The sequence below is a fragment of the Thrips palmi genome, unplaced genomic scaffold, assembly GCF_012932325.1.
Source record: "Thrips palmi isolate BJ-2018 unplaced genomic scaffold, TpBJ-2018v1 HiC_scaffold_18, whole genome shotgun sequence".
Classification (NCBI taxonomy): Eukaryota; Metazoa; Arthropoda; class Insecta; order Thysanoptera; family Thripidae; genus Thrips; species Thrips palmi.
This window is the reverse complement of record NW_023144627.1, coordinates 18,878,006-19,424,045: the sequence shown is the minus strand read 5'-3', so window position 1 is coordinate 19,424,045 and position 546,040 is coordinate 18,878,006. Positions and strand designations below refer to the sequence as shown.

Genomic DNA, 546,040 nt, shown 5'->3' with positions numbered 1-546,040 from the left:
CTCGGTGCATCAACTTACGAGAGAGCTCCTTCCACACAAAAGTTCGCTTCTTTCGTACTCAGTAGTACAAATTAACTTTGTTCAGACAACTCTCGTGCAAATGTACCAGTATGAATGCGATGAAACCCAACACAAAGCAAAGTTTTGAGGTTGGTGCGGCTGTAACCTATTTCCGGAAGTCTTTTGTCTGCTGCGTCGTCTGTCGTCTGCCGCCTTCGCTTCACTGCAGAGAGACTGCGACTGCGGTTGCCTTGATCGTCCTGCGAGCTTGCATGGGTAATGAATGTTGTGATTCATTGGGAATGTAACTGCCTGTCATTGCCGGAGGCCCATTTCTTCGTCTTATTCCAGGTGCTGCGTTTGATGTCAGTCGTTGTAGTTGCCTCGCCGCCCAGTAGCCTACCGACTTTTCCTTGTTTATTTACTTCCTGTCATCCCTGCATGTCATAGACTAACGTTTAAAGCTCGCGTGGAAAGTACTTATGCTTGGTTAGGGCGGACCTGCATGGCGATTAGGCCTCGTCTCGGCCGTGTTGTTTTCTCTGTGTGTCCAGACTGACATGTAGACTTGGTTCTGATTCAGTTTCTAACCCTATGCCTTAGAAGCAGCTGCTGTTGCATTTGGTTGTGTCACCGTGTCATTGTGAACCTACTCTATCACAACTGTTAGGTTCTAATCTTGTACGTAGTGTACCCAGAAGCAAGCATATATTTTTGATTTAAGTCGATCTGCTGATGATCACTACTTCAGATTTAGGAAGTTGAAATTTGCTGAGCAGGTCACTAAATATTCCATTACCTCACCACACATCAAACTCCAACTACCAAATTCTTTCAAGTTGCTAAGTTGATGCGTTTTATTTTGATTGTTTGTTTTCTAGGTTGATAAAGTGTCATCATGGGAGCCACTTATGGAAAGACTGATAAGCCCGAACCAGAAATGCCAAATGTTTTAGAACTTTACCCCAACAATGGACTAGTGTTTAATGACTGGTTCTTGCCCCCAGAGGTAGTTTCTCACATTCTGACATTTTTCGAGCCAACCTTGACAGCCAGACGTGTCTGTAGGGCTTGGCGTGATATGGTTGACACTGTTGTCATTCGTGAAAAGGTACTCATTTTTACAATCATGCAGTACAGTATGTTGCAGCAAATGTTATTTACAATCATGAATTTTCTTTACAGATCTGTAGGGAAGTTCCAGGGGCAAATATACTCCTGTTTCAACATGAAAATCTAGAGTGGCAGGACTTTTATTTGTTCTGGAGCAGGAAACCTTACATGAAGAACAAGAACCTGCTAAAAAATGGTTCAGCCGAAGGTAAAATAAAATTTTTGTTCCGCAGATCTTTTTTGAATTGAAAGTTTGAAATAATTTTGAACTAACTGTAGTTTCTTTATCTTTCAGAACAACTACAGCACTGGAGTGTGAGGTCATCAAGATACGGTGGAAATGGGACTAAATGGATTGTAGAAAGTGAACCAGTGGGCTGCGACCCTTTCCCTGCAGGAGCTCGGAAGTGTTTCGCCACATCCTTTGATTGGTGTTCTGCAGAACAGTTAATAAACTTGTGTGAGTTTGGACTAAGTATTCCATTTATGAAAAATGTTCGACCAAACATTCATATTGAGGAATGGTAAGCTGTGGTGTTTTTTCATTTTCTTTTGTCGGGCTCTTGTATTTTTGGATGGTGATGACTAATATGACTTAATATACACCTAGGTATGCCGGGAGGTTCGACTGTGGATCTATTTACAGTTTAAAAGTATCACTACTGAATTCTAGCTTAGAAATTATTGATTCATTTGCTTTTGAAACCACTAATCACGGCTCTGAATGGTCAAAGGTGAGTTGTTACTTTCACCACGTGCTTTACCAATGAAGAAGGAGCGAATGATTTGCCTGATTTGCACACTGCAACGCAATGTCTCTGTCTCTGTTGCAGGTGGAGCACGTTTTCAGCGATTATCAGGGGAGTGTGGCATGCATATTGTTCCATCACAAAGGAAAGGACACACAATTTTGGGCCGGTCATTATGGAAGCAAGATGACTGGTGGCAAGGTTTACATTTCTCTGCCAAATAGGCTGCCCAACAACACCAACAGATAAATCACAGAATTTTTGCAATTGTTTTTCTCAAAATTTATTAAGTGGAAAGACCTGAGTATTTAAAGTAAGAAGTTTATACAGCATTAGAGGAAGATTCTAAGCACTTGGGATTTTTTTTGTTGTTAATTTTTTTTTGTTTACTGTACACTATTTTATTTTACAAATGCTGTTTTTGAATACTTTTTTAAAACAATCATCTTATAAATTAAGTTTGCAAACTGTGATGTAAGTAGAATTGACGCTAATATTCAAATCAATAAAAAAAGTAACAATTTAATTGAAAACATTCAAGGTGTGTTTTATTTATTAAGTTATGTTAATTTTATCAGAGACCTTACTCTGAATGTGTTAAATATTGACACTGTGGAACGTTGAGTCTTATTTATAGAAATAAACTGTTACACTTTTTCCATTTGTCCAAAACCGTATGTTGTCTTCTATGAAAGTAGTGCTTCTCATCTCTTTAGTAACTTTTGTCACTTGTTACACACCTGTTAACTTATTCTCAATTTTGTAATAAATGATTATAATAATCGAATCTTTGTCCGTTTTCAATCCTGAACAAATATTGCCTTTCATACATCAAAAGTTGCCATTCATACAGAATAAGACCACCTGCCAACTGATGAAACAGTGAGGAAGCTCCAGTGAATCTTTGGCTGTCGCAAGGCCCCACCCCGACCACGAAGGTACAAACCAGTCCCCGCACTACTTTGCGTCTCGCAACAAGTTTGAGAGTTTCATTTCCAGCATTCCTGACGATGGATGGGAAACAAAGCTGCTCTTCATGAGAACACTCGAACTAGCAGAGGCAAGTGCCCCCCCCTCCCCCTCTTTCCCCGTTCCCCAGGCATCTCGTTCGCCCTTTGTGCTCAGCTTTTAGCTCGTGGGTGGCAAGAGTTGGTCGGGCAGTCACACTGCAGACTGATTCCGGGAGTCGCGTTTTCGTCGCTCTGTCTCCCTCGCACTCGTGGGACATCCCTTGAGGGCGCGAGAGAGACAGAGCGACGGAACGAGTCTGCTGCTCGGCTCAATCTCTCCTCCTCCTTCCTCCTGATGCCCGCTCTGGGCTTCGGCGCTTTGGGGAGGCGTTGGGGCCTGGGCCGCAACCTCTCGAGGCCAAAGCCTTGCCTAGCGGGCAAGCTGAGGTTGGCACCCCTTTCGATACTGGCGCGTAATGAGAATTTTCCGGAATTTTCGCACTATTTGCGTGGCAACACTGGCAGCTCGTCAGGTGGGCGCACAGGTGGGCCGCCCTCTGCCAATATTTAAAATCACAAAATCCTTCCATCTCTCTCCTTCCCCCCGTCCGTGCCGCAGCGCGCAGCGCAGTGCTGCTCTAATTAATTAGCAGACGTGCCCATTAATAGGCTGGCTGCCTCGTTGTGCCTGCCTGGCTTGCGGCGCACAGTGGGCCAGAAGGCCGGTGGAGGCGGCCAAAACTCTAGACGCGTTTTGAGCTCCAGAGTCGCTAAATGGGACTCGAACCGAACGTGTGACCCCACCAATATATTGCTCTCCGAACGAGGAATCCATTGGTGGGGTCACACGCTCGGCTCGAGTCCCATTTAGCGACTCTGGAGCTCAAAACGCGGCTTGACTGTTGGCCGCCTCCACCGGCCTTCTGGCCCACTGTGCGGCGCCGCTTTGGCTGCTTTGCCCGTTCTTATCCCGAGACTCTCCAGCCAGCCGGGCCCGGCCAAACAAAGGCGTCCCTCTCGTCTGCCGCCCGCGACCGTCGGGGCGACCGTCGGGGCGTCGGGGACCGTCAGCAAGCCGTCAGCAAGCGGCCGATGTAAACTCCGCACGGAAACAAAAAGACGAAGAAAGTGTTTGTCGTAAGGGTTGGCGTTCTCGGCCGGATACGTGGGTTCATGGGACCGCGCGGTTGATCCAGGGCGAGCAAGGCGGAGCGCGGAGCAAGGCCTTCGGAAGCCTCCAGCACACTGAGAGTCGCGCTGTCTCCCTCATGGGGCGTTCCGTAAGGGTGCGAGAGAGACAGCGACGGAACCGACTCTCGGATTCAGTCTCCTGCTTGGAATTCACGGGCAGGCTCAGGAAAGCTCAGGCAGGCTCGGTCGGGGGAGGGGAATCAATGAGGGAGGCACCGCCTTTTGCGGACGCCTTCTTAGGCGCGGGCCCCGAGCCCTCCGCCGCCGCACAGTGGGCCAGCAGACCGGCGCACGCGGCCTACTTACTGCACTTGGCCAGCTTCAAAACAATCGCCTCCGCTTGGGCGCCACAACTAGCGCCGCCTTGATGAGACCGCCGTCACCAAATTTCGGAGCAAAAAGTTTACAGCAAACCCAAAAACTCAAAGACGAATCTCAACGTTTGCAGTGCAGCAGCACGGAGGGAGATTCACTCAGGTGCAAGGAGGCCACCCCACCCCACCTCACCTCACCTCACCTCACCTCAGTCAGCAGAGTTTCCGAGAGCTGGCCATTACAGCACTCAAGACTACGCGGTGTGTGTGTGTGTGTGTGTGTGTGTGTGTGTGTGCGCGCGCGTCTTTGACGACGACTCGCTATACAGAGCCGGGAAGCCGGGCGTCGAGTACCGTGCTGTGGGCTCTGGATCACTGCAATAGCCGACTTGTTTGCTGAGGGAACAGTGTGCTGGATGCATCTCCGGGTAATGGATCTGTAATACCCATGTAGCATGTGAGGGTAAGTGGATGGTGGTAGAACCACCACTATCAAAACTTCAAATTCAAACTTTTTCACGTTGTTGGGACACAAAGAAAAACCGTATCGCTTGTGTTTTTGAGGTTTTTCATGGATTGGGCGGGACTCAAGAACCAGGTCCCTGGATTCGGACTGGACTGGACGGGCCAGAACAAAAGCGTGGCGTAGCGTGGCGTGGGGGTGCGGGGGCGTGCGAACCCCGTTCGGGACGGGGCCACACGGGCCTCGTCGGAGGGAGAGGGGGGGGGGGGGAGCGCCCGCCCGCCCACACTCGCTCGTAATCGCTCTCGAGGGCCAACAGGAAGACAAGGCAGCACTTGCACGGCCGAGGAGCGCCAAACGCTGCGAGCAGAAATAGGCAAACGTCCCCACGATGCACCAGCAGCGTCGAAAGGGTTGCACAGTGGGCCAGAAGACCGGTGGAGGCGGCCAAAACTCTAGACGCGTTTTGAGCTCCAGAGTCGCTAGACAGGACTCGAACCGAACGTGTGACCCCACCAATAGATTCCTCGTTCGGAGAGAAATCCATTGGTGGGCCGCCTCCACCGGTCTTCTAACCCACTGTGGAGACGAAAGCTGACGAGCACCCGCACTGTAAGGCACTGCATACGGGCCGCGCGTGGAAGAGCGGCGCAGAACGGCGCAGCAATGCATAATAAGTGAGTCATGAATTTTGCCGCGGTCCTGCCTTGGCCATGCGCGGCACATTTACATAGAGGCATCGCTCTCGGCTGGAGCTGGAGGCGGCTGGAAGCCCAGGCCGGGCCCGCATGCTGGAGGCCGTGGAGGCACACTAGTTTTTTTTTTTTTTTCAAGAACAAAATCATACTCACTTTTTCTGCGGACATCTAATTTTTTTGCCTTCTTCTCCTGCAACACTGCCGGCGGCCGGGCCACAGTGGGTTTGCCAGAAGACCGGTGGAGGCGGCCGAAACTCTAGACGCGGTTTTCGCTGGGACTCGAACCGAACGTGTGACCCCACCAATGGATTGCTCTCCGAACGAGGAATCCATTGGTGGGGTCACAGGTTCGGTTCGAGTCCTGTTTGACGACTCCGGAAAAGATGCGTCTAGAGTTTTGGCCGCCTCCACCGGTCTTCTGGCCCACTGTGCGGCGCGGCGGAGCGCCTGTGCGGTAGGCAATGCCGGCGGCCCGGCGTGCGCGCCAAGGATCGTACTGCCTACCCGCTGCATGACAGGCGCTATGTGGAGCAGTGCAGAGCAGTGCCTGTGGAGCGGCTTGGGCCCAGGGCAGGCTGTCGGTTCCAACAGCCATCCCAGCGTGTCCCATCGCCTTCGACGGTCGCTGCGCCACGCAGCGCCGCGTCGCACGGGTTGCCATCTCCGCCAAGCCGTGTAGGCGGCAAGTTGGCAACCTGCTCCGCCCGCTGACAGGGCGCGCGGCGCTCCGGTGCTGACCCGGCAATACGTGCGATCCGCGTCGCGAAAGCGCGACACGGAAAAATGTTGGAGTCTCAGCGGCAAAAATCGGCGCGGCCACTGTTCCCGCTCAGTGGATTCGCCAGAAAACCGGTGGAGGCGGCCGAAACTCTGGACGCGTTTCGAGCTGCAGAGTCGCTAAGCAGGACTCGAACCGAACGTGTGACCCCACCAATGGATTCCTCGTTCGGAGAGCAATCCATTGGTGGGGTCACACGTTCGGTTCGAGTCCCATTTAGTGACTCTGGGAGCTAAAAACTAGGCGTCGTCAATGTTTACGTTTACTTTCCGCGCAGTGTCTGCCTACTTTTCCCCCACGTAACGACGAAGATATCGGCCCATGCTGCCAGCGTCCAAACAGTCAAGGACGATTTTTTCGCCTCACGTCGCAGAGCCCCCCAAAAAACACACACACTAGCGGTGGGCCGTCAACGCCATTCATGGCCCGACTTCTTCGGCTGCTGCACACTGCTTGGCCTGGCTTGGCCTGGCTTGGCCGTTTTTCCGCCCGTTTGGCCGCTATCGGTGTGATGGCTGCGATGGCGCGACGGCGCGACGCGATGTGCGATCGGTGTGACGTGCGCCATCGAGTGTCGAAGCCGTTTCGCCGCGTTTCGCGCCCCGCGCTCCCGCCTCGCTCCCGAGTAGGGGAGAATTCTCACGACGTGTCGCGGCACAGTGCGCCAGAAGACCGGTGGAGGCGGCCAAAACTCTAGACACGTTTCGAGCTCCAGAGTCGCTATGTGGGACTCGAACCGAACGTGAGACCCCACCAATGGATTCCTCGTCCGGAGAGCAATCCATTGGTGGGGTCACACGTTCGGTTGGAGTCCCATTTGGCGACTCTGGAGCTCAAAACGCGTTTAGAGTTTTGGCCGCCTCCGCCGGTCTTCCGGCAAATCCACTGTGGATTCCACGCCGTGCAGTGCCGTCGGGCCGCCCTCGCCTCGCCCTGCTGCCTCGCGCCTCGCGCGCTCCAGTCTCGTTCTCATTTGATTGTCCGTCTCACTCGCATCCACTGCAAAGGCGGCACACACTACCACTCGCCGATCCGCTCCCACGACTTTCTCGCCATATACAGCCAATATCCGGCGCCAGTCTTTCAGTCTCCGGATCCACGGCCGTATCTCATTGAAGTCTTCCCCCTCCCCCCTCCCCCGGCGGGGTGGCTTTGGCGCGGGGCGGCACGCCCTCGCGCCCCTCACGCCCCGCGAGATTGACAGAGAAACCAGCCTGACAAGCGGCAGCCAGACAGTTTACTTTACAAAATCTTTTCATCGGGGCGGTTTTGATTTAATACAATATTGGCGAACCATACAGATAGACGGCTGGCTGGGGAGGAGGGGCGCGTCCCACAGTGGGCCAGAAGACCGGTGGAGGCGGCCAAAACTCCAGACGCGTTTTGAGCTCCAGAGTCGCTAGATGGGACTCGAACCGAACGTGTGACCCCAACAATGGATTCCTCGTTCGGAGAGCAATCCATTCGGTTCGAGTCCCATACAGCGACTCTGGAGCTCGAAACGCGTCTCGAGTTTTGGCTGCCTCCACCGGTCTTCTAGCCCACTGTGCGGCCCCGAGGCGCGTGTCGGCGATCACGAAGCACCCGAAGCACCCCCTCGACGCCGTGGTCTGGGTCGAGGCCTTCTCGTCGCGGTGGCGCGAGCCGAGTGCATCATACGGTGTTTCCCGCTGACGCTGCGGCCGCCCCACGATGCCGCTTGCGTAATGTGTGTGTGTGTGTGTGTGTGTGTGTGTGTGTGTGTGTGTGTGTGTGTGTGTGTGTCTGTCGGCGTGGTGCGCGGGGAGTGCCCGCCCCACCCCCGCCCCGCCCCTGGCGGCGAAAGGGAGGTAACTGAGCGCGGCTGCCGGTGAGTTACGCAGACACAGAGAGACCCGCGCCTCCCGCGAGCCGGCGGCGTGGTGGCGGCGTGGTGGCGGCGTGGTGGCGGCGTGGTGGCGGCGTGGTGGTGGTGGTAGTGGCGGTGGGAATGCGGGATGGTAGCCGAGGTAGGCGCCGTGGTTCGGAAGTCGTCCCGCCTTCAGATCGCGGGTTCTGTTCGGCGTGGTTGGGTTGGTTGGGCAGCCTGCCACTCAGCCTCCACGTCGTCGAGGTGGATCCGGACGACAGCCATGACGGCGCCGAGCACGAGTGACAGGCACGGCGTGGAGTGACGGGCCGAGTGACGGGTCGAGTGACGGGCGAAGTGACACGCCTAGTGGAGGACGGTCCAGGACTAGTGGTGCGCGGCGTGGGCGGTCCGTCCGTTCTGCTCGGCCTGCTTCGTGATGGCGGTGACGCTGCAGCTGGTGCTGCTGGCCCTGGTGGCCCTGGTGGCCCTGCTGGGGGTGGCGGCCGTCGGCGCGGCGCCCGGCCGGCCCCACATCGTCATCATCCTGGCTGACGACCTGGTGAGTGCCCGTCAACGACGCCGCCGGACCGCGCCAGGCGGTCGAGAGTTTTGGCCGCCCCCACCGGTCTTCTGGCCCACTGTAGGCCGCCCCGCTGAATACTTGATCAGGCGGGCAATTTCGGAACCGGCCGCCCGCCGTGGGGCTGCGGGGGCGTAGGCGTGTGTACTTAGACAGACGCGACCACGTCCGTGTTTCTCCAGCACAAAACTGACGCGTCAATACAAAAATTCAAGTTAAACTAACGCTGTGAAAATAGTGACAATTTTATTCTGGTACTGCTTTTTCTTATCTAAAAATTTATTTTGATTGTACTGCTACGACTCTGTCCCGTAAAACAGTCCAGACCGTGTAATGTCTGATCGACTGTTTGCAGAGATGACAGGCTGCCGTCCCGAGCGACAATTTTGCCGAGTCATCTTGTTGGTCGATTTTGCGGTCTGAAAGCGTGCCTTTTGGAGCGTGCCCGTGTGTTCACATGCACGGCGTCTTGCACAACGCCGAGTCCAGCCCAGTCACCCCATAGCCCCGGGGCGGGGACCCACAGTGGGCCAGAAGACCGGTGGAGGCGGCCAAAATTCTGGACGCGTTTTGAGCTCCAGAGTCGCTAAATGGGACTCGAACCGAACGTGTGACCCTACCAATGGATTCCTCGTTAGGAGAGCAGTCCATTGGTGGGGTCACACGTTCGGCTCGCGTCCCATTTAGCGACTCTGGAGCTCAAAACGCGTCTAGAGTTTCAGCCGCCTCCACCGGTCTTCTGGCCCACTGTGGACCCCCCCGGGGGGCCGCGGGGCCTCGGACTGGTCGGGGGCTTCCGGCGCTCTGTCCGACCTGTCCGGCCCCCGCGGCTCTTCGGTTTTCGCTCGGGTCACGTTCGGGGGCGCTCCGCCGGCGGGGGGTTCGGGGGCGACAGAGACAGACAGGCAGACAGACAGCGAACGCGCCGGCGGGGGTGTAGTAGAGAGAGACAGACAGACAGCAAACGGCACGAATGACGTCCATCGCGGACCATTAGACTAGTCCGGCACACTGATTCTGAGCGGCGCCTTGTCTCTCTCGCACTCGTGGGGCGGCCCGTGTAGGTGCGAGAGAGACAGAGCGACGACTCTCGGAATCAGTCTGCGGCTCAGTGATACCGTCCGAGCACCTTCCCACGTCAGCGGCCGGCCGGTCAGTACCCCAAAGCCGTGGAGAGTGGCCCCGCGGGGGACGGGGCGGGGCGGGGCCTATACCCTGAGTCACCTAATGACCGCTCTGACGCAAAGGACGTCCGAGAAGCGAGAGAGAAAAATAAATCCCAGTGAATAATATTTAAAAATTAACCTGAAAAAAAAATCAGTAAAATTTAAAAAAAAAATACGATTTCAAGAAATCCTAGGAGTCACGAAGTCAATTTGATTATTGTGTAAGAGTGTGGAGAAAGAAAAGAAGTGGTGTTGTGAAGTTGTGGCTCAGGGGACTACCAATGGCAGTGGTACCAATGTGGTCGATGTGCCATCCGTCGAAATTTAAACTTGACAATAAATAGAAATCAAAATGCTGGAAAATTCAAAAAATTCCAATGCTAATGTATTCCGCAGTGTTCTGACAATGGAACATCTTTGAAGTCCATCATGATTAAAATGTTCTTAGCAGAAAGAAGTCAGTAAATTAATTTTCTCGGGTTGGCAACTATTTTCTCGGCGTCTGCGCCCTTGCGAAAATCGCGAAGCTGAAAGCGCCAGCAGTCGCGCATTAAAACTGCCCCTCCATTGTTGTGGACGTTGAATTGTTTGGCTTGTTTCAAAAGGCTATGGTTCTCTAGTCATGTTTTCTTCAATTCTGTGTAATAGTTCTCCCTTACAACGTATCAACACCACGACGGTTGGTTTGACAAACTTCATAAACTCGGGAGGGATGGTTTCGAAACGCGGGTGAGTCTTGTTCGAGGAACATGAGCACTGCAAGTCGCGAGGTGGAGCGAAGTGGTCCTAGTGCTAACTGAATCACAACAACAACACTGCGCATGTCCAAAAACACTCCAATCAAGAAGTATTATTGGATAGTTCTACCCGAAAAACTGCGTTCGAACCGGCACCAATTCTATTGTTGCATCTTGTCTACCTGCAGTCAAAGAAATTTTTCATTTCGAACGTTGCTTTTTCAGCTTTTGGAGTAAGCTGTACAGACCCAAAAAGAAGCTCCGCTATTGGTCCGCCCCGGCTCGGCTCCCCCCACTCCCTTTTTTTTCCTTTGACGAGTCGAGTTTTGCCATGGAAACGGCGATTTTGACAGCAAATTTCTCAAAATTGGCCACCAAATTTTTGACCAGATTTCAACATCAGAATCAGCGTTCAAAGTTCTACTAGTCTGCAAAATCTCATTAAAATCGTATAGAAAACTTCCGAAATGCATAAAGGGCCACACAAATCAAATCTCGAGCCGGCTGAGTCCTGGGTATACTATAAGGCTACTTCGTGCCTAAAAATAGTGTTGAGTTGCCATTGAATCACTGAATTTTGGAAGAAATTGACCGACGACGTTTTATGAAACGCGCCAACCGCGGCCCTGATAGGGACAGTTGGAGCCAACCGCACCCTCGGTCCTCCTTGTCAAATGGAAAAACGATGTTGTTGTTGTTGCTGTTGGTGGACTTCCAGTCCAGTCGGGTCGGGTGCTGTCTGCGGTGGACACCGCCTACAACGTATGTGAAAGTGCTAAGCCCCGCCCCACCGGCCGTGTGTGTGTGTTGAGTGTGTGTGTGTGTGTGTGTGAGTGTGTGTGAGTGTGTGTGTGTGTGTGTGTGTGTGAGTGTGTGTGTGTGTGTGTGAGTGTGCGCGTCTGGTGCATGTGTGCGTGGGCACACAATTCACCCTCTCACCCAGACTTTTCTGATCCGGCGCGAACTGTTCGGTACGCCCCGCCTTTTAACCTTTAGGCAGGCTTTGCACGGCAGCCCAGCGCTTCGCGGAGCTTCGTGGAGCTTCGCGGCGAATGAAATAGTTTCCAGCTTCGCCGGCGAGCGGTCGAACGGACATAAATTGGAATCCCACGCGAACCGGTGAAACGAAACACGGTGCGCGTCGCCGTTCGCGTGCTGTATCTGCAAAACGGCGCGCGTCTAAAAAAAAATATAAAAATTGGTTCTAAGGTTGGGTGTCGGGAAATAATGGCGAATCCGATCGCATTTGGCTTGGCTGGCCTCGGCCGCCGCCCCGGCGTTCCCGGGGGAGATGGTGGAGAGATTAGGTCATAGGTTACGTGGGCGCGACTCTGTCTCTCTCTCTCGCACTTACGGCCCGGTGCGGCCGGTCCACGCGCGTGCGAGAGAGACAGACGCCGCCGTGGGCGTGGCGCGCAGTGGGCCAGAAGGCCGGTGGAGGCGGCCAAAACTCAAAACCCGTTTTGAGCTCCAGAGTCGCTAAATGGGACTCGAACCGAACGTGTGACCCCACAAATGGATTCCTCGTTCGGAGAGCAATCTATTGGTGGGGCCACACGTTCGGTTTGAGTCCCATTTAGCGACTCTGGAGCTCAGGCGTTTAGAGTTTTGGCCGGTCTTCTGGCCCACTGTGTGGAGGTGTAACGCCTCTGCCACGCACATGGCGGGGCGTCCCTGGGCCGGCGCCAAAGCGGAAAACCTGGAAAATCTTCAAAACCAGAAAAGCCTGGAGACCTTTTCACGTTGCGCGCATTTGCGCGGGCGGTGGCACTTCGGCTACAGCGAGACAGTCTTTTCGCCGCGTCTTTAAAACAAGCCCTGGAAGGAGTTTCCACCGGCTGTGTAAATTGCGCGGCCAACGACCGGAAAATTGTTCCAACCGTTCCAACTCGTTGGATGTGGAGGCGGAGGCTCGGAGGGCGGGTCCTGGCCTTGCCTGGCGGGGGCGCTGTTGCTTGGGCTTGTTCCCACTGATCTAGCGCACGGGGAGGTTTAATCTGACTCAAGTGGGGCCCCGGCGTCGCTCAGCGAGACACCCCCCGAGTCCCCGACGACGGCCCCCGAGGCTAGACACCTCAGGCTGACTGCGCCATTCGACTGTGTGCGTGTGTGTGTGCGTGTGAGTGGGACCAATGAGGCTGTTCTGTGGGACGAATCAAGCAGGCAGGCGGTGTGTGGAGCCGTTGATCCCTGTGTGTCAGGGGCGCGTCTCTCTCTCTCTCTCTCTCCCTCTCTCTCTCTCTCTCTCTCTCTCTCTCTCTCTCTCTCTCTCCCTCTCTCTCTCTCTCCCTCTCTCTCTCCCTCTCTCTCTCTCTCTCTCTCTCTCTCTCTCTCTCTCTCTCTCTCTCCCTCTCTCTCTCTCTCTCTCTCTCTTTCCCTCTCTCTCTCTCTCTCTCTCTCGATGTGGCATGGCAAGAAAATGTCACGTCTCCGCGGGCGCCATAGATATTGGCGAAGGCCTTCCCTTTCCACCAGGCAGGGTCATGGCTGTGTGTGTGTGTGTGTGTGTGTGGTTGTGTGCATACATCCACGCACACACTTGAGTCCGTCCCTTCCCGATGCCGCACCCGCACAAAGACGCCCCGTTTCTGCCGCTCGCCGCTACAACAGTGTACCTACATCCCCATTCCGTAATTCGGCTCGTGAAATCGGAAAGGCGGAATGGCCGAGGGCGAGTTTCGGCGAATCGGACCGCCGCTGCTCGGCCAGGCGTTCACCGTGACCGTGCGTTCGCCAGCCCGGTCGTTGCGTCAGTGCGCTGCTGTTTGTTCGGCAGTGCGTTTCGAGTGCAGGACGTTGCGCCGGCCGCCATTAGTTGAGTAAACCGCTGCAGAAACTATTACCCAATAAGACTTTTCCCGACGACTCGCCGCGGAATGCGGGAGACACACCATGCAGCGGCCGCACTGTGGATTTGCCAGAAGACCGGTGGAGGCGCCCGAAGCTCCAGACGCGTTTTGAGCTCCATAGTCGCTAAACGGCACTCGAACCGAACGTGTGACCCCACCAATAGACTGCTCTCCGAACGAGGAATCCTGGTCGGAAGCTGGTTCAACAATGCCTCAGCGGGGGCAGCTATCCTCGAACGCACTGCCGATAGGCCAACGGCGTGGGAGCTGGCGGTCCTGCACTGCACTAACCCGCCCACCGCCTACCAGTGGGCCACCACACGCTCCGAACTTGGCGTGTTTAGCGCCGCCGGCACTGATCAGAGCCAGGAGAGACAGAGAGGCAGAGAGAGAGACAGGGAGAGACAAAGAAGCAGAGAGAGAGAGAGAGAGAGAGAGAGAGAGAGAGAGAGAGAGAGAGAGAGAGAGAGAGAGAGAGACAGAGAGGCAGAGAGAGAGACAGGGAGAGACAGAGGGAGAGAGCCCCTCCAGGATTCAAGCACCATAACACTAATCCCGAGGGTCGGGTTACGACTCACCTCCCCGTGGCGAGCTCAGCATTCACGGGACGTGTGTTTGTGTTGGAGCGGGCTGCGCGTCGACGCACAGTGGGCCAGAAGACCGGTGAAGGCGGTCAAACTCCGGACGCGTTTTGAGCTCCAGAGTCACTAAATGGGACTCGAACCGAACGTGTGACCCCACCAATGGATTGCTCTCCGAACGAGGAATCCATTGGTGGGGTCACACGCTCGGTTCGAGTCCCGTTTAGCGACTCTGGAGCTCGAAACGCGTCTCGACTTTTGGCCGCCTCCGCCCGCGCCGCCTTTCTTCCACCAGGCCCGCGGAGCCGACGGGCCACACAAGCCGACCGCGGCGCCGGAATCCTCTCCAAAGAAGTGTCGACTTTTCGGGTCAAAGTTAAAATCCCCGAAAGTAGTGGCACGGCAGGGCCAGGGCCGAGGCCAGGGCCAGGTTGGGGTTGGAGGGAGAGTGCCGCTGCCGCGCTGCCGCAGTGTTTCGTGTTTCTTTGCGCGTCGGCTCCAAACTTCTCTCTCCTCGCGGAGACGTTTCTTGTTGACAGTGGCGGTGCGGCGCGGTGCGGCGCGGTGCGGCAGGCTCTGCAGTGTGGCGATGGCCCAGCCGGCGCCCTGGCAGGGCTGGCAGCCCCAGGCAGGTCTGGCAGGGCTGGCAGCGCTCGGCTGATCATGGCGCCGAGAAGAGGGAGCGGCTAAGTGAGGACTTGGGAGGTGTCGGTCTAAGTCTCCGCAAAGTCGCTGGAAAAGCCAGGCGGGCGAGGCGGAGGCGGACTTGTCAATCCCGCAGTCCTGCCACCCACGCCACTGCAAGCGCTGCAAGCCTCGTCAGCCTGCGTCACCCTCGACCCTGTGGGCTTCCCCGACCGACCGTATCCGCCTCGCACAGTGGGCCAGAAGAGCGGCGCAGCCGGCCAAAGACGCGCTTTGAGCTCCAGAGTCGCTAAACAGGACTCGAACCGAACGTGTCACCCCACCAATGGATTTCTCGTGCGGAGAGCAATCCATTGGTGGGGTCACACGTTCGGTTAGAGGCCTGTTTAGCGACTCTGGAGCTCAAAGCGCGTCTGGGGTTTTGGCCGCCTCCACCGGTCTTCTGGCCCACTGTGCAACGGCCTCAAAGCGCTTCCGGACGTGGCCCCCTGTGTCTCGGTGAGGTTGGCAACCCTTTCGACACTGGTTGCGTCGCGGCTCCTTTTTTCGGCCACTTAGGTGGCAACACTGCTCGTTGTGAGTCCGCGCAGTCCGTCCGGGGCGTCCGGGCTGTTGGCGGCTTCGCTTTGTGATTGATCGCGGCCGTCGCTCCATCTCCGCGGCTTACGCCTCGCCACGCCACTGACAATGACAAATTGGCAAGTAATGGATGGTTGGCAGCGCCGAGCCGCGCCACTGTAGGCGCCACTTTGATTTTGGCACTTTGGCGGGCCTGCGCGGCGCGCGCCTTTCCGCAGTGTTTCCGACCGCAGCCCTGATTGGGAGGCGTCTGTTTCACTTGATGTTTTTTTATTCGCTCCGTCGGCGTGTTTTTCCGTCCGGACATTTCCTCAGACGGAAAAGCGGGCGGAAAAGCCGGCGTCGGCTGGTGCGTCACGGCGGCACACTGCAAGAGAAAGACCGCCGGATTAGGGAGTCTTGTCTCTGCAGCGAACAAGTATACACGAGACAAGAAGTGTTCTGCGAATCTCGACTTTCCTTCCAAACGTGTTCCCTTTTTGAAAAATTATTTTAACTCACTTTAAAAGAAAAGTACCATTAAGAGCCTCACAAAAAATTATGACGAGAAAAATTTTAGTTCGTCAACCTTACCTAACCTTACCTAACCTCACCTAACCCGACCTAACCTTACCTAACCCGACCTAACCTTACCTAACTGACCTAACCTTACCTAACCTATCCGAACCTATCCTAAACCTAACCTTAACCTAACCTAAATCAACCAAGACAGCAGCATTTTCCTGAGCTACTATCTTAGGGCGTCTGTTTGAGGGTCTCGGGGGACCAGCCCCTCCTCCGGCGGGACAAAGTGGGTGACTCCTCGAGTTGCTCGCAGCGCCCCGCGGAAAAGAATTGACCCCCTTTAGTTAATTAAACCGAGCAGACTGCGCGCCGATTCTGCCCCCCCCCCCCTTTCCACTCTCAATCCGCTGAAGCGTGGGCGTGTTCGCGGCGCTTGGGAACAAATCGCGTGGATCGTGCATAAATTAGGCCGCCCCCTCCAAAGGTCCTCCGGGGGGCTCGCGCGTCGCGCTGCCGACTGATTTTTCGTCGCTCTGTCTCTCTCGCTCCCATACGGACGCCCCGCGAGTGCGAGAGAGACGGAGCGACTCCCTCGGAATCGGTCTGCAGTGCCACTAGAACAATACAACGAACGAAACGAGCGGCAGTCTTTTTTGGCGCGGCGGCGCGCGCCGCCAATACTTCAAACACGCGCCACTTTTTTCTCTTCCATTTTTGTTGTTGTTGTTTGGGGAAAATGACGGAGGGGAAATGGCTGTCGTGGGATGCCTTCCGCGTCACCAGCAGTGACGCATCGGCGGCGGCGTCGGGGGGTCTCTGGGAGTCTCTGGCGCGCGACCGCGCCACAATAGAGATCCTCAGAGCGTCTCCGCGCCACGATAGAATAGGGATGACCTTTCGACTGCTGCGTGCCACCGTTTGGAATTCGGTCAGGCGTTCGGCCAGGCAGACTGGCAAAGCTTTGTCACTTATTTTTAATGATGATTTCATTCTGCCATCAAGTGACGCCCAAAACATGGTCCAGAATGTTGACGGTGCATGGCGATGCCGCAATGACGTAGCACAGAGCCGCCGAATTTCGGCGGCCGCCCCGGCACGGCTGGCCGCCGGCTCGGGCCAACTCAAGTCGCATGTGTTGTCCGACTGAAATGAAACGAGAACAAACAAACAAATACAGGCGGGCGGAGCTGGCTCGTCCAGAGCGAGCGGGCTTTTAATCCTACCGCCGCGTGGCAGCCTGGCAGCAACCCGACCTTTCCTCTGGGTGGAAACTTTCCCGCCAAAGCGGAGGCCGCGCCGCGCCGCCCCTGCCCCATTTGACGGTCCGGTGCTTTGACATTATTGTTGTGAAAATTATTGGCTGGGCGGGGGTCGCGTTTCTCGGACGCCGGCGAGGACCTCTGCGAGGACCTCTGCGAGGCCTCCGGGGAGCGGCCGGCGGGCTGGCGGGGGCGTCTGGCGGCCAGGACCTTGCCCGGCCTCGCCCAGCCTCGCCGATACACCATAAACCACCCTTTCTTCTTGTTCCAGGGCTGGAATGACGTCAGCTTCCACGGCTCCGACCAAATCCCGACCCCCAACATCGACGCGCTCGCCTACAACGGCATCGTGCTCAACAACTACTACACGCAGCCCATGTGCACGCCGTCCCGGGCGGCGCTGCTCACCGGGGTGCACCCCATCCACACCGGCATGCAGCACGGCGTCATCCTGGAGCCGGAGCCCTGGGGGCTGCCCCTGGACGTGCCCGTCATGCCGCAGTACCTGCGCGGCCTCGGGTACCGCGCTCACGCCGTCGGCAAGTGGCACCTGGGCTTCTTCCGCGCCAACTACACCCCCGAGGCCAGGGGCTTCCACTCGCACTTCGGGCTGTGGAACGGCTACCACGACTACTACACTCACCAGACGCAGGGCTCGGTGAGTCGCCAAGCGGCCTCATTGCAACAACAAAAATAAAAACAATGGCGAGCGGGGTTTTGAACCCACGACCTCGGTGATCAGAAACTACGTCGCTAACCACTACGCTACCCCGCAGTTCATCGACATGGACGGCTACGACATGCGGCGCGGCATGGCGGTGGACTGGGGCTCGCGGGGCGGCTACTCCACGGACCTGTTCACGGACGAGGCGGTGCGCGTGATCCGGGACCACCCCGTCGGCGACCGCGCGCCGCCGCTGTTCCTGTACCTGGCGCACCTCGCGCCGCACGCCGGCAACTACGAGGCGCCGCTGCAGGCGCCGGCCGAGGCCATCAAGGCCTTCGGGCACATCAAGGACCCCGAGCGCCGGGTGTACGCGGGTGAGTCTCAGGGTCAATGGCCGTGACGCGTTTTGAGCTCCAGAGTCGCTAAATGGGACTCGAACCGAACGGTACGTGACCCTACCAATGGATTGCTCTCCGAACGAGGAATCCATTGGTGGGGTCACACGCTCGGTTCCAGACCTGTTTCGCGACTCTGGAGCTCAAAACGCGTCTAGAGTTTGGGCCGCCTCCACCGGTCTTCTGACCCACTCTGCGGCGAATGTTTCGAGGTCTGCGATTCTATTCCTTTCCGAATTTTGCAGCGATGGTGTCCAAGCTGGACGAGTCGGTGGGCCGCGTCGTCGCCGCGCTCCAGGAGCAGGACATGCTCTCCAACTCGGTGATCGTGTTCGCCTCGGACAACGGCGCCATCACGTCGGGCCTGCACCCCAACAAGGGCTCCAACTGGCCGCTCAAAGGGGTAAGGGCAACTTGCGGACTCGGACGAACGCGGACACGGGGCATGCACGCCCACACAGTGTAGATGGATCCAAGCGAAAACAGGCGCCCACACAGTCAGACAGACAGGCAGGCAGAAACTGAAACACGGTCGAGTTGACCGGATTCTCGCGGGGCTACAATTGTCGTACTTGCGGCTCGAGCTTGGCGCGAGTTGGTCCAGATTTGCCGCGTCAGACACGCGCGTGGGCTGACGATGACGTCACTGCGTGGCTTGGCGGCCGCCAAGCCGCTTTGTTTCATTGTTTTTGCTCCACTTTTCGTTGTTGTCCGCTCCGCAGGTGAAGGGCGGGCCCTGGGACGGCGCGGTGCGCGTGCCGGCCTGCGTGTGGTCCCCGCTGCTGCAGCGCGCGCGCCGCACTTCGCAGCAGCTCATGCACGTCACCGACTGGCTGCCCACACTGCTGGCCGCGGCCGGCGCCGCCCCCGCGCCCGGCCTCGCGCTGGACGGCGTCAACCAGTGGGAGGCGCTGTCCGCCGCCAGCGGGGCGCCGCGCAAGGAGGTGCTCGTCAACGTGGACTACCGCGCCTCGGGGGCCGGCGGGTACGCCGCGCTGCGCCTCGGCGACTACAAGATCGTGAACGGCACGGCGCTGCTCGGCTACCAGGACGCCTGGCTGGGCGACTCCGGCCTGGAGGAGCCCGCGCCCGGTGAGTGTGCCGGTGCAGGCGGCCAAAACTCTAGACGCGTTTCGAGCTCCAGAGTCGCTAAATGGGACTCGAACCGAACGTGTGACCCCACCAATGGGTTGCTCTCCGAACGAGGAATCCATTGGTGGGGTCACACGCTCGGTTCGAGTCCTGCTTGTTCAAACTGCTAACGAAACCGCCCTCCGCAGGCGTGGACTCCGTGGCGCTGGCGCGGTCCAGCGGGACGGCGCGGTCCCTGGAGGCGGCGGGGCTGCCGCTGGCGGACGGCGGCGTGGCTCGCGGCGTGCGGGCGGCGGCCCGGCTGCGTTGCGGCGCCTCGCGCGTCGAGAAGGACGGCTTCCGCTTCCCCGAGTGCCGGCCGCTGCTCGCGCCCTGCGTCTTCGACCTCGCCGTCGACCCCTGCGAGCGGCGCAACCTGTACGGCACGCCGCTGCTGCCGCCGGACGTGCGGGCCGCCCTGGAGGCCCGGCTGGCCGCGCTGGCCGCCACCGCCAGGCCGCCGCGCAACGAGCCCTCCGACCTGCGCGCCGACCCCGCCTACTGGAACAACACCTGGACCAACTGGGCGGACCTCCTGGACGCGGCCGACGACGGCCTGCCCGCCATGTTCCAGCCCCGGCGGCGGGGCTCGCGCTGGGGCTAACGCCGTCAGTGTTGCCAAAGTCCCACGACGTCGAAAGGGGCAGCCAGGACACTGTGAATATACTGAGCCTGCTCCTGCGAGGGCAGGCTGAGGTTGGCAACCCTATCGACACTGTGCACTGTGGGCGTTTTGAACTACTTAAGGCCACACCACGAAGCCGTTAACCATGGCCCGGTGAACTTAGTGTGCGTTTCCTCGCCGAGGACGAGAGCGAGCCCCGCGCTCGGCAGTGGGACTGGCTGCTCTGCGGGATGGCAAGGAAGCACCATTCTACTCCGCGCGGTGAAAAGACTCTTGGAGACTCTGTGTCCGCGAGCAGCCGACAAAAGGCGCGACAATAAATGCGATTTATTTATGCCCTCAACAGAGTCGTCATTGTCCACCCTCCAACCCACAGACGTCTATCCGCTATCTTTCTTTTCTTGAAAGTTTTGTTTTTTTTAATCAAGTTGCTTTTTCCTCGTGTGCTCCCGCCTGGTTGGTCGCCGCTATCGGGTTGACCCAGGGCCTGACCCTGGCAAGGCTGGGTGCCGTGCCGACCCCACCGTCGAGCCTGACGCAGTTTAGAAGATGGTGGCGCACCGAGCACTGCGTTTCGTCCGTGAGTACGCTTCCTGTACTACTGTCCTCGCGGTGCACTGCTAGGGTTTGCTGGTGAACCTCAGAGGGCAGGTGAACACCAGCTTCGTTTCTAACTCTCGCGCGCAACTTATCGTGGTGAAAGATTCAACAACCACGCGGTGATCCAGTGATGAAGTGCGGGATGGAACCTGTCGTTCTTCACCTGTAATTTTGACTATCTCTCCCCTGCCACCATTCCAACGTTATTGATTGTGATTCGGAATAACGCTGCTAGATGGGTTGCCTACCCACCGCTCGACAGGCGCTAGAGTTGGTGCACTGTAATGCGTACGCACGTTTTTCTCAGACAGTGCCTCGTATCACAGAGTCCAAAGTCATGGGATGGGCTGTTCGGGTCGACTCTCGGGTAAAGCTCCAGTCAACTGATAAGTAATTTGTAATAAAATGAGGTTGTTTTAAACGTCTTGCAGTGGTGGCGCTGCTGCTGGGACGCATTCATGGACACGGCCCCGAAGAGCCACATGCCTCCGGGCAGCAGGAGGCCTGCGTCGGTGAGCAGCAAGTAAGCGAACCAACAGGGTTTTCCCCCAAAAATAATAGCAAAATGAAAATACCTGGTTGAAACAGATAACCCCACATGCCGAGATGTTAGGAGTCGGTCCGTACACTCTAAACTACCCAGAAACTGGGCGCCTTTGTCGCCCGCCCCACTTTTAAGGGTGCCAAATGTCGCCCAGCTCCTGGGCACCTTAGTCCTATGTTTAGAGTGTATTTCTTTCATTTTGGGTTGCAGTGCCTGTCCGAGTGCACCGCCCCCACGGCCGTGCTGGCCGTGCCGGAGGAGGTAGTGCTCGTCCTGGGCAACTCGGGGTCCGGCAAGTCGGCACTCGCCAAGCTCCTGTCGCGCAACGACGGCGACATGGTGGCCGTGCAGGACAACAACAACTACCTCATCGAGGGCGACGGCATCGGCAGCAGCATCGCGTCGGTGACGTCGGTGCCGGAGCTGTACCACGACAACGAGACCCTCACCGACTACTTCGACTGCCCCGGCTTCGAGGACACGCGCGGCACGTGCACTGAGGTCACCACCACGTACTACATGAAGGACATCGCCCGGCACGCGCGCAGGGTCAAGGTAGGACATCGCAGTGGGCCAGCCGGGTGGAGGCGGCCGACGCGTTTTGAGCTCCAGAGTCGCTGAACAGGTCTCGAACCGAACGTGTGACCCCACCGATGGGTTCCTCGTTTGGAGAGCAATCTATTGGTGGGGTCACACGTTCGGTTCGAGTCCCATTTAGCGACTCTGGAGCTGAAAACGCGTCCGGGCGGCGAGTCCACCTCAGTGTTGCGTTGTAGGTGCTGCTGCTGACGCCGCACTTCGCGGTGCGCAAGGGCCAGGACCGCGGCGACTTCGTGACGATGCTCAAGCACGCCGCCACCGTGCTCCAGAACCCGGCCAAGCTGCAGCAGTCCCTCGCGCTGGTGGTGACCAAGATGGAGGCGCCCATGATGAAGGTGCGGGGCCGCTACGTCCGCGTGCCCGACGTGGAGGTCAAGAAGGCCGTGGCGGCGTTCCTCAGCACCCAGGTGCGGCCCTTCCTCGCCGCCATGGCGGAGGACGCCGGCGTGGAGCCGGAGGAGCGGGTCGTGTTCGCCAACGCGCTCAAGCTCGTCGACATCCTTCTCGGCGACGGCAAGGGGTGAGGCGGCGGCTCACAGTGGGCCAGAACAGCGGGTGGAAACTCCCTTAGCGCGGCTGGGACCATGTCTCGGGCGGCTCGCCACGGCCCGGTCGGCCGCCCGGCGCCCGAGAACGGGCTGCACCGGCCTCTATTATTGCTTAGAAATCAATTAAAAATTTGACTTTTTGAAAAAGTGGCCATGCTAAGCCACAATTTAAGGACCAAGGAATCGTTTTCATTCATTGGATTTGACCAACAGACATGTTATAACAGTGAATTTCTCTCCGAAACTTTTCGGCGGCGACGCGCTATCCTGCGAGCTACGGCCATCCTACGCATAGCAAACTTAATCCGTTTCGTTCTCAGCAATCGTTCATCGCATTGCAAATCCGAGGACAGATTCGGAATCTGCGTGAAATTTCCTGTGGCGTAGGACGTATCGTTATATTTAAAACTCTCAAGATAAAGTGTAGTCATAAGAGGGAAAATAACCTAAAATGACCTTGAAAAACCGGCAAATTTAACGTAGTTTTCTCATTATAACTACACTTGATCTCGAGAGTTTTAAATATAACGATACGTCCTACGCCACAGGAAATTTCACGCAGATTCCGAATCTGTCCTCGGATTTGCAATGCGATGAACGATTGCTGAGAACGAAACGGATTAAGTTTGCTATGCGTAGGATGGCCGTAGCTCGCAGGATAGCGCGTCGCCGCCAAAAAGTTTCGGAGAGAAATTCATTGTTATAACATGTCTGCTGGTCAAATCCAATGAATGAAAACGATTCCTTGGTCCTTAAATTGTGGCTTAGCATGGCCACTTTTTCAAAAAGTCAAATTTTTAATTGATTTCTAAGCAATAATAGAGGCCGGTGCAGCCCGTTCTCGGGCGCCGGGCGGCCGACCGGGCCGTGGCGAGCCGCCCGAGACATGGTCCCAGCCGCGCTAAGGGAGTTTCCACCCGCTGGCCAGAAGACCGGTGGAGGCGGCCAAAACTCCAGACGCGTTTTGAGCTCCAGAGTCGCTAAACGGGACTCGAAACGAACACGTTCGGTTATCTAATCTAATTTAGCGACTCTGGAGCTCAAAACGCGTCTGGAGTTTTGGCCGCCCCCACCGGTCTTCTGGCCCACTGTGCGCTGGGCGTTGACCGATATCGGTCGCGCACTTGAGACAAATTTGTTGCAACGTTTGCCCTCTGCTTCGGCGCTTCGGCGCTTCGCAGGGACCAGGGCCGCATCGGCCTGTTCCACGCCCCCGACGAGGAGGGCGCCATGGACGACATCCAGGTGATGCGCGACGGCCGCGCCGCGCTGCTGGACCTGGTGCTCCACCGCATGAGGTGAGTCTCGAGTCTCGTCACTGAGTCCGAGTGACGTCATCGCCGACCTGCCCTCCGTGTCCAGGTACGCCGACGTGCAGCAGGACGACTTCGGCTTCTCCGTGTCGGCGCGCACCAAGGTGTTCGCGCTGGAGAGGGCGCGGCGGCTCAACGCGGACGTGGTGGCCGCCCTGGCGGAGATCAGCGCCACCGCCAAGAAGCAGTCCGACGAGGCGTACGACCCCAGCGACATCCGCGCCACGCAGGAGCGCTACGCGGAGCTGGAGGAGAAGGCCGCCGGCGTGGCCGCGCGCGTCAAGAACAGCACCGACGTGCAGGTGGGTGGCGGCGTCCAGCGCGTTTTGAGCTCCGGAGTCGCTAAATGGGACTCAAACCGAACGTGTGACCCCACAAATGGATTGCTCTCCGAACGAGGAATCCACTGGTGGGGTCACACGTTCGGTTTGAGTCCTGGTTAGCGACCCTGGAGCTCTCAAAACGCGTGTAGAGTTTCGGCTGCCTCCACCCGACTGTCTTCTAACGGTGCTCCCGCTGCAGGACTTCTGCCAGCGCGCGGCTGAGGACTTCGACGACAAGGTGGCGGACAAGTGCCGCCTGCTGGACGTGCTGCAGGTGGTGAGCGGCCAGCCCCTGGTGGACAAGGCCGTCCTGGCCAGCACCTGGGCCGCGCCGCTCGACGGCGTCACCGCCTACGTCAAGGGGAAGAAGGCCTGGTACTCGCTCCTGCTGTCCCTGTACCCGCGGCTCAACTCGTACCGTGTACAGGTGAGTGCGTGACTTCACACAGGATGCTTCGCACTCCCTCCGTCGTGTCGCCACCGATGGTTTGACGGACTCAAGCCAATCCTCCCGATCTTTTCAGTCGCAGCGCCAGAAGGTCCGCCAGGCCGTGTTGGACAAGTCTGCGGGCTTTGCCTTGGTGCCGGGGTTCCCGACCCAGGCCGAGCTCGCCTCCATGGCCGCGCTGTGGCAGAATCAGTCCGTCCCTCGGTCCGAGCTTGACGCGCTGCTGTCGAGGGCTGGCCGGGGCCCCGAGGCGCGCTGCCTCCCCGACGGCGTGGTCGTCGTGGAGGGAGAGTCCCTGCTGCTATCCGAGGCCGTGTCCGTGGCGCGCAGCAGCTGCGGGTGGCCAAAGCTCCTCGAGGTGCACGCGCTCAACACATTCTTCGTGGACGACAGCGTGAGGCTGCCCGGCGTGCTCCTGGCAGTGGTGGCGCCGCGCTGGGAGATCCTGGGCTCGCCGTCGATCTACCTTGACGGCGAGCCCGGCGGGGCGCCTGGCAGGGCGGCGTGGGGCGCGGCGAGCGGGCAGCGCGGCCAGGACGGCGCGCCGGGGCAGCCCGGCCACCCTGGCGGCCTCTTCATGGCCGTGGGGCTGGAGTTCATCGGCGGCAAGGTGCTCGTCAGCGCCAGGGGCGGCGCGGGGGGCGCCGGCCAAGACGGCGGCGCGGGTGGCAGCGGGCGGAGTGGCGGCGGCAACGGCGGTGACGGCGGCCACGGCGGTGCGGGTGGCTTGGGCGGGGCCCGCGGCGCGGCCGGCGTCGTACACCTGGGCAGCGAGGCCCCCGACAGCCACTTCCTGCTGGCCGTGGCGGAGGGCGCGCCGGGCTCGCCCGGGCGTGGTGGCCGCGGCGGCGACTACCGTCCGCACACCGCGCTGCGACGCCGCAAGCGCTTCGTCATCACCTCCATCGTGCTGGGCGTGCTCGGCGCGGCCGCGGCGGGCGCCGGCGTGTACTACGCCACCAAGCCCAAGGCACCCGAGCCGCGCTCCTACCCGACCTACCCGACGTACCACAACGGCGCGCCCGGCGTAGACGGCGCGGCCACCGCGGGCCGCAGGGGTGCACAGCAGTCCCTGGGGACGTCCCTCGCCAACGCGTGGGCCGCGGTTCCGGCCAGGATGACGACCTACTTCGAGCACAACAAGAACCACCCCTACCTCAAGAGGGAACTGCAGCACTTTCTCCGCGCGCTGCAGGACAGCCGAGAGCTGCAATCGAGACGCATTGCTTACAGGGCGTGATTCCCCTTGCACTGCTCAGAGTCCTAAAATAAACTAAAATCTGTTTTTTTCCCTGTTCTATTCTTATTAAAATGTTTTCACCTTTACCGAAGAGTCCTTATTTGTTCACGAACCTCAGAAAGACAGGCACGTCCCCAACACGTTACCGTTTTTATTTTTATTTTGAAAACATCCAGATGGCTTTAGTAGTACGGCCAATAAACACTCAAATAAGTTTTTAATTATTTTTCTTAAGTACCACTTTTTGAATGACGACGCTCGCTTCCAGTTTGCTCTGAGCTTTATTTGGCAGTCCCGGGCGAAGCGACGCGTCAGCTTGGCGGCGCGCTGCGCAGTTTGAGATGCAGAGATTGCTCCGGCTGACGTGAGTTGTGTGCACAGCCAGCGCGGCCAGCGCGGCCAGCGCGCCGGAGTCCAGACAGATCATTATAAAGGGCCGCCACACTGTCTGTCTACACCACACTGTCCGCCCCTACACTGTGCAGTGCGCCGCCATTGACTGCGGCAGACTGACACAGCACTGCCAACTGTTGCACCGCGCCATGATACCGCTCTTCTTCCCGCTTGAGCTCCAGAGTCGCTAAATGGGACTCGAACCGAACGTGTGACCCCACCAATGGATTCCTCGTTCGCAGAGCAGTCCATTTGTGGGGTCACACGTTCGGTTCGAGTCCCGTTTAGCGACTCTGGAGCTCAAAACGCGTCTAGAGTTTTGGCCGCCTCCACCGTCGGATAGGGTAAGCCACTTCCCCGACAGCGCCTCCCGTTCCCATGCGACTCGGCTAGTAGTCGCAGCGCTACAGTCGCGGCATCCCCAAGAAGTTGGCAGCCCTGTTCAATCAGAGCGACAAGGACGACAAGCACTGTTTGTGACGCGTGGTTGGCGGGTCTGTTTGGCGGCAGTGTTTGGCTGCTTTGGCGGCGGCCGGGGCTTAGCCGTCTGTTCCCAGTGTTCCCGCACTCCGCCGCACCACGCCCCGCCACGCCGCACTACGACGCAGCCAGATAGTTCTGGACGCGCCTTTAGAGCCTTTTGAGGCTGCAGTCGCTTTAAGTCGCATTAGTTCTGAAACTCGCCAACTCGCCGCCTCGGTCGCGCGGTGCACTGCCGAAGTTTCGTCCGTTCTGTCTCTCTCGCACCTATAGGGGACTCCCTGTGAGTGCGAGAGGGACAGAGCGACGACACTCGGAATCAGTGTGCTGTAGAGGGGGAGCACGCCGTTGTTGCCACAAGACAAGTCCCTCAAATAAGTCCATCAAATGACCCTCGTTTCACTTTGCCGAGTGACTGTTCCATTTTTAAATTTTCCTTGGAGCTGGCTTTGGCCCGCGCTGTGCGAACCATTCCACGCCTGGCCGTCTGAGGCACAGTGGGCCAGAAGGCCGGTGGAGGCGGCCAAAACTCTAGACGCGTTTTGAGCTCCAGAGACGCCAAATGGGACTCGAAACGAACGTGTGACCACACCAATGGATTCCTCCTTCGGACAGCAGTCCACTGGTGGGGTCACACGTTCGGTTCGAGTCCCATTCAGCCACTCTGGAGCTCTAAACGCGTCCAGAGGTTTGGCCGCCTGCGCCGGTCTTCTGGCCCACTGTGAGGACGGCGTCGTGGCATGCACCGAAGCACGAGGGCTACAATCGGTGGCGAAGGGAGGACCCGGCGGGGACCCCTGTCAGCGGCACGTTAGGCCCCCCAGGCCCCTCCAGGCCCTTTGGGCACACAGTGCTTGGCAGGTTTACCAACCGTCAGGCGCGGAAGCGCAGCAAGCAGGGCGATGTTGCCGTTGGCACCACTGGCTGCGCAGTTCCGCTGCACTGCAAAAAAACAACAACAAAAAACAAACAAAAAAACAGCATTGTTTTTTTCAAGTTTAAAATGCAGGGAAAACCGGAGTTTCAAGACACGGAATGAACCCCACTGATAAAGAGCGTCGCGTTGGTGTCACTGCGTACTGCCGCCCGGCCCTGCCTGCGACGGCCTGCGCTGTCGAAGCAACTTTTTATCGGTCCAACTCATCCGATAGTTGGCCGGCCCTGGTGGCTGCACTGCATCGGGTATCTAGAGTCCGCCAAGTTGGCCACCAACTTTCCGTAGGCCGGCCGTCCTGCCTCGCCCTGCCTCGCAGTGCCGCAGCCAATCGGTGCAAGTTGTGATTGATCAGGTTGGCCAGCACAGCCTGCACACTGATTCCGAGAGTCGGCATCAGTGCTGGAGACTGTGGAAACTGGAGCGGGAGGTACGATCAGTGAGAAGAGAGAGCGTCAGGTGCGGCCAGCGTTTTCGTAAAGGTTGCCACAAGTGGGCGAAAATAATGAAGGGGGGGTGAGGGGGGGGGGTAACGGAACAGGAAACGGGTCGCGGAACGACGAGGCGTGGCCAAAGTTGGCGCCCAGCTTTCAGTGCCATAATGTACGCAAACACGGCGTGTGAGTGTGTGAGTGGTAATGGAAGTCTCTCTCTCTCTCTCTCTCTCTCTCTCTCTCTCTCTCTCTCTCTCTCCCTCTGGCAACAGTCGCACCGGATCAGGCCCGTCGCGTCCCCTCTGAACTCCATCCAGTGGCGCCGCAGTGCCGGCAGTGCCACAGCTAAGCGCCACTTTGCGACCATTGTAGCGCAGCGCCACGCTGCGCCGCGCGGTCTGACATTTGGCGGGCGCGCTCCGGGGGCGGGGGGGGGGGGGTAGTAGAGAGAGAGAGAGAGAGAGAGAGAGAGAGAGAGAGAGAGAGAGAGAGAGAGAGAGAGAGAGAGAGAGAGAGAGAGAGAGAGAGAGAGAGAAGGGGGAGACGGAGAGACGGGGGAGGAGGAAAGCAGCATTATTCTGCGAAACCTTTCAACCAAAGCACGCGGTGACAATGAAACTGTCGGGGAATGGAATGGCACGGTTAGGATGCACCAGCCACCGACCAGTTGCACTGTGTCAGTGTCACTTAGCAACAGGCTTCCTGCGTTCCTGTGTCTGTCGCTGCGGCCGCACAGTGGGCCAGAAGACCGGTGGAGGCGGCCAAAACTCTCGACGCGCGTTGAGCTCCAGATACGCGTGGGTCTGAAATCGAACGTGTGACCCCACCAATGAATTGCTCTTCGAACGAGCAATCCATTGGTGGGGCCGCACGTTCGGTTCGAGTCCCGTTTAGCTGCTCTGGAGCTCAAAACGCGTCTGGAGTTTCGGCCGCCCCCACCGCGGTAGGCAGTCCCGCCGCGCGGCCGTGCGCGCCGAGGATCGTGTTGCCTATCTTCCGCATGACAGGCGCTGAGGCTCGCGCTGAGCCGAGTGGAGCGGTGGAGCATTGCAGCAGGTGCCTCCACTAGAATGTTTTAGAGTGGACGTTTGACCGTGCAGGCAAATAGACTACCAAGCGAACCACCCCGTATGTGAAAAGCAAACTTGTCATTCTTTATTTTTGGCTTGCGACTGCGCATCTTGCGTGCGAGTGCACGGGCATGCCCGCGAGTGGTGGAGGTGCGATATGCCGAAGAACAGTGCAGGTCCCCCCCCTTCCCTGTCCTCCCTATGACGCCCGTCACCGCAGGACGTGAGAGAGACAAGGTCACAGGCCCCCAGGGCCCCGGGCAGGCCCCCAAGGCCCAGTCCCGGTCCCCGCCTGGCCCCGCCAGATAGTGCAAACACAACCTATCCGTCGTGGCCGCCCCGGCGACGCCCCGGCGACGCCCTCGCGACGCCCCGCTGCAGACTGATTCCGAGTGTCGTGTCCGTCGCTCTGTCTCTCTCGCACCTGTACGGAACGCCCCGTGAGTGCGAGAGAGACAGAGCGACTCCGCAGCACGCGCCTCCATTTCTCACCGAGCTTACGCTCCAGCCGCCTGATTCGGCTCATCGTTTTTCGACGCCCCGCCTCTCTCGCACTCGAGGGGCGTCCCGTGCTGGAGAGAGATGGACGGTGGGGACACGCGTCAAGAAGGCGGTGGTCCGCGTGCTGCGCGCTGACGGGGTGCCCGTCTTGGGTGTCTCCTTGGAAGACGCGAGGAAGCGGCGTCGCAGCCGGATTGGCGTGGTGGTCACGTGGGTAGTCGGAGAGAGAGAGAGAGAGAGCGAGAGAGAGAGAGAGAGAGAGAGAGAGAGAGAGAGAGAGAGAGAAAGAGAGAGTCCTGGCGGGGGCGTCCTAACAAGTCCGGGGCTCGCTCCTGCTTTTTCGGCTCCCCGGTCCAGCGCTCCAGATTCTAGACTCCAGATTCACACGTCTCTGCTAAGCCACCCCTTGAGCCCCGTCCCGTGCCGTCCCGTTTCAACTGTCAGAGAAAATCAATGATTTACACAAAAAACTTTTCCCGACAAAAAGGGAACGGCAGGCCAAGAAGGCACGCTGGCCCCGCCGGGTCGACTTGGGTCTCTCTGGACAATGGTGCGCACAGTGGGCCAGAGAACCGGTGGAGGTGGACAAAATTCTAGATGCGTTTTGAGCCCCAGAGTCACTAAATAGGACTCGAACCGAACGTGTGACCCCACCATTGGAATGCTCTCCGAACGAGGAATCCATTGGTGGGGTCACACGTACGGTTCGAGTCCCACTTAGCGACTCTGGAGCTCAAAACGCGTCTAGAGTTTTGGCCGCCTCCACCGGTCTTCGGGCCCACTGCGCTGCGAAGGGTGCCGAGGGCCTGGAGGGCCTGGGGGGAGAAAAGGGCCGAAGGGACAGAGGGAAGCTAGCGAGGACCGACGGTGGGGCGCAGGCACAGCCAGGCACAGCTAGGCACAGCCAGGCACGACGCTGAGTGTACCTGGTACACTGCAACTTGCAGGCCGTACTTCCGATCGCCGAGGCTCCAATTTCAGAGTGCATAATGGGCCAGAAGACCGGTGGAGGCGTCCAAAATCGGACGCGAACCGAACGTGTGACCCCACCAATGGATAGCTCTCCGAACAAGGAATCCATTGGTGGGGTCACACGTTCGGTTCGAGTCACATTTAGCGACTCTGAAGCTCTAAACGCGTCGAGAGTTTTGGCCGCCTCCACCGGCCTTCTAGCCCACTGCGCGGCGGGTCGCGTTCACATCGCGGCCTCTCGATCGCGGCATCGCGGCATTGGCCCACGCTGACGTCACGCCGTGTATCTCGCAGGAATGCTGCGGAGTTATTCCCCCGGGGCGGGAAGGGGGAGGGGGTGGGGGTGGCAAGCACTCGTTATTAGCATCTCTCTCCCACGCAAGACCGGGCTTACTGCGCCACTCCCACGCCGTGAGGCGCCGTGAGGTCGGTCAGACCCATTTCCGCCTCGGGGAGCGGGGATGTCAACACCTTTCTTCTTCTCTCCCTCTCTCTCTCTCTCTCTCTCTCTCTCTCTCTCTCTCTCTCTCTCTCTCTCTCTCTCCCTCTCTCGCTCCATTGCTAGGTGTCCTATTTTGGTTGAGGCTGTTGTTGTAGTTGTTGTTGTTGGAGACGGCCGGCGTGGGGCCTGCCTTGCCGGTGGCCTTGGCGGCCTTTGGCGGCCTTGGCCCAGTCGGTGGCGAATCCCTCGCCGCCCCGCCTTTTTCTATGCATATTTCTACATTGCTCGCCCGCCCAGGCCTCGCCGCAATCACCGCCATTTAACGCCTCACCGCGCCCCGCCGCGAACAGTGGGCCGGAAGACCGGCGCCGGCGGCCAAAACTCCTGACGCGTTTTGAGCTCCAGAGTCGCTAAATGGGACTCGAACCGAGCGTGTGACCCCACCAATGGGTTCCTCGTTCGAAGAGTAGTCCATTGGTGGGGTCACACGTTCGGTTCGAGTCCAGCGACCCTGGAGCTCGAAATGCGTTTAGGGTTTCGGCCGCTGGCGCCGGTCTTCTGGCCCACTGTGCCCCGGCCCCACACCACGCCGCACCCGAAAGTAACGCCTCTGTTTGGCGGGTCCAGCGGCAGGGTGTGGCAGGGTCGTGGCCGATTAGGCGCGGTAAACAACCCCGAGGCAAAAAAGGGGAGGGGGAGGGTTAGGACGACAAGCTTGATCCGGGGGGTATGCGTGAGACTGTCCGTCGTCGGCCGGATCAACCGGCACCACAACCCTTCCCGTGTATCCACCGGTGCCTCCGCCAGTGGCGTATCCTGCTTCACCTTCGTTTTGCCGCTGCACGCACGCACGCACACACACACACACACACACATTGTCCGGCCTTAGTCTGCCGCGCCCCCACCCCCTCCGCTCTCCGCTCGCTGGCCGCAGCAGCTGCACTCCAGACTACTTGTTCATCAAGGGGTCGATTACGGCGGCGTTTTATTCGGCAGCACTACCGCTCGCGCTCGTGAACACACGGTTGGGTCCGGCCGAAGCTCGGGAGCCAACCAGCGGCGAGCACGGGTCCGACAGAAGATCGCGCGTTTTAACTCACGCTCGTAATCGGTTGCAGTGTTTACGTCTGGTTTACAAGGAACGAGGAAGGATTGACATTCGATGTTTTAGCTGCGTCTCGGCGGCATTTAAATTATTACACGCAAAAATTATCATCCGAGGTTCTGAAAGTGTGTATCATTGGTTAAATTACTCGTACAGGGGTTATGGTTCGTTCGCGATGTAAACAAACAGTTTTTGAAACATTTCTACGTTACTAACCGTGGCAGTGCGTTAATTTGAATCCATACTGAGCAATCAATAGTAGTTCTATTATTATAACAGCTCATAAGGAGGTGACAGCTCAAATTTCCTTATTACAAGCCAAATGTTTTTACTACTGCCGATTACGATCGCGAGTTAAAACGCGCGATCTCCTATCGGACCCGTGCTCGCCGCTGGTTGGCTCCCGAGCTTCGGCCGGACCCAACCGTGTGTTCCCGAGCGCGAGCGGTAGTGCTGCCGAATAAAACGCCGCCGTAATCGACCCCCAAGTCAGCCCGAAGCTCTGGTGTCGTAGCGTGGGACGGGGCGGGGCGTGGTTGAAATTGGCGCCAAAGTTAGTGGCAGCGTACATGAGTGTAAATGGCATACCTTCCACGCGGGGCCTGCAAATTGAATCTCGTCCCTCGGCAGTTTCCACTAACAGCCCCCTTCCCCCACTCCAACATCTTTCCTCGACTCAGGGTCGACGTTGATAATCAGTCACAGGTGCGGGCATGCGGGCACACTGCACAGGTGCGCGCCGGCGCACAGTGGGTCAGAAGACCGGCGCAGGCGGACAAAACTCCGAACGCGTTTTGAGCTCCAGAATCGCCAAACAGCACTCGAACCGACCGTGTGACCCCACCAATGGATTCCTCGTTCAGAGGGCAATCCATTGGTGGGGGTCACACGTTCGGTTTGAGCCCCATTTAGCGACTCTGGAGCTCTAAACGCGTCTGGAGTTTTGTCCGCCTCCACCGGTCTTCTGGCCCACTGTGCGGGCCGCGAATTTGCTGGAATAATTTCGCGCTTCGGGTCAGCGCGGGCTGCGACACTCGAAAAACGGCGCGAGATCTCGCGTGACTGTACCACGCAGTCACGGCCCACCTGATTAGTTGCAGCTCGAACAAGTTCGCTGGGACGAACTTTACCTTTCACAGTGTCGCAAGGCCGTGGACATGACGGGGCCGTGAAGAAGGACCTCATTACAGCGCAGTCCGCCTGGAAGTGAGAACCCTGGAGACGCCTGCAGAACCCTGCAGGACCTTGGAGAACCCTCACGGTAAAAACGGAACCTGGTTTTTCCAGGAAGCCTATGGTGAAGGTATAGGTGATTTCCAGGGAGTTCCTGGGAAAACCAGGAACCGTTTTTACCGTGCTGGAGGCGGAGGGAAATGAGGGCACTTCCGTGTTTGGTTAATTAGAAGGCCGCGCAAATGAGATCACGCGCTCGAGAAAAGAAGGAGAACGAATGTCGCAACCCGAAATACTAATGCAGCAAAGCGAGGGGGAAATCACTCGCGTAATAGTCGGGTCACCGATTCCTATTATTACGCGTAATAGTAATAGCGTAATAGCCAAATTTTTGAAGATTTTCCCTATTTGGGGTCCGATTTTAGACTAAATACGGATATTTTCGAGCGTAATAAGCCTTCTGTAATAGTGTAATAGAATGTAATAGGGAGTAGTCGGGTCACAGTTTTTAAGAGTGATTTCCCCCTCGCAGCAAAGGGAACAAGGAGGGGAAAATAATTGGAGCTGTTTGAAGGCGACGACAGGAGCGGAAGTCGCAGGTCATCGATACAAATTCTTCCAATCATCGCAATTTTGTTGTTGTTTTTTAATGTTTACGAGAAAAAAGACCGATGGAAATCAGAAAAAAACTGAAGGCATGGTTTAAGATTCGAAGTTCTCTCGCCTCTACTGTGGAGGCTGTTGCGGCTGCTTGCTGGCCTTGCCGCACGTCGTCCAAGTGTCCTGGCAAAAAGGGACTGCGCCTTTCTCCTCTTCCTAGGAATGGGGACTGCCGAGGCGCACGGTGGTGACTTGGAACGGGACGCCGGACGGGGGGGGGGGGGGGGGGGTGCGGCTTGTCCTCCGCTGCCACCCTCTGGTGGCGCGGAAAACCATCCGGTGGGCGATTATTTAGCTACATTTTCAACAGCGAAAGATTTTGTAAAAAAAAAAAAAAAGTCTTGAGGTTACAGCGGAAGACCGGTGGAGGCGGCCAAAACTCTAGACGCGTTTTGAGCTCCAGAGTCGCTAAATTGGACTCGAACCGAATGGATTGCTCTCCGAACGAGGAATCCATTGGTGGGGTCACACGTTCGGTTCGAGTCCCATTTAGCGACTCTGGAGCTCAAAGCGCGTCTGGGATTTCGACCGCCTCCAACGGTCTTCTGGCAAATCCACGGTGTGACGCCCGAACACAATTCAAGACGCGCGCGCCGCGTCCACATACAAGTTGTTCGGGCAACCCAATAGGAAGCGAACCTGATCGCCCCGTTGTTACGCCGCTATATTTACCCTGTTTTTCTGTTTACGACAACCGGACGCTGAGCCATTTCCCCGCCGCCGGAAGGGAACGCGGAGCGCTGCCACAACAGCAGAAAAAAAAACAATTTCCACAATGCACCATGCAAAAAAAATCAGCATTGACAGGGTTGCCAACCACAGCCTGTCCACCAGACAACTCTTCGCAGATATTGCTTGTGGAACAGGTTGAGTTTGGCAACTCTTGCGACGCTGGTGTTTGGCGGGAATTTTTGCCTACTTTCCGCAAACATTGACTGTGAATTTGATGCTGAGCTCAGCCTAGGGCACAGAAAGTCGAAGGAAAGAAGAAAGGAAGGAGGGGAAAGACTGACGCAGATACTCAGAAAGACACAGGAGCGAGAAAGCAAGATAAAGGCGGAGAGTAGAATAGAACAAAAGAAATGTAGCGTGCAGCGCTCGGCCTAGCCCTGCCCGAGCGAGACCCGCTATTAAAATTTAATCGAATGAAGGAAAGGGCTCCACTGCGGACCAGGGATTCCACGAGGCAGGGCCGCACAGTGGGCCAGAAGGCCGGTGGAGGCGGCCAAAACTCTAGACGCGTTTCGAGCTGCAGAGTCGCTAAACAGGACTCGAACCGGACAAGTGGCCCCACCAATGGATTCCTCGTTCGGAGAGCAATCCATTGGTGGGGTCACACGCTCGGTTCGAGACCCATTTAGCGACTTTGGAGCTCAAAACGCGTCTTGAGTTTTGGCCGCCTCCACCGGTCTACTGGCCCACTGTGCGGCGTGCACGCGGGCAGCACGTGCAGAAGGGAGTCCCGAAGTTATTTTCGGGAGTCTGGCGGCTCCGGTTCGGCGCTACTCCATTCACGAGGTGAAATGTGACGGAGAGAATGAAACAGAAAGAGCGCGTTTGTTAGTCCGGGCCGAGCCGGGCCGAGCCAAGCCCTTCCCCCGCCCCCGGTGTCGGGTGGAGACTGAATTCCCTGCCGGAATCATATTTTACATCCCCGGCACGTGACTGGCCGACCGGCAGCACTGGCGCCCACGTCACGCCGCGTCACGTCGTCACCGGCCATTGTTTTCGTTTAGGGTTGTTTTTTCTCCCTCTTCCAGGAAAAATATGAGAAAGTCAAAGGTGCCAGTCGCGTCTCGTGCCCTCTTTGCTCGCCGGTGCCGCCGCTGTTGTTGTTGTTGTTGTTGTTGTTGTTGTTGGCTGTTTTGCAATACCGATGAGTGAGGGTCTGATCTGGCTCTACCCTTTTGATTAAGGGGGCAGTAGCGTCTTTTGCACGTGTTTTGACGATTTTTGAACCTCCTGTTTAGACGTTAATATAAAGATAAGTATGAATGCCAGAGGCAAACGGCAGGCACCATTTAAAAGATAAAAGTTTTTACAACATTTTCAAAAAAAAATATTTTGTTTTAGCATTGAATTAGGATGTTTTGTGTTATATGCAAAAATGGTCTGCAAAATTACATGGTTTCACTGCGCGCACGATTGCAGCCAAAGTTTTTAACTTTTCACCAATCGGTAAAATGCATCTGAAAAAGCATGAAATTGCCCATAAAATGACCCTTGGGTTTTAATATTGGGCCAGAAAAAATGTGGTTCGTTTCCATCTTAAGTTGAAGATGAGCGTTTCAATAGTTTTTCTTGCCCAATATTGAAACCCAAGGGTCATTTTATGGGCAATTTCATGCTTTTTCAGATGCATTTTACCGATTGGTAAAAAGTTAAAAACTTTGGCTGCAATCGTGCGCGCAGTGACACCATGTAATTTTGCAGACCATTTTTGCATAGAACACAAAACATCCTAATTCAATGCTAAAACAAAATATTTTTTTTTGAAAATGTTGTAAAAACTTTTATCTTTCAAATGGTGCCTGCCGTTTGTCTCTGGCATTCATACTTATCTTTATATTAACGTCTAAACAGGAGGTTCGAAAATCGTCAAAACACGTGCAAATGACGCTACTGCCCCCTTAATCGCCAGAGAGAGAAAGAGAGAGGCCTGGGACGCACCCTCGGACGGATTCCGAGGCTTGGCTCCCCGTTTTGTTGTGCGTCCCACGTACTGTGCTCCAGCGGCTCCAGCGCACAGTGGGCCAGAAGACCGGTAGAGGCAGCCGAAACTCTAGACGCGTTTTGAGCTCCAGAGTCGCTCATGGGACTCGAACCGAACGTGTGACCCCACCAATGGATTGCTCTCCGAACGAGGAATCCATTGGTGGGGTCACACGTTCGGTCCAAGAGTCCCATCTAGCGACTCTGGAGCTCAAAACGCGTCTAGAGTTTCGGCCGCCTCCACCGGCCTTCTGGCCCACTGTGCAGCGGCGCGGATCGGACGGGGCGGTCTGACTGAGTCAGACGACGGCCTCTCCGCGTCCATCTGCGTGTCTATGCGTGGGCGCGACCTGAATAAAGGGGTACCGCTCAGAAGACCGGTGGAGGCGGTCAAAATCCCGGACGCGTTTTGAGCTCCAGAGTCGCTAAATGGGACTCGAACCGAACGTGTGACCCCACCAATGGATTTCTCTCCCAACGAGAAATCCATTGGTCGGGTCACACGTCCGGTTCGAGTCCTATCTGGCGACTCTGGAGCTCAAAACGCGTCTAGAGTTCTAGCCCACTGTGCGTCGCTTTGCAGTGTAGACCCGCAGTGTCGCCGCCGCCGCTGCGACCCCGCGCAGTCGGCCCTAACATACCTGCCAAGTTGGTGGATCTGTTGCGCCTCCACGCCCCCGGGGGCGGGGTGGGGCGGGGCGGGGCGGGGCGGGGTGGGGCGGGGCGGGGCGGGGCGGGGGGGGCGGGGCGGGGCGGGGCGGGGCGGGGCGGGGCGGGCCCCATTGGGGGCGTCGGGGGCGGGGAGTCGCCACTTATGAATGGAGCGGCAACCGGCGACTTCGATCCGCGCCAGAGGGCCCCGAAGGGCCTCCAGTCAGGGCCCGCCAAGGGCCCCCGCCCCCGCCAAAGGGGCCCACGCCGTGTGTTCCTTCTATCTACATTCCTTTTGGCAGCGCTTCCTCCCCCCTCCCCCTTTTTTTCGAGGTTCCTCCTGGATCCGCCGTGAGGCTCATAAATTATGTATCCCCGCAGTCGGAATGGCCTGATGGTCTTTCTCGCTAAATCGCCGCGGTAGGCCGTCGGCGCACAGTGGGCCAGAAGACCGGTGGAGGGGGCCAAAACTCTAGACGCGTTTTGAGCTGCATAGTCGCTAAATGGGCCTCGAAACGAACGTGTGACCCTACCAATGGACTGCTCTCCGAACGAGGAATTCATTGGTGGGGTCACACGTTCGGTTCGTGTCCCATTTAGCGACTCTGGAGCTAAAAACGTGTCTAGACTTTTGTCCGCCTCCACCGGTCTTCTGGCCCACTGTGAGACAGTCCGGCGTGCAGCCAGACTCGTTGCTCTCCTCTCGCAGTGTGCTGGGCCTTGGCTGCCTTGGCTGGTCGGCCTAATGTTGGCGTAAGTGGAGGTACCGCAGTGGCGGCAGCACACTGGTGTCCCCCCCCTCCCCCCGGGGGTCCTTTTGTGCCCCAATGTCGAGCCGGCCGCAAGAACTTGCCCCAACTATGTCCGACGATGAGCCAAAACTCCATACTCGTCTCTTCAATTTGCTCATGTTTAATTAAATTCCTTTGAGGTAGCGCCGGGTTCTCGGAAGACGCTGGCGGGACTCGAGGAGGGCGGTGTGCAGTTTAAGAAGGCCTCGAAGAGGCCAGCGACGCGCTAAAGCTGACTCCATCTGGAGTTGACCGTCCAGGTCGCTCGAGTTCAAATCAGAGAGGGGCCTGGACCCTGCCGCCTTCATTAGAATAGCCGGCGTATTTATTTTTGCGTTTTTTCCCTCCAGTCTTTTCCTCTCTGCTGCCTTTCCCGGAGGAACTTGGGGAGCAGGGAATAATTTTCCGTGTAATTCTATGCGAGCCCATTGTCCTCGCCGGTCTGCCTCCAGAACCAATTTGTATCCCGCCAAGACAACCCTTCGCTTTCCTTACTGCGCGGGGACCGTCCGTTAATGGCCAGAAGCCAATGTCGGGACCAAATGGGCAAAGCCGCTACTCCGACGTCTCCACACAGTGGGCCAGAAGACCGGTGGAGGCGGCCAAAACTGTAGACGCGTGTTGAGCTCCAGCGTCGCTAAATGGGACTCGAATCGAACGCGTGCCCACCAATGGATTGCTCTCCCAAGGAGGAATCCATTGGTGGGGTCACACGTTCGGTTCGAGCCCTGATTAGTGACTCTGGAGCTCAAAACTCGTCTAGAGTTTTGGCCGCCTCCACCGGTCTTCTGGCCCACTGTGCTCCCCTGAGGCTAGCGTAGCAGTTAGAATGTCAACTTCCTAAACACGCGTACGTTGGTTCGGTACCGATAAATATTTTTAGCATTTTCTTGCCTCAAAGTGCGGCGAAATTATTTTAGTGGACAGTCCGAGGGGGGGCTCACTGAGAAAAATCATTGTACAAGGCGAAAAAATCATAATTATAATCAAAAATAATCAAAACCAATCAAAAAATCAAATGGTCCAAGAGTCGCCTTTTTTTAAAAATATATTCCTATTTCCTCGGCTTACAGCTCGTATATATGTAATTTCTTCATTATGAGCAATTATTTGGTTTCATATTAAGTCCAACCCTCACTTCCCTTCGTCTGTCACACTTACGACTGCAAAAGCCCCTTTAAGTTAGGCAATTGTGCTTAAAAGAGGTGAAAAAAAATCAATTTGATAAAATCAAATAATAAAAAAAATCAAAAATCAAAAAATCATTGTACGTTTTGGACCTCAGTGATCGCCCCCTCGGGACAGTCTGACACGGGTTTCAGCACAGGCTTTGATCCAAAAAGAAAGTCTTAAACAAGCGAGTCTTTTTCTGTGTTATTGCTTTTTTTAGACAGTTCCAGAGCGAGATGTGACCGCGGCCGCTTCTCACAGTGCCCCGCACGTCCCACAGGAACACCCTCCGCTTTTTCGTTTCGCTTTCCCTCCTTCTGCTCTCATTTGCAGGCGCGCCATGCAAAGCCCCGCAAAGCACCGCACAGCGGCCAGCCACAAAGTGGGCAAGAAGTCCGGTGGAGGCGGACAAAACTCCAGACGCGTTTTGAGCTCCAGAGTCGCTAAACATGCCTCGAACCGAGGGTGTGACCCCACCAATGGATTTCCCTTTTGGAGAGCAATTCATTGGTGGGTTCACACGTTCGGTTCAAGGCCCATTTAGCGACTCTGGAGCTCAAAACGCGTCTAGAGTTTTGTCCGTCTCCACCGGTCTTCTGGCCCACTGTGCGGCCAGCCGCGCAGCCAGCTAGGCAGCCGTGAGATGAAAACGTTAGTCGCCGGGCATTAACGCGGGCTGTGTGCCGACCGCACCTTGGACAAACATTTGCATTAAACAAACGGCTTTTGACCTGTTCCCTCCCACGCAGCATTTTTTCTCTTCTTTTCGTTTAATTAAATTGTGAGTATTGGGGAAGGGAAAGGTCAGGTGCGCAGCCGGAATCAGTCCTACGTTTCATCGGCATTTCCAGGCGAGACACAATGGAAAACAAATAAATTTAGGTTGGTAGCGCCAGTCCTCTCCTCAGTCTAAGCGAACTAGCGCACCTCCACGCCGTTTCCTTCGTACCACTCGGCGGTGAAAACGGCCTCGCTTCACAGTGGGCGCACCGCAGTGGCTTTCGGGCGGGGTTTATTCCGCTCTGGCTAAAAGGGGATCTAAATTCATGAAATGCGACATTGCGTAAATCCCGAGCGCGCAGCGATAAACCGCGCGCGCACACACACACATACTCACACACATACGGTGCAGGCACGCCCCCTCGTCTGTCCCACCACCCACCTCCCCACGTCTACCTGGTACATCCAACCTCCCACGGCCAAACCTCCCACATCCAACCTCCCACATCCAAACCTCCCACGTCCAAACCTCCCACAGCCAAACCTCCCAAATCCAAACCTCCCACAGCCAAACCTCCCACATCCAAACCTCCCACATCCAAACCTCCCACATCCAACCTCCCACGTCCTAACCTCCCACGTCCTAACCTCCCACGTCCAACCTCCCACATCCAAACCTCCCACAGCCAAACCTCCCACACCCAAACCTCCCACAGCCAAACCTCCCACATCCAAACCTCCCACAGCCCCCTAATAGAAAACGAAGTCCCTGGATGGCTCCTATTTTGTTCCTCCAAAGTCCACCGGGGATTTCAGGAGATTTGAAGTCCATACTTAGTCCCTGTCAAGTCCCTCCCCCGACCAGGTCCCTCCGAAGTCCCTGATCTGGCAGGATGGTCTGGGAAATCTCTCGCAAGTCCCTGAAAGTAAGCGTATGACCTCTCAATACTTTGACAAATGTATGCACAACACCATGCGTGTAGACACTTGCATGGACTCATATTCGTAATTCACAGTGAGTTTCATTCAGTAAAGTTGATTGTGTGCATTGTATGAACGAAATCGGAATAAACCAAATACTGGTCACCTACTGTCAAAGTTATCATGATAAAAAGCAATGTCTTATTCAAATTTGAATATTGATCACCGTATTATTCTTGTAAATATGCATTTGAGGAGAAAACGGAGGGCACCGTTGCGTTTATCTGCCCTAAAAACCCCCTAGTACAACCATCAACCACGCAAAACTGCAACGGACAGAGCCTTGCGCCTGACTGAGCTCCGGCAGATAGTGGTAGGCAGGCTGACCCGATCCCTCCACGAAGAGCAGGCAGCGCAGTGGATAACGTCTCCTGTCAGTAAGATGAAGACCCAGGGTTCAACTCCGTCCGCCTCTTTTTCTTTTGCCTCCAAAAGAGACTTCGGAGGGATTTCAAGTCCCTTTGAAATCCCTTTTCACCCGAAATCCCTAATCCCTGAAATGCACCATCTAGATACTTCGGAGGGTTTTCAAATAAGGACTACAGAGGGACTTGGCAAAAAAGACTCAAGAGGGACTTCACTTTTCTATTAGGGCCAAACCTCCCACATCCAAACCTCCCACGTCCAAACCTCCCACGTCCAATCTTCCCGCATCCAACCTCCTACATCCAACCACCCACACCCAACCTCCTTCTTACCTTCCACCTGTACTTCACAACCTGCACTTCTCACCAGTCACCGCTTTTCCGCCCAGTCTAGACGAATGTTCCTGTTAGCACGTTTAGTTGGGGCGAAAGAGGAAGCCCCTCGCGCCCTGCCCGGACCCACCCGGACCCTCCCGACCCGGACAGGCGAATAATAGGACTTGCCGTCGAAAAAAAAGGCTCCCCACACTATTCACGCTGCTTGCTCTCCGGGGACTGTTGCTCGAAGACCCGTTTTAGTGATGTGCGCAAGGATTTGCGCGTGTGTGAGTGCGAGATTGAGCTGGTGTGTTTGTGTGTGTGTGTGTGTGTGTGTGTGTTTGTGTGTGTTTGTGTGTGTGTGTGTTTGTGTGTGTGTGTGTGTGTGTGTGTGTTGGTGCGTGCGAGTGGACGATGTAACGCATCGTGCGTGTGTGTGTGTGCACGCCGCTGATGGGGCCGGTTACACGCAGAAATGCCCAGACCTAGGCCAGCTCTCACCCTCGGGACTGCCCTGCGCTGCCCTGCGCTGCCCTGCCGCCGCGGGGCTACGGCGTCGGGTTGCGGTGGGCAGGGGGACCCCCGTCAGCTGTGTGGTGACGTCACTTCTCCATTCACTCGCGAGCCCGGGGCAGCCCAGGGCAGGCCGCGGCCTGGAGGGGGCTGGAGGGGGCTGGAGGGGGCTGGAGAGGGCTGGAGGGGGCTGGAGGGGGCTGGGGGGGCCGGAGGCGCGGCGGGGACCGGTGGGGGCTGGTGGGGGCTCCGCGAGCCCCATTGGCGGCGGAACCATGAATGGTCCCCGGGGTGGGGGCTACGCCGGGGGCCGTAAGGGGCCGTAAGGGGCCGCACCCGGGCCGCTGGTCCGCACTGTCCACGACGGCCAGCACGGCCAGCACGGCGAGCATGGCGAGCACGGCTAGCACGACGCCACCCCCGCAGCGCGTAGCCCGGCACGGCAGCCCCGGCGGTCCCGGCAGCCCCCACCCCGATCGTTAACGCGTGGGTGTGCGCCAGTGCGCCGGCCCGGGGGGAGAGTGCTCTCGCGCCAGCCCCCTCCTCGGCCAGGGCCTGGCCCAGGGGGGTCTCGGGGGCGCCGCGGAGGCCGCCGCGGAGGGCCAGGTCGGCGACGGCCCGCTCAGAGCCGGGCCGACCGACCAGGAGGAAGGAGCCAGGCTTTGCTACTCTGCCTGCTCAGCGTAGCGAGGCGAGGCGTGTGTATCACGCCGCAGCCCCACCGCCCCCACCAGGGCCCCGCCGGCCCCCGGCCCCACCAGGGCCGCGCCGGCCCCACAAGGGCAGCGCCGGCCGCGAGGGAGGCCGAGCACGCCGAGCGCGCCGACGTCCAGGCCGCGCGAGGGACGACCAACCAGGCCCGCTAGGCCCGCCAGGCGACCCGGCCGATCCACAGGTGCGGGTGGAGGATCGCCATGACGGGCTGCTGACGCGCTGACCGCCACGCCAACCAGGTGAGGGTGTTGCCCGTGCCCACAGTGCCGTCGCTCTGACCCCCATTCGACAGCCAAACAGTAAACAAACCTCGACAATCGCCAATTGTTGTTACTGCCCATCAAAATTTGAAAATGTTGCCTTTCTGCGACATTTTCCGCTGCTAATTACAAGTTTGAATTGATTTGGATCGTGTGCGCATTTAGTGTTGAGCTCTGCCGTGTTTCCGCCTTGCCCTTACATGCTAATCAACACAGAAAAGTGCCCGGCCCCTGAAGGCCCTGAAGGGACACTGTTTACAGACGATGGCGTCCGCTGGTTTAAGGGTCTGGGCTGTCTAATGGGCAGTGTCCCTATCTTGGCTAAGGATGTAGTTCTTCAACATCTCAACTAAATATCAGGGAACGGCATGGTGTGGCTAACACTTGGTATTATGCGTGTGGCGACGATCATCAAAGCAGTGAAAAATCCGCATTTGTTTGTGTCAGTAGTGTTTTGAATGTTTGCTGCGAATAGGGCCTGGGCTGTGCGGGTGTTTGGAAACAGGGAAAGGAAGTTTCGGCCAGAGAAAACTTTGCGACTGAAGTGTGTACCTCGTTCACGTGGACTACCTTGTTGTGCAACTATCGTGATGCAGGTTCTTGGGTTGTGTGTCCACCCTGTGTCCAGGCGAACCACTTCCACTGCAGTGCCACATGCAGGCCGCAAATAGGCTCTTTGCTGTCGAAACCACGGGCACCTCGACAGTGAACCGAGTAGGCATCCCTCACCGCGGTTTCACCGGGAGACCTTAACGCACACGGGTCGTGGGGTGAAACCCGAGTGAACCTGTCGGCAGGCGGGAACGCGAGGTACCCGCGCCAAAACGCCAAGTGTCCAGGTCAAAACACGGCTGGGTATGTCGTCGTAACGGCTCAAGTCGAGATCGGTCGTGAACCCTGCTCGGTTCATTGTCAAGGTGCCGGTGGTTGCGCGGTGAAAGTGAGGGGCCCGCTGTGACAGAGGTAAAGCCTCAGGGAGGCTAATAATAGTTTTTAGGGAATCATTTTGACTTTTCATGGTGCTGCGTGACTTGCTGAGTACGTCGGAAATTAGGTTTGAGGAAATTCGCTATCCATCGCAAGTGTGACGTCATGAGACGAAGGCCCAGACTTCTGCACTCATGAACCCCGAAAAGTTGCCGCTCCTGAGTTTTCGGGCATCCGATAGTAGAAGTGGGATTTCGACTGCTCTGCCGAGTCCAAGTCATCACTGACCAGGGCTGATTAAAGTCGAGCCTTGGGAGTATCGAACTCGCACATCAGTGTCAGTAGTATGGAACCTCCAAGTTACCCACCGCCATCTTGAAACCCCCATTCGCACCTCCGTCAGGTCTGGGTGCAAAAATTGAGTGAGCTGACACCTAGGGTGTTCGAGATGGTGGACCGTGACCCGAGAGATGTGTCATACTAGAGAGGAAACGCGGTGGTAAATTAATACCTCGCGTATCAGAAAAACTACCAGGAGAGTCGTCTGAGGATTGTGGTTTTTGACAGGGCAGCCCCTTTTTGATGTTGTTGTGCTTTCAATCTCGACGGAAGTTTCACACGACCCGGCGTCACCTTGGGGCGAGGGCGAAGGGCTCGGGGTGGCTCTGTGGCCGTGCCCCGCCCCACCCCGCCCCGCCCCACCCCGCCCCGCCCCCAATGTCGACCTTCCGCCTTCGTTTTTTATTACTTTCTGTACCCGCAGCTGGCACCGCAGCTGGCACCGCAGCTGGGCAACACCTGGCTTGTCCTTAGCGTGCCGTGCCGCGCCTTGCCGCGCCCTGCCCTGGCGTGGGTGAGCCCCCTGGAGGGCCGTGTAGGGTGTAGGTACACACCAAATGAAAAAAGTTGAGCCGCCCGCGCCGCTCCTGTCACCCCGCTGCAAGGTGGGTTCGAGGCTCTCCCGACCGCAGGCCCCGCCCAACGGTAGGCTAGGGGAGAGAAGGGGGGGGGGCACACCGCAGAGCAAAGCCTGCAAATGTCCCCGTCTGCAATGTACGTGCCGAGTTTTGCGCGGCGGCGCCTCAGGTGCGGGCCGCCTTGGGGCCCCCTTGGGGCCGCCTTGGGGCCGCCTTGGGGCCGCCTTGGGGCCGCCTTGGGGCCGCCTTGGGGCCGCCTTGGGGCCGCCTTGGGACCGCCTTGGGGCCGCCTTGGGGCCGCGGGGCCGCCTTGGGGCCGCCTTGGGGCCGCCTTGGGGCCGCCTTGGGGCCGCCTTGGGGCCGCCTTGGGGCCGCCTTGGGGCCGCCTTGGGGCCGCCTTGGGGCCGCCTTGGGGCCGCCTTGGGGCCGCCTTGGGGCCGCCTTGGGGCCGCCTTGGGGCCGCCTTGGGGCCGCCTTGGGGCCGCCTTGGGGCCGCCTTGGGGCCGCCTTGGGGCCGCCTTGGGGCCGCCTTGGGGCTTCCGCCTTGGGGCCGCCTTGGGGCCGCCTTGGGGCCGCCTTGGGGCCGCCTTGGGGCCGCCTTGGGGCCGCCTTGGGGCCGCCTTGGGGCCGCCTTGGGGCCGCCTTGGGGCCGCCTTGGGGCCGCCTTGGGGCCGCCTTGGGGCCGCCTTGGGGCCGCCTTGGGGCCGCCTTGGGGCCGCCTTGGGGCCGCCTTGGGGCCGCCTTGGGGCCGCCTTGGGGCCGCCTTGGGGCCGCCTTGGGGCCGCCTTGGGGCCGCCTTGGGGCCGCCTTGGGGCCGCCTTGGGGCCGCTTGGGGCCGCCTTGAGGCCGCCACGACAGCGCCCATAAACGAGTCAGTGAGGTGGCGACACCACTGGAAGCGAGTGGCCCAGTCTTATTAAAGTTTCCTCTTCGGAGCGGCCTTGCCCTGCCTGCCCCGCCCCGCCCAGCCCCACCAGGAGCGAGCTTGAGCGAGCTACCGACCAAAGTTTGCCCGAGATGGGGAGAAAAATTCAAAGCGTCCGCAAAATTGCCATTTAGCCGCTACCTGGCCTGCGTTTCGGCTCAAGTGATCAACTTTCCGGGAACGCCTCGTCAAAGTTTCGGCCTCTGCGAGTGCAGCGTCGCTGGGAAGCTCCGCGCTGCGCAGAAATGTAAATATTCCCCCTTTTTCTTCGAATCCCGTTGGCCGCAGAAAGGCATAAGGGTCCGGCTTCGAAAGGGTAATACCAGGCGGCCCTCTTTGACACGCCGACACGCACCGCCTCCCTCACACACACACCGCCTCCCTCACACACACACACACACGCGCGCGCAGCCGTGGGCACGCGCGTACTCATGCACGCACACACACACACACACACGCACAATCGCACACACACGATTGCGGCGGCTCGTGGTGAGGGTTCACCGCGTGGCCCCCAGTGGCGGTTTCCCGCGTGCGGTTGGGGTGCTAAGCCCTTTTGTGGGCCTGGCTGAGCCTGGCAGGTCCTGGCCTGGGCCTGGCCTGGCTGTGGGCAAGCGAAGCACGACTTGTTGCTTTGCATGAACCACGCGTCCAACATGTTGGTCTGACTGTCTGGCCCTGCAAACTGATTCCGAGCTGTGTACGGCTGCAAGAGACAGACAGGTAGACAGACAGACAGACAGGCAGACAGGCAGAGAGATAGACAGGGACAGACAGACAAACAGACAATTTTCAATTCGATTTCAATTTCAGTTTATTGATTCCTTGGTACATGGCAATACAGGTCAAAAAGAAAATTTAACATTTACAATTTGAAAAGGAAAACAAGGTACAAACAAAAATACAACTAACATATACTTTCACATTTTGCCAAAAAAAAACAAAAAAAAAAACTAGAAACTGTCCCTAAGCACTGAGGCTTGTCAGGGACCGATGGTCTATCCTAAATTAAAAAAACAGATTATAAATCAGTGGACGCAAAACATTTTTTTAAACTCTTAACTCTTAAACTCTAAACTCAGAAAGACAGATTATTCGCCCCTCGAATCAAGGTGTAGATAAAACTAGGGAAAAGAGCAAGTAATAAACGCAGGCGACTGACGTCACTGACGTCGATGACGTCACCAGCACGCGGCGTTTCGACTCTTCCACGTGGAGCGACTCAAAGCCCATTGCGAAATGAAACACGTGTCTCTATCCCAGCCGTGCGGGGGCGTCCCGTCATGAAGGAGTGTGGGCACGAGTGTGGAGGGGGGGGCGAGAGAGCGGGGGGTCCAGCATCATCAATAACGAGCCATTGGAGAGCCATCGAGTCATGTCGAGCTCCATTGCCCCCATACTTTATCCTGGAATCACCGTTCGCCACACACGATGACAAAGCAGTGATGAGTGATGATGGCAAAGTCCGCCAAAATAACATTGAAAAAGGTTGTTGTATTTTTTTGGGAGGATGCGCTGTAGTACCTGCTCTCTCAGCTTCTCTTGCACTGAATGAAAGCTTTTAAGTGCGAGGGTCACACAGGCGGCGCGTGATTGGCCGAGGCAACTTCATCCCCTACACTGTGAAGCCCTGTCCTCGTGAATAAGCGCCGCCGGTCCCAGGAAAGCAAAGAGAGAGAGAGAGAGCTCCTGAAAGAAGGAGGCCGGGGCTTTTGCAGCGGCGGTGTTGATTAGATGGAGCGAGAGAGAAAGAGAGTGGGAGAGAGCTCTGCCCACTCTCCTGGTCCACTCTCTCTCTCTCTGCAGAGCGTCATCCGCGCAGTCTCTGTGAGAGCGAGAGAGACAGAGCGACGACAGCGCTGAGCCCCGTTGCAAGGCGATAGTGGCCCAGGCGTAATGGGCTATGCCTGTCTCGTGTCACTGGTGACGTCACTGTGACGTCACTGTGACGTCACGGAGACGTGGCCGAAAAGCGATCATGTCTCTTTGGTTGGTTGCCTTCGGTGCCGCGGGCGGGGCGGGGTGGAGTGGGGCGGGGCGGGGCGGAGTCCGCCTGGCAGCCGCAGGCGAGCATGTGTCGGGCCCGAAATGGCATACGATCATGTGTGGTCTAGCCCTTAATGGCAATGGAAGGTAGGCAGACGCCGTGACGCCGCGCAGGCCCGCGCGCCGGGCTGCCTACCCTGGACTTGGCGGGCGGCGAGCGAAGCGTCCTCCCAGCGTCGTGAGCCTTCTTGACGTTGAGGACGGAGAGCACCTCGCCAACGAAATGAGGCCGCTTTCATCATTGGCATGGCAAAACGTGCCTCTGTTTCCCTTTTCAGTTTTTTTTAAGAGAAAAATAAAAGTTTTTGGAGCTACGGCGACGCAGGCCGCCCTCCTGCAAAACTTCTCTTTGTCGTGATGAAATAAAAATCCGAGGGCGGCGAGACTTTTGTCGTGCGAAAATCCGGTACGGCGAGACTTTTGTCAAGCCAAGGTCACAAAAAGTGCTCTAACCTGTCAGCCCTTACACAGGCAGGCAGACAGATACACGGACAGGCTGATTGACAGATAGACGGAAAGACAGACAAACATGCAGACAGACAGACAGACAGACAGATACACTGTCAGAAAACTCCGTAAAAATACGGAAATTTAACGGAGACTGTCCATTTTTTTTAACGGAGATCTCCGTTTTTATGAATTATGGATTTTCTCCGTAAAAATATGGAAGTTATGTATATAAATGAAATAGAAGCCTTACTTATCAAAAAGAAGAGACTAATTCACGTTATCGATGGGTTGGGTGACCAACTGTTAGGTGTTCCAAGAGTGCGCCTTCCCTAAAGCGACCTCGCCTTTGGGTTTCCGTCCATTTATCCGATCCTGGCATGTGGTCAAGTGGATCTTCAAACAGTTTTGGAGAATATCACTTTCGTCTAAAAGGACACTGTTTGCATTAACATCGGAGGTAGAAGGAGGGAAGTAAACCTTTAAAATGCGTTTATTTCTGCAAAAATGCGGTTCATCTCCGTAAAAATACGGAAAATCTCCGTAAAAATATGGAAAATCTCCGTAAAAAGATGGAAAATTTACGGAGCCTCCATTCCCAAAATTAGAGTAACTTTCTCCGTAAATTTACGGACTTTTTTTCTAACAGTGTAGACAGACAGACAGACAGACAGACAGACAGGCAGGCAGACAGACAGATACACAGGCAGACAGGCAGACAGACAGGCTGACAGGGCTCACAAATGCTTCCAGCGACACACCTAGACTCAAACACGCAGCCCACGCGAAAGCCGGGCTGCGCCCTCCTCTTGCCAAATAGTCAGGATGGCATTGCTCGCGCATCGCGCCGCCCTGCCTCCAGGCTATTGACATAGCATCCTTTTCTCCGTATATTCATCTCCAGTCGTTCGACCCCCCTCTCCTTCCCCCCCCCCTCCCCTCCCCCCCTCCCCTCCCCCCTCCCCTCCCCGGGCTAAAGGCGCTTATTGGCCTGTCGGTCCGTCGCTATCTCTCCATAGCCAGGCCATACACCATATTGTTTTCGTTTTTTCTCCGAAGCCGAGCCGCTGCCCCAGATTCTGATCCTCTCTCTTCCGCACCGATTCCCACCCCCCCCCCTCTGTCTCTCTCTCCCTCTTCTCCTCTGGGCTTGGCCGTGGTCTTCGTTATTGTACCCGACCCGGCCGGGCCGCGGATCGAAAAGTATGGAGGCAAACAGCAGATGTGCTGTGGTGCGATGCCGACGGAAGTAGGCTACGTTAGGCGGGGCGGGGCGGGGCGCGGCGGGGCGGGGCGGGGCGGGGCGGGTGTCCTGCAGTGGATACTCCCAGTCCGGCCAGACCCCGATACTCTGCCGGACCCAGCTTTTATTTGGCCGGACTTACCCAGCCGAGCAATTTAATTTCAGAGGAAGGGATTTCTCGGATTGCTGGTCGTTTCCGACGAAGCCGCTCCACCCGGCAGGCCGGCGGCACACAGTGGGCCAGAAGACCGGTGGAGGCGGCCAAAACTCTAGGCGCGTTTTGAGCTCCAGAGTCGATAAATGGGACTCGGGCTGAACGCGTGACCCCACCAATGGATTCCTCGTTCGGAGAGCAATCCATTGGTGGGGCCACACGTTCGGTTCGAGTCCCACTTAGCGACTCTGGAGATCAAAACGCGTCTAGAGTTTTGGCTGCCTCCACCGGCCTTCTGGCCCACTGTGCGGCAGAGGCAGCGAGCCACACGCGACCACCCGGGCCGGGAGGGGAGGAGGCATCTTGAATGCTCACTGGAGAGGTCAGCTGAGTGCACTCTGTGACCACAGAGCGGAAAATTTCATGGAAGAAACTTGGTGATCCCGTCTTGCTTTGCTTCTGTCTCATTGTGCACAGCCACAGTTTCTGACTTTGGAACCTGATTTCCCACGTCGAGTCACCGAAACAAGCACGGAACGGCGTGCACTTTTCTTCCAAGTCAGACTCTTGGCAAGTTTGAAAAGCCGACGTGGCTTTCTCCGTCGGGTCGCCGAGTTGTGCCTCCAATTTCTCCATTTCTCTGTACCTCTCTCCGTCCTCTCCGGGCAGCAGCAGCATATTTATTGAATAAAGTTCGGGTAAAAAGAGGAGGAAAGAGGTGTCCCGCCAGCGTAAAGTTTCCCCGGATAAGGGAAGAGTTAAGCCGAAGAGAGCGCAGCGCAGCAGCGCACAGTGGGCCAGAAGACCGGTGGAGGCGGCCAAAACTCTAGACGCGTTTCGAGCTCCAGAGTCGCTAATCAGGGCTCGAACCGAACGTGTGACCCCACCAATGGATACCTCGTTCGAAGAGCGATCCATTGGTGGGGTCACGCGTTCGATTCGAGTCCCATTTAGTGACGCTGGAGCTCAAAACGCGTCTAGAGTTTTGGCCGCCTCCACCGGTCTTCTGGCCCACTGTGCGGCCCTGGTCCTTCACAGAACGCGGAGCCTCGGCCTTTCCAGAATCATTCATATGTTCCTTGTTTGCCGCTTTGATGTGCTGGTCGCGTAAATACTTGAGACGAGGAGAGGCGCGGGGAAATCCTCGAAATGAAGTTGCCGCCTACTTACGAACCTAGCTGGGATCGGCCACCACAGCCATACGACGAATCGCTAAGCACTCGCAGGGACCCATTCTCGAAAAACTGAGAGGGATCGAATATTCGGCGGCTCAGAGCGTGCCAGCGAGACGGCGAGAAAGAACGTCGTTTGTTCCGGGCGACGCGCGTGTGTGTGTGGGGGGTGGGGGGTGGGGCTGATAGAGGGAGGAATTGATGCGCGCTTGTGTGCGTGTGAGTGCGTGTGTCGCTGAAAGACCAATATTTGACCCTTCTCACCCGGCGGGGCCGTAGGCAGAAAGCGAGCCGGGGGTTTGGAATGAGGCCTGTGGGCAACTTTGCGGTTGCCCCCCACCCCCCTTCCCTTCCCACACAGATGCCTCTCCCAGCCGCCCAATCAGGCTCCACTGCAAAGCAAGACCTTTGTGTGGCCAGACGAGGTGGCAAAGAAACTTCCGCCTCCGGCCGGAGAGTCGCGCTGCCGTGTTTAAATACCGCAATTGGGCAAAGAACAGACCGTGCGTTTTTGTTTTTGTTGGTTGTTTTTTCCTTGCTTGTCTCAGGCCTGTGGCGGGGCTGCCGGCCGGGGGCGGGCTGGGGGCGGGCCGGGGGTGGACTGCGCTGCTGGCTGGCCAGCCGGACGGAAGCAACTGGAGCATTCCTTCCGACACTGCCCCCGGCACCGGCCCCGGCACCGCCCCCAGCGCCGCCCCCAGCGACCCTAGCCGGGGTAACGACGGCAGTTAAAAATTAAAAATTAAGCGAATTAACAACGGGAGACGTGGGGAGCGACGGCAGGCATTTCATTGCTTCCACCGGAATGCCGACTCGGGGGCCCTTCATTCCAGACCTGCCTGTTCCACCATGGTGCCAACATGGTTCCACCCTGTCCCGTCCGGTTCACCCACGCCCCAGTGTTCTACTTCCAGGGCGCCAGCCACTCCCAGCGCCTCGAACGGCCGCGACCCCCACCCCGGATTCCAATTCCCACTACACATTGCCAGTTCCAACTGAATTAACCAACCTCTGTGTTCGACTCTCTACTCTCTCTCTCTCTCTCTCTCTCTCTCTCTCTCTCTCTCTCTCTCTCTCTCTCTCTCTCTCTCTCTCTCTCTCTCTCTCTCGTTGCGACACCGCATCCTCCTCAGGGTGCAGTTCAATTTCCAGCCGCGCTGTCCCCATTCCACCAGGTCTTCTTTCCAACACCGCTCCCTTTTGGTCCCCTTCTAACCGCGCCTCCTCTGCATTCTGAACCGCGTTCCAGGCCGTGCCGTGCCGTGCCGCACAGTGGGCCCGGAAGACCGGTGGAGGCGCCCAAAACTCGAGACGCGTTTTGAGCTCCAGAGTCGCTAAACAGGACTCGAACCGAACGTGTGACCCCACCAATGGATTCCTCGTTCGGAGAGCAATCCATTGGTGGGGTCACACTCTCGGTTCGAGTCCTGTTTGGCAACTCTGGAGCTCAAGTTTTGGCCGCCTCCACCGGTCTTCTGGCCCACTGTGCGCAGTCCCCCCACATGAGTAAGGCCCCTCCAGTGCAGGTCGCCCGCACCGCCGTCGTGAAGTGCCGTATCCCCGGCCCCCGCCCGCAGGCCCCGCAGGCTCAGTGATTTCATCGCTCTGTCTCTCTCGCGCACGCCCACGGGACGCGCCGACGCGCTACAAGTGCGAGAGGGAGGGAGCGACGAAGCCTGCTGGGGCAGTTATGGCTCGGCCTGTGTGCAGACTGCGGGGGTCATTTCGCTTGTCTCCAGCAATTATAGATAGGAATGCCACCCCCTCCCCCCGCGGGGCACCGCCCTGCCCCGCCCACCGTGCGCGCACTTTCAATAACAGAGGGTCGGGTTTTGATAGCGATTGGTGGAAGATGGCGACCCCGAGCGAAACGACGCAACTCTGGCCGGCCGCCCCGCCACCGCCCCGCCGGCAGCGCCATTCCGAACACTCTCCGTCTCTCTCGCTCTCAAGGGACTGGTGAGGCGTTGCTCGGGGGTGCGAGGGAGACAGAGCGACACCGCGCCAAAAGCGCCCTTTCTGCGATAACTGCCGCCGTCCGCCGTTTCTCGCTTCGCGACGCTTCGCGACCATCAACGATTTACACACCCGCCGTGCCCGCCAAGACGGCCGAGACAATGAAAGCTTTCCGGCCAGAAAGGGGAAACAAAGGTCGCACCCGCCGCACCGCACTAGCTCCACAAAGGGAAACTAGATTGAACCGTTTCTTCCCCGCCAGCCTCAAGTGGGAGAGCCAGTGGGAGTGGGAGTGGGTGGGAGTGGGAGCAGGAGTGGGAGTGGGAGTGGGAGTGGGAGTGGGAGAGGGAGTGGGAGTGGGAGTGGGAGTGGGAGTGGGAGTGGGAGTGGGAGTGGGAGTGGGAGTGGCTGTGGGAGTGGGAGTGCGAGTGCGAGTGCGAGTGGGAGTGGGAGTGGGAGTGGGAGTGGGAGTGGGAGTGGGAGTGGGAGAGGGAGTGGGAGTGGGAGTGGGAGTGGGAGTGGGAGTGGCTGTGGGAGTGGGAGTGGGAGTGGGAGTGGGAGAGGGAGTGGGCGGCCGGGGCCCGGCTTTCGCATGCTTTCGCAAAGAAGAAACAAAAACTAAACGAACACGACGGGAAAGGAACTCTGTAAATAAATGCGGGGCTCCTGCTGCAAGTTAATATATATGCGACCCACACACCGGGACGGCGGTGAAGCCTAACATTCGCGAAGAGAGACGAGGCTGCTGTTGACCCATCCTCGGGGCAGAAACATCCGGGGCTCCACTGCTGCTGCGTCCGTCGGTTTCCTAACTCAAATACGACCTCTATTTCAGTCTGGCCCATATAGACGCACCTTGACTTGTCTATAAAAAAACGGAGTCTGACAGAAAAATCTTATTTGTACATTATTGTTTATTGGATTCCATTTTGCACAACCCTGCCTCCGGCTCCGCTCAAACAAATCGCCAACAGTCAAACACGCTGCACCATTAATTTTTCATCCTGTCGGCGCGTTTTATATTCACGATGAGAAATTGCAGGATCCACATCCCCAACACTCGCACACCCTCACACACACGCCACTCAATAAATCGTTTAGCACGACACGCTGGAGATAAAGGTGGAAGGGGGATGAAAAAATATGCGGCAGCGATTAGACACGGGCAGCACATGCCTGTGAGAGAGAGAGAGAGAGAGAGAGAGAGAGAGAGAGAGAGAGAGAGAGAGAGAGAGAGAGAGCAGGGCGGTGGGGTGGCTGTCTTGTGGGGGTGTTGGCAACAAGTGCCACTGGTGACGATGGCGCCCTCTGGCGGTCGGGCGGCGAGGCCGGGGCGGGGCGGGGCGGGGCGGGGCGGGGCGGGGCGGGGCGGGGCGGGGCGCTGCGACCCAGCGCGCCGCATAACGATACATTAGCCACGCTTGTTGAGCACGGCCAACACGCCCTTGTCGGCCAGCCAACTTGACGGCGAGAAAAAAGGGCGCAAGAAGGGAGGAGGAGTCGGCGGCAGAGCGGGGAGGCGTGACTGAGTGACTACCAGAAGGCCGTGGATTCCGTGTGCAGTGTGGGCTGCCCGCTGACATTGCGATGATGGGGTGCCGAGCGCGACACCATTATACGTCTCGTTCCTGCACGGACGGAGTCAACCGAAACGCTCTCCTCCGGGTCTTACGACGAGACAAAAAAAGTTCCCAGTAAGACGCTTTAGGTGCCGATTTTTTTTCCTGCCAAAAAGTAGGATCTACGTACAGCCAATTGTGGTCGTCCAGCCTCTCCAGAACGCCTGCGAGGCGGCGGGTAGGCAACCCGCTCAGAGCGCGCGCTGTGCGCGTTGCCTACCGCACAGTCCGCAGGCGCTAAAACTCCAGACGCGTTTTGAGCTCCAGAGTCGCTAAACGGGACTCGAACCGAACGTGTGACCCCACCAATGGATTCCTCGTTCGGAGAGCAATCCATTGGTGGGGTCAACACGTTCGGTTCGAGTCCCATTTGGCGACTCTGGAGCTCAAAACGCGTCCGGGATATTGACCACCTCCACCGGTCTTCTGGCCCACTGTGTCGTTGCCGCTCCGCATGCTCCGCATCACTCGCTGCCGCTCTGTTCGCAGGATGCTGCTGCTGCTGGTGCTGCCGCTGGTGGCAGCACTGCCGCACTCGCCGCAGGAGCTGGTGCCGCTGGACCGGCTGGGCGAGCGGGAGCCGTCCTGCGACCAGCTCAGGGCCATGTGGCGCTTCTCCAAGCGGCAGTCCCGCGCCGCGCAGATCACCAACGAGATCCCCACGTACCGGGACCCGTTCGCCTACCCGATCTGGGAGTCGCTGCAGCAGGCCGGCCAGGGCCAGCCAGGTCAGGGGGCACTCCTACACGAGCAGTCGAAAAGTGCCGCCAGTGTCGAAGCGGTGCACAGTGGGCCAGAAGACCGGCGGAGGCAGCCGAAACTCTAGACGCGTTTTGAGCTTCAGAGTCGCCAAAAATGACTCGAACCAAACGTGTGACCCCACCAATGGATTCCTCGTTCGAAGAGCAATCCATTGATGGGGTCACACGTTCGGTTCGAAGCCCATTTAGCGACTCTTGAGTTTTGGCCGCCTCCACCGGTCTTCTGGCCCACAGTACGGTTGCCAACCTCAGCCTGCCCACTAGGCGCAAGAGCACGCACTGGGCACGCAGAGGTTGCCACCCTTCCGACACAGGTGCATCGCGGATTCAAACTTGACTCTCCAACGTCGTGCTCTAGGCGTCCCGGACTTCGGCAGCGTGCGGTCCCGCAGCGGCGCGAGGCCCGTGTACCCGGGGCCCGTCTACGGCCGCATCGTGCAGAACAGCCCGCCGCGCTGGAGGAACAGCCCCGCCGGCAGGATCAGGACGTACGAGGACTCGGGCAGGATGTACAACGGGCAGCCCCACCGGACGGCCAGGATCTCGGGCGGAGGGCTCCCCCCGCAGCAGACGGGGAGCTTCCAGCACCTCAAGGTGGGCAGCAAGGTGGCACTGGCACAGTGGATTTGCCAGAAGGCCGGTGGAGCTCAGAGTCGCTAAAAAGGGCTCGAAATGAACGTGTGACCCCACCAATGGATAGCGCTCCGAACAAGGAATCCATTGGTGGGGTCACACGTTCGGTTCGAGTCCTGCTTAGCGACTCTGGAGCTCTGCACGCGTCTAGAGTTTTGGCCACCTCCACCGGTCTTCTGGCCCACTCGCAAAGCAGTACGGTGTCTGACTTGCCTTGCAGGAGATGATCCGGCAGGAGCGGATGCGCGAGCTGCAGGAGCAGCGCCTGGCCGAGGAGGCGGCGGCGGCGCGCCAGCTCAAAGACAACTCCAAGCCGCACTTCGGGCGCGTGCTCAACGGGCCGGCCTCCTCGCTGGACCTCGTCCGCGCCTCGGCCGGCGCCAAGCGCAGCAGTGAGCCCGCCGAGACCGCCGAGGTCGCCGCCGAGGCCGCCCAGGCCGAGCAGCAGGTAGTGGTGGACGAGGCCGCGGCGGACGCCAGCCAGTACGTCATGTAATGTGTCCGTCCCGCAGGTGGACGAGGAGGAGGTCGCGGACGAGCCCTGGTGACGGTAGCAGGGCAGCGCAGCGTCAAGCGCGTCAAGCGTAGCGTCGCCCCTAGTGGGCAGGTACCGCCAGTACCAAAGGTACCGCAGGTACAGGGCGCCGCACGCGCCGCACGCGAAGCACTCCAAGACGCAGCCTGGCAGGTCAGCTAGCCCCCCGCCACCCCTCGCAGTCCTCGCACCGTCACTGTCACGCAACCACCAGCACATGCACCGGCCGCGGCGACCAGGGCCTGCCCGGTCGACGGCCACCCTTCAAGGACACCCCCGGGCACCACGCACCGTAGCGGAGGGGCAGCGCACCCATGCACGCGTACCACGCCTACTGGCCGTCCCCAGCACCCTGCAGCACCCGCAGCACGCCCCTACCGCCACGCCCCGCCAGGCAGCGCGCCGCACCCCGCCACGCCCCGCCGCACCCCGCCACGCCCCGCCACACCCACCGTGGGCGTGCTTCCGGGGGCGCTGTGCTTCCCTGAGAGAGCCCCAGGGGAGAGAGCCCCCTCCCCACCCCTGCCGGCTGCCCCCAGCGCCCCCAGGGCGTCCGCCGTGCCCCGCCCGCCCCGACACCTCATCGTGTCAACGTTTCCAACGATATCACGTAACGACATATCTGTGCGCGCAATGTGTGCGTGGCTACCGCGCCAGAGCGCCCGCTGCACGCACTGACGGCCACCCTGCAGACCCTGCAGTCGCCGGGAGGGGCAGGAGGGCCCCTCGGAACCGGGGTTTGGAGCGCCTCCAGCGACGCCCGACTGTCGGAGGCGTGAACCCTGCGGCCCCTGCGGCCTGCAGTCAGGCGAGGCCGATCTGCGAGGAAGAGAGAGCCACTGGCTGAGGAGAGGCACCCTAGCACATTTAGCAATGAGTTTTACTTTTGGGGAGGATAAACTCGAATGCACGTCCTTCACGCATGCTTTTATGGCACTTGGCACTCCAGTTTTTTTGGTCTTGCACTAAATTTTGTTGAGCACCGCATGTTCTGTCAAACAAATCGGGTGAGTTTGTTTGCCTCGTGGTTGATGAACTTTACAGAGATCTTTTCAGCACTTCTGAGAACGTCATACCAAGATCATGCTCAGGATGTTCTTCTATTACGCTACAGCGCAGCTTCTCCTTTTTGTTTCAAATATTTCTACTTTGAATCTACTAACAGCGTGCCTCGGTACGTCAAAACTTTTGGGCAAACAAAAAAAAAAATCTTGTGCACCCTTGTGGTGTGTTGAAATTAGTGGTCAATTACGGTACGAAATTTTTAGGACGAAACTGACAATAACTTGAATTTAATTGGACTGGTCTCCTTGTGATAGTGGGGAATGTAGTAGGATAACTTTTTAATCTTCATGGTGACATAAAGAGACAATAACACAAAATGAACTGAGACTTTCAGAATTCTTTTTTATTTTCAGGCAAACTGCATTTAGGTTTTTGCTCGGCCTGCGAGCTCTGTATTTTTTTCAGTCAAACCTTCTTTACGGCCTCATTGCCTTTTTTCAAAAATTAAAAAAACATTCAGCAGGTCATTCTAAAACGTGCAAAGGTTGGTCTGGGTGTCGGGATTAGCGTGATAGCAACACTTTACTATATAATTATATATACTCAACTCGTATCTATGTTTTGGGGCGTCTTTACCATAGGTTTTAAGTCTCCCTGTTGCTGCAGTTAGCGAGCAGCGCGCCTAGTAGATTCAAACGGATTGCTAACGTCGAGGATGTTTCGAAGCTATAGCGCGAAGCGAGCGTAGAAGGCGAGAGCGTCATGGACTTGACTATCACGTTTGGCTGACGTGTTCTCATTGGCTAACACGTTCTCGTTAGCAGTCGTTGAGTTCCAGTAAAGAACCGTTAATGAAGGCGATGTCAATTCGACGCCACTTTTGCGGAAATGCTGCTGATTTGGCGTAGCTCTGACATCACAGTGGCCTCCTTTACAGATGGGAATGCGTCACAATCTCAATAAAACTGTTGGGCCGCGCTATAAACGCTTTAAATGTGTAAGAAGACTTAAAATGTAATTTAGTTTATAAGCTTTAAAAACTCTATTTTCATTCGTCGTAACGATGATATCCTCTTTTGTATTCATTTTCTTGTGTGGCTGTAGGGCCTTTGCTGGAGCCTCGCTAAAGCCGATGAGGCGAAATCCTTGCGCAAACCACCTTCGATTAGGGGTAGTGTTTCGCCATGGTTAGGTCTTATTGAGCACCGAGTACTATGAGAGGAACCATCTCGCGTTGATTAAAGCTCACTAGTGGATAAGTGCTCAGCCACCCAATGGCTCATTTGACCGACTTCGGGCACCAGACACCGAAGGGATGGGCCTGGTGGTGCGATTTAGTTTTGTCGGACCCTGACGGTTGCTCCTGCATTGCCTCACGATACCAGGACCGTTGGTTGTTAACGTTGGCTGATTCTGACGACAGCGAAGGCAATGTTCGGGCCGCTTAAGGTCTGCATTATTGAGTTGCCCATGCAGCCAGTCCATTCTCTCCTGCATATTGTCAACAGTTCCCGTGGTTAACCTTACAAAAAAATGCAATTAGGTAAAGAACGCTCCGACGATTTCAGTACCTTACTGTAGAGTGCGCTTGAGTGCCAACCTATTGCTGTAGAAGGAACGGGCTTATCTTCCAAAACATCGCTGTTGTTACCCATCGGGAAGGCCTCAATGTCCCAAGGCGTCAGAAAAAACTGCAGAAGTTACATATCCATTGTTGTGACGTCATCATATCTCTTCCATATCACAGGCACGCCGAAGAGAGTCTTTTTGGTATTCGCACTGTTTCACAATTTACAGGCTCTAAAGCTTTGTCCTCCGATGTTTCCTTAGTTTCCTCCAACAGAAGACTTAACCTAGCCTAACTGAAAATTTACAATGTGGATTGAATGTCCCATTGATTGACAGTCACTTATCCTCCAATTGTTTTGATATTTTCAGTAGCCTTGGATAGCCCTCTTCAATTTTCCATATCATTTTCTCATTTTGTATTCATGATGTACCGTCTCCCTTATAACGTAAGATTTATTGATTCCTCCTTGTCAGTCCTTGGACTATGATAGTTCGTTCACTGTCAGCTAATCGCTTTGAGCGACAGCCACCAATAATGCTGAAATACGGTATTTAGTCGACAAAGACAGGGTGGGGCGTTGAAGCAATCTGGCTCAATCTATTCTATGCATATTCTACGTAACTCTAAATTTATTTCATATTGCTAACAAGCATCCCGCTGCCTTTATGCATCTGAAGCTCATTGGTATTTGGTTCAGTATTTACACCATCATTGAACAATACTGTTTGTTCGCGCGGCATTGGAGTACGGCATGTTTTGTCAAAAAATAACTAAGAAATGCAAAAAAATGTGTTATACGTCTGATCAGAAGGCATAACTGTTGTAGCTCCATCCGAATTTCTTATCACTCTGTTTCCGGAAATTCCAATAAACAAAAACCGAAAAACGTAGTATGAAGATTTCAGAAAACAAAAAATAAAACAAACCTTAATCTAACTAGTCTTAGTCTTTCAAACTATTACTGAGATGCAATCAGAGCCATACGTATGTATTATTTTTATTTCTTTTTGTGCTGTTTTGTCTAGAATGCAAAATTAAACAAAAATCATTTTGTTGTCAGTAGACAATCTTTAGTTAAATTTCTTGATTGCTATCGAGTGTTCAAATTGAATGAAGTTCAGGAAGCTTGTAGTTGTTGTAGGGCGGTAAAACATAAAGAGGCTGAACTTGTTGATTCATCTGTGACAATAAATAGATTACCTATCAACGACGTGACTAGTCATTGCGCCATGTCCTTACCTGTCCAGCACACGGTTCACTTCTCTCGGTATTCACTGAGCACCTGCACGAAAGTGTACCATCGTTTGAATATTTCACTTGCAATGGGTCGGTCAAGGCGGCCTAGGAACCGCACGGCAACAATCTGTAGGGAGACATAAGTAACCCATTAAGGTTTTAAATTTTTGATTTTTTTTAAAATTTGGCCAGTTTTAAGCCCAGTCAGGTACCTGTGGTCGCTGCGCCCTGGTGAGCACGGTGAGAATCATGAGGCGAAAGCTTTGTGGAGAGCCCAGCCAGGGGCTCGCATACACCTGCACAGACGATTTCACTAGTTTTCAAAGACCTCCCAGAGAACCTCCTAGAGAACTAGCCACGACGCACCGCGTCTGCCAGGGCGGCACTCCAAGACAGCAACTCGTCGGCCACGGAGCACTTAAGTGCGATCATGAAGACTAGGGTCGGCATGATGAGGTACATGTACATGACCGTGTCAGGTGCCATGAGACTCATCGTGGACGTCACCAGCCCTGAGATGACGCAGGACATCAGCACCAGGGTCACCCCCGAGAGGCGTTGCTGCAGGCATCACTCAAGGTTCAACATTTGGGTTGCTGTTTGTGTCACAGTTATCATGTGGCGAGTGGAGCGGACTTGCAGGGCTTTGTTGTTGTCCACGAGGCGCTGGTGCAGGACCACCAGATGCCGCAGCTGCTGGTCACTGAGGCTCTCGGAGTTGAACTTGGCCGCCAACATCCGGAACATGAGGCTGGCCGCCAGGGTGGTGCCCAGGTGCACGTACTCCACCAGCACGTAGCAGGAGTCCCCGATGAACACGAAGAGGTCCTGAGAAGCGCAGAGAAAAAGCTTGGCGATGGTATCTAGCAGTCTTTTATACTGAGAGGGGTCACTCATGCAACCTGTGGTACCTGAAAGAAGTACAGGGTGGTGCTGGCGTAGGGCGGGAGGATGTTCCTCTCGATGAGGGGGCTCGGTGACTCCCCGTTGACGATGGTGGGCACCAGAAACAGGAAGAACGTCACGAAGGCGTGCACCGCACCGGCAGTGAAAATGAATTGCAGCAGGTGGGCGGTGTTCAAGATGTCCTTCTCCATCTCCTGCAACTAGCAGGACCATCTTTTTTGCAGTTCCCCTCTACCAACGACCTTTCCAGAGGGCCGATCCCGGAATCTCACCTTACTGGGCGCCATCAACTCCTCGATCTCCATGGCGAGCTCCACGGCCTCTTGCACGTACGATAGAAGCTCCCTTCGATACCGCATGAGGAAGATGGTGTCATACACGAGGACGAAGGCCGCGGTGGAGTCCGTCAGACTGTGGTACAATCCCTGGTACAACCACTCAACGTAGTTGCGAAGGCCAGAAACTTCGTCCACACAGTAGGCTAGAAGCCTTGGGCGCGTCATCAGTTGTTTACAGTGAATCGAGCACCCCAGTATTCTCGGTGGCACATCTTACCTTCATCCTCCTAGTAGTAAAGATACCCCATCTTCTCAGTAGTATAGATACCCCACCTTGTCAGTAGTATAGATACTCTATCTGTACTAAATACCCCCCAACCCGGTGGTATAGTAGACGACTACTCACGCTCAAGGAGGTCTGCCGCAGCAGCCAGCCCACCACACCGCAATAGTACCCGGGCAGAAACACGTTTGTGGCCCGCATGACTCTCTGGCTGTGCATGACCCGGTAGGCGGCGAGGGCCCACCTGGACAACGCGGCCTCGTCGAAGGCGGTTGGCTTGGGGTGCTCGGGGCCGAGCCGGTGCGCCATCATGCCCAGCTCGGCCGACAGCGCGCGGTTCACCTGGGGCAGGTGCAGGCGCGTGTCTGCAGCCTCCGACAAGTCTCAAAACCAGGAACGGTTACTCTCCAACACTCCGCAAACGGTTTTTCGACTAACCTTCCTCCACTGGACACCGCCTGTTCTTCCTTCGAGGCATTTCTTTCCGACTCACTGCGACTGTCGGCCAAGACTGTCCAGTGCCTTCTGCGCTCAAAATTGTAATTAACGTGCTCCAATCTAGGGACGCAACGACCCCGAAGCACGGACTGACAAATTGATCATCTATGATGCATGATGTTCTGATGATGCGGAAAACAGCCCACGTGCTTGCGTCAGTAAAAATTGTGTGTCGTTACTCCAAAGGACTTGACCCAATTATTTCGTAAAGAAAGAAAAAAAAATTAATCTTACATCAACGCCGGGATGACTGCAGATTTCTTTAGTATGTTTCATCCAGAAATCAAAATAATTTTGATACTTTCAGAGACCACCTTTAACTTTTGATTATTTATATTTTCTTTTTTTAAAATTGCCGTTTAAAACGACATTAGAAATGATACTCCACCCTATTGAACTTCCGTCAAATGGCAGCAGGCAGCACACCGTGGCGCAAGGCGGGCGAGGCGGGACGCGCGGACATACTCCGTGCTCGAGATACCCCCCGCGGCAGCCTTGTCGTGCCCAGCGCGCGGGGTATTGCCGAGGCGCTGCTCGCGTTCCTCGGAAGCGAGCACGCCGCGCAACGCCTGGCCGTGCCGGCTGGCTGTGCCGCGACCCTTTTCCAAGAAAGCCCGCCTCCCTGCCATGCGCCTTCCACGAGCGCAGATATTCCGCGGAACCAAGACTCACCGAAATTCCCCCGAGCCAGCATCCAGCCTTGCCGCGTTCTGAAGGGCCGTTTCGTCGCTCGGCGTATCCTGGGGACGGGGAGACAAATAAAACTGTTTTCCGGAATCCCTCGGCAGACTGCATGTTCCATTGATGGTGCGTAGCTTCTTGGAACGCCGGTGCCACGGCACACAGTGGGCCAGAAGGCCGGTGGAGGCAGCCCGGGCGCGTTTTTAGCTCCAGAGTTTCTAAATGGGACTCCCACCGAACGTGTGACCCCACCACAGGGGCGCCGGAAGTGGGGTGCAGGGTGGGCAGGCTGCCCCCCCTGGAATTTGGCAGGGGGGGCATCGCCCCCCCTGGACTTTGGTGGGAAGCTGCGAAAATCGAGCCTAGGGTCAGTTGGAGCAATTATAGGACACGGGGTAAAAATGGGACAGCATATTCCAAGGGGTACCCGACTCAAGATAATCATTGCGCGTCTAGTTGGTAACCAGTGAAATAATCAACATCATCCAATGAAATGACAATCATACTTGCGGGGATTCAATCACTTTTGACAATTTTTGCGAGACCACTGCTCCAACTATCAGCGGTCAAAGCCTTCCCGAGGCGGGGCATGAAAGAGTAGGGTCTTTAGGATAGTAAGGCGTCGAGGGAGGCCTTTGACCGCAACTAAATTGGATGCAGTGACCGCTCAAAGTCAGCGAAAACGATGATTTTTTGAAATTCTTTCACTTTTTGACCATTTTTGCGAGACCACTGCTCCTAAACTATCAGCGGTCAAAGCCTTCCCGAGGCGGGGCCTGAAAGAGTAGGGTCTTAAGAATAGTAAGGCGTCGAGGGAGGCCTTTGACCGCAACTAAATTGGATGCAGTGACAGTTCAAAGTCAGCAAAAACGGTGATTTTCTGAAATTCATTCACTTTTTGACCATTTTTGCAAGACCACTGCTCCCAAACTATCAGCGGTCAAAACCTTCCCGAGGCGGGGCATGAAAGAGTAGGGTCTTTAGAATAGTAAGGCGTCGAGGGAGGCCTTTGACCGCAACTAAATTGGATGCAGTGACCGCTCAAAGTCAGCAAAAACGATGATTTTCTGAAATTCATTCACTTTTTGACCATTTTTGCGAGACCACTGCTCCTAAACTATCAGCGGTCAAAGCCTTCCCGAGGCGGTGCATGAAAGAGTAGGGTCTTTTTAAGCACCTTTTTTGGTGGGGGAGGGGGGGAATTAGGAACGTAGGATTTAAAATTGTTTGCCCCCCCTGAGGAAATACACTTCCGGCGCCCCTGCCCCACCAATGGATTCCCCTTTTAGAGAGCAATCCTTTGGTGGGGTCACACGTTCGGTTCGAGTCCCATTTAGCTTGGCCGCCTCCACCGGTCTTCTGGCCCACTGTGCGGCAGCGGCACAACCACGCCAGACACTTTCTTCAACCCACCGATACGTACACGGACAGCCTAGAATCACTGGGGCACACGGGTGCCAGCCGAAACTCGTTTCCAGTGCGTTCCTCCAGTGAGAATGATCGAACCGTTGCGTGCCGGGCACGGGCGGTGCGAGGCAGTGCGCCTCGTGACCCTGGTCCCCACTTTTACTTTTCCGAAGGGTTGTTGTTGTTGTTGTTTAATCACACTGGCCCACCTTGCGCTAACGCTAAGCCGCCGGCCCCGCGAGTAGTGCCGGGCCGCGCCACTTCGTCTGGCTGCAGCCTCCCCCCCCCCCTTCCTCGATCAGCTGGTCTGGCGCGGGGAGGGGGGGGGGCGTCGGCGCGGCCCGTACAACGCGGTCTCCTGTCTGTGAGTCAGCCAGTCACAGACCGCCAGCCAGTCGCGTTGCAGGCACCGAAACGAGCGGTCGGCAGTGAAAGCGAGACAGAGACAGTGAGAGAGACCTCCCCGCGTGTCGCGTTCGTGCGTGCGTGTGTGTGTGTGTGTGCAGCAAGCAGTCCGAGGCGTGTCTTGGATTTCCCCGCCACAGCAGCGAAGCAGTGCGAAGCAGTGCGAAGCAGCCCAGCATGCCGATGGGGGACGTCTCGCTGGCCCTGCCAGGCGCCAGGCCGGGCGCCTACCTGCAGGACGTCAAGATGTGCGGCACCGAGGCAAAGAGCGGCTCGCTCATCCTCGTGGGCCCCGGCAAGCACGCGCAGCCCGTGCAGGTGAGAGGAGCCCTCCGGCAGTGTTGCACAGTGGGCCAGAAGACCGACGCAGGCGGCCAAAACTCGAGACGCGTTTTGAGCTCCAGAGACCCCACCAACGGATTGCTCTCCGAACGAGGAATCCATGGGTGGGATCACACGCTCGGTTCGAGTCCTCTTTCGCGACTCTGGACCTCAAAACGCGTCTGGAGTTTTGGCCGCCTGCGGCGGTCTTCTGGCCCACTGTGTGTTGCCGGCGTCGAGAGGGTTGCCAACCTCAGCCTGCCTACTAGGCGATACGTGGGCGTCCAAGTCGCCCAGAAGGCAGGCTGAAGTTGGCAACCCTTTTAACGCCGGTGCATCGTTGCAAAAGTACTCATGTGGCACCCACCCGGGACACTGATAGGTAGTCCGACGAGCCACCGACGCATCGCGTGCCCGCTAAAGCGCGCTAAAGATAGGACTGCGGCGGTCTATTTGGAGCAATTTGGACAGAAACGGCCCAGAACTTGACCGCACTTCCGTGCTAGTTCGGCTCGCGGTTTCCCATTGGTTTCCCAGTGGCGTGGCGTTGCGTACTGTACCGGATGAAAACGGCCAGGCCGGGCACGCTGGACGACCGACGAGTACCACGCCGACTATCGCAGCAGAGAGAGAGAGAGAGCAGGCAAAGCATTCGAACCCACAAACGCATCTCACCGTCGCCAATTGCGTGTCGTTTCGATTGCTCGATTGCGAAGCGCGCGGTGCATTTGTCGATCCCTGGCCCTGGCGCCCCGGCCCGCCGCCACTTTCACCGAGTGCCCCTCGCCCCCGACGTCGACGCCCACCCGCGGAAGGACCAGGATGCCGTCGAGGAGTCGCACCGCCGAAACGCCTTGTTGCGCCACTGTTCCGAAAATGGTCGTGAAAAAATTGAGCCAGAAAAAGTGTTACATTTTAAACTGGGGTTGCTTTTGGAGCGACGTCCGTTGGGCTCCGCGAACGTGTTGCGACACGTCGGGGGGACGAGAGGCGGGGCAGGGTGGCGGGGCGGCGGGGCGGCAGGAACAGTGGCGCGGTCGGCTATCCATTCATCCGGTTCGTATGATCCCCTCCTCCAGCTGCAGCCCGGAGCAGCGTACGCAGCTGCAAGGGACGGCAAGGACGGAGCCCTCCTTGCCAGACAAAAGAGTCTGTCTGTCTGCTGCTCGGTCAGCTGTCTGCCTGACTGTCGGTCTCTCTGTCTGTCTGCCCGTCCGTTCATTTGCCTTCCCCGACGAAACCGCGACAATCCGTTGTCAGCAGCGGTGATGGTGGCAACTGTTGTAGGGCGTAGCGTCGTTGACGCCGCCCCGCCCCGCTCCGCCCCAGAACGCCGCTGCTCGCGCATTTCTCCGAAATACAATTGGCCGGTTGGAAGGCATGAAAGTCGTCATTGTCGGAGCGGAAGTAATTTCCCGGTCGCTTTGGAGGAATTCCCTGGTGGGTGTGTCGCGGTGGCGTCCTCGGCGTCTCGGCCTGCGAGCTCCACTCCACTCGGCACGAAATGCGGGGAAGAGTGGGGCGGCAAAGCCGAGACGCTTTTTGACGGATCACAGTGTGCATAATCAATGCGCGGCGTTCGACTCGGGAGGCCGTGTGAGGCGAATGGCGTGGCCCGGCCGGGCCGTCCGAGGGGCCTTCGCACAGTGGGCCAGAAGACCGGTGGAGGCGGCCGAAACTCCAGACGCGTTTTGAGCTCCAGAGTCGCTGAATGGGACTCGAACCGAACGTGTGACCCCACCAATGGATTGCTCTCCGAACGAGGAGTCCATTGGTGGGGTCACACGCTCGGTTCGAGTCCCACTTGGCGACTCTGGAGCTCAAAACGCGTCTAGAGTTTTGGCCGCCTGCGCCGGTCTTCTGGCCTACTGTGCTTCGGGGCTCGGCGTCAAGGCTGACCCGTGCGCGGCGTGCACAGTGTCGTGACCCATGGCCTGCCGTTGGCCTGCCTCCGGCACTATTCGGCCATCGGCACGCGCGCCACCTTACCGCAAGCACACTGCCAGCACCGCAAGGCGGTCCGGGAACAATGCAGCCGTCTCTGTCGCACTCACGGAGCGTGCCCGGGGGCGCGCCCGGTGCGAGAGGGACGCCACCACCGGCCGGCAGATGCGCGTCCCAGGGCCCCATCCACTTCGGGGAGCCAGTCGTTTGGCCTCCAGCGGGAGTCGAACCGTCGCCAATGGCTCGGCGTTGCGCAACGGCGGCGGCGGCGCCTCGCAACGCCGCGAACGGAGCGCGGCGGAGCGCCGCAGAGAGCGCGCCGACAAAAAGAGAAGCGGTCGCGGTGACCGTGGCTCTTTTTGTCTGCCAGTCTGTCGCATTGGCAGTTTTCATTTTTGCAACGCGGCGAGAAGCGAACGGTAACGGTAAAGAGACCCGCATGTTTCTGCTTTGCCTGTGTGTTAGTGTGCGAGTGTGTGAGTATCTGCCCGTCTGTCTGTCTGTCTGTCTGTCTGTCTGTCTGTCTCCAAGCGTATGCAACCAGGGAAGTCATTCTTCCCCCTGCTGGTTCCTGCCTGCTGCCGGGTTTCGGCCCTGCTGAACGCACGCGCGCGAATCCAGCAAGGAAGTCGTGGCCCCGTCCGGACCCTTGCCTTGCGACGACGCCCCCCCCCCTCCTCCTCCCCCCCCTTCCCAAGCTCCTGGCGTGTGCCAATGATTGCCCTCACTGCATGCGCGCATTGTTGAAAAGCCCCGGGAGCCGGCCATCATCGTGCCTATGGCGACGTCCTCCGCGACGAGTCCTGCCTCGCTCCCTCCCACGGAGCCTTCACTCGATGGAGAGAGACAGAGCCACTCGATTGCGGTACCTCCAAACCCCTGCGGCCAGGCGTGACGGACTCAGTGGGGAAAGAAGAAAGAGTCCGTAGCACAGTGGGCCAGAGGACCGGTGGAGGCGGCCAAAACTCAACGAGTTTTGAGCTCCAGAGTCGCTAAATGGGACTCGAACCGAACGTGTGACCCCACCAATGGATTGCTCGTTCGGAGAGCAATCGATTGGTGGAGGTCACACGCTCGGTTCGTATCCCGTTTAGCGACTCTGGAGCTCAAAACGCGTCTACAGTTTTGGCCGCCTCCATCGGTCTTCTGAGCCACAGTGAGTAGGCGTAACAGCCCGGCAACAATGTGGGAACAGCTTGTTTTTGCAGTGGCGCCAAACAGCTAAGATTAATTCTGAATGGGTGGCCTACGTCATGTAACGCGGCGGGCATTGCACGTAACCGAGATAAGGGCAGAGGGCCCTTTCAGACAGACCCGCAGGGACCCGAAGGGCCTCTCGACTTAATCAGCGGAAGTCGCCGTCGTCACGGGCTAAATCCGCGAAAATGAGTCAACCTTTTGAACCTGCGCTCGGCAGACAAGGACGAGGTTCTCACGACAAAAGGCGTCTGCTTAACTTGACCGCCCCGCATGCTCAAGACAGACAAAAACAAGTTTGAATATTTTTCCGAGGTGCTTGAACTGGATTTCTCACCCGGACTGAGCTTGCGCGGGGCACAGCAGCACTTCCAGGTCCAGGATGACCCCTCGAGTCGGGCATTTCGACATCGTTACGTTCAGGCCGGCCGCGCTAGGCGCTGCACAGTGTAGTAGCCGAACGCCAGCAGCGCCAGCACCACGCCCCAGAATCCAGGTCACACGCTGCCAACTCATTTGCGCGAAATTTCCCACGTGTCTGCGAGACATTTCCCACATGGCGGGGACGGCATTCCCCCTTTTCGGACTAAGTCGAGGCATTCGATTCGTTACAGCGGGGATAATTGGTCTGAGCCTTTCGAGCGGCGCACAGTGGGCCGGAGGACCAGTGCGGATGCGGCCAAAATTCCGGACGCGTTTTGAGCTCCAGAGTCGCTAAATGGGACTCGAACCGAACGTGTGACCCCACCAACGGATTGCTCTCCGAACGAGGAATCCATTGGTGGGGTCACACGCTCGGTTCGAGTCCCGTTTTATCGCCTGTGGAGCTCAAAACGCGTCTAGAATTTTGGCCGCCTCCACCGGTATTCTGGCCCACTGTGCGGCGTGCTCGCGTGCTCCTAAGAGACACGCGACTCACGGTGAGGTGCAAGTTGCGGACAACAGTGTAGGCGGCGGTATCGACTGCAATGACTTCGCTGTCACGCTCCTGAAGAAAGTCCATTCACTTTACGTTAGTCGCCGCTGGCGGTGCTCGCGCAGAAAATAGAGCGAATGATGGAAAAAGAAGAAAAAGGTCACTACGCGTTGCGAGCTAATAAACGCTTGTTTTGCGCGCCAGCCCACGCCTTTATTTATTTATTTTTAAGCAGCGACTGAATCGCACCCTCTTTTCCCGCCTTCTTTTTCGCAATAAATTTCACCATTTTCTCTCCCGCGCGAAAATATTTGGGTTAAGAGTCTCACGCAACGCGCCACTGACAAAGTGGCCGAGAGGTTTCATGCTATTTCTGCCCAGCTGTCTATTAACTAGGACAACGGCGGCGGTCCCCTCCGTCCCCTCCCTCTTCCTTCCTTCCTTTCATTCACCGTCTCTCTCTTCCCTCCATCTTTCTTCAGCCTCAACCCTCGTCGCCTAACCTTACTCACTTTCGTCCTTTTCCCGGCCTGTCGCGGACAGTGTTTTCAAACACGCGAGTATTTTTAACGCGTGCGTTCACACACACAATGGCGATGGGCGGTAGTGGTGGCGTTTCGGAGAGGTGTTTGTTTTTGTTTTTGTTGTTTTGCGGAAGCTTTGATCTGGGTCGCACGCAGTTGTATACACGCCGCGAATTGCTTATGGACCAGTTTCAGCACGGCTTTGCTCTGCGGTGGTTGGTAGCTCGTCCGGCAGCCTCCCTGCTCATCATGGGATGGCCAATTTGACCGTGCAAGTGCGTTCCGGCCCCGTTTCCCCGAACGCGCCTTTGTATGTGAGCGCGCGCGTGTGTGTGTGTGTGTGTGTGTGTGTGTGTGTGTGTGTGCGTGTGTGTGTGTGTGTGTACATGTCGGTACGACGAACTGTGATGCTGGGTTGGGGAAGCCCCCCCCCCTCCCCTTTCAAACTGCGCGCCCCAACGTTGGCCGGGTCGGGTGCGCCGGTCGGCACCCGCTTCTGTGCTGGCGAGCGGCCAGCGAGGCGGCTCGGCTCGGCTCGGCTCGGCTCGTCAGGACAATGGTCGAGGTTTGTTTTCGCGGCGCCGAAATGAGATGCACACGTCCTTGTCGCTGGCCGCGAGCTGCGCTTTGGGTTCGCTTCGTTTTCGCGCTTCGCCTCGCGGCCGACGACGCCGCGGGCGCGTTTCACAACACTGCAAGTCGGTGCACGTCCCACAGTGGGCCAGAAGACCGGCGGAGGTGGACAAAACTCTGGTCGCGTTTTGAGCTCCAGAGTCGCTAAATGGGACTCGAACCGAACGTGTGACCCCACCAATGGATTGCTCGTTCGGAGAGCAATCCATTGGTGGGGTCAGGTCACACGTTCGGTTCGATAGTCCCATATAGCGACTCTGCAGCTCAGGGGGCGCCCATAGTTTTGTCCACCTCCACCGGTCTTCCGGTCCACTGTGAGACGTTTTGACCTCTCGTTTCTCACTCAGCTCGAATTAGGTCGGGATTTCCTCTGCGTCTTTCTCGCACTGTCTTTCTCCGCGGACTCCACGTGCGCGGTCTGGTCTCCTTCCACCGTGTCGTCTTGTCGCCTTCGGAATGCCTCGGGAATGCCGCGCGTACAGTCCAGCATCCTTTCATGGCTTCCCCCTCCCGGCCGAAGGCCCGAAGGCGCCAAGCGTGACGCTTTGTGTGCGTGAGTCATGCCCTACGAACCCCCCCCCCCCCTCTCCTTCTCTCTCTCTTACCTATCTCGGTTTCCATCGTCACAAAATCCTCTCCATCGGTGAAAGTGTGAAGTCCGTGGCGGTAAAGCCTCTCGAACGAAAGAGTCTGGAAAGCGACGCGCGGGCCATCGATGTGACGTGATCGTGACAACAACAACGTCAACAACAACTACAACAACAACACGACAATAGCAGTAAAAAGGCAAGGCGGTGTCGATGACTCGACCGCTCCGATCTCCATACGGACGGTCGGTGTCAGTCAGCTCACCGACACCCCGCGCTCGAAAAAGAAATGCCGACAAAAATTTGCATTGTCCCTTCCGACACGTGTGAGTCTATTCGCGGGCTACGCCAGGCTACGCGCTACGCGACAAACAACAACATCGGCATTGGAAAACGGCGCGGATATTGTTGTTGTTGTTGCTGCTTGTTTTGTGCCGCGTGGCGTTTGGCCGTGGCAGATGGGTCCGGGCCACCCACTGCATGACTCACACGGTCGCAAGGACTTTCCCATGGCATGCCGGGCGAGAGAGAGAGAGAGACGCCGATTTCGACGCACCGCGATGCGCCTTGCGTTGCCCGGCGTTGCGTGCAAGACGGCGTGGGACCGTGGAGGGCTTGTTGCTCGGCCAGCCGAGCCTCATCGCTCTGTCTCTGTCGCACTCATGGCGCGCCCGTAGGGCCAGTGGGGTGCGAGAGAGACGAGACGATCCTTTGGAATGGCTCGGCAGCAGACGCCACTCGACCTTTTCCGCCTCATTCGCGCCCTTACTCGTTGCCCAAGGAGTTCGCTGATCCAAGGAGTCGTTTCGTCTCTCTCTCGCACTCCTACGAGACGCTCCGCGAGTGCGACAGAGTGACGAAATGGTTTCGGAATCGGTGATACAAGCGCAGTAGTGTGGTAGCCCCAAAGTGGCGGCCCACTACTAGGAGAGTTCCATACTACTGCGTTCCATTCGATCGAGTACCGCTCCTCCGCGGTCTGGGACTTCCCCGCCTCCGCCGAGTGCACCGAGAGCAGCGCGTTGACGACCTGGTTCTTGTGCCGCAGGTGAAGGTGTACCGCACGTCGCTGGAGCACTTCGCCGTGGTGTACCCCCAGAAGAAGGTGTGCCGGCCACTCGGCTTCGTGAACCTGCGCCACACGGAGGTGTCGCGGCTGCCGGGCCTGGGCGACAAGCTCGGCGACAAGCTCGGCGACAAGGGCAAGGGCGAGGCCAAGGCCCTGCACGTCCACGGCAAGGCCATGCGCCCGGCCGCGGCCTCGCTGCCCCGTCAGTACCAGCACCACGCGGGCCTCGTGGTGCGCAGCCGGCAGTGCGACTCACCGCACACGCTCACCTTCCTCACGGACTCGCCCAAGGAGCTGGAGTCGTGGCTCTCCGCCTTCGACACCGCCAGGACGGCCACCGTCGCCGAGGCCCTGCGCGCGCAGCCCATCCTGGAGGAGGGCGACGAGTTCTAGGCGGCCGGCACGGCGAGCATCATGCGAAATCAGTTTTACAGCGCATCCCGCGAGGTGCATGTGTCTGTCTCGTTTTACGGCCGCAATGAAACGCATGCCATGTGTAAATCTCGACGTGTGCGTCGTTCCCGTGTCGGGTCACCAAGGGCAGGCAGCTCGACTCCACCAGGACGTTGCCGTCGAGTCCTTTGGAACGAAAGCGTCAGGGCGGTTGTGCCAGCAGTGCTTGTGTGCGGTCTTTGGAGATGCTGTGAGGGGTCCGTTCAGAGTCTGAATTGCGGTCAAAATGATGTCAATTTGTTCAAGTTGGAACCAAACTGATGCCAATTTGACGCGGATTTTTCGCATCACGAACGAACTTTGCACTTATTTGGAATGCCCTTCTGCAGTTTCAACCGAAAGCAGGACTTCCCTCCTTGATTTCCAGTGGTTGGATGCCGTCAGATCAAACGCTTGTAAGCGTCAATTTTGTTCCGCACCCTTCTAAGTGAAGAGTCGCTTTCTTAATATGAGCTACAGTACCAAAGCAATCTTTTCGTCGTCGGTATAGTAAGCACAAATTGTTTGTGTTTCATTCAGTAGAATTTTTGGATCAGGCGTTTGCAGTATCTTCACCTTCTCTTTCTCGCATACCGTTTTATCATTTCACAATTATAATATTATAATTTAGTTAAGTTTTTATGATCTTCCTAAGATGAGCAGTGGATTATTTTTAATCGGATGAGTGTAGTTAGTCTGTGATATGAGCGCGTTGCACGTGCGAACCAAAGTGATACAATATTTGAATTGTTTTTACTGCGCCTACCTAGGTGCTGGTTATTTATATTCTAGACTGTAAGTTTTGTGCTGTTGCTGTTTGGTTTTTGTTTGTTTGTGTGTTTTGTATCTTTGCGTCCAACGTATTGTATTAAAGTAGTGAATAGCTGTATTTTCTTGTGTACAACTTAATACTTTTTCGAACAATAAAAAATAAACTTAACGTTTTTATGTTGATTTTGTGAATGCACTCTCCCGATCCATACAACCAAACTACATCGAAAGCGGTGGCCTAAAAGAGACCTGAGAAATCCGCCTAAAATCTCAACGATGAACTCGTCGGTACAATGTGACAATCAATTATTCAATAAAGGGGGATAAAATTTAAAAATTCATAGACGCTGCTATCCACAGTCGATCTTTTCCAGCCATCATTCCTGTCCGCTTCTACCTATCACGACACCGCACGCGATCTGACACAAAAATAAATGAAGCAGCAAAAAAGAATTGATTGATTCTCGTATAAAACGCGGATCGACTAGGAAGGGACTGGGGGGAGTGTCGCAAGCTCCGCGGCGCCACGGCGAGCGCATCGGCCTTCACATTGAGGAGAAAGGATTGTGGTCTGAAGGCCGAGCGCGGCGCAGCGCGTGTACAGTGTACAGTTAGCGCTGGAAGCAGATACACAAAAGACACACACACTCGCATTGTGTCTGCTCGCAAGCATGGCTTGGCGTGCATACGGCCCCATTGATTAGGACGCTGCGGTCTTCGCTCTGTTTCCGGCCAAAGACAGCTTTTGTCGTTCGTTTCTAGAAAGCCTCGGCCGTAGTTCGTGCCCACCCATACATCATAGAAATTGGCCAAAAATGAGGTGTTCAATCGTGGTCATTTTCGATGGGAATTCGAACGGCTGGAATGGAGGGGCGCTGCGTTGGTTGTTGCCTCAGAGGCTCCTGGCCTGGGCCGTACGAAATCGGGGCGACGCCGCGCGGCAGGCGGAGTGATGGCTCCTTGAAGGTGAGCCTGCCCTTGTCCGTGATGCCCGTGGTACCTGTGGTGCCTGTGCCGATCGGGGTCAGCGGGTAGTACCCGTCGAGGAGCGTCGCTACCCGCCAGCCTACGCCAGCCCGGCCACGCCACGCCGCCGCGCTGGAGTGCTGCTATCACCACGTCGCCCTCGTTGCGTTCGGAGCCGCCAGGCCGCCAGGCCGCCGGTCTTGAAGCGATAAGACGAAGACAGCACGCTCCGAAAATGAAAGGCCGCACGACGAGCAAGACAAGCAAGACAGGAGGGAAGGGAAAACTTATTGCGCTAGTCCACGACTTTTGCTTTTGCGCCTCGAGCCCGGACGACGGAAAGCTTTCCCCCTCTAAATAAAGGAGAGCAAACTTGCGACAAAAATTCAAATGTTGGGTGTCCATGCCGAATGATTTGGCATTAAAAGTCCCGAATTTTTGCTATGCTGTGCGTCTAGTCTAGCCCAGAGCGGCCTCCGTTCACAAGATATAGAAATTGGATTGGTCACTCCCCGAGCCTTATGGGAGGTCAAATGGAGGGTCACCTGCCCAGCACGCGCTCGCAGGAAGGGTGGAGCAGGCCGAGCTGGCGACAGTGTCGTCTTGTTTACGGCAAACAATCAGCGGGGCTGACTGGGCTGGCAACAAAGCCGAGCCGAGGGACCGACCGGCAGGCAGGCAGGCCGTTGTCATGCGACTGGGAAAACACATTTTCTTAAGTGCGAAAATCTGCCGTCCGCCGTCCTACACAAACTACGCAACGTCTGCGTTTCAAAACACGCGCGGCCAAAGAAAACAAACCAGCTCACAGTTTGGACACGAACGCCCCACATCAGGGCACCTTGCACTCTGATGAGACTTCCGAAAATTCAGGTTGCACAACGTTGCATGCGTATTAAACGTCCTTTTTTCGTTTCTACAGTAATTTTTGTCTGCATTGTAGATAGTGTCAGATTTTCAAAACTCTAAAAAATATTAGCATTTTTTGATTAAAACTCTAAGGACGACCAAAGTAAATTGGCTCCAAACGTGTAGGGGCATAGTGTGCTCCCCTGTCTCCTGCTCGAACGGCTTGACGGATGTCCGCGACGCTACGCGACGCGCGGGGCAGTGGCTCCCTGGCTCCCCAGGGTGGACTTGTTTACCTGTTTACGAGCCAATCGCCAGGCATCGCCAGCCACGCGCAGCAACCGCATTGGAAAGAAAACGCAACCAATTTGCTTTTTCTTTGTTTTCTGGCGCCCCCGCCGACCGGCCCGCGAGCGAGGCCTCCTCTATCCAAAGGACGAAGCCCTGCGCTGCTACCGCGCCACGGGTGTAATACTGCTCTGTTTGATGACTCGTCTGTTTCTTCACACCACGGGCCCCCCATCACGAGGTAAGGTTATCAGCCGCGGTGGCTGGCACGCTGCCGCCCAGGGCGGACTGACCTGTTACGACAACGCCACGGCTCGCCAGCCACGCGCAGCAACCGCATTGGAAAGAAAACGCAACCAATTTGCTTTTTCTTTGTTTTCTGGCGCCCCCGCCGACCGGCCCGCGAGCGAGGCCCCCTCTATCCAAAGGACGAAGCCCTGCGCTGCTACCGCTGCCACGGGTGTAATCCTGTCTCTGTTTGATGACTCGTCTGTTTCTGTCACACCACGGGCCCATCACGAGGTAAGTTATCAGCCGCGGTGGCTGGCACGCTGCCAGCCCAAAGAACACGAAATAGTCACGATGACGTCACGGTGACGTCAAAATTTAGTCACGGAGAGAAATGTCAAAATGACTATTTTTTTGCTGAAATTTTGACGTCAATGTGACATCAAAATGATGTCATTTTGACTCTTTTCTGAATCAACATTTGTTTGGAGGACTCCATGGCGGACCTATAAGGTAAGGCACATTGAGTCACCTCCCAGAGGAAGCTCTTGTCAAAAATTGGTGGTTCAATTTCCACCTCTTTGGGGAGCAGAAGCACCGGCGCGGGCCGAGGCAGGGGGCGCTTTTACCTCAGAGCAGAGTGTAGACGTCAGCGAGAGAAAGTAATACTTCCATTATTCTTGGTCAATGGGACATATTTGAGTACGCTCATTTTGCCTACATTTGAGAACAACCGCCATTAAGCATTTAGACGGCCGTTTTCGGGTGTGGTTCTTTTTCAAATAACTTTTTCTAACTAAAAGCTTTGTGGAGGAGCCTTATGAGTGCCGCGCGCCACCTACCGGCAGGTAGCGGCAGTTGGCCCATGACACATGTTTGACCTCGCGTTGACATGCGACACAACTATCTGTCTTTATGCAGAGAATGGATACTGAAGATCTACTTTCTAACTCTATATTGGACTCCTATCTAGTTGCAAATGTTTTTCTCAGTACTTAAACGTCTATGTCACAATCATGTCACGCGTCGGTCAAGGCTGATTCTTGAAGTCACTAAGAAGTCACACGCAGTCATTCGAGTCACACCTTGACGAAAAAACCATCAAAATGATGTCCTTTTGATGTCACCGTGACTGTTTCGTGTTCTTTGGGAGGCCACCGGGCGGAGAGACAGACTCTCGATCAACTCGATCGAAAGCCGCGTCTTTTTCCCGCGCGCTCCAAAACACGAGTAAAAACGCGAGTCCATTTTGGCATTTTGGCGCGGAAATGGCGGCTGGAAAAATGAGACAGGAAGCGGAGCGGGCGGGCCCGTCCCCGAGCCAGCCAGGCCAGAGCCAAGCCCAAGCCAGACACGGGTGAGTAGCTGATAGCGGCGGCGTTGACTCGGCGCCGACAACAACTCAGCGGTCTCTCTCGCACCCCCACGGGACGCCCCATGGGTGCGAGAGAGACAGAACGGCGACAGCACACTCCGAATCAGCCCTGCAGGCGGACAAGACAAGCAAGGCTTTCGCTGGCCACTGCAGACTGGCCGTTTTAGCGCGGTTTTCACGGCCTTCCGGTCGGTTTCAGCGCGTTTTGGCGCCAAACTGTGCGCAAGGTCCGGCAAGGTGCTGCCGCGACGCGAGGTCCGCGGTCCGGACGGCTCTGGATAGCACGCCCACTCTAATCACTGCAAGAAAAAGTGTGAAGAGTACAACAAATGTACAACAAAAACTGTACAATAAAAGTACAACAGGGATTGTAGAAAGTACAACGAGAACTGTACAAACCACAACGAGGCCTGCACTGCCCAGCACTCGTCATGCCGGTTCCATTGTACTTGTACAACAATTGTTGTACTTTGAAGTCAATAAACCTGATAAAAAATTTGCCAGAAATTTGTGTACTTTTGTTGTGGTTATTTCCTGCAGTGATTGTCGCCGTTGATGAGTGCATGCTAACTAGTCTGCCCGGGCGGGCTGCGGCCCGGGCGCCGCGCCGCGCCCCGTTCTGGTAGGAACCAGTCTTGTTTTGAGACCACTAACGACGGAAGCCGCCAGCCTCGCGCCCCGCCATGGCCTGCAGGAAACCAGGGACGCCCGACTCAGCTTTTGAGCTAGCCAGTACCCCTTTCTGGAAAGTCCTCTTCATTGAGAAAGTTAAGCACCAAGTCATTCCCGGCCTCTCCAACACAATTAACTATCAATTTTCACACATAATGGTTGCGAAAAATTTGGAAAACTACAGGAGTGTTGGGAGAGTGCCCGGGTAAACAAGGAAACGTTTAAAGTGTCAACAGAGAGACAGTGCCGTGCCGCGTGCCCTAGAAAGGGCAGACAGAGATGATGCTTGTCATCCAGTCAAATTAATTAGTCCTCCTAGTCCCGATCTCCACGCGTAGTTGTTTTACTTGGCTGTCCACGTGCTGCCCGCGTGCGAACAGGAGTCGGTCCGGGCCGGCTGTCCCGGCGTGGTGGTCGTTGTTCATTGGCACCGGCGTGCTAGACAACCTTCTAACAAACATCCGTTATTGGTGGCCGTGGCGCGGTCTTGCTGCAGACCGGCCCGGCACTCTAGACAGATAGTGTGCATCCTGGGCACCTGCAGACTCATTTCGATAGACGCGTTTGTCGCTGTCTCCGTTGCACTCATGGGGCGCCCCGTTGCGGTGCGAGAGAAATAGTTGGCCTAAACGACTCACTCCGCTGGCAGGAGGCAGGACACGTGGGGTAGCGTGCCGGTCCAGTGGCGGTGTCACGGGGCTGCGTCGGAGCCGGAAAGGTGTACAGTGTACACTCCGCCGAGTCGAGCACGTGTATTGTGTGTGCAACACGGCGGCAGGCGGCAGGCAGGCGGCACCAGCACGGCCCAGACGCGGGTACAGCGCGTGAAGCGAGCGCGAGCAGACGAGGGTCGTGTCGTATGCACTCCTGGGAGTACTCATATCTTTCGAGCGGTCTCAAAACAGAAAATCATTCTTTGCTCTCAAAATCCTTCAATTCAGAAATTGCCCCCCCCCCCCTTTTCCTTTTTTAGCAGATGATACCTTTACTTAAAAACATACCTAAAACTACAACTACAAGAAACATAAAGGTGTCAGCTAGCTTTTACTCGAGAGTCCAAAAACCAAGTGCGTATCCTAACAATATAATAGGGGCTGGCTGCCGGGGCGGGCTGGTGTGTCTGGCGGTGAGGCGCAGCCTGCGCGGAATTCGACAATGGCACCCCCTCCTCGCGCGCGACGGCCTGCGCGCAGCATTGACAATCCCTCCCCGCTACAGCGCAGATGCACCGGGTGCTCGCAATCCAACGGGCACGGCGCGGCGGTACAAAGGATTCAGTTTTTACTATCTTTGGAATGAGCCCATTCTACCCCGTAGAAGAAAAACAAACGAGTATCATCTGCTTTCATTAACGTTCGTTGAATGAGATTTTTTGTTCAAAATGTCAAACGGTTCTAATTCTTTAAGGTGAAGGTCTGAACACATAGGACAAGATTTAAGATAATTTACTTTAATAGCAATCGAAAATGTAACAAAACTGTGTCCTATTGATTAAAATCGACTGAATTCATGAAATTTATTCTGGCACAAGAGATAAAGTTAGGTAACAAAAATGCATCAGTGATCTTGAGAAAAAAGCATAAGTTTATATCTCATGTATAAATATGTCCGAAAGACAACTCTGCAATTTGGAAAGTACAGATAAGAAATCATAGGTACAAACTGGCAGCAAAAACAATGTCCCTCTTCATTAGTTTGATTCCTTCACTGAATTTGTTTTCAAGGTTGGTGTTTCCTATGTTTTTAGCTGCCTGACACAGTTGTCGCAGCACTTCTTCAAGTCTTCTCATACAACGAATGATGCTGCCTGTAAAATGTACAGAAAACAAAGTTAAAGAAGTTCTTTATTTACCAAATAGCTCAGTTTAAAATGACCTTACCTTCAAAAATATCAGTCATCTTGCAAATCTCAAGAAATGATGCACCATTACACCATGAATAAACTACATCCATCAAAAATGGCTTAAATTGACTAACGTAATCATCTTCAACAATTTCTAACTTTGCCTCTGAGCTCACTTTGGCTATTCTTCTGGCCAAATCCTGCAAAATATTTTAATGAGTTTACTACCAATAATCCACTAGATCTTGTCTTAGGAAAGAAGTGTTAAAATTGTTCTCACCTGCATTTGTCTGAGAGGTCCAGATAATTCTTCAGATTTCTTTGGATTCTGAGAACTCTTTTCGTCACAAACAAAACAACTGATGAGTGACACACACTGTGGCACAGTCAAATCATTAAACAAGCCGTTGAAAATCATTTCAGTCATCAACAACTCATCACACCTATAGAGAACAGAAATTTGATAAATGTGAGTGTCCGAAAACCAATGCCCAAAAGAAGGTATTGCAATAGTAACACTCACCCACTAAGTTCGCAGGCTACCCTTCCCTTGAGTTCAATTACATCACCATCAGTGCAATAACCTAATCTTCTGAGAATTCTTTTTCTGCATTTAAGTTCATCCATGTGCAACAAAGATTTTGCATGTTTTAATTCACCCTTAGCAAGCTTCAGTTGATTGCCAATCTGACAGAGGAGAAGAAAGAAAGTTGTTGGAGGTAACAGCATGAAAACATAGAATTGATACAGTATTCGAGTAGGTTTCCTGCTTGAACTTACTTCAACTTTTTTCAGGTACAAAGCATAAATATGCTGGAGGTCCTCACTTTTGTGAAGGGGGTGAGCATACAAACGCTGCTCGTAGGTTTCAATCTGCCTCACAGAGTCCAAAAATACATCATCCTTAATATGCATATCAGTGACTGGATTGAGAAGAGGGGGCCCATCAGTGAACCTCTTTTTCACTTCCTATAAAAAAACAAACACAAGTCCGTGATAAAGACACAATCAGATAAGTCCACAGCAATCTTTAGGAACACAGCTAATACTGACCTGCAATGTTTTGTGGACTGATTTCCTGTTATCTGGGGGACGCAAGTCCTTAGGATAGTGTATCCTCAAGGAACTAATTTTGGTTATCAAAGAGCTAAGGACAGGGACCACTTCCATGTCTCCCGTTGCACCAGCAGGACACGGTTTGGTAGGCTGGTCATCTTCTCCAGACACATGGAGAAGCACTTCAACGATGACTTGCGGCGGTTCGCGAGACGGGTTGGAGTGTCCTCCACGGCCTCGGCCTCGCCCTGACTGAACATCTTGCTTCTTGAAGTTTATGATTATGCCCCAATCATATTCATCATTATCATGCTTTATCTGGTAAAAAACAAAAACATATTATTTTGTGGTCTAAAAATGACTATTTTTTTAAAAATTTGAACTTTAATATGATTATACTGATTGACATACCTTCACCATTCGGCCTGGCTGCAGGAATGGAATCAAATACTGTGGCTGAGTAACGTAGCTCTGATACACCTTCCCTAGGTTTTCAAGTTGAGTACGGATGTGATAATACGACTCTGCCTGGGCCTCTTTTGGAACAACAACTCCTTCGAATTCTTGTTGCAGTTGACAAACCTCTGAAAATCCAAGTTAATGAATAAATGTTGGATGCCACACATAACAAAAGTAAAATAAAATTTACTAGCTGTACGTACTTTGATAAAGATCTGGAATGATTGAATGATTTTGGAATTGGAAGAAACTTCTCTCCAGCATGTACTCTGGATTAATTTCCTCCACTCGTAAAAGGTTGAGGACCATGTTATATGTAAGATGGAAAGCGGAATTGATGGGATCCGGTAGGCCCTGAACCATATCACGACCCACTTCAGGGGAGACAGCCTCATCCACCATCAGGATGACAATACCTTTCTCATCAAGACCTCTTCGGCCAGCTCTTCCAGACATCTGAATGTATTCTCCAGATGTGACCTGTGGCAAGATTTTAACCAGTATAGTAATTACATGAACTATGCAAGGATTTCAGACTGCTAAATCAATACAAATATTTACCCATCTGAAATCTTTTCCATCAAACTTTCTCATTCCAGTGAACATTACAGTTCTTGCAGGCATGTTCAGGCCCATGGCAAATGTTTCAGTAGCAAACAAAGCTTTGATAAGACCTTCCGCAAAAAGAATTTCAATGGTTTCCTTTAAAATCGGGAGTAAACCTGGCAAAGGAACAGAAATATAAAAATGAAAGCATAACCTAAATAAGAACAAAGATAGAGTGGTCATAAAAATATTAGATAAAGACTGAAATCATTACCTCCATGATGGATACCTATACCACGTCTCAAAAGAGGTAAAACATTTTCAACTTGAGGCAACATTTTGTCTTCTTCTGAGAGCACATCCATAGCATTGTTGAAAACTTCATCAACAAGCTTCTTATCCTCCAAACTATTAAAATCCAGCTTTGCCATTTGCATAGCATAAAGTTCACAGTCCTTTTTACTGAAGGAGAAAATGATAACAGGAGCAAAATTTCTTTCCATAATCATTTTGACAATTTTGAAGCAACTTGTATCATTTCCTCCTTTGACACCACCCCTGCGGCCACGCTCTGGTGCTTTGGCATTGTCACCAGCTTTGGCCAAGACAGACATGGCTGTGTTAAAATTTTCCTCTTTAAATTGACCCTGTAAATTATGAGACAAGACTTGAGTCATCACTAAAAATCAGAAATTGAATAGACAGATGAGTTTGAGGACAATACACACGTTTTCATCTACAACGAGATGAATTCCATCTCCTCCATTTGGGAATATGTAGTGTTGCAATGGAACAGGACGATAGTCTGTGTAGACCACATGGCATGGCTGGTGGTGAAGGTGGACGACCCACTCGGCGAATTGACGAGCATTGGGAATTGTAGCAGAGAGAAACACATAGTGAACATTGTCTGGAAGCAGGATCAAAGTTTCTTCCCAGACAACACCTCGCTCTTTGTCTCTCATGTAATGGATTTCATCAAAAATCACCCAACCGACTTCCCTCATAATTTCAGAACCTCGGTACAACATGTTCCTCAAAATCTGGAGGGGATAAAAATGGGTAAGATAAAACACATCAACCAAATAAAGAACCAAACAGAAACAGAAGAAAAGTGGAAAATACCTCAGTTGTCATAATGAGGCATGATGCTGATGGGTTAATTGTGACATCTCCAGTCACCAAGCCAACATCTTTGAACTCCTCATAGAATTCACGGTATTTCTGGTTACTCAGGGCTTTGATAGGTGTTGTATAGATTACTCTTTGCTTATCTCGCAAAGATTGAGCAATAGCATACCTGAAAAAAAAGACCAAAGATAAAAGTTACATGAATAATCTAATTACAAGTAAAATATAAAATTTAGGAAGGTAAAAAAAGGTGAACAATGTACTCACTCAGCTGTGACAGTTTTTCCTGCAGATGTGTGTGCGGAGACAAGTACAGATTGATTGTTCTCAATGCACATAATAGCCTCATTTTGAAAAGGGTCCAGAACAAATGCGTACTCTTTGGCTGGTTTGCCTGTCGATGCCTTCAGTGGGACATATTCCACATCTGGTGGCACTGCAACTTCATGGACACAACCTCCTACAGTTTCAACAGTATGCACTTTGATGCGTGAACTGATTTCTTCCAGACTGGCAAAAGCAAGGTGAGTATAAGAACAAGGATCCAGTGAAAAATAATACCAAGTACAGCAAAGGCACTTACTTGATGTCGTCAATCAGTCCCTCTAGCTTTGTCTTTTTACTGTTTCCCTCATCTTCATCGTCATCAGGGAACTCTCTTTTAACGACTGCAGCTGACTTGGTATCTGTAGAGCCCGATCTGCAAATGCAAAACACAAGTAAGATGACAGCAAATAGAAGCAGTAAGAACATGAAAATTTAGATTCAAGGTGGTGTCGTTTCAGGTGAAAACTGTCACTATCTAGTATGACAAGGAAACTATGGAAAATCTTTGACATTGATTCTTGGTTAGAGTTCAACAAACAACATCAATTAACAGTTTTGAAGATGCAAGCCAGGTCAAATATACTTCAGCGGCAACAAGTAAATGTATTCTAAAGGATTACCAAGAATTGTCTTTCACTTGCAAAAGTAAATACGACGTTTCTTTAATGTTCACATAATCAAAACAAGCCAACGTGCTTTCAAGAGAGGTTAGGTAAGTTCCATTGGTGATAAACATTGGACATACTTTGATTTGAAAGCCGCTGATGTGGAGGGCGCCTCCCTTGATGGTACTGGTACTTCAGGCACATGCCCATTTTCTGTATTTTGATCAAAAACGCTGAACAGGTCGTCCGAAAAATCAGCCATTTCAACCGAACGCAGAGAAAACCGCTTTCAAGAAGCAGGCCCACCTGGTTATTGGCAGTACGCGTTGTGCAAATAAGGGAGCCGAGCTTTCTTTTGTCATTCCCTTTGGCGGCAAAGTTTGAAAGGGAAGCGGCGGCCAGACAGGCCAGACCACAGATCATCATCGAAGACCAGTCATCGAGGCATAGTCGTACCGGAAAACGTAATGTTTACTTCCCCCCTTGTTTATTGAATCAAGAAGTTTCAAAAATAATGCCATGACTAAAAAATATCAAACAAATTTTATTAACTAGTATTTTGAATGTTGAACAGCTAGTTTAAATTCATGGTAGGCCCTCCAGCCCACTTTATTGACTGGTAACTTATTTTTGATGAGTCTGGTGGGAGAGAAGCTAGCACAAAAGTTTTTCTCACGGAGGAACCAATTCTACCATATGTGACAAATTGATGAACAGAGAAGGTTTGCGAGTGTGGAACACACACTACGATGAATTGAGAGTGAAACTTCACAGGGTCACCTAAAATTTTTAAAAAGATTTTTTTTTAATAATTAAAAAACATAAGGATAAACTATTTAAGGTAAAATAGAACATTTCTTTTAAGTTTTACCTGGATATACTAAAAAGTCTCCCCCGAACTTGTGCCCAGTTGTTATGAAATAACCTTTTTCCCATAGATCTTTGAAAGTTAAATATCTTATTTTCTCTTCATGAGAACTGGGAAATGTCCAAGCAACAGGGCAAGCATCCTCAGCACGCAACCAGGGATATGCTGTAATCAGACCAAAATTGATTAAGAAATTGCAAGGTCAATGTTACACATTTGAGTAACACTAGCCTTACTTGTAAATGTCTGAATAAGAGTGTTTTCTTTGGATAATGGTGGAATTTTGGCCAACTCCTCTTCAAGAACAGCTTGTCTCTCTGCATCTTCAATAGGTTTTAACAGTTCAACAATTTTTGCCACGTCTTCACTTTTATCATCTGTCTCTTCATCATTACCCTCGCTCTTAACTTTCTTTCGTTTCTTCTTTTTGGTATCCAGCCCCAGCTGCTTCCGTCTACGTCCTTCAACAATTTTGTCTACAAGCCCCTCCAAAGCCACTTTTCGTTCGTCCTTCATTTTATCTGCCTGCATGTAAATAAAATAAAAGCATAAGTAAGACAAACAATAAATATGTAACAGAAACAAATGGTAAATAGCACAAACCTGTTCTGCATAAGTCTTTTGACGATGAGCCTTAAAGGCCTTGACAACTCCTTCTCCAGGACAGCGGCTCAGGGATGGGTAGTTAGCTAAAGAAATTACATTCATTTCTAAGAGCAACGTGGCTTCTTCAGGCAGAAGAGACATTGGCAAGCCATGTAAAGCCTCTTGATTTGAGAGGTTCGGCAGAACTCCAATCAATGATCCAACAATACGATGCTCCTCTCGGATTTTTAGCCAATCTACAAGAAAAATGAAAGATTATGAACAAGTAGTCATACAATCGACATTATCCCTCACACTGGTTTGATGTAGTTTGATGAAGTGATTTTTACCTTGAGCATTCCAAATTAATGGTGTACCCTCTTTGGAAACTGACACCTTAATCATTGTTGATCAAGAAGGTGGAGAAAGGGGAAAAATAAGATGTAAATTGTTAATCGGATCTAACCACAACAAACACACTCTGTTGACATTTGTTGCGCTCTGCCAATAATGGTGACTGATTTCTGTGAATAAAGCCTAGCAGCCGACAAGCCTTTTTGGCTTTCGGCTTTGAAGAGAATAATCAAAATATGATACAAAATATTCAAATGAATGTAGGAATATCATTTAAGCAATGCAGAGGTATTAACCTGCGAAATCAGGGAAATTTTCAAGACGCAAAAGGGAAATTTTATTGTGGTTAAGTTGGTGCTGGCTAGCAGACAGCTTCAGTGGAGACAAGCGGCGGTGTTTACAGCTACAGCAGGTGTTTTTGACAGTCTGTTGCTGTCAACCGACATGAAACTCCTCAAAATTGAAAGTTTTTCCCAAGATCAGTGTAACTTTAGGTTTTAAGCAAATTTTTGTGCGGTCGGAATACGTGACAATGGAGGACTTGCTCTTGCAACTCGTGAAAGAGGCTGGCGGGGCCAAGCTAGCCCCACTCAGAACAGCGGCTCAGGAAGCATACGGTGAGTCATAATCGGGGATTTTCGACCAAATTTTCAATATTTCTGAGAATAACTGGACGTGGAACTGGATTTCGTACATTTTTCAATCAACCCAGTTTATGCTCGTTTTGTTGGAACGCTTCCGTTAGTCAAATTGTACCAGTTAAAGAATACCCTTTGAACCAGTTTGAGTTGTTGTGGATTGTGAATGCACCTCCCCCTCGTTCCTTGATGCTAATGAAATTAAATTTTGATGTGTTGCAGATTTTCTCGGACGGCAGTCCGTCCTCATGCACGATCCAGCTTATGAACTAAGGGCAAAGTGCCTATTACCGTTGCAAATAGCCTTAGACACAAAACGGAGCAAGTTTGTAGCTCTTTCCCTCTCTGGGCTACATGTAAGAAAACCATCAATTCATTTACAGCTTGCTCCAAGTTTGAGCTTTTTGTTCCTAATAATTTTAATTGGTCTGTTGGTAGAAACTTGTGCGGGATGATCGATTCCAATCTCATCTTGAACCAGAAGACGATTCTCTGTGGCTGCCGTCACAACTCCTTCACGTCTTCAATTCAATGCTTTCCCACACAGATGATACTCAAGTGGACATGCTGAAGGTGAAGAAGTCATACTGAATATTCATAAGATGTGTTTTGCTTCATGTTAAAAATGTATTATGCTGATCTCTTGCATTTGTATCCCAAAACAGGTTTTATTAAATGTAGCCTGCTCTCCTAGCTGGACGGTAAATGGGCGCATAATCATCCAAATGTTGACTTTGTGTGGTGAAGCATACGAATCTGGAAATCAATCTGTCCAAACTGCAGCACAGACTGCCACTAGTCACACTTTAAGGGCTTTCTGTAACTTTCTAGGTGAGCCTGTTTTCTTTATTGGGAAATATTCTTGTGAATTTTCAAAATAAATGTATATTAATCATAATTTTTGGATATTTTAGAGGAGGAATGCCAAGAGCTAGAGCTGAATGCCCGGCGATCAAAGGATGTGGCAGGCATTGAGCTGAGTGCTGGTGTATCCTGCTTCAGTGAAGTCATTCCCATTATGCAGTTTATTATAAGCAGACTGGATGAGTCACAAAGGTTATTATTTTTACAAATTATTTCAAGTTGACAGTTATCTTGTACTTATTTTTATTTTATCACAAGTGTCCCTTTTTTTTCTTCTTTTGCAGCTGTGGAAGAAATGGGCACACAATAGTGTTCCTGCTTGAATGTCTTCATACATTAGTGTCCAGTTTGCCTCAGGCAGTGCATGCTAACAGGCATTTTACAGCATTTTTATGGCAGAAATTGTGCCCAGCGCTTGTGGCTTTTTTAGGGACGCCTCGAGTGGACAAAAACATTGTATCCTCCCGCCCTGACAATTCTACCCTCAGCAAAGCAGGTGCTGTTGTGAAAGGGCGTGGCTCGGGCTGCTTGGCCACCGCCCCAAGCTTCAACAGCCAGCAGGCCAAAACTGTGTACAGGTAAGGAAATGTTTAACCACATGATGCGAAGAAATAAGCAGTAAAGAGAGTGTTTCAAGTGGATGCCTCCCTCCTAGCATTGGAACACAACTGGTTCGTCTTGTCGGCTGTGTTGGCTCTTTGAGACCTGTCTTGGAATCCGTTTTCCACCGAATGCTGCTGTACCCACCACCTCAACATCGTTTAGAAGCTTTGCGAGCACTTAAAGAGGTATTGAAAATTTTGTACAGGTAATCAAAAAATTTTGTTCCATTGAGTTTCTTTTACTTAGACTCCATATTTTTTAGCTGCTTAGAAGCCCCAGCCGCATGGTTGACTTTGCTGGGCCAATTATTTTAGAGGATGAAAAGGGATCTCCTCAAAGTGACATGGCTCTCATGAGATTGTAAGTTTGGTTGTCTTGTCATGCACATTTGCCTTTATTGTGACATTGACTTATTTTTTAATCAATATGTATGACTTCCAGGGTCATGGACTCCATTGAAGAGTGCGCAACGAGGGGAAATTCTGCACTAGCACAAGCCAGTGTGGCCTGTATTGTAGCTATGCTGGGGTCTTTGGAAGAACTCTGTGCTGGCAGGGGTGTATCTGACAAGTACACAGAAAAAATTAATACCACCTACCCACACTTAATCTTGTGTGACTACAGAGGTAATGAGTGCCTTTCAAAATATTTTCTCTAAAAATCCTTCTTAAAATAATTTTTTTTGATAACATTTTTCATTTGATCCCAAAGGCCCATTAACTTATCAAAGCATGTCAAGACTGCCCAAGAATTATAGGGAAAGAATGGAGCGAGAAAAGGCAATGCTGAGAAACGGTGCTGCTGAAAGTGACAGCAGTAGTGGTATAGAACAAAGCCAACCAGGCGCAAGTGATCACAGTGACAGGAGTGATCAAAGCCACAGTTCTGGGGATACTGAAGGACCAGAAGATGACCCTCAGGTGATTTAATCTCACTGTCTTGATGTTTTTTTTTTCTTTGTGGTAACCTATTACTAATTTGTTGTTTTATCCTGATTAGTTGGATGAAATGGTTGCTGATGCTGAGATACATGTTGGAAATCAAAAGCTTGACCCAATTGATGAAAGGCTGGAGCGCTTGCCTCGTACCCTTCATGACTATCAACCTATACCGGTACTTATAAATTTCTCTGCCATTAAAAAAAGGCAAATCAAACTGCTTCTCCTGTTGCTAATGTTTCTCTTAATCCAGGTCCGTGCTGAATACATTGATGTTGAACGTCAGAGTGCTCGTCATTTTGCTCAGAGCCTCAATGGTTTAGTGAGAGATTTGTTGAGCTTACGAAGTTCAATAGAAGTTGATGCTGCTATGCAAGAGTTTGCATCCAAATATTGCCAAGGTTTATAAAATTAAAAATTCTTTTATTTATCAAGTTGCTTGATAACAAATATTCACACTCAATATTTTTTTCAGGAGTATTCACCGGACAACATTTAAGTGACTGTCCCGCAGCACCTGTGACTATCATCAATGCTGATGGAATTTATCTTGCTACATACTCTGCTCTTCTTTTGAACCTTAAACTGATTCACCAAGGATATTACTCTGATAGCAATAAAATGCTTCTTATGAATGAGGTACATTGAACAAATCTTAGCAGACAGTCAAATCTTAGAAGACAGTTCAGTGCCCAAACAATGATGTGTTATTTTCTTTCCTAGGATCAATTTGTCGAACAAGTTCATGGTTCAGGAGTTCTTGTTTATTTGTCATCTGCCTGGCTGTCAGAGTTGTACCAGGAGACCCTAAGTAACAGTGTTCTCGAGAGCAATGGTTATGATCCCTCTCAAACAGACAACATTGCCCTAATTAACCTGCTGACTGATCTTGATGGCTTGGACTCGAACCAACCTGGTGGCCAATTGCTGTCCGACTGTAGACGCCTTGAACGAGCCACTACTCAAGTTGAAACTAGTCCTGAGGTCGAAGCAGGTAAGCAAGTTAAAGAAATCTCATATTTCATGAACCATCACACTTTATAATTTTTTGTCCCTTTGTGTTTTGCCTCCTTTTGCCAGGCATCAAGTTGTCTCGACGAGTCCTCACGTGCTGCTGGGACTCTATGCTCGCCGTTCTCTCCTCCTTGTTGGAAGGCTCCAGTCGTGTTGCATCTAGCCGTACAGGCAACAGTAGGGATGACAGTAGAAGATTCCGAGAGGCAGTTGTCTCTAGCTTGGAAGGATTGCAACGAGCTGCCAAACTAGCAAATGTTTTAGGTAGTTTTCTTTCCACAGCTTTGAGAGTCTTGCATGGAAACATTTTATTTTACTTAACTATCTTTCCCTGTTTGCTGACAGGAATGCAAACACGATGTGGCTCACTCTTTTCTCTGTTGGCCACTGCATCATGTCCTGTTGGAGCAATGGACAGTAATTTGAATGGGGCAGCCTCAGATGAAGATTTAGCAGCTGAGGCAAATGATAATAATGGCTTAGGTCATGCTTTTACGAGTGCTCGCAACCGAGAACAGTTGGCCGCGGCTTTAAGGCACAGTCTTAGGAAACCTCGTCAACGCATTCGTAAGCTGAAGCGTTTGCTTGGTCAGACTCGTAAGCTTCATGCCTCCCATGCGCTAAGTATGGATGTCCTTGTCGGCCGCGGTCTTGAAATGAGCAGTCACAGTGCAGACTGTTGGCCTCATGTGTTCCGGTAAGAATTGACCTCTAAGGTCCAAGAGGATCTATCTTTAATTAAATTTGTGCAAATTCAAACCAAGTATTCTGTATTTGTAGGTGTTGCTTGTTTGTGGCCAAGTTGGAGCATGACTTTTTCAGCCAAGTCCACAACCGTAATCTTGGCCCTAAATTATCCATGAAAACAAGTTCTTCTTCACCCGCCATAGACAAGTCTTCTATCCACGATCGTCTCAACTTGAGTTTTGACTCTGTTGACGACACTGAAATATGGTTGGTACATTCTACTGTTCCGTTATCCAAAGTAAACAGCTGTTTTTTTTTTCTCAAATAATTTTTAAATTTTTTGTTTTAGTGATGTGTATGGGTTCCTGTCCACACCATCCACACCTGTGAGTACTGCTGCCTCTGTAGCGGATGTCATTCAAGGTAGCTCTGCAGACGCTAGTTCAGGTGGTCTTTTATCAGACTACCACGCTGCTAAAGTCATTTGCCTTTTGTCTCAGCAAGTTGACAGGTATGTCTGCAAAATCCCTCCAAATCATGGCCATTGCCCCACAAATCCTATTGTTTTATCTTATCCCGTTTATTTTTTTCTGGTTTCACAGGTTATTTGAGGAGGCTGCTCTCAAGCTCAACATGAGAGCCCTCTCTGGCTTTTTGAAGGCTCTTTGCTCCGCATCGCACGGTCAGCTATTTTCGCGTTCAGGGAAAAGCAACCCGGTTGGCCGTGTTAGTTCAGAGCAGGAGGCGGCGGCCAGCAGGACATGGTGGCCAGGAGCGCGCCTGAAGGGGAAGTCTCAGACCGAAATCGAGCAGCACGACCATCCCGATACATCGTTACTGCTGACGCGGATCGGTGACGTCATGCTCAAGTGCATCAGGAGTGGAAGGCCTTTGATCCACATCATGAGAGCATGGTCTATAGTCGGGCCACATTTCATGGAGGTTTGTGACTTGCCAAAGTCAAGGATTTTGTGTGTTTGATGTGTTTTGATCTTAATATTTCCTGTTATAATTTTTTGTTTTACAGGCTGCTTGTCACAGAGACCGTGCCATATCCAAACAGGCAGTTGCATGTATTCATGATTCTGTCAATGCCCTCCTTAACGACCTGTCAGAGCTCCCTTATTTTCACTTCAATGAGGCCTTGTTCAAGCCGTTCGAAAATCTGCTCTGCCTTGAGCTTTGTGATTCAGACGTCCAGGATCAGGTACATTTTCAAGAGTAAAAAAAAAATGTGTGGCATTCTTCTTAGTGGCCATAATTTTTAAATTCCTGTTGTATTTTTATTTAGATTGTCAGCTGTATTTGTGAATTTGTAGAAGCAAATAGAACTGAGATCAGATCAGGTTGGAGGCCTCTATTCGGTGCATTGCGAGTTGTGAAAGTTGCTGCACCCTCTGCTGTGTCAACTACTCCAACGTCAACTGCAGTTGGACACCTCGCGGCCCTGCTGGACGTATTTCAAGTTTTCCTCAACACCCACAATCCTCTAGTCTTCTCCAATGCTGCTGTTGATTGCGTTCTCTGCTTGCTGAAACATGTGCGCAAACCAGGTGAGGTTCCTTCCGAGATTTTGCTAGTGAGTGAAACTGCGCTCCATTCCAGTCTGACAAGGTTTTCCTTTCTCAGGTGACGCTGAGGATCCAAACAGTGAAGTTCCCCTACAGCTACGGATAGCTGCTCTGAAGTACCTGCGGCGCTGTTGCCAAATCCTTGCCTCCATGTGCGACATGCCCGCCTGCCCCATCTTCCACTCCGCTCACCGGTACGTCGCACGGCGGTGGTCCGTTGCACCGTCTTTTTCACAGTGGAAGGCTTACTCGTTGTTTTCCGCAGGCTGTGCCAGAGCCCCGCGCTGGTGCTCAACCCCATCCACTCGGACTTGGAGATCGTGGACTGGGAGCCCGGCTCGTGCATGGACGAGGCGACCACGGCGCTGCACGCCGCGCTGGGCGCCGTGCCGCACTCCACGCTCAGCACCTTCGACGACCCCGGCATCATCGACCTGGCCTCCGTGGACAGGCCCAGCGGCGTGCTGCGCGTGTGGTACCTGGTGCTGGAGGGGCTCATGGCCACGGTGGCCGCGCCCGGCGACACGCCCGGCGACACGCCCGGCGACCAGCAGCAGCAGCACGTGCTGGACGCCCTGTTCCAGCAGCTGCACGAGTTGCTGCAAGTGCCAGGTACACTAGCAGGCTGCATTTTTTTAAAACAGTGTGTCTGACTGGGCCTAACCGAGTGTTTCCACTGCAGGCCCGCTGTTCGCGCTGCACTGCGTGAACCACATGCTGCTGCCCATGCTGCAGGGCTGGCTGCGGCGCGCCGGCAAGCAGCCCGACGCGTGGGACCGCTGCGCCGCCAGCTTCAAGCAGTGCACCGGGCTGGCCACGGACCTGGTCGTCGAGTACCTGGCGTACCTCAAGGGCGCGGCGCCCGGCTCGGCGCAGGGCGGGGCGCAGGGCGCGGCGGGGCTGGTGGAGGCGGCGTGCACGCTCATGCTCAAGGGCGTGCTGCTGGTGCTGGTGGAGTGCGTGATCCAGCCCGTGGAGAGCATCGCGCGCCTGGGCTGCGCCTGCATCCGCCACTTGTTCACGTCGGCGGGGCCGCTGCTATCCGAGCCGCAGTGGTGGGCCGTGGTGGCGGGCGTGCACCTCGCCACGGCCGCGTCGCTGCAGCCCATGCGGCAGCTGCTGGTGGCCTTCCGGCCCGGCAGCCACGCCTTCTACGGCGACGTCGGCCAGGTCAAGGTGGCCGCGCGCAGGGACACGACGCCGGAGCAGTGCCTGCGCCTCGCCCACCTGGGCCACCAGGTAGGCGCCGTCGTCCTGGACTTGGCTCGCGTGTTGCCGCCACGGCGCTGACGGCCGTCCCTCTGCTTGCAGGTGTTCTTGTTGGAGGGCCAGCGCGAGGCGGCCTGCCCCGCCCCCGCCGCGCCGTCGGTGTCCGTCCCGGGCGGCGGCCCCGGCGACGCGGAGGAGCGCTCGTACGTCCTGCTGCTCTTCAGCCCCAGCTCCAGGGCGTCGGGGTCCGCCACGGCGCAGAGTTCGCCGGGGGCGGGGCCTTGCTCGCCTTGCTCGCCGTGCTACGCGCTGGGCGCGGGCGAGGAGGCCGTGGTGCGGGTGTGGTACCGCGCCCTGGTGGTGGGGCTGCTGGCGCACCAGCTACTGCTGCACTCGCTGGGCGCGCTGCTGCTGCGGGGGACGCCGCACGCCGTGCCCAGCCTGGCCAACGTGGTGCAGTGCGGCAGCGCGACCGGCGCCGAGCCCGGCCTGCCCGCCCTGCCCGGCCTCATGCGCTGCCTGTCGCCGGCCCAGCTCGAGGCGCTGCTCTCCGCGCTGGACGTGAGCTACTGCGCGGCGCTGCAGTTCGACGCGCGGCCCGGCCTCAAGTTCCTCGTGCAGAAGGTGGCCGGCCTGGACTCGGCCGCCAACCTGTACCGCCAGGCCGCTGCCGCCTGGACCATCAAGGTTCGTCTGCGCCTGTTTCCGGGTTTCTGGGCAGCGCCGCGCGCTATGGCGCGCCTGCGGACCGCCGGGTAGGCCGCCCGCCGCGCTCTGCAGCCTCTGCAGTCGCGAGGCTGCCTACCCTCGACTCGGCGGGCGGCGGGCGCTTTGCAAACCGCTTGAATGAACTCTCCTTGGTGTGCAGGTGGTGGTGCTGGTGGACGTGGCGCTGCACCAGATCGCCGTCACGTCGGCGTCCACGGAGGACGTGCGCCGCCTGATGGAGGACAGCCCCACCAAGGACGGCGCGGGCAGCCTGGGCTGGGCGCTGTCGCTGCTGCGGCAGTCCTTCGACGCGCTGTGCGCGCTCTACGTGGACGTGGTGGAGGACCGCGAGGGCCAGGGCCACGGCCAGGGCCGCCACGCCGCCTCCGACGCCCTCGGCGACACGCCCATCTTCTTCCTCACGACGCAGGGCTCCGACTTCCCCGACATCCCCTGCAGGCAGGAGCTGCTCGCCGAAAGACAGGTCTCGCACCTTTGCTCACCTTCTTCAATGTGTCTTTTCCTGGAAAGGTGTTTATTCTGTGGGGCTTTCAGGACTTGGGGAGTGCTGACTTGGAGGAGGCCGACAACGCGAGTGGAGGGCCAGAGGACGAGGACGAGGACGTGGTGCCCAAGCCGAGGAAGGTGAAGAAGGAGAGGCGAGAGAAGCCGTATCGTCCTTTCAAGTGAGTTTGTTGCGCCGCAGCTGTTCATTCATCATTGCCGTAATTACAAAACGTGTGTGGGTCTGCGCCTTTTGCCGGCACTGCAACAACGAAGCCTTTGTGCTTTCCAGGCTGGCGGACCTGGGCCGCATGTCTCTGGACTCCACGAGCAGCTCCTCCTCGAGCGTGGAGGTGGACGAAAACGACGGCACCAGCCACACCAGCCACACCGAGCACAGAGGGAGCCCCTCGCCGAGCACACTGGACGACGCGGACCAGGACGACGACGACCCCCCCAGCCACGAGCAGGACGGGGTGGCGGAGAACAACATGGAGACGCTGGTGGCGGAGTACCGGCGGCACAAGTCGAGGTTCGGCCTGCAGCCCAGGGCCAACCCCTTCAACTCGCCGCCGCCGCCGCCACCCGCCCTGGACATCCCCCCCGAGATCGACCAGCAGCGGAGAGCGAGCATCGTCAAGGTGAGACCAAAGTCCCAGACTTAGCCGTCCCACAGTGGGCCAGAAGACCGGTACAGGCGGCCGAAACTCTAGACGCGTTTTGAGCTCCAGAGTCGCTAAATGGGACTCGAACCGAACGTGTGACCCCACCAATGGATTCCTCGTTCGGAGAGCAATCCATTGGTGGGGTCGCACGCTCGGTTCGAGTCCTGTTTACCTACACTAGGACTACACTGGAGCTCAAAACGCGTTTAGAGTTTTTGCCGCCTCCACCGGTCTTCTGGCCCACTGTGCGCCCTCTTTGCCTCGGTGACACTTGAATGCCGATCATGATTGCCCACGCAGGACTCCGGTGCTCGGCGCGTGGCTGCCCGGGAGATGCTGGGGTCGCTGCTGGACCTGGTGGCCCAGCTGTCCGACGCCCAGTTCATGGCCCTGCTGCCCGCGCTGTTCGGAGGACTCCGGCGGCTGACGGCGCACTCGCGCGACCACACGCTGCAGCAGGCGCTGGCCGAACTGTACCACCGCATCGCCCGCCTCTACGGCTTCAGCGCGGAGTAGAGTCCAGAGAGAGTCCTCGCCCTCTCCGTATTCTAGTCAAGTATTCTATCCAAGTATTATACCGTAACTGTCACCAGTAGAGCGAAACGGGAGGTCTCCTCTTGGTATCAAATCAAAACTTATCAGAAAATTATGAGTGAATCGAATAGAGGATAAATAATCTATTGTTCTTGTTTTTTTTTTAACGTTGGCAAAACATTTTATGTACGCCTTTTCTCTCTCCTAAAGTAATTGATTTTCCTGTCACTTATCAATTTTTGTGGGATAGACCCATGTGCTACTTAGTATTGATATCGGTTGCTGAAACTGATTTTATATTGATCTGTTATGTTTTGTTTTAGTTTGTCCATCATTTCTCCACTTTATTTTCTTTTTCTGAACCAACTTCTAGTCATTTTGAAACCCTTTATTTAAGTAACCACTTATTGTGATTGTTTTTTAAGTACTGTTTTATTTTTACAGAAGGACATATTGACCATTATGGTGTAGTTTTAAAATATTATTTGCATTTGTATTTATATTTTGCTGTGATTACATAGACCAAAAAATGTGATTATGATCATGATTTTTGTAGTATTATTGAGACTGCTCCATCAATAACTTTGTTTGGAGGAACTGATCTCATATTGGTAGCCATACCTTATTTTTGTGAACTAAATTTTATGCAGACTATGTTAAGACAGGTAATCTGCCTATGAATGCGTAATTACATTTAAGTACCATTGCCAAAGTGAAATCAGTCATCAAAGATCTAGTAGTTGTACTAAAAACCAAGTGTGAATTTTCAATTTTGACCCAATCAGTATACCAAAGAGCATATTCAATGTTTTCTTTCATCTTTTGAATGAGATAATGTTGAGCAGATAACTGTAGATAGTTAACCAATCAACCAAAATATTTAATCAAATAAATTCTTTGAAACAAATACCTGCAAATCATTTCTTTTTCACAGATCTACTCCATTTTTAGCCTGCCTTTAGAAACGTTCAAAGTTTCTCATCTCTGGGAGGAGCACAAAGTCCACAAGTCGTACAATCAGAAGAGCTAGAGATATTTTTAAATGAATTATTTATTCCCCATTAGTCTTAGGCATTTATAAAACTTAGTTTATTTCAAAGAGCAAGCTTAAACAAATATGTGTATTATTTTACACGGCAGGTTTCAGATTCTTGGCTGTCAGAGGCTCTAGATCACGAATTCCATTCTTGTCAACAATTTGAACTTTGAAGTTGGGCAAATTGACAATTAACCTCTTGTGAATCTCAGCCACACACTTTCTAAGAACATCATAGGCCTCCTCAACATTCATATCTGCAAAGAAAACCCCATCATTAATAATTTTGCATGACACCACATAGGGAAATGAAAGACAAAACTAAACTAACCATTGCGATGGAAGCGGTCCATGATTCCCATACAGAAAAATCCACCGTAGCCATGAGTGGCGAAGGGGACTTTCTGGAAGGAACCCAAGTAGTCGATGAAATACAGAGCAGATTCATCGGCATTGGTATCGTAGCCACCCAGCAACATGTTGACCTGGTAAGGAGTCTGTTGGAAACACACAATAAGATGTTACATTTTGCTGGAAAATTTTCTAGGGAAAATTAAACAAATACAGGAGATACATACGCTGCTGCGCAAATGCTGAGCTAAAGTCTTCCTTGTGAAATTAGCAGCTGCCGATGGGGACAACTCGTATCCATGACGCATCTTATACAGCTGAATATTTTTGGCGATGAATTCCGCAAATTGGGTAGTATCACCTGACTCTCCAGTGATGCCCATAGCCATGTGGTTGGAGATTTTGAAAAGCTTGTTCTCCTCTGTAAACAATAGCAAATAATTACCGAATGAGACTGACAGGTTGTGTTTCACATAAATATACACACACTTTACGTCAGAATGACATAAAACTTCAATGAAACGCGTGTACGAATTTAAGCAAAGCATCTGCATGACATTTACGAAGAGTGAAGCCATGTCCACAAGGTAATCAATCAAATACTGAGAATGAATAACAAAAAGCACAATCATGGTTGGGGTTAGAAACCGTCCTTACCATTATTCATGACAATAATACTGTGGGCATTGGTCTGATCAGCCGCAATAATCGCAAAGTCTTTGCAGGCCAGGCCGAGAAGACACTCCATTTTCAGCGATTTTTGTCCAACTTTTCTGTGGCGAAATAAAGATGATCGGCGTTTAGGTGAACTGAAACCCGTCGCAGCACAGTCAACTCACTTTCGAGTCGAGAGTTGCCGGATGCTTTCGACCAAGTGTGTCCAGCTCTCGAATGTATGAGAAATAGCGCGGGTAGCGCGGAGATACTCCACGCGCTACGAGACGAGCGAGCGCGATGTGCGTTCGGCGATACCCCGCGCAGGGAGGCGGATGCGGCGGACGAGGAAGGGAAGTTCTCACGGTGCGGGCACGTGCGAAATGATTGATAACGCACTGCGCTGCGCGCTTGTGACTCTGGAAAAATAAACAAACTAAAAAAAGAAACGTAGGATTTTTTTTTACAATTTTTCATTTTTATTTAAACTTGAACGTTTGTATGGAATAATTTAAAACAGGCGGTGGGCCGATTTTGATCTTGGGTCGGTGCGTGCTTCAGGCTGTTCGCGTTCGCGGTGTGCGAGCACGCTATACTCCGGCAGCTCCGGTTTGTGTTTCGAACCAGACGCCCTGGGGCGCCCTGGGGCTGAAGCCCGACGCCGGGGAACGGGGAAGGCGGCAATGCGTTCGGCCCAGCGGAGCGGAGCGGCCAAGCCCGGCGAAGCCCGGCGAAGCCCGGCGAAGCCTTGCAGTGCGGGGCCCACGACCGCCGGAAACGTCCGAACGCGTGCCGCCCGTGTGGGTTCGAGGTTCGGCCGCGGATCGGCAAGGGGTGGGGATGCTGTCTCTGAGCGAGGGAGGCAGGCGGCGTCACCCCTCCCCTCCCCTCCCCGCACCGCGCTACGCCGCTGCGCCCCACATCCAGCCCCGCGTCCGGGGCGTCACGTCGGGGCCGGGGCTGCCGGGGCCGCTCGCTCCACTCGGACAGCCCACCGCCCAGGGGAGGGGGAGGGGGACCACCCCGAACCCGCGGACGCCGCGGACGCGACCCGCGGGGCGGGCAGGGCGCTGCAGGGGGCGGCGCGGGGCGGCGCGGGGCCTCCCACCCTCATCGACCGAGCCGAGCCGAACGGGCCGAGCCGAGCCGAGCCGAGCGAGCCGAGCGAGCCGAGCGCATGCGAAAGGGGGTTGTGTCGGGGTAGGGGGTGCGGCCGCTCTGTTTTTTGAGGCCCACCCCGCCGCCACCCCGCCGCCACCCCTGCGGCCCTGCGGGGCTCCAGCACACAGGGCCCCAGCCCAACGAGGCAGCCCCAGCGGCAGTGAGGCCCCAGTCCGGCGCAAGCCTCCGCCGCCACGCCACACCGCCAACCCCGCCGTGCCGCCACCCGCCGCGCCGCGCCGCGCTCCGTGGCTCCGCCGTGGGGCCTCGTCCTGCCGCGTCCTCGCCGTGCCGTGCCGTGCCGTGCCGTGCCGTGCCGTGCCGTGCCGTGCCGTCGTGCGCCGGACTCTCCCGCGTCCCGCCGCCCCCTCGTCGCGTCGCTCGAGGCCGCGTCCGTCACGTGTCCGCCGCGTGTCCGTGTCGTGTCCGCCGAGCCGGCTCGGCGTCGTCGCGTCGCGGTCTCCGCAGGCCGCCGTCCGCGGGGCCGCAGTCCGCGAGGCCGCCGTCGTTGAAGTGAGTGCAGTGTTGGTTAAGGCCTCAGGCGGCAGAAGGAGTGCGGCACCCGCCTGCCGCAGGGCGGACAGGGCGGGCCGGCGTGCGAGCAGCCGGCCCGGTACCCGGCCAGCCCGCCCCGCCCACCAGCCAGGGTCCTGCCCTGCCCGAAGGGAGGGGGGGCGACCTGGAAATCAGTTGGCGGGAAAGGACGATCGCGGGTGCGCGTGAGTGTGCCTCTGATTGTGTGCCGTGTGTGTGTGTGTGTGTGTGAAATAGAGAGAGAGAGAGAGAGAGAGAGAGAGGAGAGAGAGAGAGAGTGAGTGAGTGAGAGTGAGAGTGAGAGTGAGAGTGAGAGAGAGAGAGAGAGAGAGAGAGAGAGAGAGAGAGAGAGAGAGTAAGTGAGAGAGTGAGTGTGCGCACACTGTCGAATAGGATCCTGCAAGGTTGTCCACCCCTTTTCCGCACATTTGCCCGGCGAATAAAGTCGGCGCCGCACCGGAAGTGGCGGTACACTAGGAACGCTCGCGCCTCTGCACTTCGCGGTGCTTCGCGCTTCGCGGCCGACCGCGCCGAAGTTGGCCTGTTGGCTCGAGAAGTTTGCGCGGTGTTCGGCCGATGGCTGTGGCGGCGAGGAGGCGAGGAGGCCACCGCCAATGGGTACCGATATTCGGGTCGGCCCGCTCGGCCTGCGCGCTGCGCGGGGTGGACGGGACGGACGGGCCTAACCTGCCGACCGACCCGGACCGACCTGCATTCAACTTTGGCCAAAGTGCCTCACCAAAGTGCCACAGCTATGCGCGGCTATGCGCCTTCGCCCCGTTCCCGGTCGTTCCCGGGCAGCGCGGCCCGGGCGGCCCGCACCGCGCGCCCCAGTGCTGCCAGGGCCTGGGCCAGAGCCGCCACTCCAGGGCTGCCACCTTAACAAGGTTTCATCAACAGTTGCCTGGCGCTACACTGTAAAGCTTAGCGAGGCTTGTCGAGGCTTGGCCCACTTCACCGCCCTGAGGCTGAATAGAGCCCGAGGTGCGCGTTGGCGCGGCGTGCACAGTGTAGGTACACTGGCGACGGTGGCGGCCCAGGACTACACCCGGACCGGCGCGGCTCTCCAAAGCCCTCGTGGCACCACGGTGTGCCTCACGGCCTTACGGTGGTGGGGACAAACTATTCGCTGTTATCGTCGGGGACCGGGGCTGCCGGGGCTGCCGGGGCTGCCAGCACTGCCAGGGCCTTTCTGGCAGGCGGGGTGGCGGCGCGGCGGCACGGCGTGGGGACCAAACCCGCCGACCAAAACTTAGCCGAGCCCCACGAGTCCCACCCCCTTGGCACGCACAGTGGGCCAGAAGACCGGTGGAGGCGGACAAAACTCCAGACGCGTTATGAGCTCCAGAGTCGCTAAACAGGCCTCGAACCGAACGTGTGACCCCACCAATGGATTGCTCTCTGAACGAGGAATCCATTGGTGGGGTCGCACGTTTGGTTCGAGTCCCATTTAGCGACTCTGGAGCTCAAAGCGCGTCTAGAGTTTTGGCCGCCTCCACCGGTCTTCTGGCCCACTGTGACTCGTCAGACTGAAAGCCACCCTCAAACAGGACCGGTTCATTCGCTTTTGGAATTCACGTTTGGAAAGGGAAATATTTGTTTGAGGCTGGCGCTCGGCCCGACACGCCACAGCGACACGTGCGTTCCTTTGACGTCAAAGCGGACGGCCTGCACGGCCTGGAGCGCAGCGCTTCGTCGCTCCGTCTCTCTCGCACCCCAACGGCACGGCCCTCGAGCGCGAGAGAGACAGAGCGACGAAAGCACTGCTCACAATCAGTCGCGGTTGTGCGGCGAGCGCCAGCCCTGGAGGGGTTGTTGGAATCTGCAAGTTAAAAAAAAAAGATAGAGACGTGTCGAGGTGTCGAACTGGACGTTGAGACACGGGCGCCGCCCTGTTTAGTGACTCTGGACAAAACTCCGCCTCCACCGGTCTTCTGGCCCACTGTGCGTCGGATACGCAGAGTTGTTGCAGCTGTTGTTGAAGGGCCGGATCGCCTACAACGTGGATCAAGCTGTATCCTTCACGTCAAGCCGCGCCTCGGCCGCGCCGCCCCGACGTCGGGGGGCTGTGGGGGCTGTGGGGCGCAATGCTAGGGTGGCCAACAGAGAGAGAGACAGAGGGCCTGGCGATGTACTGTGCTATGCGAACAGTTGTACGCTGTGCATTCCCATGCGTGACCACGCGCAAGGCCCTCGCCCCCCCCCCCCCCCCCCGTCCCGTTCGCCCCGCCCCAGTCCAATTTCCTCCCATTTGCGCGCCAAATGGAGAGACGTGCTTTTCAGTAAGAACGCCACTTTGACATTTTGGTTTAAATATCCTTCCTCGCATGAGGAGAGAGCGTGCGGGGTCCGCATCACACTCTAAAATAGAAAAAAAAGTTTTAAAAAATCAACCAACGGCGAAGTTTGTCGGTAGGATTTGCAGGAGAAGAAAAAAAACTAAAATAAAAAAACAGCGGAAACGTTTCGACGAAAAAAGAAAGGCGGTGTGCGGAACAGGCGTAGACTGGAACGAAGGGAAAAAATGGCGGCAGTTAGGTGTGGCGCGCGTGGTGGTGTCGTGCGGTTTTGCGCCGTCACTTCTAGCCACCCCACGCGGCACAGTGGGCCATGAGACCGGTGGGGGCGGACGAAAGTCTAGACGCGTTTAGAGCTCCAGAGTCGCTAAATGGGACTCGAACCGGACGTGTGACCCCACCAATGGATTGCTCTCCGAACGAGGAATCCATTGGTGGGGTCACATGTTCGGTTCGAGTCCCATTTACCGACTAAGAGTTCAAAACCCACCTAGGATCTTGGCCGCCTCCACCGGTCTTCTGGCCCACTGTGGCTTTCCAGTGTGGAGTTGGTTTGACAGTGCATCGACACTGCCTGCCCGCTCGCCGGGCCGAAATGCCGCCCGGATTCGTCAGCTATTTTGGGAGCAGTGTCGACTCCGGCACTCCGGCCACCCACAGAGTGCTGCTCCCACACTGGAGGCTCCCACACCCACCCTACCACAATTTATCTTATTTATGGGCGACCGCTTTGACGTGCTGCCCTCCCCCTCGCGAATATATCGCCCCCTCCCCCTCGCCATGGCCCTGATGGGGAGACAAGGTTGAGCCATGGTTTACACCACATTAAACGCGCAGGGCAGATAGTTTGCGTTTTTGAATTTTCGCTTTTCGCGCGTCCCAATTTATGCAATTTGTGCCAAATGGTGCGAGCGCCTTTTCTGGGAGGCCTGCCCGCTGCATGCAGCCTGCAGGCTGGCTCCGAACATCGGCGCTCTGTCTCCCTCGCACTCACGGGCCGTGCCGGGCCGTCCCACAGAGGAGCGAGAGAGACTGCCCGCCTGTCCCCCCCCCCCCCCGGGCCGTGGTTTCTATGCCTTTTATCGTGCTCTGTTGTGAATGATGTTGACCGAAGTCATAGCGGAAGGGATGGCAACCCAAGCCCTGTTAAAACATTTACAAATAAAGGGAGGGTCGAGGTTTTTTTTTTTAATTAAAAAAGCTGCTGGTATTTGAACCTTGCTTCTTGTTGGCAGATGCGGTGGCGAGGGCTGTGAGGCCAGGCTGTGAGGCCAGGCTGTCTAGGCTGCCTGCCATGACGGGGCCCACGCGCGCGGGGCTCTCCGCGGGGCCCGGCCGGCCCCCGCGAGGAGCGTGGATGCTGTTCCTACTGCTGCTCACCAGTGCCGTGCCCGAGTCCCTGGAGCAGGACGAAGACATCCCGCACAACGAGTGAGTACAATCAGTCCGAAAAATCGAGGCAAAACAAACCGGGTCCAAAAAACTGGGTCCAAAAAAAACTGGGTCCAAAAAACTGGGTCCAAAAAAGGGTTCAAAAAACCGGGATCAAATCCCGAGCTCAAAACAGCGAGTACAATAATCTGGGTCCAAAAAACCGAGTCCAAAAAAATGGGTCCAAAAATATGGGTCCAAAAATATGGGTCCAAAAATATGGGTCCAAAAATATGGGTAAAAACGGGGTCCAAAAACCGTGCTGGAAATACCATGGGTGGATTCTCAGGAGGTTTTCCTCACCGGAGACATTTTTGCTGACTTTATTAGATAGCATCCGTTCGTGCAGTGCCCCGGTAACAATTAGGCACGCACTCCCCGAGGACACCTCCCCAACACCACGCCCTGGGGACGGCCTGGGGACGGCCTGGGGACGCCCTGGGGGCGGGGCAGCGCGCCGAACACACGCACGTCCAAATCACAGCCAAACACACCCACGTGGAATAGCACGCCTGTGCCAGTATAAAGCAGCAAAAAAAAAAAAAAAAATCCGTGCACGGTGGATTAAATATGAAGAGTATCAGAACGAAGGCCGGCAGAATGGTTTCGGCTGACCAAGAATGCACTCGCTTTCGGGCTTTCAGGCCTTCGGGTCGATGGCGAATGGAGAGGGGGTTGACTTTCGTGTCTGAACAGGGGCATTGCTTTGGGAAACAACGGCTTCGCTCTGTGTCGGTGTGAGAGAGAGGGCCGATGGGGAAACAAGCATGCAGCCACGTGTCCGGGCACCGGAAAAAAAAACAGAGTTTTGGGTCTCCACGTGACACCTCCACTGACAAACGTGCATTCTCAACTCGTCCATGCACGACTACTGAAAAAAATAGCAGCAGGGGCTGGGAGTCGAACCCACGACACCTCACTTGGCGGTCCCAATCGCTTCCGCTGCGCTACACTGTGTGGCCATCACAGTGATCACGGCGCCCCCCCTTGTACGTCAACACGGCGTGCCGACACAACGTGCCGGGACAATCTGGCTTGATTACACCCCCCACCCTCCCCGCCGAGGGCCGTCCTCTGATTGCCCCCCCCCCCTTTCTGATATGAGCTCGGGGGTCCTTGAACAGCACCGTCGGGCACCGTGTAGCAGGGTAATTGTAAGTAGGGGCGCCGTTTCACGCGCACACACACGCACACACAGACACACACACAGACAGACACACACACACACAGACAGACACACACACAGACACACACACAGACAGACACACAGACAGACAGACAGACACACACAGACAAACACACGCACACCTCACCAGTTGTATGCCTAGCTTTTCTTTCCCGAGACATGCTTTTTCCTCTCCTTCCCTTCCCGCCCGCCCCCTTCGCGCCACCGCAGCAATCATTTGGCGTAAGAGGGTGGCAATGGCGTAAGTGACTGGATCTGTTTTTGTTTCGGTTCGGCCGCGCCGGACGTGCCGGACGTGCTCGGCAGCCGGAAGTCAGCCGGAAGCGGGGCTCCTTCTGCACCGCAAGCAAGCCCCGCGCAGTGGGCCAGAAGGCCGGGGCAGGCGGACAGAACCCTAGACGCGTTTTGAGCTCCAGAGTCGCTAAATGGGACTCGAACCGAACGTGTGACCCCACCAATGGATTGCTCTCCGAACGAGGAATCCATTGGTGGGGTCACACGTTCGGTTCGAGTCCTGGTTAGCGACTGTGGAGCTCAAAACGCGTCTAGAATTTCGGCCGCCTCCTCCGGTCGGCTGGCCCACTGTGCACGCGCGGACGCTTTATCGCCTGGGAATAGATTCTCGGCCTGCCCGGCCTCGCGCTGTGGCCCGCTGCCACTCCCGCCATTTCTCATGCCATGTGATGTGATTCCATTTTCGGCGAAGCGCGCTGGAAAAAGAGAGAGAGAAAAAAAATAAAGGCCGCCGGAGTGGGGAGTCGATCCCGGGTCTAATCATTCCTCATCCCAGCGGCCGACCTCGGATCCACACCGTGCTTGTGTTGTTTGTTTTCTAAAATCTGCGTTACGGAGTGAAGGTATCCAGTTAGCCACGGAGCCCGCCACGTTCGGAGAGCAATCCATTGGTGGGGTCACACGTTCGGTTCAAATCCCATTTAGCGACTCTCGAGCTCAAAACGCATCTAGAGTTATGTCCGCCTCCACGGCCCTCTGGCCCACTGTGCGCCCAGAGTCCGCGCCGAGTCGGGGGTGGGGGACACGGCTGCAAATGAACCCGGTGCCGCCCGGTGCTGCTTTGGGCGCCAAAACGGTGTGCCGACGAACGGCGAGAGCGCTCGGCCCGGCTGGCCCCACTGCCCGCGGCGACAAGGCTGGATTCCGCAAATTCAGATGCCTTGCCTGCCTTGCCTCTGTACTTGGGACGTGTGGCGGGCGGCAGGCGGGGCACCAACTTGCCAAACAACGCCCCGCCCCACCCCGCCCCGCCCCACCCCGTCGCTCGTCCATTAGATCGATTGTGAAAAGCTCTCTCGTCTCTGGATCTTATGCGGGCTCGCTGCGCTCCGCACCGCTCCGCACGCGCACCGGGCCCCGGACCAACCAACCCACAGTGGGCCAGAAGACCGGCGGAGGCGGCCAAAACCCTTGACGCGTTTTGAGCTCCAGAGTCGCTAAATGGGACTCGAACCGAACGTGTGACCCCACCAATGGATTCATCGTTTGGAGAGCAATCCATTGGTGGGGTCACACGTTCGGTTCGAGTCCCATTTAGCGACTCTGGAGATCAATACGCGTCTCGAGTTCTGGCCGCTTCCACCGGTCTTCTGGCCCACTGTGCAACCCCAGCTCGTCGCTCTGTCTCTCTCGCACCTGTGCGGAACGCGCCTTGAGTGCGAGAGAGACAGAGCCGTGTCCGGAGTCGGCCCAGCCCGGGACCAGCACAAACTTATTACCGGAAATTCCCCAATTCATGGCGGGAACTTGGACCCGTGCAAAATTGGAGGAAACCTGCAGCGCGCTGCTTCGCTGCTTCTTACGTCCAACCTGGTGCCGCTGCTTCCGCTGGTTCTTCTGGTTCCGGCGAGGCGGTCGCGCCGCATCCGCTTCGCCCTCTGGGTCCTGGTCGTCCCGGTCGCCCTGCCCGCCAAGTTTGGACTCCGGGTTCCGGGCGCTGTCCTTGCGGCCTGGAGGTTTCCGGGCCGCACAGTGGGCCAGAAGACCGGTGGAGGCGGTCAAAATCCCGGACGCGTTTTGAGCTCCAGAGTCGCTAAACGGGACTCGATCCGAGCGTGTGACCCCATCAATGGATTCTTCGTTCGGAGAGCAATCCATTGGAGGGGTCACACTGTGACCGCGTGACCGTCGGCACAGTCGCCACTCGGGTTGAAGGGCCCGGCATCCCGATGTCGCCGTCGAAGCTGCCGTCGGCGGTGATGTAGATGACCAGGGGAGCAGCCAGTGATGGCGCATCGCCTCTGGAGGGAACGGCCGTTTCAGGCACTCGTCCTCCTCGGGGACCAACCGGGTGCGGGTGTGGGCTCATCCCTCAACCGAACCACCGGTGCCGGCACTCGGGCGCATAATCTCCAGATTACGTAGAAGAGCAGACTTCAAACGAAGAAATGCTGCTTACAAACTAGTTACAACACTAACCTAGGTCGCCAGCGCGAGCGGGCGGCGGCTCGGCGCGCGCAGCGCCATCTCGCGGCGAATCGCGGAACCTCGTCCGCGCGCGAGGCCAGTTTGAGCGGTGACAACACGTTCGGTTCGAGTCCCGTTTAGCGACTCTGGAGGCTCAAAACGCGTTTTGGCCGCCGGTCTTCTGGCCCTTGCAGCCCTTGCCTATCGGACTCTCCATCTAATCTGTGGCCGCTCCGCAGCCCTACGGGGCGCGGCCCAGAGTCCCAGAAACAGGAGCAGGCAAGTCGCAAAGTGGGACTATTCAAACTGTCAGAGTGGCGGGGGAGTGGCAACGGAGTGGCAAGGCGGCGGCAAGGCAGACGCCCGGCGGAAAACAGGAGTGGGGTGGCAGCACTGACAGCAGGCACGCGCGACTCGTTTTGGCGGGAATATCGTGTCGTCGGCTGAAAAGCGGGGCCACTAAAGTCCTCGCGGATGCGGGGTTGGCACGTAACGGATAGTTTTGTGCAGCCATAACATTTCCCGGCCAAGAGCATTTTGCCGGGCCAGGAGCGCACAGTGGGACAGAAGACCGGAGGAGGCGGCCAAAACTCCAGTCGCGTTTTGAGCTCCAGAGTCGCTAAATGGGGCTCGAACCGAACGTGTCACCCCCATCAATGGATTGCTCTCCGAACGAGGAATCCATTGGTGGGGTCACACGTGCGGTTCGACTCTCTTCAGCGACTCTGGCTCAAAAGGCGTCTGGAGTTTTGGCCGCCTCCACCGGTCTTCTGGCCCACTGTGGAGCATTTTTCCAGGCCTCGAGCATTTCTGCCTGCCTGTCCGTCTGTCTGTCCGTCCGTCCGTCCGTCCGTCCGCTCAGCAAGGCAGCCATCAGTCTCTGTGCGCCGCTAGGCCGCTAGCGTCGCTAACAAAGTGCACACTTGGGCCCCCTCCCCTCCCCTTCACTTCAGAGGCCGGCGCACTCACCACAGAGGGATGCAAGCAGGCTCGGTGAGAGGGGCGGGGTGGGGCGGGGAGGAAGCAATTGATTGGAGAAGCCATTCCAATGGCCTGCTCTCCCCTCAACGCCCGGCACGCCACGCCACGCCACGGCAGCACACAGTCAGAGGGGAGCACAGAAAAGAGAGCGCAATGTTTCAATTTGTCGGAGCGGGATCGCCCGGCCATGGCCCGGCAAACACACCGTGCAACCTGCCGCTTCGTTGCCGCCTCTCTCTTTTTTTTCGCTGATTTCGTCTGTTTTTGCGAGCGTTTCCTGGCAGTGTAGTCGCGTGTATGGCGCACTGCATGGGGATGCTGTTCTGCGACCACACTCATGAACGGCGATGACCAGTCTGCTGTCGTTAGTCTGGAGGTGGGGGGCCATTGTGCGCCCATGCGGCGGGGCGGGGCGGGGCGGGGCGAGCGGGGCGGGTCGGCCACCGCGCGACCAAGGTGGCCCCAATGGACTCCGGGGGCGCCGTGCCAGGAAAAATCCTTCCTCCGGGATCCCCCGGATCATATTCCCCTGGTTTTCCCCCGGGACTGCCCTTGGTTTGGCATGCCCTTCTGGTTTCCTTCGGGTTTCCTTCGGGTTTCCGTCGGGGTTCCTTCGGCTCTCGCCTCGGGCCGCCGCCCGGTCCGCCCTAGAGGTCTTTTGTTTTCAATCTTTCACTCCATTAGCTTCCCTCCCTTTCCCCTGGAACTCTTTGCACCTCACTTGGAGGGCGGGGCGGGGCGGGGCGTCTGGAGAGTGGGGTGGGAGAGCCCTATTGCTTCGCATTGATTCCGTCTCGCGTTGCGAAAAGCTAAACCGGGGCTGTGACTTCATCCCAGCAGCCTTGCAGCCGCCTCTCCTCCTTGATCGCCCTCATCATCGCCTCTTTCGTCCGCGAGACATAGACAACCTCATCCGAAGGCACAGAGGGGCAGAGAAAGAAAGATTAAGTGAGAGAGGCAAATTTTGGCGAACCACTCGGCACGCTTCGAGTAACACTGCATTGCCGCGAGGCGAGGTGCGAACCACCGCCTGTCATCCAGGGCCAGGCCAGGCCAGGGCAGCCACGAGCAGCCAGACGCAGGCAGAGGCCGCACGCTGTGCCAACTAATGGCAAAATTTGTCGCGGCTCCCATCCCACCTGGCATGTAAATGGCGGCAGGTAGCGCTGTGTGTGTGTGTGTGTGTGTGTGTGTAATGTGTATGTGAGTGAGTGAGCGTACGTGTGTGTGCCCAGTAAAAGAGAGGCAGAGACAGGATGTGCGCTTTTGACCTCTTTTCCCGTCCGCAAATTTATGAGATCAACTCCACCTTGCCGCGCATGCCTCTCCTCTGTGGGCTATCTCTCACGCTTCCGCCACCCGCCGCCCCCTCCCCTCCCCCCTCCCCGCTATGCCCCCGCCCTGCCCCCACCCCGCCCCCGCCCTGCCCCCTCCCCTTCCCGCCCTGCCCCCGCCGCCCGCCTCGAAGCCCCTGCGAATCAGAGGGTAGGCAGCACGCCGCACCGCGCCGCGCTGCCGCTCCAAGCGTTGCCTATACCTGCCATTGCCATTACCATTACGGGCTGGACCACGACTGATCGTACGCCACGGGGTTCCGTGCGCAGTGGGCCAGAAGACCGGTGGAGGCGGTCAAAGTCCCGGACGCGTTTTGAGCGGCAGAGTCGCTAAATGGGACTCGAACCGGACGTGTGACCCCACCAATGGATCGCTCTTCGAACGAGGAAGCCATTGGTGGGGTCACACGTTCGGTTTCGAGTCCCATTTAGCGACTCTGGAGCTCAAAACGCGTCTGGAGTTTTGGCCGCCGGCGCCGGTCTTCTGATGGGGATCACGGGCAGGGCGTTCGCATCACCAGTGAGGGCTTTGCATTAATACCGTTCGCATCGACCCAGTCATTGCGCTAAAATAATTTTACATTCATTCTTTTTTTTTGTTTTTTAAAGCGGGAAACGCAGGAGGGCGCGCTAATGGCGGACAGAGAAACAAGCTGATGATGATCTGCGCGTCGCGGCGTCGCGGCGTCGCGGCGTCGCGGCGGCGCTGCCGCTCCGCTCGCAGGATTTATAGGAGTTCTTGCCGAGACTGTTAGTTGGTTTGGGGCGGCGGGGCGCTGGCATGGCGCTGCGCGGCCCGATGCGTGGCATGTCACAAGCTGGCCGCTGGTGTGGGTGTGGCAGTGTAAAGGGGGGCGGGGGGCTCCCACTAGCAGTGTGGTACGGCAAGCCACCGGACTGTGGGTCGCGAAGGACCCGCTCAACCAAAATGGACTGTTCCATATTTACTACAGCGAGCGATTCTTCGTGTCCGAGCGTGTGCTTACTTACGTAGCTCAGCCGTTGTTTTTAAAATAAAATTATTTATGGTGTGGTTCGAGAAATTTTCGTTTCCACCGGTGGCGGTTCGGTCTGGGCCCTGGCCCCGCTGGGTCTCCACGTCACGAGGTCGACGTAATTGTCGCTATCGTAACCACGTTTAATCGGGTGTTGTAATCGGTGGACAATTTTGTTGGTCCTTGCTGGGACTTTTCCCACGGAGTGGCCGGGCTAACCAGTGAGCCAGAAGACCGGTGGAGGCGGCCAAAACTCTAGACGCGTTTTGAGCTCCAGAGTCGCTAAACGGAACTCGAACCGAGCGTGTGACCCCACCAATGGATTGCTCTCCGAACGAGGAATCCATTGGTGGGGTCACACGTTCGGTTCGAGTCCTGTTTAGCGACTCTGGAGCTCAAAACGCGTCGAGAGTTTCGGCCGCCAGGCTTGCCTACCTACTCGCAGTGAGTGAGTTGCTCGACACAAGTTGGCCAGGCAGCAGGTGCTCGGCACTCGTGTCGCAGTGTCGCACTGCCACTTGTCATGCAGGGAGTGCTGTGTGCACAGTGTACCCACTGTGTACCCGTCTGGAGCAGCCCCGAGTCCCCCCTCCCCTACCCCCACCCCGCCGGCATTAACTGCCTGCAAAAAAATGATATACACACTCTAAAAAAAATTATGAAATTTCATATCCAAAGGAGTCTAAAATTTCATAATCACGTTCTAAACCTCAATTTTTATAACCTTCGTATAAAATTTAAGATTGTGTTATGAAACCTAAGATTTGGGTTATGGATTTTAAGATTAACTGGTTATAAACTTTTAGAACAGAGTGACTTATAACTCTGGTTCTTAAAATCTAGATTTTCGCTTTGAAAGTTTATAACGCTAGCCGATTTTAGAGCAAGGTTCTGAAATTTTAAACCGTTTAGTCCTGCTGCCTAGTCCTTTATTCATGGTTAAATTAATAAAGAGGTGAAGTTTTCATTTTTATCGGCATGTGTTAACATTTTCCGAACCGCTAAGGTACACTGTGCGAAAAAACCACAGTGAATCCCGTTAATTTTTGTGCCGGAATTTACTGTAGTTCAGAACACAGGATATACTGTGCCTGGCTACAGTATTTACCGTACCTTGTACAGGATATTCCGTACTCCACTCCTGTGGTACAGTAAATCCCGTACAAAGTACAGTGGATCCTGTAAAAAAGGTACAGTAAATCCTGTACTCTGAACTACAGTCACAGCTGTACCAAACAGTACAGGATTTACTGTGATTTTTTCGCACAGTGTAGGAGTCCTAGGGGCGGTCTACAAACTGAAAAACGTACATTTTATGCACTAACTGGAGCAAGCACGCTTTTGCTAGCGTATGCCTACTACTTTTTAGTGCATACAGTTATTACATTAATGAGAGGTATGGAGAGCTGTCTGCTTCAGTTCGCGTGTACATGGCATGATGCACTAGTTAGTGCATGCTTGGCGGGCATGCGCTTGTTGGAGCGTACTTGCAGGCATGCTCCAGTTAATGCATGTTCAAAATTTGTGTGTAGTATTTCCCAAGAGGCTGCAAATCGCGTCCCTTGCAATGCCTGACCGGCCACCGTCCTCCGGGCCGAGCCGAGCCGAGCCGAGCCGAGCCGGCCAAGCCGAGCCGAGCCGAGCCGCCCCGAGCCGGCCGAGCCGAGCCGCCCCGAGCCGAGTCGGCGCTGCTTCCACGGAAAATCACCGCTCGCCGGCCTGCCGGCCGAAGCCGAAGCTACCTGTGCCCGGCGAGGGGTCGCGTAATCCCTCGGCCACACGGGATTTCGGCGACACTGCGTCACTTTTAGTGTGTCTTTGTCTCCAGTGCTGTGCACAGCGTATCCAGTTCGCGTCCGCGTCACCACAAGTTCGCGTCATCAATTTTGTTTCGCTATGTACCGTTAGTGCGCGTAGTGCGTAGAGTGCAGTTAAAGTGTTGCTTGTGGTGCCGAACAGCCACCACTCGTGTTCAAGAGTTACAAGCTATTTTGGCGACCCTCGGAAAAAGGACGTGTTTTCGCCAAAAGCGGTGTTACTGAGTGCTGTTATTCCATCTTCTTAACTGTAGGGACGGGCGATGAACGTGTGGGTGGCGTATTATGTCAATTCGCTTCTCCTCTTTCATCCTCGTCCCCAAAGTAGTTTCTGCGTGTCGACCGAGTTTCCCTAAAGTGCATCTGGATCTTATGCACTGCTGCGCCTCTGACTGTTAACAGCGTCGACTGCACTACAGTACAATGCTTATTTCCGTTGGCCAGCTGCAACGATTTGCGATAATACTGAGTGTGAAAAGAAATCATAGCTTTCTGAGATTTCATCATTTGTAACATATTCATTAAGAAAGGGATAAAGGTTTTATTTATTATTATTTTTTATTTATACATTTTGTGGGCAGTAATGAAACTATTATCATGTTTCATAATATTGGTTGTAGAGATTCAGAACCAAATGTGAATTTTCAAAACCAATTGATTCTAAAAAATTAATAAACTAGTTCTTACATTTCATAAACCACTTCTGAAAGTTTAGAACAGCAAGTTATGAAATTTAAGAACTTTTTGGATATGAAATTTAAGATTCATTGTTCTACAAATAACTTCAAATCCAGATTATGAAATTTAAGAAGCATTTTTTTTAGAGTGGCACGCAAGGCGACCCGACCCCCTTAATGCGTTGATTGTTATTTGGCTGCGAGTCCACCGCAAAAAAAAATGGAAAGGGGGGTCGAGTCTTCAGCCGCCTTCAGGTGGCGGGTTTTGGCGCCAACGTCAAACGGACAGCACAGTGCTAAAAGCCTGACTCTGTCTCTTTCGCACTCCACGGAACATCCCGTGAGTGCGAGAGAGATAACGTTCCGGTCCGCGCTGCGGACAGCGCGTTAACTAACTGCCCTTGCGCGGTGGGTCAATGTTGACGTGCTTCTTGGGGGTCGTGACCCGGTGGAGGACCGAGTCCGGGACCGAGTCCGGGACAGAGTCCGAGACAGAGTCCAGGATCGAGTGTAGGGCATGCAACCCTTGGGCGCGGACCGGAGGGTATGACCGCTTGCCAGTCTGTCCTCACCCCGCCCCGCCCCGCCCCGCCCCCCGCTGCATGCCCAGACGGTGTCCTCTTTCCCGGCTCCGACTGTTCGGCTTTCGGCTGTTCGGTTCGGCGGTCTTCGGGTGGCGTTCGGGTGGCGTTCGGGTGGCGTTCGGGTGGCGTTCGGGTGGCGTTCGGGTGGCGTTCGGGTGGCGTTCGGGCCGCGTTCGGCCGGTCCCCAGTCCCGGGCGGCGTGGCGGCTGCTGGCGGTGCTGGCAGTCCTGGCAGCGCGGAGGGAGTTCGGTCGGGATGCTGGCTGTCGGGGCGGCGGGGGGCGGCCGGGGGCGGGCTTGCCCCCATTGTGAGGCGGCAACGATCGATGCCGGCCCACCCCGCCCCGCCCCCCACCCCGCCCCATCCCCGCTCAGTTTCAGGACAAAATGTGCCCGGAGTCTGCAGACGGGGTGGGGGCGCCCCCTCCGGTCCCCTCCGGTCCCCTCCGGCCCCCTCCCCCTCGGTGTTCCACTCGTTCCACTCACCAGCCGAAAAACGAGACTTTACGAGTTGGGATGCTTTCGGCTCGGCGCTGCGCGCGCTGCGCTGCCTGGCTGCGCTCGGCTCGAGTTCGGCTACTTCGGCACCCTCGGCACGCCTTGTGGGGGGGGGGGGGGGAATCGACACGTCCGGGGGTCGCGGCGGGTCGCGGTGACCAGGCCATAGGTCACGGTGCGAAGGGCAGTGGGTGACCCGCGTGACCCTGCGTGACCCTCCGCGCCGACCGGGCTCCTCCTCCGCTACACTGTCGAGCGGCTGTCCCCGCCCTGGGCCCGGGGCCCGGGGGCTTGGGGCCGCCTGGAGCGGCCGGGGCTTCAAGAGGCGCGGAGCGCGGACGTGGGCTGCAAAAAAGGCGGCTGGGGTAGGTCGCGCTAAGTCGCGGCGGAGCCACGGTGGAGCCTCTCTGGCGCCACTAGGCGGCCAGAAGGCCGTTACCTTTACATCGTGGACGTGCAGCGGCCTGGCGGTCATGACGTCCCGGCGGCCCTGGCGGCCCGGCGCGGCGCTGGCGGCTTTGAGTGCCGGCTCACCCCCTCCCCCACCCCCTCCCCCACCCCGCGCGCCGGCCGGCCTGGCCAAGGCCTGGCTGCCTAGCCCGGCCCATCCAGTTCCCACAGATCAGAAACTGAAGGGATATCACAGGGTAATTGAATTCGTTCGATCGGGAGGCCGTCCGGGGGCGGGGCGGGGCGGGGCAGGGGGGGGGGCCTCTTGCTTGTCGTGTCTCCGCCGTGCCTCGCCGCACAGCCTCCAGCCATCTGGAAAGAGAACCAATTTTAACGCGCTCTTTTCCGTTTTTCCGCTTCGAGGGGCTGGAGGGAGGCGGCCTGCTACTCATTTACCCGCGCCGAGTTCGCTCCCCACATTCCGAAAAAGTTAAATTTTTTTGAAAAAGTGTTCGTTGATCAAATTTTGTAACACCTAATTTTGAGTTTCTTTCCGATCATCCAAGTTTATTTATTTTCGAACGAAAAAAATTGTAACGCTTGAAAAAGTTGAGTCGAACGCGGTGTCGAACCAGGAATCTTCCTCGCGGCGTGCGAGCGCGCTAGCGGCTCGGCCACGGGAACTGTTAACGCTGTGGTGCGTCATTGAGGGTGGAGAGCGAGCCGCCGCTCCGGGCACCCGTACCGCAGTAGCGCGATAAGAACGCCCATGGGACTCCGCGGCGCGGCGCGGCGCGGCGCGGCGTGCGGGTTCGCGGGTACTCCGAGCGGGAATTGAAACATTTTGCCTCGCCCCGGTGGGGTGGTCGATTGGTTGCATAGCGCTCGCTGGGTTGACCCACATTGTCTTGGATGCAATCCGGAGTGGGCCCCGCCCCGCCTCGCCCCGCCACGCCCCGCCCCGCCCCGCCCCGCCCCGCCTCGACCCGCCACGCCCCGCCCCGCGGACCTCAAGCATTCTATCAGCGCCCCGCCACGGCGCCACGGCTCGGCAAATGGCGATGAGGTTAATTACAGCCACAGCCAGCAGATGTACAGTGTCCTGACACCGACAGACGACCCCCCACCCTGTCCCCGGAGTACTTGGCCCATCCCCGAGCCATGCCCCACTCGCAGTGCGGTGGCGCAGTTTTCTTTCCGGCTGCCGGGTCAGTAGTCGCTCTGTCTCTCTCGCACTTGTGCGACGATGTGTCTGTGCGCCAAAGGACCGGTGGCGGCGGTCGAAATCCCGGACGCGTTTTGAGCTCCCGAGTCGCTAAATGGGACTCGAACCGAGCGTGTGACCCCACCAATGGATTGCTTTCCGAACGAGGAATCCATTGGTGGGGTCACACGCTCGCTTCGAGTCCCATTCGGCGATTCTGGAGCTCAAAACGCGTCTAGAGTTTTGGTCGCCTCCACCGGTCCTCTGGCCCACTGCGCGACGCGGCGACGCGACCAGGCCCACCTGGCCCGCCCCACCCGCTTCTTACGGCTTTGTTTATTTATGGCCCAGTGATTATGGGGGTGGACTGCGTCCCGGACTGCGTCCCGGACTGCGTGCTTCGGGAGAGGAGCGCCGCTAGCGGTCCGGGTTGCTGGTCGGTCCAGCGCGTCCAGGGCGTCCGGGGCCGGAAGGACCGCATTCCAAGCCGTGATGACCGCCACTTAGGGGCCAGTTGTGTGCACTGTGAGTGTGTGCGTGTATGTGTAAGAGGGGGGAAAGATGGCCTAAACAGCCACCCAAAACGTTTTTTCTCCGACGATAATTTTCATTTTTTCTAGTGGAAAAGTCAACAAAAAAAAATTGATAGTTGGTGGGGAGTTGAACCCGAGCTGTCTGCATAGAAAGCCAACGCCTCAGCCCGCGCGGCTGACTCGGTGGCACAATTACAGTGGATTGAAAACGCCTATATTTTGTTGCAGAGTCCGGAACTGGGCGTTGAAGCTGGGCGTCACCTTGTGGGCCTACGGCAAGGAGACGACGAAGATGAACGAGATCCAACGGGTAAGCGACGCCGCCACGCACCACAAGGAGCGTCAAGCTTTCCATCTCTTTCTGCGGGTGTGACTCACAGTGGGCCAGGAGACCGGTGGAGTCGACCGAAATTCCGAACGCGTTTTGAGCTCGAGAGTCGCTCAATGGGACTCGAACCGAACGTGTGACCCCACCAATGAATTCCTCGTTCGGAGAGCAATCCATTGGTGGGGTCACACGTTCGGTTCGAGTCCCATTTAGCTACTCTGGAGCTCAAAACGCGTCTGGCGTTTGGGCCGCCTCCACCGGTCTTCTGGCCCACTGTGTGGCGTTCCCACCGCCACCTCAGCGCTGCCGACGTGAGCCTCCCCGCCGTCGGGATGAGTGTCCTTTTACTGGGAGGAACCGAGACCGTAATTCAACACCTGTTTGTGCTGCGCTCTCTCTCTCTCCCTCTCTCTCTCCCCCTCTCTCCCCCCCCCTCTCTCTCTCTCTCTCTCTCTCTCTCTCTCTCTCTCTGTCTGTCACTCGGCCCGGCCGCAGAAGCGCAGCGTAGCAGGGATTGAAGGAAATGAGACCTAATGGAGAGAAATTAATGGGGCCGCCAAGATGGCGGGGTACGGGGAGGGGCGGGGCGGGGTGCTGTCATCTCCGGTGTAGTCGTTGAATCGCAGCAGTGTGCTCGCTCGAGTTTCGAAGCGCTCTCTCTCTCTCTCTCTCTCTCTCTCTCTCTCTCTCTCTCTCTCTCTCTCTCTCTCTCTCTCTCTCTCTCTCTCCTCTCTTTGTTCGCGGCAGTGTTCCAAAGTCTCGGCCTAGATAAAGATCGCCCCGGGAAATGTGGGAAGGGAAGGCGAATTTGAGTGCACGCCACTGCAATAAACTAGTCTCGCCCATTCGTAGGCGCGCTCATGTTCATCTTACAAAAATAATTTAAAAAAAAATATCCTGCGGTTTTTTTTTTGCAGTGTGGGGTACTGCACTGCTGCGACGCACGCTAGAGCGGAACGAACGGCAGAAACTCATAAAGCCGGAACCGAAGACCCGCTGACAACCCAGCAAATGTATAAAAATGAAGAATAAATATGGAAAGCCCGCAATTTTTGGCCGGCGCGCGCGCGGCCAAAACAAGAGGGACAGGAAAAAAATAAAAATACAAAGAATGCCCCGGAGGGCCCGGAGGGCCCGGAGGGCGAGCGGCGGCCATGGCTCGTAGGGCGAGTGCCGCGAGGGCGGGGATTTCGAGTTGGCGAATCAAAATGGCGGCCCGGCGCGTACTCCCTGCAGAGCTACTCGCACGCCCTTCGCGCCCCGACACACAGTGGGCCAGAAGACCGGTGGAGGCGGCCAAAACTCTAGACGCGTTTTGAGCTCCAGAGCCGCTAAACAGGACTCGAACCGAACGTGTGACCCCACCAATGGATTCCTCGTCCAGAGAGCAATCCATTGGTGGGGTCACACGCTCGGTTCGAGTCCCATTTAGGGCGACTCTGGAGCTCAAAACGCGTCCGGAGTTTTGGCCGCCTCCACCGGTCTTCTGGCCCACTGTGCGCCCCTCGCGCCCCGACAGCGCCATTGCCCCTCGCGGCCGTTCGCGGAACTAGTCAATCTGTGTGTTTGCAACGATTGACGCGTGTCTCGGCTACCCGCCCACTCCCTGGGACGGCCCGGGACGCCGAGCATGGTGCCTTGCTCGCGCTAGCTAGCGCGCGTCGATACCGCCTCTCTCTCTCTCTCTCTCTCTCTCTCTCTCTCTCTCTCTCTCTCTCTCTCTCTCTCTCGCTCTCGCACCCCGTCCTGTCAGATGAGTAATGATGTGGTGAACGCATGTATGAGTCCCCCAGCTCCATTTTCTAATTTCCTGATCGAAAATTTGGCTTCCAAGCCGTCGCGCGTAAATCGAGTACTCATGTGGAGGAGCACTACATGCAATTACTAAAAAAAACACCAACTTTGGATTGAAAAAAAATACGATTTCAAGAAATCCTAGGAGTCACGAAGTCAATTTGATTATTGTGTAAGAGTGTGGAGAAAGAAAAGAAGTGGTGTTGTGAAGTTGTGGCTCAGGGGACTACCAATGGCAGTGGTACCAATGTGGTCGATGTGCCATCCGTCGAAATTTAAACTTGACAATAAATAGAAATCAAAATGCTGGAAAATTCAAAAAATTCCAATGCTAATGTATTCCGCAGTGTTCTGACAATGGAACATCTTTGAAGTCCATCATGATTAAAATGTTCTTAGCAGAAAGAAGTCAGTAAATTAATTTTCTCGGGTTGGCAACTATTTTCTCGGCGTCTGCGCCCTTGCGAAAATCGCGAAGCTGAAAGCGCCAGCAGTCGCGCATTAAAACTGCCCCTCCATTGTTGTGGACGTTGAATTGTTTGGCTTGTTTCAAAAGGCTATGGTTCTCTAGTCATGTTTTCTTCAATTCTGTGTAATAGTTCTCCCTTACAACGTATCAACACCACGACGGTTGGTTTGACAAACTTCATAAACTCGGGAGGGATGGTTTCGAAACGCGGGTGAGTCTTGTTCGAGGAACATGAGCACTGCAAGTCGCGAGGTGGAGCGAAGTGGTCCTAGTGCTAACTGAATCACAACAACAACACTGCGCATGTCCAAAAACACTCCAATCAAGAAGTATTATTGGATAGTTCTACCCGAAAAACTGCGTTCGAACCGGCACCAATTCTATTGTTGCATCTTGTCTACCTGCAGTCAAAGAAATTTTTCATTTCGAACGTTGCTTTTTCAGCTTTTGGAGTAAGCTGTACAGACCCAAAAAGAAGCTCCGCTATTGGTCCGCCCCGGCTCGGCTCCCCCCACTCCCTTTTTTTTCCTTTGACGAGTCGAGTTTTGCCATGGAAACGGCGATTTTGACAGCAAATTTCTCAAAATTGGCCACCAAATTTTTGACCAGATTTCAACATCAGAATCAGCGTTCAAAGTTCTACTAGTCTGCAAAATCTCATTAAAATCGTATAGAAAACTTCCGAAATGCATAAAGGGCCACACAAATCAAATCTCGAGCCGGCTGAGTCCTGGGTATACTATAAGGCTACTTCGTGCCTAAAAAAAACAGGAAAAAAGTGATTGTTTCGGGGGAGTCGAACCCCCGGCCCGGACAAAAGTGCAAAATTCCCCTGGAAATTCCTTGTCCCTGCAGCTGTCGTTGAGGACGGCACGAAACGCATCGCGCTGGCATCGCGGGCAGTGTAGGAAGGGAGCGGCTGAGGATGCAGAGGGGGTGGGGGGAGGGGAGGGGGAGGGGGAGGAGAGGGGAGGTAGGGGGGCTTATTCCGCCGGATTGGCGAGAGATTCTACGAAGACGTGTTCTGTATGCCAATAAAATACTGCGCGCTGGGGCGCCGGGTCCCAGAGGGCCGGGACCGGGCAGGGGGGGGATGGGGGGGGGGCGCTAACCGAGCACGGATAGCGTTTGTTAGCGCCGGCAGGACGTGCAGCCGAGTGGTTTAGCGACTCGTCACCGACACCAAGGGACGCCGGTTCGAATACTGTAGTAAAATGGGCGCACATGTTCGGATCAAACTACAGAGTTCCTTTGTTCGGAGACGAACAACAAGGCTCCAGTTTCCTCTGCTCCAAAACGGGTCGAAGGTCTTAAGACTGCCGCACAGTGGGCCAGAAGACCAGTGGAGGCGGCCAAAACTCTAGACGCGTTTTGAGCTCCAGAGTCGCTAAGGAGGACTCGAACCGATCGTGTGAACGTGTGAGCCCACCAATGGATTGCTCGTTCGGCTGGAGCTCAAAACGCGTCTAGGGTTTTGGCCGTCTCCACCGGTCTTCTGGCCCACTGTGTGCCGTCCGCTGCCGCCGTCGTGAGCGCTTTACCGCCTGCGGACGCGCGCTAGGCAACCCGCTGGGCCCCGCAGCGCTGGACTCCGTCGGCGGCCTACCCCGCCGGGGGCTCTGCTCTGCGCGCCGCGTCACTGTGCCGACAGTGCTTCTGTCTTTCCGTTCCGCCGCTGTCCTTCTGTCCCGTGACGGCGCCTGGCCTGACGGTGCCTGGTGTTCTCCCTGGATGGCCCCCGCTGGCGGCCTGGCCCTCGGTCTGGCCCGGGGCGCTTGGCTGACGCCTGGCACAGCGGCCCGCACAGTGGGCCAGAAGACCGGTGGAGGCGGCCAAAACTCTAGTCGCGTTTTGAGCTCCAGAGTCGCTAAGCTGGACACGAACCGAACGTGTGGCCCTACCAATGGATTGCTCGCCGAACGAGGAATCCATTGGTGGGGTGACACGTTCGGTTCTAGTCCCACTTAGCGACTCTGGAGCTCAAAACGATTCTGGAGTTTTGGCCACCTCCACCGGTCTTCTGGCCCACTGTGGCGCGCCCGGGGACAGTTTTCAAAGGGGTGGGCGTTCGCCACGTTCGCCTCCTTGGCGTTAAATTTCTTCCTTTTCGCCGCGCCGCCTCTGACGACGCGAGGAGAGAGGAGTGGGGGCTGGCGGGGAGGTCTGGCGAGGTGCTGAAGGGAGATTTAAGGTGCGCGTCGGAGGCAAGGCGGAGGCAAGGCGTAGTTCGGGCGGCAGTTCAGGGGGTAGTTTGCACGCCGGGAGGCAGGGCGGAGGCAGGGCGGGCTGGGCGCTTCAATGGTGTGCTTAGCGGTACTTTGCCGCATATTCGGTGACTCTGTGACGCCACGCCCTTCATGGCCCCACAGTGGGCCAGAAGACCGGCGCCGGCGGCCGAAGCTCTCGACGCGTTTTGAGCTCCAGAGTCGCTAAACGGGAATCGAACCGAACGTGTGACCCTGCCAATGGATTCCTCGTTCGGAGAGCAATCCATTGGTGGGGTCACACGTTCGGTTCGAGTCCCATTTACTCTGGAGCTCAAAACGCGTCTTTGACCGCCTGCACCGCTCTTCTGGCCCACTGTAGGGTAGGCACCCCTTTGCTGCTTGTTCGAGGCCGTGTCTACGACGCCGTGGCGCTAGGCCTCCTTTTCTCGCCCCTTGTCCCGCCTCGCCCCGCCTGCCGTGACGTGTACACTGTAGGGCGTGTAATCCCTTGAGCCGCCCTGCTCCCCTACGCTCTGCCAATTTGTTACGCCTGCTTAGGGAAATTTCCCTCCGCGTAGCGGGATATTCCCCCGCCCCTCACAGCCGGCAGCACTGAGTGTGCGCTCAGAGTGTAACTTTAAACCTGCGACTTTGAACCTGGGCGGAGGGAAGTCTACGCCTCTAACCACTCGGCTAACAGATTCAACGTAACACGATTTGGAGAAAATGTTCCTTTCAGTAGTCGGACGCAGTGGGACGCAAGCCAGCGACGAAGAAGGACCACTCGGTCGTCGCGGGGTCAGACTCCATGAAGTATTGAGTTGGAATTGACACTCAGTGCGTCTTGGAGTTGGCCTCCGAGGCGACCGCTCATCACCACGCCGCGCCGCCGAGCCGCCGAGCCGCAGCCACAGCAGGAGGACCCGGAGGGCCCGGAGCACAGTGGGCCAGAAGACCGATGGAGGCGGACAAAACCCTAGACGCGTTTTGAGCTCCAGAGTCGCTAAATGGGACTCCAACCGAACGTGTGACCCCACCAATGGATTGCTCTCCGAACGAGGAATTCATTGGTGGGGTCACAGGTTCAGTTCGAGTCCCATTTAGCGACTCTGGAGCTCAAAACGCGTCTAGAGTTTTGGCCGCCTCCACCGGTCTTCTGGCCCATGTGCGGAGGCCCGGAGGCCAAAGGCTGCCCACTCGCCGCATCATTGGAATGTGTAAACGATTCGCTCTTCGATAAGGGACATGTACAAGTCACGGCAGAAATACGGATAAAAATATAGAAATAAAAACGGGGGTGGGGAACAGGGACGAGTGTGGGTCGCTACCGCAGCGCCGCAGTCGCAGGCCCGACCAGCCGTCGCTCTGTCTCTCTCTGGGTCGTCCCGTATAGGTGCGAGAGGGACGGAGCGACGAAAACGACTCTCGGAATGTGCCACTCCTGGAGCCCCAGTGGCCACAGTGTACAGAAGCCTCGTCGAAACACAGCGCCACTGTGAAAAAGGAAAAAGGACGCCCTTCCGCTTCCGCCTCCACTTCCGGTCGGATTTGCACCGCCGTCCGTCCATCTGTCGTTATTTTCTTTCTCTTTCTCGCTCTTTCTCCTCGAGTTTGGCGAGTCGCTCTGTTTTTTTCTCTGACCTCTTCCCAGTGGGAATGAATTAAAAAATAATCGCAGGAGATTTGAACCACCAACCTAAAGGTCGGCACGCGAATGCTTTACCGATGTAACCACCGCGCCCCGCGCCGCGTCGCGACGCTTGTAGGTCCCGATTTGACCCAATTACCTCCCTCCTCGTGGCTCTACCCACTGGCTACGTGTTGTCCCACCCGCCCGTTGCAGAACCCCCCCCCCCCCCCCCCCCCACCTCCCTTACCGGACTCAGCCACCCCGAAAGACTAATACGCTATAAATTCACTCCCCGGCTATTAAACAAAGTTCCCAAAAGTGCCCTTCGCGCCGCCATGCCCCTGCGCCCCCAGTGCCCTTGCCAGCTCGGACCTTGGTTCGATTCCGCGTAAAGCTGTGCGGTTTTTTTTTCGTTTTTTTTTTTCATGACCGGCGCACTTAACTGCGCAGTGTGGGCCACTGTGCTATGCTGAGGTTGGTTAACCCTTCCGACTCTGGTGCATCGCGGGGAGTTTTGCCTACTGAGTGGCAGCACTGCGAGGTGGCGATGCCATTCGCCACACTGTGGGGCGGGGCGGGCCCTAGGGCTGTGCGGTTAACCGGTTAACCGGTTATTGCATTCGGTTATTTCATTAACCGGCCGGTTAAGTTAATGCCTTTTCCGGTATAGGTTAACCGAATAACCGGCAAATACGGTTAACCGGCCTTCGGTTAGCCGGTTTTCCGTCATGCTTAGTTGCATCATTGTTTCGGGAGACCACATATATACTTAATTAATATGGAGATTTCTAATTTTGATAATAAAAACCTGTATATAATCCAAAGGTAATTGTATTTTTTTAAATGCCCCGATTATTCTATCGTGTTACACGCAATTTGTTTCGTAAAATTTCATTTTTTTTTAAACTAACCGGTTATTTTGTGAAATTGCAATAACCGGTTATTGTGATTTTCTTTAAAAACCGGTTAATTTTGACAAACCGGTTAACCTGGAAAGTATCCGGTTATTTCGGTAACCGGTTATTCGGTTAGAATTCCAATAACCGCACAGCCCTGGCGGGCCCCGTCGGCCAGTCCAAGGGTGCGGCCCGGAGGAGCACTGGGAGGGGGTCCTTCGGTCCTCCGGTGCCTCGGTCCCTCTCCTTCGTCCTTCTTGCGGTGCAGGACACACTTCCGAGTCAGAACTCACTGCGCGCACAGTGTGGGCTGCGGCGGCGGCCGGGGAGGGGGAGGGGGGGCGATAGGGGAGGAACCAGGCTTCCGAAGCCGCGGCAAACGAGATAAGTTTTAAAGCGTACAGCAGACTGATTCCGAGAGTCGTTTTCGTCGCTCTGTCTCGCTCGCGTCCACACGGCTCGCCCCACGAGTGCGAGAGAGACACACCGATTCTCGGAATCGGTCTGCTGAACATCCTGCAGACTGGCCGAGGGAGGGACATTTTCGCGCCAAAATGACGAGGCGGCACAGACTGATTCCGCACATTTGCTATGTCTGTCTCTCTCGCACTCGTGCCGCGTCCCGCACCGCCCCGCACGGGTGCGAGAGAGACGGAGACTCCCCGCGGCGTGAGTTACGCGCCGCCGCGACGCCCGATCGACGAGTGTGCTCGCTATTTATTTATCGCGTGACTGTACTGGACCGCTGGACCACCACGGCGCGCCACTGCCAACGTGACTCGTGACCTCCATTCTCCGCCCTCTCTCTCTCCGTGACAACGTGACGCCCCGTGAGTGCGAGAGAGACAGAGAGACGAGACACCTTACACGCTGACTCGAGGTCCCGCCACACGGACTGCTTGCAACCCCCCCCCCCTCTCTCTCTCTCTCTCTCTCTCTCTCTCTCGTGTTACCTTTTTACAGCCGGTCCTGTTCGCACTGCCGGGTCGCGTAGTGGTGCCGGCCCCCAAGGCGGCGCACACGCACGCACACTGGTAAAAAAGGGATCTCGTGCATTGCTTTATCCCAGGGTTGTTGTTGTTTGGGTGCGCTCGTTTGACACGGTCTGACACTCTGGTTGTTGTTGTTGTGTTGCAGAAATACCGCGAGAAGGACGTGAAGGTGGCGCGCAAGGACGGGCTGATGCTGGTCCGCGACATGACGGTGGAGCTGAAGAACATGATGGACGCCAAGATGCACGCCGTGCTGGTGAGTGGCGTGCACACAGTGGGCCAGAAGACCGGTGGAGGCGGACAAAACTCTAGACGCGATTTGAGCTCCAGAGTCGCTAAACAGGACTCGAACCGAGCGTGTGACCCCACCAATGGATTCCTCGTTCGGAGAGCAATCCATTGGTGGGGTCACACGTTCGGTTCGAGCCCCATTTAGCGACTCTGGAGCTCAAAACGCGTCTAGAGTTTTGGGCGCCTCCACCGGTCTTCTGGCTGCCTCGTTCGAAAGGGCAGTCCTTTGATTTGGCGCCCTTTGAGGACACTGGAGCTCGAAGCGTTTCCGGAGTTGTGTCCGCCCAAACAAATGCCCCCCCCCCTCCACTTACTTTGCCAAGGTCCCGCAGACAAGTGGCACTGATGGCCTGTCAAGGCTGATTCCAAGCGGGGGTCCCGGCGGTGTGTCTCTGTCGCCCCCTTACGGGCCTTGCGGGCCGCCCCACGAGTGCGAGAGAGAGAGACTCCCGTGATAATTGGCCCGTCTCAATTTCCCCAACTTGGACACCAAATTTTTGTTTCCCTTCTCTCTGCTTTGTGCGGGCCTTCGTTTTTCCGACATCGCCTCTTCCCTCCCTCTCTCTTTTTTTTCGTGGAACTCCGGTCCGACTGGGGTGGCAGTCCCGTACCTAGGCTGGCTTCGGCCGGCCGCCTAGGTCACCGCTTACGCTAAAAAAAGGTTCTTCGCGCACTTTAAAATGCTTACCAATCCATTTGCTAGTGGTGCAGAAAAAACACCTTTTTTGTTGGTTATGAAAACCACGGAGAATTTCCTTTCCTCCGAGTCCCGGACGTTTTCGTGCAGACGAATGGGACTCCCAGGCGGAAAAACGCTTTTCCCATCCGCAGCGCGTGAGTCAGAGGATACAGCAAAGTTGTACAGCCGACGAGAACGTTAAAAAGTTGCGGCCGGAGAAAGGGCAGGCTGGAAGGGCTCGCTGGAAGGGCTCGCTGGAAGGTGTCAGAACGAGACGGGCTTGAATAATTTAAGGGCCCTACCCTTCCTTTCCCTCTGCAGGGGCCCTGCCCGGTCCGCACGGCGGACGAAAGGCTTAATTTTTAAAAAGTCTCGTCTTTTTGCGAGCATTTGTTGTGTGCCGGGTCGGCTGCGCTGTGGAAGGCACCCCGACCCTGATGAATAAGTCGCCAAGACCGCACTCCCGTTTTTCCTTCTCGTTTTTTTTCGCCACTTTTATCGAGGGATTTGTAGACGTTCGCCAAACGACGAAAAACTTTTTTTTTCCCTCCGCGTTGCACGCTGACGGCTCGGCTCGGCTCGGTCCACCCGTTTCCGCTGATTGTGGCAGTGTACCCGCCGTCCAGTTTAGGGCAGAATAATTTGCACATAATGTGGCAGCGCCGGCAGCGCACAGTGTGGCAGTCTCGCCGGTCTCGCCGGGCATGGACTGCACACCAACATGCGCCGCCCTCCCGCCTTTTTCGCAGAGCACGGCACTGCACTATGAAATAGTTAGTCCGCCCCTCCACTTCACCAGCCATGCCACTTCACCAGCCCCGCCACTTCACCGGCCCCGCCACTTCACCAGCCCCGCCACTTCACCAGCCCCGCCACTTCACCAGCCCCACCACTTCACCAGCCCCGCCACTTCACCAGCCAACTCACACCTACAACACTACTTCACCAGCCCAACCACACCTACACCACCACTTCACCACCACATCACCAGCCACTTCCACGCCACTTCCCCGCCAAGGGGAAACTACTTCGAAAAAATGTGTACACCTAATGCAAATTCAAAAAATATTCAACAAAATTCAAAAAATTCAGTGAAATTCATAAAATTAAAAAATTCACCAAAATTCTTTGAAATTCATCAAAATTTTTAAAAATTCACTGAAATTCATAAAATTCATTGCATTTGCTCCCTCGACGGGCAATTGGTCTTTGGACCTTCCTAGCATGCCTTTGTTACGGAGTGCAATTATCAGTCTTAGTTTGGGAGCAGTATTGTCTCAAAGTTGGCCGAAACGCTCAGAAATGTCTATGAAAAATCGTGTTTTGGGCCGATTTTAAGCAGCCACTGCGTCTGATCCAAGGCGGGCATTTTGCTCCCTCAACGGGCAGTTGGTCTTTAGACCTTCCTTTAGCATGCCTCTGTTACGGAGTGCGATTATCAGTCTTAGTTTGGGAGCAGTATTGTCTCAAAGTTGGCCGAAACGGTCAACAGTGTCTTTGAAAAATCGTGTTTTGGGCTGATTTTAAGCAGCCACTGCGTCTGATCCGAGGCGGGCATTTTGCTCCCTCAACGGGCAGTTGGTCTTTGGACCTTCCTTTAGCATGCCTTTGTTACGGAGTGCAATTATCAGTCTTAGTTTGGGAGCAGTATTGTCTCAAAGTTGGCCGAAACGATCAGAAATGTCTATGAAAAATCGTGTTTTGGGCCGATTTTAAGCAGCCACTGCGTCTGATCCAAGGCGGGCATTTTGCTCCCTCAACGGGCAGTTGGTCTTTAGACCTTCCTTTAGCATGCCTCTGTTACGGAGCGCGATTATCAGTCTTAGTTTGGGAGCAGTATTGTCTCAAAGTTGGCCGAAACGGTCAACAGTGTCTTTGAAAAATCGTGTTTTGGGCCGATTTTAAGCAGCCACTGCGTCTGATCCGAGGCGGGCATTTTGCTCCCTCAACGGGCAGTTGGTCTTTGGACCTTCCTTTAGCATGCCTTTGTTACGGAGTGCAATTATCAGTCTTAGTTTGGGAGCAGTATTGTCTCAAAGTTGGCCGAAACGCTCAGAAATGTCTATGAAAAATCGTGTTTTGGGCCGATTTTAAGCAGCCACTGCGTTTGATCCGAGGCGGGCATTTTGCTCCCTCAACGGGCAGTTGGTCTTTGGACCTTCCTTTAGCATGCCTTTGTTACGGAGTGCAATTATCAGTCTTAGTTTGGGAGCAGTATTGTCTCAAAGTTGGCCGAAACGCTCAGAAATGTCTATGAAAAATCGTGTTTTGGGCCGATTTTAAGCAGCCACTGCGTTTGATCCGAGGCGGGCATTTTGCTCCCTCAACGGGCAGTTGGTCTTTGGACCTTCCTTTAGCATGCCTTTGTTACGGAGTGCGATTATCAGTCTTAGTTTGGGAGCAGTATTGTCTCAAAGATGACCGAAACGGTCAACAGTGTCTTTGAAAAATCGTGTTTTGGGCCGATTTTAAGCAGCCACTGCGTCTGATCCGAGGCGGGTATTTTGCTCCCTCAACGGGCAGTTGGTCTTTGGACCTTCCTTTAGCATGCCTTTGTTACGGAGTGCAATTATCAGTCTTAGTTTGGGAGCAGTATTGTCTCAAAGTTGGCCGAAACGCTCAGAAATGTCTATGAAAAATCGTGTTTTGGGCCGATTTTAAGCAGCCACTGCGTTTGATCCGAGGCGGGCATTTTGCTCCCTCAACGGGCAGTTGGTCTTTGGACCTTCCTTTAGCATGCCTTTGTTACGGAGTGCGATTATCAGTCTTAGTTTGGGAGCAGTATTGTCTCAAAGTTGACCAAAATAGTCACAACGATTTTTCAAAGACACTTGCGACCGTTTTGATCGACTTTGAGACAATACTGCTCCCAAACCAAGACTGACAATCGCACTCCGTAACAAAGGCATGCTAAAGGAAGGTCCAAAGACCAATTGCCCGTCGAGGGAGCAAAATGCCCGCCTCGGATCAGACGCAGTGGCTGCTTAAAATCGGCCCAAAACACGATTTTTCATAGACATTTCTGAGCGTTTTGGCCAACTTTGAGAATATACTGCTCCCAAACTAAGACTGATAATTGCACTCCGTAACAAAGGCATGCTAAAGGAAGGTCCAAAGACCAATTGCCCGTCGAGGGAACAAAATGCCCGCCTCGGATCAGACGCAGTGGCTGCTTAAAATCGGCCCAAAACACGATTTTTCATAGACATTTCTGAGCGTTTTGGCCAACTTTGAGACAATACTGCTTCCAAACTAAGACTGATAATTGCACTCCGTAACAAAGGCATGCTAAAGGAAGGTCCAAAGACCAATTGCCCGTCGAGGGAGCAAAATGCCCGCCTCGGATCAGACGCAGTGGCTGCTTAAAATCGGCCTAAAACACGACCCCAGCATCGCCGCGACCCCTTAAAAAAATTTCGCGACCCCGCTTGGTGTCGCGACCCTAAGGTTGAGAACCACTGTCCTAGATGGCCTGGGCGATCAAAGGCCCAAAAATTCATTGAAATTCATCAAAATTCCATTAGAAAACAGAGAAATTCATAAAAATTCATCTAAATTCATGAAATTCAAAAACTGCAGCCAAGTTCAAAAATTTCATCAAAATTCAAAAAGAAATCTTGAAAATTCACAAAAATTCATTAAAATTTGTCAAAATTCATAAAAATTCAACAAAAATGCAAAAATTTCAAAAAATTCATGAAATTCACGGCCATGTACACCAAAATTCAAAGTAGTTTCCTCTTGTTCCCCGCCACTTCACCAGAGGGCCTTCGCTCCGCTTGCCCCGCTTCGCCCGGGGCCGGTGGGCCCATTAAAACTTGCCACTCCAGTCCGCGGCTCCGCGGCGTGGTGGCGGCGCGGCACAGTGGCCCTGTGGCCCTGTGGCCCGGTGCAGTATCTGAGGAATATGGAGATCGACTCTTTCGTCCCTCTCCGACCGCAGCGCAGCGCATGGCATGGCAGCGGCGCAGTGGCACCGTGGTAGCACCCTCGCGGCCCTCGCGCCACGGTCCCATTTTCCGCGAGTCTCTCTTTTTATTAGTATTTCCCTCTCTCAGTTTTTCCTCTTTTTCTCTCTCTTTCTCTGTGCCTCTTTCGTCGACACTGTCACGCCGGAGTTGGCCCGGAACGTATCGGCTCAATATAGACACCTGTTTCCGGCTCGGCGGCCAGTCTGTCTGTCTGTCTATCTGTCTGTCTGTCTGTCTGTCTGACACCGTCTGTCTGTCTGTCTGTCTGTCTGTCTGTCTGTCTGTCTGTCTGTCTGTCTGTATGTATGTATGTATGTATGCATGTCTGTCTGTCTGTCTGTCTGTCCGTCCGTCCGTCCATCTGTCCGTCCGTGCAGATGTGTGGTGCATACTGCTTGCAAAGTATTGCGAGTCACGGAGCCGAGCCAAGCCATTGGGTGCTCCACCCTCTACCTCACGCGGAATGAGCGCCTGTCAGTGTACCCCCTCCACTCCCATCCCCCTCCCCCTCCCCCCCTCTCACAGACCGCTGCAATATTGCTCTGTTTTCTGCAGCTCACTATGCACAGCACTCGGCGAGCGCGCGTTTGAAATCGCGTCTCGAAGTCGGTGTGTGCGTGTGTCTGTGTGAGTGGAAGGACGAAAAAATTTGCAGCTTCCGGTTTACACCGCACATCTCTCTCTCTCTCGCACTCGTGTGGCGTTAGGCACGAGGAAAACAGCGCGACACAGGATGTAGGCAAACTCGCAGAGAATTTTCCAAAGCCCTCCCCTTTTTGAGCTAGGCCCGCCTCTGCTGGTTCGGCAGTGTAGGCTCTGCAGGCTGCACTGTGGGGCTGTGGGGCCGAGGGTGGCCAGGCTGGGCCAGGCCGGGCCAGGCTGGCGGCTGGCGGCACCTGCCCGGAATATTGTGCGTGTCGCCTCGACAAGTGCTGCGCGCCAAGCGTTTGCAGTGGTTCAGGTTTGCAGTGCCGTGCCGCCGCGCCGCCGTGCCGCCAGCAGGGCGCGCTGCTCGGAGCATCTGGCCTCGCACACAGACAAACACAAACACACGGACACTGTTTCGCGCCCCACAGTGGGCCAGAAGACCGGTGGAGGCGGACAAAATCACGGACGCGTTTTGAGCTCCAGTGTCGCTAGGACTCGAACCGAACGTGTGACCCAACCAATGTATTCCTCGTTCGGAGAGTAATGCATTGGTGGGGTCACACGTTCGGTTCGAGTCCTGTTTAGCGACTCTGGAGCTCAAAACGCGTCCGTGATTTTGTCCGCCTCCACCGGTCTTCTGGCCCACTGTGGGGCGGTGGTCCGGCTCGGCTCAGTCCGTATGGGAGGCAGCACTGGGGCGGTCCGCATGTAGAAACAATTTCAGGCGGAGCGGCATGGCCACTATCATCATGACCATCGTCATGTCTGGGGGAGCAACTGCCGAGCCGGGCCGGGACGGGCCGAGCCGGTCCACCCTTGGCCTCCTCCCCGACTCCCCCGGCCTCAAGTGGAATCGCTGAGCAATGACGACTGGAATTATTCCCTGGAAATGCTAAGAGGAAGCGAAGCCCCTCCCCTTCCCCCAATCGATGATTCATTTTGTCCCTCTCGCCATGCTCTCGCAGAGGATCATGGACTCGGCCGAGCAGGCGGCGCTGTCGCACAAGATGGAGCACAAGAACGGCAAGGCCACGGTGTGGTCGCCAGAGGCCGGCGCGCAGGGCCGCCGCGACGGCATGCGGTCCTCGCGGCACTTCGACCACCTGCCCGTCAACACCAACCGCAGCAACACCATGCTGGCCGAGGACGTCACCGAGCGCGGTACGTATCACTGCAAAGCACTGCAAGTTGAGAAATAAGGGGAAGGAAGCCCAGCCGCGCAGTGCGCCAGACGACCGGCGCAGGCGGCCAAAACTCCTGACCGAACGTGTGACCCCACCAATGGATTCCTCGTTCGAAGAGCAATCCATTGGTGGGGTCACACGTTCGGTTCGAGTCCCATTTAGCGACTCTGGAGCTCAAAACGCGTCTTTGACCGGCCCACTGCAATCCGTTTGTGTTCTTGCCCGCAGACCCGACCGTCACGAACGGCATCGTGTGGTCCGAGCTGCTGGACGCGCTCTTCATCAACAACTACGAGACGGACCCCACGCTGTCCTGGCAGTACTTCGGCAGCGCCAGCGGCTTCCTGCGCCGCTACCCAGGTGAGCTGCAACTGGAGGAAACAGCGACGAGAAGTGATTTGAACTCGTTCTGAGAATGTTCCTGACGCCCTGCTTTGCCTCCAGCCTCGCGCGTGCCGGCCGACGAGTTCTTCGGCGACGCGCGCGCCGAGATCCACGACTTCCGCACGTCGCAGTGGTACGTGTCGGCCGCCACCAGCCCCAAGGACGTCGTCATCCTGCTGGACTCGTCGTCCTCCGTCAGCTCCACCAAGCGCGCCCTGGCGCTGCTCACGGCGCGCACCATCCTGGAGACGCTGGGCGACAACGACTTCGTCAACGTGTTTCGCTTCGCGGACACGGCCGCCGAGATCGTGCCGTGCTTCAAGGACATGCTGGTGCAGGTGGGTGTCCACAGGGCGTTTCTAGGGTGCCCCCTAGGCGTGTCCAGCACGTTGACTAAATCGCGGTGTGTGCTTGCAGGCCACCACGGCCAACCTCCGCGAGCTGAAGGCCGGGCTTGGCGGCGTGCGTCCGGAGGGGTCCGCCAACACGACCGCCGCGCTGGTCACCGCCTTCGACCTGCTGCACCGGGTGAGTGGCCATTACCGAGTGCAGGTCCACTCCGTTGCGGACCTACTCACTATATGTCCCTTTCGCTCTGCAGTACAACCGCACGGGGCAGGGCAGCCAGTGCAACCAGGCCATCATGCTCATCACCGCCGGGCCCGTGCTGGCCTCCTACAGCAACGTCCTCAAGCACTACAACTGGCCGCACATGCCGGTGAGGATGTTCACGTACCTCATCGGCAAGGACTCGAGCACGGCGTCGGAGCTCAACAAGATCGCCTGCGGCAACAAGGGTGAGTAGCGAAGCGGCTTTGGCACAGTGGGCCAGAAGACCGGCGGAGGCGGACATAACTCTAGACGCGTTTTGAGCTCCAGAGTCGCTAAACAGGACTCGAACCGAACGTGTGACCCCACCACTGGATTCCTCGTTGGGAGAGCAATCCATTGGTGGCGTCACTCGTTCGGTTCGAGTCCCATTTAGCGACTCTGTAGCTCAAAACGCGTGCGGGATTTTGACCGCCTCCGCGGGGTCGTTGCCGTTGCCGACGTCCGACTCACCACCCTGCTCGCTTCCAGGGTACTTCAACCGCATGAGCAACCGCAAGGACGTCCGCGCCCAGGTGCTCAAGTACGTGTCCGTGATGTCGCGGCCACTCGTCATGTACCAGAACGAGCACCCCGTGCAGTGGACGCCCGTCTACCGCGGCGGCAAGGTGAGCAGACATCAATACACTTTTTTTAAAATATGTGATTTGCTCTCGGGGTGTGGGGACGGGTAGGCCACCGATCTGGCGCGGGTTGAAGGTTGGCTGCTCCGGCATAGGGATGTCCGGCAAAGTCTTTTTCTGGGAAGGGAGGGCCCCCTTCTGCCACGGCAAGCCGCCTGCATTCACCAAGAAAAGAAACGAGTTTCCCACCCAGTATTAATAAGACAGTGTTGAAGAAGAGTTTGTTTCTTGTTTGTCGGTTGGCGACCGTGTGCGGTTTGTTTGCTCGTAGTTGGCAGCCATGTGTTGACGACGGTCCGTCCTCGGCTGCTTGAAAAAAAAAAGAAGAAGAAGAGAGGGGCAAGGCGACGGCGACAGGACGACTTTGCGAGTTGAGGATTTGACTGGGAAGTTTTGTTGTTGTTTTTGTGCAGGGTAACAGCCTTCTGCGCGACGAAGTCAAGTACGGACAGCTCATGACGTCGGTCAGCGCCCCTGTGTTCGACCGACGGAACGCCACGGTAGGCGAGCTCCATCCATCAGTTGAATTGAAAAGTTTTTATTTTCGTCAATTATAAAATGTTTTTGTTGGCGTTCCAGGAACGCGTGGCGAACTTGCTGGGAGTCGTTGGGACGGATATCCCTATCGAGCAGATCATGAAGTTGGTCCCGCCGTATAAGGTAAGCAGAGAAATATTTCCCGCCTTTCTCTCTCTCTCTCTCTCTCTCTCTTTTCCCGCTAATGCTATACCGAGTCCGCTGCATTGGTTCTCAGTGCTGGAACTCGAAACTTTCCTTATCCCGGCGTTTGGCACACATCCGGTTTTTGTTCTCTCCAAGTCGGTCGGCTCTGTGTAATTGGCAGCCACTCATTCCCAAGTTTCCGTCTAACCCTCTCTTCCCCCGCAGCTCGGCGTCAACGGCTACGGCTTCCTGGTGGACAACAACGGACACGTCCTTTTCCACCCGGACCTGCGGCCCATGGTGAGTACCGCGCGTTCCCGCCAAAACCCGTTGCCCCTGTCTAGACGCACTAGGCTGCCCCATTCGACCGTCACGCGCGTCGCGCGACCCTAGGCCGCCTAGGCCGACGCGAGTCCGGGTAGATGCGCCACGCTAGTGTGCATGATCAACTGTCCCTCTCCGTAGTGTCACTCCACTGCCTCGCGGAGACCCACGACTTGACGGAAAAAGCAACCGACTTGCAATAGCTCTAGTCACCTCAACTCAACTTCGTGCAAATCTCTTCTCACTCTTAGACTGCAAAATGGGAACGCACAGCATTTAGAAGATTAGAAAAATCCCCTGTGCACTTTTTTTTCTTTTCTTTTCGGGATCTTTTTTTTGTGATTTCTTGTTCGGCACATCCCTTGATTGATGGTTTTTGAAATGGCACTCTCTCAACCCACTGTCCATCCCTGCCTTGCGACATGCTTTTGGAACCACTCACTAATGCACTGAAAATTATCTCTTTCAGCAAAACTCGCAACAGGTAAATACTCTCCTCCTTTTCGGAAGTAACATTTTGTTGGACGTACAGGCGAAAAGAACGACACTGCTGCTTGTAACAACTGCCACACACCAAATGCTTATGGACTTTATCGGACTTTATGTCCATAACTATGGCCGTTTTTGTACATACAGAACTTACGTACAAATTTGTACATAAATTAGGTACAATGTTTTACATACTTAAGCACAATATGGAAATATTGTTCCTAATTTATGTACAAATTTGTACATAAGTTCTGTATGTACAAAAACGGCCATAGCTATGGACAATAAAGTACATAAGACATTTAGCGTGCAGTTAGGGCCGAAGTAGTCGCTTTTGAAATAAGTGGTTTGATACCGTTCATCGAAAGAATCTGGGGTTTCGATCGGACATTTTCGTCATTTTTGCCTGATCTCACTCAACCCGCATGATCTCAATGCTGCATGATCGCGACGTGTTCATATACTAAGCATCACCGCTCGCAGAATTTAATTACTTTACCTCTTGAAAGTAGTTACGCGAGTTCGATTTGTCCATTGCATGCTTTTGTCTCCTCTTCACATTTACGTAGCGTGCCGGAAAGGGTACCAAACCAGTATTGCCGGTGCCCTTTTCCGTCCGTGTCTTCCATCCGCACTTTGCCGATACGCGATATTTTCTCAACTTTTTCCCTCTAATGCCCTAACGCGTCCGCGGAACGCGCTCCGTGTGCTGACGTCTCCCTCGCACAGTTCCAGGACACCCTCAAACCGGAGTACAACAGCGTCGACCTGACGGAGGTCGAGCTGGTGGACAGCGACGGCGGGCCGCGGGAGAACAACTCCATGCTCCTCGATGTGAGTGCGCCTACTACTCAGAAACAAAAACAAAAACTTTTTGCCGTTGGTTTACAATTTGTTGTTGTTTTCGTTAGCTGCGCCACGACATGATCGACCAGAAGGAGGGCGAGACGGACCTCACCATCAAGACGGACTTCAACGGCATGGTGAGCGCTGCACTGCATGTCGCGCTCTGCAACCGACTTTTTTTTAAAGAATTATTTTAAACAATCTGTCTTGTTTGACAGCGCGTCGCCACCCGCCGCAACAAGTACTTCTACAACCCCATCTACGGCACGCCGTTCTCGCTGGCGCTGGCCCTGCCCGAAGGCTACGGCATGTACGAGGCCATCGGCGAGGAGGAGATCAAGCGGAGCCCCGTGAACCGTGAGTACAGCACTCTCCTGTAGCATCGCCTCGCAAAATGGCAACGTTAGCAACATGTTTTGTTATTTTTTGCAGTCACCGAATGCTTCAAGGGAGACAACTGGAGAGTGCACCCGGACTGGTGAGTTTCATTTTCCCCCAGAAGTGAGACGGCAGCCTCGAAGATTCGTCGCTCAAACCTCACCTAACCTCTCATAACCTCTCACAACCTCTCATAACCTCACTTAACCTCACTTAACCTGACCTAACCTGACCTAACCTCACCCAACCTCATCTAACCTGACCTAACCTCACCTCTCGGTGTCGCAGGGTGTACTGCGAGTACAACTACGCGTCCGACCACCACTTCAAGTCGCCCGAGGACCAGTTCCTCCACTTCCTGAACAAGGTGCGCAAGCCCGGCTGGAAGTGGATGTCGCAGCGCCACTGGACCCCGCAGGCCGTCAAGGACATGAAGAAGCTGGACCGCGACTCGTACTACTGTAAGTGATTTTTGTTTGTTTGTTTGTTTTTGAAAACTGATTTGCGTTATTAACGAGTTTTTCTGTTCTTCCAGGCGACAAGACCCTGGTGCAGTCGCTGGTCTACGACGCGGTGGTGACCCAGACCCTCGACCAGCCCCCTCGCCTGGACCGCCCCTCCAACGCCAACGAGGACCGGCAGTAAGTGCGGTGGGGGGTCCTCGCGGTCCACGTCACTGTGAAAAGGGGAGGGGGAGGGGGCCGCTCTCATGAGACGCCGGTCGTCCGCGCGCGGGGCGGTTTTGCCCTTTAGAATCGATATTTCAATCTCGATGAAAAGCCGCCGACTTTGAATAAGGGGCGACACACCACTAGCTTGTCCACCTGCACCGCATGCGGCACTCACTCTTCGTCGCGTTTGTACCGCGGTCAGATTCACTTTTTGAGTTATTACTTGACGTAAAAAAACTGCCAAACGTGAGAAAAAAAGTTCGCTGAGAGAACGAGATATATTGTATATATGCACTAACTTTTGCACTCTGCTTTCCTGGATGTTCGTTTTCTGTTTGTGAATGCTCTTTGCACTGCAGCCGCACTGGAGGACGACTCACTAATTTCTTTCTTTTCTTCACTTTGAATTAAACACTTTCCCTTCTATCACTAATTTCTCACTCTATTCGTCCTTTCGCAATTAGCCCTATAGCCGTTCTGATGGCTCTATGGCGAAGGTAACGTATAGGTCTTTTCGGGTGCTTTCCTTAGGGTAGCCCAGCTAGCCCTGTTTCAACTAGACAACGATGTTTTAGCAGACTTTCACTTTTAAAAAAATGAAACATTTAATATAAGTTTTGAAAAGCGTCATCATTATACCCCTATACCACCTACATGTAGCCCCTTTGCTTTAGACTGTTCAGAAAAGTGAAGTTGGAATTTTGGATTACCTGTATCACTACCAGCAAGGAAGTTGAAACCTTCGCACATCCGTTGCCATTGCCATTCACTTTGCTTGGATACATTAAATTCATCGTAGAAAAAATTTGTTTGAAAACGGGAAAGAGAAAGTACGAGTCTCAATTTACCACGAGACGCATTTTGGTTGAGATTTTGTGTGGTGTGCCGTTAGTGTTCGTGCCTGTGTGTTTTTGTGTCTTCTGTGAACGGAGTCAAACGTTGGCTTTACGACCTGGAAACTCTTCCTGGGCAAGAATTTGGTCCCCCATTCATCTCCTACATTCCGTAATGTCCTCGATGACAAAAGATGAAAAAAAAAGAACCAAGCAAACAAAAAATTCCTGAAGATGAGACTAAGTTGCCCTCTTGTATTTACATTGGTCATTCACTTCCATATGCATTTTTGCAAAGAAACCAACTTGGCCACTGTTGCCGCGTTTGACTCCGCCGCACTTGTTTTTGTTTTTATTTTTGTTTTCACTGCGTCGAGGATGCCGGTGAGTATAACCGAGTAATGCAACGTCTCTCTCCCATGCCGCCTGAGGAACTCGCTGATCGTTGTTGGCAAAGCTGCTGATTCCGTTCAAAATTACTTCTCATCCGAACGGTGGTTTTTTTTTGTCCACACCGATGACGTGCGTTTTATAAGGATTACCTTATGGGTGTTCTTTGCTTCTTGTTTTTTACCACACTGATGTAAGGAATCAGCAGCTTTGTGCAGTAACAGCCACAACTTTGGTCCACTTTTAGTCTCGGGAACCTGACTTACAGTGGCTGTTGCTCGCCTCTGTTCTAACCAAGTTCTTCCCCTTGTTGAAATCGGAGCTTGTGAATTGTTACTGTTCCACGGCCAGTGGACCGCTGCCCTGCAGCCCGCCCCCGCTGCCGTACGGGTCCCTCTGGATGCCTCTGGCACGCAGAGGACCCTCTTCGGCGGGGGGCGCGGCGGCGGGCCGGCCGCGCGGTGTTCGCTGACGGCCACCTTGATGTTGCAGCGAGGGCTACCAGTTCTTCGGCGCCACCATGTCGTTCGTGGCGACGCGCAGCGGGCTGCTGCGCTGGCAGAAGCTCGGCGACGGCCACCACTCCGAGAAGAACCCGTGAGTGCCTCCCATGGCGGAGCTCCGCCAAGTGGATTTGCCAGAAGACCGGTGGAGGTGGCCAAAATCCCGGACGCGTTTTGAGCTCCAGAGTCGCCAAATGGGACTCGAAACGACCCGTTCGGTTCGAGTCCCATTCAGCTACTCTGGAGCTCAAAACGCGTCCGGGGTTTTGACCACCTCCACCGGTCTTCTGGCCCACCAAGCCAGGGCCCCGCAGTCCTCCAGGCTCACGCCCTTCTTTGCCCGCAGCGTGTTCAGCGAGGCGCACCGCCGCTCCATCGACGAGACCTGGTACAAGCGCGCCGTGGACCAGCACCGCGTTGAGCCCGAGTCCTTCGTGTACTCCGTGCCCTTCGACGCCGGGCAGCGCGGCGGCAAGCCCCTCGTCACCGCCACCCACGCCGTGTTCGTGGAGCACAAGGGCCACCGCGCGCCCGCCGCCGTCGTCGGCGTGCAGTACCTCCAGTCCATCCTGTCGGCGCACTTCCTCAACATCACGTCCACGGTGAGCAGGCCGCTGGAAGCCAGTGGACCAGGAATCCATTGGTGGGGTCACACGCTCGGTTCGAGGCCCATTTAGCGACTCTGGAGCTCGAAATGCGTCAAGAGTTTTGGCTGCCGGCGCCGGCCTTCTGGTTCACTTTAAAGAGCCTGGGCTGTTGGTAACTCGTTGGAGAACCCCAATCCCCGTTCCCTGTTCGCAGTGTACCTCCAAGTGCAGCAAGACGTGCAAGTCGGACGAGCTGGACTGCTACGTGCTGGACAACAACGGCTTCATCATCCTGTCCGAGGTGGCCGAGCAGGCCGGCGCCTTCTTCGGCCAGGTGGACGGCACCATCATGGACTCGTTGGTGCAGGACCGCATCTTCAAGCGCGTCGCCGTGTACGACTACCAGGGCGCGTGCTCCGACCAGGACTCGCCCTACAGTGCGGCGCCCGGCAGCCCCCGCGCCCCGGTGAGCCAAGGGGCATGCTCGAAACCCCGGCGACTACAAAGCCCCTCTGCGCTTCCTTTGACGGTTTGTGGTTCCGTTGCAGACCGTCGCCTCGCTCTTCCGCTCGCTCACCGAGGGCGTGCTCGCCTACGTGGCTGCCGCGGCCTTGGACCTCCAGATCGGCGCACTGCTCAGCGACACCTGGGCCGCCACTGCGCGCATGCTGCGGGACTGTAAGTACTGGTACCGGCGAGCGCGGTGAGCGCCCGCGGGACGGCGGGTGGGCCGCCAGGAGGGCAGGCGTGTGCGGCGGGCTGGCCTACCCTGGCTCCGCCGGGCGCTCCGCCAAGGCCAGCAGCGCGGGGGAGCGACTTGCAGTGTGTAACCGCTTGATGCCGTTGCAGACCCGAGCTTTGCCGACGACTACGACTCGGACGCCGACGTGGACGACGCGCAGGACGAGGACGACGTCGGCGAGGAGGAGGACGAGGAGGAGGAGGAAGACTCGGAGGACATGGGGCGGATGGGGGCGTCGGGGCCGCGCGACGGGTCGCAGGGCGAGGACGAGGTGTCCAACACCCTGGACGAGGTGCCCATGCACGCGGGCGAGGGCGCGCGCGCCGGCCACGCCAACCACATCAACGGCGTGGTGCCCCCGCACGGCACGCACGGCTCGCACGGCACCCACGGCACGCAGCACCGCGGCCAGCAGCCCGCCGTCGACCTGGAGCAGGTAGGACAGCGGGGTGGTGCTGGCGGTAGCGCGCAGTGGGCCAGAAGACAGGTGGAGGCGGACAAAAGTCTAGACGCGGTTTGAGCTGCAGAGTCGCTAAATGGCACTCGAACCGAGCGTGTGACCCCACCAATGGATTGCTCTCCGAACGAGGAATCCATTGGTGGGGTCACACGTTCGGTTCGAGTGCCATTTAGCGACTCTGGAGCTCAAAACGCGTCCGGGTTTTTGGCCGCCTCCGCCGGTCGTCTGGCGAATCCACTGTGCTGCGCCGGCTCGGCAGCCTGGTCACGGTCGGTCACGGTGTGCTTGGCCCTCCGCAGAGCGAGGGCGGCTGGACGCTGTACCGCAAGAAGGAGCAGTCCTCCGACCTGCCGGTGCCGGTGCCGCCGCCGATGGTGTCCACGAGCGACGACGAGATGCTGGTGCGCGCCGACGAGCCCGACGTGCTGCCGCCCGCCGAGGACGCCCCCGCCGCGCCGCCGCAGCCCACGGCCGCCGTCAACACGTCGCGGCAGCGGCCCTGCGACAAGCGCGTCGACCTGTACGTGCTGCAGCCCGACAGACTCAACGCCAGCGGCACGGCCAACCCCCTCAAGGGCAAGCTCACCAACTGCCACGCCACGGGCTGCGAGAGGTAGGCTTTTCGGCTCACTCTGTCCAGTGCACTCGCCTCTACCAGTCTCACTCACTCCCCCCCTCCTCCGCCAGGCCGTTCAGCGTGCAGAAGATCCCGCACAGCAACCTCATCCTGCTCGTGGTGGACACGCTGTGCCCGTGCGGCAACAAGAAGCTGGCCATCCAGCCCCAGGAGGTGGTGTACGAGGGCGCCTCCTCCACCTGCAAGGGCCGCAACCCGCGCGACAACCTGGCGCGCCGCCGCCCGCCCAAGTGCATCTCCTACCACCCGGAGGTGAGCGTGCCGTGCCGCGCCGTCGCTACCCCGGCCGCCAGAGGCCGCCCCGCCCCGCCCCGCGCCGAGGGGTATTGACGCTGGACTCTGCTTTTGTTGCAGGAGGTGGAGATCCACGCGTGCGGGTCCGCCACCAAGCAGTCCCTGTCCACCGTGGCGTCCTGGACGTTCCTGGTGCTGGCCACGCTGCGGCACGTCGGGCTGGCCTGGCTGGCCTCATGATGGACCGGGCTGTGACACTGTGACACGTGACGTCGCCGCTGGTCCTTCCCCCGCCAGACTGTTGTTATTCGTTGTTGTTACCGGGCGAGTGTCGGAGCGGGGGGCGGATGGAGCGGCCCTGCTCCCACTCCCACTCTCCCCAGCCAGTCAATGAAGTGCCGGGCTCTGCTGTGGAGGCTGGAGGGAGGAAGCGCCAACCAGAAGGGCTGCTCTAACATCATCAGATTTGTTGCAGTGCAGTCAGTGCAGCAACCCCTCACCCAATCTGACTCCCCCAGGACTTGTTTCTGGGCCGGCATTTCTTTGCCTGTGTAAGTTGTGAATGTTTGTGCCAATTGGGCATTCACATCTATTTGGTGATCTCTCGACAATATTTCTAATTCAATTGTTTTGGTGTATTAAAGGCACCTGTGAAAGTATGGGTTAAGAGAACCACTATTCATAATCACATTTAGACGTTAAGAAGGTTATGAATGAGGCATATCGAATTTCATGTCAAAAAAAACTATTCTTCATCAAATTTTAAAAATCTGTTGACATATCCGATCCGGCCAGCAAATGTTTCCATATAGTGGTTACTCGTATCAAGCTTGTATACTGTGCACACCTACACATATCTCATTACATGTCAAGATTTATCTTGAGCAGTCAGTTCAGAAACCTATGGCTTCAATCTTGTTTTGTCTATTTGTGACTGAATAGTATTCTATGACTGTTATAAATATTACAATTATACCAGTAGTATATAAAGTTCATACATCCAAGATGTTAATTGTTATAATTTAGATGTTACTTTGGTTAAATTATTAGGGACGTTATATGAAGAGTTAAGAGTTACATTACTTACATGTCATATCTCACACAATGCTTCGTAGAAAACATTTTCATGCGACCAAAACTTCCTATAGCCTTTATGTAACATAAAACGTATCTTCTTGAGACAATAATGTTTTAAAATGATTGGTTTATTTATGAAAATGTTTCACTCCGATAGAAAATTTTATGCTGTTAGGGATTTTATTTTTCCCGTCCTTGTAGTTGGTGTATAGTTATAACACATTTTAATCGTGTTGTTGTTTTAAAATTATAAACAAGGCGCTGAGTGGTACCACAACTGGTTTGCTTCAAAAGCCTACTGGTTGCCTTCAAAGTGTAATTTTTTTCCTTTTTTTGTTGTTCTTTTGTACTTTATGGTTCATTATAATTTAATGAAAATTGGGAAATAATTGGATTTCACATTGTATAAACATAACACATATCAGATTGGACATGTGACAATAATCACTCGCTAGTCAGGGTGATGTGTATGAGCAATTTTCTCAGTTTTTATCCTTACAGTAAAAACTGAAACCATTGTCGGAATGGTCCACAATTGGGAAACCATGTCAGACCTAGACAACCCTGACTAGGCTTCTCCAATACTATATGTGATTGAACAAGATACTTTTAAAAAATTAGCTTTCAAAAAAAAAAGCATTGGTTGAATGTAAGTACATCACACAAACTCTCGTCCTATGTTATGCATTTTATTGTTAAGGCTGTGTGGGGGTACAAAAATGCAAAACATGAAGTACACTACTTGTTTGCCTGGTGCTGATTATGCTGTACTATTAAGATTAAATTTTAATATTGACTTAAGCTACAATGTACACACTACATTGCGTTATAACTACTGAACCCTCATCAGTGTGCCCCTTTGGCAAACACTATCCATATGGTAATAATCAATCTAAAGTAGTACAAACATGGCACAGATGATATTGTACATTTATTTTCGAAATAAATAACAAATTCCAATGTAGGCCCTATCGATAAATGCTGTGACTCAGTAATTCAGTAAGGGAGGGTCATTAAAAGCATATTTGTCAAAAAAACGAAAAAGATTCTCCTTTATATATTGGGTCACGTTATTATTTGAGCATGTTGCACAAAAAGGATTAAAATTGATTGACCAGAGTAAGTTTTTCAATAACTATATTTAATTTCTACAAATCTAAGTAAATCCAAAATATCCAACTTACAAATATAAGACAGATTATACATATTACTTGTGCAAATATAATTATTTGGAATGATTGGTGAGTTTGTACATATTGAGTGAATGTTGGTGAGTATCGTGTGATGTAGCACTGAGTTTCCAGAGCCTGTTATCATAAGGTTACAAAATGATGTTGTATAATTAAGTTTTGTTACAATTTCGTATTTATGAAGTGATTGAAACAATAAGCAGAAAAAGAAACGATGCATTCTGCATATCATACAGCATTTATGTAGACACTCTGTGAGTGTTGTTGACTAACAGTCCCAGTTCCTTTCCTTCAGTTTGTGGTCCATTTGTTGGGCCTATTTTCTGTGTACTTGTCTCTGTGGCTAAGCTCTTGTAAAATTTCAAGTAAGTCTGCTAGCTATGTCAAGATTTTACTAAGAGTTCAATGTTTTGATTTTTTTTTTTTTTGATTGATTTTTTTTAGAGATAAGTGGTTTAAGCTGACTTGGTCGGTATTTAATTGTCTTAAGATTTCTAAAATGGAGAGGTATCTTGATTGAATTGCACGGAAAGTATTTTTGCAGCCCTTGTCTCTACTTTTTTCTCCAGAGAGAACATGGTCCTGAAAACAGAGGAAGAGAAAACTTGCACTTGCATGCAATGCAAAAATTTATGATACATCCCAGCATTTCCCTCAACTACAAGACAATTAGTTTCTTCGTTATACTCTACGTACTTGTCTGTAAATTACTGTCTTGCACCCAAAACCTTGTTGGTTGCAAATTGTTCGGAGGAAAATTTTGTTTTTACATTGCATATCCAGTTGGTAACGTTAAACATAGAAGATTGGGACTTTTTTTTACAAGCTGCTGTAAATTGTGCTGACCCCATTTTGGATGCTACCTGATTTGATCTGTTCCCAATTCTGGACCTAGTCCACCCCCTGTCTCCTCTTTATTTAATTTTAAAATAGGATTCTATGTTTGTCAAAATGTCTTCCATCTCTTCCCTCTTATTTGTTTAAATCCAAAATGGTGTCTGATTGTGTGTATGGCATGCTTAAGCATTGATATCAATGGCAGATTTCAGAAAAACAATTTTGAAATGGTAGGCATCAATATTGATGCCAATTTTGACAGAGTTGCACCATGTATCTGGATCTGGGTTTGCCTGGAGAGGCGGAGCATCCTCTCCGTGATCTGAATGCAAGGAGCCTGAGAGTGGATATTGTTGGATCTGTATAAGGTCAAAAGAGTCTTCCATTTGTATAGAAGAAATTATGAAGCTAAGAACTCCTGAAGGTTAAGATAGCATTGAGATAGATCTGCATTAGAAAATGAAAGCGCAATGTTAATCTCAGATGAATAATTTATTTTTTTGTAATATAATGTATTGAAATGCTTTGTCAATGACAAAACTTTGTTTTTGTCTAGGAAAAATAATATTTCTGTTATGTTCCAGAGTTGAGTTAGTTAATTCTGATCTGTTCGTTTGTCAAAATTTCAGTCCTTGAACTCAAACTATGTTGTTATGATTCAATTTTGAGAATTTTTGTACCTTATCTACTTTCATTAATTGCATCTTTTCGCACCCAATACTAGTGAATGATAGCTTTTATGTCTACTGTTTAGCTATAGTCTCACTCTTTGCGTTTGGGTGAAGTGGAGCTTACCGAGGTGGCCCACCTTGCAGAATGATAACTGATGTGTTGTGTAAAATACAACTTATAATAAAGCTTATTCCACAATTCAAGTTTGGTTTACATTGCACTCCCCTGGAAAAGGCTAAGGCAATCCAAGCCCACAGCCTGACCGTGTCACTTACACCACACTCTAAACTCTATGAAACAAACAATTACCGGTAGATGTACAAATCCAAGTAAAATCGAATCGAACCACAATTGAACTTTTTGAAATACAGGCTCTCTAGCGCTCTCTTGGCGGAAAAGGAAAGACCGGAAGGCAAGCGCAGAGAGGGAAGTACACGGCCTCGGAATTTCTCATGCCGACCGGAAACCCGACCCCGACGCGATTTTCATTTGTACACGACTTTGCAAGGTGGCGAAGAAAAGAAAGAAGACAACGCGAAAAGTTTCTGTCGTCTGCTGCGATGGATTATCTCACGTAGATGAATTTTAGTGCTCTCAAGATTTGTATTCGACAATGTTTTTACCGTGGAGACGCGCTCTTTTATTTTATGGTTGTTTAGCAGTCGCGTAGAAAATTTTGTGGAGATCCCGCGGACATCACAGTAAGGTGAGTGAGAGGTTATCCCCTACTGTCGGTGTGACATTGTGTTTGATTTTATCTTCGTGGTCGAGTCAAAGTTTTTCTGAACCTGCCCATATCCGCATGTCAATTTTTTCAATCTTTTGTTTGTTGACTGTCCCCCAACGTGGCAGGAAATATTCGTGAAATAGTGGACTGCTAGAAATGATGCCTGGCGAACCTAACCTATGTCAAAGTGACCGTTTCGTCTCCGTTTTGTCCCGTTTCACCTTGTGCCAAACGCATTGAGAGAAAACCTCTCGTTTCGCAAGGATTTGACGGTGTCACAGTGCCCATGGGCATAGAGTGTTGGCCCCAGCCCCAGTGTGACTGAGACTCTTTGTGGGATTTGCATCATACTGCTGTCTGCTTTGTTTCTGTCACAGTGACAGTTTTTTTTTATTTCATCATTAGACCGGGAGTTCAAATGCCGCTTTTTGAATCGCCCAAGCTTTCCTCAATGGCATGGAAAGGGCAGGGTGTCGGCAGCAAATGTCAATGTCACCTGCATCTCTCAGGTTTTGGACTTTATGATTATTTCATCTGAGTCATTCCATCTGAGTCATGAACCTTAGCTTCATTCCAATGCAACTGTATGGTGTGGTTGTGCTTGCAATGGGATTGGATAGTGCCCATTTTATACGTGTTCTCAGAGTGGTTCTACCCCGTTGAGGTCCCTTGTCCCTCCATCAATAATATTTTAACTTAAGTCAATGAATTATTTTTGCGATGAACATGGAGAAGACTGGAATGAATTGAGCAGATCCCTCCCGTGAGAAAACGCATCAATTTTGATATTTCTTTGAGATTCTGTCTGGGGAATGCGTACAAAATCATTTTCGTTGCACTTGCACGAGGAAGTGCAACGGGCACCTAGTGTTTTCCAGTTTGGTGGCGGGTGGCCAAGGGTGGCCAAGGGTGGCCAGGGCCCAAAATAGTGCAGCAACGGCGGCGCCTTCTCGGGGATTTCCCATTACATAAAAGGCGCCTCGCTGTACTGTACAGACTAACTGACTCGTGCCGTGTGACCGTGTGACTCGGTGTGACGGCCGGTCCACGCCCCCGCGGCCCCCGCGGCACAGTGGGCCAGAAGACCGGTGGAGGCGGTCAAAACCCCGGACGCGTTTTGAGCTCCAGAGTCGCTGAATGGGGCTCGAACCGAACGTGTGACCCCACCAATGGATTGCTCTCCGAGCGAGGAATCCATTGGTGGGTCACATGTTCGGTTTGGGTCCTGTGTAGCGACTCTGGAGCTCAAAACGCGACCAGGGTTTTGTCCGCCTCCACCAGTCCTCTGGCCCACTGTGCGCAGGAGACCGAACACCTATCTCTCTCGCTCTCGCCGCCGAGGCGAAACGGCTTGGAACAAGTGGCACACTCGTTTTGGAGGATTCAGTGTCGCGTCCAAAAATAGCCCACTCTATACCCCGGCCTTTCTCTGGACGGCCGACTCCGGGAGATCACTGCTCTTGCCACTGCCTGCCTCGAACCGGTTGGTAAACAAAAGCTTTGGGATTTGGGATTCTGGGCGGATGGTTCGGAAACCTTTCCGACGGAACACGACTGAGTCGTTGGCTCGCTTCGCCCTTGCTCTGCTGACCCAGACAACGAAGCGGTCTTCCCTGGTCTTCCCCAGGAAGAGGGAAAAACACAAGCATGCCTCGGACGACTCAAAAAGTGGGAATTAAAGTAACCCGAGAGGTGACTCGTTTGTCGCGCCACTGCTCGGCCGTTCGGCCGTTGGATCCAGTGACTTTCTCCTGGACCGCCACGCTGGGCAGCCGGGGCAGCCCTAGGCTGGCCGTGGGTGTAGGACTACCCGAGGCGAGGCTAGCCGTGGGCCGTGGCACAGTGGCGCCGTGGGTGTAGGACTACCCGAGGCGAGGCTAGCCGTGGGCCGTGGCACAGTGGCGCCGTGGGTGTAGGACTACCCGAGGCGAGGCTAGCCGTGGGCCGTGGCACAGTGGCGCCGTGGTGTAGGACTACCCGAGGCGAGGCTAGCCGTGGGCCGTGGCACAGTGGCGCCGTGGGTGTAGGACTACCCGAGGCGAGGCTAGCCGTGGGCCGTGGCACAGTGGCGCCGTGGGTGTAGGACTACCCGAGGCGAGGCTAGCCGTGGGCCGTGGCACAGTGGCGCCGTGGGTGTAGGACTACCCGAGGCGAGGCTAGCCGTGGGCCGTGGCACAGTGGCGCCGTGGGTGTAGGACTACCCGAGGCGAGGCTAGCCGTGGGCCGTGGCACAGTGGCGCCGTGGGTGTAGGACTACCCGAGGCGAGGCTAGCCGTGGGCCGTGGCACAGTGGCGCCGTGGGTGTAGGACTACCCGAGGCGAGGCTAGCCGTGGGCCGTGGCACAGTGGCGCCGTGGGTGTAGGACTACCCGAGGCGAGGCTAGCCGTGGGCCGTGGCACAGTGGCGCCGTGGGTGTAGGACTACCCGAGGCGAGGCTAGCCGTGGGCCGTGGCACAGTGGCGCCGTGGGTGTAGGACTACCCGAGGCGAGGCTAGCCGTGGGCCGTGGCACAGTGGCGCCGTGGGTGTAGGACTACCCGAGGCGAGGCTAGCCGTGGGCCGTGGCACAGTGGCGCCGTGGGTGTAGGACTACCCGAGGCGAGGCTAGCCGTGGGCCGTGGCACAGTGGCGCCGTGGGTGTAGGACTACCCGAGGCGAGGCTAGCCTAGGCCCATCCAGGCAGGCCAATCCAGTGCGCCACTTTTGAACCATCACTTTCCTTTCCATTGCAGCTCCCTCTGTCTCTCTCGCACCCTACGGCGTCCTACGAGGCGTCGCATGTGTGCGAGAGAGACAGAGCGACGAAAGCACTGTCGGTAGTGAACATGAACGCAGCCATCTCCGCCTGATTGCCGAACGCGTTGCTTGCTGCGCCGCGCGTTGCTGCGGGTTGTGTAAGCGTGCCAACCCTGCCAGCCAGCGTGCCGCCAGCACAGCCTCGGCGTGGCCGTGCCGGCGTGCCGCGTCGCGACGGCCGCATGGCCGCGCCGTGCCTGCACTGTGACTGCTGCAGCAACGCATTTCCGGACACTTTCTTTTCCCGCGCGGCTCGCTGGCGTGGCGTTTCCGGCCGAATCTGGGACCGCGGTACCCTTACGGTGCCCCGGCCTCATTCCGTCTCTCTCGCACTCACGAGGCCACCGTCCGGTACCGTCCGGGTGCGAGAGAGACAGAGCGACGACCCTCGGAATCAGTCCGCCGGAGCGGTCCGGCCGGAAAACCGGATTCGGGGTTCGGCCAGTGGTCGACCGGCCGGTCAGGGGGTTTAACGGCGTGCGCACAGTGGGCCAGAAGACCGGTGGAGGCGGCCAAAACTCAAGACGCGTTTTGAGCCCCAGAGTCGCTCAACAGGATTCGAACCGAGCGTGTGACCCCACCAATCGATTGCTCTGCGAACGAGGAATCCATTGGTGGGGTCACACGTTCGGTTCGAGTCCCATTTAGCGACTCTGGAGCTCAAAACGCGTCGGGAATTTCGGCCGCCTCCACCGGTCTTCTGGCCCACTGTGGTGCGGTCGGAAGTGGTCGAAATGGTGGGCGTGTGGCGCGTGTTACTCCCCCCCCCCCTCTTCCTGATTGATTCGTTCCGATTTGCCGCTCCATGCTATTACCGCACCGATTACTCGGAGCGGCAGTGTCGGCGGCTCGGCGGCTCGGCGGCCAGCACGCCGGCGAGGCAAGGCTGGGCAAGGCGCGGCCGCTGATGTAACGCGGGGTGCTGGCCGCGCCGCCGGCCACGCCGCCGGTCGTCGGTCTTTGTCTGACGCCCTGGGAAAGTAGGGGGCAGCGGGGCGGCGTGCGAATGCGTGCAGGCGGTCACTGCGGATGCCACCCTCGCGAGGCGGGACGCCCGGGACGGTGGCGCACTTGGTGGCACACCGTCGGCGGGCGTCGTGTCGTGGGAAACATTTGCCGTTCATCTTTTATGGGTCCAACTTTCTTTTTCAATTCTGCCTCTGCCGCCTCGTCCCGCTGTGTTCCGTGGTCTGATTCCCTGCCCGGGACGCCCCACAGTGGACCAGAAGTCCGGTGGAGGCGGCCAAAACTCTAAACGCGTTTTGAGCTCCAGAGTCGCCAAACAGGACTCGAACCGAGCATGTGACCCCACCAATGGATTGGTCGTTCGAAGAGCAATCCATTGGTGGGGTCACGCGTTTGGTTTGAACCTCATTTAGCGACTCTGGAGCTCAAAACGCGTCTAGAGTTTTGGCCGCCTCCGCCGGTCTTCTGGCCCACTGTGCGCCCCATGAGTGCGAGAGAGACCGCCGGGCCGGGCCCCAGGACGCGGAAAGGGTCACGACGAACGAAGAAGGGCCATTGCCTTTGCCTCGCCTTTGGCCGATGCTCTGTCTGGCCCTGAACCCTGCAGGCTTGTCCAAGGCCCTGTCCTAGCCAACACACTGAACCCTCACACACACAGGCACACACAGACGCGCGCGCTCTATTGTGGGGCAGCGTCATCGCCCTGCCTCGCCACGCGGCCAGGCGGCCAGGCGGGCACTAGGAGAGGAGCGTCCGCGTCGCCGCGAGGACGAAACAATTGCCGGTCGCGTCTTGGCGGGCTGCGGACTGCGGACGCGGGTTCAAATACCGGTTGTGGCTTGTGGCTTTGGGGTGCGGGTAGGGCGACCCTCGGCGAGGCCTTGCCAGGGCCTTGCGTGGCCTTGCGCGCGGTGCCGCGGTCGAGGCGAGGCGGTGCGTCCGGCAGTGCGGCGCGGTGCGGCCACGCCGGCCACGCCGTGCAGGCTGTCATTACCTACGCGGTGCGAAGCGTGCGAAGCGTGCGAAGCGCCGAGCCAAGTCGCCAAGTCAGCATGCGAGGCCCTGCTCTAGATCCCGGCCAAGGGCAACACCCCGCAACACCCTGGACACGCCGCCCGGACGTCCGGCCGGAACCCCTGACGGGGACCTCTGACGGCGACCTCTGACGGGGACCTCTGACGGGGACCTCTGACGGGGACCTCTGACGGGGACCTCTGACGGGGACCCCCGACGGGGACCTCTGACGGCGACCTCTGGCGGCCTGGCCGTGGCTGCGCGGTGCTAAGTAATTAGCAGTGCTGGGCCAGGCCTGGCCAGGCCCTCGGCGCCCCCGGCCTTCGGTCCATGGGTGATGGCCGAGTACAGCCGCCGGCCCTTGATGTCCCGGTGACAGGCTGTCCAAGCTCTCCAAGCTGTCCGAGCTGTCCACACTCTGCCCGGCGCGTTTCCTGCCTCGACAGGTGCGGAGTCGCGGAGTCCAGGTCAAGGGGAGACGCCGGAAGAGGAAAAAAATTGGCGCGCCGTTTAAAAGGCGGCGAAGCCGGGCAAAGCGGCGGCGAAGGCCGCCTCTCCCGAGCCGCATGCCGGCGCTGCACTCTCGTCGGCCTGGTTCGCCTCGTCGCCACCCCGAGCACACCAAGCTCGCCCTCACAGCCTCCTGCATCCCCTTGGGTCTCACGCAGAGCGTTGCGCAGAGCGTTGCGCAGAGCGTTGCGCAGAGCGTTGCGCAGAGCGCCTGCGGCGAGCAGGGTAGGCAATCCCGCTACGCACGCATGCGCTGATTGCCTACCTGGCAGGCGTTTCTCTGTGGGCCAGAAGACCGGTGGAGGCGGCCAGGCGCGTTTTGAGCTCCAGAGTCGCTAAAAGGGACTCGAACCGAACGTGTGACCCCACCAATGGATCCCTCGTTCGGAGAGCAATCCATTGGTGGGGTCACACGTTCGGTTCGAGGTCCCATTTAGCGACTCTGGAGCTCAAAACGCGTCCTGGATTTCGGCTACTGTGCGGTGCCCGGTGCGTTGCGGCTGATACAGCCGGCTCACCGCGCGGGACGCAGGACGACGCAGGACGTCAACCCGACGCGCCACGCCGCCACGCCACTGCCAATCGGTTTACCCTTGATGCTTTGTTGCGCCGCCTTGCGTATCACTGCGTATCCCGCCGCCATCGATAAATATCGAACGAGCCGGGGATGTCCGACGCGCCGCCGCTGCAGGTGAAAGTACACTGCCAAGCACCACTGCCAAGGTCGCGGGTTCAAACCCCGCTTAGGTTTTCTTTTTTTTTTCCTTTTTCCTTCTCGCTGCGTCGTTCGAAGCGGGCAATCTGGCGCGTTGTGCGCGTCGCGTTCGCCGAGCGGTGAATTAAAGTATCAACGCGAGAACAACAAAAGGGCATTAAAAGGGAGGAGTGGCGCTGTAGCGTAGAGCCCGGCGCAGCCGCACGCATAAAGTCGATTGCGTTGTTGCGTCAGCGTGCGTGTGTGTGTGTGTGTCTGTTTGTGTGTGTGATGCACAACGCAAAAACGGAACGACAGCGTTTCTTCGTCAGAAATGGCGCAGACGAACGAGTCGCTGAGATGACGCGTGGACATTGATGCCCGCCCCTTTTTTCAAGCGACCCGAATTACCCCCGACACTGCTGAATCGGGACCCGCCACACGCGTGGTGCATTATTTCGTTATCGCTTCGCGAGAACACGCCGCGCAACCTTGACAAACTTTGTTGCCATTTTATGGTGTGTGTGTGTGTGTCTCGCGGACGGCTAGACCTGGAAGAGTCATCATCCAATGAATGACTTGGGTTTAAAATTCAAGTTCGAATTCCAATTTAACACGGATGTCTAGTTTTTCATCTCTTGCCTTTCACCACGAATCGCAAAATAATTCAAGTTTGCTGACTTAGGAGAGGCGTTCGACTCGGCGGCGGGCGGGGCTCGAACCCGCGACTTCCCTGTCGGTCGGGTCACAGCCCCGCGGGCCGCCGCGCCGTGCCCCCTCAATGCGACTCAAGGTGACGATGGGCCACCCGTTGGGTGTGTGCGAGAGAGACAGAGGGGGAGGGGGAGAATGTATTGTGTTTACCCCGGCCCGTGGCGAAAACCGCGGACCCATTGCCCTTGGAGCCCAATATGCCTCTGGCTCCGCCGGCTCGGCTAGCGCGTCCAGTCTTGTGTCGCCTTCCGCTTCTAGAAAGCCCAGCCGGTGGCGTTGCACAGTGGGCCAGAAGACCGGCGGAGGCGGCCAAAACTCTAGACGCGTTTCGAGCTCCATAGTTGCTAAGCAGGACTCGAACCGAACGTGTGACCCCACCAATGGATTCCTCGTTCGAAGGCCAATCCATTGGTGGGGTCACACGTTCGGTTCGGTTCCCATTTAGCGACCCTGGAGCTCAAAACGCGTCTAGAGTTTTGGCCGCCTCCACCGGTCTTCTGGCCCACTGTGCGTTGGATACACTCGAGTGTGGCTGCAAAGGGCGATGATTGGCTCGCGATCCGAATCGCACGTTGTCGTCCGGGCGCGTGTCGCGTGGCCGGGAGAAGATAGCGGACTTGTACAGTCACGCGAGAGGAGTCTGGCTCGTCGGCCCGGCGGAACAGTAAGACAGTAACAGTGCAGCGCCTGTCGGCTGACTTGTGTTTTCGAACCACGTCACGAGTTGGTGCTGCTACGTAAACTAGGCAAAAGAAATACCCACGATGCACCACCAGTACCGAAAGGGTTGCCAACCTAGGTTGGCTGGGCATTATCTGTGATTCGCCCGCGAGAAGGTGCCCAGTGGGCAGGCTGAGGTTGGCAACCCTTTGGACACTGGTGCACTGGGGCTTTTGGCAACACTGCAACGAGTCCGCCTGGCTGGCTCTGACTCTCGCAGGAGCAGGGTCTCTGGCTCCAACACGGGGACAACGGCATCGACAGCATCAGTGGCATCGGAGAAACTTGGCGCCTGGGGCCGTGGAAGCGTCAAGCCGCGCCAAGCGGTGAGTCGGCCACCGTGGGCCAGAAGACCGGTGGAGGCGGCCAAAATCCCGGACGCGTTTTGAGCTCCAGAGTCGCTAAATGGGGCCGAACCGAACGTGTGACCCCACCGATGGATTGCTCTCCGAACGAGCAATCCATTGGTGGGGTCACACGTTCGGTTCGCGCCCTTTTCAGCGACTCTGGAGCTCGAAACGCGTCCAGAGTTTTGGCCGCCGGCGCCGGCCTTGTAGCTAGTCCACTGTGCGGTGGCGGTTCCACAGGGTTCCGCGGCATCGAGTCGATACCGGGAAGCGCCAAGCCGTCCATCACGCATTTAATCGCGCCGTGTCATCTCGGCGTCGAGAACGACCCCGTTACTTTTCCAAAAAGTATTTTTCCTGTAAAAGGGAGGAAAGTTGCACCTAGGGTAGATACGCCCTCGTGGTCGTGAGCGGTGAGATGTGGGGGCGGAGCCGCGGAGCCGGGCAGAGCTGGAGTCGCAGTGGGGTATAGTCGCCTCGCCGCGCCTCGCCGCGCCTCGCCGCGCCTCGGCGAGTTCTGTCAATACCGGCGCTTTCTTTGTTGTTGTCAGATGCAAGCCATCCGATTGCTGTTTTAGCTCTGTTTGACCCGCGACTGACTCATGTTGCCCCCCCCCCAACACACACACACACACACACACTCAGTGACAGGTGCGTGTTCTGACAGAAAATTGGTGCTGGGCCTAATAGTGGCCAATGCCCACCATTAATCACCACCAATGATCATCACCATTGATCATCACCATTGATCACCACCTATGATCACCACCATTGATCACCACCAATGATCATCACCATTGATCACCACCATTGATCACCACCATCGATCATCACCATTGATCATCACCATTGATCACCACCAATGATCATCACCATTGATCACCACCAATGATCATACCATTGATCACCATCGAGCTTGAATGGTTGCGTTGCCGGGCGAGCCCAGCCCCCCGATGGTGATCCAGCCGTGCCGTGGATGGTCATAACCAAAACCATTCGGACAAGCTGCCCAACTTGGTCCCTTGACCTCGCCCCCCTCCTGCTAGGTATGTCGCGATGCTGTCCAGCCGCCCCGCCCCGCCTTGAGCCCCCTCCCTAGGGCCCCACGCCCCCCAGGGGGCCCAGCCGGCCCAGCCCCAGTGGTGGGCACGCGGTGCAGCGAGGCAGCAAGGCAGCGAGGAGCCCAGTGCGTCGGCTCGCCCCGCTCTGAACACATCGTCTGCCCGGCCTGCCCGGCCTGCCCGGCCACAAGGAGACCCCCTCCACGGAGATGCGCTGCCGGTGCGCGGCCGGAGCGCGAGTGTAGCAGTGTGCCAGCGTAGCAGCGGCCAAGTGCAGTGCAGTGCAGTGTGAACCCTACAGTGTGCCACCCAGTGGATTGACTGCAGCGTCGATGCGCCGCGCCTAGAGTCACCGCATCGTCGCTACGATCCAGGCAGCAGCCAGCCAGCAGGCAGCCAGCAGGTCGGTGTGGTGGTCCACTGGTGGTCCAAGCCGACACCGTCGGCGGGGACGGTCCTCGGGACGGTCTGGGTGAAGTGCACGCACAGCAGGCGAGCCCCTACCCGCCCTCATGAATCACCGTGTCCTGTTCTTGCGTCACGCACTCACTCCAACCGGTCCGGGGCGGCCCGGGCGGCAAGGACGGCCAGGAAGGACGCGCCGTCTCTCTCTCTCTCTCTCTCTCTCTCTCTCTCTCTCTCTCTCTCTCTCTCTCTCTCTCTCTCTCTCTCTCTCTCTCTCTCTCACGCCACTTTGTCCTACCAGTGCCGTAACTGCAAGCCGGCCCGTCCAACGGGAAACGGCACGGCACGGGTTTCGATAGACCCGCGTGGATTCAAATTCCAATTTCGACAAAGCTGTTTGTCACTCCTTTTAAGTTTGATTGGATGAGAACGCGGCTTGTCGTAATGAAATGTCCCAACACAGACTTAAAATTATGGCTTGAAGTTTAAGAATTTGTCAGCCATGGGGTTTTGAGGCGGTTAGCAGGGGTCGTTTACCCGCTCGGCCTCAAAAGGATCCTTCCTCCTCGGGAGATGTTGGGGCTGCCGCACAGTGGGCCAGAAGGCCGGTGGAGGCGGCCATAACTCTAGGCGCGTTTTGGGATCCAGAGTCGCCAAATGGGGCTCGAACCGAACGAGTGACCCCACCAGTAGATTGCTCTCTGAACGAGGAATCTATTGGTGAGATCACACGTTCGGTTTAGCCCTGTTTAGCGACTCTGGAGCTCAAAACGCGTCTAGAGTTTCGGCCGCCTCCACCGGTCTCCTGGCCCACTGTGGGCCGTCTAGACCGAAAGGTGCCCGGTCATGCATCCGATGCTATCTGCCAGGACCAGACGGACTAGTCGGGCGGACTAGACTCGCTTAACAGGTCCCCCGTCCATTTTCCGGCCCCGCCCCCACTCCCTCCACCCCCGGCCCTTTTGACCTGGCCCGGCGTGGCCCGGCGGCGTGGCCTTCCCCGGCGAGACGGAGACACTGACGCCATCGAGATGGGCTTGACACTGCTTGACACCCGCGGCAAAAGGGCCCACACTGTGAGGGCCTCACGTGCGGCCGGCCCACGTGTGGCCCTGCTCATGTATCTCTCTGTGTGTGTGCACTGTAAACACGGTTTGCGTTTCGCCGAGCGACCTGTTCAAAGGGTAAACGCCGTGGACACTGCCATGGAAATAAACGCGGAGCCCTTGTTGTTGTTGTTGTTTTTGTGGGTCGGTCGGTCGGTGGTTCATCGGGCAGCCCGGTCTGGAACAGTGTAGCCGTTTTCGAAATGCTCTTTGTCGTGGCTGACGAGCCGGGTCCCTGAACTCTGGAATTCCCTCCGAGTTGCTGCAGAGTGCTGCAGAGTGAGGTGGGGGAGGCAATCGTGCTTTCTTCCTCATGCAGTGATGCTTTCACTCCAGTTGGGTAGCGGCCGAAGTGCCTCGTTTGCCCCAAGTCGGCCCCGAAGTCGGCCCCGAAGTCGGCCGAACGGACCCGAATCACCTTCTATTGGCAGTGGCGCCGCCGAAGGTTCGGTTCGGCCGGCATTGGCATGGTAATGGGGACGCTTGACGCGTTTGCGTGCAGCCTCGCCGCCTCGCCCTCGCTTTGTCGAAATGCCTCACGTACTTCTATTAGCGGACACCCTTAGTGCCTGCATTGTTGGCATTTATGAAGCGTCGGCTGTCGCGCCACTGGTCGTTTTGGCAGTGTGTAGCAGCCCGCTAGGTGGCCGTGGCTCGGCGATGTCGGGAAGCAGATACCACACGCAGGTCAAAGCGTCTTTCCGGTGTAGTTGCGTCATATTCGCTCTGGAATCCAGCAGCGTGCCACGGCGGCCACGGCTGGCCCACTTTTCGTTATGCGGTCCCCAAACCCGGTTCCGGTGCGCCCGGTACCCAGTTCCGGTACCCCCGCACCGAGGGCCTGCTCCCCCCGTCCGGTTCACCGTCCCGGCGTCTCAGCGTCGCGCTGGCGCGCTCGCGTCGTCTGCTGCTACACCGTTTTGCATCCACACCGACAACGCGGCCCACGAGACTGGAACCGAACGTGTGAACCCACCAATGGATTCCTCGTTCGGAGAGCAATCCATTGGTGGGGTCACACGTTCGGTTCTACTCCCATTTAGCGACTCTGGAGCTCAAAACGCGTCTAGAGTTTTGGCCGCATCCGCCGGTCTTCTGGCCCACTGTGCGGCCGCTCCATCATCCCTGGCGGCCTGGCTCGGCGCGGCACTGCTAGGCGCCACGCGCCACGCCACGCGGGTGAAAGTATGAGCTGGTCCGCACCGCGCCGCACCGCGCCCCGCATGGCCGTTGGGTAACGCCTCTGCTCACTCCAACTTCCGCACGTTTTGCGCGATTCCTGCGCGGGGAGCTCGGCGGGGAGGGAGGGGGAGGAAATTGCACAGGTCCGTAACTTTTGCCGATTGGCTGGTGGGTCTCGGCGCGCTTCGGCTCGGCGGCGTCGGCGCCACGAGGCCCGCGAGGCCGGCACAGCTGGCCGCCGCGCCGTCTAGGCCGTCTGCCCGTCTAGGTCAAGGCGCCTGTGTGGTAGGCAGGCCCGGCAGGCCCGGCAGGCCCGGCGCGCCCGCGGGACCAAATAGGACTCCAACCGACCGTGTGACCCCACCAATGGATTGCTCTCCGAACGAGGAATCCATTTGTGGGGTCACACGTTCGGTTCGAGTCCCGTTTAGCGACTCTGGAGCTCAAAACGCGTTTCGAATTTTGTCCGCCTCCACCGGTCTTCTGGCCCACTGTGCGCGCTGTGCGCTCGACCCCGTTGTTGCCTCTGAAGCCTCGGACACCCATTGAGGTTTGGGGCCGGGCCGGCCGGGCCACCGGGCCGGCAGGGGCAGGCCGCCGTGGAAACAAGTGGAGCCAAACCACTTGGAATCATCAAGTGTGCTTTCCCCACTGACCTCTGGCACGCCGGCACGGCCAGGCACGGCCCTGTCGACAGTGACGACGCCGTCGACGCCCTACTGACATTGTTGTTGCTGCTCGCTAGGCCCCCGCCACGCCCCGCCACGCCCCGCCACGCCCCGCCACGCCCCGCCACGCCCCGCCACGCCCCGCCACGCCCCGCCACGCCCCGCCACGCCCCGCCACGCCCCGCCACGCCCCGCCACGCCCCGCCACGCCCCGCTCAGACACGCGCGTCATAGTTTGACAGGCCGCGCACGCCTGGCCAGGCGGCCGAGCCCAGGCCAAACCCCGCCGGCGTCGTCACCGGCGTCACTTCCGCGTCCGAAACGAGTAAACGAGTGGCGTGCTGGCGGGCGTGTGCGCTGAATTTCTCATCCCGGAGGGGAGCGCCCACCGCACCTTGCAGCTGCACGCCGAATCCCAACGCCCGACGGGAAAACCCCGCGTAAATTTGGAAACCAATAAAAGAAAGAATAAAAGAAACGCGTTGAATTATTGAGCGGGTAAGGACGTGTGTTTGATGACATCGCGAACGTGCGCCATCTTTCCGAGGAGTCCACGGAGACTGGGAAATAAAATCAAGCCCATTTCTTTTTTAACCCTTTTCAAATGAAAAGTTGACGCAGGTACGCGCGCAGCGGTCGCCTTTCGGTTTGAATTTCCCGCGCTGTCGTTTTGGCGCGAAAGGCGGCGCCGTTATGTCAGGCCGGCCGAGGGAGAGTGAGAGTGCGAGAGAGACGCGACGCAAGGTCACTTCCTCTCGCGTCATGCAACGCAGGCGAAGGCAGGCGAACGCAGGGGCCACCTTGTTGCCCACAGTGTGCCGACGGCCGCCGGGTCTGGAGCGCAGCGCTCCGGCAAGGTTAGAGTTTATGCAAAAGAATGTCGCCGGGACGTACACCGCGAAAAACAAATCATATTAAAAACAATTTTCCCCTAAAAAGAGGGCTGAGTTGGGTTTGTTGTTTCTGGCGCGAGTGTGCGTATGACCGGGTGAGTTTTCTCGTCGTTTTGTCGGCGCGCCGCGTTGCCTCACCGCCTTGCCTCACCGACGTTGTCGACGTTGTCGACGTTGTCCAGGTCAGGGGGGATTTCGTTGGGCGCAAAAGGCGGGCTGGCGGTGGGCCAGGGCTTGAAGCCTGCCGCCCCGGCCCTCCCATCTGCGGGTGTTACGCTCCTTGTTGCTCGTCAGACCTTGACCCGCCGCGCCACGCCCGGCCTGCCCGGCCACGCCGGTACCGGGTACGGCCGCGTCGCTCCGCGCTTCGCGCCTTCCGGCGGCGCGTCTTTGACGGCGTTTGAGCCCTTCTAAGCCTCCAGCGCGCAGTGAACGCCGCAGGCTGGTCGATTGGCGCATCTCCGCCGGGGAAGTCCCCACGGGGCGGGGGGCGGTCAACGAACGGACGGGCGTCGTCGGCGACGTGCCTGGCGGTGCCGGCCACCGGGACCGACCGGGGGCCTACACTGCCCTTTGGCGGCTCGTGGGAAGATTCCAGGACGTCCAGGGCTTGATCGCCGTGCTGGCCTCCAGGAAGCGGGCCGACCCCCTGGACCCTGGCGCGTCCTTGGCCGTCCGGCCGCCTCGCCGCGGTTCCCACGTGGTGGCCGTGCTGGTCGCCATGTGGGTCAGTGGCGCGGCGGGCTGGCGGTCGTCTCGTGGAATTAGCAGTGGCAGGGTCGAGCAGGGCCCGACCACCTTGGTGGCCACCTTGTGCCTGGCCATGCCGGCGTGCCGCCGTGCCTGGCGTCGTCCGTGCTGGCCGCGCGGCAGCAGGGTGCGGCGGCAAGGCGGGCAAGGTGCACGCCGCACAGTGGGCCAGAAGACCGGTGGAGGCGGACAAAACGCCAGACGCGTTTTGAGCTCCAGAATCGCTAAATGGGACTCGAACCCAACGTGTGACCCCACCGGTGGATTGCTCTCCGAACGAGGAATCCATTGGTGGGGTCACACGCTCGGTTCGAGTCCCATTTAGCGACTCTGGAGCTCAAAACGCGCCTAGAGTTTTGTCCGCCTCCACCGATCTTCTGGCCCACTGTGCGCCGTAGCCCTGGGGGAGCGAGCGACGCAGAGCGACGCCGAGCGGCCATCCCGGCATTCCGACACTCCGTCTCTCTCGCACTCGCGGGGCGTCCCGCAGGCCCCGCAGGGGTGCGAGAGAGACAGCGGCTGCCGGCTGCAGTGCCCTGGCCGCCCTGGCAGTGCCCAGGAAGGCTGGTGGGGCTGATCCGGTTACCTAATCCACACACCTGACGTGTCGCGCTGCGCGCCGCGTCGTGTCGTCCAGACGGCGCGACGCTCCCCGCCGGCTCCCCGCGGCCGCGCCGTGGCCTTCAAACGCTTTCTCCAGCCCGCGTCACCGCGCCAGCGCGCCAGCGTCAGCCGAGTGCAAGAACCGTAAACAAACTGAAGATGGGCGGACAGGCAGGCCGCACTGCGCAGCAGAGCAGCGGCGAGGCGGCGGTACACTGGTGCGCGTTGGGTTGCCTGCCCTGGCGGCGGAGCGCGGAGCGCGGCCGGTGTTTGAACTCGGCGACGACGTGCCTCGCCTGTCGCCTCCACCGGGAGATGAAAGCAGAAGCAAAACGGCAGTCGGCGTGGCCCTGACACATTATCCCGCAATGTGGCGGCAGTGGCGGGGGCGCTCCCTGCCCGCTCCCTGCGCACGTACCAGTGTACCAGCGTACCACGTGGCCGACGTGGCGTGGATGTGCCGGACCCGCCGCCTCCTTGCTAAGTCTCTGCGAGGCCGGCGTCCCGACAGTGGGCCAGAAGGCCGGTGGAGGCGGACAAAACGCTTGGCGCGTTTTGAGCTCCAGTCGCTAAACAGGACTCGAACCGAAAGTGTGACCCCACCAACGGATTGCTCTCCGAACGAGGAATCCATTGGTGGGGTCACACGTTCGGTTCGAGTCCTATTTAGAGACTCTGGAGCTCAAAACGCGTCTAGAGTTTTGGCCGCCTCCACCGGTCTTCTGGCCCACTGTGCGTCCTGCTCGGTGCTCTCCTTCGCGACCTTCCCGCCCCGCCCCGTCGGCACGGCCGCAAGGCCGCTCTGGCTAAACGCCTCCGGGACGGAAGCGCCGAGCCGAGCCGAGCCGAGCGGTCGTCGTTGTCATTGTAATTATTTCAGAAAGGGGATATTATTTTGGGGTCCAGACGCTCGGGGGGCTTCGGGCTTTGTGTGCGTCTGGCCACGTAGCGCGGGCGCGGGGCCTGTTTGTCGCCGCAGACGCCCTGTGCCGTCGTCTGAGCTCAGTAGCTGCTCTCTTGTCATCCACGAGCACCTGAGTGCTGAGTGGGCTGTAGCGCCTGTGAGGTAGGCCACCACCCCGTACCGCAACACACCGGTGTGGAGACGGCGGCCTGCCTCGCCCCTGTCGTGCTCACAGGGGCAAGGTAGGCCGCCATCTCCACGCCGGTGTGTGACGGGACGGGCCACCCCACAGGCGCCAGAGGGTGCACGAGGGCTTGGCTGGCAGCCCTTTCGACACTGGTGCACCGTGGGAACGAATGTTTGCCTACCTACGTGGCGACACGACACGACACTGCATCAAGGCAGAGACGTGATGCAAGTTCGTCGCCCGTTTTGGACTTTGGACAACTCGAACCGGTTTTGGCAGTTCATCGTTTGATACGGGACGACACCGTCCCCGTCTGACGAGTCCCCCGGTGTGGCGAATGACGAATGGCCTCGTCTGCAGCACGCCGCACTACTCGAAGAGCCCGCCGCACTTCCCCGGTCCCCGGCCGTTGGCCGTGTCGCCTGGCTGCGTGGCGGAACTAAACAGGGCTCGGACCGAACGTGTGACCCCACCAATGGATTGCTCTCCGCACGAGGAATCCACTGGTGGGGTCACACGTTCGGTTCGAGTCCCATTTAGCGACTCTGGAGCTCAAAACGCGTCCGGAATTTTGACCGCCTGCACTTGCTGCCTGTTGCAGGATGGTGTCCCGCCTGTTTCTGGCTCACGGCGAGCTGTGCGCCTCGCACCCCTGGGAGGTGATCGTGGCCACGCTGACGCTCACCTTGTGCATGCTGACGGTGGACCGGCAGGCGCACGCCGCGGCCGGCAGCACTGGGGCGGCCGCCGGCCAGCTGCACCTCCAGGAGAACTGCAACGCCTACTGGAGGAAGAGCTGCCAGGACGGCGAGGTCAGTCTTTGTCACCTACCTCAGTCAACTGTCTACAATTTTTTTTTAAAATTCATATTAAATAATAGACAATTCAAAATTTTCTTTTTTATTTTGTTCTAGGAGTACAATGCAATCGATGTGATTGTTATGACCCTGATACGCTGTGTGGCCGTATTGTACAGCTACTACCAATTCCGAAATTTGAAAAAGCTAGGATCCAAGTACATCCTGGGTAAGGACTTGCAACGATAGTGGTTGGATTTTTTTCAGTACTTTGGCGTTTTTTTACGCAGCTTTACACTATGCATCTTTCTTGTTTTCTTTCTCAGGAATCGCTGGACTTTTCACAGTTTTTTCCAGCTTTGTGTTCAGCTCAAGTGTCATAAACTTCATGCGAAGTGACATTTCAGATTTTAAGTACGATGTTTGATTTATCCTCACACTTTTCATCATGGATTCTATGTTATGTAACAATGACATTTTTGTTTTACCAGGGATGCTCTCTTTTTCTTCCTTTTGCTGATTGACTTGTCAAAAACGTCCCTACTTGCCCAGTATGCTTTGAGCTCATCCACTCAGGAGGAAGTGAGGCACAACATTGCTAGGGGCCTTGCTCTCTTGGGACCCACCATCACACTTGACACCATTGTTGAAACACTTGTAATTGGTGTTGGCACATTATCAGGTTCGTTCTCAAGCCCCTTCAGTCCCTTTTGCCTTTGTTGTTCAGTCTCAAAATCAGTCTTCATATCAGTGGAATTAATCTAATTCATTCAACAGGTGTTCGACGTCTGGAAGTCCTCTGCTGTTTTGGCTGTATGTCAGTCATCGTTAATTACATAGTCTTCATGACTTTTTATCCAGCATGTCTAAGTTTGATTTTGGAGGTAAGTAACTCATGAAAGCACGATGAGGAAAGCAAAATTACTACGGGCTAAAATTCGGCTCACACCCTCTTTCATGCAGCTTTCTAGATCGGCTGGTGTTGAGAGGCCGGCATGGGACATGAAGGGCGCTCTGTCACATGAAGAGGACCAGAAGCCCAACCCTGTCGTTCAGCGAGTCAAAGTCATTATGGCTGCTGGTTTGATGATGGTGCATGCACACAGGTAAACATAACTAATTCAGTATGTAGGATGGGTTGAGAGGTGGAGTTTGTTGTGGTTCAATGTTAGCTAAATCTCCTTCCGGTGGTAAAGAATTCTTTTTAGACCCAGAATATGCAAACAGGTATTCAGCAAGGTTATTTACATTACTGAAAAGAGACGCGTATTCTAAAAAAATCATGAAGGTTGACAATCAAAAATATTTTTTGAAGCAGTATCCTCTACTTACCACACAGTCGTACATTCTTATGGTAATAACAGCGCCAGCCCTTTGGGTGTGGAAGCTAAGTTGGGAAGGGGAACAGAGATTATCTGTTCTCCCTGCTGCTGCAGACTGCTTTTCCGTGCTCAGTCTGTTGTACATGTTGGATGGAGCCGCTTCTAGTCCTGTGTCCCTCTCGGCGGCAAGAGCCTGTTCGTGAATTTCCACTCTAGGTGATACATTGAGACTGTTAGCTTTTCAGGGTGCCATAAAATGGCGTGGCAGCACTCTACTTGTGCATGCATTAGGCATAACACTTTTGCCTTAATATGTATGGTATGCATAACGCCTATCCCTTGGACTCGGACTAAGTCTCAGTTATGCTGCTTTGGTAGCAGTCTGGCAGTTGCAAGGTGTCGGGCTTGCAGTGAGGCTGCAACTGATCCTGTCCTTGTTTCAGTCGGTGGACATTGAGTGAAGCTGACGTGCATCCTGTGGATCCGCTAGTTTCTGCTGAGCGCATTCTCAACCACAATAGCACTGATGATGGTGCCCTGCACAACTATTTCATGAAGTGAGTAGGAGTGAAATGGAGAGGAATTTTCTTTCATTTTGTAGAGATTTGGGTTTTATGGATTTTGAACTTTAATGTAAGTTGTACCTGATTTTTAGTTAGGCTAGGAGTTTTTAATGGTGTATTGTTTCTTTCAGATGGTTGACTGTCAGTGCTGATCAGATTGTGGTTTTGATTCTGCTTCTTGCTTTAGCTGTGAAATTTGTATTGTTTGAAAACCGTGAAGATCCACTTATTCCATCAGACAAAATGGCTTCTTCTGGTGATTCTAAAGATGGTATGTTTCATTTTCTTCCATGTATGAGAAAGAAAAACTGCGCCAAAAAATATGTTCTTAAAACATTTTATTTTCTTGTACAGAAGGTCGACGTGTTGTTTGGATCAGGGAGGATTCAGATGAAAATTTAACAGAGGATAAGGAGGTCCAAACAGAGCTTGAAGCAAGTGTTGCACCTAATATACCTGTCATAGTGACGCCATCGAGCCAGTATTCAGCCAAAGTCCCTGAGGAGAATAATACTCCTCCAAAGCAAGAAGGACCCCTTAGATCAATGGAGGAATGTATTGAGATAGCTAGAAAGGTATTGACGGTTCTTTATAACTGCTAAGATGCATTTCCTACTTAACAGCCTTTTTCTGTGTTAACTGAACATATTTATTTCCGTCCGTAGGGGGAGACTAGCACTCTAACAGATGATGAAATTACGGCACTTGTGTTTGCCAACCACCTTCCAGCTTACACGATTGAGAAAGAAGTTGACAACCCGGAGCGTGGAGTTGGAATTCGCAGAATGGTCCTTGCAAAGATAGCCAAGCTAGACAAACCTCTGAGTCAGCTGCCTTATCGCAACTACGATTATCAATATGTAAGTTTGTACTAAAACTAATGCTGTGGATAGGTCTTTTTATCTTCTTGTCCTCCCTTCACTAAAAAGGTTTTGCCTTTCTCAGGTCATGGGAGCTTGCTGTGAAAATGTGATTGGCTACATGCCAGTGCCTGTCGGCTATGCTGGCCCCCTAAATCTTGATGGGGAACACCTTTTTATTCCACTTGCGACTTCGGAAGGGTGCTTAGTTGCCAGCACCAACCGAGGTGCTCGGGCACTCTTAGGCTGCGGCATCAAGTCGAAAGTTACTTCAGATGGCATGACTCGAGCTCCTGTCGTGCGTCTACCTAACTTGGACCGGGCATCTGAAGTTATGCAATGGATCAAAAATAAAGATAACTTTGAAATTTTGAGGGAACGATTTGATAAAAGCAGCCGCTTTGCTCGCTTGCAATCTATTCAAGTGAAACCAGCGGGCCGCCTCTTATTCCTTAGGTTTGCTGCATTCACAGGCGATGCCATGGGCATGAACATGCTTTCAAAGGTACACAGTACCCTTTTTTTCTGTACTCTCCTTGTAAATTTACTTCAAAAAAATATGGTATTTTGTCTGCAACCTTGCTAAATAAGTGAGTCTTTTGTAGGGAACCGAATTCGCCCTTCATGCAGCAAAGGAACATTTCCCAGATATGGAAGTCCTTAGTCTCTCTGGGAATTACTGTACAGACAAGAAACCAGCCGCTGTCAACTGGATTGAAGGAAGAGGCAAGAGTGTTGTCTGTGAGGCAATTGTTCCCTCTAAAATTGTGAGGGATGTATTGAAAACATCAGTTCCCGCTCTAGTTGATGTTAACATCAACAAGAACCTTGTTGGATCAGCTATTGCTGGATCCATCGGTGGATACAACGCGCATGCGGCCAATCTAGTCACTGCAATTTACATTGCCACGGGTCAGGTGGGCACAATTATATTATACTTTTATTTTTCAGGGGGATCCCTTGATTGTAGCGTTCTTTTTATCTATGTGTTTAATCTGTCTGCAGGACCCAGCACAAAATATTGGCAGTAGTAACTGCATAACACTCATGGAGCCCTATGGCCCAGATGGTGACGACCTGTACATCTCTTGCACAATGCCAAGTATTGAAGTTGGCACTGTAGGTGGTGGAACGGTTCTACCACCGCAAGCTTCCTGCCTTGAAATGCTTGGAGTCAAAGGTAAATAGTTTTAATTTTTAGTCTTATTGCACATTTTTTCAGATTCTTTAGTTACACCTGGTATATTAAATAACTTACGTGTTTTGTTATATTTGTAGGACCAAACCAGACTCCAGGTGAAAATGCAAGAAAACTCGCCCGCATTGTGTGTGCAACAGTTTTGGCTGGAGAGTTATCTCTCATGTCAGCACTTACTGCTGGTCACCTGGTCAAAAGTCATCTCCGACATAACAGGTAGTTTAATGTGTTCTGTTGTCGCTTTCAAGCCTTTTTCATTCAAGTTGTCAAATTACTACTGTATTAATTTTGTAATCTTTCTCAGGTCTACCACATGCTCCGGCCCCATGCAGTCATCTCCAATGATGCCTCAATTCTTAACTCAGTCTGCTCCGTCAACACCTGCTTTCAAGGTTCGACAGTGCAGTCCCCCATGAAGAGAAGTGCTTTTGTTTGAACCTGGATTTTTGGACCAATATTCTTTCTTGTCATGGATTATTTATGCATACTGTAATTGTTTGTTTCTCTTCACATTGTCATGTGGAATTTGTGAGTATGCATAAGACCCTTTCTCTTAAAATCCTGTTGGAAAAGCACTTTCTTTTGTTTCTTAACTGGTGTACAAATTTTGGGAGAGGAAACTAGAAAATCTTTTCCATGTAATTTATTTAATTTTACTGATGTTGGTTAGTGTCTAGAATGGAGAGCTACTGAATTCTATTATTCTTGCCTTCACCAGCATTATTTTTAAATTTTCTCTTGATATTGTATTTAATTTTATTTTAGCCACATTTGTGTCTTCTGTCTAACTACTGAAAGCTAGGACAATCAATTACTAAGAATCCAAAGTAACCATCATTTGTGTCTATTCTGTATGCTTCTAAATGGTAAATGTTATGTCTTTTTTTTTTTTTTCAAATATTTTACAAGACAAGAAAATGCTGCCGCCAAACCAAACACACCTGGTGTGCCATTGAAGGTGGAGGAAGGGAATAGAGGGAGCATGTAACAAGTTTGATGACACCGCCAAAAACGCTCTGTATGACAAGAATTTATCCTGATTTGTTATCAGTTGAATTAGACTGCAGTATGATTTATCATGCTAATGAAGTGTAGCCTGTCTCTATTCTTCCATAGACAATAAGCTAGTTTTGTATAATTTTAGTGAACATCATTAGGAGTGGCAGTTAAAGAAATTGTGGGTTGTTTTAAGCTGGTGCTTAAGAATTTCCAAGTGTCTATTGCTAATTTTAAATACTTGAATCTGCAAATGTGTCAATTTTGTAGCGCTGCAAGACTTATTTTGAAAAGTACTTGTCGTGAGAGTCCATGTGAGGTCCTTAATGTTAAATCCCATTTTAGTATTAAGCCAGTGCAAGCATAAGATATTGAAAGAAGTTGTACAAAGGAGGGCAGGCATAGTTACCAGTAGTGGTTCATCTAGTTTTGTTTTACTATTGGCCGTAGGGTGGATTTTTAATGAAGTGCTTTAGGTGTGCATGTTGGCCGAATGATGGTGCAGATTACAGGTCTGCTGCTCCTGGCTACTGCTGGCCTCTGGCGCTGCTCGCCTTTGCATGTGCCGTCTGCCTTACCGTTCCGTTCCTAGTTTTTGTTTTGGAAGACGAAGACGAAGGGGGTGCCGTGCCGGTCCGGTCGGCGCCCCCTAAAAGCCACATAGTACATAGTGCCAGTTGTCAAGCCAGGGCAAAGTGAGATTCAAGACTTTTTATCTTCTGGGATGTTTAACGATTAGACTGTTATTGTAATCAGTGTACATACAGCTCCTGACACAAATTAAAACAAGGTCCCTTTGCGTTTTGTGTGCCATTTGTGGTTTAGGTACTTTAAGCTATGTCTAAGGCCTGGAGTTAATTCTATGTTAAAAGCTATTTATTTTTTATGTAAGCTGGAAGCATCAAACCTGCTATGTGATATACTCATGTGGTTTCATCTTTAGTCATGTTGCCAACTGCACAACATTGCATTTGTTATACAAATTAGCACAGATGCATTAGAATTAGAAATTTGAGGTCATACTAACACCATTAAGTTGTTGTGTGCTACAAGATTCGCTTTCCTTAAAGCATTGTACATAATTCTAGCTTGACATTCCATCATTAAGATTCTAGAATGGATTCATTTGCTAAAGATACATACGTTATTTTATGACTTTGTTTTGGAACATCAATACAGAAATTGATTTGCTTATGTGGATAGTTCATATATTCTTGAAACAAGTTACCTACTTCAATTAATCTCTCTACTGATTGTATGTTATTTTACAGTGACCTGGCTTCCAAATTCAATGGAGCCACTAATACATTTTATGAATTAATGGTCCCGAAATGGTCTTCATTTTCAGCTTTGTAAATTGTTCAATCACCTTTTTTGATCCTAGTTTAATGTACCATTGTTGTGTGTTGTTGGTGATATATGGTAAAAGATGCAGAAAGAATTTTCAAGTGATAATTTTCATGTACTTATATCAGATTATGTGTATAGCTCTTTTTCATTGAATGATGTGGTTTTGATTGCATTGGCAACATGGACAAAATGTATTGAAAATACATAGGGTGACATTGTTTTCTGTTGTGTGCTAGTTTGTGCATGTGTGCTGCTTTCGTTTTTGTTTTCTTTGCAAGGATATAAAGTACCTGCAAAATCAAATAGGATAGTTAGATTAGACTTTGGTATTGTGAGGTGATGTGTGATGTCAGCCTTGTTAAGTATTGTTCAAGACTGCATCTGCACTGTTACAACATACAGCAATAGAGTATCCTAATTCTTTCATTGGCTTTTCTTTGCAAATCCTGTTCCTACAATAATAATGAGTGGATCTGTCGACCCAGTTCACACCCCAGACAAGCCCAGAGATAAGAGTTGAAGCGCCTCAACCTTCTCGACAAAAATGGACGACCCCGATGTATAAGTGTCAATGGCAGGGATTGGAGCAGAAAACAAAAAGATTCTCTACTGCAGCCTCTATGGAGAGGAAAAGGGTTTTATTTTCATGTCAAGCAACATACACATTTTTTCATAAATAATATGCCTATGTTTAACAAAATCAGAAAAATGTTCAGTTCCCACAGTAGTGCTGCTATGGGGTTTAAAATTACATTTTTAAGACTGAAATAGAAGTGGCTTCAACATACATGTTATATTCCTTTCAATTAACAATGATACTCTAGAGGTAAATTGAATCATACAGAGTCGCAGAATTAAATGGGTCATTTGCTTCCAGACTCAATGTAAGAACACATATGGTTCCTTCCCCGACGACAAACACAACATTTAACAATCAATAACTTACATACAAATTTATGACTGGCATTGAGTTACCTAGCTAAGCTGATGATATTTTCAAGGTCAGGAATAACAGACTGTTGATTATCGGCATGATGGAGTAACTGATTTTTTTCTCTCAGAATAATACTTCAGACACTCCACAGTGAACATACTTCATTTTTTTTTTTAATTCCCAAGAAAGTTCAAGTGTGTTGCAAATGACTAACACAATAAAGCTTGACTAGCCATTACACGGCAGATTTGTGTCCCAGAGGATGTTAGGTCATTCATTCCTACCTGCCAAGTGCAGCAGCTATCAGCCTTGATATAGTTTAACTTTGGAGATTCAATATTCACACAGAAAAATCTTGTAAACAATAGCCAAATGCTACTAAGACTTGAAGCACTTGTAATGAGCCCATGGCTTAGAGCACCACCAAACCTACAGTTAATAAATACATGTAGCTTGTTGGATGAGTATCTCAATCAGAGGATTGTATAGAATCTAAGTAGACAAAGAGCACAGATGACCTTAAATGGCATAATGATGGGATTTACCAAAAAAAAAGCTCTTTGAACATACAAGAAAAGTCAGCCACTTTTAATGAGAAAAATAACTGCAGAGAATACCAATATGAATAAAATATAAGTTTCAAAAACTGATTTTAGGCTTTCTAACAGATAACTGCAACATTTATTTGTAAATTGAGCAGATTATTGAACAATAGTTAACTGATACTTTACTTTGGCATTGAAACAACCTTAAGAAGCACATCTAAACACCTACTTGTTGTTTCAATAGATACTGCTAAATAATTGTCAGAGGAAATGTGCTTTGTGAAATATACAAAACAAAACAAAATATTTACCCTTATACCTCAATAAATCAAGGAAACTCATTTGTAATTTTCATGGCCTTACAGTATAAATATGTATATATATGGGTATGTATATATATACATATTTATATGCATGTATATAGGAGTATATACACAAATGTGCAAAAGAAGACAAAATAGATACAGCAAATAACATCTAGCAGCTACATTACATATATGATTGGCACCAGAAATTCAAAATGGGCTTGTTTGTTAGTGATGATAAAAGAAAGAAACCTTTTCCTCTAAGCGCTATAAAGATGCCTTAGCCAAAATGTCAATTCAAATGATGACATATCACAATTGGATAACACAATCCACAACACTAAGAAATACAAAGGAGTCACAACATCTTTGTCTCATTAGCAGTAAAACTTTTGAAATCTAACCAGTTCAAATTTTTTATTTAATATGAGGTAACCCAAACACTAGCTTTCTTGGTGTTTCATTTCTTCTGCTGGATGAAAAACTTCAAGCCACATAAATACAAGCCCCCGTCCATGAATTCTGATCCAGTTACTAATCAACTAAAACACTGTTAGACCAGACCACAGAACTGTCACCAAATTATGGACAGTTGTGAGTAGTGCCATCACCAGTATATATACAGAAAATAACATTCATGGTCTAATGTACTTTTGATCACTTTCCTGTGTAAAGGAAGACATTCCTTAAAATTTTTCAAGTTTCAAACTGGATCAACTAAGACCACTATTAACTTCTCTGAAACGCTAGGCATATTTGAAGCACCATTCAAAATGACCTACAACTTTTAGTCAGAATGTTTAACTTGACACACAGGCAGAAACAATCAATTGAATTAGAATGGATGAAAACCAGCAGAGCACTAAACAGGTCTTGTTTGATCCAAAGGCAGTTGAGTCTTAGTTCTGCGAGTTCAAATCCCGACTCCAGGAAGAGCTTTCCTCTATTCCGTTTGTTTGACCAAGGATACAACTCTAGTACAAGGGAGGTCCCAGCTCATCCCATGTGTCTCCTTTCACCAAACTGAGGTTACTTCTTAGGCAGTCTCTTAATTCAAGCAAACTATTCAGAGCCTCATTTAAACTAATTTTAAAAAGATGTGGTCCCTGGACTGGGAAGATAATCTACATAAGCAAAATTGGCTTAAATTTCAACAAACGCATTGCACAAAAAACACATCATTCAGTACTAGCTGAAATAGTCCATTCGGTTATCATTCCAAATATTTCTTTCCAGTGAAAAGAGGTGAACAAAGTAAGGTATCTTCGAACAGAATCAGTCCTCTGCTTGCCTCTGAATGGGGAAAGCAGAACCATTCTTCAGTCCCCAACTCTGGTTCACACGTGACTTGACACACAAATGAGAAATAAAGAAGAAGAAAATAGAGAAGCTATCTGCAGCATAATGAGGAACAAAGTTCTAAATTTTGGCAACAGTAAACCTGCAGCAATGGTGTCAACCAATTTATGAATAAATACGCTTTTAGCTGAAGAGATGGCATCCAGCAACCAGCTTTAACATCGTGGTTCAACCCCACCAAACAAAAACGAAATGTCAGTCTAAGAATGTCTTAAAATCTTAAATATCCTATCTACACTAATTTTTTATTTTTTAGGGGTGAACACCAATTAGTTATCTACAGGTGGCTGGCACCACCATGCAAGTGTGCCAAGGGGCACACAGAAGAGAAAAAGCCCTTTGCACCAGAGACAATTTTTGAGAAGGAAGAGACGTCCTGTGGCCAAATCGGTAGTTCATAAGGGGTGAAGGTGACAATGGTGGAAGGGTATTCTCACAGAGTATCGGCAGAAAGCACCAAGTATCCATTTTACTCGAATGTGGCAAACGCATAGCAAACAAGTTCATAAATATAATTACAATTAAAGTAACGACATCTGCATGCTAAATAATTTCAGTTTTTTCTCTGTTTAAAATATGTTATTTCTGAAATCCATAAAGAGCCAGTTAATATTTTAAAATCATATCAGAACAGGAGGGGATGCGTTACATGGCAAGAGGCATTACCTCAATAGGGTTACATAGAAAAATAAATGAATAAACATATGTGACAGGAATGCCATCTTGACTTGGTAACATACCTGCATTAAAAATATGATGGAATGTGTGTAGTGTGCAATATACAGGCTAAAGGTACATAACACCAATGCCTCCAAAACTACATTCGAGTTAACACAGGTAATAAATTAAATGTGCTCATGTACATGTTTTGAGAGTAAATTAAATTCATTCCACACCTTGGTAAAGAAACAGAAAACAAAATGCATAGACAGTATTGACATTAAATTTTCAGTTAGTCGTTTTGAAACTGATAATTATCAAGAAACCCCTACAGCAAGAGTCTACAAGTTACCAGCCAAAGCTTCACAATGAGAAAATAAAAGCACAAAAATAGAAATTTTTTATAAAAAGGAAACAACAAAACCAATAAATATGTGAATTGAGCCAGTAATCATGTTATTTAATGTACATAAATATTTAACTCTTTATTTACAACCCACTTTATTGCTTACTAGAGCAAAGGTCCTTGCTTGATAATTATAATATAATCTATATTTACATTTACAACAAGAAATGTATAAAGAGCATGGCTTCCTATCAAAATTGACAATGGCAAGATGGGATAAAAGCAACTTCAGAAATGTCAACTTCTTATTGCTGGGACCCAATTACCAGAAACCGCACTCACTCAATTATCACTCAAAACTATTTACAGCACAATTTGAACTTCTGAATTAAAAGACAGTACGGTAGGTAGGCCACAACACATCACATTTAAGAGAAGCCAGAGTGTGTCATTATAATTTAAATGTACAATGAAACTAACACACATGAGATGAAATTAAAATAAGAACAATCTCTACCTTAAGTCAGACTTCAGAAAACCTGACTGTGGTGAGTGTGATGGTGTGAAATTCTGACACATTTTCTCTTATGTACAAATATAAAACTACTGGCTCTGCCAAAGTATCAGAACAAACAAGAAAGACTGACTTGCAAAGATTTAGATTTGTCTAATCTACCATGATGAATGATCTACAGATCATCAAATATGAACAGGATTACGGCCCAACAGTTTACACTCATCCAGATAATGTTGCACCCAGATGAAGCAGACAACCCTTTGTGTCTGATGGTGTTACACGTAAACTTATGACAGAATCTCAATGAGTGCCTAATGGACGATAGCAGTTTCAGTCTTGGACCCCTGGCAGCCCTGGCAGCAAAAGGTTGGGCAGTTCTCACCTCATAGTTTGTGGTTTGATGTGAGCCACGTCAGTCCCTCGTATAAGCCATCCCCTGTTGTCGCACACGAGGGCTGTACATACCAGTTTCGGTCTCTTATACGAGTGAGTCCCAGCTTCTCCTGGATTTCGTGTGGTTTCATGGCTACATTGTGAATTGAGGAAGAAAAGAAAGTTAACTCAGGAATAACTCATTAGAAAACAAGGTCAAACAATTAAAATAACGTCTTACCATCTGGGAGATCTTGCTTATTTGCAAATATCAGTATGATAGCGTCCCGCATTTCCCGATCATTAATGATCCGATGTAATTCCTGACGAGCCTCATCAATACGATCTCGGTCAGCACAGTCCACAACAAATATAAGACCTTGGGTGCCAGTATAATAGTGCCGCCAAAGTGGTCTAATTTTGTCTTGGCCTCCAACATCCTGCAACCGAGAGAGCGAAAACAATATAACAACCAACAAACAGCAATAATCAGGCTGTGGAAAAATTAAGCACATGGTGAGGGGTGTTTGCCTTCAGTACATAGACTGTGTGCTTATCTTATCAGAAAAGCCAGAAATAAGTGGAAAGTTGCAACTTCACTCACCCAAACATTAAATTTAACATTTTTATAAGTTACTGTTTCTACATTGAATCCAACAGTAGGTATTGTAGTTACAGACTGGCCAAGTTTCATTTTGTACAAGATAGCTGAAATTATGGTTAAGGAGCACACAAACAAACACACACACTTAATAGAATTCATTCACACCATGAGAGGATTTTGCAATACAGACATTGATGACAAAAAGGATACTTGTTTTTCCAGCAGCATCTAGCCCTAACATTAATATTCGCATTTCCTTGTTGCCAAAAATTTTGGACAGAATTTTGCCCATCCTGACCCGCTAGGCCTCCGCACTTTTTCTTATCTGAAAATGAAAAGAAAGAACAAGTTATAGAGAAGAACTGAACAGATTTTAGGCCTGTTACAATTTTAAGCCATTTCCAAAAAAAAAAAAAGGGAAAACTATGCATGAACAAGGCTGACTTTCAGAGCTCTCATTCCTGGCTTATCAACACACCCACTTGAACGCAGTAGGTGGTGGGAGAAGCAATGAGGATGGGGAAGAAATAGTGGCGGAAGAAATGAAAATCAAGATAAATGAGTCAGCGAGTCAGCCCAAACCTCCACCCAGTTTAATCGCAAATCTAACATTCTATTGGTTCTTTAGGTCACCATTTATTTATCTTCGAACTCTACATGGCACACTACATCAATCTTATGGAAATTAAATAATGTGAAGTTGTCACAAAATAGCCCAAAAATGTGTGAAAGGGGTAAAATGTAAAGAGAATAAATTTACTGATATGTACACAATCGATAGTTCATAAACAAAATAATAAGTAAGCGATTCATTCTCTGGGGGAAAAGATGACAGGCCCGTAAAAACAATGAAGTCGTGGAGAACGTGACGCACTTGTCAATAAGCTCAAGGAAAGAAGCTGCTTCCTAAACACTAGTCAATTTTGACATGTGTCATGTCAACCGGGCGTGCAGAGGTTAGAATAACATAAATAACGACACTGGACTTGGACTGCACCAAAAAGATGAAATCTTAAATGTCAGACCCTTTAAAAAATTAAAATGGCTTCGCAATACTGCCTCCGGATGCTAATTTTGAGCTGAAGTGCACCAGAAACTATGAAACCACAACAAACCACTCCCCTTCAAGCCCTGCCAAAGCATTTAAAATAACCTTACCAATAGGTTTATAGCAAACGGAGCTAAAATCTGAAGCAAGGCGGTCATGAATGTACCATAGAGAAAAACAAAATAACGCATACAAAGTCACGGACTGGCGGCATTTTGCAAATCTAGACTCAAAAACTAGGAGATTGATTAGTTAGGCCTATCCGTGGCGATCCTTGGCGGTTAAGGGTCACATAACGGCTTTTCTATTTGGCCCGGGGCATAAGGGCGCAAAAACCAGGAGAAAAGAAGTATCCGAATAGAACTGTCGGAAATTTCAAATTACCCTTACCAGTTAACATTTACAAACTCTTCATTCATTAAAAATCGAAGACTTCTGCCTCAATTTTCATCGTAGTGGCAGAACCTCCCGACCGTGGCGCCCTCTGCGGCACAAACTCGCGTACTCGCGTCTAATCAACGGAAATCACGGCTCGGTGGAGTCTGGCGCCAAAATCTTGCGGGTGGCGGAACCGCGAGACCCTCATCATTAAAACTCATGTGGGTTTCAATGGAAGAATTTAACGGTACGACTATACCCGCAAAACCCGAAAATTCGTGCATCCATCTTTCCAACGCTACCCGTCAAGATGGCCGTGCCCAGATGATTTGTTGTTGTTGTTATTACTGTCCCGCCCCCGCCTCCCTCCCCCTCCCTCATTCATCCGCCTATCAATTGAAGTGAAGTGATTATCACGTTTGATAAAGTTCTGCGAGGCCAGGCGAGTACAGTGCCTTCCCCGCTGCCCTGTCGTGCCCCTCTAGGACTGTCTAGACGCTTGTCAAGGTGTTGCGAAGGGTTTATACAAAAAAATAGTGAGAATTTCCCTGACTTTTCCCTGATTTCCCTGACGCGAAATTGCAAATTTCCCTGACATTTGAGCGCATTAAAACATTGATTGGGTTGAACTCGAACGGCCGGTGTCTCGCGCTCTCCTCCGCAGTTGTCCAGAAAACAGGTCCAGTGTCGCAGCAAATATATTTTTCCCTGACATTCTGCTGCATTTTGCGAAATTCCCTGACATTTCCCTGATTTCCCTGACCCTATTTTTTTCCCTGACTTTTCCCTGATTTCAAGGTTTTCAAGGTTTGTATAAACCCTTGCGAACCTCCCACCAACTCCGGAGCGACAACGGCCGAGCCAGTGCGAGCCGGCTTCTACTGCTGCCTCTTCTGCTGATAGAGGTTTGTCTTGTCAGTCTGACAGGTGGTCCGAACGTCCGGACCGGGTGCGCTTCGCTTATTCTCTTCTTGTTGATTGCTGCCTCTCCCCTCCTTTCATTGATTTATTCATTTTACAGTATTTGACTGTGCTTTTGGACGCTTTTCAGAGATGGCGACCAATTGGGGAATCGCAAGTGCAGGACTCATCTCCCATGATTTCGCCACAGCTGTTGCGACCCTTCCAGCAAATGAGCACAGGCTTGTAGCTGTCGCTGCTCGAGACCCCGCGCGCGCTAAGGACTTTGCAGCACGTCATAACATTCCTCATGTGCACTCCTCGTATGAAGAACTTGCCAAGAATGCGGATGTTGGTCAGTTCATGTCATCCAGGATATGAATGAGGTTTGGAGAGAATGCTGAATTTACTGTGGCGTGTTTGTTACAGAGGTGGTTTATGTTGGAACCATCAATACTTACCATTATGAAGTGTCCAAACTGATGCTGGAACATGGGAAACATGTACTTTGTGAAAAACCCCTATGCATGAACCAGCGTGACACAGCAGCACTATTGAAGGTAGATTTTCAAAACATAGTTGTTGTTTTACATATTTTGAATTTCTTTAACACGTCTAATGTTATTACTTTTCAGCTTGCCAAAGAGAAGAAGCTTTTCTTCATGGAAGCTATTTGGAGCCGCTTCTTCCCATCTTATGAGTTTGTGCGGAAAGAACTGTCTGCCAAAGCTATTGGAGATGTCGTACAACTTAATGTCAACTTTGGTGTTTATCTTGAAGCAGCACGTGTCAAGTGAGAAACCCTCTTGTCAGTTTGAGTTTACTGGGGCGTCGCCATCATTTTCATTCCTGTTTTCGTTTATAGACAGATGGATCTAGGTGGCGGTACAATCCTGGATTTGGGAGTTTATGTCCTGCAGCTGGCTGTGATGGTCTTTGGTCCAACAATGCCGCTCTCTTTGAAAGCAGTCGGACACTTGAATTCTGAAGGTGTTGATGACAGTGCTGCCATTGTGCTGACATACCCTGGGTCAAAAACTGCAGTTTTGACTACATCCTCCCTTGCTAACATGAATAAAGATGCTACCATTTATGGAACCAAAGGCTCCATTCAGGTACCAAATAAATTTCAAACTACAGTGATTTTATTGTTAATATATTGCAATTGGCTTCAAATGAAATATTTACCTTCTATTTCATGTGTGAAGATCAAAGATCCATTCTGGTGTCCTACTATTGTGGTGTCTGGAGACAAGTCTTCAGAATTTGTTCTGCCTCCAACTGCTCAGCCATGTAATTTCACTAACAGTGCTGGGCTGCGTTATGAAGCTGCTGAGGTCCGCCGCTGTATTCAGGAGGGTAAGCACTAACAGTCAAAAAGATACAGAGACTACAGAAAACAATTGCTACCTTATGACTGTGTTAATTTATGATGTGCTATTGTTTAAACAGGATTGTATGAGAGCCCTAAGTTGACTCATGAAGAGACCATGATTATATCAAAGATGGAGGACATGGTCCGAGCTCAGATTGGTGTGAAATATCCCAGTGACCCTCAATAGAGCTTCAATTTATTTCTTCCATAAGCTTTTTGTTTTGTTTTCGTTATTGATAACGGTGGTGTTGCTGAATTTGATTTACTGTTTTATATCCAATGAATGGAGTTTGTTGTATTGTTCTGTTTTAAATGAGAATTATATTTTTGTATGACAATGCAAACGTTTGTATTTTATTTCCTAATAGTACTTACAGCTCCTTTATGAAATATATCTACCGTTGTTTCATGACATTTTCTCAAGTCCATGTTAAAAACTCCTAGAGCCATTTTATTCTCAGGAGACTTAAAATAATCTAAACCTCTCCCAATCTTGATGATCCAGCCATTGCTTAGCCTAGGGACAAAATTGTAAAATGAAAAAATAAGATACCATAGGTAAGAGAATGCCATTCTTACATTGCATTTTGAGAAGCTGTCATTACCTAATAGTTCTGTCATGGAGTGTAGGCCGTATTTCTACTGACAAAGTTACATTGCGAGGTTGTAAAGAGTTCTTCAATGAATTAAGCCATGAATTTGTATCTTGAGCCTCTTGTTGGCTGTGACCGATATTTGTTACCAGACTAATTGTTTTCAGATTGGAACAATTCATGACTGCTAGTTCACAGAACTTTAAAAAGTTTTGACACTGCAAAAGAAAATTAGGTATGTTTTAAATAGGTAAAGAGTTGCAGACAGCCAAATGTCTTTTGTTTAAAACAAACAATCCAGTACCTGGTGGAAATTTCTGATATATGGATCTTCAACTGATATATCAGTCACCTCTGCATCCAAAAATCGGCCAAATACACTTTCGTAACTGTGACCAGTTGAATCCGCTTCTATTACAACCTGCTCCCTGTATTCACCACGAGCTTTCTTATCAGCTATTAGCTTCTTAATTGATTCTGCTCGTGTCATGTACTCTTCCACCTTAAGTCGAAGTTGAGTTTTTTTTGCTCCATCCGTTGTGTCTACGATTAAAATGTAAAATTGACAAATGTAAGGATAATAATCAATAGATTCACGAAAAGAGCCAGGTGGCAGTGAGTCACTTACTTTTAATTACTTCCAAAAGTACTCTTAAGCCCTGTTCGTAGCAAACTAATGATTCAGTGAACCGATTGTTTTTGTCGAGCTCAACTGCTCGCTGTAAAATGCCAATGGCAATACCCAACTCCACACTTCCCGAGGTGGACATACCTGTATTCAAAAGAAAATAAATAAGAGAAAATAATGTCAAAGTTCATGCAAAAGTGGAGTTGACTGTAATAGTAAACACAGCTACAGACCTGGATAACCTGAGTGAAAGACAAACTGGGAACGATTCCAACCTTTAAAGGTGCTGACAGGGCAGAAAGCAACAATGACACGTCATGAAAGAAGTGTTACCTACAGGAGGAAAGTCTAAGTCAATCCTCTAGCAGAGAGGACCACAGCAACATGCATATTTCTGCATATTTTGCAACGAAAACATCTGTTTGTCAGAAGGTGACAGCTCTTTCACCAATAAACAACAAAAATACAAAAGACAACAACATGAAAGGTCATTCTGCTGCCAACGCCACAATCACAAAATATAAAGATTGTACTGTTGTATTTTTGTTTCTCCTGGAAGAAAAGAGCCCAAGTTGAGCGATCCTCTTGCTTCGATATTTCACTTTTAATTAGCCCTTGAAAATGCCTTCTTTCTCCAGCAGCATGAAACTCTGAACTGCTGATGAAGCATAATGAAGAAGTCATGTTGGCAATATTTCGCTGTCTCAATCCAAAATAATCAGCGCCAAAATACGAAGTTGATCGGAGATTCGACACGCTAGAAGGAATTGAAAGCATCAGGGGTTTCTTTCGCTCTTTTCTTTTCTTTGAACAGGCAGGACATACCGCCGAATTTCCGTCGACCAAGCCAGGCGTCTTGTTGGCACGACGGGTGTACCCCCCCCCTCCCCTTCGCTGATGTACTAAGCTTGTATGAGAAGTTCGGCCATTACTTCTGCTCTGCCAAGTTCTGTTTTGAAGCTTCTGGCACTTCTCGCACTCATAGCTGTCGTGTGAAATTTAGAATCGAATTGTCGGCTGCAATAATGCGGTAACAACTGGATATTTCAATGCCCGTATGGTGAGTCCTTTCATAGAGTAAAATGTGCCGTTTCAAGAAAAGTTCTCGAGGGTGCACGGTTAGGTCGTAAAAGTCGTCCCTCGCCTTTGACAGTCCTCGTCCCTTCCAAATTTGTAGCCAATTTAATCTTTCTTGTAAAGGTCGCATTTTAATTTATTATTGTGACAATTATTGGATATTTCCAGCGCATTAGCCTGGGTAGAAATCGGCTTCAGTGCTCCCAGTTGCGAGTGGAGACGGTAACCATAATAAACATGGCGCCCGGGTGGGTGAAGTACGTGTTAGAAAATTTCTCATAAGCGAGCCTCTCGACGGGTGTCCTGTCGTCCGACGGTTCATGACGTGGGGAAGGACTCGTTGCACAGCTTCACCAGCTGGGCTCTGGAACCGCCTTCCTGGTGCCATGGCGGCGTAGTGACTGGAAATGCTGGAGCCCCGGATCCTTTGGGAGCCGATGCGATCGGCCCACGACTGGAGATACTGGAGAGCGCCTGTAGGTAGGCAACCCTTGCCGCTGGAATCGGTGGAGCCCGATGGGTTGCCCACCTCCGGGCGCTCTGCGTGCCAATGAGTCGCTCTGGTGGCTCGAACACTTGGAACACCCTGCTATGTCCGCTTCATTTTGCCGTCCCTAGAGGTGGGGGTAGCAAACGAGCAAGATGCGGGTGAGAGTGCTTTATTCAGTGCTGGAGTGGCGGGAAGCAAGGCGGGACGCCAGGGACCCGCACCACCTGGACGCCTCCAGTGTGCCTCCAGCTGTGGCGACCCTAGAAGGAGAAACTACCGGGCGCGTAACCGAGTCCCTGGTAACAGCACGACTTGGGCGTGCTCCAAATCACGAGCACGCCCGCCGCGTCTAGCGCGTCCAGCCCAGTCCAGCCTGAAAAAAAAGAGCCTGTGAACGGCGCAGGAACGGAACGGGCCTCTTTTTCAGGCACGGCCTGATACGGCGCCTTGTTTGGTCGGGGCGGCATTGGCGCTATCACGGCGTTATCGAGCCCCGTGCTCCTCTCTCTCTCCTCGACCTTGGTCGACCTGGCCGGGACCTCGGTGTCCATGACGGCCACGTCGGCCACGTATCGCCGCAGCTGCCTCAGAGTGTGCCATCTGTGCCACGGCCAGCCTCGGCCGCGGTGCTGTGCCAGAGATCAAGGCCGTATCCGAGCCGTTTCTCTGCGAGCCGCAAAATTCGTGGGTTTTAGTCCCCCCCCCCCACACACACACACACAGTGGGCCAGAAGACCGGTGGAGGCGGTCAAAGCTCTAAACGCGTTTTGAGCTCTGGAGTCGCTAAATGGGACTCGGACCGAACGTGTGACCCCACCAATGGATTGCTCTCCGAACGAGGAATCCATTGGTGGGGTCACACGTTCGGTCCGAGTCCCATTAAGCGACTCTAGAGCTCAAAACGCGTTTAGAGTTTTGACCGCTTCCACCGGTCTTCTGCCCCCCCTCCCCCACAGGTACCCGTTTCGACAGCTCTAGTCCGGACTGGCGAGACGCCCAAGGCTGCCCAAGGCCGAAGCGCGGGCCTAGAGCTAAGAAACGGCTCGCCTTCACGGGGAGTTGAACCCGGTCCCAGTCATTGTGGCCGTGCAAGGTCGCGCCTTGTGTGGTTTGGAGCAACGGGAGCGTATCGGTCCTGCCAGGGGGATTCCGGTTCAAGTCCCCGACTGTAGCCGAGATGGAAAGACGTCAGCAGAAGGCATAATCTGGTTTTTCTGTTTTACAGTGCTGGAACTCAGCGCAACCAGGACCGGCCGCTACTGCAGAAGTGCAGAAGGTCCTCGGAAGCATCCGAAAAAGTTTCGGAGACGCCCGACACTTCGGAGCCGAAGCCGAGCCCGCGGCCGGGAGCGTACCTGACATGAACGGGCCGCTGTAGCCGCTCCGAACGCCCCGAACACACGGCCGAAGACGTCTTCGGGCATCTTCGGGGGTCCGTGGCGGAGCCGAAGTCAGCCGAAGCCGCCGAAGCCCGGTTGCTGCTCGCTGCACGACCCCTACAGAGTCCCGCCGTTTTTAGTGTCGCCTCTAGAGCACTGCAGAGCAGTCAGTTTGTGCGTTTCTTTGTTTTTGCGCTGCCCACCCCGAACCAGCAATGCCTTCGCGGTGTTCCGCCCCGACGTGCGAGTCAGGGAAGGGCCACAAGACGAAAGGCATCTCATTCTTCTCGTAAGTATGTCGCGCGCCGCGCGTGGTGCTCAGGGGCGTATTCGTTTTCGGAGGGGAAAAGAGGGGGGGGTTTCTTCCTGACCCCCTCCCCCTTTTGACCGCCCCAAGAAGGGACACAGATCACTTTCGTGCCACTTGTTACGTTTCTGACTTGGCTCTCCTTCCTGGGACGCTGACTAAGCGGTACACTACATTTTTGTATTTTGTTTCATTTTTCTAGGTTCCCGAAGGACCCCGACGTTCGGGCCAAATGGCTGCGTCTGTGCGCCCTCACCGAGAAAGAGATCACCCGACACCCCGTCCTCTGCTCGCTGCACTTCGGCAAGGACGACGTCGTCTCGATGGGGGACCGATTCAGGCTCAAGAAGACAGCCGTCCCGAAAATCACCGAGAAAGAGGTAAATTCGTGGTCCATGTGTATGTGCGTGCGTGTCCACGTGGTTCTGACTGATGCGCCATTTTGTGTCTTCAGAACACCTTCCTGATTCCGGCGGACCCCCCGCCACTGCTGCCCATCGGACTGCCCCCGGAGGTGGGCAAGGTGGCCACCGTGGCGCGGCTCGGCCCCAACCCTTTCCTGGTGTCCCCCTTGCCCTACCGCGCCATCAAGTCTGCGTGCCCGCTCCCCCTGGCCCGGCCCCTCTCGCCGCCACCGCTGGTCCCGCTCCCGCGCCCGCCCAAGTGCGTCTTCAAGTTCCTGGGCAAGCTGTCCACCGAGCACTACCGGGAGGAGAACCACCCGCAGGGAAACCACCCGGAGGGGAACCACCCGGAAGATAACTACCCAGAGGATAACTACGCGGAGGATAACTTCTCAGAAGATAACTACCCGGAGGTAGTTCTCCGGTCGGAGGTGAGTTATAACGCTTGCTTGCATTGTGGGAATTTTCGCCTAGTTCGTAGGTATGCGGCAGCACTGAATTCGCGGGACACTGATTTATATTTGGCGGTTTCGTTTCCAGTCTCCTGTTTGTCCAACGCCGCCGGAAGAGGAGAGAACAAGACTGGAGGAGAGAATAAGACTTGAGGAGAGGACAAGACTGGAGGAGGAGAAGACAAGACTTGAGGAGAAGATTCGCGTGTTGGAAAAGGCGCTCGAAAAGGAAAGGTACCTCGTCACCGAGGCGGCCTCCGAAGCGGCCGAAGCAGTGGAGGCGACCGAGGCGGCCGAAGCAGCCCGCCAAGAAATGGAAGCCAGACTCCGGCGGCACATCCTCAAACTGGAAAAGGATATCGAGAAAAAGGACGCGGAAGCGAAGAAGCGGGCAGCGAAAAGCGAAAAGCGGTTCAAGAAGATGAAGGCCTTGACCCAGCAGGTGCGGAGACTTCGTGTGCGCCACGATCGGACGTTCATCAAGGAGACCATCAGGGACGTCAGGGAGGACAACGACACGGACATGGTGGCCCTCGTCAAGCAGGTGGTTGATGAAACTTTCAGCGGTGAGGCGGACGAGGCCTGCCAGGACCCCAAGGCGCGCGCGGCACTCATCCTGCACTTGTTCCAAACGGGAGTGCACAAGAAGCTCGTCAAGAAGTTCAGGCAGGCCCACCCACTCGAAATGCGGCGTCCACATTTGACAGGTGACGAAGTGGACACGCTGGACACGCCACCGTCCAAAAAATCAAAGCCGTCTCATCCAGTGAAAGCGGAGCTTGGACTTTCGAATGAGGGGCGTAGCTTGCAGCCTGAACACTCGAATGAGGGGCGTAGCTTGCAGTCTGAACGATCGAATGACGGGCGTAGCTTGCAGCCTGAACACTCGAATGACGGGCGCAGCTTGCAGCCTGAACACTCGAATGACGGGCGTAGCTTGCAGCCTGAACACTCGAATGAGGGGCGTAGCTTGCAGTCTGAACGATCGAATGACGGGCGCAGCTTGCAGCCTGAACACTCGAGTGACGGGCGTAACTCGCAGCCTGAACACTCGAATGACGGGCGCAGCTTGCAGCCTGAACACTCGAATGACGGGCGTAGCTTGCAGCCTGAACACTCGAATGACGGGCGTAGCTTGCAGCCTGAACGATCGAATGACGGGCGTAGCATGCAACCTGAACACTCGAATGACGGGCGTAACTCGCAGCCTGAACACTCGAATGACGGGCGTAACTCGCAGCCTGAACACTCGAATGACGGGCGTAACTCGCAGCCTGAACACTCGAATGACGGGCGTAACTCGCAGCCTGAACACTCGAATGACGGGCGTAGCATGCAGCCTGAACACGCGAATGACGGGCGTAGCTTGCAACCTGAACACTCGAGTGACGGGTGTAACCTAAAGTCTGACCTTTCGAATGACGGGAGTAGCTTGCCGCCGGAAGAAGAGATGGAAATAGTTACGGAGGCACGGGAAGAAACAGACCCTCTGGCTGAGGTTCAGTGATATTTGTGATAAGGGAGTGAAGGAGATTTTATTAAAATGTTTTGAATGAACTATGAGGATTTTTTAAGTTTTCTAAACGGAAAATCTTTTTCTGTGTACTGTGTACACACCTTTTATTATTAAATTTTCCATGTTAAAACACATTTAAAACAAGAGAAATTGAATAAACTTCAAGCAATATAACAGAGTAATATTTCCATTTCCTTTCTTCCTCGCTTCACAACATTGAAATTGAGGGAAGTTCACAACAAGGACACGTAGGTCTTACACTAGCACCACACTGACTACCTCTTGCAAGCGTTTATGGGTGATCATCTGACAGAACAACGTATCTTCGTGGGGAATCCCATGGTAGATACGGTGTTATGTGCGAATGCCACACATATGACAGAAGTAGTGGTACGACGTACACTTAAAATAACACACTTGTCGCACTCTGGACTCCCATGGTCTTCTCTGCGACCCAAGAGAGATAGGAGAATATGCAGGGCGTTAACGAGGTGGGAATAACTGCACCAGAGCACACCAAAATTAGATGGAAACCATGAAAAATTACACAAAAAATAGTTCAAAATAACAAAAGAACGGACGCAAAAATTTCGGGTTGTTTTTCTCTTTGAAGAACTGTTGAGGTCCGCTGCTGAAAGTCGTCTCGTAGAACGAGGCGCCGCTCTTAGCTTCGGTAACCTAGCTTTATGAAAGTCGAATGCACTCATACAGCTAGATAACCAAAGAAAATAACAGCGCCTCCCAGGCGTCTTCGTCTGCTGCGCGGCCTTGGCGGCGGGTCCCCGCGGGTCCTTGGCGACGAAACGGAAGAGAAGGGCCTGCTTCGCGAGCTTGGCGGGCTTGGCAAGGCGGTGACTTCACCGCGTTGACGTCACCGTCCGTGAACCGCGACCCGCAGAAACACGTGCAGCACCGCTACCTGTCAGCAAAAGAACAACACCAACAAGAACGATGCTTGAATTAAAAACAACAAGAGTCGACCAAGGCTCGACCTTTCCGATTCGCTCCTTTCTCCCGCGGCACCAGAGCGTGGCGGGCCGGCGGGGCTGGCAGCCTTAGAGGCAGCCTGGCGGGGAGCTCCCAAAGGCCTTTGGCTCGCCTTTGGCTTGGCCGAAGGTGGCCGAAGGTGGCCGAAGGTAGCCGAAGGCGATGCGAGTGGCTGGCCGGGGCCAGGCCGGGGCCAGGCCGGGGCCAGGCCGGGGCCTTCCTTGGCCAGGCACAGGGCGCAGGCATGCGGAACCGCGCGGCACCGCACCGCGTCTCACATGAGGGCCTCGACCGCTTTGCCTGGCTTTGCCTAGAAGGTGGCCGCGCGGCAGGCCAAAGCCACAAACACGAAAAGTCGGATTTGGAGGCAGCGGCATGGCCCACACACGCAACCGCCCGCACACACACACACAAACTCGCACACGGCAAACGAATGTGACACACATTTGCGAAGCGTGAGAAATGGCCGCGCCAAAAGTGACCACCATCCACTGGCCGAAATTGCCGCCCTCCCCCGCCGCAGCCGGACAATTATCGGAGCACGCCCACGACCAGGACGACCAGGACGACGAGCACCGGGAGGAGCAGGGAGGCCCGCCACTGCCTCGACGGCGTGCACGCACGCCCGGCACGGCCCACGCCGCAACACTCTGTATGCGAACACAATCCGAAGCCCCGGCGGGGCGGGGCGGGGCGGGGAATCCCAGACGGGGACTTGGGCGCACGGTGCGCCGTGCCGCCAACACCAAGGGCCGGCAGGGTCTGTGGCTGGCTCTGGCGTTCAAGTCTCGCAGGCACGACACGCCAAAAACGAGAGCCCGGCGCTCTCTCTCTCTCTCGCTCCCGTACCGCGCGCCCCGTGAGTGCGAGAGAGACAGCCTGCAGGCGTGGGCGGCGAGGAGGACAGCCTGCCGGCAACCACCTCGCGAATTACTTTTCAAGATTATTTTTGGCGAACCGCGGGGGCGAGAGACTGAGAGACGACACGCGGCGCAAGGACAGTCTCCACACGAGGGCCTGCACCACGGCCTCGTTGGGGAGCGCGGGGAGCGCGCGCACCAGGTGAAGTGAAGCTGGGTCCCGGGGGCCGTCCCGGGGACCAGGACCAGGTCGAACCAGGCCGCTTGCAGGTCCCCCAATAGCACCCTAATAACCAGAAGAATGCCCCTCGGTCCTCGGCCGACCTACCGATCCCCGGCCTGGCCAGCCCGGGCAGCCTGGCCGGTACGGGCCGACAGATGTATCTTTTGTGGCTGCTTACCTGGCCGACAGGCCGACAGGCAGGTAAAGGAGGGGGAAGGGGAGAGCGGTCCCGAAAACACCTACACACCTTCCTCGAAGACGCACCGGCCACACCACGCCACGCCACCCCATCCCCAAGCCGAGGGTCTGCCCACCAGATTCCAACCGACATTCCGAGCCAATCGGCCACCTCCGAAAAAAAAGAGCGTGCCCCTCCCCCCTCCCTCCCTCGCACCTGAGCGGAGCAAGCGGAGTCCCTGCGAGCGGTCCAGGACCGTCAGGTACACCGCCAGGACCGCCAGGTACGCAGCCGCACAATGGGCCTTGTGAGAAACCTGCCCAAAAAGGGAGGGGGGAGGGGCCGTTGGCGGGAAAGCTTCCAGAAGGGCCGCGTCATCCCTTGACCTATCCCCGGGACGCACGGAGACGACGCGCTGCACCAAGGCGGCCAGCACCGCCAGCACGCACTACGCCGCCACGTGGCCGGCCATGCCGCCGCGCCACCGCGCCGCCACGCCGCGCCACCCGAAAACCGGTCCAAAACTAATCCGAAACGTTTCACAAGACGGCCGGGGCGTTACGAGGCCGCCACGGGCCGCGCCACGCAGCCCCTCCGTGTCCGTGACGTCACAGGGGAGAGCCGGCAGCCGGCCGGTCACGCGCCGCGGTTTGCACATCCCTGGCAAGGCCAAGCACGTCCACGACGTCCGTGGCATGCTGACATGTCGGAACCCACCCGCGGAGCCACCCACCCCCGGCACGGCAAACCGCCGCGCTGGTGCGTCGGACCACCCGCCCACCCAGCCCACGTGGAGCGCGGCACGGCAGCCGACAGCCGTGGTAGAGCACGTCGAGTGCGTCCTCGGGGACACGCCCGGACGGCAAGCACGCCGGGCAAATATTGGAACAGCGGAGCCGACGGCTAGGCCGCGTTGCTGCGTCGCTGCGTTCCCCAAGGCCAGCGAGGACGGCCACCAGTAAATGAGTTCACCCCCTACGGAAACGCGGTGTCGCAAGGGCTGCGCTGTCTCTCTCGCACTCGAGGGGTGGCCCGTGGCGGTGCGAGAGAGACAGCGCGACCAAGCACGTGGCACACTCGGCGTGCACGCGGCCGTCAAACGAGGTGGCAAGGCGCGTCTAGCGCCCACGCCCCCAAACCGCAAGGCCGCAAGGACTCGGCCGGGAGTCGAACCCCAACCCACAGACCCACAGTCTGACCGCAGGCACCGGCGGCAACGAGAGGTAACTGGACTAGTCGACGCTTACCTGGAGAAGATCCGGGGCGCGGCGGCGTGGCGGAGCGCGCCGTCGTGCTGGAGGAGACACAGGCGCACACTCTGGAGTCTGGCGGAGCACAAGTAGGGCGAGAGGGCCAGCCTCCAGCGCCAGGCAGCGCCTAGCAGCGCCAGCCTCCAGGCGCTTACAGTGTACTCGAACTCGTCGCACCAAAACACGCACTGGACCGCACTGGTGGCACACAGGGCCACCTCGTTGGCCGCGCCTTGGCAGCCTTGGCAGACAGAGAGACCAGCACCTCGCCGCGGGGCCCGCGCTGGGCCCGAACCGCTCGGCAGCGAACTCCAAGCAAGACTGCTGGCGTTGCTGGCCGTGCCGGTGGTGCTCCTCTCCACGTAGTCCACGGCGCGGCGGCGGCGGCGTCCCGTCGTCCCGTCCGCCTCCAGGACGCGGCGGCGCGGCCGCCCCCTCCCTCCGCCAGCTCCCCTTTCCCCCTCCTCACCTGTTCTTGTCTTTTGTGTTCTTTCTCATCCCCACCTCACCTTGCCTGTTTCGCATACCTGGCGGGCCCCCTCCCCTCCCCTCCGCGGCCGGGGCGGCCGGGCCAGCGGGCCAGACTCCGGCCCGGGCCGAGTCGCATCGGCCAACCTCGGCCCCATGTCGGCCCGCCCGCCCTCCAAATGGCAAAGTGTGTTCGGGCTGCGGCTGCACTGCCAAAAAACGGGAGGCAACGCCGCAACGCGTCCTGCGTGCGTCGCCCGGGCGCACAGTGGGCCAGCAGACCGTTGGAGGTGGCCAAAACTCTAGACGCGTTTCGAGCTCCAGAGTCGCTAAATGGGACTCGAACCGAACGTGTGACCCCACCAATGGATTGCTCTCCGAACGAGGAATCCATTGGTGGGGTCACAAGCTAGGTGCGAGTCCTGTTTGGTGACTCTGGAGCTCAAAACGCCTCTAGAGTTTTGTCCGCCTCCACCGGTCTTCTGGCCCACAGTGGAGCGTCGGCGGGGCGTCGGCGTCGGCGCCAGCCGTGGCGGTAGGCAACCAGCGAGACTCGGCTGTCGCCGCGCGGCCCGCCTGCCCGGCTGAACGCGCTCGCCGTCTCACTGCCGAGCCCTTCGCGAGGAAAACGGCGCCGCCAGCTCGGTATTCGAACCCGCGCCCCGCCGGCGGGGACTGGCGAATCCGGGCCGCAGCTTATCAGACGACCGGCAGCACGCAGGACACGCAGGACTCGGGGCGTCGGGGCAGGCCGGGCAGGCAGGCCGGCCAGGCAGGCCGGCCAGGCCGCCAGGCTGGACCCTGGACCGGGCTGTAAAGAAACGAGTCTCGGTTCTCGGTGTGCCGTGGTGTGCCGTGTGCAGCCGTGTGCCCTACACTGTCAGGGATCCGCCTCGACTCTCTCCGGGAAGCCAACGAGGGTCGGGGGGTCTCTAGGGGGCGTCGACGCCTCGGTCAACGCGTCAACCCGTTCGGCCGAGACACTGTGAGACTGAGATGACGGCCTAGGGCACCGCCAACGCCAACCCCACCCCAGCATTGCAGCTGCAGGTGTAGTAGGCAGAAGGCGCACCCCACCCACTTTTGTGCACACACACACACATATCCCGATTCCCAAAGCCTTTCTGAGGGGTGATTCCGAGAGCGTGTGACCCCTCGTTGTCAGTGCTGCCAGGGGCAGGGGTGGCAGTGTGTGTGTGCGTCGAACGGGGGGCGGGGCCCTGGCGGGGTCGGCGGGTCGGTGGGGTCGTCGGGGTGCGAGCACAGTGCGAGCGGCATGATTTGCGAGGGGCTGCTCGGGTCAGCAATGGCTGAGTTTGCGGCGGACTCGGCCACACTCGGCCGCCCGCTCGAAGGTGCTCGCCCATAATGTAAGCCACACAGGTGAAATGTGGGGAAGGATCCCCAAGGACCCCGTGACCGTCATCGCCTCTCTCTCTCCCTTCGCCGGCCGAGCCGCCCTGGGCGTGCGAGAGAGACGCCAGGCACTTCTGAACGCACACCCGGCCAAACGAAGGCGGTACAAGTACCGGTTTTCGTTTTGGGTTCCCGTGGCGACTGCCGGGCCGTAGAGGGCAGAGACGCGGGCTCCAACCCTGCCGAGGTAAAGGTATCGCGGTTCGTTTGGCGAATTGTCTTTCTGCCCGCAGCCGTGGGGGGCTTGGGGGGCGTCATCGCGAGAGGCTGCCTTTCTACACTCACAAAACAACCTTTTCAACATCCACAACGGAATTTTCCTGGACGGGACGATGCACTCTCAGAGAGATGCAGTCTCAGAGAGAGGCGTGAAACGTCGCACTCAAAAGAAATTCCGCGATGCCTATAGTCAGTTGGCACTACTTGTCTGCGAAACAAAAGAGGTGGGAGTGATTTCCTCGATGGGACACAATGCGCGAAAAGTGTCACCTCTCAAATGGCATTCGCAAGGCAATTCTCCACGCTGTCCAGACGAGTGCTCTGGATTGGTTTATATGCTGTTTGCACCTTGTTCTGCAAAGCTGCGAATCGTTTTGTCTCCACTTGACGCCGATTGGCACCGATTGGCTCTCGATGGACGGAATGATGGTGATTGTGGAGCCGTTGGCCTGCTCTCTCTCTCTCTCTCTCTCTCTCTCTCTCTCTCTCTCTCTCTCTCTCTCTCTCTCTCTCTCTGACTCATTAGACGCGCGCATGCAGATGCAGCATGCAGCCATCGACTTTCATTTCCTTTGTGGCGTTTCGCTTGTGGAAATTTTTTCACAGGGTAAGTATTTCAAAGTGAGGTTAGTAGTGCACAATTAGAGTGTATCAGGCAAAAATGTGCATACGAGTATGCGTGCGTGTGAGTCGGCATTCCGATACTTATTAGCATAATCGTTCTGATTGGCCTAGAGGACTGGAACGCTCCCTGACACTTGACGCCAACGGTGACGGATGCTGGATGCTGTCCTCCAGATTCGTCGCTCCGTCTCTCTCGCACTCATGGGGCGTCCCGTAGAGGTGGGAGAGAGACAGAGCGACGACTACGGATCGCTCAGGTCGCTCACCTCATCGGTCCATTTCCATTTCTCTCCGGAATTACCCCGGAGGTCCTCGTCCCGAAGGCCCCGAAGGCCCCGAAGCCAGGTGCACACAAAACCCACAAAACGCACGGAAAGACACAATGCAGCCAATCAGCCTCGAGGATTTACCGCTGGACGGACAGACACGTTGTACTTTCTAGAAAGTCCTTTCCGTCCCCGGCAGTGTACCGCATGGCATGGCGCCCGGTACGGGCTCAGCTCGTATGCGCGCACGCGCATACACTCGCAGCGGGTGTTTTCAGCCATTCCGCCTTCGAATGGCAACCTCATTTGCAAAGTTGGCACACTTACCGATTTACGTGCAGCCACCTTTGGTGCCTTTGCGGCCAGGCCAGGCGCTTTGTGTCTGTGTGGCAGTGCCGGGCAGTGCTGCCAGATAAGTAAGGTGAAACCTCCCCGATAGAGTCGAACGGGTTGCCAACCTTAGCCTGCATTCTTGGCAAACTCTGGGATTTGCCCACTTGTTGGCAACCCTTACCGCACTGGTGCATCGTGCGGATTTTCGCCTGTTAGTGTGGCTACACTGCTCTGCGCGACCCAAGCAGGACGTTTACCCGGATTGTCAAACGCCCCAATTAATTACACCCGAGTACTCGCTCCTTTTATTTGTTTCTTGATTCGCGCGTTCGCGCGCTGACTGGCACTGTCGGCCATTTGCATACCGCAGCAGCTGAGGGGCTGGATGGGCTCCACGACACAATTCGCCATTCCGCTTTCCGGTCCGAAGGACTCCGCGGACACCTCGGACCCCTCACAGCAGGCCTGTTCCTATAAATCGCACCACTTTTTATTTTGTATTTCCCGGGCGGCAGGGGCAGAGGTCACACAGCTCGGTCACATTTTTAATCCGGAGGTGAGGTTAGGCGGTCGTCTCCGAGTGGGGATGACCGCAAGCTCTGCAAGCCGGTGCGCGAAGTGGCGCGAAGTGGCGCGAAGTGGCGCGAAGTGGCGTGAAGTGGCGCGAAGCGAGGAAGGCGGGGATTCGCACGTGGAGTGCGACGCGTCGTTTCGTTGTTTCGTCGTTTCTCGAGCACCCTGTGGGCCCTGCCCGTCTTGCCCGCCTTGCTGGCTAGTTTCGAACGTCGCTGTCTCCGTCGCACCGCGTGCGGGCCGACCCACGAGTGCGAGAGAGACAGCGGCGAGGGAGAAGGGCTCCGGGATCGTCGCCCTCTCTCTCTACCTGGCCGGGTCCTGCACACCGGCGGTACCGGCGGACCGCGACAAGCGGGCCATCTCGGTGGAAGGAACTTTTGAGGCTTTTGAGGGAGCGTCGGCAGACAATCGCTTTTACGATTCTTAGAAGCAAACGGTGCCGCAGGCCATGCAGGCCATGCAGGCCGGCCACAAATCCATCTAGTCACCGAGGCACCGACTGGACGCGTCCAAGACACTCCGAGACTCGACGCCACCCCCGCGCGGCGCCCGCACCAGCCCGCACGCACGCAGCCCCAGCCAGGACCACTCCACGTGGTTCGTCGCCCTCGCCGTGCGCTGCTGCGCTGCTGCGCGGTGGGCGCGGTGGCTCGCCATGGCTCCACAGGTGCTTCCCGCGCTTTTCGGCACAGGGTGGCCAGGGCGGCCAACCGCGCGCGGGAAACGACCTGGAATTCCGATCCGGCCGAAATTGATGTTCGCCGTTTGTTGTTATTGTTGTTGTTGTTTGTTTCAAGGAGGGACTTTTCTTAATTGCGAATGGCCTGCGGGGTGGGGCGGCCGAAAATAGCCGGCCGAGAGTCGAGAACGGCGGAGCGGCCGAGCGGCTCCCCCCGCGTCAAAATGGCGAAAGGCCGAAATGGATTCTGCCCCAGAGCGATGCAAGATTTATGATAAACGCACAGGTGCAAACGCATACAAAGTCAGCCTGAATGGAGGGTCCGCCCCTCTGGGAAATGGAAACCGTCTCCGTAGGGACACGCAGACAGACACCGGGGCCGGCGGTGTCAACTCGACGTCAAACTCCCGGCCGTCAACTTTTTTTTCACTCCCGATTTTGCTTTTTCTTTTGTATTCAACTTTGATATTTATTTGTGAAAGCTGGTCTGATGAGGCGGCGAGGAGGTCGATCGAGGGCGGTCGGGGGGAGTCGAACCGCCGAACCCGCGCCGCGTGCAGCACACATCGCGTATCACGCCAAGTCCGCCGTAACGCCCCACAAAAAATGACCGTTCAGCCGCAAAACGCGGCCAGATTAGTCACTCGGTCATTGCGTCACTGCGCAAGGCGGGCAAGGCGGGCAAGGCGGGGGGCTCTAGGCGCCTCTAGACCGCTGGAGCGAACGTCGAGCGAACGTGGAGGGGCTGGAGTGTGAGGCAAGCCGGCACGCCGCGCGCCCGGACTAGTCGGCGTTTCAAAACGATGCTCTGACGGCCGGGACACGCAGCAGCAGGCTCCAGGACGGCCCCTCGCCAGCCCCATGCCGGTGGGGCCGTGGAGCCGGAGACTCCCGACCCGACAGGCCGTTCGCCCGGACAGGCCGCCCGGGCCTCTTGGCCGCTCGGTCCCCGCCGCCCGGGGAAGGGGAGGGGGAGGGGGAGCCGGCCTGGCGCGAACTGGAGGCTGGGCGCTGCTGCGCCGCTCCGCGCTTGGCCAGGGCAGGGCTTGTTTCGACAGACAGATTTTATTTATTGTATCCGGGCAGTGCGGGGCTGCGGCGGGGCGGTGGCGCGGCGGGGCGCGGCGGCGGTACTCGGTACCCGCCATGCTGCCCATGCTGCCCTCGCACGAGTCGCACGCGCCCAGCTTCATTACCGTAGAGAAAATGGCGAGCCAGCAAACGATTTGACTGGCGTAGGCAGCCGATGGCAACGCCAGGAGCTCCGCCGGTCCTGGCTTAGGGACGGCCCCGAGTAGCCGGCCAGGCCCTGGACCCGACCCTTTCAAATAAATTGAAAGCGGGTACAAGAAGTAGACCCTGTACCGATAATACAGTAAAGCGCGCCACCGTACGCGGCCATTTCAAACGACCTGCAGGTCGCACCAGTGTTGCCACACAAATAGGCGAAAATGCCCGCGGTGCACCAGTGTCGAAGGGGTTCCCAACCTCAGCCTGCCCGCTGGGCAATGTCTAGGCTTTGCTAATCGAGGGGTTGCGCAGAAGGTAGGCCGAGGTTGGCAACCCTTTCGGCACTGGTGAGTGCTGGGGATTTTCGCCTACTTTTGTGGCAGCACTGAACCGACCTGTAGGACGCACTGACCCTCGCGCCGCGAGCGCCGCGAATGGAGATTCCGACCTTTCCCTTCCCGTCTGCTTTTCGGTTCCTCTTGTCACGCTCAGCTTGTCTGCTGTCTCGCCGGCTAGAGTCACCTCTCCGAGTTACTGCCTCCAGCTACTGCCTGCGAGGCTGCGTGGTGCACGACCCAGCGTCTCGACGGTGTCGCGGCGCGGCGCGTCGCGTCGCAGTTGACGTCACCACGTTTCCTCGTGTGCACACTTTTCAAACTTTGGCGCGCGCGGGAACGGCTGCCAACGTTCCGGAACGGTTCGGCGGTTCGATCATCATGGCGCGGACTATTACTTTCGAAATCACAGGGCTGGGGCCGCCGCTCCGCCGCGCCGTCGAGGCGGCTGTTATTTTTAGTCACCGATTTGCACCGCACTCTCCATTCACTCGCATTCACTCGCCGGCACGACGTGCCAACCTACCGCCGTTTTTCACGGTGTACCATGTGGCAGTGCGCAGTGGGCCAGGAGGCGGCCGGAACTCTAGAAGCGTTTTGAGCCCCAGAGTCGCTAAATGGGACTCGAACCGATCGTGTGACCCCACCAATGGATTGCTCGTTCGGAGAGCAATTCATTGGTGGAGTCACACGTTCGAATCTAGTCCCATTTAGCGACGCTGTAGCTCAAAACACGTCTTGAGTTTCGGCCGCCTCCGCAGGCCTTCTGGCCCACTGTGCGGTGTCTCCCTGCTGATTGCTTTTCGCAGAGTAGGCGGTCTGTACAGTGGCACGGCGGCCACGCTCGGCCGCACGGCCAGCGCGGGGGTAACGGTGTGTTTTAGTGCGGCTCAAAGAGGATTCCGCAGAGCGCGCTAAGTCTTTTGGAAAATAAAGGAGGGCTTTCACGAAAACGCGCGGGGGAAAAGCCGAGGCCCCTTCCGGGAGCTGAGCTTCGTCGCCGCGTCGAGGTCTAGACCTCCCACGCGAGCAAGCCAAAGCCAGCACGCCTGCAGGGTAAGCCGGGGCATCCTTATCGGCGCCAAGATGGCCACCACGCCGTAGCCACGCTGGCCAATCCGCGGCGCGCGGTGCGAGCGTGACGCGCCCAGCCAAAGCCAGCACGCCTGCAGGGTAAGCCGGGGCATCCTTATCGGCGCCAAGATGGCCACCACGCCGTAGCCACGCTGGCCAATCCGCGGCGCGCGTTGCGAGCGTGACAGAGCGTGGCGGGCCGTGCCGCACCGCACGCGCAGCACGCGCAGCCGAGCGTGACGCGCCCAGCCAATGGCAGCGCGCCTGGCCCGGCCTGGCCTCGGCCCGGCCCCCCGATTGGAGGGCCCCACATTTTCACGACCGATTTTGATGGCCTGCTGGTGAGCCGGCAGCCATTTTGGCGCGAAAACGGGCTCCACACGCACAGTGGGCCAGAAGACCGGTGGAGGCGGCCAAAATCCCGGACGCGTTTTGAGCTCCAGAGTCGCTAAATGGGACTCGAACCGTGACCCCATCAATGGATTGCTCTCCGAGCGCGGAGTCCATTGGTGGGGTCACACTGTGACACGCCGCGAAAAGGGTTGCCAACCCCAGAGGCAACTTCTCGAGAGCAGGCACTCACCCAAGGCTGACGTCGAGGAAGCACTTGTAGAGGACACTGCCGCGGAGAACGAACGGCTTGCAGTGTGCTTGCAGTGTCGAACACGCGTCGACGGCCACCTCGCGAGGAGCGCGGAGCGTTCGAGCGCCCCGTCCGCCGCGCCGCCGCGCTCCGGCCGTGACCAGGCACTTCTGGACGACCAGCCGCTTCCTCGTCGCACATGCACTGCTTGCAGTTTCTGCATGCCCAGTGTGCCACGCTGTGCCTCGCTGTGCCACGCACAGCAATGCGCTGACGGACGGGCTGCTCCGTGGGGAGCTACACTGTCAGTGGCGTGAGCGCGAGTTTATTCGAAATCAAAATTAAATCATTGGAAAATCCTCGGCCGCCGAAGTCTCCCCCCGAAAATAGGGCTCGGAGCCGCGCGGGCCGTTGTACCGAGTATAGTGCCTCGGCTGCTTTAATTACCAGCTTTCTATGTACTCGGCCGTAATAAGAGGCTTCGATAAAGCGTTCGTCATGGCGCTCCGATGGACGGACAGACGGACAGAGGGAAAGACAGACGGACAGACAGACAGACAGACCGACTTGGCGCTGCTGAGATGATGACCTCACTGGGACTTCCCTGTGTCTCCGCGCCGCGCAGCGAACGCAGGTGTGCCTGCTGCGCCACTGGAAAAATTAAAAATAGGCATTTTCGTTTTTCCTGCACGCACGCACACCAACGCGGCCCCGCGAGCTGCAGACTGATTCCGAGGACCGAGTCTGTCTGTCTCTCTCGCACTCATGGGGCGTCGGTGCGAGAGAGAGAGAGAGAGAGAGAGAGAGAGAGAGAGAGAGAGAGAGAGAGAGAGAGAGAGAGAGAGAGAGAGAGCAGTGCCGTCCGTGCGTTGGCGATTCGACGCCCGATTAACAAACACGATCGTGTCCCGTTGCCAAAATGGCAGCCAAAATGGCTTCCAACGGTACCGCTGGTACCCACTCGGGACGCACGCGTCAATCTGATACACGTATCGAGCGGGCGAGGGCGAGCACTGCCGGGGCAGTCGGGGCACTGCACTGGAAGGCAAAAGCGTGAGGCGAACGGGAACGGTTTTGTGGCAGTGTATCTGGAGGCATCCCAAGGACCCGGCAGTGCCCGGCCAGTATCCGGCCTCGCTAGTGCCTCCCTGATGACTGGCGAGAAAGCTCTTGTCACCAGTAAGAGCAGTGTGGTGCGTCGTGCGAGCTGCGTGGCTGCATCGGCCACGTCGTCTTCGCGTTCCGTGGCGTTCCAAGGCGTTCCGAGGCGTCGGAGGAGGACGGAACTGGTTTAGCATCCCGGAGAATGCGGCGTGGACGTCGAGGACGCTCTACTCGTCCGGGCAGGGCGTCCGATACTACAAGGGCTTAACGCGGCATGCTGAGTGATTCCCTCTCGTCGCTCTGCCCCTCTCGCACCACGCGGCCCATGAGTGCGACAGGGACAGAGCGGCGAGAACGACGAAAACGAGCTCTGCCCGGCCTGGAGAATCCGAATCTCGCCACCGAATTCCGATCCGAAACAGCAGGCACTTTGGAGCCGCTGCTCGAGTAGTGTCTTGGGAGCGATGTGTGGACCGGCAGACGGCCGACATGGAGTCCATGTCATGGACGGCGCGCCACGGCCGCCACGGCGTGGACTGGCGTGGACGGACCGGGACGGACGCCCTTTGGGTGACCTTGGGGTGCCGGCGACTTGGAGTCGGGCCAACGTGGACCCAACATGCTGCCATGCCAGCGTGCCGGTGCCGGGCCGCCAATGGCGTGGCAGCGCAGCAGCAAGCCGCGATGCCCATTGGCCACAGTTGCAGCGGCGGCGCAAACCTAACCTCTGGATAAGTTGCCATGAAGCCACCTAACCTAACCTAACCCTTTCCACACCTATCGCGCGAATTTTTTTCGGCAACGGCTGCTGCCCAGCGCTGTCTTCCTGACAGCGCAACGATTGAGTCGATTGAGTGGGCTCGGGTGTCTGGCGACTGTGCCAGACGCTGCCAAGCTCAGACTGCGGGGGCGAACACGCTCACGGTCAACGGACTCTCCTCCGGAGGCATGCCGGAGGCCCCTGGGGCAGGAAGAAAGTGAAGCAAGCGAAGCGACGCCGCGAAGGAATGCTTCCAGCGCTTCCCGCGCTTATCCCGCGCGCCGCAGAGAGAAAAGTGAGGTTATGGCTGTCCGCTCGTCTCGTCCCGTCTCGTCCACCACGCATCGCCGCGGCATTTCCGGCGGGCGTGGCGCGGCCGGACCGCGCCGGCCGTACCGATTTCCCATTTCTCAAAGCGCCGGCGCCGATTCGTGGAACTTGGAGGCTTTGACGGCCTATCGGAAATTGACTGGGGCTCGCGTCGCGTCCCTTCACCTCGGTTTCCAGGACTTGGTCTGCGAACTCGAGGGGCTTCCCCATGGGGCCAGCGCCCTTAGGCCGTCACGAGGTACTCGCGTCTTTACGCGATTTTGGCGCCTTTTTTGGCGGATTCTGGCGCCCTTTTTTCGTGGAGTGCTGGCGTCTTTTTTGGCCGAGTTCTGGCGCTTTTTTTGGCGGGATTTTTGCGCCTTTTTGGCGGATTTTTGGCGGGCGCCCAGTGAGCGCTGCAAAGCTCCTGGCCTCCTCCTGGGGTTGATCAAGATACGATGCCAACCCCTGCGCGGGACTGAACTCACCGGCTCGCAGCTCAGAGCTGCCAACCCTGGGCGTTACTCCTGTCGAGCGATTCGGGAGAGCGCTACGTCGTTCTGTCTCTCTCGCGCCCTTATGGGGAGCGCCATGAGTGCGACAGAGAGACGAAACGACTCTTCTGAATCGCTAGGCTGGCCAGGCTGGTCCACTGGAACGCGCAATTGTTCGTAGGGCTGCCATGGCGCGTTGCTTCGCGTTGCTTCGCGTTGCTTCGCGTTGCTTCGCGTTGCTTCGCGGCCTCGTCCCGCCGCCTCCTTCTTGGGCAAGGTCCTCACGTCGGGGCACTTACGTGACGTAACGGCACGTGACTGGGGCGCGAGACCCGAGGAGCGCGGTTCGAGACCCACCAGACGCCACTCTGGCAAAAAATGATGTCCAACCCGGGTTTTTGATTTCCGGTTCACCAGACTGGTTCGGCGCCGCCAGGGACGCCGTCGCGGGCGTTTCTATTTTCTCTTTCGGTGGCGGAGGACTCGGAGGACAGGACCACCGGCGAGACCGGCAGAGCTTCTCTCTGGAGGAGGACGACGACCAGGAACGAGAAAAACAGAAAACCGATCCCTCGTTCTGTGGTTCTGTGTTGCGTTTTTGCGGAAAAGCGTCCCGCGTCCGACATGACAAGGTTCGCGATGCGAGATTGCGGCGTTGCGCGTCCTCCCAGCAGACTGAGGTTCGTCTTCGTCGCTCTGTCTCTCTCGCACCTATAGGTAACGCCCCCTGAGTGCGAGAGAGACAGAGCGACGAAGACGACTCTGGGAATGAGTCTGCTGCCGCGGCCGTGGGTCGACGCCGTGCTTCCACACGCCGTGCTTCCATACGTCGCTGCTTCGCGTTGGCGCCCACGTAGAGGGTCGTCGCCCGAAGTCGCCCGCACTCCCTGCGTACCGCCCCGCGTACCGCGCACGCCGCACAGGCCGCGCACCGCGTAGTCCGTCTGTCTCTCTCGCACCCCTCCGTACTCCAGGACGCCCCGCGAGTGCAACAGAGACAGCGCGACGACCCCTCGGACTCGGAAGCAGTGCTCTCTGCGCCGCGCCGTGCTCGCGCCGTCTCGCGCCCCGGGGCCGCTTTTCGAAATTGGAATTTCGGAGCCCGTTCCAAATTTAGATCGGTTGTGACGAGGACGAGGAGAAAGTCGTGTGTCCCTCTTTGTCTAATCCTCTGTCCGGCTGCTTTCCTTTCCTGTCCTGTCCGCGCTGCTCCGCTCGGCCAGAGAGTCGTTCTCGTCGCTCTGTCTCTCTCTCGCACTCATGGGGCGTCCCGTATAGGTGCGAGAGAGACAGAGCGACGAAGACGACTCTCGGAATCAGTCTGCTGGAGCTGGACCGCATTTTCGACGCCTCTGAATCCCCGGGCCGCCACGCCGCCACGCCACGCCGCCAGCCAGCCGATGGGGTTCGAGCTCTTCGAGCTGGAGGCTGGCTGGAGGCGCGCTTCCCCGCCCCCCTGCGCCCCGCTGTGCCCCTCCGGGTCCCTCCTCGACGGCCGGCCGGCCGGCCCATGGGCCGGGCCTGTCGGCGGGTACAGGCTTAGTACCCGGCAGCTGCAGAGGGGACGGGTTGGGCGGGACGGCTCACCCAAGCCGGCCGGCCAGCCAGCCAGCCAGCCAGCCAGGCAGGCAGCCCCCCACTCGGTATTAACATAACCGGTCTCAAGTGGCGGCCTGGACGGGCCTGGACGGGCCTGGACGGGCCTGGACCAACAGAGGCTGGCTCGGGGCTCAAGGCTCGGGGCCGCCTGGTACCCGTGCGCCCGGTACTGCCGGTACTGCCGGTACCCGTTCACAGGATGATTCGAAAATGGTGATCAGCGCGTCCACGGCGCGAACCCCGGCCCGGCCATGGCCCGGCCAGGGCGTACGGCGTCCAGGGTGGCCAGGGCACTCGCTGGCACCCCGACGACCCTCCCAGGGACGTCGCCCAGTCGCCCAAGGAGACGGACGGGGCGTTCCTTCGTCGAATAGTGCCCCATGTTCCAGGCATTGCGTGACTCCCCCCTCCCGTTCCTAGACTCCAGCTGAGCGCCTGCTGGAGTTGACCTAGGTCCCAGCGAGTAGCGAATGTGGACCCGCGTCGCCGACCGGGTTTCCTGGCCGTGGCTGCCCTGGCGTGCTCGGCGCGCTGTGGCAACTGCCTCCCTCGTCTACAGGACTCGTCTAGGATCTCGCGGGGAAACCATGGCCACGTCACCGCGAGGCCGACGCCGAGGTCGACCCCCGACCCCCCGGCCGCGGACTCCTAGATCACGGCCTCGGCCAGGACCAGGGCCTAAACGCAGGCCGCGCCACAGGCCCAGCGGCCAGCACGCCAAGGGCATCCACAGGGCGGACCCTGGAGCCCTTGGAGACCGGAGCCCCTGGTCGCCAACAAGGCTATAAAGTTGATAAGTAGCCCGGGTTGGCCCTGGTCGGCCCCGGTGGAGGCTGTGGAGGCTGTGGAGGGGGCGCCGCGCTGCCGCGCCCCCGCTCTCCGTCGCCATTGGGTGAGCGGCGAGGAGCGGCGAAGCTCGGCGAAGCACGGCGAAGCCTTTAGCGCCCTGCGCTGCCCGCGCCTACCCGCGCCCGGCGACCACTCGCCGTTCAAATCTGGCCAATCCAATCGCTGCTCGCTGCGCGGTACCCGTTCTCCCGCTCTCACTCGCACTCACGCACTCGGCCGCAGACCGAGAGAGAGAGAGGGAGAGAGAGAGAGAGAGAGAGAGAGAGAGAGAGAGAGAGAGAGAGAGAGAGAGAGAGAGAGAGAGAGAGAGAGAGAGAGAGAGAGAGAGAGAGAGAGAGAGAGGCAGGGCAGGGTGCCGCAGGCCCGGCCGACCAACGGCCAAATCTCGACGGTTGCCAATTCAAATACTTGTTGCGAGGGCCGGCCAGCCGAAAAAGAGTTATTTGGGAATGCGGGGCGCGGGGCGGCGTGAAAAAAGCGAAACTCGAATTTCGTGGGAGGGTCCGTCCAGCAGCCACGCGCAATACGCGCTCCTCCCTCGTGAACTGGAACTGGAGTCTGATTTTGAGTGCCACACAGTCTGCAAAGTTGAGAAAGCACAGGTCTCCGCGCTCCGACCGCCGAGAGCCCGACGAGCGCCCGAACAAGCGCGGGTAGGCAGCCTCCCCGTTGACTCGTCGCGCGTGGTGGCCTACCCTGCAGTCCACAGGCGTTGAAGCAAGTTTCTCATAGTTGGGATCGTTGTTGCTCACAGTTTCTCATACCTCGTGTAGCCTCGTGTCGACCTCCTCTGTCTCTTCTGTCGGCTGCTACGAAAGCCGAATGTGAATGAGAAGAAATAGGTCCGATTTCAATGTGGACTTGGACCGTGGATGCTGCATGCTGTGATTTGTTTACAAAACAATTTGGAACTTTGTTTATCTACCATTTGCTACAGTTTGTCAGAACCGTTTCTACTACGAAAATGTCTCATCCACGTCAATGAAACGATACAACGAGTAGAAGTATTAGAAATTTTTTGGTACAACTCCAGCAGCTATGGTCGATCGGGCTTCCTTAACCTCCATTGTAAGGAGAAAAGAGTTGGTGGTAACATGTACCATCTTGCTGTGTGTTGTGGAGTTGTCGTATGGTTCTTACGGTCTTGTGTTGAGTAATGGCACGAACCTTTTTCCATACCCAAGCCCTAAGTTTAATTTAAATGCTGAGGTTGATCCCGTTGCAAATGCTGATTCAAATGTTGACCGAGTGAAAGAAGAAGTGACACCAAGTTCTATTGATGGCCTGCTGCTAGAAGATGTAGCCCCCAGTTTAGCACAATGTCTACGAGATGTTTCCAACAAAGAACTTGGTATTCCCGCGTTGCAAGAGATCTATGATAATTTACCATTTGGTCTGTCTCGAAGTACTGACGAGAGAAGGGTGGATACCATTGCCTCAAGTATAGACAAGAAACTGCAAGAATACTTGAATGTACTCTTAAAAACTAGGAGTGCTGTTGAGAATGCCATTCATGAACGAGTTATGGGTCCTACCCAGTTACCGTCAGCTGCTCATCCCTGTTTTATCAATTCAGTTCGAGACGAGTATTATGATGTAAGGTATGCTCGGCCCTTAAGGAGGCTGGGTCATCCTGGGCCTCGGCATGGATTCAACCTCACTAGTGGTGAGTTTGCAATGAGACTCTTCTAAGGTTTGATCCTTGCTTTCTGTCTTTAACTTGCCATATCTGTCTTTTTGTGTTGCAGTGTTTGTTCAGAATACAAGATCGGCACCATCTATGAAACTTCAATATCTAATGGCAGGAACTGGGTTCTCAACCAGTGGTGATCATCTGCTACAAGACATGCCTTGTAATACTTTTGATGAAACCCGTTTGAGGTGGGTAAATTTTTCTCAATTGGGCTGTTTCCTACTACATCTGCAAAACTTAATGACAATCCTCTTCTTAATTTTTTTAACAGGAGTATTTTCTTGGCTACAACCTCTTCAGACACCAAGAGAGTCATTATCATGATAGATTATGGTCGATCTGTAAGCGTCACACAATTAGAATTGGCAAAGATCCTAGCTCGCAGCATGATTGAAACTTTGTCGCACCACGATCATGTTGGATTGATAGGTGTGGCAGAGGAGGCACTGCTCCCAATGGACAATGGCTGCTCTCAGCACTCGTTGCCTCTGGCAACTCATGAGACAAAATATCACTTTCTGAAGTATATTGAAGGATTATCCAAGTCTCTGGGAGCAACAAACCATTCACTCGGATTTCAGAATGTCTTTGAAATCATATCCAACTCGGTACCTTCAAATGTTACTGCTCCTATTTTGGTAGTGTATCTGAGTAGGGGCCTTTTATCCTCTTTGACTGATGCCAAGACAGTCCTGCAGACAATAGCTCAAGGAAGAGAAGCTACACCCCATGACATAGTCATTAACACGTGTGCATTAATTGATGGTGAGTACCCCATTCATCCAGTCAACAATAAATCTGCACACTGTTCGTCTCAAGTCATAATATCCACTGACATTTTTTTTTTCAGATGGGAAGCCATTGATGTATGAAAAACATTTCCTGCAAGACGTTGCAAAGCAAAATTTTAGCAAGTATAATATTTCAATCCCAGAAGCCAGAAAAGTAACTCCCGGAGTATTAATATCTGCTAACACATCATCAAATCTTGGCCCAATAGTCGGACAGCTTTTCTCTGGCTTACCAGTTTCCGGCCATAAAGCCTCCCCATTGTTCTTTTTACCTGATTTTGATTCTGTCAGCAAATGTAAGTTAATTTGTTTTTTGTTGGTCCTAAAACATCTGTTTGTTCATAATCTGTGTTTTGCTTCCTCAGCGATGGTTCTAAGTGTTGCCCAGCCTTGTGAGGCATCAGGTCACATAGTTGGTGTTGTCGGCATAGATTTGTCTGTGAGTGAAATTGTTGAAAATGTCACTTATTTTAACACCTATGGAAATTCCTATGCGTTCTTCATCAACAAAGAAGGTATGGCAAGTGTGATTTGCTTTGGTTTGCTTTGGTTTCTCAAGGTTTTAAATTTTTCTGCTCTGTCATTTCTAGGCTACACCCTGATGCATCCTTCATTGTCAAGGCCAACCTTTGCTTATGAGCAACCTATGGCAACAGACATAAAATACCTTGAAAATAAGCCAGGATTCGATGAGGTGCGAGAGCACATGATACGTGATAGTGCTGGAAGTACAATTTTAACTTTCCAACATTCCACTTTGGGGAAACCTTCTACTAGAGCTGTTAGTACAATTTTTAATCGTAACAATATCGATCTTTGTCTATTACATTGTTTTATGATAATTTTGTGTCTTTAGGTATCGTACACCTGGAAACACCTTAAAGCTGGGCCCTATATAGCAGTTGTGGTGTCTGTTATACAAGAACCTGGCCACCAGCCGTTAAGTCTCGAACCAGTGCCACTGCATCATGATATGAATATTGAGTACCATCAATCTCAGATGCAAGACAAGTACTCATATTGTCGCTATTTAAGACTTCCTGCTTCGTTTGGTATGTATGCTAATGCAAATGATTGGGATTTGTTTATCTTTTTTAACAACTCAAATCAGCTGCTTGAATTTCTTTTATATTTCCTTTTATTTATTTTCTCCTTAATCTTCTGTTTTTTCTTATAACTTCCAGATGTAGGATCTGTTTTCCTCTCAGCATCATGCTTCCAGTCACCTTTCAACTTTTTAGATGGGCAGGATGCCCAGTCTCCCTTGGCGATTCAGAGTTATATGGCTTATCTACATGACCGTACAAGAGTTTTGGCTAACCCAGGCCTAAGACCCGGTGTGAGAGATGACGTAGCTGCTGTGTCTGGTATTGTGCAGCATTGGAAGCAGCAACAGCTCAGAGGAAAATTGAGAAAGTACACAGTTCGTCGGTATGTGAATGCTTTTGAATATTCTCTTGGGTCATAGCAATTGTTTGTAAGTAATATCCTTTGTTTTTGTTTGTTTCTTTTCCAGGTATGTTGCTACTCCAAGTGGAGTCCTGGTGTCCTTCCCCAGCTCGCCGACAGAAGATACCTTCGATCCCACCCGTCGCCATTGGTACAATCGTGCTCTGGAGTTCCCCGGGCGCGTGGTGTTGACCGCCCCCTATCTGGACGTCGGCGGCTCGGGATACATCGTGACCCTGAGCCACACCATTCACGAGGGTCGCCCCTCGGCAATGCACAGTGACACGGACGCGGTCGTGGCTGTGGTTGGCGTCGACTTCAGTATGGGCTTCTTGTACAAGCTCCTACTGGACACAATGCCATTTTGTGAAGAGAAAAACATCAAGTGTTTCCTCATGGATGACAAGGGCTATTTGATAGCCCATCCAAGTTTGACTGAAACCAGCGGCCGCCAGCCCCTGGAGCAGCAGCACATTACGCACAAAGAGTCCCTACTAGCCCATGACATACTGAGCCATAGAGGCTTTGTGACCAAAAGGGTTTGCAACAACTTTTCAGACCGCACTATGCAGCGCTTTTATCAGTTTAATACCAGCGTCACTGGCATCCTTACAAATTTGGTTCACGGAGAGCACTGTGTTCAGTACCAGGTCATTGCTCTGAAGGGAACTAATGTGTTTCTGGGTGTTGTCAACCAAACCTGTGATGTGACAACAGCCTTCTGTCCCTGTAGTACGGTATGTTGTCTTATTTACTATTTCAATTTTAAATGTTGCTGGCAAGCTTGTGTTTTTCACATTTTCCTTATTCCTATCTGTAGGAGGACAGAAACTGCCTGAACTGTGCCCGAGTGGAGCAGACAGAATGTGAGTGTCCGTGTGAATGCCCTCTTGGCATAAATTACTGCACGGGAGACTTGCAAGCAGCAGAGGCCAGCAATCCAAGCTGCTCCAATTTTCCTGAAGTTCAACGTCCCGCTATTTATGTGCCGGATTCAGTCAGAAGTCTTCCCATTTGTCCATCAGTAAATGTCAATTGTGAATCATTCCAGTCACACAGGTTGGTTTTGTTTGTTTAAAAAAACAAAGATTCAAATCATGAATTAGATTACATGATTTTAAAACTTTAACATATTCCTTAGTGAATGTCGTGGAGTGATTGGGTGTGAATGGTGCCAAATCGGAAGTGACGGTGAAACACCTTTAGAGGTACCCTTTTGCACCCAGTTCCTCAAATGCTTTAACGGTGTGCGAAATGGTGGAACACCCTATGGAGAAAGCTCTTTGAGTAAGTAATTAACGTGCCTGGCCATTAATGTATCTGCAAGCTTCATGTTAATTTAAATTTATTGTTTTCTAGATTTGAGAACTTCAGGATCTGGTATGACACCCAGCACCCCAGCCATGGGACCGGTGGCTGGAGGAACCCTGGCGTTTTTCTTGGCTCTTGCCTGCGGCCTAATGCTGTACTGTTATAAGCAGCACCGGCATCGCGCCCAAGCGCATGGACTAGCACATGCATACCTCAGCTCTGGGCCTGATACTGCAGTCCGCATGTCTCAGCTGGACAATGAGCTTGATGATATTGACATTCTTGACAGTGCTATCCAAGGTATGTGAGGTTTAAGAGCCAGCTGCTAATTTTCTATAATTTTCTGTTTTAACATTATGTTTATGCCCGGCACAGGACAAAGCAGCCAGATTCTGCACATAGACGGAATAGCTCCTATTTCGCCCTATCGGGTCAACACGGGATATAAAAGACCTGCTGGGGGAGACAGTGACCATGGATATTCAACCATGACACCTCATGATGATTCTGAAACACTTGCTTCCGCGGAACCACTTATTTTAGGTGCGTGTTCTCCGCCGAGGCGTTCAATTTCACGTCTTACATCTCAGTCTCCGACACCAGATGCAATATCTGAAAGTCCACCACAAACATCTTTAATGTTATCTCATCAAGTATTAGCGCCAGTCACTGTTCATATGGTTGATATTTAACCAAGTGTTATTTTATTTTGTTTTAGAGCTACTCCAAAATAATTTTGTTTTGATTTTTATCAAAAAAATTAATTTTGATCTAAAGAATTCTTCTGTCTGAGAATTCTTGTTTAGTTGTGATTGATGTCCTTGCCTTTTAAGTCATGACTTAGTAATGTTTTGAAGTAGTGTATTCTAGTATTGTTGACCATCCTTAATCATACACAATGGAGAATGCCAATAGCATCTTGTACCTGAATATTCTTTATCAGTAAATTTAAGATAAATCTGAGACTGATTAGGACATCTTGTCCTCAACACAGTATTCTGATCAGAGCGCCATTTTAATGCTTGCGGTACTGATAATATTTTAAAAGTCGTTTAGAGGCCAGATACTTAAACTGAGCCAATTTCCCTCTTTTTTTAATTGTAATTAAAACAATAATTGATGATACTTTTTAATGAGTTGATCACAATTTTTCCTAGTGGGCTTTGGCTTCTCACATGCCAAATTTGTCCCACAGTAATTTTTAAATGAACTTTCAGCCATTTTATGAAATTTTACTTTGTTATTTGTGTTCCTATTGTACTGATAATTAGTAATAGCAATAATGATGATCGTGGTTTCGTTTTTTGTACTATGATCTTCATCAATTCTCAAATAATTTTCCCTGACACATTTTTGTTATGTAGCACTGCCATGTAAAAGAAAAATCCAATCTAGTTTGTCCAGAAATGTACTTAATTGAATCCATGAAAGAAACGAATTATTGTTTAAAATAATTAGTGCCAAAGCATGGTTGTTGAAGCTGTTACTATTTGAGGCATTTGGAGTTGTGTTGTGGATATTTCTCACGGTCACCGTGCTCTATCCAGTTCTACCAAAGTTCAATTGTCTAAGGTCATAATAATTTTAACTGTAAATATGTTTACAGTAAACTTTTTTCTGTTCCTTTAGAATATAATAGTTATTCTTGAGATAATTAACTTTGATTAACTCCTGAACCAGGGGGCAGAATAAAGTAAACATAGGATAAGTTACTGTGTAGTTATTTATTCTCAAGAAACCAAGATGAAAAGACAGGATTGGAGGCGATTTAGTTGTTGTCGCTGTCATCGTCATTCATAAGTGAGTCACGCAAATCACCTATTCGCTCTTGTTCTGTCTCTGCCCCTACCGCACAAGCTAACATTTGCTGAACACTCCGCTCCTCTCCCTGACCATACACCCACCCACTTGCCTTATCAACCGCACTTCTTACTTTCAGCAAGCTTCTCTGATCCTTACTATTGAGAGGCAAAAAAGATACAAGGCTGAAGTCCTCAACTAGAGAAACAAGGGCAGCATTTAACTTCCGATACCTGTGAAGAAAGTAAAATTGTGGGTTAGAAGAACTTAAATATTTTTGCATGATAAGCAGTAATATGAAACTCACTTCTTGGCAAATGGGTCCTCATCTAATGCATCTAGTAGATACTGCAAGTCCAGGACATCAGTGTAAAAGTCAATTCCAAATAAAAGACGGTCCTTGTACTCATGCATCACATCCATCTTGGAAAGCAAGTTGACATGAGGTAGTCCTAGGTGAAGCATTGCCGTAAGGGATAGAAGAATGGTGGATATAAACTTCCCTAAAGAAAGAAACAATTTAGCACAGGCGATGACTTCATGATAATAAGTAGCATGATTTTAAGAAAGCTACCTGGATCACTGCAATAATGGGAATCTACAAGGTGCACAGCACACAATCTGAATCCTGAGCTCTCCAAGAAGGAAACTAGATTGCGAACAGATTCATTGTGAGTGTATAACTCTACCTAAAAATACATTAAACAATAATTACAGAGAAATTTCAACTCAGACTGGAACATCTCTTTTCTGGTAGCTTAAAAGTTACCTGTCCAGGACAATCAAAAATGATATAGTGGTCTCTGAACTTGCTAAGCTTATCCATTAGCCAATTTATATTTTGTAATAAATATTCCATGGCATACACAAGACCTCCATTGGGCCCTAAATGCATGTGTATCATGGCATCTTCAACAGTGATTAGTTCTGAGACATCAATTGCTGCTTTATAGCAAAGGTCATCATTGGCTGGATCTAGAAACAAAAACAAATACCTGATCATGACAGTGCTCTTGACCCCAGAAATGTGTGATGTTTTTGACATTATATTTTACCTATGTTTACAATAGCAACCTTCCTTCCGATGGATTCTAAGAAGGTACTCATCGCCTTACAATAAGTTGTTTTCCCACTTCCAGGTGGCCCAATCACAAGTTGAGCAAAGGTTGATGTTTTAATGACTGCAGCCATGTTGCTCTTCACCAAGATTTATGTTTGTTAATTATGTCCCGTAACGCTCTGACAGTTCTTGGGCTATGATCCTTCAAGCCTAATGCAAATAGTGCTGGTTTGTTGATAGAAGTGTGCTCACAAAGAAAACGAGCCACTAGCTGTGAACTTTGGTCACTGTCAACTCCAAATATAGACCTAAATCATAAAGAGAAAAGCGATAGGAACAAAAAGCCATTGAGTTCACTATAGTATATGTTAGAGAGAAAACAAGTTACTTCACAGTGTAAATTTCGTCAGAGGTTTCCTCAAATGTCTTTGGAGTATCCTTCGTAACAGAGAGCAGGTTCGAGAAAGTCTGACGTTGTGTGATGACAATGAAAACGCGGTTCCTGAAACATACAACGGGCATCATTGGCATCAACATCTACCCACACCAGGTCACCTAAAATTCAAAGCACACTTACAAAAATTCGATTATGACGAAATCGGTGTGAATATCGTCAATTTTAGCGGCAAGTGATGTTTCTTTCAAAGGCGACAGTTGCAGCAAGGGCTGGACCAGAGAGGGTTCCGATACATCCAACAGGGACAGTTTTTCAAGAGATTCAGCGCAGGCCATCTTAAGCCATCAGCTATGGGAAGAGAGAGCAAAACAAGTGAGAAAGTAACGCAAACAATCAATTTATTAACATCCGGGCCGGGGAGCGGGGACGATGACTAGAAACAAGCCTGATTGACAAGTCACAGCACAAATTAACTCTAGATAGCGGCTGTGACGAGAACACGGAATCAAACGCAGTGTAGAAGTATTCCACACGATAATTTGAGCTAATGTCAACAGAGAAAACACGAAAAATCAAGTAAAAATAGATACCTGAGTACCAAACAAAACAAGCCTAACCTAGCTTTAACAAAGCAACAACCTCACTGCCATCTATAAAGGTAAGTAAGAAAGATCGTGAGTCAAAACGTTCTGCTAGTGTGTTATCAAATCAAAACCTATTTGAAAGGATTTGTTTCCACAATATATCTTTGTCTGACTCATTTTCTTGGAAGGAATTACAAAACTTAATTGAAGCAATTTAAGTAATTCTCGTATTTTCAAGGTGTGGTGTTACAGGAGAAAAATAAACGGTGCATTAACTTTCTAACCTAAAAAAGTTGACAGGTTTGAACCATTTTGCTTGTTTTCTGCAGATGATGTCCCTCGTGGCCTATGGAAGCAGTGGCGAAAGTGAAAATGAGAGTGACAATGAGGTAGAACCTACTGCCTCTCCGAAGCAGGGCTCATCTCCTCAACTGACAGTTCAAGTGACAAGTGGCCCAGTTCCTGTTGTTTCATCCGATGAAACACTCGTACTTCCTTCAGGCAGCAAACAGGGTCTGCACACCAAGTTGCCACCCCCAAAGACTGCTGTCAGGGAAGGCATCGAGGATGAAGACTCTAGTGAATCACTCGGCCTTGGTTCGAAGCTACCTGCCCCTAAAACGCTCACTACTCCGTCACTACTTGAAAGTTCCATAGTTGCATCTAGAGGTAAAAATAAAAAGGGAACTGTGAAGATAATGATACCGTCACTGTCAGATGTGAGCACACTTTGTTTACTTTTATTCATTTTTTTTTGTAACTGTCGGTGCAAGTGTTATAGAACAGCTTACCTATTTTTTTGTTTCAGTTCCCAGAAGATGAAGATGAGCCCAAGCCTAGAAAGAAAATCCAGCCATCTGAGGTGAGGTTATCAGTTTCCTTAGACAATGTAATTCTGAATTGTAGACTGCACTGGTAACAAAATATTACTTGTCTCTAAAATGTGAATTGCAGAAAGGATCGGGGTTATTTGCATTATTACCGCCGCCCAAGCAAGCACCACCAATTAAGCAGGCCAACCGGTCACTAGTTCCTAATGTGCTGACAAGAAAACCCACTCCAGCACCAACCCCTGTGAGGAAACCTAAACCCTCTGCTCAGTCTGCCAAGCGAAAGCACCAAGACTCTGACCCAGAATCAGATGGGGATGGTGAAGGCATCGACTTCTTCTCATTAAATAAAGAGGATAAGCTACCAGATATTCCTATAGCTGAGGTTCCATTACTTCCCACTGTCACTGAATATGAAAGTTATGGAGTATCGGAAGTACCGGCTTTCCCAGACCCATCATCATCCCATCAACTAACGGACTACCAATATCAACAGTATCCTGAACCAGAATCAACTGCTGCTATTCCACAAGCTGATTCTGGCCAGGACTTCATTAATTTCAATGGTGGTGAAGACCTCCCATTGGATGACGAGGCTGTAAGTTTCATTGACTTCTAGAGCCATTTATTTTTTCAAAAAAAGTAATTAAAATGTGAATGTAATCTTTATTGTTTTGTTCGCAGCTTAAGAAGTTGTGTGGAAGAAAGGGACGCAATCGAGAGGAAATTCAAATTTTGGATGTGTCAGGTGATTCTATTATGCCTGATCAACGCGAATGGTTAACTAAACAGCTTACAGAGGAACAGCCACGGCCAAGCAGTAAAAGCAAACTCTTTGGGCCAAGCTCGCAGCAGAAGCGTAAACATCAAATCACCTACCTTGCTCATGTGGTAAGTAAAACTGCAGTCCTTTTTATTATGGTTTTCACTAAGGAAAGAATAAAACAACATGAATTTTCGACCCACAGGCTAAAGAAAATGAACTTGAACTTAAGAATCAATGGGCAAACAACCGACAAACTCGGAAACAAACCCAATCTAAGTATGGGTTCTAGATGCAATTTGATTCTAATGTTTACACTTCCTGTGATTTTCATCATTGTTTCCTTTCATGAAAACAACTGTACATTTGTAAATTGTTGCCTCTCAATTATATATTTTCACTAAATTTGGGAGCTTTGTTTGTATAATTTACTGTTTAGCCATGTTTTAGAGTCCTACAGTGGAAGACTGTACAACAACAGGCTCTTTTTAAGCTGTCCTGCTACCGCTTCTAGCTCTCCATCCAATCCAACTCGTCCCATCCCAATCCATCCATCCACCTGGCCCGCCACGCCGCGCCAGTCCGCACTCCTCATAGCCTCCTCCCCCCCCCCCCCCCCCCCCCCCCCCCGCCCCCTCTCTGCCCGGCCTCCTCGGTCCATCGCAAGACCGCTTTGCTAAGCTTGCCTGGCGGAACTTTTTACCGTTTTGGGCCAAACCTCCAAATTCACCCAAGTTCGAGTATGTTGTGCTGGGGCACTCCCTCGTGGATCCTGACACTATTTCGAGGGCCATTGGGGCTCTAAACAGTCTCTTTCTGGCGAAAAACTGGGAGTATTTGAGCCTGCGCCGCATAGGTAGGCAACCCACCGTCCACAGCGCAGGTGCAGTGCAGAGGCCATAGACTCAAATACTTCCCGTTTTTCGCTTGAAAACGACTGTTTAGGGCCCAAATGGCCCTCGAAATAGTGTCAGGAGCCAAGAGGAAGTGCCCCAGCTCAACATACTCGAATTGGGTGGAATTTCATGGCATGGCCCAAAACTATATAAAAAAAACCATGATTTTCTATCACTTTGTTCAAAATGTTACTAAAAATTCGCCTCTGTGACTACTAGATTTGGGGCAAAGTATTGACCTCCAAACTTCATGTTTGACCCGTAAAGCTGACAGCATTGTAAAAAAATTATGTTTTTAAACTTTTTATTTAACCTTTCTCTCTTTCTTCCTTGTTCTGTGTGGTCATAAACTGGCAGTCAATCTTTGCTTTGATAATTTTCTTTTGATAGAGGTAATTTTGGGTATTATGAAATAATTAATACAATGTAGATTCAATAATTTATTTATTCAGTGTAGCTGAGGATGGTAACAACTGCAAGCTAGAAACATTAAAAACAGGCAAAATACACTCTAGTACAAGAATCCAGCGCGGTTGCTTCCCGCAACTGAGAGCGCCAACGCGTTAAAACGCCCGTCCCTGGAAAGAATAAAGAATTAACAGGTCATGTCTGAAAACAATAAAAAAATTATTAAGGTCACACCTGAAAACATAAAATAATTAAAAGATGATGTCTAAGAGCAATAAAATAAGGATAACTCTACGGAGGTGCGCGAGAAGCAGAGCGACGGATAATGGACTCTCGGAATGAATTAAAAAGTCAAAGAAGAATTTTTTAAATTTTAAACCCTATGACTTTTTGCTGCGGTTTCCTTTTGTGTCACTAATTTCCTACGACCGCACGGTGACGTGTCGATTGGGTGGCCTACCTTCATTGCACTTGGAACGGCTCTGGAACAATGGCGCCGTGAGGGTAGGCCACCCACCCATCCCCACATTCGTTTGGCCATCTTCATCATCACTCTGACACTTCGACCTCGCGCGGTCTGTCCGCAAACTCAAATGCGGTAGCATTTCGGCTCGTCATGTCTGCTGCCCTACCGTGATGACCTTGGAGGGTTTGGAAGGAGCAAAACAAGAACGCACCGGGACCCAGATCTCGTTTGACTGTGTTCCAGCAGTGTTGTGGAATCAGGACGCACCCCTGGGCGACCAGCGCCCCGTCCGCCGAGATCTCCACCCGAGGGACGGAGGTGGTGGGGGCAGAGTGTTCGTGGGGTGACGAGGGGATAGCTGAGTTTCCGAGCGGTTCGGGGGAGACGGTTTTGTTTACACTTAGAAGTCGTCTGCAATGGATGCAAGAAAGAAAGCATGTTTTGAAATTTGTTGTCTATTATGCGAAAATTAAGGGGCAAGAGGATTGCACCTACAAGAGTAAGAGGTTATATTGCAAGAACTATTCCCAGGATAAATTCAGTTCAATTCAGACAACATTTCAGAATGATTCCAACAGTGTTCAATGATTTAGAAAATTTATTGGGCCCTTTACTCTCTAAAAGATCAGAAGTGGGACGTTCAACAACACCAGTTAGGACCGTCGGGGACCCGCTGCTCCGCTCACTCTGGGCGCAGCGCCTGCCGAGCATCACAGAGCGGTCATCGCGGGAAACCCCACGATGCAGCTCGACGCCGTCGAATCATCATTTGCGTGATCGAGTGTCTAGAAAAACTTCTACCGCTCGTATCCGATAAAGCACTTGAGAGGCTATCCCGCCTCGTGGAGGCAATCGCATTTTCGAGCAGTCCAAAAGAAGAAAGAAGATGCCGGGAGAAGATGATGTTCCTAGATAATCCACACACTACCAGAAGATCCTGGTAAATCTAACGCGCCACGGTGTGTAAAGTCAACGTGAGAGGCCGTGAGAGGTCGAGACGAGCCCCGCGCCAGACAAGACAACCCCAAACTGGTGCTGGTACGAGACAGAAGAAACGGACCAAGGAGCACCTAATGCGCCCAGCCAACCAGATGGCAGTCCACCATCAAGTGAAGCCTCTTCATCTGACTCGAACCACCAGTAGGTTATCTTCTTGTATCTTTCTTTAGCAAATTAAAAGCAGGATTGTTTCGTTGTGTTACGGGCGAAGGCTTCCAACTGCCGCGCCCCTGAGCCTGAGCTAGTCCCATAAGGACTAGCGAATGAAAGAGGAAGTGCTAAAGCTGTTTGTAAACTTAAGAGGACTCTTTATGGGCTCAAACAAGCTCCCATGAAGTGGAACAAAAGTTTCAATGATTTTGTTACCTCCAAAATTACAGTTTGTAGTCACCTACCTATGTATCCCTCGACCTCCCCCCCCCCTTTCCCCCCCGGGGGGCTTGCCGCGGAGCAACGACTCCGGCAGCTCCTCGCCCAGGACGCACCTCTGGGTGACCAGCGCCACCAGGACTGTGCAAGGAATGGTTCCTTAGTGTAATCCAAATCAGACGACACGTGGCGTATTATGTTAGGATATTGTGACAATGGATACAGGCTATGGTCGATTGAAAAAAGAAAGGTAATTACAGCCAGAGATGTTATTTCTGATGAATCCAGGAGTAAATTTATAAAGGTTCCTGTGTTGACAGGGGATTGATCTTCTCAGAAGAAAAAGAGAAATTGAGGCCACGTCGGGATTAAGATTTAATTCACTCAGACATCTGCCAAGTCACAGATGGAGCCTCATGAAAGGAAGGAAAAGCCCGTCAACTGTCGGTGGCTTACTGCCCAGAACAGAATGGGGTAGCCGAGAGAGCAAACAGAACCCTGCTATCATCATCGTGAACGTGGCGAGGTATGCTCACGAAAGGCGATAACTGATCACGCTGTATTAAGTCCTTGCAGTCCTTTCCATAAAAAAAATTCGTATCCAAATCAGACGATAAGTGGTACCATCACCAACACCCCAGCCCGAAGAAAGGTTATTACAACCAGGAATGTTACCTTTGATGAAACCAGGAGTAAATTCCTTTCCATAAAAAATTCGTATCCAAATCAGACGACACGTGGTGTATTATGTTAGGATATTGTGACAATGGATACAGGCTATGGTCGATTGAAAAAAGAAAGGTAATTACAGCCAGAGATGTTATTTCTGATGAATCCAGGAGTAAATTTATAAAGGTTCCTGTGTTGACAGGGGATTGATCTTCTCAGAAGAAAAAGAGAAATTGAGGCCACGTCGGGATTAAGATTTAATTCACTCAGACATCTGCCAAGTCACAGATGGAGCCTCATGAAAGGAAGGAAAAGCCCGTCAACTGTCGGTGGCTTACTGCCCAGAACAGAATGGGGTAGCCGAGAGAGCAAACAGAACCCTGCTATCATCATCGTGAACGTGGCGAGGTATGCTCACGAAAGGCGATAACTGATCACGCTGTATTAAGTCCTTGCAGTCCTTTCCATAAAAAAAATTCGTATCCAAATCAGACGATAAGTGGTACCATCACCAACACCCCAGCCCGAAGAAAGGTTATTACAACCAGGAATGTTACCTTTGATGAAACCAGGAGTAAATTCCTTTCCATAAAAAATTCGTATCCAAATCAGACGACACGTGGTGTATTATGTTAGGATATTGTGACAATGGATACAGGCTATGGTCGATTGAAAAAAGAAAGGTAATTACAGCCAGAGATGTGATGATGACTCCTTTGTTTAACTTGATTCCAAAAAGGAAATTCTTCTAGCCATGTGTGTGGTGTTTCGGTATACAGCCAGGGATGTCATTTTTGATGAATCCAGGAGTAAATTCCTTTCCATAAAAAATTTGTGTCCAAATCAGACAAGAGGACAGCAGAAGAATAGTGCTTTCCAGTCCATGTGTAATGATAAAAATATGATGATGACTCCTTTCTTTAACTTTATTCCAAAAAGGAAATTCTTTTAGCCATGTGTGTGGTGTTTCGGGGCGCATCAACAATAGTCCACCAAGAACACACTGAAAACAGCGAGTGTGGTGTTTCGGGGCGCATCAACAACAGCCCATCAAAACCACACTCTGAACACAGTGTGTGTGGTGTTTCGGGGCGCATCAACAACAGTCCACCAAATTCTAGAGTTAGGAAACTCATAGTCACTTTTGGGAATGTTAAAACTAAAATACGAGTCTATCCAGCTTCCTGTGGCATTCGAAAGGGCATCAACATCAAACCACCGAGAACCATCGAAGTCAATAGCGGGGCTGCCTTCCCTTTCCTCCGCTCTTAACACAAAAACGTTTGCAGCTTTGTGAATCACTGCACATCAATACACCTGCCACCTTTCGTCTTGAACATAGGAGACTTTACACCTTCCTGCACAAGTGCACTAATATACACCTGCCTCCATTTGTGCTGAACACAAGACTTTTCGCCTAGCAGTACAAACATTCACTTGCCACCTTCCGTGCTAAACACAAAAACGTTTGCAACTTTGTGAATCACTGCCCATCTATACACCTGCCTCCATTTGTGCTGAATACAAGACTTTTCGCCTAGCTGTACAAACATTCACTTGCCACCTTCCGTGCTAAACACAAAAACGTTTGCAACTTTGTGAATCACTGCCCATCTATACACCTGCCTCCATTTGTGCTGAATACAAGACTTTTCGCCTAGCTGTACAAACATTCACTTGCCACCTTCCGTGCTAAACACAAAAACGTTTGCAACTTTGTGAATCACTGCACATCTATACACCTGCCACCTTTTGTCTTGAACACAAGAGACTTTACACCTTCCTGCACAAGTGCACTAATATACACCTGCCTCCATTTGTGCTGAACGCAAGACTTTTCGCCTAGCTGTACTAATATTCACTTGCCACCTTTCGTGCCAAACACAGAAACGTTTGAGGGACTCACGAACTTGTTGATCCCGTGTCTTGGTTTCTTTATAGAAAAAGAGACCGTAGCACGGAAACGCAAGTCGGAGTCATCTCAACTCAAGAGTACATCAGCTTTCTGCTACCACACGAGACTGTTCGTCCCGCTGTGTCAAAAAGCCTCTGGGCCGGCCCGAACGCCGTTCGGTAAGGTGGCCAGACATGGTGACCACTAACTGGACTTCAAAAAAGCCCTAGAAAAAGCAACCACGACTGAGTACACTGGCGTCCCGGCTCGCGGGGGCTGCCCGAAGAAGACGAAACTGCCATTAGGTACAGGCACTGAAGCAAAGCGCCAACAGCGCGTACGGGTTTCTGCTTCGAAATCCTCGGTACGATCGAAATGTGGAAATTGTCACAAAAGAGCGGCGGCAGGTTTCTGGGTAAATGTTTTATGGCAGTATTCATAAATCACACACCACTGGCACTTGCTATCATCGTCCAGCCCTCCCCAGCCGTGCGCACAAAGCCTCCTGGCGCCAAACTGCCTTGCCCCTGTTGTCCAACACAGTGGTTTCACTCGGAGACAGAAGAAATCAAGACGACCAAAGGAAACACCTAGTATGAGAAAGTTGCTCCTCGAGAATGGCAGAAATTCAACGCAGGAGCTCAATCTCGAGCCCTTCGGTCTTCTTGATTTCTTCCCGAAATACCCTACTAGCTGGTGCAGGCAAGACACGTCTGGATCAAGCGAAACCCAGTCATATATCGAGCGCACCAGCTCATTTCGTTTCCGAGGTCTCCCTTCGTGTGGATTACGCGCGTCAGAGCGAAATTGACACAACTTCTGCGTCACTATGACACACGTAGCAAACTTGTGTCAACCCCTGACCTAACGTGTGACCGAGCCAAGGTGCTAGCTCTGCAAGCCGACACACTCCGCATGCAGATGCGTACGCTAAGGAGTATGTCCTCGAGTTCCAGGCCGCAGTACAACGGATTAACGAGACCAGACGTCCCATTGAAGACCAAGACCTCCTGGCCGCGCTCCTCCTTCAAGGAGTTAAGCCGGAGCACGTCCCCTACTGCCAGTTGCTGGAGGACGTGCCAGGAAGGGAACAAGTTTCTTCCCTTCGAGAAGATCCTTGCGGAGCTGCTCAGGGAGGGAACCAGAATCAAGATGGAGGGCGCTAAGCCCACGCAGTTCTAACTGCCTGGAAAAAGAGTGTAGGTCCCATACGCTCTTCCTGCAGCGTAGCGACCTTCTCTCTCGAAGAGTCGTGCATCGGGAAGAGGACCAGAACGCTCTTCTCAAAGCGCAACGACAAGTCTTATCAGTGAGGTCAACGCCCACACGCGTGCACCCTGCAGAGCAGTCGAAAAGGCCCGCCCAGTAGACTGACTCCGAGAGTAGTCACTCTGCCTCTCTCGCATCTTCACGGGATGCCTAATGAGTGCGAGAGAGAGCGACGAAAACGACTGTCTTCAGCCAGAGCACGCAAGGTGACTTGATCAGCCACCGTACCGCCCTGACTCGAACGACCAGCCACGTGGTCCACCCTGGTCTTTCTACCCCCTATTTCCTCGTACCTCGTTGTGGGTATTTTTACCCACGTAACACCGCCAGCCACAAGACCTCGTCCCAACGAGTGCAACAGAGAGATGGAGACAACGTTCTCTTTGTCGCACCCGTGACGGGACCCTGGCGTGGGCCGATAAGCAACCCACCAGCTGGTGCTGCCTCAAGACCAGAGCAGTGGCCACTGCAGAGAGCAACAGCCAATCAAGGAGGTTGACTGTTCTGCTTCCCAGAAAGACAGAGACAGTCTGTGCCGTGTCACTCCGTGCCTTTACGCTAGTACAGTCTCATGGGCGAGAAGGAACGCCTCGGTGAGATTGCCGAAAAGGCCCAGGCGGATTCATGGGCGAGAAGGAACGCCTCGGTGAGATTGCCGAAAAGGCCCAGGCGGATTCAAGTCCTAAGCTCTTCTTCAGTCTCTCTTGCGGATAAATACAACCCAAACTCTGCGAACGACAGTCCGGGGCCCGCGTGGGGGCGGGTAGGACGGGCAAAAAGGGTTCCACAGCGAAACGCTCTGTGCTCGGCCGACTCGCCGCCCCGCGTTCCCGCCCGAACCAAGGACCAGTGCTGCCACACAAGCAGCCGAAAACTGCGCGCCGGTGTCGAAAGGGTTGCCAACCTCAGCCTGCCTACAAGGCCCAACAAGTTGCCTGGTAGGCTGAGGTTGGCAACCCTCCCGACACTCGCTTGTGTGTGCGGCAGCACTGACAACCAAACGACCGCCCGCGGAGGCGCGCGGAGGGCGAGTAGGACGGGCAAAAAGGGTTCCAACTTGGTCACGTGGAACGCTCAGTGCTCGGCCGACTCGCCGCCCCGCGTCGCTGCCGCGACGAATGACTCGAGACGCAGTCCAGGAGAGAAGCCGTCAGTCGCTCCGGCCGGGCACCACCTGGAACACAAACAAGAACACGTCAGCAAGCTGCAGGGGGCCAGAAGACCGGTGGAGGCGGCCAAAACTCTAGACGCGTTTTGAGCTCCAGAGTCGCTGAACAGGACTCGAACCGAACGTGTGACCCTATCAATGGATTGCTCTCGGAACGAGGAATCCATTGGTGGGGTCACACGTTTGGTTCGAGTCCTGTTCAGCGCCTCTGGAGCTCAAAACGCGTCTAGAGTTTTGGCCGCCTCCACCGGCCCACTGCGGGCCGGACGGGCCGGGCGCGCCGGCAGCTAGGCAACACTTCCAGCACCGAGCCACGCTGCCTCGACCTCGTTGACATTGGAAAGTTCCAAGGCCGCCCAGTCGGAATCAAGCGCGCAAAACGGCGGGGAATTTCGGGAGAGCTGCCCGGGACGGAAACAAAATTCCCGCCGTTTCCCCGAACAGTGCCGCGACCGGATTACGCCGCTCGACGCACTCACAAAAACTAATTTCAAGGAGAAGATACAAAGCAGGCTGGCTCGTAAAAAGTTAGCTATTCAGGGCCGGCGAGGGGAAGCTCGCCCGAAGGGGAGAGGCCCGCGAGGGGGGTTGAGGCATCCGTGCAAGACACCTTTATGTTAATGAGTTCTGAAAAGGATTGAGGCCGGGTTCATCTTTTGTTCCCAGGGTAGGCGCGCTGCCCCTTTTTAGCAACGGCTTCGCAGTGCTTCGCGCATGCGTGGACAGGCCTTGTCTGCCCGGCCGGGAGGGAATGCCATTTTCAGCGTTCGCGGTATGCCCCAGGGCGCGGTCGCCTGAACCCACGCAGGAAGTGCGCCCTCACGTCGCCTCGCGATGACGGGAAGGCTGGACGGGGTACACAAATAGAACCGAGTCACCCGGTGCACGTAAAATCAGAACCAGCCCGCCGACGCGATGCGACCGGTCGCGCGACCTCGTTCGGCGGTCGGCACCTAACCTACAGGGGTCGCGTGGATGTTATCGGAGCGGGGGCACTAAAGGTACGTACTCACCAGGTGGCAGGTGGAGCCGCTTCGAGCTGAGCCAGCTGGGCCCGGCAGACCCGGCTGGGCCACGTTTCCAAGCCAAGCCGTTTCAGCCGCATGGCGCCAACGCTAGCGTGCTTCGCGGATCACGGCGGGTCGCAGCGAATCCGACGTGCATCGAGCAGCGTGGACTGATGCATGTCGGGAACGAAGCCAACAGGCATGTCTCGGAAATGCATGCGCCTGGCTTCTGGTCGGCCCGACTGTCTGGCGGCGAGCTGCGGCTGGCTGGCTCTGGCTGCGACTGACGACTGACTGACCGAACGACCGAACGCGAGGGCGAGGTGCGCTGCGCGCCTGCGCCGCGCCGACGCCAACTGGCTGCTGGCTGGCTGTGGTCTGGGGTGGCTGCCTGGCGGCAAGGCATGGCTGTCTGCCTGCTGCGTTGCGTGGTTGCTGGGCGACGGCGCAGTCCCGCCTCCCCGCCTCCACCTTCCGCGGAGCGTCCCTCTCCTCCCCTCCCCCACCCTAAATCCCTCCGAGGCTCGGTACACTGCAAGAAGCACGCCCGAGAAGACTGCTTTACTTGCCTCAGTCCCAAAGCCACAGCCAGTCCGTGCCTTGTACAGGACGTCTATGGTCCGGTTGAGTGTGCGTCCTTGGTGTCCTTCCGCTTTCCACCTGAGGCTGGTGCCCTTTACGCCCTTTAGGCCCCGGCGAGGCCCCAGCCACCGCGTGCGCCGCGCCGCCGCGCTCTCTTGTGGGGCATGTGGGGGCCGGCCGCCTCCCCCACACATCCTGCCATCCTGCGGACGGGTTCCGACGTTCCGAGAAGCGTTTCCGTCGCGTTGTCTCTCTCTCGCACTGATGGGCCTCATGTATCCATACAGTGGGCCAGAAGACCGGTGGAGGCGGCCAAAACTCTAAACGCGTTTTGAGCTCCAGAGTCGCTAAATGGGACTCGAAACGAACGTGTGACCCCACCAACGGATTGCTCTCCGAACGAGGAATCCATTGGTGGGGTCACACGTTCGGTTCGAGTCCCATTCAGCGACTCTGGAGCTCAAAACGCGTTTAGAGTTTTGGCCGCCGCCACCGGTCTTCTGGCCCACTGTGCGTCCCCTGAAGGTTCGAGAGAGACAGCAAACCAAGCAGAAGGGTGCACTTTTCAGAGGGGATCTTCTTTATGTGACCAGACCAAATCGCTCGCGCTTGCAGCAGGCGGGACTTTGGGACTCCGTGTGAAGCAGTTGCAGCCTGTTGCAGCGGTCACCACACTGAAAAACCAAACGTGGTCTAGACCACACCAACTGGTGTGGTCAAATAGGTGCCATTTTGACCGCATCAGTTGGTGTGGTCTAGACCACGTTTGGTTTTCCAGTGCAGAGGGGAACCACCGAAAGATAGATAGTGAGAGTGCATTACGCGTACGTGCAGTGAGGGGACGCCGGAAAGTTTTCGCCGCCTCGCGGTAGGCCTGTTTCCCTGTTTCCGTGGAAGCACAGCGCGGCTCAGGTAAACGGCACCGTGAACAAACGCGCACGGCAGTCTGTCTCTGTCGCCCTATGGGCCATACGGGCCGCGCCACGCAGGTGGGGGCCATAAATCGCGTGTGGGGTCTAATGAGGCTCACGGCCAGGTAAAGGAAACCAAAGGAATAAAGGACGGTTGAAGTGCGGCCCACAAAATCACAAAAGCCGTCAGTCTGCTGCTTAGCGAAACGGACGTTCTATTCCCAAAGCCCGCCTGTCTGTCAGTGTTAGTCGTTCGGGACGGCATGGAAACTGGATCGGGCGTCTTGCTGTGTAGTGGAGAGGGGGGGGGGGGTGTCCTGCCTCGGTTCGCCAAATTTTGCACGGACCAAAGAGCCTCCCCCTTGTGCCCAGCGCGCAGCTGCAGGCTCAGGGCAGGCGGACCCAGAGGAAAGGCGGTGGTGACAGCAAGAGTCGTCGACCCCGGTAACGCCCCGGGAGCATCCGTCAAGTCATCGCGAGCACAGAGCACTTGCACGGCAAAAAATACATTTGAATTTTCCTTTGCCAGGTTGCCACGATAGTGGACCCATATCTAAGTACGGATGATGGGAAGGGAATGCATAGCGACCCGTTGTCAAACCCATCGATTTTATGGTCGCATCGAGCAGCAACTTTTGGGTCGGAACGCATGGTGGAGGAATTTTTTTCACCCTATACCAGGAATGAGTCCCGATCCGGATCAACGGCTGCCTCGAAGGCCTCGAGGGTCTCTCTGGTGAGGCGGCCAGAGCAGCGTCGCGGCGTAGAGCGAGCACGGATTACACAATTCGCGGCGGCGTTGCCGCGTTTCTGCACGTTGCCAACTTGGCAAAAAAGAACCAAGACCTTTGAACAGCGTGGGGGAAGAGAAGAGATCCCCACCTGCGAAGCTGCGAAGAACCCCCTCCACCACATTCATCAAGATTGGTGAAAATGGATACGGTCGCTGAAGTACGGCGCTATTTTTCAATGGCAATGCTTTGGAACTGCCGTTGTTTTTCTAGCGGGAAACTCCCACGGGCGATCTGGGGTGGCTAACCCTTCCCTGTCACCCTGCACCTCCTCCAGCCCACTCCACCGGCACGCGAAGCACGCGAGAGAGTGTCTTTTCACTGCTCCGTCTCTCTCGCACCCCCGTGGGGTGCTCCACGAGTGCGACAGAGATAGAGCGACGAAACGACTCGCATGCCCACTGATACAGTATCGCACCGACACGCCGCACGCCGCACGCGGTGTGTGTTTTCGATAAGGCAGCCCGCCAGAGTCGAAGTCGAACCTGGGCTGGAGTTGTGGCCGTACTTGGCTACAACTGCTGACCTTGTGGTAAAATGTGATGGAAAGGTGGGAAGATCTCAGGATCAGGTAGAATAAAATCAGTATTTCAAATTTCAAATATTCATATTATATATTTATATATATACAAATATAAATATGTATGTATTTACATATAAATACTAGACACCTTCAAAGTGGGTATGTTGGTTTCTTGTGCCCTCCTCAATCTTAGTTCAAAATAAGTCAAATGCATCATATTTAAGCGGGGAAAGGCATTTGAATCTGATGCCATTGCCGCACACTTCTACCTAGTATGTGTGTCTCGTTTTGTGCCATTTCTAAAAAGTTACAGTCGAGCAGCACATAAGAATGTAAAATGTAATCACAGGTCTTCGCACAATGCTGCCTGTAGAAACAAATCACTTTAAATATTTTCTAAATTGGAGCCAAAGAGGAAAGCTGCTGGATCATTTAAATACAGAGGGCATCCGTAACAAAAGACTCATTTATATGTACAGGAGGAGTCTTACTCTCAGCCAACAAGCACAAAGTTCCTTGAACAATTTGTAACAGAACTACAATCAATATCATAATACATGGTTACCATAGTTACTGTATCACTCAGTTCAGAAAACATCTGATAAAACAGAGACAGTTCGTTGCAGAGATGTTACTACAAGTAGTCAAATGCACATCAAAGACTTACTGCAATCAAACGTTCCCTTACCCTGAAAAGCAGACTTTTCTGTAAATTACAGTACTTTTCCCCTGAACACATTGCAACTCTCTTAAGACCAAGCAAAGGAACAAAATAAAAAAGAAACAAAGTAAAGAAAAACAAGGTGATCCATAACTACCTGATTCACTTGACTTTCAGAAAGTCAATGCAAATCACATAAAAAAAAGGAAGTACTGATGTACTAGAACAGGCACAATCAAAATCACATTTAAAGTATAGGTATGTGTCCAAATATTGATGAGGACATTTTTTTCTTTCACAGGCATCATTCAATCGAAAAGAAAGCATTTATGAAACAAAGACGTCATCAAGTAAAGGAGGCCTTATTTTGTGACACCATGAAGTCTGATCAGTACCTACATGGTATAATAAGAAAATAAAGCATAAATGAAACAAAATTAAAAAAGAAGAAAAAGACAAACTAAACAAAAGTCAATAAATAAAACTTTAACAAATAAATATGCAGTAAAATCACATTGTTGCACCATTAGTACATTATACATGAAAACTGCATGCAATAATTATTCATCCTTTGGAAGAGTGAGCAAAGACTGCTTTCAGATGCAATGAATGACTCACAAGGAGAGGGAAGGGGACAATGGAGAGAACAACACAACCTTTGGCCTCATTTGACACTTAATTTGCTTCCAAGCTAGCATACTCAATGAAGAGCATTCAGTTGTCAATTTCGTATACAAATTGATATGAGATCTCTCTTAGACTACAACTCTAGAAAAGTAAAAAATATTGATTTACTCTGTGACCATTGTTTTAGTTGCACTCACAAACCCTGACAACATTGTAATACATTTCAGGAAACTGTTGCTTAATTTGGAGACATGGATTTCGTTATGCATTTTAAGATTCAGAAACACTGTAAGTTTGTGCACGAATTTTGGACCTAGTGTTAAGACAAAAGCCTAAAACAATGACAATGGTAATAAAAGACACAATTGGCAATTAGGCATTTGTTTTAACAGTTATACAAGTCTCTCGATGCAGAAAACAACTTCCTAAATTAACTGGCAGTTGTCTCATGTTAACCCACAGATTTGGCAGATTTGAATGTATAAAATGGAGGGTTTGAAATTGTACACAGATGATAACAGAAATATATCACTACTGGACGATGGGTTTGTGCACAACCAAAACAAAACACAATTTCTTTTTTTCCAGAAAACAATAGAAATTTGAGAGATGGTTCACACAAAGAGAATATGCAGCAAAGAAAAGAGCACAGCAAATGCCAGAAGACAATTGAATAACAAACAGATAATAAATATGAGTGATGTTCTCTTTCGGTAACTAATTGAACATGATGGCTTCTCAGACATACACAAGTACAAAAAATATTTTGCTAATATCAAACTCAAACAGCAATCTGCAAAGGATGATCCTTACGTACAAATTTAGACTGCTTCATTGAACTACCTCAACAACTTCTGAAATGACCATCATGGCATAATATTACAAAATCATAAGAAGAAACAGAAAATACAATAGAAAAAATGCAGAAGCTGCAAATTTTTTTAATGGAATATTTATCCACTGCTTGCATTGTACTGAGAAAGACAAAATAATACGTATAACAAAATTTTGGACCTAACAATAACTTAGAAAATTAATAAGAGAAATAAAGAAGGACCTGCTTTGCACATGCAAAGCAAGTAAATGAAGGCTGAGCAAAAATGAAGTGGCAAGTGATGTAATTAACATACGTAATATTACTTCCCCATGAGAGTTCACCCTATCACAGCCTTTCAATACGTCAGGAAGCTGGAAAAAAGAATTAACACCAACAAGGCATCTAAAGATGATCCTGAATCTTTCAGGAATGGCCACTGCAATATGGTAACTTTAAACAAATTTCACTGCGATGGAAATTTTCTTTTAACAAAAATCTCTTTGCTGATACAGCTTAACCAGATATTAGGGTAAATAGTCCAGTATCATAACAAACGGTGCAATGCAATTTATTCTCTATACAATGGTAAGACCTTACTGGAAGGTAGCTTTCTTAACAGTCTGTTTATGTACAAAAATATACAACCCAATAATATGTAGTATCCTGTTTCCCATACATTTTATGTACAGCAATTTTTTTACAGTAGTAAGGACACTATTATATAACTTTAATGTCAAACTGACTATCCACACTCTTGAAAGAATGATCTTAATAATAATAATATTAATAGTGATATACATTGGTAAGCGGAAAAAAATTGACATCATTAAAAATATCTAACCTCTGAACATTATGCTCTAAATTTATTTAACTCATAGGTAGGCAATGTCAATGCTTCCTGATAAAATATCATTAAGAACTGTTTGTATGCAAGTCCCATCAAAATTTTTAGTTATATCTTCAAACTACAAATAAATATCAGTCTGCCATAGATTGGCAACTCACGATGCAATCCTTGCAGCAGTATAAGGCATAAAAGCATAGTAAAACTCTTTGATGCTTGTTGTAACTTGTCAAGACTTACTTGTAAGTCTCTTCATGTTGAGCAAACTAAAATCATTGTTTACTTAATTATAGCATCTACACCTCAATTGCACTTGACAACAGCAATTACAACAAATTACTATAAAAAGGTTTTGCAGCACAGGCAAAAAATTGTGACTGCAAGTAGCTGGCACCGTGAGCAATCATATCTACTGAGCCTTTCCCATCTATTCACCACAGCCATCAATGCTCTTTCCTAATGTTTCGTTGTGAGACCCAACTATTTCTCTACTAGTCGAAGAAGAGCTAAATACCAAATTTGTCTAATGCTCAAATTTCAAATACTGGCTGCCTGCACGAAACAATATGTGGCTACTCATAAAAAATTCACCTAACAGTATTTTAGAGGAAAGAGATTCTCTTGGTATTTAATAATGTGACAATCGACTTTTGGTCCAAACATTGCTCAATTTACCCCAGCAAGCTTTGAAATGCTATCAAAGATAAAAAGAAAAGAACTATACTTAAGCTCAAGCATACAATGCTTCATGCAAAACCAAGTGACTCCAAATATAACAATTCAAGCCAATTACAAAAAAGTAAAATAGAAAATTTTTATTTAAATAAGTTTCAAAATGAAAAGAAAAGAACATTATGCTCCATTACTTTTACAATAATCACAATAGGTAAAATAAATAACATAATAAATCTGGAACTTAGGGACATATCCTTCCAGAATGGAATGGATTTCTGAGAAAATAGACGTACACTGCATTGGAACACAGCTAAGTACATACAGAAAGGAAAAATGCAGCGTTTTGAGGGAGCATAATGTGCATTTGTCAAATTTCTGAAGAAAAACAACATCCATTAAAAATTGGAATTGCCATATCCAATGAGACACCACACATCTCATGCCCCTTACAGTACTCGAGAAGCTCCTTAACATAAATGATCTTGAAAAACTTGTCAACTATTGAACCAACAGTCTTCTTATTCTGATTACATCATTGCAGGTTGGAACAACTTAAATCACAGGCAATCCTAAAATTGGTCCAGTCCGTTTGGAGTTTTAAGTATCACTAATTATTTGTGGATTATGTCTGTTTATAATACTTCTTAATCTCACTAGTCCTTCTCGAACATAGCGCACTAACGCTGTCATTGAGCTGTGCAGAGTTAGGGGTCCACATGTATGATCCAACGAGATGAAAAAGTCTGCAAAGCAAAAACGAAGTTTCAGAAAAGAACAGGTCAAGGTAATACTAACACGAGCTATATGAAAGATATTTACCTGTGTGATTACCCCTATAAATAAGCTTGTCAGCTCTCTCCCACAGATCATGAGAACTCTTAAGATTGGTCCAAATTTTGTGTTGCTTGGAGACCATGGAGAAGATGTTGATTGGGACTGGGATGCAAGGCGGGTTGGCAGCTGTTGAAGGCCCTGCGCTGCTGCTGCTCTGACCATTGCTGCCGGCATTGGCGGAGGCATTGCCGTTCCCACTGCTGTACCCAGACGACTGGGAGGAGTTGGACCCCACAGAGCCCACGGACCCTGAAGGAGAAGGCGTTGGCGACAGCGACGAGGGAGTGCCTTGCCCTTGTGCCTGACCTTCGGTCGGTGCCAGCACCACAGGCACAGCGGGAGTCTGTGCAAAGTAACAACAATTTGAAACAAGCGTATCATGACAAAAACATTACACCAAGTAGATGAAAGAAAAACCTACCTTGGCAGGATTAAGAAAATTAGCAACAGTCTTTTCGAACTCAGCTACCTCACTTTGGTTTATGTCATACAGTTTTAAATGCAACAGGGATTGTGATCGTAGGCTAGAGAAAAACAGAAGATAAGAAAATTAGATTCATTGAGATAATACATAACAGAACTTAACATTGCGTTGTTAAAGATGACACTTACCTCAAAACAGACAAGCAATTTTGAATCATAGAAAGTTCTACATTCCGGTTTTGTGACTTGAACCTTGTAGTTACAAATCTGGAATTAGGAGTAAAAATATTTAATCTCTAGAAAAGTCTGTTATTTTCATTTAAAAGTGTATAGGCCGAGTGTCAGAGGAATGTGCTTACTCTAGAACAGATAATGTATCAGTGAACATTTTGGAAGCTGCTAATGTGGTATGAGTCATCATTGTCACCCCTGTCAGGATGAAGAACATGATGGCCTCTAGGTATAAAACAGCCTGAGCTGTTGGGTCTCTTTCGCTGTCAGCTTGCCTCTTCATTCGGACAGCTTCACTGAGATAAAAATTCTCATTGGATTCCCTAAATTTAAAAAAAAAAGTCATTAATAGATATTTTTAATGTTTAAAATCACATGACATTTCTTGCCAAGCCTTCTTCAGTACTCACTTGTGCAATTGTTCTTGACGACTATCCCTAAGTTTTTCTTCAAAGTAAGAGTAATAGGAGTTTCCTTCAGAACTTCTATGATTGCTAGGACCTGCCACCTGCTCTTCCCGCTCATGGTTGGTAGGAGGTTGAGCTAAAAGACTATCTCCACCCTAAAAGAAGAAGACATAATGACATTAATAAAATTAAGGAGAATAAACATTTGTAAGAATGACTGCCTTGCATGTGAGTATTGATAATTACCTGATAAGCTGATCGCAACACAAGATCCTCTCCTAACTTTTGACGTTTATGATGCCTTTCTCGATGACGATCTTTGTGCTTGGTCCGTTCTCTGCTTGCAGTAGTAGATTGAGAAGAGATGGAACTAGTAGAAAGCCGCCGCTCCCTTTTATGACCCAGCTGCGATGTGCGACCCGCTCCAATATCACTACAAGATAAATCAGAATTATTGTAATAATTGCCATAGCTGATGTAAGTAAATAAAAAATTTTGTATTGCAATAATTACCTGATTTGAGCATCCTCTGGTATGGGCTGCTCCAGTTCAGGACTGTCTCCATCTTCAGCATCACTAGCTTGTCTTCTTCGCTTTCTACTACTATGATGAGTTCTATGATTACTATCATCTGCAGCAGTTCTTGATTCAGAATACTCTAAGTGTGGTCGACCCTGCAAATACAAAAAAAACAAAAAAAACAACATTTGGTCATTAGAGGTTGAATTCATCCTTAAAACCAAACAAAAATCCCAGTGCACTTGAATACATACTTCTCTTGACCGGTGAGATTTGGGAGGAGGTGGGGGGATGTAGGGTAACCGACTTAAAGGGATTCGGCACATGATTGGGCCGGGGTGAGAGAGGTTTGGTGCCTGATGAGAAGACTCCCTCTTGATAGAGGCAACGAGCTCTTCCTCTGGGGCTTCCTCCTTGATGGGAATGGGTGCTTTTTCTGGTGTTATACTTTCACTGTGCTTTCCATGCCGTTTTCTTTTCTTTTTCTCACTATCTGTGAGTTGAGGCTCAGGCTTGGGAATTTCAGCAGGGGGAGGGGTGGGAGGGGAAGCAGGCTCTAGTCGTTCTGACTCGACCACTAGTACACCGGGTTTACCCTTGCCACCCTTCCCTTTGCCTCCCTTTCCTTTTCCGCCCTTGCCTCCTTTACCACCCTTGCCACCCTTGCCACCACTTTCTTGAGGTTCTCGTTTCGTTAAAAACAGTTTACGTAACGTGTCATTTTTCTTTTTGTCCTGGACAACGTTACCCTCCTCATCAAGCTTGGGCGGGCTCACCTCCATTTTGGGCTTTGGAGGTGGGGCATCACTATCACTGTCCGACATGGGCCTGACAGGGGACTGCACATGCTCCATATCCGAGCTGAAGTCGCCACTGGAAGCTCTTCTCCTCGCCAACTTAGATTGGCCAATGGCCTTGATAGGTGACTTGGAATTCACCACGTCAATCTCTTCGCTGTCAGAATCTCTGGACGCGGCAGCTAGTTCCACTTTCTGCCGGCCGCTGGATCTGCGCGTGACAGAGGCGGGTCGCTCGTCATCCATTTGGTGCTTCGGATAGGCGGCCGGCCTGCCTCTGGGCTTGGACTCCTTGTTGTGCTTGCCACGCCACTTGACAGACCCATCGTAGCACTCATCGTCTTCAGAAAGACTCGAATGGGCTTGAGATCTTGCAGGTACAAGACTCCTTCGTGCACCTCCCTATGAAAAAAAATAAATTTAGAGGCTGTTAGTAGAGAAATAAGATAATTAAAATAGAAAAGGGTGCAAGTCAATCGATACTGACCTTCCGAGGCTCCTCTTCCGAGGCGCTTCTGATTGGTGACGCCCGAAGTTTGGGTTTGGGCGTGTGCCTCTTGACCTCGGGACGGGCCTCGTCTTCAGAGTCACTGGCTTGGGTAGGCCGCTTCGAGTTGCTCTTCCTTCGACGCACTACCACCTTGGCTTTTTGGCCCGCATTCCCTTCCTCTTCACTATCACTCACTCCTGACATGAGCGGCTTGAGTCCATGACTCCACTTTTTGGGGGAAAGAATACGGCTCCTGTCACTGTCACTGGTACCTAACGCACTTCTCCTACCTCTACTGCTCCTGCCACCCATATCCACATCCGAAGCACTGTCTGAGCAACTACCGGAACGCTTGTAGTTCTTTGGAACACGAGGAAGACTTGGCTTGACTTTCACAGGACTACGATTTTTGCGTCGCATGTCGTCATCTGATGACAACTGCTTAGCCCTAACTCTCTCATCAGATTCTTTCCAGGGGTCTGTCCGAACTTCAGGTCTTACAACAGCAACTTTTCTCTTAGTCCGATCGTCGGCGGCCTTGGCGTCGTAGGCACGGTTGTGCGTGCACGGCCGGTCGTCCTCCGAGGTGTCCCGAGTCTCCTTCACCTCCACTGGGGAGAGCTTGGACGGGGCTGGAGGTCTCATGGGGTTGGCAGGACCGGCGGTGTCAGATTCACTGTCCGACTCCGGCACCAAGGCAGGGGTCTTCTCCTACAAGGAAACAGAGTCGGGGGTTAGACAACTTGCACTGCACTTAAAATGAGAGAAAGGTCTTGTAATTTACAAATTTATGCAAGGAAGGGGCATGAAACAGCAAAACAAGCTTTGACCGGCAAGCAGACCCAAAGGCGGCAAATTCTGCCTAGCCGTGGCCTCAAAGCGTTCTGGCATGAGCATGAAGCGTGTGAGTGGGTGAACGGCCAAGCCGGCGCACGGTGGGCGGACCAAGGGACGCAAGGGACCTGACGCACCTGCTGGGGGCGGCGTCGCTGCCTGGACTTGGACAAGGGGAGTTGGGGGTTGGGGTTGGGGTTGGGGGCGGGAGCCGGGGGCGGCGCGGGCTGCTTCTTGACGCAGTCGTCCGAGTCGGAGAAGCGCGACAGGAGTGCGGGGTGGGGGTTGGCCAGCACCTCCTGCACCACGTCGTGCACCTCCAGGCCGTGGTCGCTGTGGTCCGACTCCACGAGGCCCACGCCAACGCCAGCACCACCGCGACGCCGACCCGCGGCGCCGCCCGCCCGCCCGGAGGCCGACGAGGTGGACGGCGGCGCCAGCGGCCGGTGGGGCGGCCCCAGCGACCCCAGCGGCAGCGGTTCAAGGCTCAGCGCCTTCTTGGCGTCCGGGGCAGCCATGGCGCCCTGCTTCTGGCGAACAGGCAACACAAAGAGCGAGGTAAAGCAGGTGCACAGGACTGTCAGGACGCCCTAGCGCTCTAGTCGCGGTCGCAGACGCCTAGGCCTCCACTCTTTCCTCGCAGTGCCGCTGTGCCGGGCGGGCGGGCAGGTCTTTAGGGCCGGGCGGCCGTGCGCCCCGCCGACTGTGTGCTCTGACGTTTGTACACAGTGGCAGGAAGGGGCGGCCGAGGGCGGCCCGGCCGGCACGCGCCGCTCCGCCACAAGCGCAGCCTCCTCGCGGGCCCTCGCGTCGCGGGGTGGGGCTGAGGGACTCACCTTGGCGTCGGCGCCGTTGGCGTCGTTGGCCTCGCTCCTGCCCGGGGACAGGAACGACTCCAGGTTCCAGCGCGGCTCCGGGGCGGGCGACGCGGGCGGGGGCGGCTCCACGGGCCGCTCCGCCTCGTCGTTGGACTCCTCGCTGGACGAGTCCGAGTCCGAGCCCGAGTCCGAGCCGGACCCCGACCCGGACGACGAGCTGTTGACGCCGCACGGCGACATGGGCTCCAGGGCGGGCGGCGGCGGGCCCACGCTCATCGGAGGCCTGTCACAGGGGCAAGGTCAAGGTCAAGGCCGCTGCAAGGAAAAGGAAAAATCCCTGCCCGGATTCGAACCCGCGAACTCACAGTAGGTCCACGGTGGGCGGCAGGTCAATGGCTGGGCTGTCCGGCTGTCCCGAGGGCGCGCTGTCTCCCTTGGCGGCCTCGTCATCGCTGTCCTCGGAGAGGATCAGGTCGTGCGCCAGATTCCTGCAAAACAACAACAAGGGCATCAGCACCCCACCGGGCTAGAGAGGGTCTCTACACCGGGCCCGTGGATGCGGCACTGCAGCAGCACGCGCAGGACTGCGGATACTTACGACTCGACGCGCACGGGGGCGACGTAGCTGCGCTCTGCAACACAAAGAGACAGACTTGTCAGTGGATGGCGGACGTCGCACGCACTACATAGTAAACGCGTTCAGGTGGTTGGCGGGCGTCCGCTAAACACTCCGACACTTGCAGCGCGCCGCTGGTCGGCCCAGCAGCGCCCAGCCCAGCCAGCAGGGCCGACAGTGCTGCCTCGGTCCTATTCGGGGGGCGTCCCGCAGGGGTGCGAGGGAGACGAGACAGAGCGACGAAGCACCGTGGGGGCGTCCACACGTCATCGCATCATTGCACTCCGGGACCGCCATCGGCATCGACATCGACCTGGCCGCGGCGGCAACCCGCATCCTGTCACCACCGCGACCTCGCCGACCTCGCCCTTGGCGGCCTGGGTGGCCTTCTCGGTCCTCCAGGGACGACTCGCCGACACACAGTGGACCAGAAGACCGGTGGAGGCGGCCAAAACTCTAGACGCGTTTTGAGCTCCAGAGTCGCTAAACAGGACTCGAACCGAACGTGTGACCCCATCAATGAATTCCTCGTTCGGGGAGCAATCCATTGGTGGGGTCACACGTTCGGTTCGAGCCCCATTTAGTGACTCTGGAGCTCAAAACGCGTCTGGAGTTTTGGCCATCTCCACCAGTCTTCTGGCCCACTGTGCGACGCCTTCCGCACTGGACTTCCCCGTCGCCCTTCGGCCAGGACGCCGTCGTCGACATGTCGCTTACCTGGGAAGCGCAGCGAGGCGCGGAGCATGGCGGCTCCTTGTCGGGGTCAGGACGGTCAGGACGGTCAGGACGCCGGGACGCGCACGCGGTGGGTAGGGGGACTGCAGCGCGGCGCGGCGCGGCCGGGGGTTGGGCAAGGCGGGGAGGGTGAGCGGCTCGCTCGGCACAAAGAGAGGGTGGCGCAGCGCGAAGCAGCGTCGCGCAGCCCAACTCGATTCCAGCCGTGCAGGCCCTGCAGGCCTTGCAGGCCTTGCAGGCCTTGCAGCCGACAAACTGGGGATTGAGCCGAGCCGTACTGCCGTTTGCAGGCGCCGAGTGGATTCCGGAGGTCGCCCCGACGTCTTCGTCCCAAGGGCTGCCAGTGGCCGAGCGACCCTTGCTAGGGGTGCCACTTCCCGGTGCCTGGGGCGCCGCCCACCACTAGGGTTGCCACTCCACTTGGCTGTCGTTCGACGCGTCCGCCGACGCCCCCGTCATCCTGGCTGCGCGCTGTGCCGGTCAGAGTGCACGCACGTGTGCACGCACGCCCCCGTGCACCTGCCCGGCGTTCGTGCGCGGCGTGCGCGGCGTGCGCGGCGTGCGCGGCAGGTGGGCGGACGATACGGGTAGTGTACCGCCGGGCCGTGGCCAGCCGGGCCTAGCCGCGCCGAGCGAGGAGAGAGCCAGCCGAACGACGGCGTGACGGCGTCGTTGTCGTGTTCGGGCGTCGCGACGGCGCGCCGCGTCTAGCCGCGCCGCGGCCGGCGAGGAGACGAACGAGTGCGTGGCCGCGGTGCCGCGGCCTGTGCTCGGCTTGGCCGGCCGACAACTGAACCCAACCGACGCAGAGCGAGCGAGCAGCGGACAGCCGGGGCTGGCAGCCAGCGAAGCAGGCGAAGCAGCCCGGCCGGCGCTGCTGGCAACCGCGGCCGGCGGCGGAGGACGCGGCCAAGGATGAGAACAACGCGGCGAGCGCGGCGAGCGTGGCCAGACAGACGGACGGGTCGGATCAATGGTCGGACCGCCACGGCCAGGACGCCGTCAACGGGTGAGGACGATTCGATCCCCGCGCTGTAAAACGCCCACGACTGGCGCCTTGCAGCCCCGCAGCGCTGCCGAGAGGGTAGTGTCGCAACAAAGCAGCCACTGCGGCAGGCTGACGTGCTCTCTCGCACTCAAGGGGCTCCTGCACGGGTGCGAGGGAGACAGAGCGTCGACGCGCTGTTCGGAATGAGGCTGCTGCAGGCGGGGCGCACAGTGGGCCAGAAGGCCGGTGGAAGCGGCCAAAACTCAAGACGCGTTTTGAGCTCCAGAGTCGCAAAATGGGACTCGAACCGAACGTGTGACCCCACCAATGGATTGCTCTCCGAACGAGGGATCCATTGGTGGGGTCACAAGTTCGCTTCGAGACCCATTTAGCGACTCTGGAGCTCAAAACGCGTCTAGAGTTTTGTCCGCCTCCACCGGTCTTCTGGCCCACTGTGGGGCGCCTCGCCGCAGTCACCTGCAGCCAGCTGCGGCGCGGCGGCGCGGCCAGCTGCGAGGCGGAGTCCTGCCAGTCCTGCAGCCGCGTTGCAAGCTGCAAGCCACGTTCCGTTCGCGGGGCGTGGTGGGGCGCGGTGGGGCGCGGCGGGGCGGACAGTGTTGCCGCTGCGGGCCGGGCGGGTTGCCTATCGTAATGAACAAGGCGCAGGGCGGCGGGCGGCGCCTCTTGCGTCCGTCCGTCTCCTCGACTCGAGCGGAGCGGTTAGGTCTCGAGCCATCGGCCGAGCCATCGGCCACGACGCCGCGGTCCAGCATGACCGCGCACCGCCCAACAATCGTTTCTCGTCTGTCTGTCTGTCTGTCTGACCGTCCGTCCGTCGACTTGACCATTAGTCTTGCATCGCCAGCATTCCGCCACGGGGCTGCCAGGACGCTGCCAGGACGCTTCCAGGGCCCCTGGAGTCGCTGCAGCCGTGAGCTTTCCGTCAACGAGAGTCGCTGGATAATCCAGAGACATTCCAGAGCAAGCTCCCGGAGCTTTCAGTCGCTGGTCCATTTCAAAGGTCGTCGACCCCCGGAGACCTGAAGCAGACCTGCAGCAGACCTGCAGTCGGTGGGCGATCCCGGCGTTCGTTTCAGGGCCGCCGGATCATTTCGAAGCTTCCTGGACATTCCAGGGCACCCTTCACCGGCGGCTGGCCCGGCCGGCCGGACGCACCGATCGAGCCAAACCTGCCGCCACATTCACCACCTGGACTGCAGCCTGCGGGACCGTCCCAAAGCTGGCCCGCCCCGGCCGGCCGGCACGGCAAGAAAGCGAAAGTGAATTAAAAGAGGGGAGGGAGACGAGGAAGGCGACGAGGAAGCGGATAAAATAAAGAAGCCATTGCCGGCCCCTTAGCGCACCCCCCGCCCCGCCCCGCCCCGCCACGCAAGAGGGGGAGGCCGAGGGTAGATGCTGGACGAGCGGACGGATAGCGGACAGGCGGACAGACATGCTGGAGGGCAAGCTGGGCGGAAGGCCTTCGACGCCGTGCCATGCGCCTCCTTTTGTCGAGACAGATCCGGCGTGTGGTGGGTACGCCCCGCCCCGCCCCGCCCCCGCAGGCCCCGCAGGTGAGCGCGGTGACGTCACGGCCACCGGAAGGCGCGGGCCACCTGGAAAGCGCCGCGCCTTCGGGCCTCCGGCCTGGAGAGGGAGAGGGGCGGGGTGGGGGTGGGGGCCGCATCGGAACCATCTCGGAACGCGCCGCGAGGCCCTCAGCCTGAGCGACAGGCAGTAGGCAACCCGCCCGCGCGCCAGTGTGCCAGCTGCCTACCCGCCGGGCTTTCGCCGGCCGCACAATGGGCCAGAAGACCGGTCCCATCTAGCGACTCTGGAGCTCAAAACGCGTCTAGAGTTTTGTCCGCCTCCACCGGTCTTCTGGCCCACTGTGCGCCGCGTAGGAGCAGGAGCGCCGAGATGGAGGTTTTCAACCACGAACCGATTCGATTCAAATCCCCGCGGCGGCGTGCCCGTGGCGTGCCACCGCACGGAACAGGTTTCCATGTGCAACAAGAGAGTCCCACACCGCGCGGAAACTCGCCATCGGTAGAGGGGAGGGGGAGGGGAGGATCTGATTTGGGGACGCGGTGCGACGCGGTGCCGGCCGTGGGAACGGACAACCCCCATTGACCCGGCGGCCGAGCGCTGCCATCGTCCCTCCGTCTCTGCAGGGGTGCGAGAGAGACGCCGCGCGCAGTGTTCGGAATCGACCTTCCGCCCGGCCACCCGGCCGCGCCGCGCCTCCCCGTTCTCCGTCAAGAGGCTCGAGTCCGACTTGGCGACTCCGTGGCCTTTCCGCGTGGCGGCGGCGGTGCACTGCACGGAGCTCGCTGCGCTGCGGCGCAGCGGCGCTTTCTCCCAAAATCGCTGAGTTCGAACCACACTTCCACTTCCAACCAACACTCACGTGTTTTGCTGAGGGCCGCGGCCGGCTCGGGCTGCAGCGGCTGCGGCGGCGGCAGCGACTGCACGGGTTGCGGGGGCGGCAGCTGCAACAAGACTGGGCATTAGCACGACGGTTCCAAACACAGTCTCGGGGACTCGGGCGCAAGGGGTATCGACGCTTGGCGTGCCGGCCGGCCAGCCCCGCCGCGACGGCGTGACGCGGGGTTCAACGAACCGGCCGACGCACTGCCGCACTGCCTCGCACCGCGCAGGGCAGCAGGGCCCCGCACTCGGCCGAGTCGGTCCCCGCGTGGCCGTGGCCAGCCAAGGCCGCGAGGACAGGGCACAGTGGGCCAGAAGACCGGTGGAGGCGGTCAAACCTTAGACGCGTTTTCAGCTCCAGAGTCGCTAAGCAGGCCTCGAACCGAACGTGTGACCCCACCAATGGATTTATCGTTCGGAGCGCAATTCATTGGTGGGGTCACACGCTCGATTCGAGTCCCATTTTGCGACGCTGGAGCTCGAAACGCGTCTATAGTTTTGGCCGCCTCCACCAGTGCAGGGCCAGTGGCGTGGACGGGGGCGTGACCTGTGACCTCCACGCCGACTCACCTTCTGAAGAGGCACTGTGGAATAGGGGTTGGCGCGCGGCCCGGCCAGCGGCGCCGCGGCGTGGGCGGCGTCGAAAGTGAACTTGGGGTCCACGCTCTCCTTGCGCGGCGTGGCGGCGATGGCGGTGAGGGGCGCGATCAGTCCCGCCTTCATCTCCTTGAGCATCTTCTCCACGTCGGCGGGGCCCTCAGTCTGTAACAGCAGCAGCAGGGAGTCAGACAAAGGGACCAGCGGTGACGGCGGCACGGCCAGCCGGCCGGCGATACTCCGCGCGCGGCGCGCCGGTGGAGCCTGGCGGCGAGGGGTATCGCCGCGGCCAGCACAACAAGGCGCTCCGCTGCTCCGCGCCTAGAGACCCTCCCGTCAGAGATGCGCAAAGGGGGGCCCTCTCAGCCAATCACAGACGACTGGTAGTCCCATGCGGAGCGGGAAGCCCGAATTCGCCCCGCGCGAGGCTACGCAGGTCAGCATCTGGTGCGGCACAGCAGGTATACGGCGGTCGCCCGCTAGCCTGACTCAGGGTGCCTTTGACTCCACGGGACTACCAAACGCTGGCTTGCGCATCTCTGACGGGAGGGTCTCTATCCGCGCCGCACGCGGCAACCGTGACGTCACGCGGCGCAGTGACGCAGGCCGACGCAGGCCGGGGCGTGACGCAACCGGCGGCCTGTCTCTCTCGCACTCGTAGCGGCGAGGTGCCGAGCGGGCCTTCCAGTGGAGTGTCAACACGGCCTCGCTTCCTCGTTATTGGATCGGAGCCGTACTGGGCCCGTGGCAGGGCCTCGGCCTCGGCGGCCTCTAAGCCCATCATGTTTCTCGGAGATCTAGGCCCGCAGCCCGCAAGTGGCTCAGGGCCTAGAGTGGTCGGAGTGCCTTGGCCAGGAAGCGGAAGCCTGGAAGCCTGGAAGGCTCCAGAGGGGCCGCCGCACAGTGGGCTAGAAGACCGGTGGAGGCGGTCAAAACTCCAGACGCGTTTAGAGCTCCAGAGTCGCGAAATGGGACTCGAACCGAACGTGTGACCCCACCAATGGATTCCTCGTTCGGAGAGCAATCCATTGGTGGGGTCACACGCTCGGTTCGAGTCCCATTTAGCGACTCTGGAGCTCGAAACGCGTCTAGAGTTTCGGCCGCCGTCACCGGTCTCCTGGCCCACTGTGCACCGCCGCACTGCCGGCAAACCGGGCAGGCCGGACAGGACGAAAATCGGCCAAAACCGCGGTGCACGGACACCGACTGCAGTAAAGATAGATGCTGCTCGCGCCAACGCACTCACACACTCACACGCGCACGCCCCCACCACCCCCGTCGATAAGTGCCCCGCGCCGCGCGATGCCGCGACGCCGCGCCCGGAGCGCGATCTGTCGGGGTGCCGCTAAAGTTTGTGAGCAGCCAAGCAGTCGGCCGACGTCGGCCCCGTGCCGTCGGCCGCAGAGCAAAAGCACAGCAACAACAAAAGCAGCAACAGCGGACCCAAGCGAGGCGCGCCGCGGGGGAGGGGGAGGGCGTCGTTGAGTCGCTGGGCCTTGGCGGCGCAGAGCGGCGCGGCGCAGAGCGGCGCGGCGCAGCGCGGCGCGTGTCTACGTCCCCGCGGCCTGGCCGCCTAGCCGGCTGGCCCGTGATGAGCACGGGGAGGACACACAGTGGGCCAGGAGACCGGTGAAGGCGGCCAAAACTCTAGACGCGTTCCGAACTCCAGAGTCGCTAAATGGGACTCGAACCGAGCGTGTGACCCCATCAATGGATTGCTCTCCGAACGACAGCCTCTCAGTCTCCCCGAGAGTGCGAGAGAGACAGAGCGATTGTGCAAATGACGACAGTGGCGCCGATAAGGCAGCCAATTAGTCGCTCTTCGAGGACCGCGAGCGGCGCGAGCCACTCGGAAAAGCGGGGAAAGTGGAAACAGAGGCTGTCCGCCAAGCCGGCCGGCCGGCAAGCAGGCGTCATCCTTTGGAGCCTCTTCGAGCATCAGTCAGCTTTGGAAAATCGAAGACTGCCGTGGACTGCCGTAGAGCGGGGCGCTCTGCTGCAGCCGCATGCCTCACAGCCGCGCCGCGCCACGCCATGCCGCGCCACCCTGCAGGGTCTCTAGTCCGATGGGGTGCGCGCCCTGCCCTGCCATGCCCTGCCATGCCGCCAGCGCGACAGCAGGGAGAAGGGGAGCTTGTGGGTGGCGGGCAGAGGCGTGGGTGGGGCGGCACAAGCAGGCAGAAGCATGGGCAGAAGGGCGCCGACGGCAGCGAACCTGGCGGAGGGAGCGCCAACCAGCCGCAGGGCCGCGCCGGGCCGCAGGACCGGGCCGCAGGCCGACGCCGGACTGACACCCATGGCCCAGCAGCCCCAGCAGCCCACCATGCGAACTGTAGCCGCCGAGCTGTTGCGTCCTGGGCTGTCGCGGCTGTCGCCTTTGCCGTTCAACTCCGAGACAGCACGCACAGTGGGCCAGAAGACCGGTGGAGGCGGACAAAACTCTAGACGCGTTTTGAGCTCCAGAGTCCCTAAATGGGACTCGAACCGAACGTGTGACCCCACCGATGAATTGCTCTCCGAACGAGGAATCCATTGGTGGGGTCACACGTTCCGTTCGAGTCCCATTCAGCGACTCTGGAGGTCAAAACGCGTCCGGAGTTTTGGCCGCCTCCACTGGTCTTCTGGCCCACTGTGGCACGCCACTGGGTCAAGGCACTGGCTGGCTGGCTTGGCTACGCCGTGCTACGCCGTGCTACGCCACTAGCAAGGTGCGAGCGCGGCCCGCGGCGGGCGCGAGGCGCAACCACGGCGACGGCTTGGCGGCGCTGCCTCGGCGCTGCCGGCCGGGGCCTCTAGGGGCAAGGACCCCGGTGCGGTGCATCTCGGAGTGCAGGCCCCGCTCCCCCTCCCCCAGTCACGAGTCGCGGCGCGCCGAGCGGCCGGGTCACTTCGACCCGCATTTTCTCGCTCAGAAAGCCGACAAGCATTTCCCCGGTCACGCGTCGCTACCCCGCGCAAACCCCATGGACAGGCGAGGCTGGCGAGGCAGGCCGGCGCGGCGCGGCGCGCGGAGTATCGCCAACGGGCGCCGTGACGGAGTGCCACTGGACGCACTGGACTCCCAGCGCAGCGGCGCAGCGAGCAGGGTGTACTCGACCCGCACTCCGCCACCAGCCGTCTGGCGGCACAGCCAGGCAGTGCAGCCCATCATCACACACTGCTACTTCATCTCCATCGCCCCCGCCATGCACGCCGTGCCGGACTCGCCACAATCAGATAGTGCCCCCGCTGCACCGCGCTGCACCACGACGCTGCACTGCCTGCCCTCCAGCCGCTCGGCGGGTCGCACTTGACGCGCTCCGGGTCGAGAGGTTTTAGCGAAAAACGGTCCAAACGAATCGAGTGGCCGTGACAGGAACGACATCTCTCGCCAGGAAAGGAAATACCATCTCACCTTGTACGGGGCCTGCTTTGCTTCCACGGAGCCCTTTTGGGTTTCTACGGGGTGCCTCGGACAAATACACGGACCGCGAAGAGGGCCCTTTTCGATTTCTACAAGACCCACGTCCCATCGGAGTGCGAGCGAGACGGAGAGAACAGCCCCGGGTTCAAACGCAGCGACCGGCAGCGACCCTGCCCCAGTTTGGCGGCCACGCGGCCCCGCGGCCCCGCCCGCTTCCCACAGGACCCACAGCCGGGCAGTGCTTTCGTCGCTCTCTCTCTCTCTCCAACGGGGCGCCCCCAGAGTGCGACAGCGACAGAGCGACCGATCCTGCGGACCCACAGGCACTGCACAGGCACTGGCCGTGAGAGCCAGCCAAGTCCGATCTGGACACGCTGAGCCGTAGGCCGAGCCGTAGGCCCATTCCGAACCGCGCGATCGTCTCTCTGTCTCTCTTGCGCTCATGGATCGTGCCGCAGGCCACAATGGTGCGAGAGAGACAGAGCGACGACCGCCGCGGATACGACACTCTCAGGGCAGTGTCCCGGAGTGCTCAGGGCAGTCAGTCAACCACTCGGGGCCGGGCCGAGGGCCAGGGCGCCTAGGCCCTCTCCGTCTCCGTACAGTTACCCGGGCAGCGCTGCAAAGGCTGCAAAGGCGCTGAGCTGCGCGGCTGCGCGGCGTGTGGCCCAACTAACGGGGTAACCCGGCCCGGCGGGGCAGAGCCAGGCAGAGCGCGGAGCACGGCCAAGGCGCGGTGTAAGAGGGCCTTTCTGCGAGGCAGCACGCAGCCAGCCAGCCAGCCAGGCGCGGCACAGCGCAACCAGCCAAGGTCGGACACGCCGAAGAACCCCGCGCCCCACCAAGACTAGCGCGACTAGCGCCCGTCCGCCCCGCCGCGTCGCCGCGTCTCCGGAGCACAAGGCCCCCGTCACCGACCAGTCCGCGGCCCCGCGGCTCCGCGGCGATGATCCGCTCGGTTGCCCTCGGTGACGTCCCAGTGTCCGTGGGCCCGCCACACAGTGGGCCAGAAGACCGTCGGAGGCGGCCGAAACTCGAGACACGTTTTTAGCTCCAGAGTCGCTAAATGGGACTCGAACTGAATGTGGATTCCTCGTTCGGAGGGCAGTCAATTGGTGGGGTCACACGTTCGGTTCGAGTCCCGTTTAGCGACTCTGGAGCTCAAAACGCGTCTAGAGTTTTGGCCGGCTCCACCGGTCTTCCGGCCGACTGTGCGCGCGGACCCTTGGTGCCGATCCTGGCCAAGCCCCAGCTCGGCCAGATTAGCATCCAAACACGGTGGCAATCCCGCGCAAATAGTCTACTGCGTCTCCTCTCCACAGGCCGGGCAAGCCGAGGGCCTAGCCCCCTCCAACGCCCCGCTGCCATTGACAGCAACACACGCACACACACACGCACACACGCACCATCAGCGCCGTCTCATGATACAAACGCGGCGGGCGCGATCTAGCGGCCAGGTCCCGAAGCTCGTCCGCGGCGAGGCGGCGGCACGCGGCGGCACGCGGCGGCGACACAGATTTCGAAAGGCGCCCGCCCCGCCAGGCCGCCACGGCACCGAGCCGCGGAGCCGCGGCTGCAGACGGATTCCGAGCGGCGGGCGTCTCTCTCGCACTCGCGGCCTCGCGGGCCGTCTGGCGCGAGAGAGACGGAGAGAGCGACGTTCCGTCCACACGTCGATTAGAATAAAAGCGAATGCTGGCGCCGCACAGTGGGGCAGAAGACCGGTGGAGGCGGCCGAAAATCGAGACGCGTTTTGAGCTCCAGAGTCGCTAAACAGGCCTCGAACCGAGCGTGTGACCCCACAAATGGATTCCTCGTCCGGAGAACAATCCATTGGCGGGGTCACACGTTCGGTTCGAGGCCCAATCAGCGACTCTGGAGCTCAAAACGCGTCTAGAGTTTCGTCCGCCTCCACCGGTCTTCTGGCCCACTGTGCGCCTCGCCGCCGCACGCGCCGGGGAGATAACGGCGGGTCTCGTGTCCATTTTGGCGCCAAAGGGCGGCCGGCACACTGTACGCGGCGCCCTAGCGCCCCAGCGCGCTCTGGCGACGGCCGCTCTCACCTCACGACGGGGTGGCCTGACGGCGCTTGACGGGATGGCTCCAAAGCGCCCATCTCTCTCCGCTGTAGCGGGCGACGCGGGGCGTATCTCTGCGCGCGAATTACGTCAAGCCGGGTTTTGACGTCACGCCGCGGAGCCGCGGCCGCCATGTTGGCCGCAATCAGTAGCGGGGACGACGGGGACGTCACGCCGGGCGGGGACTCCGCCGCGGAGCCGCACCGCCGCGCAGCCGGCCGGCGGGCTGGACAGGCTGGCTGCTCTACAGTGCGGACACACAGAGGCATGGTGCGCACCTCCAGCCCTCGCTAACCTCCCACAGTGCAGGCGGGCTGGACAGGCTGGCTGCTCTACAGTGCGGACACACAGAGGCATGGTGCGCACCTCCAGCCCTCGCTAACCTCCCACAGTGCAGGCGGGCTGGACAGGCTGGCTGCTCTACAGTGCGGACACACAGAGGCATGGTGCGCACCTCCAGCCCTCGCTAACCTCCCACAGTGCAGGCGGGCTGGACAGGCTGGCTGCTCTACAGTGCGGACACACAGAGGCATGGTGCGCACCTCCAGCCCTCGCTAACCTCCCACAGTGCAGGCGCAGGCTGGCGCAGGCCCGTTCGCTGCTCGACCGCCAGGCCGCCACGCGATTTCGCCACCCGCACCGTTCCACGCGGCCGCGCCCGAGGAATGCCACGAGTACGCGGGGCGGGGCGGGGCGGGGCGTTCGGCCCTCCGCCATCTAATTGATCCGGAGGCGTCAGTCGAGCCCTCCCGGAGCGTTCTGAACCTCGCTGAACCATCTTGGAGGCGCCGCCGGAGTGGCCGAACAACGTCCCTCTTTCTCTGTCTCTCTCTCTCGCATATTGCAGGTTTGCTAATTAATGAGAGCGAGGCTGGGGAGGGAACTTGGCCGGGCGGGGCGGTGGGAGCGCAAGCGACGTCTGCCTCGCCCTCCTCCAGTCGGGATGCTGCCCGCCCCGCCCATTATGAATTCAGGAACAGTGTGTCCCCGTGCACCGCCAACTTCCCCGCCGGAGTGCGGGGCCCCTCGGCCTCTCGGCGTCCAACTCGTACTCACGTTGTCCAGCTGCAGGGTGGGCCGGTGCGGGCCGGGCCGCGGTGGCGGGCCCTTGTTAGGCACCAGGCCGTTGGACCGGTGGTCGCCGCCGCCGCCGTGCTTGACTGGCTGTCCCGGGTACTGCCCCCGGCCCGCGTACGCCGGCTTGCCGTCGGCGGGCTTGAGGAAGCCGCCCCTGTGCTGCGGGGGCGGCAGGTGGTGGCGGCTGGAGCCGTGGTGGTGGTTGGCGCCGGGCCCGGGGGCGGGCCGCTTGAACTCGGGCGCGGGGGCGGCGCTGGCGGCGGGGGCGGTCGCGGTGCCGGCCGCCGCCGCGGGCCCCCCAGGCCCCCCAGGCGTCGGGGGCCCGTTGCCGTCGATGCCGAAGAGTCGGAGCGGCTCCTGCAGCAGGTGCTTGACGGCGTTGTAGTCGCCGAGCTTGGTCTGAATCTGCTGCGTGCAGCGGTCCGCCGCCGCCGGGTTCACCTGAAACAAGACCACCTTCGTCAGCAACACCATTCGGGGGGCCGCCACTGCAAAGCACCGCCGCGCCAGCCAATCGCGGCGCCGCAATCATTAAATTACAACCCGCGGTACGGCCTCTCATCGGCTTTGTGTCGCGTCAACCTCGCGCTGCGTAGCACTGCGTAGCAGCCGCTATGTTTGCCCTTTGAGCGTCCAGCCAATCAGAAAACACGCGCCGTGTGTGCGTGTGCGCGCGCCCCTCCCTTTGTGCCGGATAAAGGACGGCTAGGCCCGCCAGTGTGCCACCCACCGCAGCGCACCGCAGTAAAATGGACAAGGGGTTGGCCACACGATCACGTGGCCAGTTACGCAAGCCTCTCCATTACGGCGGCCGCACAGACACGGACGGACGGACAGACAGACAGGCCGGTGGGCATATAACCGGGCGACAAAGGTTGAGCGCGGCCGCCAGTTTCGCAGCTAAATGAAGCGAGAGAGTCGCAAAGTGCCGCGCCGAGCCGCGCGGAGCGTCCGCCTCCCGTCATGCACAGCCCGGCGACGAACAACGGAACGAAAATCCGTTCAATTTGCGCCGCGGAGTGCTCCAAAATCGACCCCAATCGCCTGCCGCCCCGCCGCCCCGCCTCTCGGGCGAGACTTAACTCGACTCTCATTAATGCCTCCGCCCCTGCAGGCTCCTGACCCAGAGCCGCGCGGACGGACGGGCCGCACAGTGGGCCAGAAGACCGGTGGAGGCGGCCACAATTCTAGACGCGTTTTGAGCTCCAGGGTCGCTAAATGGGACTCGAACCGATCGTGTGACCCCCAGCCAATGGATTCCTCGCTCGGAGAGCAATCCATTGGTGAGGTCACAAGTTCGGTTCGAGTCCCATTTGGCGACTCTGGAGCTCGAAACGCGTCTGGAGGTTTGACCGCCTCCACCGGTCTTCTGGCCCACTGTGCGCCACCTCGACAAAAGTTGAGGTCGCTGCAAGCGACAGAGCCGGAGCGACAACGATTAGAAACCAAATCTAAAAACAAACTTGTTTAGAGCGCAGCGCAGCTCCTCGACCAGTGAGTTGGCCACCCTGCTTCGAATCCGGGGGGCAAAGAGAAAGAACTAGGAGAAGAAGAAGGAGAAGAAGGAAAAAGGGGTTGGGACGCGTCTTGATGCGGCGAGGGAGAAAAAGAAAGAGAGAGAGAAAGAGGCACCAGCATCCACTCCACGGCGACACGGCACCTGTCCCGATGCCGCGGGGGTGGGGACGGGTGGGGGGTGAGGTTTGCTAAAGTTTGAGCCTCGCTCCGGCTGCGCCCGCTGCCCCGGCTGGCGTCTGTAGAGTTCGAGCACCCCGCCCAGCGCCGGCCGCGGGGCCGCGCCAGCAGCGAGGAGAAGGAGGAGAACAGAGGCGAGAGGGGAGGACGCCGCCCGGGCAATAGGCAACGCGCGCGCAGCCGTGCGGACCGGTTGCCTACCCCGCCCCGTGCGACCCGCGGAGCGAAATCCCGGACGCGTTTTGAGCTCCAGAGTCGCTAAATAGGACACAAACCGACCGTGTGACCCCACCAATGGATTCCTCGCTCGGAGAGCAATCCATTGGTGGGGTCACACGTTCGGTTCGAGGGCTGTTTAGCGACTCTGGAGCTCAAAACGCGTACGCGTCGAGCCGTCTCGAGACGTCTAGAATTTGGGCCGCTCCACCGGTCTTCTGGCCCACTGTGCGTCCAAAGGCCGAAAGGCCGCCACCCTTTCAAGCCTGCCTTTTTTTCGTGTCCCCGTCCGGGCCGGACTGCTCAGGACGACAGGATGCGACGCTGTGAGCTGGGTGCGCCGAGAGAGCCCATCCCGGAGTAAAAGAGAGGCGGGCTAGCCGGCCGGCAGGCCAGCGACCCGCGTCGAGCCGAGGCGGACCGAGAGCCGAGCAAGCCGAGCACCGTGCCCACCAGCGGGGCCCAGCGGGGCCCACCGGGCCACCAGGCCGGCGTCACGCCGGGTCAGCAACCCGCGCCGCACGGCCGCACGCCACACAGTGGGCCAGAAGACCGGTGGAGGCGGCCAAAACTCTAGGCGCTCTTTGAGCTCCAGAGTCGCTAAATGGGACTCGAACCAAACGTGTGACACCACCAATGAATTCCTCGTGCGGAGGGAGAGCAATCCATTGGTGGAGTCACACGTTCGGTTCGAGTCCCATTTAGCGACTCTGGAGCTCGAAACGCGTCCATAGTTTTGGCCGCCTCCACCGGTCTTCTGGCCCACTGTGCGCCACGCCGTGGGCCCCGCCAGGGCCTGCACTGTGCATGCGTGTCTGTTGAGCCCCATGTCGCGCAACGGCCGAGTGGCGGACCGAGTGGCGGAGAGGGGAAGGGAGCAAGGACGCTCAGGACACCGCCAATCGATGGGCATCAGGCTCACCGACAGGATGCCGTCAGGATCCTGTCAGGATACTGTCACTGACATCGACAGGACACTGACTGTGGGGGACACCGTCAGAAGACACCCCGGATATACCGCGGACACCTTCAGGACACTCCAGGGCTCGGGTACTCCAGGCAGGACACCTGGAAGGCAGTGTGGTGACGTCACGCGCTGCCATTGTATGGAAAGGTTACGGCCCTGTTGCATCGAATCTCGGCTGCCGCCATGCTGCCGCAGTAAAGCCCCAAGCCCCCCATCCGTACGCCATCTTGTCGGAAAGTCGGCCGGGCGAACGCCACACGTCTCTCTCGCACCCCTACGGGAAGCCCCCGCGAGTGCGAGAGAGACAGAGCACGCCGCCTGGCATAATAGGCGGCAGACTGTCGGCAGCAAAGGGCATCCCGGAGCATCGCGGCAGAAAACAATTAAAAAGCATCGCAAGACAGAGACAGAGAGATGAAAGGAGGAGGGGCGGGAAAAAAAGGACTCCATCAACTGGAGGGCGGCTCTGGACGTGTAGAAACGATGAGGGGAGGGAGGGATGAAAAAAAACACCAGCCAGAAAGAAGAAGCGAGAAAAGTCAAGGAAAGGACAAATTTCTCATCGCACCTCTCTTCCCCTCATTTCGTTGCCAAACCAGGCCAGCCAGGCCAGCGGCGTGGAGTACACGTCTTTCTTTCTCTCTCTCTCTCTCCCTTGCCGCGCGTCCGTCTCTCTCTCTCTCTCTCTCTCTCTCTCTCTCTCTCTCTCTCTCTCTCTCTCTCTCTCTCTCTCTCTCTCTCCTCGCCACGGTCCAAAAGGAGCGGCGGCCAAACCGCACGGCCGCACGGCGCGCGAGCAACACGTTACGAAAACCTTTTCCCCGCCCGGGCGTGGGTTCAAATCCCCGCAATGTTCTTTATTATCATTACTTCCCCGGGAAAAACTTGAGGCGGCCGCGCGGCCCTCCCCTCGCGATTGACCCGGGTTCAAATCCCCGCATGAGCTGGGCAGTATCTCTCCGGACAGGCAGCCGGGCGGCGGGCTTTTCAATTTGCCGATGGCTCACAGTGGGCCAGAAGACCGGTGGAGGCGGGCAAAACTCCAGACGCGTTTTGAGCTCCAGAGTCGCTAAATGGGACTCGAACCGAACGTGTGACCCCACCAATGGACTCCTCGTTCGGAGAGCAATCCATTGGTGGGGTCACACGTTCGGTTCGAGTCCCATTCAGTGGACTCTGGAGCTCGAAACGCGTCTAGAGTTTCGGCCGCCTCCACCGGTCTTCTGGCCCACTATGTGGATAAGAGCACATCGGAGGATATCGCAGGATATCCCACCGCCGCCGCGGTGGCGCTACGCGTGCCCCGCTGCCGCGGACCGCCGCGGACCTCCGCCAGGGGGCACTGCCGGCTGCCTTGCCGCGGCCGCCGCGTCGCGGACTAGAAGCGGCCACTTTCACTCGGCGGGCAGGCAGGCAGGCAGGCAGGCAGGCAAGCAGACAGGCAGGCAGCCGGGCGGGGGCAGCCGCGCGAGGAGGAAGAGAAAGGAACGAACACCCCGATGAGGCCCAAAAAGCTAAGAGGCTGGCATCGAGGCCGCCGACGACGACCATCCTCGACGGCCACCGAGGCTTTGGCAGAGTACCGAGTTGTTTCTGAAAAGCAATCTCCGCGCGGCACGGCGCCGTCACGCAAGAGGGAAGGTCACCCCGTGCACTGTGAGAAAACCGAAAAGGCTGGGGCCCGGGTTCGAATCCAGGTTCGCGACCTCGCTTTTCGGACGGAAAAGAGTGACGGATCGAGGCCTGGCGCACCAGAAGACCGGTGGGGACGGGTAAAACTCTAGACGCGTTTTGAGCTCCAGAGTCTCTAAATAGGACTCGAACCGAACGATTGACCCCACCGACGGATTGCTCTCCGAACGAGGACTCCATTGGTGGGGTCACACGTTCGGTTCGAGTCCCATACAGCGACTCTGGAGCTCAGGGTTTTGTCCGCCTGCGCCGGTCTTCCGGCCCAGTGTGTGGCGGGCGGCACGCGGTACGCGCTCGTGACAAGCTTCGCCTGGAGAAGGGTCGGGCAGCGGCCCAGCCAGTGTGCCAGCCGGCCCCGCCGGGCCGGGGTAAGTTTAGCTTCAGCGCCACAGAGACACTGCCGGGGGAGGCGCGGCGCCGCGTTCAAACCGCACCGCAAAATCAGATTCATATACAGCGAGCGGTGCAGCGGCCGAAAAGGTAGGAGGAGGGGAACGCGAACGCCGCGAATGCGCGACCGAAAGTAAAGGGAGGGGAGTAAATAAATTACCGGGCCGTCGCAAACCGCATGAGCGCGACCAAATTGATCAAGTTAGCGCGGCGGCCCGGAGAGAGAGGGGGGGGGGGGGGGGGGGCGCACGGCACACCGGCCACTGCGTCAACACAGTCAACACGGCAGCCAATGAGCAATGTCGCGCTTCTAGTGTATCGGCACCTTTGACGAGTCCAGTCGATCGAGCCACCGCACTGGGAAACGCGGAAAGCAGAGGGAGGGGGAAGAGGACGAAACCAATCACCCGAAGTTCCAAACTAAATATTAGTTGTAAACGAGACGGCGAAAAAATTGGCCGCGAACGCAGCGTGAAACGACTGGCCCCGGGACACTGGCTCGCACAAGCCTGTAATTACGCCGAGACACCAGAAACAACAAAACGGGGGGAGGGGGCCCGAAGGGGGCGCGTTGCACCAGCTGTGCAGCCGATGACGCTTTTGGCGCTTTTTGCGGGGCCGCGCCGCGCAGCGCGCCAAACCAGGCCAAAGCACGGTGGGCCAGACGACCGGTGGAGGTGGACCAAACTACCCGACGCGTTTTGAGCTGCAGAGACTCGGACCGAACGTGTGACCCCACCAATGGATGGCTCTCCGAACGAGGAATCCACTGGTGGGGTCACACGCTCGGTTCGAGTCCTGTTCAGCGACTCTGGAGCTCCAAACGCGTCTAGAGTTTTGTCCGCCTCCACCGGTCTTCTGGCCCACTGTGTCCGAGAAACGGCGCGGCGAGGACTCCTCGGAATCAGTCTGCGGCGGCACACCGCGGCGCACCGCAGCAGCAGCCCCACCAGTGTCGCGGCCGCCGCGGCGGAAGATTGGGAGGGGGGGAGGGGGAGCAAAACAAAGCCCCGAGCGGGGCGGCGGGGGCTCGGCCCGGCTCGGCCTGCTCGCATCGAAGCAACAACTTGGCGTAAGGCACGAGCAGGCCACTTGCATCGATCCCCGATGCGCACACACACACACACGTACACACGTGAGTGTACACACACACACAAGTGCGAGGCCCGCATCCCCCGGCAGTGTACGCACGCGGCGTCTAGTAGCGTGGAGCGCCAGCATTAGGACATTGTAGCCGTGGCATGAGGGTGGCGCGAACAGCGAACAGCGGCTCAAACTACCGTACCATAACTCACTCCGCGCGCGCGGGCACGCACACACACAGCCGAGTTACGAAATTAATGAATGACCTCGATTCGCGGGGCGGGGTGGTCGGGGGGCGTCGCTGCATGCGCTGGACGGGGACGGACGTGCCACAGTGGATTTGCCAGAGTACCGGCGGAGGCGGCCAAAACTGTAGATGCGTTTTGAGCTGCAGAGTCGCTAAACGGGACTCGAACCGAACGTGTGACCCCATCAGTGGATTCCTCGTTCGGAGAGCAATCCATTGGTGGGGTCACACGTTCGGTTCGAGTCCCATTTAGCGACTCTGGAGCTCAAAACGCGTCTGGGGTTCTGACCGCCGCCAGCCCACTGTGAGGGCCTGACGGTCCGGGTTGCCTTCCCGACGTTCCCGACGTTCGTCCGCTTCGCTGCTTTCGCACGGCCTGGCGGTGTTCGCAGGCGCCGCGCCGCACACGGCCAGTCAGGAACACACTTCGGCGGCGGCGGTCCGCCGGAGGCCGACGTCGACGGCGGCCTTGATCGCCGCCTGTCAACGCGCACCGCGCGCGGATGATCCAGCGGGTGGCGGAGGGCGTCGTCGCGGACCTCGTGGACGTCGTGCAGCGGGACGGGCGGGCCAGGGGGCGGGGGCACGACGCGGCGGCGTGATCGAGTGCCACCCAAACAGTCCACCGGTCATTTAGATAAAGCGCCAAGGGGAAACCCGACAGGCCGACTCGTCCGCGTCCGCGCCACCGCCAAAACGATCCGCGCGGACAAGCCGTCAAGTTTTGGGCAGTCCTCGAAGAGAGCTCGTCAGCAATGATGCGTGTTTGAGGACTCGTGTCCGGCAGGTCCGCAGCCCCGCCGTGCGACGGCGACGTCTCAAGCGACGCGCCGCGACGCGCCTAGGACGGATAGCTTCTAATGCGGCGGGTTGTCAATTAGCATCATCGACCGCCATCGGCGACCTGGTGTCGACCTGGTGGCGACCTCCACGCTGCTGACCTTCGCCAAGGCGGCGCGCCGCCGCACCGCGCCACACCGCGCCGAGGCCATGATCCGGGTCACACAGGTCTACGAACGCAAGCCACCTGCCGGCGCCCCGCGGCACCGCCACCTCCATGTCGACGACGACTACGACGACGTCGTCGCGGTGCTCGGCAGTACTACAAATAAATAAACGGCCTGAGCGAACGGTGCTTACTCGGAAACGAACGGGACGGATGGCCTGGCCGCGGGCCTGGTCGGAGCACGGCAGCACGGCGGGGCGGAGGGAGGGGTGGGGGAAGACGCCGAGGTGTCGCGCGGCCAACCGACCCACAGCCAAGGCCACGGCGCCGAGCCACGGGGCTCTCCCTGGCGGCCGTCAGGCCCGTCAGGCCGCGCGCCGTGCCGTGTGCCAGTGACAACAACACACGGGCCGTGCAGTGGCCGCGCCGCGACGCGCCGCGGGCCTTGCCCGGGTTATTTGCAGGGCGATTGCAGTTCGTTCCCAGCGTCGCGTGGCGGCCGGCGCACAGTGGGCCAGAAGACCGGTGGAGGCCGCCGAAGCTTTGAGCGTTCTGAGCTCCAGAGTCGCTAAATGGGACTCAAACCGAACGTGTGACCCCACCAATGGATTCCTCGTTCGGTTCGAGTCCTATTTAGGGACTCTGGAGCTCCCTTCCCCTTCTGAGGCGGACCGTGCGGCCGTCGGGGTGCGAGAGAGACAGAGCGACGAGACGCCGCGGAGCCAACGGCCGGGATGCGGCGGCCTCGAGCCTTGCCTCCAGCCGCACGCTCCAGCACTCCAGCAGCGTGCACTGTGAGGCTGGCTGCTAGCAGGAAGTGCCGGCTGCTCGGCCGCGCACCGCTCCACCGCTTCGCCCCGCTTCGCCCCGCTTCGCACAGCGACATACGTCACCGGCAGCCAATTTTCCACGTGCCCGCGCAAGGCCCGCAAGGCCCACCTTGGCTTGCCTCGGCTTCATCGACGATTTATCGCACGTTCCGCCGAGGAGGAGAAGAAGAAGAAGAAGAAGAAGAAGGGAGTGTCGGCGGTGGCGCAGCGAAGCACCGCCCCTTTCCTTCCACACTCCCGTCGACTCCCGTCGACTCCCGTCGCACGCGACTCGCAGTGGGCCAGAAGACCGGTGGCGGCGGCCGAAACTCTAGACGCGTTTTGAGCTCCTGAGTCGCTAAACGGGACTCGAACCAAACGTGTGACCCCACCAATGGATTGCCCTCCGAACGAGGAATCCATTGGTGGGGTCACACGTTCGGTTCGAGTCCCATTTAGCGACTCTAGAGCTCAAAAAGCGTCTAGAGTTTCGGCCGCCGCCACCGGTTCGGAGGCCCACTGTGCCACTGCACTGTACTCACCCTGACTGGCGCCCCGAACAGCGGCGCCCCCGCCGCCTCCGCCTCGCGGTCCGCCTGGGCCTGGGACGACATCTGGGCGCGGGCGAGGCGGTCCCGCTCGCGGAGTCTGTCCCGCTCCACGCTGGAACACGACAACAACAACACCCGTCAGCAACAACAAAAACAAGATGCACGCGCCCCCAAAAACAAGGCAAGTGTGTCAGTGCACCGCTTCCGGAGCCGCGATAAGCACACACGGACACACACGCACACGCACACACACGCAGCGCAACACACGCGGGTCGGGGAACCACTGCAGTCCAACTACTATACACCAGCAGTGACACATCGTCTGATGACGCCTGGTGAGGCTCTGAACGACAGACAGACAGGCAGGCAGACAGACGGGCGCCAAACGCAGGTCGCCATTCAGCCCGCCAGGCGGCACTAGGTGGCACTAGGCCCGGATATTACCCAAGTGGCTTGGTTGGCCGTCGGTGGCGCAATGGCGCACGGCGGATAGAAAATGGAAAAACAAACCGAATCGCGTTCGGCGTCGTTCGGCGCCGTCCGGGCCGTGACTAATTGTCGGCAGGGCCGCTCCATAATGCACCTGGACGACGACGACGCGTCGCGACGTCGCGACGGGCCTCGAGGCGCCGCAAGGTGACACGACACCGACAGAGAGCGCCATCAATTCATCATGCGCCGATGCCGCCGATGCACGCCACTCCGCGGAGCCAAGAAATTGGCGCGCGCGTGGTCCGCGTCACGTCGCCACACTGTGGGACTCGCAGTGCCGTGGCAGCGGAGTGCGAGAGAGACAGCGACAGGTGCGCGGCTTGCTTCGCGTCGGCTTCGCGGCAAGGGCCGCTACAAGGGCAGGCGGTTCGTGACCGCAACCACGCACGGCCGCGCCGCCCGCCGGGTTGCCTACCCCGCGACCCGCAGGCGCCGCCGGTCTGCGCGCAGTGGGCCAGAAGACCGGTGGAGGCGGCCGAAACTCTAGACGCGTTTTGAGCTTCAGAGTCGCTAAGTGGGACTCGAACCGAGCGTGTGACCCCACCGAGGGATTGCTTTCCGAACGAGGAATCCATTGGTGGGGTCACACGTTCGGTTCGAGTCCTGTTTAGCGACTCAAGAGCTAAAAACGCGTCCGGGATTTCGGCCGTATCCACCGGTCTTCTGGCCCGCTGTGCTGCCCGGGACGACGCACTCGCGCAAGGACACTACTCCACGTACCGGCAGCGCGACGGGGAAGACCGGAAGGGAGAGCAAAACCGGAAACGGGAGCACACCGTAAAGTGAGCCAAAAGGCGGCGACAAGGCCGAAATTTGGATCGCAGCCTCGCAGCCGCCAGAGACGGCACTGCTAATGGGACGGTGTGTTGACACGGACGAGCCGACCTAAATATCCCTCCCGGAAACTTTTCATGGCGGGGTGGGGTGGGCAGCCAGCGATAAAGGGCGGTCCGACGCACAGTGGGCCAGAAGACCGGTGGTGGCGGCTTAAATTCTAGACCCTTTTAGAGCTCCAGAGTCGCCAAATGAGACTCGAACCGAACGTGTGACCCCACCAATGGACTCCTCGTTCGGCGAGCAATCCATTGGTGGGGTCACACGTTCGGTTCGAGCCCCGTTTAGCGACTCTGGAGCTCAAAACGCGGGCTGAGAGGCGCGACACACAACGGAAGGCCGTGACGCGGAGGGCCTGGAACGCCCCGCCCAGGCGCAGCGCAGCGCAGGCCGCCCACATCTGAAATGAAAATCGATTGCGGAGGGCTCAGTGCTATTTATCCACCCTGTATCCGTCCCGACCGCAGTCCGCGGTGCGGTCGTCGGTACACTGGTCGCGGATTCCAGAACAGAAAAATGGCCCAAGACGTTCTTGTTTAGCCAGGCGGGCCTCAGTCAGTGCTCCCAACCTGACCCCAACATTATTCACCACCGCGGCCCGGCCGACCCCGGGTCAAGTAGTCAGTGGCGTTCGAACCGCCATTTGATGGGGGAAACAGAAAAGAAAAACCAGAAAAAGAAATCACGGAGAAAAGAGGACAGAGAAAGGAATCTTTTTAAATAAAAAATGAGAAGATGGAGCTGGATCCCCTTTTGATTCGGCTATTCGCGCAAGAGGGACGGCGAAGGCTTACGCCTGGCTTACTCCCCCCCCCCCCCACTCGCCAGCACCAAGCAGGGCAAGCAGGCGCCAAGATGCCCCGGGGGAGGGCCACCCGCCCGCCACCCGCCCGCCACCCGGCCGTCCGCACACAGGCAAGCACGCCACCTAATGCACAGCGAGCGACAGAGACAGAGGCACACAGAGAAAAAGGGAATCGATGCCGCCGGCGGTCGTAGTTGAACCCGCGACAGCCGGCTCAGGATGTCAGGATGCGAGCAGCACTCCGTCCACACCTTGACTTTCACCCCGGCAACTCCACGGCAACGCCGGCCGGCCGGCAGGCAGCAGGCAGGCCGCCACCGCCAGGGAAACAAACTTTCATACGGCCTTCGACTGCACTGCGACACGACACAAGCACGAGCAGCGACAAATAACTTGGTTTTTAAAACCCCGGTGGCACGACTCTTAGACGTGAAAGAAAATGAAAACGTGAAAATAGCTCAAAGTGCGCAGCGAGGACACGCGCCACCTGCATGACGCTCTGTCCAGTGTGCGAGAGAGACAGAGCGTCGAGGGGTGGCGGCTTCTGCGGCTAGAATTGCGAACACAGAGAGGGGTTGACGGCCTCCTCGAAGTTGGCGGGGAGGGGCGGGGAGGGGAGGGGGCATCTCGGAATCTTGGATGGTGCCAAATCCAGACCACTTCCGTGTGCCATCTAATGGACACAGCGAGACGAGCGAGCACTCTGTAAAACAGTGTGCGCGAACTGCAGTGCTCTAGTGTGTGTGTCCAGCTCGCTCACACACACACACACAAACGCAACACACCTGTTCACAGCGTGCTCACTCGTTTTCGGCAAGGTGGTGGAGCACCGCCTGTGTACATACAGTGCGCTAGGGGCCCAGCACAGAGAGAGAGAGAGAGAGAGAGAGAGAGAGAGAGAGAAAGAGAGAGAGAGAGGAGAGAGAGAGGGAGAGAGAGAGAGAGAGAGAGAGAGAGAGAGGGAGAGAGAGAGAGAGAGAGAGAGAGAGAGAGAGAGAGAGAGAGAGAGAGAGAGAGAGAGAGAGAGAGAGAGAGAGAGAGAGAACGTGTTTACCGTTCGCGGAATGCCAGGCGGGGCGTCGTGCCACCGCTCGCTCCGGTCAACTTTTCGCCGAAAAAAAAAACGATGGGAAAACTCGGCCATCGCGAAAATATCGGCCGAATGAAAATAATCAGCCAAACGAGCGAAAAAGAAAAGCGAACACGAAAAAAAGAAAAGAGTGAAAAAGGCACAGCTTAGAATGAAGACATCGCGACGACCGAGGACATGTTCTGCCGGCCTCACAGAACAAACAATAGAAAGTACCCACCGTACCGGTAGGAAGCAGCCAGCTCGACCAGCAAAAACAAAAATAAAAACATTTCTAAATCACTTCACGGCGACAACGCGCGGCTTGGCCAACACTTGCACGTGCGCGGCTGCTTTTTATGAGCAACGCCACTGAAAAAAAAATTACTATCAAACGTTCAATTTTTTTTTAAATTAAAAAAGTTACACGATAAAAACAACTGTTCCTGGTTTGACCAGAAAGCCAATGGTACAGTCATACGTAGGCGATTTTCAGGGTGTTCCTGAGAAAACCAAGAACCGTTTTCACCGTGTACTAAGAGGCCAATTATAAAATTTTCATTTTGTTGTAGCTGTTTAGTCATCAAACGGGGGGCCTTTTTTTTTTTTTTTTTTTTTTTTTTTTTTTTTTGAAATTAAAAGTGGGTGGTTTCTGAAGCGAGGCGTCGGAAGGTGGTCCCTAACACAGGCCGGGCGCGTCCGGCTCGCAGACACACACGCAGCTTGCCTTATCACAGTGTGCCACGGCGTATCGGTCCAAGAGAGACAGAGGGCTCGTTAGACAGGGCCGGCTTACATTAGCGAGGCGATAGCGGAAGCGCTCTAAACTTGAACTTGACGGGGGCTGCGCGGGGCTGCGCGGGGCGGCGCGGGCCCTATCTACCGGCTGACGAGGTTAATCCCGCACCTAGGCCTTGATAACAAACTTTTCAACTTGAACTTGAGCGGCGCGCCATCCGAAACCAGAAACGAAACCAATTGGCGACGACAACAAGCGAGGGCCCCTCCCTCCCTGTGCCGCGAGCCGCGAGCGTCGCTGAGGCCTTGACCCGGCTGCAGCTACACTGGACGGGCTGTGGAGCGCAGGGCGGCGCGGGGCGCAGGGCATCGAGGCCGAGACTCCGCCACCAGGTGCAGACGCGACGGAAAAAAGAGGTGGGGGATGCGGCTAGACGCAGGGGGAGTGCACACGGAGTGCACCAGTGCACCGTCCTGGACCGGGTCCTGGACTCGAGATGAATTGGTGCAGGTAGGCCCGGAGGGCAGCGCGCGGGGTGCAGGCCGAGGCAGGCGGACGGACGGGTTACCCTGCCCGATAATGAACCAGTAATTGCAATTTCCTCAAGGTCCTTCCCACCTGTCTGGTGTCCTTCCACGCCCTGCGAGGCGGCCACGCCATTTGTCTGGACCAGCGGAGCGCCCACAACGGTCTTTTCTTGAGCCAATGCCGTTGAGACAGTCAAGTGAATTCGCTTGGTTCAAGAGACGCCTGGCTTTTCGGGCGCAGAGACGGGCAAGACGGCCTGCAGCGTTTGCATTTCCTTCCGTTTTATGACGTCATTAGCCGAGTGGCCTGGGCGAAGCAGCGAAGCACTCGGCGGAGCGGCGACGCAGCGATTGCCGGGGAAAACCAGAAACCTGTGCGCCAAATGGCCGACGTCGTGCCGTCGACTTCCGGTCCGAGCACGGCGTCCTCCGAGCACGGCGCCCACCGAGCACGGCGTCGTCCGAGCGCGGCGTCGTCCGAGCACGGCGTCGTCCGAGCACGGCGTCCACCGAGCGCGGCGTCGTCCGAGCACGGCGTCCACCGAGCGCGGCGTCGTCCGAGCACGGCGTCGTCCGAGCACGGCGTCCACCGAGCACGGCGTCCACCGAGCGCGGCGTCGTCCGAGCACGGCGTCGTCCGAGCACGGCGTCGTCCGAGCACGGCGTCGTCCGAGCACGGCGTCGTCCGAGCACGGCGTCGTCCGAGCACGGCGTCGTCCGAGCACGGCGTCGTCCGAGTACGGCGTCGTCACGGCGCGCGGCAACGCCGCTTCATTTCCGATTCAAATTCCCCCGCGGAGCTCATTGCACGGCAAGCAAGCCGGCAGGTCGCGCTGGCCGCCGTCACAACAACAACAACTAAAAAGGCGCCCCCAACTTTCACCTTCATAATTGTCCCCGGCTGCCGCGGCCCTGACGCCGGCACTGTCGGCTTGCGTCAGACAGGGGGATACATCACGGCCCGGGTTCGACTCCCGGCGCCGCCGAAAAAGCACTGACAGTGCTGCAAACGTGTCGCAAGGAGCTTCGCGCCAATCCACACCGCAGGCAGCCGAGGGAGCCGAAAGCTTCCCGAAGCTCTCCGAAGCGGTTCCCCGAAGGCCGGCATTCTGCTTCGTAAAATCAACCAGATAAAACCCTTTTATTAGCGCACCTCTGTGACGCAGACCGCGCTGCTTAGCAATGCAAGCGAGCCTCTCTGCCCTTGTATCATGTCTCTGACCTCCTCAGTCAGTCAGTCTGTGTGTGTGTGTGTGCAATGATACTCAACGCCAGCCATACCCGCGCAGACCGTCGGGTTTGTTTATTCGCAGATAGCGAGTATCTTTTTCATGCCTTCTTTCAGCATTTTTCCTCCCTTCCCCCTGAAAAAGGAAGAGAAGCCACAATGGGAGAGTAGTAGTACAATGGGCCACGTCTTATCACCGACCTCGGCGACTCAAATGCTTCAAATGCGCCAGCGTCGTCAAATGGGGCTTTGTTTACATCTCTCTGTCGCGGCCAAAACCGGCCGACATTTAGCTACGCCACCTCCAAATTGCCCCACGCCGCTCTGATGCGGCGGACAAACAGGCAGACAGACAAACAAGACCCCGGGGCGGCCCCCGCACCCTTTCCGCCCTGTGTGTGTGCGCGCACACGTGTCTGTCTGTGTGTGTGTGTACGTCTGCCCGCCCCCGGCGGGGCTCCTAACGCTATTTGACCATTTTCTTGTTTCGTTACAGTCTCAACCTGCACGTGCGCAGCTGCCGCACACACACACACACACACAGTGGCAAGGTCGCGCAGGTAAGCTGCGCAAACAAGTCCTTCCGTCCCGCCGGTGCATCCCGACAGCAGCCCGGCCGCCACTGTGAAAAACATTTCGAAATTTTTATCGCTCTCTCAAGAGAGTCTCGCGGAGAGCCTCGCAAAGTGTAAGACGGCCCGCCCGGTCGGAGTGGCGCGGCGTGGCGTGGACGGCACGATTTGTTGCAACAGCCCGTCTCTCTCGCACCCGCGGCCCCTCCGCCCCGCTCGGGCCGCGCCAGCCGCGCCGCAGGGCGACGGAGAGCGAGAGAGAGGGGAGATGACATCCGCAGAATAGAACCGTTCCAGCGGTAATCGCCGTCACAGATTGCGCACACTGCGAAAGAGCCGCGACGAGGAAGCCAGGCGGACAAAGAACGGCCCGAGTGCACTAGCAGCGCGTTCGGCCCACTGTTCAAAATCAAAAAACAAAAACAAACTGACCGGCGTCATGTCACTCCCACTTCTCGGAATCGCCGCTCTCCTTGCGCGGGACGGCGCGGCAACGCCGCGGCCGCCATCTTGAATCGGACGCAAACAGCTGAGCCGGGCGGGGCGGGGCGGGGCGGCCAGCGGCGAGGCCGAAGACCACCCGAAGACGGGCGAGCACGAGCCGAAGGTGTCCGAAGGTGCTCCGACCCGACCGAAGGAAGGCAGCACGCACACACACACCTGGCTCGGCCGCGCGCTACTGCTGCATGCCCTAGCTGCGCTGTGGCTGCGCGCCATCTTGGGGGCCAACAGCTGACACGACCAATTTCCTCCGCTACACTGTGTGACGCCCGCAGGCCATCCAGACTCCAGCCACCGGATGCAGCGCGGCTGGAGTCTGCGGCTGCTGCTCCAGCTGACTTGGAGTCCACGCCCCCGCGTCGACGCGTACCTGCACTCGTCGTCGGCGCCCTCCTCCGCCAGGGGCGGCTGCATCTCGAAGCGCTTCTTGAGCAGGGCCTTGGTCATGGCGGCGACGGCCTCCTGGACGACGGCCTGCCGGGCCTGCTCGGTGCGCGCGGTGCACGCGTTGCGAGACGCACGCACGCGGGGCCGCACGGCACGCGGCACGGCACGCCCGCCGCGCCGAAGACTGAGCGCGCAAGCTAGCGGCGACTGGGCGAGACACGGCGAGAGCAGCGAGGGTGACGAAGACGGCAAGACGGCCGGTACGGCGGCGACCTCCAGGCGAGCCGATGGCAGCCGATACGAGCCGAGCGGCCGCCACGGCGCAGCGGCGCAGCCGGAACACGGGCAGGCGCGGCATGGCGCGGCGCCGAGCCGGCCGGGGCCGGGCCATCCGCCTGCCGTCGCACCGACGACACATCCATCCCCCGGGCAGGCATCCTAGAGACCCTCCCAGCGCGCCGCGCAGTCCGCACCGCACCTAGCCGGATTGCCAACCTCGGCACCGCAACTTCCCCCGTCCGCGGTCTAATCGGCCGAGTGCTACCAACCCCGCCCCGCGCGGACGCACAGCGGTCCGAACATAAAGGATTCAACAGGATGCAGGACGCCAAACTGAGCGGCGAGGCAAGGCCCGGCAAGGCCGGCGCTGAGGGCGCTCGCTGCCGCCAGAGGGACAAGCTTCCTGTAAGGCGATCCACGCCGGGGGACTTTTCCTCGATGGCTCTTTTCTTTCTTTTCGACCTCCTTTCCCCCCACCCCCTAGGCAGAGCAGGCGGAGCGGAAGGGGTGGGGGTGCGCGACAAGTTCGATGCCCTCGGAGGGTGATTCACTTCTCGTGCGTGTGTGTGAGTGTGTGTGCGTAGTTGTTGCTACTTCTCCCATGAGCGCACATCCCGTCACTGTCATTGTGTTGTAAACACTGCCGTGTCGTCGCGGTCCGCGTTTCCCTAGCCATAAACAATCCACTTTACAACATTTTTTTCCCGCTCGAATTGTGACGAAAAGGCCGGAAACGGCCTCGTCGTCAAGTGACGGCGAGTGCTTATACTGGGTCTCCCCCCGAAATTTCAACACGCCCGCCAATTTCGCGTCAAAGAGACACGGCGTCAAATTCATTAGCTTATCGGGGAGACGTTTGCGTGCGCTGCTATCGGCCAGGCGGCCAGCCAGGCAGCCAGCCAGATAAAGCGTCTAGTGTAGTGGCTCGCTCAGACCCTCCGCGCCAAACTACTGGCGGGGAAGAGCCGCCGCTGGGTGGCGCTGGTGGCGCGGTGCAGCGTAGCCAGCGTAGCGAGCGTAGCGCCCCCCACCGACGGCCAGCCGACGGCCCACTGGGAGTCCGCACAGTGGGCCAGAAGGCCGGAGGAGGCGGCCGAAACTCTGGACGCGTTTTGAGCTCCGGAGTCGCTAAACAGGACTCGAATCGAACGTGTGACCCCACCAATGGATTCCTCGTTCCGACAGCAATCCATTGGTGGCGTTTTGGAAGGGTACGCGCGATGACGCCCAACCACTCGTCAACAAACTCGCTCTCCACACAGTCGGCGAGGAAAAGCCCGGGCGCCTTACAATTACTTACGTCTAAATTACGGACCGAACTCCTGCCGAATGAAGACAACAACCTTTGGAACGTACCTAATCCGCGGATGGAAACAAACAAACGACTGTCGCGCGGCACCGCGAGGCCTCCACTGTCGGGGCAGTGGCTTTCGGCGGCAATACGCCGCGCCAAGCGGCAGCCATACTCACGGACAGGCGTCAGACACTCAGACACTTTTCGACTGTACACGGTGATGTAGCCTCCGCATCGCTAGTCAAAACTCACCTGCGGGCAGAAAGAAAAACAGACAATCAAACCTCCGTCCGATACACTGTAATTGCAACAACGTGTAGGTCAGGCACGGGGTGACGGCCCGAAGGCCCCGAAGGCCCCGCGAGGTGCTTGGCTGCCGCCACACAGTGGGCCAGAAGACCGGCGGAGGCGGCCAAAACTATAGACGCGTTTCGAGCTCCAGCGTCGCAAAATGGGACTCGAATCGAACGTGCGACCCCACCAATGGATTCCTCTCCGAACGAGGAATCCATTGGTGGGGCCACACGGCCGGTTCGAGTCCCATTTAGTGACTCTGGAGCTCAAAACGCGTCTAGAGTTTTGGCCCTCTCCACCGGTCTTCTGGCCCACTGTGCGCCTTGCTGCCGCCGTGCTGCCGCGCCAACTCCGGCCAACACTCGTCCAGTTCGCCAAACCAAGGTCCTGGCATCACGGCCAGCGTGTATTTCCGCTGTGCTGCCGCCATGGCTGCCGCCGGGGATCAACCTTTCCGGTTCGATGGCCTTTTTGCCTTCAGCCTGTCAAGGCAATCGATTGCAAATGCGGCGGGGTCGCGACCCACACCTGTTGCGCGGCCGGACAATTTGAATTTCCCGCGGGATGGCCAGCTAGGGCCTGCAAGTCCTAGACTTGCCGGGCCAAATGGCTGTGTAACGCAATCTATCAGGGCCGGCTCGGCTCCCCTGGGCTCGTCCACCTCTAGTGCAGCAGCCCAGGGATCCACCATCGATCTCAAGGGCTGCTGCCTAACGAAGTCTAGGCCCTCTACAGAAAAGTGTGGAACTTTGTGAAATTTTAGTCTTTTATGTACATTAGGGCAGAAGCCTCACTGCAGAAGTTTGTGGAACGAGCTCAAATGAGTTCAAACTCTTTTGTCTCCGTTTCGATCTTTCCTAAGCCTAAGTTCTCTCCAGGATTGAGGCTGACTCGATGTGAAAAACATGTTCCTTGGCCTCAAGATCCACAGAAATCTGGAAATGCATTCCTTGACACTGCGGGGAGAGAGTCCTCCTTGTTGTGACCGCAGGCCCCGCTGTGACCAACCACTCCACTGCATCTTTCCGTGCCGTGCCACTGCCGTGCCCACGGGCCCACACCGAGTCGTCGCCGTCGAAAAGTGGGTCATCTTGTCCCGGCCCAAGCCACCCGTGCCCCCGCGCCTCGCCGCGCTCCGAGGAGGAATGCACCTGGGCCGCGCCGAGCTTGGCGCGGAGCGCGAGGGGAACATTGATTTGGACCAATACGAGGAGGCGGCGCCTCGAGACAGCACCATGTCACCATCGTGGCCGTGTCATCATCATGATCATGTCATCATCACGATCGTGTCATCATCCCTTTCACCATTATCATAATCATCGTCTCATCCTTGTCGCGCTCATTGCCGCTCTCCCTGATTGTCGGCAACCCTGACCCAGAGCACCCAGCCCAGTGGTGCAGCGCGCAGCAAGCCTTATCTTTTGGCAGTGTAGCCGTCGATAATGGCGCTACTAACTGGAGCACATCCACCCGTTACTGTAGGGAAACCGACTTGCGGTGGGTCTGCACTAGACTGCCCTGGTGTCGCATCCAAAGAAGCGGTGTCCGTCCATGGTCCATCCATGGCCCATTCATGGTCCATGGTCCATTTATGGTCCATTCATGGTCCGTCTGTGCTGTGGTCCGCCTGTGGTTCGCCTGTGGTCCACCTGCGGTCCGCCTGTGGTCCACCTGCGGTCCGCCTGTGGTCCACCTGCGGTCCGCCTGTGGTCCTCCTGTGGTCCGCTCGGAGAGCAAAACAAAGTGCCGCCCACTTCTGCCACGTGCTGCAAATTGCATCTTCTGCCGCACCTGTGGCAACACGGAGTGACAAGAAGCACACTGCCAAGCTGGTCCAAGTGGGTCGAACGCCGTCCCTCTCCTCCAGACACAAGGGCGTAGGGCACCAGGGCGGCCGGCCTTGGGCACGACAACGACGTCCTTGGAACCGTTTAGGAATCAAAGCGACTCTTCCTGCCTTGTGTCGCACTCCGTCGTGTGCGCACGGGCGTGACAACGCTCTTTGTCTAAGCCAGAGAGAGGCGTGCAGGGGAGGGGGAAGAGCTGGAGAGACGTGCCCGCCGAGCTGCCAGAGCCTGTTGTTATGCGGGTCCGACTATGCTAGACTGCACTCCGCCAAAGCCGAGCCAGCCGATTGGCTGATTGGCCGAAATGAGTGGCGGCGCGAAAAGTGAAACCGACAACACGCGGTGCACGGCGCAGGCACGGCGCAGCGGCGCAAGACGGAAGAGAAGATAAAATAAGAATACAGAAACACACATTTGGCAACAGCGCGGCCATACGTCACCGAGAGGGACCCAGAGGGACCCAGAGGGAGGGGGGCGACACACTTGCCGGCCAAGCCCTGGCCGCGTTGAGGGGCCGTACGCGAGCTACTCCTTGTTGTTGTTGACTGCAGCCACGGCACCAATCAGGCCCAAAAACCTTGTTGCAAAAAGAGGAAGGATGCCGGGAAAAGAGAGGATCTTCCCTAGCTGATAAGAGGCGCCTTGGCGGGAGAATATTTGCAGATATTGCGCCACCACTGTACGCACTTGTGTAACGCCGAAAGGAGCGTCCGGCCCTTAGTGACAGATGCAGGCGCCACGCCCCCGCGCGCACACACAGCAGGGCCTCGGCAGGGCCCCGTTGAATGGAACGTGGTCGTGCCCCACCTCTCCCCTCTCACTTTTTGAAGCGCGCTGCATGTTGCTACTACCGCATCACACACAGAGCGTGTAGAGCGTTTCTCACACAGGCCCCCACGGCCCGGCTCCGACTGGCTCGGTGTTCCTTTCTCTCCGTCCCCCTCCCTCCCTTCCTGAAACTGTCACGCCTAGCTCAATCTAGTTGTTCAACACCAGCTGCGCTAGCTGCGCGTGGTGGCAGTTATGAAAGAGGGAGAGAAGAAGAGTGGTGTAGTACGACAAAGAGGGCGAAGACTGAGATGAATGAATGAGAGCACCACGATGAGCAACAAGAGTGCGGTGTTGAGGGAATCGATACACCAGTAGGAATATCATGATCCGAAAAGAGGCATGTGAATTTTACTTAGATGTACTAGAAGACTCAGTTTATTCTTCTGGATTGGAAGACTCAGATGAACTTGAATAATTAATTAGTTCATCTGGAAGACTTAGATGAAGACTTAATTATTCCAGAAGACTTATAAGAACCTTACGACCCACACCTACGAAGGCAGACCGGCCGGGGTGGATGCAGCCAAGATGAACAAAGAGCGAAGCAATTCTTGGGCTGAAAACGAAGCAGCCAAAGCAAAGAAATGGTGGAAGACCACTCAACTTTCGCGAGGCAGCGTCGTCGCATCGAGCAGTGGAGGGGGAAGGGGGAGGATGATGAGAGATTCCAGTCAAGCCGAACGCCGCATCAAAGCTTTCTCAGGGGTCAGCAGATCCACAATCGGGGAGGTAGAAGTACGGACTTCATGGCGCCACCAGGCGGCTTCGTGACGTCATCGAAGGCGGCACCTTTTCAAGTGTAGTAGGTGCTCCAAGTCCTCTTCGTTAAACTGAGCAGAGTGAGAGCGCTCGCCAGTTAGCTCTAATTAACAGGCCACGGCACACGCCACGCGGAAAAGCCCCCGAACTTTCCTCCTTTTAGCCAATACAGGCTGCCCCGTTTCGCAGAGCAGCAGCAAAGCGGGCCGCGTTTTTGTTCCCTTTTGCAAATCTGGCATTCCGATGATTCCGGTGCTGAGCTGCTGAGGGGAGATTAAAACGCGTCCGAAAAATAGTTGCTGTCTTCTCTTCAGTGGATCAACTTTCGGAACGTCATAGTGAGTATTTCAACAAGTCATTTTTCAGGGAGTTGCAGGCAATTAATCAAAGAGGTCCATGAAACCCGGTCCGTTTGTGCTTGCGTCTCATGAGCCCCGCCGAGGGCTGAGGGGTGGGGCCCCCTCCGGGGCGCTGGGCCCGTCCAGCTGCCCTCTGATTATTTTATGAATAGCCGGATGAGTGGATGAGTACGTACGCGCACACACAAGATGGAAACACACCATCTTCGTGCCTCCCCTTCGTCTTATCGTCCTCTTCGTCGCGTCAAGTCTTCTTTCTTCGTCTGGCTGCGGCGGAGGCGCTTCCGACCCGCCAATTTCAAATGTTCCCGCGTGACTCAACGTGGCTGCACTGCGAGTGATTCATCTGACGAAGATAACTCGAAACACAGTGTAGTGGCGCCAGGGCTGGCCGGGGCTGGCCGGGGCTGGCCGGGGCGCCGGCGGGGCCAACCATCAAAACAAACCGGCCGTGACCCCGTAAACAACACACGACACACATATGAGACCTTTTTTTCGGGCTTTTAAAGGTCCGGCCAGACGCGTGTACATAAACAGCGCACAAATGTAAACCCTCGGTAACACTTGAGACCGATTATGTGCAGTCGCACTTGATCCAAATCCTGTTTACAAAGCGCATCGCGCTGACAGGCGGCTACCCCTTCCACCGCGCAGCAGGCTCGGCGAGGTGACAGCCTTTGGCTGCCTTTGGCTGCCTTTGGCTCTCACTCGCTCTCCTGCGGATTGCGCCACGAGTGCGAGAGAGACAGCGTTCGGCCAATGGCAGCACGTGGCTAAATGGCAAGCGTTACGCCGGCCAGAGGTCAGACAATCCGCGTGGTCAACTTGTCGGCCACCTCTCTCTCTCTCTCTCCCTCGGTCCTGATTGAGTGCGAGAGAGAGGGACTGGAGCGCGGCGAGCTCGGCGAGCGCGGGGAGGTCCGGCTGAGTCAACTGGCTTTCCAGGAAACGCCGCGCGCCGCCCTGGACAAAACCCCTCCACGGCCACGGCGTTCACGACGTCGGCGCCGCGGCCTGCGGTCCTGCCAGGGTCCTGCGCACGGTGGGCCAGAAGACCGGTGCACATGTCGCGGACAGTCAAGCTTGCCAACTGCTTGCAATTTTCGGAGCGAGACACACGGAGTGGTGCGTACGTCAAGTACACGAGTCCTTGAGTCACTTTCTCGAAGCCCGGCCGGGCCGGCCAGTGCCATGCAGTCCCAGGCGATAAAGGGTTGGAAAGCGACAATATGCAGCAGATAAAGAGTTATTACACGAAGGTAAGGAGGCGAACGGGGACACGACGGGCAGAGCGAGGAGGGGGAGGAGGAGGAGGAGTGGGAGAAGCGGACAACAGGAGGAGCAACAAATGGAGAACGGAGGCAAAACAGAAGGACAAAGCCAAGTAGCAGGTAAATCCCCCAACTACAGATGACAGCACTGTGAGGGAAGGGGCAGGGGGAAACGGCAAAGAAGGCCCCCCGCCCCCCAAGGGGGCCAGGGGCAGCCAGGGGCAGCCCAGCCAGGGGCAGCGGGGGCCCAGCGGCCGAAGTGGGGCACCATGGTGGCACCATACTCACCGAGGTCTTTTCATAGCTGATGCGACCTGGCTGGCCATCGTAGCGACGCCTTTTCCTTCACGTTTTCACACAAACACACTCACTGCACTGGGCCGCCATGGCAGGCATGGCAGGCTCGCCACGGCACGGCCACGGCACGGCGCGCCTGGCTGGCCATTTAAATTTTCACACTTCACTGTGCGGCTCGGTGCGGCGGGTTGTAAAGACCTCCGTGGCCTCACGCACACACACTCACACACACACACACTAGCACTCCGCGGGGCGGCAGCACTCCTTGCCACTTTTTGAACGCGGTGACTGCGCGACGGAGCGGACGCGACGAACACGGGGCTCTCGCGCTCTCGGCCTCCCTAACCAAACTAACAGAGAAACAGCCTCGACGGACGGCACGGAGTGACTCCCCTCCCACCGCCGTGCCGCCCCGCCCCGCCCCGCCCCGCCGTGCGGCCATCCCCAGGCCCTGCCTGCCGAGTCGCGGTGCCGCGGTGCCGCTAGCCGCCCGGCCGAGCCGCCGAGTGCGGCGCGACCGGGTTGGACCGGGTTCACCGCAGCGCCGCCAGAGCGCGCTCGGCGCACCCACGCGCCAGGCATGCCGGCAAAGCGAGGCAGCAGAGCAGCCAAGAGCCGAGCGGAGCCGCGCCAAGCGGAGCCAAGCAAGCCGCGATGTTCGCCGGGCTGCGCGCAGCTAGGCCCCGTGCGCACGCTCGCGCACAGTGGGCCAGAAGACCGGTGGGGGCGGTCACAATCCCGGACGCGTTTGGAGCTCCAGAGTCGCTAAATGGTACTCGAACCGAACGTGTGACCCTGCCAATGGATTGCTCTCCGAACGAGGAATCCATTGGTGGGGTCACACGCTCGGTTCGAGTCCTGCTTAGCGACTCTGGAGCTCGAAAAGCGTCAAGAGTTTAAGCCGCCTCCACCGGTCTTCTGGCCCACTGTGCCGCCGGCACTTCTCACGCGGGCAGCGCCGGCTGCGGGTGTCGAACCAAAACACCGGCCGGCCGTTCAGACTCCCTCGGCCATAATCGGCGCCGATTGAAAAACCGACGACGCCCTTTCCTATCCGAGCGGTAAAAAACGCAGCGCCGTCCTAGAGGTGCTCGGGAACGTCACTCCGGCCGGGTCACTGACCCTCCCCTCCCCCTCTCCCTCCCACACCGCCCGGACGCTAGGACGCCACCGGCAGGACGTCCGCGACCCCACCACCACACCGATAACGCATTCCACGCTCTAAATACCCGAATAAATATTCCATAAGCACCTGTATAAATACCTGTTAAACGCGCGTGAAACAACACTTGCTCACACCCCCTCCCCTCCGAAACCCTTCCCCGTCCCGCCGTCCATGTTCTCTACCCGCCCCCGCTGGGGATGGACACCGGACACCACGCGTCGCTCCGGCGCACAGTGGGCCAGAATACCGGTGGAGGCGGCCAAAACTCTACACGCGTTTTGAGCTCCAGAGTCGCTAAACAGGAATCGAACCAAACATGTGACCCTACCAATAAATTCCTCGTTCGGAGAGCAATCCGTAGGTGGGGTCACACGTTCGATTCGAGTCCCATTCAGCGACTCTGGAGCTCAATACGCGTCTAGAGTTTTGGCCACCTCCACCGGTCTTCTGGCCCACTGTGCGTCGCCCCGTCGCTCCGTCTCTGTCGCACTCGCGGGGGCGGCCGGCGAGAGAGCGAGAGAGACGGAGCGACGTAATAACTATTCCTCGGAATCGCTCGGCAGCTCCTCTCTTCCGGCGCAACGGGGTCACGTCCTGGCCGCGTCCTGCCGGCCTTGCTGCTGCACTGTAAGCGCCGCGAGCACCCTGAGCCTCAGGGTGTAGTGGAGCCTTCCAGAAAAAGCTATCCAGAAAAAATAAGTTCTCCAGAAAAATAAGTTCTCCAGAAAAATAAGTACTCCAGAAAACTAAGTTCTCCAGAAAACTAAGTTCTCCAGAAAAAAAAAAGCTTTCTAGGAAAAAATGCCTTCAAAAAGAAAAAGTTTAAAAAAATATAAACTTTTTTGAAAAAAAAAAAAAACATTTTAGAGAGTAAAACGCTTCCCAGAAAAAAAGCTTTCCAGAAAATAAAAGCTTTCGGGAGCGAAAAATGAGGGGGAGGGGGAGGAGGAGGAGGAGGAGGAAGGCCCGACAACCCCAATTATCAATCGAATGCGACTTGCACCCTTTGCCGGGCCTTGCCGGGGCAGACACTGCGCGGGCCGCTTGCTGTTGTCCTTGGAGTCAGATCAATAAAGACCCTCATGCAGCTTTCATTCAACACCGCATTCAAACAACAAGAGCAGAGAGCGTCGAACTGCATTTCAGGTAGTGCACACTCCCCCGGAACAAACAAAACCATCGCGCCCAAAAAAAATATGAAATGGGGCTTCCCAGTTTGTGAGGGAAAGACGCAGTGCTGCACATTACGGATGCGGGGATCGATACCTCGAAACCGCGCAGCGCGCTGCACTGTAAGCTGCCTCAGCTGTTGCTGCCGTCGCGGTGCGCCACGCGGCACCACCGAGGAGGTGGACGACGACCGTGGTCTTACCGGAATACCGGCGACGGCGGCCAAACCCTGGACGCGTTTTGAGCTCCAGAGTCGCTAAACAGGACTCGAACCGAACGTATGACCCCACCGATGGATTCCTCGTTCGGACAGTAATCCATTGGTGGGGTCACACGTTCGGTTCGAGTCCCATTTCGCGACTCTGGAGCTCAAAACGCGTCTGGAGTTTCGGCCGCCGGCGCCGGTCTCGTGCCCCACTCCACTGCGAGTGGGCGGCGACGTCTTCGGGGCAAGTGCGGCGGGGGCGGCGAGGCGTCGGTGTGGGCGTCCGAGCGCGCGGGGGTGGAGTGCCGCCCCGCCAGCCCCGCCCCCACGTCAGCGTCGTCGTCATCGCCGTCCTCGGCCGACTGATTCAATCCGGGCGGCAATCAACACCGACGATAAATACCTAGGGGTGCCGCCGCCCCGCCCCGCCAGATAGGGTGGCCACCTGACACGGGGTCAGCAACCGGGCCTGGCGGGCCGGGAGCAATCTAGGGGCGCCGTGCCGCCCTGCCGGGGCCGTGCCGGGGCTGTGGCGCACTCATTCGGCCCAGTGGTTCGCGCCTCGCGCTCTTCGGCCAATCGGGACTTAGCGTCATAAAGGCCGGCTGGCCGGTCGCTCCATCTCGCTCGCACTCGCGGGGCGGGCCCACAGTGGGCCAGATGACCGGTGGAGGTGGCCCAAACTCTCGACGCGTTTTGAGCTCCAGAGTCGCTACATAGGACTCGAACCGAACGTGTGACCCCACCAATGGATGGCTCTCCGAACGAGGAATCCATTGGTGGGGTCACACGTTCGGTTCGAGTCCTATTTAGCGACTCTGGAGCTCAAAACGCGTCTAGAGTTTCGTCCGCATCCACCAGTCTTCTGGCCCACTGTGGGGCCCAAGCGCCGCTTCGGACTCGGCCCGCCTGCTCGCCTCGGGCGCGGAGTCTGGCCGCCAACACGCCGCTGGCGGGCTTGACCGGGATCGGGCGCGGCGTGGCACGGCGTGGCGAGCTCCAGCGCCCCAGCAGCTTGCCCCGCGCGCCCTGCGTGCCCCCCGCGGCCCCCCGCGGCCCCTCGCGGGGTGCGCATGCGCCCCGACCACCCCGCCCCCCGCCCGGCCCGGCCGCCAGCGGACCAGTGTTTGCCGATTTTAATTACCGGCCACCACTCCCTTCCGCCGCATCTGCCGCCTACCGCACTTGCAGCACTTGCAGTGGCCTGGCCACTCGGCCGACTCGCGCGCCAAAATTAAAGTAAGCCGGCTTGGAGGCACTTGGAGGGTTTTCAAGATGATCCGCCGTCAAGGGCGGGGAGACAGAGACACAGAGGGCGGCCGGCCCTGCCTGGGCTGCGTGGAGACGGCGTGACTTCGATCGCAACGCCACCGTCTCTCTCTCTCTCTCTCTCTCTCTCACTCTCTCTCTCTCTCTCTCTCACTCTCTCTCTTTCTCTCGTTGCGCGCTGACGTCACGGCGACGGAGGAAAACGCGCTAAGACACCCACGTGTCTGCAACACGTGGCGAGCCGAGCCCACGCAAATCAGCCCTCGAGTCGCGGGTTCGAATCCCGGCGGCGGCGATCGACCGCACCGGGCTACTTTTAGCCACTCGGCTTTTTCCCGCGGCGCTACCCCTCGAGGCTTCGCGGCCTGCTCCGTGCCTCCGTCAGGGCTCCACTCCGCCACAAGGCCAACAAGGGCCGCCGCGAGCTAGGCCGGCCCGCACAGTGGGCCAGAAGACCGGTGGAGGCGGCCAAAACTCTAGACGCGTTTGGAGCTCCAGAGTCGCTGAACAGGACTCAAACCGAGCGTGTGACCCCACCAATGGATTCCTCGTTCGGAGAGCAATCCATTGGTGGGGTCACACGTTCGGTTCGAGTCCCATTTAGCGACTCGAGCTCAAACGCGTCTAGAGTTTTGGCCGCCTCCACCGCTCTTCTGGGCCACTGTGGCCCGGCCCGGCGGCCTACCCCCGACGGCGGTGCCGCGCAGCCGCGCGACGCAGACGACGCAGTAGCAGACGACGTGAACGACGCAGTAGCAGACGACCACCACGCCACTAGAAGGCGCTAGAACGCACCCAGAATAACAGTGGCGCCCGCAACTGTCAAAACACTGGCAGCAAGACCACGTCGGGGAAGTAGGAAACAACAAGAACAAAGACTGGCCGCGCCAACAACAACAACAACGGATAAGGCCTTATCACGGGGCGTGGCCGTAATGAGGATTCTTTGTTGCCACCTAGTCCACCACACTGGTTCTTGAAAATGGACGCCCGTCTCGTCTCCACTATCTGCGAGCGGGAAAAGTACCCAGACACCGCTACAGGAAAATCAAATAAAACATCAACAACAAGCGATAGGAGTAGTACGCGCTTTGATGATAGCAAACCGCGCCGCAAGGTCGCCCGCGACCTAGCAGGCGCGATTAAATCAAATCAACAACAACATTGCAAGTTTCCTTCGCGACCCGAGAGACCCGACGCACAGTGGGCGCGAAGACCGGTGGAGGCGGCCTTAACTCCAGACGCGGTTTGAGCTCCATGGTCGCTAAACCGAACGTGTGACCCCACCAATGGATTGCTCTCCGAACGAGGAATCCATTGGTGGGGTCACACGTTCGGTTCGATGAGTTTTGGCCGCCTCCACCCGTCTTGCCCCACAGTGCGGCGACAGTACACGGAAATCAGAAAGCAGCCGCCAGATTAACCAGTAGCCATCGCACGGGAGCAGCTCAGCCTCCTCGGGCGAGCTCTCCGCCTCCCCACCGTAACTACTGCGGCGTGCCGGCCGTGCCGCGCGCTGCGCTGGCTGCGCGGAGCCAGGCTAGATTCCGGGCACGCGCGCCTAAGTGATGCGTTTCGCACCCATCCCGCTTTCACTGCGAGGACCACGCCGTGCACGCCGCGCAGCCCGCGCAGCACAGTGGGCCAGAAGACCGCTGGAGGCGGCCAAAACTCTGGACGCGTTTTGAGCTCCAGAGTCGCTAAACAGGACTCGGACCGAACGTGTGACCCCACCAAGGGATTGCTCTCCGAACGAGGAATCCATTGGTGGGGTCACACGTCCGGTTTGAGTCCCACTTGGCGACTCTGGAGCTCAAAACGCGTCCAGAGTTTTGGCCGCCTCCACCGGTTCGCTGGCCCACTGTGCGGCCGGCACGAGCACCGCGACGACGACCAGCATGGCGACCACGAGCACGGCGTCGAAGTGCAGCGCGGCGACGCAAATAGAGTCCGGAAAACGCCCCGATCCGTTCCCACGGCGAGCCAATCCGTGGGCGCCGCGGCCCGCTACGCCGCTCCGCGGGCTGCAGACAGATTCCGAGAGCCGTTTTCGTCGGTCTGTCTCCTCTCTCTCGCACTCGTGGGGCGTACTGGATAGACGCGAAGGAGACAGAGCGCCGAAGACGACTCTCGCAGTCAGTCTACAGTACTGTGCGAGTCAAGGCGGTACTACACTGGGACAGCAGCAACAACAACAGGTCTCGGGGATGGCGGGGACCTGGAGGGCGGACGCACTGGCATACGCAGATACATAACTACAATTTTGAAAACACGCACTGTTTTTAAAAGTTGCCGATGGTTTCGACACTAGAAAGGGTGGTCGGAACAAATGGCGCCTCCGCCACTGTCAACGCGTCGCCGAGTCGCCGCGTCGCGACAATGGCTGGCGAGGAAAGGTGTCGGAGGGCGTCGCGACGCGTCTGTCAGTGACTGTCAGTGACGCCGTCAGTGACGCTGTCAGTGACGCTGTCAGTGACACTGTCAGTGACACTGTCAAGCCGAGCAAAGTCGCTCCATCACGGACACCAATTAGTTAGTGCCTTCCGTCAGCCTATCCGCGTTTCAGGCGCCCTGACGACAGCCTCCACGGTGGGTTTGCCAGAAGCCCGGTGGACGCGGCCGAAATCCCGGACGCGTTTTGAGCTCCAGAGTCGTTAAATAGGACTCGAACCGATCGTGTGACCCCACCAATGGATTGCTCTCCGAACGAGGAATCCATTGGTGGGGTCACACGTTCGGTTCGAGTGCTGTTTAGCGGCGCCGACCGCCACCGCAGCAAAGTGCAGCAGCACCAGCACGACGACGGTCAACGGGGACAGGCAGGCGCTGTGGGGTTGCCTGGTTGACCGGCCACAAAGTCGGCCGGTGTGTACACTGCTCGGCCTGCCCGCCCCGCCAGTGATAAGGCACGGAGGTCGGGTAGTCGGGACGAGCAGCAGACTGATTCCGAGAGTAGCTCTGTCTCTCTCGCACCCAAACGGGACGCCCAACGAGTGCGAGAGAGACAGAGCGACGAAAACGACAGGCCTGAACTGCGCACCGTGGGCCAGAAGACCGGTGGAGGCGGCCGAAACTCTGGAAGCGCTTTGAGCTCTAGAGTCACTAAATGGGACTCAAACCGAACATGTGACCCCACCAATGGATTCCTCGTTCGGAGAGCAATCCATTGGTGGGGTCACACGTTCGGTTCGAGTCCTGTTCAGCGACTCTGGAGCTCAAAACGCGTCTGGAGTTTTGTCCGCCTCCACCGGTCTTCTGGCCCACTGTGCTGCGCACTGCTGCGACCGCTGCGCACCACGCCCGCCGCTTAGGCCGCCCAATGGGCGCGCTGGCGGGGCGGGCAGCCTAACCGCCGGGCTCTGGCTCTGGCGGCCCCGTCCACGCCGTCCCGGCCCCGCCGTCCGACTCAGCGAACCGGGAGCCCCCCTCGACTCTAAATTGCGAGTTAAGTTTCTGGCGACTTGACGACTTTCCCCTGCTCTTCGAGAACGGCACGGAGACACCCCAGGGATGTAGGAATCCCCCCCCTCCTCCCCCGAAAAATAAAAGGCGCCAAAATTTGAACACTGTCCACCTTCAGCCGAGAACCGTCGGCAAGCACCGTCTGATACAGCCAGAGAGCCTTCCGACGACGCCCCGCCATGTTTTGACACTCGGTGGAGTCCGGAGCGCATCCCGAGCGCAGCAGCGCAGCCTGCACTGTAACCTCGGACTCGCCTACAGTGCAGCATGCAAGCCTTGTCCTCGGGTCAGTGGCCAGTGCCTGCCAGTGCCTGCCGCACTTCCCTTGCCCGGCTTGGCGCGGCTCGCGTTCAAAACAACCGGCTAATTGCAAAAAAAAAAAGAAGAGGGAAAAATCTGCACAAAAGCAAAAAACGTTAGAAAAAAAAATGAGTTTTATAAAGGGAAAACGTGCCCGACGGAAAACGAAGTCTTGCCCGGGCAGGTTCACGGACTCGGACTAAACGCTGGGGAAATACTGGGGCAAATGGCACCTCTGGCTCCACCTGGCCGTGCAAGGCTTGCCGTCGGTGGGTCTCCGAGGCACCGCGGCCGCCGCAGCGCACCGCAGCCAGTTCGTCCCGGACCGTCCCGGACCGTCCCGGACGCCTGGCTGACGGATAGGGCAGCCCTGGGCTCTCTGGGGCAGCCTCCCCAGATCACTCACATCGCCCACCGACCCACGGTGGGCCAGAAGACCGGCGGAGGCGGCCAAAACTCCAGACGCGTTCCGAGCTCCAGAGTCGCTAAATGGGGCTGGAACCGAACGTGTGACCCTTCCAATGGATCGTTCGGTTCGAGCCCCATTTAGCGACTCTGAAGCTCAAACCGCGTCTAGAGTTTTGGCCGCCTCCACCGGTCTTCTGGCCCACTGTGCGACCCTCCCCGGCCTCCAGCAGACTCATTCGTTGCGAGGCGGTCTTCAATTCACCTTGTTCATCACGCAGAATGCTACATCTTTTTTTTTCCGCTCCGCGAACTCGGTTCGCACTCCGTGCGGTTCGCGGCGTTGGTGGCCGTCAACGCGAAGAAAAGGAAAGCCGGGTTGGGCAACCCGGAGCGCCGCGCCGCCGCGCACTGCACCTGCATCCGGCCAGCCTCTGCCACGCGGCCACGCCACTACAAATACGAGAAATTAGCGAACCACACACGAACAGCCGCACAGTGGAATTGCCAGAAGACCGGTGGAGGCGGCCAAAACTCAAGACGCGTTTTGAGCTCCAGCGTCGCTAAATGGGACTCGAACCGAACGTGTGACCCCACCAATGGATTGCTCTGCTCTCCGAACGAGGAATCCATTGGTGGGGTCACTCGTTCGGTTCGAGTCCCATTTAGCGACTCTGGAGGAGCTCAAAACGCGTCCGGGATTTTGTTCACTTCCACCGTCTTCTGGCAAATCCACTGTGCGCCGGCCTCACCTTCGCCCCGCCCCGCCGGGATTCGAACCCGCGCCACCCGCCGTCTCGTCTCGTCAGCATGTCTCCAGTCAATAAACCGAAGCCGAATTCAATAGAGCATCAAGTACCAATTAGCTGGAGCACAGCAAGTGGGAGAAAGAAAGAGATTCTGGCACGAGGCCCCTGCGAAGCGAGGAGTAGGCAACCCGCCGCGCAGTGCTGTCCTCCGCAGCGGAAAGGCCTAACTGCCAGGCGCTCCCGGCGCGCCAATGTTTGTCCCACAAACGCAAACAAAAACAACACAAAACTGCACGCGTCATTTACACTTGCACCGACTAACGCCAACCAATTTGTGGCAAAATCACTCAAAGCTTTCCCCTCCCTCTCAAAACAAAACTGTTTCCCTCTCTCTCTCGCACTGATTGGCTGCCGCGGCGCACAGTCAAAGGCATCCGAAATTCGGAGAGCCCGTTTGATGGCGCTTGCAGTGATTGTATTGCGAGCCACGCACGCGAAACGGAGCGCCGTTTTGTTCAATCAGAATGACACCGCTTTCAAAGCAGCGACACGGAGCAGTTAGTTTGTTCAGCAAAAAAAAAAGGGCTGCTGGCGGTGTTCTTTTTTTTTGTTGTTTCGGGCAGGGAAGCTCCCAATTAGGAAAACGGGGGTGGGGGACTTTAGAACCGCAGTCGCGCGCACTTCTAGATTTCAAACCCACCACGAAACCCTGCGCTTTGGCTCGGGTCCGGTTCGACGCGAAGAGGATTGCCACAAAGAAGTCCAGCGCCCTGACCTACCCTGCGGGCTCTTCGGGGGGAGGGGGGCCGCCCCCTCCCCGTCTGTCTGCACGGAGCACAACGGAACCCGCTGCAGGAGGGGCGGGGCGGGGTCTATATACCCGGGGCCGGCCGTGCGCGGCCGCAGTTCGTTTGTAAACACCGGGGGACGTAGCGTTCACTCCGTTTACTTAGTTTGCCAGTGGAGTGGCTCAGTGCCTTACCTCCAGCGCCGGGGTAAGTGCCACGACTAAGGTAATCACGGGCCAACTTGCCCCAAATTACCCCGGCCCGTCACCTGGCCGGCCCGCCGGGCCCCGCGCGGGGTAACTTGCAAACCCACCAAGTTCCGCGGCGCCGAGGCAAGGAGCCCCCGCCGCCCCACAGTGGGCCAGAGGACCGGTGGAGGCGGCCAAAGCTCTAGACGCGTTTTGAGCTCCAGAGTCACTAAATGGGACTCGAACCGAGCGTGTGACACCACCAATGGATTCCTCGTTCGGAGAGCAATCCATTGGTGGGGTCACACGTTCTGTTCCAGTCCCATTTACCGACTCTGGAGCTCGAAACGCGACGAGTTAAGGCCGCCTCCACCGGTCTTCTGGCCCACTGTGCGCTCCCGCTTCTCCGGTTTCAAAGAAAAACTTGGCGGCGCTGAGCTGTGCGTCGGCGAGCTTGGCTGCGTCGCGGAGGAACTCCCGAAGTGTGTTCAAAGCGTTAAAAAATCATGCTGGCCCGCGGTCAGAAAGCCAGCAGTGCAACGCGCAGTGCACGCGCCGTGAAAATAGCCGAGTCAAACAGACTTCAATTTATGGTTCATTTTCTTTGGTACAACTGTCATTTAGACAGGGAGATAGTTCGCCGCGGTTCTCCGTGAACTGTTCGCCACGATTGGCGGAACCTTTAGTTCCAGTCGATTGGCTGCCTTTACAGTGTGGGCCGCCCCTCTGCCAGCGTCACCGTGTCACGGCGTCTCCAGGGGATGCGACCGGACAAGGGTTTGCCAGGGCACTTAGGGGCCAAGCTTGACGCTGGCCAAGCACAGTGGGCCAGAAGACCGGTGGAGGCGGCCGACACGGGAGACGCGTTTCGAGCTCCAGAGTCGCTAAATGGGACACGAACCGATCGTGTGACCCCACCAATGGATTCCTCGATCGGAGAGCAATCCATTGGTGGGGTCACACGTTCGGTTCGAGTGCCATTTAGCAACTCTGGAGCTCAAAACGCGTCGGTAATTTTGGCCGCCTCCACCGGTCCTCTGACCTACTGTGCGACGCTTGCGCCCCGAAATAGCCAGCCAGGCGGCGGCCGCTCTTGTTCCAGATCTCCCCGATGCCGCAAGGCTTGCCGGGCGGGCCGGGCGGCCAGGCCGCCATGTGGGAGCCACTCAGCGCCGAGCAGCTCCAGGGGATGTTCGCCGAGCTGGGCGCCAGCGAGGACACACTGCGGCGGGACGTGGCCGCCATCCGGCAGTGGATGGCCATGCAGCCGCACCTGCCCAGCCTGGACGGTGAGTGCACCGCCTCCAAGAACGCGTTTTGAGCTCCAGAGTCACTAAATGGGACTCGAACCGAACGTGTGACCCCACCAATGGATTGCTCTCCGAACGAGGAATCCATTGGTCGGGTCACACACTCCAGCAGATTCCAGGACTCGTCCAGGATCGCTACCGCCGGCTGCCGCGCCCCGCGAGTGTTGCGAAGAAGGAGCCCTCTTTGATCCGAAGCCAACGCACAGGGCGCCGCCGGAATACCGAGTGGCCCGCTTCAATCCGACGCCACCAGTCTGGCGCAGTCGGGCCGACCCCAACAAGGGGCAGAGGCAGGCCGCGTTAGCCATGGCGTTGGCCAACCCAACGCCGCGCGCTGAGCGCCTGCTCGCCCTCGCGGGGGCGCTTTTCGACATTGGCTATTTTGCTGACGGCCCACAGTGGGCCAGAAGACCGGTGGAGGCGGCCAAAGGCCCGTTTAGCGACTCTGGAGCTAAAAACGCGTGCGGGATTTTCGCCGCCTCCACCGGTCGTCTGGCCCACTGTGCGGCCTGCCGGGTCGCCCACTGGACAAAGCGTTTCGCCGGGCCACCGCCACCCACCCCCTCTGGGTGGACGGACACACAAACGCACACACACTTGTGCAATAGACGATTCGCCTGGCAGCCGTCGCCGAGGCGCGCCGCGGCGTCACCGCCTTGCACAAGGAACACATGAAAGCGGCGGCGCCGTGGCGATGCGCGCGGCATACGGACGGGGCGGGAGGCGCGTGCCACATTCAAATTGGCCGCCAAAACCAATCGGGAGCCAACCCCGCGCTTTCACACGCGCACACAGAGTCACACGTCCACAGAAACCGCAAACGCAGCCGCGATGTAAATTCAGGACCCTCTCCTTGACTAATCTGAAATGTACAATATCACTCCCCCGCCAAACTATTTTTTTTTTCAAAGCAAATTTGGTTTTTTTTAAGGGCGCGGCATTGACGTGGACCACATGCTGCGGATGTACCTGCTGCGCTGCAAGAACTCGCTGGAGCGCACCAAGGAGGCCCTCGACGTGCTGCTGTCCAGCCGCGCCACCATCCCCGAGTTCTTCGCGCAGCGCGACCCCACCGCCCCGGACGTGCAGGGCAGCCTCGACACCACGTCAGTCCATTGAGGCGCCAAAACATCTCAACGCGTTTTGAGCTCTAGAGTCGCTGAATGGGACTCGAACCGAACGTGTGACCCCACCAATGGATTCCTCGTTCGGAGAGCGATCCATTGGTGGGGTCACACGCTCGGTTCGACTCCCATTTAGCGACTCTGGAGCTCAAAACGCGTCCGGGACTTGGACCGCCTCCACCGGTCTTCTGGCCCACTGTGGGACAGAGCACTGTCCCCCCGCTAATCTCGCCATTGGCAGCCTGTTGTTGCATGTCATGCAAATTCGCCTGCATTCTGTGGCAGCGTGTTTAGCCTCGCTAGCCTCGCGCGGAGGGGCCCTGTTACAAGGTCGCCACAATATTTGCAATTTCGCTTCCGATGACTTTTCCATGACTTGGCCTGCCGCAGCCTGGTGGCCACCATGCCGCGGCTCACCCCCGAGGGCTTCCGCGTGCACTACTACGCGTACCCGTCGGCCGACGCCAAGGGCTTCAGCGTGGCGGCGCTGTTCCGGCGCATCCTCATGCAGGGCGAGCTGCTGATGCGCGACGACCTGTCGCGGGGCGACGTGCTCGTCGTGGACCTGGCCAACGGCAGCGCCGCGCGCTTCCGGGACTTCACGCTCGCCCTGCCCCTGTTCGCCAAGTTCCTCCGCGGCGGCCTGGTCAGTGACGCGTTTTGAGCTCCAGAGTCGCTAAATGGGACCCGAACCGGGCGTGTGACCCCACCAATGGATTGCTCTCCGAACGAGGAGTCCATTGGTGGGGTCGCACGGTCGATTCGAGTCCTGGTCAGCGACTCTGGAGCTCAAGACGCATCTCGAATTCTGGCCGCCTCTGCCGGTCTTCCAGCCCACTGTGCAGTGGCGGAAGGGTTGCCCACCTCAGTTAACTCAATTGTCCTGAGCTGGATTCGTTTCCCCACCAGAAAATGTACCCCGCCCGCATGAAGCAGTTCCACATCATCAACTTGCCACCGTTCCTGTCATCCGTCATGAACCTCCTGAGCCACGTGATGCGCGAGAAGCTCTACAGCCGCGTGAGTAGACGACACTGAGGGACATGTCCTCGAAGTTAATCGATCGCACAACACCTCTCTCCGCCACCGCCTTGCTGCAGGTCGTGGTGCACCCGGCGGGCAGCAGCATGCTCAAGGACACCCTGCCGGCGGACTGCATCCCCCAGGACTACGGCGGCGAGGGGCCTTCGCTGCGCGAGGGCAACGGTGCGTCCCGCGGCCAAAGACGCGTGCAGAGCTCCAGAGCCGCTAAATGGGACTCGAACCGAGCGTCTGATCCCACCAATGGATTGCTCTCCGAACGAGGAATCTGGTGGGGTCACACGTTCGGTTCGAGTCCCGGTTAGCGACTCTGGGGCTCAAAACGCGTCTAGAGTTTCGGCCGCCTCCACCGGTCTTCTGGCCCACTGTGCACCTCCACCACACGCCCTCTCTGCCCACAGCCCAGTGGCGCCGCTACCTGTCGGCGCACCGGGACTGGTTCCTGGCCCAGGAGAGCGTCAAGACGGACGAGTCCAAGCGCGTCGGCGCGCCCGCCAGCTTCATGGACGACATCGGCTGCCCGGGCTCCTTCCGCACCCTGGCCGTCGACTAGCCTGCCAACCCGCGCGCCGGAAGGGTTGCCTAGCCGCGGCCGGAGCAGGCGGAGTCTCGCGGGGCGCCGCCACCCCCCTCCAGCCCGTCCAGCCCGCAGCGGCGCGGCCTGCCGAGGCCTGCAGCCTGGAGTCCACGGCCCTCACCCTCACCACACCGCCACCACCAACCAGCACCTCATCGCCGACCTGTTAAAGTTCCTCCGAATAAACGCACACGCACTCCACGACAACGCGAAGCCTCCCCCTCGGCCCGCGCGGCGCGGTGCGGCCACTATTCGCAGTGCCCTCCCCTCCCCTTCCCCCAACGGCCCGAACGAGAGCGAAAGTGGGGCACGAGTGATGTAAGAAGCTGTGCGTTGGGCTGCCTGCGTCGCGGGCGCTGCCTGGCTGCCTGGCGCCTTCAAGGCCCCGGGGGAGGCCGCGGAGGTGCTCTCCCGATTGGCGCGGTGAACTCGGCTTCGGCCGGGCTTGCCGCAGTAAGCCAGAAGACCGGTGGAGGCGGCCGAAACTCTAGACGCGTTTTGAGCTCCAGAGTCACTAATCAGGGCTCGAACCGAATGTGTGACCCCACCAATGGATTCCTCGTTCGGAGAGCAATCCATTGGTGGGGTCATACGTTCGGTTCGAGTCCCATTTAGCGACTGTGGTCTGGAGCTCAAAACGCGTCTAGAGTTTTGGCCGCCTCCGCCGGCCTTTTGGCCCACAGTGCTGGGCCTCCCACACACCAGACACGCGCAGCGCCCACACAGCCCAAGGACGCCGCCAGCACCGAATTCGGTTTTTCGCTTTCTGGGGAGACCGACCAAGGTCATTCGCCAAACGCGCGACAGCGCCGAAACAACTCCACAATCAATCAGGTGTGCGTCAAAACTTTGCGAAAAAAAGTGGGTTGAGAATTGACCTCCTGCAGGAGGCGGTGGTGGCCCAGCATCCCAGCGACACGCGACAGCCTCGCGACAGGGACACGGCACTCACCTGGGAACAGAGAGAAAACAGCCATTAGAGGTTACTGTTACTGCAACGTTACTGCGCGCTTACGGCCGCCTTGCTGCCCCATGGGCCGCCATGGGCCGCCATAGAGCCATCGACTCGCATGCCGCAGCTTCGCAGCTTTCACACTTTCCGGGCAGAGAGCAACAGGCGGGAAACTCGCCCGGGCTTTCCTGCCACGGAGCCGCGCCGGCTGGGCCGTTTGGACGCGAGGCAATTGTTTTCATAGAGCTTTCCGCGCGGCAGCGCACAGTGGGCCAGAAGACCGGTGAAGGCGGCCAAAACTCAGGACGCGTTTTGAGCTCCTGAGTCGCTAAATGGGACTCGAACCGATCGTGTGACCCCACCAATGGACTCCTCGTTCGGAGAGCAATCCATTGGTGGGGTCACACGTTCTGTTCGAGTCCCATTTAGCGACTCAGGAGCTCAAAACGCGGCTGGAGTTTTGTCCGCCTCCAGCGGTCCTCTGGCCCACTGTGCAGCGGCCAGAACGTCCCGGCTCACTTCGAAAACGGCTAGCAGTGGAGTGGGGTCGGCCACACTTTATTAACTAGGGGTACGCGCCGTTTACTGTGGGCGCGTAGTGTGGCTGAGCGATGCGAATTAGTTTCTGCACTTCGGACTTTGCTTAACTGGACGAAATGAGCAACTTATGGGCTCTGAGTGAAATGTAGGTCTCGGGTATAAATGGAAGTGATTTTCGTTTTCAGCACGCAAAAAGCTGTTAGGATCAACGTCAAACTCGATTCAAAAATTTTGGTCCAAATTTGGTCAAAATTAGGTAAAGCATGAGTCTGGGAAAAATTTGGAAGTCATTTTTGAGTTCAGCACACCAAAAACTGCAGGAAACAATATAAAACTCGACTTGAAGATTTTGGTCCAAAATGACCTAATTTGGGATGAAAATATAAGTCTGGAGTCGAAATGGAAGTGATTTTCGTTATCAGGACACAAAAAACTACTGAGATCAACATCAAACTCAATTCAAAAATTTTGGTCCAAATTTGGTCAAAATTGGGTAAAGCGCGAGTCTGGGAAAAATTTGGAAGTCATTTTTGAGTTCAGCACACCAGAAACTGCAGGAAACAATATAAAACTCGACTTGAAAATTTTGGTCCAAAATGACCTAATTTGGGATGAAAATATAAGTCTGGAGTCGAAATGGAAGTGATTTTCGTTATCAGGACACAAAAAACTACTGAGATCAACATCAAACTCAACTCAAAAATTTTGGTCAAAATTTGGTCAGAATTAGGTAAAGTGTGAATCTGGGAAAAATTTGGAAGTCATTTTTGAGTTCAGCACACCCAAGACTGCAGGAAACAATATAAAACTCGACCTGAAAAGTTTGGTCAAAAATGAGCTAATTTGAGATGAAACTATAAGTCTGGAGTAGAAATGAAAGTGATTTTCATGATTGGCACTCCAAAAACTGCAAGAATTAATGTGAGATTCAATTGAAAAATATTGATATTGAATTGATTAATAACGGATAGAGTATGGGTCTGGGTTCATGGATCACCCCATGTCGTCACCCTAATGCGAAACCAATGCGATTCCTCAGTCGAGTAACATTCCATTGAATCGCTTAATTGGCTAATCGTCTGCTTGAGTCACTACTCGATATATCTGTTTCTTCAAACTAATGAATTTACTAATTTATTAGTTATATTTGAGTAGCCTTTTGTCATTCTTTCATTTTAAACCAGTGAATTAAACAATATAGACTGGAATATGTAATCATAGGTTTTATTAAGTGAATCAGTTTAGGGCAGGCTGATCTGAAGCATAAGACGGAGACCAAGTTTTGTCAAATTCAGTGAATTGTCTCATGAAGTCCAATGCAGAGGCCACTTTTTGCTCAATACGCCATTATCTTATTCATGTCTTGTGGTAGTTTATCTTTGGAGTAAAAGATGACAGTACAGGATTAACATTAGGCATTGGGCTTTTGTTCGGAGAGCCACATTTAAACTATTACCAATACTAAGTTCCAGTTATCGGACACAAACTTTGGTGAAGTGAAAAGAATCGTCTCATTAAATCCAATTACCAAGTCACTCACCGCTCACAATCTGAATCGTCTCATTGAATCCAATATCAATTCAAAATTTATTAGCATTAAAAATACACATCCATATGTGGATTCTTTTAATCAATAGATGCTAGTACAAGAATATTTATGTTAGGTTGCAGCATTAAAATAGGATGTCATTTCCCGAGTCAAACAAAGACATGTAACTTGTCTTCTAATTTCAACAGAAGTTATTCATGCATTCACCTAATTTGATTTTCTATGAAATTTAAAAATAAATTTAAAAATAAGGATGGTATCAGAGAAAATAAAATCAGTTGATACACACAAAGTAACAGGCAAAGAAAACATTCTATTTTCAGTCCACAACTACACTCACAGTGCACTGACCTGCAGGAAGATTCCCCTGTGACGAGGGAGGGGGGAGAGGGGCACGAAACACGCAAACCATTCTCACTTTCAGTTTTCGTATTTTCCTCTGTTGACACTCCGGAAGGGTTTTAATCATTCTAGAATGTTAAAAAACTAACTCAGAACCTATTTGAGAGCCCCTTTGCTCTTCAGTTTGTTTATTTGCATAAGTACCGTCCTGTCTTGCAGACGGCTTGGAAGCGCGGCAGCCGGTATGAGAAATTGGTAAGCCACACACTGCTACCAACCAAACAACGCTAATAACCTAGTTCAAAACGATGTTTTGAATATTTCAAACGATGATAATTGTTGATCTAAGATAAACTCCCCCTGTGGGACACTTTGGAGATGTTCAATGCGAAATTTGGGAACAATTGGTGTTGTAGTTGCTGAGAAACGTGAGCGTGTACGCTACAGACTCACAGACGGACAGACAGACTCACGACCAGTCACTTTTTGGTGCGCCCAAACACGGCATGGGCTTCGCTATCGCTCAGCCAATTACCATCTCGCACTACGCGGCAGGGCGCGGCAGGGCGCGGCAGGGCGCGGCGGATGGACGGACATTCATAATTGCAAGTGCCGCGGGCAGTGCAGGGCGCAGTATCGCTCGCACACACTCTCACACTCACTCACTCACTCACTCACACACACACACACCACACACACACACACACACACACACACACACGCACGCACGCACACACACTCGATTCCCGTTTTGGCGCGATGATGCCCTCAATTGCGGGCCGAGTTGAATTTGAAAGCAACTCTTCTTCTTCATTAACAATTAAAAACTTCATTCGCTCTTTTTTTTTCGTCGGGGGCGTCCATGCAGAACGTGCACCCTCTCTATCTTAATGAGAACTGGGGTAAGAAGGTTGCCGCCCAGGCGGTCCCACCGTGGATTTGCCAGAGGACCGGTGGAGGCGGCCTAAACTCCAGACGCGTTTTGAGCTCCAGAGTCGCTAAATGGGACTCGAACCGAACGTGTGACCCCACCAATGGATTGCTCTCCGAACGAGGAATCCATTGGTGGGGCCACACGTTCGGTTCGAGTCCTGCTTAGCGACTCTGGAGCTCAGAACGCGTCTGGAGTTTAGGCCGCCTCCACCGGTCCTCTGGCCCACTGTGTGTCCGTCCGACGGCGCCTTCTGGACGCGCCGCCTTTGTCCGCGTGCTAAATAACTACCCGGGCGCACGAGCTGGCCCGCGGCTTCTTTGCGAGGCGGCCAGGACACTTTACTCATCATTTTGCGGGGGGCTTCCTTTTCTTTTAAAATGGAAGTCCTAGAGGGCCGCGTCTTCGGCGTCTCGATACGGCTGCAGGCACCGCCAGCCTGGCACTGAGCTTTGCCTCGAGGACTCGCTCGAGGAGGCGACAGGCTGGGGCTGGCAACCCTTTCGACATTGGTGCATCGGGGGCAGTTTTTGCCGTCATTTCCACTTATTTGTCACCGGTTCAGCCGCCAGCTTCGTCCGGGCGCGTCGGTGGCTGAGAAACGGCCATGCCAAACACGGTTTAACAGTCTGGCAGTGTAGCGACGACACGGCGGCGCGGCGCGCATGAGAGCCCCGCTTCGCGTGCTCCGCGTGCTCCGCGCACTGCTTGGCCACGCCGGGGCGGGGCGGGGGTTCCGGCGGCGGGCTTGCAGGCCAGTAAGGCACACGGGCCGTGCCACAGTGGGCCAGAAGACCGGTGGAGGCGGCCAAAACTCCAGACGCGTTTTGAGCTCCAGAGTCGCTGAATGGGACTCGAAGCGAACGTGTGACCCCACCAACGGACTGCTCTCCGGACGAGGAATCCATTGGTGGGGTCACACGTTCGGTTCGAGACCTGTTTAGCGACTCTGGAGCTCAAAACGCATCTAGAGTTTTGTCCGCCTCCTCCGGTCTTCCGGCCCACTATGCGTACGCCGTGGCCACCCTCGGGAACGGCCGCCGAAAAAAAAGAAAAACGTGCAGACGGACTCTGCCGAGGACGACACAGGGAAAGCAAACGTGATGAAGTACCGACATCCCAGCGTAGCAAATTAAAAACGTCACTAAAATCGAGACGGGCTCGTTTCCGCCCCATTGGACCGGCCGCGTCGCTACACTGCAACTCTCACTTGCGACAAATGGCACAGCGACGGCAAGACACTCCCGTGAAGATATGGACGACAACAACAACAACAACAACAACAACAACAAAGAGTGCGCAAAAAAAAGGGGGAATCGCGGAAAAATCGTGACCGTCCCCATTCCGGGAGGGCGCATCCCAGCTTTGGTCCGCGCCGGCAGAGGAGCAGCGAACGCCTCGGGGGGCAGAGAAAGAGAGAGAGAGAGAGAGAGAGAGAGGAGAGAGAGAGAGAGAGAGGAGAGAGAGAGAGAGAGAGGAGAGAGAGGGAGAGAGAGAGAGAGAGGGGGAGGGGAGAGAGAGAGAGAGGAGAGAGAGCGCCGTCAAGAGAAAGAGAGACGGCGAGAGGCGCTAGCGGATGAGTCATCATCTCTTGAAGCGCACAGAGACAACGGCGGCGCCATTGGTTTGCATCCGTTCCAACAACAACAACAACAAAAACTGCGCGTGCACACGGTGCTCCAAGTCGGTGCGACTCGTGACGCCTAGAGCGGCCCGGCCAAGACGCGGCCACGGCCTCGCCACCCACAAGGCGCTGGGACAGCCCGGCCGCCGGCACCGTACTTCTAACTGTACCGAAGGCGCCCAAACTGGGCCCGCTAGGGCGGCCGAGAAGGCCCGGGCCTTGACGGACTGCAGCGCACAGTGGGCCAGTGGAGGCGGCCAAAAGTCAAGACGCGTTTTGAGCTGCGGAGTCGCTAAGCAGGCCTCGAACCGAACGTGTGACCCCACCAATGGATTCCTCGTTCGGAGAGAAATCCATTGGTGGGGTCACACGTTCGGTTCGAGGCCTGTTTAGCGACTCTGAGCTCAAAACGCGTCCGGGGTTTAGACCGCCTCCACCGGTCCTCCGGCCCACTGAGACCGCGACCGCCATTCAGACGAGCAGCTTAGCGAGACAGTAAACGGCGGGCCTCGCCTCCGGGCTTGCCGGGCTTGCCCTTGCGGGGCTTGGCGGGGCTCGCGGGGCTGGAGAGCGCCGCGCCGCAATGTGGGCCAGGCCCGCGAAACGGCTTTCGCGGAGCAGCCAGCGGGGACCTCGTGTCCGATTCGGTTCAAAATTCGCCGATCCGACGCACTTTTCTTGGAGTACACCCAGGCACGGCCAGATTCCCGGCGTGCTCTTCTTTTCTGTGTCCAGAGAGCTCCAAACTGGAAACGGAGCCGCCTTTGTCTTTGCCTAGGTTGTCTCAGAACGCCCCGGGGCATGGCATGCCGCGGAGCTAGACAATGCGGCCTCAGCCTCCCACAAAATGCATCCTCTTTTTCCCCGCCGCCCCCCGCCCCCCGCCCCCGGGTACCGCTGCAGGCAGGCTGGCAGGCACCCGCGGAGTGGTCGGCGTTCGGGCAGGTTCGGCGGCGTGTTCGGGTAGGTTCGGGCCGGGGGTACCTGGCGAGCGCCGACGGGTACCTCCGGAGCCTCCAGAACCACCAGAGCCTCCAGAGCGTCCGCGCCGCCCAGCCCTACGCGTCAGCCCCGTGCTCCGGACAGACAGCAGTGGAACTCGACGAGGTAGGTGGCTGACTCACAGTGGGCCGGAAGACCGGTGGAGGCGGCCAAAACTCTAGACGCGTTTTGAGCTCCAGAGTCGCTAAATGGGCCTCGGACCGAACGTGTGACCCCACCAATGGATTCCTCGTTCGGAGAGCAATCCATTGGTGGGGTCACCCGTTCGGTTCGAGTCCCATTTAGCGACTCTGCAGCTCAAAACGCGTCTAGAGTTTCGGCCGCCTCCACCCGTCCAGGTGCGAGGGAGACAGAGAAAACGACTCGCAGTGGGCGCACGCGCCGCACGCAGAGAACGCCACTCGTTGTGTTTATCCGGGACGACAAACTTGGGCGCCTCCATCATTGATGAGGCTGTCGGTGTCGAGTCAACACCGAGGCAAACAGCGAGACGGAGAGGCCAGCCGGGCGGCCAGCCAGCCAGCCAGCCAGGCCGTAGGATATTGACCGGCCGAACGTTCGGCACACTGTTGCAGCCGCCAATTACTTTTGTTGGTCCCACTTAGAGGGTCGTCCCGTCCGCCTCCCTGCCGCTCTCTGCTGCACTCCCGACTTTTCTTTTTTCGTGGACGGCATTCGCTTTTAATTCCATTTTTAAAATTCAATCATTCGCTCGGGTGTGATAGTACTGTCATCAACGAGGTTATGATGAAACTTTGGCAAGGAAAATTAGCTTTGGAATTGCATTTAATTGACAAATTAATTGTTTATGGGAACAATTTTATACCTCTTTTATCATTTTCATGTACTTGTTATTTTTGAAAAAAAAAAAAATAGGTTGATTTTTTGTGTCCCTTAAAAACGCTATAGGCCAACTGTCCCTTAAATCTACCGCTCTGTTTGCGCTCTCTGTCTGTCTGTCTGTCTGTCTCTCTCTCCTAAAAAAGTGGCAGCCTTTCCCCGTCGACTGACTGCCGAGGACGCAATGGCAACAGCGGGCGCGGGGTCTTGGGGGCTCCAATCGGCGTGATAGGACCGATCGCCGAAGACGGCGCCGAAGACGAGGAGGAAGAGAGATATCGATGACTCCCCGAGCGGTGCCGCGAGAAGACTTTCGGATTGCGTTTCGCGGAGTGGACGCTTCGGGTGCCCAATTTGGGGAACGGCCCCTGTCTGAATGGCGCACGATCGGTGTCATCGTCAAATCACTCACACTGTGAAAATTTGTTGTCACTTTATGACAAAAACGTGGATGACATTTTCATCACTTTGACACTTGTAAGGAAAATTAGCCTTGAAATTGTCATCAAGTAACGACTCAAATTTTCACAGTGCAGAGAGAGGCTTTCGCGTCGGTGATGCAAACACATTCGTTTCGAAAAAATTCGGCAAAGCGCGTCGGAATGTTTACAGTGTGGGTGCAACGTGCGAAGCGGGCGCCTTCTCAAAAATGGCAATTACAGGTCGCTGCACTGTGTGGCGTCGCGCTTGGCTCCCCTCGGGCCCCTCGGCACACGCCGGCTGGCTGTGCCAAGCAGCGCACCGGGACGGAGTCACGGCGAGGTCCCCGGTTCAAATCCCGGCAAACCAAACTTTTTTTTTCGTTTTACCTCATTTCCTGGCGCGGTGCGATCGGCGGGCTGGACCGGCGGAAACAAAAACAAAATGGGAAATTGAAAGCGCTGACGCCTCGACGCCCGGTGAGCAATGAAATCTTGTTGTTGTTGTTGTTGTTGCCGGAGGTTGACGCGCAGATAGCAGGCCGCCGATTGGCGATACAATCTCAGGAGAAGACGCCCTCGTTGTCGCTCTGACCCACAATCCATGGAAATGCAAGTGGTCGACTGTCTCTGTCGCACTCGCAGCGGCCCGCCCGGCCCCGGCGCCCCGCTGCGGGTGCGAGAGAGACAGAGCGAGGCGGCGCTGGGCGCCAAGGGCGCGGTGGCACACTTGGGGGAAATAAGGGTGTTCCGGTAGGCGAACCAGATCGCGCGCCGTGGCGCCGCCGCCAGGCCGCCCGGCCCTGCAGCGAGTGCGAGAGAGACAGAGCGAGGCGCCCACAGTGCACAGTGGTTACAGTGGCGCGGTCTGTCATTCGAGTCCATCGGCCCTGCTAACGATCTCCGATGCCAGCGAGCCTGGCTGGACGCACCCCACACTGGGGGGGTCATTGCACCGGGAGTTGTTGCGCTACACTGCTAAGCCGTCAATCAATGAGCGGGCACCTCGCCACCTACCGGCCCGGCTAAGTGCACCGCGACAATGCAAACTGCCCCAACAGCAGTTAGCCCTGCACCTAGCGCCTCATCAGATAGAGCCAGCCCTTGGGGTCCTTCGGGTCCTTCGCACCCCGTGGTGGCCTGGCCCTGCCCCGGCCCTGCCCCTGCCCTGCCCCCTCCAGCGTCAAACGTCATTAAGGCTAGCCGTCGCCATGGCAACCACGGCACGGCTCCACGGCCTTGGCCCGGCAGCACGCGGCGGCGCGGCGGCAACGCGGTGGAGGCCCTGACACCCCTGCAATGAGGCCGCCGCACAGTGGGCCAGAAGACCGGTGGAGGCGGCCAAAACTCTAGACGCACTTTGAGCTCCAGAGTCGCTGAATGGGACTCGAACCGAACGTGTGACCCCACCAATGGATTGCTTTCCAGACGAGGAATCCACTGGTGGGGTCACACGTTCGGTTCGAGTCCCATTTAGCGACTCTGGAGCTCAAAACGCGTCTAGAATTTTGGCCGCCTCCACCGGTCTTCTGGCCCACTGTGCGCCAGGCCGGCCCGGCCCGGCCACGCCACTTGGACCATTTTTCACGTTTCCGTAATGCCTCCCTCCCCCAGATGGCCAAGATGGGCCCCGAGATCTGGACGGCGGCGACCCCGGACGAGGAGCAGCGCGTCTACGCGGGCGTGGAGACGGACGCGGCCAGCGTCAAGCGCGACGCCCTGCAGCTGCGGCAGTGGCTGCGCGACGAGCCGCACCTGCCCGACCTCACAGGTGCGTGTACACTGTCAGAAAAACACCAGACAATCCCGTTTGGAAAATCCAACGAATTTTCCCGAGGTACACTCTTTTTCTTGTACTATACCTACCGGAATCTCATCAAAAATTAAAACTTTAAAGAGCTGCTAATTTTTTTCAATTTTTTTTCCCTACGGGAATTCCCAAGATTTTTTTTTTGAACAGTGTGGGCGGCGAAATAAAAGCCCCGTTGTCGTTCTTCCCCCGCAGACGAGGACGACGCCTGGCTGGAGCGCTACCTGGTGTGCTCCAAGAACTCGCTGGAGCGCGCCAAGCGCGGCCTGGACTGCTACTTCACGGTGCGCTCCGAGGCGCCGGGCATCTTCGCGGACCGGGACTCGGAGTCGGCCGCCTTCAAGCGCACCTTCGACTTCACGTGAGTGGCAAGCGCACAGTGGGCCAGAAGACCGGTGTAGGCGGACAAAACTCTGGACGCGTTTTGAGCTCCAGAATCGCTGAATGGGACTCGAACCGAACGTGTGACCCCCACCAATGGATTGCTCTCCGAACGAGGAATCCATTGGTGGGGTCACACGTTCAGGTCGAGGCCTGCTTAGCGACTCTGCAGCTCAAACCGCGTCTGGAGTTTTGTCCGCCTCCGCCGGTCCTCTGGCCCACTGTGCAGCGCCGAGAAGGTAGTTGGCAGTTCAGATGCGCCCCACAGGCAGCCAGCGCCGCTCTGCCGGACACAGCGACGCAAGCCGGAAGTTCCTGCTTGCGCCGGGCAGACCGAGCATCGCGCTCAGCCGAGCGGCGCCGAACTGGGTCAAGGGGGTTCCTTTTCGGTTTGTCCCCGTTCGCTTTGCTCGCCTTGCGCCGCTCGAGGAGGACAAGACAGAGCGGCTCCATCAGAAATTCGGCTTCGAGACAAAAACAGAGAGGCGCCGAGGGCTGTCGTCGCCAAGCACGGCAACGCGACGCGGCGCGGGAAAACCGCGGCCACGGGAAAAACTGGCGGCGCTGAGCGGGCTGCACCTCGGCCCGCCCCCACCACGGGCCCCACCGCGGGCCGGGCCCCACCGGGAGGACCCGGCCAACGTAGTGAACAGCGACCCCCACCCCTTCGGGCAAACCCAAATCGCGTACTGCCAAGTAGACAAGCGGGCTGCTGGCACGGCTGTCGCGGACGGCCGCCCGGCAGGCACGCCGCCCGCAGCGCGTCCGCGCGCCGCTCAGCACCGGTTGCCTACCGCGACTCCACAGGCGCTCGCCGAAACGGGGACAGACAGGTTAGGCCGCCGCCAGGCCGGCCAACGGACGCCAACGGGGCGAGCCATTCAACACGCCCTGCCTTCTTTTCGGCGTTGGCAACAGTGCCTTGTGGTGCACGGTCCGTTTGCTCGCGACGCCCCGCCCCGCGCCGCCCCGCCTCCGTCCGTGCAATAGCATCACTGACGGACAGAGTAAAGCCCTGTGAGACGGCGACGGCGCGGTGCCCACAAAGGAGTGGACACACAGTGGGCTAGAAGGCCGGTGGAGGCGGCCAAAACTCCACACGCGTTTTGAGCTCCAGAGTCGCTAAATGGGTCTCGAACCGAACGTGTGACCCCACCAATGGATTCCTCGTTCGGAGAGCAATCCATTGGTGGGGTCACACGCTCGGTTGTAGTCGCATCGGCGGGGAGACACGTTGGGTGCCGCATCCGCCACTCGCTTGCCTCGCTCGATACTTTACAGCCGCACGGCGCGCGGCAGATTCGCGCGCACGAACACCGTCCCGCCATAAAGGCATGATTAGAACGCCACCGGAAGTGCCTTTCTTCTGCCAGTCACCCACTTCCGGTTTCAAGGGCGGGGCAGGGCGGCCGACGGCGCCAATTATTCACGCGGCCAGCGCGGAAGCGGCGCGCAAACGCTGGCCTTCCCCTCGACCTGCTTCGCGACCTTCGCGCCGCGAGGGCTGCAAGGCCGTCGGGGAGCACCCCGTCGCATGTGCCGGAAGACCGGTGGAGGCGGCCAAAACTCTAGACGCGTTTTGAGCTCCAGAGTCGCTGAATGGGACTCGAACCGAACGTGTGACCCCACCAATGGATTGCTCTCCGAACGAGGAATCCATTGGTGGGTCACACGTTCGGTTCCAGCCCCGTTTAGCGACTCTGGAGATGAAAACGCGTCCGGCATTTCGACCGCCACTGTGCGTCGGGGAGCACCCCGTCACGGCCAGGGCGGGGCGGGGACACCCTTCCCGACGGACGCCTTTCTTTCGATTATGAATGAGCCTCGCTTCCGGGCCGCAGTGTTGGCGGCACCGGCAGGGCAGCACGCGACGCGCCAGTTCAAGTGCGGATAGGAGGGGGGGAGGCATTCATCACCGCCTTGTCAATTCGTGAAACACGGTGCGAGCCGACTTGCTGCGCTTGCCGCGCCCACCGAGGGGGGCGGTGATATTTCACCCACTTTCCAATTTTCAGAGTGTGGCTTGTCTCCATGACATGGAACGTCTCTGCCCTGCTTACAGCTACGTGGCCACGCTGCCCAAGCTGACCAAGGACCTGCACCGCGTCCACATCCACGCGTACGCGCCGCCCGAGTCCTACGGCGGCGACATGGCCGACTTCAGCTTCGAGGACCTGTACCGGCGCCTCAGCATGACCATGGACATCAAGTTCCGCGAGGACCTGTGCGCCGGCGAGGTGTGCGTGCTGGACTTGCAGCACAACACGGGCACCCACATGGCCAAGCTCACCGCCACGCTGCCCTTCGTCAGGAACTTCTTCGCCTGCTCGCTGGTCAGTACGCGTTTTGCGCTGCAGAGTCGCTGAACAGGACTCGAACCGAACGAGTGACCCCACAAATGGATTGCTCTCCGAAGGAGGAATCCATTGGTGGGGTCACACGGTCGGTTCGAGTCCTGTTTAGCGCCTCTGGAGCTCAAAACGCGTCTAGAGTTTTGACCACCTCCACCGGTCTTCTGGCCCACTGTGCGGGCCGAGCCGTGCTGGGTCAATCAGGCAGCTTGTCACCAGCTAGCCAGGCGAGCCAGGCCAGCCAGGCTCCACAGAGACGCCAGGCTCCTCCCTGTCCTCTGCAGGCAGCCCGACAGCCTGTCCTGTAATCACGTAACAGCGGCCCGTAATAACACGGCGGCAGCGCCGCAGCCCTCTCCCTTGCGCAATCAAGCGGCAGAGCGAGAGAGAAAGAAGAAAAAAACCACCCCCTTGGCCGCCGCCGGTGTTTGAACCCACGTCGGCAGTAAAGCCATGCGACCCGCGTGGTCAGGGACTTGCCCCGGGTTCGACACGCAGAATACAGCAAGCTGGCGGTGCAAACTTTCGTTTCTGTCGTCCGTTCCAGGCGGCGTACCCGGCGCGCATCCACCAGATCCACGTCATCAACGCGCCCTCCTACATGAGCACCATCGAGAGCCTCATCAAGCCTTTCCTCAAGAAGAAGATCCAGGACAGGGTGAGTGGCGCACCGCGGACAACGAAAAGGATCCCAAGGCGGGCACGCCGACGACGAGGTCAAGCCCCAGGAGGACTTTGACCTTGACACGGCCCTGGCCGAGGCCCTGCCCGCCCCCGCGCGCTGCGACTCGGGCTAAATTTAATTATACTCCGAAGTTACTGTTGCCCTGCAGGTCATCATCCACCCGCCCGGCCTGGACAGCTTCTACGAGCACGTGCCCAAGGCCATGCTGCCCCGGGACTACGGCGGCGACGAGGCCTCCCTCAAGGAGCTCAGCGGTAGGTACGGCGCACAGCGCGCACAGCGGGCCAGAAGACCGGTGGAGGCGGCCAAAACTCTAGAAGCGTTTTGAGCTCCAGTGTCGCTAAATGGGACTCGAACCGAACGTGTGACCCCACCAATGGATTGCGCTCCGAACGAGGAATCCATTGGTGGGGTCACATGTTCGATTCGAGTCCTGCTTAGCGACTCTGGAGCTCAAAACGCGTCTAGAGTTTCGGCCGCCTGCGTCGTTCTTCTGGCCCACTGTGCAGCAGCGCTCGGCAAAAAAAAATAATAATGACGGGGTGTTCGAACGCGGAAACTTGCAGACAAGTGGCGGCAGAAGATCGAGGCGTACCGAGGCTGGTTCCTGGCCCAGGAGGGCGTCAAGAGCGACGAGTCCAAGCGCGTCGGCGACAAGAGCGCCCTGGCCGAGGAGATCTTCGGCTGCCAGGGCTCCTTCAGGCAGCTCACCGTCGACTAGCCAACCTTGTTTTCCCCTTTTCCACGCACAAAATAAAATATCTCTTGTTACAAAACGGCGGTCTTGTCTCTCAATTCACCCCCGGACGGATAGCGTCAAATCCGCTTGCCTGATTTGAATTCCCGCTGCGCCGGAGACAGCGTCGTCGTTACCAGGAGCGAAACAAAAACAGCAACAACAAAAAAGAAAGACGCAGAGAAAGAAACGGAGTGAGAAAGGCAGCGAGAGCAGGAGCGGCCGGCAGCACAGCGCGCGCGAGCGTCCGAAGGGTTGCCTACCCGGCGGGCGCCGCTCTCCCTCTCTCTCTATCCTCGCGCCGCTTCCTCGAACAGCTTTACTACGCCGTTAAACGGCGCGTCGTTTCAAATTTGCCGCCGCTTCCCGGAAGTGACCGGCGCGGGCCTGCACTGCGTCCTGCGGCCAAACATTGCGGTTCGCGGCCGCCGAATACCAATACGAACGAGGATGTCGGCGGGGCATTCCGGCTGGCGCGGCCGTGACGAGACGCGGAACTGTCTCTGGCGCACTCGCGGGGCGCGCCGCGGGGCGCAGTGGCCCAGAAGGCCGGTGGAGGCGGCCAAAACGCCGATCGCGCTTTGAGCTCCAGAGTCGCTAAATGGGACTCGAACCGAACGTGTGACCCCACCAATAGATTGCTCTCCGAGCGAGGAATCCATTGGTGGGGCCACACGTTCGGTTCGAGTCCTGCTTAGCGACTCATAGCTGAAAACGCGTCTGGAGTTTCGGCCGCCTCCACCGGTCTTCTGGCCCACTGTGCGGGAGTGTGAGAAAGACAGCCAATCACGCGGAATCGGAATCACTCGGCAGAGGAAAGGGTTTTGACCGCTTCTCGGCGTGCAGGTGGTTCATGACCCCAAGTGTCGCCGATGCGAGCGGGCATTGGCAGAACGCCCCGCCCCGCCCCGCCCCGCCCCGCCCCGCCCCGCCCCGCCCCGCCCCGCCCCGCCAGGCCTAGGCCGCGTGTAAGCCGACGACAGAATGAATTTCATAAAACATGGACGGAGCACGGCAGCATGGCAGCACGGCGTTCCGCATGCGGAATCGAGATAGAGCACGAGCCGGCCCCCTCCCCTCCTCTGCTATCGCGCCGTCTCGCTCGCACTCAGGGGGCGCGCCGTGCGGGCCGTGCGGGTGCGAGAGAGACAGAGCTCCCGGTGCGGCGCGCGGTGCGCGCGGTCAGTCTGCAGCCTGGCTTGGGCCCTGGCTTCGGCCCCGGCCTGGGCCGCCACTTCCTGGTGTCAGAGAAAGCGCGCGGTTCGCCGCGGTCCGTCCAGGACGAGGTCCAGGATGGCCCAGCGCGTCCAGCGGTCCAGCACCCGGACTCCAGGCGGGGCTCCAAGGCCGGCGCCGCACCGCGGCCACGGGGGGCACCACGGAGGACGGGTCTGGCGCCTGACGCCGCGTCTTAGAGTAATCCCATACCTAATCACAGCCTTTGACGACCCGAGGGCGAAGCGGGGCGGGGTGGGGGGCTAACTACCCTCACGTGCGCGCCAGGGCCCCGTCAGGGCCCGGCCAGTGGGTGGCTCGTATGTGGGGCGCCTATCAAACATTCACGCCCGCAGTATGGGCGTCCTTTAAAGGGAGTCCCAGCATCCGGGGGGAGGGGGGGGGGGAGGTCGCCGGGGGGCCGAAAGGGAACCGAGAGGGGACAGTCCGCTGTAAAGGGGGCCGGCGCGTGACGAGGCCGTCTTGGCCAATCAGAGAGGGGGACAGCGCGGACAACGCGGACAGCCCCACCTTAGCGCAGCGCGCCCCCGCAGCCCTTGCGGCCCTTGCCCCGCAAACAACGCACCCACTTCCATTTTCAGCTCATTTCCGACCGGCAGGGTGGAGGTAGCCGAAGGGAGGGTGGAAGGGAGGCCGAAGGGAGGCCGAAGGGAGGCCGGAGGGAGGCCGGAGGGAGGCCGGAGGGAGGCCGGAGGGAGGCCGGAGGGAGGCCGAAGGGACGCCGAAGGGACGCCGAAGGGACGCCGAAGGGACGCCGAAGGGACGCCGAAGGGACGCCGAAGGGACGCCGAAGGGACGCCGAAGGGAAGCCGAAGGGACGCCGAAGGGACGCCGAAGGGACGCCGAAGGGACGCCGAAGGGACGCCGAAGGGACGCCGAAGGGACGCCGAAGGGACGCCGAAGGGACGCCGAAGGGACGCCGAAGGGACGCCGAAGGGACGCCGAAGGGACGCCGAAGGGACGCCGAAGGGACGCCGAAGGGAGGCCGAAGGGAGGCCGGAGGCACAAGGGAGACACAGGGCGGGGGGGTGCGCATATCGACCACTGAGGCGACCAGTGCGATCTCCCTGTGCCGTACCGCCGTACCGCGGCTAGTCCGGACCGAGAGGGAGAGAGAGGGACAGAGGGGAGGCGCCACCCTCCGGGTGGGAGAGAGAGGGAGGCAGGGCGGAGGCGACACGGTGTGGCTGTGGCCCCCTCGCCCCCGCACTCACCCCATTGGGGCAGGCCCGAGTCGTTTTCGTCGCTCTTGTCTCTCTCGCACCTCGAAGGGACGCTCCATGAGTGCGAAGGAGACAGAGCAACTAACACGGCGGCAGGCAGGGCAACAGTACCTACCGGGTATACCTTTGAGGTTCGCTCTGTCTCGCTCGCACCCTTCCAAAGTGCCTCATGAGTGCCGCAGAGACAGACAGAGCGATGACAGGACGACACCCACGCGCAGAGAAAGTGCAAAGGACGCTTTTTTCCAGACAGGTGAGCTTCGAAAAGTCGGCCAGAAGACGGCTGCGGGCGGGACTCGAACCCGCGCCGCGCGAAGCCAGTTCGTCGCCGAGATAGCGTGGGCCGCGGCGGGCCTTGAGTCCGACCTGGCGGGCCTGGCAGTGCGGCGACGCGATACGCCCCAGAAGGAAAACAACCGCCAGAGTCATTGTCCGGCTCGGCTCCCCCGGCAGCCAGGCAGGCCGGGCAGCCAGGTCTTCGATAGCCGGGCCCCGCCGCCCCGCCAGCACGCGGCTCGAACCGACCCGCGGCCGCGCTCGCTCGGGGGATCCGCGTAAGAGAAACGCAACATCCCGCGGGCAGCCCCGGCCGACATAACCCCCTGGTGGACGACGACGCCGCGGCCCCGGGTTCGACTCCCCGCGCGGGCCGCCGCGGCAGCGCGGCGCACCAATGTAAACAAGCGAATATGACATGACGACTGCAGCGACTGCAGTGCCACCTGTTGCGAGCGCGGCCTACTCTGCGCCGCGGCCGCCGAAAAATAGTTTGACAGTGCAGTGGGCTGCGACTACTACCTGGTCCAGACGCCCTTCAAGAGGGGGTTCATGGCCTCGCTGGCCTCACTGGCCGTCTTGACACTCTGACACACATCGGCGCGCACATCGACACCGCACTCCGGCAAGTCCCGGGCAAGTCCCGGGCAGTCCCGGGCAGGCCGAGAAGGAGACTCGGACGGAAGCCAAGCCGCGCCGAGCCAGTCGGCGAAGCGATTCAGAACCAAACCTTTCACCGGCACGGCCGAGCGGGCGCAGCGGGCGCAGCGGGCAGCCTGCCCCCTCTCCTCGGCGCACAGTGGGCCGAAGACCGGCGGAGGCGGCCAAAGCTCTGGACGCGTTTCGAGCTCCAGAGTCGCTAAGTGGGGCTCGAACTGAACGAGTGACCTCACCAACGGATAGCTCTCCGAACGAGGAATCCATTGGTGGGGTCACACGTTCGGTTCGAGTCCCATTTAGCGACTCTGGAGCTCGAAACGCGTCCAGAATTTTGGCCGCCTCCGCTGGTCTTCTGGCCCACTGTGCGGCGGCCAGCTGGCCGTGCACAAAACACGTGCGTGCGCCAGGAGTGCAATGCAAGGCCGGGTCACACTTGGCCGCGTCGCTGTCTCTCTCGCACCCCTGCGGACCGTCTCGCGAGCGCGAGGGAGACAGAGCGAGGGTGCCTGCCCCTGGGCGAGGTTCGATGTGCGCAGGGCGAAAACGTGAGTTGGGCGCGGGGACGCGGCGCGGTTCAAGGTCCCTGCTCCAGCGCCCCGCCCCCAAGGCGGCCGACCGCGGCTCAATGCCGCTCCGATACGCCTCGCCCTGTCGCCTCGTCTGTCTCTCTCGCACCCACGGCGCGTCTCGCAGGGGTGCGAGAGAGACAGACGAGGCGATGCCGCGGCACGGGGCTGCCTGTGGTGCCTGTGGCCATCTCGAGTCATATTGCCGACCCAGCGCGCACGGCCGGCCGCCGCCCCCGCGACACGCAGTGACACGCAGTGACACGCCACTGCAAACAACCCCGTGCCAACTGGCGCCCCGACCCTCCGGCCTCCTACGCGCCCCGAGGACTCTCTCTCTCTCTCTCTCTGTCTCTCTCTGTCGCACTCGCGGAGGCCCGCATGCGAGCGACGCAGACAGGGCGACCGACACACATTCATTACCATGAAAATCAAGCACGCCGTCATTTCGGCGATTATTTGCATCAGCAGGCGGTCCGGCCAAACGGGCGGCCAAACGCACGCACGGCACCGCACTGGAAAGGGGAGGGGGTGAAACGCGAACCCCGTCATTGTTTTGTCATCACGGGACGTGCTTCGCGCTTCGCGCACTCGTGGACGGGGAAAGGGGTGCCTAGGGGTGCCTAGGGGTGCCGGCGCCTGCTACCCCCGCGACCCCTACAGGTAGGCGACCTATCATACCCCTATCGATTACCGCCCTAGCCGCCGCCGCCACCGCGCAACAACCGTCGCGTCCAGAGTCCAGGCCAGTCAGCCCCGAGTCAGCACGCGACAACAAGGGCTCGTCAGCCGCGGGCGAAAAAGCACCAACAACAAAAACAACAAAATGGCGCAGGCCGGCGGCGGTATTCGAACCCGGGACAGGCCGACCCATTTTCCTGCCGCCCCTCGTGCCCTCGTTGACCTCGCGCGCGCAGGGCCAGGCAGGGCGGGCAGAGGTACGCGCCGAGGTCAAGAACTTGGCGCCAAAGCAGAACGCAGAAAGCCTGAAAGCCGAAAGGGCGCGGCAGAGCCGGTGCAGTGCCGTGGCAGTGTCGGTCCTGTCCTGTCGGTCCGGGCGACGACCGGGTGGGCCTGGTGGGCCTAACCCCAACCAACCCGCCCCTGCCATCCCCCGCGCCGCGCCGCCCCGCCGCGACGGGTGGGCTCTGCTGGCTCTGCTGGCTCTGCTCTGCCGCCTGCATGCGGTAGGCTGGCGGTAGGCTGGCGGTAGGCCTGTTGGCCCACCACGGCCCACAGGCCTAAGGACAGCGGCCCGGGCCGCACCGGCCGGATTGTGTATCGACCCGGCACCCGGCCAAACGAAGCGCAAAGACGCCTCTGATACATATGACGCGTGCCGGCGCTACCCCGCGGCCCGGCCCTTGCGGCGAGGGGTATCGCCTGCGCGGTGTAAACCCCCGGCCTGTGGCAGTGGCTGCTTTGCCTGTGCAGACTCCAGGCACTACGGCCCTTTGGTCCTTTGGTTCGGCGGAGGACTCAATGGGGACACAATTCAACAGCAGAGTCAATCCTGACGCAATGCAGCACGAAGTGCACGCATTACAGACACAGAGTGCAAATCTGCAGCAAATGTGCACAGATTGAACGACGACTTTCAGATAAACTGTTTTGTGGGACAAAGAACATTTCTCCGGGCTGATAATGAAACCCAGTCAGCTGTGTCTAGTGCATCCAGTGAAGGGGACAAGCTGGTTACCTATCCATACAGTGCTACATTAAACTTGGATGGAGACACTTGAGTCTGAGTATAAATAGTAGTCGGGACTGTTCTAGACATGCAGCAGTAGGAGCACAATACATAAATTTATCTTTGTGCATAAATAATAATAAGTGAATGCAAACTCACAGAGCTCCTTGTTAGCAAAGCATGAAACACCAGAAAATTCTGGGTGCAACAAATACTTGAGTCTGAAAAACATTTTCACGAGACACAGAGGCCTCTGAAGGACCTCATCTCCACGAAATTGCTTGGAACCACTAATAAAACTAGTGTTCAGGAAGGCAGCAGGTACATTTGGCAATGCACTTTCCATGCACTGTCTGAATTCACTTTCAATGAGTGTGACACATTGAGGGAATCGAGTATAAGAGAGGGACTCACCCATCATTGTTGTGGAAGAATTCAGCCATTCCAACACCTATCTACACGAATCTGAAACAAAGATTTAACATTTGTTAATTTGGCCCATCAAGGCATGACATAGACTAGCTTTGTGAAAAGGCAGCTTTAGTAGAGAGAGTAACAAACCAGGAGGTGCCTGTGATAAATCTTAGATGACAGATAACACTTCCTCTTTTATTAATACTGTTGTCATGACCAGTAATTAATGAAGGAAAATCATTGATGGAACTCTACAAACATTAACTTGGCCGCTATGGGTAAAAGAAATGAAATCATTTGAAGTGCAAAATTGTCAGAACAATGACTTTTGCACTACTCATAAATATGACAGAATTTTATAAACCAGATTTTTTAAAAAGGTTACAGCCAAGAAACATATTCTTCTCAGCAAAGCAAACTGTAAGGACCTATTGGCAAACAAATAAAATTTAAAAAATAATAATAATTAAGAAAACAAGGTAAGTTGCCACCTGAACTGTCAAAAACAACATATTCAACAGGACAGAAGGGTGCATTGTAATGGGTTATACCAATTAAAATGATGTCAATTGCAATAAATATATTATTTCCCTAGAAAGCATGAAATATGTAAGTGGGGAAAACAACACAAAGGCACTTCACATAATATTAACCTTCCTCAAGGAGAGGAAGAAAAGGTTAAGCCTTCCATGAAAGTTGGATGTCACAAAGGTATTTCTGTCATCTGTTTACAACTGAATACCGGGTACCTGCTGCTGCAACCAGTAGTGAGAAAGGTCATCTTGAACGCCACGAAACGTCCAGCTTCGCTCGCGACAGATTTGCGCTGCCAGCCGCAGCAGCTAACCTCACTAAAGATTGAAAACAAACCCAGGGACAGACGGGACGGACGGACAGACGGCCTTTCAGCTCGCGTCGGGGCAAGACTGGCACAAGACCGCAGGATGACACACCGATAAAAGAATAGACCACTGCAGCTCCAACTGTGTCTTTACGCATGTGCGCATGTCCCAAATTATTGTACCATTATTCACTTGAGTACCCGTCCTCGGGGCCCCAATGGAAACTTACCCATGAGATGAATGAGCTGAAAAGAAGTCAACTACCGAAAGTTTAGTCCCATTTCCCGAGCCAAATCGCGACACCGCAAAACTCGAACAGTAAACACCAAATTGCCACTTCATAAAGTTCAAAAATATTCCAAATTGTCAGCAATGCGACAGATAATCACGAAACGGGTTCAAACAACAGAAATCGCACAAATTCCTATCATTTTGATCGCCATGACATTATTTTCAGTGCTTTCTAGAAGCTCGCGAACTTGGAGAGCAGCGCTCGGAGCAACAAGGTCGAACATGGATCTGTCTAAGGGGCGCTAAGAGCTGGGAAGGGAAACAAGAGGCGCAACAACCGTGCGTTGTCTCTCTCGCTCTCGCAGCGGCCGGGCAGGAGGCGACGAGGACAGCGAGTGCTCGAGCGTAGTTCGGACGCGGCCCGCCGGCCGCAGCGGCGCAGCGCAGCGCTAGCGTCGCCCGTGGTGTGTACACCCGTACACTCGTTTACGCACGGCGCTCCGTTCTCTGTTCTCTGTTCGCGGAGCGCGGAAATACAATTGAGTGCGCCGATGCGACCGCGCTAGAGTGAGAGCCTCGGCGGCCCAGGCAGGCGTGGGTGCGGGCTCCACTGACTCCCTCGCACCCCTGCGGAACGCCCCATGAGTGCGAGAAAGGCAGAAACACTTGTGCGGAACAGTGGGCCAGAAGACCGGAGGGGGCGGACAATCTAGACGCGTTTTGAGCTCCGGGGTCGCTAAATGGGACTCGAACCGAACGAGTGACCCCACCATTGGATTGCTCTCCGAACGAGGAGTCCATTGGCGGGGTCACACCTTCGGTTCGAGTCCCATTTAGCGACTCTGGAGCTCAAAACGCGTCTAGAGTTTTGTCCGCCTCCGTCGGTCTTCTGGCCCACTGTGCGGAATCGGCCTGCAGGTGGGACTCAGGCCGCCTCCAGCAGTTTCCGGAGTGATGGACTGGAAGATTGGTGGGTCCAGCGTCCGGCGCGTCCAGAGACTATCCGGCCAGCCACCGGCAGGCTCGGCTGGGCTTGGCTTGAAAGGCTCGGACACTCCAGTGCAAAATGGTTTCCGACGCCGCCGCTGTCATTCCCCGCGGGCGAGGCGCGAAGTCCGCCCACTCGCGGGGACGTCCGTTGGAGCGACACTGCCAGGGCCGCGACCAGACTGCAGGTTCCTATCAATGACTTGTCGCGTTCGGGCGTCCAGGAATGCAGTGCGAGGGAAGTCCCTCGTTTTCTCCGGCGACGCCCCGAAATCTCCCGGGGGCGCGACGGAGTTGCTGCAATCTGACGATACACGAGGAAGGTGTGGATGCATTTATCGGATATGGACCAGCCCTTGGGCCAGCCTGCCCTGCTTAGTTAGACGGGGCCGGAACCACTAACCAGGCTAACCAGCTTAGCGCGGCCCGCCCCAGCCAAGCCGAGTGCCCCGGCCGCCCGGAACCACCACCGGGAATCAGGCAATAACGACGTTACGGAATACGGAAGGGGCGAGCCGCGATGCCTCTCGCGGCGCAGCATCCACGCGCGGCCTTTGCGGGCTCCCGCACGTCAACGATTGACAGTGCGCCAAGGCCGATACACCCTAAGCAGTTTTCGGACCAGGGGCGCCGGAAGTGTATTTCCTCAGGGGGGGGCAAACAATTTTAAATCCTACGTTCCTAATTACCCCCCTCCCCCACCAAAAAAGGTGCTTAAAAAGACCCTACTCCTTCATGCACCGCCTCGGGAAGGCTTTGACCGCTGATAGTTTAGGAGCAGTGGTCTCGCAAAAATGGTCAAAAAGTGAATGAATTTCAGAAAATCATCGTTTTTGCTGACTTTGAGCGGTCACTGCATCCAATTTATTTGCGGTCAAAGGCCTCCCTCGACGCCTTACTATTCTAAAGACCCTACTCTTTCATGCCCCGCCTCGGGAAGGCTTTGACCGCTGATAGTTTGGGAGCAGTGGTCTCGCAAAAATGGTCAAAAAGTGAATGAATTTCAGAAAATCACCGTTTTTGCTGACTTTGAACTGTCACTGCATCCAATTTAGTTGCGGTCAAAGGCCTCCCTCGACGCCTTACTATTCTTAAGACCCTACTCTTTCAGGCCCCGCCTCGGGAAGGCTTTGACCGCTGATAGTTTAGGAGCAGTGGTCTCGCAAAAATGGTCAAAAAGTGAAAGAATTTCAAAAAATCATCGTTTTCGCTGACTTTGAGCGGTCACTGCATCCAATTTAGTTGCGGTCAAAGGCCTCCCTCGACGCCTTACTATCCTAAAGACCCTACTCTTTCATGCCCCGCCTCGGGAAGGCTTTGACCGCTGATAGTTGGAGCAGTGGTCTCGCAAAAATTGTCAAAAGTGATTGAATCCCCGCAAGTATAGTATGATTGTCATTTCATTGGATGATGTTGATTATTTCACTGGTTACCAACTAGACGCGCAATGATTATCTTGAGTCGGGTACCCCTTGGAATATGCTGTCCCATTTTTACCCCGTGTCCTATAATTGCTCCAACTGACCCTAGGCTCGATTTTCGCAGCTTCCCACCAAAGTCCAGGGGGGGCGATGCCCCCCCTGCCAAATTCCAGGGGGGGCAGCCTGCCCACCCTGCACCTCACTTCCGGCGCCCCTGTTTCGGACGCGGTTCGAGAAAAACAGTAGTAACAACGAGCTAGAAGGGGAGGCGGCCGAAGGGTTGCCTACCCGGCGAGCGGACCGAGAGCTCAGGAATCTTTGAAGGAAGGTGCGAGTAGCCGTCAGGAAATTGGGCCGAAAATTATGCCGGAAGCTTGCAGTGGTGCAGAAACCACGGATGCACGTACAGGACGCGCACGGCCATGTCAGCCCGAGGGAATGCCACAAGCAAGGGAACCGCATTGACCAATTTTGTGCCTCGACTTGTAGGCTAGCACACGCGTTGATAGAAACAGGATAGATATGGATAGACGCTTTTTATTTCAAAGTTAAACTCTTGGGCAGCTTGATTTAGTCTCTCGCCCCTCCGTTCCGACATTGTAGTAGCAGACGAGTCCCGTTGCTAAGCAGCCGAGAAAATGAGTCAGTGGCATAAACGACCTCGGTTTGAAGAACGTCTTTGAATAGTTCAGGATTGTGTTGAGTGTTTCTAATAATATTTTTTTGGGAAATGTATCCTATGTATCCGAGATAGGCACCCTTTTTACCCCAAATTGTTTGTTGCGAACGGTCGTTTAGAAGACCCGCGGTGCGAGCATCAGTGTCACCAACCGAAAGTACAACTCCAGTGGAGGACTTGACGTGCCGACTGGGGAGGCTTCGCGGCACTGGTTTTGAAGACTTCTGTTAAAAATCAAGATGTCATTTCAGTCCGTCGCAGAAGGCGAGGGTGTGCGAGTGGATACTGCCCCTTGCAGAGGACGAGGCCCGCAGTGCGGCGCGCCGGGGCTGGCAGCACTGCATAACAACAAGGGGGCGCCATTCCGAACTGGCATTTGTTTTTGACTAAAAGTGGATTGTGCGAATGCCAGCTTGGTAGGCTAGGGCTTGTCTGTGCTGTCAACTTTGTTTCCACCACCAACGCCCAGATCAAGATCCAAGTTGCAGTCCTTCCATTCCGATTTGGACATGGATTACTACCAGGACTTCAGCGCGGGCGGCGGCAGCGGCGGCGGCTCCGGAGAAGGTAACCAGAGCGGCCAGAGCCAGCGGGGGACAGCCGGGACAGCCGGCATCCCCGGCAAGGACGACGAGAAGAAACTGTTCGTCGGGGGCCTGAGCAGGGAGACTACGGACCGCGAGCTCAAGGAGTACTTCGGCAAGTTCGGCGAGATCGAGAGCGTCACGGTCAAGATCGACCAGTACACTGGGCAGTCGCGGGGCTTCGCCTTCATCGTCTTCAACAACCCCAAGACCATCGACAAGCTGCTGGCCGCCGGGGACCACTACATCCAGAAGCGCAAAGTGGACCCCAAGAGGGTCTCCAAAAAGGCACAGCACGGCAAGATCTACGTGGGCGGGCTCACGCCTGAAATCTCAGACGACGACATCAAGGGCTACTTCTCGCAGTACGGAAACATTGTGGAATTCCAGGCCCCCTTCGACAAGATGAAGAATCAACGGAAAGGTTTCTGCTTCATCACATTTGAGTCGAAAGATCCCATGTTCAATCTGCTTAAGACTCCGAAGCAATTCATTAACGGCAAGGAGGTGGATGTGAAGAAAGTGCGTGCAAATGCTGAGGGTGGTCGAGGCGGCGGACAAAGGAACGGCTATGGACAGGGTTACGGACAGGGCTATGGTGGCTATGACGGCTATGGCTACAGCAACTATGGCAATAGTTATGACTATGGAAATTACGCCTATGATGGCTATAGCTATGACAGCCAAGGTGGTTATGGCGGCAATGGCAATGGGAAGCCCCGCAATCGTCAGTTTTCTAGACACCAACCCTACTAACATCTTTACTGTTTAAGCATATTTCATATGCTCTATATTTTTTATATAGAGCAGAAGTTTTCTTTCTTTTTTTTTCATTTTGGGGTTGAATAACGTGATTGGAGCTCTTTGTTAATTTTAATGTAGGTGTATCTAGTTGTTAGCAAGATTTGTGTTGCATTATGAGATTTATATTTGATACAATTATTTATCTCTTACTGTCTTCATATTATGACTTCTTGGGGCATGTCTATATTTATTATAGAAATGCAGAAGTAATGCTTTTGAACAACTGCCATTAATTTTTGTTTTCTGTTTGAATATCTATGTTAGGACTTAAACATAATCTTTAACTGAGCATTGAATGTTAATAACCATTTGTGTAAATTCTGTGAGAGTGAAGCAGCTTAACATTTTTCATGTCATAAATTTCTGTGTTACTATCTTGTCATCTCATGTTGTTCAGAACTTAATGGTTTACATGCCATCTTAAAGGGAATGATGCTTCAGTAATATTGATCTCTGATATAAGATTGATTTGGAGATGATCACATGTATTTCACTTGTTCATTTATTTTTCAATGTTTTTACATCATTTGCTGTTTTGACTCGTATTGTATTTACATTTTGAGTAAGTGTTGATTCATTTTCAATCCAAGACTGCTATGTTGCTGTGAAGGGAAACAGTGATGTCAAAATGTGATTATTTGGATGTTGCCATTACTAAATATCGTTTTGACGGATAATTGTGCAGTTGTGTGCACCACTGCACTTGTTTGATGTGTGTTTTGAGCTTTAAAAAGGAAGAGTGCATTGCTTGCTATGCTGAATACAAGTTTCCCACACTGCATGCCTTCCTCATTTTTGTGCCATTAGTGGAATTTGGCATGTCTGTTTGTGGTGTGATGTTACTTTGTGATTGATATGCTTTAAACAAGACAACTTTTCCTCAGTGCTATCAGGAGGAAACTTAGCAGAATCTCTCCTTGAAATTATTGGAAGTATTTCATTTTGTTGGTAGAACTTGAACAAAACCATTTATGCGCTACAGTATTTTATGTAAGTTCTTCACTTTCAAATGTGATGGAAGACTGATTACTTAACTTAAGTAATTACTGCTCTTAGCTTTGGATTCAGTAATGAAATCTGTCTGTGTGAAAACAAAACATTATTTAGAACCATGCATGAATAGTTATCTAATTTTAGTTTTTGAGACTTCAGACTTTGCTAGTCAATGGAACAGTAAGTTCTTCAAATTACACAGAAATGTGGTTTATGTTCCAAACATCACTATTTTGATTGAAAAATAACTTTGTTTGTACCTTAGTCATTGCATGTTAAGAAATTTTGTTACTTTGCAAAGACATTGCTTGTTTCATTTCAAAATTTATTTGAACTTTGACTTATTTGTTATTGTTACATAGCTTTGCATTTTATTGTTTAAGGAGTTGCCACCATCCTGATTTATTTTGCATTGTGGAACCACAAATCATCACAGGGTCTAATTTCTGTGTAGTTGAATCTCAAAACCAAACCTCTACAAAATTTCATGTATTGTGATATTTTTCCACTTTGTCTTGAATGTTACTTTTTCTGGATATAATAAATTTATGGGATTGGACTTATGAACTTTCACATTTTCCTTTATTTCTTCTCACAGCACAGAATCAAAACTAAATAAAATAGGTACAGCCTTTGTTTGTCATGGAATGGACAGGAATGAAAGATAAAAAAAGAAGCATGCATGAAATTAATGGAAGTTCAATCATAAAGAACAACCAAATTACAGTTGTCTAAAACTTAGCAGCACTGAAAATTAAAAATCTTAAAAATCTTTAAATATCTTCTTGGAGAATACAATTGAAAGATTGTGGGCAGTCCAGGATAGAGAAACCTACATCAGGCCATCCATGCCAGTCATCCACAGAAGGTTCTGCCTCAGTCACAATATTTTCTACATCAAATTGGCCCTCTCTCCATTCTCCACCTTCACCACTAAGACTAGAGTCAACATTGAAACCCTCACACAAGGCAGTTGTTTGTGCAGGCCCTTCTGCTTGTTGTCTGTTTAAGGCACCTTCAGTAGGGACAGGAACCATATCTGTTACTCTACACCACTTATCTCCAATCAAATCAACTTGCTCTTCTTCATCCCCCAGTTTTAAGGTGAAGCTGGTGGTCTTTGGAAGAATGGGTTCTCCTGTCCAGCCATGCCAATCTTCAGAGGGTGAGGTCTTCTCATCGTCAAGTGTGCAGTTTTCATTCTCTTCTTCTGTCTCATCTTCATCCTCATCCTGAGATAGACCCTGCAGAAAGAAATAAGGATTTAAATGTCTTTAAAAGACAAAGCAGATCCTTTGGAAATGGGAAACAGATAAAAATAATGTACTTTGACTGGTGAGGCACTCTTGTCCCATGGAGCTGGTTCCGGATCACAGCGTTTGAATTCATACTTATAAATTTTGTAACCTGCTTTTCCAACTGCTTCCCAGTATCTTACAACATTGTAAAGCCCTACACAAAGACAACAGGGAAATCAGAAACCAATATGTTATGTTTTAATAGAATTTCAGATCAGAAGTCGTTTTACCATCATATCTATATCCTCTTTCTGGGGCAAATTTACTCCTCAGCTTGTAGCCCCGAATCACTCTGACTGGGTTTCCTGTTTCAACATTTCTTGACAAGGCCAAATTTCCACGAGTTAAAGTTTGGTCCTTTGATTGTGGAGCAGTCCTCAAGTTTTTAGGATTATTGACGGTGCCCTGAATAAATGAAGGAATAGTAGTGAATGTTCATTTGTTATCAGAAGGAAGTGAATGGATTAGTATTTATCTCATCACAGTACCTTGAGATCTCTACCACCTTCACCAGTGTAAGTGAAAAAATGACCCAAGTCCACATCATCTTCATACCCTCCAGAAAGGGCTACAGAGTAGGCCCCATCAGGTCCTTGGTGGATGCCAGCAACAGTGGGGCGATGGATGTAATCGTAATTACAATCCAAGCGAGTTTCCCACCATGTTCCAACCTTAACACCTGGAGTAGAAGAGAAGTATTGTTGTATGAAAATATCTTAAGGAATGCATGTGTAATGTAAAGTAAGAGTTTACCTGTAATAGATCCGTAAGAGTTGGGGCGAGGAGGGCGAGCAAGCTTACGATTGGGTTGACTCAAATTCTTCAAAAGTTCCTTTTCTTTTTCTTCATCATCATCATCATCATCATCATCGTCTTCATCACTATCTTTCAGTGATTCATAGTCCTCAAAGGAATCTTGCTGTAATCATAATAAGGCTGTTAGTCGCTCATAAAGACAGAGACAACAACCATCAACACCTGATGCCCCAGCCCTCCTTACCTGAACTTTCAAACGGATGCGAAATGATGAACGCCTTTCTTCAGGTGGGATGGGCTGTTGCAAACGTTTGGGCTTCTTAGCACGTTTAGTGACACGCTTGGGCTTGGGCTCATCGACTTCTTCTCTTGTGACAGATGTGCTTTCCACTACCTATGAAAGAATTGAAGAAATAGAGACACTCATTTTACATGCTGAATAAAACAGTGAACACGATTAAATCAAGATACGGTTATCGCGAAGTTTGTGACAGTTGTCAAACGAAAATCACATGCAAAAGCTAAATTACCGGTGCTTGAAGACCATAATTCTTCAAGAATTGTGTGTTCTCGTTCAGATTGGCTCTCCTCATCTGCTGGTACGCAGACAGAGCCGCCATGGTGCCGGCTTAAATTGTAGATTCGAAAGCTAGTGACAAAATTGACTCAAACGTCAATTGACGCTTACGCTAAAATACAATACGGAGAAGTGTTTACAGAAAACTTCAACTCACAACACACAAAGTTTTTCTGTTGATTTTAAGGAGACATGGCGACTGAGGGTGTGAAACACTACGACATGAAATGCCTTGTTCTTGTAGAACCTCTCGATCACTCAGAGTATTTTAAATCCATCACAATTTTAAAATACAAAACTGAAGATCCTTTCTAACACTGTCAATGTTTCTAGGTCGTCTCATTCTCGGCTGCATTAATGATTTCATTTTGGCAGGTGTTGGCAAGTCCGACAGCAGAAGACACAACTGAAAAACAAAAGAACGTTAGCGCGCGAGACAGGAAAAGAGGGGGAGGGGGAACTGGCGGTAGGATACGACCTGAGGGCTGAATAGAACAAGTATTCACGCTAGGGTATTTTCGCAATAAATAGAAAATAGGTTACGAGTGGCTGAGGATTCCTGACGGACAAAAATATTCGTCTCTACTATCCCACTATCACTAGATTCCAATTTTCCTGTATCTCTCAGTCTAGTTACTCTGTATTTCTTGTGTACAGGTACAATTGGAGCCCCAGCAAGAGCAGGTTCCACTTGAGTCCAGTTTGTGGGCAAGTTTATGTATATTCTTCAGGAACTGTACTTATCAATTACATACTGTGATTTGCAAGCATACTGAAGGATGGTAAGAAAATGAAATCTATAATTAATTAAAAAATTGACATGACTTTATTTAACTTTTGAGGACTTCAGACCTAAACTACTACACTGAGCTGAGCTGCAATAGAACTATTTGGTAAAAGCAAGATAAATAGGAATCATAAAAATATTCCACATTTAAAACAAGAAACTGCCACCGTCAGATGAGTCCAAGAAATAAATGATTTGTAATAAAAATTGTAAAAAATACTTTTATGATAGACATAGAAATCATGTTCCATGCAAATAAATAAAACATTATAATGCTAAATATGGAAGTACAAGTAATGGTTAACATTTTAACACACATTAGTATCATAAAATTGCAATAGGGGATGATTTTTTTCTTCTTATTCCTCAAAAGTAGAGGACACTACTCCACAAATCCCACTCACAAGCAAGAGCAAGGAAAACAAACACAAGAAAGCACCATAAAGTTGGGACAGTCATACATACTATATTCAGTCACAATACAATGGCTTTGTCTATTAAGAAGTAATGTAATAAATAGAGAGATTCATGAAGGTGAATAAGCTACATGAACCTGCTTGGAGGAAATGCACGAATTTCTGACAAGACACCTTTAGTGTTTAAAAACAGATTCAACTGAGACACATCAATTTAAATGCAAGATGATACTTGAGATCAATATATAATCAAAATTGCACCAGGATAGTTAGTTGTGTCTACTGTCAAACCGTTGAATGAGTGCTGAAATACATTTAGCAGCAATAACTGCAATGGATAATACTGTAACACAAGAATCTGATTCAAATTAGAGCCAAATGGTGATGTATTTTCATCATCCTGATGCTATTCTAAATTTATTGGAATGAGGGCATGGTGTGAAAGTATAAAAGTTAATTACATTAAAAGAGTGGGAGGAAAAGCAAAACTAAACTTGCCACATCGTACAAAATTTTGGCCTACAGTTTCCTACACTTAAACAGTTGCCACAATGGTACTTATTTCCCAAATGAATAAGAATGAGTTTTACTTTTAAAAAAGTATACAGTTAAAACAAATAAAAAGGGGCAGCACATGACATGAACTAGAGTACCGTAATACACCAAAACAGTAGGCTTCTTGAAAGGAAACAAAAACCAGAGGAGGACTATTGGAAAATTCATTATCCTTGTCTGCAGAGCACAAGTATCAAACAGAAGCATACATGCAGAGGTATGCAAAATTTACTTCTTTTTGCTCTTGCCTAGAGTCAAGGTGTGGTGGCTAGAGCCTAATGCCTGCTGCTGAGCAATTTGGGTTTTGCGACGATTGAACTCAATTATGTCTTCTTCCAGGGTCTTACGCAAATCATCCAGTTTACGCTTCTCTTCTGAATGATCTTTCTTGAGTTTGTCAAACTTGGAGTGAAGCTGAAACACAAAATCAGAACAAGTTGTTAGTTTTGTAAAGACTTTATGTAAAATGATTGGATTGAAAAATAATGACACAAGAATCTTACATCTTTTTCCTCGTCCTTCAGTTCCTGTTCCTTTTCCTTGACACGGTTGACAAACATTTGTCTCATTTCATCTTCTTTCTGCTGGAGCTCTTGAAGATGGTGGGAACGCTTTTGTTCAAATGACTGCTGGAAGCTAACTGGCTTGTTGTCAGAATCAACATCAGTGAAACCCATCTATAAAACACATGAAAGACTGGTTACCGAGTACATCTGACCAATTTTTATATGAAAGATACCAAACAGACCAAGTTTATTACCTGTTCAAGACGTTTCTTCCTATACAATTCATAATGCCGCATGTGAGTTTTCTCTCTCATGTCTTCCATGTTGGTCCTGATCAACATCTCCCGCAATTTGACAAAATCACAATGACTTTCATTTTCAACTGTAAAGAGAAAGATATTATTAAATCAAAGTTTACTTCTAATTGAAATAAAAGCATGCGTATTTAACAGGACACATATTCCAGTACCTTGAACAGTTCCCCAAGGATACTGCCTGGATCGCATCATTTTGTTCCCCACTCTAACAAAGTCTGTACTTCCAACAACGGCAAAGGGAACATGAGAATTCATTTGTGCATTGACTTCAGTCACATTTTCATCATCAGTTGGAAATTGGTAGATCTGGACACCGTTGTTAGATAGTTCATGGACAATCTTTTCCTAAAGAAATAAGGGAGGATGACCATAATGATTAAACAAAGAAAACAAAAGCAAAGAAGCAAAAAGATATTTGAGAACAACAGAACAGAACAAATCACCAGCATTACAAACCTTGAACTTTTGCAACTCTGTTTTTGAAATGGTGTCAGCCTTGGCAATGATAGGTATGATATTCACTTTGGTATCCAGCTTTTTCATGCACATCAAGTCAATTGATTTCAATCTATATCAAGAGAAAAAGAACATTATAAGGTTGTTGATGTAGTTCAAAGGACTTTGACAAACAGGATATAATACACACCCATGACCAGTTGGACAAATGAAGTAAAGACAAACATGAATGCGGGTATCATGGAAAGTTGCAAGAGAACGTTTGATCTTCAACTCTTCTTGGAGGTAGGATTCAAATTGAGCATCAATATAATCCACAACAGCTTTGAAGCTATCTTCTTTGTTGATTTGGTCACCATAGCCAACTGTGTCAACAATAGTCAGCTGGAAACAAAGGATACAATTTAATTTCAGGCCAAACAACTGCCAAAAAAAATCCATACAAAAAAAAAATCACCTTTAGGCGGACATTGCTTTCTTGCAGCTCATATGTGTGGGCCTTCAACTTGACCGAGGGCAGAGAGTGTGGGCTTGGAGAGGACTCGAAGCTCGTGTTGAATAAGGAGTCCATCAGTGTTGACTTTCCCAAACCAGTTTCACCTATGAGAGAAGTACCAGACAGCTGACTAGTTCTGAAGGCTGGGATACAGAGTAATTGACAAAGCTAGTTATAAACTTACCAATACACAGAATGTTGAAGATGAATCCATTTTGAACAGACTTGTTGACGAGCTGGTCTGGCAGACTGTCGAACCCAACATGACCTGAGAGCTTCAGGTTGCGTATGGGACCATCAACCTGCAAGTTAAAATTCCAATTAAAAATAGTCAGAAACTGAAGTGCTGCTACCATTGCATTGACATGCCTGCTGTGCTGGTGAACACTACAAGTGCTACATCACATGCACAAATTTTCTATGAAAGAAGCTCCTTACTAGTGATACTACCCATGAAATAAAATACAATTTTTTCTTAAACAAAATGCTGAACAGAAAATATTGCTGACTTGAAATTACAAAAGCTCCACAAGTCAATTATTAAGGAGTGTGTGTGCGGTCATCCTGTCAACAGCGCAAGCAGAATTTCAAAATACTGCAGTAACTAATAGGTGCAACTACACATAATCAAAAAACAGGTGCTAGTCTCCATCTCTACTACAGGCCAATCACTATGACAGGGTTTTAGATCTCTGCTATGCACAGGCACAAGGGCAAGTTATACCAGCGACTAGAAGTAAGTGACTAATTGAAGATGACTGTTTTCGAGTTCAGCGTACCTGGCGTACCTTCCCGACAACTGGCTTAGTTGACGGATCTGGTAATGGAGGCTGTGAATGGAAAAGCAAATGTGCTATATGTACACACAAATTTGGAAGGGACTATACATTATAGGGTGTATTGGTTTCCAAAGACTTGTACAGATATTACAGGGGTAAAGCCAGATAATTCAAGTATTCACAGTATTTCTAATCTACGATGGATGGGATCAAACCACGGGAGGCAATGATATGATGGAAAATGAAGAGAACTCGATTTGCAAGCCCTTCAAGGCCCACTGAATCATTCATGTTCGAATATAGCCGTTCTAACCCATCCCTGTCCCTCTGACATTAGGAGGTTAGGTACGAGTACATTGAAACTGGGCGTTCAGGGGAGTCTGGAGCGCCAGTGGAGTACAAACTGGAGCCAGAAACCGGAACGCAAGGAGGTTTCCCGAACCAGATGGGGACTTTCAACACAATTTGCTACTTGACGAGGCGGATGGGCGCTGGCCCGCCGTCCACCGCTGTCAGACTCGGCCCACTTCAATCCCGCAAATAAACTCCGGCCGAGGAATCAGAAACCCGCACTTGGTGAAGATCGCGTTTCGCCCAGCAAGCAGATCACACGGAAAATAAGAGGGAGCAGATACCTTGAAGGAACTTACGCGAATCCTCTCAACCTCCGCCGATGCCATTTTTGTTTTGAATGCTGGCCTTTGACTGCGGAGCGGTTTAGGGCGTATATAAGCGGATGTGGGGTGGGAGGGGAGGGAGGGGAGGGGAGAGGGCGGGGGAGGGGGAAGGGTAAGGGTTGGTGGTAGAGGTTCGCCGTTCCACCGCTAGAGGGAGCTGCTTGTCACCCGAACGGGAACGGCGGAACAATTCGAACACCCGTTTTGAACGCCCTCCACCCCAATTGCGAACCACATTTTCTATTTCAAAGTTTGCAGTTCTGCAAAACGAAAATAAACTTGAGAAGATATTGAAAAATTGGGTACCGGATCTGCTTGTCGACGCAGACCGGTAGAAAGTAGAAATACCTGTCGAGATAACGTTTTCCTAATGTTGACATGTTTTCTGTGCAGGCCATTGTCAATATATGTTTGGGTTATGCTTGTAAAGACATTGGCAGGTTCACGCCACAGTGTCCGCGCCGTCCTGAACGGCGATCGATATTTTTGAAAAGCGCGCCTTCTCCAGGGAGTCACTAGACACCTGTCGTTCTTTAGCCAACCTACCGGTGTGGTCACGTACCCGTTCTGCATCGCGAGACGTCGACATGGAGGCCCAGGACGTTTCAGTTTCTCGATTTCAGATTAAAATGCATACCTCAGTAAAATAAAGAGACGAGACCACCGTAGCCGCGATGACGATTTGTCTTCCAGAGCAGGACCTTTTTGGGCCCGAGTTCCACACGGTTGCTGTTATCGGTAAACCTGTCAGTTTCCAACATGGAAGATGAGACCGTGTCTGGCTATCATGTGACGGTGCGACTTTGGGCTTAAACTTGGATTTGCAACGCGATTTGCTGTGTGTTTCGGGTCGCGAGGGCGAGCTAAGGACTCTCGGCAGCCATGGCGGAGTGCGCGCAGGGCGCGGAGCTGGCGCTGGCCGACATCAAGCGGCCGGAGGAGGTGGTTCGCATGGCCATGACGGACGGACTCAAGTTCGCGGTGCTCATCGGGCTCATTGAGGTGGGCCAGGTCTCCAACAGGGAGGTTGTCAACACCATCCTGCATCTGGTGAGTCTTGTCCACGCCCGTGCTCGGCGTCGCGCCTCCCTGGCGCCTCGGTCCGCTCCGCGGCGGCCGGGATAACGCGCGGAGATGCCGCGGGAGCCAGCAGAAGCCCCGCGTCGCTGCCAACCAAACACCCACTGACGTCTGCACTCGGCTGCTGCTTCTGACCACTTTTACCGCCAGACGGCGTCTTAGCGCCTTCTGTTCTCACGGGCACGTTCGGGGCGGCTTGCCGGACCGCTGGGTGGCTTGCGTGGTCGCCCAGCGCCGGCCTGGGGTCTGTTGACGAATTTTAAATGTCAACACGAAGAGGTTATGATGCATTTTAGGCTTTGTTTTGATTCTCGGTTTGCCGGCTTTTCCGCCCTTTCTCATGCGATTTCGGGTAAATAGTAACAGAAAGAAGTTGAGACATTTGCATGGTTGTTGATTTGTGCGTGGATTGGCATACTTTTCATTCATTTTTCCCCAAAACAAATGCAAGTTGTCAACATTTTGACAGCTGATGGAACACAGCCCACCATCAATATCCATGCTGTTGTTGGTTTCTCTCTGGCCTCTTGAGTAAATTTTTGAGCGGGCCTAGTTTCTGCATTTTGTTTCAACTAATTCACTTTGTCAGAAGCAACAAAACTGTCGTTTTTAAAACGACAAGCTGTCACCAAACTCCATGGTTGATGTCACTGTCACTTTTGGTACAACTTTGATTACTCCTGGAGAGTTTGACTCAAGTGTATAATAGAACTTATGTGTTCTGTGAGAGCACTATCTTTGTTAATGAAGGATTCGAACTGAGTCAGCAGAGGAAAACCGCAATTCCAAATGTATGTGTATGCTGCGATCATTTTAAAATAAAAGTGGTTTCAAAGAAGAGAAAATACGTCTGACTTGTTGTTCTTATCTGCGTTGCCTGTCAAATCCTGCAACAACAAAGATAATGCTGTAGCGTTGTCGCACCCACTGCAATATCAGTATTTATAGCCCGAGATAAAATAATTTCAGGAAAAAACCCTCGATCCGCTGAAGCTAAAAATTAAACGCCAAAGCTCTAAGCCTCTTTCTCTTCCTTTCCTCATGACAACGTGACATTTTCATGTAAGTTGTGGACTCCTAGGGGAAACATTTCAGAAATAATGCTGTCCGGCTCGCAGCTCGTGGTCCAGTCCAGTCCAGTCCAGTCCAGTCCAGCTCGTGGAGCAGTCGATCCGAGTCGATCGGTCTGTGTGTGCATGACCTCTGGCAGCCTAGACCGGTCATTGCTCATTGCTTGCTGGGCCCTCACTGGGGCTTGTTGGAACAATCGCCCCCGCCCCGCCACGCCCCGCCACGCCACGCCACGCCACGCCACGCCACGCCCCCGCGGTCCCATAGGCACACCTATTGGACAGGGCGTTCCCGGCCCGCCCTGCATTCGCCGCGCTTACAGTGTGCCATCGTCAATGTCTGCCCCACCGCCCTGTCACGTGATTCCTGGATGCGCGCATCGGCCAGGACTTCACGTGTGTGTGTGTGTTTGTTTGTTTGTTAGTGTGTGTGTGTGTTTGTGTGTGTGTGTGTGATGGATGTGAATGTCCAAGTCAGTGCCCCGACATGTGGCACGGCGGTACGGCCCGGCGGTACGGCCACGGGGAGCGGTTCTGCTTAGTTCCGCTGATTAGCACGTGGTATGCTTATAGCGCCTCTCCCTCTCTCTCACTCGCAACCGCAGGACGCTCCGTGAGTGCGAGAGAGACGGCGTGCGGGGCCCGTGCGTAAGCGAGAGCCGTGGCAACCCTCTTGGTCGTTGGTCCTGGTCGTTGGCAACCCTCTTGCAGCGTGGCGGGGCGTGGTCGGAGAGTGCTGCCGGTGGTGCAGCGGGCCTGCTTTTCTCCAGTGTGGTAATGTGCTTCTAGCGCCAGGCTCCAGCCTGACGGCGTGTCGTGTGGGTTAATTGCGGGACCACCCCGCTAACTACCCTCGTCGCGCCGCCCCGCCGCCTACGCCGCCTTGGGCGTCTCTCTCGCACTCGGGGGCGGCCACCACGGCCAGTGCGGCCAGCGCGGGTGCGACAGAGACAGAGCGACGCCCTGGCCGAAGTGGGTCGCTATGTGTGATTTGTGGAGGGCACCGCGGGGACCAACCCTGTGGGGCAAGGGTGGGGAAGGGCTTCGTCGCTCTGTCTCTCTCGCCCGCGCAGCTCGCCCCGCGAGTGCGAGAGAGACAGCGACGAGCCATGGCGATGCACAGTGGGCCAGAAGACCGGTGGAGGCGGACGAAACTCTAGACGCGTTTTGAGCTCCAGAGTCGCTAAACAAGCCTCGAACCGAACGTGTGACCCCACCAATGGATTCCTCGTTCGGAGAGCACATTGGTGGGGTCACACGTTCGCTTCTAGGCCCCTTTGGCGACTCTGGAGCTCTGCCCGCGTCTAGAGTTTTGGCCGCCTCCACCGGTCTTCTGGCCCACTGTGCGATGTCGATGCCAGGCCGCCTCGCCCGGCGACCTATCCGACGGGCTGGCGGCGCGGCGCGGTGCGGCGGCGAGGCAGACTTCTTCATCTCGTTAGCACTGCACACTGGAAAAATGAACGGAGACGCAGAGCGCACGGCCGAAAAATACTTTTCACAACAAGTGTTTGGGTCAGTTCAACGTAGAACTTCAAAATGAAGGTCGCAAAATTCGGGCACCAATTTTTTGCCGACGTTCGATGAGTCGTCCGCCATTTTTCCACCGGGTATATTAGGACGGCAACGCGCACGTTGAAAGCCCCCCGCCGCGCCGCGCCCGTCAGCAGAGGCGCCGCGCTCGGCGCGCCCTCCGCGAACACCGAACTTCTACACGCATGCCCGTGGCTTCATTTTCGCGCCGTGTCTGCTATATGTAAACACGGGGGAATTGAATAAAAAGTTGCGGCCCTGTGAAAAATGTGGGCGAGGCCGCGGTGGCGTGGCGGGACGGGGCGTGGTGGAGTGGGCCAAATTAGGCCCGTGCGGGATATAATGCGCGGGGTGGCAAGCCCTGCCAAGCCCGGCAAGGCGGCCCTGAAGCAGGGGCCGTCCGCCAAGAGCCTAATTAAAAGGAGCGGTCCCCGTGGCCACGTGGTCTGGCGGGGGTGGTCGCGGGTCGAAAGTTCCGGGTTCGATCCTGGGCGAAGGCGCGGTATTTTTCGTCCTCGTTGTGAGGGTCGTTTTAGCAGTCGGCCAATCCATCACACGGTGGTGATGTCAAAACGTGAAAGTTCCAACACCTCGCTAGGAATTTTTTTTTCTAATTTTGAAACTGGCGGCGTGCGATGACTCCCTTTTACAGCGTGGTGCCGCGAAAATGAGGCGCGGAAAGGAGGGTCTAAATGAATGGTCTCCGTTGAGTTTGGCCGCTATAAGTTGCCGTCATGCTCAGCTGGGCCCAGACCTTGGGCCAGGCCTTGCACAGTGGGCCAGAAGACCGGTGGGAGCGGACGAAACCCCTTGCGCGTTTTGAGCTCCAGAGTCGCTAAACGGGACTTGAACCGAACGTGTGACCCCACCAATGGATTCCTCGTTCCGAGAGCAATCCAATGGTGGGGTCACACGCTCGATTCGAGTCCTGTTTAGCGTCTCTGGAGCTCAAAACGCGTCCAGAGTTTTGGCCGCCTCCACCGGTCTTCTGGCCCACTGTGCCTTATGGGCCGGGCGGCCGGGAGAGCGCTGGAGAGCCTCCGCGATGTGCGCCCCGGACTTCAGGCCCTGCTCGCCCTGCCCTGGTCCCTGCCCTGGCCGCCGCGGTGGCGTGGCGGTGGCCAGTGGGAGATAAAAATACCCTGGAAGTAAAAATACTACCGCGACCGTGGAAGGAGAAAAAAGAAACCCAGGAAGCAGAGGGGCCATTAGAGACCCAATGTTTTCCCAGGGCTGGGCCTTCCTTGATCCCTGCTGATCCACACCTTGCTGATCCCACCCCGATCCCACCCCGATCCCGCCCCGATCCCGCCCCGATCCCACCCCCACTGCCCTTCGTTACGGCACTTGTTCTCGGCCCACAAGGGCGGGGTGATGATCAAGGAATAAATAATAAGGTGAAAAACGTGTGGACGGAGGGCGCGCATGCACGACCGTGCGTGAGGGCACTGCGAAACGCCCGGACAGACAGACAGACGGACGGACAGACAGACAGAGGGGCTTTTGGGCCGACTTCTTTCAATCGCGGGTCAGCACTACGTTGCAAGGCGGGCCAGGCGGGCGAGGCGGTGTCGGCGTGACATGAACCTTCAACACGCCACCCTCGGGGGAAAACCACCAAGCCCTCGTCGGACTGGGGCGTGTCTTGGCCTGCTTCTGACAGTGTGGACGTCAAAGTTTTAATAATGAATAAGACGGGGCTGCGACCCACTGCTCTCTGTGGCGACACTGTCTCCAGGGACCGCTGGGGGGAGAGGAAGGAAGGGTTGCGAGGGGTGGCCACCACACTGCTAATGACGCAGCCACACCTGCGCACATCTCGAGCCTTTCTCTTGTTGTTGTTGTTTTTTTGTGGTGGGGGTGATTATTGGTGGTGGCGCCATGTGAAGTGCAGCTTTGTACGGCGGGGCTTGCCTTGCCGGGCCTTGCTGGCTGGGCTGGCTGGCTTTGGCTAATCCGTCTGCTCTTTGGCTGCCGCGCGGCTGCCGCGTGGCTGCCCGGCTGCGGCCTGTTTGAGGTAAACATCATCAGTGTCCTCCCCGCCAGCCAGGCTGCCAGCCAGCGCGTCCCCTCAATCTCCTTTTTTCCTTTCTCTCGTCTGGGGATGACAGCGGAGCCGAGCGGAGCACAGCGGAGCAGCGTAGCGGCGCCCCCTTTAATCTCGCAGGAGACTCTGCTGCACAGTGGCGCAACACACTGCACACTGCCTCGGCGTTTCGTGTGTTTATTACCCACCACTCGCCTCCCGCCCCTCGCGCGGGTTCGGCCAATTTCGTTTTGCGTTTGGGCCGCGCTGCAACGCAGCACCGGGGCAGCCGCTGACCCGTGCGCAAAAAAAAAGGCAGAAAGGACGCAGCCGAGGCGCCATTCACGTTTTTTTTTTCAGCGTTTGGACCAACTTTGCGGCAACACTGCTCCAATTCCAAGGCGTAAAATCGCACTCCGCAGCAAGGGCATGCTGAGGGAAGCATCCAAGAATGCGACTCCATCGTGGGAGTGCCTTTTTCCGCCTTGGATTGGACGCAGTGGCCGCCTAAAGTCAGCCAAAAACCACGATTTTGGGAAAAAGTTGTGTTTTGCTTGTGCTCGCGAATTTTGGCGCACCTTGTGTCTGTGGGCGGCAGGGCTGCATGCGTGGGTGTTAAAGTGGGTGAGTGGGTGTGTTCCTTCACAGACAGTCACTGCAATTTTAATGCCGCCGTTTGGCCTCGGGAACACAAAATGGCTCTTGCAGTGAAGTGGCGCGAGGCGGTTTAACCCGGTTTAACCGGCCTTCCCTTTACTGATCCAACCGTAAACCTGCCAGGAACGAGCCTCCCCCGAAAAGGCCTCGAAAACGGCCCGAAAATAAGGGCTCGAAAATATGGTCCCGAAAATATGGGCCCAAAAAAAAGGGGCCCAAAAAAAGGGGCCCAAAAAAAAGGGCCCAAAAAAAGGGGCCCAAAAAACAGGGGCCCAAAAAAATTAGGGGCCCAAAAAAAAGGGGCTCCAAAAAAAAGGGGCCCAAAAAAAGGGGCCCAAAAAAAGGGGGGCCCAAAAAAAGGGGCCCAAAGAAAAGGGCCCAAAAAAAAGGGGCCGAAAAAAATAGAGGCCCAAAAAAATAGAGGCCCAAAAAAATAGAGGCCAAAAAAAAATAGGGGCCCAAAATAATAGGGGCCCGGAAAAAAAGGGCCCAAAAGAAGGGCGCAAAGAAGGGCCCGAAAAGGCCCCGAAGAGGGCTTGAAAAGGCCCCGAAAAGGGTGGGACGTAGCTTGGCTGCCCGTCCTCGACGTCGACATCGGATCAATTTGGAACTTATGAAGTGTCCCCGGCTTCCTGCCGCACCGTACTGCTCCGATCTATCGCAATTTCTCTGAATTTCTCTGAATCTGCAACCCGCTGCAGCCGCGCTGCGCCAGCGCGCCTAGGCCGGGCCTCGATATTGGGGAGCACTACACTGGGAACAGGTGCCCGCCTCGTAAAACCGCTGCCGGCGTGCCACGGCGTGCCACGGTGCAGGCCTTATCGAGCCGCCCCTCTCGTCAGCCAACGTCCAATAATTGTTGAGAGGACCGAAAGTTCTGCGAATCGCTGCCAACATTTTAAAAAATCTTAAAATTCCCTTTTCATAATTTGTGGGTTGGGTACCTTTCTTTTTTGTGGAGCTGACGCGGGCGACTGTACGTCTAGGTGACCTTGCTGTTCCGAAATACTAAATGTGTGTGTGTGTGTGTTCGAGGCACGTACGAAAGAGTAACGACACAGCCAGTCGTATCGCAGTGAGTCGTTAACATGGTGTTGCGAAATCGGATGCGGAAGGGAAAACTTGGCGCATTTTGTCTGTCTGTCTTTCTGTCTGTATGTCTTTGTCTGAGCGTCACGAATGGACAACTTGAGAGGGCCTGCTGTTCGCCTGGGTGCTGACGAAAAGGCGGGGATTGGTCTGACTGCTCGCGTGCTGCGGTTGTAAATGTTTGCAAAATGGACTCGTGACAAACACCCTGCCGTCGGCCCCACAGTGTGCCCACACCGCCGCGCGCGGTTCAGCATTTTCTGCTGCGCTGAGCACGCACGCCTCAAATCGGCGGGCGAACTGGTTCTCCCTCCCTCTCGCACTCACGGGGCGTCCCACAGGGTTGCGAGAGAGACAGAAGCGATAAGGCGCTCTATCGCGATAACGTGTCGCTATCGGCGCCGCGCTTCGCACCAGACAGGTATACGCCACTTGGGTGAACGACCGTCTCGTTCGTGGTTCGACCCCGTTTCGGGTTTACAGGCCGCTGCACCGGCAGGGCCACACTAACGCTATCGAGTTTTTGAAATGTCACCGGCAAGGCTGCCCTGCGCTGCCGTGCCTCTAAAAAGGGCAGAGGGGTTCCGTGCGCTCTATCTCTCTCGCCCCGATACGGGACGTCCCTCGAGTGCGAGGCAGAGCGACAAAATGCCTTGCCGGCCAGCCCAGCGACAAGTGGCAGATGCCCGCCATAAGTCTTTCTTCCAACGACGCGCTGTAGCGGGCCACGTCCATCACAGGACGGACTTGTCGCTCGGCCACTGTGAAAAATCTGGTCAAAAGGTGTGCCCCGGGTGAGGATCGAACTCACGACCTTCAGATTATGAGACTGACGCGCTGCCTACTGCGCTACCGAGGCGGATCGGGGGGGAGCCTCGTCGGGTCGCCACAGGAGAGGGCCACAGCGGTGCCGCGCCGCCGGCAGATCCTGCGCCGGCCTCGCCGCGAGTCACGTGTGCGCTGGCGGGCCGGCGGGAAGCGGCGGAGAAGCAGCGCGCGCACTCGAAAGATTACAAACCTATTACCCAAAGTACAGCCCGACGTCGAAAAGAGAATCAGCACTTTGTTCTTTTCTTCGGGAATAGCAAAAATGCGGTATAAAGCACGAGGCCAGCCGTATATTTCGTTTCCGTATTCCGGCTGCCCTCGTTTTGAATAATTGGTGGAATGGCTGAATAGCCTTGCGCCCTGCCCTGCTTCGCCTGCTCCGCCCCACCGCTGGCTAGGGCCTAGCCGCTAGGCTGACTGATTGACTGGCCCACTTGTGTCGCCGTGTGTAGTTTGCGCCCAGGACGGCAAGGTCACCATCGACCACCTCGCGCAGTGTCGAAAGACATCGATTGATTTACCTGACCTGCCTCTCTGGAACGCCAACATTGAACTTTGTTTTCATCGCTCTTATTGTGCACTGGGTGTCCGCATGGCAATAAAAAACCATAACGTGAAAGAAAGCTAAGCGTGCTGGGCGTAAAAACAGCAAAAAATAGCTGGCAGCGGTGGGATTCGAACCCACGCCTCCGAAGAGACTGGTGCCTTAAACCAGCGCCTTAGACCGCTCGGCCACGCTACCCCATGGTGGTGGGAGCCGAGCGTTCCCGAGCACACTGGCCGATGCTGCTGCGCGGTGGGGGGACCGACCCGCCGGGCCGTGGCGAGCCGCGCCAGGCGGCGCTCTGCTAGCCACGGCCTGGCCTGGCGGGCCTGGCCCCACTGCGCGGCTTGGCCGACGGCCGCGGCGGCATGCGTGTGTTGACACACTGCGAGGGCTATCGATGCTCGATGCGCGTCTTGAAGCGCAGATAGAGCCTTTTGCATGAATCACCTCGTCAGAATCGCAATCAAATCAAACCCGTTGCCAACCTGAAAAAAATCTTGTTTCCTATTTTGCCAGCGGTGAGCCCTACAGGCATCGCGCTTATAGGAATAAAATTAGAAAATCGGTTTTGCTTAAAACATCGTGGTCCATTGCCCGGCGCTTTTTCTGATGATCGTATGAGATATCGAGATATCGACATGGGCAACTTTTGCGAAGTGGCCACTCCCTTTCCAGAATCCCTGCTAACTCCGACGGGATTGCGGCGCCGTAGCGCGTCGGGGGCGTCGCCCGGCGTGGCCCGGCGTGGCGGTGGCCAACCCGTGTTCCCTTTTACTCCCGCCCACCTTTTCATCCCCCTGGGGGACGGGGAGGGGGAGGGGAGGGTTGTAAAAAGTTGTGTAGCGGAGCCGGAGCGCAGCAGGGCGAGGGGGCGCCGCTCTTGCGGGGGCCACTGAGATTGCCAAGTTGGAAACACACGTGTGGGCGGTGTTAAATCCGGGCGGGAATTTTGAAAAGTGGCTTTCGCCGGGATTAGAGTTTGTAGATGGGGACCCGTGCGCCAGGTGGGCCCCAGTGGCCCCAGTGGGCGCTGCGAGCCGGTAGGCAAACACGGGGGCACACTGTGCGGACAGGGAACGCCAAGGCAACGCCAAGGCAACGCCCCGCGGGCAATTTCTCGAGGGCCAAGGCATTGCCTCGCAGTGCCTGTCGAGTAGGCAAGCGCAGTGCAGCGCCGTGCCACCGCCTCCCCCATTCTGTTCCAAAGCGAGCCCGCTGCTGCAGTCGTAACCCGCACCATGTCAATGTTGGCGGCACCGGTGCACAGTGGGCCAGAAGACCGGTGGAGGCAGCCATGATTCTTGACGCGTTTTGAGCTCCAGAGTCGCTACATGGGACTCGAACCGAACGTGTGACCCCACCAATGGATTGCTCTCCGAACGAGGAATCCATTGGAGGGGTCACACGTTCGGTTCGAGTCCCATTTAGCGACTCTGGAGCTCAAAACGCGTGCAGAGTTTTGGCCACCTCCGCCGGTATGCCTTTCTCCGCATGGTACATTCATGGCTGGGCGCACTTGCAGGTCGTCGTTCGTGCGTGCGCAATGTCTCGCGCGGTCCGCCGAGTCCGGGGCGGACTGGCTGGCGGGCTGCAGGTCCCCGTCGTGCTGAAATATAGAGCAGGGGACCTGGCCGCCGTAACACGGTGACCGCGGCCCCGGCGGCACCGAACCGCCGCCCTCGCCGACGAGGCGCCGCAGGCCGAGCAGGCCGTCTTGTTGGACGGTGCGTCACGGCGAAGCGATCCATCAATTTGGCGGGCCGCCGAGGCTGGCAGCACGCGCAGCACGCGGCGGCGCAGGCGCTTCCACGGCGCCGATCCATCTGCATGGGCATAACACGTGGTCGATTTGTCGGTGTTCGTTTTTCGCGAGTTCCCTTTCCAGATATTTGGCTGTTTGTGAATCCGGCCGGGGCGAGGCGAAGCGAAGCACAGTGGGCCAGAAGACCGGTCAGAGTCGATGAACAGGACTCGAACCGAACGCGTGACCCCATCAATGGATTCCTCGTTCGGAGAGCAATCCATTGGTGGGTTCACACGTTCGGTTCGAGTCCCATTTAGCGACTCTGGAGCTCAAAACGCGTCTGGAGTTTCGTCCGCCTCAACCGGTCTTCTGGCCCACTGGGCGAAGGTGGCCGCGGGGAGGCAAGGCAGGCGGGCTGTAAGGGCAGGGGGTGGGGGCGGAAAGGGCATAGCGATGGGGCGATGCCTGGCGATGCCGCGCAGGGCGACATTTTCGCATGGCGGGCTTGGTGCTCGGTGCAGCGGGGGCGGGCGGGGCGGGTGGCACAGCCCAGCTCGACAGCCAGGGCTCGGCGGGGTTGTTCTTGCTTTCTGCCGCGACAAAAAGACAACAGTATCGTGCTTTCTTTGTGCTCGCTGTGCTGCCTGCTGCACTCCGGCGCCAACACGAACACGGTCGAGAGGGTGTCCTGTGTCCTCGCGAGGCCCTCTTGACTCGGTGCGCGCGGCTGGCGCCACCACCGCGTCGAGGCCGTGGAGGCCCCCGTTGCCGCTGTGGCACGCCCTGCTACGCCGTGACGCGTGTACTTGGCCTTTTATTTATTGTTTTGGGGCTGGGCCGCTGGGGGCTCATCGGACAGCGTGGCGGAATGTGGGCGATCCCAGCGACCGCGGCGACGGCATGGCGACGGGGCGAGGAGGTTGGCCGGGAGGTTGGCGGCCGGGCCGCGAGGTGGCGCCACCAGCCCGCATCCGGGCGCGCGGGCAGAGCGGTGCGCGCGCTGCTTGCCGCGCCGGCCACCGGGATGGCGCCACCCAGCCCGCGGCAGCCTAAGGCAGCCGCCAACGCGGCGCCCCGTCGCGCTGTCTCTCTCGCACCCCCACGGTCCCCACTGGGCCCCACGGCACGCCCCGCGAGTGCGAGAGAGACAGCGCGAGGCGTGGCCGCCAGGCTAATGTGCCGTGATTCTTTCGGGATTGGGACGTCCCCGCGACGCGCACGCCAGGCCCACGCCCTTGACGAACACCTTGAAACTCGCAACTTGGGCGGTGCGGCCCGGCGAGACGCGGGATTTGATAAAATGCCAAGCAAGCCGGAAAGATGATTGGCAGCTGGAGGCGGCGCGCGGAGAGCGCGGAGAGGCGCCCGAGGGAGGCCAATGTAATAACAGCCACCGACGGCGCCAAATTTGAACGGCCTTCGTCATTTAATTTTCGGCGGAGGCCTTGTTGACGGTGACCTTGTTGACGGCCACCCCGTTGACGGCCACCCCGTTGACGGCCACCTGATTGCAGGCGGTCGACACCGCCGATTTGGCCTCGCGGTGCCAATGGACCAGACTTACGAATCGATCCCGACTGGGTCCCGATCTGCATAACTAGGGTTGCCACTTTGGGAGTACACGGTGCATTTGCAAGTCGAGCAGTCACGGAGGCCGAGGGGCGCCCCTAGCCCCCAAGGGTGCCCCCAAGGGTGCCCCCAAGGGTGGCCCCAAGGGTGGCCCCGAGGAAGCAGTGCCGGAGACACCGCGCACCGTGACGTCCCCGACGACGGGCTAATAACCCCTCCCGGCCACTGCCCGGCCGCCGCCCGGCCACCACCTCGAGACGCGGAGCGCAGCGCAGAGGCGGAAAGAAGACCCGGTGAAGCGAAGCGGGTGGTTTTGGTCGTGTTTTTGAACGCGGAGGGAGCGCCGCCGCAAACCGCGCGAACCGCGTTTTTCTTTGCTCTTTGTAAGCGGGGTCATCATCTTTTTCGGCTGAGCGCGCCTTGCCCCCCCCCCCCCCCCCCCCCGCTACACAGTGGGCCAGCAGACCGACGACGGAGGCGGCCGAAACTCTAGACGCGTTTTGAGCTCCAGAGTCGCTAGATGGGACTCTGGAGCTCAAAACGCGTCCGGGATTTTGGCCGCCTCCACCGGTCTTCTGGCCCACTGTGCGCTAGCCTCGCACCGCTGGCCCGTCTCGATTGCGAACGAATGCTAGTTTTATTCGGCATTTGCCGCGCTGTGCCGCTCTGGCCGTCACGTCGGCTTGTGGTTGGATGCGCGCTTTGCGCGGCTTTGCCACACCCAGCGCCCCCTCCCTCCCCCTCCCCCTCTCCCGCTCCCTTTCATGCGGCCTTCGCTTTCCGAGTGAAATGCAGCGCACGGCAAAAACGGTACCTGGTTTTCCCAGGAGCCCTATGGCGAAGACATAGGCGATTTCCAGGGGGCTCCTGGGAAAACCAGGAACCGTTTTTACCGTGCGGCAACGGAAAAACAACAAATAAGCGGCAGTATTGCCCCATTTCGCCCATTTCGGCGGGAAACTTCGAGCACCAATTAACTTGGGCTTCGTGCTTTTCTTTTCCACAAGGAAAACATCAAATTTGAACGTTATTACCAGCGAATGATACGAAATCTTTGCGTGCGGCCTCCTGGCCCATTTGACGAAGTTAGGGATGGGGCTGCATGTGTTCCGCCACTTTTTTTTTTTGGTCTCTGCGTCGGGGGGTAAAAGACGAGGCGGCAAAAGACGCGGACCACGTCAATATTAATATGCCGATAGAGTGTCTCGCAAATTGGGGGCCATTGAAAAGTTGTGAGGCCCGTGGGGGGGGGGGGGAAGGGGGGTAGCGGCCAATACATCCCAGCGAGTCCACCATAACGAGCGGTCGAGGGGTATCAGGTGCACGCCACTGGTTTCAGTGGGTTTTGGTTTGTTTTGAAAATGCCGGACCTATCTTTTAATAAGGTCTCGTCCAACAGGGGTAAACTTTTCCTTCAAAAAAAGGGAAAAATAAATGGTGAAACGATGAATATCAGATGTCTACTCACCCTCTTTCGGGGAAGCGGTTGGCCTGTGGGGAGTGGGCTCGCGGTTCGACCCTTCCGCGACTCCACATCGCAGGGCTCATTGCCCTAATGGAAGTGGTTAAAAGCCTGCTTGTCCGAGGGCATGTTGGGGGAGCCCTCTGCCCCCCTTGGAGTGCGGGGGAGAGACGCACAGTGGGCCAGAGGACCAGTGTAGGTGGTCCAAATTCCGGACGCAGTTTGAGCTCCAGAGTCGCTGAAGGACTCGAACCGAGCGTGTGACCCCACCAATGGATTGCTCGTTCAAACAGCAATCCATAGGTGGAGTCACACGTTCGGTTCGAGTCCCATTTAGCGACTCTGGAGCTCAAAACGCGTCCGGGATTTTGGCCGCCTCCACCGGTCTTCTGGCCCACTGTGTGCCCCCCATGGGGTGAGGGGGAGAGACGCGCATCCCCCTCCAGCCCCCTTGCAGCCCGCAAGAGCATGCGACGGCAGAAATGGCTTTAGGGTCCGAATTACATTAGGGCTCTTTACGTGGCGCTGGTGGCGCGGGCCGTGTCGAAGGTCGCAAGCTCGCTTAAACCGCCGCCCTCTTTTGTTTCTCGTGCCGGAGGTCGCGGGTTCGAATCCCAACACGGCCTCGGCAGCACTTCCGTACTCGGTTTTTTTTTTCGACTTGTTCCGGCGCGGTTTGAAAGGCGTTGTCTCGCGGGGGCGGCGAGGGGCGGCGAGGGGAATCTCGTTTCATCTTTTCATCTCCGTCGTCCTCGCCGGGGCGTCTTCCTCAACTCTGTCGAGTTCGGAGGGGGGGGGGGGGCGCGCCGCCGCCAGCACCGCCAGCACCACCGCCAGCGGCGTGTTGACAAACGAGATTTGTAAGCAAGGCTGTGTGTATGTGCCTTGTTATATCGCGAACCGCGCGCACTGTGTGTGTGTGTGTGTGTGGTCGTGTTTGGCCTGCATAAGATATACCCCTCGTCGCGTCCTCGCGTCGATACCGGTTGTGAGGAATCCCCCCGGACGGATGCGGCAAGCTAGAGGCAAGCTGGAGGCAAGCTGGAGGCAAGCTGGAGGCAAGCTGGAGGCAAGCTGGAGGCAAGCTGGAGGCAAGCTGGAGGCAAGCTGGAGGCAAGCTGGAGGCAAGCTGGAGGCAAGCTGGAGGCAAGCTGGAGGCAAGCTGAGGCAAGTGGAGCAAGCTGGAGGCAAGCTGGAGCAAGCTGGAGGCAGCTGGGGGAGCGGGCAAGCTGGAGGCAAGCTGGAGGCAAGCTGGAGGCAAGCTGGAGGCAAGCTGGAGGCAAGCTGGATCACCCAGGTGGCGCGGCGCCAAGGCTGCCAAGGCGGGGGGAGGAAGAGGAGAACAGAGTCGGGGGTCACCAGGTCCAGGACTCTCTCCTCGAGCGCCAGAGAGACAGAGCGACTGTTGTTTTCGGACGGCAGTACGGCGGGCGGCGAGGCGTATTTCAAACAGACGTTTAGTCGCTGCGTCGTAAAAAGGGCGTCTCGGAGTTTGGCGGTGTATTGTGTGTGTTTTTTGCGGTGCAACACGCGGGCGGGCTGGAGCGAGACAGCGCGAAATTAATTCGATTCCGGGATCAGCTCGCGTGTTTGCGGGATTAATCTGGACCGCAGTAGCTACGCAAGCGGGAAGGAGCGGATCAAGCCAAGAAAGAGGACAAGTACACCAAGGAGGGGGACGGGGCTAGCGCACTTATTGCGGTGACGTGTTTTGTGTGCCGAGGGCGTAGAGCCTGGCCTAGGCAGCCAAGCTACACAGTGGGCCAGATGTAAAAATACCGTTGAGATTCTAAGGTACGTAAATAACGGTAAAATACGGCATTTTACCGTAATTTGCGGTATAATCGGGTAATGTTAATTTTTATCGTTTTGACCCACTTTGCTGCAATACCGCTCCCAAACTAAGGTGGCTAATCGCACTCCGTAACAAAGGTGTTCTAAAGGAAGGCCCAAAGATCACCGACCCGTTGGGGGAGAACGATTACGCGCCTTAGATTAGACGCAGTGGCTGCCTAAAGTCAGCCCAAACGACGATTTCTACACATTTTTCACGTTTTAACAAACTTTGCTGCAATACCGCTCCCAAACTAAGGTGGCTAATCGCACTCCGTAACAAAGGTGTTCTAAAGGAAGGCCCAAAGACCACCGATTCGTTGGGGGAGAACGATTACGCGCCTTAGATTAGACGCAGTGGCTGCCTAAAGTCAGCCCAAACGACGATTTCTACACATTTTTCACGTTTTAACAAACTTTGCTGCAATACCGCTCCCAAACTAAGGTGGCTAATCGCACTCCGTAACAAAGGTGTTCTAAAGGAAGGCCCAAAGACCACCGACCCGTTGGGGGAGAACGATTACGCGCCTTAGATTAGACGCAGTGGCTGCCTAAAGTCAGCCCAAACGACGATTTCTACACATTTTTTTTTAGTTGGTCGAGAGGGGTGGCCGTGTTGTGCTGTATCGCCGCTGTCGGAACTTTTTGCGGGACTTAGCGTCCTTGTCTGACGCGTCGCATAAGGGGGCTGCAGTGGGATTGGTTCGGGCCTGCCTGCCTGCCTCTGCCCGTGAAAGTGTGCTGCGGGGAAAAACCGGGCCCGCACGTCACCGTGAGTTGGGGTCGCAAGAAGCGTGCGCAGGCCTGGATCTGGACCTCCCCCCCCCCTCTCTCATTGTGACCGTGGCCACGGCTGCTGCGCGTTAATCTGCCCGCCTCAAAGACATCCATTTCCGTCGCCCCACCGCGAAGACGGCCTCGACGGCGGCCTCCAACACGTGCAGAGCGTGTTTTTAAAGTGGCGCTGCCCGGCCGATTTCCCATTCCGGTGAACCCGCCTGTTTGTTGTGAGTCTGGCAATCGGCATCCTTGTGGATTGACTGCGGTCCGGACGATTTCTCATACTCCGCCGGAGCCATATCTGCCCCAGCGCCGGGCTGCCATGCCAGAGCGCTGCTGCCGAAGGCCTCGGTTCGAGTCCCCCCAGGGGCCCTCTTTTTCGCCGAGCGCTCTGAGGCCCCCGTGGGGTAGGCCGTCCCGTCACACTCCGGTGCCGCGCTGTTGCCTACCCTGCGTTCGGCGGGCGCTAGCCGCGCTAGCCGCCAGGCGGTCTTCGGAGAGCAGTATTTCGCCATAAATTGCCCCGTCTGGGAACGCCTCCCAACAGAAGTTGTATAGTTCGTATCACGCAGTGCGGGGGGTTGACGGTTCGATCCCGGCCGCCTCCTGTTTTTCTGGCCGAGCGGCTGGTGATGTGGACGGCGGTTCGCCCCCGCGCGGCCGCAGGGCGGGGCCGCAGGGCGGTCGGGGCTCGGCAAGTTTAAAGCGCGGGAGCTAAATCACAGTGCCGCGGCGTGCGGAGGTGGACTCTGGAGTGGCGGTGGATCGAGAAGCGGTAAATCACGCCGGGCAGACCGAGCAGGCGGCCATTGTGCCAAATTTATTTGCCGGTCTCGGCGACACTGTGGAGGAGACCAAGGTCGTGGTGGCAGCGCCCGGCAGCGCCGTGCTGCACAATGGGATGGACAGACAATTAGTGGTGGACGCACGGACAGACGGACGGACGCAGACATGGCCCTTGTGAGGTCCGGGGTGGGGGTGGGGGGCTCCCGGACTGTCCTCTGTCAGCGTGGAAGCACCTTGCTTCTGTTGCTTTGACGTCCCGAAAGGAGCGCCACCCCTAGGGCCTTCCGAGGCCCTTTGGGGCCCTCTGGGGGCTCTCTGCCAAGCCCAGCCCATGGCCCAGCCCATGGCCCAGCCCCCCCCGCGGGGCCCCGGCCCGCCAGCGAGCCGCGAGCCGGGCCAGCCAGTCTGTTGCCTACACTGCACGTTGCCTACACTGCGAGGGACCACCTTGGCGTCGAATTGAGTAACGCCCCCCACCAGCCTGGAACACCTGATGACAGGTCGTAGAAACTGATGGCTGGTGGCAGAGGCAAGGAATCTACAAATTGTGACAGCTTTCTACAAACGTTGCAAACAGAGAGAAGAGAAAATTACTGGTGAAAGTTAACAAAAGCCAAAACATAATTTGTAAAATACTTTCCAGATTTTTTTAACTAATTATCCTTTTAATCCTCCCTGGAAGACGCTCTGGAGCAAACAGAAAAAATGTGAATGGCAAGAGAGCGCACACGTTTGCCGGAGGCATTGTCTCCGCGCTAAGCGTTCCGGCCGATGGATTCGCAGCGAGCGAAGAGGAGAAAGAACGTTTCGCTGTTTTGGTGATTTCCGTAATGGCGGTAATTAACTAATTTGCGAGACGGCAGAGCCAGCGCCCTCTGGAGGCGAGGCGAGAATTACGGCCAGTTTAATTGGCAACGAAATGGCAATCGGAGGAACAAACGGACAAGCGGAGTGATTGTCGGCGGGGCGTCTCGGAACGCGTGGAGGCGGTCCAAATCTCAGACGCGTTTTGAGCTCCAGAGTCGCTCAATGGGACTCGAACCGAACGTGTGACCCCACCAATGGATTCCTCGTTCGGAGAGCAATTCATTGGCGGGGTCACACGGTCGGTTCGAGTCCCATTTAGCGACTCTGGAGCTCAAAACGCGTCCGGGATTTTGACCGCCTCCGCCGGTCTTCTGGCAAACCCACTGTGTAGCGGCCAGGTGAGCTCTGCCCTTTGCCGTGTCCAGGATGGAAATATTTTAATTTGCGTCTGATTTTGTGACTCGCTTCATTAGAGGAAGAGCCCAAGGGCGGAGGCCAGGGCGGCGTGGGCAGGCCCGTGGGCAGGCCGGCCTGGTCGAGCGGGATTAAAACGGGGAGAAAATGAGGCCTTTGGAGGCCACGCCGCGCGTTGCGCAGGAAGCTTTACTTGCGTGGAGGAGCGCCGAGCCGCCCGCAACACTGCCACACTGCCACACTAAAAAAGGGAAATTATACTAAAATTACAATTTTTAATTTATTCCTGGGATTCCTGGCGTTTGCACCTCCCCGCCGCGAAAAAAAACAAAAACAAAACAGACGAACCTGTCTTGACGCGGTTTTTGAAAAGGCGGGGGACGACGGCGAGCGTTGCAGTGTAGGCACTTCCAGCGCAGCGAGAAACTTGGGTCGCACTACAGCTTATTCTAAACAAAGTCGGCCTAATCCGTTTTTGCGCTGTTAAATTATGGACCCGCTTTCTGAGTGACGTCCTCCGCCGCCCGGGCCGGGGCGTGCCACAGTGGGCCAGAAGACCGGTGGAGGCGGACAAAACTCTAGACGCGTTTTGAGCTCCAGAGTCGCTAAATGGGACTCGAACCGACCGTGTGACCCCACCAATGGATTGCTCTCCGAACGAGGAATCCATTGGTGGGGTCACACGTTCGGTTCGAGTCCCATTTAGCGACTCTGGAGCTCTAAACACGTCCAGAGTTTTGTCCGCCTCCACCGGTCTTCTGGCCCACTGTGGGGCGGGCCGCTCCCACAGGAACTCCCCTACATCGAGGCGGCGAGGCGGCCAGGCAGCGCGCCAGGCAGACAGCAGCGGGTCTTTGTGGAACCAATGGCCTCAAGAATTAATGATGGGTGTCTCAAAGAGGGCCGTATTATGGCGTTCCGCCCCCGAAGCCTAGCGCGGCAGCGCGGCAGCACGGCCCAGGTCGGCCGTGGCGCCGCAAGTTGGCCCACTTTTCAGAGACCCGTCCACTTTTTGCCGACGGATGGGTGAAATTTCCTGCCTTGCGTCGCCTTGACCGACCCCGACAGTGGGTCAGAAGCCCGGTGGAGGCGCTCAAAATCCCGGACGCGTTTTGAGCTCCAGAGTCGCTGAATGGGACTCGAACCGAACGTGTGACCCCACCAATGGATTCCTCGTTCGAAAAGCAATCCATTGGTGGGGTCACACGTTCGGGTTGGGTCCCATTCAGCGACTCTGGAGCTCAAAACGCGCCTGGAGTTTTGGCCGCCGACGCCGGTTTTCTGGCCCACTGTGGCCCGGCGAGCGGTTGGCTGCGAACGGGCGTGTGTACGCCACCTAGTTTGAGTTGAGCTGCTCTCGGCATCCCCGCCGGCCGCTGCCCTCGCCTCGCGGGCTGCTAGCTGGCAGGGCGGGCAGGGCCGGCGGGCCGGGGCAACACGCCCTGGAGGGCTAACTCGTGGAGAAGTCTCCCAAGTTTGGCAACGCAGTAAGGAGAGAGAGCCGGCGCCACGGTGTGCCACGGACCGCCTGGCTGCAAGCCTGGCTGCAATCCTGGCTGGTAATTGGCGCAGAGAGTTTAAAGGTGTCGCTCGCGCGTGTTCTACTCCCCCCCCCCTCATCTTTTTGCGGACGCACGCGGAGATTCGCACCCCACGCTTTTTCATCCCACCCCTCCCGTCCGACCGCATTCCCGCAATCTATTCGGGAACCAACAAAGCATTAGGATGGTCGGCGCGCCACTGTAGCACGGCACGGCCACACAAATGAAATGGCGTCTCATTGAGAGGTCGGAACAGGGTGTCATTGCCGCTATTGCAACAACAGCACTGCCTGTGTATGCCGGGCCTGTGTGTGTACGCTGCAGAACAAGCGCTGATAACACAGTGGGCCAGAAGACCGGTGGAGGCGGCCAAAACTCTGGACGCGTTTCGAGCTCCAGAGTCGCTAAATGGAACTCGGACCGAACGTGTGACCCCACCAATGGATTGCTCCCCGAACGAGCAAGTCCCGAGTCTAATGTATTTTTTTCGTGAAAATAACGCCAGCTAGTTTTAACCCCCTTTTTCTGTTCTTTTTCAGGTGAGTTTCTCGCGACCGTGGAGACGGTGACGCGGGTGAGCTTTTTCTTCTTCTCTTCCGGCTCCAAATTCATCCTCGTGACTGATGCGGGGTGGCTGGCGCGGGCTGGCGCCGTCGCAGCGGCACAGCACTGCCGGAGCACTGCCGGGGCACTGCTAGAGCGAGACAGAGGACGAGGCGAAGACGACCCGCACGCGGGGGAGATTTATGACGAGCCGCTGCGGACTGATTCCGAGAGTCGTCGCTCTGTCTCTCTCGCACTCACGGGGCGCCCCCTGTCGGTGCGAGAGGGACAGCGCGACGGAAACGACTGGCGTGCCGGAAGCAGACGGGGCTCGTGTCGTTTGCACTGTAAATGGAATCGGAAAGGAGAAGACGAGGTGCCTCGCTGTTCTCTGCGAGGGGCGGGGCGAGCGCAGTTCGCAGCCCCGCCTGATTGGGCTAATATCGTCGGCTGCTGCAAGGTGTTCCTCCTGGCGGGGCGGCGCGGGGGCGAAGTCGGGGAGACGCTCCCATAAGTGCTTCGGGCGGCCTCTTGAAACTCGTGGATGGCGGAGCGCTTTAAGATTCTATCGAAGGCGAGCCGGGGTCCCCGCCCTGCCGCGAACAGTGGGCCGGATGGCCGGCGGCGGCGGCCAAAACTCTGGACGCGTTTTGAGCTCCAGAGTCGCTAAATGGGACTGGAACCGAACGTGTGACCCCACCAATGGATTCCTCGTTCGGAGAGCCATCCATTGGTGGGGTCACACGTTCGGTTCGAGTCCCATTTAGCGACTCTGGAGCTCAAAACGCGTCCGGGATTTCGACCGCCTCCACCGGTGCTCCGGCCCACTGTGCCGCGCCCCGCCGAGGCACGGACGACGTCGTCGTCCCGAGAGGTGCCTCATCGAAGAAGTGGCAAGCGTCCCCGCGCCGCCGCGCCCCGGAGTGGGCATGGGCGCGGCCAATTGGCGACGGGGCATTAGAACGGGGACACGCCGAGCAGGACGAGGAGGACGAGGAGCAGATAAAGGAAATGCATAGAGCGGAGTGTGTGGGGGCGGACGGCGCGGACGGGCTGGCTGGCGCCGCTGCCCCACGCCGGGCCGGCGCCAGAGCCTGGAGGGGCCTGGCGGGGCCTGGAGGGGGCGGCAGTCGATATCGCTGGGCTGGCTGGGCTGGCCGGGCTGCCGGGTGGGGACTCTGCCGGTGCGCGGCGAACGCGGCGAGGTTCCGAGGTTCCGTCCCTCCAGCTCCACAGCGCTCCACAGCGCTCCGCAGCGCGCAGCCTCCCAGACCCGCGCTGGCTGGCCCCTGGAGTGAACCCCGCCGCGTCGCGCCGCCGTGCCGCCGTGCCGCCGAGCCGCCGTACCGCGCAACGCAGCGCGCCTGCCGCCGTGCGCCGCCGCCGTGCCGCGCCGCCGCCTCCCGACGCCCCCGCCGCGGCGCCGCGCCGCCCCGCGCGGCGCCAGTGTTGCGTGTGTTTGTTGTCACGGTGCCCGCGTGACGAAGTGACCGGGTGTCTTGTGGTGTGACCGGTGTGACGAGCACGTTGACGTGCGAGGTGATTGGCTGGAGCGATTTGGTTCGATTCCGCGTTTTTGACGGTCATGAGTCCCTCGCCTTCCGTCGTCGCGCAGTGGATTTGCCAAGGGACCGGCGGAGGCGGTCAAAATCACGGACGCGTTTTGAGCTCCAGAGTCACTAAATGGGGCTTGAACCGAACGTGTGACCCCACCAATGGATTGCTCTCCGAACGAGGAATCCATTGGTGGGGTCACCTGTTCGGTTCGGGTCCTGCTTAGCGACTCTAGGGCTCAAAACGCGTCTAGAGTTTTGTCCGCCTCCACCGATCTTCTGGCCCACTGTGCGTGGCGGTTTCGGCGCGCGCGCGGACAGGTCAGGGTCTGTCGGCCCGAGGGGCGGAGCGAAGCGCCCGGAGGAGTGAAATATCGCCGACAGGGTAGTCCCGTAACTGCGATCTGCATGCAAACAGCTCGCAGCGGAAAACGCGATTTGTGAAAAAAGGCGGGCATCGCATCGGTCGGTGGAATGGTTATTTTTACGAGTGCACCCCCCGGCGAACGGGTGGGATATGGCCGTGCCACCGGCGGGGTGCGAAAACCGACAACAACAACAACAACAACAACGAATTGGAGTTTTTATTAAACAACTTGGAAGACGCAAGACGCTAATGTGTCGTCTCTCGCACACAGTGTCAGCGACTTTGAAACATGCAAGACTCTCCTGCCCGCTTCCCTCCCGGCGTTCCCCCTGCGTCGCCCCGATCGGCTGCGTTCCTCGCATAGTTCCGACGGTGTGCCGACGCACTGTGGGCCAGGAGAACGGTGGAGGCGGCCTAAACTCTAGACGCGTTTTGAGCTCCAGAGTCGCTAAACGGGACTCGAACCGAGCGTGTGACCCCACCAATGGATCGCTCTCCGAACGAGGAACCCATTGGTGGGGTCACACGTTCGGTTTCGAGTCCCATTTAGCGATTCTGGAGCTCAAAGCGCGTTCAGAGTTTCGGCCGCCTCCACTGGTCTTCTGGCCCACTGTGCGACGGTGTGCCGACACGGCGAGGGCCGTGCGTGCTTCAATACGCCCAGCGGCAAAGGAAAATAGAAATATCTAAATATATATATACGCCAGTATGAAAAAGATAAATAAAAAAAGGCGGCGCTGGAATCGAAATGATTTTAGCGCCCACAGCGGGCGAAAGGACGGCAGGCAGCTGCGCGAACGGTCCGAGGGGGGGGGGGGCACACGTCAGTGACAACCGGGAGCCCTGGGCGGTGTAGGCCGTCTAGGCCGTCTCCAAGGGGCTTACACCAATTTCTGAACATGTGTCATTGACGTCCTCTTCTCTTCCTCCACTCTGTGTGTGTGTGTGTGTGTGTGCGCACGCGCGTGTGCGTAGTGTAGGGAGAAATGGGGGTAGGGGTGTGAAGTGTAGCCGTTCCCGACGTGTGTGTGTGTGTGTGTGTGTGTGCGCGCGCGCGTGCATTTATATATATGTTCGTTTAGTTTGTGTGTGTTTACGTGTGGTGTGTGTGTGTGTGTGTGCGCGCGCGCGCGCGTGTGTGTGTGTGTGTGTGTGTGTGTGTGTGTGTGTGCGCGTTGCGCTGGCCCGCACAACTTTATTGGGCTCACTTCGGCCGGGCTTGGTGGTTACTCAGGCGATGCTCCGAGTTATGATCCGGCCTCCTCCGGTCGGCCCTCCGGTCCTCCGGTCCCCGCCTCCGGCCTCCCGGCGGCGCGGCCGCGACACGACGCGTCGAGGTGTGATATGCGATATGACGGGAGGTGCTCCCCGATCGAGTTGCTTTTTATCCCACTCCGTTGTTCCTGGGGGGGGGGGGGAGGCACCCCCTCCTCCCCCTCCCCTCCACTCGTCACAGAAGGTGCGTGTCAGCGCGATGACGCGCGGGCCGTCGGGAAAAGGCGTCAAAAATTGGGCTGCCGCCCTCGTTTTCGACGTCGTCACACAGCGCGAAAAAAAAAAATTGGGGGGAATAAAGAGAAGCGTGGTGACACCCTTTGTTTTTTTTTTGGTGTTAAAACAGGTTTTTTTGGGGGGGAATTGCAAAGAAAAATTTGACCATCCCTCCGCGCATGTCCACGATTCAAAGTCAATGCCAATTACAACACGTGCGTTTGAATGGGGGTGTCCACGGCATTTTTGTGTGTGTGTGTGTGTGTGTGTGTGTGTGTGTGTGAGAGAGAGAGAGAGAGAGAGAGAGAGAGAGAGAGAGAGAGAGAGACACCAATACATGGTAATTGGATCAGTGTTGGCATCACTCGGTCGGGGTTCGATGGAATATGATGAGCATCGTTCATTTTGTCGGTCCCCGAATTCGGCCCGCCAAACGCCAAGTAAAACAGGAAAGCAGGCCCCCAGAAAAATAAAAAAAAGAGTAAAAAAAAGGGGGAAGAGAGAAATTGGGTGAGTAGGGAAAACAAACCTAAACAAGAAGGCCGGTGAGTTGGATTGGGCGAGGGCCGGCCAGGGCTTTCGGGCTTTTCGCCAGGCTGAGGCTGGGCGGCGCTGGGCGACCACCCTTCACCACCCTTGTCCCTTTTGTGCCCAGGCCGCGTCACGGCACGCCACGGCACGGCACGGCTCCTTTGCCATTGTCAGTCAAAGTATAAACCCCGCTCTATTGGTTTCGCCATCCCACTTGCTCCCTCCTTATTTAACGGTCCACGCACATCGTCACCGCACGCACACACACAAACACACACACACACGCACACACTTTCATTAACGGGAAAAAGGGGGGCTTTTTGTCGTTGTCCTATTTACACTGGCCCATTTTATACTGGCCTTGTCGCCGCACCCCTCCCTGCATTTTTCCATTTTCCCACTCAGTAAATTACTTTTGTCCACTTTTCTCATTTACGGGCGAGACGCCGCCGCTTCGAACGACTGTGATACAGGGGGGGGGGGTGTCTGATGGGTGACGGACACAAAGCATCGGCCGCCACCGGGCTGCCACCGGGCTGCCGGTACAAAAGGCGATACCTCAGAGCGTCATTAATCTTTGGACGCCATTATAGTCATTATCGCTAGAAGGAGCAAAAAAAAAAAAAAAAGCTGCGGAAGCTGCGGAGAAACGAAATAAAAAGAAAGAGTGCCTTTGATTCACTTTTGTGAAACGGGTGAATCCCGGTGGTGGAGTGGCTGGCCGCTCCAAGGACGTGTCTCAAGGTCACCACACCGCGAGCGGGAGAGAAGAGACATCCGTTGCCCCGACGACGTTTCGCCTCTTTTCTCCGAATTGTTTTCGTCGCGTTCGAGAGGCGGGTCCGGCGGGTCGCTGAAGGAGTGATCTGGTTTAATTACCTCGTCAAGCGCTGCCTCTGTGTGTGTGTGTGTGTGTGTGTGTGTGTGTGTGTGTGTGTGTGTGTGTGCGCGCGCGCGCGCCTGTGTGCGTGCCTGTGTGCGGCCGAGTGGGGAGTGAATTCCCAGGCCTCCCTTTGTGTGACGGTTTTTAAAATGGACCCCTTAATTCGTGCCTGCCTGCCTGCCTGTGTGCGAGAAGCAGCATTTAATAAACGAGAGCAAGCGCGCCGCGGCGTCTCATTTTCATTTTAGTTTTTTTTTCGTGTTGGTACAAAGGAAGCAGCCACACGCCGCGGCGGTTGGCGCCCTGTGCCTCGCCCCGCTCGCTTACAGTGAATGGCTGGCGAATCTCGGCCGCCGTGCTGGCCGTGCTGTCAAAGGCCCTGGAGCACAGTGGGCCAGAAGACCGGTGGAGGCGGCCGAAACTCCAGACGCGTTTTGAGCTCCAGAGTCGCTAAATGGGACTCGAACCGCACGTGTGACCCCACCAATGGATTGCTCTTCGAACGAGGAATCTATCGGTGGGGGCACGCGTTCGGCTCGAGTCCCATTTAGCCGGTCTGGAGCTCAAAACGCGTCTAGAGTTTTGGCCGCCTCCACCGGCCTCTCCTCCCTGTCCAGGTGGGGCGTCGTGAGGGGGAAGCCCCCCCCCCCTCCTTTGCGAGGTCTGCCGTCGTCGTCGACATGCCACCCGAAACAAGCTGGCGGAAAAACATAAAATGAATTGCCAAGCGGCAGGCAAGACGCGACCAGACGAGCGGGGCTGCAATTTTGACAAGGTGCTGCGAATTAGGACCTACCCTCCCCCCCCCCTCTCTCTCTCTCTCTCTTTCTCTCTCTCTCCCTCCCCGATACAGCCCGCGGCACCTTGGCCTAACGAGATTCATCATGCCTGCGATTCGCGCCATCATCGTCCCCATCAGCGTTTTTCCCGCCCACGCGCTGTCTCTCTCGCACACCGCGGTGCCGCCCGCAGGGCCGCAGGGTGCGAGGGAGACAGCCTCCCCCCGCGACGCCGCGCAGTGGGCCAGAAGACCGGTGGAGGCGGTCGAAACTCTAGACGGGTTTTGAGCTCCAGAGTCGCTAAACGGGACTCGAACCGAACGTGTGACCCCACCAATGGATTGCTCTCCGAACGAGGAATCCATTGGTGGGGGTCACACGTTCGGTTCGTGTCCCATTTAGCGACTCTGGAGCTGAAAGCGCGTCTCGAGTTTTGACCGCCTCCACCGGTCTTCTGGCCCACTGTGCGCCGCGACGCACAATCAGTCCGTGTCGCGCGGTCGGCGGGGACGACAGGCAGTTACGGGAGGACGATTTTGGTTGCGCCCCGCTTTCGGCGCCCGCAGTTTAGTCCGGCCACTAGGTCAGTGTGCCATTTTCGAAAAATCAAATCGAACTGTGTTGAAATTTTGTCGGAAAAATAAAATCCCGGCCGATTATTTTTGTCGTTTTCTTTTTTCCTATTTTAATATTTGGAAGGAATCGGCTTCGCGCGCGAACAAAAAAGTTTAGTGGGCTAAGCGAAGTTTATCGCGTAGAGGCCCCGGTCCTGGCAGCCTCGGAGTGTATTAGGTCTGTAGGGCGCCGCACCTCGCCCCGCCCCGCCCCGCCCTGCCGCCACCAACACACAAATGCATAAATTACCTGCACGCCACGCCCAGCGAGGAGTATTTCACGGGCGATCTTTTTACAAAACGCGAAAGCGCGCGCCAGGCCTTCTGTGTTGGTCAGGGCGAGGAGTGGGGCGGCCGGAAAGAGGGAGAGAGATGGAGAAAGTAAAAAAAGAGAGAAGATTTATTGTCCATCAGTCGTGTGGAACCACTTACCTCGTGTAACCAGCGCGTGTTCCTGTTGTCGGCACGTCGTGTTTCCTCTCACTCTCTCTCTCTCTCTCTCTCTCTCTCTCTCTCTCTCTCTCTCTCTCGCACACGAGTCGGATTGTCAGTTCTCGCTCGACGTTTTTAATGCTACGACGCGCCTCTTAGACGAGGACACACACACACACACGCACGCACGCACGCTGCGGGCTCGAGGCGCAGTATTACGCGTCTTTGTTGTTGAAATCGGATTGGCCCCCCATTTACAGCGCGGGGCCTAAGAAGCGAGGCGCCTGGCGGCCCTGGCGGCCCTGGCGGCCTCGCGGCCTCGCGCCGAGCGAAGGTTTGTCTCCCGATGAGGATGAGGCGCGCTTTCCGGGAAGCGTGCCTGCGTGCAGACCGACTCCGAGAAGTCGCCGCTCTGTCTGTCTCTCTCGGGGCGTCCCGCATGGGTGCGGCAGAGACAGAGCGACGACTCTCGGAATCGGTCTGCTGCACTGCTAAGGCGTACAGCGCCGAGGCCAGGGAGCTGGAGCTGGCTGGAGCTGGCTGGAGCCAGGGGGTCAAACAAGCGCCGGGGATCATGGGGCTTAGGCTTCGGTTTTGTCGGAGCTGCGCTCGGAGGCGCGTGTCTCTGTGTGTGTGTGTGTGTGTGTGTGTGTGTGTGTGTGTGTTGTCTCTGTCTGCGTGTGGTGTGTCTGTCTGTGTGGGACCGAATCGACACGAGAAGTCGAGGACCTAAGTTGTGGATTGAACGCACTCCTTGGTAAACAACAACAAAAACAACAAACAGCAGCACGGTACGAAACGGGCGCCATGCAGATTGGCCCGAGAGTGTAGAGGCGCCTAGGCGCGCCTTGCACGATGGCTTATTGGTGCCAATGTATGGCTTTCGATGCCCCGGGGGTGGGGGGTGGGGGTGCACGTTAGGGAAGCCTGGAGTGAGACAGACGATATCGCTTCTCAATATCACTATCATCTGGCAACGGGACACTCTAGGGGCTGCTGCCCTGCCGTGCCGTGCCGTTTTCACCTGCGAGTTCCGCATGGTGCAGTCCGAGTGCAGCCCGCTGGATTCGAATCGGACTCTTGAAGCCGTTTGGCCGGAAAACTGCGTCGCGTTTGCGCCGTTTTGTAGCGCGGTCTTCCCCGGTCTCCTCCGGGATCCTATCCTTGCGATCCATTCACAGAGGCGGCGCGAAGACGGCCCCGCGCAGCGAGAGAGAGAGAGAGAGAGAGAGAGAGAGAGAGAGAGAGAGAGAGAGAGAGAGAGAGAGAGAGAGAGAGAGGAAAAGCAAAGAAATAAAAAAGAGTGCCCTTATAGCCGTTTGATGTTTTTGCCTTTGTGGGCCACGGCAAGGCGAGGCGAGAAAGGGAGGCGGTAGACGCCATCGACGTTTTTTGTTTTTCGTTCCTCTTTTCTCTCAGTGCCTAATGAAGGGTGTAATCGGCTTGGTCGGGACGCGAACCCGCAGCCAGACGCGACAGACGATGTCTTGATGCCCGGCCTGCCCGGCCGCGAACGTGAAAGGGGAAAAGGGGAGAAGTGGCGCGTGTCGCGGCGCCGCCCGTGGTCCGCGGGCTACCGTGGATTTGCCAGAAGACCGGTAGAGGCGACCAAAACTCTGGACGCGTTTTGAACTCCGGAGTCGCTAAACAGGGCTCGAACCGAACGTGTGACTCCACCAATAGATTCCTCGTTCGGAGAGCAATCCATTAGTGGGGTCACACGTTCGGTTCGAGACCCATTTAGCGACTCTGGAGCTCAAAACGCGTCTGGAGTTTTGGCCGCCTCCACCGGTCTTCTGGTCCTCAGTGCGCCTGTCGTCCGCGGGGTAGGCAACCCGGCAGGCAGACGCGCGCGCCGCGTGGCCCGGCCGAGTTCCGCGGGCGCTCGCCTGGGAGGGGCAGGGAGGGGAGGGGGACCCGTGCACGAGTCGTGTGCCGTGACCCGTGTGTTGACTCGGAATCGAACCAAATCCGCGACGGGACGGCGATGCGAATCATGCGATGCTCTCTCGCCCAGTTGTCGCGAGATTGAATTATTGGGGCGGGGCGTCGCTGCGTCGCCACCTCTTCACACGTTTCCCCGGAAATCTTGCCAGATGGCCGGCGGGGCGTGAAATCGCGGAATCGCGCGGAATTGCACAAGGCACACACTGGAAGGCTGCTGATCTCGACGCCACCAAGATCACCGTCACGCTGGATTACCCCAGGATGTACCTCCGGCGCCGCCCCGGCCGCCAGGGCCGCCAACAGGGCCAGGGCCGCCGTCGCCGCCTCTGGCCGTGAAGGCCGCGAAGCTGGAGTCCCCGGAGGGGGACGCCGTCGTCGCCATGGACTCGTTGGAGCGGCTGGCGCTGCCGCTGGTGCGCGCGGACGCGGCCGCCAGCCGGCAGGCCTCGGCGGCCAGGACGCACGCCGCGGGACTGCCGCACGGCCTCGCCCACGGCCTCGCCCACGGCCTCGCCCACGGCCACCTCGACAACGCCATCGCCGCCAACAGCCAGGTGCTGGTATCCGCCTCGCTCGCCACGGCCATCGGCAAGAAGCCCGTGTCCGGCTCGTTCTGCCTGGCCGGCGGCACCATGGAGGGCATCATCCAGTGCCTCGTCTTCCTCAAGGCCTTCCAGGTAAATCCTTCCCACTGATTGACGTCGACGCGGCCGGCTGATGAGAGCAGTGCTGCTGGCCAACACAGTGGGGCAGAAGACCGGTGGAGGCGGCTAAAACTCCAGACGCGTTTTGAGCTCCAGAGTCGCTAAATGGGACTCGAGCGGAACGTGTGACCCCACCAATGGATTGCTGTCCGAGCGAGGAATCCATTGGTGGGGTCACACGTTCGGTTGGAGTCCCATTTAGCGACTCTGGAGCTCAAAAGGCGTCCGGGATTTTGTCCGCCTCCACCGGTCTTCTGGCCCACTGTGCACTGGCTCTCCGCGGATGCCGTTTAGCCGATGTCTGTTTTCCGCGCGAACAAGACGCCTCGCTCCAACCCCTTGGCAAGACGGCTTCCTTCTTCTTGGCGCCGCTTGCGCCGCTTGCGCCGCTCGGCGCCGCTTGACTGAAAGGCCCCGCCTCGCCGCCTCGCCGCTCCGCCCTGAAAAGAGCTCCGCTGTCAGCCCGAAAGCTGAAACCCCGAGCGGGGCCAGAGCCAGCTCGCGAAACGGCGTGGAGCGCCGCGACGCGCCGCGACGCCGCCAAACGTGCAACTCGCCTTATCCGACGCCAATGGCGCTGCCTCGCCGCCGCATCGCTCTTTATTCGGAAGCGGCGTCAGTTTTCACTCAATACGGTCCGACGCGCGATTGGCGGACCGGCGCACAGTGGGCCAGAAGACCGGTGGAGGCGGCCAGAACTCTGGACGCGTTTTGAGCTCCAGAGTCACTAAACTGGACTCGAACGGAACGTGTGACCCCACCAATGGATTGCTCTCCGCACGAGGATTCCATTGGTGGGGTCCTCCACGGGTCTTCTGGCCGGCCCACTGCGCGGCGCCGAGCAGCAGACTGAGAGTCGTTTTCGTCGCTCTGTCCCTCGCGCACCTGTGCGGGGCGCCGTTGAGTGCGAGAGAGACAGAGCGACGGAAACTACTCTCAGTCTGCGGGAGGGAGGCGTCGACGGCGACCCTAGCGCCGTGTCCGGGAGGTCAAGGCACCGTGGACCTGCTAGGCGTGCAGTACACTGATTCCGAGAGTCGTCGCTCTGCCTCTCGCTCCCGCACGGGACGCCCCGTGAGTGCGAGAGAGACAGAGCGACGGAAACGACTCGGCATTAGGCCAAGTCAAAGGCATTCCGGCGACAAACTGGCTGCGAGTTTTGAGAGGGGGCGCCCTGCCGCGCAATGCCGCCCTCGAGAGCGAGAGAGCGCCCTCGTCTCGCGAAACGGTTTTTGCTTTCCAGTCGAGTGTCGTCTGCTTGCTTTTGTCCGGGGCTGGCCTCGCCTCGGGGGCCCGCAGTGGGCCGCGAGGCCAGTTTTGGCGGCAACTCTTTAATTATTAAACACGGCTCGGATGAAAGAAGTGAGGGAACCAGTGGACCGGGTCGGTCTGGCGGTCGGTTTGAAGAAAGGCGCCATTGTCGCGTTGTATGTTTGCGGCAGTGGGCCAGAGGACGCGTTTTGAGCTCCGGAGTCGCTAGGACTCGAACCGAACGTGTGGCCCCACCAACGGATTCCTCGTTGGGGGAGAGCAATCCACTGGTGGGGTCACACGTTCCGTTCGAGTCCCAGTTAGCGACTCTGGAGCTCAAAAGGCGTCCGGGATTTTGACGGCCTCCACCGGCCCTCTGGCCCACTGTGCGTGGCGCCGCGGAGGTATTAGCCTGGGCGCAGAAAGGCGGCCCGGCCGACTCGGTGTTGTCTTCTCCCTTCCTCCCGCTTCCTGTTTATATTCCCCTCTCCCTCCCTCCCGCCGGCAGATGGCTTTGGCTCGCCGGTCACGTCCTGGGATTGGGGAAAATAAGGGATGGCAGGGGTGGCGGCGAAGGGGTTGATGGTTGGGAGGGGGTTAGCCAGGCAGCCAGGCAGGCAGCCTGCCGGAATCATTTCGGTTGAAAGCATTAACCCGCCCCTGGGATGTCCCTGATGTCCCTGGATGTGCCAGGATGTGCCACCGACATTGTCACTGCTGCTGAATGGCCCACGGCCCACCGGCCCTACCAGCCCCACCCGCTCAAATAAACCGGATGAGTGAAGACGGTGCGGTCGCAAAGGTGCCCGACACACTGGAAGGCGAGGCCAGATTGGCTGACGCACGCCGGGCCGGGCGCAGTGGGCGGAGGTGGCCGAAACTCTAAACGCGTTTTGAGCTCCAGAGTCGCTAAACAGGACTCGAACCGAGCGTGTGACCCCACCAATGCATTCCCCGTTCGAAGAGCAATCCATTGGTGGGGTCACACGTTCTGTTCGAATCCCATTTAGCGACTCTTGGGCCTTTTTTTTTTTTCATTGGACGCAGCGACACTGCAGATCCAAACCAAGGCGGCTAAAGATCCCCTGGGGTGCGAGGGAGGCAGAGCGACTTCCAGTGCCGCCTGCGCACACAATGGCCCAATGGTGGCGAGGCGACGTGGCGATGGCTCCTCGCGTTGGAATCGCTCTTCCACTCCCTTCCCCTCTCTTCCCCTCCCCTCCCTTCCCTTCCCGAATTATTGATATCATATTTCGGCGCAATGGAATGGCCTGTCCGAGCCGCTTTTGTGTTTCGTCCGCCGGAAACGGATACTATTGGGAATTAGGCCTGGGCTGTATGATTGAGCCTCTCTCTCTCTCTCCCTCTCTCTCTGTCTCTCTCTCTGTCTCTGTCTCTCTCTGTCTCTCTCTCTCCCACCCATCCGCTGCCCATTATCCTAATCATCTTTGCATGCAGTGCAGTGCCACATGCCCCGATGGACTGGTGCGCCCGTTCCCCAACCGGACTAGGACCATAGCGGACCATAGGGCCATGCTCTCGTAAACCGGACTCGGCTTCCCAGAACACACACTATATGCCTATGGACCATTTTTGCTAGTCACGGACTGGAAACAATTCCGTGCGTTGTTACCAAATCTGGCGCGACAAAAATAGCAGACGCAAATTTGTCACCAGCTGATTTTGTGACCGGATTGTGACCCCACCAATGATGGATTCCTCGTTCGGAGAGCAGTCCATTGGTGGGTTCACACGTTCAGTTCGAGTGCCATTCAGCGACTCTGGATCTCAAAACGCGTCTAGGGTTTTGTCCGCCTCCACCGGTCTTCTGGCCCACTGTGCCCCACCCCGCCCTACTTCGTGTACCTCCTTAGACTGCCGGGCTGGCCGGGGCCGGCTACCTTTGGTGCACGTCGCTCTCGGAATTTGGTCGCAAAGGGAACATCGCATGGTGCAGCCTGGCGGCGCGGGCATAGGGAGGGGGCGAGTGCCCCGCATTTGGGTGGCGAGGGAAAGATCTGCACTTTCGTCCGAACCCTGCGTCCCCAGGTCATTTCGAAATCAAAGAACCTTTTCCCTTTGAAAGTCTTATTCGGTTTTGTTCGTTTGATTTGATTTTTTTCTCGAATTGTATCGGTGCTGGAAGCGCACCGTATCCCAGCCAGCGTCCTGGAGTTTTGCTGGAGCTGGAGGTTTGCTGGAGGTTTGCTGGAGGTTTGCTGGAGGTTTGCTGGAGCCGTGCTGGAGCTTTGCTGGCCGTGCTTGGAACGCGAGCCCCGCCCGCTGGAATGCGAGGCTGGCTGGAGTGGCGGGCCGTGCTGGAGTGAGTCCAGTGTCGGGACGAGGGTCCCGGAATCAGACGCCCTCCGTGAGATCGGCGTTCGCAGCTGATTAGGGACATTTCTAACGACTGCCGCGGCGCGCGCCCTTTCTCGCAGTGTACTGTACTGTCTGGCCCTTTTCCCTCATTGCGCGCTGAGCTCGCGAGCCGGCCCGGGGATTTACTCGTCGTAATGGGAAACGCTGTGCCTTTTTGAGAGAGACAGGACGAGGCAGAGCGTGCGCACGCCGTGGCCAGCAATAAAGAGGGATGGACAATCCGGTGTGGTGTGCGCGGAGCCCAGCGCGTCATATTTGGGGCCGCAGTGGGCCAGAGGACCGGTGGACGCGGCCGAAACTCCAGACGCGTTTTGAGCTCCAGAGTCGCTAAACGGGACTCGAACCGAGCGTGTGACCCCACCAATGGATTGCTCTTCGAACGAGGAATCCATTGGTGGGGTCACGCGTTCGGTTCGAGTCCCATTTAGCGACTCTGGAGCTCAAAACGCGTCCGGTATTTCGACCGCCTCCACTGGCTTTCTGGCCCACTGTGCAGTGGTCCACCACGTTCACCTGCCTCACTGCCGAGTCCGTAAGTGTTTTCCAGAGGAACAAAAAGTCGTTCTCGAGAGGCCAAGTTTTTTGTTGTCGACCGCTGCACCCAAGTATTGCCCTCCACTTTTGTACGCGTGTGTACTTTCCCCGCCAGCCACTTATCCTTTTTGGGCGGGGCTGTACAAGCCAATGAGTGCGAGCGAGAGTGAGCGAGACTCACCGCCTGAATATTTGAAGCGGTGCGGTGGAGCGCGGTGGGTTTGGATCTGTGTGTTTAGGAAGGTTCTTTTCAGCGCCGTACCGCGTATGTAGGTCGGGGGTGGAACGCCCCGCCCCGCCCCGCCCCGCCCCGCCCGGCTCGGCATCTTGCTAGGGGAGGAAGTGGGCAAAGCCACAGTGCTTGCCCGTCTCCCTCCTTTTTTTTGAAAGGCGAGGATGTTGGATACTTGCGGCGATGACTTTCTTGCCTCCGTGGTGGACGTCTCGAAAGAGGCTCCGGGGCGCGCTCGGTTGCACACTGCACAGATCCGTTCTCGGGTTCGCCACCTGGCAAAGCACTTCGTCCTTCTTTATTTAAAACTGCAATTCAACTCCGAATCCATTTTTTCTTGAATTAACTGTTTTGTTGGCGGTTCTTACTCGGCACACAGGAAGGTCGGTCGGACCCTATCGTCAAGAAAAGAGTCGGATAATTCGTGCTCCCATCTTAAATTTAAATTGTTTCGATTAGCATTGGAGATGCCACATTGTAGGCGGCGGTTCGTTGTTGCAGTCTCACCAACGCACAGTGGGCCAGAAGACCGTAGGAGGCGGCCAAAACTGTAGAAGCATTGAGCTCCAGAGTCGCTAAAAAGCCTTCGAAACCGAACGTTTGACCCCACCAATGGATTGCTCTCCGAACGAGGAATCCATTGGTGGGGTTACACGCTCGATTCGAGTTCTGATTAGCGACTCTGGAGCTCAAAACGCTTCCGGTGCTTTTGCCGCTTCCACCGGTCTTCTGGCCCACTGTGCAATGCCTTGGCAACAGCAACAACAATACTGACTCCGTTTTTGTTTGCGTTCCAGGTGAGTGCCGCGGCCAGTCAGGCTGGGGCGATGACAGGACCGGCCGTCCTGCCCCGCCAAGGGCCCCGCCAAGGGCCCCGCCAAGGGCCCCGCCAAGGGCCCCGCCTTGCCGCTCCGCCCACGGGAGCATCGCCACGGCGTGCTAGTCCCTCCCTGGAGGGCTGGAGGCTCGGCTGGAGGCTCCAGGAGGGGGACTTTGACCGCCTCCCCGTCCAGTTTGGCAAGGGCGAGAATCCGGTTTGTAGACGGCCGAGCTGGCCGCGCCCCGTGAAAAGGGCTGGAGCGGCTTGCTGGAGGCTCCATGAATAGGACTGGAGGGATTGCTGCGGGAGAATGCGGCCAAACAGGTCATCGCCCCGTCAAATAGGCCGAAACAGATTCCATTTGGAGTGGAGAACACGAGTTGCCAAGATGCTCCAGGATTCTCCAGCAGGATACTCCAGGCCGGCCGCTGGAGAGGGCTCTGAGTCCACTTGATTTCGGTGGCTGGCGGCTCTCCGGCCTTCGGTGAGGCCTTCGGAAAGAATTCGTAGCGTCCATCCCATTGTTGTTCTCTCTCTCCAGACACTGACGGCCGAATCGGCCATCGCAGGTTGCTGGAGCCGCTGGAGCCGGGCCGAGCAGCGCCCCTTCAGCTCCAGGCCGCCCAGGCTCCAGCAGCTCGAGGGCCGGCCCAGGTTTTCGTATCAGAGCCGAGGGCTGCCGAGAGCCCCGCGCCCTCGAGGGCGCCGAGCTGTTGATGGACGCGAAGGGTTTCGAGGGGGCCCCGAGGGCGTGCAAGGGCCCCAGGCCGACGCACAGTGGGCCAGAAGGCCGGTGGAGGCGGCCAAAACTCCAGACGTGTTTTGAGCTCCAGAGTAGCTGAATGGGACTCGAACCGAACGTGTGACCCCATCAATGGATTGCTCTCCGAACGAGGAATCCATTGGTGGGGTCACACGTTCGGTTCGAGTCCCGTTTAGCGACGCTGGAGCTCGAAACGCGTCCGGTGTTTTTGCCGCCTCCGCCGGCCTTCTGGCCCACTGTGCGCACTGCTTTGTTCGGATCGACCAGAGAGATGACGGCAGCGATGAGCGCGGACCGCGAGGCACACTGCCAGGCCGCCACTGCCAGGCCGCCACCGCCGCGGCGTGTCAACAAGAAACTTGGGCCTTTTATTGAAACGGCGGTCGGTCGGGCATTTTGGCGCCGCGGCAACTCGCTCACTCAACTTGGGACCGCTAATGCGCAACGCTCTCTCTCCCGCCCCTGGCCCTGGCGCCGTGAACCCCGAGGCCGCGGAGCCGCGGACGGAGTGGCCATCTGCGGGTCGGTTGCAGTGTAGTGTCCATGCGGAACGACGCCCTACTCGCTCACTTTCGCCCGCTATGGGTTTCTGCCTGACCACTACGCACGCTCACATGCGCCCCCTCTGGCACACACACACACACACACACACACACACACACGACCGTGATGGCGGCTGTGCTCCGCGGGGGCCCTTTCCCGAGCCCCCGGGGTGACCCATTGTGCCCGGCCCAAGGCCCGGCCGGCCCCGCTGCCACTTCCTAGGCGCATCGTATTGGCGGACCAGAAAGGGCGCTGCATTTTAATGGCGGCGCTCAGTGCGAGAGAGAGACAGACAGACAGACAGACAGACAGACAGACAGACAGACAGACAGACACGGAACTACATCCAGCGGACAGTGTCGTTAGTGACACTGCAAAAAATAGAAGGACAGAGAGGGAGAGAAAAAGCTGCCCCATTTTTTTTTACAGGGACCACAGAAATGTCGGCCGAAATCTGAAGTGTCCCGGGATATCCAATTCAAATGTCATCCGGGCAGAAAATAATTGGAAGAGAGCCGTTTTGTCGTCGGAAATAAAACCACTGTCTCTGCGAAGAGCAAAGAGGCTCGCCCCAAACGCCCCCGGGGCCCCGGCCGGGGCGGGGCGAGTCGCCGAGACGCGCAGAGGCGGCCTTGACGCCGTCGCTCGCTTTAAGCGGTACAGATTGTTCATCCTGGATCTGCGGGGACCTGGAGGGGGGGGGGGGCGCACGCGCCTCTGCCGCCTCGGTGCCCCCACCGTGCCCCCACCGTGACACGGGACTTCACCACCGCACGGAAATTAAATCGGGGAGGTCTTAGTAGGAGGGTCGAAACTGGAGTCGCACAGCACGCGCACCAGCCAGCCGGCCGGGAAAGTCTCTCTCTCTCTCTCTCTCTCTCTCTCTCTCTCTCTCTCTCTCTCTCTCTCTCTCTCTCTCTCTCTCTCTCTCTTTCTCTCTCTCCCTCTCTCCCTCTCGTGACGTCATTGTGCCATAATTAGGTGGGCATTAATTTCCGGCCGCTTTCCGGCTGCGGTTTGAGTGCCGAGGAGTCAGTCTCGCTTGACTCGCCGGGCCGCGAGCCGCGGGTTCGAGTCCCGCCGACGCCTTGGGTTGTTATTCTGCCCTTTGCGGCGCTTCGCGGGTCGGGCCTTGGCGCCTCGGCGGCCCTCCACCGCCGTCTTCTCGCAGCTGTCTAGATCCACTCGATGATAGGAAAATAAAAATTTCATCAGCGGGAATCGAACCCCGGGTCAGTGGGTCGGTTGACGGCGTCGTTACCGACTGCGCCACCACGCCGCGGCGCCGCCGTGCCCTTGAGGCCGCGCCCCTTTTTGTTGCTCCGTCGTCATCATTGATTCATTGGGTTGCGTCTCGGAATGGCGTCCGGATTGGATTCAGAAGGGCTGGGACCCTTGTGGCCTGCGTGTAGCCCGCCTCGCCCCGCCCCGCCCCGCTTCGCCACCGCCAACCCCGCCACCGCCGTCCTTTCTGGCGCTCGCGAATCTTTTCTGGAGTATCGACAAACTCTCATCTCTTTGGGCCCGGCCGGCCCAGGCCCAGCCCGCCTGCATTCACGTCCGCGCTCCGTCGTCCCGCCTCCCGTCTCCATGACGACGAGGCGATGACGTCACTTCCTGCATCGCGGTCAGCAGACAAAACAACAACAACAAAACTTTTTAAAAATGGGGAAAAAAGCGGGAAACATTTTGGTTTGCCAGAGTTTGACAGTGGTACTCCGCGCCGTAGGCCGCCCATTTTGTGGCGTCAGTCACTTCTATTAGGGACTCCCTTTGATTCCGTTTTCGGCGGATAAAGGCGGGGGGGGGGGGGGGCGTTCCCGGCGGTGGAGGTGTGAAAAAGAGAGCTTCCTGTCCACGCTGGGCTTTCACGCCGCCGGCTTTGATCTGGGAGGGAGGGAGAGTGGAGGAAGCGTGTTCGGAATGAAACGGAGAAAGATTATTTTGATTATTTTGATAAGTCGGATGGCTTCCGTTCGCTTTCAGAGGAAGCGTGGAGGGCACGCCGTTTTGTGGGTCATGGTATAACTAAATCCCGCAGGGAACGGAAAAAAATTATTTTTTGTAAGTGGGGATTTGAACCCGGGTTGTTGGCCACGCCGCTGCGGGCTTGCTTGCTTGTTGTGGGCCCATCCTGGCGTGGCTGTGAAGGGCGGCGAGGACGCGGAACCGCGCGGAGTGGGTCGCAGCGATTAGCGCCCGGTGCGGGTTGGCTCGGTCCGGCTCGGTCCGGCTCGGCTCGGTCCGGCTCGGCTCGGCTCGGCTCGCACCGAGCTCCTTTAATTACTGCTGCTCCGTGTTTGGCCGTGTTTTGTCCCCGATTCTTAATTACGTGGCACCAGTGGCGCGGCATGGCGGGTGGACGAGTAGCCCCTCAAAAGCCCGCAAGACGCCCGTCGGCGGCGGACTTTTTTCCTTTTTTTCGCCTCTCCGCTTGGTCAGCGCACCCCGTTTATTTACAGTGTAAATTAAGGAACTTTGGTCGACTTTGTTTCTCTTGCCGAATATCTTTTTTAATTGGCGTGTCTCGTCGGATGCTGTCAGTACCCTTTCCACGCCGCGCGCGCCGTCCAAAGTTTGCGCTCGGACTTGGCGGGTTGTTTTCCGCGCACAAAAGGAGCGCTGCCAGCCCCGCCAGCCCCGCCAGCCAGCCCCGCACAGGGAAGACCGGTGGAGGCGGCCGAAATTCGAGACGCGTTTTGCGCTCCAGAGTCGCTAACCGGGACCCGAACCGAACGTGTGACCCCACCAATGGATTGCTCTCCGAACGAGGAAATCCATTGGTGGGGTCACACGTTCGGTTCGAGCCCTGTTTAGCGACTCTGGAGCTCGAAACGCGTCCGGGGTTTTGTCCGCCTCCACCGGTCTTCTGGCTGCCACAGAGGCGGCAAGACAGGCCGGGCACCTTCCGTGGGCTTCGCCAGCCAGGCTTCGCCGGCTTGGGTTTCAAAGCACCACCAGCAGCGCAGCGGCGCCGAGCTACGTGGCGGCCCAGCCCACTCATCTTCCCGGAGAATCGGACGCACTGCCTTGCCACTGCCGCACGGCACAGCACGGCCGCACGCTCAAAGACGCGCCGTGATTGGGTTTCAGTTTCGCAGTGGAGCAGCCTGCACCCTGCAGCAGTGACGACCGCGTCGCTTTCTCTCTCTCTCTCTCTCTCTCTCTCTCTCTCTCTCTCTCTCTCTCTCTCTCTCTCTCTCTCTCTCTCTCTCTCTCTCTCTATGTGTGTGTGTGTGTCCTCCAGCTTCCTCCAGCCGCCGCGTTTGTCGCAAGCAGAGCTTCCGGTCCGGGGTCGATGATTGGGAAAAGGGGTGAGGGTGGCGGAGGCTGCCCAAAGAGAGAGAGAGAGAGAGAGAGAGAGAGAGAGAGAGAGAGAGAGAGAGAGAGGCAGTCGGGCAGGCTTTGAGATGGCAAGCCGGCATAAGTCCCCTGCGGTCCCCTTCGGACGGACCCGTTCGGTCCTCTTCATTACCGAGCTTGTCATGTACCGCCACTGTAATGACTCGGAAGGAGGCGGAAGGAAGCGAGCCGACCGGAGAGACACGCGTCATGCAGCCGGACAACAATAACAACAACAACAACAACAACAACAACAACAACAACAACAACAATGTGGACATATGTCGTAGTGTCGGTTGCCAACCAGTCGCGATTTTCGCAACATTCTGCTTCACTTTCCACACATTCTGATAAAGATGAATTTTTGAAATGTTTGGATTTTTATTTCAATACTAAGTTTAATTTTTTTTTAAACGGTGAAGTTGAGTTTAAGTGGTGACATATTTGCTGTTGTTTTTGTTGTTTGATCGACCGGCAACCGAATGTGCCGCCTTATGACCCATGATGTGGGGCCCGCCGCTGTCACGGATCAGGGCGGGGACCGAGAGAGAGAGAGAGAGAGAGAGAGAGAGAGAGAGAGAGAGAGAGAGAGAGAGAGAGAGAGAGAGGAGGGGGGGGGGGGAGAGGAGACGATAGTGCTGCATTGTATCGAGTCCACTATAGCCTCGTTCTCGGCATTCCGTCCACGCTCGCGGCCGGAGCACGCGCTCCGCTTTTGTGCCGCAGATGTCGTCTGCTACTGTACGGCTCGGCTCGGCTCGGGGAAGTACCTCGTGCTCGTCGCGGCCGCCCCGAGGCCCGAAGCCCCGAACCACAGGCATTCCGATCGCGTCGGAGGCGCAGTGGCACAGCCATGGCACAGCAGCGCCTTAACAGCGCGCGTCCGGCCGCCTCGTCCTCAGTTTTCATCCCTTGTCCTCCCCCCTCCAGCACTAGCAGTGTCGTGTACTTCGGACAGCGCGGCGAAAGCAAACGAAAGCCGAGACTTTGTTTCTTCTGTTTTGGCGCGGCATTCGTCTCACTTTTCCTCCTGTCCGAGCGACCCTTAATTATTGGTGTGGGGGCCGCCGCCGCCGCTGCCGGGTCTCCACGGCCTGCTCGGCCTCCTCGGCGTCCGGCCCAAGTTTCGCCGGCGACAAGAGGGCCTGATTCGTCCGCCCTCCCTTCCCCGGACCGCAGCACACTGCCAAACATGGGCACTGTGGACCGAAACTTTAGACGCGTTTTGAGCTCCGGAGTCGCTAAGCAGGACTCGAATCGAGCGTGTGACCCCACCATTGGATTCCCCGTTCGGAGAGCAATCCATTGGTGGGGTCACACGTACGGTTCGAGTGCCGTTTGGCGACTGGCTGCGGAAAGGGACGCAGGAACTTGCCGGCCTTTGCCTTGCCAGCCTCAGCGCGCCTGCGGACGGCAGTGTAGGCAACGCGCCACACTGCGGAGCGCGCAATCCGCAGCGTGGCCTACCTCGCAGGCGCTCTCCGCTCCGCGATTCTGAGCGCAGAGAACCAGGGTAAGCCATTTACCGGCTGAAAAAAATATCGGAGTGCGGAGATTCGAACCAGCGACCTTCCCCTTCACGTGCGGCTGACTTGCGCGCGCGGCCACGAGCACCGCGCATAGAGCCGTGGCACGCGGCGATCTATTTGTCACGCGGGGAATCAGTGATTCGCTAATGGCGCCTCGCTCCGTCTCGGCCGGCCCCTGGAGGCTGCCTGGAGACTGTCCGGGCCGCCGAGCGTGAACATTGATTAGCGCTGCGCGCGCTCTGATTAATTTTAGTCCCCGTGAGAGGCACGCCAAGGCACGCGCGGCGCGCTGGCGGTGTTGCGCGAGGCGGTCCGCCCCAACGTGGCGCGATAGCGCTGCGAACGCGACTTGGGAAACGCGGCTATCGGCGACGTGCTCCAAGAGTCCGCCGCCCCGTGGGCCGGAAGACCGGTGGAGGCGGCCAAAACTCTAGAGGCGTTTTGAGCCCCAGAGTCGCTAAATGGGACTCGATCCGAACGTGTGACCCCACCAATGGATTGCTCTCCGAACGAGGAATCCATTGGTGGGGTCACCACGTTCTGTCCGAGGCCTGTTTATCGACTCTGGAGCTCAAAACGCGTCTGGAGTTCTGGCCGCCTCCACCGGCCTTCTGGCCCACTGTACCGCGCTGGGAATTTGCCTTAGAAAAGTGAGCGGAAGTTCACGTGGACCCAGTGCTAATGCTGCCGGTCTGCTTCCTGGAAGACTTCCTGGAAGGCCTCCTGGAAATCTCCTTCTCTGAAAGGTCTCTCTGAAAGGCCGCTCTGTTTATCTAGCTGGCCGGTAACGCTACACTCCTCGCATGGGCCGATGGAGCGGCGGCAAAAAGCCTAAACAGATTTTCTTTTTAAATTAATATTTACTGTAGACAAAGTTTTTTTTATTTGTGACGGTGTACCGACGGCCATGCTGTCTGCCCCAACTCGCCACTGACAGCAGGATGCTGCGGGGCGGGGAAAAACTTGTCCTTCGTGTCACTCGAGGCAGGTCTGTTGATGGACACGGCCGGGAGCCGACTGTCAGCTCGCTGGCTGTCGCACTGTCAGCTCGGTGGATTTCAATCCGAGCTGACCTCCTTGTTGAAACGTTGATGGATGGTGCTCCAGGCACAGGGGTGGGCTCGACGTGACTGTCGCGCAAGTTAGAGCGGGTGGACTCCAACATAGTTGGTCTCGAATCGAGCGTGTGACCCCCACCAATGGATTGCTCTCCGAACGAGGAATCCATTGGTGGGGTCACACGTTCGGTTCGAGTCCTGTTTAGCGACTCTGGAGCTCAAAACGCGTCTGGAATTTTGGCCGCCTCCACCGGTCTTCTGGCCCACTGTGTGTTGCCGCCTGGTACAGGATGCAGGTCACGCTATAAATCTGGCTCCCTTGGCTTTCATCACGTGGATTGGGGAAGTGACTCGACACGGGTGTAGCGGTGGCAGCCCGCCTGGCCGGGGGGGGGGGGGCACCAGTCGAAGCACAAAAGCAGGGCGCGGCAGGCATGTAGCGTGGAACGTGCGTTGGTTTTATTCAACTTTTACATCCATTTTTATACTATTTTTTTGCAAATTTTTGTCGCGGTGTGGTTGGTGGTGCGCGCGTTGGCGCGAAAAGTCTCTTTGTGCTCAATCGTTCTTCGTTTTTGGCCCCGCACCGCGGGCTCGCTGTAATTTGGTGGATGTAGAGCCGGAGCCGGAGGAAACTCCAGTTTAAATAGTCGGCCGGCTCTAAGCCCGGGGAATACCTAATGCCCGCGGGACTGACGAGTTTCCGAATGGCATGGCCGTACCCCCCGTAGCGTGCCCGTCGCGCAGTGGGCCAGAAGACCGGTGGAGGCGGACAAAACTCTAGACGCGTTCTGAGCCCCAGAGTCGCTAAACAGGCCTCGAACCGAACGTGTGACCCCATCAATAGATTCCTCGTTCGGAGAGCAATCCATTGGTGGGGTCACACGTTCGGTCCGAGTCCTGTTTAGCGACTCTGGAGCTCAAAACGCGTCTGGCGAATCCTCTGTGCGCTGTGCAGTCCCTCCCAGTGTGTCCCCGCTGGGCCGTTGTGCGCCGTTGTGAGCACCTCACATTGCACCTACCGTCCCGACATCAGTCTCCGCCCGGCATACATCCCTCGTCACGAAAGCCGTACAAAAGCATCCAAAGCATCCCCCGTCGCGCTCGCCCCGCCTCCGCCCTGCTCTGGCCCCCTCCCCTCCGTTTGGGCCCGTAATGAGTGCGAGAGAGACGGCGCGTGTTTCGAGAAAAAGGGGAGGGCCATTCGTTGGGCCCTATCTGAAAAGCCAGCGAAGGGAGGAGGGCCGGACGGGCGGACTGGAAGGGCTGCAGCGGAGGAAAGCATACACGCTAAAAGTGCCCACTGGAATCAAAGCGACTCTGGAGCTCAAAATGCGGCTAGAGTCTCGGCCGCCTCCATCGTTCTTCTGGCCCACTGCATAGGGCAGGGCTTGCAGGGCGCGCAAAGGGACTGCGAGCCTTGCAGTGCGATGTCGGAATGGCTGACCGTGCTCGCGACACTGCCCGTTGTCGACACCGTGCCATATCGGGTGTGCCCCCGCCCCCGCCCCCCCTTCCCCTCCCCCTCTCGGCCACTCGGCCGGCCCTGCATGTGACAGCGGGGCGTTGCAGGGACAGGCGCTCGGATCAAGGGGCCACGCTAGCCGCGCTAAACAGAGCCCCGCCCTGCTTTCTCTCTGCTTTCGCTCTGCTTTCCCGCGTCGAGCCGTCGCTCGGAAGTGGCTTTCCTCCGGGTGGCTTGGCCGCGCCTTGGCCGTGCAGGGCCTCAGGCTGCACGCGCCCACCCCTCTGTGTTTGCGCGTAAACATGACGTTAGGGGCCAGTCCGATTGCGACGCCCACTCGGACGTGTTCGGGTCCTTTCGGGTCCTGTCGGGTCCTTTCGGGTCCTTTCGGGTCCTTTCGGGTCCTTTCAGGTCCTTTTGGTGGTCCTTTCGGGCCCTTTTGGTGGTCCTTTCGGGTCCTTTCGGGTCCTTTCGGGTCCTTTTGGTGGTCCTTTCGGGTCCTTCCGGTGGTCCTTTTGGGTCCTTTCGGGTCTGTTCGGGTCCTTTCGGGTCTGTTCAGGTCCTATCGGGTCCATTCGGGTCCCTTCGGGGCTCGAACCCGGGCCGCCTCGACACGTCGATATCTGCCCCCGTCAATATTAAATTCCATAATTCGTTGTCAGAGCAGCTTTGTCGAGTGGCGGCCGTGGCAGGTGACTGGCCGACAATGCAGCAGTCGCTGTCTCTGTCGCTCTCACGGGCCGCCGCGTGGGAGTGCGAGAGGGAGCAGGGACGGGCTAAGCACTTCGCTGGCAGGTTATTAGTGAAGATTGGCGAAGTGTTCTGCGGACTCTGTTTCCCAGCGCAGTGGCCGCACGGGTCAAGCGGCATGGCACTGAGGACCAGAAGACCGGTGGAGGCGGCCAAAACTCTAGACGCGTTTTGAGCTCCGGAGTGGCCAAATGGGACTCGAACCGAACGTGTGGCCCCACCAATGGGTTCCTCGTTCGGAGAGCAATCCATTGGTGGGGTCACACGTTCCGTTCGGGTCCCATTTAGCGACTCTGGAACTCAAAACGCGTCCAGAGTTTTGGCCGCCTCCACCGGTCTTCTGGCCCACTGTGGGGTGGCGCCGATCGGCCCCAAGTTGGTGGCGGAGAAGAACCGCTCGCATTTATCGTGGCGCAGCAGCGCACCTGCCCGTCAAGCCAGAGGCAGCCAGCCAGGCCTTGCTTAGGGCGGCATCACTCCGGTCGCGTTTGGCCCTCACGTCGCGGGGAACGGCGAGAAGCACATGACGAAGAGTCCGTCGGAACACCGGCCCGCTTGCAGTGGAGTGGACTCGCATCCGGCTGGAGCCATGTCGTCCCATGAGAGAGACAGAGATTGCTGGTGGCACCGGCTACGCGGCCTGTTGGTGATCTCCAGCGTCGTCTGCCTGTTCGAAGAGGCAGCCTTTGGTATTCCGGGGGCGTCCTTTGTGTCTGCCTGCCTGGCTGCCTGCCTGCCTGACGACAAATGACATTATGGAAAATCCATAAGTACACATTTGCATGGCGAGCGTTTTTCCTTCCCTTTCGGCATTATTCAAGAAGAGCGTTTTGTCTGGGCGGCCAGGCCTGTTCTTCGGGGCCTCGGTGACACCTGGAGGGGCCGCCCCGCTCAGTGGGCCAGAAGACCGGTGGAGGCGGCCGAAACGCTGGACGCTTTCTTTGAGTTCCAGAGTCGCTAAATGGGACTCGAATCGAACGTGTGACCCCACTTATGAAGGGATTCCTCGTTCGGAGAGCAATCCATTGGTTGGTCATGCGCTCGGTTTGAGTCACTTTTAGCAACTCTGGAGCTCAAAAAACGTAAATTTATTTTTGTGTTGCAAGAAGTGCATTGGGTATTTCCGAGATTTTTTTTCCGGTGGCGGTGCTTTTCTGTCCGCGAGGCGCGAGGCGCGGTGCTGACAGTGCTGTGGCTGGCGAAGCTGGCGACGAGATTAGTCGCCTCACTTTTCCGGCAGCTGCTGCTCCGACGGGGGACTCCATAATGGGCTGCCAATTTGACCAGCACGGACCGGCGCACAGTAGGCCAGAAGACCGGTGGAGGCGGACAAAACTCTAGACACGTTTTGAGCTCCAGAGTCGCTAAATGGGCCTCGAACCGAACGTGTGACCCTACCAATGGATTGCTCTCCGAACGAGGAATCCGTTGGTGGGGTCACACGTTCGGTCCGAGTCCCATTTAGCCACTCCGGAGCTCAAAACGCGTCTAGAGTGTATCATTTCCGTTTTTGGCGGTGCTGGCGCTGCCGGTGTAAGCGGCGAAGTGTACCCCCCGGCCCAGGGAACCCTCGGGTACAACTCGCCTAGGACCAAGGTACCCGGGGGTACACAACGCCTAGGCTCAATGTACCCCGGGTACCTCAGGCCTGGGGGGTACACTGAGCCTAGGCGAGTTGTACCCCGGGTACAAAAAGCCTAGGCGAGTTGTACCCGGGGTACAAAAAGCCTAGGTGAATTGTATCCTCCCTCATCCGAGGGGAGGATACAACTAGCCTAGGCGAGTTGTACCCCGGGTACAAAAAGCCTAGGCGAGTTGTACCCGGGGTACAAAAAGCCTAGGTGAATTGTATCCTCTCTCGCCGAGGGAGGATGCAACAAGACGAGGGGATTTATATTCTTCCCCGGCAGGATTGTGATGCGTCAATGGTTGGTTTTTAATTGAACCGACGGAAGACTTCTAAAACTGAATTGTCCTACCAATCCTAACCAAACCTAACGGGCTCGTGACAGATCTTACTCTACTCGCGACAGATCTGATTCTCAAAAGAAATCGTACAACCTTTCCTAACCAAACCTAACGGGCTCCCCTTGGATGGAGGAGGATACAATTTGCCTAGGCTTTTTGTACCCCGGGGTACAATTCGCCTAGGCTAGTTGTATCCTCCCCTCGGATGAGGGAGGATACAATTCACCTAGGCTTTTTGTACCCCGGGTACAACTCGCCTAGGCTTTTTGTACCCGGGGTACAACTCGCCTAGGCTCAGTGTACCCCCCAGACCTGAGGTACCCGGGGTACATTGAGCCTAGGCGTTGTGTACCCCCGGGTACCTTGGTCCTAGGCGAGTTGTACCCGAGGGTTCCCTGGGCCGGGGGGTACACTTGTCCGCCGACACCGGCGCTGCAGGCCGCCAACTCGATGTAATAAAGTGTCCGGCCAGTCGATGCGGGGTAATTAAAGATCCCCCTCCCCTTCCCGCCTTGGCGGCCCTGCCCGGCCTCCTCGAGTTTTATATTAAACCGGCGCACCGCGCTTTAAATCACCTGGCCTGCCGGCCGGGCCCGGGGCAGGGCTGTGGCGCCGCGGCTTGCTTGCCGAATTCCTCCCAGAGGCCCACCGCCAGCCCCGCCGCGCCCCGCCGCGCCCCGCCGCGCCCCGCCGCCCCAGCGGCACTGATTTAGGGACAGCCTTACACGGTTCGGCTTTCGCGAGGGCTTTCGCCCTTTCGGCTTTCGGGCCGCGGCGCCAGCGCTTCGCTTTCGCCTCGCCCCGCCCCACAGACTTCCACCCCGACGGGGCGGTCGAAACTCCAGACGCGTTTTGAGCTCCAGAGTCGCTTAATGGGACTCGAACCGAACGTGTGAACCCACCAATGGATTGCTCTCCGAACGAGGAATCCATTGGTGGGGTCACACGTTCGGTTCGGGTCCTGCTTAGCGACTCTGGAGCTCAAAACGCGTCTAAAGTTTTGGTCGCGTCCACCGGGCTTCTGGCGCACTGTGCCTTCGGGCTGTTGCAGGGCGGGGCCGGCGGGGCGCTGTAAGTGAACGCAGGGCCGCTGGGTCCAGCAATTAGGGGAGTGCAGGCAGGCATAGCCACAATGCAGCGGGGGAAGGGGGTGGGGGTGGGGGAATCTGGCTGAGTGCGGAGCAGTGCGGAGTAGTTGGGCGGCCCTCCCCGAATCGTTCCTCCTTCCCGCGAAGAACACGGACGCCGCCGCTGCCGAGCTGCAGAGCTGCCAACACCGACGCGCCGAATTAATTAGTTGATTGATTCGCGCTCGCTTCGCGCCCGGCGTCGGGGCGTGAGGTAAACAAGGCGGGGCGGGGGAAGGGTGCTGCAGTCCCGGCGACTCGTCGGTTGGCAGCACAGTGGGCCAGAAGACCGGTGGAGGCGGCCAAAACTCCAGACGCGTTTTGAGCTCCAGAGTCGGTAAATAGGCCTCGAACCGAGCGTGTGACCCCACCAATGGATTCCTCGTTCGGAGAACAATCCATTGGGGGTCACACGTTCGGTTCGAGTCCCATTGAGCGACTCTGCAGCCCAAAACGCGTCCGAGATTTGGGCCGCATCCACCGGCCTTCTGGCCCACTGTGCGCTACTGCCCCACACTGCCTCTCGACGCGCTTTGCTTCGCTGTGCTCTGCCGCCCTGCCGCGCTTTGCTGCCGGTAGGTTGGCAGCACTAATGGCCTCGCCCAGGTCAGGGTCACGCGTCGGTGACGTCATCACCTTTCAAACCAGGCGCAAGTATTTTTTTTTCAATTCGATCTAACAAAATAATAACAAGATAAGTAGAAAAGTTTAGTCTTAGTGACTGAAGGGTCCATAGTGCGTATTTTTAGCAGGGCGGCTAACGCCCTTAGAAGGGGAAAAATGGCGGGTGCCCGTCTGGCCCAGATTCGGAGGGTGATTATCATTTTGAGGGTCCGGCCCTACGCAGTGCCGTGGCGTGCCTCGGCCCGCCTCGTCGGGACGAGCTTCTTGGGACACTCTATATGCAGAAGACGGTTATTTTCCGAGGCCCGCCCAGGCCCGCCTCGCCCCGCCCGGCCCCGCCCCGCCCCGCCGCGTAAGCCGGATTGCTGTACGTTTCTCGAGAGGGGCGCTGTGTGGCGGGGCTGGCGGGGCTGGCGGGGCTGGCAGCCTGGCGTGTCTTACGGGGATGGGCCCATCGAGATGCGCGTACTCGCCGGCAGGGATAGGCCCGTGCAAATCCCCGCATGAAATCGCCCCCCGCTCCCTGTTCAGCCGCCACAGTGGGCCCAGAAGACCGGTGGAGGCGGTCAAAACACCCGGCGCGTTTTGAGCTGCAGAGTCGGTAAACAGGACTCGAACCGAGCGTGTGACCCCGCCAATGGATTGCTCTCCGAACGAGGAATCCATTGGTGGGGTCACACGTTCGGTTCGTGTCCCGTTCAGCGACTCTGGAGCTCAAAACGCGTCTGGAGTCTCGGCCGCCCCCACTGGTCTTTTGGCCCACTGTGCGGGGACCGCTTCACGCTTCGCGACGCTCGTCTCCTGCTGACCCAGTTAGTTGCAGTGCAGGTGCGTGGCGCGCGACTCGGCGGTGACTCGCAATCCCGCTTTCTAAAGCCAATTCAACGCGCCGCCGGAGGAATCGCGCAAGTTGACTCGGCAGTCGCGCTCACACACACACACACACGAAGGTGGGCGCCGCGAGGCGGGCAAGCCAGATGGAATTCACTTGGGCAACTCGTGGGACGTGTGCGGGCAAATCAGCGAAAGGCCTCCCCCCCCCCCAAGCCTCATCCCATCTCTCCATTACGCTCACGCTGTTGGGGGATTAGGGCACACGTGTGGCAATGAGTGCGAGAGAGACAGCGTCCATCCGTCTCCCGGACGAGGCACAGTGGGCCAGAAGACCGGTGGAGGCGGACAAATCTCTAGACGCGTTTTGAGCTCTAGAGTCGCTAAACAGGGCTGGAACCGAACGTGTGACCCCACCAATGGATTGCTCTCCGAACGAGGAGTCCATTGGTGGGGTCACACGTTCGGTTCGAGTCCCATTTAGCGACTATGGAGCTCAAAACGCGTCTAGAGTTTCGGTCGCCTCCGCCGGTCTTCTGGTCCACTGTGCGAGGTACTGCTACCCGGTCCGCGTGCTGGTGGTGACTGCTGAGCGGCGGAACCTCCAACGCTTTGAACCTCGCTTCCAGTGACCGCACTCTTAATGCCCTCGAGGCGGGGCAAATTTAAAAATGAAAGAGTGTGTTTTAATTTGGCGGTGCAGGCGCGCCTCTCTCTCTCCCACTAATGTGGGGCGTGCGAGGGGGAAATTAATTCGCCGCCTCGTGACGACCACCCACCTTGTTGTGCTTGTAATGCCTTCCAGTGTGGGTGGCGTGGCGTGTTGTGTCCGAGCGGACCCGGCTTCGAATACTCGCCACTCGCCACTTTTTTCCCCCCTCGTTTCGTTTGGATTTCACTGCTGTTGTGTGTTTGGAAAGATGCAAAGTGCGCTCGGGTTTGTTTGTAAAGGGAGATTAAATCTCGGAAGGGGTCGCGCCGGCAAATATCGCGAAAACAAGTTGGGGTGGGAGGGCATTACAAAGGATGTGTGCTGCGAGGGGTGGGGGTGAATACCTGTGGTGTACAGTCGCTAAACAGGACTTGAACAGAACGTGTGACCCCACCAATGGATTCCTCGTTCGGAGAGCAATCCATTGGTGGGGTCACACGTTCGGTTCGAGTCCCATTTAGCCACTCTGGAGCTCAAAACGCGTCTGGAATTTCGGCCGCCCCCACCGGTCTTCTGGCAAATCCACTGTGCGGCGGTGGAAAATTCGGCCAGGGGGAGCGGGCTATCCCGATTGCGGCCCCAGACATTTCATTGAAATTTCCGGTTTGGCTGTGCGGTTCCCTCCGAGGTTCTCGCTCGCTCCAGCCGGCCCCGGCCGGCCGGCAGACTCCAGGCTGTTCCAGGCTAGACAGAGAGCGGCCCGGAGCAGGCCACCCTTATCACGACCAGATCTCCCCTCTGGCGGCCCGCTCGGCCCGGCCCGGCCTGGCTCGGCTCGGCTCGGCCCGCGGAAGCAGATTTGGACCGAGCGGGCAGCCGCTGTTCGACTCGGCTGCTAGGCGCACAAAAGCTGCCCTGTCAACACAACAAGCCTTTCTTTGCTGCATTTCCCCGTCATGCTCGGCGGGTGGCCCCGTGGCGTGCTTGCCCCATGCTTGCCCCATGCTTGCCCCATGCTTGCCCCATGCTTGCCCCATGCTTGCCCCATGCTTGCCGCCAGGCTGCGGCCCCGAGGCGTCCCGAGGCCCGGAGCACGTTTTCCACGGACTCTACTGCGCGTCTCATTTTACCCTCCACTGCCGTCTCCCGGGCGGCGCACAGTGGATTTGCCAGAAGACCGGTGGCGGCGGCCAAAACTCTAGACGCGTTTCGAGCTCCAGAGTCGCTAAATGGGACTCCGAACCGAACGTGTGACCCCACCAATGGATTGGTCTCCGAGTGAGGAATCCATTGGTGGGGTCACACGTTCGGTTCGAGTCCCGTTTAGCGACTCTGGAGCTCAAAACGCGTCTAGAGTTTTGGCCGCCTCCACCGGTCTTCTGGCCCACTGTGCGGCGGCGGCGGCCCTCTGGACGGGCTGTGGACTGTGGGGTCCACGACGTCGGGCACACCGAGGAGGACAAGGGGCCGGTGGGCAATCCTATGCTGCGGAGGGGTAGACGAGCAACAGACCGAGCGACACACACACACACACACACACACACACATCCAAAGAGTGAGGGGGCGGACGGTGGGATTGAGAAGCAGACAGGCTCGCATGAGCGGAAAGAAGATCAGAGCTGTCGGGTCTTACAGTGATATATTGTCGTCAGGCAGTCGTCATGCTATGTTTGTCCGCGACGTCCCGTGTGAAAGGGAGGGCTCCAGCCTCGCTCAAGCAGACTCAAAAAAGGTTTTTTTTTTTTTAAAAAAAATTTGGATCGTGGTTTTGAGGGGAAGAAATGGAGTTTGTTTTTTTTTGGTAGAAGTTCCGGCGCTGAAGCATGACAATTTGGGGATCGGGATTGTGTTATGCTGATTCCCCGCAGGGCTTTCCCTACGGGGCTTTCTCTGGATTCCTGCCTCCCTGATTCCCCCCCCCCCCACGAATCCCAGGGGAGCTTCCTTAAGGCGCTACTTCGGCCCTCATCAATACTCCCCCGGTCCATCCACCCCCAGCCCTCTTTCCCTCCCTCTCCCTCCCTCTGCGAGCGTGTTTTTGAGATTATTTTCTGCAAGAATGTGTGTTGATCCTTTTGTTTGATTGGGTGGTGGACGGCCAAGTTAATCGCCGTCTGGCCAATCCCTCTGCTGTCCGCACGTCCCGTCTGTCTGTCTGTCTGTCTGTCTGTCCGTCCGTCCGTCCGTCCGTCGATGGGCTTGCCACCTGCACGATCAATCTGCGGTCGGCGGGCAAATTAAGCTGCCCGGCTCACATGGCGTGGTCGCCAAACAGCAATACTTGAGCCGGTCTGCGGCCGGGGGCTGGCTGCCTGCCTGCCTGCCTGCCTGCCTGGCCGCCTGGGGGCTGTGGCTGCCAGCTCGGCCTGGCTGTCGGCACCGCGTCGCCAGCCCCGTAGGGATTTGCCTCCCCTGCCAGCCAAAGCAAAAAAAAAAAAAAAAAAAAAAAAAAAAAAAAAGGACGAAGTAAATATGAATAAATTGTTCACTGTTTGCAACGCTTCACTGAACCGACTTGGCTTTGATTCTTTCTCGCTTGTTTCGTGAGGTATTTAGTTTTTCGATGAATTTCTCCAAGTTGTCTGTCAATTTCTTTTTTGAAACGGGCGCTGGCGGTGTACAAGCATTACTCCCAAGACTAGGCCTGGAAGAGGCAAGCCGGGAAAGCCGCCCCGAAGTTGCGCGGAGGGAACCTTGGAGGGAACCGCCGAAAGTAAACGCTCAAAGTTGTCAACGGTTTGTCTTCTGGGAGGGAACGGGGGAAAAAAATCGAGCCGGGGGAAATTTGCGTTGGATCCGTTGAGTTCCGCAGCACTTTGTAGATCCGGGTTATTCGACGGTACGTCCACTGTATAAGTAACGGAGGAATCGCAAATATTCGCGAAACATTCGCTGGCGATTCAAAAGCAGACTCGGGGAAACGGGTGCCGTTTTCTTTTGAATCATCTCACCGAATTTACTGAAAGAGAGGCAGAGGAACTGCCAGAGGAGGGGAGCTGGAAACGAAAAGGTTGTTTTCTTGTCTGGCAGACGGACACTGGCATGCGAGCTTCCCCTGCTTCTCGGGGGATGCGAACCAGACCCCTCCATTGACTCTGCGATCGAATGAAGAGCGACAAGAAAGCAGCCTTACCTGGCTTTGCCGCGTCTTCCCCCTGCAGGTCAACGGTCGCCCCTGATTGGCTCTGATACAATCAGGCTTCTTTTTCTGCCTCGCGATTGGTCGAAACAGGGCGAATATCCAGCGACCCCTGTCGGGATGATCCCCTCCGTCTTTGAGGGCGATCCCAGTGGATCCCAGCCTGCGTGTGCGGGAGGGAAAGAGACACAGTGGGCCAGAAGGCCGGCGGAGGCGGGCAAAACTCTAGACGCGTTTTGAGCTCCAGAGCCGCGAAACGGGACTTGAACCGAACGTGTGACCCCACCAATGGATTGCTCTCCGAACGAGGAATCCATTGGTGGGGTCACACGTTCTGTTCGAGGCCTATTTACCGACTCTGGAGCTCAAAACGCGTCTAGAGTTTTGGCCGCCTGGGGTCCGCGGTGAGCAAGAGAGAGAGAGAGAGAGAGAGAGAGAGAGAGAGAGAGAGAGAGAGAGAGAGAGAGAGAGAGAGAGAGAGAGCACAGCAAGAAGAGGGCAAGCAGAAAAAGTAGCGTTCTGCACCGTGAGTGGCGGGCACGCCGTGCTTTGCAGTGAGACAGCTGGCCTCAAGTTTCCGCGCTAAATTGTGCCAACTTTGCGAAAGGGCGCCTGCACCGCAGCGGGGCGGGGTGGGGCGCGGCGCGGCGGGGCGGGGCGGCCGAGACACTTATTGCCGGGGGAGCGCCTCAATCTTCAACTTGGCTTACTTTGACTGGAAGAGTCTATAGTTCGGCTACACTGTGAGCCCCGAGTCAACAGGAAGAAGGTACAGGCCGCCGCTCCGCCGCCCCGCCAGGCCGACGACGCCACGCCACCGGCCTTCTCGACATTTGTAGGTCTTATTTATAATCTGAAATTCCGAGTCCTCGGAGCGACCTGGCCACCGGGGCTGCTATTGACGTAAAGGCAATTGGATCCCCTCAAACTTTTTTTTTTCATGTTTTCGGAAGTTGAATTTGTCTTACGGAGTCACTCCAGTTTCCCCAAGGAACATGGCGGAGGAAAAATCTGATTAGGTTTATCGATTTCACACAACTCTCCAGGTAACTAAAACTCCAAGTTGTGGTGTTCTTTCGTCTTAGCAAGACTTCGACTAAAGCCGGTCGAAAGAACTCGGGAAATTAGCTAATTTTTAGTCGAATCAAGTTGTTTTGGTGTGCGCGAGGCATTCACCCTCAAGTTTGGTCCATGCCTTGGGCACGGGGCCGTCCCACAGTGGGCCAGAAGCCCGGTGGAGGCGGCCAGAACTCTAGACGCGTTTAGAGCTCCAGAGTCGCTAAATGGGACTCGAACCAAACGTGTGACCCCACCAATGGATTGCTCTCCGAACTAGGAATCCATTGGTGGGGTCACACGCTCGGTTCGAGTCCTGTTCAGCGACTCTGCAGCTCAAAACGCGTCTAGAGTTTTGGCCGCCTCCACCGGTCTTCTGGCCCACTGTGCGTCCGGGCCCGTCCTCGCTGGCCGGGCCGGGCTGGCCGGGGTGTGGCTCGGATGCGCATTGTTTACCCTGGCAGCCCGGAGCCGGGCAAGGCGGGCAAGGCCAGGGCGAGGCAGAGGCAACCTAGACCTGCCGGCGGCGTGGCCGGGCCTGGCCGGGCCTGGCGGTGGCTGCCGCTTTCCGGGAGCTCTCCAGCTTCCATTCAACTTCCAGTGCTTCCCCTCTTTCCCTCTTTTTCACTCGCCTCATTTTCCCCGCTTTTTTTATTAAATTTTTTTTTTTTTGGTGCCGCGATTTTTCCTGCTTTTGCTTTGCACTCTGTGGCGCGCCTGATCACGCCACGCGTCCTCGTTTTCCTTGTCCGTCTCTCTCGCTCCCGTCGGCCCGGCCGCGCTCCGTGCCGCTCTGTCTCGCTCTGCCCCGCCCTGCCCTGCCCCCCGCGGCTATGTGCGATATTCACCACGCATCACTGCCCCTAAGTCAGCTCCCAACAACAGCAGCAACAACAGCAAGAGGTCCTGCGGAGGTTATTTTATCGACGGAGAGAGAGAGAGAGAGAGAGAGAGAGAGAGAGAGAGAGAGAGAGAGAGAGAGAGAGGGTAGAAAAGAAAGGAATAATACCCGCGGCAGGCTGCACTGCTGATTTCCTGGGACAAAATGGCGGCCATATTGCGCGCACAGTGTGCAAGGGTTTTGTTTGCGAACCCTAAGGGTGGGGCCCGCAGGGCGGAGGGTCAGGCCGCCTCGTGCCGAGTGTTGAGTGCTGCCCCCCCCCCCCTTCCCCCCAGCCTGCAGAGTCGGCCGTACCGCAACGCTGCCATGCCACCGGGTTGCCTATCCTCCGATTCGCAGGGGCGCCAGGCCGGCACGTTTTGCCTTGCTGTTGTTATTGTTGTTTGCTTCGCTATCCTACTTTTGTTTCTATATATATTTATTTTTTTGTCGGCGTGTGAAGTGACCGCGCCGTCCAGGATGTGTAGCGGTTTGGAGGGTCCCCACAAACGAAGACCTTCCTTCTGTGCGCTCCATTTAGTCTCTCTCTCTCTCTCCCTCTCTCCCTCTCTCCCCGCCGCAGCGCGGTTAGGTGTCCCCGGGCACGTTTTGCGCGACGTGGCTGCGAGACGTATTTGAACCTGCCGCCTTGCCTCGTGTCGGCCTGCCCGGAATTGGCCACATTTGTTCCTTTCAGCGGCCGAGGCCAGGCCGAGGCCAGCCAGCGAGCAAGGCGGGCGTGGCGGCGTGCGAATAAAAAAAACAGAGAAGGCGTGGAAAAAAGGCGTCGGGGACAACAAAAATGGAAAAAAAAGAAAGGGCGGGAATGATGAATGTAAACAGGAAAGGGAAAGAAACAGATAAGCAGGCAGTCAGCTGTGAGCGAAGCGAACACACACACACACACGGCACGCGTTCACAAACGGAGCGGAAAATAAAAGCTCTGATGTCGCCAGCGTCATTTGGCGCTTTGTTTGTTGTGATAAAGTGCTTGGCAGCGTGCGTGGCGGTGTGTGTGTGTGTGTGTGTGTGTGTGTGTGTGTGTGTGTGTGTGTGTGTGTGTGTGTGTGTGTGTGTCGTAGATTCTGCTTGGGCATCATTGTTTTCATTATTTACAGCGGCGTGGCGCCATCACACCTCGTCGTGCGGCCCGCCAAAATCAATTCGATGAGGGGGAGCGCGCGCCAAAAAAAGGGGGAGGGCCTGCCGGGATTCGAACCCGACCCCGGCCCGACCGGCCCGCTACGGCTAATAGGAGTGTGGAAAAGTCGCACCGCGGTAATCCAGCGTAATTTCGGAATGAGAGAGAGAGAGAGAGAGAGAGAGAGAGAGAGGGAGGGAGGGGTGTGATTGGTGGCGGGGTGCCCTTAAGCCTGGCGATGTGTCTCCACTGTCTGCACTGTTTTGAATCAGGTGAAACCGTTTCTGGCAGTGTGGCGGCAATAATGGGCCCACGCATGCGCAGACGCGACGCAGACGCGTGGCTGGGCCAGGCTGGGCCAGGCTAGGCCGTGCTGGTCGTCGTCTTGAAAGACGGCCCACAGGCCCTGGAGTTTGGCGGCGAGGCGGGTGGGACGCGCTAAAATTAAGTGGTGGCGAAGGGACGGGCTTTTAGAGGGCCTCATGAGTCCCTCCCCCCGCTGCGGGCAGGCCTGCGGGCCTCGTGCGCCTCGTGCGCCTCGTGCCTGTGGCTGCGCGGGCGGCGCCATGGCGGCGTGGCGCCGCGGGGCTGCGAACTAACCGCCAAGTGACTGAGGGAATATTCCGCGCGTCCCGGGTTCAAATACCGGCCCCGGAACGGAGATTTTTATTTTTTCCTCGTTCCCCGCTGCCTTTTCGTGTTCGTTGACCCTGGCCGGGCCGGCTAGGCTGGCTAGGCCCCTGGGCACTGCCTGGGCTCTCACAGTGGGCCAGAGGACCGGTGGAGGCGGCCAAAACTCGCGTTTTGAGCTCCAGAGTCGCTAAATGGGACTCGAACCGAACGTGTGACCCCACCAATGGATTGCTCATCGAACGAGGAATCCATTGGTGGGGTCACACGTTCGGTTCGAGGCCTGTTTAGCGACTCTGGAGCTCAAAACGCTTTTGGCCGCCTCCACCGGCCTCTGGCCCACTGTGGCTCTGCCTGGGCAGCGCGCCCGGAGCATCGCATCGAGCTGCAAAGGCTTCGGCCGCGGCACCGCCACGCCACGCTCCACTCTGTGTGCCGATACCATTCAGCAGCAGAGCCGTGTCTCATTACCACAGCGCTATCCGCCCCCGGCGAGGCCTGCCCCCCCCCCATCTTTTCCTTCTGCCCCACTGGAAGCGCATCCCTCATACCTACCAAGAGGCTGCCAGCCCCCCTTCCCCCCCCCCCTCTTTTCACCGAACTGCTCATGTACCGCGGAAAGAGGGTACTAATTGCTCTCATCACTTTCAGACTCATAACAGAGCACGGGAACACATGCACACACACACACACATCAGACCACACACGCACTGCCCCCCCCCCTCTCTCTCTCTCACACACACGCACACACCTACACACACACAGGCGCGCAAGCAAGCAATAACCTACCGTTATCCTGTAGAGTGTGCATGTTTGCCTCATCGACAGCGCCACCAGTGGAGATGCGTTGTTGACCACACACACACACTTGCACACACATTCACGTGCATGCATTTATTCACACACAGACACACACACAAACGAACGTGTGTGCGGGATAAAACGGGAGCGACATTCGATTGAATATATACGTTGATGTTGTGCGGCGCGGCGGGCGCGGTTTGGACGAGCGACAAACATTTGCCGGCACACACCTGTCTGGCGGCAGACCGCGGCGGCCCGTGCCTTTTCAGTGCTGTTCCCGTGAAACTCCACGCGCCCCCCTGATTCGTTCTCGATGAATATTGACGCGGCGACTCGCTTTATTGAATCACGGAGTGAGAAAACGATCGATCAAAGTCGGCAAATACAGGTAAATCCCTCTGTTTTTTTTTAGACTGGGGGAAATGGAGGAAAAAAGGGTCCATCATATCGATAAAATATTTCGAGGATGACGGCATTGTCAGTAGTCGAACCCGGGTCGAAAAAGAAAAAGAACCTACAGATGCCTGCTGACCTCTTAACTCACTGAGCCAACGTGCTCTCGTGCTTCAAGCACTGCTGCTGGGGAGTTCGCGAATCACAAGTGTGTGGAATCAGAGACGATGATTCCAGGCCAGTCTGCGCAGCAGTGGGAGAGAGATGCAGAGAGAGAGAGAGAGAGAGAGAGAGACATGCTCCTAATTGGCTGTGCATCCCACGGTGTCGCATGCGGTCTTTTGTACCCGAGCCCCACGGAACGACGAAAGCCTTGCCCCCCCCCCCCCCTCCGGGACGGCCCCGACCGCAGTGCCGTCGGCCACCGGATGCTGCAAGTACAGTAGAACACGTGGAAAAACGCCATTCCACAGTGGATTCGCCAGAAGACCGGTGGAGGCGGTCGAAATCCCGGACGCGTTTTGGGCTCCAGAGGCGCTGAACACGGTTCAAAACGAGCGTGTGGCCCCACCAATGGATTCCTCGTGCGGACAGCAATCCATTGGTGGGGTCACACCGAGGGGTTACCCACTCCGGAAATCATGTGTACGCTCAGTCCGGGAATCATTCGTAGATCTTTTAAAATTTGATGGAAAATCCTCATAGTTTCAATTTAAAGTCATGGTAATCATGTGATACACACAAAAACATTCAAATACAAAGCAAATTTTCGAAAGTTCTCTCTTTGTCTCAGGGATATGTTCTGGGAATCGCGGGAATCCGGAATCGTGTGTACATTAAAACAACGAGTGGGTAACCCCTCGGGTCACACGTTTGGTTCGAGTCCAATTTAGCGACTCTGGAGCTCAAAACGTGTCTAGAGTTTTGGCCGCCTCCACCGGTCTTCTCTGGCCCACTGTGTGTGGCGTTGGCCATGATTGATTATCACCCTCGCTGCGTTGGCAACAATGCTGGGGGATTTGGAGGGGAAGTTGGTCCGTCTGCGTCTCGCTCTGCGAATAGCCCCGCGAATACGGCGCCGTGTTTTCGTTATTGGCAGTCGACGGCAGCACCTGTCGGACGGAAACGCTGAAATACTGCAATTGTCGGAATCGCGCGTTTGATGACGCGAGCAGCGCAGCGCTCCGCCCTTTCACGTGGAGTCTCTCAGGTTCTGTAAACGGCAAGGAAACGAGTTGGAAGGTCGGATGTCTGTAAAGAGTCGCGCGAACAGAAGATACAGTATTTCCCTTTTCTCTCTCTCTCCTTTTGCGTTGATGTCGAAGCTGACTACGTTGAACTGTTTTTTCCCCTACATTGTGATTTGAGTCCTTCAATTTTTAACGAACTTGTTGTTTGCTTGCTTGCAGGTGAGTCGAACGAACGTGTCGCCACGTGGGGAGCGAAACATGGTCCGTACGTACTTGATTACCACCTCGTTACTGCGCTGGCTGCCTGCCTGGCTGGCTGTCTGGCTGCCTGGCTTGCTGCAGACCCCCCCCCCCCACCCGCGACCTTCTTCAGCGTCACCTTGTCAGCAGCCCGGTTGAGGCGTTGCGCCCATATTGGAATAGTTGCGGAGGCATGTCCCGAGGCGAGGCGGGACGCTTTCCACAGGCTTTCCAGCAGCGCTTTCCACCAACCTCACTGCCCCGCCAAAAACACCTTTCCCGCTCCGCGAGTGGATATTGACGCCGGCCAAAATTCTAGACGCGCTTTGCGCTCCGGAGTCGCTAAATGAGACTGGAACCGAACGTGTGACCCCACCAATGGATTCCTCGTTCGGAGAGCGCAGTGGAGAGGACTTGGCACCCCAAGTCCCTTCGGCGCTTTCGGCGTTATGGCGACGGGCTGTCCAAGCACAACATCCCTATCAATACCTGATGGACTCTTTGTCCGCTGGGCCCCGGCCAGCAGACTGACTCCGAGAGTCGTCTTCGTCGCTCTTTCTCTCTCGCACCTGCACGGACCGGCCCACGAGTGCGACAGAGACGGGCCACTCTCGCAATCAGTCGGCAGCACAAACACGGCAGCAGCCCTCAGCACCCAAATTAGATTCCGCGCGAACAAAGCAAGGAGCCGGACCGTATCAGTGGAAAGTCGTTTCGATACACCGCCGGAAAAGCGGGAGCCAGCGGGGCACAGTGGGCCAGAGGACCGGTGGAGGCGGCCAAAACTCCAGTCGTGTTTTGAGCTGCAGAGTTGCTAAATGGGACTCGAACCGAGCGTGTGACCCCACCAATGGATTGCTCTCCGAACAAGGAATCCATTGGTGGGGTCACACGTTCGGTTCGACTCCTATTCAGCGACTCTGCAGCTCAAAACGCGTCTGGAGTTCTGGCTGCCTCCACCGCACGGTAAAAACGCTTCCTGGGAATCCCAGGAATCTCCTGGAAACTCCTATACCTTATAACATAGGGCTCCTGGGAATCCCAGGTATCGTTTTTACCGTGCGGTCTTCTGGCACACTGTGCGCTGGACGCCCTCCGTCTGAATCACATTTCGTTCATCAGGTTATTTCCCTCCCGCTCGGATTCGCCCTCACCCCACTCGCCTCTTGATTCCCTCTCCATTTCACCGCCCCTCCCTCTCCCCCGCCCCTTCCCCCTCCCCTCCCCAGCTTTCAAGACTAGTCTTGCGAATGACAAGGGACTTGGCAATTACAACCAAGCTTGGACGCGCCCGCGAGGCGCCAAGACCTTCCAACGCCTTATTTCTTCGCGATACCGCTGCTCGCCGACGATGAGAAATCGCGCGAGCGTCTCTCGGTGTGTGGCGGCGGCCTGGCGCGCGCGCGCACACACAAACACACACACACACACACGCACACGCACACACACACACACACACGACGACGACGAGTCGCACGGCCCATTTCCCCCGCTTGCCTCGCTTGCTCTCGGGTAATTTGACGACAAAGCAGGTGGGCCCGCTGATTCAGTCGGCGAGGACAGCAAATTAAGCGGCGGAACGTCGCGCGGGTTCGAATCCCGGCGCTGCGGCGGAGAAAGATTACTTTTTTTTCCCCTCTCTGGTTTTTCCTGTTTCCGGTGCGGTGGTCTATTTGCCGGCCGGGTTATGGGGGGAGTTTGAAGAAGTGGTGCTTGGATTCGCTTCATTGGAGCAGCAGCTGGTGGAGCGCGGCGCGGCGGGGCTGCCTGTCAGGGTGATGAATGACGTCATAAACGTCGCCGTCTCTCTCGCACTCATTACCAGGGACACACTTAACGCCCGTCCCTCCCTCTGTCTGCCCGCCTGTGTCCGTCTGTCTGTTCGTCTGTCTGTCCGTCCGTCTGGCTGCTACCCCCTGGCCGTGCCTGTAAATAATGTGACTGCTGTACATAATGCACGGCCCCCTTAAGTGTCCTGTCGATCCCCGCTGGCGTCCCTGACCTGGGTCTCGATCCTCGTCGACGTCAACGACACCATGAAGACCGCGCGGGTCAGGCGCCCCCTTCCCTCCTGCATGTCCTGGACACAGTTTCCCATCCTGAGTGACCAGTCCCCTGGCTGCTGCCAGTTCCAATCCACACTCGAAAAAAAAACAGCACACCGTACAGCAGCGAGTGTTGTCTCGTGTTTAATAGCCAGTCGGTCCCCGAGGCCAATTAAAACAACGAGGTTGTTCCATTCCGCGGCGTGCATCGGTGTCCCGGCCCGGGCCCGGGTTCGATCCCCGTCGGGGTACTTACTATTCTCCGCCCTCCTTTCGCCCCGTTCTACCCGCAAACTTTGCAGGCTCCGAATTTAATTTTGTTCCAGGTGAAGGGTTGTAGTTTCGGCCGAGAGGGCGGGGCGGGGTGAGGTGGCGTGGTGGGGCGTGCTAGGGTGGGGTGGGGCGTGCTAGGGTGGGGTGGGGCGGGGCGGGGCGGCCTCGAATCCCCCGCCCCAACTTCGGGATGCCGCGAGCATGGATTTCGTTGTGCGTTGCTGCCGTTCTAATCTCCGGCGAGTGGACAGCTGTCTCGGCCCGGAGCGCCGCACCCCGCCCCGCCCCGCCCCGCCCCGCCCTGGAGCACTCCATAAAGTCAACAGGGGCCGTCCGTGGCGCGCGTGACCTTGAGGACCGAAATGCTGGGATCCTCCCCGGCAGGCCCAGCAAAGAGTGGGCCGTGTTTTGAGAGGTGGTTTGTCGCCGGCCCCCGAGAACTTTGCCATTAGTGTGTGGCTGGCAGTGTAGTCCCTTTGAGGTGCGCAGACTCTCACTCATTTGCAAGGACTGCCGACGCGGCGAGATGATTCCACGCGAAGGAGGAGCGAAAGTGTGAACCACCAACCCCAGTCTGCTCGCTAAACAGGCCTCGAACCAAACGTGTGACCCCACCAATGGATTCCTCGTTCGGAGAGCAATCCATTGGTGGGGTCACACGTTCGGTTCGAGTCCCACTTAGCGACTCTGCAGCTCAAAACGCGTCTGGAGCTCCAGCCCACTGTGCGGCTGGAGCGGGCCCAAGAGAAACGCGCCCGAAACGAATGCACCGCGAGAAAACGGGCTTGGCAGGGCGGCCAGCCGGGCGGCCGCCGGGGCCTTTGGGTGGTGGGCTCGAGCTGGCTCGCGCGCTAAACGACGTAACTGCGTTAGTCCGCTGGGTAATCACAGAACGGCCATTCAAACTTGGCGCCGCCAATTCGTCCCAATTTGGCGGCGCCCCTTCCGCCAACTTCCGGTAACTTCCGGTTACATCGCGACAAAGACATTGCCCAACTTGGAGCGTGCATTATGCCCCCGCAGGTAGTTTGTTCGCGGATGTTTTTTTTTTCGCTCTCTCTCTCTCTCTGTCTCTCTCTCGCTCTCTCTCTCTCTCTCTCTCTCTCTCTCTCTCTCTCTCTCTCTCTAACTCCCTCTCTGCATCTCGCCCCCTCCTGAGGGAAATATGGCAGAGGCGGAGTGCGATTATGAATCTGGGCTGACGATTACGGTTGGATTTGTTTGCAAACGCGCCCCGCCGTGTTGGCCTCACTCCGTGCGTGTGTGTGTGAGAATGTGTGTGTGTGAGAATGTGTGTGTGTGTGCGTGAGGTTGCTGATATTGATGGACTGCGAGCACTGCGTCATCGGAGTCTGGCCGCTGTCGCTCAGGGCGAGGGCCCTCTGTCAGTGTAGCTGCCGAGCGCTGCCGGTGACTGCAGGCGAACCTTTCGTTTCGGCTGCCCCGGTTCCGTATCGCTCTGTCTCCCTCGCACTCGTGGGGCGCCCCGTGTAGGTGCGAGAGAGACAGAGCGACGTGACTGTACGCACTGCCGCACTGTGACGTTTGCGAGAGTGGCCCAATCCCGTTGGTCATTGGCGCCCGCTGCTCTGTCTCTGTCGCACCACTGGGGACTGCGGGGGCCTCGGCAGCCTCGGCAGAGATGGAGGGCCCCGGGTGTGTCGTGCCGCGGGGCCGTTGCGCGCCAGCCGCCGCGCCAGCCGCCAGCTACAGTGGAAGGCTGCCTACTCCACGGCGACACTGGAAAAATTCGAAAACTGCCTTGGATTCGAACCTGGGTCAGTCAGCGTACTGCCTATCCCACACCCACACCGAAAAAAAAGGACCTGGATTCGAACCTGGGTCAGTCGGCCTACACGGACAGCACTCTAAGCACTCGAGTGTTTTCTCGGTGCTGTTTACCTCCGACCCCTCTCAGCTGGGAACCGAACCAAGTCCGGCCGCCAGACCGGCCCCGCGACTCCAGATATGAGGTTGTCCGATATCTTTTTTTCCGGTCCCGTTCCTTCTCGGGAGGGCTCGGCCTATAGTACTTTATCAGTTCTATGAGCTTACCCAACTCGAGCTGCACAGGTCTGGCCGAGGGCGGCCGAGGACCTGACCGGCCCACAGTGGGCCAGAAGACCGGCGGAGGCGGCCAAAACTCTAGACGCGTTTTGAGCTCCAGAGTCTCTTAACAGGCCTCGAACCGAACGTGTGACCCCACCAATGGACTGCTCTCCGAACGAGGAATCCATTGGTGGGGTCACACGTTTTGTTCGACTCCTCTTTAGCGACTCTGGAGCTCAAGACGCGTCTGGAGTTTTGGCCGCCTCCACCGGTCTTCTGGCCCACTGTGCAGGGCTCCCCGGGGACGCGAGTTGGCCGACGGACGGGGCGGCCGGGGCGGCCGGGCAGCCATCTGTTGTGGAACTTTTGGTCCCGTTTGCGTTTTCTTTGCTGCGCGGAACAGAGGGTGCGAGGGGCAGGCAGGCCGGCTCATATTTTGGCCACATCATCCGGACTGCCTGCCTTCGATTCGTGGCTCTGTCTGTCTCAGCGGTTCTCAACCTTTCTCGGCTCGCGACCCCAAATTTGAAGCCAAAAATTTCCGCGACCCCCAGGAAAAATTTCGCGACCCCACGGGACCCCTCCTTTAACATGCCACTGCGTCTGATCCGAGGCGGGCATTTTGCTCCCTCAACGGGCAACTGGTCTTTGGACCTTCCTTTAGCATGCCTTTGTTACGGAGTGCAATTATCAGTCTTAGTTTGGGAGCAGTATTGTCTCAAAGTTGGCCAAAACGCTCAGAAATGTCTATGAAAAATCGTGTTTTGGGCCGATTTTAAGCAGCCACTGCGTCTGATCCGAGGCGGGCATTTTGCTCCCTCAACGGGCAGTTGGTCTTTGGACCTTCCTTTAGCATGCCTTTGTTACGGAGTGCAATTATCAGTCTTAGTTTGGGAGCAGTATTGTCTCAAAGTTGGCCAAAACGCTCAGAAATGTCTTTGAAAAATCGTGTTTTGGGCCGATTTTAAGCAGCCACTGCGTCTGATCCGAGGCGGGCATTTTTCTCCCTCAACGGGCAGTTGGTCTTTGGACCTTCCTTTAGCATGCCTTTGTTACGGAGTGCAATTATCAGTCTTAGTTTGAGAGCAGTATTGTCTCAAAGTTGGCCGAAACGCTCAGAAATGTCTATGAAAAATCGTGTTTTGGGCCGATTTTAAGCAGCCACTGCGTCTGATCCGAGGCGGGCATTTTGCTCCCTCAACGGGCAATTGGTCTTTGGACCTTCCTTTAGCATGCCTTTGTTACGGAGTGCGATTATCAGTCTTAGTTTGGGAGCAGTATTGTCTCAAAGTTGACCAAAATAGTCACAACGATTTTTCAAAGACACTTGCGACCGTTTTGATCGACTTTGAGACAATACTGCCCCCAAACTAAGACTGACAATCGCACTCCGTAACAAAGGCATGCTAAAGGAAGGTCCAAAGACCAATTGCCCGTTGAGGGAGCAAAATGCCCGCCTCGGATCAGACGCAGTGGCTGCTTAAATCGGCCCAAAACACGATTTTTCATAGACATTTCTGAGCGTTTCGGCCAACTTTGAGACAATACTGCTCCCAAACTAAGACTGATAATTGCACTCCGTAACAAAGGCATGCTAAAGGAAGGTCCAAAGACCGATTGCCCGTTGAGGGAGCAAAATGCCCGCCTCGGATCAGACGCAGTGGCTGCTTAAAATCGGCCCAAAACACGATTTTTCAAAGACACTGCTGACCGTTTCGGCCAACTTTGAGACAATACTGCTCCCAAACTAAGACTGATAATTGCACTCCGTAACAAAGGCATGCTAAAGGAAGGTCCAAAGACCGATTGCCCGTTGAGGGAGCAAAATGCCCGCCTCGGATCAGACGCAGTGGCTGCTTAAAATCGGCCTAAAACACGACCCCAGCATCGCCGCGACCCCTTAAAAAAATTTCGCGACCCCGCTTGGGGTCGCGACCCTAAGGTTGAGAACCACTGGTCTGTCTGTCTGTCCGTCTGTCGGTGGCAGAGGTGGCGCGAGTGTGTTCTCGGCCAGCTTGGCAGCTCTTAGCAGGGCAGGATGCCAGCCTAAGCCCTCCCGCGCCACACACACACACACACACAGACGCACCTGGATCTCGGCGAGTTTTCCCAAACTGCCATGCAGAATGACAGGCAATGGCTGCCAAAGTCAATGCGACGCATCCACCCTCCCACCCCCCCCTTCCCCCCCCCCCCCCTCACTGGCAGTCCCGCAGAGATAGCGCCCTCTCGCTCGCACCTCTCGCTCGCACCTCTCGATGATTTAGTATCTGGGTCATGCATTAGTGAGTCCCCAGACCCGACTGGAGCTGAGCCACTGCGGTGCCACCGGGCTATCCAGGTGTCTCCCCCCACCCCCATCCCCCCTCCCCTCCCTGATGCGTCCAATCCCTGCGGGACCGCACGTGAGGCCGCCAAATCCGCTAAAATGGCGCCTCGGTAAACCGTTCCAAAACGCGGGCCAAACTCGCCAAAGAGCACAGGCGTTAAAAAAAATCACTTTTTTTGTCACCCTGAAAAGTTTTGTCCTTGTCCCTAGGAAAGGATGAAGGTAGTAGCGACTTTTGAATTGTCCTAAAACTGTATCTGAAACCTCTAGTCGTTGTCGCATTTAATGTTTTTCTGTGGAAAAGAAGTAAGATTTATAGATAAACCTGTTTCTTTTATAATCTTAAAAAGGTCGGAAGTTCCATCCAGCCTCTGTACAGTGTCGCAAGCAACAGACGTGCCTCGCTTCCGAGAGAGTGAAGTATATATTCGGCGAGGCAAAATGACGATGCTTTTTTCCCCCCGCCGGCGATGACGACGGCCGGGGGTTCCATCTTGAGTGGCAAATTAGAAACCCAGTCTGGCCCCGTTAGACTCTCCGCTGCCGACGTCCCGGCGGCCCGATGGCCCGATGGCCTGTTGGTCATCATAATTGGATATTGATTGGTCGGGCTCCCCTCCCCCCTTCCCCCTGGCGAATCCGGCCCGGGGTATCTTCCTTCCGACCAGATTGCCGGGGGATGACGCTGTCCGAGCAGCGCGGCGTGGCGGGCAGGCTGGCGGGCAGGCAGCCCCGCAGCAAGCAGCGAAACAGGATATCTGGCGCCCCTCGGCGTTCCGCCCCGGGACGTCGTTCTCGACCTGCCTGCCAGGGCCTGCCCCGCAGCAACAGCGCGACGCACAGCGACGTCTCGTCCTAGCGCTGCACAGTGGGCCAGAAGACCGGTGGAGGCGGCCTAAACTCTGGACGCGTTTTGAGCTCCAGAGTCACTAAAACAGGACTCGAACCGAACGTGTGACCCCACCAATGGATTCCTCGTTCGGAGAGCAACCCATTGGTGGGGTCACACGTTCGGTTCGAGTCCCATTTAGCGGCTCTGGAGCTCAAAACGCGTCCAGAGTGTTTCGCTCGTTGCGCGTTTCCCGTGATTCCCCCATCGCCATGACAACGCGACGCCGCCAGCTCGCTGAACGCGTTTCCAATAGCGACTACGGCGTCACCGCCCTCCCTTCGCCCGCCTGGCCGGGCCTGCCTCCGCCCCAGAATGTTATTCATAATTTGGTGCCGTCCTCGCCCCGCCGCCCCGCCCGGCTGGCAGGCAGACTGGCAGGCAGGCAGGCAGGCAGCCCGCCTGGATTCTTGTCATTTATTTGCGTGTGCGCGATGACGGTGCTGACGACACGACTCCCGCTTAGCTGCCATTCTAGTCGGGGCTCTCCTTGAATCCCACGGGACAGGCCACCACGCATTACCCTACACCTCTCTCTCTCTCTCTCTCTCTCTCTCTCTCTCTCTCTCTCTCTCTCTCTCTCTCTCTCTCTCTCTCTCTCTCTCAACAGTCGGTCCCAATTTTTCCGTTTCTTTTTGTTGTTGTTTTTTGGTGTGTCCTATTCCTTATCTACAGTGCCGAAATGAAGTTTGCCGCCATAACGGCTGGGCAGGAAAGTGAGGAGATTTTTTTTGGCGCGTCTTTGTTATTCGTCTTGGTCCGGCCGGGGCGGCCAGGCCGGGCCAGCCTGCGTACAGTTTGATGGGCCCTCTCTTCGCTGGCCACGCGGCGCCGCCGCATTTTTCTCGTCTTCTCTCTCTTTATGCGGCTGGAAGGAGATTTAATGTAAAAGCGGGAAAGGCGTGTTGCGGTGTTGCTACCCCATTCGGCCGTGATGTTGGTTATTAAACGAGCCGGGCCTTGCTCGCGCTGCTCCCGCCCCACGGTCGCCTTTTACTATTCTGTTGGTCGGCCCGTAAACAGCCGGATAGTTCATAATTCGTGCCTCGCTGAAACGAAAACAGTGTAGCGACCAGATTTTAGTTCTGAGGCGCGGTGGCTCGCGGCCGCATACTGTAAGCCAGAAGGCCGGTGGAAGCGGCCAAAACTCTAGACGCGTGCAGAGCTGCAGAGTCGCTAAATGGGACGTGTGACTCCACCTCGTTCGGAGAGCAATCCATTGGTGGGGTCACACGTTCGGTTCGAGTCCCGTTTAGAGACCCTGCAGCTCGAAACGCGTCCGGGGTTTTGACCGCCTCCACCGGTCTTCTGGCCCACTGTGGCCCAGCCGGACCGAATGGAGTTGTCAAGAGTCAAGTCGGCGCGTGTTTTGAATACGGTCCAATCTGGCGCCTTGTGATGGACTGCGTTTAATCTCTTCGGGCCGCGGCGCGCCGCGGCGTGGCCAACACCATTCCAAAAGGCCGCGGCAAACTTTGGCGCGCCCCCTGCCATTGCTGCTGTTTTACTGTTAGCTCCTTCCCCTCTCTCTCTCTCTCTCTCTCTCTCTCTCTCTCTCTCTCTCCCGATCCCCTCGTTCCCTGGCGGCGTGATAACTTACGACAAGGCACTGGATCGTGTCCCGGAGCTCAACTTGTTCCCAAGGACACTAATTTTTATTTAAGGGCTCCTGGCGAGCCAGCCCTGGAGGCTTCAGGCTGGAGCCCTTCTCCCCGGAGCCCTCCCACACGTCAACGCTCGCCGTCTGTTTCCTCGACTGTCCCCTGCTCCGTGGGGCCCTTGCGCTCCGAGGGCGGAAAAGGAGATGAAATCGGGGCGAAAAAAAAATTGTGTGCCCAGTGTGTTTGGTATGAAAGGGGCTCAGTGCGAAAAATTGCCTCTGCCGGAGTGGTTCCCTCGCGTGATCTGTGGGCGTATCTTGCGGCAGTTTGGATGGCGATGGCTGCCGGGAGAAATAAATACGTCACATTAGGAAAGTTGTTTCACGCGGGGCGCTGCACAGTGGGTCAGAAGACCGGTGGAGGCGGCCAAAACTCTAGACGCGTTTTGAGCTCCAGAGTCGCTAAGCAGGACTCGAACCGGACGTGTGACCCCACCAATGGATTCCTCGTTCGGAGAGCATTGGTGGGGTCACACGTTCAGTTCGAGTCCCGTTTGGCGACTCTGGAGCTCAAAACGCGTCTAGAGTTGTGGCCGCCCCCACCGGTCTTCTGGCCCACTGTGCGCCGTATGCCTCTCGAAAAATAGCAGCGGAATCCACCGAGAGGTGCCGCGATTGGCTGGCGGGGCGGTTTTTGCAATCGGAAAGGCGGTCGGTCGACGAGTGAGTGAGACATCTAGCCGAACGGCACTTGTGCGAGCGGGACAGACGAGCGGGGCAGAGAGGGTCACTCAATATGTATGAGATGGGCACCGAGCTGTTTGCACGACTGTGTGTGTGTGCGCGTGTGTGTACTTAGTGCGCACACCCCGCCCGGTACAGCCAGCCGCTCTTGAAACAACTCTTTTACAACTCGACTGGCTCACGAGTTTGTCTTGCCGGCACAGCCGCTGGCAAAACTTTGGCACTTTATGATATCCGGACCGTGGCTACAGTCGCTTCTCTGTAGGCTTGGCCAGGCTTGCTCGCGGTCGCACATTCACGGTGGGCCAGAAGACCGGTGGAGGCGGTCGAAATTCCGGATGGGTTTTGAGCTTCAGAGTCGGCGAATGGGTCTCGAACCGAACGTGTGACCCCACCAATGGATTCCTCGTTCGGAGAGCAATCCATTTGTGGGGTCACACGTTCGGTTCGAGTCCTTTTTAGCGACTCTGGAGCTCAAAACGCGTCAAGAGTTTCGGCCGCCTCCACACCGGTCTGCTGGTCCACTGTGCATGCCCAGCTAGATAAGCTTGGCTATGACAGGGCTATGCCAGGCGTTGTCTCGGGATGTCCGGTCGTTCCGAAAACAGCGTGCTTTCACTTTTCCACGCCGTCCCCTCCCAGGCCGTGCCGAGCCGAGCCGAGCCGACGGGCCCTCCCCCTCAATCGGAGCGGGACACTTTAACTGCTCCAGATCTCGCCGTACTTCTTTCCCCGTTTTCTCCCTCTCTCTCCCTCTCCCACTTTTTCCCTCCGTTTTTTCCCTCCTCCCGGCGAAGTGCGCGCCGTTTGGAACAGACCCTTCTGCCTCTCATATCCACGCTTTATCTCATAGATCTCAATTACAGCTGTCTGCCCCGATCGCCGGCCGGAGTGCTCCATGCACTTTTCCTATATTTTTCCCTTTTTCCGCCGGCCGTTTACCATTTCCTTTTTCTAAAAAACAAAAACAAACAACAACAACAAACAAAAACAAACCGGTGTGTGATGCCCGGCCCAGACACAGCAAACTCAGTTTAGCCATCCTTCCCCCCTTTGGTGCCGTGAGACGAAGGTTGGAGCCGTGGCAAACTTTCCGAACTAGACGAAGAACGGAAAGAAAGAGCCGGAAACTCTTCTTTTGTCTGAGAGAGAGAGAGAGAGAGAGAGAGAGAGAGAGAGAGAGAGAGAGAGAGAGAGAGAGAGAGATAGGGGGTATTACTGGACCGGCAGGCTATAATGACGGCAAGGAACCGTATTCTGTAAATGCCGAGTGCTGCAATTGCTACCTTCGGCCTGGCCACAACCCAAAGCCCTTCTCCCAAGCCACTTTGGCGGACCGCGATTTTACATCTCTCTCTCTCTCTCTCTCTCTCTCTCTCTCTCTCTCTCTCTCTCTCTCTCTCTCTCTCTCTCTCTCTCTCTCGTCTGGCTTTGGTAAGAGAGTCTGTGTCCCCGCCACTGCGAGGGCCGTGCGTGTGTTTGTATGCGAGAGAGAGGCAGACAATGGTCCCTCTCACATAATTTGGTGTTAATGCGATTTGCCGGTGCTGCTGCTGCGCCACGCCCTTAAGCCCCTTGGTTTCCTTCCGCGCCACCCGAGACTTTCGGTTCGATCGACTAATTAAATTTATTTTCCTCTCGGCTTCCTCTTCTTCCGCGACAAAATTTGGACAACCGTTTCAACTTGAACAAACTTTACAGGACGCAAAGCAATTACCCACACCAGCTTCCTTCGCGAAAAAAAAAAAATTGACAGAGCTCTTCCAAATTCAAACTGGGGAATTTGGAAACTGGGGGAAAGTGCGGACCATCAACAAGTCTTTTTGCTGTGCTACGTACTTTTGGAAAATACTAGTAGACATCAGGACAGTGATCGAACGTTCAGGTGGTTGAGTTTCGAGTGACAGAGTGCTAACTGCACCTTCTTCTGTTGCAGGTATGTACCACGTCCGATGCCTGCTCGAGGCTGCCGCCTGTACCCGCACAGTGAGGCAAATGTCTGCTGAAAGGCAGACCAAGACGGTTAACCGTACTTGATATGAGTCCCTCACTTTTCAAGGAACTGCTTTGTGGACACGCTGTGAGCTCTTCATACTTCGGGAATCGAACACAGTCAATCCACTGTCAATACCTCGAAGCAAACGCACGATGGTACCTCGAAAGGCAATCCTTAGTCGCACGTTCGGTTCCAGTCCTGTTTAGCGACTCTGGAGCTCAAAACGCGTCTGGAGTTTTGGCCGCCTCCACCGGTCTTCTGGCCCACTGTGCGCCTCCTTCCTTGGCCCCTTTTCTCTTGGATGAATGGCCACCTAGGTACGGAGGTCGTGTGTCAGGGCTTTGATCCATTTTCCCGGGCAGCCAGCCGTCGCCACGCCGCCCTTGTGGGGCCCTTACACTTTTGGCCCCCGGGAAAAACAGATTGAGTTGACGAGGGTGGTCAAGAGGTCTTTCCCTGCCCCCGGAGGGAGGGAGCGAGGGAGGGCTTGCCAGCCTGACTGCCCGGCCGGCCCCCGAGGGGCAGTGTATATATGTGGGTCGCATGCCGGCAGGGCCATTAGGACGGCAACCTGTATCGCGCTGCTGAGTTTAGCGGTCAATTCCACACACACACACACACACATACAGCAGGGGCGCTGACACTGGAGGAATTAGAGATGAGGTGATTACGAGCAGTGTCGTTGGCACCCCGACCATTCAGTAGCACACGTCTTTTCTGTTCCTGCCCCTTTCTTGTGCCTGAACACTGTGCTGAGATGTCATCCAAACCAAATTAAATAGAGAAAGTAGCGGTTTTGAGTCGGTAGTGGAATGATAGAGGAGGCTTCATGTCAGGGTGAAGTGACTCCTTTAGGCTTTTGAATCAGTCAGGCACGACGCAATCTGGTTTTGAAAATATCTCTAAAATTCGAGAAGGAACGGACTGCTCCCTTCACGAGGTTCTTGAATCCATCCTGAAAGGCGTGAACCGTTTTTCACGGCCTCGCCAAAGGCGGTGGAATAAAAATTTATCGCCATCGCGACACACTAATTCCAAGAGAAACTCAAGTCCCTGGGCTCAATTAAGGATCGGGCCGCTTTTAGCATGCAGCCGCGTGCACCCCAGGCCACGGCAGGCCACGCCAGGCCACGCCCGGTGAACAGCTTGCCGCCCCGTCCGTCCTCTCACTTTCAAACTAGCTGGATGCTGCACGGGCCGTATGCAAAAACATGCAAATGAAGGTTAGGTTATCTCATTGCGATCTTCACCCCGGGCCCACCCGGCCCGCCCTGCCTTCATAAGGTAGCAGAACCGGGCGACAAGTTGCCTCATGACCCGGACGCGTGGCCTAGGGTGGCCAACGGGCCCCGTGGGGCGAGCCGTGGGGTCACCGCCGCCCGGAGAAGATAGGGTGACCAACTTTTTGTATCTCCTGGACAACTTGATCCATAATGGTAGTTCGCCGTCCCCCCGGGCCGCCGAATGCAGCGCCTGGCATTATTCCTGAATTTTAAGTCGGTTTAACTCGTTTAACCAGTCCGGGTCTCCTCGGCGTCCCCCCATTGTGCGACAGCCCCTTGTCTGAATGTTTAAAACGGTCGAATTTGCTGGAGTGTCGTGAGGCGGCAGGTGGGTGGGCCGAGCTCAATCAGCTCCATTAAAGAAAGTCAAGATTGGACTTCCGGCAGTCTCGCCAGGCCGCGCCTTGCCGCCTCAGGGACTTCCGGGAACGTCATGGAACGTCGGTATAGTGTCTTTTTGACGGTGTAGTGGACACCCCGCGGCAGCGCTGGGCTACGCTGGGCTACGCTGGGCCACGCAGGGCAGGCCGCCCGATCCAAGGAAGGCTGGATTACTCACAGCTGAATTCTCTCTGTCCTGTCCTCTGGAGTGTGTGCCAAGACGCCGCTGTGTGAGAGTGTGTGCGTGTGTACAGTTTGGGCAATGTGTTCCCGAACAGCATACAGCACAGCTTCTCGAGATAGTTGCCACTAACAAGTTAAAGGGCGACCCTTGCGCCACATCGGAGCGCGCCGCCCCCCGCTGCCGCCCCCTCGCCGCCCCCGCGCTCCGACGCACTTACGGCAACAACTTGGCGGGACTCGAACCCTCCCCGTCCGTTTCCCTTTGTGCCTCGCAGACAGCAGATAATGCTCGCGTCCAATCACAGCGCGGCTCGCCCGGCCAGGATTCGAAACGCGCGCCCAAATTGGAGGCCGGCCGAGGAAGAATACAGTGTACGTCACCGGCTGGCCTCGGCTCGCCGGGGCACAGTGGGCCAGAAGACCGGTGGCGGCGGCCGAAACTCTCGACGCGTTTTGAGCTCCAGAGTCGCTAAATGGGTCTCGAACCGAACGTGTGACACCACCAATGGATTGCTCTCCGAACGAGGAGTCCATTGGTGGGGTCGCACGTTTCGGTTCGAGTCCCATTCAGCGACTCTGGAGCTCGGAACGCGTCTAGAGTTTTGTCCGCTTCCACCGGTCTTCTGGCCCACTGTGCGACGGCCCTACCTCGCCGTGCTCTCGGCCACCATTTACCGTTTAGCGAGGGAATGCGGGGCACGGCGGCACGGCGGCCCAGGGAGGGGCTGCCTTGCTCGGCCTTGCTGCGGTCAGCAACTTTGCCAGTGCCCCAGCAGATGTCGCAGCCTCATTGCAGCAGACTTAGCCACCTGCGCCACCCTGGCCGCCCTGGCCACCCTGGCCAAGCGTTTGCCACAGTGCTGCTTTAAAATGCTGCTAGGGCACTCACTTCAAACGCAGCGTCCCGACGTAGTCGGCGGCTTTTCCTCGTCGCGCCACTCCACGTTCTGTTGGCAACCCTAGCCGCCGTGCGCTAATGAGGAACATGTCGAATCGAAGCAACAGACCTGTCCATCCCGCTAGAGTTGCCAACTGGGTCCGCACGCTTTTTCGCAGGGCGGCAGTGCGAGTTGCTTTAAGTTTGGCCACCGCCATCGTCAGGGTCCTGGCTCTTCTTTTTGATGGTGTGCCGGCGGGGCCGAAGGGGCGGCCACGACTCTGGGAATCGCGTGAACGAAACCGAGTGCCGAGGGGCCCTGGCTAGAAGAACAGAGTGCTTTGTTTGTGTTTTAAGCGAGCGGTGCGGTCGGGACGAGGTCGGGATGGAACTAGGCGTGTTTTTATCTCAAGCTCTTTTTGTAAGTGTAGTGGAGAGGAAAATGGCCTTGGGCCTTCGCGGGGGAAACCACGTGGGGTAACAATGGAAGGCGGAAATGTTTTCTTGCCTGTCGTACATCGTGTTGTGGAAAGCTTTGCCCGCCCCCGGCAGCCCCCTGGCTGGCAGCCCCCAGCAACCGCGAGACGAAAAAGTGGTCGGCCTCGGTCAAAACCCCGCGCCGCGCGTGTATCTGTTGCTCTCGGAAAAGTTGGGACGCGTAAGGCCTCCTTTCTGGCCGTGCATTCGGCCGAGTCTGTTTTTCCTTTTTTGTCTGTCGTTTGTTCCGCTGGCCGCCTCGCTCAAACTTCGCAAAGTATGTGCCACCAGTTTTATCACGTAATAAAGTCTGTAAAACAATGCAGATCCGCTTCTTTCTGCCGGCCGCGGCCACAGCCTCGCCCGCCTCGCCCCCATTCCCATTCCAGCGCCTCGGACGAGCGCCTCGGAACGGCGTAGCGGCCAAAGACGCGTTTTGAGCTCCAGAGTCGCTAAGCAGGACTCGAACCGACAGTGTGACCCCACCAACGGATTGCCCTCCGAACGAGGAGTCCATTGGTGGGGTCGCACGTTTCGGTTCGAGTCCCATTCAGCGACTCTGGAGCTCGGAACGCGTCTAGAGTTATGTCCGCCTCCACCGGTCTTCTGGCCCACTTTACGACGGATTACTCCTCGGAGAGAAAGCCGTAGGTGCCAATGTACCTTCCAGTCCTATTTCACTGAGGGTAGTCCAGCTCGAAACGTGTCCAAGGTTGTGTCCGCCCAAACGACCGGCCCTCTAGTCCACTGTGCGCCTCTCTCTGTCTCTCTCGCACTCGTGGGACGCCCCGTCAGGGTGCGAGAGAGACAGACATCCGGCCTGAGCAGCTCAGGCCTGTTGCGGAGGTTGGCCCGGGTTGGCAGATGTGAATGTTGATGCGAAGACGAGCACCGAGGTGGAGGCCCCCCCCCTCTCTCTCTCTCTCTCTCTCTCTCTCTCTCTCTCTCTCTCTCTCTCTCTCTCTCTCTCGACCGCGGTGACATCCGGCTCGGCCGTCCGGTGCTCAAGATTAGTGCTGGCTTTGGCTGCGCCTGCCTGCCTGCCCGGCCGCCTGGGCTAATACTTGACAAATTGGGGTTGGATGAGCTGGGCGGCCAGGGCACACCAGCAGGGAGTCACGCCGTGGCGTGCCTTGGCGTGCCGGCATTCTGGTTGTGTCTGCCTGTCTGTCTGTCTGTCGGTCTGTCTGTCTGTCCGTCCGTCTGTCTGTCTGTCTGTCCGTCCGTCTGTCGGCCCGCGACGTGACGCCCGCCGAGTGCGGAAACTTTGCCCAATTGGCGACAGGGGCGCACCTGCTCCATCCGGAGGGAACAGAAGCCGGTCCTAATGGCCACATGCTTAGTCGTACTTGCAGTGTGCCAGCGGTTCCAGTGTGCTTCCAGCATGCTTCCAGCGTACCGCCATCGGCTTTCGGGCGGACTGACTGACTGGCAAGTCGACAAGACGAGGAGTGCGACTTCTGCGACTAGCGGGGCGATGAATACCTCGTTATTCCTGTCTACCTCCTCGAAGTACCTCCCGCTCCACACACACACACACACACACACACACAAAACTGGGACAATGAGTGGCTCACACATGCACGGCACGACTCGCGAGCGCGCTGACGACACTAGTTTCCGTTCACACGCGCCCGTGCTCTACAAATTCGAGTAATATGTTCACTTTACGCACGCAAGCGCTCGCCACGCAATCTAATTCTCTGCTCCGCCACCTCTCTCTCTCTCTCTCTCTCTCTCTCTCTCTCTCTCTCTCTCTCTCTCTCTCCCCCTTTTATTCCCCGTTTCCGCCACGACTATTCGACCGAATCATTGCCCGCCCAAACTTTGAGACCACTCGGCGTGATTCCGATTTTAATTAATGTTGCCCGTCCACTTTTCTTGGCCTTCGTCTCAACTTTGGTTCATCCCTATCCTCTCTCCCTCTCTCTCTCTCTCTCTCTCCTCTCTCTCTCTCTCTCTCTCTCTCTCTCTCTCTCTCTCTCTCCCTCTCTCTCCTCTCATGCCTTTTTCCTATTGTTTTTGTTTGATATACGCAACATGTAGAGCTATTACCAGTCGGCGCGGAGCCATCACCGTAGATTTGGACTGTGTGTGTGTGTGTGTGTGTGTGTGTGTGTGTGTGTGTGTGTGAGCGCGGCCCTGCTAGAGTTGGGCACAAAGCGTTTCCGTTTCAATTTGCAATCGGGTCGAGCGAGAGCACCATAGCAGCAGCGGAGTAAGACGACTCCGGGTAGGGGGGGGGGTAGGGGGGGCTTTAAAAATGGGCGGGGAGCGGGAAAAAAATGGGCGGGTGGATCAGGCCGGGGGGTCGAATGGCAAAAGGGGTTGGCGATTTACGCGCGGACCCCCGAGGCAATACCCACTGCCTGCGATTTACGGCAGTGTAGCGAATGCTGCAACACGCACAGCCATCGGCGGGGAGTGGGGGCACATCGGGCGGGAAAATTGAAACGATGGGGACGATGGGCGGAGCGGGAATGGAGGGGGTCGTTGAGTTGATTTCCGGGGAAGGCCGCGGCCGCACGCGCGGAGCCGCGGACGCTAAGCACGCCCTGTTGGAGTGGAGGCGAGGCGAGGCGAGCCTGATGATCCCGAGTGTTTGCTTGCATTCGTTTGTTCTGCTTGCCACGTGTCTGAGCACGGTCTGTCTGTCTGTCTGTCTGTCTTTCTGTCTGTCTGCCTGCCTGCCTGCCTGTCCGTCCGTCCGTCTGTCTGTCTGTCTGTGGCGAAGAAGTCTTGGGAATGGCTTCGTCGGCCGCGCGCACCCGACCCAACCACCTTGGGCCCGCCCCGCCCCGCCCCGCCCACCTTGTTGTCTCTATTCCACGTTATCAAAGGGCCGGGCCTCGAATCGGATTTGCGTAAATCTGGCGGGGCGAAGGCTGCAACTGGCGCTGCAGCGTCAGACCGCCGCAAGTGCGGCGCCGCGCCACGCAGATGGCTGATTGTGGCGACGGCCCACTGGGGGCGGGGGGCCCACTGGGGGCGGGGGGCCCACTGGGGGCGGGGGGCCCACTGGGGGCGGGGGGCCCACTGGGGGCGGGGGGCCCACTGGGGAGGCCGAACCCTCCGCCTCGTCCTCGCCGTCCTCGCCGTCCTCGTCTACGGCGAGTCGCTTCGAGTGCCGCTCCAGGATTACGCCGCACCTCCACAGCGGTGGCGGCCTCGTCGAAGGCCTCGCCGTGCTGCAGCGCGGTGCACCCTGCGGCACAGTGGGCCAGAAGACCGGTGGAGGCGGCCAAAACTCTAGACGCGTTTTGAGCTCCAGAGTCGTTAAATGGGACTCGAACCGAACGTGTGACCCCACCAATGGATTCCTCATTCCGAGAGTCTCTGTCGCACTGGCGTGCCCCAAGCGCCTGTGAATCCGAGGGTAGGCAGCTTGCTCGCCTCGGCCGCGCTGCGGGCCGGCCCGCCCGGCACTCCGCAGGCGCGCTGCAGCTCTGGAGCTCAAAACGCGTCTAGAGTTTTGTCCGTCTCCACCGGCCTTCTGGCCCACTGTGCGAGGCAGCAGCTCGGCGTGCTTCCCGTTTCGGTCTGGTCGCTCTGTATTTCCCCGCGGCCTCACCTGCCCGGCCTGCCCCGCACAACCCGTGTTGTTTTGTTCCGCCGGCATCCGCCGCCGTTTTCTTTTCGTTCTTCATTCCTTTCTTTTTTTTTGCGGTGAATATCCGCGGTTCGTCGATGAGACTCTCTTTTTTTTTTGTCAGGTTGACATGATGCCGCGCGGCCGCGCCCACAATGACTGTCACATCAGCTTGAAGCACCATCGGGCGCCATCGGGGCCTTGGTCGCCGCCGCGCCGCCCGCTTTGCCTCCGATTGTTTTGCCGTCCGCCCCTCACTCCCTGATTCCGCATTCCAATCGCGAACGGGCGCCAGCCGAGGCGCCAAACCGCACTATTTTCATTCTTTCTCTCGACATTTTTTTCCTCCTTTTTTTTTTCTTTGTCGTTCTGTTTGTTTATTTTGAACGTTTGGCGGAGGCTCAGGCCGCACAGTGGGCCAGAAGACCAGCGGAGGCGGCCAAAACTCTAGACGCGTTTTGAGCCCCAGAGTCGCTAAATGGGACTCGAACCGAACGTGTGACCCCACCAATGGACTGCTCTCCGAACGAGGAATCCATTGGTGGGGTCACACGTTCGGTTCGAGTCCCGTTTAGCGACTCTGGAGCTCAAAACGCGTCTAGAGTTTCGGCCGCCTCCACTGGTCTTCTGGCCCACTGTGCGGCGCTGGGCAAGGCGGTGATCCCGTTTGATGGATGAACGGGACTCGTGGCCGGGCATGCTGAGAGACCCGCCGCGCCGCCGCAGCCAAGGGTGTTGTCTGCGCCGTTAATCTGATCTCCGATAGCCCTAATCCTAATCCGGCCGGCCCGGATAAGGGCCCGGCTGCCTTTGTCCTGACCTCCGGGACTCCTGGACTCCGGGACCTCCGGAATGTAGTCTTGACGACCTCGCGTCGCCGCGCTATGCGACTGTCGTCCCGCGGTCGGCGGGGCGGGGCGGGGCAGCGCGGCGCGGACAGAGTCAAACACCTGGCAACGGGGCGGACGCTTAATTTTGCATGCCGTGCCCCCACGGCACTGTACGGACCAGCGCTGCTCCCTCCAGTGGGCGAGTGTGTGTGTGTGTGGGGGGGGGGGGGGCTTTCGCTAGTGGTCACCACTTCCTCTTGTATGTATTTGTATGTGTGTTGTACAGTGACAGCAGTACAGTGTGCACTTGGAAATGTATGTAGTCCAGTCGGGTGTGTGAGAGGGAGAGAGAGACAGAGAGAGAGAGAGCGCTGGTGTGTGACGCATGCGCGGTCGTCTCATATGCCCGGACAAACATCAATATTAACTCGACGCCGTTCGACCGGACTGGCGTCTAGTGAGCGGCACGGCACGGCGCGACACGGCGCGGCCAGCCGGTCTGCCAATTCCACTGCACTGTTTGGCACGCGCGCGGCGTGCCTGTCACGCGCTGTCGGGCAGCGTGTCCGCCCGCCGCGGCTAAATAAACAATTATGAGCAAGCTAAACAGGGAGGCTGCGTTGGTGCTGCCATAGGGGGCAAAAGTCGGGACGAACCACCATTTCGACACGTTTGTGACCGTTTTGAACAGCTTTGCGGCAAGAGCGCGGGTCGTGGCGCCCCGTAGGAAAGGCAGGCTAGCGTCAAAGGATGCTGCTTTGCGAGTAGGCAGGCTGATATCGGCAACCCTTTCGACGCAGCGCGGGGATTTTCTCCTGCTCGCGTGGCTACACTGCGAAGCACAGTGGGCCAGAAGACCGGTGGAGGCTGCCGAAATGCTAGACGCGTTTTGAGCTCCAGAGTCGCTAAGTGGGACTCGAACCGAACGTGTGACCCCACCAATGGATTGCTCTCCGAACGAGGAATCCATTGGTGGGGTCACACGTTCGGTTCGAGTCCCATTCAGCCACTTTGGAGCTCAAAACGCGTCTTGAGTTTTGGCCGCCTCCACCGGTCTTCTGGCCCACTGTGCGAAGGGCTGCCGGTGTTGGTGGCGGCCGAAGACTGCCGAAGACGCGCGAATCGGTTTTTTGGTGGCGCCGTGCGACAACAGCCAGCCGCGCCGTGGCGAGCCGCACGCCCCGCACAATGCTGCTCGCTCGCCTGCTGCGTAAATCTGGGGGAGCGTTTCTTGCCGCGCTGCCGCCCTAACCCTCCCCTAGCCCGGCGGCCTTGCGTAGCCCTGGCGTTGCCCTGGCGTGGCCTCGCAGTGTGCCATCCGTCTTGCCCTCAGCACTGCCTCACCGGCCGGGCCCCACTCCCACGCCCCACTTCTCACACCCCGCCAGGCGCCCAGCCAAAGCTCTAGACGCGTTTTGAGCTCCAGAGTCGCTAAACAGGACTCGAACCGAACGTGTGACCCCACCAATGGACTCCTCGTTCGGAGAGCAATTGGTGGGGTCACACGTTCGGCTCGAGTCCCATTTAGCGACTCGGGAGCACAAAACGCGTCCGGGGTTTCGACCGCCTCCACCGGTCTTCTGGCCCACTGTGCCTCGCCGGGCCAGGCCGCCACACCGCCAAATCCGCCCCAAAGCCGGCGACGCGACACTGTCCAAGTATTTTAATTACCACCTGAGTGGCCCGACCAGTGGCCTGCCAGTGCCCCGCCAGTGCGGCGGCCCGCCCCGCCACAAGAAATCTTAATTAAACTTTCTCGTTTCGGGGTGATTAACCAAGAGGAAAAATGCGTAGCGGCGGCGGCAACACCGAAAGAGGATGGCCAAATAAAATGCCGAGCCCAGCGCGGCGAGTGTGCACACTGGCAAATAAATCACAGACAGAGCAGGGCGGATGGGAAGGTGTGTCAGCTTGACGTGTGGCGGGGCGGGGCGGGGCGGGGCGGGGCGGGGCGGGGCGTGGCGGGGCGGGGCAGGGCGGGGCGGGGCGGGGCAGGGCGGTGCGGACGCCAGCCTCTCTCCGAAAGAGCCACCAAACTTCGTCCATTAATCAAAGGTGCCACGGCCTCATCGGCAGCCCTTCTCTGATTGGTCGCTCTCCTCACAGTGCCGTGCCGAGCAGCCTCGCAACATGTTTCTACCCACCACTTTACCCCGGCCATCCCGGCGCTTCCGCCCAGATCCTCCTCCTTGTGCGGATTCCCCCCCCCCCTCTCTTTCTCCCTCCCCTCCCCCTCCCCCCGGGCCGCACTTCCCGTGTCAAGTACTTTTCGTGTCCGGAATACCGGAGGGGTATATATATGGCCCCGCCGACCCTCCGTCAAGTCAAGGTGACCCCGCACCGGAAAACCGGCTCGGCTCGGCTCGGCTCGGCACGCCTCGGCTCGGCTCGGCTCGGCCCGAGAGCAGGAAGCACGCTGGATTGGCGGGCTTCATCTTGTTCTCCGGAGATGTGGCGAAGATATAAAGGGAGGGCACACTGTATCGCCCGGCCGACGGGCCGGATCGGCCGAGGGGAGGGGGAGGGGGTAAGCCAACAACAACAACAAGGAGGGAAGGTGGCGCGTCCCGGCGGGGAAGCATTGGGTGCGGCGATCGCACAAAAAAGCAAAAAACAAAAAACAAAAAAAACACAAGTAACAACAACAACAAAGACGCTTCCAACGAGGACGGCCGCGCATCGCGCAAGTTGATGCCGCTGCCTCCCATGCATCCCGGTGTTGTTGTTTTTTTTTGTTTTTTTTGGCATTCACACGGTGCTCGCCCTGCCGCACAGTGGGACAGAAGACCGGTGGAGGCGGCCAAAACTCTACTCTACAAACTGAAGTGTGTACTCAGTATGCATCTACAGATGCATACTTACAAGTACACACCTACAGATGCATACTAAGCTGGGTACACATCTACAGATGCATACTCAGCTGAGTACACGTCTACAGATGCATACTAAGTTGAGTACACATCTGCAGATGCATACTTGGAGAGGTTAGGTATGCATCTGTAGGTGTGTACTTGCAAGTATGCATCTGTATATGCAGAGTCGCTGAACAGGACTCGAACTGAACGTGTGACCCCACCAATGTATTCCTTGTTCGAAGAGCAATCCATTGGTGGGGTCACACGTTCGGTTCGAGTCCTGTTTAGCGACTCTGGAGCTCAAAACGCGTCTAGAGTTTTGGCCGCCTCCATCGGTCTTCTGGCCCACTGTGTGCCGGGCCTGCCCTGCGAACAGGCGGATGATTATGCGGCACAGGTGAGAGTGGTGCTGGCTGGGGCGGGGGGAGGGGGGGGGGGCAGGCTTGCCAGCACAGCGGCCTAGCGGACCCGGTATCGCCACGTCAGCGCGCACGCCGAGCGCCGCCGCCCAAAAACGAAGCCATTTAACACGTCGGATTTTATTTCACTTTTATTTGGGAGGAACAATCCACGCACGCGCACCGCAGAAATTCTTTTTTTTTTTTTCAAAATGCGACTTTTTTTTTAATTTTTTTGGCCCTTTGAATAGTAAAACGCACTAATGTGAGTGGCAAGGCAAGGCGCGACTCCGGCAGGCAACTGAAAAGACACACACTTTGAAAAGCTGCCTCTGGAAGTGGCGTATATTTATTTGGTTCCGCAAGCGACCCTCGTTTCTTTCAATTTGGCGCGGTAATGCTGCTCTCCCTCGTCATGCTCTCCCACTCCGGCAATTATGCTCAGCAAGGTAGTCGCTTTGGTGCGAGAGAGACAGGCACACAATGAGCAGCACGGTGTACAGTGCAGCAGCGCAGCCAGCGCAGCCCCGGGGTAATTCAGCCGGCCATTCGCGCAACGCAGCGCGGCACCGTGAATGCTGCTACTTGTTGAAAGAAGGGCCGAGCCGTGGGGCTGCGGCACAGTGGGCCAGAAGACCGGTGGAGGCGGCCAAAACTCTAGACGCGTTTTGAGCTCCAGAGTCGCTAAATGGGACGCGAACCGAACGTGTGACCCCACCAATGGATTGCTCTCCGAACGAGGAATCCATTGGTGGGGTCACAAGCTAGGTACGAGTCCTGTTTGGTGACTCTGGGGCTCAAAACGCGTCCGGGTTTTTGGCCGCCTCCACCGGCCTTCGGGCCCACTGTGCCTCGGTCGGCCGCTGTGTAAGCGGTCGCCGCGGTCGCCAGATTCGCTAATAGGGTTGCCAACTCTTTTCGCTCGCTGTCGCTGCGTTGGTGGCTCCCCTCTGCCGACCCCTTTGGCCCACTTTGCACGATCAACTTTGCACTGCGCGTCCATTCGGCATGAATGTGCCCCGCCCCGTCCAGCCCGGACAAGTTTGTAATTCGATTTTCGCGGGGGGCTGGCTTTGAACAGCCGTGCTGGGACTCGGCGCCGGGGGTACCAGCCTAAAGCACCCGTCCCGTGGCGCGCGCGGCGCGCAGCTCGGCCAGGGATCGTTAACTCGGGTGCGATACTCCAGCTCACCGTTGTAAGCTCAGTTTGGACTCGAATCAAGCGCATCACCCCACCAATGAGTTCCCCTCCGCGCGTCTGGAGTTTTGTCCGCCTCCACCGGTCTTCTGGCCCACTTTGCGTTGGTGAAGTCACGTGACCGATTCGGGTCCTTTCCAAGGACACCGCCGAGGCCGCCTGCTTGGACCGCTTTTTGCCGGGGGCCGTGGAGGACCCCGCCGGCCCTCCGGTGATAGCGTGAAATAGGTGAGGCCGTCAGTAAGGACCCCCGCTTATCGCGTGGCGCGCCGTGGAGCGCGTCGTCTGCGAGGGTCCGCGCCGCACCACCAGGAACCGAACCCCACCCCTCTTTTTCCCCGAGAGCACCTCCGCGCCGTTTTAATGCAGACATGGACGGCATCGGTCGCAAACTCGCTCGGACAAAGTAGGATGCGATTGCGGAGGCGGCGCGGCGGCACGGCGTACTCGCTCCGGGGACGCCGCTCTCCGGGGAGCCCTCGCCGCGCTTAGTCTGTGCGGAACGCCCGTCGGGGCGGGGCGGGGCGGGGCGGGGCGGTCTCTGGTGGAAACGGGGCGCTTGCCGCGCTTGGCGCTTCCACTACCCCGCAGTGGGCCAGAGAACCGGTGGAGGCGGCCAAAACTCTAGACGCGTTTTGAGCTCAAGAGTCGCTAAACAGGACTCGAACCGAACGTGTGACCCCACCAATGGATTGCTCTCCGAACGAGGAATCCATTGGTGGGGCCACACGTTCGGTTCGAGTCCCGTTTAGCGACTCTGGAGCTCAAAACGCGTCTAGAGTTTTGGCCGCCTCCACCGGTCTTCTGGCCCACTGTGTACCCCCCGCGTTCCACTGCGTGCCTGCGAGGCGCTGTTCACACAAAAACGGAAAAGGCGGTGAGGCCGGACTGAACGCGAACGAACGCGAACTCGGTCCGTGTGTGGCACACTGTGTGCCGAGCGCCCGCGAACCGAGCTATAGGCAACCCGCTACGCACGGCTGCTTCGCTCCGCCGCGCGCTGCCTACCTCGCAGGCGCTTCCCAGCTTGTTTTGTAGTTTTTATTTTTTATTTTTTGCAGTGGTCGACTAGTATCCCGAATGAAGTTAATTGCGAACACGCTTTGTACAAGCGTTTTTTTCCGCGCGTTCCCGAACGCCGCATTAAAATTGGCGCTGGTCCGGTTTGTCCCTCTACACGCGTGTTGGACGGTAATGCATCACTGTCGGCCCGCTGGCCCGCTGCAGCCAGCCGATGGTGGATAGGAGGGAGGGAGGGGGGAGAGGGAGAGAGAGAGAGAGAGAGAGAGAGGTTGCATTATTTCACCATTTGGCTCCGCTCCTAAGTGGACGTCTGTGATTTGGCTCGGACGGTCGGACAAACAGACAGACAGACAGACAGACAGACGGACCGTCGCGAGCATTTTCCAGTGCGTTGGTCTACTCCTAGTCAAAGTGGTTCGGTTCCCCAGCTCCAGTATTGATCCCCCACTCACTCCCGGAAATAAATGCTGGCGCGTTTTTTCTTGTTCGTGTGCAGCCGAGCACTAGCGCGTCCTGCCTGGCGAGTGGTGCGTCCCCGGCCTGGCTGCCGGCATGGGTGCCGGCCTGGCAGAAGGATGGATTATTTACAGATGAATTCTCTCGGTCCCGTCCTCTGGCACAGTGGGCCAGAAGACCGGTGGCGGCGGTCGAAACTCTAGACGCGTTTTGAGCACCAGAGCCGCTAAATGGGACTCGAATCGAGGTTGTGACCCCACCAATGGATTGCTCTCTGAACGAGGAACCCATTGGTGGGGTCACACGTTCGGTTCGAGTTCCATGTAGCGACTCTGGAGCTCAAAACGCGTCTAGAGTTTTGTCCGCCTCCACCGGTCTTCCGGCCCACTGTGTGCCGGGCATGATGTGCGTCAGCGTTCTCATTGAGACCCCGTTCGTTTGCCTTGCAGCTCGTCGGCGGGGAGTTCGACATGGAGCTCAACTTCGTGATCCAGGACTCCCACAACATCCGCCACATGCTGGAGCTGCTCGACCACTGCCCGGCCAACCTGCAGGTGAGCCTCTTTGTAACCAGATCGTGTCCAGGGCCATCACAGAAATGCTCAAAAAATTACAGAAATGTTCAGGCAGCGTAAGAGATGTTCAGGCAATGATAGAAATGTTCAAGCAGTTATTGAATTTTTTTTTTACATCCCGTTTTTTTTGTATTCGTTTGGGTTTTCCCCTTGTCTTGTCGGGGCCACACATTTGCTGCGGTGTACTCTCGCCGCGGTGCCCCCGTTGTTGTTTACGCGCGGGGCAGCTTCAAAACAATAGCATCAGCGGGTGACGTCACCGAGGGGGGCGGTTGCCACACACACACACACACACACACACACACACACACACAGTCTAATTACCCACCGCCGCTCTCAAACTTTTAAGTGCCCATGTATAGCATAACCGCGTCACTGCTGCCAACGCACCCAAAAAAAATAATTAAAAAAAGGTCCATTTCCAAGATGGCGGCGAGCAGACCGGCCGGCTACACTAAAAAAAAAAACGATTCCGCCAAAGTTGGTCGTCCTCCGAGCCTGGAGCCGGGTCCGCGATGCTCCGCGAAGCTTCAGGCTTCACATTATGCGGATAGCACGGCAGATTTTCACTCAACTCGCTGGGCAAAGTGGTGGTGGCGCGGCGGGGGCGGCGGGGGCGGCGGGGGCGGCGGGGGCGGCGGGGGCGGCGGGGGCGGCGACGCAGCAGACCAGACCAACCGCCACGAGCGCGCCGTGGCGGCAACACCACCGCCACGGCCACCGCCTGACTTTTTCATGAAATGTTTCAGAAAGGGGGGGGAGGCTCTGAGTGCGCGCTGGATGGAGCAGAGGGGGGGAGGGGTTGTAAAAGATGGAGGTAAGAGAATTGGCGGGAAGGCGATAGTCCGGAAGATCGGTCCGAGCCGACGGGCACGCGTACACACACATACACACACATACACACACATACACACACACACACACACACACACACGTGCGCGTAACAGTGCGTTGTTTTCCGGCCGACTCGTTCTGTCTTGGGGGACGTGTCCTCTACAGTGTGCCGCAGGGTGCCGCACTTTGCCCAGCGGTGCACAGTGGGCCAGAAGACCGGTGGCGGCGGCCGAAACTCTCGACGCGTTTTGAGCTCCAGAGTCGCTAAATGGGACTCGAATCGAGGTTGTGACCCCACCAATGGACTGCTCTCCGAACGAGGAGTCCATTGGTGGGGTCACACGTTCGGTTCGAGTCCTGTTCTGCGACTCTGGAGCTCGAAACGCGTCGAGAGTTTCGGCCGCCGCCACCGGTCTTCTGGCCCACTGTGCGGTGCGTGCGAGGCCCGCGTCGTCCCGTGACGGCCAGGGGAAGGGGGAGGGGGCATCAAATCAAATTTCCCGCCCAAAACGGGGACATGCCTGGCATAGAATGCGAGGGAAAGGGGGGGGGGCATTGGCAGTGCCAGCAGACGCAGCACTGTATTGGCAGAGGTGTGTTGACAGTGGAGTGGCAGAGCCAGGCGGGGCGCTGGCAGCGAGTATCGGCAGTGCCAAGGCAGTGCCAAGGCAGTGCCAAGGCAGTGCCAAGGCAGTGCCAAGGCAGTGCAGCCCCACGGGTGGAAACTTGTTACAGTGATGGGAAACGAGGCTGGCCGGCGAGTTGGAGAAACAAAGGAACACGTCTCGTTTGCACTCCACCCCCTTCCTGGAGCTGCAGACCGATTCCGAGTGTCTGTCTCCCTCGCACTCGGAGGGCGTCCCCTGCAGGTGCGAGAGAGAGACAGCGAGGCGAGACACTTGCCCATGCGCCGCCCGAGAGACCGGCCAAAACAAATGTTTGTTTCGCTTCCCCTTTTTTGGCCGTTTAAGCGGCCCTTTTTAGCCGACCGTCGCCGTCCGTGCCTGTCCAGCGGTCGGCGTCTTAAGACAACACGGGTGGCGACCCTCCCCATACCAGCTTCAAGCCGCCATATCTCGCCGGAGGCAGGCTTATCAAGCAGAAAACTAACTTTTTTTTTTGTAAATGTTTATTTTTTAAATAATGCATTGGAGTGCACTCTAAATGTCTTGCAATGAAATTTGACCTATGTTATTCGTATGTTACAGTGAATTCGGCGCAAGCATAATACGAAGCAATATTTCTTCGTAATACGAATCTTTTTAGATTTATCATTGTAAGATACAAAGAAAAACCTTCGTATTACCAAGAAAAACCACGTTCTCATTATGCTTGCGCCATTTCCTTCGTGTTATGGGAAATTTCTTCGTAAGACATTTTGAGTGTGACGTTCACTGAAAATTAGCACCTTTTTTTTTCGTTAAGTTGGCATACGGACGGACTTGAAAACACACCGCGATAAATGCTTTCCTCCGTCAAGTTGGCTCGACGGCGCGGCAAACGCAACGCGGAGGCTGTTGTGTTGGCTGCCCTGGCGGGCCCTGGCGGGCCTCGTGGCCCCGGCGTCACTAATAGGCCCGTTTGGCGGCGTTTCTCGGTGATTCATCTTTGCATAATGAGAAGCCTGGCGTCGCGGCGTCGCGGCGAAGCGGCAGCCCTAAGCGGTTGGCGCCCCTGGCCGCCCCTGGCTCGTCTGCCCCGTCGGATTACACTGCAGCTGGCGCACTGTAAAAGGCGAGGCAGTCCCATTTGACGCGTGCAGCGCAGCCGAGCCGAGCGCAGCGCCCCTTGCGGCCGCCGGATGAACTAGCCGCGGCGGACTTTTGTTTTGTTGTTGTTGTTGTGCGTGTGGCCGGCTATTTATCGCTATTTTCGGCGCAGAAAGGTGTTGTTGATTTTATTTTTAAGAGGCGTGGCTGTGGACTGGAATCGTCTCTTGTCGCGCCCCGGACCGGTCCGCCGCCGCGCAGACGGCTGCTGGCCCGCTTTTATGGCAGTTTGGGCGAGTTGCCCTCCTCTCTCTCTCTCTCTCTCTCTCTCTCTCTCTCTCTCTCTCTCTCTCTCTCTCTCTCTCTCTCTCTCTCCCTCTCTCTCTCTCTCTCTCTCTCTCTCCTGCCCGGGACAACCATCACCGGGGTGGCTCCGTCCGGGTACCGTCCGGGTACCAAAGGGGTCCACCGCGCGCGGTCAAAGTAATCAAAGTGTTGTCGACTACAATTGCGTCTGGGTGCTGGGCGCTGCGGGCTTCACGTGGCTTCCCTGCTGAACCCAGTGCTGCCACACTGATAGGCAAAAATCCCCGCGAGTGTCGAAAGGGTCGCCACCTCAGCCGTAGGCAACCTCTGGAAGCCCCAGGCGCTGTCCGGTCGGCAGACTGAGGTCGGCGACGGCAAGCCCAACACGGGTGCGACGTGGGCCGAGCGGTGCCGAGCCCAGTCCACTGGAAACACGCCGCGGGGGCGGCGTTGTGGCGCGGGGCATCGCGCGCGTGAAACATTAAGCGGGGCGCTTTAAGCAGTGCTTAGCGCGCTTCGAGCTTCAAGCGGCGCCTACGTCCGGGGCGGGGCGGGGCGGGGCGTTGAACCCGGGCCGCCTCCACCTTCCTCCTCCCACTGTGACTGATGAGCAGGGAGCAGGCAACTGCTGCAGCCGGCCGCCGACGTCATGGTGGCCGTCATGGTGGCCGTCATGGTGGCCGGCATGGTGGCCGGCATGCCGACGGCGGGGATGAATGTAAACAAGGACGCGGATCAGCGAGGGATGAGCGTGTGTGTGTGTGTGTGTGTGTGTGTGTGTGTGTGTGTGTGTGTGTGTTGGTAGTGGGGCTCCGGGCCTCATCACCGAATCTCTTTTGTTTCCTCGTTCGCCAGCAGGGGCGGTGCGGGGCTTAGAGAGCCCCCCCCCCCTTTCCCCCTTTCCCTCTTCGGCACCGCCGCCGTGTTTCAAGGGTGCCGTAACAAGGAGTGGTCGGAACACCTTTAAAAGTAACGGCGCTGCGCTGCCGGCACGCGGGGCGGGGCGGGGTGGGGCGGGGCGGGGCGGGGTGTTCCCGCGCCGAGGTTACACCAAGAAAAAGGGATCACGCCGACACACGCCCCGCCTGGCCCTCAGCCCCTCCAAACTTGTTGTAGCGATTGTCGTAGTTGGTCTGGAATCGCCAGCGCCTTCAGTCCTTCAGCGTCCTTCCTTTGTTTCGCCAGTTTCCTGAGTTTTTTTTTTTTTTTTCATTTTTTGCGTGCTTTTTTTTCACACTTTTTGACCTGCGGCCGAGTCCGGCCGAGTCGGTCTCTCGGTTCGCGGAGTCCGCGTTCCGATATTTATGCGTATAAACCTCCTCTCTGCCTGGAGGCCCGGCCGGGCCCGGCGCCCAGGGACGTTCCCAAACAACGAAAACAACAACAACAACAACAATAGTAATGATAAGGCGCGGTCGCGGCAACACTGGATCGCTTGTTTATCCCGCCGATTTATTTCCGATGGGCCGTTTCGGCCATCCCACCTGAATGGCGCAGTTTGGCGACAACGCCGCCACCCGCAGCGGCCGATCGCAGGTCAGCCACACGCAAAAAAAAAAAAAAAAAAAAAAGTCGAACACAACGAACAGCCAGCTGCGCGATACTGCCCACCCTTCCCGACCTACCTACACTCTGCGGACACATCGGCACCCCCTCTCCCCCCCCCCCTCTCCCGGAGGAGGGCCCGTCTATAAATAATGTGGACTCGTGATGGCAGCACTGCGCCCCGAGGGAATGCATACCGCTCCCGTATTTTTGTCGCCGCTCCGGGAAGGGGGGTGGGGGTGCGCACCGCAGGGCCGGCACCACACCCAAGTGTGTTCCATTTTCACGAGAGAGTGGATGTGTCTGCGACACGGTGAAACCTCCCTTGCTTTCCCGCTCTCTCTCTCTCTCTCTCTCTCTCTCTCTCTCTCTCTTTCTCTCTCTCCCTCGGCCCCGGGGTGCTGCGTGCGTGGACTGGGGGGGAAAAGCCGAGCTAGTTAGAAGGGGCCGCACTTCCCCGGCAGCCGGTTAAGGCCGCTGGATTTCGGGAGGCGTCGCGTCGACGTGGACCCGGCAGCAGACTGATTCCGAGAGTCGTTTTCGTCGCTCTGTCTCTCTCGCGCTCGAAGGGCGTGCCGAGGGGCGTAGGTGCGGCAGGGACAGAGCAACGACAACGACTGTCGGAATCAGTCTGCTCTGCGACCGCGCTGTCGGCGCTGCGCTGCGTGGCTGCAGTTTGATTTTGCCAGTGTCTTGTGCGCAGTGTATCGTGCGGTGCACTACATTGTCGGAGCGCTCCAAGACCGCGTCACCACTTGCTCCTGTTTTGAACGGCCCTAGTTGCAGTGCGCAGAGTTTTCGCCGCGGGGGGGGGGCGTGAAGTAGGCCCGTAATGTGCAGCTTATCGCGTCACACACATTGTGTGTGTGTGTGTGTGTGGTGTGTGCCAGTTTAATAGCGTCGTTGTGTCGGCCAGACGGGTTGCTACCTGCTGCACTGTTTGAGTGTGTGTGAGTGTGTGTGTGTGTACCGCTGACACTGTCTTATATGGCGGGGCCGTGAAAGCTGTGTACGGTGGGCAAGCGCGACGCGCGGCCGGCAGTCCCCGGGTTCGAGTCCCGCCGCCGCCCTCCCCAGGCGGCTGTAGTTTATTTTCACAAAATTAGGGGGCTCATTCATGTTTGTTTCGCGCGCGTGTGTGTGTGCGTGTATGTGTGTGCGTGTTGTGTGTGCGCGTGTGTGTGTGGGCGTGTGTGTGTGCGTGCCCCTCGGGGGGCACACTGGCGCACAGTGGTGCGGAGGGCTGGCGGTGCCGGCGGGTCGGACGGCCCCTCGACTTCCTGCTGCTACTGCATTGTTTCGGAGTGAAGTATGTTCGAGTCGACGTTATGGGGCCTCGGAAACGGCCCAAGTTGCTGCGCGAGCTAGCGCATCATGGTCTGGCACTGCCTGGCACTGCACCCCCCCCCCCCTTTCCACTGTCCGCTAGCAGGTGGACCGAAAACCTCTTTAAGACCGTCTGAGCAAGTAATGGTGGTGGACTGGGCCGAAAAAAAAATATGGAGGTGGGCGTGTTTGAACCCGGAACCAGCTGTCGCCCGCCGCACGGTTGCGCCGAGTGCACTGGGCCTGCCCGAATGCAGTGCTGCGGGGTCCTCTTCAAACAGTCAAGGACGCCCGGGACGGGCCCACAGTGGGCCAGAAGACCGGCGCAGTCGGACAAAATTCTAGACGCGTTTTGAGCTCCAGAGTCGCTACTCGAACCGAGCGTGTGACCCCACCAAAGGATTTCTTGTTCGGAGAGCAATCCATTGGTGGGGTCACACGTTCGGTTCGAGTCCCATTTAGCGACTCTGGAGCTCGAAACGCATCTAGAATTTTGTCCGCTGGCCCACTGTGGGGCCCCGCCAGCTCGCTCCAGCACTCCCAGTCGGCCTAGGCCTGGTCCGAGGCGCCAGGCGCAGCCAGGCGGTCCTCACTGCAGCACCTGCTCTGTATGCGCCTGCACTGCAAGGGAGAACCGCAAGGCCGAGCCAAACCAGCGTGCTCAGCCTGCACCTGCCAATACTGCGAATATCGATGTGAATGCGAGACTGGAGCACCGACATCCCCCGGGAGCCTCATCAGCGACACGGCGACACATTCACATTGACAAACAACGGGCAGCCTCCCCGAAGCCTCGTCATCCGCGCGTCGGCGACGCCAAAACCTTTTCGACACATTCACATTGGCTTTGGCGGGATGATAACGCCCCGAATAGCAATGACGCGATAAGGGGACGGGCCAGCCGGGTCAGGAGGGGCGGCTCAGCCGCGGGCCGCGGGCTCGGCGATGACTCATTTGAATAATCCCGCGGAAAAATAATAGGGGCTGCAGCCCTACGAGGCACAGTGGGCCAGAAGACCGGTGGAGGCGGCCAAAACTCTAGACGCGTTTCGAGCCCCAGAGTCGCTGAACAGGACTCGAACCGAACGTGTGACCCCACCAATGGATTCCTCGTTTGAAGTGCAATCCATCGATGGGGTCACACGTTCGGTTCGAGTCCCATTTAGCGTCTTTGGAGCTCAAAACGCGTCCGGGATTTTGGCCGCCTCCACCGGTCTTCTGGCCCACTGTGCGCCGCCGTGTCCGGGACTGTGCCCCGGACTGGCGCCCTGCCCTCGCCCGGCCCCGCCGCGCGTTTTGGCGGCAGTTTGGAGTCCGTAATGGAAAGACACGACGGCGCCGGCTCGGCTCACTGCTTGCTGACTTATGTGCAATTAGTAAACCACTTTTGCCCCGGCACAGCCCCCCCGCCACGCCACGCCACGGCCCGCCGCGCGAGGCTGGGCAAGGTAAAGCCCCGTAAAGGAGCATTAAGAGGGTTGCAGCGATATTTTACGGCCACACACACACATGCTCATATTCACTCGCACGCACATAGACACACACACACACTTACTTACACACACACACGATGTCGTCACTATGGTGGAACAATTACGACGGCTCGGGAGGCGGGTTGGTTCAAAAAATGCGCCCCCCCCTCTTTTTTGCCGTGTGTGGGTTGTTGCTTTGTTTGTTCTGCCTTTCAGTTCGCCTGAAGAACGAGTGCGAGTCGGTGGCGGAGGCGTAAGGAGTCTGGGCGTGACAAATGTATTAGTGGCTCGGTGGCGGTCGACAGGCAGACAGATGGACAGATAGACAGACGGACTGACAGACAGACAGACAGACAGACAGACAGACAGGTGGGTGGGCGGACGGACGGGCACCGCGATACATGGGCAGTGTGTACCGAAGACGGACGGGCGGGGCAATAAGGGTGGGGCGGACGGACAGGCGGACAGACCGACGCAAGGGCCGGTTTAGCAAACAGCCTGACTGTTTGATGGAACTGACCTGTGTGGACACAGCCGGCATGGCGGCGCAGCGGCGCGGCGCTAGCCTTGGCGCTAGCCCGCCACCAGGTGCAAGGCGCTCATCTTGCGGCCGGGGAGGGCAAGAAAAAAGTGGATGAAAAGGAAGGGCGGCGGCGGGAGTCGAACCCGAGGACGGCCGCGGGGACCGAGATTAGCTCGCCGCAGAGGCGCCACGTGGCGTGGCGTGTCTCTAGGTTAATTAAGCTGCCGGACGCAAGGGACACGCGGCACGCCCCCCCGGGGGGAGGGGGAGGGGGGGACACGTCAAGACCATGCGCCCCAGCGCAGAGACGCCCCCCCCCCCCCACACACACACACACACAGGATGGCGCGCTGATTTGGCTGACAGTCGAATGGCAAAAAAGCGCGCCAAACACGTTCATGACACGTGTCGAAAAGGCAGACGGGCTTGCTCTGTGTGTGTTGTTGCGTGTGTGTGTGTGTGTGTGTGTGCGTGTGTGTGCGCGTCTGTGTGTGTGTGTGAGTGTGTAGTTGGACCTAAGAGCCTCACGGTTGTTGTTTTATTTTTTCCCCTCGACCACAAAGGTGTGAGTGTTTTTTTCACCTTTCTTTTTTTTTTTTGAGCAGAGCAGAGGAGAGCTGGCTCCTGGCCGACGGGCCGACGGCGAGGTCAGGTCAGGGGAGGGTTGCTCCGTGGGCGTGGGCTTCGCGGCCAACCGGCCGGGCCCTACACCGTGAGCCGGGCGGCCAGGCAGCCAGGCAGGCGGGCTGCAGCTGCTGTGCGTTCCCAGGCCCCACTCCCCGGTCAGCAGGTCCAACACGGGGCACCGCGCGGCCGCATAACCCGATGACCACCGCGACCCCATGGGAACATGAGCGTGGATGCGACGTTGAGGGGATGTTGACTGCCCACGTCGAATCGACGTGTATCGTCGAGTCGACATCGAGCCTTAAGTGACGCGCGAGGCGGCGTGGATGGGACGTGGATTAGTTCACCGATCAATATTCTTGTAAAATTTTCACCTTCTTCAAAACAAAACTTTTTTTTTCTGCATTTGTTGTTTAGACTGTGTTACATTCCTGTTACCTTCGCACTCGATGAATTGTGGAAGGGATGTTCTTTGTTCCCCGGGATCCGAACCCAGGACCAGTGCCTTACGACACCGCAACGCTACCAACTGCGCCACGAAGCCACCTGAGGGACGACACGAAGGCGGGCGATGTGCCTTGCGCTGCTCGCGCACCTTGGTAGACCCGGGCTTTCTACAACGTTCTAGCAGATTTTCTCCTCAAGCTGGGGAACAGTCTTGACTTGGAAGCGGTGCACGGCATTTTAACAGTTGTTTCCTATACAATTAGTGTTTGCGGCTGAATATACGCAACGATTTTACAATCCACAAACGATCAACGTGGATTAAACGTCGATCCGCAGCAACTCTTTCTTCGACTGAAAATCGACGTGGAAGCGATGTCGAATTATAGCAACATTTATATCGCTGTAAAATCGACGTGGAATTGATGTCGATCTACAGCGTCTCTCATTCGCTGCAACATCGACGTGGAATCGACGTTGAATTCTTGCAGTAATTATTTCGCTGCAAAATCGACGAACGCTCTACGTCGATTTTGGGTGGAAAAAATCCATCCACCTAATCCACCCATTGCACGTGGATGCAACGTGGATATCACGTGGGTGTTCCCATGGGGGACCAGCGTGACCATGATGACCGCAGGGCAGCCCAGGGCACGGCAGCCAAGCGCAGTGCAGCGAGGAGGCAGTGTTCCATTTCCATTTCACTCTCTTTTTCCTCTCTCTCTCTCTCTCTCTTCTACATTTTTTTACTTCACGGAAGGGCCGTTTGTCTTGGGCGGGATTTATAGCATCCTGGACGGGCCAGTGCGATCGGGACGCTGTCGAATATTCAGAACCAAGAAGGGGGAAGGCACGGACGCGCCGCGCAGATGTGGCCCCGACTGCCGCCTTATTGTGGTGGCAATTCTCGGCCGAAGCCACCGCACAGTGGGCCAGAAGACCGGTGAAGGTGGCCGAAACTGCAGGCGCGTTGTGAGCTCCTGAGTCGCTAGACTCGCACCGAACGTGTGACCCCACCAATCCGAACGAGGAATCCATTGGTGGGGTCACACGCTCGGCTCGAGTCCCATTTAGCGACTCTGGAGCTCAAAACGCGTCTAGGGTTTTGGCCGCCTCCACCGGTCTTCTGGCCCACTGTGGAACGCCACGCCACTGGAACTGGAAAGCGGCACAGTGGCACACTGCGGTCGGCCCGGCACCGCCCCGCTGCCCTGCTGCACAGCAACCACCTCGCGGGCCATAATGGGGCAATCCCACCAAAGTTCGGGCCTGCAAATAAAAATCGTGCGCCGGAAAAGAAATTTCGTTTTTTGTTTTCTTTTGTGACGAGTTTGTCATTGAATTTGCATGCGTCGGTAAACGGGGTGGAAAATAAAGGGCATAAAAATATTTCCTTCTGGTTCTACGACGTTCCGCGACCACGGCCTCCACATGTGGGTTGTGGGCGGATTCGATCCCGGGCCCTCGAAGCCTGACGTCCGGGGCGCTCTCTGTGAAGCCCGCCGAAGGGGGCCGCCCCGCCCCGCCTCACCCCGCCCCGCCCCGCCCCGCCCCGCCCCGCCCCGCCCCGCCCGAAGGACGAACGGCCAATTTCCCATGTCCTCGAGTCTGCGGGAAAAACCGCGGAAACGCGAAGCGGGGCGGCGGGAAAATGCGGTCTTGGTCGTCGTCGCACGGATTGTTTATTTTTTTTCTCCTCCACTTTGTCTCACTGCTCGCAGTAAGTGTGCTAATAAAATAGAGCCGCGGAGAGCGGCACTGCGTCAGAGAGAGAGAGAGAGAGAGAGAGAGAGAGAGAGAGAGAGAGAGAGAGAGAGAGATAGAGAGAGCGACAGCGAGCGAGAGAGAGAGAGAGAGGGGGGGGGGATCGCGCCGTGTGTGTGTTGTAGCGTCTGGAGGGCTTGGAGGCGCCCCCGTCGGTCCGCGGGGCGAAGCAGGCGAAGTAACGCAAGGTAAAGGCAATCCTGCGGCCGCGCGAAGGGCGAAGGACCAAGGGCCCGGCCAAGGGTTGTGCCAAGGGCCTGCCTGGCCCTAGCACAGTGGTTCTCAACCTTAGGGTCGCGACCCCAAGCGGGGTCGCGAAATTTTTTTAAGGGGTCGCGGCGATGCTGGGGTCGTGTTTTAGGCCGATTTTAAGCAGCCACTGCGTCTGATCCGAGGCGGGCATTTTGCTCCCTCAACGGGCAATCGGTCTTTGGACCTTCCTTTAGCATGACATTGTTACGGAGTGCAATTATCAGTCTTAGTTTGGGAGCAGTATTGTCTCAAAGTTGGCCGAAACGCTCAGAAATGTCTATGAAAAATCGTGTTTTGGGCCGATTTTAAGCAGCCACTGCGTCTGATCCGAGGCGGGCATTTTGCTCCCACAACGGGCAATCGGTCTTTGGACCTTCCTTTAGCATGCCTTTGTTACGGAGTGCAATTATCAGTCTTAGTTTGGGAGCAGTATTGTCTCAAAGTCGATCAAAACGGTCGCAAGTGTCTTTGAAAAATCGTTGTGACTATTTTGGTCAACTTTGAGACAATACTGCTCCCAAACTAAGACTGATAATCGCACTCCGTAACAAAGGCATGCTAAAGGAAGGTCCAAAGACCAATTGCCCGTTGAGGGAGCAAAATGCCCGCCTCGGATCAGACGCAGTGGCTGCTTAAAATCGGCCCAAAACACGATTTTTCATAGACACTGCTGACCGTTTCGGCCAAATTTGAGACAATACTGCTCCCAAACTAAGACTGATAATCGCACTCCGTAACAAAGGCATGCTAAAGGAAGGTCCAAAGACCAATTGCCCGTTGAGGGAGCAAAATGCCCGCCTCGGATCAGACGCAGTGGCTGCTTAAAATCGGCCCAAAACACGATTTTTCATAGACATTTCTGAGCGTTTCGGCCAACTTTGAGACAATACTGCTCTCAAACTAAGACTGATAATTGCACTCCGTAACAAAGGCATGCTAAAGGAAGGTCCAAAGACCAACTGCCCGTTGAGGGAGCAAAATGCCCGCCTCGGATCAGACGCAGTGGCTGCTTAAAATCGGCCCAAAACACGATTTTTCAAAGACACTGCTGACCGTTTCGGCCAACTTTGAGACAATACTGCTCCCAAACTAAGACTGATAATCGCACTCCGTAACAGAGGCATGCGAAAGGAAGGTCCAAAGACCAACTGCCCGTTGAGGGAGCAAAATGCCCGCCTCGGATCAGACGCTGTGGCTGCTTAAAATCAGCCCAAAAAGCGATTTTTCATAGACATTTCTGAGCGTTTTGGCCAACTTTGAGACAATACTGCTCCCAAACTAAGACTGATAATTGCACTCCGTAACAAAGGCATGCTAAAGGAAGGTCCAAAGACCAGTTGCCCGTTGAGGGAGCAAAATGCCCGCCTCGGATCAGACGCCGTGGCATGTTAAAGGAGGGGTCCCGTGGGGTCGCGAAATTTTTCCTGGGGGTCGCGGAAATTTTTGGCTTCAAATTTGGGGTCGCGAGCCGAGAAAGGTTGAGAACCGCTGCCCTAGCAGCCCTGTAGGCACCTCCCTCCAGGCCCGCCTCCAGGCTCAGGCCCAGGAAGTGGTTTAGGCTAGTACCGACCTAATTCGTCCGAGGGCAGCCAAGGACTGCAGCTGAATCGGCCCCGGCCCTTCAGTGGGCCCCATTGGCGCATTGGGCCGCGAGTGCCCTTCAGCTAGGGCCGCAGGGCGTGCCGCAGGGCCGCAGGGCGTCCAGGGGGCCAATACCCTTTTCACTGCCTGGCCTGCCGGCCCGTGTTGGCGTACCACCGGCCCGGTGCGTCGCTCGCCACGCCACGAATTACCCGGCAGGTAGACTGCTTGGCTGCCCGGCCCGGCGTCCAATCCGGGGCCCCTGCGGGGCTCTGCCCGGTCACGTCCCGCCCGACCGCCTGCATGCCCTAACCCACAGTGGGCCGGAAGACCGGTGGAGGCGGCCAAAACTCTAGACGCGTTTTTGAGCTCCAGGGTCGCTAAATTGGACTCGAACCGAGCGCTTGACCCCACCAATGGATTGCTCTCCGAACGAGGAATCCATTAGTGGGGTCACACGTTCGGTTCGAGCCCCGTCTAGCGACTCTGGGGCTCAAAACGCGTCTAGAGTTTTGGCCGCCTCCACCGGTCTTCTGGCCCACTGCGCAGCGCCGCAGCACTCGCCTACTTTTTGTTGCTTTAAATAACAGTTTTTTACCGACTGGTGTGCCTCGGTTACCCACTGACCCATCCTATCGCCATCGGCGACAGAATCTCGATATTTTTTGTTTCCCTTTTTTTCGGCGGGTATTGCGCTGGAAATAGTTGGCAATTCACGCTGGCCTTTGCGCCAACTTCGGCTGCCTCGGACGGACCGACGTGACCAACCCCTCTGTTTTTTTTTCTCTCTCTCCTTTTTTTGGGGGTGGGCGTGTGTCCGTCTGTTTATTTGTCTATCTCTCTCTATCCCCTTTTTTTCTCCTCTCCTTTTCTCGGCGTCGGCTGTACTCTTTTCCTTCCGCGACGGGTCGCTTTTTTCTTGTTACAGGGCGTAGAAAACCACCACCACCACCACACACAAGCGCGCCCACTCACACGCACACACACACACACACACACACACACACGAGGAATTACTTCGCGCGCTCTGCTGGCCCCATGAAAGGATGGCAAAACCTGGCCACCTATTCCTGGTGTGCTAGACCGCTACGCCAGAGCGCGCGAGCGCTAGCCGCGCTAGCTGGGTGTGAGTGGTCCCCCCGGCCAGGAGTGGCGGCTTAGCGTGCTGGCTGGCTGCCCCGTCTGGGTGGCCTGCCTGCCGGCTGCCTGCCCGCCGGCTGGCTGTCCGTTGATGAGCTGCCGACCGTTTGTCTGGGACGGAGTAGGAATGCAAGCGAAATTCCCGCCAGTCCGTCCAGCCCGGACTCCGACGCTGTAGATGCAGCCCGGCAACAAGACCCAGAGCGGGGAGCTCACTCGGAAGGCGGCTGGAGCTGCAGAGTCGCTAAACAGGACTCGAACCGAACGTGTGACCCCACCAATGGACTGCTCTCCGAACGAGGAATCCATTGGTGGGGTCACACGTTCGGTTCGAGTCCCGTTTGGCGGAGTCAGCCTGCGACCGCCATCGGGGCAGTCCCGTCACACTGCCGAGCGCCGCGGGACTGCCTACCTGCTGGACCGCAGGCGGCAGAGCCAGGCAGAGCCAGGCAGAGCCGCGCACCGTGCACTGTGCAATGCAGGCCGCCAGGCCGTCGAACGAGCAGTCTAACAGCGTCCACCGATGCAGCTGCCACAGCCAGGGGTAGCCTGTCTGTCTGCCCGTCTGTCTGCCTGCCCGTCTGTCTGCCCGTCTGTCTGCCCGTCTGCCTGTTGTGCTGCCGATAGGCTGGTGGGACGTCATTAGGAGCGTCATGGTCATCAAGAGCGAAAGAGAGGAGAGAGAGAGGAGAGAGAGAGAGAGAGAGAGAGAGAGAGAGAGAGAAAGAGAGAGAGAGAGAGAGAGCAGCGGATGGAAGCAGAAAGACACGAAGAGAGCGCTGTGCCCCTGGCGTGCCGGGGCGTGCGGTGCATGCATAGAAGGGACGTACCCGGTGCTCAATCACACCCCTCCCCCTCCCCCTCCCACAGCGTGCCCCGTATTACTCCTAATGGAGAAGCCATGACTCTGGAAATGACCCCGCATTCGTCATGCGGAAATGCAACGTCAGCAGCGAAAAACACAGATCACTTCCTTTAAAAAAATTTGCAAAAATTTTATCTGGGAAAAAAAATCTCATTCAACGAACGTTAATGAAAGCAGATGATACTCGTTTGGTTTTCTTCTAGGTAGTAATTCGGGATTATTTATACTTGTGTATGAAATAAAATAGCCCAATAGGGTATTTTAACGAATCCCTGGCCCGGAAGTCAAAGAACAAAAGTAAGAACCAAAACGGCTTCTGCGCATGCGCAGACGCTGCCTCAGAGTGGAGGGGGGACGTCTGCGCATGCGCAGAAGCGGTTTTGGTTCTTACTTTTGTTCTTTGACTTCCGGGCCAGGGATTCGTTAAAATACCCTATAAAATACATAGACCTAAGCAAGCTGGACAGTGTTGGTGCGAGCCGAGCTGTGGCTTGCACTGCTGCGCCGTGCCCGGCCGTGCCCCGAGCGCGCCGAGCCGTGCCGAGAGGCATTGTAGCTGCTCTGTGTGCTGTACCCGGGGAGGGACTGTGCGAGGGGGGGAAGGGCATTGTTGGCCGGTGCCGCTCGCGCTGTACCCGGAGGAGGAGTTGTCGATGCGTCGCGCAGGCTGAGCCTCACTCATTCACTCACCAGCCCGCCCCACCAGCCAGCCCCTATTATTGTTAGGATACAGCCTTGGTTTCTGGACTCTCGAGTAAAAGCTAGCTGACACCTTTAAGTGTCTTGTAGTGTTATAGGTACGTTAAAGTAGTTAGTAAAGGTATCATCTGCTAAAAAGCGCGGTGGCGGGAGTTGAACCAGGGTCCTTGGCGTTGCCACGGGGAGGGGGATTGGACGGGCCGCCCCGACCGATAATTTGATATTCCGCCGCCACGTCGGGTATTTTTCACGGCCGAACTTGCAGATGTTGTGGACGGAGTGACGGAGGCGGGGACTGTATTAGGTGGGACAGCGCTGGAATGGCAAGCAGAGAGGGGGGAGGGGAGGGCGACGTCACCTTATCTTCGGGCAACTCTTCCTACTGCAGGCTGGCTGAGGCTCCGGCTCTGCAGACGACGTGCCCCTAAATTAGCGGCCAACTCTTTTTTGTCCGTCTGCCTGGCCGTGGTTGGCCGTGGTTAACCGCGGTTTGGTTCGCCTTCTCTCTCGCTCTTCACTCTTCGCGCGCTTTTTGCGTGGCGTCTGCTGGCACCCTGCCCGGCGGCTGGTGCGGCCCGGTGTTCCGAGGAAGGTACACCGTGACGACGCCGAGGCGGAGGTACTCCCGCACAGTGGGCCAGAAGACCGGAGAGGGCGGCCAAAACTCCAGACGCGTTTTGAGCTCCAGAGTCGCTAAATGGGACTCGAACTGAACGTGTGACCCCACCAATGGATTCCTCGTTCGGAGAGCAATCCATTGGTGGGGCCACACGCTCGGTTCGAGTCCTGTTTAGCGACTCTGGAGCTCAAAACGCGTCCGGGGCTGGGCCGCCTCCACCGGCCTTCTGGCCCACTGTGCGGAGGTACCCCAGGCAGCCTCCGCCGCGTAGCCTGCGCCTCCTCATAGAAAAGCCATCTCCTCGGCCCGCCGCCCGGCCCGGCCGTCGGTGCCTCGGTGTCGGCGTCCAGAAGAGTTGCCCTCATTTGCATATCTTTTACGTCCTCGCCTTGAACCCCTCCCCTCCCCTCTGGACTGTTGTTGCTGCGCGGCGGCGGGGCGGCAGCGAATTGCCCGCCTCTGTTTCAACTTGCCTGCGAATTTCAGCTTTTCTGTCCGTCCGCCGCGAAAGGGAAGGACGGGCCCTTTAATTCAGCCCGGGTCAATGCCACCTTCTTTTTTTTTGGCGTGGGGTTGGCGTCGCTGGAGAGACGCGCGCGGCGTGCACGCTGTGTCGTAAAATCGCCGTGGGATGGCCGTCATGTTGGCAGCGCTGGCGGAAGCGCCTCTCTCTCTCTCTCTCTCTCTCTCTCTCTCTCTCTCTCTCTCTCTCTCTCTCTCTCTCTCTCTCTCTCTCTCTCTCTCTCTCTCTCTCCGGCCACGCAAATAGTCGCTGTGCTCACTTGAGCACGGATGCGGGGCGCTGCCGGAAACGGGGAGGGAGGGGAGAGGGGAGTGGGACACGCGCCGCCGTGGAGGGCGTGAAAAATGCTTGTTTTCCTTTGGTTATCGGGCAACGAGGCTCGAGGGGGTTCGAGGGCACAGCCATGGCACAGCAAGCCGTGCGGCAGGCCGGGCGGGGCGGGGCGGGGCGGGGCGGGGCGGAGGGCGAGGTGCCGGCCAAGTAGCCACTTGTTGAGCGCCACCAAGTACCTCGTGGTGGTGCCGAGGCCAGGCAGGCCGGGGAGGCGAGGCGGGCCAGGCCCCGCACAGTGGGCCAGAAGATCGGTGGAGGCGGCCAAAACTCTAGACGCATTTTGAGCTCCAGAGTCGCTAAATGGGACTCGAACCGAACGTGTGACCCCACGAAAGCGCTGCATGCTTTCCTCAAAATTGATGGGTTGGAGAAAAAGGCTTGGCCTTTGAACCGAACTGTAAAATCCCCTCAAAATCGTTGAGGTAAAAAATGTAGGCGATGTGGGGTGTTGAACCCGCCTCTTATGGCTCGGTAAGCAGACGCCGTATCCACTAGGCTAACCCGACGTGCCCTGAGCGCTCCACGCCTTTCGCCCCTAGCGCTCTTAAGGGAGTAGTTGCCGTTGCTGCGAGAGGCATTCCAGTGAGCCCTGTCCTGGAACGCCCCTGGAGCCCCAGAGGGGGTCCGCTGGAGGGGCGGAGAAGCGCGCGGCGTGTAGTTGGAAGCCCCGATTTGACTTGCTGCCATCCAGAGGTCAGGGCTGCCTTGCTGGAGTTAGGGACCCTGTCCGGAGGGTGTCTGTCTCTCTCACACCCCTACGCGACGCCCCATGAGAGCGACTGGCTGTACAGTACAGCTCGGCTGCAGTTAACCCGATGCCGGCCGCAACGGTGCCTGTGGTCTCAGCGACAAAGGGAAAGAAAGCGAATAGAAAATCTACACTATGAAAGTGGGCATTCGAACCAGGAACCTACGGGTTGGCGGGCGGTAGCGCTAGCCACTCGGCTGTGACACGGGGCCAGTGTGTCACGCGCTGGTGAGCCCAGTGGCAGGAACGATACAGAGGTGTCACACGCCAGGGCGCACGGCCCCTCGATTCCCTTGACAGGGCGGGGCGGGGCGGGGCGGGGCGGTGCGGAGCGGGGCGGGGCGGCCTGGAAGTTGAGAGGATAAAGTATGGCAGCGGATCTTTGGGGGAAGGGGCGACGCTCACGTGGCCCGTGGATGTGTCTGTCTGTGACGGCGGCCGGTCCTTGGGGGCGGCGAGGCATGGCATGGCACGGCGCAGCACGGCACGGCACGGCACGGCGCCATCCTGGAGGAGTCCTGGCGGCGTCCCCGGAAGATTGCGCGATGCTGGATGCCGGATCGGCGCGGCTGGCGTGCCTGCCTTCGACGCCACGCGTCTGGGGACGCCAGCGCACAGTGGGCCAGAAGACCAGTGGAGGCGGCCGAAACTCTAGACGCGTTTTGAGCTCCAGAGTCGCTAAATGGGACTCGAACCGAACGTGTGACCCCACCAATGGATTGCTCTCCGAACGAGGAATCCATTGGTGGGGTCACACGTTCGGTTCGAGTCCCATTCGGCGACTCTGGAGCTCAAAATGCGTCCGGGATTTTGGCCGCTTCCACAGGCCCACTGTGCAGCGCCGGCAGCGCCAGGAACTCCGGCGAGGTCGAGGAAGCCAAGGAAGCGGAGGCCTCGAGACGGAAATGATTTTTCACATGGTGTTTTAATGCCGGTGTAGGAGGCGAACTGTACCCGTCGGCGCAGAGTACCCCCGGGTGCACAACGCCTAGGGCCATAGTACCCTGGGGTACATGACGACTAGGTTCAATGTACCCAGGGGTACAATGCGCCTAGGTGCGAGGCGAATTGTACCCCGGGTACAATGCGGCTAGGCGAAATGTACCCCGGGGTACATTTTGCCTAGGCTTATTGTATCCCCCGCCGGCCGGAGGAGGATGCACGTCGCCTAAGCGCAATGCATCCCCCCCGGATACAAAGAGCCTAGGCGAGGAGTATCCCCTCGGCCGGCCGGAGGGGGATACAAAAAGCCTAGGCGCAATGCATCCCCCCCCCCCGGATACAAAAATCGAAAAAAAAGAAGAAAAAAGGGGGGCCCTTCTCCCACCTCCGAGATCGGAGGGCCGCCTGCAACTTCGGTGGATCGGGGGAACCGGTGCTTTACAGGCGGCGACCCCAGGGGTTCTCGTCTGTATATGGGCCGGGCTTGAAGGGCGGGTTTGACAGTCTCTCTCTGCCTTGAGAGCCTTTGCTTTTCGCGGGGTGGTCTGTACCAATGTACACCCGCTGTCCGGCGCTCTCTACCAAACATACAGCTTGTTTAAGGGCCAGCTTCAAAGGACTTATCATCTCCTCCCGACGAATCAGGAGGACCCACCCGCGACCAATTACGGGTGGCTGGATTGACGGATCAAATACTCCGTCGCTCCAGTGCCGAGGCCAACCCGCCGAAGCGCAGTTGCTTTTTAGACACCCCAGCGGAGTGGCCAGGTGAATGTGACTCTGACCACTACGCTATCAAGCTTGTACGTCTGGCGTCGTGTTGGACGACGGGTTTGAGTTGCAGTGGAAGGAAGCCAGTCGAAAAATGTAATGAAATGATGGGAGTCGATCCCAGGACCCTACTGCCGGGACCGCACGACTTTTGCCGCTCGCCCACCACGGCCCAAGACGAATGGAGCGGCGTGAGGCGGGCTCTTGACGCGACAGGAATGGACCGACCCGGTCAAAATTTCACAAGAAGTTTGGGGAGTCGAACCGCCGACCTCAGCACGGAGAAGCGACGCCTCTACTCCCTAGACCACCACGGCACATGCAGTTCGTTGGCTGAAGTCACGCTTTTCAACCACACTGGGCGAGGCAGTAAAATTAAATGTTAATGTTTGTTAGGAATCGAACCCCCGACGTGTGGGACTGTTCTACACGGCTCCGCTCTGATGGCCTCAAACCGTTCCACAAAAGAAAGGAAATCGAAAAAAAAAACATTGAGATGCCGGTATTCGAACACCGCACTGTGCAAATGCGATCGAACATCTGTAACATTTGCACAGTGCGGTGTTCGAATACCGGCATCTCAATTTTTTTTTTCGATTTCCTTTCTTTTGTGGAACGGTTCGAGGCCATCAGAGCGGAGCCGTGTAGAACAGTCCCACACGTCGGGGGTTCGATTCCTAACAAACATTAACATTTAATTTTACTGCCTCGCCCAGTGTGGTTGAAAAGCGTGACTTCAGCCAACGAACTGCATGTGCCGTGGTGGTCTAGGGAGTAGAGGCGTCGCTTCTCCGTGCTGAGGTCGGCGGTTCGACTCCCCAAACTTCTTGTGAAATTTTGACCGGGTCGGTCCATTCCTGTCGCGTCAAGAGCCCGCCTCACGCCGCTCCATTCGTCATGGGCCGTGGTGGGCGAGCGGCAAAAGTCGTGCGGTCCCGGCAATAGGGTCCTGGGATCGACTCCCATCATTTCATTACATTTTTCGACTGGCTTCCTTCCACTGCAACTCAAACCCGTCGTCCAACACGACGCCAGACGTACAAGCTTGATAGCGTAGTGGTCAGAGTCACATTCACCTGGCCACTCCGCTGGGGTGTCTAAAAAGCAACTGCGCTTCGGCGGGTTGGCCTCGGCACTGGAGCGACGGAGTATTTGATCCGTCAATCCAGCCACCCGTAATTGGTCGCGGGTGGGTCCTCCTGATTCGTCGGGAGGAGATGATAAGTCCTTTGAAGCTGGCCCTTAAACAAGCTGTATGTTTGGTAGAGAGCGCCGGACAGCGGGTGTACAATTGGTACAGACCACCCCGCGAAAAGCAAAGGCTCTCAAGGCAGAGAGAGACTGTCAAACCCGCCCTTCAAGCCCGGCCCATATACAGACGAGAACCCCTGGGGTCGCCGCCTGTAAAGCACCGGTTCCCCCGATCCACCGAAGTTGCAGGCGGCCCTCCGACCTGTGTGCGGAGGTGGGAGAAGGGCCCCCCCTTTTTTCTTCTTTTTTTCTCGATTTTTGTATCCGGGGGGGGGGGATACATTGCGCCTAGGCTTATTGTATCCCCCTCCGGCCGGCCGAGGGGATACTCCTCGCCTAGGCTCTTCCGGGAGGGGTGCATTGCGCCTAGGCGACGTGCATCCTCCTGCGGCCGGCGGGGGATACAAAAGCCTAGGCAAAATGTACCCCGGGGTACATTTCGCCTAGCCGCATTGTACCCGGGGTACAATTCGCCTGGCACCTAGGCGCATTGTACCCCTGGGTACATTGAACCTAGTCGTCATGTACCCCAGGGTACTATGGCCCTAGGCGTTGTGCACCCGGGGGTACTCTGGGTCGGGGGGGTACACTTACACGCCGACACCGGCACGCGGGGTGCTGAAGGGCCTGCTTCTCTCGGTGCGGCGCGCCGCGGCCGCCGCCGCCATTTTGCGTTCGCCTCGGTACATATTGCAGGGCTGCCAATCTCGCCTTCCGCGGAAGGGCACTATCAAAATAGACACTGCGCCGCCCTTCGCCCGCCCCGCCTGCGTGCGGTCGCCTTCCCCGCCCCGCGCGGTTCCGGCGGGGGCGGCTAACGAAATTGCGGATCTGGGCCGCTAATGGTGCGAGAGTTACCCGGAACAGGAAACAAAAATGGCGAATCGAATTTGGGGATGGTCTTCGCCTCTTCCCCGCCCGAGGTGGCTGCGAGGCGTGGCGGGCGCGGCGCAGAGACTCGCGGCCTGGCGGCACAGAGACGCGCCGCACAGTGGGCCAGCAGACCGCTGGGAGTGGCCAAAACCCCAGTCGCATTTTGGGCTCCAGAGTCGCTTAATGGGACTGGAACCGAACGTGTGACCCCACCAATGGACTGCTCTCCGAACGAGGAACCCATTGGTGGGGTCACACGTTCGGTTCGAGGCCCATTTAGCGACTCTGGAGCTCCAAACGCGTCCAGAGTTTTGTCCGCCTCCACCGGTCCTCTGGCCCACTGTGCGGCGCGCGGAATCTTGGCGGAGTTTGGTTTCTGGATGGCGGCGTCGCGGTGCTGGCGGTGCTGCGGTAGGCCGTCTAGGCCGGAAGTTGTAGCGCCGCGGCTGACGGCGGCGAAAGCAAGTTGGCGTCCACCCCCCCCCCCCCCCTTCTCATCGGCCGCTCTGAAATATGCAAACCGAGCCATCGAGGCGCTTCATGCATTTGGAATGCTCGGTGCAAAAGTCATCACTTGAAGCTCAACTCGGCGAGGCACGGCCACGGCCAGGGCATGACGACGACGACGAGCCGGCTGCACAGTGGGCCAGAAGACCGGTGGAGGCGGCCAAAACTCTAGACGCGTTTTAGGCTAAACAGGCCTCGAACAGAACGTGTGACCCCACCAATGGATTCTTCGTTCGGAGAGCAATCCATTAGTGGGGTCACACGTTCGGTTGGAGGCCCACTTAGCGACTCTGGAGCTCAAAACGCGTCTAGAATTTCGGCCTCCTCCACCGGTCTTCTAACCCACTGTGGGGAGGTGGGAGTCCCTGCGCGCCACGGCGCTACCGCCCGCGAACCATCTTCGGGAGGGACAACACCACACCCGGCACCGCCACCAACAGCAGCAGCAGCCCCACGCCCCCGCATTCATGTTTTCGCTTTTCGCTGCTCGACCCGAGGCACGGTAGTCCCGGCGTGTCCCGGCGAGCACACGGCAATGCTTGTCAACACACATGTACTCCCACACACACACAAGTGTACCCTTACACACACACACACACAGACGTGTGCCCTTACACACATGTTCGCACAGTCACACACACGCGCCCTCCTTGCGTTGGAACCACTCGGCACGATATGCCAAATGGGGATCCCCTCCCGCTCCGGCTGCTCCGGTCGGGCTTTCAGTTGGCTTTTGTTTCTCGTGTTACACTGCAGGGAGGGATGCCGCGCGGCGCTACGCCACCGGAAAGGGAAAGGAAAGGGGGAGCCGAGCCCCGCCGAGCCCTCCGCCTTCTTCGCCAAGTTTGGCTACCTGTCACCAACCTCTGGCTGCCGCCATGCCGCCCACGCTGCACAGTGGGCCAGAAGACCGGTGGAGGCGGACAAAACTCTGGACGCGTATTGAGCACCAGAGTTGCTAAACAGGCCTCGAACCGAGCGTGTGACCCCACCAATGGATTTCTCGTCCGGAGAGCAATCCATTGGTGGGGTCACACGTTCGGTTCGATTCCTATTTAGCGAGTCTGGAGCTCAAAACGCGTCTAGAGTGTTGTCCGCCTCCACCGTACCTCTGGCCCACTGTGCGCTGTAGCGCGCGCCCCGCGCCCTGGCCCATTGTCGAAAGGGTTGCCAACCTCAGCCTGCCCACTAGGCAACATCTTGCTCCCGACGCTTGAACTTACTGTGTGTTTTGTGTTGCTTTGTCGGCAGGCCGAGATCTGGAGCGTGTTCATCGCCATCCTGAGGAAGAGCGTCCGCAACCTGCAGGCGTGCACCGACGTGGGCCTCATCGAGCACGTGCTGCACCGCCTGCAGGCCGCCGAGCCCGTGGTCGCCGGTACGTGCCTCTGCCAAAACCCCGGACGCGTTTTGAGCTCCAGAGTCGCTAAGTGGGCCTCGAACCGAACGTGTGACCCCACCAATGGATTGCTTAGCGACTCTGGAACTCAAAACGCGTCTCGAGTTTTGGCCGCCTCCACCGGTCTTCTGGCCCACTGTGCGGGGGCTTGCGAAAAGAAAAATAATATTACCCCGTCCCGTCAATATCCCCAGCCCCGCAACGCCCGCCACGGAAGGCCGGAAAGTGTTCCCCCTTCCGCAAGTTGGGCCTTGGCTCGCCTCGACTCGCCTTGGCGCTTGGCGGCGCACAGTGTACAGTGTAGCCCCGCCGCTAGTTTCTGCCGGCCCCGGCGGCCCCCGCGGCCCCCGGCCCCTGGCGTCCTCTTCCCCGTCTTCCCTCGCGGCGCTCCTGCCTCGAGCACTCCTTCCAGCAGGGGCGGGGGAGGGGAGGGGGAAACCTGATGGTCGGATGGGTAGTGCCGAGTATGCACTCCATATTTTTCCCCCCACCCCTTCCCCCTTTTCCTGCCCGGACCGCAGTACCGTACCAGCATTGGTACCAGCGCCCACCCTCTGCCCTCCCCCTTCCCGGAACGGAGTGCTTGGCGCCATAAAAAGAGGGCAGAGTCTGCTGGTGGTGTGCAGAGGATGCTGCGGATCCCAAAACTGCTCTAAAATCGGGAAACCGACAGCGCATCCAAAAACTTTTTCATACTCTAGTCTTCTTTCTTGCCCCTCTTCCCGCCGCTCCCCTTTAAATTAAACGAATTTCAGTCGTTGATTGTTTTTATTTCTGTTGCAGATCTGTTGATTGAAATGCTGGGTGTGCTGGCATCATATAGTATAACAGTGAAAGAGTTGAAATTGTTATTTGGAGCCATGAAAGCTGTTAATGGGAAATGGGTAAGCGTAATGTGCTTAAGAAATTCTTCAAAATCCCTAGACACCCGCTGTTTTCACACTAAATTGTAATTTCATTTCAGCCAAGGCATTCAGCCAAACTATTGAATGTTCTTAGACAAACACCACAGCGGAATGGACCAGATGTGTTCTTCAGTTTCCCGGGAAGAAAGGGTTCAGTACGTATTCTTAAACAAAATCAAGATTCAAACCAACTTTTTTTTTTTCCACTAATTGAAATTTCCTAATCACTAAATTGTTATTTTTTGCTTTTGCCCTCACAGGCAGTAGTGCTTCCACCTCTAGCTAAGTGGCCTTATGAAAATGGTTTCACATTTACCACCTGGTTTCGACTAGACCCAATCAACTCTGTCAATATTGAACGGGAAAAGCCATATTTATATTGGTGAGTCATGTAGTTCTGCTGGCCTTTTTTTTTTAAGATCGTTCATCTGAAATAATTTGAATGAACCTCTTTGTTTCAGTTTTAAAACAAGCAAAGGAGTTGGTTACTCAGCACACTTTGTGGGAAATTGTCTAGTCCTTACATCAATGAAAGTCAAGGGCAAAGGCTTCCAGCACTGTGTCAAGTATGAATTTCAACCTAGAAAGGTAAGTTCAGTCCTCTTATTAATTTTTAATTTGTTTTTCCTTGGAGCATATTTTTATCATGACACTTACTTTTATTTACAGTGGTACATGATAGCTGTTGTATATATTTATAACCGATGGACCAAAAGTGAAATCAAGTGCCTAGTGAATGGACAACTAGCTTCAAGCACAGAAATGGCATGGTTTGTGTCAACAAACGATGTGTTTGACAAATGCTACATCGGAGCAACCCCAGAACTGGATGAGGAAAGAGTGTTCTGTGGTCAAATGTCAGCCATCTATGTCTTTAGTGAAGCACTATCAACGCATCAAATTTGTGCAATGCACAGACTTGGTCCTAGTTACAAAGTGAGTGCCTTAAATTTATGCCTACGCCATTACGTTACTTTTTTTCCTGGCCTAGATTCTTTAATCCTGTTGAATTTTGTTTGCACAGAGTCAGTTCCGGTTTGATAATGAATGCAACTTGAATCTGCCTGACAATCATCGACGGGTGAGTGAGTGGGGGGACTTAGAATCTGAGCTTGAACCGCCTGAAGCCACCCATGACCCTCAAGCCACTGAGCCACCTCGCTGCATGACCGAGCAATGGATGCGTTCAGTAAGCATGCTTTGTGTTTTGTATCTTGATCTTTGTTTATTGTGTTATTTCATTCAGTCAATTGAGCCGTCTAAAATAATGGTATGGAATACAGAACTGCTGTTTGTAAATTATGTTTCAAACAAAATTTACAGAAGATTTGCTTGGTTGTTGTGAACACAATGTTCACTTCTGTATTTAAAGGAAAAAAAAACAAAGGCAGACAATTTTCTGTTGACTAACTTTTCATGTTCTTTGTGCAGTGCAGGACTGATAGATGTTTGTGTGATCCTTTCCTCCGCCTAGCTGGATAAGCATAGAGATTTCTTTTAAACCTAGTTTTAGCTACTTTTTTAAAGATTTAGTAGATTTGTAGTTTCTATTTTATTAACTGTGTTGTTGCATTAATATTTGTGTTTTGTGTTTCTGCTCATACATGTAGAATTCTCAGTTTTGTAATCTTATGAAGTTTGTTGTGTTTGTTTGTTTTCTTTAGTTATTTTAGATTTTTTTTTTCTTAATTTACCTAGTAGATAGACTTTGTAGCTAGCTCAGTAGAAATTTTGCACCAATGCTTGAGCAGTTTGGACAGACTAGCAAAAGCTACTTAGTTACCAAAAAATATGCTGTGTGAAATAATACTTTTCCCATCAAGTACATGATTTTACATAAATTTTTAATCTGTTCTGGTTCTAAATTTCTGAATCATTGATCTTACAGGTTCTGTATGATGGCAAACTGTCTAGTGCAATTGTGTTCATGTACAATCCAGTTGCAACAGACAGCCAGTTGTGTCTCCAGTCTGCTCCAAAGGGCAACCAACCATTTTTTGTCCACACTCCACACGCCCTTATGCTTCAGGTATTATATAGTCCATCCCTGTTCAGTCTGACCTATCATAGCATCTACTGTTTTAAAAACTATTTTTTTAAACTATTTTTCAGGATGTGAAGGCTGTTATTACACACTCTATTCACTCCACGCTCAATTCAATAGGAGGAATACAAGTGCTATTTCCATTATTTTCTCAGTTAGACTTGCCCTATGATTCACCTTTAGGATCTCAGGATACTAAACGGGATTTACAACTTTGGTAAGAACCTGTTCTGTTTTAGTATCTCAATATGTGGAATTTATTTAAAATAATTGAAATATTGTCTTGATTTTAGCTCAAAACTGCTTGGGTTTATTTGTGAGTTGGTGGAAAGCTCTGCAACCGTCCAGCAACACATGATTCAGAACAGAGGTTTTCTTGTCATTAGCTTAATGCTTCAACGCTCCTCCAGAGACCACCTCACAACTGAGGTGCTCTTATCATTCCTAGCTCTAACCAAACATTTAGTTACGTGTCTCACTCCCAATAGTGAACTTCTTCTAAAACAGGTAATTTCTTTTCAAGGCTGCCGTTGATCTATAATCTTTAGTTGAACATTTCTGACTCAGTCAATTTTATTTCCAGCTGCTGGACCATGTCCTTTTCAACCCTGCTCTGTGGATCTACACACCAGCTAATGTTCAAACTAGACTGTATTCATATCTAGCATCAGAGTTCCTCTCTGACACTGGAATCTACTCCAACGTCAGGAGGGTCTCCACTGTTCTTCAGACTGTACACACCTTGAAGTATTATTATTGGGTTCTAAACCCAAGAGCCAAGAGTGGCATCACTCCCAAAGGCCTGGACGGGCCAAGACCTGCACAGAAAGATATCCTCGCCATCAGAGCGTACATCCTATTATTCCTTAAGCAACTGATTATGATAGGCAGTGGTGTGAAGGATGACGAACTTCAAAGCATCCTCAACTACCTCACCACCATGCATGAGGTAAAAAATGACCCCGATCACAATGTTAATTTTTGAGTTCACTGGATGTACTTATATTCTTTATTTTTTTCTCACCAGGATGAAAATCTTCATGATGTACTTCAAATGCTGATCTCATTAATGTCAGAGCACCCTTCTTCATTGGTACCAGCTTTTGATGTGAAACAGGGTGTTCGTACTATTTTCAAGCTTCTTGCTTCTGAGAGCCAACTGATTCGTTTACAAGCTCTGAAACTTCTTGGCTTCTTTCTAAGTCGTAGCACTCACAAGTACGTATAAATGTGTTGCTGTTTCATTTTTAAATTCATTTTGAAAGGCAGAATGTAAAACATGACATCATTTTTTAGGAGAAAGTATGACGTTATGAGTCCCCACAACTTGTATACGTTACTGGCAGAACGATTACTTCTCAACGAGCAAACACTGGGACTGGCTACATACAATGTACTGTATGAGGTATGATCTAATCATTTCTAATAGTCTTACCAAAACAAATAAAATTACTTTTAAATTACCTTTGTTAATTTGAATCTTTTTGCCTCGCTTTGTGCAGATCATGACGGAGCATATTAGTCAACAAATCCTGTACACGAGACATCCAGAGCCAGAGTCTCATTACCGCTTAGAAAATCCAAGTAATGCTCGCAGCATACCATTCTAATTCCATACCAATGAAGTGACTCATATTAAAAATTTTGTAATTTTTGTTCCAGTGATTCTTAAAGTGGTGGCTACTTTGATACGGCAGTCAAAACCAACCGAACAGCTTTTGGAAGTCAAAAAGCTTTTCCTGTCTGACATGACTCTTCTTTGTAATAATAACAGAGAAAATCGAAGGACTGTTCTACAGATGTCAGTTTGGCAGGTCAGTACTTAAAATTTATTTTAAAATTAATAAAAAAAATTTGTCAATGAAAAAAATATTTTATTTGACTTGGTCCTTTACTCTTCTAGGAATGGCTCATTGCTATGGCATACATACACCCTAAAACTGCAGAGGAACAGAAGATATCAGACATGGTTTATATTTTGTTTCGCATGCTGTTACATCATGCAATCAAGCATGAGTACGGTGGCTGGAGGGTGTGGGTCGACACCCTGGCTATTGTGCATTCAAAGGTAAGTTAACTTGAATAACTTCCCTGTAGTATTTAATTTAAGTCCTCAACAAACTCCCTTCTGCAAATTGTTTGCCCTAACCACAAATCTGATTTCAGGTTTCTTACGAAGAGTTCAAGCTGCAGTTTGCTCAGATGTATGAGCACTATGAACGCCAGCGGTCTGACAACATAACTGATCCAGCCCTGCGACAGCAGAGACCAATCAGCACCATCTCTGGTTGGGACCAGCAGCAGCAGAGCGGCCAACACCATCAGGGCCACCACCCCAACGGGCAGCGCGCCATCGCGCATGCTGAGGGCCAAACCAACGGCTACCATGAGTGGCACAATGGCGAAACAGATCATTCCCAAGTACGAGTTAGAGTTCTTTCTAGACATTTTGAGCTGAATCGGTAAACAATTGAGAACGTTGTCTTATTCTTATAATTTGTCTTTGACCAGGAAATGGAGGACCAACAACAAAGTAATGCAGTTTGCAGCTGCGAGCTCGACTCTGAGAACTCAGACACAGCAGCGAGTGCATGCCCAGAGGGCACTTGTTATGTTTCTGCTGGTACCAAGGATGCGGCGACTCTGGTTCAAGACGAGTCATGGGCAGCAACCCCTGAACCAGTGGTAGACGCTCCATCGGACTCAGCATCCAGTGAGGCTGTGGCTCATCATCCGCAGCAGGGTAGTGACGAAGCAAATCCCCCAGCGAGTGACAGTGTGGAAGTTGATACAAGAACTTTAATGGAACCAGAACCTCCAACTAGCAGTGCTAAATCTTCCCCTGTTCGGTTAGCTTCTTCCCCTCCTCTCAGCAGTCCCAAAAAGACTGAATCTTCAGTAATTGAAGCTAATAATTGCTCAAGTAGTAAAAGTGATATGGAAAAGGAAGGTGGTGTAGATGTTGAAGGAGGTGTTAATTGCTCAAGCTCAGTCTCAGAAGTTAGGGAAGGAGTGGTAGACAGTGCAGATGAGAGTGTGCCTCAAGTCTCCAACACCGAAGCTGAAGTTGATGCTGATGGGGGCGATGATGACGAGGAAGATGAAGAGGAGATTATCTGCAGGCTTGGGGAGGAGACATCGTCAATGCATTCTGCCATTGAGGAGCTTTCAAGTCCTGCCCGAAGTAAAATTAGTGAGTCTTCAGAAAAGTCTCCAGGATTTGAGGCTCCTTCACCAACAAAAGCTGAAGAGGACAGTGATTCTGTCGTCACTCCAGAATCCAATGAAGAGTTTGCCCCTGTGATACCTATTCAGAACTTACCTGGCTCCCCAGTGAGTGATGATAAAACTACTGTTCCATCTGAATTGTCACTAAGTAATGTTAGTGACAGTGTGCCCTCTGATTCGGGAGTATCTGGGGTCACACCAACAACCGAAGATGTTTCAACCCCTGGTGATACTGATACTGGTATGTTTAAAAATAAATAATTTCATTGTCTATTTGGTTTTTCTTTGAATGTATTGATGATATAGTCATCTTTTACATTCAGTTGCATCTTTTTTATATTCTCTCTTGTTCACAGCATCAGAAGAACCACGGCTAGAGTTGAGCGAATCGGAGGCTGTTCCCTCAGCTGCCTTAAGTGAGGAGGCGTTACCTACAGACAACTCGTCAGAATCCACAACTCTAGCTGAACCTGAAGAGACTGAAAAATGTGAAGCCACTGATGCTGCTGCAGCCCCACAGGCTTCAGCAGAGGCATCCCCTGAAAAGTCAGCTGAAGCTTCGCCTGAAGCTACCCCTTCGGAGGATGTTTCGCCTGACCTAGCGTCAGCTGTTGCAACTTCTGCTCCGTCTGATTTGGCCAGCTCTCCAAATGATTTGGAAAGCTGTGCACCAGTTGCCGAACCCTCTGTTCCAACCCCTACTGATGCTCCAATTGAAGAGGTGCAAAGTGAAACTAATGTGGAAGTAATTGCAGACAAGGAAGAAGTAATTGCAGACAAGGAAGAACCTTCAATACAAGACAATGAAGAAATTGCCTCCATAGAACAAACTGAAGTACTGCCGCCTGTTGAGGAAATTACGTCAGTGGTTGTCACACAAAACGCTTCCATTCAAGAAGATGATGGATTAATTCAAAGTGAAGATGGCTTAGTTCAAAGTGAGGAAGGAACTGAAACTAATTCTACACCTCACAAGCCTCATAGCACTTCCACGGCAACCCAAGTGGAACATTCTCATTTCGGTTAGATTATTGATTGATCCTAAAAATTGTGTTACATGTGACGAGAGATAAGAATATTTTGTTTGACTTACCTCTTTTTATTTTCACAGATGCAAAACTGGGCAAGGACGAAAATGTTGCTTCAGAACAAGGAGGGGCTGCAGGAGCTCAGGGAAGGCCCATGTTTAGTCCAGGACCTTCAAGACCCCCTTTCAGAATACCCGAATTCAAGTGGTCCTACATCCACCAAAGGCTTCTCTCCGATGTTCTTTTCTCTCTTGAAACAGACATACAAGTGTGGAGAAGGTAAGGTCATTCTTACCAAGTTTTGACAAAAGTGTTTCTGTTTCACTTTGATTTTAATTACAGTTCAGAGAAATAAATTTTGTCTTTGTTCATTTTGCAGTCATTCAACCAAGTCTGTGTTAGATTTTGTAAACAGTGGAGAAAATCAAATCTTTGTTGTAAATACTGTACACCTGATCTCACAGTTAGCTGATAATCTGATCATAGCTTGTGGAGGATTGCTCCCTCTCTTAGCTTCGGCCACATCTCCCAATGTAAGATTGTACCACTTTGCAATTTAAAATACAATTACTAAGTGAGCTAGTTGATCTGAGCTTCAATTAATTAATTTAACCATTTCAGAGTGAACTGGAAGTTATTGAGCCTACACAAGGCATGCCCATTGAAGTGGCAGTTTCATTTCTGCAGCGTTTAGTAAACATGGCAGATGTTCTTATTTTTGCAAGTTCACTGAACTTTGGCGAACTAGAAGCAGAGAAGAATATGTCAAGTGGAGGTATCTTGCGACAGTGTCTTCGACTTGTAAGTAATCTTTCAATATTTTTTTTGGACAAACTCATTTTCTATGCCAGGGCAATTGAGACTAAACCTACCTTTTTCTCTATAATTCAAATAGGTCTGCACATGTGCTGTAAGGAATTGCTTAGAATGCAAAGAAAGAAATCGACCCTTTTTCAACTCTGCAGTTACACCTGTCTTCAATGCAAATAATAAAAATGCTCATGTGCAATCACTTATTCGTGGAGTTCAAACATCACCAAAGGTAAGATAAGCTAACAGTAATATTATTGTGATCACCTTTACCTAGACCTTATCAAAAAATTAATTTACCATTTTCACATTTGAAGCAGAATATAGTAGAGAACTTATCTACACAGTCAAGCCCTGTAAAAGATCCAGAAAAATTGCTACAAGATATGGATGTAAACCGACTGAGAGCTGTGATCTATCGGGATGTGGTAAGCTATCAGCTAATTTGTGTGTTAATGCATGCGCTGCTATTTACACTTTCTAATTTGTCATCTTATTGTTAATGTTTCAGGAGGAAACAAAGCAAGCCCAGTTCCTATCTCTGGCCATTGTCTACTTCATCTCAGTTCTAATGGTTTCCAAGTACAGGGATATTTTGGAACCACCCCTTGTAGCCAGGGTCCCCAGCCCACCTACCCCTGTGCCTCGAAGCAATGGAACTTCTCAGCACAGCAACAGCCCACCTGGTATGTGATCATTCAAATATGCTCAAGCTTGGTAATCAATATATGTTTTACAGTGCCTCCACCCACAAATGTACAGGGCAGGTGAGGCACTTTTGCACCTCTGACCTAACCGATATGCAGAAGAAATTGGAGCCGCTCCTGATGTTTTATTTTGTAATGCTGCTGATGACAGATTTATTTATAGAAACTTGTTTTTATAAGTACTTGTGTCAATGGCAAGATAATATGTGTTGTACAATCTCTTTTTTATGGTAATTTAAATGCATTGACTTCATCCAATTGGTGAAGTTAGCATCTTCAGGTGCACACTAGTTCACTCAGCAGATATTTAGTCATTTGCACATGTGCACATGTATTTTAAATGTTCCTTTCACATGTGGAACAAAAGTAGACAATTTTAAATATCCTGACTAGGCCAGATATATTTTTAAAAGGAAATAGAAAAGTGTCATAAATATTGCCACAGGAAAAATAAGATTACTTCAGAGATCAGAGATCTTTTACCGGGGCAATGTCTCAATACATTGCTTTTTTGTCCTTATTGCACTTGGGTTTACAATGTAGATCTCATCAGAAAATCTGCATAATAATTGTTTGATATCAAGCTTAGCAGCGTACTTACTTTGGTGATTGAGGTGGTATTTGTTCTGACAGAAGATTGGTTGATTCTCTTTCATGCTGGCTACTAGAAGGAGGAGCGAGACCCTTGTTCCCACAGTGGTCCCATCATGTGTACCCACAGTTCCTCCCTGGCTCCCATCCTGATGCCTCGCCCCCTCAGAACACCCACACAAATTCAATGCCTTCTCAGAACACCAATCTAAACCACAATACCCACCATCAATCCGTTCAGCAGCGGAACCACCAACTAATTAGAAATCACATCAACAACAAGCTTGATCAAGCAGCACCTCAGCTGCGCTTCCGTAGAAACATGGTGAAGCCAGGTAATAGACACTTATCTGGTGTGAGCATGCATCACATTTGGCATGTTTTTTTTTACCCTTTGGAGAGCAGTTCTCCACCCACCCCAATACATTATATTTTCAGAGTGGTTCTTATGTTGAGTAGTTTACATTGTATATTGTTGTTAGATTGCATGAAGATGCTTGAACGTATAGTCATCAAATCATTTCTATGTGACTGTAATAAGACATTTTGCTGAGCTTCAGTGTGGCCAATGTGGCCTAAGAAAGTATATCAACTTGTAATACTAAGTATGACAGTTTATTTCTATCAATGAAATCAAGCAAATTAATTTATTTAAGAAACAGTTTCCTCTTCATTTTACCCCTTAAAGAAAAAGATCATCACTGTACATTTGATATCTATTGATTTCCAGCTTTCTTTTCACAGGCTACAAGGCTTTGCTGAGTACTGTGTTAAAGTTTACGTGTATATGTCTGTCTCTTCCTCCTTCTTTCACTCTCATCTGTCATTCTTTTGCATGAGTATCTTTGAGTCTTTGATCTGCTCTTGCACTAGGTACAGTTCATTTCGTTAATCCAAATTTCTATTTTTCTTTATCATTTCAGTTCACATTTCTTTTCTACAGCTCTCTCTTCAGAATGCTCTGTGTAAGAGACCCCCAGTAACAATACAAGCTGTAGAATTTGCTGATACAGACATTCCCCATTATGCTATATTTTATTTTCAGCATCAAACCAGAGTCCTTTGAAAACACCTATGAGCTAGTGTCCATTGTAAATTATTGGTTCCTAGTGTTCAAAATAGTTATTTTAGTAGTATCCAAATTCTTTAACTTTTTTTTTTCATTTTGTTAGTAATTTCCTGCTTGAACCATTACTCTCTATTCCTCATTCTAGATTCTAGTTTGCTGAGTTAATTTGTGTACAAATCACATGACAAAGGAATGAAATATGTTTTCTGTTTTAGAAACAGTTCTAGTTGTACTTATCTCTAGCTTTAGCCATGTTCAACTTGTTTCCTTTCTAATCTCCTCTTGAGCTCAATATATTTTATTCTAGAAAGACAAAATTATCTTTGACATTATTTTAATTTTTACTTTATTATTCCAGCCCAACATAGATCACTGTGCTCTCATGAAGACGGTGAGTACGATGTGATCGTAGTGGATGAAAACAATTCATCGGTTCTTGCGGATCACGACTCACACTCCAGTGGACCAACTTCTCTTAAGGCAAGTCTAACTTTTCTGGCTTCTACCTCTTTGAATCATCTGCATTTCTATTATAAGCCTTGTCTCAGGGATTGCTGGGATTAGTTTGTGTTGTTAAGGTGATAGTAAGTGTTCATTGAGAACAAAATTGCTTGTGTGGGCTTAAACGTGAAGTGTTTTGGTGTGCGTGTGTCTAGCTGTTATAAAATGGGACGTGCATTTGGGCCCAAACAAACTTTTGCTCGACATTAATATGAAGCCCTTAACATTACCTCAATGATAAATAACAGTGACTTAGTCCATCTTTAAATCAGACAGTGGGCTTGAACTCCTAGAAATTTTATTATTATCAGTAGTAAAAATAAATAGATGAATTAAATAGTGTCTAGGGTCTACCTTGATGTATGGTTTTCTAATGTAGTTTCATTAGTGTCTGTACTGTTGAAATCTGTCTTGTTTTTAATTTAGGTATTCACTTTATGTGTGATATGGCCATTCTAGGCCTTGAATTGTTTGAGCAATTTTGTAGATATTTTTTATTTGAGTTCTCTGGCATGAGATTGAAACTTATTCTTCTCAACCATAAGTTTTACTCTGTAATTTTGGCTCAACATAGGGACAGAATGCTAGATGCTCAGATGCTCTTCTGCCATCACTCCTGGCATGTTCTGCCTTCTTCGCATGTTGGATCATTAACCATTTCATTTTAACTTCAAAAATGTCATCATCAGAAATTTTTCCATCATTTTTTCAAAGCATGATTCCATTAATTAACATACCAGTTTTTATGATTGCAAAAAGTTCTAAAAGATATCACTAAGATTCAAATTTTAGCCGACAAATGACAACATAATGATTGGTGGTGCTTCTCTGGATCTGGTCTCATGATAATGGTGTTCTCATGGTGCTGGTCTTTGTGTCTGTCTGCTGCCTGCCACATTCGTACACCTTTAGGCAAACGAGCGGACCCATGTAACAACTACTTGCCACACTAGCTACCCACAGGGAGCAACCATATGCCCTGCACCAAACAATGCAGCACAAGCGCAAACTGCTCAACGAGCCTCTCAAAGGCAACAACCAGCGGCCATGCTGTGCAAGGTATGACAGATGCATTGAGAGCGAAAACTGTTTTGCCGTGATAAATTGGAGTTACTGATTTCTGAAAAGCAAATTTTTTTGAACTTCAGTCATACACCCAGCTTTAGAGTGTTTTCTCGCAAATTTCAAATATTCATCACATGCTTTGTCCCAAAGGTGCATTAAATTATAAGTTCACTCTACAGAGTCCATTTGCATAAGTTGCCACTATTTTTTTTTTTTTCCATTTTTATAATGATTTCATGAATCTACTTTTTACTTAGAAGTAGTTTGTCTTTTGTTTGCTTTCTTATCGTTATTTTTTACTGGTCACAGAAGTGGTATTTTCCTTATGGTAGGTTTACCTCTGCCTCTGTATATCTTTGATTTCTATTCCAATTTTTGGATCCAAACAAAGTACACTCTGCATGGTTTGTTCTTGCTCACACCTCTCGACCCTTATAATACAGCCTTCTCATTGGGTTTCAAAGTTTCCTCTGTTGCATGCTTGAACTGGGATTTTGAATCTTTTCTTTCTTCACATGTTCATTGTCTTTGGCATCAATTCATATGTGGAAGCTTACACTTTCAACTTAACGATAAAAAAAGAAAGTTCAACTCGCTTGTGTGCTTTTTAATAACTATTATGTCAGTGAAAAAAAGGACGGGAAGTGGTTTTGTTGTATAGCTTCACTTTTTTAATTATGAAAAATTTTCTACAGAGTGCTGGGTCTGTTGAAGACATAAATACACAACACACAGCTGTTGTCACTCTGGAAAATGCAGATTACAACCAGACCACAACACCTCTTTCAAATGATGAAAATAATGAGAACAACAATGAGGAGCCTACCACGAAAACCATTGGTGAGTGAACGGTAGATCTACCAGCCTTATTCCCTCATTGAATCTCTTTCTCAAAGGCTTTGATGTGATTTGCGACTCAGGAATGGGAGTTGGCATGGAGGACAACGACGACAGCTGGACTGACGTAAACCTCAATGAGGATGGTGACCTGGTGGCGACTGCTCGCATCAAAGACAGAGCAGAAGAGAGTCGCAACCTGCACAACATTTCCCAGTCTCAAGGTACATTCATGTCAAAAATTGATGGACTCCCAGTGTGACCGCTCCAAAAATTTATTTTTAATTAATTTTTTTTTAATTTTTTAGGCGCTACTTTAGACACGGAGGGCAGCCTGGAGCGCGGGGAGAAGCCCGCGGCCGAGATCTCCGTGGTGCGCGTGCCGGCCGAGGCCAACCCCTGCGTGGTGCCGGGCCCCGGGCAGGGCCCCGGGCAGGGCCCCGCCATGCACCAGCCCGGCCAGGGCCTGGGCCAGGGCCCCGCCATGCCCGCCATGCCCGACAGGGAGCTGCCCAGCTCGCTGCCCAGCTCGCTGCCCAGCTCCATGAAGGGGCTGGAGGCCGTGCCGCTGCCGCTGCCGCTCGCCACGCCCTCCAGGGAGGCGTCGCTCACCCAGAAGCTGGAGACGGCCCTGGGCTCCGTGTGCCCGCTGCTGCGGGAGATCATGGTGGACTTCGCGCCCTTCCTGTCCAAGACGCTGGTCGGCTCGCACGGCCAGGAGCTGCTCATGGAGGGCAAGGGGCTGACGACGTTCAAGAACAGCCAGTCCGTGGTGGAGCTGGTGATGCTGCTGTGCTCGCAGGAGTGGCAGAACTCGCTGCAGAAGCACGCGGGTCTGGCCTTCATCGAGCTCATCAACGAGGGCCGCCTGCTGTCGCACGCCATGAAGGACCACATCGTGCGCGTGGCCAACGAGGCTGAGTTCATCCTGAACCGCATGCGCGCGGACGACGTCCTGAAGCACGCCGACTTCGAGTCGCAGTGCGCGCAGACGCTGCTGGAGCGGCGCGAGGAGGAGCGCATGTGCGACCACCTCATCACGGCGGCGCGGCGCCGCGACAACGTGATCGCCATCCGCCTGCTGGAGAAGACGCGCAACATCCTGTCCAACAAGCACGGCGCCTGGGGCTACATGGACCCGGCCGGCGCCATGCTCAGCGAGTTCTGGAAGCTGGACTCGTGGGAGGACGACGCGCGGCGCCGCAAGCGCTTCGTGCACAACCCGCGCGGCTCCAGCCACCCCGAGGCCACGCTCAAGGCCGCCCTGGAGCACGGCGCGCCCGAGGACGCCATCCTGCAGGCCAGGGAGGAGTTCCACGCGCACCTCGCCGCCTCCAGGACGTGCTCGCAGCAGCAGCAGCAACAGCAGCAGCACGCCGACCTCCTGGACGACAGCGAGCTGCTCGCCGACGACCGGGACCTCGACGTCGACCTGACCGGTGAGTCCTCGCCTTCGCCACATAGTGGGCCGGACGACCAGTGGAGGCGGCGAAATTCTGAACGCGTTTTGAGCTCCAGAGTCGCTAAATGGGACTCGAACCGAACGTGTGACCCCACCAATGCATTGCACTTCGAATGCGCAATCCATTGGTGAGGTAACACGTTCAGTTCGAGTCCCATTCAGCGACCCTAGAGCTCAAAATGCGTCTAGGGTTTTGTCCGCCTCCACCGGTCTTCTGGCCCACTGTGCGTCAGTGTTTCCTAGTGGCCCGGACGACGGCATGCTCACCGCCACCGTGTCTGTCTCTGTGCCGCAGGCCCCGTCAACATCAGCACGCGCGCGAGGCTGATCGCGCCGGGCATCGTGGCCCCGGGCACCGTGTCCATCACCTCCACGGAGCTGTACTTCGAGGTGGACGAGGAGGACCCAGAGTACAAGAAGCTGGACGCAGAGGTAAGTCCTCCCGAAAGCTAAGCAGAGCGGAGCGCCCGGCGCCTAGGCAGCCCATTCGACGCGCTGGCCAACCCACACCGTCAGTCCCCTCCCATCCCCTCCCCTCCCCTCCCTCCTTAAACTGGACCGTCCACCTGCTGATAAATGAAACGAAGGTTTGATGAATGGAGCGCTCGTTGCCGCCGACACGACACTGCAAGGCACTCGCCGACAGCGAGGCAGCCGGAGGCAGCGAGGCCAGAAGCCAGGGCCCTTCCGTCATGTGCTTGACTCGAGTAGACCGTTTCGGGGCTCGGACGCGTTTTGAGCTCCAGAGTCGCTAAAGGGACGCGAACCGAACGTGTGACCCCACCAATGGACTGCTCGCCGAACGAGGAATCCATTGGTGGGGGTCACACGTTCGGTTCTAGTCCTACTTAGCAACCCTGGAACTCAAAACGCGTCCGAGATTTTGGCCGCCTCCACCGGTCTTCTGGCCCACTGGCCCCGCGTCCTTCCTAGTTCCTGGCAGTCCTCAGCCCTGCGGGATGCCCTGCGGGATGGCCGAGACGATCCTGTTGGTCCACTGCTAATCAATCTCCCTCCAGGGTCAGGCAGGCAGCCCCGGCCAGACCGACCACCTTGCTACCGACTTGGGCGCGCGCGTTCAGGACTCGGACCTCTCCGTCGCACAGCCGCCCTCCGCGGCAAGATTTCAAATCGCCACGAGAAAAAAAGGATGAAGCAACGCCCCGGCCGGGAATCGAACCCACGTTCTTTGGCCTGGGCGGCGAGGCGCGCCGCGCAAAGGGCCCGCACCGCAAGTGACAGCAGTGACAGCGCGGATGACGACCGGGACGCGGTGCCGCGATCGCCGCAAGAAGCAAAAAGCAAAAAGGGGGAGCGAACAAGGGGAGCGGCGCGGGAGGAAAAAGGAGGCTGGAAAAGAAGAGGAGAGAGAGAGAGCAGGACTCACGTGTGTCCTGTCCGGCGGCGCGGCGAGCGACACACTGGCTGGACTGCCTTCTTTGCTCTGGCTCTGCACCGCGGTCGGCCACAGCGACATTGCGATTATGTATTCCTCTGTGTGTGTGTGTGTGTGTGTGTGTGTGTGTGTGTGTGTGTGTGTGTCGCCACGCCCCCTGCTTGCACCCGTCGCCGCCCATCACTTGATCAGCCCGTTCACACCCCTCGGCGATGACGTCATCAAGGCACGCACGGCGACGCAAGGCACCTGAACGCCGAGCGACGCCGAGCCGCCCCTCCCCTGCCCGCCGCCTGTCACGTGGTCGTAGTTTTACATCCGTCCGTCCTGGCGAGGTCACCGTCAGCGACTCGTCTCGCCGCCCAGGACGTCCAGGACGTCCAGGACGTGCAGGGCGGCCCGGGGGACGCGGCGTTTCCGGAACGGGGTCGGGGGAAGACAATGAGCGCGCGATGCCATACTCGCCAAAATTGAGGTTTTTCAAAAAAAAGATTAATTAATTGAAAAGTACCGGGGTGAATTAAAACGTTCCCCGATCGGCCGCGCCGCACGCCGCGCCCACTGACGCGTCCTAATGACATCTTTTCCCATACGAAGTACGAAGCCGGCCGGGAATGTATTATTTGTTGTGCGTACGTGGGCGAGGGCGAGTCTCTCTCTCTCTCTCTCTCTCTCTCTCTCTCTCTCTCTCTCTCTCTCTCTCTCTCTCTCTCCCTCTCTCTCCCTCTCTCTCCCTCTCTCTCCTCTCTCGCGGCCCACGTCCGCCGCTCCGCCGTCGGGAGGCACTTGATAGCGACTAATGATGGCGGTCCGTGGTTCGAATCCCCGTCAGGCCGTCCTTGCAGAATTTTAAAAATGTTTTATCGTTTGTATTTTTTTTTCTTTTGAGTGCGCGGCTTGGCGCCACTGCAGACCCAAGCCGCGGGAATCCGTTAAGTCAGGCGAGTGTCTGTTCCGGTCTTGAAGGCACGGAGTACCCGTGGACGGGCTGGCGGTGCCCTGCGGTGCCCTGCGGCGCGAGCCCGGTCTGTCCGTCCCTCTCGCCCTGCCGGAGCCTCCAGGGCCTTGGCCGGGCCTTGCCTCGCTCCGTCTCTCTCGCACTCGCTGCAGCCTCCGGACCGGCTCCATAACTCACCCGGCTAAGGACCTGGTAATTGATTTTTAAACGGTGTTTGGCCGCGGCCCTCTCTCTCGCACTCATTGCGGCCGGCCGGGCCGCGCCGGGCCGCGCCTCGGGTGCGACAAGGACAGAGCACCGCGCGCTGCATGTGGGGTCGCGGAGCGGAGCGCGGAGCGGAGCGCCAGTTTTCGGCCGGTCCCAACTCAAACTGTCGCGACTGTCGCTGCGAGGAGGCGGTGGGATTGAATGCGCACACATTCGGTTGTATAAGTCTGTCGGGAGAATTGAATCGCTCGGAATGGAGAACACAGAACCAGGTTGGCTCTCTCTGTCTCTCTCCCCGCCCCGCGTAGCCCCGCGTAGCCCCGCGCCCTGCCGTCGCGTCCAGCGCCGTCCTCGTCTGATATTTATTACCATTTCCCGTCCGCTGTGTTTACCCAGCATTGATTTATCGAACGGTCGCTTCGTCGTCACGCGCATTGTCACATGCATCGTCACGTGCAACATTTTTCGAGGCCTCGGTTCCCGGTCTCGAATATCGAGCACGGCGGTCGCAGTTCCGGACGCGTTTTGAGCTCCAGAGTCGCTAAATGGGACTCGAACCGAACGTGTGACCCCACCAATGGATTACTCTCCGAACGAGGAATCCATTGGTGGGGTCGCACGTTCGGTTCGAGTCCCATTTAGCGACGCTGAAGCCCAAAACGCATCTAGAGTTTCGGCCGCCTCCACCGGTCTTCTGGCCCACTGTGCGCTGCCTCAAGCATTGCTACTGTCGTCCTGCCACTGTGTGCAGCTCGCTCGGCTTCGGCCGCTTCCCGTGGTGACTGCTGCTTGAGTCACCGACGGGTACGGTGCCCTGAGGTACCGGCGGAGCAGGCGCGCGCCGGGTACCGACGGGCCGCCGGCGCCGACCCCATACTGCGCATGGGGATGTTCGGACGGGTACACGAGTCCACTCCACGGCGGACTTTGTCAACGCCACCGGGGTACCTTTCGGGTACCTTAGCGTGACTCATAATCGTATGACTCAGGCACGCGGCACGCGGACGCACGCAAGGACGCACGCGCGAGCCAGCCCACCGCCTCTACCCCGCGGCCCTGTTGGGGGTGACTTCATGTGGAGCCCGGAAAACTCGCTGGAAAATCCGGAACGACCGGAGGAAAGACTCCGTCTTCATGGAACAAACTATAAATAGCACATCTGAACAAGTAATTTTTTCCCGGGGAAAAGTGGTGAAATTTTCATTTGAGAAGTCGTGCGTGCGCGCCGGTGCTCCAGTTTGGCGCCAAATTTTTCCTCTCACGCACATAAATAACCCTGCGGTTCGATGTTGATCTCGGGCCGGCGGTTTGGATTATCTGCTCGCCTGGGATCGATCTGCTGCAGGAGCGCCAGGCAGCTGTCGCAGACCGAGAACGGTTCGCCGTCTCTCTCGCACTCATGGGCGCCCCGTGTGGGTGCGAGAGAGAGAGAGTGTCCCCGGTCGGCAGTGGTTCATATTCCCTAACGACAACGACGGCCCGGTCCTGCGATGCCCAGGCGATACCCTGCCGATGCCGGAAGAGATAGCCTACCCCGTTCCTCCGCAGCGCTCCGCTGCTTCGCTATCGCCGCCGTTGTCTAGCGATGGCCCTGTCGATTAGTCGATTGTGACAAAGCACGAGGCCCGGCTCGACACGGCTCGGCTCGGCGGGGACAAATGGGCCAAGCAGACGTCTCTGTCCATTGCGGTGGAGGCGCCGAATTTTCACCACACAATTTTTACGTTGATTATTTTTCCTAGGGGAAAATATGTGGTACCTTTTTTGTTGCGGTTGGTGCGTTTACGGGCGGTCACAAGTGTCTCGCAGGAGGCGCTTGCACGACGTGAAACGGGTCCAACGTTCGCTCGGAGTGATGTACGGTACCGGCCCTGACCCTGCCACGCCCCTGGAGGCCCTGGAAGCCCTGGAAGCACATGCCGGCCGCGGAAGCCACAGGACGGGCACCCCCTGCACTGGAAAAAAATAAAGAAATGTTTTATATAAATTTATGCTCGTGTATTTTATAAACACATAGTCGATACGGCTGGTAGTTTTTCCCGGTAACACGTCCGCTAGAAAGTGTTCCTGGAACGGTGCACTGGAACGCACCCCGGCGAAGTACCTGGCCAGTAAAGTCCTCGAGCACGCGGTGGACTCGCTGTCACGCACACGGACTGCTGTACGGCCTTATTGTGGTTAGTTTATGGTGGGCCCACGGTGCCACCGATGCCCCAAACCGAAGATGACACTGCGGGCCGTGCGTCAACACGGTCAACACGTTCCGGAGTTATGCACGCCCCCTCAACGGGCCTCTCGGCTACTGTCGCCGGCTGGCGGGGCTGGCGGGGCTGGCGCCACGGGGACTCCAGGGCCCTCGGAGGGCCCACGGGGGCCGTGGGGCCCACGGGGGGCCCCATAATTGGCTGGTCAGGGAAGGGGTGGAGCGGGGTCAGAATCGTATGTTTGTTTTCCCTACTCCCCTATGGCGTTTACAGCCCATAAAAAAGGTTGCAAGTTGAGAGCGAGAGGCAGGGAGACAGGGCACCCCAATGCGTACCCAAATGGCTGCCCAAATGGGCGCCGGCCGGACGCATGGGAAAGTGTGATCGCGGCCTTCCAGTGACCTTGTCCACCGTGTGGGTCCGTCCGCGGCGGTCCATGGGTGGCTAGGGCAGGGCTGTTTCTTCGGGAAGGCAAGCAAACCTTGACGTATTTTTAGGTTAGGTGAAGGAGCGGACATCGGTGGGTAAAATGTGCAGGAGAAGTGCTGCGTGCACCTGTGAGGTGAGACCTGCAGTGGCCAAGGCCGAGGCCGTATCGTCTTGGCAATCTGACAGATTCCAGATGGATACGTACTTCGCGCCGGTTTGCAGCGTCGTTTCAAAGTCCGTGGCGCGTCGGCCGGCCGGTCGACGCTGCGGTTCGAAAAAGAAAACTCGTACTGCGCATACAGAATCCCCGGGGTGTGCTTCGGGCTTCAGAGCATGAGGCGGGGAGATTTATTTTATCGCTGAATTCCGACCCAAAACTGCCGCAGCATTTCCCGCATCACTCTCGAATAAAAGTCACATTTATGCCCAGTTTATGCTGCGCTGTGTCGAGTACTATTTTACATCCCCCTTCCCTCTCTCTCTCGCTCAGAGATTAGGTTTCGTGATAACCGAGCCGCGGGCATCATCAGACGGTGGCTGCTTTCAAATTTGGCGCGCATGTCCGCTGCTCAGTGGGCCGTGCTGAGGTTGGCAACCCTTTGACTTTCTGATGCATTCAAGCGCCCGTTTCGAAAATTGCAGAAACTCCTTCGACGACAACGGGATTCCGTCACTTGAATGCGTGGCTTCCGGCGCAAGAATTAAGTGGTTTGCATACTGAGCAATAAACAGCAACACGGCAGGCAGCAGCTGGGCTTGATGCCTGCCCTGCCTGCAGCCAGCCAAGCAGGCAGGCAGCCGCTCAGGTGACGTACACCTGTCAATCATCGCTGTCATGACTCCTTATATACATGCTAATGTCTTTCCGGTCGGCCAGTGTAAACAAGCCGGGGAGAGCAGCCGCCTTTGAGCCCTTTGGGCAAAACGGAGAGATGGAGCACTAGACTCGTGCGCACGGAGTGGCACGAGGTGCGGACTCACGGTATCGGACTCTAAACGCGTCAATGGGCGCGCCTGCAGCCCGGAGGCGCCCAAGGCGCCCAAGGCGGCCGGAGCGAGCTTGGGTGGCGGGGAGGCGAGTTCGTGGCGTGCCCATCCTCGCGGCCCGGGGCTATTTGGTCTCGCATTACAGTGCAGCGCCCCTTTCCCCTTTCACTCAGCCAGGATTACAACGGCCGCACGCCACTACATGATTCACGGACAGAAGACGGGGGAGGGCGGCCAAAATTATTTACGCGTTTTGAGCCCTAGAGTCGCTAAATGACCCTCGAACCGAGCGTGTGACCCCACCAATGGATTGCTCTCCGAACGAGGAATCCATTGGTGGGGTCGCACGCTTGGTTCCTGCCCTGTTCAGCGACTCTGGACCTCAATACGCGTCTTTTGGGCACCTCCACCGGTCTTCTGGCCCACTGTGCTTTGGGACCGGTGGATTATGGTCCTAGCCGCGACCCGCCGCGGGGTGCGAGGCGCGGTCTATCGACACTCTATAACAAACGGCTGCCCTGGCCCAAGGCCCGTGGAAGGGCCTGGCGCCTGAGCACGCCTTGGACTAGCAGTGGAGCATGCGGGTCTTGATGTGGGGATCCTGTTGTTGCACCCCGCGGGGCACTGGCGGGCACTAGGGGGTGGGACAGCTTTTCGTGTTCCCGTTTTTCCCTCACGCACTCAACGGTTCGATGAATGGAGGCCGTGGATGAATGAAATTAATGAATGACCATCCGAAGGCATGCCTGGTGTTTGTTGTTGCTGTCGTGTCGCTGCCCTGTTTACTATAAATTGACCGCTCTTCGATGATCGAGCCATGGTAACGTGGCTTTCTCAATGCCGAAATTAGAGAAAATAACATGGTGCATCGGTTGTCTCCTACTATTCCCGGTGCTTGCAGGAACCCGACGTCGCGTTTCCTGAAAAAATGGCAAGGCGACCCTTCCTTCCGACCTGTGAATAACGGGTGAGTGGAAATAACTCACGGGTGGCGCCACCCGTCCGTGACTGTTGACAGAATGCGGTCTGGGGGGCCTGTTGGCCTGCCTGGGCTGCTAGCGTTTAGCCTGCAAATGCCAATGGCTGGGGTCTCCACGCCACGTTGGCAGCCACCACACCGGAAGCTATTTGCTGTCACCCCCCGTTTCCTCCGTGTCGTCCTTGTCCCAGCCACCGTCTCGCCAAAGTTGCAGAATGCCAACTTTGTGTTCATGAGCTTGGCCGAGGTGATTCCCTCTGCGGAATGTCCGCTCGCGTCTCGGAGTGCCCTAAGGTGGAGCACTAGAGCACGCGCACACACACACAGCCCCCCCCCTCCCACACACACACACGTGCACATCACGCATACGGACGCGCGCATCAGGTGGGGAAGGCAGCAATTACCCTTTCTCATTATCCGGGCGGTCGGAGACGTCAACGCGGTCCCGTAGCTGTGTGTGTGTGTGTGTGTGTGTGTGTGTGTTAGCGTGCTAGCGGTCGGGCAGCTGGAGAATGTCATCGGCTCGCTGAGGAGGTGACTGATGTAGTAGGTGCAGCGTGCCAGCGAGCGCAGCGCAAGGGACCGATCGACCAACGCACCTATCGGCTCTCCAGACCGCCCCTGCTCCGCGGCGGCTCCGCGTGGGCAGGCTTGACAGAGTGGCCCGAGTCGGTCCGAGTGCTACCGACCTGCCGGCCGGCCCGATGTACCGGCGTGGTACCAGGGTACACCAGCGACCGCGGTAGGTAGGGTACCCGTTTCGGTATGCAGCGTTGAGTGCGCTGCGGGCGTGGCGGGGCGTGGCGGGGCGGGGCTGGTTGCCCACGTGATGGATGCCCGCCTCGCCTCGGCCGGACGGTTCGCCACGGGAGGTCCTCGGCGTCCTGGGGGGGTCCCCGACGACGCCAGTGGCGCCGTCCAGGACGACTAGCGCCGTCGAGGAGAGAGACGTCCTTTGCGACGCCTTGCAACGCGCGACGGGCGTAAACGTCAATTGCAATATTATGGCATTCACGCGTTTCGGGGACGGTCGGGACAGCAAGGCAGGGCAGCGTGACCGGACCGAAACCAAGCCGCATGCACGGTGCATTGCAGGTGCAGCCGGGGGACCGGCCAGAAATGCCGCCAGACATTTGCTGAAACCGAGAGAATTGCCCAAATTTTGTCCAAGTTTTTATTTATGCAGGCTGTTTTCCTCCGGGCAAAACTAATTCATTTCGCACCGGAAGCGCTTACCTCGTCGGTGATTCATGTGGACTGGAGGCTGCTCTCATAAATATTACCCGCGGGTTCAACTACCCGTTTTGGGGCGTTTGTTTCTTTGAGAAAGTGCCCCACAAACTGGGATGAAGATTACTTGATTTTTTAAAAAGTATAGAGGGGATGTGCATCGAGTGGGGCTTTGTGTGAGGAATGGTTACTGCGTTTGATTTCATTTTTGGCGTGGCGGAGCGAGAGAGAAGGGAGAGAAGGGCCGTCTGTGGTATCTGGCCATCGCCTAATTGTAGACTACCGGCCTATAAGTAATGGGGATAAACGGCCCGGTCGCCTTGGGTGGTTTCGGAGGGGGGCCCATTCATGACTTCCATGAGCCAAAACGCTGCATACGTACACACACACACACGCACGCACGAGCGCGATCGGGTATACACGTGTTGACCATGTCCGACAGCCTAAATGTTGGTAATTTATGGAAACGCTTAGCAACATGAATTATATTTTTTCGCCAGGAAGCGCGCAGACTTTCAGATTCTGGGCCTCGATCGGGATACGTCACTTTCTTGCTCCGACTTGCCAAAATAAAAGGTGATGACAGAAAGCTTTAACATCATTTAAACCTAAAATTTTTGTTTCATCTGAAATAAAAACGGAGATTGGAATAAAACCCCGAGATAAAGTTTTACGAAAGTGAACACATGGACCGAATCACAGTTGTTAACAAAGAAAGGCCAAACTAATGTCTTGAGACTTTGTCTCGTGGCCGTGAAAGGATGGAAGTGTCAAACGGAGTGCCGTGGTGGGTGGACACTGTCTCCCGCTCACGGGGAGGTCCTCTCGCTTCCTTGTGTGTGTGTTTGTGTGTGGGGTTACAGTGTATGACAGTGGACACCCGTACGTATTGCAACGCGCCGGTATCAGATTTCCTGGTCGGCGAGCCACCCTCGGCGCGCCTTTATTCGTGGCTTCAAAAACTCGTGTCTTGCGACGTCGCGGTGTCTTGCGACGTCGCGGTGTCGCGCGCGCGCGCTACACGTGTACAGCGGCTTGTACTTGACCACTTTATTTTCTTCTAAATTCGTTTGCAACTCTCCGTGGCGCGCGTTGGCGCGGTGGTCGGTCAAATGGGGAAAGGCCCCTCGTAGACAATCGGATGCCTAATCGATTCGGTGTGTTGATGGGTGAGCAGTGCTCACGGGAGCGTGTGTGTGTGAGTGTGTGTGTTGGTCCCTCCCAGCCCACACACATGCAGCGGTAATCATAGTTATTAGAGAGTGGCCATTGACAGCTGCATGCGGCCGTCGGCGATACCCCCGCCGCGCGGCGATACACCACGCCGTTGTCGATACGCTTGGCGCCCCGCCCCCGCCGCGCCCCACCCCGCCCCGCCCACGGCCGCGGGCAACCGTTCATCTCCGCGCGTGCCGGTCGCTGTTGCCACCCCCGCCTCCTCCCCCTTCCCTCGCTTCGTTATCCGTAGCGAGCTTCCTTCGCCCAAAGCGGTGTCCTAAGCGCGTCTTAACGATGCCTCAGGGACACTCTTTTGAATATCGAGTGCCTTCCCAAGTTAGGCTCACGTTCACACTCTCAAGTTTCTCCCGAGCTTTTTCTTCGCTGTACAAACAAAAAGCTCAGTCTTATTACGGCACAGCTTAATTGTGGCAACCTTCTTGACAATACTAAAAGAATTCTCACTGGATAGTGTATGGTACAAGCAGTTCAGTGCACTGCGCGCGTCGAAAGCTGCTAAAAAAAAAAGAAAGTGGGTGGGCGAGGCGCGGAATTACTACGATTATGTGTTTATCCACTCTGTATTCATTGATACAAGTTATCCGTTCGTTAATTTCCGGCGATTGAAATAAAACTGTGAATAAACAATGTAGCCAGCAATTACCTGTCGGCTGCCCGGTCCCCGTCACTCCCCCCTCCTTTTTTCCGTCCAGTTTCGCCACCATGTGTGGGGCGCAAGCGGTTCTCTAACGCTTCTCTCTCTTTTTCGCAGGTAAGGAATGCCGCCGTTCGCAAACACGCCGTCGACCGGGCCGTCCAGGTGAGGGTCATCGGGGCGCAAAAACGGGCAGGTGTCGCCCGTGCGGACAACAAGTGGACATGAGCCAGCCCTCGCATTTGTATTTCTATAACCCGAATGAGTTTCGCTACTCGCAGAGGGCTAGAGTCCCTCGCGCGGCGACGGCCCGTTTCTAGTGAAGGATTGCGCGTGTCTCGTGGCGCCGTCGAGTCCTCCAGCCCTCCGAACCGTGAGCGTTATGAAGCACTTGCCCGGGGCTGGCTGGCCGGCCGGGCCCACACACAAAGCACGGCGCTGCAGGCTTGAACGGCTGTCTCTCTTGCACTCACGGAGCGCCCCGAAGGGACGCGAGAGAGACGGGGAGCACCGAGCTGGCCTCTCGGTTTCACGTTTCAGGGCGCCGCGTCGTCGAGGACGGTCCAGGACGGGCTACACTGCAGCGCGCTGCGCATTAAAATGCCTGCGAGTTCTGACGCATAAACGCACTCGGGGACAGGACGCGGTGTCGGGTATCGGTACCGCACTAGAGTAATAACCAGCCAACCGGCATGGTTTGTTTGGCTTTGCGGGCGACAGCCTGCAGCATGCTGCAGCAGCGAGCCAAATGGATCTGGGACCGCCGTGCCCTGCCTGCCGCCCCTGCCGCCCAGCCGGCCGGCGGACGGACGGGTACCCAAACCAGTTCTGTGTTGGTTTTTCGGCTGTTTCCCGCCGGACGGCTCGCCGTCTCTCTCGCACTCGTGGCGGTGCCGCCGTGCCGCGCGTGTTAAAGGTTAGGTCAACAGGCAATCCCTCTTCCTCCCTGTCTGCGCGAGCTGCCCTCGCTTCGGCGGGCTGCGGTAGCGCAAGGCGCGCGCACGGCTGGACAGTTGCCGGTTTGGGTTGGCAACGCCGTCGCAGCCCCTTTCGCAGGGCAGGAATTAAATTTGAATACCTTATCGAGAACCTCTGAGCCCTACTAGGCGGCCGAAAAAACAAAAATTGGAATCGACCGTGACAGGACTCGAACCTGCAATCTTCGGATCCGAAGTCCGACGCCTTATCCATTAGGCCACACGGTCCCGGTGGTGGGAGCCGCGCCGGGCGCGGGGCACGTCCCAGTGCGCGGCGGAGCGGTGCGCGGTGAGGCAGTGCGCATGACCGTCGCGTCGGCGTGGCGGGGAGGGGAGGGGGAGCAGGACCGCAGGACAAGGAAGGTGGACGGCGTGCGGAGTCGCCCCGCGGCTGGCTGCTAGGGCTGGCTTCGACGCCTCGTGATAAGGCACGGAAGGTCAAGCTTCGCCAAATCCTATCTCAGCCATTTCAACTCCAACGGAGCTGGCGTGTCGGCGGCTATTGTGGAGCCGCGGTCGGTTGGCGTCGGGCCAGACTTGGACGCGAGCACTGAGCGCTGGCCGCCGCGTCGCCGCGTGTTGTGTCTTCGCCAAAGAATAGAGATGTACCCTGAACGACCGCTACATTTCGCGCAGCTCGAACCACAATCGTTATTTCAACGGACCGGACCGTCGTCTCTTTCTCTTTAACATTCCAACGAGTCGTGTCTTCCGCTTGGATCATGATATGACACATGCACAACGGGGGGAGCACACACACACACACTCGTGACAACCGTTGTGACAGGCAAGACCCAGGGGTCCGGAGAATGTGGCCGAATAAGAAAGGTGGATGTGGGAGAGGGGCGGTCAAGGCGTCCTGCCCAACGGGTCGGGCCCTCACTGCGTCTCCAGGACGTCTCCAGGACGTCTCCAGGACATCTCCAGGACGTCTCCAGGACGTCTCCAGGACTGGTGGAGTTTGGCGCTGCAGCGCGCGTCCTCGTGGAGCCTGCGCGCGGCCCCTCCTACTCGGGCAGTAAAATGAACGGTTAAAATATCAGCGCCGTGCGTGCTGCATGTAATCGACATAAACAGCCGTTATTTAAAGCAGTTCTGGGTAGTGTGGCGCCCGGCCGAGGGTACCCCAGGTACCCCTGGCCCCGGCCGCGGCATGCGGAGAATCCCAAGTACCATACGGGGTACCAACACCGCCACCGCATACGTGGTTGGGATAGGCCCTAAACCAAGCACCTTGACACGGTCAAGAAATTCGGAATTTTGTTTTCGCTGCGCGGTCTAGAGTCCCTGCTTGCATGCACTACGTTGGCTGGGCTGCGCTCTGCGCTGCTCGCCCAGAGGTGATCCACATCTCCTTTCCCCCTCGTCACGAATGCATCGCCATCGCAGGGGGGCCTCCTGTTTACCTTCTCATTGTAATAAGAAGCGTGCGTGCGCGTGTCTGTTCTCTTCATTTTTGATACACTTCATGCTCCTTTTTGCAAGTTTTTTTTTTATCTCAGTATCTCCGCCTTGCCCAGGTGCGTTGCCGCATCGCCGACGCGACGTATATTCACTTAGTGCCGGAGAAAAATATGGGCCCGTGAATATTTGATGCCCGAGGACGCCGTTGTGGCGAAGGCGGGGCACTCTGCAACGCCGTCGTCGCCGTCCTGTGCGTCGTTTAGGAACGCCACACCTGGTGCCCGCCGGGAGTGTTGGCCCAAATAATCCATCGACGCCGGCCTTTTTTTTGCGTGCTCCGGGATTGGTGTCGTCAATCGGGGGGTCTTATTAATTTTGATGGCGATTGGGCCGAGTGTGGCGACTCTCGCCGGACTCGTCGAGGCGATCTTTCTCTTCCCGGTTTCTCGTTTTGGCGTGTTTTTGCGGGGACATTGCACTTTGTTCCGAGTCGGCGCACGTCCCCGTCACGTCGGCCTCGTCCCCGGCCGCGCCACCACGTCGTTATGTCAGCTTTTGACGTCCCGGAACGTCCCGGACGCGACCAGGCCTGCAGGTCGTCAACAAGCTTGCCGTTCAAGGATTCAGAGCGCGCGGCCCCGAGGCGCAGAAACCGATTCCATCAGAATTGACAATTTTCGGGGACCGGACACGTGTACACTCTCGCAGACGTCGCAGGCAGCGGGCGCTTTCGAGCGACTACTGACGCGAGTCAAATGGGGCATCCCTTTCGCGCGGGGCATCGCCGGGCGCTGTTTCTTTGGCTCTAATGCGGCGCTACCCCGCGCGATAGCGCCGGGGCGATACCCCTTGCAGTCCATCGGCCGCAGCAGGGTGCCGCGCTGCAGGCGGCTACCCGTCTTGCGTTATATCGGGGCACTTGTCACGCCGCGCGCCCCGCCGCGAACGAGTACCTCATTTCGAGTAGCCGCGTTCTCGTCTCGGATGCAGACGCAGTCTTTTGAATTTCGACCTGTTTCTCGCGTAAAGTCCAGCCGCTGGCCAACCTTTCCAGGCGGCTTCTTATCGGGATTTCAAAGTCGTGGGGCCGTAAAGTGTAACCGGCCTTCTGAGTCACCTGTCCCGCCGATTCGGCGATAAGCGGACGCGGCGGACGCAGACATGGAGGCACCAGACAATTTGACGCTGGCCGTGGAATTTGCTGGAAATGATGCGACAGTCAGAGCCGTCCATCAACCACCAACGGAATCCCCTTCTTGTCCTCCTTGAGGATCTCGCAGCTGATCCACTCCCTTGCCTGTGTGTGTGTGTTTGCCTGTGTGTGTGTTTGTGCGCGCGCGCCCGGTTACCCATCATCCATGCACCATTTTTATTATGAAGTGACGTTTTTTTCGCGAGTTGAAAACCCGACAGGCGAAAAAAATTGCACGAAAAACACAGCTTTAGTCGGGAAGCGAGCCGCCTCCGTTTGTTTGCTCTTTGGACGAGTGTGCGATTGCGGGCACGTTTTTTATTATTTCAAAGCGAAATGCGAGCAAAAGCAACGAAACACAGTTTTGTTGAAGAATGTAGACGAGTTCCCTAGACAAAATGACTTGGATGGAGTTGTTCTGTGGGCGCTGCACTGCGTCCTTTGCGTGCGGCTCGTTACTTGGGCCCCTCGGGGGGCGGCGAGGCGCAGGCCGGCACAGTCAGGCCCGGCAAAGCCTGGGCAAAGCGGCCCCTTTGATCCAGGCGATGAGAACCCTGACACATTACCGTGCTAACAAGGACGGCCCCGCCCTGTTCCCTCCGCGGGGACCGTGCAACAATTACGCGCGGATTATTTGGTCTACCAAAAAGCAATAAGCACATAATTTTCGAGAAAATAATTTAAACATAAATATTGATGAGAAATAATATTGTTCCCGAATAATATTTAGAAATTTTGGAAAGGCGGTGGTATGGGAACTAGCAACCTATCGCGACCTCTCCCGCGCACCAATTCTGATTCGGACCGGCGGCGGCGGATCGGCCCTTGTTGTATTATTTATGCCCTCCGCCGCTGCAATCGTTAGTGTGTGTGTGTGTGTGTGAACGTGCTGATACGCCATACCTGCCCAATCGTCGTGGTTTATTTTGGTATTTATTTAGTGAGGCACACTGGTTCCGTAATTGGCGGCGAACAAGAACGCCTGGCCTCTCTCCCTCACACTCCCTCCGTTACTTTGTACAGTCGGCAACGCTCTTGTGTGTGTGTGTGTGTGTGTGTGTGTGTGTGTGTGCTTACGCCCCGACGGGTCTCAGCCCCGTGGCGCCGGCACTCTTCATTGATTAGGCTCTTATTTTGTCGGCGTTCCGATTGGTCAGGTGTGTGTATGCGTGCGTGTGCGTCTGTGTGGCGCATGGTTAAATTTATTGTCGCCCTATTGTTTGTTTGATCGCGGATAGAGAAAGGGCACGCTGGGCTGGGAGTGCGGCGTGCCGGTGGAGAAGTGGGTCAACAAGTGGACATGGGCGAGCCCTCGCGTTTGCATTTCGATTACCGGTCTGAGATTCGCTACTAGGAGAGGCGCGTTGGCATTCAGTCTTGCACACGTGTCCTTTTGGCCCAATGCAGCCACCTGCGTTGGTGAAAACTCCCGCGATGCACCACTGTGGGTTGCTTTACCTCCGTCTGCCTACTCACGCTTTTCCTCTCGAGAATTTCGCAACCCTTTCGACGTTGGTGCATCGTTGAAATTTTAAACCACTTTGGGGTTTTTTTCGAGGGTGACAAGCGGTTTTCCGATTTCTAAAAGCGATTTGAGAAAGAGGCCCGCTGAGCACCGCGGACAGCCATTGGCCGGGGAGGCGGTCATCCCCACCTTGGCGGCGGCTCGCCGCGCTCGCCGCGCCTTGCCCGACTGACTTATGACTCCATTAGCACTCCGACAATGGCGGCGACGCAAGGAGGCAAGGCAAGGCGGCACCAGGCCGGGATGGCGGACTGCGAAGTACGACAACAGCTGCACGGCCAAGACGGCGCGGCCGAGAGCGCCATCGCGGCGACCGCGCCACGCCGGCGTCCGCAGCCGAGTGCGAAATTGGCTAACCTGTTCCCCGGCGTGCCGCGCGCTGCCGCTGCGCGAGGAAGACGTCAACCGCGTTATGATGGTCGCTCATCCCGCGCGACGAATCGGCCGCGGTTCGATCCCCCGCCCCGCCGTTCCCAGCCCGCGCCAGCCTCCCCTCGTGGCCGTGAAACCCGACGCGGCCTGGGAACGCGCCGCGCGCCCTCCTTGTCCGAATTCTGCCGCTCGTCTGTCCGGGGCGAGACGAGTGGAGTGGATGCGAGGCCGGGGCCGGTCGACGCCTCTGGCTTCCGGGCGCCGCCACGCGGGGCGCTGGCGTCGCGATTTGTCGTGCATCTCCTTCCTTCCTGACTCATCCCGCGCCCTCCCCGTCTCGCTCTCTCGACCGTGATATGAGCAGCGCGGCGCCCTGGAGTGTGTCTCCTTAACGCAGATTAATGGTGGCGCGTGCGGGTGGGGCGGGGCGGGGCGAATTGCACCCGCGGAGTGTGCCAGCCCGCCAGCGGGTGCAGCGGCAAGGGTCATCAGGCGGACAAAAGAGGAAAAGAAAACGCTTTGGGGGTGGTTTTCCAGGACGAGCACTTTATCTAGTGGAAAAAGTGAAATTCACTTGAACGCTAAAAGAGGCGTTTTAAAGAAACGCTGGGTGTTCAGTAAGTTTTGCCCAGCTGTGACTGCAAGACGCTCTCTGACTAATGGGCAACAACAGCATCCACCTCGCCTCTATCTCAATCTGGTGACGAGGAGTGGACGCGACGCGACGGCGCGGACGAGCAAGCCTGCCAACCTATTATGGCGGGCCGAATTTAAATGCGATGGTACGCGGTGGTACACAGCGGAAAGAAAAACGAAAACGAAAATCAGATAAATGGCACGTAGAGACTTGCTGCTGAGAGGTGTCGCAAATCGTAGGCGAGATATCAAACACGCCATACCGTGCGCCTTTACCCCTCCAAGACGCTGAGCCGAAACGCGATCCTACCGGCAGACAAGCATGGCAAGCAGCAGCCCATTGTGGAGCTGCGCACTTTGGCCCGGCACAGCCTTCAATTACAACACATGTTCGGCATTGTTGTAAAGGGTCACAGGGGTCGAGGGGAAAAAAAAGAGTATCACTTCTTATTCGAACCCGCGACGCGAGGCCACGCGAATGTCCCAACCAACCCCTTGCTGTCCTCGAGCGAAAGGTGAGCAAATTTTAATAATGGGTTCAAGGTACAAACCTCGCCAAAAAGTATCTTTATTTTAATGGTTGTGTTTTTAATTAAGCTGATGGACGTAGTGGTTCAAGTACCAGCCCAGACATGACACAAAATATTTTTTTGCAAGTGTGTGAGTTGATGGAGCGCTGGCTTTTAACCTGCGCGTTGACGGATGGGGTCGCGCGGGTCGCGGGTTCAACTCCCGACGGCGGCGTGCCCGGCGTGACATTAAGCCATCGCCAATTAGGCCGGATTGGTTGTGTAATCCGACAGGGCAACCCTTTGGCGGACTGGCTTTGGCGCCCTGCACTGCGAGGACTGAAGTGGCACTCCAGTAATGCGCTCTCGCCTCCCCTCCCCCGCCGTCGCGCCCCGCCGCCCTCCCCACCTCATTGCAGCCGGGCACTACTTCAGATTAATCCAAATTTGATTACCGCTGGGACCTGGGTGCGAGGGGGAGGGAGGCGGAGGGGTCGCCTCACACATGGCTGGCTGGCTGGCGCCTGTCCGCTCCGCGTCGCTTACCGAGCCCCGGGGGAAATGTCACAGCAAGCAACAGCGAGCGAGAGAGACAGAGCCGCGTCCGCGTTTCAGCGCCATCAGTGGGACGGTGACACCATCAGCTTGTCGAACACAGTACACTACGAATCGAGAAGCTCGAGAAAAGAGCACGGAAAAAAATAATTAGCTGCACAGGTAAAAGTTAGCTGTGCAGCTAAAAACATTCGCTTTCTGAGAGATAAGTAATTCCTTCGCTGTACAGCTAAATTTATTAGCTGGACCGAATTAGCTGTGCAGCTAAGCCATGTTAGCGCTAGAGATTCACAAAATTTATCTGCTCCGGTCAACTGACCCGATCAACCGACATCTAATGTTGTTATTGTTCGATGGATATCTGCCGGACTCGAACCCGAGTCTGCCGATTGAGAGGCGCGCACGTTACCACTACGCCATCACGCCATCAGGGCATAATGTAAGAAATTTTTACAACTGCCCTATCCGGGCGACGGAAAAGGGGGGGGGGGAACAATGGGGCCCAGCGGCCGCGATCAGGTGTCATTGTTAAGCGCGTCAATAACGAGGCCGAAAAAACCCAACACCAAGAAAATATTCTGATTCTAAATAAACTTTTTTGGAAAACTGCTCACACACTCCGTCATTTCCCACAAAACCTGTGTTTTGCCACATTTCCTTACCCTAACTTCACCAAATTTGGCCTCGAGACAACTGCCCATTTTTTCGTTAACAACTGCCAAATTGAGATTAAGAACTGCCCAAACAAGCCACAACTGCCCGTTACATTATGCCCTGCACGCCATCTCCTCGAGTTCGGGCCTTCTACCTTGAGACTATCCTCGCCGCTTAGCCACCTCGGTAGCTAACGAAATTTAGCAGGATGGCTAAGTCTACTCGGCTAAACTGCAAACTGCTTTGCTAAAATGCTTTGCAGAGCAGCTAAATAAAATTAGCGGGACCGCTAAATATTAGCTGCAACGATAAAACTTTTAGCGGTGCAGCTAAATCTGTCTAGCTAGTGAATATTAGCTAGGTTAGCTAAGTAATTTTTTTCCGTGAGGAGCTCGCCACGACGGCGCTCCAGCTGACGGCGTGCTTGGTGGTGCTTGGCGGTGCCGGCCGCCGCCGCGGACGGAGTGGTCCAGTTGGACTAACAGCCTGCACACACGCACGCGTCTCGGCCTGGAGTCGGCCTGGAGTCCGGCCCAATAAAACGATTCGAGAATGCTTCCCTTTCTGGAACACCTGGAGCCATTCCTTGGCAGTGCCAACACCGGGAGCGCTCAGCCTCGTCCTCGTCGTGGCGGTAAAAGACGCCGTTTTTTGCCTTTTCCGAGTGTAGGAACACCTTGGCTTCCTGTGGCCCGGCGTGGCCCGGCGTGGCCCGGCGTGGCGTCGCCAGCCTGCTTGTTGTGTCTATTGATACATCAGCTTGTAGAACAGCGCGCCGCACTCAGAGACCCTCCCCGTCCCCGGGGTCCCCGAGGCGGTCCCCGAGGCCCCGGACTCCCTCATAGCCCTCGGAGGAGGCGACGAAGGGCGCGCCGAAGGCAAGCCCAGCCAGGAAGCCCCCTTGTTGCGCAGACTTGAAAATTCGCGTCGAAAATTAGTTTCCAACAAACCGGCCTGGGATTTTTGTAAATTAGATTTGAATTTGACGCAGACTGGGGAAAGTTGCACGTGACCGTGTGTCTTTTTTCTGCCTTGGAATTTCTTGCAGTCCCGCCCCCGCCCGCTCCTACCTGCCCACGGCCTCCACGGCCCTCTCGGGCTCCATTCAAAAAGTGTTGTGATCAATTATGAATGTGATCTGGCCATTTGTCAAGGCTGCGCCGCTCTGCCGGAACGCGCACCCACTATACACGACCACCTCCGGGTAAGTGCCCCCCTCCCCCGTCTGGGATCGCGCCCCCAACCCGGCATGTATACTACTCCCATAGACGCATCCTGAACAGCTGGTTCCTCAATAAAACCGCATGGCATGCGCCCGCCGCCCCGGCACCGCGTGGCCCGGCAGCGCTGGTTCGAATCCCGCGCGGGGCGAAGCGCTTTTTGGGGTATTTTTTGTAGGCCTCCTTTGCCTTGCTGTGTCCCTTTGACACTTTGCTCGATATTTCAGAGGTGCGTTAGCCGAGTGACTCGTCAGTGGCACTTGTTAAGCGCGCATCTTTGTGGGACTTCCCCCCCCCCTCCTCTCTCTCTCTCTCTCTCTCTCTCTCTCTCTCTCTCTCTCTCTCTCTCTCTCTCTCTCGCGACAGTAATCGTCCATAGGGCGTTGCCGCGAGCGGTTTTACGGCTTCTCCTGGTGCCATCCACTTGAGCGTGAAACAAGAAAAAAAACGACACTCGAATAAATAAATAAAAAAATATTGAAAAACTTCCGACGGACGCGAAAAAAAAAAAGAGGAAGCATTAGTTTTGATGGTTGTTGGCGGCACTGGCGCTTGGCGGCAGGGAGGCGCGTACAGTGATGTCGCTCTCTACTTCTCTGATTGGATATCGATTTCGCTCTGCCTGGCGGGAAAGGCGAGACTGTGAACAAGTGTGTGTGTGTGAGAGAGAGAGAGAGAGAGAGAGAAACAACAGCGTGTGAGTGAGAAGGACGATCCTCCCACGCATTAGCCGCGTTATGGTAATACCCGGCAGGCTGTCTCCGAACGGAACAGTGTCTGTCTCTCTCGCACTCTTACGGGACCTCTCACATCTTCTCGCAAGTGCGAGAGAGACAGAGCCACTGTGGAGGGGTGAGCTCATTAAAGCCTAAGTCGAGGCGGTGACCGTGTCGGCGGGCAGCACCGGCAGGGTGCAGGTGGGGGCGTATTTGCTTATGAAGTACCAGGGTGCCGATTAGAGGTAAACTGAGCCCTGATGGCGAGTGAGGGTGGCGGGGTGCTGCACCTGCTGCCCGGAGCCCCTCCTGGAGCCCCTCCTGGAGGCCCTGGAGGCTTGGCTCGTGCCGTCACTTCAGGAAGGAACTCCAGGACGAACTCCAGGAGGAACTCCAGGGGGACCACACTGCCGAGCCGCTTGCTCCTGATTGATTGCCGCCTTTGTTTTTGTTTTCACCCGGGGGAACGAAAATTGATTTCGACTGCCCATTTTTTAAGCCTCGAAAGGGGAACACTTTTCTCGCGGCCGTGCTGCTGCCGTTCGTTTTGAACGAAGGGCGGTTTGACTTGAAGATGAACCACGGTGTAAAACTTAATTTTTCTAAATGCAAATAATTATTTTTTAATTTTTAATTTTTTTTAAACAAAAGTTTAAATTGTTTTATTAATTAAAATAAACTAAAAGGTGAACTTTGTGGCGGGGAAATGTCTGCTAGTTTCGGCTGCGCTGCAAGACGCTTGGCTGCGCAGTGTTGCAGGAAGGCGAGAGTGGCCGCTAACGACGGCTGTCGTTTGTTTTGGCTTGTGCCCGCCGGCACCTGGCTGGCTGCCTGCCTGCCTGGCTGCCTGGCTGCCTGCCTGCCTGCCTGCGTGACGGACTCGCCAGGGCAATTAGGCCCGAAATTGAAGCCTTTTAGTGCATCGCCGCAGTTTTGAACCGCCCGCGGCGAAGCATCACGTCGCCGTGTAAATAAACGGCCGCGCCGAGGAATCATGCGGCGGCAGCGCTTTGAGGTCGGGGGTTCGAGTACCGGTACCGGCCAATTTTTTTTCCTTTTTTTTTTTTTTTTTGCTTTGGTGGTTTGCAAGCAAGACCCTGGTAGATCAGAGCTCAGGTGGTTGCGATGCAGGGCCGGTTCGTACTGGACTGGGGTTCGACTCCCGCCGGCGGCGGCCCTTTTCGAGCCGTTGCAGAGCTTCAGGCCAGATGGCGCGGGGGGCGGGCGGCCTGTTCCTCCAGGGAGGCCCTGTGACGCTAATCGGAGATATCCTCGTGTTATTGATTAGCGGCAACCGCACGCAGGTAATGAAATGTTCCGGACGACTCACCAAAGCGGCGGCTTCCGGTGCGGACTGTCCACACCAGCGAAAAGTGCAACGCGCGTGTGTGCGCGCCTGCCTGTCGGTGTGTGCGTGTGTGTGCGCCTGCCCGTCAGTGTGTGCGTGTGTGTGGCCACGCCCCCTGCCACCCCCTCGTACTATCAAGCGCACGGTAGTTGTGGGTAAACTCGCTCCGTTATTAAAATAGATTAAGTTGCAGACAGGTTGCGTTCCTTTCGGGGAGGGATCTTTGACGCGATACCCCGCTGCGCACGCTGTGCCGCTGGATTTTTCATACGGACAGCCGACTCGGGTTCTTTCTCTCTGTCATGTGCTCACTCTTTCCCCCTCTGTTGCAGGTACGTACTGCCGGTCCGTGTGTCGGGAGGCGCGGGGTGGAGGCGCGAAAGGTAGGACTGCGGCGTTGGAACTTGAGCAATGTTGCCAACTTAAAAATCTAAAAAAAATTTGAAAATTATTCTTTTTTGTGTGAGTGTTTGCGCTGGCGCCGCTGGCGCCTCGGCCGGCGCCTGGCAGGGAGATGGATGCGGTTTTAAGTGTGCTGGTTAAGCCCCAGCGACACCGCCCCTTACAAATGACGCGCCGACAGCCCGCGACACGCCTGTCGGGAGAGAGAGAGAGAGAGAGAGAGAGAGAGAGAGAGAGAGAGAGAGAGAGAAAGAGGGAGGGAGGGAGAGGGAGAGGAGGGAGAGTTATTCTTGAACGCGTGAGTTAGAGCCCCCTTTGTGGCGGACCCTCCCCTGCGAGATGAAGCTCTAGAGTCAAGTTAATTGACTGCATCGTCCCGCCTAGCTTCCCCCTCCCCCTTTTTCCAAGGGCGTATAGGCCGGAACGTAGGTATAACACCAAGGCGCGTTTCGCTACAGTGCTTATGCATTTTGTTTTGTGTGTGTGTGTGTGTGTGTGTGTGTGTGTGTGTGTCGCGCGACTCGTTAAACGTTTGAATTTACCGCGCGGCCCGCCCGAGGGGCCGCACGACCTGTTTACCGTATTAAATTCGAGCGGATGACCGTGGTCGCTCGCCACACAACCGCAGAAGCGCAAACTTTGAGCAGACAAAGAATCGCAAGAAAGCAGTTTTCGTTTACATTGTTGGTAGCTGTAAGCGAGCACTATGCGCGCTCGCGCGCGTCTTGTAAATTTGCGGCCGATTTTTATACTAAATTATTTTGGCAGGGTCGTACCTGCGCCGGCATTATTTTTAGAGTTTATTATTCCCAAGAGGCGCCCCGGCCGCCGCGTCCGCCCCACTGCAATGCGTTGCCATGGCGTTGCCAGGGCGACGGTCGCTTAGCAACCGCCGGGGGGCCTGGCCGGCCTGGCCGGGCGGGCGGGCACTCTCCTCGTAGTACAGTAAGTCGCATTGCGCAGCGCAGCGCCCCAACCGTCCGAACATGGCGGTTTGGGATTAATTTCAGTTTGAAAATGCCCAAGGGTTGCTTTTGCCGAGCGCCCTAACCAAAAGTGAACCCCGAGCGTACAGTACCCTGGATCTTTGGGTCGTTAGAGACGCGAGGTTTCCGCGATGAGGTGCTCTACTCCCCAGTAAAGCAAAAAGTTAAAGAAAATGAAACAGAAAATAAAAAGACTGCTTGCCTTGGCCCAGAAAACGAGTCGGGGACTTTGAGCCTAGACGATCGCCCGGGATTAAATTGGCGCGAATCTGAACGAGGCCCGTTCCGTTTCACAGCGTTTCACAGCGTTTCACAGCGCTTCGCGGCTTCGCGGCCACCGTCTATCTCTGTCCGCCTCGGTTCTTTATCTGGTTTTCGCCTCGGAGGCACTCGTTTCCGGGCGTTTCCGTCACGCCCGAGTCACCGCGACGCCGGAACCCAGCCGGAAAAACAAGATGGCGGCCAGGGTGTTTGATTGGGCCTTGCAAGGCGGTGAAAAAAGGAGGGGGACGCCTTGCTATTGTGTGCCGGACCGGTACGGGACGCTCCTCTCAAATGCAAAAGCAGCGCTCGCTTTCGTAATCAAATTTATTGTTACAAAGTTAACAACAGCGAACCGGGCAAGTATTGCACTGTAACAGTGGTGGTGACAGTTGTCTCCGTAAAAAGCGTCCTGACGAATCAGGTTAAGTCTAAATTTTACAAGTCTTCTAGTTGCTAGGCGTACCGGGTTAATGTGCTAAGGAATAACATGCTTTCGGAATTGAGATCCATCTTATAATCTTAATGCGTTTATCATAAGTCGTCTGGCAGTCTCCGTACTGCGACAAACAGTATACGTTTCTGTCACAAAGTATATAAAGATAAATTTAAGTGTTATTTACATTAAATTAAGGGAAAGAAGCAGCGGAGCCGCACCTTGGTCGACCCCGCTGCGATACATAAAAAAGAAATAAAAACACAAATGTAACACAAATATTTAAACACAATAGTTCAACGAAATATAGAATTTGTACGTATACATGAGACACGAGTTTCGAGGCAACTTCTGTCCATCTGGTGTGTGTCTGCTGAGACTAGTATAGCGGGTGACAAGTCAGCACCATCACAACCCAACTTCCCTATTCACTCACAGTCTTGTTTTAATTCTTCGGATTCAACAAAGGGGCAATAATAAACAAAAAGCTAACAAAGTCTTTGACGGCGGCCCCTCCAGGACGCTCCCGGACGCTCCAGGGCGGCCTGGGGCGTCCGGGAGCGCCGCCGTCGTCCTCGGGGACCTGAACGCTGGAGGCGGCTGGAGGCGGCTGGAGGCAGTCCTCACAGCTTCTCCAGGGAGCGGCTGTTGGTGAGCAGCTCGCGCGTGAGCCTCCACACTTGCTTGGCGGCGTTCTCCAGCGCGCTGGGGGACTTGCCCTTGAACAGGTCCAGGTTGGGCAGGAAGTAGTGCGGGCAGCGGCGGCACTGCAGGCACGAGATGAGCTGCAGCAGGATGCCGTTGATGCGGTCGCCCAGGCAGGACTCGTCCCACTCGGCCTCGCGCGGGTGCTTCTCGCACTCGTACAGCAGCAGGGTCTTCATGTGGTAGCTGGTGACGGGGTTGCCGGGCAGGTCCAGGTGCCGGTCCCGCAGCGTCTTGAGCAGCGACAGGCACCGGCGCCGGCAGCCGCCCTGCAGCAGGCGCAGCTCCGCGTCCGTGAAGGACAGCACCCAGGCGTCGCCCTCCATGGCGGACTGCTTGCCCTGCATGGCCACCGACTCCTTGCTCAGCAGGTCGAAGCCCTCCGTCTTGACCTCGGCCACCAGGTTGGGGTGCGGCCAGGGGATGTGGGGGATGGGCCAGTGCGCCGCGGACCGCGGCCACACGCCCGAGCACTTGAAGGCCGGCGTGATCTGCACGATGTACCTCTCCCGGATGCGCAGCTTGACCTGCGGCAGGAGTAGGCAGTTAGACGGGCGGTAAAAATCCCGGACGCGTTTTGAGCTCCAGCGTCGCTAAATGGGACTCGAACCGAACGTGTGACCCCACCAATGGATTGCTCTCCGAACGAGGAATCCATTGGTGGGGTCACACGTTCGGTTCGCGGTGTGGTGTGGGCACCCACCTCGGTGGTGTCCGCAATCATCTTGACCGAGTCCCTGTAGGCGCACTTGTCGCACGCCTGGGCGACCAGCGTCTGGAACCTGGAGCGGATCTTTCGAGCCGACAGGTATCCGGACGCCGTGATGAACTCGACCCACAGGGACATGGAGCGCTTGCGGCCGTCGGACAGCTTGAGCACCGCGCACCCGGGGAGGGAGCCGTCGTCCACGAAGTTGAACACGCCTGCTTTAAGCAAGGAGAGGGAAAGCTATTTAATTCCGTCAGGGCAACTGTCACACGTCAGGGGGACGAAAACGAAAGCGATATGCGGGCCTAGCTAGCGTCAACGGTCAGTCGTTCGCGCCCGGCGGGCTGCAAACCAGCTGCAAACTGGGAGCGAAAAATTAAAACGAAAACAGCAAACTGAAAACGGCAAAATAAGAAAAAACGGGCGACCAAATCGGGGCTGGGGCGGCCGCCGTTTGGGACAGTTTTGAACGCACCCATTTGGTTGAGGTAGAGGACCACCTCGAACTCGCCGGGGGAGACGACGTCCAGGCCCTCGTAGCGGCCATTGCACTCCGTGAGCGACGAGATGAACCGGGGCTCCTGCACCTCCACCTCCTTGAGCACGTCCTGCACCACCTTGCACACCTGCACAACACGGCCCGGTCACTGCACTGCCAAACTGGTGCACTGGAAATCCAAGCGTGCGCTCGGCACACACTTTGGCACCAGTCCTCTTTGTGTGTACTCAGCACACACTTGAATTTTCAGTGTGTGAGTTGGAGTAAAACAGAAAGCTGTGAGTGTCTTTGTGAGTGTGCTTGTGGTGCCGCGGTCAGTTTGTACTTGTAATCAGAGCGGCCGCTCCGAGCTACCGGCTTTCCAGTCAGCTGGAACTCTGGAACCGGCAGGGGAAAAAAAGTTGAAAAAGTTGAAACCGGGTCGCAAATTCCGGCGTAGTCCACTGTATAATGGATTGACAGTGAGCACGGCATGCTTCGCTCTCCGCGTGCGAGGCGGCGGACTGATTCCGACGGCCGTCGCTCTGTCTCTCTCGCACTCATGGGGCGTCCCCTATAAGTGCGAGAGAGACAGAGCGACGAAAACGACTCTCGGAATCAGTCCGCCGGGAGAGAGGCTGAGCGGAATGGCGCCAATTTCGAAGGCGAGTCGCCGCGGGGGGCGCCTGGAGCTTCCAGTGCCGTGCCTCCAGCGCCTCCAGTGCCGTGCCTACAGTGGCGTGGAGATTCCTCCCCGACAGCGGCGGTGGCGGTAGCCAGCGACAGCCAGAGGCGGTTTAGAGTTGCACTTTTTATTTTTTTCGGCCTTTCTCAGGCGGGCTGGCTCGGATAATCCTGCTCTGACACACACACGCACACACACACACGCACACGCACACGGTGCAGGCGGCGCGCTTTGTCCCGCGTTTTGTTTTGGGGCTGGACGGACGGGCGTGTGTTAGTCCGGCTGGCTGCGTCGCCGGGCAGGCCAGCCCGTATCCACCGATACATTCAAATGCTGTCCGGGTGCTGACAGGCGGGGGCCTTGGTCTGGCCGCCCGGCCGCCCGGCCCCGGAGGACCGGGAGGCCCCGTCGGGGGCTGGCCGGGGCACAGTGGGCCAGAAGACCGGTGGAGGCGGCCAAAACTCCAGACGCGTTTTGAGCTCTAGAGTCGCTAAACAGGACTCGAACCGGACGTGTGACCCCACCAACGGATTCCTCGTCCGGAGGGCAATCCATTGGTGGGGTCACACGTTCGGTTCGAGTCCCATTAAGCGACTCTGGAGCTCAAAACGCGTCTAGAGTTTTGGCCGCCTCCACCGGTCTTCTGGCCCACTGTGCGGGGCTGGCCGGGGCCCGGGGCTGTAAGCCCAGACGGCGCCTCGCCACACGACTGAGCACGGAGGCCAGCCACGGCGCCACGGAGCCCATTTTGCACCCTGTGCTTCTGTGTGTGTGAGTGTGTGTGTGTGTGTGTGTGTGTGTGTGTGTGTGTGTGTGTGTGTGTGTGTGTGTGTGTGTGTGTGTGTGTGAGAGTGCGTGGGGAGTCAGCGAGGCGGTGTGTCGGTCCGAATCGATTTTGACATTCGGCATCGCCATAATAACAACATAAACCGGCCTGCCGCCGGGCAGGGCAGCCATGGCAGGGCAGGCGGGGCCGGCGGGGCCGCCCCCCGCGGACTCGGAGGCCCCCGAGCCCCAATTAGGCGGCGTTATGGAGTCATTGACGAGTTCCTTTGTTTTTTCGCCGCGTTCCCGGCGTCCGCAACGCCGGGGTGGCAAAAGGGGCGTCGGTTTGGGTGGTCACCGCGCGGGGCGACGCACAGTGGGCCAGAAGACCGGTGGAGGCGGCCAAAACCCTAGACGCGTTTTGAGCTCCAGAATCGCTAAATGGGACTCGAACCGAACGTGTGACCCCACCAAGCGACTCTGGAGCTCAAAACGCGTTTTTTGGCCGCCTCCACTGTGTGGTGTACGGGTCGCGAGGCCGGAGCACTGCAGTGTGGCGGGTACGCCCCACGCTCTGTCTCTCTCGCACTCGGGCGGCTTGCTGTGGCGGTGCGAGAGAGACCACGCTGCTCTGAATCACTTGCAGTGCAGGCACGCCGAGGCACGCCCACGCGCGTGGCCCGATGTTGCACCGGTTAATAGTGGCGCGGACGTCTGGAGCAGGGTTTACGGGTCTGCGGGTTTACGACCGAGGTTGTGCTTTACGGTGTGGGCTTTCCCACGCGCGAGGGATTCGCGCCGTTTTTCTGCCGCCAAACGCTCGGCTGCGAGGTTTAATCGGCCGAACCGCGACTGAAATCCGGAATGGAGCCTGCGACGCCTGTCTGCCCCTGCTGCGGTATTTGTCGGTATTTGTTGTGAGAGTTTCTGTGGAGGTTTTGCGTGGCCGTGTGAGGTGGAGGAGGGTGGCAAGGCTTCGCCATCGGCTTCGCACCTCTCGTATCGTCTTGGCGATGTGGCCCTTGCGAGTCTGCACCCGCTCGCCGTAGTATTTGTTGATTTGGTAGAGCAGCTTGGATTGCGAGGCCATCATGTCCTGCGGCACGAGCATGCTGGTCCCGGGGCGCGGCGGCACGGTGGTCGGCGGCAAGGTATCCAAAGGGCAATCCAAGAGCGGCGGTAATCCAAAGGGCACTTTCACTCACACACACACACACTCACACTCGCGCACGGCACTGTATCACTTGGGTTTCGAACTAGTCTTGGTTGTATCACAGTATTGGTTATCCTAGCGCGGGGACGCCGGGGTCCCCGATGAAGCCATGGTACTCGCGACGGCGACGCGTTTCCACCGGCGTCTGGACGGCCACTGGAGGCAGGCGGACACCTTAGGCCGGCCGGCCTGGTGGGGGTGGGGCCTCGCTGGTGGGGGGCGGGCCAATGGCAGCGCGCCGCGGCCGTGCTGCCCGCCCATTGGCTGCCGCGGGAGAGGCGTGGTGGGGGGCGGGCCTGCCGGCCTGCCGCTCGCGAGCACGCGGGGTTGGTGCTGGAGCAGGCTGCGCGATTTTTCATCCTCACGGCGCCGCCCCGCCCCGCCCCGCCCCACCCCGCGGCACCGACGCGTGACTTTGCCAAATGGGATCGAGGCAACGCCAGGGGTATCGGAGGGAGAGACCCCGCTGGCAGGAGAAAAAATCGCCGTGAGTCCGAATGTACAGAACGTACGTACACAACGGTGTGCAGGATGGCGGTCTTGCAAGCGGAGCCAGCGCTGCAGGTGCACCGGCAGTGCACTGCCAAGCTCCGCAACGTACCTCCCTGCCGCCTGGGAGGTAGGCAACCGGCCCGCTGCCGTGCCGGCGGGTTGCCTACCCGGCGCGGCGCTCGGTCGGGCCGACACGTGTTGAGCTCCAGTCACTAAATGGGACTCGAACCGAAGGTGTGACTCCACCAATGGATTGCTCTCCGAGCGAGGAATCCATTGGTGGGGTCACACGTTCGGGTCGTGTTCCATGTAGCGACTCTTGAGCTCAAAGCGCGTCTAGAGTTTTGGCCGCCTCTCCGGTCCTCTGGCCCACTGTGCAGTGTAGCGCGGCCGGGGCGGGGCGAGCGCATTGATCCCCCTCGAGGGGCGCAGCCCGCGCAGCCACCCCCTCGGGGCCGCGGGGGCCGCGGGGGCCGCGGGGGCGCGCGAGGCGGCAGGTCCACAGATCGAAAAACGCGGCTTGTGGGGTCCAGCCGGTGTAGGGCCCGATCGGCCCTAGGCGACGTCCCCCGAAATTCGTCCCGAAGCCCCTCAAGTCCTTGAAGCACGACATCCGGCCGGCGCCGCGCCGACGCTCCCGCGCGTGCGAGTGTGCGTGCGTGCGCGAGGACGCCGACGACGCCCTTCCCCCACATCTGGATCGAATTTGAGGAGGCTGCCTTCACTGTAATCGCTGTAGACAGCCCCTCCGGCAGGCAGGCCAGGCAGGCCGCGCCAGAGGCCCGGGTTCGAGTCTCGGCCGGGGAAAACAAATGACTGTCGGACCGGCGGGGCCGAGCCGGGGCCGAGCCCAGAGCCTCCCACACGTGGCTCCGTTTTGGGGCGCCCCGTCTTGTCTCCTGCTCGTTCCTCTCGGCCGAGACGACGGGGCACTCCGACAGCGAGCCAGCGCATGGGGGAAAAGCGAGAAAAATACGGGGATTCGAACTTAGGAACCTGCGCTCCGAAAGCCGCCGTGCTACCCGTGCGGCTAGCTGGAGGGCGGTTCGGAGACGGGCGTGTGCATCTTCCTCTCTCTTTGGCTCGCCGCTGCCGGCGCTGCCCGTGCTGGGGCGCCATCGCTTTTCGCCCGGCTGGCAGTGCAGTGGCAGCTTAATGGAAAACAGCGTCGGCGGAAAGGGGTTCTTGCCCCCCCCCCCCCCCCCCCCCGCGAGCGCGGCGCGGCGGAACCGCCGCCTCGCCCCGCCTCGCTACTTTATTTCCATGTTTCCGAAAGTGAATCATTATACCCCTGTGTGGCTGCCGGCTTGTGACACAGTGTGCCTCACAGCCCTGGCAGTACAGTGTGCCGCCCTGCCCGCTCTCCCGCCCTCTGTGTACTTTGTAACGGAACACCCTCTCCGACAAGAACGCGGCCAATTGTTGCCGCGCTGCGGCAGGCAAACTGTCAGGCCGCCCTCAGGCCGTCAGGCGGACGGATAGGTTTCCCCAAAAATTTTAAACGTGTTGATTTTATTTTGAAGGTACAGGCAGACGGACGGACGGACGGGCAGACAGACAGACAGACACAGACGCGGCAGGCCGAAATCAAAGCACTCCTCGCGCGTCGCCGGGCCTATGATATGTTGGCGTCGCCAAGACGTCCCCCTGCGCCTCTCTTTCCTCTCTCTCTCTCTCTCCTCTCTTCTCCTCTCTCCCCTCTCTCTCTCCCTCTCTCTCTCTCTCTCTCTCTCCCTCTCTCTCTCTCTCCCCTCTTTCCTCTCTCTCTCTCTCTCTCTCTCTCTCTCTCTCTCTCTTCTCTCTCTCTCTCCTCCCCTCTCTCTCTCTTTGTTTTGGACGAATTTGCGCCGCTCCAACAGTGTCGCGTCCTTAGAGATATGGTACACCTCCCCGAAGCGGCATTTCCAGGGACGCGCAGGGACCTCTTTCTAACGCCGTCCTGGCCACACCGTTCGAGGTATCGATATGAAACTTGGCACACGGGCTCAGAAGGAATCAATCTCAATGACGGTGCGTTCAAAAATTTTTTTGAACGCCTAAGTTAGGCCCCAGGGCAGTCCAGTTCTGGTCCAACTTTCGTTCACACACGTCCTAAGAAATGGGAATATCGAAAAAGGGCGATGGTACGTTCTAGATTGACATTTGCTCTTTCCAGTGATGATATCCCCGTTCCTGTGCGACTAAAATTAGAGGCCAAACCCGGTAGACCGCAGACCTCTGCACGGTGATTTTTGTCATCTCGCAGAGTTTTGAAAAGGCACGTCGTAGACGGGCTATGCTGACCCCAGCTGCCCCGCCCCTGCCCCTCCTGGCTGCCTGCATGCAGCCTCTGCTTTGTCTCTGCACCGGGCCCCCTGCCGCCCCCCCCCCGCCTCATTCACGCGCCGGAGCCGATGAGTCGAAGGGTCGGCAGCGTGACAGGCCGATTTATGGGCCCCAGACCCCGGCAGTTAAATTTTTGAACGGATTATTTTAGAGTTTTAGGATTTGGCGAATGGGGTCCAGCGCACGATTGTGGTTTCAGGCAACTCAAAAATAAAGTTCTACGACCATTTTGACCTTAGCTCTCCAGTACTAGCCCCGCCACCGGACTTGATTACGTTCGGGACAGCCTAGGTCAAAATAGTCGCAAGAACTTGAATCTTTAGTCGCCTGACACCGCAATGGCCCGTTGAATCCATCTGAGCAAGTTTCACAACTCCAAAATGAACCGCTGAAAAATTTAACTATTTAGGCACGGGGCCATAAATTGACCTGTCACGGTGCCGATCCTTGGGCGAGGGTGGCGGGCCAGGCTGTGCCCAGGCAGTCCCTATTCAGTGAAACAAAGTCGGCGACAACATGTGCGGAGTCTGGGGCCGGTACAGCTCGTCGACAGTTACATTGCACTTCCTCTCTTTGACCGGCTCCGGAATCACCGAAAGTCGCCGTGCAGAGGTCTGCGGTCTACCGGGTTTTGACCTCTAATTTTGAACGCACAGGAAAGGGGATAACATCTCCGGAAAGAGTAAATGTCAATCTAGAACGTACCATCGCCCTTTTTTCGATATTCCCATTTTCTCAGGATATGTTGTGAACGAAAGTTGGACCAGAACTGAACTGCCCTGGGGCCTAACTTAGGCGTTCAAAAATTTTTTTGAACGCACCGTCATTGAGATTGATCCCTTCTGAGCCCGTGTGCCAAGTTCCATATCGATACCTCGAACGGTGTGGCCAGGACGGCGTTAGAAAGAGGTCCCTGCGCGTCCCTGGAAATGCCGCTTCTGGGGAGGTGTACCATATCCTCTTAAAGTGCAGCCGAGCGGCAAACCAAAGCCAAACACTTCAACACTCATTTCCGAGGCGGGGCGCGACACACTCACACACGTGGGCCCGCGCGCGTGTGGGTGTGTGTGTGCTTGTGCGTGTGTGCAGGTCCTCACCGTGGATTCTCTTCTCACTCCAAATTCCTGGCCTGAGTCATCCTGCAGGCGGACTGATTCCGAGTGTCGTTTTCGTCGCTCCGTCTCTCTCGCACCTACCCTGGCCTCCCCGTGTGTGCGAGAGAGACGGAGCGAGCGCCTCGTGAATCAAGGCCCTGTCCCCTGGATTTATGCCCCTCGGAACCGCATCAATCGCAGGCGCCGTGTCGTCATGTTCAGCGCGCTGTTTTTGTTTTGGTTGTTTTTTTTTGCGGTGGCGGCGCGATGTCTCATTCGGGTGTAGTGTCGAAACGCGGAAGAAATAAATTTTAGTTCGGGGACTTGAACCCGGCGAAAAATGTTGCGGGGCGGCGCCTTAGCGCACACGGCCACGGCGTCGAGGAGTAAGTGTCAGGGCTGCTGACCCAGAGCTTCTGCGTCGGTTTGTCTAGTGTGCTGCCGGCTGGCCGATGCGACCGGACAGCGAACAGCCAGTCGTGTTTGTGTGTGAGTGTGTCTCCTCGGCGGGGCGCGGCGCGGCGCGGCGACAGCGCGCCGTTGTCTCTGCCCGGGGAATTGATTGTAATGCGTGAGGCATGTTCGCGCCGCGTTCGCCGCGTTCGCGCCCTCGGTGACAGCGGTGGCGACAACACCGTGGCGGCACGCTTTTTCTTGTTGCCCCGACATTCTGCTGTCACCTGGCCGACGGCCTGGCCGACGGCCTGGCCGACGGCCTGGCCGACGGCCTGGTCGGCGTGCTCTGCGAACGCGCCGTTGAACGTTGAACCTGGCTGTGGCGGCGGTGGGGGCATTCCTGCGGGGGTCGGTGTCGTCGGCGCACAGTGGGCCAGAAGACCGGTGGAGGCGGCCAAAACTCTAGACGCGTTTTGAGCTCCAGAGTCGCTGAACAGGACTCGAACCGAACGTGTGACCCCACCAATGGATTGATTCCTCGTTCGGAGAGCAGTCCATTGGTGGGGTCACACGCACGGCTCGAGTCTCATTTAGCGACTCTGGAGCTCAAAACGCGTCCAGAGTTTTGGCCGGGGGCGCCGCTCTTCTGGCCCACTGTGCGGCGTCGTCGCCGTCCTGGACGACCGGAGTGCCGGAGTGCCAGTCGGTCCCGGACACGTCCAGATGAAACTGATACGGGTCCAGGACACTCAGGACGGCCGAGGCCCGGTGCCATAAATAAGGACGCAACGGGGAGGGGGCGCGACGCGCAGCACGCCGAGCACCGCGAGCACGCCTACGGGGTCCTTCCTGTCTGTCTCCGGGCGCCGCCGGACAAAACTCCAGACGCGTTTTGAGCCCCAGAGTCGCTAAATGGGACTCGAACCGAACGTGTGACCCCACCAATGGATTGCTCTCCCGGACGAGGAATCCATTGGTGGGGTCACACTTTCGGTTCGACTCTGGGGCTCAAAACGCGTCCGGGGTTTTGACCGCCTCCACCGGCCTTCTGGCCCACTGTAACGTCACGTGACACTGCCGACCTCCATGTACTGGGCCGAGTGCCCGGTGGATTTTCACACAGGCCGCCGTTTGGGCCGCGGCGACGGTTGGCAAGACCGGGCCGGCGGTCTGGCGGTGGTGTGGGCACGGTGTGGGCACGCGGAGTGGGCCTGCTGCTTCACGGGCTGCTTGGGCAGGGCCAGGAGCAGATAATGATCTGTCCTTTGTTTTCCCTCTCAGGTCGTGTGTGTGTGTGTGTGTGTGTGTGTGTGTGTGTGTGTGTGTGTGTGTGTGTGTGTGTGTGTGTCGCCGGGAAGGGTCCTCCTGTGTTGAGGGGGGCCCAGGACCAGCCTCGCCTCGCCAGCCCCGCAGCCCTTTGCCTACGCGGTCCTACACCTGTCCTCCGCTGCTTCCTCTATCCATCGCAAGCGGTTTTATTTTTATTTTTATTCCCTTTATAATTCCTTCCCCGCCGCATATTCTCGCTCTTTATTATGCTGTTGTCTTATTCCCACCTCTTGTCTGTCTGCTTGCCCGTCTGTCTGCCTGTCTGTCTGTCTGTCTGCCTGTCTGTCTGTCTGTCTGTCTGTCTGTCTGTCTGTCTGTCTGCCCCACCTGGCTGCGACGGTCCACACTCGCCCACTACACCTGTGTTATCGGTCCCCGATCTGTCTCCCTTCTCCGGACACATTACTCGTTGCCTTGGAGACGGCTGGCTGGCTGCCCCGTCTGCCCGGCTGGCTGCCTGGCTGGCTGGCTGCCTGGCTGGTGGGGTCATATCTGGCGGTGGGGTTATTTCGGGGCGACACCGCGTTTTGTTTTGTCGTTTTTGTTTGTTTTGTTTTGGCCCTGTCATCGCGCGCGACAGTGGCGTGGCGTGTTCCGCGAAGCAGCGAGGCAGCGAGGCACCGGAGGTCGGCAAAGCCGGGCATAGCGCACAGTGGGCCAGAAGACCGTAGGAGGCGGCCAAGTAGCGCCCCCTGGCGGCCGAGCGCGGCCGAGGGTGGCGGATTTGATTAAGGCCGCCGTAACGACTCGCGCTGTCTCTCTCGCACCCCAAGGGGCCACCCGCCCCGCGAGTGCGAGAGAGACAGCATCGCAGCGGGGTGGGCCAAAGTGATTCGATTACGGCTGCGCTGCCAGTGCAGGCGCTGTGTTTCGTCCCGCCGCGATACGGCACGGAGTGCACGGAGTGCACGGAGACGGGGGCCTCGGAGGGGCCGGGGAGCTGCACCACTGCATCGCCGTCATGAGCACTGCTAAAAAAGCAATAACAGCAGGAAAATTGCTTTTTTGAAAATTCGTCGTGGGAAGGTCAACCAGGTGCTTTGCTCATTTTGTGGTGCAGGGGTACACTCTGCCGGAAGCACTGCTTTCGTGTGTTTGTGTGTGTGTGTGTGTGTGTGAATGTGTGCAATTTGTGCCTAGCAGGTACAGCTCCCGGCGCTAAGGAGCAGGCCCTCCAGGATGCCCCCTAACCGAGCCTAGATTTATGGCCTGTCAAATCAACAATTCATAACTGCACTTGTCCCCCTCCGGGCGTCCTCCGGGCGGGCAGGCCACGCCACGCCACGCCACGCCGGGCCGGCCACCCCTCACCCCTCCCCCGGGCGCCATCCCCTACGGCGGCCAGGCACGCACGCTCGCGGTATCCGCCAACACAAACAAGGCCCTGCGGGCGGGGCGGGGCGGGGCGGGGCGGGGCGGGGCGGGGCGGGGCGGGGCGGGGCGGGGCGGGGCGGGGCGCGAGGGCGTGGGGATGCTCGCTAAGTGCACCCAAAGTGAATCTTCATTGCTGCAGCACTCTCCACGCAGCCGAAGTACTATTGAATTTGGACGCGGTAGCAGACGACGCGAATTAGAGCGACGTTGAGGCTGCGCGGGAAAACATGATTTGGCCGGTTTTTATTCAGACTTTGGCGCTGTGTGCGCTTTGGCCGGACTGGAGGACCGGAGTCGGGCGGCTCTCCGAGCAGTGTGCCGAGCAGTGTGCCGAGTGTGGATCGGGTTTCGGAGCTTTCGGCTGTTGCTTTGTGCGGAGCAGTGCGGAGCCTGCAAGGCAGGCCAGGCGGGCAGCGCAAGGGACGCCACGCCACTGCCAAAAACACTGTGCTCCAGTTTACCATTTTTGAGCTCCAGAGTTGCTAAATGCAACTCGAAGCGAGCTTGTGACCCCACCAATGGATTGCTCTCCGAACGAGGAATCCATTGGTGGGGTCACACGTTCGGTTCGAGTCCCGTTTAGCGACTCTGGAGCTCAAAACGCGTCTAGAGTTTTGGCCGCCGGCAAACCCACTGTGTGCGGTCCATGGAGCTGCGTGAGGGTGGTGCGTCCATCAGCGTGGTGGCGTCGGCGTGGAGGTGGAGGACCTGGTGGCACCTGGCCGCGCCCGCCGCGGCCTGCGCGTGTTCCCACAGTTACTCACCTCTCTGCCATCCCGGGCGACGCGGCGCAGACCGTCTGCATGGCGCTCTACACCGCCTGCATCATCGTAGCGCATCCTCTAATGCTCTTGGGCTGGAGAAATGCTAGAGCCAGGCTGAGGTTGGCAACCCTTGTGAATTTTCACCTTCTAGTGTGGTAGCACTGGGCTGAGTACTCGATTTTGCTGCCGCGATGTTGGCGGGGCTGGTGGTCTGGTCGCCCTGCTCGTGCTGGTCGTGCTTGGCGTGCTGGGAGTGCTTCCCCCGCGGCCTCGTCGGCGGCCCATAATCTGAGCAGTCTGCCAGCCTCCCCTGCTGTGGCCGCGGTGCCCGCGGTGCTCTCGCTCCCCATGATGCACCCCCAGGGCGATGATGTAGATGTGTCATCCTCTCTTGTTGTCGCCGTGTTGTCGTGTTGTTGTGTTGTTTGCATTGTCGCGTGCTGCTTTGTGCCGAGCCCTGCAGAGCAAAGCCAGCCTTGGCCGCCACCAAACGAAAACGAGGTTCAAGGCGCACAGTGGATTTGCCAGAAGACCGGCGGAGGCGGCCAAAACTCCAGACGCGTTTTGAGCTCCAGAGTCGCTGAATGGGACTCGAACCGAGCGTGTGACCCCACCAATGGATTGCTCACCGAACGAGGAATCCATTGGTGGGGTCACTCGTTCGGATCGAGGCCCATTTAGCGACACTGGAGATCAAAACGCGTCTAGAGTTTTGGCCGCAGCCACCGGCCTTCTGGCCCACTGCGGTCCAACGGGCCGACCTCCCGTTTCCCGCCATTTATTCCTCATGTTGAATGTTTTTGAATTCATTTTCGTCCCGTTCGGCCAGCAGCGCGCCCTGCGATCTGCCGTCCGTGCTCGCGCACTCGTTGTCCTGCTCACCGCGCGCGTCGCTATAATCGGACCGCCACACTGATAGTCTCTGTCTCTCTCGCACCGACAGCGGACACCCCGTGAGTGCGAGGGAGGCAGACACTCTCGGAATCAGTCCGCATCGCCGTGCTCCGCCTCATGTCGAGCGGCACGTCGGTACTCCATCCACCCCCTGATGCAACCGAGATTAGCTCTGGCGGGGCGGGGCGGGGCGGGGCGGGGCGGGGCGGGGCGGGGCGGGGCGGGGCGGGCTGGCGCGCCGAGTGGAGTGTCGCTTTCTTTCGCCGCCTTTTCAAGTGTCAATCATCGGCCAGACGCGTCAATCTGGACCCCCTTTGCCCGCGCCGCCCCGCTCATCCCCGCTCCGGTTTGCCGCGATGGCCATTCCGCGCCGCCGTGGCCGAGGGCGTAAAGGCGTCGCTCCGCGACCGCACGACCGCGGGTTCAAACACCGCAATCCGTTGCAATCCGTTGGTGGGGTCACACGTTCGGTTCGAGTCCCACTTAGCGGCTCTGGAACTCAAAACGCGTCCAGAGTTTTGGCCGCCGCCGGCGCCGGTCTGCTGGCCCACTGTGCGCAGTGAGGCTGCCTCGCTCTGTCACGCTCTGCCACGCGCCCTCCCCGACTAGTGCCAGTGCCCGTTCCGCCGTTGCGATGCGAGCGGTTCCGACCGATTCCACTCCATTCCACGTCCTCGCTCAGCTCGCTGCTTTGCCCTGCGCTGCCACTGGCTGCCACTGGCTGCCACATGGCCTGCCGAGCCAGTGGCTGAGCCAAAGCCAGAGCCTCTCCAAATGACTTTGCTAAATAAATGTCACTGTCCATCGAGACGACTCCATTCGCGTCAAGCCGAGTGCCTCAGAGACGGCAAACAGAAACAGAACGTCGCCAAAATAGCACAAAATGGAAACCGCGAAATGTTTTTAAACTTTGGGACAGATTTTTCGGGGTCTTCGCTGTGTTGCATCACGCAATGGTGCACCTACACTGTATATAGAGGTCCAGCCACGTCCCAGGTGCCGCAAGTTTGCCGGCGGAAACCACAGCCTCTCTCTGCTGCCCTCGCCGTGAATCCTGGCCTCCTCTCCTCCCTCGTCGAGGTCCTCACCCTCCCCGACGGCCTCCCCGCCGCCACCCCAGCGTCCACCCGCACACACCAAATTACTGGTACATTACACGAGGATTACTGGCAGGGGAGGGGAGGGGAGGAGGAGGGGAGGAGGAGGGGAGGGGAGGGGAGGGAGCACCCCGCTGGGGATCAAAAATCCCCGGACCGGAAACTAAACCATACAAGTTTGATTGCGACTGCGGTGCTGCACTTGCACAGTGTACCACCACTCGTGCCAACGTTGGGGAACCAAGAGTGGTACAAGACTGGGGCGGAAAATGTTGGCACCGTAATGGAAGTTTAAAGTTCAACGCTGCACTTTGAGGGGCGGTTCTCGCAAGCGAGAAAGCCTGAGATGCACACTGTAAGCAGGACTAGCCTCCTGAAGGGCCCTGCCTCCGCACAGTGGGCCAGAAGACCGGTGGAGGCGGCCAAAAGTCCAGACGCGTTTTGAGCTCCAGAGTCGCTAAATGGGACTCGAACGGAACGTGTGACCCCACCAATGGATTGCTCTCCGAACGAGGAATCCATTGGTGGGGTCACACGTTCCGTTCGTCCCATTTAGCGACTCTGGAGCTCAAAACGCGTCTAGACTTTTGGCCGCCTCCACCGGCCTTCTGGCCCACTGTGCTCCGTAGTGATGCCTCCCTCGGCAGGCTGCTCTGCTCGCTGCAACGATTCCGCCCCGCTGAACGCGCAGTCTATATATTTCAGTCGAATTACGAAAGGGGTGTCTGGCCCGTTTCTGTTTTTGTTGTGCTCTTGCTCTCGGAGCCCAGCGGGGCCAGCGGAGCGGAAGGGTGGCTGTCGGGTCCTCTGCGGTGCGGGGGTTCTCGGGGTGCTCTCGATGCATCGCTACAAAATGGCCAACAATAGACACATCTCATTGGAGTGGATAATGACATTTGAGGGGCGCAGGCTGGCGCAGGCTGGAGGGGCGCGGGTTCGACTCTCACTCGCACAGTTTTTGTTTTGACGCTGTGTGTGTGTGTGCGTCTCTTTCTGCGGTCTTGTCTGACTGCTACACCGTAACGGGGTCGAGGGTGGCTAGGCTAGCCTGGCTAGCTCACCCCCATCCCTGCAGACTGCAGACAGCAGAAACGCGTTGGGGCCTTGGTTGGTTCGGTGAGGCGGTTGGCGGTCTGCACGTGGTGGTTGCCTACACTGTAGCTGGAGAGGGCCTTTGAGTTGGCGGTGTGGCGGCCCTCCTCTCGCCCGGCCCGATCAATGCTGGAATTCAAGATGGCGGCCGCGACGGGCTCAGCGGGCCGGGGGAGGGGGAAGGGGGGGGAGGTGTCGGAGGCGGGGCTCGCAGACAGAGGCGTGTAGTACGCTGTGCGCCACCCGCCCCGCCCCGCCCCGCCGACGCGCAACGCCCCTCCCTCCCCTCACCCCGTTCGCACGCGACCCAGCCAAGCGGGGGAAATATACTTTTTACAGAAAGTAAAAAAGTTGGAAAGCCGAGCGTCATTTGTCTTACCGGCGCGTCTTGGCTGAATTTTTCATACTCGAGGCGGGGAGGTAATTTCGCAGAGGGCGGCGCTGCGGTGCGCGGGGTTCGGGGTTCAACGCCCGAGGGGGGAATCGTTTTCTCCGCGTCAGAAAAGACGGGGCTTTTCCGAAAGCTGCTTGAATCAAAACAATGCAGCGAGCAGGGCCCGTCCACCGGAGCACGGCGTGCCAGTGTGCCAGCCCGGACTCGGAATGCCTGCCGGACAGAGACAGATAGACGCTTGCGGGTCGTCCGTCGCCCCCGTCGCCCCGAGTGCGAGAGAGACAGACAGACGTCGCCCGGACGGCCGCCTGGCCGCCGATACAGGGGACTATATCACTTTTACAGCGCCGCGATAGGACCCTCTGGCTTTGGACGCGCACGCACGCACCCTCTCGCTCGCACTCGGGCCGGGCCGTGCCGGGCCGGGTGATGGTGGCAGGCTGGGCTTGTAATGTTTCAAGGAAGCCAGCAGCGAAGCAGCGAAGCCAGTGTAGCGTTTTATTCCCGACGTTAACTATCGCCAAGGCGAGTCGATGGGGCTTCATGTCGTCTGCTGGTGCGTGCGTGCGTGTGTGTGTGTGTGTGTGTGTGTGTGTGTGTGTGTGTGTGTGTGTGTGTGTGTGTGTGCGTACGCACTGTGGGCCGTAAAGAGCCGCGCGAGGCACGCAAGGCGACATGCCGCACGCGTTTGCCTAGTGACCCTGAAAACGCCGCCTTGACTTCGCACGCCGGCTCACAGTGGGCCAGAAGACCGGTGGAGGCGGCCAAAACTCTAGACGCGTTTTGAGCTCCAGAGTCGCTAAACAGGACTCGAACCGAACGTGTGACCCCACCAATGGATTCCTCGTTCGGAGAGCAATCCATTGGTGGGGTCACACGCTCGGTTCGAGTCCTGTTTAGCGACTCTGGAGCTCAAAACGCGACCGGTCTGCTTCGTCTGTGTCGGCAACCAGGCGAAGGGCGGCGAAGGCCCTTGTGAAGTAGAGGGCTCCGGGACGCACGCGCGCGGCATAGGCCGGCCGGCCGGTTCGTGTTCTCATGTCCATTTTATTAATATCGTTTATTACGCCCGTGGCTCACGCAAGCGCACGCAAGCTGCGGAGGTATTTACTGATAAATTAGTGCGAGGGAGAGTATTAATCATGGGCCGGTACGGCGCCAGCGCGCCAGCCCTGCGCCAGCCCCGCCAGCCCGCCGGGGCTCCATGCGGCGCCAAACCGGACGACCCGCCGGAACACCGCGGAGCACCGCGGAGCACGCCGTCATGCCGACGGCCTGCCGACGGGCGCGCCGTACAGGGTAGGCAACCCGGCCGCACCCAAGTGCGTTGGCTGCCTGTCTCCCAGGCGGCGGCCGAGACTTTGCTCTCCATTTTGGAGTTTTTGTTGTCAGCACTTCCGATTCGTGGTTATCCAGGGTTATCCAAGGATATCCAGGGTTATCCGGGGTTATCCAGGGATGTCAGGGGTTATCAGGGGTAATCCCTATCCGATGTACACCAAATTTCTCAGTCGTTTCGTTTCCCCCTCGAGGGGATCGCTGGCAGAGCTGCGACGCGACGAAACTTTTTGCCTGGGAGACACCGGGCTGGGTGTCGGCCGGTGCCGGGTCGGCCGGCCGGGCGTTAGTTAGGTGCGTCTCGATGACACCGGCCCGGCGCGGCCCGGCTCGGCTCTGCCCGTCTCGGCCGGACTCGGCTCGGCTCGGCATGCTGCTCTCTTTCGGATTCCGGAGAGCGAGACAAGGGACCGGGCGAGGGCAGCGAGGCGGGCCGATGGCCGAGGTCGGTGCGCCCCCCAAAAAGGACGACACCGAACCGAGAGTGCTCTCTCTCTCTCTCTCTCTCTCTCTCTCTCTCTCTCTCTCTCTCTCTCTCTCTCTCTCTCTCTCTCTCTCTCTCTCTCTCTCTCTCTCGCTCCCCGGTCGCCATTTTCGACATTCGAGTGCATTCCCGGCGAAGCGGAGGCCGAGGACCCCGAAGAAGGCGCCGAGGCTGCATGCGCTGCATCTGGACGTCGTGACGGCCAGTGGCGGCCAGTGCCCACGTTGGCCCACAGCGCCCTGCCCGTTTATAGGCAGATTTATTGGGCACTCGGCTTCAGACTGATTCCGATCCATCGCTGTCTCTCTCGCACTCTTGGGGCGTCCCCTATCGGTGCGAGAGAGACAGAGCGACGAAAACGACTCTCGGAATCCGGCTGCCGCCCTGTCATTCCCCTGCGATTGCCCGGCGTTTGTAATGAGCGGGCAGCCGTTAAAAGGTTTAGTCCCTGGTTCGCTGGTTCGCGACGCGCCTCTGACCGATTTCCTTTTTTTGTCCCGCAGGTGCTCAAGTACTGCGACCACCTCCATGGCAAGTGGTACTTCTCCGAGGTGCGCGCCATCTTCTCGCGACGCTTCCTGCTGCAGAACACCGCCATCGAGATCTTCCTCGCCAGCAGAAGTGAGTACCAACACACTAATAAAAAATTTTTTGGAAAAAAGAGTTGAGTCAAATTTAGCGGCCGTTGGGCATAAGGGCGTAAGTCACACGTAAAACCCATTGGAAATAGGTTGTTCTGTCCGATGACCACTCAATTGACTGAACCTACAAGTAGTTTCAGATCTTTTGAACTGAACCCTAGTGAGGGCTTCATCGAAATCAACCGCATCTCAGTCGATTTGACTCAAAAGTTTTCACAGTGCGAGGAATAGCTGGCCTTTAAAAAAAAGTGGGGAGCCTTGGTCTTCGGTCTTTGGGGGATTTGCCTGTCGCAGTTACACAAATGTTTATCCCTCGCGGCGTCCTTTGGGCCGCGCTGCTCCCTTAAATAAACTCGCCCTTTAGAGAGAAAGAAGAAAAAACGGGTTGCATCTGCCGCATACATCTCGATTGGTGTCACTGGGCCCCCACCCGGACACCAAGGCAGGCGGACGGCTGTTCCTTCGCGGGGAAGGGGCTTCTGCGCCCCGCGCTGTCAGGCGTTCATCACACTGGGGAAAAAATTCGTCGTCCAATGGGGCTCGAATCGAACGTGTGATCCCACCGATGGATTGCTCTCCGAACGAGGAATCCATTGGTGGGGTCACACGTTCGATTTGAGTCCCATTTAGCGACTCTGGAGCTCAAAACGCGTCTGGGGTGTTGACCGCCTCTACCGGTTTTCTGGCCCACTGTGGTACGGTCTACAGTGCCCTGGCACCCTTGCAGTGCGGCCCGAAATGGCATACAGTTGTGGTGTAGCCCGTAATGGTAATGGCAATGGTAGCCGGCGTCCCTCCCTACCGCGGCGTCGAATGGGCTGCCTACCTCGCGGGCGCTTTGCAGTGTAGTGTCGTGGGAAGCGCTCGGAACTCTGACCCGCTTGCTGCTTGTTGCAGCGTCCATCATGTTCGCGTTCCCGGACACCAACACCGTCAAGAAGATCATCAAGGCGCTGCCGCGCGTGGGCGTGGGCATCAAGTACGGCATCCCGCAGACGCGCAGGGCCTCCATGATGTCGGCGCGCCAGCTCATGCGCAACTCCAACATGACCCTCAAGTGGCAGCGCCGCGAGGTCTCCAACTTCGAGTACCTCATGTTCCTCAACACCATCGCGGGCCGCACCTACAACGACCTGAACCAGTACCCGGTCTTCCCTTGGGTGCTCACCAACTACGAGTCCAGGGAGCTGGACCTCAGCCAGCCCAGCAACTACAGGGACCTGTCCAAGGTGAGCCTGTCTTTTCAAACGAACGTTGAGCTCTGTGAGTCCTGTTGCTGAAATGTTTTTTTTTTTAATGCACAGCCCATCGGTGCTCTCAATCCGAGTCGGAGAGACTACTTCGAGGAGCGCTACAACACCTGGGAGCATGAGAGCATCCCACCGTTCCACTACGGCACTCATTACTCCACTGCAGCCTTTGTCCTCAACTGGATGATCCGACTGGTAAGCACATTTCCTTTTGTTTAAAGGTTGTTGTTTGTAATGCTGCATATATAAAAACTGTCCCTCCCTTCTCTTCGCAGGAACCAATGACCACCATGTTCCTGGCCCTTCAGGGAGGCAAGTTTGACCACCCCAATAGACTCTTCTCCTCTGTGGCCCTGTCCTGGAAGAACTGCCAGCGAGACACATCCGATGTCAAGGTCTGTTTTTGTTTTACATCGCCCTTTTCTCCTTTCTAATTTTCATTTAATAATGTTTGTTTGATAAAATTTTTTAGGAACTGATCCCTGAGTTCTTCTTCTTGCCTGAGATGTTTGTGAACTCCAATCGTTATCGGTTGGGACTCCAAGAAGATGGATCAGTAGTCAGTGATGTTGAGCTTCCACCTTGGGCTTCATCGCCTGAAGAATTTGTCCGCATCAACAGAATGGTATACCACTATCTTTCCTTTCTATTTTTTACCATAAACATGAACAGAATATTCACAAGATTTGTTGGTTTCAGGCTCTTGAATCTGAATTTGTATCATGTCAGTTGCATCAGTGGATTGACCTGATTTTCGGGTACAAACAAAGAGGACCTGAAGCTGTTCGGGCAACAAATGTGTTTTATTATCTGACTTACGAAGGCAGTGTTGATATGGAAACCATAACAGATACAGTGATGAAAGAAGCTATTGAAAATCAAATCAAAAACTTTGGCCAGACTCCATCACAGCTGATGATGGAACCTCACCCACCTCGCAGTTCAGCAATGCATTTGGTATGCTTTGACTTCATTACCACTGTTTCAACATGTTCCAGTTTGGATGTACTATAATTATTTTTTTAATGTTTCAGTCACCAATGATGTTTGCAACTGCACCCGAGGATGTGTGCATGACGATGAAATTCCCATCCAACGCTGCCATCTGCCATATTTCTGCGAACACTTATCCTCAGCTGCCTCTTCCATCAGTGGTCAGCGTCACCACTAATCAGCAGTTTGCTCTCAATCGGTGGAACACTAGTTATGCAGGTGCGTAGAGACATGTGAAGAGCCTCCTATGATGCCAAAGGGTGTAAACTAACTTCCAACAACTCATTTGTCCACAGCCTCAGTTCAGTCTCCTAGCTATGCAGACGCACCTCACACACCTTCAGCTAACTTGCCTCTGTCCATGGATCCAGTGTTGTGTATGTCTCACAAAAATTTGCTATGCACTTTTTCACCCCTCTTTTTTTAAAATAATGTTTCAATTTCTTACTCATTTACTTCTTTTTTTCAGTGCAAGGAAATAACAATAGCAATAATTCTGCTGCCCTTCGTCGTCATCTTGGGGATAACTTCAGCCAAAAGCTTAAAGTCCGATCAAACTGCTTTGTGACAACTGTAGACAGCAGGTTCCTTGTAGCATGTGGATTTTGGGACAACAGCTTCAGAGTGTTCTCCACAGAAACTGGTAAAACAAGTAAAATTTTATTTCAATTTCTATGATTTTCAATTGAAAGGGTAAAATAACATTACAACTCTTTCTTACTTTCTTTACCAGCTAAAATTGTTCAGATTGTGTTTGGACATTATGGCGTAGTTACCTGCCTGTCACGATCGGAGTGCAATATCACATCAGACTGCTACATAGCCTCTGGTTCTGCTGATTGCACTGTTCTACTCTGGCACTGGAACGCCCGCACACAAACTGTGGTTGGAGAGGGAGGAGGAAGCGGAGAAACACCCACACCAAGAGCAACCCTCACTGGACATGATCAGCCCATATCAAGTGTTGTTATTTCGGCTGAGCTGGGTCTTGTAGTGTCTGGAAGCATAAGTAAGTTAGAGCATTCAATTAAACTATTTTAATGTATAGTATATTGTTGATTTTAAATCAAATTAAACTCTAAAATTATTTTCAGTTGGGCCAGTTCTTGTGCACACCACATTTGGTGATCTTCTTCGAAGTTTAGAACCGCCCTCAGGTTTCCGATCACCTGAGAACATCGCAATGTCTCGTGAAGGTGTCATTGTAGTGAACTATGAGCGTGGACATGTGGCTGCTTTCACCATCAATGGCAAAAGACTTCGCCATGAAGCTCACAATGATAACTTACAGGTAGGTATCCGTTATTTCTCACTAAGCGTTTGGTCGTAAGTGCAGGAGAAAGAGGCAATAATGTACATTTTTTCTTTACTTGTATTTTTTTTCTTGCAGTGTCTACTTCTTAGCCGTGATGGTGAATACGTAATGACCGGCGGTGACAAAGGAATTGTGGAAGTTTGGAGAACATTTAACCTGGCATTGCTGTACGCTTTCCCTGCATGTGACAGCAGTGTCCGTTCACTTGCTCTATCTCACGATCAAAAGTAAGTGTTCATACAAGTGCCCCAATTCATATTTTCAATTACAAATCCATTCATTCATTTAATTTTTCATCCCTTTTAGGTTTTTACTTGCGGGACTAGCCACAGGTTCCATTGTTGTCTTCCACATCGACTTCAACAGATGGCATCATGAGTTCCAGCAGAGATACTAGGATAATTTCATTCCGTAAGAAGAGCTGACTGACGTCTTTATGACAATGATTTGTACCAATCGTCACTACAGGAGCTAGAATTACTCTCATGAATTGTTACTAGATTTTGTTCTTTTTTCGGGGAGGGGGAAAGGTTTATATAAGCTTTTAAAAATGGTAGATCCAAGACTGCTTTGAAAGAGGGAGAGCATAGGAGAAACAGAACATGAAGTTTATTTACTCTGTAAATACAATTTGTGGTTGCCATATATTTTCAACGGATTTGTTGTTTAAAAAATAGAGAAATAATTTTCATGGTTTATAATGTACATAGATATGATTTTATCCAAACAAAGAGTCTTTGTTTGAAGTATTGGTTATTGGTTGTGGGTTGATAAACTAGTATTAGTTCACTTAATCTCAGCTGTGTTAGCTCTGGTAAATTATGATGTACCACAATCATTGAAAGGCCGTCCAGGTGTGCAAAGTTGCTCTCCATTGCTATGAACCATTTTGTAAGTTTCGCTGAACATTTATGTTTACCGCAATCATCATCTGTACTGCATGTAAAGAAAATGCTGCTACTCTTTGTGGTATGAGAAAGAGAGAGAGGGGAAATACAACATCCAACCAGCCAAACAGCCAAATTTGTGCCATTCAACCAGATTTTTTCCTATCAGCATTTAGAAATTCGATTTACGTGATACACAGATAGAATGAAACGTTGTTTGCTCTAGGAGCATTTGTTTTGTACTTATTCATCTTCATTTCTTGTTTGTTATTGTGTATAATATTGTTTTTATTAGATAATTGTCTGGTTTGGATTTGAGGCTTTTAGAAACAGTTAGAAAGCTTTGTCAATGTATAAAAATTCTTATAAATTCCCCAAGAAATATTTGTAAAGTAAAATTTATGAACTTACACCATTGGTGTTATGATTATCTGCATAATAATGTGATGATTACTTGCATAATGAATATTCTACCAATCATCATTTGTTCCATACTTTTGTCTCATATATTTTATTTATATTGGATTTATTCCTAGTTCTGTTATAAAATTATTGGTGCCATCTGCATAATTATTGCTTGATAAGAACAAAGATGTTACAATGTTTTAAAGGTACATTTGATATACTGTACATATATATACTAGCTACAGCAATGGAATTGAAGTAGCAGTTGTACTTATTAATGTGATATAGGCTTTGTTCTTGATTGTCTTGAAATAGTGAAATGGTGGAACTAAGAATGGTCTTCTATCGTCAAGCAGCCATAGATCTTACTTCTTCCATAAAATGTAGCTACAAAATTCTGAAAGTATCTAGGAAAAAAAATTAGAAAATTCATACTAAGATTAATATGGTTTGGAGGTAAGGTTTTGTTGATTGGTATAATGTTTGTGACAGATGCGACACACTAGTCAAGAGTCTTGGTGGCTCGAGGGAGTTCTGTGTATTTCACAGATTTGTTTTATGTGTATTGAGTACTTCATTCAGAACTGTACTGCTTCTAGCTGTTGTAAGTATAGCTCATCCCATCTAATGCATTGAAATTGCATCGGAAATGTTAATTGAGAAACAATGTAGAAGAGTTTAAAACATATTTTTCCCTTATGTTTTATAGCTCTATAGGAAACTCTTCATTGTAATTGTAGTGTCAATTTGTGGCGAGAAAGCTTAATATTTCATATTGTTCACATCGTTCTCTAATACAAAGCACTTTTGTCCATCAGTTTCTACCTAAGCAGTGAGATGAGCTTGTTGAACATTGGGAACATTGTTTAAATGTATTATATACTATTGTATTTATTTTGTTAAAGTTGCCGTCCAGCCTTCCGAAGTGTTTTAGAAGCACATCAAAGGGAGAATTGAATAATGCTTTGTTTTGGGTTGTAGACTTTCCTCTTGTTGAGGAGAGAACTCTAATTTATGCCTAGATAGTGTACTTATCATCCTTCACCTGGATTTATTTTTTGTTGATGTTTTTGTTTTAATTTGAAAGGTTGTTTTTCTTTTGTTTTCTGTTGGAACATTTTCTGATGTATAGTTGTGTTCAATGTACTATATTTTGAATACAAAAAGATTGAGTTTTATACCTACCAATCCGTTCCAATTGTCTTCACTTTTAATAATTTTATGAGAAAAAAGTTACTTAAGTAGTCAACCTTATATGGTTTCAGGAGAAAATTTGGCCAAATGTTAATGTAATCTGTAACTTGATATTTTATCATGCGCAAGTCTTTATTGCAATACTACAAGGGTTTCTAATATTGCACTGTGCCTACAGATGCTCACTTTCAAATCGAGCTGTTGTTTAAGAGCTCAGCCATAGTTCCAGAACTTGCTCAGGAAGAAGAAATGTGCGGCAACAATGTGTGCTTATGTGTAAGAATGGATTGGAATATAAGGCATAGATAAGGGTTTCTAATTTATGTACACTTTTTTTTTGTTTGAGTTTTTATTTTTTGTTCAAATTACAATGTCAAAACTGGTATGGTAGTTGTTTTGTTAAAAATGTACTTAACATTTTTTTTTTTAAACGCATTTGTTTGTGTGAGATAGTATTATTTATCACCTTCTTTGCACTATCACATTCCATCCAGTCCTTTATTGTTAATCTTAGTATAAAGACCAAGATATGAAGCAAATAGTCACATTTTTGACAGTTTTTGTGATCTGCTAAGTATTTTGGGATCGGAGTTCATTCAAACAAATCAATTTGGGTACTGCTTTGCACGTTTACTCAAAGGAAGCTTTGTTGCATTTTTGTAGGTAAACAGACATTGGCTTGCAATTAGCAATATTGTGGGGTTTATTGACCTCTAAGCAATGTACTTAGTGTTGAATGTATTGCTTTTCATTATTATTTTCTGAATTGAAGGTGATGCATGTACTTGAAAATACTATAATGTGCCCTTTGTAATAAAGTTAAGTCATTTTCAACCTTGAGTTTTATTTCGCAATGAGTTGAGGAGTGAGGAGGGGCGATGTAGCATCTCTGTGGCGACACTGACTCGCGTTTCCAGGGCGACGGCCCCGGGCGCTGGGCAGTCCCACAGTGCCAGCCCAGTGCAGTACAGTGTAGTGGCAGGGACATGAGGGGCTACCCCCGCAAGACGTGCAAGAAGGCGCAGGCCGCCAGCATGTCACTGCTGTGCCACGGCCAAGGTCACGGCCACGGCCGGCACGGCGAGGAGGGGCTGTCCGCGCTTTGCGAGGGCGTGGGCGGCGAGACCTGCTACCCCGTCCTGCACAAGCTGCGGCGCCCCGGCCGGGGATTCTGCGGGGACCCCCAGGCAAGGCTAGGGAAGGCCCGTAGGGCGCCGGGAATCAGTTACTTAGACCCACAGCAACGCGCCATATGAATTTCACATGAATCTGAGGTGCTCGACCTGGATTTCTCGTTCGGAGGGCAATCCATTGGCGGGGTCGCACGCTCGGTTCGAGTCCCATTTAGCGACACTGGAGCTCAAAACGCGTCGTCTGGACTGGCAAACCCACTGTGGAACGTCCTCTGCTCCCTGCCGGCAGATCGGCGACGCCGATGAGATCACCATCGCGTCCTCCAGCGCCCGGCGCGCCCTGCAGGCGTCGCTCATCTTCGGGGTCCCGAGGCGGTCGCCGCCGCCCAGTGTGCCGCCCAGCGTGTTCGGCAAGCACAGCCAGCACGGCGCGGCCAGCGCCAACAGGCTCCTGGGTGCGTGGTCCCCGCGGTCCACGGCGGGGGTCAAGGTCACGGCCTTGGTCAAGGTCAAGGTCACTCGGTGACGTCCGCGTCTGTACAGAGAGCGAGCTGAACCTGGCGACGCGGCGCCCGCCCGACCTGGAGGGGGACGCCCCTCGCGACCAGGACGCCGCCAAGGACGAGGTGGCCGTCAAGGAGGACCTGGCCGTCAAGGACGGCCTGCAGACCGACGCCGCGCCTGCACAAGCCGCCACCGCGGCCAGGGGTGCCACGACGGACAGGGGCTTCTGGGGGAGGGTGCGCCGCCGGCTGCGTCGGGGGGCGTGCTGCTTCGAGCCCAGGACCGCGTCGAGGGACTCCAGGGGCGGCCGCGACTGAATCAAGTCTCAAATGCGTCAAACGTGTCTTATTCAGCAAACAGGGTCACACAAAGGACAAAATGGCAACAATTCGTCTTGTATCACAATATCCATGGCGGATAAATAAAGTGCCGAGAAGTGCGCATTCACAAACAATACAACAACAACAAAAAAAAAAACAAGTACCGAAGCTTCAATAAATTAAAACAAAGTACAGAAGCTAATCCAGGCGCACATTCACTCATTTACATTATTCACAAATCTTACGGTTATAACTAGGCTAACAGCAGTAAGACAACAATCAACAAAAGTTTTAATAAATTATGACGGAAATGGCCGCAGAACAGCACAGCGAAGACAGCACATCGCACAGCCAAAACCCGAGAGCAAACCACCATCAAACTGGCGGACTTTGGTCGCTTCTAAAATGCAGCATTTCGATGCGTTACGTGTTGCTTACTCGCTGTGCACCGCCTCCTCCGCCATTCCGTTCCTTATCGTGCAGGGAAGTACCGTGAAGCCGCGAGGCCCCAGAGCGTTAACAAGGGCGCGCCGTCCGGTCCCGGGTTCCAATCCCGGTCGAGGCAAGCAAAATTATTTTTTTACGGTCTGCGGAAGCATAACTCACTGAGATCGTTCGCCTAAACTCCACATGAACTTAACCTAAAGTAATACTTTGTCGTTTGCGACACGAGGTCTATTTACAATGTCGGTGCTAGTAACGCTTCGGCGCCCCCTGCCTCTCAACGAGGTCTCTGTTTCTCACTGAAGAGGGCACCGCCGCACAGCAACACAGCCAGGGGTTCGGAAAAGGAAGGCGACGCTGCTCGGGCACGTCAGGCACACTGGTAGCGGCTGGGCGTTGGCAGGAACTGGTAGCGGTACGACCTCTTCTCGATGGACTCCTTGTAGCGCTGGGAGTCGGCGTTGCGGCCCGCCTTGCGCAGGTTGTTGGCCACCTCCTGGTTGGCCCAGGTGCGGATGCTGGGCACGCGCATGGCGCCCTCCATGAACACCCCGATGCTGCTGTGCACCAGGCGCTGGGTCGGCGTCAGGGAGGCTGTGAGGCGCGGCGCGGCCACGCCAAGTAGGTCCATCATGTACAGCACGCTGGCCTCGTAGGACACGCCCGGGTTGTAGAGCGACAGGCCCTCGAACAGCACGCGCGTCATGTGCTCCCAGTCGCGGTTCACCGTCCGCAGCCGCGGCTTGGCGAAGTGCTCCAGCACGTCGCGGGTGCGGCGCCGCGTCAGCGCCAGCCCGCCCAGGTTGAAGTTGTACCTGCAGCACGGCGCGTTGGAACGACAGCCCGCCAGGAAGACCGGTGGAGGCGGCCAAAACTCTAGACGCGTTTTGAGCTCCAGAGACGCTAAATGGGACTCGAACCGCCCGTGTGACCCCACCAACGGATTCCTTGTTCGGAGAGCAATCCATTGGTGGGGTCACTCGTTCGTTTCGAGTCCTATTCAGCGACTCTGGAGCTGGAAACGCGTCCGGACGTGGCGGAACGTACTTGTCCTGGATGCCCAGCGCGTAGCCCAGCGCGGCCCACACGTGGCAGAAGGCGTCCAGCTCGCGCTCCAGGTTGCCGTGCAGCCCGAAGCGCTCGGGGAACGTGGCGATGAGCCCCGAGAAGGCGAACTGCGTCAGCGACATGTCGAACTGGTTCAGGTGCACCCGCTTGGTCACGTCGCGGTCCTTGAGCACGGCGTCCACGGCGTCGCTGGGGCACGCGCCCTCGCGCGCGTCTTCGCACATGCGCTCCACCTGCCGGCAAATCAAACCAGACCCGGGTTAGGTTAGGTTAGGTTAGGTTAGGTTAGGTTAGGTTAGGTTAGGTTAGGTTAGGTTAGGTTAGGTTAGGTTAGGTTAGGTTCGGTTCGGAGAGCAATCCATTGGTGGGGTCACACGTTGGGTCCGAGTCCCATTTATCGACTCTGGAGCTCAAAACGCGTCTAGAGTTTTGTGCCTCCACCGGTCCTCTGGCAAGTCCACTGTGCCGTACCGTGGCGCCGCTCCAGATGTGCGGCGGGTCGGAGTGCGGGCCGAAGGTGGTGTTGAGGCGCAGCGCGTCCGGGCTGGCCTGGCGCATGCGCCGCGACGCGTCCAGGTGGTAGCCGCGCACCGTGGCGATGTTGTTGTAGGCCGTCGTGTTGGGCGTCCAGGGGTCGCTCTCGTACCACGACTTGACGCGCGCCACCGTGTCGAAGTAGCGCTTGTACGAGTCGTACACGGTGGAGGAGCGGCGCGTGAAGATGAGGGGCTGCAGCTCGCCGGGGAACAGGAAGTTGATGAGCAGCGACAGGCTCTCGGCGTACGCCAGGCTGAAGAAGTTCTTCCTGGAGAAGGCCTGGCCGCGCTCGAACTTCTGCCGGTCCAGCCAGGCCGGCGGCACGTCCGGGGCCACGCCGCTGTCGCCTGGGAAGGCCACGCCCTGCACGATGTCGCGCAGGCTCTCCGGCACTGCGGGCACAACAAACCGGTCAACACGGCAAGCCATCCCGTAGCGTAGTGGTTAGAGCGGCCGCTTTTCATTCCGAAGGACTGGGTTCAAATACAACTTTTTCTAGTTTTTTTTTCTTGGAAATATTGTTTTTTTTTTGCACCCGAACGTTCATAAGCGACTCGTGGGAGAGGGCCTCCCGCCCCGGCCTGCAGCCGTTCGCTTTTCCCTGCATTTTCCGCCTTCGGTCCCACGGCTCTCACACACTGCGCGCCCAAATTGGCCCCCGGGCGATAATCTGACTGGGTATCTGTCCCCGCGGGCCGCCTGGCCGACTGTCCCGGCGCCTGCCCTGCCCTCTGGCCTGCCGGCTGACTGGGCTAGGAGGCTAAGACCTAGACGCCGGGCCCGCTGGGCAGAACAAAGCCGTAGGATTGCCCTGTTGCGCGCAACGCAGCAACGCGTCGGACAGTCGACCGCTTGCTTCGCTTGCCTCGCTTCCCACACGCGACGCCACCGCAGCCAGGCCGCTCGGGCGGTGCAGCCGCAAATCACGCGCCATTTTTTACACAATTCAAAACAAAACAGAAAAAAATGTTTCCAAGCGCCGGTTAAACCACGTCGCTGTCGGCCTGTCGGTTACCCAGCTTGTCCCGGGGCAGCGCGTTGCCGGAAAAGGGGCATCCACCGGCGGAAGACCTGCAAGACAGAAAGAAAACGAGACGTAATGAGGCACAGTATACGCCAGATGAAACAATTATTGGCAGAGCGTCCGTGTCGTTGACCCGGCGCGGCCTGCGTGTAATCACACCCGTGCCGCCGCCGCGCCGCCGTGCGCACAGCGTGGCTTGGCGGGGCCGGCCACTGGCCAGTGCCTTGATCTTGGCCTTGCAGCCTTGCACTCGCTTGCACTCGCTTGCACCCGAGCGGAAGAGCAGGTCCCTTTACCGCATGCGCTCCGTTTTTGTTTTTGTTATTGTTTTTATTTTGCGCCCTCTACCCGCGTCACTTCCCGCCTACGGTCGTTTCCCCGTTTCCCCCCGCAACATGCAAATGGCTTGGGTGATAACCAAGAGCTCCCCGCGAGACACTTTTTATCTCTGTCTTTGTTTCTTTTTGAGGTCAGCCGAGCCAAAACGGAACCGCAGTCGGCGGCTTGTCAACCGCATGTAATTGCTTCCACGTTCTACTACACTGTAAAAAATTATTTTAAAAAAAAACTTACAGTTTTTGAATTTTGGAAAGTTTTTTTTTTTGCAGGAGGTGATTACAAACAGCAGCGCGTCTTCGCGTGCGTGAGTGGAGTACGGAGTGGAGGGGGTAGGGCAATGACGTGGTCGAGTACAGCGGGCAAATCGGCCTGTCCCGTTGCCCCTGGAGTCCCCCGGCACGTGTCGCCTGTCTGTCTGTCTGTCTGTCTGTCTGTCTGTCTGTCTGTCTGCCTGTCTGTCTGTCTGTCTGTCTGTCTGTCTGCCCTGTCTGTCTGTCTGTCTGTCTGTCTGTCTGTCTGTCTGTCTGTCTGTCTGTCTGTCTGTCTCTGCAGCACGTGCCCGGGCCCTAAAGCGCCTGACAAAGGCTGCTAGGCAGTCCCGCCGCGCTCCGGAGCGTCGCTCTGCCACCGGCTGCCTACCCGCCGGGCGCCTCAAAGCTGTTTCCGAGACGGTGCTCTGTCTCTCTCGCACGCACGGGGCGTTCCGTGGTTCCGCGGGGGTGCGAGAGAGACAGAGCGACTGGGCGGCAGGAAGGTCGTCGTCCTGCGTCCTTGCGGCCCGGCTAGCCCCGAGCCGCGACACCGTTAGACAAGCACGAAGTGTATTCGCACTCTAGAGCCCGCCAAGCGCCAAGCGCGAAGCACGCCAAGTACCGCCGGACCAGTGCCGCTGTATTTGTCTTCTTTTTTTTCAGACACTTTTTGTGTGTACACTGCTGCTTCCGCGGGGAGAGGAGAAGCCCCCCAGACTCGACTTAAATATCGCCAGTCATACGTCTACGACCACTGTGCAAATTCTTCTCGTGCGCGTTTTTTATTTGTTTTGTTTTTCTAGTCGAGATAGGCGGCTGCAAACTACGGCTCTTTACGGGCGACCCGGGACAAAGGTGCAGCAACTTCCATAAATCTTTTTTTTTTTAATTTTTTTTTTAGTCAAGTCACCAAAGAGCGGTCGCAGAATCATTCAAAGACCAAAGGAAAAACACAAGCGAGGCGCTGAGTGAGAAAACTCAAACTGTATTCCGGGAACAAAATTGTAGTGCTCGGAGACCTAAACGCACACACCGCACCCCAGAGCGCCCAGAGCGGCCCCTGGGCCCCAGCGAGGCAGCCAGCTCACTTCGGTGCACAGTGGGCCAGAAGACCGGTGGAGGCGGACAATTCTGGACGCTTTTTGAGCTCCAGAGTCGCTATGGTACTCGAACCGAATGTGTGACCCCACCAATGGATTCCTCGTTCGGAGAGCATTACATTGGTGGGGTCACACGTTCGGTTCGAGTGCCAGCGACTCTGGAGCTCTGCACGAGTCTAGAGTTTTGGCCGCCTCCGCCGGTCTTCTGGCCCACTGTGTGGCGGCGCGCCGCTAGAGCGCTCGAAGGCGCCACCCACGCCCGCCAACCACATCTAGCTTATTTTCCTCTTCTCACTTTCCTGCGAGTCCACAAGCATCCAATCACAATGCTCCCAACCCATTGCGATACCAGCGGCCTCAGCACAGTCCCTCCGACATAACTTTGCCCGCGGATCAGCCCATGGCACGACACTGCAAACGACGGGCGCAGCGTTGGCGGCCGCGGGCACAGCACAGCGCAGCGGCGAAGCTAGAGCGCACTTCACTCGGGTAACGCAAAACCGGCCGCGCGTTGCCTCATTGGCTCTTTAACTGTACGTCCAGACGGCTAAGCCCGCAGTGTGTGTGTGTGTGTGTGTGTGTGTGTGTGTGTGTGTGAGAGAGAGAGAGAGAGAGAGAGAGAGAGAGAGAGAGAGAGAGAGAGAGAGAGAGAGAGAGAGAGAGAGAGAGAGAGAGAGAGAGAGAGAGAGAGAGAGAGAGAGAGAGTCTGTAAAATGGCTGTAAGGGAGCTCAAGTGGGTGTGAATAGGCGCCTAGACGTTCAAAGACGTGTTGGGGCCTCTGCGTTTATTTCTATCGCGATTGGCAATCCCGAGTCGGACTCTTTGTGGTCCGAGAGTCCTTCGGTGGCACTGGCAGTCCCGCCTGACATGAGCGGAGAAGGGCGCAACTTCAAACAGTGTGAACGAATCCCCTTTGACTTGACAGAAACAACAACAAAAGTAGAAAACTTAACTTTTTAAAAATAAAGTTTCTTGGAGTGCTGTTTTTTTTTGTAGCTTAGTTGTGTTTTGGAACGCCGAGCCACAACAGCATTTTATGCATATCTTTGTTTTTATTTATTTATATCTTTGTTTGTTTACATCGTTGTTTGTTTATATCTTTGTTTGTTTATATCTTTGTTTGTGTATATCTTTGTTTGTTTATATCTTGGTTTGTTTACATCTTTGTTTGTTTACATCTTTGTTTGTTTATTTTCATTTTTTCCCCAGTGTCTATAATGGTCGCAGCGCGGCGCGGCGGCGTGGCGTGGTGTAGTAGTGGAGCGGCTGGGCGGAGCGCGGAGCGGGCGTGGTACGCGTCTCACTCATTTGACCTTGGCATGGCAGTCTGTTTCACATGGATGTGCGTTCGCCACAAGTTCAGGTTCATGACCACGCTGCGCGACGCGGCGCGACGCGGCGCGACGCGGCGCCACGCCAGGAACTGGTTTTTGCCCCCAACTCCCGACTGCACCCCAGCTTCCTCGGAGAGACGGCGTCAAGCGCTTCCTGCACCTCCACGTGCGAACTCGATCGACTTCCTCGCCCAGACTTTCCTCCAGGCTTCCGAACAGGAAAATCCGAGTCGGCAGTAAAATGGTCTCGCCGTCGCGCCCATTGGCCGCGCCGCGCGTCGCTGCGCGTCACTGGCGAGACGGGGGAATCTTCCCACACTGAAAAAAATCTATAGTAAAGGTCACCAAACCGATGGTAACTTTTACTATACCGTATAGTAACTTTTCGACAGCTGGAATTAATAGTGAATGTTACTATACAGCCATTTAGTGTAAGCCACTAAAATTTACAGTGTGTCCTACTATACCGTTACAGTGTGTTCTACTATACCGTATAGTAAACCGCACTATCGTATAGTACGGAAACGGACCAATCAAAATGCGAGCGGCTGCCGCCGCAGGACCTCTCTCCTCCCCTCCTCTTGTACCGCCCTTCGCGGTGGAGCCGAATGGTCTAGGCTTGTCACTCTTACTTCTGCTGCGACCCGGGATTGAACCCGCGCCGTCGGCACACTGCGCCGATGCCGTACCACTCGGCCACCCTCGCCCGTGAGGACCACCGCCTCCAGAGAGCAAACACGTGCAAGGCAGCAGCGCGCCGATCGGGAGGAGTGGGAGGGGTGGGGGTGGCCGCGCGGCGGGTCTCAGCGGGGGGATGTGGCAAGGGGAGGGGCAGGCGACGACACCGGTGTAGTGGCATTTACTATACAGCAGTGGCAACCACCAAAGAACCCTTACCACAGCGTATAGTAACTTTTACGATAAGCGTTTCGTAACGCGCACTAAACTTAAAGTACTGTGCACTACTAATGGGCTTACTATACGGGTATAGTAACATTCACTAAAGTAGTTTTTTCAGTGCACGCGGAACAGGAAGGTCCTGCTCCTTGCTCTCTGTCAATCCCCGGCTGTTTTAAGTCGCGGGCAGCCGCCGTCGCTGTTTTGGCCGTGCAGACCTAGAGGAGGCATCCTCTCGTTTTGCAACGCCGCCGGCTTGCTTCGAGTCCTTGGCGTGAGGCTCCAGCACTATGCATCGCGCTCGTGAGATTGGCCTAGGTCGGCACCGACTCAAAGAAAGCCCCCCCCCCCCTCTTTTACCGAGTGCGGCCGAAAGGGGGCGACGCCTCGGGGGCGATGAAGACGTGACAGGCGGAGGGCCTTTCTGTCTCGCTGTCTCCCTCGCTCCCTTATGGGCCTTACGGGACGCCCCATGAGTGCGAGAGAGACGGGACGACGAGCGCGGTGCTCGGAATCTGCCTGCAGGGGCAGCCTGGGGGCAGCCTGGGGCACGTGATGGCGACAATGCCACTGGAGTACGCACAGTGGGCCAGAGGACCAGTGGAGGCGGACAAAACTCTAGACGCGTTTTGAGCTCCAGAGTCGCTAAATGGGACTCGAACCGAGCGTGTGACCCCACCAATGGATTGCTCTCCGAACGAGGAATCCATTGGTGGGGTCACACGTTCGGTTCGGGTCCCATTCAGCGACTCTGGAGCTCAAAACGCGCCTAGAGTTTTGGCCGCCGCCACCGGTCTTCTGGCCCACTGCGCGCGGCTAGCACCCGGCCCCACGCGACAATGCGAGCGCAGCAGCGCCGTGAGCGACACCGCCGCGGTGTGACAATGTCAGGCGTGACGTCAGCGTGGGCCAATGGGGCGGCAACACTGCCACGGGGTCCTGAACCCGCAACCCGCGCAGTGCTTTATCGTGGGCAGCATTGGCCACACTCACACACTCACGCCACTGTCTCACGCGAGGCTGCTGCCGCCGCTGCTGCTACTAATGTCCTTCCTGGATGGATGCGATGCAGACAGACAGCAGAGGCTGCCGGCCAGTGGCAGGCCAGTGGCCGCACTCTAGGCCAGGCCAGTGCACTTGTGCAAGCATTGCACAGACACTGGCCTACAGCCTCGCCAGGCCGCCAGGCCCAGCGTGCATGCAAGCCGCGCAAGCCCTGCACTGCAAGCCCTGCACTGCAAGCCCTGCACTGCAAGCCCTGCACTGCAAGCCCTGCACTGCAAGCCCTGCACTGCAAGCGCCTGCGACGCAGCGGCAGGCAACCCTGCGGGCACGCGCTCGGTGGAGCGGCCCAGTGTCGAAAGGGTTGCCAACCTCAGCCTGCCTAGTAGGCACTATCTCAACTTTGGTCCCGAGGAGTTGACGCACAGTGGGCCGCCTCCACCGGTCTTCCACCTGGCCCACTGTGTGACGTCACACATACATCCCCCGATTCCGATTCTGGACACGCACTCGCTCCGTCTCTCTCGCTCGCGCCCTTAAGATGACCCCGAGCGACGACAGCACAGCGCACTGAGTCAGCACAGCAGCCTGTTGACAATACCCCACGCTCCAGGCGTGCCTAAGAGGCCGGCGCCGGGAGTCCCTCGCGCGCGGAGTAGCGATTCTTTTCGATACGGCGAGGCCCACTTCGCTTGCTTCGCGCAGGGCCGCTCTGCGTCGCTCTGCCACACTGTTATTAGCGGAAAGGCTGAGCACAGCCCTGCGAGTGATAATCTGCCAATCTGCAGACGACGTCAACCAAGTCACTCGCCTGGCAAATTGATACCCCCCCCCCCCCCCGAGGGGCCGGAGGGGCCGGAGCGAAGTGCCACTTTGGGGCGGCCTCGTCACCTCGTCACCTCGTCGCCACTTGCTCTTGGCCGTGAACTCCAACTCCAACTCGGCACGCTCGATCCGTCATTCGAGATTCGTCGTCAACACAAAAAGAGTAATGACTCGTCGACCATTGTTTTCACACAAGCCATCCTTGTGGCGACTGGATCAACACTGCTCTCTGTCTCTCTCGCACCCGCAAGGAACGCCCCCTTCCATTTTTTTGCGAGAGAGACGACGAAGCACTGCCCGCCGACACACAGTGGGCCAGAACACCGGTGGAGGCGGACAAAACTCTAGACGCGTTTTGAGCTCCAGAGTCGCTGAATGGGACTCGAACCGAACGCGTGACCCCACCAATGGATTGCTCTCCGAACGAGGAGTCCATTGGTGGGGTCACACGTTCGGTTAGAGTCCTTTTCAGCGACTCTGGCGCTCAAAACGCGTCCTGGATTTTGGCCGACTCCACCGGTCTTCTGGTCCACTGTGTGCGGCGTCATCCTGGTTGACGTCCACGACGTCCACGACGTGCACTGACCTGGCGGGGCGCGCGCGGCGGCCCAGGTCCCTGAGGAGCGCCGTCTTGACGAGGAAGGCGTCGGCCGGCACGATGGCGTGCGCGCACAGCACGGCCAGCAGGGCCAGCACGGCGCGCCACATCTTGCACGCGCGGCGGCTGGCTGCAAAACGCAAATTTGGAAAAAACGTGTCCGAGTAAACGCCGGCGCGAAGCGGCGCTCTACAGTGTAGCGATGTACACATAACAGACCTGTCGGGTAATTACAGCTCCGTATGCAGCCGCATGCACTGTAGGACTAGGACACTAGGACTAGGCCGCGGGGAGGCGCGCGTCGGCCGGCGTCGGCCGGGTCAGGGATGCTGCTGCATGCTGCCGCATCGGCCGCATCGCCGGCTGCATCGGCTGGAGTGACGTCACTGACTAGTCGCGGACTCGCGGACGCGACACGGCACTGTCGGTCTGGGCGGTCGGAGCGAGTCCGGCACGCGCGTCCGCGGTCGCGTGGTCGCGTCGCGGACGGACCAAGACGGACTTGGAGACTGGACTAGGATTGGCGTGCCGCAGGCGTGCCGATCCGACAATCGGCGGTCGAGACAGCAGAAGACTGTGCGGCGCGGCGCCGCGCGCCCGGCTCTACCAGCGCCGCAGCGCACCGCAGCGCGGCAAGGGGTTAGCCGCCCCTCCCCCGCCGCCCTCCTCCCCCAGCGCGCGGGAAGGTGGGCGGTGGGCACTCGCGCCGCTGCGAAACTACGCGAACCCCCTCCGATCCGCAGTGCTCCGCACAGTGGGCCAGAAGACCAGTGGAGGCGGCCAAAACTCTAGACGCGTTTTGAGCGCCAGGGTAGCTAAGCAGGGCTCGAATCGAACGTGTGACCCTACCAATGGATTGCTCTCCGAATGAGGAGTCCATTGGTGGGGTCACACGTTCGGTTCGAGTCCTGTTCAGCGACTCTGGAGCTCAAAACGCGTCTGGACCGCCTCCGCCGGTCTTCTGGCCCACTGTGGGCCCGCCGGCCCGTGGCCACAAAGGAGTACCACACACTCTAGGCCTCCGGGCCCACCCCGCCCACGCCGTGTGCAATGCGGCAATGCACCGAGGCTGTTCTCGCTGCCGTCGCTCCGTCTCTCTCGCACCAACACGGGACGCCCCATGAGTGCGGGAGAGACAGAGCGACGAACGCGACTCCCGGGATCGGCGCCGCGAGGGCCGCGAGATGATGCTCGCGATACCCGTGACGGCCTCCGCGTCGCCTCGCCTCAGCAAGGCGGCGTACAGTGGGCCAGAAGACCGGTGGAGGCGGACAAAACTCTAGACGCGTTTTGAGCTCCAGAGTCGCTGAATGGGACTCAAACCGAACGTGTGACCCCTCCAATGGATTGCTCTTCGAACGAGGAATCCATTGGTGGGGTCACACGTTCGCTTCTAGTCCTGTTCAGCGACTCTGGAGCTCGAAACGCGTCTAGAATTTTGTCCGCCTCCACCGGTATTCTGGCGCACTGTGCGGCGGCAGGCTGGGCAAGCCAGGCATGGGCAGCACTGCGAGCGTCATGAGCGTCATGACCACGAGTGAACGGTTTGTCTAACGGTGTCGCGAAAAGCGAACCGGGGGGCGTTCCGACGCGGCAAGCCTTTTTATTCGCGCGATGGGCGCGGTATGGAGTGGGTTGTTGCCCGCAAGTGCCCCCCGCAGGCACAGGCACTTCAAGAAGCAAAACAAACGAGTAGACTTTTGCTGATGACTTGGACCGGAGGAGGCGGCCAAAACTCTAGACGCGTTTTGAGCTCCGGAGTCGCTGAACAGGACGTGTGACCCCACCAATGGATTCCTCGTGCTGAGAGCAATCCATTGGTGGGGTCACACATTCAGTTCCAGTCCTGTTTAGCGACTCTGGGGAGCTCAAAACGCGTCTAGAGTTTTGGCCGCCTGCACCGATCTTCCGGTCCACTGTGCGGAGACGGAGGCAACAAAGCCGTCAACAGCGCGTAGATTACTCCGAACTAGTTCAAGGCGCCGAAAGGAAAGGGAAGGGTTTTGGGAACAATTGAAGTAGATAGTCGAGGGTCCTTCCAAACAGGTTTCGGTCGGTCGCCTTGCGGCTTGCGGCCGGAGGACGACTGTGACAGTGTGCCTCCGCTTCCTGGACACCAGTTTGCCGATCGCTTTCCACTTACAGTGAACTTTTCTCCGGCGGCATCGTAGCGACCTGCTGCATGGCCTATGTTGCAACGCGACGCGCTGTGCCGGGCCGGGCCGCGTCAAGCCAGAGGCGTCAGCGTTGGCGTCAGCCGGCAGCGGCATGGGCGGCCCCACGAGGATTTTGCAAATAACGTGTGTGCCCCCGGGCGGGTAGGCAAGCCAGTAACACGCTATCAACATGGCTGGGCCAGGCGGAGCACTTGATTGCTCTTGTTATTGTTTGTGTGGGATCTATCTGCCCGACTATTTTGCTTGTCATTTTTTTCCCCGGCCCATTTTGATACACGTGTTTGCCAGGACCAGGCGGCCTTGAGAGGTATGGGTGTCTTCCCGATGTGTGAGAGACATCAGGGTACAGTACTTGCCATGCGTCTTCTGCTTCGTAAAACACATTCCAGAAATGCTTCCGATATTTTTAAGGCTTTTTTTCTTAAAAAAAAGAAAACTAATTTACGTGTATTTTTGCTTTGCGATTGCGAGAGTAAAGGCGCAATCATCCAACAGTGGTCGATTCCTGGTGGCGATTGAATGCGATTGCGCGGCCGGGCACAGTGGGCCAGAAGACCGGTGGAGGCGGACAAATCCCGGACGCGTTTTGAGCCCCAGAGGCACTAAACGGGCCTCGAACCGAGCGTGTGACCCCACCAATGGATTCCTCGTTCGGAGAGCAATTCATTAGTGGCGTCACACGTTCGGTTCGAGTCCCATTCAGCGACTCTGGAGCTCAAAACGCGTCTAGAGTTTTGTCCGCCCCCACCGGTCTTCTGGCCCACTGTGCGGGGGCCGCAGCCGCAAGGGCCGAAGGCGAAGGCGACAGTGCGATAGTGCCACGCCACCTTTTAGGGGCACGTCTGGCCACGTCTGGCACACGCACGCACGCAGCTCGTGACTTCGCGTTGCTTCGCGTTGCTTCGCGTGCGTGCGTGCGAGCGGTCGAGCGCACGAGCGCGCTTTGTCGAGTCTCATCTTGATGCATCGGAGGAAAGCGTTCCGTTTCGCAAGGACCAAGGAAAGGCACACTTTTCAGCCTAAACTGTATAACTGCGCAACTGAGCGCAAGTTCTCCTCCAAGGCTTTGGCTTCGGACTGCTGTGACCGGAGGGACTTCCCTTCCGAGCGAACTAACTTTGGCCGGACTGCGAGAAGCGCCTTGGCGAAACAGGCTCGTCCTAGCCTATTCAAAGGACCCTTTGAAATTCAAATTCCACTAATGTTTTTCATTGTGTCAGTAAAATTTTCATGTTCCATGTTCCGCTTGTCTACGCTTGTCGAGCGAGCGCCTGCTGGGTAGGCAGCCCACCAACGGCACCCGCGTCGGAGAGAGAGAGAGAGAGGTAAATTGGCTGCACGAAAAGACCAGATTGCTTGCTGCAATAACACCATGAGTTTATTTGGTACACAATGTTTACATAGACAATCACAATAAAGTTATTTCTCCTTCTATTTAGCTTGCATGCATCTCATTAATTGTTAACAACACTGTATGCGTGATGATATATGACTATCTCAACAGTACAGGACTGTGACTTGTGGGCCACAGATGACATGTTTCCTTGCTGATATGTTCCAGCTGTGATTTTTAATGGGTTTCGGCGCCAAATATATGCAATTATAACAAAAATTATCAAAATGGTAGGCCAATGGAATGCGACAAAAAAATTTAAGAAACAACAACCTATAGATTATTGTCCAAAAGTGGAGCATCTCTATAGAACCCTCACATTGTTCTCTCAAGAGATCCCCTTCATCCATTGTAAAATTATTGCATTGATTTTAAAAAAGATTTTCTTCTTTCATAAATGATTATAAAAATGGAAATTAGTGGAAAACATGCTGCTTAGCATTATGGGGTAGAAAAGCATATAATTACAAATTGCAGGATATTTATACAATCAAAAACACATTTAATAATGGCATAAACACATAAACAGACTACAACATGCATATACGTTGTATTACCCGTAAGCCAATATATCAGCATATGGTTTTCCTTCCATCAAAAGTGGAGAAAGTTCATGAATTTGCAAATTATTTCAGGAGAATAAAGTGGATTGTTTCAGTCTTACCCTTTCCTTTGACTAAACTGAATCAACCAAGTATTTAAAATCATCCCACTTGTCCTATTGAAAAGTAGAAAAGTGGGAAAATAATTTCCTAAAGCAGTCATACACTTAAACAAATCAAAACGTATCAGCATCACCTAAGACTGTAAGAAATTCAGAAATTGCTTTGCTTCGTTGGGGTAATAAACACTATCCATAGCATTCCTTTAAAATGTAAGTAACCAGAGGGCAAGTGTAAAAACACATCAAAGGAAGAGTTTTGCTTAGCAAGAAACAGCACACTTTCACTTACAGAGAGCTTCATACAAGCAAACAATCTGGAAATTGATCAATTATTAGTCCAGCTTTTACGACCATACTTTCTTTCTGAACTTGGAAGAACGTTATAATGAGGAAATTCCTGTCAAAAAGTTTGAGCCGTTGAACAAATGTGTTAGAGAGCCCAACTGCCACTAGAAAGGAATATTTTTTAAAAACTTGTCTGCCATCTCATAGACATAAAAATAACACTAGTGCAGAAAAACATAACAGTATTTAATTTGAGCCATATCTTTTGCTTAGGTACCTACATCCCATTATAGCAAGTGCCCCATGACATCATTTCTGCAGAATTAAAAGCCTATAAGGGCCTTTTTCAGAGAGATGCTAACCATTTCACATTTGGCACTGAATATTATCACACACAAAACTTCCATAAGTCATCATTGAAGTAAAAAAAAAAAAAAGAAAGATGAAAGTGACTTATACCAAGAATACACATAAAACAGGCTGCGCACAGAAAATCACAGAAAGCCTACAAAATTATCAGATGAAGATATCATTCAGTGCATGCTTTAACCGTCAAGTATATGTAACTTAAGTTCTAAAGCAATCTATTCTACAGCAATAAATATGTCTTAAGAAAAGAAATAAGTAAATTATCAGTCAGGCTTTCACAGAACTTTAACATTTATTTTTGCTTGATTTTTGTAACAAAACTGAGACAACTGACATTTCAGAGTACTAAAGTCAGTTATTGTGGGATGGCAGAAATGGTAGTATAGGTACTTTGATGCCCATTTAAAAGAGAACAGAAACACATTTTTAGAGTGACACCGCAGACATTAACAATCAGCAACATCAATAAGAACACAAAAAAGCAAAACGATTAGAGACCTGTAACAATTTTATGCAAAAATAAGAAAGATTTTACAGAAGTATTTGAAAATGATTGTCATTTGATTAGGAAAACTGGCCAGTGCAACTTTAGGTTGACACAATCTTTAATTTGTCTTGCTGAATTTGAATTAAAACCGTTGAACCTATGATGCAATAAATTTGAGGAATGTGTTTATTTAAATGACTCCATATAAACAAATAAAAAGTAAAATTGAAAGACAACTGACTGCAGCAGCAATCTCTAACAAAACAATCTCTTTAAGATTGCGTCTTCACATGAAGCTCAGTATGTTTACATTTGATCTCAAGCACACATAAAACATAAAATCTTATCACGAACAATGGAGTCCTGAGAGCCCTCGAGCACTGTGAGGTAAAATTTGTGGACTTACAGTACAATCATAGGGACCTCAAAAGGCTTGACATCTCTTCTACCAATTGTGTATAAAAATAGCACTTTCTTAATCTTTGAAGTTCAATAATGAAGTATTGTCTTGCAACAAATAAATGTCTCCCACAGATATACTTTTCATTACATGGTCAACAAGATAAAAACACATACAAAGGCATTGATATGTAGGCCCCATCAAAGATTTCTCTCATACTTTTGAAACCTAAGGGATGGGCAAATATGAAGTTTCAAATGAATTGAAGGTGAAGCGTAATTATAAACCTAAGATAAAATCATGACAACTATCTGACAATACCATGACCTGGAAACGATCCCCACTGTGCAATAACAGTATTAAAACTTCAACAAGATTAAATTGCTAATTAACTGAGAACGGTGGCAGAGCCAAATCCGAACTACTATGGTCCAAAACAAAAGTAACATTAACAGTAACAGGGAAGTTTGTAAATACATTATGAATTAACATTTAACAAACGGAAAGCTGTACCTATCTAACTTTTCTTTCCATGTGCAACATAAAGCTTTAAATTCAATTTACAATAAAGTGTTTTATACAGAGATTACATCTTAAAAGGTAACAAATAGTCTTATTTACAGCATTGACAAGATACGTAGAGTGCAACAAAAGCTTTTGTACATAAAAAAAGATACATGGGAAATAAATTGAAATATATGAGTAACCTATACAAGTTTCAATTACAAACATAAAGGAACAACAAAAGACTTGTCCTATTTTATATGATTAAAGGACATACAGACATCATGGCAATAGCATTGCTGGCAATTTCCTTAAAGGTACTTAGTAGTTAATTATTGCAAGCAGGCTTGAAGCTTTTCAATCCATTCCTGTGCTGCAGCATTATCAGTAGCACAGAAATTGTAAGTTCTTCGGCTTGTTTTCAGCTGCAACAAAAATGCAAAGAGATAGAACACAAAGCTTGATTCAAAAAGATACATGGATCATGAAAATAGGAAATTACTAACATCAAAGAAGGACTTGTCATCAGTCTTTTTCGGGGGGCCAGGAGCTGGTGGAGCTGGGCTTACAGACATCACTTCTGCTAAATCTAAAATCAAGAAATTTTTTAAAGGTAAAAGCATCAGTAAGCATAACTTGATAATTAACAAAGATATACAAAAAAATTAACATACCAATGTATCCTTTACTCTGAGAATCTTCCATGGCATCATAGTATCTCAGTTGATGTTTGATGGAATCTAGAACAAACCATCTTTGCTTCCATGCTTTCAACAAGGCACCTCGTTTGTACAAATAGCCCTCATGAGTGCGATTCTCTGCCACGTTAGAAGAAAACTGATCATAGTACTGCTGGGAAGACGTTTGCATTGTGGCTATACCTGAAATCACACAACCAAACAAATTAATGACCACAACATCAAAATACAGCAATCATTTAAATGCAGTAGGTTAGGATTACAACTGAAAGTTCAGGGGAACCAACTTACTTGAATTCACAGATCCATTATCACCACCATTTCGTGTCAATGTTTGATTAGGATTACTTGGGTCAGAGACTGCTTTGTACTTGGTGCAACTTTTAGGTACATGCTCTTGACATTTGTCATGGCAACTATACCCACAATCCATACAGCGCAAACCAGTCTGTTTATTGAGAAAATAGAAACTGTTTAACATGTCAAACAATTCAACAATTATTTAAAACATTAAAACAAAACAAAAGACTTGCCTTCACAGGTCCCCACAACACATTGGAACAATAGTCGCAGTAGCTTGGAGTGGTATAGGAGTAACGATCAAACCGATGGGGGTGGGAGTAGACATGGGGAGCATCCTGAGCACCAGCAATCTTTCCCCTCATCAAGATTTCAAGTGTTGACCTCTTATGCAGAAGTCTGCCATGCGAGCGCACAAGCTGAGTGCTGAACGAAGCATGCCTCTGCACACAGTAAACAAAATAAAATTAATAACATTTACATTTTGGAGGCTAGCAATTGATATGACGAAGCTTGACAGAAAATACCGTCAAAGAGTCGGTGGTGGGAAGCTCCAGTTTGTCCCACAGCACTTTCCACTTTTGAGGCAGATGACCCAACTCAGCTTCCAGGCGGTGAACTTCTTCCAGCAAAAATGAAAAGGCATTCGGTACAAGATTGTCAATCATATCATAACTGCAAAAGAAGATGAAAAAAAAAAAAAAAAAAAAAAAAAACGTTAGAACTTTCTTTACTATACTTTGTTCAAAATACAAGAAACCATTGTAAAGATCATACTGACTCACCCAAGTGAAACCACTCGTCGACCGGAATGAGGAGAGATACCATCAGCCGCCTCATTCTCTTCCTCTTGCTGAGAATCTTGCTGGATGACTTCTAAGTCATATGCAGGGCCATGAGACAGTTGCTCACTAGTGTAGTAACTCCAAATATCCAAGCTTGGGAGAAGAGATTGAGGCCTCAAGACTGGATTTTCAGAATCAGATGCATACAAGAAGTTGAAGAAAAGTGGTGATCGGGCATGCTGTTTCTCAATGTAATCGAACAAAGATTGGCCGAGGTTCGGCCCTTGGCTTGTACCCGCCAACCTTCCACCTGAGGAAAAAAGATTATAACAGAATTAATAAATTAAAAGAAGCCAAACTACACACAAAAGAACAGAAGAATACATCCTCACCAGGATACACCATATCATCATCAGAGCCAGCAGTGTCAACCCCTTTATGGTGGGAGGTAAGGGACCCCCTCTTATCTTCGACCGCAGCAATCCCAACTTCTACCCGCTCAAGTTCACAATCAAGAAGGAAGGTGCGGAAGCGGCAAGACACGGAATGGTAGGCAAGAAAGCGGAGATAAAAGTCGTTGAACTCAAAGGCAAGAGGAAATTGTTGCTGAATTTGATGAACAACATCCAAAAACTGGAGGAATGTTGGGGCAAATCCTGAACTGCTGGCCTGGGAGGGTCCTGACAAGTTACTTCGGTGAGAAAAACGGTGACCAAATGCCAACCACTCCTTCTCAATCAAAACTCTGAATCCTTCAATGGTTCGGTAGTAAGGATCCAAGCAAAGCTGAGCAACAGATGAAACCTGGAATACAAAAGGGAGACGATAATTAAAAAAGGACAACATAAAAGTGTACAAGAAAAACAAATCATGGATGAAATAAAATACCTGGGCAGTAACATCCCAACCATCTTCAAGACACAGCATGACGGAAGATCCTTGCACATCCAACAAATCTACAATCGCCCCAGATAATTGCATGATATTTTGGATTTGCTGCAGCCATTCTGAACTCTCAATCAGTTTGTGGAAAGTATGTTCTGGTTCTGGATCAGGAGAACTCGGTATACACGCACGCATCAATTTCTTGAATGCTGCTTTGGTGTGCCTCACATCAGCATACTCCACGGGAATAAAATCAGTTTTGGGGGAAGACTCCGCCTGAAAGAGTAAAGAGAGCAAAATAATGACAGTAGTGAGCATATTTTACTTTCACAAAGGTGCAATGAGGAATTGGAAAATGTGATGCACTCACTTTGCCTCCCTTCATTTGAGCCTTCTCGCCCAGAATGTAGAGTGCAGCCCTCTGGAAAGTCTGGACACACTCTGTGCCTGAATCAGAGTCTGCCGAATGCCTCACATTGCCACGATGCGGCACGGGCAAGTTTGTCAAAGAACCCTGTGAACTGTTGCGCCGATCCTTGAGAGAGCCCCATCTTCCAAAAGTCTTGGGACCACCCTTTCCACCACTGCCACGAGGGAACATACTGTAAGGGTGAGTGAAAGTTAACCACAAACTTGGCTTCCCTTTGTAAAATTTGCAATATCAATATGTTATGAATAAATTTACTGCATTCAAAAGCATCCCATTAATGCAAAATTTGAGCATGTTAATCATGTTAGTGTGCATCAGAGTTAGCATTAGATAAATGGAGCCAAGTTTAGTGGTTGCGGAAGATAGACAAGCAAGGAGGGGGAGGGGGAGGACACAGAAAGGACAGTAACAGGGCACGTGGGGCAAGCCAATTCAAATCTACTCACCCTAAAGTGCCCATGGCCTTGTTGAAAGGATTGGACCGCCGAGCTATTTCTGGAGTCAAAGTGTTGGTGAGGCCATTGGCAATCCCACCATGATCTTCTGCAGCTAACAAGAGCGAGTCAATGCTCAAGTTGGAGTCAGAGTTGTCCCACGCAGCACCTTGCCGCATTACAGCGATGGGTGTGAATGATACCAGCACTGATAAATACTTTTCCTGCTCAATGGAAGAGGTGCTTTCGGATGTTGACACTGTAAAGACAGAAGATGCTTTAAATTAACAAGTAAGGCACCTTTATCTTGGTACTGTTGAAGAGAGCAATCTGGTGCAGTACCTGTAGCAGTGGGATGACCCTTCAGCATGCCCATGACACCTTTGCCGTGATAACCTGCACCACGAAGCAGCAATGCTTTGGTTCTTGGATGCTGCCAAGTTATGACAGGTATGCGACCGTGGCGATAGGAGCGACAGAAGCGCCGAATGCTCTCATCAGTTATAGCCCATGGAACAACCAGCAGGGCAGGGTAGCTGGAATCAAACAGAAACGTCAATAATAAATGAAGAACAGCAATTGACCTATGGCATCTAAATAAAGAAACACACCTTCGACACATCATGTACGCGCTATTGACAGTGGTCAAGCGGAACGTCTCTCTTTGGCGAGCAGTGCTAGCTGATGTGCTACTGATAAGACCAAGTCGTTGCCAATCCCTCACATAGCTACGTTCAGTCAACCTCTCTAAAGTCTTGGCATCGGTAGGGGCAGAGGGCGGAACAAGCCCAGGGCCTGGTATCTCAAATTCGTCCACTGCAACGAAAACAGTAGTACATAAATCAAAAGAACATTCATATTGAAGTGTCAACATGATATGCACTGATATGAAGCTTACATGAAATGTCATCCTCTGCACCATAGTCAACATTATCAGTAACTGGAAGAGACATACGGCCTGGAGAGGTCATGTACTTGTTGACATTATTACTATTGGTAACATTTGGAAGGACATATTTTTGGCGTTTAGAAGAAGTTTTTGGCTTGAAACCGGCGCGTCTGGCAGTTTTCAACAATGTTTTCTTCGCAAAGCCCCTGCACAGAGAAATCAGTAAATCGTTAATCCACCCACTTAACTTGTAATGGAACATTTATTCAGGCAAGGAACAGAGAGGAAGCATGTACCTCAAAGTCGCATTCTTTCCTTCCTTGCCCTTATGAAGGGGTGTTTGAGGCACTGCAACTTGTCCGGTGAAGGCAAAGTGATGGAAGATATGAGGGGGATGCCTTATTCGGTGAATCATTTTGCGGAAGTGCTCTATGCTTTCTGGTGTGACTTCTTCATCAAACGCTACTTTCATTAGCTGGAAGGTGCAAGATCGCAATTGGAGCCCTTCCTGCAAGCACTGATCGAGATGACCTGCTTGCTGCACAGTTACTCTCTTCTCTTTAGTGAGTGATGTCACAGGGAAAGCTCGTACTACAACTTGTTCACAAGCTAGAAGTGGGAAAAAGGAACAGTTAGTTAGGATAGATGTATACAAAGAGAGCTGACTTCAACAAAAAGAAAAAAAACAAAACAAGAAACTTACCAAGAGAATCACACGGTATTCCTTTGAAAATAATGCGATAATTTGTAATGAAGATGGCCCCCTCGGCTGGCAGCAAGGGTGGCCCACCGACCAAGCCCCCGGTCCCTTCTTCCCGGCCATCAGCCAGCATGTAAACTCTCAGCCCATCCATTATTTTCTCCTCACCAGGTAGCATACTTGGGGTCAGTATCTTTGGCTGTGAGAAGCAAAGCACATTGGTTACACTCGGAAACACACAACTTCCATACCCATGGTTTCAATGACGACCACGCTTCCTACCTTTTGTATTGGTGGAAGTCTCTTGCTTTCCCGATGAACTGCTTCTAATGTCTCAATATGCATGTGCACAACTCCAGGAATCATTTGATGAAGACAGCGGACATGTTCTGGAGAAACTCCACCTTCAGTGCACACTTTGTCAACAAAGCGAGAGACTAGCCGAATAACAGTGGCCCCAGTTTCTCCTGGGTCCTGCTCTTCAAAACCAGACTCTGCATCAGCACTGTCACTCTCAGCTACACTGTTTGTTATGCTATTCGAAGCCCTTTCATCTTCCATGGTGTGATCTTGGCGATGCTTCTGAGCAGCTACATCCAAGGGGACTAGTAAATACACCATGCGATTGGCGTAGTGAATTGCTTGACTGTATAGGGTAGCTTCTTCACTAGACACCAGGTCCTTCTGTTTATCTGCATCATAAGTTGTCCACACCCTCATTTGCTCAGCTGCAATTTCCAACGCAGAGGGTTCCTGAATTCTATTGTAACTAGAACGGTGATCTTTCCATACAAATTCTTTGCTCTGTCAAAAAAACAAAAGAGACGATTTAATAATAAAAACTAATATCACTACCCACAAGCAACACAAACAAAAAACAATCTCACAGATTTTACCTCTCTTGGGCTTACTGGACTGATGGTCATGTCAGAGTTGGCTAAACGGGAATGGGTCTGATGAGGTGTATGTGGTGTGTGGGGTCCATGTGAATGTACACTTGAGTCCATTCGAGGGAGGTACAATGCCTTAATGTCTTTCTGAACATCCTGATTAAAAGCAGCTTCCCAAAATTGTTGGTTCTGCCAAACTGCATGTTCCTATAGGTAAAACAGAGACATGATACAACTGAAGCTCCAGAAGTTCGTGGTGGTAGATAACTCTTGTACAGGAATGCCTTACCTGAATGCAAGTATATGCAAACTGAATAACACCAGTACAAAGTTTGCGACAAAATGCTGTAGCTAAGGGAAGCAAGGCAGCCGCAACCCCATGCTCATCCATAGCAGAGTCATCCTGGAAAATTAACAGAAGTTTTACAAATTTACAATAAAAATTGATCACTTAACAGTTTAAGAGACTGGTGATACCTGAAGAGCATAGTTCATTAACTTGACTACAAGATCAAATTGTTGGTGTTCAAGCATTGCTTTATTGCCAACTACATGCTGTGCTAATTCAGAGCAGAGCGCAAGTCTTGCTGCTTTTGACTTCAATGCCCTTGTAACTGCAGGAAATGACTTGCGAGCATCTGATATTTTGTTTTCAAAAATACAATTGATACAGTTACGTAAAACCTGAATAGAGAGAAGAGAACAAGGCAAACAATTAGAAACAAAAACATTATGTGCTTTTACTTTTTCAAAAACACTATACTGAACTCACTTCCAGTCTTCTTGCTGAATTGCTAACTATATGTCTATTATCATTTACATTTGAGATATGTGGACCCACTGGTACAATTCGAGGTTGAACAGTTTTAATTGATGCAAGCCTGAAAATAAATAAAGTAAGCTAATTAGTACATTGCAAGGTGGGAATTGGTCATTTTTATGAAGCTAAGTGGTCTTGATAACACATCAAAGTGAACATCCTAGATTCAAACTGCAAGAAATGCTTACCAGAAATCACTGTCCAAGAAAGCACAAATGAAACATTTAAGAAATTAAAATAAGAGTAGCAGTTTAGACCCCTTCAAACAGCAGTTACTTTTCAACAAAATCTTACCTTGATTTGAGATTGTTTTTGCTCATGTTGTCATCAATGATAGCTTGAACTTGACTGCAGTCTATATGAGGGAAGGCTGGCTGATGGATTCGAGCAAAAGCTCCATCTGGAGGCTTCAAAATTTTTTGGACATACGGTTGAGGGTTTGGACTTTCGTTTGTGTACAGTTGCTGTCCCAGCTCCTGCGAATGAAATAAATTGATTAAGTAACAAATGAACCTAAAATACAACCTGCGACTTTAGCACAATACAAAATTGAAACTTCTGACGTCAAGTTTAATCCCCACCTGAATATGGACATACAGCAGCCTCTGGTCTTGACTCTCTAATCTCAAGTGATCGCCAATATTGCTGTACAGTTCATCCCACACGTCACATGGTCTCCACGGAGCGCCTCTGTCTTGCACAAAGCCAGTGAAGAACATGCACTCCAAGACTCGAGTGGTGAAATCACAGTCAGTGAAGCCCCTCTCACCCAGGAAAGATGCCTGCAGTCAAGGAAATGAGGGTGAAAACATTCATCAATAATAGAAATTAGCAAAGAAACAGCTTGCCATCTGCTTTTCCTTACCCGTGCAAAGGCAATAACAGGTTTCGGATGGATCCTGATGATAGTCAGACAACTTCTATAGCCTTGTAACAGCTGAGCAAGGGCTCGCATGAACACGGCACGGATTTCCTTGTCCTGGACCGCAGGCGGTGTAATACGCATTGCAAGAGGAGGAAAGGCATGATCCGCACATGCCAGTTCAGGCTGCAGGACCTTACTCAGAGACTCAAAAGTTTGACTGAGTAAGGGCTCAGGGAGGAGGGGAAGTGAAATTCCATCAGGAACAAATATAGAGCCGCCATCCAGGTCAGCCATGATTACATCCATCTGAAACCAAGAAGAAACCCCCAAAAATTAATGATTTATTACGGTTTAATGCAATTTGCAGCATTGCGTTATGGCTTTACTGACCAATTCAGCCACTTCAGACTTCAATGAAGAGTGAACACCCATCACAAAAGGAGTTGGTGTTGACAGTACTTCAACAAGTGCAGCTGGGAGGAGCGGAATGTAAACATGACAATAGCGGAAAGGGTACATCAAAGCTATTAAAGCTCGACATCCATCGGTCAAACGTGAATATGACTTTGAATGAAATAAAATTTTGTGCTCAGTCATAACAGCACAGAAAAGGACCAGGACATTTCGAATTCCTGGAAGTAAAACAAAACCAAACAAAACTTGAATTAAATCTGCAATGAACATAATGTACAGAAATTAGAGATCCTGTGAATATTATACCTAATTGTTGAAAAAGAAGATGTACAGAGGTATTAGTGACTGGTAGAGAAGGGCTCAGTGGGGGCTGGAGGGCTTGCCTGTCCCCTGCTCCAATGCTGAACCGGACTTGGGGCCCCCCTGGAGGGGGTACTTGAATACATCCTAAAATGTTGCCGACTAAGGTTTCCAAAGGAATTGGAAGGCCTTCCACATACACAGTGTACATGATTCCCAGGCAGTTCTGAAATTTTAAAAAAAGGAAGATATTATTTGCTTAGCACATTAAAAAATAATTAGCAAAATGTTTGACCCCTTGAAGAAAACATACACGAAATGTTTCTATATAATCCTGACGTGAAACCAAGACGAGGCACTTTGGAGCATACATTATACTGTGATGCATAATGGTGGGCAGTGGTCTTGGTAAACTGCCACTTAGACTTGGGTGTGAGTTTTCTGCTTCTACCTGGTCTTCTTCCTGTATTTGCAAAAAATTAAAAATTAATAAACATTATTTACATTAGACTATGAACCACAATAATAATTTCACATCACCTCGTCTACAGGTTTGCTTGGGGTTATTGAAACAGTTTCGTTGAAACACAGGCATGCACAATAGTGCCGCTTGGCGTCTATGTCTGTGAGAACTGAGACAAAGAACCGAGGTTCTTGTCGTTCTGAAGAAAGAGCCCATCCTTGAGGTTGACAAAACTGAAATTGATTGAAAGTTAAGATTTATTGTTGAAAATATCAATTGGAATCCACCTGGAACTTTTGATGAAGTGAAAACCTAAACTCACCCATTCTATGCCATCAATGAAAGGCGTATCCTCCCAATCCTTTTCTGGAAAGCGTTGGATAATGACGCCATTGCTGACACCACTCCCTGAAAGTAAAATCACATGTTATAGTTTTTACCACAGATAAAAGAGGAATTTTTATGAAAATTAAAACAAAATCTAGGAAGAGATTGTAAAGATATTTCTGGAACGCAAAAAAAAAATGGGTGTAACAAGCCCAGTTCAATGAACGTCTGAAAACAACAACCTAGAAACAACTTGCTTATGTTCCCAAACAGATGCAAAATTATGTAAATGAATTTCTCCTGCCTACAGTATTTACTCTCAATAACATTCTTGATGTCAAGAATTAAATAACAGAAAAGCAAGGTTAGGAAGGCCTATCTTTGCAGAGCAATTTCTTGGCTACACTCAACACACCCTCTTCGACTCCAGCACCGTTCTTGCAACGGTGTACCCCCCAGCGCAGGACCCTCACTGACAAGCCTTCACCTCGTTTAAATTGACCCTAACCCAATGTAATCACGGGCCTTATGACACTTTCCGAAAATAACGCTGACAGCAACAGCAGAGGGGACTCTAGCCAAGAGGTGCCCAGCGAACCGTCACTTTTACCGTGTTACTTACTTTCCTTCTCATGGTCGTAGCCCACGACTACGAAGTAATCCGCTAGCCGTGTCATCGTACAGAGTGGAATTTGCAAGTTACTCTAGGGACACATTTTATTAATTCTGATAACTGCCATCATGGTGTACAAGACGAGCCTGTCCCTTCACTGCCCCTTGGAATGAATGGGTGGTGAATGGCGATGGGTGGCTTCCCCCACCACCACCGAGCTCCAATCCCGAGATGGGTGGGGTGTGGGTGTGTATTTGTTTATGGTTAATCGGTATGTGACGGGGGTTTCTTTGCCGGTTTTCGGGTGTCCGAGAGCGAGGGAAGTTTCTGCCTCTCCAAGGTAACGCATTGGGTCCCTTCGTTGTGCCTACTTCTTTGGAACTTCCCCGAAGCTACAGTCCCAACAGTGTATGCGGCGCACGGAGGGCGTCACGGAGTGTGGTTATGTCCAGTGTAAAGTTGAAACAAGTCTGTCTATTTGTGGCAATTACGTTTTCGAGCGTGCCCAGAATACAACTTTGTGGGGTAGACGCCGTTTCCCTATGATTTGGACGGGTTTCTTTGAAGCCGCAGTGAGAAATTCACAGGAATATGTGTGTCCTTTTCTTGCAGTGACACTTCCTCTGACAGAAGATGACAACTGACAAGGTGACGTTGTCGGACGCTCTCTCCAACGTCGATGTTCTGGACGAATTGACGTTGCCAGATGAGCAGCCATGTATCGAAGCACAGCCCTGTTCCATTGTGTACAGAGTCAATTTCGACACCAACTTTGAAGATCGCAATGGCTTCGTCACTGGTATCGCCAAGTACATTGAGGAGGCTACGGTTCATGCCAGCTTAGTAAGTTGATTCAAGGTGTCTTAAGTTCCCTACTGTTTGTGGCAATTATCTTATTAAATGTCTGTTTTTGTTTAGAATGAGCTCCTAGAGGAAGGGGTTGAACATGCAGTGATGCTGTACACATGGCGTTGCTGCTCCCGTGCAATCCCTCAGCCTAAATCCAATGAGCAGCCAAATCGTGTGGAGATTTATGAGAAGACAGTTGAAGTCCTGGCACCAGAAGTCAACAAGTTACTCAACTTCATGTACTTTCAGGTAATGTGTTTCTTTTTCGGCATTGTGTTACGAGTATTTGAAAGTCTGCTTGATTGTGTTGGTCTGCTTTTGCAGAGTAAAGCAATTGAAAGATTCACTTCAGAAGTCAAACGACTTTGCCACCAAGAAAAGAGGAAGGACTTTATATCTGAGGCATATATGCTGACCCTGGGGAAGTTCATCAACATGTTTGCAGTCCTTGATGAACTTAAAAATATGAAATCCAGTGTTAAAAATGATTATTCCACCTACAGACGGTAATTTAGATCCAAAAAGTATCTTACAACTTCTTAAATTGTTTAACTCTGTATTTAATTAGGTTTTGTGTCCTTTCAGAGCTGCTCAATTTTTAAAGGTCATGGCCGACTCTCAAACATTGCAAGAAAGTCAGAATTTGTCGATGTTTCTAGCTACTCAAAACAAAATTCGAGATACAGTCAAAGAGAACTTGGAGCGAGTTCCAGGATTTGAAGATTTATTGTCTGATGTAGTTTCTCTCTGTGTTCACATGATGGAAACTCGAATGTATTTGGCCCCTCATGAGAAGCACATGCTAGTGAAAGTGATGGGATTTGGCCTTTTTCTCATGGATGGTGAACCACAAGCTCTCTCCAAACTTGACCAACGGAAAAAGTTGAATCTAGCCAAGATTGACCGTATCTTCAAAAACCTTGAAGTTGTGCCCTTATTCGGTGACATGCAAATTGCTCCATTCAACTATATCAAAAGAAGCAAGAATTATGAACCTGGCAAGTGGCCTTTATCCTCTTCTGCTGCTGCAAGCCCACAATCTGATTTGATGGTTCATCTACCTCAAATACGAGACGACCACCAAAAGTACATTGCAGAGCTGGCAAGATACAGCAATGAAGTTACCACAACGTACAAAGAGTCTCGCTCAGATGCTGAGAACAAGGACACTGCTGATCTTGCCCTGAGAGGTTTGCAGCTTCTCTCTGAGTGGACAAGTGTTGTGACAGAGTTGTACTCTTGGAAACTGTTGCATCCTACGGATCACCATCAGAACAATCAGTGCCCAGTGGAAGCAGAAGAATATGAAAGAGCCACTCGTTACAACTATGGGGATGAAGAAAAATATGCTCTGATTGAAGTGATTGCCATGATAAAAGGGCTCCAAGTTTTAATAGCTCGAATGGAGACTGTATTCATTGATTCGATTCGCAGGAATATCTATGCTGAGCTTCAAGATTTTATTCAGCTGTTTTTGAGAGAACCTTTGAGGAAAGCCGTGAAAAATAAGAAAGACCTGATTCGCAGTATTCTTTTGTCTGTTCGTGAGACCTGTGCAGACTGGCAAAGAGGAGTGGAACCTCCTGGAGATCCAGCATTGAAGGGAAAGAAGGACCCAGATAGTGGCTTTGGTATCAAAGTCCCCCGTAGAAATGTGGGCCCGTCATCCACACAGTTGTACATGGTCCGCACAATGCTCGAATCTCTAATTGCTGATAAATCTGGCGGGAAGAGAACATTGAGGAAGGATATTGATGGTCAATTTTTGGTTCAAATTGATCAATTTCACAAAAACTCATTTTTCTGGAGTTACCTTCTCAAATTCAGTGGTACGTACCACTGACATTTTTATTAAATTTGCTATGTATTCAAAAAAATGATTCTTACTTTAATTCATTGCAGAATCACTGCAGGAATGCTGTGATTTATCACAGTTGTGGTACAGGGAGTTTTATTTGGAGATGACCATGGGCAGACGGATTCAGGTAAGAACTTGTTTGATCAACACATGATTGTTAAATCTACGCCGTTGTCTCAAATATGTTTGTGTGAACTCAATGGCAACCCTCCTCATGAAGCCATACGATACCATTCTGATGGTCACATTTTTATGCATAACATGATTTCTTATAGAAATGTACTGTGCAACACCAACATAATGATGAGTGCACCGACTTGATCACAATGGAAAAAAGAATTCAGGTACAAAGGTAGCCTGGGTGTGCAGTAGAATGTAGACTCACCCTTTAGTCAGTTATCTTATCATCAGTTTTAGCTGATGCTATCTTCACTGAGCTTTCACTTTTTGAAAAGAGAAAATGTACTACAAGTTTGCTGATTTTGAGAAGTGCTTTGCTACATAACATCCTGTTACAAAATCATAGCTGCATGCCTTTTGCTGTTGTCTTGTATAGTAGGTAATGGTATTGTGTTAAAAGTGCTCAGAGTTTTTTTTTTTTTTTCTAACTTTCTTACTATAATTGTTTTGTTGTGTTGTTTTGCTTGATTTTTCTTCTTTTTTAATGCAACGTGTGAATTTGTGTAAAAGTGTGTTGTGTCTATGTGCTGTAAATTTGTTATTTTTCTGAGGTGGAATAGACTAGATAGTAAAACTCGTGAAACTTTTTTAAATGGCCGTGGCTACAGCTTTTTGACAAAGACTGACAACAAAAGTGATCTTCTTCTGTTTCCTGGGCAGGCTATCAATATTTCTGTTTGCTAATTTTTAATAATGTTTTTCACAGTTTCCGATTGAGATGTCAATGCCATGGATTTTAACTGACCAAATCTTGCGCAACAAGGAACCTTCAATGATGGAGTTAGTACTGCATCTTTTTTCCTATGGAGTTTGATTCCTGGAGTCCCAATCATTAATCTTATTTTGATTTTCTTGTCAGGTATGTGCTCTATCCTTTGGACTTGTACAATGATAGTGCTCATTATGCCCTCACTGTTTTTCGGAAACAGTTTTTGTACGACGAAGTTGAAGCTGAGGTGAACCTGTGTTTTGATCAATTTGTGTACAAGCTCAGTGAACAGATCTTCACTCATTACAAGCAGCTTGCCAGCAGGTATGTTGTTGCATTTGTTTCATTTATGAATCTTATTATTATTTCTACCATGTTCATTAACCAAAAACTTATTGTCTCAGTATTATTCTGGATAAGCGGTTTCGAAGTGAATGTGCAGCCACTGGTGTTTATCTTCCCTATCCTCGAGCAAATCGTTATGAAACCCTTTTGAAACAACGCCATGTACTGCTGTTGGGCCGCTCCATTGATTTGAATAGACTCATAACACAGCGCATCAATGCCGACATGCACAAATCTTTGGATTTGGCTATCAGCAAATTTGAAGCTGGTGATATTACTGGTGTTGTGGTCAGTACGGTTACATATCCCAATTTTTGCTGTGCAGGTTATTCCTTTTCCAAGCATTTTATTTTTAACAATAATTTTCTTTGTAGGATCTGGAAAGCCTTCTTCAAGTTAACCGTTTCTGTCACAAATTGCTGTCCAAATTTTTGGCCCTGGATGATTATGATGCCATGTTTAGAGAAGCAAATCACAATGTGCTTGCTCCCTATGGAAGAATAACTTTACATGTTTTCTGGGAACTGAACTATGATTTCCTTCCAAATTACTGCTACAATGCTGCAACAAATAGGTTTGTGTTCTGTAGATCATCAATCATCATTTGTCAACATATTCAGTGTTAAAAACTTGATTAAATTTCTTTTCTGTGATGGTTAAAGATTTGTGAAATGTCGAGGGATAACATTCACACAACCTGTTCACCGGGACAAACCTCCTCAGATGGGACATCAGTATCTGTGGGGCAGCAAACAGCTCAACATAGCCTTCACAGCTATTCATGAGCAGTACACAGGTACAATGCAGCACTCCTTTCTTGTCAAGCTACTGCTGGATATTGCTCTATCAAGTTGCTTTGTCGCCTCTTTTGCAGGTTTTGTGGGACCTTTCCATTTCCGGACACTGTGCCGCCTATTGGGGTATCAAGGCATTGCAGTTGTTATGGAAGAACTGCTGAAGATTGTTAGGAGTCTTATTCAAGGAAACCTGCTTCAGTTTACCAAGATCCTGATGGATGCGATGCCTAAGCTTTGCAAGTTACCAAGATACGACTATGGATCACCAGGTAAAGTGGACTTAATGTTATCATGTGAAACAACCTTTCTTCAAATGATCTGTCCATCTCTACCAAATCATCCGTTTCTTTGCAGGTGTTTTGGGCTATTATCATGCCCAATTGAATGACATTGTGCAGTACCCAGATGCTAAGACAGAATTGTTTCACAATTTCCGAGAGCTTGGAAATACTATCTTACTATGTCTGTTGTTGGAGCAAGCTTTGTCTCAAGAAGAAGTCTGTGATTTACTTCATGCAGCTCCCTTCCAAAACATTCTGCCTCGTCCTTTCTGCAAAGGTAAAGCAACTAATTTATTTATCTATTTTGCAATTATTCTTTCTTTCTAATATCTAAATTCTGTTTCTCAATTGCTTTTTCAGAGGGCGAAAAACCAGAAAACAAACAAAAGAGATTAGAGGGGAAGTATGCAGCAATCCAGATAGTGCCAAATATTGAGCGGTTGGGCACTGCAAAGGTAATGTTTTATCTTCAGTATAAGTGTTGGTACTGGGGCAAGATCACTACAAGTCTGTAATTCTACAGCCCATTGCTTACTTTTTTCCTTTATATTTACAGCAAGCCATGATCTCTCGCGAGGGAGATCTTCTGACTCGAGAAAGACTATGTTGTGGCTTGTCCATTTTTGAGGTTGTTCTTACTCGACTGAAGAGCTTCCTGGATGATCCTATTTGGGCGGGTCCTCCTCCTTCAAACGGAGTAATGAACATTGATGAATGTTCTGAGTTCCACCGACTGTGGTCTGCTTTGCAATTTGTTTACTGCATTCCAGTGGGAGGCAACGAATTCACAGTGGAGTAAGTGGCATGACACTGCTTTGTCCTGATTGAGTTCCTTCTTCATGCTTTGATAATTATTTGAAACTTGGTCTGTTTCAGGGAACTTTTTGGGGAGGGTCTCAATTGGGCCGGTTGTACCATGATAGTGTTGCTTGGTCAACAGAGGCGTTTTGAGGCCTTGGATTTCTGTTATCACATTTTAAGGGTGCAAAGAGTCGATGGGAAGGATGAAGTTGTGAAGGGCATTGTAAGTGTGTTCTCATTACACTTGTGCATCAAAATCACCCGCAAAATCTTAATTCTTTGAAATATTTTGTTTACAGCCATTGAAGAAGATGGTAGATAGAATTCGAAGATTCCAGGTACTCAACTCCCAGATATTTGCCATCCTGAATAAATTCCTAAAGTCAAGTGAAATTGACACCACTTCAATAGAGCATGTCAGATGCTTCCCACCACCTCCACCTGCCTCCATGTCTCATTACCACAGCAGATCAGAGCAGTACAATCAAACTGGTCATCACTCATAAATGTGTGTTACATGCATTGCAGTAAGTACAACAATGGCCTAGATGGTGGTCAATCCAATGAAAAGCAATTAAATATTGTTCCAAAAAAAATTGTCTTGTTAGTGCATGTTGATTTCAGCAAGAAAATTAGAACCTTGTGTAGGAAAGAAATCTTAGTCACCATTTTTTACCATTATACGGTAATATAAACTTATTATTGTTCAATTTTTAGAATGAGTCTTTCATTGTAACTCTTATTGACTTTTAGATATTTATCTTATTAAATTTACTTTATCTTTTAGCAAAGTTGCCTAAGAAATTATGTTGTTGTTTTTGTTTAATTATTTTATGTATTCCTGTTTATATGACTTGCATTTTCTTACAAGCTGCTTTTATACTTCGTTTTACATGTGTCTGTCTTCCAAGTTGATCGCATGATTTTTATAATTCATTTTTACCATGATACTGGTATGCTATGTGCTTGGAAAAATGTTTGGTGAGCTCCATGTACTGGAATTCAATTTTTGCTCTTTGATTTATGACTTTGTAAATCTTAAGGAATCCTTTCTGTAGTAAATCCTGTTGTGAGTTTTTCATAACATAAGTCTTATTATCTATACAAAACTCAAGTCTGGGGAAATTTTCCGAACTTTACATTGATACATTCCTCATTGTACCTTATGACCACTGAAGTATCTCAGTGGTCAATTATCTTTCTTCCTACGTATTGCAGGGACATGCAATTTGTTCTCTAAGCCTATGTTTGTGCCAAAAGTTTTATACTACTATGATGGAGTGGATTTGTTTTGTTTTTTTATATATTTAACCTGAATGAGTGTTACATGGACATTTTTGTATCAAGTGTGTGTGCAGTTCCAAGTTTGCTGAGTGTATATGTCTTGCCAAGTCACTGTTACTGCTGAGGGGAGTAGTATAACTAGTCACTGATACTTTTGTGATCCATCTGGCATTCAATATAAACAACATGGTATTTCAATTATCAGGACTCCTTGTGCTTGTTGTATGTGCATGAACTGGTGTCAATAAATAGATGACATTCAAAAATGAATCTACTAGTGCAGTTATCTTTATTCCTGATATCCAGAAAACAACACACAGTACACTCTCACATATGATTATAAAACAAAAAGATGCGACGTACATACAATAAAAACTATAAAATAATACAGCTTCCTCACTAGGAGGTACAAAAGAAACCTTAACAATAAGATAAATATAGTCAAAATTTGAGGGGAAACCATTCTCACGCTTACTGTTTTCCCAAGTCACAAGGTTATCACTATCACAAGTATCACAATAGCTAGACCGTGATTTTAAATCAAATGCTTGAGAATATCAAGCTAACCAAAGCAGCTTTTCATCATTGCTTAGCTGACTAAAAGAAAGCTACCTTTCCAAAGAAGAATCAAAAAAATAAAAAGACCTGTAAAGAGTATTTAGATAGGAATGTTGCTGGATGCAGCCAAATAAAAATTACAAGTACATTCATCAGAATTGAATTGAAATGTACAAAAAAATGGAAAAAGAATTTTTTTCCTCTCAAAAGTGTAAAAAAAACAAAAAAACAAGTAAGATAATTTAAGCTTACTATTCTTCAAACCATTAAAGGAATTTGAAGGAAGCAGCTATAAAACTGCAGGCTGTAACTTAACCAAGGATGAGTACTGCCTTCCCCAAGCAGAATTCTTACTCATGATGGTAGAAATGAAGTTTTTCTTCTCTAATTCCTAAATTGATACACACCAAGGATTAAATAGGAATAAACTATGTATGAAGAAATTCATACACCCTACACCACACTTGGAAAGAATCAGCAAGAGGAATTCAAAGGGTTAACAGAATAATCAATTCATCAGAGCATTGAGGACTCGGTTCACATTTCCCTTGTACTCCACAGCCAACTCAACAATCATGCGCTGGTGAGGATCAAAGCCCATCTCAGCAAGGGCTCTCAAGCACTCCTGGACGCCTTGGTCTGAAATGGAAACAAACCATGAATGAGTTACGACCGCGGGTCACAGCACAGTCAATTCTGCGAAACTCAAAGTGTAGGCGACAGCGCTTACCCCTGTGCAGGATGGGCGTGGCAGGCATGGCCTCTGCGGGCAGCGGCTCCGCGGGGCGGCCGGCGACTGGGGACACTTGGGCAGCGGCAGCGGCAGGCTGCTCTGGGGTGGGCTCCTTGGCCGGCAGCTTGGGGTACACTGAAGTCTGTTCACGGTCGCGTTCGCCGCCTGCTTCCTTCACTGCAATCATCGAAAGCGAAAGCGGTTTACAACAGGCAGCCGACGGGGCAGGGGCAGCCGCCGCAGCGTGGTTGGCCAGACACTTACAGTGTGCGTCCACGACGGTCCAGCCCTCGGCGTCGGCCTCCGCACTGGAGGAGCGGGAGGAGCGGCCGGACTTGGGGGAGGACGACCCGGACCCGGACGCGGCAGCTTGTGCCTCCTGGGGCAGGGGCATCGCCGGCCTCTCAGCGACCGGGCTCTGGGACTGGGTGCCTGACGAGGACGCCTCGGGGGCGGCGGCCTTCTTGGCGTGCACGGAGAACGGGTTGGTGGGGGGAGTGCTGGGGCCGGCCTGTGCAGCCTCTGGGGCAGTTGGAGCCGGGTCGTTCAGACGCACGTCGGCCAGGTTCTGGGCCACCTCCTGCAGCAGGGTCTCCGGCACTGTGGAAGGAAAAAACAGCCAGTCATTATCGCAACCAACACAGTGCCACGGTGAAGATGAAGAACGGCAAGTCGACTTACCAGGAGACATGTGCTGGAACAGCTGTTGCAGAGTGCTCAAGTTCTGGGGGCTGAGAAGGTTGCCAAGAGTCTGTGGGTTCAGGAACGAGCCCAAAATTCCAGATGGGAAGGGGCACCCAGTGTTGGCCCTTGAAGAGGCTGAAGCTTCAGCACTGCAACCTGCTGAGGATAAAGCATTCAAATTGACCTTCATAAAATCCACGCCAAAATCTTGAGACTAAAAAGTGCTCAAGCAAAAGATGACATACCAGAGGCAGAGCTGCTGCATTCCTTTTCTTTACGGTCTCTCTTTTCCCTCTTGTCCTTCTTGTCCTTCCTGTCGTCCCTCTTCTTGTCCTTTTCCTTATCGTCCCTCTTGCACCGCTTGGAGTGGGGAATCATGTCAGCAAGGTCAGAGAAATCCGCAAAAGGGATGTCATACATTTTGTGCATGCGGCGCTCCTGCTTCTTGATGCGGTTTTCAATCTTGCGCAGAGCATCAGACATGTAGCGCATACCCTTGGCAAAGTTGTTGAGCTGGAAATGGAAACAAAAAGTGTTAAAAGAGTGGAATTGAACAGAAACTGAGAAGGAAATAATCTCCGAAGAATCTGTCAAAAAACGAAACTGATGATCACCTTGGGATAGTGGCTCATGCTGAGAGGAATGCGGAGCATGACATGTTCCTTGTGAATGTTCTGCGATTCACACTCATGGCACAGGTCATAGTCTTCACACTCCAAACACTTGTAACGATGACCAGGAACATGCTTGTTGCATCCATCACAGTAAACATTGGGATGGAACTTCAAATTAGACGACCTCAAAGAGGACTGCCAGGGTCGCTTGCATCCAGAGCTGAACTGAACCCCATCTTCCTCTTCATCGTCATCATCTGAATCATCATCAGCAGCAGAAGAGTTCATTGCGTTTCCAAGAAGAACGTCAATTGGTTTCCACTCAAAAGTAGCTGAAATAAATTTTAAACAATTGAAACAAGGCCATCTTTTCAGCAAACAACCAAAAGGAGAAAAGGAGAAAAGTACTTACGCTGGATGCAGACAGAGATTGGATTCTTGACGGTGAGATACAAGCGGCGAACTTGTTCAGATGTCTCAGTCAAAAAGGTAAGGAGCTCGTCATTGGATGAAATAATGATTTCATCATTTTCAAAATCTATTAAAGAGATGAGAGATCAATTTTCTGGTCACTGTTTTAATGTGTATGACCACATTACAAGCACGTGAATACAAACCTTTCCAGCTAACAGAGAAGTCCTGTCCATTAAGATTTGGGAAAACCAGACGAAGCTTCTTTTTGAGCAGATCAAAGCTTGTCACTTCATTCTGCTCCACTCCAAACCGACGTACTTCCACGGGCTTGTCAGATCCCTTCTGGGAAAGGTATGCCTTGAAGGACACAGATCCCGAAGAATTGAGACCAGCAGTGCTGGGAGTCGAAGATGCCCTAGAATCAACAATAATTCAAAATTATAAAAAATTTGCCTGGATTTTTTTTTAAATATGTGCACAAGTTACATTGAGCGATGTGGGGACATGGGCCCCCGGGGCATGAGGAGTGAGCGAGAGTTTTACAAATAATTCCATCGTTTGAATGGTGCGATTGCAGTGTGGTGCATCGGATCGGTCGAAACGGGCCACGGGCCGCGGGGCACTTATCAGCACTGCACGCGAAATGCGCAGTCAAGCCAGATAGCGGTCCTGGCTTACAGCAAGTACGATCAACGAACGACAAAAAACCACGACCGGTTGCCAGCGCGACGTTAACTTTGACCATTAAGAGCGGAAAGGTGAAGTGGGCACAAGTGATGCAACTTGTGCCCTGCCGTGGCCTATGAGCCTATGGCGGCCAGACCCACCGAGCCTGCCAGGCAAATAAAGCATCTGCTCATTTCGGAAGCCCGAACCGTCATTGACAGTCAAACATTCACGGACGCCAGGCTGCTTCGGTATTCCCCCTATCAAAGCGCCCACAATGGCAGCGAAGCCATTTTCAGGAAATCGGACCAAATACGATTTGAGCCATCGATCGGGGGCTGCCTGGAGAACAAAGCGAGGACTCACATTTTGTCTGCGGCGATGGAACACACTTGTCACGATTCAACACGAGGTGCGCGGTGCGCGAGCTGCAGCGAAGTCAGCAAAACACTGGCCTTGGAACACCAAGGGTCCTGAATATATACGGCTCGCAACGCAAACCCTTCTCTCCGTGGTGCAAGCGGGGCGACCGATGACTACTGCGAACTGCGGGCGACTGCGAGCTGACGGGCAGACAAGTGACGATGATAAACAAAAACACCTAGCAGAAGACACGCCTCGACGAAGCCCTCGTGCGAGACTAGCTTGCGTGGTATGGGAAATCCTACGCAACACAAATGTTTATTTTGGATAATTCACGGAAACAGGGAAGTCTGTCGTGGAAAAATTATACCTATGTAGTTATTTTTTGAGTAATTGACCATCAGGATAAGTTTTCCGATCACGTAAAGCTCTAGGTTCGGAGAATTTGGCTTTAAAAGAAACGCTGCTCGGTGGCGCCCTCGGGTGGGCGTTGCAGCAACTAGTCCTTCCCGCTGATTCGTCGCCAACACAACGTACATTTCGAGGCCCATTTCCACTTGCTGTGCGCGACGCCAGTATAAAAATAATGAAACAAATACGTTTAAATTAAGTGTAGTGATCGTTTTTGTGTTTCGTGAGGGTGGCCTACGCCGATTTCGGAGGTGCCGGTGGACGTGAGGGAATGGCCAGGTTGGCAGCACTGGGCCGGTGGAAGGGGGAAGGGCCACGGGCGGGGGTTTCGAGCATGACACGGCGCGTTGACCGCTGACGGGACGGGCACGGTAGAGGCCTGCGGCGGGCGGGTATTCAATACCCGTGAAGCCTGTAACTTCGTTGGTTGCTGTCAAAAACATTCCAGATTTCGCATGAACATAGTTTTATGATTGGATCAGCGCCTCTCAAACTTCTGTGCGTTTCGGTCCATTTACTTCAAAGTTATAGGCTTCACGGGTATTGGATACCCGCCCGCCGCAGGCCTCTAGGGCACGGGGCCACGCGGCCCACCGGCCGGGATGCCGATGCGTCATGCTCGCCGGCTCCTGTCGAGACCTGCCGGGAAGCGTCTGGAAAGAGCCAGCTGGGCCAGGGGGCGGGGGAGGGCGGGGGACCGCACACACATCACGGCCCGCGAAGTGCACCCATCCCGCCCCACAGTGGGCCAGAAGACCGGTGGAGGCGGCCAAAGCTGTAGACGCGTTTTGAGCTCCAGAGTCGCTAAGCAGGCCTCGAACCGAACGTGTGACCGCACCAATGGATTCCTCGTTCGAAGAACAATCTATTGGTGGGGTCACACGTTCGGTTCGAGTCCTGTTTAGCGACTCTGGAGCTCAAAACGCGTCTAGAGTTTTGGCCGCCTCCACCGGTCTTCTGGCCCACTGTGCGCCCGCTGGCGGAGCGACTTGGCATCCAGTGGGATGCGTTTGCCAAGGACACGCGTGGCCAGTGATTCATCCAGTTTCGCATTGATTTTCACAACAAAAACAAAAATAAATGAAGAGAGCAGCCTTCTTGCGCAACGCTCCTAGTGCGATGAGCCTGAAGGGCCTGAAGTAGGGCTGTGCGGTTAACCGGTTAACCGGTTATTGCATTCGGTTATTTCATTAACCGGCCGGTTAAGTTAATGCCTTTTCCGGTATAGGTTAACCGAATAACCGACAAATACGGTTAACCGGCCTTCGGTTAGCCGGTTTTCCGTCATGCTTAGTTGCATCATTGTTTCGGGAGACCACCTATATACTTAATTAATATGGAGATTTCTAATTTTGATAATAAAAACCTGTATATAATCCAAAGGTAATTGTTTTTTTAAATGCCCCGATTATTTTATCATGTTACACGCAATTTGTTTCGAAAAATTTCAATTTTTTTAAAACTAACCGGTTATTTTGTGAAATTGCAATAACCGGTTATTGTGATTTTCTTTAAAAACCGGTTAATTTTGACAAACCGGTTAACCTGGAAAGTATCCGGTTATTTCGGTAACCGGTTATTCGGTTAGAATTCGAATAACCGCACAGCCCTAGCCTGAAGTTCCCCGGAAAGCAAAAGAGAGAGAAAGGGCGAAAACCCAAGTAAACAACAATAACAGTGTGTGGCCCACCGGTCCTCCCCACCGGTGTGGCTGACGCAACGCTGTTAGAGAATTAGGGCTGGGTTTGATAGCGCAGCGCACAAAAGTAAAAATAACGAATGGGTCCGATGTTGCTAAAAAAAGTGTACCGCCGTTATCGAACTATCAATAGAGTGAGTCCAAGGCACGATGATCGAGCAGTCGTGGTTTTTCACCCAGCGGCATGGTTTTTGGCCAGCGGCATGTGAAACCTGAGTGACTCAGGCGAGGGGACGGAAGTTGTGCACTTCTTTTCTTCCTCTTTTCCAGCCAGCGGAATGGCCCATTTGGTCGATTGTCATAAACCCGATTTTGTCCCTGTGGCCTTATGCCGGGGCTGGGGCTGTTCGTGGCGCGGCGGCCGGCGGTTCGTTCGTGTGCAATTGGAGCAAGGTCAAGTAGTGCGAGCCCTCGGCCGCCACCACCGTGCCGCCGTAACATAGCGGGCACTCGGCGCGCAGAAAGGAGGAAAGGATGGTTCGATTATCGATTTCTCGAATCCGGAAATCCGGCGCCGCGCATCCGTCGTTCTGCCAAAGATAACGCAGATTGGCCAAACACACTCTGTCTCTGTCTTGGAGTCGCCTCTCTGCGTCACTGTGTCATGGCGGCGTGATCCGCGGCATCTTTGAGTTTGTATATATCGCACGGTGGGCCAGAAGACCGGTGGAGGCGGTCAAAATCCCGGACGCGTTTTGAGCTCCAGAGTCGCTAAATAGGACTCGAACCGAACGTGTGACCCCACCAATGGATTGCTCTCCGAACGAGGAATCCATTGGTGGGGTCACACGTTCGGTTCGAGTCCCATTCAGCGACTCTGGAGCTCAAAACGCGTCTAGAGTCGCGGCCGCCTCCACCGGTCTTCTGGCCCACTGTGAGGCGGTTCGAGCCTCGCGCCGGCCGGGTAGGCAACCCTTCGCGCTGCCGAGGCGCTTGGGCTGCCTTGGCCACTGGGTGGCGACGGGGCATCGCCGGGCATCGCCGGGCATCGCCCCCACGGCACATCCTTGTGGCCGTGCAGGCGGTGCAGGCCGCGCCCGTCAACTTCCTCCAGTGCAGTAGTGTGACGTCAACGCCGCCCACGTCCTCCACGGCCAGCGCAGCAGCAGCGCGGTGCCCCAGGTCGCGGAGTGGAGTGGCGACCTGGCCATCGCCGACCCCGCGTCCAATCACGATAGGCGAAAATGCCGCTCTGTTTTGAGAGGGAGCGCCTTGACGCCCACCTGTCGCTCCCCCTTCTTCCCGTTTGAAACCAGGCGCCAAAGATAAGGCGGGACCAGCGGTGCCTTATCCGTGAGGACCGTGAGGACCGCGGGGAGGCTGTACACGATGACGCCTTATCAGCTCGCCGACCGCGGCAGCCGGGCCGACGCGCCGACCCTTGCTGACCTGCCCTGCACTGTCCGCGGGACGCTAGGGGACTTGATTGATTCGTTGTTTTGGCTCGGGCTTTGGCTCGGTGAGGTAACGCGAGGCTAGCTGCCGGCGGCACCGCTCGGCGGCGTGCCCGAGGCACAGTGGGCCCGGGGCTGTCCGCGACAACCCTGCGAGATAGCGCGCCCAGATTTTGGCGCGCGAGCCTTATCTTTCTAGGCGGCAGGAGGAGGATCGACGGAAAACACAAAAAAAATTTCAAAAGTAAAATATTTTGAATATTTTTTGCCGTTGTTTCTGTTTGCTTCTATGACACTAGTACGAGTACGGTGTGTCAGCGAGAAGATTTTTGAAAGTTTTTGGTCCCGCTAGGTAAAACGGTCCTGGCTAAGTTGCGCAAGCCGAGTTTCTTTTCGATACGAGGGGGGCGTGTGTGAGTGTGTGTGAGACGAGGTGCTGGTCCAGACCGTCCCGATCGCCAGACTGGCACTGCGTGGTCGGAGTGGCACAGCCGTACATGGCATGCAACACAGGTAACCGGGGCAAGGGGGCCGCGGGGGCCGCGGGGGCCGCGGGGGCTGGAGTGGGAGCGGGCCTGCCGCCCACTGCCTGCCGCGCGGCGCCCCGGTACGCCCCGCCGCAGCTCGCGGCCCGTGCCCCACGCCGCCGCGCCCCACGCCCGCCACGCCCCGCCGAGGCCCGCTGCGCCGGCGAGGCGGCGAGGCCCCGGCACAGCCCAGCCGGTCACTCTAAAGCAAGATGTTGTAGCGCGAACACAAGGCACGGCAGCACGGCGCCACATTCACACGAGTAGTGCCCGAACGCGACGCGACGCGACGCGACGCGCCACCCGAGTAGCCGACCGCGGCGCCGCGAACCGCCAACTCCGCGAACGAACGACGAGCCCGCATTCACTCGCGGGACCGACCGCGACCTCCGCGACGAACCGCGCGCCCCACCGCGGCCATGACCGTGGGGAAGAAGGGAGAGACGTCCTCGTCGACGACCTCGTCGACGGCGGCCGCCACCAGCAAGACGGTGGTGTCGTCGTCGACGGCCTCGTCCAGCTCGACGAGTAAGGTGGCCAAGGCCTCGACGGCGAGCTCGAGGACCGCCAGCTCGCCGCAGCCCGCCAGGAAGCATGTCACGTCCACCACCACGACCACCGTCGGCGAGGTGACGACGGTCAACGGCAAGCCGGTGGGCATCACCACGACCATCGTCAGCAACGGCGGCGCCCTGGACGCCGGCGCCGGCACCGTGGTCACCAGGACCACGAAGCGCGTGACCGGCGGCACCACCAGCAGCGTCACCACCAGCTCCAAGGTGGTGGAGACCGTGTCCAGCTCCGTGCTGCGCTCCTCCAGCAGCAGCCACGTGGTGAGCCAGTCCACCGTCGCGGGGGTCTCGGGCACCGCGACCGGCGCCATCACGTCTTCCAGCCACGGCGGCGGCCTCGGCGGCGGCAGCACCTCCTTCACCTCGGTGACCACCACCACGGGCAAGCAGGAGGGCCGCGTGGACCCCGGCGCCAGGGGGATGCCCGTGGCCGGCAAGCCTTCCGTCGCGGCCACCAAGGCCACCACGTACCACATGCTGGGCGGCGACGGCGGCAGCGTCACCATCACCGACGTCACCGACGTCGTCCTGCCCAGGGCCCAGCACGCCTCCAGCCACCAAGAGGCGTCCTCGTCCTCCAAGATGTCTTCCTCCAAGATGTCGTCCTCCATGTCCTCGTCCAGCCAGCGCGTCGTGCAGTCCAGCGACTTCCTGCAGCAGGAGAAGCAGGGCTCTTCCGAGGCCGTGTCGCTGCAGGCCTTGTCCTCCGCCAAGGCGGAGGCCGCGTCCTCCAGCAGGGCGTCCAACCTCAAGGCCGCCGACGCGTCCACCTCCCTCATCCAGATGGAGAAGTCCTCGTCCGTGCTCGGGGGGTCCTCCTCCTCCAGCAAGGCGGAGTCGTCTTCCAAACCCAGGACGACCACCCTGGCCGCGGGGCTGCCGGCTGGGTCCACCGAGACCACCTCGGTGACACTGCTGGACAGCAAGCAGTCCGGAGCCTCGCTGGCGGGGCTCACCACCTCCATCACCAAGACGTCGTCGTCGTCCTCATCGTCCAAACAGATTTCATCCAGCACCAAAATGTCCTCGTCGAGTCACCAAGTCTTCGAGTCCGGCTCCATGGTGGGCGGCACCTCCACGAGCCTCGTACAGCACGGCGCCGACGCCAAGTCCAGCAGCACCGGGGTCGTCAAGTCCTCCAGCACGACCGGGATGTCCTCCAGCAAGACGTCCATGTCTTCCAGCCAGGTCGTGCAGTCCTCCACGACCAACGAGTCCCTTAAGCAGATCTCGAGCGAGTCCGTCAAGCAGAGCTCCAGCAGGTCCACCATGCTGGACGAGAAGGTGTCCAGCAAGACCACAGCGGACGGCTCGCTCAAGCAGACGGCCGTCATGTCCTCCAACCGCGAACAGGCGGCCGTGGCGACGACGCCCACCCCGGCCGCGGGGAAGCCGAGCGTGTCGGCCAGCAGCTCGCAGCAGGTGTCCGTCGTGACGTCCTCCACGAGCAGCAGCACTGTGAAGGAGCAGGCCTCCGCGAACCTCAAGACGAGCAAGACGAGCAAGACCACCACCACGAAGCAGGAGGCCGCCAAGGAACAGTGCATCTGCGAAATCTGCACCTGCGGGTGAGTCTGGGAGTGAGAGTGACCAGATGGTCAACACGCGCTCCGGAGGGGAAGGACAGTGGAGAAACAGTGAAAAGAAAAGCGCGTGGCGGCAAAAAAAGTTGCCGCCGACGGGGATCGAACCCACGGATACACCCGAAGGGTTAGCTCAGTGGTTCTCAACCTTAGGGTCGCGACCCAAGCGGGGTCGCGAAATTTTTTTAAGGGGTCGCGGCGATGCTGGGGTCGTGTTTTAGGCCGATTTTAAGCAGCCACTGCGTCTGATCCGAGGCGGGCATTTTGCTCCCTCAACGGGCAATCGGTCTTTGGACCTTCCTTTAGCATGCCTTTGTTACGGAGTGCAATTATCAGTCTTAGTTTGGGAGCAGTATTGTCTCAAAGTTGGCCGAAACGCTCAGAAATGTCTATGAAAAATCGTGTTTTGGGCCGATTTTAAGCAGCCACTGCGTCTGATCCGAGGCGGGCATTTTGCTCCCACAACGGGCAATTGGTCTTTGGACCTTCCTTTAGCATGCCTTTGTTACGGAGTGCAATTATCAGTCTTAGTTTGGGAGCAGTATTGTCTCAAAGTCGATCAAAACGGTCGCAAGTGTCTTTGAAAAATCGTTGTGACTATTTTACTCAACTTTGAGACAATACTGCTCCCAAACTAAGACTGATAATCGCACTCCGTAAGAAAGGCATGCTAAAGGAAGGTCCAAAGACCAATTGCCCGTTGAGGGAGCAAAATGCCCGCCTCGGATCAGACGCAGTGGCTGCTTAAAATCGGCCCAAAACACGATTTTTCATAGACACTGCTGACCGTTTCGGCCAAATTTGAGACAATACTGCTCCCAAACTAAGACTGATAATCGCACTCCGTAACAAAGGCATGCTAAAGGAAGGTCCAAAGACCAATTGCCCGTTGAGGGAGCAAAATGCCCGCCTCGGATCAGACGCAGTGGCTGCTTAAAATCGGCCCAAAACACGATTTTTCATAGACACTGCTGACCGTTTCGGCCAACTTTGAGACAATACTGCTCCCAAACTAAGACTGATAATCGCACTCCGTAACAGAGGCATGCGAAAGGTTGGTCCAAAGACCAACTGCCCGTTGAGGGAGCAAAATGCCCGCCTCGGATCAGACGCTGTGGCTGCTTAAAATCAGCCCAAAACACGATTTTTCATAGACATTTCTGAGCGTTTTGGCCAACTTTGAGACAATACTGCTCCCAAACTAAGACTGATAATTGCACTCCGTAACAAAGGCATGCTAAAGGAAGGTCCAAAGACCAGTTGCCCGTTGAGGGAGCAAAATGCCCGCCTCGGATCAGACGCCGTGGCATGTTAAAGGAGGGGTCCCGTGGGGTCGCGAAATTTTTCCTGGGGGTCGCGGAAATTTTTGGCTTCAAATTTGGGGTCGCGAGCCGAGAAAGGTTGAGAACCGCTGGGTTAGCTAGTGTACCAGCCACTCCGACCCATTGCCGCTCGTACGTAAGCCTGCTCCATATAATGAGTCTGGGCAAGACTACTCTCGCTGAGTTTGGCTTGACTCGCTGCCGGCCGAAATTATGAGTTGGCCTTGGCCGTCATGTCCACGTCCGCGACGAGACGCGGCAGGCGCGGCACGGCGTCGATCTTCGAACCAGTCTTCTTTTTTCGTGGCGCTGTTCTTTATTCGCGCACTCCCATGGGCGTGCTTTGTCTGCCTGCAGCGCGAGCGCTACTCGCGGGTGCTGGTGATGGTGAGGGTGACGGGCTCGCTGAAATTTGTGCCGAGTAATGGTGTTTGAACCACGGGACGTGCGCGAAACGGCGGACACGGTGTTCCAAGTGCTGTGCCGGGCTGTGCCCCACGTGACCACGTGACTTGAAGGCCCCCTCCCTCCTCCTCGGCTCCCACAACAATGGCAGGGCCCTGCTGGGCCCAGCGGGCCGCGCCTCGCCTAGCCTGGCCTAGCCTGGCCTAGCCCAGCACCAGGGCGTGCCCGAGCCCCGCCGGGGCACAGTGGGCCAGAAGACCGCTGGAGGCGAACAAACTCTAGACGCGTTTTGAGCTCCAGAGTCGCTGGGCAGGACTCGAACCGAGCGTGTGACCCCACCAATGGATTGCTCGTCGAACAGGGAACCCATTGGTGGGGTCACACCTTCGGTTCGAGGCCTGATTAGCGACTCTGGAGCTCAAAACGCGTCTCGAGTTTTGTCCGCCGCCACCGGTCTTCTGGCCCACTGTGCGCCGGCGTGCCCGCGTCGCGCCGCGTAGAGGTGCAGTGCCATGCGGGGCCATGCGGAGTGGCCCTGAACGCCGCCGTGCTGTCATCTGGTGCCGGTGTTCGTCGTGTTGGTGCGGAGCAGTGCCGGGCAGGCAGCGGCGTCGCGGGGCCGCGTCAGGGGCAGTCCGCTGCAACGCTGCTCCAAAAGCAAGGCGGGAAATCGCACTCCGTAGAAAGGGCATGCTAAACGAAGCTTCAAAGCACACAGCCCCGCAGAGGACGCAACCTGGACAACAGTTCCATGTCCCACGCGTCGGGTATCGACAAGCCGGCGGCTAGCCAGTCTTTTCCGACGCAGCCTGCATGGCTTGATCGCCTCGTTATGCTGTCTCTCTCTCACTCGGCGCGGCCCGGCGGCGCGACAAGGACGGAGCACGGCGGAGGACGTGATGGATGATTCGCGTGACGGCGGCGTACTACACCGGCGGGGCTGTAGGGCCGCCAAGCTGCCGCACAGTGGGCCAGAAGGCCGGTGAGGCGGCCAAAACTCTAGACGCGTTTTGAGTTCCAGAGTCGCTAAATGGTACTCGAACCGAGCGTGTGACCCCATCAATGGATTCCTCGTTCGGAGAGCAATCCATTGGTGGGGTCACACGTTCGGTTCGAGTCCTGTTTAGCGACTCTGGAGCTCAAAACACGTCTAGAGTTTCGGCCTCCTCCACCGGTCTTCTGGCCCACTGTGCGCCAGGCCCGACTTCCTGCGCCCTTTTTCCATTTCCTCGCCAGGACAGTCGACAAGTGCGCGGAAAATGGGAAAGCCAGGCCGGAGTTTTCTTTTCCGCGGCGGCAGCACTGCGAGGCCGATTCGGTGCAACGTGCCTGGCGCTGAGGAGGGGGGGGGGGTAGCGCGGCGCCGTAATCACTGCGGTGCACTCGCGATGAATGCTCTTGCACTTGCGCCGGCATTCGTCGCCGAGTCGCTAGACATACACCTTCGTTAAACAGTTTTTCACCAACTTGGTGTGACGAGGTCACCCACTGAGCAGGGAGAGTGAAGTACAGTCTCGGTAAAAGGACTGCCCCGTCCCCGCCCAATGACAGAGGGTCATCTGATAGCCCGCGGCTCGCGCTCGCGGCTCGAGCAAGACGTTATTGTCGACGGGAAGCCCTGGGAGTGGAGCCGCCGCCGGCGGTGGCGGCCTGTCGGCCTGGTGGCGGCTGTACCGGGGCTGTGACGTCGCGACTGGCCGCGCCGGGCCGCGCCGCCGCGCGTGGGCGGTGAAACTTGTTATTGCCCTGGACAAGCTATGCCGAATCACTAATGGCCCTACAGTGGCCCCCAGGGGCCCCCGAAGGGCATGGTAAGTGCTGTTGCCCCCGCGACGCGGCGAGGCTGGGGACTGTCTTTTCCGCAAACGCTTCACACACACGCGCGCACACACTCACAGTGGCGATGTAAAGCTCTGAATTGGCAGTCAGGGTCTCGGCTTCCACGCTGCAAGCACCGCTCGGCTCCGCTCGGCGCGACGCTGCACTGCTTGCCGATTCCACGAGGCGCGAACCGCGGGGACCACACTGCAAACACGACGGGCGGCGCTAGCCGCCAGAAACAAAGAAATTCTTTCTCGAAAAGCAATGTTGGAATAGGAAAGCAAAGAGTCTCGCCACGGCGGCCTGAAGTGGTCGTGGGCGACACGAGTGTTTGCCTCGTCTCTGGTTCAAACACCCCATTGATAGACTTTTTTTGGCCATGTATTTTCCTGAAACAGGCGGTGTGTTTCTTTTTCCTCGAAATGAGGAAGGCAATCCTTGTGTGCGCGGAGCGAGCCCTGGCGTGTTTCGGCCAGGCGACGGGCTGCTTGCTCTGCTACCCTTCCGTGCCCTGACGCCCTGACCGCCCCACTGCCCCGCGGCCCGCTGGTAGGTCAAGGCCGCCAAGGCCGTCCTCGAGGCAGCCGCGCCACCCTCAAGCCGGGCAGCCTTACGCCCCGGCGGCAGTGGGCCGGAAGACCGGTGGAGGTGGCCGAAACTCTAGACGCGTTTTGAGCTCCAGAGTCGCTACACAGGACCCGAACCGAACGTGTGACCCCATCAATGGATTCCTCGTTCGGAGAGCAATCCATTGGTGGGGTCACACGCTCGGTTCGAGTCCTATTTAGCGACTCTGGAGCTCAAAACGCGTATATAGAGTTTTGGCCGCCTCCGCCCACTGTGCGGCGCCACCCTCTCCGTTTACACCTGTCCGCGGCCGCCAAGTCCGCCAAGGCCGCCGTGGTGCCGAAGGTCCGCGGCAATCGCTGCAGATTTGGATCTGGGAATATGGAGGAGGCGGTGTCTCCGTGGCTCCGCCGCGCCGCCGCCGCCTGCGAGTGCGACAGAGACAGAGCGACTCTGTTCGGACTGCGGGGCGATTTCCCAGTGGCGCCGGCCACGCCATCGACCACCTCGGCCTCCTCCGGGGTGCACTCCACTGGGTGGCCGGCGATGGTCCTAATGCGCGTCGTTTGTCGCGGCAAGGCCGTCGCCGCCGAGGCCGCGGAGGCCGTGCGAATCGACGCAGCGAGGGCTGCCTCCGGGGGGCGCACTCCCGGACAACCCTTGCCGGGGCGCCAAGGGGGCTGCCTCCGAACCGAGGCCGGCAACGTGTGCCAGTGTGTGTGGCGGGGTGCCGGGGGTCGCCCAGTGCATTTAGGTTACCCGGTCGGGAGCCGCGCTGTCCCGGCGATCGGTCGCATCGAACCGATGGAGTGTCCCCGGCGTTGTCTTGAGTGAATCACCTTACCAGCAGTGTGCCGTATTCGGCCATATTCTAACCCTTTGGCTTAGGGTGCAAAATTCTGAAACTTCTGAACCGAGGCATTAAGGTTAGAACTTTTCACACTGTCGCAAAAAAACCGAAAAGTTTCTATCGAAACAAAATGGGTGGGTGCTGCCTTGTAGTGTAGTGCTCTAAAACCAGATCCGCGACCGATACTGGTTCCACGGGGTCGTAAAGTGCGGCGAGTTCTATTATTTTGCGGGAGAGAGAGAGACGAGAAAGAAAGGCCGCTGGCGGGAAAAAGAAGTTTTGCACGCGTGGGTTTCAAACAGGAAAAATAAGCACGATGTTTTTAAGCGTGCTTTAAATTGAAAAGTGATTTGAAAAAGCGGCAAACCAAAAACCGTATGAGGCAGACCAAAAACCGTATGCGGCAAATCAAAAACCGTATGAGGCAGACCAAAAACCGTATGCGGCAAATTAAAAACCGTATGAGGCAGACCAAAAACCGTATGCGGCAAATCAAAAACCGTATGAGGCAGACCAAAAACCGCATGCGGCAAATCAAAAACCGTATGAGGCAGACCAAAAACCGTATGCGGCAAATCAAAAACCGTATGAGGCAGACCAAAAACCGTATGCGGCAAATCAAAAACCGTATGAGGCAGACCAAAAACCGTATGCGGCAAATCAAAAACCGTATGAGGCAGACCAAAAACCGTATGCGGCAAATCAAAAACCGTATGAGGCAGACCAAAAACCGTATGCGGCAAATCAAAAACCGTATGAGGCAGACCAAAAACCGTATGCGGCAAATCAAAAACCGTATGAGGCAGACCAAAAACCGTATGCGGCAAATCAAAAACCGTATGAGGCAGACCAAAAACCGTATGCGGCAAATCAAAAACCGTATGAGGCAGACCAAAAACCGTATGCGGCAAATCAAAAACCGTATGAGGCAGACCAAAAACCGTATGCGGCAAATCAAAAACCGTATGAGGCAGACCAAAAACCGTATGCGGCAAATCAAAAACCGTATGAGGCAGACCAAAAACCGTATGCGGCAAATCAAAAACCGTATGAGGCAGACCAAAAACCGTATGCGGCAAATCAATAACCGTATGAGGCAGACCAAAAGCCGTACACGGCAAAAAAAAACCGTATGCGGCAAATCAAAAACCGTATGAGGCAGACCAAAAACCGTATGCGGCAAATTAAAAACCGTATGAGGCAGACCAAAAACCGTATGCGGCAAATCAAAAACCGTATGAGGCAGACCAAAAACCGTATGCGGCAAATCAAAAACCGTATGAGGCAGACCAAAAACCGTATGCGGCAAATCAAAAACCGTATGAGGCAGACCAAAAACCGTATGCGGCAAATCAAAAACCGTATGAGGCAGACCAAAAACCGTATGCGGCAAATCAAAAACCGTATGAGGCAGACCAAAAACCGTATGCGGCAAATCAAAAACCGTATGAGGCAGACCAAAAACCGTATGCGGCAAATCAAAAACCGTATGAGGCAGACCAAAAACCGTATGCGGCAAATCAAAAACCGTATGAGGCAGACCAAAAACCGTATGCGGCAAATCAAAAACCGTATGAGGCAGACCAAAAACCGTATGCGGCAAATCAAAAACCGTATGAGGCAGACCAAAAACCGTATGCGGCAAATCAAAACCGTATGAGGCAGACCAAAACCCCGGGGTATGCGGCAAATCAAAAACCGTATGAGGCAGACCAAAACCGTATGCGGCAAATTAAAAACCGTATGAGGCAGACCAAAAACCGTATGCGGCAAATCAAAAACCGTATGAGGCAGACCAAAAACCGTATGCGGCAAATCAAAAACCGTATGAGGCAGACCAAAAACCGTATGCGGCAAATCAAAAACCGTATGAGGCAGACCAAAAACCGTATGCGGCAAATCAAAAACCGTATGAGGCAGACCAAAAACCGTATGCGGCAAATCAAAAACCGTATGAGGCAGACCAAAAACCGTATGCGGCAAATCAAAAACCGTATGAGGCAGACCAAAAACCGTATGCGGCAAATCAAAAACCGTATGAGGCAGACCAAAAGCCGTATGCGGCAAATCAAAAACCGTATGAGGCAGACCAAAAACCGTATGCGGCAAATCAAAAACCGTATGAGGCAGACCAAAAGCCGTATGCGGCAAATCAAAAACCGTATGAGGCAGACCAAAAACCGTATGCGGCAAATCAAAAACCGTATGAGGCAGACCAAAAGCCGTATGCGGCAAATCAAAAACCGTATGAGGCAGACCAAAAACCGTATGAGGCAGACCAAAAGCCGTACAGGGCAAACAAAAAAGTTCCGCCAAGGCAAGCTTAGCAAAGCGGTCTTGCCGTGGACCGGCCGGGGAGGCCGGGCAGAGAGGGGGCAAGGAGGGAGGGGGTGGCTGTGAGGAGTGGGGACTGGCGCGGCGAGGCGGCGTGGCGGCGCAGGCGACGACGAACGACGAACGACGAACCACGACCATGCAGTCCCCTCCGAGCGCGCTGAATGGATGGATGGGTGGATGGATGGGATGGGATGAGTGGGATCGTATGCAGAGCTAGAAGCGGTAGCAAGACCGCTTAAAAAAAATTACAGAAACCCTGAGAAAGTTGTTTGAGTAGCGAATACGCCTCGTTAATAATGAAAACATTTTCGGAGGTGCGCTCAGCCTATCTGCTTCGGATCTGGAGGCGACTCGAGGCGACGGACGACAACGAACCGACGCTGGGCGCGGTATTGTAATCGGCGGCCGGTTCGAGTCGCTTGCTTCGCTGCCTCTCCACACGGAATTTGGTCAGTGTGTTGCGTGCGTTGCGTGTCGACTGCGCTGCCCCGGGGGAAAGGGGGAGGGGGGAGGGAGAGAGCGGACCGAGATGGACCGACCGGGCACTGTTTTGGATCCCCTGATTTGCATGGCGTGAGGTCACGTCTATTTTCACGGCGTGCCCTATGGGACAACGCGTGTTTTCGGTTAATTTTAGGCACAATCTTTCGTAAACGACTCAAGTGTTTTTTTTCACGCAGCGCTGAGTTTTGGAATGCCGTAGGCTCGCGGAAAGGATACGCGTCGCCAAACGAGGGCTCCAAAAATTTGGAACTCGTCTCCTCCATCGAGCTGGAGCAACAGGTCGTTCGGATCTAGCCGTGGAGGCCGTTGGCACGGTGATGGCCCGCCCTGTGCCAATCCTCTTCGCCCGTGGCGTGGCGTGGCGCGGCGTGCCATGGCACTGTAAGGCAGACGAGCTGGCGCGTTGGCAATTTTTCTTCTTTTTATTTCGCCAGTGGCGGAGCGCGGGGCGCGGGCCGGGCGGGTGGATAGCATCAGTTCGCCAGTGCCAAGTGGCAAGACCGGGCTCATGGCACGGCGTATGGCACGGCCCACCGCCCTCGCTCCTTCATGGCCCCTCGGCACACAATGGCCACGCTCTGTACCCATGGTGCGTCCGTCCATGGTGGGTACGCGGCGGGCTGCCTGCCACGCAGGCGGCGCCGTGGTTGACTCACCCGGAGCGGCGCGGAGCACCGAGCGAACCCAAACAGGATATTTTAATGTCCGCCACGCCTCCGGTCCAGCCGAGACGTCACCCGACGGAGACAGACGTGTGGGGGCGAGGTAGGGCGAGCCGGCGGAGTGACAAGGACAGCACTACGCCCCGGGCCCCTCGGGCCGCGAAGCCGCGGACCAAACAATTGGCTCGCTCTAGCTCCGCCACTGGCTCGCTTTACTGCCCGGCAGTGTGTGTCGGCCAGCCTGGCTCTCCCGCTGATTTTTAAATCGCCACTCGGCGGCGTGGCGGCCCGGCGGTCCTGAAGCAGGCAACGCTAGGCCCGCGCGTCCGCAGTTACGGCGGTGGTGTCCGTCCTGGGCCGACCGGTCCTTATTGCAAGCCTGTGACGTCACCGCTAGACCTGCCGGTGTCTGTCTGTCTGTCTGTCTGTCTGTCTGTCTGTCTGTCTGTCTGTCTGTCTGTCTGTCTGTCTGTCTGTCTGTCTGTCTGTGTGTCTGTGTGTCTGTCCGTCTGTCTCTTTGCTGTCCCTTTAGGGCCCAAGCGATCGAAGCGCAGCCCATCAGGCCCCCGAGCAACAGATGACAGATTAGGTCTGAAAGGAATTGCCGTTACACTGTGGGAACAATTAACCACACAACTCACAATTAGTGAAAAGTGTGGCAAGGGTTTGAAGTACTATTTTTACACTACCGGTGTGGAGTTCCCGTTCAGCAAAACGTCCGTTTGCGCGCATGGTTTACTTTTTCCGAATGGCTCCTGTTGTTGTTGTTATTGAACCGCCTTTGCTGCCTTCCACCGCACAGTAATTAAGGCAGGCGGCCATGCGTGTGTTCGCGGAGGCGGCGGTGGCGGCAGTGTGGTGGCGCAGACGCCGCGGCGGACGCCCTCCAGGACGCCGTCGTCTCCGCCGCACTTGTTGGACTCGCCGGGCATCGCCAATGAATGAAGCGAATGCGAGCAGACGGTGTGCGTGTGTGTGTGTGTGTGTATGTGTCTGTCTGTGTCTGTGTGTGTGAGAAAGATTGTTGTTTCTCTGGCGCCGGTAGGGAAAAGGGGGGGGGGGCAAATGAGCTGTCCTTGATTCCGCGATGTGCGGCATGCCCGGCCATGCCGGTCTAGATCGCCACCGTCGAGGTGCGTAGGTCGAGTAATGCGGCTCTGTTTTTGTTTTTGTTTTTCTGGCGGCCCTGCTGGCCGTGACGCCGTGAAGGGCAAAGAGGATGCGTCCACCGCACTCTAAAAGGCATTAGTGAACACAGGATTTCTACCGGCCGGTTCTGGCGCGCTGTGTAATCACAGGCTGCTGCCGATGATAGGCTGTTGCCTCGTAGATTCGATCAACTGGAGTAGTATTTTAGACTCGCAAATTCCCAACGCGGTTATTAAAATTCCAGTCAGTTTTTTTTTGTCGTTTGCAAATGATTAAAACAACATATTCTAGGATGGTCGAGTTGACCTAGTTGGCTGTCCATTGTTCCAGCGAAATAAGTTACGGCGTTGTCCGTGCCGTTAGGGGATCGATCGGTGGGACCGGTGGGACGCGACCTCGATGCCGGCCTGCTTGGCCTGCCTGCTTTGCCGTTGCTTTGGCTGCTTGCAAGGTGATTAATGCTACCGCCCTGCCACTTCCGTGACGTCACCGGAGGCCTGGAGGGGCGGGTTCGAATACCGCCACTGGCCAAAAGTCAATCACATTTTGCCCAACTTTTGCCTGGCTGTTGCTCACAAACTAGCGGTTGTTGAGGCGTTCCCGAGGTGGGGTATGAAAGAGTAGGGTCCCTAGAGCGCCAGTGCGTTGAGGAAGGCTTTCAACCGCAGCGAGAATGGGACGCAGTGGCTGCCCGAAGTCAGCGAAAAGTCACAAATTTACGAAATAACGATCGGAGCTCGAGGATCGACCTACGAACTGCCGATGCATAATGCAGCCGTACCGACAGAGCCACTGCTCCCCAACTCCAACTCCGGTTCGCGGGAACCAGCAATTAGTCTCCCGAAGTTTGCCCCGAGCCAACAGTGGCGGTGCACAGTGGGCCAGAAGACCGGTGGAGGCGACCAAAACTCTAGCTAAAAACGCGACTAGAGTTTTGGCCGCCTCCACCTGTCCCACTGTGCGGCAGGCCATCGACCACCGCGAGTACTATCCACGCCATCTCTTAGTTTACGGCGTCTGCTTTACACAGTTTTCGCTATTTTTACGGCACCGACAGTCCATCCACCATAAAATAAGTCCATCGCGATGCCTCGCTCGGGGTGCTCACTTTTCCTTTCCCAGTGCTGACTAGCCAGCGAACATGGTTTGTTTATTCCGGCCCGGCCGCTCTCTCGCTCTCGTGGGGCGCTCCGTTGGGGTGCGAGAGAGACAGGCCAGCCAAAATAATGCCCGTCATTACAAAATTCAATCTGTCCGCGGCCTTTGGCTGCCTTTGGCTTCCGACGCCCATAAAGGGTGGGCGTGGGAGAGAGAGAGAGAGAGAGAGAGACAGAGAGAGAGGGGTGTAGTGTGTTGTGCCGCGGGGTTGCCATGGCGCCCGCAGTGCTGTCCCTTGCCGGCGGTGGCGGTCATTCATGGATGCCGGTGCAGGTCCTTCCCCCTCACTCTCGCTTTCCGTGTCAGTGTGTCAGTGCGTGTGTGCGCGCGTCCCACCCCGCGACGGCACCACGCCGCCTGACTGTGGGGTGAAAAGAAGCGGCTGCTAAGCAGCCCACAGTGGGCCAGAAGACCGGTGGAGGCGGCCAAAATTCCAGACGCGTGCAGAGCTCCAGAGTCGCTAAATGGGACTCGAACCGAGCGTGTGACTCCACCAATGGATTCCTCGTTCGGAGAGCAATCCATTGGTGGGGTCACACGTTCGGTTCGAATCCTGCTTAGCGACCCTGGAGCTCAAAACGTGTTTAGAGTTTTGGCCGCCTCCACCGGTCTTCTGGCCCACTGTGCGCCCCGCGAGTGCGAGAGAGACAGCGACAGTTTTCCGCGTTCTAAGCCGCGGTCAAAGTGTCCCCTTGCGGTGTGGTGTGGTGGTTCGGCGGCGCTGGTGTCGGTTCGTCGGACGTCGGACCGCGGAAGAGAGTCGTTGGAGACGAGGCGGCGCGGCGTGGGCGCACCGGACTCGCTGGCGGGGCGGGGCGGGGCGGGGCGGGGCGGGGCGGGGCGGCACTTCCGTTGCGCCAACCTCACCTCACGGCCACGCAGCCACACTGCCATACTGCGGTCCATTTGTCAACCACTTTAAGTACAGAGTGCGGGTACGCGCCGCGAGTTGCGTGCGCGCCTGTGTGTGTGTGTGTGTGTGAATGTGTGTGTGTGTGGCTCGACTTGCAGTGGAGTGCTAATTGAAACGCACGAGCCGTACTGCGAGCTGGGCTGGGGAACATTGACGTTGTGAGCGTGCTGCAGTCTGTCCGTCCGTCCGTCCGTCCGTCCGCCTGTCTCCCGCCGAGGTGGCCAATGCATTCTCCTACAGCCGGGCTTACAGTGGTACTAAGTCTGCCTACACTCGTGTCCGCGGTGCGGCGCTGCGCGTGTTCGGTTCCAGAAAGTCCGGCGTGGCGGGGCGGGGTGGGGCACCGCACCCCGTGGACGGCGCGGCCGGCGAGGCGACGCCCCCACAGCTGGCTGGCCGGCGCGCTGACTCGCCGCCTCGCTGACTCAGCCGTCCAGCCGCGGGAGTGTCTTGGCCTCGGCGGCGCACAGTGGGCCAGAAGACCGGTGGAGGCAGCCAAAACTCAAGACGCGTTTTGAGCTCCAGAGTCGCTAAATGGGACTCGAACCGAACGTGTGACCCCACCAATGGATTCCTCGTTCGGAGAGCAATCCATTGGTTGGGTCACAGGTTCCGTTTGAGTCCCATTTAGCGACTCTGGAGCTCAAAACACGTGTAGAGTTTTGGCCGCCTCCACCGGTCTTCTGGCCCACTGTGCTTCGCCTTGCCGCCTAGTCCGGCTGTGGATTCGAGCCGCGTTTATGATCGAACTGGAGGACCTCCTCTGTCTCGCCCTCGCACTCTCGGGGCGTCACGTGAGGGTGCGAGGGAGACAGAGCGACAAAACGCCGCGTGGCAGCAGTCTGCAGACGCGAAGACTCGAACAGATGCAACACGTATTCGGGACAGGGAATTCCCAGAAGTCACTTCGTGGTGCTGCAGTTCGACCTCGGGCCTGCGTCGGGCCCGGTCGGGCCACACACCGTCACCGCTCGTCCTCAGACAGACAGACAGACGGACAGACAGGCAGACAGACAGGCAGACAGACAGGCAGACAGGACGCGTCGCTCGCCGACCTTGCACTATTGTGCACGCCGTGTGGGCACGTCGGGCACGTCCGTTTGTGTGCTGTGACATCGCGCGGGTTCGACTACCGACGCAGGCAGTCCGCTCCGCGAAAAAAGAATGACAACCCGGTATTCGAACCCTGGTCCCGGTCCGTCGGCCAGGAGTCGTCTCGCCGGACCGCAGGGCGGCAGGACGGCCCACGCAGGCGGGTGTTGAACCCCGACGAGCCCACGCCTCGTCGTGCGTACCGTCTTCTTGTTGACTTCCTGTGCCGTCCCCCCCCCCTTCCTTTGTGTGGCCGGTCTTCGGTCTTCGAGGCGACAGGCGACCGGAGAGTCGCCAATCCGCGCTAAAACCTTCCGGTGTGGGGGCCGCGCCTCCTCGGCCGGGGCCTCGCCGCTCCGAAACGGTGCCTCGTTGCTCTGTCTCTCTCGCACTCGGGGGAGAGGTGCGGCGTTCCGGAACCGGCCTGCTGGCGCTCAATGCCTGTCGCCGAGCACACTGACCCACTGCTTGGCGTCGACGGGGAATCGAGGTGGGGGGGGGGGGGCGTAGGCACCGCGACACCCTGGGACGCCCACTGGAGCCGGCACTGCGAACGAACCAAGGAGGTGAATTTTGCCGAGGGAGACGTCCAGACACGCACAGTGGGCCAGAAGTCCGGTGGAGGCGGCCAAAACCCGAGACGCGTTTTGAGCTCCGGTCTTCTGGCCCTCTGTGCAAGGTGGCGAACTTTGCCCAGGACCTCCAGACACGCCACTGCAAGACGTGCCCCGAAAAACACCGGAACTGCAAGACGGATTGGCGGGCTGTTGCACGTCGCCCTCGACGTCGCCGGTGATCGGCCGAGGTCCCCGTCAGTCGGAGGGGGAGGGGGAGGGGGACTCGTCTTCCACCAATGGGACGCGCGGACGGCGGCCGCGCCAAGTATGGAGGCGGCAGGCGAAGCAAGCGAGGCAGCTATCGCGCTCACACACTGGGCGGGACTCGCTCCAGACTCCAGGCAGCGTCCTGGAGCGCCGTCCTGGAGCGCCGCCCCGAGCCGTCCCAGGTCCCAGCACGATGCAGTCGCCGAAAATCGGGGTCAAAGCGGGAATTTGGTGACAAACCTGCCGGCCCGTTCCTTTTTTTGTTTTCTCCGGTGAAAATGGCGTTTCTGGCCGACTTTGGGCGACCAGTGCGGCCCGATTTCCCGGGTGATCCCGTATTTCGCATGCCAAAGCTGTTAAAAATCATAATTTTTGTATTGTTTTTTTTTTAAATGAAGTGCACCAGCTCCACCCCTCACCCCTTCAGCAATCGATGCTGCGACTCCCCGCGGCAACGCGACCTTGGTCTCGTGAAAGAACACGGCTCTCGTTTGCTGCTTTGCTCGCTTTGCTGCACCGTGTTGCTTCTGTTGGCCCCCTGGGGACCTTAGGGAGGGGGGGGGGGGAGGGCCAAGTAGGGAATTCGATCGCCCCGCTGCGGTACTGCCGAGAAGCGGGCCGAGCGCCGCGCTGCTTCGCGAATGGACCTGCAGGACCGAGCCGAAGCCAAGCCGCTACTATTTGCAGGTTCCCCTCCCCCTCCTCCGTCATCCCCCCTCGCCACCCTCCGTTTGACTTCCGGCCGGATCATTAGACGGAGCACCGAGCGAACAACCGCAGCCTCGGTAGCGATGGGACTAATCGAAGTTCGAGTTCTGTGATCCCATACAGGGTCCCGCTTCCCGCGCACAGTGGGCCAGAAGACCGGTGGAGGCGGCCAAAACTCTAGACGCGTTTTGATCTCCAGAGTCGCTAAATGGGACCCGAACGTGTGACCCCACCAATGGATTGCTCGTTCGGAGAGCAATCCATTGGTGGGGTCACACGTTCGGTTCGAGTCCCATTTAGCAACTCTGTTGCTCAAAACGCGTCTGAAGTTTTGGCCCCCTCCACCGGTCGTCTTTGCCCACTGTGCAAAGCCTACATATTGCCCAGTCGGCAGGCTGAGGTTGGCAACCCTTCCGACACTGGTGCATCGAGCTTTGCGTTACGTGGCAGCACTGCGGTGGGCTATTGGCAGGTGTCGGCCGTTGCGGGCTGCCCTGCCACTGCCGGTCGAAATAAAGAGTGACTGCCCCGCCATGCTGTCCCTGCTGGGCCACTGTGCGCCGCGGCCCGAGGAGGCTCACCTGTGCGCCAAGGCGGCCAAGACCCCAGACCCCTCCGCCGCCGTGCGCTAGTTCTGCCCGGCGGCGTGGCGCGGCGCGGCGGCATGATTATTTCTGAACTCGGCGCGCGTCGCGCCAACCCTTTGCAGGACCGCGTGCCCTGCACGTGCGGCCTGTCTCTTGACACAAAGGTCGCGGGTTCAAATCCGGCCGGCGTTTTCTATTTTTTACATTTTTGTTCATCGGCGTGTTCTAAGTGACATTTATGAACGAGTACCCGAAACTTGGAGTGGGAAACACTTGCAAATTGACTGCGCCTGGAAGGAGGCGGTGTCGTGGCCTTCACCTCTCTCTCCCTCTCTCTCCCACCTTTCAGGACCGTCTGTTGTCACTGCAAACTTTGCCTTTCCGGTCAACATGGTTGCCGCCGAGCGTTCTGCCTCGGGCCAGGCCTGCTGCTGGTCAACAAATCCACGTCGGCTCCCCACCCACTCTTTCCCTGGCCTTGATTTTCCTTTCCACGGCCCCTCGAGCCCCTGCCTGCGTCTGTTCCCCGAGCACTCCTTGCTGGCCACGACGACGGTGTCGACACGTGGGCTGGTGTCCGAGTCGGTCCGACTGCATCGATTCCTCACTCAGCCTCTGTCCCGCTATCGCTACCGGGGCAGGGGCTGTAGGGCCGCAGGGGCGCGAGGGTAGCCCCCCCCCCTCCCCCGTGTCGGTGACCTTCCCTGCCCCTCCGCGGGGGTGGGGGCGGCGTGCCGGCGGGGGCAGCGTGGGGCCGCGCCGTGGCCTGCGCCAGTGGCGGCAACCGCGGCCCGGCCGGCTGGACGTTCCCAGTGCCATAGGCGCCATGGGCTGGTGGCGCTGCCTGCACCGCGCGGCCCGCGTCGTCGGCAAGCTGCTGCACCGCAAGAAGGCCGGCGAGAACGTGTCCGCGGCCAGGGTGGCCGCCGTGGCCGCCGTGGCCTTCAAGGCGTAGACGGCATGGCGGCGACCGCGGTGTACCGCGTCACCATCCCCGTCAGCCTGGCCGCCAGGATGCCGGCCACGGTGTTCGAGGAGGACGACGACGACGACGCGTCGCCGGCCAGCTCCGCGGCCTCGGTGGCCAGCTCGGGGTCCTCCTCGCCGCGCGTCGAGGAGCGCGTCACCAGCGTCACGGTGCTCCGGTGAGACAGTGGCGCTGCGGAGCGCCTGCGGGGTAGGCAACACTGTGCGTTCGGCGCGGCGCTGCATTGGGGTTGCCTACCGCGCAGGCGCCCCGAGAGCCCCTTCAGGGTAGGCCACACGGAGGGTGGAGCGCAGCGCTGCGTTGGGGTTGCCTACCTCGCAGGCGCTCACTCCCACTGGATAGGCGAGGTTGGATCACTTTTTCACCTCCTATTCCCGGCCTTTTCTTTTTCCGAGTCACATTTTTTGGCGGACTATCGTAACTTCTAGATTCATTATTTTTGGGTGGGCCTTCCCCGCGCAGTCCTTCACGAGGGGTGCGGCACCAGTCCGCTCTAGTCCGAAACCACCCCACTGGTATCTAGATAGGCCGAATAAATAAGCAAGGGCCGGTCTGGGCCCGGAGGCCGACCTTGGGGTAGGCCCGTTATAGAGTTACGGCGGCGATCGGGCTGCCGGCTGGCGAAAGTGGTGCGCGTCTACACTGCGAGCCGTGATTAAGGGGCGAAACGTTTCCCTGACGGTGTGGGGGAGTCGGTATGCCGTGTCTCAAATGGAAGGAGGGAGGCAGGCAGGCCGAAGCCGGGCCACCCTCATTCATAATACGGGAGCTCTCTCTCTCTCTCTCTCTCTCTCTCTCTCTCTCTCTCTCTCTCTCTCTCTCTGTGTGTGTGTCTTCCTAAGTGGGTCGCTTCGGTGCACCCCCGCCCTGCGCCGCAGAGTCACTGCATTGCTTATCGTGGGCGACTTCGGCCTACTTGCCCGTTGGGCCGTTGGCGCAGTGGTGTGTGCGCGCTCTCTCTCTCTCCCTCTCTCTCTCTCTCTCTCTCTCTCTCTCTCTCTCTCTCTCTCTCTCTCTCTCTCTCTCTCTCTCACCCGGCGGCCCTGCAGCCGTCCTTGTTCCTCTCCCAGGCCGAATCCAGTCGCTGAAACTAACGCGGGACGCGTCCCTCCGACGGGCGAAGTTGGCGTTTACAGCGGTGGCGCGATCCACCACGTCGGCGATGGCGAGCCTCGATACGAACCGCGAACCGAAGCGCGCCGTCGAGTTGTTGACTGCGGTGTGTTCGCGCTTTGCGCCGCTTGGCGCCGATTCGTCATTTCGGCACCCGACTACTCATTCGAGTTGCAACTTAGTTTCGCTTGGCTGTTGTTATTCACACCTCGCGGTCTCGCGGGACCGACCGACCGAGCCGCGTGATGGGGTAGTTGGGAACCCCCTCCCCTCCCCCTCCCCCTCCCCTCCCTCTGGTAATGACGGCCGGGGGTGAATGGCTCCTGAAAGCGGGGACGTGCATTTAATTTGCCATGCATGCTATTGGCGGCCGTTGGCGGCGAAACACAGCAACTACAGCCG

At 55.3% G+C, this 546,040-nt stretch overlaps 34 protein-coding genes, 1 long non-coding RNA gene and 3 other non-coding genes across 68 annotated transcripts in view; 19 read left to right on the top strand and 19 right to left on the bottom strand.

Moving 5' to 3' along the window:
- Positions 1–128: 128 nt before the first annotated feature.
- LOC117644410 (F-box only protein 6-like) lies at positions 129–2,402 on the top strand. 3 transcript variants are annotated; one of them, XM_034383846.1, is made up of 6 exons: positions 129–276; positions 882–1,111; positions 1,186–1,321; positions 1,409–1,637; positions 1,724–1,847; positions 1,947–2,402. In XM_034383846.1, the coding sequence occupies exons 2-6, from the start codon at positions 899–901 to the stop codon at positions 2,109–2,111; spliced, it is 867 nt and encodes a 288-aa protein (XP_034239737.1). In that variant the 5' UTR covers positions 129–276; positions 882–898; the 3' UTR covers positions 2,112–2,402. The 3 variants fall into 3 exon arrangements, with proteins under 3 accessions (XP_034239737.1, XP_034239738.1, XP_034239739.1); XM_034383847.1 differs by having other exon boundaries at positions 198–351; XM_034383848.1 differs by lacking the exon at positions 129–276 and adding an exon at positions 352–779.
- A 5,828-nt stretch (positions 2,403–8,230) lies between these two features.
- On the top strand, positions 8,231–20,148 carry LOC117645030 (arylsulfatase B-like). The gene is made up of 6 exons (XM_034384912.1): positions 8,231–8,646; positions 17,259–17,645; positions 17,764–18,028; positions 18,295–18,452; positions 18,772–19,141; positions 19,330–20,148. Exons 1-6 carry the CDS (start codon positions 8,524–8,526, stop codon positions 19,782–19,784), a joined length of 1,758 nt encoding a protein of 585 aa, XP_034240803.1. The 5' UTR covers positions 8,231–8,523; the 3' UTR covers positions 19,785–20,148.
- A 70-nt stretch (positions 20,149–20,218) lies between these two features.
- LOC117644765 lies at positions 20,219–24,836 on the top strand (the record flags this gene model as incomplete). Its single annotated transcript, XM_034384380.1, has 9 exons — positions 20,219–20,385; positions 20,837–20,928; positions 21,160–21,504; positions 21,726–22,069; positions 23,279–23,395; positions 23,460–23,712; positions 23,933–24,160; positions 24,258–24,704; positions 24,747–24,836. Coding segments are annotated over exons 1-9 (1,947 nt in total), but the record flags the coding sequence as incomplete, so codon positions are not given.
- Positions 24,837–42,621: 17,785 nt separating this feature from the next.
- LOC117644869 lies at positions 42,622–59,897 on the top strand. 2 transcript variants are annotated; one of them, XM_034384535.1, is made up of 5 exons: positions 42,622–42,759; positions 54,676–54,914; positions 55,306–55,541; positions 55,801–56,028; positions 56,093–59,897. In XM_034384535.1, the coding sequence occupies exons 2-5, from the start codon at positions 54,677–54,679 to the stop codon at positions 56,126–56,128; spliced, it is 738 nt and encodes a 245-aa protein (XP_034240426.1). In that variant the 5' UTR covers positions 42,622–42,759; position 54,676; the 3' UTR covers positions 56,129–59,897. The 2 variants fall into 2 exon arrangements, with proteins under 2 accessions (XP_034240426.1, XP_034240425.1); XM_034384534.1 differs by having other exon boundaries at positions 55,801–59,897.
- LOC117644764 lies at positions 59,877–62,686 on the bottom strand. Its single transcript, XM_034384379.1, has 7 exons — positions 62,564–62,686; positions 61,105–61,257; positions 60,838–61,032; positions 60,563–60,754; positions 60,293–60,487; positions 60,139–60,222; positions 59,877–60,053 (listed from the first exon to the last, which is right to left on the bottom strand). Exons 1-7 carry the CDS (start codon positions 62,684–62,686, stop codon positions 59,946–59,948), a joined length of 1,050 nt encoding a protein of 349 aa, XP_034240270.1. The 3' UTR covers positions 59,877–59,945.
- A 1,662-nt stretch (positions 62,687–64,348) lies between these two features.
- On the top strand, positions 64,349–72,953 carry LOC117645083. The gene is made up of 2 exons (XM_034384997.1): positions 64,349–64,702; positions 71,555–72,953. The coding sequence occupies exons 1-2, from the start codon at positions 64,562–64,564 to the stop codon at positions 71,966–71,968; spliced, it is 555 nt and encodes a 184-aa protein (XP_034240888.1). The 5' UTR covers positions 64,349–64,561; the 3' UTR covers positions 71,969–72,953.
- Positions 72,954–78,638: 5,685 nt separating this feature from the next.
- Positions 78,639–83,443, bottom strand: LOC117644361 (exosome RNA helicase MTR4). Its single transcript, XM_034383740.1, has 15 exons — positions 83,264–83,443; positions 82,775–82,891; positions 82,459–82,701; positions 82,186–82,360; positions 81,789–82,103; positions 81,335–81,707; positions 81,076–81,236; positions 80,718–80,994; positions 80,467–80,639; positions 80,053–80,373; positions 79,780–79,968; positions 79,523–79,686; positions 79,280–79,442; positions 79,037–79,199; positions 78,639–78,963 (listed from the first exon to the last, which is right to left on the bottom strand). The coding sequence occupies exons 1-15, from the start codon at positions 83,383–83,385 to the stop codon at positions 78,806–78,808; spliced, it is 3,114 nt and encodes a 1,037-aa protein (XP_034239631.1). The 5' UTR covers positions 83,386–83,443; the 3' UTR covers positions 78,639–78,805.
- Positions 83,444–83,647: 204 nt separating this feature from the next.
- LOC117644363 (tRNA-splicing endonuclease subunit Sen34) lies at positions 83,648–85,098 on the bottom strand. Its single transcript, XM_034383741.1, has 5 exons — positions 84,927–85,098; positions 84,595–84,833; positions 84,228–84,516; positions 83,995–84,156; positions 83,648–83,903 (listed from the first exon to the last, which is right to left on the bottom strand). The coding sequence occupies exons 1-5, from the start codon at positions 84,979–84,981 to the stop codon at positions 83,698–83,700; spliced, it is 951 nt and encodes a 316-aa protein (XP_034239632.1). The 5' UTR covers positions 84,982–85,098; the 3' UTR covers positions 83,648–83,697.
- Positions 85,091–95,772, top strand: LOC117644365 (brefeldin A-inhibited guanine nucleotide-exchange protein 3). The gene is made up of 29 exons (XM_034383743.1): positions 85,091–85,547; positions 85,791–85,924; positions 86,007–86,141; positions 86,234–86,399; positions 86,483–86,624; positions 86,717–87,010; positions 87,088–87,220; positions 87,298–87,395; positions 87,477–87,661; positions 87,747–87,955; positions 88,035–88,148; positions 88,227–88,374; positions 88,449–88,612; positions 88,697–88,967; positions 89,054–89,251; positions 89,333–89,684; positions 89,768–89,941; positions 90,024–90,185; positions 90,277–90,616; positions 90,702–90,881; positions 90,966–91,227; positions 91,304–91,439; positions 91,511–91,857; positions 91,928–92,484; positions 92,557–93,141; positions 93,323–93,646; positions 93,718–93,848; positions 93,959–94,307; positions 94,632–95,772. The coding sequence occupies exons 1-29, from the start codon at positions 85,463–85,465 to the stop codon at positions 94,845–94,847; spliced, it is 6,591 nt and encodes a 2,196-aa protein (XP_034239634.1). The 5' UTR covers positions 85,091–85,462; the 3' UTR covers positions 94,848–95,772.
- Positions 95,773–95,898: 126 nt separating this feature from the next.
- Positions 95,899–97,118, bottom strand: LOC117644364 (proteasome subunit beta type-2). The gene is made up of 4 exons (XM_034383742.1): positions 96,910–97,118; positions 96,480–96,673; positions 96,233–96,398; positions 95,899–96,158 (listed from the first exon to the last, which is right to left on the bottom strand). Exons 1-4 carry the CDS (start codon positions 96,998–97,000, stop codon positions 95,995–95,997), a joined length of 615 nt encoding a protein of 204 aa, XP_034239633.1. The 5' UTR covers positions 97,001–97,118; the 3' UTR covers positions 95,899–95,994.
- Positions 97,119–102,175: 5,057 nt separating this feature from the next.
- LOC117644763 (voltage-dependent calcium channel subunit alpha-2/delta-4) lies at positions 102,176–143,389 on the top strand. The gene is made up of 28 exons (XM_034384378.1): positions 102,176–102,329; positions 115,177–115,258; positions 123,410–123,520; positions 129,819–130,014; positions 130,266–130,397; positions 130,482–130,759; positions 130,839–130,949; positions 131,023–131,218; positions 131,502–131,638; positions 132,067–132,153; positions 132,233–132,313; positions 132,542–132,616; positions 133,110–133,124; positions 133,859–133,963; positions 134,041–134,112; positions 134,194–134,332; positions 134,408–134,453; positions 134,642–134,814; positions 134,889–134,994; positions 135,489–135,521; positions 136,740–136,844; positions 137,097–137,352; positions 137,552–137,803; positions 137,886–138,015; positions 138,187–138,515; positions 138,839–139,152; positions 139,227–139,428; positions 139,531–143,389. Exons 1-28 carry the CDS (start codon positions 102,193–102,195, stop codon positions 139,648–139,650), a joined length of 4,020 nt encoding a protein of 1,339 aa, XP_034240269.1. The 5' UTR covers positions 102,176–102,192; the 3' UTR covers positions 139,651–143,389.
- A 298-nt stretch (positions 143,390–143,687) lies between these two features.
- On the top strand, positions 143,688–166,945 carry LOC117645219 (3-hydroxy-3-methylglutaryl-coenzyme A reductase). 3 transcript variants are annotated; one of them, XM_034385253.1, is made up of 16 exons: positions 143,688–143,892; positions 160,035–160,245; positions 160,348–160,459; positions 160,557–160,644; positions 160,722–160,912; positions 161,008–161,114; positions 161,194–161,336; positions 161,996–162,109; positions 162,247–162,386; positions 162,470–162,690; positions 162,781–162,975; positions 163,061–163,480; positions 163,581–163,892; positions 163,981–164,155; positions 164,254–164,389; positions 164,478–166,945. In XM_034385253.1, exons 2-16 carry the CDS (start codon positions 160,036–160,038, stop codon positions 164,587–164,589), a joined length of 2,676 nt encoding a protein of 891 aa, XP_034241144.1. In that variant the 5' UTR covers positions 143,688–143,892; position 160,035; the 3' UTR covers positions 164,590–166,945. The 3 variants fall into 3 exon arrangements, with proteins under 3 accessions (XP_034241144.1, XP_034241145.1, XP_034241146.1); XM_034385254.1 differs by lacking the exon at positions 143,688–143,892 and adding an exon at positions 151,317–151,653; XM_034385255.1 differs by lacking the exon at positions 143,688–143,892 and adding an exon at positions 152,916–153,138.
- Positions 166,946–167,124: 179 nt separating this feature from the next.
- LOC117645226 (ADP-ribosylation factor 6) lies at positions 167,125–173,752 on the bottom strand. Of its 2 annotated transcripts, none has more exons than XM_034385270.1 (5): positions 173,600–173,752; positions 172,372–172,486; positions 172,162–172,265; positions 171,799–171,997; positions 167,125–171,711 (listed from the first exon to the last, which is right to left on the bottom strand). In XM_034385270.1, exons 2-5 carry the CDS (start codon positions 172,451–172,453, stop codon positions 171,569–171,571), a joined length of 528 nt encoding a protein of 175 aa, XP_034241161.1. In that variant the 5' UTR covers positions 172,454–172,486; positions 173,600–173,752; the 3' UTR covers positions 167,125–171,568. The 2 variants fall into 2 exon arrangements, with proteins under 2 accessions (XP_034241161.1, XP_034241162.1); XM_034385271.1 differs by lacking the exon at positions 173,600–173,752 and adding an exon at positions 173,320–173,500.
- Positions 173,724–176,206, top strand: LOC117645221 (trans-1,2-dihydrobenzene-1,2-diol dehydrogenase-like). 8 transcript variants are annotated; one of them, XM_034385263.1, is made up of 8 exons: positions 173,983–174,094; positions 174,386–174,492; positions 174,639–174,842; positions 174,917–175,047; positions 175,123–175,280; positions 175,353–175,602; positions 175,696–175,846; positions 175,940–176,206. In XM_034385263.1, the coding sequence occupies exons 3-8, from the start codon at positions 174,641–174,643 to the stop codon at positions 176,047–176,049; spliced, it is 1,002 nt and encodes a 333-aa protein (XP_034241154.1). In that variant the 5' UTR covers positions 173,983–174,094; positions 174,386–174,492; positions 174,639–174,640; the 3' UTR covers positions 176,050–176,206. The 8 variants fall into 8 exon arrangements, with proteins under 8 accessions (XP_034241150.1, XP_034241157.1, XP_034241154.1 ...); XM_034385264.1 differs by having other exon boundaries at positions 174,012–174,123; XM_034385261.1 differs by having other exon boundaries at positions 174,036–174,266.
- Positions 176,034–177,564, bottom strand: LOC117645224 (MIT domain-containing protein 1-like). Of its 3 annotated transcripts, none has more exons than XM_034385268.1 (6): positions 177,315–177,564; positions 177,084–177,234; positions 176,760–176,998; positions 176,468–176,673; positions 176,238–176,379; positions 176,034–176,165 (listed from the first exon to the last, which is right to left on the bottom strand). In XM_034385268.1, the coding sequence occupies exons 2-6, from the start codon at positions 177,223–177,225 to the stop codon at positions 176,133–176,135; spliced, it is 762 nt and encodes a 253-aa protein (XP_034241159.1). In that variant the 5' UTR covers positions 177,226–177,234; positions 177,315–177,564; the 3' UTR covers positions 176,034–176,132. The 3 variants fall into 3 exon arrangements, with proteins under 3 accessions (XP_034241159.1, XP_034241158.1, XP_034241160.1); XM_034385267.1 differs by having other exon boundaries at positions 177,084–177,227; positions 177,317–177,561; XM_034385269.1 differs by lacking the exon at positions 176,034–176,165 and having other exon boundaries at positions 176,187–176,379; positions 177,084–177,227; positions 177,317–177,561.
- A 419-nt stretch (positions 177,565–177,983) lies between these two features.
- LOC117645220 lies at positions 177,984–182,872 on the top strand. Of its 2 annotated transcripts, XM_034385258.1 has the most exons (6): positions 177,984–178,143; positions 179,876–180,318; positions 180,539–180,716; positions 180,791–181,171; positions 181,281–182,021; positions 182,154–182,872. In XM_034385258.1, exons 2-6 carry the CDS (start codon positions 180,245–180,247, stop codon positions 182,697–182,699), a joined length of 1,920 nt encoding a protein of 639 aa, XP_034241149.1. In that variant the 5' UTR covers positions 177,984–178,143; positions 179,876–180,244; the 3' UTR covers positions 182,700–182,872. The 2 variants fall into 2 exon arrangements, with proteins under 2 accessions (XP_034241149.1, XP_034241148.1); XM_034385257.1 differs by having other exon boundaries at positions 181,281–182,872.
- Positions 182,873–199,947: 17,075 nt separating this feature from the next.
- Positions 199,948–206,080, top strand: LOC117644504 (VWFA and cache domain-containing protein 1). Its single transcript, XM_034384030.1, has 13 exons — positions 199,948–200,790; positions 200,873–201,005; positions 201,089–201,582; positions 201,668–201,904; positions 201,974–202,123; positions 202,199–202,389; positions 202,465–202,660; positions 202,793–203,039; positions 203,125–203,794; positions 203,878–204,116; positions 204,199–204,344; positions 204,417–204,668; positions 204,744–206,080. Exons 1-13 carry the CDS (start codon positions 200,163–200,165, stop codon positions 205,058–205,060), a joined length of 3,900 nt encoding a protein of 1,299 aa, XP_034239921.1. The 5' UTR covers positions 199,948–200,162; the 3' UTR covers positions 205,061–206,080.
- On the bottom strand, positions 206,074–208,372 carry LOC117644506 (GPN-loop GTPase 2). The gene is made up of 8 exons (XM_034384033.1): positions 208,216–208,372; positions 207,806–207,973; positions 207,617–207,730; positions 207,224–207,536; positions 206,938–207,143; positions 206,743–206,857; positions 206,476–206,671; positions 206,074–206,401 (listed from the first exon to the last, which is right to left on the bottom strand). The coding sequence occupies exons 4-8, from the start codon at positions 207,357–207,359 to the stop codon at positions 206,137–206,139; spliced, it is 918 nt and encodes a 305-aa protein (XP_034239924.1). The 5' UTR covers positions 207,360–207,536; positions 207,617–207,730; positions 207,806–207,973; positions 208,216–208,372; the 3' UTR covers positions 206,074–206,136.
- LOC117644762 (proteasome assembly chaperone 3-like) lies at positions 207,368–207,960 on the bottom strand. Its single transcript, XM_034384377.1, has 3 exons — positions 207,806–207,960; positions 207,617–207,730; positions 207,368–207,536 (listed from the first exon to the last, which is right to left on the bottom strand). The coding sequence occupies exons 1-3, from the start codon at positions 207,958–207,960 to the stop codon at positions 207,368–207,370; spliced, it is 438 nt and encodes a 145-aa protein (XP_034240268.1).
- Positions 208,033–210,214, top strand: LOC117644505 (proline-rich protein PRCC). Of its 2 annotated transcripts, none has more exons than XM_034384032.1 (6): positions 208,033–208,283; positions 208,539–208,928; positions 209,018–209,071; positions 209,164–209,637; positions 209,724–209,930; positions 210,008–210,214. In XM_034384032.1, exons 2-6 carry the CDS (start codon positions 208,539–208,541, stop codon positions 210,092–210,094), a joined length of 1,212 nt encoding a protein of 403 aa, XP_034239923.1. In that variant the 5' UTR covers positions 208,033–208,283; the 3' UTR covers positions 210,095–210,214. The 2 variants fall into 2 exon arrangements, with proteins under 2 accessions (XP_034239923.1, XP_034239922.1); XM_034384031.1 differs by lacking the exon at positions 208,033–208,283 and adding an exon at positions 208,306–208,447.
- A 911-nt stretch (positions 210,215–211,125) lies between these two features.
- On the bottom strand, positions 211,126–219,289 carry LOC117644435. The gene is made up of 2 exons (XR_004587663.1): positions 218,954–219,289; positions 211,126–217,946 (listed from the first exon to the last, which is right to left on the bottom strand). It is a non-coding gene; the product is annotated as an uncharacterized LOC117644435 (long non-coding RNA).
- Positions 219,290–223,628: 4,339 nt separating this feature from the next.
- Positions 223,629–235,515, bottom strand: LOC117644335 (AF4/FMR2 family member lilli-like). Of its 3 annotated transcripts, XM_034383694.1 has the most exons (14): positions 235,481–235,515; positions 231,330–231,363; positions 231,097–231,219; positions 230,750–231,014; positions 229,077–229,790; positions 228,047–228,991; positions 227,787–227,947; positions 227,520–227,706; positions 227,277–227,428; positions 226,995–227,189; positions 226,825–226,902; positions 226,634–226,736; positions 226,198–226,555; positions 223,629–226,121 (listed from the first exon to the last, which is right to left on the bottom strand). In XM_034383694.1, exons 4-14 carry the CDS (start codon positions 231,005–231,007, stop codon positions 225,976–225,978), a joined length of 3,297 nt encoding a protein of 1,098 aa, XP_034239585.1. In that variant the 5' UTR covers positions 231,008–231,014; positions 231,097–231,219; positions 231,330–231,363; positions 235,481–235,515; the 3' UTR covers positions 223,629–225,975. The 3 variants fall into 3 exon arrangements, with proteins under 3 accessions (XP_034239585.1, XP_034239587.1, XP_034239586.1); XM_034383696.1 differs by lacking the exons at positions 230,750–231,014; positions 231,097–231,219; positions 231,330–231,363; positions 235,481–235,515 and adding an exon at positions 230,210–230,303; XM_034383695.1 differs by lacking the exons at positions 230,750–231,014; positions 231,097–231,219; positions 231,330–231,363; positions 235,481–235,515 and adding an exon at positions 230,051–230,201.
- Positions 235,516–275,275: 39,760 nt separating this feature from the next.
- On the top strand, positions 275,276–279,365 carry LOC117644761. The gene is made up of 7 exons (XM_034384376.1): positions 275,276–275,356; positions 276,440–276,626; positions 277,579–277,753; positions 278,162–278,417; positions 278,681–278,791; positions 278,872–278,977; positions 279,214–279,365. Exons 2-7 carry the CDS (start codon positions 276,449–276,451, stop codon positions 279,363–279,365), a joined length of 978 nt encoding a protein of 325 aa, XP_034240267.1. The 5' UTR covers positions 275,276–275,356; positions 276,440–276,448.
- Positions 279,366–286,363: 6,998 nt separating this feature from the next.
- Positions 286,364–293,591, top strand: LOC117644336 (alpha-tocopherol transfer protein-like). The gene is made up of 7 exons (XM_034383697.1): positions 286,364–286,434; positions 289,203–289,359; positions 289,594–289,759; positions 291,842–292,112; positions 292,678–292,788; positions 292,964–293,069; positions 293,382–293,591. Exons 2-7 carry the CDS (start codon positions 289,203–289,205, stop codon positions 293,534–293,536), a joined length of 966 nt encoding a protein of 321 aa, XP_034239588.1. The 5' UTR covers positions 286,364–286,434; the 3' UTR covers positions 293,537–293,591.
- A 10,539-nt stretch (positions 293,592–304,130) lies between these two features.
- LOC117644915 (RNA-binding protein squid-like) lies at positions 304,131–306,716 on the top strand. Its single transcript, XM_034384634.1, has one exon. The coding sequence runs from the start codon at positions 304,286–304,288 to the stop codon at positions 305,114–305,116; it is 831 nt and encodes a 276-aa protein (XP_034240525.1). The 5' UTR covers positions 304,131–304,285; the 3' UTR covers positions 305,117–306,716.
- Position 306,717: 1 nt separating this feature from the next.
- On the bottom strand, positions 306,718–310,776 carry LOC117644911 (histone-lysine N-methyltransferase, H3 lysine-9 specific SUVH1-like). 2 transcript variants are annotated; one of them, XM_034384625.1, is made up of 8 exons: positions 308,946–310,776; positions 308,742–308,860; positions 308,456–308,605; positions 308,209–308,374; positions 307,944–308,134; positions 307,686–307,860; positions 307,485–307,609; positions 306,718–307,401 (listed from the first exon to the last, which is right to left on the bottom strand). In XM_034384625.1, exons 2-8 carry the CDS (start codon positions 308,829–308,831, stop codon positions 306,931–306,933), a joined length of 1,368 nt encoding a protein of 455 aa, XP_034240516.1. In that variant the 5' UTR covers positions 308,832–308,860; positions 308,946–310,776; the 3' UTR covers positions 306,718–306,930. The 2 variants fall into 2 exon arrangements, with proteins under 2 accessions (XP_034240516.1, XP_034240515.1); XM_034384624.1 differs by having other exon boundaries at positions 308,742–310,776.
- LOC117644913 (septin-2-like) lies at positions 310,775–313,849 on the bottom strand. 3 transcript variants are annotated; one of them, XM_034384627.1, is made up of 10 exons: positions 313,751–313,822; positions 313,101–313,151; positions 312,506–312,623; positions 312,283–312,425; positions 312,016–312,209; positions 311,826–311,937; positions 311,522–311,714; positions 311,307–311,434; positions 311,050–311,223; positions 310,775–310,960 (listed from the first exon to the last, which is right to left on the bottom strand). In XM_034384627.1, exons 1-10 carry the CDS (start codon positions 313,778–313,780, stop codon positions 310,775–310,777), a joined length of 1,329 nt encoding a protein of 442 aa, XP_034240518.1. In that variant the 5' UTR covers positions 313,781–313,822. The 3 variants fall into 3 exon arrangements, with proteins under 3 accessions (XP_034240518.1, XP_034240519.1, XP_034240520.1); XM_034384628.1 differs by lacking the exon at positions 313,101–313,151 and having other exon boundaries at positions 313,736–313,849; XM_034384629.1 differs by lacking the exon at positions 313,101–313,151 and having other exon boundaries at positions 313,751–313,849.
- A 694-nt stretch (positions 313,850–314,543) lies between these two features.
- On the top strand, positions 314,544–484,681 carry LOC117644910 (neurobeachin). Its single transcript, XM_034384623.1, has 46 exons — positions 314,544–314,827; positions 398,653–398,757; positions 421,684–421,810; positions 422,615–422,715; positions 422,796–422,891; positions 422,997–423,118; positions 423,198–423,324; positions 423,406–423,672; positions 423,761–423,925; positions 424,625–424,765; positions 424,849–424,997; positions 425,074–425,287; positions 425,364–425,729; positions 425,808–425,998; positions 426,077–426,185; positions 426,283–426,364; positions 426,443–426,594; positions 426,684–426,848; positions 426,947–427,201; positions 427,292–428,249; positions 428,365–429,030; positions 429,120–429,315; positions 429,416–429,569; positions 429,658–429,837; positions 429,932–430,078; positions 430,164–430,274; positions 430,358–430,532; positions 431,222–431,479; positions 432,572–432,693; positions 434,475–434,619; positions 434,700–434,840; positions 434,925–436,055; positions 436,374–436,510; positions 477,666–477,783; positions 478,701–479,032; positions 479,108–479,248; positions 479,329–479,448; positions 479,526–479,678; positions 479,753–480,010; positions 480,088–480,265; positions 480,343–480,423; positions 480,516–480,689; positions 480,780–481,055; positions 481,141–481,337; positions 481,437–481,588; positions 481,668–484,681. The coding sequence occupies exons 1-46, from the start codon at positions 314,660–314,662 to the stop codon at positions 481,756–481,758; spliced, it is 9,894 nt and encodes a 3,297-aa protein (XP_034240514.1). The 5' UTR covers positions 314,544–314,659; the 3' UTR covers positions 481,759–484,681.
- Positions 322,019–322,091, bottom strand: Trnam-cau. The gene has a single exon. It is a non-coding gene; the product is annotated as a tRNA-Met (tRNA).
- Trnal-aag lies at positions 322,721–322,802 on the bottom strand. The gene has a single exon. It is a non-coding gene; the product is annotated as a tRNA-Leu (tRNA).
- On the bottom strand, positions 447,474–447,546 carry Trnar-ucg. The gene has a single exon. It is a non-coding gene; the product is annotated as a tRNA-Arg (tRNA).
- Positions 459,408–464,234, bottom strand: LOC117644914 (protein mab-21). Of its 3 annotated transcripts, XM_034384632.1 has the most exons (5): positions 463,871–464,234; positions 461,424–461,574; positions 460,943–461,166; positions 460,114–460,766; positions 459,408–460,064 (listed from the first exon to the last, which is right to left on the bottom strand). In XM_034384632.1, the coding sequence occupies exons 1-4, from the start codon at positions 463,985–463,987 to the stop codon at positions 460,158–460,160; spliced, it is 1,101 nt and encodes a 366-aa protein (XP_034240523.1). In that variant the 5' UTR covers positions 463,988–464,234; the 3' UTR covers positions 459,408–460,064; positions 460,114–460,157. The 3 variants fall into 3 exon arrangements, with proteins under 3 accessions (XP_034240523.1, XP_034240522.1, XP_034240524.1); XM_034384631.1 differs by having other exon boundaries at positions 459,408–460,766; XM_034384633.1 differs by having other exon boundaries at positions 459,408–460,766; positions 460,943–461,163.
- A 122-nt stretch (positions 484,682–484,803) lies between the features above and the next one.
- LOC117644916 lies at positions 484,804–485,575 on the top strand. Its single transcript, XM_034384635.1, has 2 exons — positions 484,804–485,033; positions 485,266–485,575. Exons 1-2 carry the CDS (start codon positions 484,834–484,836, stop codon positions 485,504–485,506), a joined length of 441 nt encoding a protein of 146 aa, XP_034240526.1. The 5' UTR covers positions 484,804–484,833; the 3' UTR covers positions 485,507–485,575.
- Positions 485,576–485,812: 237 nt separating this feature from the next.
- LOC117644912 lies at positions 485,813–495,797 on the bottom strand. The gene is made up of 6 exons (XM_034384626.1): positions 495,444–495,797; positions 495,213–495,354; positions 488,869–488,924; positions 487,788–488,245; positions 487,296–487,549; positions 485,813–487,063 (listed from the first exon to the last, which is right to left on the bottom strand). The coding sequence occupies exons 2-6, from the start codon at positions 495,332–495,334 to the stop codon at positions 486,619–486,621; spliced, it is 1,335 nt and encodes a 444-aa protein (XP_034240517.1). The 5' UTR covers positions 495,335–495,354; positions 495,444–495,797; the 3' UTR covers positions 485,813–486,618.
- A 2,956-nt stretch (positions 495,798–498,753) lies between these two features.
- Positions 498,754–511,504, bottom strand: LOC117644570 (myotubularin-related protein 13). 4 transcript variants are annotated; one of them, XM_034384132.1, is made up of 31 exons: positions 511,326–511,504; positions 510,699–510,784; positions 510,454–510,609; positions 510,227–510,376; positions 509,920–510,139; positions 509,590–509,831; positions 509,200–509,505; positions 508,916–509,116; positions 508,629–508,810; positions 508,523–508,531; positions 508,287–508,395; positions 507,992–508,198; positions 507,804–507,917; positions 507,521–507,721; positions 506,907–507,428; positions 506,628–506,823; positions 506,221–506,533; positions 505,934–506,130; positions 505,647–505,851; positions 505,378–505,571; positions 505,048–505,294; positions 504,542–504,755; positions 504,175–504,447; positions 503,679–504,090; positions 503,287–503,596; positions 503,029–503,176; positions 502,735–502,944; positions 502,493–502,649; positions 502,178–502,384; positions 502,010–502,092; positions 498,754–501,928 (listed from the first exon to the last, which is right to left on the bottom strand). In XM_034384132.1, the coding sequence occupies exons 1-31, from the start codon at positions 511,378–511,380 to the stop codon at positions 501,836–501,838; spliced, it is 6,219 nt and encodes a 2,072-aa protein (XP_034240023.1). In that variant the 5' UTR covers positions 511,381–511,504; the 3' UTR covers positions 498,754–501,835. The 4 variants fall into 4 exon arrangements, with proteins under 4 accessions (XP_034240023.1, XP_034240024.1, XP_034240021.1 ...); XM_034384133.1 differs by having other exon boundaries at positions 504,542–504,692; XM_034384130.1 differs by having other exon boundaries at positions 504,542–504,773; positions 511,326–511,380.
- Positions 511,496–518,690, top strand: LOC117644571 (cytoplasmic FMR1-interacting protein-like). 3 transcript variants are annotated; one of them, XM_034384134.1, is made up of 18 exons: positions 511,496–511,656; positions 511,929–512,159; positions 512,235–512,414; positions 512,490–512,671; positions 512,751–513,994; positions 514,068–514,150; positions 514,299–514,367; positions 514,910–514,983; positions 515,063–515,236; positions 515,317–515,545; positions 515,632–515,831; positions 515,920–516,053; positions 516,132–516,323; positions 516,409–516,612; positions 516,696–516,790; positions 516,892–517,130; positions 517,212–517,359; positions 517,436–518,690. In XM_034384134.1, exons 2-18 carry the CDS (start codon positions 511,950–511,952, stop codon positions 517,640–517,642), a joined length of 3,864 nt encoding a protein of 1,287 aa, XP_034240025.1. In that variant the 5' UTR covers positions 511,496–511,656; positions 511,929–511,949; the 3' UTR covers positions 517,643–518,690. The 3 variants fall into 3 exon arrangements, with proteins under 3 accessions (XP_034240025.1, XP_034240028.1, XP_034240026.1); XM_034384135.1 differs by lacking the exon at positions 511,496–511,656 and adding an exon at positions 511,705–511,841; XM_034384137.1 differs by lacking the exon at positions 514,299–514,367.
- Positions 518,691–518,692: 2 nt separating this feature from the next.
- On the bottom strand, positions 518,693–522,652 carry LOC117644572 (protein ref(2)P). Of its 2 annotated transcripts, none has more exons than XM_034384138.1 (9): positions 522,456–522,652; positions 521,627–521,838; positions 521,422–521,547; positions 521,010–521,341; positions 520,641–520,908; positions 520,393–520,554; positions 519,976–520,311; positions 519,709–519,888; positions 518,693–519,617 (listed from the first exon to the last, which is right to left on the bottom strand). In XM_034384138.1, coding segments are annotated over exons 1-9 (1,749 nt in total). In that variant the 5' UTR covers positions 522,458–522,652; the 3' UTR covers positions 518,693–519,486. The 2 variants fall into 2 exon arrangements, with proteins under 2 accessions (XP_034240029.1, XP_034240030.1); XM_034384139.1 differs by having other exon boundaries at positions 520,393–520,551.
- Positions 522,653–526,717: 4,065 nt separating this feature from the next.
- Positions 526,718–546,040, top strand: part of LOC117644569 — a 32,536-nt gene continuing 13,213 nt past the window's right edge. Inside the window, exon 1 of the mRNA XM_034384129.1 lies at positions 526,718–528,623. Within this exon, the coding sequence (XP_034240020.1) occupies positions 526,903–528,623 (1,721 nt within the window). The 5' untranslated portion in view covers positions 526,718–526,902. The remainder of the gene's footprint in view (positions 528,624–546,040) is intronic.

Excerpts from the sequence above, each read along its gene's own strand:
- LOC117644570 (XM_034384130.1), bottom strand. The coding sequence starts at position 511,380 with ATGACACGGCTAGCGGATTACTTCGTAGTCGTGGGCTACGACCATGAG. Across the intron at positions 510,140-510,226 it reads ATTATATAGAAACATTTCGT|AACTGCCTGGGAATCATGTA; the intron begins GTATGTTTTCTT and ends TTAAAATTTCAG. Across the intron at positions 509,832-509,919 it reads TCTTCTTTTTCAACAATTAG|GAATTCGAAATGTCCTGGTC; the intron begins GTATAATATTCA and ends TTTTACTTCCAG.
- LOC117645083 (XM_034384997.1), top strand. The coding sequence starts at position 64,562 with ATGCCGATGGGGGACGTCTCGCTGGCCCTGCCAGGCGCCAGGCCGGGC. Across the intron at positions 64,703-71,554 it reads AGCACGCGCAGCCCGTGCAG|GTGAAGGTGTACCGCACGTC; the intron begins GTGAGAGGAGCC and ends CTTGTGCCGCAG.
- LOC117644361 (XM_034383740.1), bottom strand. The coding sequence starts at position 83,385 with ATGGCTGATTTTTCGGACGACCTGTTCAGCGTTTTTGATCAAAATACA. Across the intron at positions 80,995-81,075 it reads ATGGAAAAGATTTCAGATGG|GTCACATCTGGAGAATACAT; the intron begins GTAAATATTTGT and ends ATCTTGCCACAG. Across the intron at positions 79,687-79,779 it reads TGTACCTGAAAAAAGTTGAA|ATTGGCAATCAACTGAAGCT; the intron begins GTAAGTTCAAGC and ends CTCCTCTGTCAG.
- LOC117644913 (XM_034384627.1), bottom strand. The coding sequence starts at position 313,780 with ATGGCATCGGCGGAGGTTGAGAGGATTCGC. Across the intron at positions 313,152-313,750 it reads CGGAGGTTGAGAGGATTCGC|CCTCCATTACCAGATCCGTC; the intron begins GTAAGTTCCTTC and ends TTCCATTCACAG. Across the intron at positions 311,715-311,825 it reads CAGAGTTGCAAAAGTTCAAG|GAAAAGATTGTCCATGAACT; the intron begins GTTTGTAATGCT and ends TTATTTCTTTAG.
- LOC117645224 (XM_034385268.1), bottom strand. The coding sequence starts at position 177,225 with ATGTCCACCTCGGGAAGTGTGGAGTTGGGTATTGCCATTGGCATTTTA. Across the intron at positions 176,999-177,083 it reads ACTTTTGGAAGTAATTAAAA|ACACAACGGATGGAGCAAAA; the intron begins GTAAGTGACTCA and ends TTTTAATCGTAG. Across the intron at positions 176,166-176,237 it reads ATATATTTCATAAAGGAGCT|AACAATACAACAAACTCCAT; the intron begins GTAAGTACTATT and ends CATTTAAAACAG.
- LOC117644869 (XM_034384534.1), top strand. The coding sequence starts at position 54,677 with ATGCTGCTGCTGCTGGTGCTGCCGCTGGTGGCAGCACTGCCGCACTCG. Across the intron at positions 54,915-55,305 it reads GGCCGGCCAGGGCCAGCCAG|GCGTCCCGGACTTCGGCAGC; the intron begins GTCAGGGGGCAC and ends GTCGTGCTCTAG. Across the intron at positions 55,542-55,800 it reads GGAGCTTCCAGCACCTCAAG|GAGATGATCCGGCAGGAGCG; the intron begins GTGGGCAGCAAG and ends CTTGCCTTGCAG.
- LOC117645226 (XM_034385270.1), bottom strand. The coding sequence starts at position 172,453 with ATGGGCAAAATTCTGTCCAAAATTTTTGGCAACAAGGAAATGCGAATA. Across the intron at positions 172,266-172,371 it reads AGATGCTGCTGGAAAAACAA|CTATCTTGTACAAAATGAAA; the intron begins GTATCCTTTTTG and ends CCATAATTTCAG. Across the intron at positions 171,712-171,798 it reads TAAGCAAGATCTCCCAGATG|CCATGAAACCACACGAAATC; the intron begins GTAAGACGTTAT and ends TTCACAATGTAG.
- LOC117644914 (XM_034384631.1), bottom strand. The coding sequence starts at position 463,987 with ATGCTCGTGCCGCAGGACATGATGGCCTCGCAATCCAAGCTGCTCTAC. Across the intron at positions 461,575-463,870 it reads TCGCCAAGACGATACGAGAG|GTGTGCAAGGTGGTGCAGGA; the intron begins GTGCGAAGCCGA and ends CGTGTTGTGCAG. Across the intron at positions 461,167-461,423 it reads CCTCTACCTCAACCAAATGG|CAGGCGTGTTCAACTTCGTG; the intron begins GTGCGTTCAAAA and ends CCTTGCTTAAAG.
- LOC117644505 (XM_034384032.1), top strand. The coding sequence starts at position 208,539 with ATGATGTCCCTCGTGGCCTATGGAAGCAGTGGCGAAAGTGAAAATGAG. Across the intron at positions 208,929-209,017 it reads TGATACCGTCACTGTCAGAT|TTCCCAGAAGATGAAGATGA; the intron begins GTGAGCACACTT and ends TTTTTGTTTCAG. Across the intron at positions 209,638-209,723 it reads TCCCATTGGATGACGAGGCT|CTTAAGAAGTTGTGTGGAAG; the intron begins GTAAGTTTCATT and ends TTTTGTTCGCAG.
- LOC117644336 (XM_034383697.1), top strand. The coding sequence starts at position 289,203 with ATGGCCAAGATGGGCCCCGAGATCTGGACGGCGGCGACCCCGGACGAG. Across the intron at positions 292,113-292,677 it reads ACTTCTTCGCCTGCTCGCTG|GCGGCGTACCCGGCGCGCAT; the intron begins GTCAGTACGCGT and ends CGTCCGTTCCAG. Across the intron at positions 292,789-292,963 it reads AGAAGAAGATCCAGGACAGG|GTCATCATCCACCCGCCCGG; the intron begins GTGAGTGGCGCA and ends GTTGCCCTGCAG.
- LOC117644335 (XM_034383694.1), bottom strand. The coding sequence starts at position 231,007 with ATGAGCGTGGGCCCGCCGCCGCCCGCCCTGGAGCCCATGTCGCCGTGC. Across the intron at positions 227,707-227,786 it reads CCAGAGGATGCTCAAATCAG|TGATATTGGAGCGGGTCGCA; the intron begins GTAATTATTGCA and ends TTTATCTTGTAG. Across the intron at positions 226,903-226,994 it reads GATACATTATCTGTTCTAGA|ATTTGTAACTACAAGGTTCA; the intron begins GTAAGCACATTC and ends TCCTAATTCCAG.
- LOC117645219 (XM_034385253.1), top strand. The coding sequence starts at position 160,036 with ATGGTGTCCCGCCTGTTTCTGGCTCACGGCGAGCTGTGCGCCTCGCAC. Across the intron at positions 161,337-161,995 it reads ATGATGGTGCATGCACACAG|TCGGTGGACATTGAGTGAAG; the intron begins GTAAACATAACT and ends TCCTTGTTTCAG. Across the intron at positions 162,387-162,469 it reads TTCTGGTGATTCTAAAGATG|AAGGTCGACGTGTTGTTTGG; the intron begins GTATGTTTCATT and ends TTTCTTGTACAG.
- LOC117645220 (XM_034385257.1), top strand. The coding sequence starts at position 180,245 with ATGCCTTCGCGGTGTTCCGCCCCGACGTGCGAGTCAGGGAAGGGCCAC. Across the intron at positions 180,319-180,538 it reads AAAGGCATCTCATTCTTCTC|GTTCCCGAAGGACCCCGACG; the intron begins GTAAGTATGTCG and ends TCATTTTTCTAG. Across the intron at positions 180,717-180,790 it reads CGAAAATCACCGAGAAAGAG|AACACCTTCCTGATTCCGGC; the intron begins GTAAATTCGTGG and ends TTGTGTCTTCAG.
- LOC117644763 (XM_034384378.1), top strand. The coding sequence starts at position 102,193 with ATGACGGGGCCCACGCGCGCGGGGCTCTCCGCGGGGCCCGGCCGGCCC. Across the intron at positions 123,521-129,818 it reads CCAAGATGCACGCCGTGCTG|AGGATCATGGACTCGGCCGA; the intron begins GTGAGTGGCGTG and ends ATGCTCTCGCAG. Across the intron at positions 134,454-134,641 it reads TGGAGAGTGCACCCGGACTG|GGTGTACTGCGAGTACAACT; the intron begins GTGAGTTTCATT and ends TCGGTGTCGCAG.
- LOC117644363 (XM_034383741.1), bottom strand. The coding sequence starts at position 84,981 with ATGATTAAGGTGTCAGTTTCCAAAGAGGGTACACCATTAATTTGGAAT. Across the intron at positions 84,834-84,926 it reads ATTAATTTGGAATGCTCAAG|ATTGGCTAAAAATCCGAGAG; the intron begins GTAAAAATCACT and ends TTTTTCTTGTAG. Across the intron at positions 84,157-84,227 it reads TCTTATTCAGACATTTACAA|CATATCCCTGGTTGCGTGCT; the intron begins GTAAGGCTAGTG and ends GTCTGATTACAG.
- LOC117644916 (XM_034384635.1), top strand. The coding sequence starts at position 484,834 with ATGAGGGGCTACCCCCGCAAGACGTGCAAGAAGGCGCAGGCCGCCAGC. Across the intron at positions 485,034-485,265 it reads GGATTCTGCGGGGACCCCCA|GCAGATCGGCGACGCCGATG; the intron begins GGCAAGGCTAGG and ends TGCTCCCTGCCG.
- LOC117644365 (XM_034383743.1), top strand. The coding sequence starts at position 85,463 with ATGGAGGACTTGCTCTTGCAACTCGTGAAAGAGGCTGGCGGGGCCAAG. Across the intron at positions 88,149-88,226 it reads ATGACTATCAACCTATACCG|GTCCGTGCTGAATACATTGA; the intron begins GTACTTATAAAT and ends CTCTTAATCCAG. Across the intron at positions 88,968-89,053 it reads TAGTCCTGAGGTCGAAGCAG|GCATCAAGTTGTCTCGACGA; the intron begins GTAAGCAAGTTA and ends TCCTTTTGCCAG.
- LOC117644764 (XM_034384379.1), bottom strand. The coding sequence starts at position 62,686 with ATGCAGTCTGCCGAGGGATTCCGGAAAACAGTTTTATTTGTCTCCCCG. Across the intron at positions 60,223-60,292 it reads GTGCCGCCCTGGCAGACGCG|GTGTATGCGAGCCCCTGGCT; the intron begins GTGCGTCGTGGC and ends TCGTCTGTGCAG. Across the intron at positions 60,054-60,138 it reads CCAGGGCGCAGCGACCACAG|ATTGTTGCCGTGCGGTTCCT; the intron begins GTACCTGACTGG and ends GTCTCCCTACAG.
- LOC117644410 (XM_034383846.1), top strand. The coding sequence starts at position 899 with ATGGGAGCCACTTATGGAAAGACTGATAAGCCCGAACCAGAAATGCCA. Across the intron at positions 1,112-1,185 it reads CTGTTGTCATTCGTGAAAAG|ATCTGTAGGGAAGTTCCAGG; the intron begins GTACTCATTTTT and ends TTTTCTTTACAG. Across the intron at positions 1,322-1,408 it reads AAAAAATGGTTCAGCCGAAG|AACAACTACAGCACTGGAGT; the intron begins GTAAAATAAAAT and ends TTTATCTTTCAG.
- LOC117644911 (XM_034384624.1), bottom strand. The coding sequence starts at position 308,831 with ATGGCGGCTCTGTCTGCGTACCAGCAGATGAGGAGAGCCAATCTGAAC. Across the intron at positions 308,135-308,208 it reads CTCTTACGGATCTATTACAG|GTGTTAAGGTTGGAACATGG; the intron begins GTAAACTCTTAC and ends CTTCTACTCCAG. Across the intron at positions 307,402-307,484 it reads AGAGTGCCTCACCAGTCAAA|GGTCTATCTCAGGATGAGGA; the intron begins GTACATTATTTT and ends TTCTTTCTGCAG.
- LOC117644571 (XM_034384134.1), top strand. The coding sequence starts at position 511,950 with ATGACAACTGACAAGGTGACGTTGTCGGACGCTCTCTCCAACGTCGAT. Across the intron at positions 512,160-512,234 it reads CTACGGTTCATGCCAGCTTA|AATGAGCTCCTAGAGGAAGG; the intron begins GTAAGTTGATTC and ends GTTTTTGTTTAG. Across the intron at positions 512,415-512,489 it reads TCAACTTCATGTACTTTCAG|AGTAAAGCAATTGAAAGATT; the intron begins GTAATGTGTTTC and ends CTGCTTTTGCAG.
- LOC117644910 (XM_034384623.1), top strand. The coding sequence starts at position 314,660 with ATGGCGGAGTGCGCGCAGGGCGCGGAGCTGGCGCTGGCCGACATCAAG. Across the intron at positions 426,849-426,946 it reads TGGCTATTGTGCATTCAAAG|GTTTCTTACGAAGAGTTCAA; the intron begins GTAAGTTAACTT and ends ATCTGATTTCAG. Across the intron at positions 480,690-480,779 it reads AGTGTTCTCCACAGAAACTG|CTAAAATTGTTCAGATTGTG; the intron begins GTAAAACAAGTA and ends TTTCTTTACCAG.
- LOC117644915 (XM_034384634.1), top strand. The coding sequence starts at position 304,286 with ATGGATTACTACCAGGACTTCAGCGCGGGCGGCGGCAGCGGCGGCGGC.
- LOC117644912 (XM_034384626.1), bottom strand. The coding sequence starts at position 495,334 with ATGTGGCGCGCCGTGCTGGCCCTGCTGGCCGTGCTGTGCGCGCACGCC. Across the intron at positions 487,550-487,787 it reads ACATCTGGAGCGGCGCCACG|GTGGAGCGCATGTGCGAAGA; the intron begins GTACGGCACAGT and ends ATTTGCCGGCAG. Across the intron at positions 487,064-487,295 it reads GCGCTGGGCATCCAGGACAA|GTACAACTTCAACCTGGGCG; the intron begins GTACGTTCCGCC and ends GCCGTGCTGCAG.
- LOC117645030 (XM_034384912.1), top strand. The coding sequence starts at position 8,524 with ATGGCGGTGACGCTGCAGCTGGTGCTGCTGGCCCTGGTGGCCCTGGTG. Across the intron at positions 17,646-17,763 it reads CTCACCAGACGCAGGGCTCG|TTCATCGACATGGACGGCTA; the intron begins GTGAGTCGCCAA and ends GCTACCCCGCAG. Across the intron at positions 18,029-18,294 it reads CGAGCGCCGGGTGTACGCGG|CGATGGTGTCCAAGCTGGAC; the intron begins GTGAGTCTCAGG and ends CGAATTTTGCAG.
- LOC117644762 (XM_034384377.1), bottom strand. The coding sequence starts at position 207,960 with ATGGCCTGCGCTGAATCTCTTGAAAAACTGTCCCTGTTGGATGTATCG. Across the intron at positions 207,731-207,805 it reads TTCGTCATAATCGAATTTTT|GAACCGCGTTTTCATTGTCA; the intron begins GTAAGTGTGCTT and ends TGTATGTTTCAG. Across the intron at positions 207,537-207,616 it reads GACGAAATTTACACTGTGAA|GTCTATATTTGGAGTTGACA; the intron begins GTAACTTGTTTT and ends TTTATGATTTAG.
- LOC117644506 (XM_034384033.1), bottom strand. The coding sequence starts at position 207,359 with ATGGCTGCAGTCATTAAAACATCAACCTTTGCTCAACTTGTGATTGGG. Across the intron at positions 206,858-206,937 it reads TTTTTGATTGTCCTGGACAG|GTAGAGTTATACACTCACAA; the intron begins GTAACTTTTAAG and ends ATGTATTTTTAG. Across the intron at positions 206,402-206,475 it reads GAGGACCCATTTGCCAAGAA|GTATCGGAAGTTAAATGCTG; the intron begins GTGAGTTTCATA and ends CTTTCTTCACAG.
- LOC117644761 (XM_034384376.1), top strand. The coding sequence starts at position 276,449 with ATGCCGCAAGGCTTGCCGGGCGGGCCGGGCGGCCAGGCCGCCATGTGG. Across the intron at positions 278,792-278,871 it reads GCGAGAAGCTCTACAGCCGC|GTCGTGGTGCACCCGGCGGG; the intron begins GTGAGTAGACGA and ends GCCTTGCTGCAG. Across the intron at positions 278,978-279,213 it reads TTCGCTGCGCGAGGGCAACG|CCCAGTGGCGCCGCTACCTG; the intron begins GTGCGTCCCGCG and ends CTCTGCCCACAG.
- LOC117644504 (XM_034384030.1), top strand. The coding sequence starts at position 200,163 with ATGGTCGATCGGGCTTCCTTAACCTCCATTGTAAGGAGAAAAGAGTTG. Across the intron at positions 201,006-201,088 it reads TTTGATGAAACCCGTTTGAG|GAGTATTTTCTTGGCTACAA; the intron begins GTGGGTAAATTT and ends TTTTTTTAACAG. Across the intron at positions 201,905-201,973 it reads TTTTGATTCTGTCAGCAAAT|CGATGGTTCTAAGTGTTGCC; the intron begins GTAAGTTAATTT and ends TTGCTTCCTCAG.
- LOC117645221 (XM_034385259.1), top strand. The coding sequence starts at position 173,807 with ATGTGGGTTTCAATGGAAGAATTTAACG. Across the intron at positions 173,835-174,638 it reads TTCAATGGAAGAATTTAACG|AGATGGCGACCAATTGGGGA; the intron begins GTACGACTATAC and ends GACGCTTTTCAG. Across the intron at positions 175,048-175,122 it reads ACACAGCAGCACTATTGAAG|CTTGCCAAAGAGAAGAAGCT; the intron begins GTAGATTTTCAA and ends ATTACTTTTCAG.
- LOC117644364 (XM_034383742.1), bottom strand. The coding sequence starts at position 97,000 with ATGGAGTGTCTTCTCGGCCTGGCCTGCAAAGACTTTGCGATTATTGCG. Across the intron at positions 96,674-96,909 it reads TATTATTGTCATGAATAATG|AGGAGAACAAGCTTTTCAAA; the intron begins GTAAGGACGGTT and ends TATTGTTTACAG. Across the intron at positions 96,399-96,479 it reads CTCAGCATTTGCGCAGCAGC|ACTCCTTACCAGGTCAACAT; the intron begins GTATGTATCTCC and ends TGTTTCCAACAG.
- LOC117644572 (XM_034384138.1), bottom strand. Across the intron at positions 521,548-521,626 it reads CTTCTCTGTTAGCTGGAAAG|ATTTTGAAAATGATGAAATC; the intron begins GTTTGTATTCAC and ends TCTCTTTAATAG. Across the intron at positions 521,342-521,421 it reads AATCTCTGTCTGCATCCAGC|CTACTTTTGAGTGGAAACCA; the intron begins GTAAGTACTTTT and ends AATTTATTTCAG.